This window comes from Chelmon rostratus, chromosome 5 (genome assembly GCF_017976325.1).
Source record: "Chelmon rostratus isolate fCheRos1 chromosome 5, fCheRos1.pri, whole genome shotgun sequence".
Lineage (NCBI taxonomy): Eukaryota > Metazoa > Chordata > Actinopteri > Chaetodontiformes > Chaetodontidae > Chelmon > Chelmon rostratus.
In genome coordinates, this window is record NC_055662.1 from 26,712,515 (window position 1) to 27,205,594 (window position 493,080).

General features: G+C 44.8%; 38 protein-coding genes, 2 long non-coding RNA genes and 2 pseudogenes across 56 annotated transcripts; 19 read left to right on the forward strand and 23 right to left on the reverse strand.

Moving 5' to 3' along the window:
- The first annotated feature begins 262 nt into the window (after positions 1-262).
- adgrv1 (adhesion G protein-coupled receptor V1) lies at positions 263-106,018 on the forward strand. 2 transcript variants are annotated; one of them, XM_041937413.1, is made up of 95 exons: positions 263-448; positions 1,215-1,364; positions 3,553-3,648; positions 5,672-5,776; positions 6,090-6,203; positions 6,567-6,797; positions 6,942-7,279; positions 7,463-7,733; positions 9,037-9,363; positions 9,926-10,102; positions 10,527-10,750; positions 11,816-11,942; positions 12,129-12,314; positions 12,539-12,719; positions 13,235-13,398; positions 13,488-13,611; positions 13,756-14,016; positions 15,107-15,233; positions 15,430-15,653; positions 15,871-16,605; positions 18,401-18,774; positions 19,442-19,621; positions 20,025-20,205; positions 20,454-20,647; positions 20,760-20,889; positions 21,219-21,299; positions 21,995-22,134; positions 22,232-22,597; positions 22,730-22,973; positions 23,093-23,308; positions 23,406-23,621; positions 23,699-23,943; positions 24,072-24,253; positions 24,340-24,838; positions 24,954-25,263; positions 25,484-25,693; positions 26,191-26,321; positions 26,500-26,599; positions 26,719-26,898; positions 27,065-27,228; positions 27,559-27,646; positions 27,887-27,910; positions 28,647-28,725; positions 28,817-28,955; positions 29,234-29,375; positions 29,963-30,228; positions 30,398-30,573; positions 30,743-30,870; positions 31,019-31,200; positions 31,337-31,483; positions 31,602-31,682; positions 31,820-32,084; positions 32,774-32,896; positions 32,992-33,214; positions 33,333-33,537; positions 33,728-33,874; positions 34,014-34,269; positions 35,217-35,419; positions 36,035-36,211; positions 36,372-36,554; positions 36,681-36,860; positions 37,047-37,211; positions 37,340-37,460; positions 37,604-37,727; positions 37,842-37,980; positions 38,095-38,280; positions 38,427-38,662; positions 38,897-39,045; positions 39,138-39,336; positions 39,425-39,644; positions 39,740-39,979; positions 40,151-40,300; positions 40,427-40,647; positions 40,746-41,025; positions 41,194-41,337; positions 42,093-42,264; positions 42,531-42,672; positions 42,924-43,492; positions 43,600-43,863; positions 44,294-44,411; positions 44,530-44,701; positions 44,888-45,130; positions 46,436-46,843; positions 47,853-48,025; positions 48,189-48,435; positions 48,584-48,723; positions 49,476-49,636; positions 49,864-49,964; positions 75,989-76,105; positions 80,831-81,009; positions 84,624-84,781; positions 91,911-92,032; positions 98,016-98,201; positions 100,091-100,268; positions 105,596-106,018. In XM_041937413.1, exons 1-95 carry the CDS (start codon positions 263-265, stop codon positions 105,712-105,714), a joined length of 18,648 nt encoding a protein of 6,215 aa, XP_041793347.1. In that variant the 3' UTR covers positions 105,715-106,018. The 2 variants fall into 2 exon arrangements, with proteins under 2 accessions (XP_041793347.1, XP_041793349.1); XM_041937415.1 differs by lacking the exon at positions 27,887-27,910 and having other exon boundaries at positions 20,769-20,889; positions 21,219-21,303; positions 21,999-22,134; positions 42,924-43,496; positions 43,607-43,863.
- Positions 106,019-123,353: 17,335 nt separating this feature from the next.
- On the reverse strand, positions 123,354-132,666 carry arrdc3a (arrestin domain containing 3a). Of its 2 annotated transcripts, none has more exons than XM_041937214.1 (8): positions 132,163-132,666; positions 130,281-130,362; positions 130,014-130,161; positions 129,765-129,867; positions 127,486-127,742; positions 126,739-126,895; positions 126,501-126,643; positions 123,354-126,379 (listed from the first exon to the last, which is right to left on the reverse strand). In XM_041937214.1, exons 1-8 carry the CDS (start codon positions 132,440-132,442, stop codon positions 126,311-126,313), a joined length of 1,239 nt encoding a protein of 412 aa, XP_041793148.1. In that variant the 5' UTR covers positions 132,443-132,666; the 3' UTR covers positions 123,354-126,310. The 2 variants fall into 2 exon arrangements, with proteins under 2 accessions (XP_041793148.1, XP_041793150.1); XM_041937216.1 differs by having other exon boundaries at positions 130,281-130,433; positions 132,163-132,301.
- Positions 132,667-134,124: 1,458 nt separating this feature from the next.
- Positions 134,125-137,691, forward strand: LOC121606988 (arylsulfatase K-like). The gene is made up of 8 exons (XM_041937633.1): positions 134,125-134,342; positions 134,984-135,113; positions 135,191-135,350; positions 135,654-135,936; positions 136,028-136,199; positions 136,470-136,694; positions 136,787-137,002; positions 137,122-137,691. The coding sequence occupies exons 1-8, from the start codon at positions 134,235-134,237 to the stop codon at positions 137,394-137,396; spliced, it is 1,569 nt and encodes a 522-aa protein (XP_041793567.1). The 5' UTR covers positions 134,125-134,234; the 3' UTR covers positions 137,397-137,691.
- Positions 137,692-137,804: 113 nt separating this feature from the next.
- On the forward strand, positions 137,805-143,414 carry LOC121607051. Its single transcript, XR_006006855.1, has 15 exons — positions 137,805-137,940; positions 138,253-138,353; positions 138,708-138,783; positions 138,877-139,023; positions 139,218-139,316; positions 139,474-139,582; positions 139,704-139,844; positions 139,943-140,041; positions 140,279-140,403; positions 140,575-140,661; positions 141,012-141,115; positions 141,261-141,406; positions 141,545-141,680; positions 141,855-141,964; positions 142,590-143,414. It is a non-coding gene; the product is annotated as an uncharacterized LOC121607051 (long non-coding RNA).
- Positions 143,415-143,834: 420 nt separating this feature from the next.
- Positions 143,835-159,841, forward strand: LOC121606352. The gene is made up of 11 exons (XM_041936607.1): positions 143,835-144,871; positions 145,994-146,318; positions 147,026-147,094; positions 147,334-147,384; positions 147,560-148,204; positions 148,309-148,374; positions 153,433-153,483; positions 153,659-154,297; positions 154,396-154,461; positions 156,004-157,167; positions 157,245-159,841. Exons 3-11 carry the CDS (start codon positions 147,082-147,084, stop codon positions 158,906-158,908), a joined length of 4,359 nt encoding a protein of 1,452 aa, XP_041792541.1. The 5' UTR covers positions 143,835-144,871; positions 145,994-146,318; positions 147,026-147,081; the 3' UTR covers positions 158,909-159,841.
- Positions 159,842-168,322: 8,481 nt separating this feature from the next.
- On the forward strand, positions 168,323-173,527 carry LOC121607151 (annotated as a pseudogene).
- Positions 173,528-179,735: 6,208 nt separating this feature from the next.
- On the reverse strand, positions 179,736-189,451 carry LOC121606500 (annotated as a pseudogene).
- Positions 189,452-189,500: 49 nt separating this feature from the next.
- Positions 189,501-202,889, reverse strand: LOC121606501. Of its 2 annotated transcripts, XM_041936844.1 has the most exons (14): positions 202,725-202,889; positions 201,817-201,864; positions 201,447-201,557; positions 200,950-200,997; positions 200,392-200,451; positions 197,022-197,069; positions 196,628-196,765; positions 195,766-195,813; positions 195,395-195,505; positions 194,899-194,946; positions 194,095-194,646; positions 193,681-193,836; positions 193,130-193,177; positions 189,501-191,522 (listed from the first exon to the last, which is right to left on the reverse strand). In XM_041936844.1, the coding sequence occupies exons 1-14, from the start codon at positions 202,876-202,878 to the stop codon at positions 190,972-190,974; spliced, it is 2,121 nt and encodes a 706-aa protein (XP_041792778.1). In that variant the 5' UTR covers positions 202,879-202,889; the 3' UTR covers positions 189,501-190,971. The 2 variants fall into 2 exon arrangements, with proteins under 2 accessions (XP_041792778.1, XP_041792780.1); XM_041936846.1 differs by lacking the exons at positions 195,766-195,813; positions 196,628-196,765.
- Positions 202,890-203,003: 114 nt separating this feature from the next.
- LOC121607238 lies at positions 203,004-205,857 on the reverse strand. Its single transcript, XR_006006868.1, has 4 exons — positions 205,783-205,857; positions 203,833-203,920; positions 203,227-203,268; positions 203,004-203,063 (listed from the first exon to the last, which is right to left on the reverse strand). It is a non-coding gene; the product is annotated as an uncharacterized LOC121607238 (long non-coding RNA).
- A 10,980-nt stretch (positions 205,858-216,837) lies between these two features.
- On the forward strand, positions 216,838-231,101 carry LOC121606455 (poly [ADP-ribose] polymerase tankyrase-1). 2 transcript variants are annotated; one of them, XM_041936778.1, is made up of 28 exons: positions 216,838-217,285; positions 217,957-218,181; positions 218,545-218,640; positions 219,073-219,109; positions 219,537-219,612; positions 221,002-221,022; positions 222,609-222,703; positions 222,779-222,845; positions 223,185-223,371; positions 223,612-223,733; positions 224,253-224,344; positions 224,583-224,661; positions 224,746-224,917; positions 225,204-225,283; positions 225,518-225,663; positions 225,772-225,937; positions 226,106-226,325; positions 226,910-227,019; positions 227,226-227,414; positions 227,619-227,865; positions 227,985-228,067; positions 228,223-228,343; positions 228,524-228,621; positions 228,904-228,978; positions 229,105-229,210; positions 229,376-229,562; positions 229,702-229,858; positions 229,942-231,101. In XM_041936778.1, the coding sequence occupies exons 1-28, from the start codon at positions 216,838-216,840 to the stop codon at positions 230,026-230,028; spliced, it is 3,789 nt and encodes a 1,262-aa protein (XP_041792712.1). In that variant the 3' UTR covers positions 230,029-231,101. The 2 variants fall into 2 exon arrangements, with proteins under 2 accessions (XP_041792712.1, XP_041792713.1); XM_041936779.1 differs by lacking the exon at positions 221,002-221,022.
- Positions 231,102-231,971: 870 nt separating this feature from the next.
- On the forward strand, positions 231,972-242,965 carry idua (alpha-L-iduronidase). 2 transcript variants are annotated; one of them, XM_041936533.1, is made up of 14 exons: positions 231,972-232,291; positions 232,657-232,797; positions 232,949-233,031; positions 234,115-234,222; positions 234,344-234,439; positions 234,673-234,875; positions 234,959-235,138; positions 236,550-236,766; positions 236,870-237,079; positions 237,168-237,289; positions 237,552-237,677; positions 237,821-237,897; positions 238,097-238,197; positions 238,296-242,965. In XM_041936533.1, the coding sequence occupies exons 1-14, from the start codon at positions 232,155-232,157 to the stop codon at positions 238,394-238,396; spliced, it is 1,902 nt and encodes a 633-aa protein (XP_041792467.1). In that variant the 5' UTR covers positions 231,972-232,154; the 3' UTR covers positions 238,397-242,965. The 2 variants fall into 2 exon arrangements, with proteins under 2 accessions (XP_041792467.1, XP_041792468.1); XM_041936534.1 differs by lacking the exons at positions 231,972-232,291; positions 232,657-232,797; positions 232,949-233,031 and adding an exon at positions 233,076-233,555.
- On the reverse strand, positions 238,761-240,835 carry LOC121606303 (purpurin-like). Its single transcript, XM_041936535.1, has 6 exons — positions 240,736-240,835; positions 240,454-240,568; positions 239,829-239,965; positions 239,617-239,729; positions 239,322-239,534; positions 238,761-239,073 (listed from the first exon to the last, which is right to left on the reverse strand). Exons 2-6 carry the CDS (start codon positions 240,565-240,567, stop codon positions 239,063-239,065), a joined length of 588 nt encoding a protein of 195 aa, XP_041792469.1. The 5' UTR covers position 240,568; positions 240,736-240,835; the 3' UTR covers positions 238,761-239,062.
- On the reverse strand, positions 242,904-245,855 carry atp5meb (ATP synthase membrane subunit eb). The gene is made up of 4 exons (XM_041936536.1): positions 245,743-245,855; positions 244,776-244,830; positions 243,716-243,814; positions 242,904-243,537 (listed from the first exon to the last, which is right to left on the reverse strand). Exons 1-4 carry the CDS (start codon positions 245,776-245,778, stop codon positions 243,512-243,514), a joined length of 216 nt encoding a protein of 71 aa, XP_041792470.1. The 5' UTR covers positions 245,779-245,855; the 3' UTR covers positions 242,904-243,511.
- Positions 245,856-246,429: 574 nt separating this feature from the next.
- On the reverse strand, positions 246,430-250,161 carry LOC121606948 (potassium voltage-gated channel subfamily V member 2-like). The gene is made up of 2 exons (XM_041937576.1): positions 248,763-250,161; positions 246,430-247,746 (listed from the first exon to the last, which is right to left on the reverse strand). Exons 1-2 carry the CDS (start codon positions 250,095-250,097, stop codon positions 247,480-247,482), a joined length of 1,602 nt encoding a protein of 533 aa, XP_041793510.1. The 5' UTR covers positions 250,098-250,161; the 3' UTR covers positions 246,430-247,479.
- A 5,094-nt stretch (positions 250,162-255,255) lies between these two features.
- LOC121606933 (transmembrane protein 150A-like) lies at positions 255,256-264,756 on the forward strand. Its single transcript, XM_041937552.1, has 8 exons — positions 255,256-255,315; positions 258,838-259,111; positions 259,272-259,319; positions 259,425-259,511; positions 259,914-259,981; positions 261,639-261,766; positions 261,850-262,027; positions 262,133-264,756. The coding sequence occupies exons 2-8, from the start codon at positions 259,047-259,049 to the stop codon at positions 262,432-262,434; spliced, it is 876 nt and encodes a 291-aa protein (XP_041793486.1). The 5' UTR covers positions 255,256-255,315; positions 258,838-259,046; the 3' UTR covers positions 262,435-264,756.
- Positions 264,757-265,000: 244 nt separating this feature from the next.
- rnf181 (ring finger protein 181) lies at positions 265,001-267,263 on the reverse strand. Its single transcript, XM_041937553.1, has 6 exons — positions 267,165-267,263; positions 266,495-266,622; positions 266,283-266,419; positions 266,027-266,142; positions 265,848-265,922; positions 265,001-265,743 (listed from the first exon to the last, which is right to left on the reverse strand). Exons 2-6 carry the CDS (start codon positions 266,578-266,580, stop codon positions 265,684-265,686), a joined length of 474 nt encoding a protein of 157 aa, XP_041793487.1. The 5' UTR covers positions 266,581-266,622; positions 267,165-267,263; the 3' UTR covers positions 265,001-265,683.
- A 463-nt stretch (positions 267,264-267,726) lies between these two features.
- On the reverse strand, positions 267,727-284,812 carry LOC121606273 (histone-lysine N-methyltransferase 2D-like). The gene is made up of 14 exons (XM_041936486.1): positions 284,675-284,812; positions 274,992-275,200; positions 274,704-274,789; positions 274,476-274,615; positions 274,207-274,390; positions 273,822-273,936; positions 272,416-273,702; positions 271,392-271,658; positions 270,861-271,268; positions 270,551-270,712; positions 270,285-270,458; positions 270,122-270,203; positions 269,875-270,023; positions 267,727-269,777 (listed from the first exon to the last, which is right to left on the reverse strand). The coding sequence occupies exons 1-14, from the start codon at positions 284,685-284,687 to the stop codon at positions 269,511-269,513; spliced, it is 3,543 nt and encodes a 1,180-aa protein (XP_041792420.1). The 5' UTR covers positions 284,688-284,812; the 3' UTR covers positions 267,727-269,510.
- A 356-nt stretch (positions 284,813-285,168) lies between these two features.
- ctu1 (cytosolic thiouridylase subunit 1 homolog (S. pombe)) lies at positions 285,169-287,943 on the reverse strand. Of its 2 annotated transcripts, none has more exons than XM_041937731.1 (3): positions 287,869-287,943; positions 286,340-286,840; positions 285,169-286,241 (listed from the first exon to the last, which is right to left on the reverse strand). In XM_041937731.1, the coding sequence occupies exons 2-3, from the start codon at positions 286,833-286,835 to the stop codon at positions 285,706-285,708; spliced, it is 1,032 nt and encodes a 343-aa protein (XP_041793665.1). In that variant the 5' UTR covers positions 286,836-286,840; positions 287,869-287,943; the 3' UTR covers positions 285,169-285,705. The 2 variants fall into 2 exon arrangements, with proteins under 2 accessions (XP_041793665.1, XP_041793664.1); XM_041937730.1 differs by having other exon boundaries at positions 287,781-287,924.
- Positions 287,944-288,294: 351 nt separating this feature from the next.
- crybb2 (crystallin, beta B2) lies at positions 288,295-289,501 on the reverse strand. The gene is made up of 5 exons (XM_041936749.1): positions 289,439-289,501; positions 289,136-289,254; positions 288,816-288,948; positions 288,591-288,733; positions 288,295-288,463 (listed from the first exon to the last, which is right to left on the reverse strand). Exons 1-5 carry the CDS (start codon positions 289,499-289,501, stop codon positions 288,295-288,297), a joined length of 627 nt encoding a protein of 208 aa, XP_041792683.1.
- Positions 289,502-292,665: 3,164 nt separating this feature from the next.
- LOC121606434 (beta-crystallin B3-like) lies at positions 292,666-294,002 on the reverse strand. Its single transcript, XM_041936748.1, has 5 exons — positions 293,913-294,002; positions 293,564-293,682; positions 293,316-293,448; positions 293,041-293,183; positions 292,666-292,909 (listed from the first exon to the last, which is right to left on the reverse strand). The coding sequence occupies exons 1-5, from the start codon at positions 293,985-293,987 to the stop codon at positions 292,666-292,668; spliced, it is 714 nt and encodes a 237-aa protein (XP_041792682.1). The 5' UTR covers positions 293,988-294,002.
- Positions 294,003-294,897: 895 nt separating this feature from the next.
- Positions 294,898-318,782, reverse strand: si:ch73-138n13.1 (protein piccolo). 4 transcript variants are annotated; one of them, XM_041937064.1, is made up of 13 exons: positions 318,598-318,782; positions 316,697-316,792; positions 313,813-315,170; positions 313,614-313,704; positions 309,541-312,288; positions 309,183-309,308; positions 299,450-299,568; positions 298,136-298,301; positions 297,880-298,036; positions 297,628-297,761; positions 296,556-296,698; positions 296,379-296,466; positions 294,898-296,289 (listed from the first exon to the last, which is right to left on the reverse strand). In XM_041937064.1, exons 3-12 carry the CDS (start codon positions 315,153-315,155, stop codon positions 296,391-296,393), a joined length of 5,103 nt encoding a protein of 1,700 aa, XP_041792998.1. In that variant the 5' UTR covers positions 315,156-315,170; positions 316,697-316,792; positions 318,598-318,782; the 3' UTR covers positions 294,898-296,289; positions 296,379-296,390. The 4 variants fall into 4 exon arrangements, with proteins under 4 accessions (XP_041792998.1, XP_041792997.1, XP_041793001.1 ...); XM_041937063.1 differs by having other exon boundaries at positions 318,554-318,782; XM_041937067.1 differs by lacking the exon at positions 318,598-318,782 and adding an exon at positions 318,280-318,423.
- Positions 318,783-319,733: 951 nt separating this feature from the next.
- Positions 319,734-327,106, reverse strand: rnf10 (ring finger protein 10). Its single transcript, XM_041936820.1, has 17 exons — positions 326,573-327,106; positions 325,845-326,026; positions 325,550-325,755; positions 325,378-325,468; positions 325,105-325,289; positions 324,849-324,985; positions 324,600-324,754; positions 324,197-324,325; positions 323,834-324,062; positions 323,292-323,425; positions 322,748-322,865; positions 322,549-322,650; positions 322,322-322,459; positions 322,118-322,209; positions 321,963-322,020; positions 320,944-321,108; positions 319,734-320,856 (listed from the first exon to the last, which is right to left on the reverse strand). Exons 1-17 carry the CDS (start codon positions 326,733-326,735, stop codon positions 320,783-320,785), a joined length of 2,358 nt encoding a protein of 785 aa, XP_041792754.1. The 5' UTR covers positions 326,736-327,106; the 3' UTR covers positions 319,734-320,782.
- A 401-nt stretch (positions 327,107-327,507) lies between these two features.
- On the reverse strand, positions 327,508-329,804 carry pop5 (POP5 homolog, ribonuclease P/MRP subunit). Its single transcript, XM_041937763.1, has 5 exons — positions 329,760-329,804; positions 329,535-329,677; positions 328,388-328,537; positions 328,230-328,313; positions 327,508-327,968 (listed from the first exon to the last, which is right to left on the reverse strand). Exons 1-5 carry the CDS (start codon positions 329,777-329,779, stop codon positions 327,862-327,864), a joined length of 504 nt encoding a protein of 167 aa, XP_041793697.1. The 5' UTR covers positions 329,780-329,804; the 3' UTR covers positions 327,508-327,861.
- A 426-nt stretch (positions 329,805-330,230) lies between these two features.
- unc119.1 (unc-119 homolog 1) lies at positions 330,231-335,464 on the forward strand. 2 transcript variants are annotated; one of them, XM_041937179.1, is made up of 5 exons: positions 330,231-330,529; positions 331,716-331,829; positions 332,340-332,448; positions 332,590-332,762; positions 332,849-335,464. In XM_041937179.1, exons 1-5 carry the CDS (start codon positions 330,295-330,297, stop codon positions 332,959-332,961), a joined length of 744 nt encoding a protein of 247 aa, XP_041793113.1. In that variant the 5' UTR covers positions 330,231-330,294; the 3' UTR covers positions 332,962-335,464. The 2 variants fall into 2 exon arrangements, with proteins under 2 accessions (XP_041793113.1, XP_041793114.1); XM_041937180.1 differs by having other exon boundaries at positions 332,710-332,762.
- A 78-nt stretch (positions 335,465-335,542) lies between these two features.
- On the forward strand, positions 335,543-337,501 carry c5h12orf43 (chromosome 5 C12orf43 homolog). Its single transcript, XM_041937830.1, has 7 exons — positions 335,543-335,667; positions 335,958-335,988; positions 336,159-336,257; positions 336,345-336,409; positions 336,499-336,586; positions 336,674-337,264; positions 337,396-337,501. Exons 1-6 carry the CDS (start codon positions 335,550-335,552, stop codon positions 337,017-337,019), a joined length of 747 nt encoding a protein of 248 aa, XP_041793764.1. The 5' UTR covers positions 335,543-335,549; the 3' UTR covers positions 337,020-337,264; positions 337,396-337,501.
- Positions 337,502-337,521: 20 nt separating this feature from the next.
- hnf1a (HNF1 homeobox a) lies at positions 337,522-343,450 on the reverse strand. The gene is made up of 10 exons (XM_041937657.1): positions 343,146-343,450; positions 342,046-342,245; positions 341,731-341,911; positions 340,793-340,995; positions 340,474-340,616; positions 340,243-340,384; positions 339,972-340,160; positions 339,781-339,896; positions 339,610-339,694; positions 337,522-337,652 (listed from the first exon to the last, which is right to left on the reverse strand). Exons 1-10 carry the CDS (start codon positions 343,448-343,450, stop codon positions 337,522-337,524), a joined length of 1,695 nt encoding a protein of 564 aa, XP_041793591.1.
- A 6,309-nt stretch (positions 343,451-349,759) lies between these two features.
- Positions 349,760-366,898, forward strand: msi1b (musashi RNA binding protein 1b). 3 transcript variants are annotated; one of them, XM_041936699.1, is made up of 15 exons: positions 349,760-349,905; positions 350,122-350,162; positions 350,550-350,631; positions 350,762-350,846; positions 356,398-356,439; positions 357,499-357,591; positions 360,449-360,497; positions 360,967-361,049; positions 361,127-361,244; positions 362,231-362,311; positions 363,711-363,767; positions 364,118-364,174; positions 364,756-364,910; positions 365,343-365,388; positions 365,471-366,898. In XM_041936699.1, the coding sequence occupies exons 1-14, from the start codon at positions 349,847-349,849 to the stop codon at positions 365,382-365,384; spliced, it is 1,044 nt and encodes a 347-aa protein (XP_041792633.1). In that variant the 5' UTR covers positions 349,760-349,846; the 3' UTR covers positions 365,385-365,388; positions 365,471-366,898. The 3 variants fall into 3 exon arrangements, with proteins under 3 accessions (XP_041792633.1, XP_041792630.1, XP_041792631.1); XM_041936696.1 differs by having other exon boundaries at positions 349,776-349,905; positions 365,476-366,898; XM_041936697.1 differs by lacking the exon at positions 363,711-363,767 and having other exon boundaries at positions 349,776-349,905.
- Positions 366,899-368,105: 1,207 nt separating this feature from the next.
- On the forward strand, positions 368,106-369,199 carry LOC121606274 (transmembrane protein 233). Its single transcript, XM_041936487.1, has 2 exons — positions 368,106-368,246; positions 368,969-369,199. The coding sequence occupies exons 1-2, from the start codon at positions 368,106-368,108 to the stop codon at positions 369,197-369,199; spliced, it is 372 nt and encodes a 123-aa protein (XP_041792421.1).
- Positions 369,200-371,247: 2,048 nt separating this feature from the next.
- On the forward strand, positions 371,248-375,941 carry prkab1b (protein kinase, AMP-activated, beta 1 non-catalytic subunit, b). Its single transcript, XM_041936645.1, has 9 exons — positions 371,248-371,374; positions 371,465-371,673; positions 371,860-372,023; positions 373,175-373,344; positions 373,417-373,510; positions 373,618-373,732; positions 373,910-374,043; positions 374,136-374,204; positions 375,077-375,941. Exons 3-9 carry the CDS (start codon positions 371,877-371,879, stop codon positions 375,152-375,154), a joined length of 807 nt encoding a protein of 268 aa, XP_041792579.1. The 5' UTR covers positions 371,248-371,374; positions 371,465-371,673; positions 371,860-371,876; the 3' UTR covers positions 375,155-375,941.
- A 30-nt stretch (positions 375,942-375,971) lies between these two features.
- Positions 375,972-376,923, reverse strand: pla2g1b (phospholipase A2, group IB (pancreas)). Its single transcript, XM_041936488.1, has 4 exons — positions 376,884-376,923; positions 376,623-376,782; positions 376,405-376,532; positions 375,972-376,096 (listed from the first exon to the last, which is right to left on the reverse strand). The coding sequence occupies exons 1-4, from the start codon at positions 376,921-376,923 to the stop codon at positions 375,972-375,974; spliced, it is 453 nt and encodes a 150-aa protein (XP_041792422.1).
- Positions 376,924-378,846: 1,923 nt separating this feature from the next.
- Positions 378,847-380,094, reverse strand: asgrl1 (asialoglycoprotein receptor-like 1). The gene is made up of 7 exons (XM_041936646.1): positions 380,016-380,094; positions 379,856-379,939; positions 379,687-379,767; positions 379,548-379,592; positions 379,320-379,459; positions 379,088-379,203; positions 378,847-379,000 (listed from the first exon to the last, which is right to left on the reverse strand). The coding sequence occupies exons 1-7, from the start codon at positions 380,092-380,094 to the stop codon at positions 378,847-378,849; spliced, it is 699 nt and encodes a 232-aa protein (XP_041792580.1).
- Positions 380,095-381,892: 1,798 nt separating this feature from the next.
- On the forward strand, positions 381,893-384,309 carry LOC121606741 (cytochrome c oxidase subunit 6A, mitochondrial). The gene is made up of 3 exons (XM_041937248.1): positions 381,893-382,009; positions 383,763-383,899; positions 383,998-384,309. Exons 1-3 carry the CDS (start codon positions 381,907-381,909, stop codon positions 384,085-384,087), a joined length of 330 nt encoding a protein of 109 aa, XP_041793182.1. The 5' UTR covers positions 381,893-381,906; the 3' UTR covers positions 384,088-384,309.
- A 742-nt stretch (positions 384,310-385,051) lies between these two features.
- On the forward strand, positions 385,052-388,166 carry LOC121607169. Its single transcript, XM_041937863.1, has 7 exons — positions 385,052-385,324; positions 385,447-385,621; positions 385,731-385,801; positions 385,883-386,041; positions 386,122-386,219; positions 386,748-386,819; positions 386,905-388,166. The coding sequence occupies exons 1-7, from the start codon at positions 385,309-385,311 to the stop codon at positions 387,046-387,048; spliced, it is 735 nt and encodes a 244-aa protein (XP_041793797.1). The 5' UTR covers positions 385,052-385,308; the 3' UTR covers positions 387,049-388,166.
- Positions 388,167-388,298: 132 nt separating this feature from the next.
- hps4 (HPS4 biogenesis of lysosomal organelles complex 3 subunit 2) lies at positions 388,299-395,119 on the forward strand. Its single transcript, XM_041937862.1, has 13 exons — positions 388,299-388,595; positions 389,424-389,536; positions 389,836-389,926; positions 390,007-390,150; positions 390,236-390,343; positions 390,530-390,646; positions 391,089-391,183; positions 391,278-391,350; positions 392,365-392,489; positions 392,574-393,165; positions 393,306-393,432; positions 393,762-393,873; positions 394,144-395,119. Exons 2-13 carry the CDS (start codon positions 389,505-389,507, stop codon positions 394,313-394,315), a joined length of 1,788 nt encoding a protein of 595 aa, XP_041793796.1. The 5' UTR covers positions 388,299-388,595; positions 389,424-389,504; the 3' UTR covers positions 394,316-395,119.
- A 368-nt stretch (positions 395,120-395,487) lies between these two features.
- Positions 395,488-397,599, forward strand: si:ch211-170d8.2 (uncharacterized protein LOC571755 homolog). Its single transcript, XM_041936489.1, has 3 exons — positions 395,488-396,036; positions 396,868-397,132; positions 397,254-397,599. The coding sequence occupies exons 1-3, from the start codon at positions 395,610-395,612 to the stop codon at positions 397,597-397,599; spliced, it is 1,038 nt and encodes a 345-aa protein (XP_041792423.1). The 5' UTR covers positions 395,488-395,609.
- Positions 397,600-401,429: 3,830 nt separating this feature from the next.
- Positions 401,430-405,407, reverse strand: mlec (malectin). The gene is made up of 6 exons (XM_041936999.1): positions 405,211-405,407; positions 404,533-404,753; positions 403,862-404,040; positions 403,590-403,766; positions 401,939-401,996; positions 401,430-401,738 (listed from the first exon to the last, which is right to left on the reverse strand). Exons 2-6 carry the CDS (start codon positions 404,732-404,734, stop codon positions 401,494-401,496), a joined length of 861 nt encoding a protein of 286 aa, XP_041792933.1. The 5' UTR covers positions 404,735-404,753; positions 405,211-405,407; the 3' UTR covers positions 401,430-401,493.
- Positions 405,408-408,099: 2,692 nt separating this feature from the next.
- cabp1a (calcium binding protein 1a) lies at positions 408,100-415,723 on the reverse strand. Of its 2 annotated transcripts, XM_041937498.1 has the most exons (8): positions 412,603-412,743; positions 411,516-411,701; positions 409,289-409,319; positions 409,038-409,181; positions 408,822-408,931; positions 408,644-408,718; positions 408,499-408,571; positions 408,100-408,419 (listed from the first exon to the last, which is right to left on the reverse strand). In XM_041937498.1, the coding sequence occupies exons 1-8, from the start codon at positions 412,741-412,743 to the stop codon at positions 408,394-408,396; spliced, it is 786 nt and encodes a 261-aa protein (XP_041793432.1). In that variant the 3' UTR covers positions 408,100-408,393. The 2 variants fall into 2 exon arrangements, with proteins under 2 accessions (XP_041793432.1, XP_041793431.1); XM_041937497.1 differs by lacking the exons at positions 411,516-411,701; positions 412,603-412,743 and adding an exon at positions 414,989-415,723.
- Positions 415,724-419,795: 4,072 nt separating this feature from the next.
- Positions 419,796-423,723, reverse strand: asphd2 (aspartate beta-hydroxylase domain containing 2). Of its 3 annotated transcripts, none has more exons than XM_041937526.1 (4): positions 423,439-423,723; positions 421,181-422,375; positions 420,616-420,729; positions 419,796-420,412 (listed from the first exon to the last, which is right to left on the reverse strand). In XM_041937526.1, the coding sequence occupies exons 2-4, from the start codon at positions 422,043-422,045 to the stop codon at positions 420,282-420,284; spliced, it is 1,110 nt and encodes a 369-aa protein (XP_041793460.1). In that variant the 5' UTR covers positions 422,046-422,375; positions 423,439-423,723; the 3' UTR covers positions 419,796-420,281. The 3 variants fall into 3 exon arrangements, with proteins under 3 accessions (XP_041793460.1, XP_041793458.1, XP_041793459.1); XM_041937524.1 differs by having other exon boundaries at positions 423,435-423,723; XM_041937525.1 differs by lacking the exon at positions 423,439-423,723 and having other exon boundaries at positions 421,181-423,075.
- Positions 423,724-425,191: 1,468 nt separating this feature from the next.
- On the forward strand, positions 425,192-431,655 carry ggt5a (gamma-glutamyltransferase 5a). The gene is made up of 12 exons (XM_041936762.1): positions 425,192-425,448; positions 425,780-425,907; positions 425,990-426,085; positions 427,156-427,342; positions 427,429-427,589; positions 427,802-427,948; positions 428,120-428,250; positions 428,753-428,937; positions 429,032-429,123; positions 429,938-430,044; positions 430,226-430,336; positions 430,421-431,655. The coding sequence occupies exons 1-12, from the start codon at positions 425,282-425,284 to the stop codon at positions 430,565-430,567; spliced, it is 1,659 nt and encodes a 552-aa protein (XP_041792696.1). The 5' UTR covers positions 425,192-425,281; the 3' UTR covers positions 430,568-431,655.
- A 2,079-nt stretch (positions 431,656-433,734) lies between these two features.
- Positions 433,735-445,462, reverse strand: lrrc75ba (leucine rich repeat containing 75Ba). Its single transcript, XM_041936998.1, has 4 exons — positions 445,153-445,462; positions 442,352-442,480; positions 441,445-441,557; positions 433,735-435,492 (listed from the first exon to the last, which is right to left on the reverse strand). The coding sequence occupies exons 1-4, from the start codon at positions 445,432-445,434 to the stop codon at positions 434,886-434,888; spliced, it is 1,131 nt and encodes a 376-aa protein (XP_041792932.1). The 5' UTR covers positions 445,435-445,462; the 3' UTR covers positions 433,735-434,885.
- A 4,357-nt stretch (positions 445,463-449,819) lies between these two features.
- ggt1a (gamma-glutamyltransferase 1a) lies at positions 449,820-454,630 on the forward strand. Of its 2 annotated transcripts, none has more exons than XM_041936997.1 (12): positions 449,820-449,992; positions 450,073-450,207; positions 450,284-450,369; positions 450,453-450,645; positions 451,728-451,888; positions 452,075-452,224; positions 452,646-452,782; positions 452,997-453,184; positions 453,280-453,407; positions 453,754-453,866; positions 453,953-454,066; positions 454,484-454,630. In XM_041936997.1, the coding sequence occupies exons 1-12, from the start codon at positions 449,820-449,822 to the stop codon at positions 454,628-454,630; spliced, it is 1,725 nt and encodes a 574-aa protein (XP_041792931.1). The 2 variants fall into 2 exon arrangements, with proteins under 2 accessions (XP_041792931.1, XP_041792930.1); XM_041936996.1 differs by having other exon boundaries at positions 450,073-450,203; positions 450,280-450,369.
- A 104-nt stretch (positions 454,631-454,734) lies between these two features.
- On the reverse strand, positions 454,735-464,202 carry anapc5 (anaphase promoting complex subunit 5). The gene is made up of 17 exons (XM_041936994.1): positions 463,749-464,202; positions 463,585-463,664; positions 463,254-463,363; positions 462,889-463,132; positions 462,649-462,715; positions 462,439-462,540; positions 462,157-462,347; positions 461,968-462,049; positions 461,764-461,856; positions 460,559-460,740; positions 460,198-460,333; positions 459,962-460,036; positions 458,955-459,076; positions 458,760-458,867; positions 458,352-458,499; positions 458,060-458,222; positions 454,735-457,957 (listed from the first exon to the last, which is right to left on the reverse strand). Exons 1-17 carry the CDS (start codon positions 463,944-463,946, stop codon positions 457,737-457,739), a joined length of 2,322 nt encoding a protein of 773 aa, XP_041792928.1. The 5' UTR covers positions 463,947-464,202; the 3' UTR covers positions 454,735-457,736.
- Between the last annotated feature and the right edge of the window lie 28,878 nt (positions 464,203-493,080).

Here is a 493,080-nt window from a genome sequence, read left to right on the forward strand (position 1 = left end):
TGTGAGTTTTTTTCTGCAAAGTGAATTGCCTTTCTGAGTAATTATGAGTAGCTGATCATAATCATTTTTGACTTGAATCAGTGTGTGTTTATATATGAGTGAATGAACTAAAAATGAACTTTCTGTTGCTGTCTTAATTTATAAAACTCCTCAAAACGAACCCACACTGGCCTCTGATTTATTTCAATACATGTATTATGTCTATGTATCTTTCCTGCATCTTTTTTTAATATTCTCATTTCCTTTTCCCCTTTTCGTAGGAATGCTCCCTGTCCTCCTGCTAGCTGGGTTGATTCTGGCTCTGTCCATCCCTGGCACTTCGTCTGAGTCAGCCACACTGCGGTTCTTGGGCCAGACTGACTTTGTTGTCAACGAGAGCAGCACAGCTGTGGTCCGGCTGGTTGTGGAGAGAGTGGGAGACCCGGTCAATGTGACGGCTTTGGTTCTGGTAAGACATGTGACGAATCTCACTGTGTGTCTTTACTCATCAACCTGTCAAATCATCTATTCTATCTGTATCTCATCGCCTTGCCATGCTGCTGAGCTGCCACGTTTATGTCCAGTGAAAAAATCAGTGACTTTTTTTTATTTATGGCAGACAGTGGCCAGTGTGCAGACACAGTGTGTCTGCAGAAACTGTCTTGGAAGTCACTGAATGTGTTTTGGCTTTACGTCCTCCACATGGGGGCTAGTGTCAGCTGCTCACAGTTGGTGTCTGGTAAGGCGAGCTGGCCACTCAGTTGAGTGTGGTTGGGGGGTTTCCTATGGTTCTTGATAACTTTACCATATTTCTTCTTACATGAATTATTCTACCTGGGCTTCCTTATTAGTTAATGAAATACTGTGTAATACCAGGCTCTCCTTCCAGGAAACTAATGGGCATAGACAGAAGCACAGTGAAACTTAACATCAAGCAGATAAAGGCATCAGTAGAAAGGAAGGAAAGAGGTAGGAGCAAAATATCTGCATGTTGGAAAGTGCTGAAACAGGCAAAATCATCGAGCTTGGAGCATCCTATTGGCTCAGTTCTCAAAGGCACAAATCAGCAGCATCCTGAGTTTACAACTTTTGTGCCGTTCCTGTTTCTCTTCATTTCACACTTTCAAATAAATGGAAAGCATATCTCAAACAAACAGAAAACACACATAGAAGCAGAAAGCTAACTGCAGTTAAATGGTGAGTGTCACAATTTTACATTTGCCTGTTTCACCCAGCTGGAGGGGGTCGACACAGGGGACTTTGAAGCCATTAATGCTGCAGCCTTTCTGCTGTCCACCGAGTCCAGAAAGACCATCTTCATTGCTGTGAAAGATGATGACTTGCCTGAAGCCGACGAGACATTTACCTTCAACCTTACACTACAGGTAAATGCCCGTTGTTTGTCTGAAAGTTTATGTGTGTATATGTGCCAACCTTCCCCCTGCAGTTTTTTAATATGTTGCATTTTTGTGCCCAATGTCTGTTTCTGGATTGTTGATGACTCCCTCTCGTCTTCCTCTCTCACTCCCAAGCCTCCTTTCCACAAAGTCCCACTGTTCTAATTCTTCCCCTGAGTACATTCAAATCTTTTCATGCATTTTTAGAGTTTTTTGCAGACACTGCCAAATGCATCATATCACCAGAAGGTGCAACTTTATCATAGTCCAGATATTGTAAGATAAAAAAACAGATAGACTGGGTTTGCATTTATTCCTTCTGTAGCATGTTATTGTGCTTTTGCTAGCGTGCATAGTCTTGTATAGGACTGCTATAGACATTTAGACATATAGACATTTTTAATGTGTAAACATTGTAAATCCTTGTCAGAGGAATTACCATCACAGCCCTGGATGCCTTACACCTTGAGACTATCTCCATGGTTTCATGTTGCCTTTAGCTGTCAGGTTTGATTGATGAGCTAGGGGGGCCTGTTCTTGCTGTCTGCCTGTCTTATCCCTCACTAAAAGACCTAAGGCAAAGGTCATTGTGAATCACTGGTTGTCAGCTACGTACATTTGCTAAACAGCAACAACTCTGAACAGCTGTCAGCAGGAGTAACTTTCTTCACAACATTTTCAATTTGACACTCCATTTTTTGTGACATCTGGTTAAAATCCAGTAGCGCAAGCCCATATTTAGCCTGCTAGGAGAGTGAAAGACCAGATGAGGCCCACTTAGCCCTTCTGTTTACACTACAGCAGAGACAAAGCTTTGGCCAAATGCTACCCTATCGGTTTACTGAAGGACTGTCTGGAGGATAAATGTGTACTACAAAAGGGGTCATGGATCAAGCACAAGAGGAAATAAAGGGTTGATCAGGGTACATTTATCATTTCTGTCAGTTAAATCTGTAAAATCAGTTTCAATTGAAAATATTCAATTGAAAAAGTCAGACTTTCTTTTAAGTATGACCGACAAGACTTGTTATATAGAAAAAGTGTACAATTGTTGTGGACCAGAGCAGGTGCAGCCTCCCAGCACTGCGTGGGTACAGAAGGTAGCAGCACACAGTGGAGGGGGGGCAGGGTTTATGTGGTGCTACATCCGTGTAACAAAGCTGGCTTTGACGTAGCCAATTTGTGTGCACGAATATGTTTCAGTATGTTTATGTAGTTGGGCACACGAGAGTGTGTGCGTATGTGTGTGAGCAGCTTCCTGGCTCGGCCGGCGGCTTGGCTTTGTGAAAGCGTGTGGATTCTGTGTCTGAGTTGACCGCTACAAGAGCTCAGCAGCGGAAAGAAAGCTCTGCTACAGCTGGGAAAAGCCTTGTTTGAATAGAGGGATGAATGCAAGAGGCCTCACCACCTTCTTGTTTTTCATTTTCTCCTTCGCTTGGTCTCACCTTAACACACACACACACACACACACACAGTGGTTTTTCTCATGACTTTCAATTGGACTGTGTTTGGCTGAGAAAAATGGAAAACATTTCCAAATTGTTTTTGGGGAGAAAATTGTATTTCTGTTTATCATCACGTCAAGGCTCATGGTCTCACAGTCATTTTCCAGAATGCCTGCACATATGCTAATTAGCCTATGTCCAGATGTTTGTATGTTGTAAGGGATTTTGGAAGTTTGGTGAAAGCCTGTGCACTTGAGTTCAAACAAGGTGGTTGTCAGCAGAGTTGGTCCATGAGATGCTTGTGAAAACATTGGTAAGCTTACTAATGGAAACCTTGGAAAGGCTGTGGTCTTCTCTTTAATAGGTTTCAGAAAAAGGAAAACCCTTCTCGCACAGATCGTAGGTTATGGTTCTTTTTGTCAAGTTAAAAACACACTCGTGAAGTCACCATGTGATTTTAAGTACACAGAGACTTTATGTTTGTCAGGTCTTAGTGCCAGATCACAGAGCACAGCACAAGTCCTGAAGAGGTATCCCGCTGTGAGATAACCTGTCAGATCAACTGGGCTGAGACCAGTACTTCCTGTCTTTGTACCTTCTCACCAGGGTCTCTCAGTGGGAGCACAGGCAGGCATTCTGGTGTCGGGGGCAGGTTAAGATGTGTTAAGGTATATACATGCTGTATATTTGGCTGGGCTTTATCTGATCATTTCAATTCTCCTGCTTTCCAGAGCTCCTCTAACGGCGTCACACTGGGAACACCAAACAAGGCAACCATCACCATCCTGTCCAATGACAATGCCTTCGGAATAATTGCCTTCAACTCAGTAAGAAATCCCAACAATCCACATGCATCTTCATCAATTTACCATTCTTAGTAACATTAAATTATAATGCAAATGTGTTAACTGTCTCTTCACCATTGCTTCCAATCTGTAACTAGTAGAGGTAAACCAATAGTGGATTTTAAAGGCTGATACAATAACAATAGTTTGGAGCAGCCGATAGCCGATTAATCAGCCAATATCACACACACACATGGAAATGAACAATCTTTGACTTGAAAATTTGATAATTTTACACTGGATAACTGTTGGACTTAACATCTCAGTCAAAGTGATAAATACCTAAATAAATAAAATCTGGATTACGTCACATCAGACTCAAAGTAATTGATAAATAACTAATAAATCTGGAACTGAACATTGATCTAACTGTTAAAAATCAAGGTGGGAATTATTTAGATTTTTTTAGCTATTTTATTATACAAACAGAGCTTGTCTTCGATCTCTCCTGAAAGGCCACTCCTCTGCTTGTCGTATAGTTTCCCAACCTGACTCCACACGGTGGAGGGCGATCGGCCACTATCAGAGCCAAGTTCTGAAAGTTTGTAAAATGTCCTATTGACAACCTCTAGCATCTAGGCAAGCATTTCTTTATGCTAACTATTTAGAGCATAGGAGGAATCCAAGCCTTTTCTCAGGACAAGCAAAGCTGTCTGGACTGGACTGAATTGATTGTCCGTGACTGAACCTGCAGCAGCTGCACCTGTTGATGATATATTCATTCTGCTGTCAATGTATTATTCCTCCTCCAGTCACTTTCCCAGTTTGCGCCGTGCTGCATCAGATTTGTGCCTGTGGTAAAAAACTTAAGTAAAACTTGGCTGCCCACACCAACTGTCATTTCCACCTTAAGCATGCACTTACATATGTCACCAGTTTTCTAAGAACTGAGCCCACTGATGTTAGTGAGCAGTAGAAAGTAAAGGCTCGGGGAGGAGTAATTTGGACCCGCTATGGCAGAGAGGGTTTCAATCATGCCGGTATTGTGGTTGTGTGAAAAGTGACCATCAAGTGGATGTGGGTTTCCAGGGGCAATTAAAACCACAACACCCCCCGGATTCACTTATCAGTGGGAGTTTAAAGCGTTTCCATGGTAGCTGTGGTATATTGGGAACTGTTTGCCCTACCACCCCCAGATGGTCTCAAATGCTGGATAATGATTTGGCTTGCTTAGAATCAATAAAGGCCTCCTGGCCTTGGGAGAGACGTGCTTATGTTAGAGTACTGAATTAATTCCTGTCTAGCATTTCTTTGTTGTATTTTCCTCTTTGTTTACATTCTCCTGAATGTCTTTGGTTATGGCAACTTGGAACTTGAGTTATGTCGGCAAACAGAGGAGGATTTAATTTCCAAATCTCAAAACCATAGTAAGGACTTCAAAATGCAGTGAGATCGAATGTGATTATTACTCGTTGTTAGCGTAGAACAGTTTTTAACACTGCATCTGATTGCACCACTTTATACTTGCTCTGACCACTTTCCTTTGTGTCTGTGTCCCTTTCAATAGAATTAATTTTTCTTTAACTTAATGGCATGACCTTTTATCAATAGTACTTTTTCCATAACAGTATACAGGATACGAAATAAAAAACAAATTCAGCTATCAAGTTAAACACATGAAGGTTAGAAATTGTTCATCCATTGTTATATGTAATGATCAGTATCTATAAAAATGTGGAGCAGTTGACCACAAAACCTAAAAAAGCACAACCCAAAATCGAATGAGTCAAATTAAATCAGACGTGCTCTCCGTTACACTGTTATATTGGCAGTCAGTTGGCTGTATTTGATAAGGATCTGCCTGGATTTGTTTGTAAAGAGATACTCAGTTCTCTTTTACTCCTTCTTCACTGCCCATTTAAACTCACATGTTGGTTTGTTATGATAATTGTTCAAATATGACACTTTCCTTGGTTCCGTAATTTCATTTATTATAGCTGGAAATGAGAAAATGTTGAAAATGATTGAATTAAGCTAACTGGGGTTCTATTTCTTTTCATGCCAGACTGAAGAGATTGTAGTCGATGAGCCAAGAGGAAGGAACCATTTTGTGCCTTTCACCCTAATTAGAGAAAAGGGAACTTACGGGACTGTGACTGTGAACTTTGAGGTGAGTGTGTACTGTACATAAAACCAACAAACCTAAGACACTCTGCTTTATAGTATTTAATTAGAACTGACAATGTTATTGTTATGATCTGACAAATGGTGTTAAAGATGTTTCTCCAAGTTTATCCTACTGGCTAAACAGACTCAAGAGTTTGGAGAACTTTGTCTCACATTACATCACAAACCTTACAAACAAAGAACATGCAGTAATTTGACTACACGTACTTAATTCCATGGTAGGAAATGGTCCATTATTTATATGCAGCATATTAATGATAAATTGGCATGTCATCACTGTGACTTCTCCTGTTCAGATCTCTGAAGGTCCTAACCCTGCCATCGAGGACCTCAGTCCAGACAGAGGGAACATCACCATTCCTGTCGGACAGGCTGTTGTGTACTTCAATGTCCTCATCCAGGATGACCAGGTACTGAACAAACTCCTCTTTTAAAGCTAATTGACACAAACTAATCCACATATGCTTGTGTCAGTCTGCCCCTGCTTCTGTCTCTCCATCATCTTTTATTGAAGTTGTTAGTTTGATTCTTGGTTTAGAAAAGTTGGAGGGATGATATATTTGGAAAATCCATTGTGGCACAAGACTATCCAGATCGCCTCCATGTGTCTGCCACTTTTAAAGGTCAATTTTTCAAAGTTTGAAAGAAGCAAAAAATTGGTTTGCAAGTTACATATTTTTTTACATACTACAGTTAGATACTACACTGTTTTGAAATAGCTGCATTAAATGTACAACCCTAAGTTAACGTGTTTCCCTCTCTTTGTTTGTCAGATCCCAGAGGATGATGAGGTGTTTTCAGTCAGGCTAACGGGTGTGGCAGGTGGAGCCCTCCTCAGGCCCAACGCCAGCAGTGTCCAGCTGAGAATCCGGCGTAATGACAGCCCGCTGCGGTTCTCCCACTCGATCATGGCAGTACCAGAGTCCGCTGGAGTCATTGCCCTTAATGTGACCCGTGGTCGGTTGACTGAGGATGGGCCGCTCGTTGGCTCTGTTGACACCGAGGTTCCTTTCTATCAGTCCAGTTCTTTGTTTACCTAGACTTTTGACCATTAAAGAATAGGCCAAAACCACTTTAATTATATATGTACAGTATATACAGTATATAGTGCAATTTTGTATAAACCATCTGGACTATACTGTCTTTAGGTCTCTGTAGATTACATGGTGGTGAGTGGCGAAGGACTGGGCAGCGCCACACCAGCTGTGGATTTCCTCGACCTGCAGCCAGTGAGAACAGTTACATTCCCTCCATTTGTCTACAAGACCAGCCTGCTGTTCAAGATCAGCGATGACGACGTGCCAGAAATCGCAGAATCCTTCCATCTGGTCTTGCTGGAGGAGACCATCAGAGGAGATGCTGTGCTAGCATCACCCAATGCTGTGCTGGTGACCATCGAGCCCAATGATAAGCCTCATGGTGTGCTGTCAATCAGCAGCAGCGCGGTCATTCAGCCAATCACCATCAATGAAGACCTGACACAGAGGTGAAGAACTTACGAATACTCATAAAACTGGGATGACATATATATTTTTTTCTATTGAAAGCGTTCTATAACATCTTTACAAGCTTTCATGTGCTGTTTATATGGACTAAATTTAAGTGCAAGGGAAAAGATCCAGGAATAGTGTTCCTTTAACCATCCTTTGCTATTCCTCTTTTCCCATAGATTTGAAGGCATCATTATTGTAAGAAATGGCGGCAGCTATGGTGCCGTGTCTGCCAACTGGTCCATCAGTAGGAACTCCAGTGACCGCTCCCCAGTGTCGGATGATTTGATGCCTGCGGCGGGAACAGTGAGATTCGCAGCCGGTCAGGTGACAGCTGTGATTCCGATAAACATTGTGGCAGATGATGTACCTGAAGAAGCAGAGGCTTTTCTTCTCAAGCTGCTGCCCAATACTGTAACTGGAAACGCGGAGCTCGACGAACCCATGGAGGTCAGTTCAGAGGAGATCTTTTATAGGCCACTTTTTAGTTACTTATTTACAGCTACTCCGTGTTGCTTCAATGTGTTCATCATAGAGAGAAGAGAGACAGAAGGCTGCACTTGTTAGGGAACATACTCTCCAGATGTTGTGCATGTGTTATGCACGTGTGAGTGTTTGTGTGTGACCTACTGTAGGGTACAGTGGCAAACTTGGCAGGTTCTGCAAAAGTCGACCCCTTAGTGTGTCACTTTGCTCCGTGGGTGTTCCCTTAATGTGGCTGAATCAAAACAAAGCGGAAACAGCAGGCACCCTCTGTATGTGGTGTCTGTGTGTTGGTTTTTTTTTTTTTTTTTTTAGAAAGCGTGGGTGAAATGGTGACAGGTTTTTTATAGCTTCCATCTTTGTCCAAGCCTCTTGGCAATGTGTGAAAGCAGTGGGCAGATCTAACTCTTGTTTATATTGAAGGCGTAAGATAAAATTCAGACGAACTCTGCTTTGGTCACATACAAACACACACCAGAGCACCGCCTGAGGTTGTGAGGTTATAGGGTCTGTTTGCCATCTGTGCAGAAAGAGTTGGTTCAAAAGAAATTGCATGAAGAATTAGGTTGTTGGACAAGTTAGTCAGTGTTTATTGTCGTTAATGTTGCAAATGACATATCACACACATTACACTGAGCTGTTACTCCGCTATTGTGAGCATGCCAGGCAATGCATCAGACAAGTGTAGGTTTCAGGGAAATGAATGAGCCTCAGTTGAAACACTCATGAAAACTACTCTAGCAGTCATAGCGTTAAAGTTAATTAAAGAGGATGCCTCTCTAAAGTTAGCTCAGGGCTCTGTTTTACTACTTTCAGTCTCACTTGTTTTCTTCCCTCTCTCTATTCTTCACCTCTCTTTTCTTCTTCTTCTTCGTCTTATTACCCAAGATACAGTCTTAGTGACACAAAACAGGATGCAAAGCACAATCCTCCAAAGTAATTGATAGTAAATCTGGGTGTCTCTGCAATTATCAACACAATCCAATGATCAATCACCTTCCTCCTCACTGCATGGTTTGATTTGTTTGAGCTTTTGGGGGCAATTTGCAGACTAACAGGAACCTGTGAGACACTGTTTGAGGAAATAAGTTGGTTACAAGGTTATAGTGAATCAACTTATAACAACTATAACCTTTCCCAGTCTCCAACTAAGTTTTGTGTTTTCTATAAGATTCAATGAATGTGTTTTTTATCATTCCCTCATCAGTCAGAATGTGTCCACTTCAGCTTTCTTTTGCTGATTTGTTTATTTTGTTCTTACTCTTCCCAGATTGTGTTCTACATCCAGGACAGCGACGATGTCTATGGGCTTTTTCGGTTTGATCCGGCCAAAGAGCAAAGCATCCAGAGTCAACCTGAGGGCCGTTTCCTGTCGCTAAATTTCCTGCGAGACGGTGGTACGCTGGGTAATGTGTCTATGGCCCTCACTGCCCTCTACATTCCTGCAGGCCCAGTAGACCCAGCGCTGGCCCGAGACCAGGTTCTGAATGTTAGCAGGACCGTTCATGTGGTGTTTTCCCGTGAGCGGATGGTACACGTCACACTGCCAATCAGGAATGACGCTTTCCTGCAGAATGGAGCTCATTTCTTGATACAGGTAACACGGCTGGAAACAAGATACACATAAGTGACACGCGTGAATAAAATGTGATTTTTTTTCACTTTCAGCATTTTAAGTCGTAAGTCAAGCAACATTTTACTTGTAGGTCCAGAAATGTGCTCTTTCTGTTTGTGTTTGCACTTCTGGCCAAATCAGTGCCATCCAAAGTTTAAGTGCCTCATTTGCATGTGTGAATGGTTTGACACTGGCACTCAAATCTGGCATGTTGCTGTGGGATTTGCCCAACTGTCCAAAGTGACAACAAGACCCAGCTCTTAAAAGTAAGCAAAAAAGTACAAGAAAAGCCCTCTTCACATTCTGTAGAACCATAATTGCGTCAAACCCTTTTACACATACATGCGGAAACATAAAAGGAGTGAATGGAGCACTGACGGGTCATTCAGTGCATCTTTAAAAGTGACAGAACAGAAATGAGAAAGAGCTGTAACTGTGATGAATAGATTAATGTAGTGACATGCTTTTTTCCCCTCTCTAAGCATCTATCTCCTTGTTACCCTGTGTGAGCCCTCTATTAACTGAGTTCTTCTGTTTCCCCCAGTTGAATACACTGGAGCTGGTTGACATGAACCTTCCCATTCCTTCGAACAGCCCAAGGTTCGGGGGACCTCTAAACCTGACCTTGACTGTTACCCCTGACATTGCTAACGGGGAAATCGGCTTCACGAGTAACACCACAGTAGTGGTTTATGAACCAGAGGACAGCAATACCAGCACAGTAAGATATGACCTCTGTTTTCAGCAATACTACATGCAAATACTCTCAGTTCTGTGATACTTTTCAGTATCATGTAAAACATGATATGTCTATAATGTGACGTAATTTGTTTTAACATTATGCTATTGTCTTTTTGTGAAAATAAGTATCAGAATTAATTAATTGCTAGAGATCTCAATTTGCATCAAAACTTCATGTACTCTGTAAAATGCTAAATTTACCGCCACTGTAAAAGATGAATAGAGGTTTCCTATTTTGCCTCTGTAACTAACAAGAGTCTCTAATCACTGGCTTTATAGCCACCATGCTGCCAGTCACAAAAACTCCCCCTTGTCCTTGACTCCAATCTGCGTTCAGAAAGTGAGTTTTCTGTCTGAGCACAATATGTATGGAAGGTTAATTCTAATGATGTTTGGTACTGCAGGTAAGCCTCCATCTACGGCGAGATGGGACAGACGGTCAGGCTGTAGTCTTCTGGAGTCTTCAGCCAGTTGGAGCCAATCGTGTGGATATAACTGCTAAAGACCTGGAGCCTCTAAATGGCTCTGTGGTCTTCCTCTCCGGGCAGAGTGACGCTTCCATCAACTTCACGGTCATAGCCGACAATATCCCAGAAGTCAACGAGACCTTACTGCTCACTCTGGATAGGTAGGGACTTTATCATCAAGGCATGTTAGACCCTTCTATACTGCCCATAAACATAACAGTAATACAACGACCTTTCAGGGTTTATAATGTCAAGTTGATATTGTGTAATTTTTTAGAGCTAACTTAGGCTGAGTTGCTGCTATCTCATCCCATATGGTGGTCTGAAGATATGCATGCATATGTATGTGTGTGTGTGTGTGTGTGTGTGTGAGATTGTTTGTGGTAGTGGTTTGGGGGTTGCTTCATCTGGTAGTCTATGTTCTGATGAGAATAGCAGCTCTCTCCCTCCCACTCCTCCCCTGCAGGGTGGAGACTGCACGCTTTATAGTGTACTTCGGGTAAGTGGAGAGTGGAATGAACCTGGGCCTTTTGTGTGGTGTGAATCAGGACTTTGTTTTTCAGAGAAGGGCCTACTTCAGAATTTCTGGGGTCTTTGGTTGACGTGGGGATGAGGGGAACTGGGGTGGTGTGGGGGGGATTCAGCGATGGTGTGAAAAAAGGGAACCCAAAGGAGAGTGGTTGTTTGGAGTAAATAGAGAATCTTCTCTATGTGTTTGGTTTGATTGTGCACCCTTTCAAAGATTGCTCAGTGTTTGTATGCATGCAGCGCCTTGGCCGTGACTGTTTGTTTGGAGTGCTTCATTCTGTCGTGTCTTTGTCTCTAATTTACCCGTCATGTGATGCTTAGTTGGCTCCAATTTTCTCAACATACACACACATACATACACCCCCGTGGAGCAATAAAGACGCAGGCATGGCGTTGACTGACATTGTTATTAAAAGTGGTCTAAACAGCAGGACCTCAGCATATGGAGCCAATAATGAATTAGCATCACACAATACAAGGAGTGCATTCCAAAGTTTAGATTAAAGTTGAGCTGTTTTCTCATGTGATCAAAACATGCAGCAAAAGAAAAAGTTCAAGAAACCTTTATTTCGGAGTTTTATGCAGAATGCAGCTGATGTTCATCTGGTGGCATGTATACTTTCTAGCAGTTCCACAATGTCTCATTAGGGAGGGCGAAATGACAGTAGGGGTCACTTTATTGTATTTGTGTTTCCCAGGAGTAATGTTGAGAATCAGATCCTGAAAGCTGGCTTCACCAGCAGAGAGATTGTCATCATGGAGAATGATGATCCTGGGGGGGTCTTTGAGTTCTCACCATCCTCCAGAGGTCCATGGCTCATCAGTGTAAGTCTTTCTGGAAACTGCAACTAAAAACTAGAAGATTTTACCCACATTTCTTTGTTTAATTAAAACATCTAACCAGCTGCAAACAATGTGAAGTGATTGTTACCTTTAACTCCACGTATTGTTTTTTGGTCAGTTGTTTCTCGATCTGGTCACATGACACCTGTAAACTTTTAACAAAACTAGGAGGGGGAAGCTGTGGAGCTGCACGTGGTCCGAGCCCAGGGACAGCTGCTGAAACAGCTGGTGCGATATGCTGTCATGCCTTCAGGCAATGCTGAATTCTATGGTGCCACGGGCATCCTGGAGTTTAAACCAGGGGAGAGAGAGGTGGTGGTGGCACTGGTGGCCAGGCCTGATGGGGTGCCTGAGGTAAGAACATGGTCAATTCAATGTTGGCCATTCAAAGTGCTATAATAACTGTTTAATTCTCACAAAAAAAAGACCTAACAGTCTGATAGTGGTAAATTATTGTTTAAGCTAGTGAAACAACTCTTCCAATAGGCTTAGATAATAAAACAGTGTGCTTTAAACCTGTTTTTGCTACATGAAAACTGTGTGTGTGTGTGTCTGTGTCTGTGTTTGTGTCCATAAAGGTGGACGAGACTTTCTCTGTAGTACTAAGTAGCCACAGCACTCCACCCAGTCGCCTAGGCAACCACAGGGAGGTCAACATCACGGTGCGGAAGAACGACGACCCCTTTGGTGTTATTGAGTTCATCCAGTCAGGACTGACGGTGGCCGTCAATGAAAGCAAAGGGGACGAGATGCACCAGGGTACTGTGAAGTAGTAGTCCTTTAGATAATAGTGCTACTTTTCCATGTCAAGTGGTTTCTCATTGACACTTAAAATGGACCTAATTGGAGTGAATCACAGAATGTTTTTCTGCATTTGGGATGAGCTGAACTATGACAAAAATTTGTATTTTAAAAGGACTTTTATAAACTAGCTGAACAGAGTTGCTCATGTCATGTTTTTGCAATGCGTAAGAATGTGTTAATGCAGATGAACCAGTAATTTGGTCCATTTGTACAGCAGGAAGCTTGGACCCCACACAGCGATGATGTGGCCGTTCGCTCAATCTGGCCCTGAGAACAGCCTATAGTTAATATATCACTAGTGTTTGCTCTTAGCACACGGGTGCTATCCTATAAAAAGTAAAGCTGTGAGCCGCATTCTATACCAAACTGATGGCTGATGTCAAGAGAAGAGTGCACACAAGAGTCAATGACTTGAAGGAAGGTTTCAGTATCCAAATAGATCATCTCCGTCAATTCTGATTCTCCTTCAGCGGTGTACCCTGTAGTGAGGAACAGGGGTCGCTTCGGAGAGGTGTCAGTTTCCTGGGTTTTGGAGCCCGCCCTGTCCGGAGACGTCAGCCCCCTCCAGGGAAATATCACCTTCAAGGAAGGGGAGTACCTCAAAAACCTCACACTCTTCTCTGTAGCTGATGAGGTAAAATTATAAAGATAAACTCAAAAATGCACACAATCCAAGTTTGAGTTACATTTCCTTGTTTGAATTTTAATTCTTTTTTATTTAAGATCCCAGAGGACATGGAGGATTTCACCATCAGGCTGTTAAATGCTACAGGTGGTGCAAGACTGGGAAACATACTCAATGCCAATTTACAGATCAATAAGAATGATGACCCCATTTACTTTTCTGGTAAGGATACTGCTCTGGATACTGTTTATGAAGGATCCCCTGAAAGACTGTAATAATATATTGATTATAGCTGCAGTCATTCACTCCTCTCTCCTCTCTCTGGCCACCTCTTTGTCTCTCCTCCCCATCTCGCCTTCTCCTCAGAACCTGTGGTGGTGCGGCTTCAGGAAGGGGCCGTGGCCAACTTCACTGTTCTGAGGGCAGGGCCGGCAGACTTTGTTGCCACGGTGATGTACCGTGTGGAGTACGGCGACGCATCTCCAGGTGACTTCACCATGCTGAGTAATGACACGTTACTGGTGTATGAAGTGGGTGAATGGATGAAGAACATCTCTGTGGTTGTGGAAGACGACAACATACCGGAGACTGATGAGCCCTTTTACATTGTTCTCTACAATGCCACTGGTGAGTATGGGCTTCATTTTAAATATGTGGTTTGCACAGGGGTGTATTTTATGTTATCTTCTGTGAGTCAGTGGTTATGTCAGGAATGTAATATAATGTAGTGATATAATGTAATAAAGTGGATGCCCCCTGTATCTCTTATCCTTGAGACAATGAAAGCAATATAATCTGTACTCTCTCTGAGGATTAAAACACCTGAAAGTCAGTTGCTTTTCTTATTTTTTTCAATATGGTTTATTGCGGAAGAACCAAGCAATCACACCTCCTCTCAGAATAACACCACCCCCTTCTCCCCTGGTTACCCCCTCTTGTCTTAATGCCAGTTGTATATGTACAGCGAGGAGTAGGTGGGTTATTTAGCATTGTCTTTGGTAACACTGAAAGCTCTCCTAATCCCAGCATTGTGTGTCAGGGATGGGAATGAAAGACCAGTGGGCCCCAACGGGACCTTAATTACCAGTCTCCAGACTTTCTAAGACACAAAGACGGGCCACTCCACTGGCCTCTCTCTTTTTACTGATTGACATGAAGTAGAGTCGAGTAAGTGTTAGCCTCTGGTTTATGCCAGGGGATTGTCCTTTATAGTGGTTGTGTTTAAAGTCAATAACCCTCATGTTAGAAGTCAATCAAACTCATACTTGGGCATAGATATTTTTAACTTTGCCTGTTTGATAATTAGCAGATTTGCATGCTTGTTACTCATAGTCTGGAAACTTGAAGTATTGCTTATGAGAAGTTACTGCACTTTTGGGAATGCTATTTCAGCATAATATTCCCCTGTAGTTTAATTCCTTATTTTTATGAAACTTTTAGATATAATGCTTATGGTTTATTGAGGCTTCGTCCTTGGCTTTGTTCATCTATAACTCTGTTGCTGAGTGATGCCTTTAATTTGAGACTCAAGTATTTTATGAATGAGAAGCCCTTTCCTCCTGGGCCTCGTTGCCATAGTTACGGTGTGCTATGTTAATGAGACAGCCTCCCCCTGCACCTCTATCTATGTATCTAACTGTTTATCTCTGCAGAAACTCTGACATAACTTGAACATGTAGGTCCTGATATAAACCTGATAATATGCATGTGTACGCAGGTGATGCTGTTGTGTATGGAGCAGACACAGCTACTGTGGTGATTGAGGCCAATGATGATGCCAATGGGATCTTCTCCCTGGAAGCCCTAGAGAAACCTGTCGGAGAGGGCAAGACCAATCATTTTTAGTAAGGAACAAGCCTTAAATTCATGTTTCTTTTTTGCAAAACATATTAGTGCTTTTCAAGCTCATTTACATTTGAAGAATTATTTCAAGTTAAATTCAACTGCTATGCACTGACAAAACTCTGTAGATGTTTGGAGATGTGATGTTTTTACCTGTAACATATTAATGAAATTAATCTCTTTTCTTGTCTGTCCCAGTGTCCAGCGTGCAAGGGGCCATTTTGGCAACGTTACAGTCTTCTGGCAGCTGTTTGCAAACGACTCAGTGACTCCTCTGGAGGAAAACCAGGAGTTTACCAACACATCTGGATCCATCACCTTTACTACAGGCGAAGAGACCAAGCCTGTTGTCCTGGAGGCCATCTCAGATAAGCTTCCAGAGTTCAATGAGTTCTTCGTCCTCAGGCTGGTTAATATCTCAGGTGAGTTCAAGATCACAGTGGCATATTTGTCAGATGTGAGAGATAATTTGAGTGGCAGCTGCCATAATAATCACTGTCACTGAGTTTAAACTTGACAAGTCATCAGCCATAAAATCTAAATACTGACTATTCCAAAAATGACAAAGAAGGACTTCATTTCATTCATGATATTTTCTTGAAAACCCTGAAACTCCTGTCTTCTCATCATTCCTTCAAGGTGGTTACCCAGGGGAAGGCGGACGACTAGCCGAGACCTTTCTCAATGCCTCAGTCCTCATCCCGTTCAATGACGACCCATTTGGTGTCTTTGCCATCGCTGACAGCAACCTGGACCAAGAAGTAGCTGAAGATGTACTCTCGGAGGATGATATGGCTGATGTCACTTCCTTTACCATCCTCCGACAGCAGGGTACTTTTGGTGATGTGCGGGTTGCCTGGGAGATTGTTTCTGGCCGCTTCCCAGAGGGCCTTCCTCTGATGGATGACCTGCTCCTTCTAGCCTCCTTCCCAGACGAGGTTGAGCTCAGGCCTCATGCCAGGCGACACCACTCAGCCACAGACACGTGGTTTTTCTCTGGCCTTCCAGGAGCTTATGGGACCATCTCCCCAGAAGATGGCCCTGCTGCTGTTGGCAACTTCACCTTCTCTGCTTGGCTAGTGCCCCGACCAGACACTGATGGCTTCATAGTCTGCAAAGGAACCAGGAATGGGACCTTGTATTATGGAGTGAAGGTCCACACCAATGAGTCTCATATCTCGGTGATGCTGTACTATACAGTGATTGGATCAAATAATCCCCAGGTGGCCCGGGCCACTGCTGAGAAATTTGTAGAAAATAATAGCTGGCTACATCTCATCATTATTGTTGATGATGGGATTATTGAGTTCTTCCTGGATGGGAACCCTATTCCTGGAGGACTGAGGAGCATCAAAGGAGAGGGCATCACTGATGGTGAGCTTTTTTTATCACGTTAAACATAGCATAGTGACAAACGCCTGGTTGTTTAGCATATAATGTCCTTCATATCTCTGTTTGTTGCATTCATCTTCTGTCTGCTGCTTCTGCTTGTTGTCAGTACTGTGTTTAGCATATGTTGCCATGGCTTTCAAGCATGTTCCCCATGATTTTTGTTTGCTAATGCACTTTTATTTTGGGCATCAAAATCTGGCCTCTTTGTACCACTTTTAGTTGTCACATGTTGCTTTGGAAACATATCAAATTATGAGAGATGATAGAAAATTATGATACTTGCATTCAGTATTACCAGTTAACTGGAATGGGAGGCTGTGATGAAGTTACTCTTCTTTACTTTATAATTCTTGCTGTTTTAAATGTATGTTGTCTCATAGCTTTTTAACATTTGCAGTTCATTGATTTTACAAAATGCCACCCAGTGTCTCAGCACCATGGTCAGCTGCAGAGAGGCACAAGTACCATGCTAATGTCCTTGTAATGACGATGTCATTGACAGTCTGTGTGTGAGTTTGTGTGTGAGAGGCTTTCAAGCTTCCCTCTCACTGTTCATGTATAGAATGAAGTCTTAACTTCTTACATACATACTCGGTGCATGCTCACCATCACACACACTAACGCACGTCTACACACACACACATACACATGCACCCACCTCTCAGTCACTTGCTCATTGTTCAGCTCCACTGGGACTCTGCAATGCTTGAGTGACCACTTAGCTCCAGCACTGCTGGATATTGTTACCCCTAAAGGGAATCAGCCGGAATCTTCTTTTTGTCCTATTCTCTTTAATTAATGGAGACAATGGTCTCAGTCTGTACTGGACCCAAAGCTCCCAGAGGGGGAATATTCTGATGGCTCTTTGGCTAGCTTCAATCACAGTAGATGTATACATAATCATCAATCATGTCATGGGTTATTGTCTGCTACTGGTAACTCAACCCACAAAGGATTTGCTTTTGTGTCAGGGCTTTGTACTTGCTCAGTGTGGCAGATTTCCTGCATTTGTCCCATTTTGTACATGTGGAGGAAGCGAGAGGTGTAAATATATAGAGGTGGTCATAGGCATTTGATGATCTTAATCAAGATTCTGTTTGTGGTCGCAATAGACTCCGGCATAGCAACCAAATTAGTTCCACCTTTCACAATAATATGATTAATATGATTATGTGACATGTTACAGATTACATACCAGCAAGGCTCAATTTATTTTCATTTGCTATTATCTCACTAGACCCATGGAAAAATGTTAATGCCAGATGTGAATTCAATTAAATCAAATAAATATGCATCTACTAGTGTTATTTTGTAAAAAAAAAAAAAAAAAAAAAAAGTGTATGTCTTCCAAGTTCTCTCTATCTATATTTTTTCAAACAGTATAATGGGTACAACAGCTTTGAAGCCTCGAAAGTTACACTGCTCAACACGCAATGACCGTGTTTGACATGTTGGAAACAGAATACCACAAATACAAGTTGCAGCATGAACATCCACAGTTAATGAACTGGAACTTATGATATCTGTGAGTGTGTGTGAATGTGTTTGATGGCAGCTCGTGTTCCAGCACCACATGAATCTAATAGACGTCAGTGTTTCCTTTTCTGTCATATCATAAATCTGTACATTGTGCTGGAGGTATTTTCAGTGATTTCGTTTTACTTTTGTATCCAGCCATTCCCAACATTACAGCTTAAACATTGCTTATTTTGTGCCATTTGCTGTATATGTTTCTAAAATGTTATGCACTGTTTTTTTCTGTGTATTTCTACTCCAGGACCTGCTTCAGTTTTTATTGGGTCGGATCCTGAGGGTGAGCAGCGGTACACAGGCCTCCTCCAGGATGTTCGCTTGTACAGGACTAAGCTGAACCGCAGCCACATCCACGAGCTTCACACCCAGCCTGCTAAAACAGACCTGCGTAACATCTCAGGTTACCTGCGGTACCGGCAGGACGAGAGGCAGAAGTCGTTCGTGGTAGAGGCCAGGGATGACAGTGAGGAGGAGGGAGAGGAGGTGTTCTATCTACAGTTGGTAGCAGTTCATGGTGGAGCGCGCCTTCCTTTCCCCAGACCCACTGCTATTTTGCGAGTAATGAAGAGTGACAATGCCAACGGGCTCTTTGGATTCACCGGTGCCTGCATTCCTGATGTGAGTGCAGAAACATCTTTAAAGTAAACCAGACTTGGAATGAAAGAAATGAACAGCCTTCTGAATAAGTCTACACGACTATTACAGTAACGCTGTCAATGCCATCACTCACTTGTCTCCACACAGAAATTAAAACACGTACATAGAAACACATGTAATGTAAACCTGCTGGTTTGTCGGTCCCTGTCCTGCTGCATATTTCATCAGTCTTCATGCCTGGCTGCAGAGAGAGCATGCTCTCTGTTTTTAGTTGGATTGGATGCGTGGGCTCTCATGTTGGCCCCTCTCAGGTAGAGCGACAGCTGGCGAAGCTGCAGCAGGTCTGTCAGTCTGAGCATTCCTGTAGAAGTGGATCAGGAGTTCCTGCACTGGAAACGGGAGATCTAGTTCCTCGTTTCCATCAGCACAACAGGTGGCAGGGCTGGGGATGGCATTCCGTCAGAACTGGAGCATCTTCTTTATGTCCTTGATCCCTTGGGGATAAATAGACGTAGAGGCATGTGGGCTATCAGGTGCTCCTTCTCGAAATCACATTATAACTGAGCTGGAATTAGTAAGACTGGCTCATTTAATCATTACAAACTAAATGACTACAATTCAATATTTATAATTTCCTCCAGTGGTTCAGAATGAATCGACATTTTCATTTCCTTGTTTGTCCTCGTAGACCACTGAGGAGGGCTCCACCATTTCTTGTGTGATTGAGCGCATGCGGGGATCTCTGGACCACGTTTATGTCAACTACAGTGTGACCCAACTGGACAGCTTGGACAGTGAGACACCGGCCCATCAGGACTTCGTTAATGCCACCGGAGCTGTGCTTTTCCTGCCTGGACAGCGCTCTGAGGTGTGTGTACTGTGTTTGGGAGAGTGACTCAGTGGTTGGACCTGTATTAATGTAATCTCACATGAGCTCGGGAAAACCCCTGTCAGTTAATCCCGGGTGGCATTGAGTGCAGTCAGGCAGTCGATAAAAACAAGTGTGATCAGTGTTCACTATATCCGGCTGATTGATTTCAATTAAATACTGTATGTCCAGTTTAACAGCAGTATTTTATAGTCGCCCAAATGCAATGTTTTCAGGCAACCAGCCCCACCTAGTGGTTTGTTGGTTGTGACTTCACTGATGAGGCAACAGGTGTCAGCTGATTACTAAGCTTATACTTTATGCTTGTGGCGCACATGCATAGACAACTATGACCACATTTTATTGTAGTATTATTAACTTGATATTAACATTTTTGTGTTAGGTTCTGAACCTGTTGGCGTTGGATGATGACCTCCCAGAGCTGGCAGAGTCCTTTCAGATCACACTGGTTTCAGCAGAGTCCGGTGACGGGAAGCCAGGCTCAACCCCAACCAGCGGTGCAAGCATCGACCCAAATAACTCTGTCAACACTGTCACTATCACTGCTAGCGACCACCCCTATGGTAGGTACTCACATCCTCCCACAGAAGCACTGTTTCAATGTTGCTATTTTTAGAAATAAGCTATCTGAATTTGTAAGATTATGTTGTGACAAGTGGTTTATTGGGTCAGCCAAATATAAGTACAATTTTCTGTCTTCTTCTCCCTCTTACTGGCATTATTCCTCCCCCACTTCCTGCCTTCTATCTTCCATCCCACCTTCTCATTACTTTCTCACCTATGTCTTGTCACACACTCTTACCTGATGCAGGTCTGCTGCAGTTTCAGTCCAGCCCTCCAGGGGAGGGACTGATCTCTCCAGCGTCAGAACCCGCCCACATAACTGTTAACGAGGAAGATGGACAAGTCCGCCTGCTGGTGGCCAGAGCCCAAGGCCTTTTGGGAAGGGTCATGGTAGGGTACAGGACGACCCCCTTCACAGCGTCCAGCCCTGAGGACTACGAGGTTAGTTTCCAGTCAAATCTTTAATCTCGCTGATGCATACACACCAATGATGTATTCATGAGCAGATGAAGAGAGAGTAAGTTTTTCCTCTTTCTCTGTATTCCATGTGCAGGACTCAGAGGGCATGCTTGACTTTCTACCAGGGGAGAGGTTAAAGTTCGTCACTGTGACCATCGTAGACAATCCCGTCCCTGAGCTGGACAAGATTTTTAGAGTGGAGCTCTACAATGCTGATGGAGGAGGTGAGAAATTTGAGCCTGAAATCACGATGGCAAAACAGACGATACTGTTTTCATTAGTTTTTGAGTCATAGAACTACTTTCCACTGTTTTTTTTAAATTCAGTAGGCTTTTATTAGAAACCTGTCATTACCTAATTTAGAGCTGAACTGATCCTGTATTCTGCCCGACTGTTTTTGTGTGTTTTGTGTGCTGTGCTCCCGTGTGCTTCCTCATACCCACCTACCTACGTGACTCCCTGCCTACCCTGCATCCAATATGCCCTTCAATCTCTATTCCTCTGGTGTGAACCTGGTGTGACACTTGTTTGATCCCTGTGTGTGATCCATCAGTGGATCATTTTCTGCGTAGTGAAGGAAGTGGTAGTGGGGAGAGTGACTCTGACTTCCTCCTTCCATCCTATCACCACCATGGTAAGTGTCCCCTTCCATTACTTCCCAAACTGCCTCTTGTCTCCATTCCCTTACCCCCAAACCCACAGAATTTGTCACTCTCTAAGGTTGCATATGTCAAAGTCAAGTTGTATTATGGATCAAGTGACATGTTGCTGCTGCAGGCGAGCAATGTTTTGATTTGAATTTAAATGTGATCATTTTATGTCATCAAAATTGCAAGTATCTTGTCTTTCATTCAGAAGAATGTTTTTGGCTGTTTGGATAGAATTGTGTAAATAAGATTTGGTCCATAAAAACTATTACTGAAATTATTAGGTGAATTGCACTGTTGATCTAATTCACGATGAATTTGTTCAGGCAAAGGTCAGATTTCTACATCTGTGGGTGCACATGAATGTGTGTTTAACTTTGTGTGGTATTTACATTGCACTGTGACCCCTGTGGGAATTGCCCAAGGAGAGTGATGTGGGAAAAGCAAATACTGTAGCCTTTCACAGGCAGTAGGGGTAAGTGGGTGACTTGAGGTATCAGAGACCCCAGTGTGTTACACTAAGTTTGGGCTGCTGTCACCTATTCTGAACTAACCTCCACTCACTGCATAAGACTGCCATTTGAATCTGATGCTCTTGACCATAATGTCACTTTATTCGGTGGTAAGAAGGTGTGTATTATTGATTGATAACAGAGGATCATATCTGGTATTTTGCTTGTAGCCAGCTTGGGAATGGCATCCCGCATCACAGTGACCATCGCTGCTTCTGATGATGCCCATGGAGTGTTTGAGTTCAGCCCTGAATCCCTGTCTGTTAATGGAACGGAACCTGAGGAGGGACACAGCTCTGTAGCCCTGCAGGTCAGTGTAATGCACAGTTTAAAAATGAGGTAATGGCCCGGTGAGGCTCAAGGATTTATTTTCCATCATTCCATGTTTTCTTTTTGTTCTCTCCCAGGTGGATCGGTCCTTTGGTGACCTCTCCAATGTAACTGTGTACTGGGAGGCTGATCCCCGCTCTGACGGGGAGCTTCTCAGCAGATCTGGGAGCATCACCTTTGGTGTAGGTCAGACATTAGAGAACATCATCATCACTGTGGCCCAGGATGAGATCCCTGAGTTGGACAAGAGCTTCACTGTGTCCTTAGTCAACGTCTCCCATGGTCGTCTGGGTGTCCAGACATCTGCTACTCTGACTGTGCTCGCCAGCGACGATCCTTATGGTGTTTTTGTATTCGCTAATGCAACAAGGTCTGTCCGACTTCCTGAAGCCGACTCAACTGTCTCCCTCACCATCCTGCGGCAGAGAGGCCTGATGGGGCAGGTGTGTCCTTATTAAAGCCACTTATGATTATTTTTCTTTCACTTTTAAAAAACAACTAAACCAGAATGACGGATGCCCACATGTGGGTGATGTACCAAATTATATGACTTTGTCCAATTTTAATTTATCTAGGTGCGAGTCACATATGGGACACTAAATGAGGCACAACCAGAACCTTACAGGACCCCTGGGGTGGGCCGAGCCACTGAGGGGCGGGATTTTGTTCCCCTCCTGGATTCTGTTGTGTTTTTGGCCAATCAGAGTGAAGCAAACATCACCCTCCAAGTGCTGGATGATGAGGATCCAGAAAGGGATGAGTCAGTGTTCGTGAAGTTGATCAGTGTTCAACTCATCGAAGGAGAGCAGGAGAGGCTCAGTAAGACACTGGCACTGCGTCATACTGAGAGATTTTACCTGAAACAATAATTGAAGATATAATGACACTTCAAACATGTAACACTATACTAATTATATATCCTTTTCTATTCCTTCCAGTATCCAATTCCCCTTCTCTGGGCCCCAGGACTGACATCGTAGCTCAGGTGATAGTGGAAGCCAGCGACGATGCTTTTGGAATCCTCCAGCTGTCGGCGTCTGCTGTCAGTGTAGCTGAGCACTACGTCGGACCCATAATAAACGTTACACGTGTTGGTGGGATTTTTGCAGACGTATCTGTCAAGTTCAGAGCAGTGCCTTTGACCGCCAGAGTCAGTAAGTCAGTTGGCATTGAGTATAAAGCTGTGTCTGTGATTTGTGTGTGAGCAGGCAGGTCATGTTGACACGTATGTGCATGTGTGTTATCCTATAGGTGAGGACTACAGTGTAGCCTCCACTGATGTGGTCCTCCTTGAAGGGGAGTCCAGTAAATCTGTACCTATCTATGTGATCAATGACGTGGTCCCTGAGCTCGAGGAGACCTTTCTCATCGAGCTGATCAACCAGACCACTGGAGGAGCTCTGCTGGGGGAGCTCACACGTGCCATCATCACCATTCTACCTTCTGATGACCCTTTTGGTGCCTTCGGTTAGTAGGCATGATCCAGGATGTGTTCAGTTTTTTCATTTTTATCAAGTTCTGAACATGATTTTATTTCTACCCAGTCTTCCAAGCTGTTCCAGTTACTGTAGAGGAACCAGGATCTAACTCCATCGAGGTCACACTGCCTATAGTGCGTAATGCTGGTACTATTGGCACAGTGGTAGTCCAATGGCAGGCCACTGTCAATGGTAAACTAGCAGTGGGGGACATTAGACCCACATCGGGAGAGGTGAGTTTTGCTCCCGGGGAAACCATGAAGACGCTCCGAGTGGAGATTTTAGCTGACGATGCACCTGAAATCACCGAGGTAAGAAGCTGAAACTGAAAGAGCTTTTGTGAATTATGTGAAATGATACACCCTTTGAAATATTTTACATGATACGTGTATTTTAGTCGCAATGTTTGTGTCTACTCCACTCTTCCTGTCTTTTCTAGATAATTAAGGTGGAGCTTACTGGTGCCAGTAATGGAGGAAACCTTGGAGCCGACACGTCTGTTAACATAATAGTGCCTGCCAATGATAACCCGTATGGGACAGTCTATTTTCACCAATCTATTTACCGCATTCAAGAGCCACTGGAGGGAGTTTATAGCGCCAATATTACTGTGCACAGGAGGTACTTTTAATTATTGTTTTGTTTTTATTATAAGTTTTTTTTTCTGTGCCCCTGCTCAGATTCCTTTCCATCTCTGTTTATTCCAGAGGTGGACACTTTGGGCGCTTGGAGATCGTTTACAGCACCTCTGAGATTGACATTGTTGGCTTGGCTCAGGCTGATGGCCAGAACCTGCTGATGTACTATGACCTCCCAAAACCAGGCGTTCCAACCACTGCCCCCCTTAGGACAGTTAACATCACTGGTCAGAGGGACCCCCTGGCTGCATGTGCTGCCGCTTGTCTGAGAGAGCGTGCATGCCAGGCCTTCTCTCTGTCATCAGGGGTGACCCCACCATCTTGCACTTGGGTGACTTCAGGGGCTGACCAGCTGACTTCTAAATCTCAGGTTATGACTTATGTGAAAAACGTCACTGCAGCCGCTGTCCTCTTCAGTGCTCAGGCTGTGGCAGGGAGTGATTATACCCCTGTGACAGCTCAAAGTGCCTTCATGGATGATGGGTCAGGGGTCGCAAACCTCTCGGTCCCAATCTTGACTGATAAATTCCCTGAAATGGATGAGAGCTTCTCCATCCAGATCTTAAAGGTAAAGCCCAATCACATATATATTACCCTGTGTTATTTGTGGTTTTGTTTTTCATACATTCTTTTTTAGTTAGTTAGTTAATTGTATAACAAATTATTGTTTGTATTGTTTGAAGGTAGAGCTGGTAAATCTGACTGTGGCTCAGAAGAACCTGCCCTCGATTGGCCAGCCAGACAAAGCTGTGGTCACTATAGGGATGAACGGAGATGCGTTTGGCGTGTTTTTGATATACAGCCTCAGTCCCAACACCACTAACGAGGGACTCTATCTAGAGGTTCGAGAAGAGCCTTCGGTTGTGGTGCCCCTGGTTATAGAGAGGAGAGGAGGGAATCTGGGCACTGTCACTGTAGAGTGGAGGTTTGTCGGAGGAAAAGCCACGCCAGAGGCTGACTTCACTGGGACTGGAGGGACTCTGGTCTTCGATGGTATGTGGATCACACAAGCATTATGTAAAAGCCAACGTCTTCTCAGAATTCATTTGGGAAAACGTCCTATTAAACCACCATTGCTCCAGTCTATCATGGGGTTCTTGACATGACGTTTGCAGGTGTTTGCTTTCATTTATCTAACACTGGAGGGAATTAAAAGAACATTAGCATGTGCACTTAACTACTGCCTCATGTGCTTTATCCTCTCTGCCTACAGGGGAGCTGAAGAAGACAATAGAAATAGTAATCAGAGATGATATTGAGCCAGAGGACAACGAGAGCCTCATGATTGGTCTTGTTAATACGGAGGGAGGAAGTCGAATCCTGCCCAGCTCTGACACTGTAACCATAGTGATACTGGCTAACGATAACGTGGCTGGGATAGTAGGATTCCATCCAGCCTCACGTTCTGTCATCGCCAGAGAAGGTGGGTAGCGATTTCTGATTATTTGTTTTGGATATTCAGCATGTATGTCTAAGCTCATTATGGCTACCATACTTTACATTCCAAACCTTTTCCACTGTTCCTGTCACTAGATATGTGCCCTAATTATGTATGAATGAAAATGTAAGGGAATGCACTCATAGTAATGGCAGCACGCAACAACAGGTGGGCCCTGTGGTTGTCCGTCGTTGTCTTGAAATTATGTATGCATGAGTGGCTGAAGTCTCCATGAGCAGAATCCATGTAATAAGAGAGCCGGAGTTTCCTCTGTTGGCATCTACAGTATAAGAAAAGCAATTCACATGAGGAGTCCATACATGTATTCATCTTTACAAACCTATATTTGAACTAAGGTCATCTGCAAATTCACATAGGTCAAATGGAGATTTCAAACTGATTAGGAAGGGTTATTCATAAGGGTTCATAAGGGTCTTGCTTGTGTAGTATAAGGGCTGACTGTATTATGTTTCATATTACAGGGGAGAGGCTGTCGTTATCAGTGTTGAGAACTGCTCCTGGTCTGGGTAATGTCACTGTGGACTGGACTGTGCAAGGGCCTCTTGTACACCGGACCTTCAACCAAATCTCAGGGACACTTTTCTTTACTGAGGTAAATATGTTGTATATATGTATTTTGGGCGATGCAGACTTTGGCACAGACCAGCAGTGTTGTTCTTCTGTGAGGGTGATTGAAAGTATCACAGAGCTTTTACAATCAAATAAACAGCTGTGTGTTTGTGTTTGGTATCTCCAGCAGTAACTGTGTATTTTGGATGTGTCTTCTACAGGGAGAGCTAAATGACACCATAGTTCTGCAGCTTCTTGATGATGCCACACCAGAAGACAAAGATGAATACAAAGTTTATTTGTCCAACATACAAACCTTCGGTAATGCATCTGCTCTGGGTGGTTGATGATTGTACATTAAATCCTGAATTCACACATACCTCAAAATAACTGTAGTCAGAATTGATACACAGATTAACTTTCCTCTGACCTCCACATAGGTGTTGTGGTGACAGGCCATGCTGCTCTGGATGTTCAGGGCAGTGAGGCGGTGCTCACTGTGGACACTAGCGATGAGCCCTACGGGCTGCTGACCATTGCCCCATCATCCCTCAGGGTGACCACAGAGGAACGGGACCGAACCATAAACATTTACGTCAATAGAGAGTTTGGAGCCTCAGGTCAGGGGGTCAAGTATGACCACACAAATATGTACTGAGTTAGTGGGTTCACTTTTAGTTGATTTATTTCATTTGTTGAGTGCTAAGCACTATTTTGATTAAGTTGTTAAACATATATTTACATTATAATCCTGTAACTGATTTTATACCTAAATGTTGTGTACAGGAGTTGTGAATATCACCTATGAGGTTATAAAAGGTTCTCTGCAAGACCTGTCCCAGGTGGAGGGTGCCCTTGCTGACCCGGGACAAGACTTCATCTCTGGTACTGGTTCTGTAATCCTTCAGGATGGACAGACTTCTGTTGCCATCCCTGTCACCATACTGGAGGTAAAGACTGTGGCTGTCTTCCGTTCTTTTATTTTTCTGTCCATCAAACTTGATACTTAAGATGATCAGCCAGACAAGACTGGTTTTTCCCACAGTTCACTGTGGCATGGTTTACCCTTTCACTATACTACATAAATTAAAAGTTTTTGTTCCTTTTTGATTCCTATAACGGGAATCTGCATTGTCTGTGGTGTTGCAATGTTATGTTACGTTAAACTAATATTTAAGTGGTCACACTTTTTCTCTTTCAGATGCAAGCGCTCCTTCCTTGTAGCAGATTTGTTAAAAATGTGGAATTTTAATGTTTTTCATTTCCATTTATTTAATTAGGACGACATCCCAGAGCTCCAGGAGTTCTTCCTGGTCAACATAACATCAGCAGTCCTCATCACAACCCTTGCCACAGTTCCCCAACTAGGTACGGAGAGCTGATCTATAGTCAGTTACAGTTACTAAATGTATCACCTCACCTCTATCATAGACAGCTGTGCATCACAGTGTCAAATGACATGTAATATTATTTATTTATTTCCATTATTGTTTTATCTCTTTCTTCCACTTTTTTCTAATGTATTCTTTGTGTTTTGTTTAATTTTATAAACTCTCTTTCCTTCTTTTCTTTCTATAATGTCTCACCATTTGCACTGTTGATGAGTAGAGGTTGTGTATTGCACATTACCAGGTAAAATACACATTCATATGTCCACAAGCTTTGCGTAAAATGTCAGTTGTAGTTTGAAGTACTATTCCTGTATGATACAGTCAACTACAACATTGTAGTTGACTGTCAAAATGCACCATGAAAGAGCTTGGTAGTTACTGCTACTGCTTTTGCATAATCCAAACCACAGTCCACTTTATGAATGAGTAACTTTAGAAAGTGATGAGTAGACAGAACGCTCCAGGCAGAGCAGCACTTGGAGGCTCCCAGAATACTATCGGCCTTCTGCATGGAGACATGAAGTAAACACCACTCTTTTGCCACTCTTTTGGCAGCAGTCATTATGTGGCTTGGATGGTGAGATTGATGCTTTCCATGATTGAGGAAGCCTGGGGATTTGGTGGGAGCCGAGTAGCACTGTGTGGCGAGGAGAGAGAAAGCCAAACTAAACCCGTAGCTGGCCTCCCAGTGTCTTGGCCATAGAGTGAATGGGAGAGGACTATTCAAGGGGTCATAAATCAGTCCACCCAAAAAACTTGGCTGCTCAGCCTACCAAGCCACTTACAGGAGACGCTTCTTAGTCGTAATCCTTCGCTCAAATGTGCCATGACGGAAGTTAGATCCGCTACAGTTTCCTCTTGCTGTTGCTGCATGCGCTGTAGTTACAGCCTTGACGTCAGCGCTAGTACTTATAATAATGCACTAATAATGTACTATAGTCATTATATTTCCTCTTTGTATGTTGTATTTGCCCCAGACACCCGGGGTTTGGTGGCAGAGGTTAGCATCGCTGCTAATGATGGAATCAGAGGAGTCATTGAATGGACAAACACCATGTAAGAAATGCACACACAAATAACACATTTTATCTTGATTTGCACATGCCTAATTAAGATGTTTTCTAATCAAATGTGTTGTGTTTTCCAGGTTTGAAGTGAATGAAACTATCGGGGGAATGACTCTAGTGGCCTACAGGAACAAGGGGACGTATGGAAATGTCTCCCTTTTATTCTATGCTCAGAATCTGGAAGCTCAACAGGGACTGGACTACAATACCAGTCAAACGGTCAGCCATACATAGTATTCAAACACAGACCCACACATTTGTACTTACACAGCACATCATCTGATACTTGTAGTAGCATTAATATCCAGAATGATTAAGTCAAGGGCAGCTCTTCATCCAAAAGGACTCCTCAGTTCTGAAGAAGATGAACTGAAGAAGCCTTTGGGATGAGAGCTGAAAGGTCCTCAAGAATCTAAAGCAGGTCCAGTGGCCCTTGACTTAGCCCTTCTAGATATGCCATGACTGTAGATAAACTGAAAACCCCTCTGTCCCCCCAGATGCTCCATTTTGTTGATGGCGAAAGGTATAAGTTTGTAGAAGTGCAGATCATCGATGACGCCATTCCAGAGGGAGCTGAGAGATTCCAGCTCATCCTGTCCGAGCCCTCACCTGGGCTGGAACTGGGCACCAATACCACAGGTAGACAGAAGGGCGAAACAGAATACAGTGTCCAAAATCTGTTTGTCTGCGTCAAACAGCATAAGACAGTGGAAATCAGCTTCCAGTGCTTTTTCTGTGAAAATTTACAAGACATGACTCAGATTTGGGTTAAGTGGTTAGATTAACAACATGTGAGATATAAGAGGTCTTACACCATGGCCATAGAAAAGACTTTTTTCTGATAGGCTGACAGGTTTTTGGGATTTGTGCAACACCACATCTTCCTCATGCCGTTCATAACCATGAGTTAAGCTGACCACAAACAAACTTAATCTTACTTTCTATACTAAGAAGTAGCGTATAAAGGAAATAGTACACAATTATGTGGCCTCGTATAAAACAACAGTGAGGTCTTGTTGTTCACTATTGTTTACTTGACTGCATCACACACAATGATACCGACTATATAATACACTTATTTGATTATTTCTGGTCAGACATAACAAGATTTTTAGTTTTGTGCCCATATACTTAACAACACTATTAGTACTATGAAATTACTGCTGATTTATTCTTATCTACCTGAACTGCAACTCAGATGTTATTTTCCTTCTGTTTTGTTGTAGCGACGGTGAATATCCTGGCCAGTGACGATGGACATGGCGTTATTTTCTTTAACACCAGCGAGCATTTCTTATTGAGGGAGCCCACGTCTGTGTCGGGGCTGAGTGAGAGTGTGGCCACCCTGTACGTGGTTCGAAACCCTGAGGAAGGCACATTTGGCACCGTAACTGTTCAGTTCACCATCACTGATGCCAACGGCAGTCTGGCAGAGGGCGATTTGATGCCAGCACAGGGGTTTGTCGTCCTGGAGGATGGAGTCAGATTTAAGGTGAGGAAAAGTAGATTTTTATCATCTGAGAGCAGCTAAAAAATGGTAGTCATTAGTACATTTTAGTAGTCAGTATTTACTTGTTTCGAATATTAATTTCAAACGTGTTTTATGTTTTAAACAGCACATATTTTTGATTCATTAGATGTTCTTCTCCTTGTTGTTTCAGATGCTGGAGATCTGGGCTGTTCTGGATGCTGAGCCAGAAGGGAATGAAACCTTCACAGTGACACTGTCCAACCCAACAGGAGGTGCACGACTGGGTTACCAACTCCAGACTCTCGTCACTGTCCTGGAGAACCTGGCTCCTTCCGGCTTGTTCCGCATCGGACCTACTATCAACAGGTGTCAATACGCTTTCACCAAAACGATCAGAGACTTTGAATATATTTAACATGTGCAGTATATAGTATTGTAGCTGTGAAAGTGCATACAAATACACAAGGGCACACACAACTATCCTCATTTAAGAGCATGTTTGTGTAGTCTTATTCAGTGTGTGTTTTCTGAACAGAACTAGCACAGCAGTGGTTGCTGATGAAGGTGGCAGAGCAGTCTTCCTCACCGTGTCTCGCAGTAATGGTCTGGAGTCAGCTGTCAGCGTGGAATGGGAGACGCAGGCTGACACAGCTACTGCTTCTGGTGAGACCACGAAATGTTTTCATTTGAAGTCACCCCAGCGCTCATGAATTCCCCTCTTTTCTTCTGCCATCCCTTTAATCCCTCTTTCCTTCCAATAAGAAATATATAATTATGATTCTTGATGATGTTTTTCCCGTTTCTCTTCTAGAGGGTCACCTCTCAGTGATGGGTGTGTACCAGAGCTTCGAGGACAACCCCACCTCTGCTTGGTGCTCTCTTCCCGCAGGACCTTCCTTCCTGGCTATGAGGCTGGATAGGAGACCCGTCGTTGGATCCTCCCACACTTTGGCCACTCTGTATCGGTGGCAGGGTGTTTTTGTGCCAGTAGAGGTAGGCCGACAGGAGGATTATCCCTCAGCCAGCACATGATATCCCACTACAAACACATACCAGAGGGTAAATAACAATTAGCTGTTCTACATCATATTGTTAGCCTAAAAATCTCTCTGTCTTTTGGTCATTACAGTCTCTTAGGATTCAGGAGCCCAGCTCTTGTGTTGGGTTTGTGGTGAACGGCTCCACCTACATAGGCATCACACATAGCGGCCCTCCCTTCTCCCCTGCTGCCAACCTCAGCATCTTCAAATTGCAGAAGGACCTCAATGTCACATTGGTGAGTATCAACTCCAATCATGGTACAACATTGCTGTCACATTTGTGTACATTACTGTAACACTGAGGCATTGTTTAGTGTTATTTTTATATGATTTGAGGCAATCTGATGTCTTTAGGAACAAACCTTAGGTGTTGAAGCGCTGGATGTGAAGTACTTCTCCACTGAAGGCAGAGATTACCTCATAGCATCAAGCCAGGTGAGGCTGACCGTTCCACTGTTTAGACAGATCTTTAATTGTTTTCAGTTATGTCGGATCATTAAACATTTGAGGAACTGGAAGAGTCTTATACACCTGAACTCAAGTTTTGGTATTTTATTTGTTTCATGCCACAGATTTTCGTTTGGACCGGAGGCTCCTTCACCCTCCTCCAGACTCTTGACTTCGAACGGGACATACTCAGTGTAACTCCATTCACTCGTGCAGCTGTCCTCTACCTGGTGGTGTGCATAGACACACACACTGTTAGCTGCCTCCTGCTTCAATGGACCGGTGGAAGATTTCAGAACCCGCAGCCTCTCCAGCTCACCGGCAGAGCCATTCAGGTGGAGACAGTCCACACAAGAGCAGAGGACACTCTCCTGCTGGTTGTTATTGAAGGTGACCTGTCTTGCTTTGATGTCTCGCTGTTATGTTTATTTTGCACATTTAAATAGTTCCTTGTATTTGAGCGTAAGGGAACTGATGTGTCAAATTAAATTATTAAATGTCAAATTTATGTGCCTGTTTTTTCTGCGGTGTAGAGATTACATATTTAAAAATGGCCCAGAATGGGAGGCAAGTGCACTTAGTCTACGGTATGTTAAGAGGCTGGTTGTGTTTTTGCAATAATGAGATGCTGTTTTCTGTGGTTGTACTTTCTAGTGGACTTTTCAGTGGTTAGATGTTGGTTAGGATAGTACAAACAAATCGGTGATACTTTAGAAGGCGCACAGAAACTATGTGTCTGTTACAGAAAAAACAGCCTTGTTATGTGGTCTCAGCTAAAATGACAAATTTCACAGTGTAGGCCAGATCGTGTATTTATACTATGCTCTGTATATTTTGATGAGACACAATCCCTCTGAGTCTGCAAAAGCGGTGAGTTTTCTTGGTTCAGACCTGTTGTGGCTTTACGGGAAAGGCCTCAGTGTGGCGCAGAGCAGAGCCACTGAGGGACTCAGAGGTTGTAATTTGTCAGTCTTGGGTGTGTCAGTCAGACCGATCCTTACTTTACATAAACATGCCGTTCTAGCGTGAAATAAGTTTAATGCGTGTGTGTTTCTGTGCATTTCTGTATCTTTCTCCAGGTCTCTCTCCATCCTGTGAGGTGTTACAGTGGAGCTCCGGGCAGCCTTCACCACAGCTGTATCAGTCCATCCCTCACCCAGGCCTCACCTCGATTCACCCCTTCACTGCCCCTTCTGGGATCAGTAAGCACCAGCGTCATACCTTCTGCTTTGTTTGTCAGCTGTGCTTTTAAAATCTATTGATCAGACATCCTGATTGAATCTTTTTCTTGTCATAGCTTATGTCGTGCTGGCTGGAAGAAATGGCTCGTCACTGTACTCCTGGAGGTCTGATGTCAACCTGCTCGCCCTCATCCTGAGGGCCCCTCCAGCTGTTAGCTTCCTCGCTCTCATGGTCCCTTCCCTGAACACCACCAAGACCCTCTTGGCTTCTACCGAGGAGAATCGCTCCACTATTTATGAAATCACTTCTGTCTCTAATCAGTCTGATTTCATACCCAGGTATCCACATCTTTTATAAGTCAGAGAGAGAAAAACTCAAAAAGCAAATCTTGCTCAAGGAGAAATTAGACACAAATAAATCAAGCGTGGTGTGTTGTCTGTATTTCCTCACATTCAGTTTTGGGGAGTTGCACTTTGCCCCAGGTGACAGCGAGCTACAGATAGCCGTGAACATCATCGATGATGACATCCCTGAAGAGCTGGAGTACTTCCAGGTCAGTCTGAAGAATCCAAAGGGCGGGGCTGAGATTGGATTTGGTGGTCAGGTGACCGTCATTGTCCCAACCAACGACGATGCCCATGGAGTCATCGGCTTTGCTCAGGTAAGCACATAAACCTTTTGATATTAGACCGCTTATGCATGTGTCATTCATGTTAAGTAGCCATCAAGTTCCAGCCGTTGTGTCAAACCTGAAGTTATTTCGACCATATTAGAATAATTTCAATGTTCTTTTTTAAGCAATATGTAAACCTGTTATACATTAGAAATATATTGTCATTACCTCTCTGCAGAATTCTCTGTCTGTGGAGGTCGAGGAGTTGGAGCAACACCATCAAATTTCTCTCAGTGTGGAGAGGAAAAGAGGGACTTTTGGCAGACTGACTGTTCACTGGGCTGCCAATGGCAGTCTGCCAGACATTTACCCCACCTCAGGAGTGGTGAGGAAACCTTGCCCCCATATCATAATTAAGACACATTCCTGTATGTAGTGACAAGCTGTTTGAAAATGAAATGCTTACCTAAATAATCAACAGCAACATTATGTGGAATGAAGTTAAAATTTGTTTTATGTCATAGGTAACGTTTTCAGAGGGCCAGTCGATGGCCATCATCTCACTGACAGTGATAGCAGATGGTGTCCCAGAGCTGAGGGAGAGTGTCACTATCACCCTCATGGATGTCACCACTGTGGGGCTGCAGGACCTTCGACAGGCTGCAGTCATTGACAAGCAGCGGGCACAAGCTCTACTCACCATCCTACCAAATGGCTCTCCCTACGGGGTGATTGGATGGCATCTGGACTCCCAGTTTACACTAACACAAGAACCAGAGAGTAAGAATGAATAAATGAGTGATGATTTGTCAGTGAATGTGTGTTTTCACTGGATCACAGTGCAGACGAGTCTTATTTACTGTAATTAGTTTAGATTATTGCCAACCTGCTAACTGGACACCATCATGGATGATGGAGGAAGTTAGCATAATTATCGAATTACTTTGTATCTGAATGCTGTTGGTTTGTGTTTATAATGGTCGTCATGGCATTCCCAGGCAGCAGGGGGATGGGGTTGGGAGGAATGGGCAGGTTGTACTGGGAGTTTTACTAATGTTTGCTGTTTTTGTATCTGTTTTTGTGTTTTTATGTATGTACACTGCCTTGGTTCATCATGCCAGGGGTCGGAGGGTGGGAGTGCAGTGGGTTGATAGGGGGAGACAAAGGAAATGTCGGTGGCAAAGAAACTGTTGTGTTGCCTTGTTTACCTTGTGTCCCTTTGATGATGGTCATGATGGTGGTTCCCCTTCCATATACAAACAATAGATAATCACACAGAAAATCGTAGCTAACCTATTCAAAGATATTCAGATATCCCACAATTTTGCTTTCTCTTTGCTCCAGAAAGAGTTGTTGTAAGTGTGGCTGGTTGATTAATACCAATCATTCTTTTTGTATTTTTTTCCATGAGTTTTTTTAAGGAGCTATTACAGTAATCTCACTTTACTCAGATTTACTGTAAAGGAGATCTGCAGTGATTTCCAGGATGTGAAGTAATTTGGGATTTGTCTTAATCTCTGTGTTGGAGGCCGGCCCAAGATGTAAGAGAAGTCTGAGTAGTCGAGCAACTTACCTTAATACTGGCTATCAAATGTTATTTAACGGAACTGTAAAGGATTTTGACTGTTTCAGGTTGTTGTTGCCATCTTCCATGACAGGGAAGCTCTTGGAAATATCATTTTTATGCTTATTGTCTTATGTAACCTTCTTCTTCTCCCAACCCGCAGGGATTCCAGTCAATGTGACCCTCTCTATAGTGAGGGAGCAGGGCTCTTCAGGAGAAGTGGAAATCCATTACCAGACCCGGCCGGCCCTGTACCAACCCCCATCCAACCAAGCTGCTGCAGGACAGGACTACACCCCCAAAGATAACACCATCATCATGATGAATGGTGCCACCGTGGCCCTTGTCACCGTCACAATCCTACCAGTAAGGAGAGTGTTGTGTAATAGAGAAGTTTAATAATCTATTTTCAGTAAAAAAGAACATATTAGGAAGAGGGCTAACGTTTCGCATATACTAACACAAGAGTTCATTTTTTGTATTCTAAGTATAGCAAAAGACTGAGAGCATCCAAACTTAAACTGCATTAAAGTATCATTCAGTATCTGTAATAATAACAGATTTTCTCAGCCTCGTCCATCTTACACTTCCCACACTTACGCCATTCAGACTGCTTATGCCTTCAGGATAAGACATACATACATTAATCATCACGACTGGTGACTGTCCAAAGACTAGCCTTTAACTGCCAGGTGTAGGCCATCACTTGTGGGATAAAACCAGCACTTGTCATTCTTTTTTACCCTTGCAGACACATTTGTGAGCCTTTTCAAGCATTTCAACCTGTAATTGAACTTGTGAATTTGTGTTATTGTTGTATACAAGTTGTATGAGTCTTAAAAATACTGCTGCTTGCACATTTAACAGCAGTTGTTACCATAGAAATAAATTTAGTGACAAAGGCTAAAAGAGAGGGACCATCTGTTCAAACACATGTATGTTTTTCTATTACTTATTGTATATATATGTGTGTTTTCTTAGGATGATATCCCAGAGCTGGCAGAGAGTTTTCTGGTAAATATTACCAGTGTGGAGCTAGTTAGTGGGTCTGTGGGAGCAGGGCAGCCCAGTGTGAAGAGGCCTGGTATGGAAGTGGCAGAGGTCACCATCCAGGAGAACGATGACCCTCGAGGGATTCTGCAGTTCAATGTTTCTGAGGTGAGCATCTCTGGGACTACGACTTGGACATGAACATCGTAGAGATGTTTATGGTGACTTCTCATCTGATGAAGATCAGGGACTAAAAGTAACAAATAGATAATTATTTACCAATAATTTTCAACCCTAATCAAACATAATTTCTAAATATGTTGTCCAGGATTTCACTGGAATCATGCTGGCGTACGAGATACCACCACCAGACAATGTCCTCTATCTGTCAGTGGTGCGACTCGCTGGTGCAACTGGAAGACTGGTCATCTACTGGGAGGCCGAGCCAGTCACTGCTGATCTTAATGATTTCAGCCCCACATCTGGGAACATCACCTTTCAAGATGGGCAGGTAAATAGATAGTCCTTATTTAAATTGAACCCTGAAATATCACATTAAGCCATGATGTAAAACTTTCCACATAATTGCATCCTCGGTACCGGGTGTTAGCTTGTGTTTCGTCTCCTTTGTTTTTAGAGAGAAGCCACAATTGCTGTCACCATCTTGGATGACGAACGGGTGGAGACTTCAGAGACCTTCAGAGTGAATTTACTGCGTGTGATTGGTGGAGCTCGACTGGGAGAAGTGACCTCTGTAACTGTCAGCATTCCACCCAACGACTCACCTCTCGGACGATTTGGCTTTCAGGAACTGGAGGTGAGTCCAAACTACTTATACTTGAGGCCACTTTGTCCATGAACACATTTGTGGTCCAAGGACTTATCCAAACTTACTGTACTTTGATACCTCCTCATTCATCAACGCATAAACACCATCTTAAATCCTTCTATTATCACAGTGATCCTCAGCTTACCTAAACCTACCTGTTCTATCCTGTCTAAGGTTACTGTCAGCGAGCCAGAGTTTGTGGACGATCCTGCTGCAGTGGCGTCACTAGCAGTTCTGCGTAGTGCAGGAGGTGAGGGGGCAGTGACGCTGGGGTGGCAGCTGGAAGACCAGGCTCTAGATGACCTCTCACCTTTAAATGGAACTCTTGTCTTCACTGAGGTACAGTATGAAAGGGGTGGTGCCACTGTCCCACTGCATATATCGAGCAGGACTCGCTCCTTTATCTTTATGTACTGTACGGTATATTGCTTCTTCATGTAGTCTTCTACACTTTTCGTACTTCCCAGACTGAGTCTATGAAGACATTTGTGATTAGAGCCCTCGCTGACACTGTACTTGAAGGAGATGAGCATTTCACCATCCGACTGTTTCCTGCTGAGAGTGGTGCTGTCATCGACCCCTTAAATGGTCGGTATTTATTAGAGAAATGTCACACCACCAGTGAACCATTGATTAAATTGTGATTTGTGAAAATATGCAGTATTTTCAGGATTGTAATATAATCATATCATGCTTCTTTTACTTCCCTCATCCGTCATGTACTCCTCCAGGCATGGCCACCATCACTATAAGGGCAGACAAGGCTGCCCTGGGGATTATTGGAATAGTAGAGTCCTCCAGGAACATCCTCATTGGAGAACCTCAGGGAGACTACAATGGTAGTACCACGGTCAGGTGAGATAAATATCAAACTGCATCACTGGGAAGAGTTTTAAAATTCACCACCTCTGTTTATTAATCAAGAATGTAACATGAAAATCATTGTGTATATTTGTGTGTGTCCCCCAGCCTTGTGCGAGGGCCAGGTGTGTTTGGAGAGGTCCAGGTGTACTGGAATATCACTCCACCTGTGGTTTCTGAGTTTGAAGCGATCTCTGGCACTGTGACCATGAGGGACAAACAGTCAGTTGCCACCATTATTCTGAAGGTACTTAGTAATATAGATTACATAATAAACATGTGCAGACCAAAATGCATCAGAATAGTGCGTCTCTGTGTGCTTTCCATAAAAATATCCTTGTCATGTCCATCATGACGCCAGGCCCTTGATGATGAATTCCCAGAAGAGCGCCGTGAGTACCAACTTACACTGACCTCTGCCACCTCTGGACTGGAAATTAGTCCCACTGCCAAACATGCCAAGATCATTATGGCAGCCAGCGACAACCCTTATGGCCTGTTCTCCTTCACCCAACACCAGATCATGGCAAACGAAGAGCAGGGAATGGTGAGGTCAACAAAATGTGACAAATATAGATCTGCTATGATATATGGTGTCCTCATTAACAAACGAGGCTGTGTATACAGAGTCATCTGATGTAGTGTAGTTACAAACCTAATCCACAGCTATTTGATTTTCTCCCTTTACCGCAGGTGAATGTGACAGTTAATCGCTCCTTAGGCAGTGTGGGCAGTGTGTGGGTGACCTACCAGACCTCAGGCAACACAGCAGTCAGTGGAGTGGACTTCGCTCCAGCTTCAGGACGGCTTCTCTTTACCCCAGGCCAGACCTCACAACAAGTTTCGCTGTATATCCAGGATGACAGTCTTCCAGAGGGGCCTGAGATGTTCTTCCTCAACATCACTGAAGTGGAGCTCGTCAATGTCAGGTAAAGTAATTGATAAGGTGGAGCAGATTAATAACTTTTTAGATAGAATGTTAAATAAAATAATAATAGCTGAATAATAGCTTGTAATAGGGTGCTGCAAATGAGGCTGGAGGGTTGTAGTCATTCATAATGTAAGCAGTGCAGAGCCTTAATTTAGTCAAAATACTTGTTGATGTGACTGTCAGAGATTTCTTGTCAGTGACTATTCATTCTGTGTCGCCCTCTGGTGGTCAGTGCTGTGGACTACACAGTGAGGGAGTCAGGTCTCCAGCAGGACCAGCCTCCAGCTGTAGGCAACAACTCTTCTCTTGTTGTGGTCATACTAAAGAATGACAACGCCGAGGGTATCCTGGAGTTCAGGCAGGACTTTGTCGACATCACAGGTGAGAGTCAAAACAAAGGCAATTTAGAGCTGCTTAAAAGATTATTTGTTATATATAAAATTGATGTTTTCTCCTGGGTGTCTTTCTTTCAGTTGAGGAGGATGTGGGCTCTGTGTCGATCCCAGTGGTGAGGAGGGTGGGCTCACATGGACCCATCTCAGCTCAGTTCATTTCTAGGGGCCTGAGCGCGACCCCTGACCTCGACTACATCCTGAGCAATGCCTCAGTGGTGTTTGTCCATGGCCAGAATACCAGCTACATCAATGTCACAATAATAGATGACCTGGACAGGTGGGAGCAGAAATTAAAAATAATTCAAGATTATAATGAGTGAAGATATTGTTTAATTCCAGTTTGACACTGAAATTATCTCCCCCAGCGAATACGCAGAGATATTTGAGGTCCTGCTGGTTGGAGCTACAGGAGGAGCGGTTCTAGGCTCTCAACGTGTTGCCAGGGTAACCATCGCCAAAAGTGACTCTCCAAGTGGGATGGTCCGTTTCCTCAACGAGAGCCTAATCACTGTGGTCAACCCAAACTCCACTCTGAAACTCAGTCTTGTTTTGGAGAGAGCAGGGGGCCTAGTGGGAAATGCAACGGTACGAGGAACAACACCTTCTGCCAGAAAAGCAAAGATCTCTCAGCTTCTCTTCGGTGACATTAACTGATTCGAACTGGTTTTATCTTTTGACAGGTTGTTTGGATCATTCGTGGCCCCAACAGCAGAGAAGTCCTTCCTCCATTCAATACAGACATTAGAGAGCCTGTGAACGGGTCCTTCTTCTTCGGGGATGGAGAGGAAGGTACACGCTCCATAGAGCTGCGGATTCTCCCCCATGGGGAGGTGGAGGTGGAGGAGACATTTGTTGTAGAGCTCAGCATTCTGTCTGGAGATTTGGATGTTGATCCTCAGGCTGGCTCCATAACGCTAAAGGTACTTCATTGTATCATGCGTGCATTGTTGATTTCACCATCATGAATTGGTAAAGATTGCTGAACAAGGGTTTGTTCTCCAAAGCTCTTTTTGCTGAAGAAAATCTATTAGGATGCAGGCCTCAGCACCTTACTCAAACTTACTCTCTCCTTATGTTATTTTGTCTCACAGATAGAGAAATTTGGTGACCCAAATGGTATAGTCCAGTTTACTGAGGATGCTCTTCAAGAACGTGTCTACAATGAATCCACAGAAGCAGAGGGGCCGTTCAACATTTCCCTGTCGATCACACGCAGAGAGGGTGTCATGGGTAACATCACGGTAAGATTGCACCAATATGCATTACTTATCAATCATATCCTGTATCAGTGCTTAAAGTAGCTGAGTTTAGTTCTTTGTGGCCACTTTGAACACGCAAATACAACCAGACTTTCTCTCACATCTAAGGTGCACTGGCAGATACAGAGTGACTCAGATACAGCAGGTGACTTCCTAGCTCTGGCTGGCTCAGTGACGATCCTGGAAGGCCAAAGGGAGGCTGAAATTGTCCTTAGCCTGATGCCCGATACAGTGCCAGAGCTGGAGGAGCTCTACACTGTCCAGCTCACAGCAGTGGAGGGTGGTGCTACACTGGATGCCAACCCCAGCTTCATCAGAACACGCATCAGGTTTCTTTTGATGGCTCAGTTAAGCTCAATAACATATACTGACTGAAAAAGTTTAAGATTGAATTCATTTGACATGAATCTTCCTCTCTTAACCTCAGGGTGCGTGCTAATGATGAACCCCACGGTATCTTTTCCCTGAGCCCCGAGCAGCAGTCTATAGTGGTAGTGGGGTCAGGATCTGAGGTCACCAGAGCTCTGATTATGAATGTGACCCGGCTGGCTGGGCTGTTTGGCAACGCTAGTGTGGGCTATAGGATCAGTGGAGGGATAGATGAAGTGATGGACATCGAGGAGATACTGGGAGGACAAGCTGCAGGAAGGCTGTTCGTGAGAGAAGGACAGACGTTCAGTACTATTACTGTACCCATCAGCAGCCAGGTAAGGATGAGCATGCTTCTTCAGAGGTGGGAGGCTGATTATTCAGGAAAGTAAGACTTAAAAATCTGTGAATGATTAAAGAAAAACCTTTTTAAAAAGACATGCTTTCTATATTAGAAAACTTTTACCATATAAAACTTGTTTATTATCCTTCTTTTCTCTCTGTAGGTGTTTTTGGCAGTGGGTGAGAGCTTTACAGCAGAGCTGACTGATGTTAGACTAGTCAGTCCTATTCTCGGCTCTCCGCCTCGCCTCCTTCATGAGGCCACTGTTGCTACAGTGACTGTGCCAGAAGAAGCCGCCAGCTCAGATGTGAGTTGTGGTTGTGGGTTTTTTGTTTGTTGATGTGTGATTTATCTGTGGAAATTATTTTTGTAACTGCCCCCTCTGCAGGCCACTAAGGATACCGATCAGTGCTTTTATCTTTGGTTGGGCCTCAGTGCCTTGATTAAGGACATTTCACGGGGTGTATGTGTCTTTGTGATAAACTCAGTGAAACTTTGCATTTTTTTGTTTTGGAAGAATTCCTTTCGTTGAATATCAGCTTCCCTCATGAACAACGTGGATATAAATTTATGAACATGATGCATCTGTTTACACTGGCACTGACAGAAACTGGACCATTACACTTTATTCAATTATGTCTCAGCCACCAGAAAACAAACTTGGTCTTACTGCACCGTATTGCTGTGATATCTCTCTCCACAGACGTTAATATAATTTAAAACTTACATAAAACCTTCATAAGTGAGTTAGTGCTGAGTCCTTGACTGCTCTGTGAACACTCAAACCAATCGAAAGGTCCATACAACACACGAGGGCTAACACATTTAGCTGCTAACAATGAAATTTACACAACAGACATTGTGTACACACTACAAAAAGACACTTCGTAACAAATTACTGTCTTCGTGCAGAGTATTTTAATATATTTGTTTAATACAAGCTCAGTCCTAAAAAGTACAACAGAGTCATTAGAACAATGCATTTATTTTGTTTTTTGTTTTAATGATAAAGGAGGGATCAAGACAGCAACATTATCAACTGCCTTCTCTCCTGTTGCGCAGGTTGGCTTTGCCTCCCTCGCTCTGCAGGTTTCAAGTATAGAAACGGGGACATGTGAAGCTAAAGTGACGCGAACAGGGCTGTTTGGGGACATCACGGTGCAGTGGAAGGCTGGGTATCCTTCAGGACAGGCTCCACCTGGGCTCAGACTGGGAGCTGTCACCCCAAGCTCAGGTAGAACACCCAGAGAGGGAATGATCTCTGTAGCAGTGCAGACTCATACATTATCGTAACTACTTGCATTATTTATCTCAAATTATTTTAGGTAAAGGTAAAGTCATGAGGATTAATGATACATTATTATAAATCCTCAAAATATCCTCAAAGAATATACTTGTAGACCAAACGCATCTAATCTGGCGTTCAATCTCATACCAAACACCGACATAGACTAATGACAGCTTTGACTTATGCTAACGTGCTCCTTTCTTCACATTCAGGCTCTCTGACCCTGGCCCATGCAGAGAGGACTAAAGCCATATCACTCACAGCCGTTGCTGATGCATCTGAGCCGGCTTCCTATGCTATACACCTCAGTGCTGCCACCTCCAGCACCTCTGCAGCCAGTACTGTCAAGCTCAGGTAATGGTTTCACAGTGGTCTGGAGTTGTGTTTGAGTACATACATGTTAACTCGGCCAATTGCTGCATATTACAGTAAGTATGTTGAGAGGAAGAGCATAAAGATGCTTCTTCCACTTGAATAACAACTTCCTCCCATTTTTAGTATGTGCTGCTTCTTCAGTGATTTCCTTTGCCAGCATCCTAGGAGACAATTCCCTAATGTTGTTCATTTAAATCATCAATGCAGTTTACATTTTTGTCCCTGCACAGGTCAGGATTTACTGTTGCAGAAGTGGAGCCGTTGGGAATCTACCAGTTTTCCCCTGATTCCCGCCAGCTGGTCATTGCAGAGGAAATCCAGACTATCACACTTTATGTTCAGAGACTCTACGGTTCACGTAGCAACAGGACCCGCCTGTCCTATACAACAGTAGCAGGCAGCGCAGCAGCAGGAGAGGACTTTATTGCAGTGCCAGATGGCCGTTTGGTCTTTGACTCACCTCGCCAAACCAACACTTCCTTCCGCCTTTCAATACTTGACGACTCCATTTCAGAGGCTGATGAGCACTTTCACGTCAACCTTACAGATGTTCAAGTCCTCAGTCCAGATTTAGCTTGGGCAGATGCCTCTCCTCGCCTCAACCCTCAGCACAGTGTGGCCACGGTCACCATCCTGGCTAGTGATGTGACCGGAGGAGTGCTGAGCATTGGACCTGAACTAGTGCAGATACCTGAGGACAGGGATGAGGACACCCAGCAGGAGCGGAGGGTGGTTCTTCGGGTGCGCAGGTCCGACAGCGTGTCTGGAGCTGTGAGGGTTCGGGTCCGAGCATATGGAGGTGTGTGTTTGTTCTGCTTTATTGCACAGTTGCAATATATTATATTGTAACTTGCTGTTGTGTTTACAGTTTTGCTTTAAATTGTGTTGCTGTGCATTTGTATCCAGATGGAAGTACAACACCTCTTCCCTTCACTCTGGAACCTGTTGAGACCCTCGCAAAGGAAGAACAGGATTTCCGCTTGGAGTCCGCTATAGTGTCGTTTCAGGCTGGTCAGAATGAGACAGAGGTTGTCCTCCTCATCCTGGATGACTCAGAGCCAGAGGGACAGGAAGTATTCTTCATTTACCTCAGTGATCCAGAGGGAGGAGCGCAGATCACAGACAGCCCATACCACGGCTTTGGAGCTTTTGCCAAGATCACTATCCTTGGTAAAATAATAAAAAAATAGATGTTTGTTTGAGGCAGCTGTTTAGCTCGCAGTTTCTACCAGCAATTAAAAATCATGCAACACATTTATGTGTTGGTATGTATTCTGGACTCTGTCTTCTTCTTCTGTTTATAGTTTAACCCCAAGTGCATCGTTTAGGTCTAATCAAATGGACCCGCAAACATGTGTATGTTATCTCAATGAGTAATTCAGCGTTCTTCTCCGGTTTCACCAGTGCTATCTGACTTGCATTATGTCACTGCTACATTAGTCTCCAGCTGCTCTTCTGGGCCTCAGTTCTCACATAATCACTGCAGTGGGCAGATTATTTGATTATTCTGCATCTGTGATGGATTACAAAAATAAACCAGTGAGGTTGTGAGGAACTAATTTGCATTTGTTCTCTTTATCTTTGTCTCTGTCCATACCAGGGAGTGACTTCCATAACGGTATTGTGGGGTTTAGTCTTAATTCTCTGGTTGGCCAAGTTCTTGACGAGGATTCAGAGAACAGAACTGCCCTCCTCTATCTGCAGAGACAGGAAAACAGGTAACAAAACAAGTTTTTGGTTAGAAATTAAGGTTATTAACAAATCCTCGCCTGGAATTTGTTTCATATTTGAATGCATTTAAGAAGTTGTATTGTTTATCACTCTTTCTTTGTTTAGAGCCTTTGAGGATTTGCAGGTCTTCTGGAGAGTTACCTTCAGCAAGGACACTCTAACTCTTATCAGTGATGGAGTCAACCTGACCAGACAGCTGGTGCAGACCTCAGGAACTGCGCTGTGTAGGAGAGGAGAGATAATCTGTGCTCTCACTGTGGAGGTCCAGGATGATGAGGTGAGAGAGAGGCAGAGGCCCCTGGTGAAAGCGCTGCTACAGCATGTGGATATCTTGCTGACCTTGAATCCTGCAGCATAAGGATAGCTTACAAATGTGGTGGAATAATAATTTTCTTTATCTGTGTATTCATAAGAAATTTTCTGGTGCATGAAATAGAACAATCACTCACATGTGTTGCCATAGGAACCAGAGCACCAGGGGTGGTTCTTGGTGGAGATTTATCAGGTGGGTGCTGGAGCGACCATTAATGAGACCACCCGGTTTGCCAACATCACCTTGGCGGAGAGCGACGATCCACAAGGCCTCGTGTACTTTGCTGTTGGCCACAGACTGCCCATCGCCACCCTGACGACCACAAGGCTCAGTCTCCAAGTGTACAGACGAGCAAGCACAGCTTCAGTCATGTCTGTACAGTATCGCACACTGGTAGGTTTTAACAGATGTATAGCAATTAAGCACATGTGTGCTTAATTACAATGTACAAGTGTACATTATACATGGCACGCATGCATACATGTAAATATAATTAAAATCTGCACAAATGCACACAAACGTGCACAGTGTAAATGTTTGACATAGTATTTATTTTTTTGGAAGCACTTTTTGTTCTTTCAGCTTTGCCTTGAGGTGTCATTCTGTGTTGAGGCTTGAGGCTAATATTATTCATACATTAATATTATTTTTATCTGTTTGTGTCTGACCAGGTATCATTTACTTGATTTACAGCAGACACAAATCTATGGTATCCTGACCTAATTTGTCTCTTGCATACTGTTGTTATTCAGTTAGAAAGACTTCACTACTAACTGTGCACCAATACTACGATGCACTGCACAATGTTTTCCTTATGAAACAGTGTTGTAAAATTACTCTAAAATCATGATGAGTGACTTTTTAGCATACTTATTGAGAGCACTTTATAGTAAAATTGAGTCACAGTTAAATTTTCTATGAGATATATAGTATCGTAATGCAAAAATGTAGGATAAGATACACACTAAAACTATCAACTTTGCTCCTGATATAGGTATGAAATAGAGGGCATGGACTAAATTGAATTTAGTAGTTATTTTTCTTTCCCTTGAAGATTTCAGTCTGCCTTTCACCTGTTACTGATACTGTTTATTATTAATAATTGTCATGGTTTATTGATTCTGATGATGAGCAGTGTTTCCTCCTCTCCTCGCCTCTTTAATCTCATTGCCATCCTCCTTTTCTCTGAGGCATCATTATTAGAGGTATCTTGGCTACTTGTTGTTCAGGGGAATAAAGTATTCACTGGCGCTCTCACTTTTTGATATTGGAGATCAAAGTAAAAGAGTGTCTAGTGCACTCAACAAATACCTCACTGAGACACATGACCAGGTCATCTGCTTTCATCTCTCAGAAGCAAAGCATGTTGTGAGACAAAAGGATTGCTGCATAATGAAAGCCCAGTCCTCATTTGGTTTACATTATGCTTCCACAGCAGTGTCAACTTCCCTCATCAACATGTGCTGCTATTGGAATGCAGACCATGTGAGCGCTGTTTAGCAAATGAGAAGTCTGCTTTCAGTGGTCAAGAGCAGTCGGCTTGAATCTTGAATGATTTAATGATTTAATTTGATTGGTTGAGTGTCCTTGTCACTTCGTCTTTGTTTTTACATTTCTGTTACATGTAGGTTTATTTTGAAAGGCAATGCTGGTTAGCGTGACTTAATCCAACACAAAACATTTCTGTTTTTCCTGTAGGAGCTTTCCAGAGATGAGGTCGTGGGTCCCGCTATAATCCGGCCTGCTAAAGCAGGGATGGACTTTCCTAAACAGGAGGGTAGGCTAACCTTTCATGTGGGCCACCATAACACATCTTTGGACATTTACCTCACCCCCGACCTCGCCTCGTCATTGCCCACACCGAAGCGCTTCCAGGTGGAGCTCTACAACCCTACAGGGGGAGCCAGAGTGCACCCTCAGTTTGGGGTAGCTAATGTGACTGTCGTCTCGAATGCTGCAAGTGAAGCTGTGTGGGTCTTACTGGACCAACTGCATCAGCCTCTTGACTCAGCTAAGCTGAACCAGGTGCTGCAAGGACTGATCAATAAAGTCACTACAGCTCTTACTCGTGAGCAGATGGCCGCCGTGCTCGAAGCTCTGGGAAAGGTAAGAATGTGTGAGACTGAATACAAAAAGCATTTCCTGTAAACTCATATCAGAACCATGTTTTAAGGCCATTTTTTCATTTTCATTGAGAATGAACGAGCAGAGAGAACACTATGATATGATACGAAATCTAGCTGTTCTATCTGCCCCCTCACAATATCAGTGTTATCATATGAACCCAGATACCATCTATCATTATTAAAAAATGTTAAAACTTTAGTAATCTAACTAATTTTCTCCAAAATGTCATCACATTGTCCATATCAGCATATTTGCTTATGAATATATTTGATTTTATCAGTCTTTCCCAGCTCTTGGTGCAAATAGCAGGTTACTGATTTGGAGAAATTATTGCATAATGAGTCACTAATGAGGGAAACACTTGCTTCTGCATGATTTGCTTTTTTCAAACCCTAAAGCTTGTGAGTCAGTGTAGTATGTGTCAGACAGCTCTACGCTAAAGGGCATACATCAGCTTCACTTCCCTACTCTGACAGATCTGAGGACCAGTTTGTCATCTGAAAAGGTCTCAGTTGTCACTGTTCGAGCGCTGCTATCACTGCACTGCTCTGATGTTAGAGTCTACATGCAGTATTGCACTTGCTCAGCCTCCAGACAAGCGGAGACACCTCTGTAATTTAATATGACGGAGTGTGCGGGGGACGGAACAGAGAGCAGAGACGGCAGAAATGAGTTACACAGCATGAGGATACGTGGGAGCACAAAGAGAGAAGGGAAGGAGACAGTTTAGAAAAAGAGGCATTAATTCAGTATAAAAGCTGCATAACACTGAGGCCTAAACCAAAGAAAGTGACAGAGCCAGAAGAGGTGGAGAAGATAAATACTGCACTGAAATTCAGATCACACACACACACACAGTATATCAGGGGCATAAACTTGCAAACAGTACAACTCTGAACTGTTTCTCAGTGCATTTTCGCTTGACTGCAAATACTGAAAAAAATGTCTGTATCTACTTCTCTGTTTGTCCCTGTTTCCCCTGAGCCAGGTGCTTGCAGAGGCAGAGAGGACGCCTTTACAGGAAAGTAGCCGCAATTTGACCTATGACCTGCTGTGTGCCTTGGCCAATCCCAGCAGAGTGGACACCAGAGGCCTCAGCCACCTTGCTGGGGTGGTCGAGCGATTTGCGTTCTCCCTGCTGGCGCACAGTCAGTGTGAGATGTGAGTGTCCATCAGCAAAAAGAGTGAAAAGAGGGATGTGGATGTCCCTCTTTAGAATTCCAAGCTGTTCAAGATGTTGGACTTTACAGAGAAACACTACATGTTCCATCAAAACCACAAGGATTTGCTATTACAAATGTTTTTCTTTGTGTGATTTTTCTAGAAGGGGCACCATCCTGGAAACATGTCCGTATATGACCATCTCTGCCTTCCAGTGGTACCCCACACAGATCAATGGACACAAATTCAGGGGCCGTAATGCAGACTTCTTCCAGCTCCCAGATACTCTGCTGGCAGTACCAGCAGTCTCGACCGCAGACTGTGGCAACCTCAGCCGGATTCAGCTGACTGAGTTTAGAACCGAACACTGGTTTCTCATCAATGATACAACCACTGCTCTCAATGGGAAGGTAGGGAGACACTGAGATGATTACGCTTCACATTTGTCTCGGAAAATGTGTTTTAATCAAAAACAGCAGGTGGCAGTATTACTCCAGTATAATCAGCCATTAATTTTTTAGTTCAACAGTTGAACCCTCTTCTTTTGTTTATATCTAGGTATTCTCAGCCAGCCTCCAGGACAGAGGGTCACGACCCCTAGAGGATGGCAACGAGGTGGTGTATCGTATTCACACCCCTGGTCAGCAAGTTAAACCAGGCCGGTCTCTGTGCCTTCTCTGGAACCAGACCACTGCAAGGTAATCCACCACAGATGCAGATTCAGGTGCACGCTCAGCCATACTAAATAAACTGTAAACAAGACACACAAAATGCTTCTGTTCTCGGTAATATGACCATGAATTACTTCAGTGTTGCATGGTTATATCAGTGGCTTAAGTTCTTTATTCTAGTTTATGCCTATTGAAATTTTTTTCCTTTAACAAATTGTTATTTATCTCAAATAAGTAGCCTCTCCCTGATACTGCACAAATAACTTCATATTGTTTGCTAAGTGACAGGCTAAAGCCTCCCAGTAAGGCCTCCCTGTGGCTATGGGGGAAGTCGCATGTTTCTGTTCCATATCTGCACATTCAGTCCACTCCACTCTGAATCTTCCCACTCAGAGTTGGTTTGTTGAGGACATTCCTGGGGCGTGGAATGAGACTTGGCTGGAACACACTGTTACAAGTCAAGAATTGGCAGGTTTGGTTTGGCCAGAGCTGCAGGACGATGACGGCAAAGTCACTGACAGGGAAAAGGTCAATGTTGCAGTATGACTTGGGTGCTGAGAATGGAATGCCCAACTACATGTTACAATGCAGAAGTTTTGCGTTTCGAAAGCGGCTCACTCAATTCCAGGCTGTTAATTGTTCAACCGAATACAGCACAAACATGATTGTAATGTTCTGGTTCGCTGCACATCAACTTTGACATGGTAAAGGTGACACAGTGAAAGAAGAATTGGACAAACTCATAAACATGATGCCTCTTCCTCTCCTCTCTCCTCTAGTTGGTCCTCGGATGGTCAATACTGCAGGGTTGTGAAAGAGAGTGGGAACTATGTGGAATGTGCCTGCTCCCACCTGTCTATCTACACGGCCTACGCGGAGTTTGCCACTCTTGCATCCTACAACGACGCCTTCTATGCCTCGGGATTTATCTGCATCTCAGGTACAAAACACACCCCGTCTGCGTGTTCTCCTTTTCATACATCTTCACTTGTTGTCCTGAGACTTTTGTGTTTGCCGACTGCCTACTTGCCTTTCTCTTCAGCTTTCTTTTTCTTTTGAGTTTTATCTTCCACATTCCTCCCACATTGCTATAAATAGCCACTCCTGGTTTATATAAATAATTTGTAAATTTATCATTAACATTGGTTCTCACTTCTCCTTCCTCAGGCTTTGCATTGGCCATTATATCCCACGTGCTGTGCTCCCGTTTCCCCATGTTTGCTGCCAAACTGCTCACTCACATGATGCTGAGCTGCCTTGGAACCCAGGTAATACAGTTCTGCTCAGATCTCGTGTAGTGCTACAGTGCTTTACAGTAAAGGTCACAATGAGCGCTAACACCCTCAATTCACAGCTTATGAAGGCTGAGACCTTCATACTCTACCATCGGCATCAGTTTCTGTGGCATTTTCATCCATTAATATACAGATTCTCTATATGGCCTTAAGTGCAGATGGATAGGGAACCTTTGCAAATTGTTATAGAGGCATTAATCTCTCTGTGCTGAATGGATCGGTAGCTCACACGCATGAACACAGCTGTAATGCGGGTAGTGCAACACACACCTTCACTTTCATCAAATAATGACAGAAACATTAAAAACACACACACGCACAAACTCCTCTATATTAAAATATTATTAACGAGTGCACACACACGCACACACACATATACATAGACGTGAACACACATCATCGAATGTGGTTGCGTAGCTTGCGGGCCGGCGCGTCCTGACAACGCAACCATGCCCCCCGCACCCTCGCCCATTAAACACGCAAGCTGTCACATAAGCAATGAGCGAGATAGATACGTGGCTGCAGGTCAGTCTCTCAGCTGGTCCCGGCAATGTCTGTGTGTGTATGTGTGCATGTGTGTGTGCGTGAGCGAGTGCGGGACTGGTAATTTTCCACTGGTCCCCCCTCTCTTTGGTTGACAAACACGAGCCCCTACTAAAGCAGACTGTCGTTGGGGGCTAACCACCTTAGGCTCAACCTGTTTATGGCCCAGGCAGAGCCCCTGAACCTAAAAGGGTTTTGAATGGAAAATTCCGTCCTGTTCTGATTCCTCGTTGGTACTGTACTGCAGGTTAAGGCCCTCTTCCCTGGATGCGCACATGTGCTATAGTTTATAAAATACAGGGGTGTGTTTCTGTGGCATCCTGCTCAAGGCCAGTCGACGAAGGCCTGCTTGAATCCCTGACTGAAGGCCTAACAGAATGGGCTCTCTGGTAGTAAGATGTACCCTGTAAATGGAAATCTGGCACAGCTGGGAATATTATGGAGGTAATAGTTGGCTCACAGAACAGGATGTGCAGAATTAAAATAGACCAATTGACGTCAGTCTTCACCTAAGTATGCACTTAATCTTAGATGTGAGGTGGTACGCTAGAAACAGAAAAAACAAAACTTCCTTTTTATATAAATGCACGGGAGCTGATGTCTTTTCTTCTCTATCCAGTATTCTTGCAGCCAAAAAAATTAGTAGATCATCATGACTGACTCACCCTTCTTTGTTAAAACGTGCATGCACAAGGCGACGTGTGCAATTGAATGAATTCTACAACATGATGAATTGTCCTTACTATTCAGTGCTGTGTTTGATCCTTGCAGAAATCACCTGAATCATTGGAAAATTTTATCCTACATTCAATGTTTTAATAGGAAGGACGCTTTCCTAGTTCCATTTTGTTTTCTCAAAGGGTTAAGCACAGGAGTAAAGTCAAGTAGTAAGTCAATCTGTACTGACTTACTTATTGCCTTACAATGGATTTAGAGGCTAAAGGATAAGTAAAATGTGTAAAATATCCTGCCTCTTTTCAGGAAAATATCATATAATGTGCATAGATAATGAAAGCAAACAAAATGAATTTTCATATTGACTTCATTTGACATGTAAACAGCACTTGTTGAAGTATCTCTGTAGAGATCAATTCATATTTTTGATGCAACATGAGATGTGAGTCTGTGTTTGTAAGGATTTATCTGAGCTCTCAGCTCTGTTGCTCAGCACTACAGTGACATTTCATTGCTAGTTTAAAGCCAGTCCTCTGCTGTTAAACTTTTGTCTTTTTGAGTGTGGAATGCATCCCAAAAGTGGCCATTAGGAAGCGATTAGTGTTAAATGTGTCGATAAAGAAGGACAAAGATCTTGCACCTTTGATAGGAGATATGTAATTAGTGACAGAAATGTCTCCTGAACTTGTTGGTCTCAGCCTTGCTTGCACTCCACCATTGATTTGAACTGTCAGGTCCAGCTCCAACCACCTCTGACAGAGAGGGCTCTCCATCTGTGGTGGCTGGGCTGTAATTAGTCACTGACGCTGCCCTCTGTGGGGAGAAAATTAAAGCTGCCCGTTTGATTTATTTCTCTCTGCAACAGCTACAGTCAGCTAGAAGAACTAGAATAACATCCCACCCCTCGGGTGGGTCTGAGAGTTGAGAGCAAATGGAGGAGACAGAGAAAGTGGAAGCTTGTGCTTCAATTTATGTAGTTTTTAATTGTTTTACTGTCTCAGTATGTAGTTTCTAGTTAGAAAATGTCACACCAAGGGTATTACATTTCAGCCACTAACGAAAACATGAGTATGACAAGGAAGAGAGGAGGAGGCAAGCTCCAAATAAAGAGCATTTAGTTTCTCCTTTTATCTTGTTCTCGATGAAGTTCCGTCTCCTCCTCGTTTCCAGACATCACATGTTTTCATATCCTCAGATTTTGCTTCTCTTTCCAAAGAACAAATTACAAGCTACCTTCATAAAAGCAACAATAGCTCTATTGTCAGGGAACCAGAGAATAAAGGCCACAGTAGTGAGAGGGATATGTTTCATCTCACATTCGGTGTTCCCACGTACCTGTGGGCAGCATAATCAAAAACTGAAAATCAATTAATTATATACTGATTGTTTATGTCAGTTGGGCCACATAACACACAGCAAGTTAGTTGCTTTAGTTCGGTCACTACCGTTTCCCTAAGTGAAAGCAGGAAATGTGTCTTGTAGCTGTCAGAGAGGCAAACTGATAGCGGCCACTGACATGGATATAGACATCAGGCCTCCTACTGAGAGATGATAATGATTTGTCCATCCACTACCTCAAGGGAGAGTCCTCTCACTGTGAACAATTGTGGTTTTGTGTGTGTGTGTGTGTGTGGTTGTGTGTGCACGCACGTCTTTGTCACATCAGAGGTTGTGTGGTGACCGGCCAGCAGCTTGTCCTCCCCTCAGCAAGACAACTGAAGATTGCCTGTGTAGAGTGGAAATTTACCCAGTGCATATGTACTGTGTAAGTGAGCCTCACCTGGTCGTATGAGTGTATGTATGTTTATGTGCGTGGGGATTTTGTGTGTGTCGTCATGTCAGGGCTCATCACACATGCAGCAATAAAGCCAAATTATCTTTGGTAAAGAGAGATCAAATTCAATAATTAACTAACATTGAAACAGGATGTAAGTACAGTCTATATTTGTGCACATGTTCATGCAAGTTTTGGTGGGTTACTGAAGACATATTTTATAAACTGAGAATTTTGTGATCTTTCTGAGAAGCAGCTCTTTGTTCATTGATTGTTTTTGTGTCCCCCCAATACAATTTTTACCTCTGTGAAATTATGTTTCTTGAACATTACAAGTCCATTAAAATGAAACACATTGCGTAGCTTTTCTCTACGACATCATTGCTTCACTCCCCAAATATTTTCAGTTGAAGAAACCTCACCCTGAACTGAATGTTTATTTGGACTACAGTTTTACGTAGGCCTAAATGCAATAAAACCTTTATACGTAGGCCTAAATGCAATTTTTCTACGAGGGACAGATCATACATCTGCATTTATTTTACCAAAACGTAAATCAATGAAAATAGCAGGCTGCAGGGTCACAACACTGATGGGTATTAGAGGCCTTCTTTAAAGCACAACTCGACAGTTGATGCTTTCACCCCTTCTCTCTCCTTTTCTCATCCTCTTCACCTCCAAGGGCACTTTATCATCCCATTTAGATTCATTCCTTTCCCCCCAGTTTCATAAAAAAGTAGAGACCTTGGATAAAGAGATCCTCAGAAGAGAATGAAATGATATTTCCTAACAGGACCGGACATGGGTTACTGGCCACCTTTCCAGGGAAAGGTGACGAAGATGTTATGGTTCTGCTGTAGCACTGTACGTCAGTACCTGTAGTGTCATTAAACCAACTGTAAGAATTTACAGCTTTAAGATAATCACAGGCACCACAGTCAATTTAGACCTGTTACTTCAACACGATGTGATTCTGTTGAACGTCACTGAACATGCATATTTAAATATTCCACAGTCCAGTGGTGTTCCTTGTTTAAAATCCTTCCACCTTCTCAAATACAGAACGGGATTTTAGAGATGTGTGTGCATGTGCTCGAACACACGTATCCAGGTGCCGGTGTGGGAAAGGAAAATCTAATCTCCATCTCTATTGCAAACAAAACACAATTCGATTTCTCATCCATTGTAATTAAACAGCCCTCCACATCCCAGACAGCCTTTCCCACACACTCAGTCAAGTGTTTACCCCAGTGGTCCCAGTGCTTTATTCCAGTATCTGGGAGGTGTTTAGGTGACTCTTAGTTCTGGTTATAAAGGATTTCCTGTTAGCTCTGGGACTGGATCCAGCATTCAGACGTCTGCGCCTCAATCCGCAAACACACACACGTATAAACACTAACTTCTATCCCTCCCTCACAACACCCACAACTCTGACGTCCCGTCTCCGAGCAGAATAAAGAAGCTGCCTGATTGCTGTTGGGAGGGGCGGGGGGATTTATGTTTTGGACGAGCGTGCATGCAGTTTCTCAGCTCTCCGAGAAGGGGTTGTATGAGTTGCGTAATCCGAGACCTTACCGCGTCCTTTTCTGCAGAACAGTCTTTGTAAATGAAGTGAGTGACTCTGCTTTTCCTGAAGAAACTTCATCTGTTCCCATCATGACCAATCAGTCATTAAATCAATAAACAGAGTTTTTGTGATCCTGCGTGTGTCGACTTCTCTGGTTGACGTCAGAGAATATGCCTATCTTATCGTATTTCATGCTTATCCCCACAAGTGCTTGGGTACAAAATGAGAAAGCAGAGGAGGGGAAAGAATGAGATGAAAACCGCTGTTTACTTATTCCTTCCCCCGTCCACTTTCAGATTGCCACTTATTTTTCTCAGATATGTTGAGTAAAAGGTCCCTTAAGGCTTTAATAAAGATGTTGTTTTCTGTACTCTTCAGATATCGTTTTTGCTTGAAGTTATAATAAAAAAAAAAAAGTAAAGTATGCAGCATGCCCTTGATAAGATTTTAATGCAGTTCTAAGCTCTTTACTGTCTGTCAGCCTGAGCTAATGGCAGGCAAGTGATGGAGGGGTATAAAGTATCAGCAGTCAGGGCCTGTGTTACTGTGTGTGTGTTTGTGTGTGTGTGTGTGTGTGTGTGTGTGGACAGGACAGCAGAGAGGTGAAGACGGCCTCTTGGGAGACTCACATTACTGGCTGTTCCAGCACCTTGTGCCTGGTGTTGCCCTCACTCCTCTCCTCTTCATCTGATCCGTCTCTGCAGCATCTTTCTTCTCACTGTTCACTGTGACCTTCTCTCTTCCGCCCGATACTGAAAAATGAGGCGAGACCGCACAAACTAATGCCTAATTTTTCCCTCTAAAATTTTCTTTCATGTCTGCATTTTCCTGTTCCACTTTCATCTGTCTTTCTGCCCCCCTGGCTTTTTCCTCTTCCTCTCACCTCACCTTTATTTCATAAAATGATGAGTAATGTCGCTGTTTCTATTCTCTGCCCCCTTTATCATTCTGGCTGCTGCTGGGCTTAGCTGGGAGCTGTGACATTACAAGCTGCAAAAAGTCTGTCTCGCTCTGTCTCTCCCTCTCCCTCTTCACAAAAGTGGCTGCTCACATCCTGTGTGACTCATCAGTTTGAGCAATGACGATATTTTCACATGTTGCTTTTCCTTAAAGTGGTGACAGACCCTGATCTTGCTCTCACAGACTCCCCAAACATCAGGATGTCTGCCAGCACCGTTTTCATCAAAGTATAATAACATCATCAATAGTTGAATCACTGCCAGTCCTTAAAGGTACCCTGTGGAGTTTTCTTGTCTCTCACGTCTTTCCTTGAGGCCTGTCAAATGTGTTGAACACATTTATTTCCCAAAAAACATGTGCAAATCAGGCTTTTTGGAAAGTTTTGAAACCTGTGTTGTTTATATCAATGACACCTCACAGTCACCCCAACTAACTGTTTATCAGTTCCAAATGTGTAGTGCTTGCAGTGTTTGGTTTGTGGACCATTTACTGCAAATAGAAAATCTGATTAAACAGCAAGCAATCCGTCCTCTTTTGCAGACACAGCGTCTGAAGATGTTTGACATTTTGTACTGATCTAAAAAAATAGTGAGATTTCATGTGTCATGTGTTCTGTAGTCTATTTTAGCCTGATAGTCTTCATCTTTTGTGTAGGCTGGATAAAGAAAAGAGCACTGAAAGGGATACGAGACTGAGACTCAAACTCACACCTGTATGTGGTAGAAGGTCGACCTCACACAGTGGTTTTACATTATAAACCCTAAAATCTGCACCACGGAATTAAACGATCAGCTCAAGTTCTAGATTTTTTTTTACCTTCTCTTTGTCACGTACAGCATGACCGCAGATCACAAATACTTTGAATGTTCAACTCCTTTGCGTAGTCATGTCTCATCAGGTCACACCGTGTCCAATTGATGCATGGGTGAACGTCAACAATTTGATTTGTCGTAATAGAAATTTAACCGTTCCAAGTATCCCTCACCCATGTACTGTTGCTCAAATACCTTAAAGGCAGCAGTTATTCATGACTCTGTCTCGTCTAACCAGGCTGGTGAGACATTAGTCCTATGTGGCTGACATTGTGACGTTGGCATCACGATGAAACTCACACATGCAATTTTTCGCTAATCCAAGCCACTGGCCATTACAGGCCAGTAATATGAAACTGATTATCTTCAGCCATGAACTCACTTTGTTCACTACTTTGATGAATAATAAGGGAATAATGCATTTAATTGTTTAGTATTTTCAGTATAATCATGTGCATTTACTGTGCTTTTGCATAGGTTACAAGCAGTTATGGTTATGTATCCATGAAAAGTTGAATTAACTGCTGTTACTCCAACTACCCTTTGTGTTGCGCCAGACTCTGCCCTTCCTGGACTCTGGAAGTTCATTCACTCATTTTTGCCAAATGTGTGTTGTCCTAACAGCTGGTGACCCTAGAAACACTTCCATGAACTTTCCTCTATTTCCAGAAAAAGCACAGTAAACATTGAGGCCACCGCTGCCATTCACCTTCATGTTGGCCCTACAGCTAGCTCCTGCCTTGCCAGGTAGCTGTGAGACAGGAGACCGCACACATTCAGCAGCAGATCCTCCAAGCTGTCCATACCGAGTGCAGTTATTTCTGATTTCTCAGTTATATACACCTTGAGACAACGTAACAAGTCATTCACAAAAGCACAGACACTCAGCTTCAATAAGTAGTAACATATTTCTATATGAAATGTGTGTTTAAACAGCTCACTGTGCTCTGTGCACCTACAGAATCTCTGAATTAACTAAATACATTGTTTATCTTTAGCTATAACGTGTTGACTTCCCATTCATTACCTGCTTCAGTCGATAAATACAATGAACACATCAATATCTGGATGCACAATCACTTGTAGCAAGTCAAACCAAGGGCTTGTATCATTTATCAGGTGCTGGCACCCCTGGAATCTTATTTTATTATGACAGACTCATATCTTAACAATTTAAAGTGTTGCAAATGTACCGGCTTAAAGAAATCACTTTAAAACAAAACCATCTTCAGCGTCGGTCTGCTTAGTGGTGCACTTCCCAGACTCTCCTTTCACCTTTTACCTAAATCCGTGGAGTCGTTCAGTTTGTCATCAAGGACTTGATCAAAAGGCTACTGACACTGTGAATGATAAACAAAGTGGGAGTCTACATTCGTCAAAGTCCCCGGTATCCTGCTCTATTTTTGGAGTTCGACAGCTTGTCTTGGCAGACCTTTGTGTGCAGAGTGGAGGTTTAGAGAAGTGAAAACATGCTTTACCCTGAAACTGTTGAGGTCAGGAGTGTTGCCACTCTAGCTTGATGTTTGCACTGCTTTTCTAGGTTAGGCTAAACAGCATGTTCCCCAGTTGTTGTAATATATGACACAGCATGCCATTAATAATATCTGTTTTTACCCATGTTGCACTGTTAATATTTATATTGACATGAATTCATTATTCGTGAAGATTCTGCTGAAGCCTTGAAATTTGTTCGAGGTCTTCTCATGCAGAGAGAGAGAGAGAGAGACAGATGGAGAGAGAGAGAGAGAGCTCTGTGATGCCAGCTTAATGGCCTGAAATAGAAAATGAGAGTCGCCTAACTTCCTCAAAGAATTAGGAAATGCTGAATGGAGGAAGGAAATGGCTAGTGGTAATCAAGTAAAACTGTATCTATAATAAGGTCTTTTGTTCTTGGCTTATCAACAAATCAGCCTACTTTGTCAGTTTGTTTTTTGCTTTGCTTGGATCTCAGTCTTATTCTGAGTATAATTTAATAATTTATGAGTTTATGATGATGACAACAGCAGGCGCGCTGCCGACTGTGAGGGCAGTAGCTCACAAACGAGACATATCTTAGCAACAGGAACAAAGACGAGGCAAACATACGCAGATAAACACAGAGATACACATATTCCAGCACATTCACGTGAATACGCTCTCACGTACGCACACTTAGATGCACACACAAATGTTCGCAATATTGTGAAGAAGCAGAGCCAGCTCTTTGATGTCATCGTTACGTAACACACGCATATGCTCTCGTTAATGAAGCCTCAAACATACATAAGCATACACAGATGGCCGTATGCGCGCATGGCCATTCATTTAACTCACTCCACCATATACACACATACAGAATACATAGCATCACAAACGCAACCCCAGCCTCCAGCTCAGGGTGTTTCTGACCTGTGGGGGTCACTGTAGCTCCACAGCCAGAGCCAAGTTCAACAGGAGCTCTGAATGAAGTGCCTGCTCAATGAATCCCCTGAGCTCTGCTTTTTTATGACCAGACCTTTTTGGAGCACACTAAGAAGTTGCTGCACTTCAGTCCAGACTGAAGCGGTTTAGGTGAAATCCTCCGTCTCTTATTCTTTGTGTGAATCCAACCGTAGAGATGTTAAAGCTGTTAACATCTTTCCCCCTGGTGTACAGAATCTGATTGGCCAATCAAGAAGTCCTCTAGTGCAGATTAATCTAAGTAGCTGAATACAAAATTGTAAAATAGATTGCAGTTAAATTACTACTGTTGGACTGAGTCTATCAAGAACTGTGTAAGTTAGTCGAGGCTGGGTAGTTGAAGGGGGCCAATGGAGACATTATGCAGTGTATTATAGTACAGCTGTGGCTCAGATTAAGTCTGAATTGCACAGTGAGGTACCAAAGCACAGTGTACAGTGGATTTGTGTGCAGAAGCAGCATGAATGGGCATACAGTGTTTAACTTGATCAGACTCTTTGCATATTGATTGGCCCTACAGTCAGCCATTGACCGACACAGAGAGCTGCTGCAGATGAGCCCATGTGTATGAAAGGGATCTCTCCTGGATCGATGACCTGTTGGACGGCAGTGGATGAAGTTGCTTTAGTGGGTCTGTGTAGGTTTCTGTAGGTTCTCTGATCGAAATTATCAGACCTGCCCTCACCTGCCCTGCTCCCGATCAGGAAGTGATGCAACAGGTCACCATAAAAAGGTCTGTGTGCTTTCTCGCAAACACGAGTAGCTTAAGTCTTACCTGTGATGTAACTCACATGGGGCTCTCATAATCATGTCAGCATACTTGTGCATATGTTAGAAAACCATGTTACATGAATCCGTTGCACATGGAAATTTAAAGATGGTCTGTGCTGTTGAGGGAATAAAAATCCTTTAAGATGTGCATCTCATTGAGACTGAAGGGCTTTGAAAGGCACAAAACAGAGAAATTCCTTTCACAGAACCATTTGTGAATCTAACTGAACACTGGTCATGTTTTCATGACGTTTTGCTGTGTGGCATCTCATCTGTTGACCCAGAATAGCATGGCAGTAGACCGGAGAAGTCTATTTGTGGGTTGGTATACACCCTCGTCATGTATGCACTAAAGCACACATAGAGGTTTGTGGCAGAGCAAAGTAGACCCATTGAGTGTGTGTGTTCAGGGAGCTGACCCTGAGCAGCTGTGTTTTTATAGGTGTGTGTACGCACATGAATCCTTGTGCGTGCGTCTCGTTCCTTGCAGCCCAAAGAGATCCCTGTCTGCTCTCCAGACTGGTTCACACCAGATGTTGAGGAAGGAAATTCAAGAGGCTTCTTGAAAGTAGCCCTGGTGTGATGGAAAGCAGGTTCCCAGCAGCAGACACTCTTTGACTGAAGTGTGAATGGGAGAAGAGAGGAGGAGGCCTGCTGGAATGCAGCTAAATGTGGGTGGTACTGCTGAGATCTTCTGTATGGGGGAGTTGGCATGAGCGCTGGTCTCTGTATGAGTTTAGCATGAGTGTTGGTAGGAGATACAGCAACAGCAAAAATGTCATTGGGAGCTGTTTTTATCTGCATGTCTGTCTGCATCTACCATTAGCTTTAGTCTTCACACTACAAAGGAAACATCACATTTAAGGAAAGACTATTTAAAACAATCACAATTTAAGATGCTCTTGAAAATATGCACTGATCTAGCTTCTTTTGTAATGTAGTAAAACAGAAAGATACCTCGTACAGGGCATTAGGTGTTGCCTTCAAAGCTACAGACTAAACTGAACAAATCTGGGCTGTGCTTTGGTTTCCGCATTCCCTCGACTTGAAACAATGACACTAATGACACTGTAAACTTGTTTGAGCTTGTTTTAGCTGCCTCATACTCAAAGTGCTGACAGTCCCCTATTGCTGTGTCACACCGCATCACGATGAAACTCCGACGCTTGCAGGCTCCTTCCCAAAATGCACGGTGAAAGCTCTTGATATCGTCCCTCCCTGCTTCGCAGAAGCACAAAAGCATCTATTACCGTAACGCGGCGTGTGCTCACGTAAGCAAATGTAGATGCAGTGTTGTGGTTGTTTGAATGTGAAACAGACTAAAGGGGAGTGGGTGTTTATTTGCCAACAGCTGGCTCAGCAAGTAAGCCTCAGCCTGAGGTTCAACCCAAAACACCCGTGAACTTTACTTCTACACCCTGACCTTAAAGAGATGGGCATGCTATTCCAACAACACTTGAGAGAGCTACTCATTAGCACGAATGCACAGTAAGTTGGTGTCCAGTGAGGCTCGAAACATCGAAAATATACTAACAGTGGCTCTGTTAAAGTGAGAGACTCAAGTGTGTGCCTCAAAACGGCGTTCGACCAGTGACATTTGTTCATTTTCCATCCCAAGTGTGACGCGGCAGCTCGTCTGTTTTTGTTCCTCACTTATTTTTATTTTAACAAGCTCACATGTCCTGTCAGCAAATGTTAAATCTCTCCTCTTTCTCCACACACTGGCCCACTAACCCAGCTATCAGCCATCCCAGTGTGACCCGCTTCTTGCGACTGGCTGTCCCGTGTGCTTCAGCACATAAACAACACGCACGCATGTCCCGTGAGGCTGCAGCACGAGAGCAGATGATGATTCTCGCTCCTGCTTGACAGTATCAGGCAAGAAAAAATGAATGAGAGTGGCACTGAAATGAAGACGGTTTCCAGCCACCTTTCTCTGTTTAAAGCAGGCATACTTGTACTTTATGGGTCGATATGCAATTTGACATATTTATGCTGCCTTTGCGAAGGTTGCTAGAATTGTGTGAAATGGTCACCTACGAATGGGAAGAGGCGGTGTGATGGTGTCGAGGACTGAAGTTGCTTGAAGTGATTGCTTCCGTGAGAAATTGATGAAGGGAGTAAGGGTGAAATGACAATATCATATTCCTCTTTTCTTTTGCTTTATCTCTCTCTGAACAAAGACATAAGAGGAAACACCCAGGGTGCAGGCTGAGGCTGGAACCAGCTAGATCAGACCGGTAGCTGTTAGAGAGAAGGGGGAGGTGAAGGAGAAGGGAGGAGGAGGAGGAGGAGGGGGAGATGAGATGAAGGGTGGAACAGAGGATGGAGAGGGAGTCGCTGGTAGAGGAAAAGGATGGGAGATGGGGTGCTGGAGGAGGGGAGAGGTGGAGGTTAAGTGTGTTGGACACGAGGCTAGATGGATAGTCTGGCAGGCAGACAGCTAAGGCCCCATTCCCTCAGTGATGTAATGCATCAGGCTCATGCTATTTTTAGCCACACTGGTACACTTAGCTACGTTAGCGTCAGCACGCAGGGTATCGATCAGCTGCAGAACTCAGTGGGAGGATGAGAGCTGCAACCAGCGGCGGCACAAAGTGGCTGCACCAAAATATTGTGTTTCCTGTGTGCAGTTTGTTTTTTGCAGCGTTTTTCTGATCTCCTTCGTTAGGCCTCATAACAGAGATGCAAGAATAAATCTGAGGAGAAGCTGGGGGGGTCGCTCGGGTTGGGTCAGGGGCTTGTGTTCAATCCACAGAAATGGATTGCAATGGATTTTTAATTCTGTGGTTCCATCAATGCAACATTGATTCATAAGAACTCTTTAAGAAGATTAAATATGTTTATAACGTGGTGACTGTAGCTAGATTGTGGCGTATCTATTTACCCAGATAGCTAAATATCTAGCTAGCAGTGATCTTGAAGATGATAAGGTGAAAATGAAAACTCACGATGTGTTGTGTTCTGTGGCTAATGGCGGGCTAGCTAGCTGTAGCGCGTACTCCATGTTTGTTCTACATTTCATGGTTGTTTTTAAACGTCTCCAGCATCAGTTTAATGTCAAAAACAGCCATATCTGTAAATACTCCGACACTTTCTCTTACAATATGTAATCAGCATCAGTAACCTACCATGTTACATTTCTGAAGTATACCCAGTGCAGTCAGTGATGGGTGGGCGGGACCCCTCGTGTATTTTAATGCTTTAAATTCAGTCCCTCTGATGTTATGGATTCCTTTTTGGAAAGACTCGTACTCGTCGTGTTTGGCGAGGCACACAGTAGCCTCAGTCTTCTATTTTTGATGAATCTTTGAACTCTCAGTCTCAGTGCAGGCGAAGTGGAGATACTACAGATAATGCCAGATGTTACCGTGTCATGTTTTGTGTTGCTTCTTGTGTTATTTTCAGAATGAAAGAATTCTGATTACCATCTCCCAAAATGCAACGGAAGACTGAAATAATAATAGATAACTAATAAACTACCTGTTTGCATCTATGTAATGGGTAAACAGTGGCGTGTGGCTTTTATTTTGTCTTTACTGTATGCTGTTTTGATTTATTTTGAGCTGATGCATCTTCTCTGTTTCAGCCCTCTTGAGGTTTCATCTGGGTGACGCCTCTTGATGTTATGCAAGTTTGCTGTCAGCTTCTTTATCGTTTACCCCTGCAAGCTTAAGGACGAGCATTTTGTCTCTCTCAGACCTGCGTGTCATATCAAAGTGAGGTTAAATCTTGTCTAAAGATAAGCAGAATTTTTCCCAAGGCAGCAGTAGATCTGGAATAAAAACAACAACAACAGTGAGCTGACAGTCTCCGGGTCCTTCAGGGCCGCAAAACAAAGGGGAGCTCTCTGATTGGACATTTGGTTCAGACTTAAGTTCTTAGGCCTGATGACGAGGCCACAAAAAATTCTGTAGAAGAAGAGATGCTTTGTTTCCTGCTTTGTATATGTTTCCCAAAGGCGTTTCATGGCCTCCATCTCCTGCAGTCATGTCTCCCTTTCTATACGTCTTACTCTCTCGCTGTCTCGTTTGCTCTCTGACAGTATTGTAGGTGTTGCCGACAACATCGCGTGTGCGTGAGAGAAGGATCTTGATATGTAATCTTTGCAGAATGAGGTAATGAATTAGTAGCATTCTCTCAGCAGTATGTGTGAGAGCCTTGGTGGTTCCTGTTTTACCAGACACGAGAGCACGCACATAAGACGCTGCACTGACATGACTTGTATTCAGTCCCACAGCACCTCCCAGTCTCTGCTTTTAATAAGTCTGTAGCCCAAGGGTCTAGACAGGTCGACTCCGGGTGTCTTACACAAAAGAGAACGTGGCCCGGGGACAAAGGACAGAGCAGTACATGGGGCTTTGATAAACTCCACATCCACACCTGTCACCTCCCCACCCTACTGACCTATCCCTGTGACAGGTCATCATCTCTACAGTCCTGACATGTACCTGTGTTATTTTCACAATGGACACATTTGTAACTATGGCCTCCATATGTACTTAGATAATCTCAGTTAATAGGCCTCCACAAAAGCCATGTCTTTATCAATCCTAGCTCTGTAACGTTGCTCTTTACTGTGTTGTTTCTTCGATAAGCTCAAGCAACAGGTTTGAATTACAGAGATCCAACAGATGCCCCTCCAGTTTCATGCGTGATTATATAATCAGAGGCTGTTAAATAATTGCTCTGTCACAGTTCATTAGTTAGTGCAGTTTGCACGCCAGTTCTGATGATGTGTTGACAACCGCCTGAAGGATCATGAAACCTGACTGACTCCCCGTTACACACTTCCCCCTCGTCTGTTTCACTCTGAAGTTCGTGCTGTGTGTTTCGGGACATGTAACAATCCTTGTACATTCAGTCTGTTTGTCCTGAGTGTAATTAGCTCCAGGGAGGTAACTCCCTTATCTCAGTCACACCATATTTCTCACAGTAGTTTCAGAGAAGAGATTCGAGTTCAGGCTCAGGCTCAGGCTCAGATTACAAAAAGTTTGGGCTGCAGAATCTTTTTTAGGGCCTTATTGGTATTGATTCCTCACAAGCAATCACTGCACTGCTTCTACAGCAACTCTGTGGAGTTTCTAAACTAAAACTTTTAGAATCTCCTAGCCTCATAGCCCAGTGTGGCTAGATTGACACAAGCATGTAAATGACAAAGCTTTGCTGCCTTGGTACACACCATGTAAAGTAAAAAATGTCCCAGAGGAAGATCAGTCTCTATAAGCCATATAGAAAGCAAGTAAGTCCTTTAGGTCCTTAGTGGTTTAAATAACTTACTATACTACTATATAAATAACTGTAAATCTGATCTTTTTTAGTAGATTTTCGTGCCCTGCTCTGCTTTTTTAGCCATATGACAGGAAGCGTGATATGTTAGCCAGACCCTGGTGGGCAGTGACAATAGAGTACTATGTAATAGGCACAAAAGCACTAAAGAGTCAGGTCAAGTTTCTGTCAGAGTGTGCTTGTGTGTGACATCTTATTTGAGGTCCTTTTGAAAAGGCAGATGGCGATCAGACCCTGATCAAATAAAATCTTTGTGGATCTCTTTCCTGTCGACACACCCAGACTGGTTTATCATACATGTTTAGCAGGTTTTTGTCCTTGACCCGAGCCAGGTAGTTCCTAGCCCAGCTCCATGCAGGACACAGACATACAAACACATCTGGGGAGCAGCCATCTATTAGAAACTCCTTTCACACCACTGTGCACACACGCACATACACACCCACGCTTTTAAGCCCTTTGCCCTCCTTTCCCTACAAGGCTGTTTTCTCTCAACCTGTTATGTCATCGTTTCAGCACAGGTCAGTAGTTTCAGTGGTTCAATAGTTCCTGAGACTATTAGGGTTTGTCATGAAAAGCTATAGTACATCCGTGTGGGTGCACTGATCAAAGCTGTGCCATATATATATATATATATATATATATATATATATATATATATATATATATAAGTATATCATCAATGCAATATAAGTATTGATGATATTGTTGTAAGGGGATGAGTTTAGCCAACGTGATTGGCTCAGCCACTCCAGTTCCATGTGTGCCCATATTGGTGCACACAGCCACAAAAATACCTTAAGTGTGCTGACATCCCCTTTGTGTATGCTACACTTGACTGTGCCTTTATGCTTGATTTCACAAAATTAGAGCCTTTTGTGTTAAACAAACATGCGTGTATGTACAGCTTGTTTGCTTATGATTATGTGTCTGGCGTCCTGCAGTTTATTTAGCATTTCTCGCTTGGTAGTGTCCCCATTGTTTTGCTTTTGAGAGGATAGATGGTCTGTCGTACTGTGCCTTTGGCCAAATGAGGCTAACTCCTGTCAGGGAGTGGGGACTTAGGGAAACTATGAGGGGAACTATGAAGGAAACTATGGGTGGAACCCAGATGCAGACACAACAGGGAACATAGACTAACACGCAACACCGGGAACGAACACACATGTACACAAGACACAATGGAGCTGGGGACAAGACTAAGGCAACACAACACTCACTAACACACAAGGCAAGACTATGGACAATACAATAAAAGGGAAACTCAATCAGGACAAGAACACAGACAAACCAAGGAATACGCTAGATTCAAATTAAATGAATTTATTAACACAAAGCTAACTCAACAAAACCCAAATCTCTGGGAAAACACAAGAACTAACTTGGAACAAGACAACTTAGGACACTGACGAGACTAGCAACTGATGTTAACATAAAACATGGCACAACTAAGACAATGCAAGAGACACACATACATGAAACATGGCACAATGACAACACTACGGTTACAAAACTAGCAAACCAAAAACGCTCCTGAAGGAGGAAAACTCAAAGGGCTATGAAACGGAGGAATAGGAATCTAAATAACAAAAGAGAACAGAAAATCGCTCTTACGAGGAGAATAAATCGGCTATGCTATAACTATGACGAGAAAATCGAAACCAAATATAACGTTACAAACAAATATCACTATGGAAGGAACAGGGCATGGAAAACGAATGAGTAATGACTAATGACTAAACTAATGAGAGAAACACAGACAACACTAAAGACAGGGACCCTACATAAATCAAGACAAGATCGAAGACAAGAAAAAGGCAAAAAACTTATTAGAACTGTGGACAATAAAAGACAAAGATGATACAAGGAACAACTCAGACCTGAACAGAAACACGGGCATCAACAAAGGAAACGCAACAAGAAACACTTACACGAAACATGACAAACACTTACTAAGGGACTATGGCTTGAACTATGACTGTGAGAACGTAGACAGCAAGGTTACACAGACAACACTAAAGAAACATGCATACTCAGACTATAAGAACAACAAGAGACAATGACAAAACTAGAACCAAACTTACATGGAACACGATGCGGACATGACAAGGAATCACACGACAAACACTTAATATGGGTGCTAAAGCAAGGGCAATAACTGTGGCAAGGGGACAAGGTAAGGTAACGCTGACGACGACCCGACAAGGACAAAGGGGAAGACACGGACTTAAATACACTAGGGAGGAACACTAATGAGACACAGGTGAAACACATCAGACAATCACACAGGAGGGAAAACACAGGAAGTAAAGTAACACAAAGACACATGACATGAACCTTCAAAATAAAACAGGAAGTAACCAAAACCAGGCAAAGACAGGACACAATGGGAAACTTAACCAATGTTCAAACACAATGTGGCAAGACCATACAAAAACTCTTACATAAAATGTGGCATGACTAAAGACTAAGACATTAAGAATACACAGAGTAGAACACAGAAATGAACATGAACAAAGAAGACCCTAAACAAAACCCGGCGTGCATGGCACGGGTCATGACAGAACCCCCCCCCTTAAGGGACAGCTCCCAGATGTCCCTACATGAAACCAAAAGAGTCCAAAAAGTTCAAGTCAAGCAGGGTGGGTGGAGGGGGATCCGGGGGAGGGACTTAAAGTCCAGGCTAAGGCATAGTTCAAAGAGTTCAAAAGTCCAACTTGGGCAAGGTGGGTGGAGGGGAAACTCAGAGTCCAGGTTAACATAAAGTCCAAAAGTCCACTTTGGGCAGGGTATTGAGTCCATGCTGCGGCAAAGTTTTTCTGGTGGTCTGGCCAGTGACCAAAGACCAAGGCAGAATCTCTCTGGAGGCTGGTGGCAAAGGCTGAACCTCCGTTGAGACCAGCGGTGAGGGCGGAACCCCTCTGGAGGCCGGCGGCGAGGGCGGAACCCCTCTGGAGGCCGGCGGCGAGGGCGAAACCCCTCTGGAGGCCGGCGGCGAGGGCGAAACTTCCGTTGAGGCCAGCAGTAAGGGCGGAACCCCTCTGGAGGCCGGCGGCGAGGTCGAAACCTCCGTTGAGGCCGGCGGCGAGGGCGGAACCCCTCTGGAGGCCGGCGGCGAGGGCGGAACCTCCATTGAGTCCAGCTGCGAGGGCGGAACCCCTCTGGAGGCCGGCGACGACCAACAAGGTTGGAAGCTGGCGATGAGGCCGCAGGACAGGAGACCGGCAGCGGGGCAGCAGGACAGGAGGCCGGCAACATAGCAGCCGGACAGGGGACCGGCGACATGGCAACAGGACAGGGAGCCGGCGACATGGCAACAGGACAGGGAGCCGGCAGCAAGGAGGACTGTAATCCTGCTCGAGGTGGTCGCTGCAGCTCCGGTTCAGAAGGCTGCGGCGGCGGCAGCAACTCGAGGTCAGAAGGTGGCGGCGGCAGCAGCAGCGGCGGCCGCGCCAGCTCGGGCGGCCGCGGCAACAGCAGCAGCAGCAGCTTGAGGACAGGAAGCAGCGGCAGCACCAGCAGCTCGAGGTCAGGGGGCGGCAGCTCAGGTTCAGGAGACGGCAGCATCAGCTGCTCGAGGTCAGGAGGCGGCGGCAGCGGCGGCAGCAGCAGCTCGAGGTCAGGAGGCGGTGGCAGCGGCAGCTCGAGGTCAGGAGGCGGTGGCAGCGGCAGCTCGAGGTCAGGAGGCGGCGGCGGCAACCCAGGAGGCGACAGCAGCTGCTCTGGCGGCAGCACCAGCTCAGACGGCGGCGGCAGCAATGGCTCCGGCGGCAGCACCAGCTCAGACGGCGGCGACAGCAGCAACGGCTCCGGCGGTTCTGGAACTGGCGGCGGCGGCAACAGCAGCAGCTCTGGCAGCAGCGGCGACGGCGGCTCTGTCGGCAGCAGCGGCTCCGGCGGCAGCACCAGCTCAGACGGCGGCGACAGCAGCAACGGCTCTGGCGGCTCTGGAACTGGCGGCGGCGGCAACAGCAGCAGCTCTGGCAGCAGCGGCGACGGCGGCTCTGTCGGCAGCAGCGGCGACGGCGGCAGCACCAGCTCAGACGGCGGCGACAGCAGCAACGGCTCTGGCGGCTCTGGAACTGGCGGCGGCGGCAGCTCTGGCGGCGGCAGCTCTGGCGGCAGCAGCGGCTCCGGCGGCAGCACCAGCTCAGACGGCGGCGACAGCAGCAACGGCTCTGGCGGCTCTGGAACTGGTGGCGGTGGCAGCTCTGGCGGCAGCAGCGGCTCCGGCAGCAGCACCAGCTCAGACGGCGGCGACAGCAGCAACGGCTCTGGCAGCACTGGAACTGGTGACGGCGGCGGCAGCAGCGGCGGCAGTGGCACCGAAGACGAGGACAGCTTGGAGACTGGAGGCAGCTTGGGCACAGGAGGCGATGAGAGGCTAGCAGGCTGGCTAGCCGACACCTTCAGTCGTCGGGATCTCCGCTTCCTCCGTGCAGGTGCTGGCTTGGTCGCTGGGGGTGGCGCTGGTGACGACGGGAGGCTAGCAGGCTGGCTAGCCAACACCTTCGGTCGTCTGGATCTCCGCTTCCTCCGTGCAGGAGGATCGGGGTCCAGCTGAAATCCCCAGAAACGGGCACCTGGGATATAATCCTCGTCAGAGCTGTAGAGGGGGTCTGCCCGGTACAGGACCTGGGGCGGGCAGTTCTTCCCCGCAGAAGATCTAGTCAGGACCAGCGGAGGCCCCCAGTAGGGGACACCCAGGAGGTCGTCTAAATCGGAGTCAAACTCCGAGTCTGTTGTGAAATTAATGTCCGCTGGGTTCATACTGGTCGGGTCGTTCTGTCAGGGAGTGGGGACTTAGGGAAACTATGAGGGGAACTATGAAGGAAACTATGGGTGGAACCCAGATGCAGACACAACAGGGAACATAGACTAACACGCAACACCGGGAACGAACACACATGTACACAAGACACAATGGAGCTGGGGACAAGACTAAGGCAACACAACACTCACTAACACACAAGGCAAGACTATGGACAATACAATAAAAGGGAAACTCAATCAGGACAAGAACACAGACAAACCAAGGAATACGCTAGATTCAAATTAAATGAATTTATTAACACAAAGCTAACTCAACAAAACCCAAATCTCTGGGAAAACACAAGAACTAACTTGGAACAAGACAACTTAGGACACTGACGAGACTAGCAACTGATGTTAACATAAAACATGGCACAACTAAGACAATGCAAGAGACACACATACATGAAACATGGCACAATGACAACACTACGGTTACAAAACTAGCAAACCAAAAACGCTCCTGAAGGAGGAAAACTCAAAGGGCTATGAAACGGAGGAATAGGAATCTAAATAACAAAAGAGAACAGAAAATCGCTCTTACGAGGAGAATAAATCGGCTATGCTATAACTATGACGAGAAAATCGAAACCAAATATAACGTTACAAACAAATATCACTATGGAAGGAACAGGGCATGGAAAACGAATGAGTAATGACTAATGACTAAACTAATGAGAGAAACACAGACAACACTAAAGACAGGGACCCTACATAAATCAAGACAAGATCGAAGACAAGAAAAAGGCAAAAAACTTATTAGAACTGTGGACAATAAAAGACAAAGATGATACAAGGAACAACTCAGACCTGAACAGAAACACGGGCATCAACAAAGGAAACGCAACAAGAAACACTTACACGAAACATGACAAACACTTACTAAGGGACTATGGCTTGAACTATGACTGTGAGAACGTAGACAGCAAGGTTACACAGACAACACTAAAGAAACATGCATACTCAGACTATAAGAACAACAAGAGACAATGACAAAACTAGAACCAAACTTACATGGAACACGATGCGGACATGACAAGGAATCACACGACAAACACTTAATATGGGTGCTAAAGCAAGGGCAATAACTGTGGCAAGGGGACAAGGTAAGGTAACGCTGACGACGACCCGACAAGGACAAAGGGGAAGACACGGACTTAAATACACTAGGGAGGAACACTAATGAGACACAGGTGAAACACATCAGACAATCACACAGGAGGGAAAACACAGGAAGTAAAGTAACACAAAGACACATGACATGAACCTTCAAAATAAAACAGGAAGTAACCAAAACCAGGCAAAGACAGGACACAATGGGAAACTTAACCAATGTTCAAACACAATGTGGCAAGACCATACAAAAACTCTTACATAAAATGTGGCATGACTAAAGACTAAGACATTAAGAATACACAGAGTAGAACACAGAAATGAACATGAACAAAGAAGACCCTAAACAAAACCCGGCGTGCATGGCACGGGTCATGACAGAACCCCCCCCCTTAAGGGACAGCTCCCAGATGTCCCTACATGAAACCAAAAGAGTCCAAAAAGTTCAAGTCAAGCAGGGTGGGTGGAGGGGGATCCGGGGGAGGGACTTAAAGTCCAGGCTAAGGCATAGTTCAAAGAGTTCAAAAGTCCAACTTGGGCAAGGTGGGTGGAGGGGAAACTCAGAGTCCAGGTTAACATAAAGTCCAAAAGTCCACTTTGGGCAGGGTATTGAGTCCATGCTGCGGCAAAGTTTTTCTGGTGGTCTGGCCAGTGACCAAAGACCAAGGCAGAATCTCTCTGGAGGCTGGTGGCAAAGGCTGAACCTCCGTTGAGACCAGCGGTGAGGGCGGAACCCCTCTGGAGGCCGGCGGCGAGGGCGGAACCCCTCTGGAGGCCGGCGGCGAGGGCGAAACCCCTCTGGAGGCCGGCGGCGAGGGCGAAACTTCCGTTGAGGCCAGCAGTAAGGGCGGAACCCCTCTGGAGGCCGGCGGCGAGGTCGAAACCTCCGTTGAGGCCGGCGGCGAGGGCGGAACCCCTCTGGAGGCCGGCGGCGAGGGCGGAACCTCCATTGAGTCCAGCTGCGAGGGCGGAACCCCTCTGGAGGCCGGCGACGACCAACAAGGTTGGAAGCTGGCGATGAGGCCGCAGGACAGGAGACCGGCAGCGGGGCAGCAGGACAGGAGGCCGGCAACATAGCAGCCGGACAGGGGACCGGCGACATGGCAACAGGACAGGGAGCCGGCGACATGGCAACAGGACAGGGAGCCGGCAGCAAGGAGGACTGTAATCCTGCTCGAGGTGGTCGCTGCAGCTCCGGTTCAGAAGGCTGCGGCGGCACCAACTCGAGGTCAGAAGGTGGCGGCGGCAGCAGCAGCGGCGGCCGCGCCAGCTCGGGCGGCCGCGGCAACAGCAGCAGCAGCAGCTTGAGGACAGGAAGCAGCGGCAGCACCAGCAGCTCGAGGTCAGGGGGCGGCAGCTCAGGTTCAGGAGACGGCAGCATCAGCTGCTCGAGGTCAGGAGGCGGCGGCAGCGGCGGCAGCAGCAGCTCGAGGTCAGGAGGCGGTGGCAGCGGCAGCTCGAGGTCAGGAGGCGGTGGCAGCGGCAGCTCGAGGTCAGGAGGCGGCGGCGGCAACCCAGGAGGCGACAGCAGCTGCTCTGGCGGCAGCACCAGCTCAGACGGCGGCGGCAGCAATGGCTCCGGCGGCAGCACCAGCTCAGACGGCGGCGACAGCAGCAACGGCTCCGGCGGTTCTGGAACTGGCGGCGGCGGCAACAGCAGCAGCTCTGGCAGCAGCGGCGACGGCGGCTCTGTCGGCAGCAGCGGCTCCGGCGGCAGCACCAGCTCAGACGGCGGCGACAGCAGCAACGGCTCTGGCGGCTCTGGAACTGGCGGCGGCGGCAACAGCAGCAGCTCTGGCAGCAGCGGCGACGGCGGCTCTGTCGGCAGCAGCGGCGACGGCGGCAGCACCAGCTCAGACGGCGGCGACAGCAGCAACGGCTCTGGCGGCTCTGGAACTGGCGGCGGCGGCAGCTCTGGCGGCGGCAGCTCTGGCGGCAGCAGCGGCTCCGGCGGCAGCACCAGCTCAGACGGCGGCGACAGCAGCAACGGCTCTGGCGGCTCTGGAACTGGTGGCGGTGGCAGCTCTGGCGGCAGCAGCGGCTCCGGCAGCAGCACCAGCTCAGACGGCGGCGACAGCAGCAACGGCTCTGGCAGCACTGGAACTGGTGACGGCGGCGGCAGCAGCGGCGGCAGTGGCACCGAAGACGAGGACAGCTTGGAGACTGGAGGCAGCTTGGGCACAGGAGGCGATGAGAGGCTAGCAGGCTGGCTAGCCGACACCTTCAGTCGTCGGGATCTCCGCTTCCTCCGTGCAGGTGCTGGCTTGGTCGCTGGGGGTGGCGCTGGTGACGACGGGAGGCTAGCAGGCTGGCTAGCCAACACCTTCGGTCGTCTGGATCTCCGCTTCCTCCGTGCAGGAGGATCGGGGTCCAGCTGAAATCCCCAGAAACGGGCACCTGGGATATAATCCTCGTCAGAGCTGTAGAGGGGGTCTGCCCGGTACAGGACCTGGGGCGGGCAGTTCTTCCCCGCAGAAGATCTAGTCAGGACCAGCGGAGGCCCCCAGTAGGGGACACCCAGGAGGTCGTCTAAATCGGAGTCAAACTCCGAGTCTGTTGTGAAATTAATGTCCGCTGGGTTCATACTGGTCGGGTCGTTCTGTCAGGGAGTGGGGACTTAGGGAAACTATGAGGGGAACTATGAAGGAAACTATGGGTGGAACCCAGATGCAGACACAACAGGGAACATAGACTAACACGCAACACCGGGAACGAACACACATGTACACAAGACACAATGGAGCTGGGGACAAGACTAAGGCAACACAACACTCACTAACACACAAGGCAAGACTATGGACAATACAATAAAAGGGAAACTCAATCAGGACAAGAACACAGACAACCAAGGAATACGCTAGATTCAAATTAAATGAATTTATTAACACAAAGCTAACTCAACAAAACCCAAATCTCTGGGAAAACACAAGAACTAACTTGGAACAAGACAACTTAGGACACTGACGAGACTAGCAACTGATGTTAACATAAAACATGGCACAACTAAGACAATGCAAGAGACACACATACATGAAACATGGCACAATGACAACACTACGGTTACAAAACTAGCAAACCAAAAACGCTCCTGAAGGAGGAAAACTCAAAGGGCTATGAAACGGAGGAATAGGAATCTAAATAACAAAAGAGAACAGAAAATCGCTCTTACGAGGAGAATAAATCGGCTATGCTATAACTATGACGAGAAAATCGAAACCAAATATAACGTTACAAACAAATATCACTATGGAAGGAACAGGGCATGGAAAACGAATGAGTAATGACTAATGACTAAACTAATGAGAGAAACACAGACAACACTAAAGACAGGGACCCTACATAAATCAAGACAAGATCGAAGACAAGAAAAAGGCAAAAAACTTATTAGAACTGTGGACAATAAAAGACAAAGATGATACAAGGAACAACTCAGACCTGAACAGAAACACGGGCATCAACAAAGGAAACGCAACAAGAAACACTTACACGAAACATGACAAACACTTACTAAGGGACTATGGCTTGAACTATGACTGTGAGAACGTAGACAGCAAGGTTACACAGACAACACTAAAGAAACATGCATACTCAGACTATAAGAACAACAAGAGACAATGACAAAACTAGAACCAAACTTACATGGAACACGATGCGGACATGACAAGGAATCACACGACAAACACTTAATATGGGTGCTAAAGCAAGGGCAATAACTGTGGCAAGGGGACAAGGTAAGGTAACGCTGACGACGACCCGACAAGGACAAAGGGGAAGACACGGACTTAAATACACTAGGGAGGAACACTAATGAGACACAGGTGAAACACATCAGACAATCACACAGGAGGGAAAACACAGGAAGTAAAGTAACACAAAGACACATGACATGAACCTTCAAAATAAAACAGGAAGTAACCAAAACCAGGCAAAGACAGGACACAATGGGAAACTTAACCAATGTTCAAACACAATGTGGCAAGACCATACAAAAACTCTTACATAAAATGTGGCATGACTAAAGACTAAGACATTAAGAATACACAGAGTAGAACACAGAAATGAACATATGAGTGTGGAAAACAGGTCATGTCACAGCTCACCATGCCTATTTACCTGGTTACTATAGAGACGGTCTTGCTAAACAAATTAGCCGAAACCATAGGGTGGCACCAACAGTATACCCTCGCTTGTTTTGGATATATAAAGAGCTCATCTGGTTTCAGAACAATTTTCTGGGCTTTGTTTAGTCAAATCAAATGCATGTTGAGGTAACAGAGATAATTACTGTATGTGTGGGGTAAAGAGACTCAGTGCGAAGCAGAAATCTTCCTCTTTCACCCAAAGCCGTCTGCTGCTGTATGACTGCCGAGTGTAATGAATACAAGGTTAGTGACATCTGACACCGTGCTATCGTTCGCCCCACATCCTTCAGCTCCTTCTCTCTTTCATTCAGCCTCTTTCTGGTCCGTAGCGCTGGCTGCGGGCCGACAGGCTGCAGATTATGTAACAATCGCCCGGCTGCATGGGCTCCACACTCTGTCGCTGCCAGAGGTTAATGAAGCTCTCTGATGGACAGCAGTATTTTCTGCTGCTCTCATGGGTTTTCCACACGGCCCTGCCTCCAATGTTACAAATTGAATTTTGGCCCTGATGGGTTCCCGCCTACAAAACTCTCTCTCCCTTTCTCTCTTGCTAGCTCTCTCTCTCTCTCTCACACACACACACACAGTCACGTACACACTTACCACAAGCTGTTTTCTGCAGTGATTCTGCAATGCACCCACAGACTTGTACAAATCTTTGTGCGTGTGGGATGATACAAAAAGAGCATATTTGTCAGTGTTGTTTATGTTGTTGATGTTTTTATTTTTGCTCCCGCCTGCATAGCTTGCTGCATGGTGATGTAACAGGTCTGCAGGATAGGATCTCTCTCTTCAGGCGGTGTGGGGGGGGGGGGCTATTTCAATCCTGCTGTCCCCTTTAAAAATGTATAGACTTACAAACAAGCAATACATCGCCTCATGCGCAATATGACCCGCTGACACTGCAAGAAGTGCTGCACCTGTGTGTGGGAGAGTGTGCCAGGTAGTCATACAAAATGTCACCATGTTCTCTTATAAGGGCAAATTTGTGTTTGTGTACCTGCAGTAGTTGCTGTAAAGACTCCCCCCTGCTGCTGCTTCCTCATTTACACACAATGGCACCTGATTCTAAATTAGTCTTTTTCTCTTTTTCTCTACAGATCTGTTTCCTGGTGTCAGCTTTCCGCGGCCGAATGTTTTCAGAGGACAGCTGTGCCGCTCTGGCCCTCTTCTCTCACTATTTCCACCTCAGTCAGTTCTTTTGGATGCTCATACAGGTAACAGCAGCTTAACAAGCGACACTAGCCACAGGCAACTTAACAACTTAAGCTCCTTGTAGCATTAAAAAATTGTTGTATTTCTGTGTTCCTGGATAAAGAGATGAGGTGGAGGCTGTTTCTCCCTGCCTCATCAGCATGTGAAACTGTCCGTCCAGTCTGCAAAGCCTCAACAACGAGGTCTGTTCACTGGGCCTCCAATCAGACAATGGGTCCAAGTGTTGAGCTATAACTGAAGAGGGTCAATAAAGTCAGCCTGCTGGTCAAAGATATACAGGGCAGCAGATGAAATGTCCTTATATATTTTTATACGTTTTCACTTTTAGTCCTTCACTGCAGTATCTTGCAGTTAATCTCACACCTTATGATATCAAATATGATTATTTCTTATTTAAGGGCACCTGTGAGTAAAACCTCCTTTCCTTCTCTTGCTCCTTTTCCTCATGACTTGGCATGAACAGGGTTCCCATTCTTTCTCGTGTTGCTTACGTGAAGCATGTGTTTTTTACGTAATAACTGAAACCTCCACCACGTGGGCTTAGGCAGGTTTTTGATTAGAGGGTGAGATGAAGGCACCAGAATGCTGCTTGACATGATCCTTGACCCTAGACTGGTACCGCTTAGCAACACCTCACCCCAGCAGCTACTAACCCCCCTCCTTCATGACCATCCGCCCTCTTTTTCTTTTCCCCCTTTCTTTTGACAGAACTGCCAAGAACAAAGCCTGGCAGGCAAAGTCTCAACTTGCAGCTTCTCATGCGCACATGAAGAAGATATTAATGCTTGATTTACATTACTGCTTAAAATACTATACTTATTTTATTAGTCCATTTTTATACAGTTATATAGTCTTGTCTAAGCCCATTCTAATCTAATTTTCAGAGAGACTGTAGATGACTTGTGACTCGATAGAGCTCAGGAATGTGGTGAACATGGGCTGCAGTGCTCCGTCAGCCCCTCCAGAGAGGAACCCAGACTTTTTAAAACTTAAAAAACTTCCAGATGCACTGATCAGCAACTTTTTAGATTTTATTGTTTTATTTATTTTTACTGTCGGTGCCATACATATTCATGTTGGAAAGACTGCAAACCGACTTACATTCACTGGGTGCCCAGGCAAAAAATTATTATACTTAAATTATACTTTTTGAGAAATGTACTAGGTACGCCTTCAAGTAAACTTATGTGTACTCAAGTAGTCCTTGAGTACCACTTTAGTAATACTTGAGTATACTTGAAGTGTTAATAGTTGCCAAATTGGCCCAACTTTTTATAAACTGAAAGTGTATTGAAGTTCACCATTGAAAAAGATTCATGAGCATTCAAAACACACTTGCACCACCACTGTATTATACTACCAGTGTTGGAAATATACTTAAAATGATGTGAAATTAAAGTACACTTTAATAATGCTAAAAATGTATGACAAAGGACTTGAAAATTCTTCAAAAGTACATGTTATTACTATTAAAATGATTTGTGATTTAGTACACTTTTTAAAAGTACACCTAAGCACAATTTGTAATACACTAACAATAAAGTGCACAAAACTTTGACATACTGCTTTAAGTACTGCAGAACTGGTATATTAATTTTTAAGACATTTAAGTAGAACTAGTTAGAAGCAAGCTTTTTAAAAGTATATGTCAAGCATCCTTTAAATTAAGCACCAAAGGTAAAAGTGTACTTCGAATGACTTTTCTCTCCTTGAATTATATTTCTCAGACACTAAAGCATGCTGCATTTTGACCTGGGTGGTGTTATGAAAACTGTAATGAAAACTCAGGCCCAAATAATATTTCACATTGTGTTGTGGGAAATATGATCCATTGTCGTCATAACTCAAAATCTCTTACAACTGTTGTTCTGTTGTGAACCCTGAATCGGATAACAAGAATGCCTACAAGTCATTTAGTCTGGATTAAAATGAGGGCCACCACATAAACTTGGGTGCCCTGAAGTGACTCTGTCCCCAAATGAACTTCATCATCTCCCCCTCTCGTCGTCCCCCTCTTGCGTAACTGACCGTTGCTTTATTTCCATCACTCTTCAATCTTTCACAAAGTGTGACGTTTGTTAGTGAACATAATCACTGTTTGTGTAGTGGACATAATCTCTCCTGGCACATACTTTATTGTTTGTACAGTATTATAAGATTAGCCCTTTGAATAAGATAATGGAGAGTGACCACAGTGGGGTTATATTGGGACCAAGCAGTGCTGCATGTGCATGTAGGCTGTTTCTTGTATTTCTTTTCTGTCATATCGGAATATTTACCAGATGGCCTCTGGGACATCTGAAGGGATAAAGGCTCAGCCCAGCAGCTTTCATGTGGCTTAAGAAGTGTTACCATTTGGAAGAGGAGAATTGGCAGTGAGGTGACATGTGCTTTGACGTAAAAAGGTTTAGGTTTAAAGGTTTAGACACACATGGTTGTAGTTAGAGCTGATACGATCTAGTGGAAGAAACATAAACAATGATTCACCCCAGCAGGAGTTCAAATAGGTGGAAAAATGTTGTTGGAGAGAGAGAGATTTTCTGTTTTTTATTCATACATTCATTCCCTCGCTCACCCACTCGCAGAGATTTACTTTTTCTGAAATTGCCCTTGTTCTTTAACATCCCTGCCAACAAAAAAAGTCTCCTCTTCTTTATTGTCAGCAACAATAGTAGCTGACAATGAAAATATTGCTGCCACTCTGGCTTCCATTGACGTGTGGCACTAATACCCTTCTGTCTTCACCGACGTCTCGGTATCGACCCCGGAGACGTCTCACCGCCCATTTTTACCCCCCTATCAGGTAGCTGCTTTCAGCTAAGTGGCTGATGTGTGTAGGCGCCAGCAGCCCATCTCAGACCATGAAGAAGAAATCAATAACTGCAGTGAGGGTGTGTATGGGAGGATGTGCACGTCCGATACTTGATCAAGGGAATATGCTCTGACATAATGCCAGAAAACAGCCAATAATTTAATCGCTATTCAAACCATCTTATTTTTTACTGCAGAGGCTCGCAGAGGCGACCTCAGTTTACTGAGGAACTGCATAATATTACATAACAATACTGTGCAGCTCTTTGAGCCAGGAAAGACCTGCTAAAGCCTGGCCGGCGGAGTATTTCTACCCTGTTTCACTGTGGTGGTTAGCCAGAAAAACAGCCAGCCAGGCTGCCAATTTCACAGCTTTGTAGTTAGATGATACCTGCCAGTGTTTTGCTGGTAGACAAATGTATTTGATTGTGATAGTGGATGGATAAGTGGCCACCAGTGGTCAACGGGCTAGCCAAGAAGTCATGTGTTCCCAAAAGTGCTTCAATCACTCTTAAAGGAGCAGTTAAACGTACATTTGAGAGAGAGAGCACTGGCCTTCAGTGGTATCCAGCAGTGCAGACAGTTTCACTTGTATTTGTCCAAGCTTTTGAGATTTTGTCTTAAAGATTTCTGCTGCCTCTTGAATGTGGATTATCCAGACTAACCAGTACTTGGAAAGACACAAAGCTACAAATTTTTTTGTAATTTTTCCATTAACATATTCGTTAAAACCTGCACAAATAAAGCCAAAACTATTTGCATGGCTGGATGCTACTAAATGTAAGAAAATAGATATGTTTTTTGTAATTTGATTGACAGTTAGCATGACGTTAGCACAAAAGCATAACCCATCATCAAGCCAACGCATGAGCTACTAGCTCATTGCATTGTTGTTAGGGTGCACTATCAACAGTCAGTGAGTGATGCAGCCACTGCAGAGGCAACAGCTCAGCACAAAGTTAACTATCATCCCTATACTGCACCTGAACAGCTCCAGCCCGCTCACAGCCAATGAGAGGCAGTTCTCCAATCTGGCCCACATCGTGTTGTCGCGAGCTGTTACCCAACTGAAGTGCAGCTTTGTGTGCTGCATTTCGTCTGTGCAGAATGCTTGTTGTGTCAGTGGTTATACAATATGAATGTGGTTCTGGGTGAGACAGAGGTTATCTGGGGGAGAAACTCCTGTCATTTGTTGCATCACAGTGCCCTCTGTGCGATTGTCCTGCCGAAGTGCTCGCAGACAGATGGACGGTCACAAACGCCATCAGCTGGTATTCGTAATAGCTGTTGCGTAATGTTTATTACTCTGAACAGAAGACGGAGCATGATTGCTTTGCAGATAATACCTAAATCTTTTTGTTCTAAGTTAAATCTTTACAGGCCATAAAATGGTCTTAATGAGGCTAGATGGAGTAAAGGTCGAAACCATGACAATCAAGAGGTCCTTTTTTGCCTTCGAACTTGCCTTTAAAACTTAAAAATAACCTTTGCCCATTGCAGTTTTCCGATACAGCGGTTCGAAACTGTCTGGAAGATAAGTGATTGGCTGCAGAGGTCTTCACGCAGGGATAAGACTTTGTGTCTGTGTTGCAACCAACAGGTGTCCACAAAGACTGCTTATGTAACAATGGAGGGCTTAGTGTATCAGATGCATGAGACTATCGAAGCCTGCTAGATTACAAAGCAAACATAGCTATTGTGGGTGTGATAAAAGTGTGGTTGTTATGTGTGTGCTGTGCTACTCGACTCACTCTGAAGACCAGATGTCCTCACAAGCAAAGAAAGATGAAAAAAACACTCCGAAGTCCGAACATTTTGACTTTCCTCACAACAGAAATGATTCAGTCCGTGAAGGTGTTGGCACATCTGTTTTTCTGTTCACTGTCACAAGTTGTTCCCTCAAACTGTGTCCCCAGGCCGTGAACTTCTGGCAGGTGCTGGTGATGAATGACGAGCACACAGAGCGTCGATATCTGCTCTACTTCCTGTTGGGCTGGGGACTTCCTGCTCTGGTCATCGTCGTCCTGGTGGTCGTCTTGCTCGGCGGCTTCGGGTGGACCATACACAGTGTGTACGGACTGGTGCAAGGAGATGTGTGAGTGTGAAAAACCACACGTACAAACACAAACACACACACAAGTGGTCTTTAGAGCTGATGAAAGGCAGGTGGAATGGACACGGCACTAACGTAACCTGTTTTCATAAGAGGACTCATGAGTGTGTTTTCGAAACTGGTCTGAGTCAGTCACGGTGACTTCAGTTTCTTTTTTAGGCTCAGGTGAAGTTCAGGCTAGAGTAGAGCAAACAGAAAACACCTGAGCCAGTGATGTCATATGAGGAGGCAGCTTGACCAATCAGCTGAATGACTGAATGCGTCACCCCACATAGAAACTCAAGTCTTTACCTTAGGGGTGGAGGCTTTCACACAACAGGGTGCAGAGGAAGGGGGAAACCTGAAATAACCCCTGTGCTGTGTGGCTTTGTGTGTTTGTGTGTGTGTGTGTATGCGTGTGTGTGTGTGTGAGAGAGCTAATAATACCCGGTACAAGGTACATGAATCCCAGAACACAACAGAAGAGGTCACTTTGCAAAAACCTGCAGAGTGGTCTCCAGTCAGGTGCACCTATGCCGAAGTGTGTGCGTGTGTGTGTAGTAAACTCTTTACATTGCAGCGTATGTGCCTGAGGGGCCGTCCCCCGTGTGGGATCAAGTGTGCATGATGGGCGAAGTCAACAACTGATGAAGTTTGAACCCTTAAATCACATCTAAATTTAGCCAGTGGTCTCAGGCGTGGCTGTTATCCTTGGGATCGAGCGTGTGTGCGTGTTTCCTGTGGGTGAGTGTGTGTGACACAGTGAGCGTATACATGAGAGATTCAAGGATACAGAGGAGCAGTCAGTTTTCCTGGAAGTGAACCTTCCTCTTTGAGGGAACGAGGCAGCCTCTGAATTTCCTCTCTCTCTCGCCTCGTGAGCGTAAACAGGTCCCGTTTTTTTCCTCACAGCTCAAACGGTCTCAGTTTTTCATGTCATATAAGACCGTTTTTTATAAATTATACTACAATTGTACAAATTTGTGTCATATATGGTCTAAAAGCTAAAAACGTTTGTTGAGACGAGCTTATGATAGGGAGTGGCACTATTAAATCACATAACAGATCTTTTTTCTCCCTGTTTTTGTCATAATTTCATATTTTTCTTACTGTCACCCCTTCTATCATCGCTGTGCTGGTACGCTGACTTGCACATAGTTAGTACTTACACAGGGTACATCAAAATTTTCCTTGATCCGGCTGCGTCTCACATCGTGTGTTTGAGAGCTCCTGTTGCCGCTCTGTGGGTCGGTCCTCATTCAACTTTAATTGTGCCGCATTACGGAGGCCGAGACGCCGCGCTTGAAATTACTTTTTTAATGCTGTTATCGTGAGATCACGGTTAATTATCTACAGATAACAAAAGCTTGTTCACTCGTGATGGCGGGTTAATTTATGTCGTTATCCCGAGAAAACAAAAGGCAGATTTTCTCGAGAACACAAGATTGTTTATCTCGAGAAAATGAGATCACGGGATAATTAAGGAGGACTCGTTTAATCACAGCTGATTTTAGTCTTCGAGGTCAGTGTCACGTCTGTCAGTAATGGGTATTCCTTGATCTGACATTTTTAGCTTGAATCAGTGACTGCAGGCCATGATTAGTAAGAGGAGACAGCCTTTCGTTCTCTTGTAGTACGTCTTTAAACCAAACAGAGACGTCTCTTAAACTTGACAGACCCGTCTTCTGTGGATAAAACTGTGAGCATGAAAGCAGGAGATAAATTCTGAGATGAAAGTCACGTTAATCATTTAAATTGGAAAAAGCAAAATTCAACAGACTCTTGAAATAGATCATTATTTGGCACATTTATTGATACTTTGCAATGTTTTTGAATTGTATGATATAGATAGAAAATAATCTTATAATGATTACCTACTGTAAAAGTCATACTCACTCTTAAGCCTTGAATTTACTGAATTCCACGTTAACGACCTTAGGTGATACACCTGTGCACAGCTGATGAGCAGAAGTGATCATAAACATTTCCCTGCAGATGCATCGCCAGGTTTGTTTTTGCTAGTGCAGCAAATCTCCACAATTTGGATTTGATTTAGATTTAAACAGCTGTGCCTCTCTAAGTCTTAAACGAGTCGAACGTGAGAAACTGTGTTACCTGGACAGACTGATGCGCGGTTAGTTTGGCTGCTTTATAGCCAGGCTGTAAAGCTGCTCAAGTAATTTCCTTTACAGGCGGATATTTAAACCTCACATCTGTCTATTCCATGCAGGCTGCTTTATATTCTTACCTGTAGAAACGAAACTTTACAACTTCCACATCCTGCGATCACATTATCATAAATCAAAGGCTACCATAGAAGCATGTATGTCTCCTGAAGACACATTTATACCATGATCCTCATCACCCCTTATCTCACATTGAACACACTATACACCATATATACTGTATATCAAAGAGAAGCAGCAGCATTTCTATGAAAATGCCCCATAAAAGGCATTGCTCACTTTATTTCTTCTCTCCCAAACCATGACATCAGTGAAATGGGCCCCTTGGTAGTGTTTTGTATATTTCCTACTCTTCACTTTCTTGTGAGACATTCAGCGCAGTAGGATCCCATCCTCTCACAAGGCCACAGCAGTACAAATATCCATATTCCAGTGTGTTTACACTCTCATAGTCTGGCTGTCTTGCTGGGACAGCGTGATGCAATGCTTTATTTGGCATACCTCATGTCATGTTATGGCTAGCATAGCTCCAATTATTTCTCTGCAGTTACTCAGGCCTGCGGCGAGGTCCTATCTGTATTTTTTGTGCTCCCACCCAACCACAGGCCGAGCTTGTTTTGTGAAAAGGATAAAGTCACATGAGTGTTTGGAGTTGTTTGGCAGTTACAGTTTATATGAGGATGTTGATTTTCCCAGGGAAAAATTAGTCACTCAGTTTTCTTTAATAGTGAAAAAACATGATTGGGCAGAAGCTGGGGCTGGGACTGCAGAGATTTCCCAGGAAAACAACAGATAGAGAGATAGACAGTGAAAAATACCCAGCTCATATTGACTCACACCAATAGACAAATAATACAGATAGCTTTTAATGAAGAATTCCACTTTTTCAAGACATAAGCTCCCTTTTGACTTTTTATTATTTGTCTTAAGCCTGAAATTCAGTTTTGTCCCAAAATAAAGTTTAAAGTTTCTCCTTTGCCTGTCAGGCAGGATCAGCAGATGAACCCACATAACCACTCCACATTCATCTCCCTTTCAAATCAGGAGGCAACTGAATCGTGTTGTCTGTTCATTGAAATGTTCTTCCATCCCTCAACTAGAAAAGCACTTTTTAGCGACTCTGACCTCAGATGTTATCTCGCTGTAGCTGCAGGGTTCAAAAGATTTAAGAACATACCCATTGTGCTGCTGAAGGCAAAGCTGCTGTTGAATAAGAACGCTGTTAGTCTTAGGCAGGCTCAGAGGTTGCACCAGATCCTGTTTGTAAAACTTGAATGTAGAGCAATTAAGGCATGTAATATGTTTCAGTTTTTTAGAGCTGACCTTCGAGCTGGACGTTCTCTTTATCCTTTTTAGCATTATATGCACACTCTGCTTCTTTCTGCATAATCTGAAGCAAAAAAACTCACATTTCTGTCTGTCTTTTTCTAGGTGCTTCATCCCGAACGTCTATGCAGCTCTGTGCACGGCGGTGCTGGTGCCTCTCATCTGTCTGGTTGCGGTGCTGGTTGTATTCATCCACGCTTACCAGGTTACCCATCAGTGGAAGGCCTATGACGACATTTACCGTGGACGAACCAACAGCACAGGTGCCCAACTTACACGCAAATCCATGAATGTGTCCACAAACAGACAAATAAATGCAGTTATAAGGAAGTAAAGATTTTAGAAAGGGACCTCTTGAGCTTCTGCTTTATGAGGCAAAAATATGTGTGCACATAAAAAGATAAGAACTCAAGATAAAACTGCTTACATGTGTGATCACACAATCTCTCACTCTGCACACATGCAAACCACAAAAACAAGGAACCTGCTGCCAGAATGCCCTCTGGAACTAGACTGCATCCACCCCTATTTTCGGCTAAAAGTTTCAGCCCCTATTTTGCTCAGCTTGCAGGCTCCATGTCTGTCTGCTGTGTGTGTACCCAAAGGATTCATGATACAAGAACAAAACATTAGCAATACCTGCTTTTCTTTTCTGGAATGATTTACAGAGCCGAACACAGTTTAACAAAGCAGCTGAAATGTGTTTAGTGCACTCTGGGTTTGGGTTTATGTGGCAACTCTAAAACCTTTCCATCTGATGTGTTTCAGTTTCCTAAGTAAGATCATTTGAAGCACTAAATACACTCAGTCGGTGTAGTGAGATGTGTGGAAACAACCTTAAACTTTGTGCTTTATGCAAGATTCTTGGATGCAGAGAAATAACCATCGCAGAGTTATGGTCAGTATGAATCAGTCACATTTATTTAGTGCAGTCACTTTGCCCACACATGAAGATCCTCAGTGGCTTTAATCAGCGGCCATCAGTGAGAATCAGCAGGCTTTCGCTTGTTTTGCTCAGTAAAGGCCCTCCAATGACAAAGCAAAGCCTGAATTAGTGCCAGTCCTTTGGCTGGCAAGCAGTTTGCCTTACACGCTGTGTGTGGCCTCTGAAGTAGTGTAGGAAACCAGACAGTGCTGTACTGAGCTGCTGGTAGGTGTGCATTATTAACAAGAGATCAATACTTTCTCAGTCACGAATCAGGCTGAGGCTAAAGTTCAGCCTGCTTTTACCTGACACGAGCATTTTACTATGTAGGACAGTGTGGAGAGCAGAGATCAAGCTGACACTGTACTGTATGTTGAATGAGAGAAGTAGTGAGGAAGCAGTCAGAGTGGCAAACAAGGTGTCAACCCTAAAATGTAATGACTCACATTATGGGCACTTGCATTTTGTCCCCACAAGGAAGGTGAGTCCCCACAATGTCACTGTGTGAACAAATGTGTGTCCCCACAACATTAGTAATACATGGCCACACACACACACACACACGCACAGTGAGCAGCAGTTTATTCCATCCTGAAACTAACTAACTGTTGGATATTTCTAAGAGAGGCAGGCAAACTATATAGCCAAAAGTATGTGGACACTTGTCCAGCTACTGTTGATCTCAGTCTGTTTTTCATCCTTTCTGGCCCTTAGCACAGTTCAAATGACAATCAGGTACATAATTTGCAGTTAAGTTTAACCCATCAAAAACATAATAACTGCAGCAACGTCCTCTGGGAGGTGAGCCAGAGCCACACAACCTCTTCTCCACCGTGGAAACCTGCAGAAAGACTACACAAACTCAAGCACTCTGTTCAAACAGAGAACGGAAACAAACACAGAGAAGGAAAACATGCATACAAGGGACAGAGAGAGAGACAAGAAGAGAGACTGAAGCTCCTGCAGGATCTAGATCCAGATCCAGAACATTTGGAATCAGGCACTGACAGCCAGGGGAGAAAGACAGAGAGTGTGTTTGTGGGACGAGGAACTAATGGAGGGTTAGCGAGAGCTGTTGAAGGACAGAGTGCCAGAACAGCTGGAAAATGTGTTTCTGCAAACCCCCGATGTGCTGAAACTTCCCTTGACATTCAAGCTTTACATTTATTCACATTTCAGTTTTCAATTTCACATAGTGACAACGCTGTGGTTGAGGTCTGGTTCAGTTGAGGCACAAACCCCTTGGTGAACAGATGAACAGCGGCCTCCTGCTTGGCAGCGGTGTCGCCGTGCTGTCGCACCACCACCATCCCCTCCGACATGCATGTACCAGTAACCTGAACTGCGCCACTGCGATACCTGCTGTAGATACATTGATATGATACATATCACACACAGACATATCTCTGTGGGATGCAGACAGACCCCTAGTTCTGTGTGTTTGTGTGTGTGCGGCACAATTCCCTTGAGGTGTGAATATGTGCGTCCAGTTTTGTGTAGAGCAGCTGCACTGTGAAAAGGCTGCTCATGAATGAGAATACAATTGAATTCAGAAGCACAAAACTGGACAGCAGCGTTCTTTATCAAAGTATCTGCAGTGATGGATCAGTGTTGGTTGCACCTTTAGTTTTCATCTGGATGCATAATGACACAATATCACCACATATACACATGCATGCGTAAGAATGAACACAACATGCGCACAAACCACAAACAGTATGGACTGTATTTAATCACAGTTTTCGTTTCCTTTTCTTTATTGTAGCTTATCAGAGTAATATATCAGTATTGGCTTTGTTTCAACATGTCCAGAGTCCAAAGAGGAGTGAAACAAATGTTAGAGGCCTATAATAATTTATTGTTCTCAACACAGGCTGTGCCTCCGCTCATTCCCTGGACTTTCCGACAATTTGTCAGAGTTGGTTTAAAAAGCCACAGGCACTGTAACAACAGCCCTGATCTGCTTCAGTCCTGCAGTTTGCAGTGGTGAGACAGAAGTCAAGCATTCAAAATGTGCTGGTTCACCTTGATATGTCAGTCAGACATGTTTTACAGGCTCTCTCTATAGTATCATACATGTTACCGTTAAACAGGATGAATGGTACCTATTCATCATGTGTTTTCTTCAGATTGTCCCTTTTTAACTGCGTTTCTGTGTCTGTGTGTGGTTGTGTGTGTGTTTGTGTGTGTGTGTGTGTGTGTGTGTGTGTGTGTGTGTGTGAGAAGCCCACATGTTAAACTCACAGGGCCCTGCGAGATATAGCAGGACTTCTGACGTCAGTGAAATCAAGCGAATGCGCCGGTGTGTGTGGTGTTCCTGTACCTCAGCAAAGACTGGAGCTATGGCATTGTGCCCGATGCAAAAAAAGCAAAAACAAAACATAAACAGACTAAATTTACAATTGTACCAGTATCAGTAAGACATTATCGCAGCCCCCGCTGAACACGCAAGGTGTGTTTGCAAGACATGATGTTCTTTCAGTGCAGAAGTGAACGCACTTTCAACAGAGCAGAGTTGAATGAATAACTGTTATTGTTTGATTGTGATGGCTCCAGGTGTTCCCTGACTGCACTTTGATCATTTATTGGTCAGGAATGTGGAAATAAACTAACACCTGTGATGGATGAGGCTTGACTGCAGGGCGCTGTATTATGTGCTTTGTGTGCTTGAAGCTGTGCAGTTGCTTTATTTGGATGCCAGACACATGTTCTTTGTTTGCTCTCGTATTATAGCCTTGTTATCAGTATCCTTGAAATTATTGTTCACAGTGGATCAGGACTGGATTCATTTTCTCATACCTGATTTCACCACATTCACATCAAAGAATCCAAGTCGATATATTTAGTTGGGAGTATTTTATTGTCTTGTTTTGCTCTTAGGAATAACAGCAGAATTTGTTCCCGTGGTTTATCATTTCTATCTGAAACTAGGCGTAATCTGGCCAATCATCAAACATTACTCCAGATTAACGTGAACAGTCAAATTAAACTGAAGGCTTTCCTGTGCCTCCTGGATGAGAAAGATCTGATAGTAACAACATAATTCCACCCAATCTTTTCCTCATTTAGAAGGAAACATACAGATTGGTGTAAATGTTGTACTTTTTACTGTACTACATTAATTTGACAGCTGCAGCTACTAGTTGCTTTACAGAATAGGAAACATCGGATATGGTTTTCAAATATGAAACAACATTTGTGCAATACCAGTGGCCTCTTGTCACATTTCAGATAAAAGTAAATCATCATCATCATCATCATCATCATCATCATCTCAGAGTCGTTTTGTGACCCTTTGAGGGAGCTGGACCTCTAGGTTGGGAACCACTGGACTGAACTGTATATAAAGTATTCACAATTTGATAATGTAATGCATAATATATCAGGTACAGGAGCTGTGCAGAATGAATACTTTTGCTTTAGATACTTAAAGTACCTATTCTGTTAATACTCCAGTTCTTGTACTTCTTCCATCACTTTTGGGCTCTTTTTCCTTTGTAAGTTGCTGAATTTACTTATAAATTCCTTATAAATTCCAGTGTTTTTCTACTATCAATAGAATATTCTCTGCAATTAAATCAAATAAAAAAACAAAGCTGTGACTATACCTATATGTTCACCCCTAGTTCACACCCCACACACACACATTACTTGCGTGTGGGGTGTTCGTGAGTGCTCAACACACGCTTCTTGCAGCTTGTTGTTATTACAGCTGCTGACCTCCCCGTGACAGTAAAGTCAGCGCCGTCTTGAGTTTCTGCCCAGCTGTTTTTGTTGAGCCCACGCTCTCCTCTCAGTTTGTCTTCTCACACCAGGAACCAGCTCGGATCGAGTAAGAACCAGAGCCTGTGGAGAAAAGTAGCTAAGTAGTGTGCAGAGAAAATCACAAGAAGACGTCTCGAGAAGAAATCGCTCTATAAGGGGTTAAAGTGTTTACTTCTGAGCAGACAGAGAGATTACATCATTTAGCGAGCCTCGCTTGTGTTTGTGCGAAAGCTTTCATGTGCATGTTCACACACACACACACACACACACATACACACGCGCACACAGCAGCACAGCTATTGATAACTCGTGCCTGCTCTGCTTCATTCTGCATCTCCTTCGTGATATCGAGCCAAACAGTCAGTCAGCATTTTGCAGCTAGTCTCCTTTTGGCTCGAGGAACCTGTTCTTACTGTGGGAGCTCTGCCCTGTCCACAAACCGGAATGTGCTTACATGGTTGGAAAACTCAAACCAGCGAGAAGAAAGAGAGAGCGAGAGAGATAGAGAAATGTTGTCCTGACTGGAAGCAGTGGAAAGTGTGAGAAGACTGAGTAAAATGATGAAAAGCAACGGATGAGCGGGCTCATTATGCAGATTTATCGACTCTGAGCAAACACACACCAGAATACAACAGAATGCCCAGAGTGGGTGTAAAGCACAAAGAGACGAGGTGTGAAATAATAATAATACTGAAGCAATAAAAACAGCAACCAGAGAAGTGGGAGAATAAATAATGACGTACAGGAAATAGGTCTCAAAGGCTTGAGAGGTAAGAAAAAGGAAACAGTGCTCAGACTGTATAATAGCAGAGGAAAGGTGCAGTGAGATAAGGAGCAGATCCTGGAGCAGAGTGGGACTGACAGGGTGCTGGAAGTGGCACCTTAGTGCGGGCTTTTTGTGCAAACTTGGGCCCCGTGCCCTGTGTTTCCATCCTACTTGTGAAGTGAACTGTACAGTCTGTCCTACATAACACCGAGCAGCAGACTACAGCTGGAGTGACATTTTAAAACGGTGCTTTTTTTAATTTTCCGTCGGAAGGTCAGCGTTTAAGTGAGTCTGAGCCGACTCTGAAGGTGCTGCCTTGAAACCCATTCACTCTCTAATGCATCACATTCATCTTAGCGTGCGATCAGTTTGAGCGCATGTGCCCTCTCTATGGTCACGGTAAATATGAACATGTGGAGCATGAATGAATATTATCAATAGAACATCATGTTCTCAGCAGCACTAATGGAAACACAGTGCTGCAAGTTCCACCTTCCCAGCCCAGGACTACACACACACACACACACGCACACATACACATAGAGCATCACAGACATCGCATGTCTAATGATAACTTACTGACTTTATGAAATTTTGAAAATGCACTCTTCTTCATTTTCTGTAAAATGATCTTCATAAGGAATACACCCTTCACTAAATTGTACAGTATTTTGACTTGTTTCAACAGCTGCTTCCATCATGTTGTGCTTCATTATTTCCTCCTGAAGGAAAACAAGCTGGGTAGTAATGAGCTGTTTTACTTATCAGGCCTCTCCCTGTGTTGTGATGACTCACCCTTGACAGTTGACTCAGTCTGCTCCGGACTGGCAGTGCTCATTTTGTTTGTCCTCTAATTAGCTGTTCTAATAAAGGGACTGGGAATGATTTTATCAAGCTGCGAGGAACACCATGAACTGATGAAGATGAGCTACAACATCAGCGGCCCTCGTTTAGTCTCCACTTCGGTGTGAGACTGAGGATGTTCACTTGAACTCTCACATCATGAATCGGAAACAGCACATAGGGCAGTCATTGAAGGAACACGAATGTATCCGTCCTCACTTTTATAAATAAAGTTGGCGGCATTGCTCACCTCTGCTTATGTCGCGTGTAATGTATGTGGTGTATCAGCCCTGGCAGAAAGTAGGTTAGCAGGGACACCAGTTGCTACAGCAGAGCTCAGTTTAGAAACACGTGCAGAAAGACCTCTTGGTGGTCCTGTCTTATCTTAGAAACACTTAACGCTGTCCAAATACAGAACATCTGTGTGAACGTCTTTCTGCTGCATGCAGTGTAGTGTGAGTCCACTGTATGCAGCATGCAGGAGGAAGTGCATGAGGCCACATGTTTGTGTGCTTTTGTGCCAAGTGGTTGATTGCATGTGTTTGAGAGTGTGTTTAGGGATAATTAGTGAGAACTGAGGATGAGGATGTCCCACCTCTGGGGTGATGAATATTTGCCACATTTACTCTGATTTAGTTTGGTGAATTAATCAACGTGGTCATTTGTATGTCCCTGCCCATAATCTCCACTCTTTTGACCCTGCCACTCCTTAAAATATACCATATACTGTATATCAATCTGGCTAGACATGCTATATATGTCAGGTTTCTATGTCAGAAACATGTGGTACTGTATGTGGGCGAGAACCTAGATGATGCATCGACATCTGGATTCAAACATGAAATGTGAACACCATTAAGTTTCATGTGCGTGCATGACTTTGTGTGTGTGTGTGTGTGTGTGTCAGACACTTAATACAGCAGGTATCACAAGCTTTAACTCAGGGTACCACAGAATAAAAAATCTTAAAAGCATATCACCTGTATTTTGCAGTAATCACAAACTGAATACAGTTCAGGTATCTATTTTAGTTGTCGATATACTTGTGCAGACATATTTTTTAATCCTCCTCTGTTGTAATTTTTTGCTCCAGAGGTGCCGCTGGTCCTCTACCTGTTCCTGCTCATCTCCCTGGTCTGGTTGTGGGCGGGACTCCATATGGGCTACAGGTACCTGTGGATGCTCATCCTCTACGTCATCTTCAACTGCTTGCTGGTGAGCTCATTGACTGGTTTATCTATTTGTTTGTTTACATGCTTGCTTGAATGTCTGTTGATTCATGTCAACATGGTCCCTCCTGTGTTACACACTCAGAAAGATGAATGTGCCGGCTCACTGTTCATTATAGTCCTTCTTAATCTAATCATTAGTTTTGTCATTAATTTCACTGGTTCCATCTACATAAATTTCTGTTGTCATCTCTGTTAATGTCCCCAGTGCAGAGTTATGAAGTGAAACTAATTGAAGGAATGTTTTGATCTGCACCCTCAAGCTGGAATAGTGGATTTGGAGTTTGCTAAGATTTCTTTTTTCAGGTTTGACTTTAGCTGATATCATTCAAGGTTCACTCTCTGTTTCTCATACTGCTCCCAACATCACCTTCCACATCTCCAAACTACCTGCCGGACAAATGTTGCTGTTTTGAAACTGTGCAATCTTAGCCAGGGGACTTGAGGGTGCGACCAGGCTCAGTAATGATATCAGTGAGCTTTTGATTTAACATGGATTTTTTTGCTCATTGTGTTTGCACATTGTGTGTGGATTGTGATATCAGGGGGAAGTTACCACAAATAACATACTGATGATTTGTGCTACAAGACTGGCGTGTGCGTGTAAATGAATGTGTGTGTGTTTGGTTGAGAGCAGGAGAGTGATGAAGGCCACTTCACCCCACTTTGAAGCCCTGCTTTGATGTGTTGGCGAGGCAGAACAACAAGAGCCTCAGGAGTGGCGAGAGAGGCAGGGTTATCGCTGTGTCACATCTCACTGAAGCCTCTCTTTCTTTCTAGCTCCACTTTTTATTTTTGCCTGCTTACTTTCTCTCTATTCGCCTCTGTCTTGATTTGCTGCTCCTCGTCTTTTTTCTGACTCTGTGCTCTCGGTATCAGAGGAGATAAAGCCGGGGCGTTAACAAGGCGCAAGATAGCGCAGCTGGAAAACCCCCAGACGTTTAAACTGCTATCTACCGTAACTTCAAAGAGTAACCAGACAGTCATCAATGATCAGGGGTTGAACTCAGCCAATACTTCTGGTTCCAGTATTTCCAGTACAACTCATACGACTCACTGTTTTGATATGCAAACAAAAATGTGTATCATCATAACTAACTGCATTATTTTTACTTTATTCTTGTCTTATCTTGAAAATATTAGTTCCATACTATGACCGGCCATGCAGTATTATTACTATAATTGGTGGCTGTGTGGGAGACAAAGCCTTTTCATAACCTGAAAGAGCTGCCAAACCATCTGAGCAAGTATATTTTTATAGTCAAACAGTGTCACACGATGTTCTAAAGCTAATTTGGAAGCTTTAGGAAAGGCTAGCACGGCCTCAACATAGTGACAGCAGCTTAAATCAAAACTAGTGTTGGACTTGGACCAGTTAGAATTGCTTTAACACTTGTTTAAAGAGAGTTATCAGCAGCAGAGGAGTGTAGCTGTGTGGAAATGTTTTCCAGCTTGGCTCAGTAAAGTCCAGGAAGCGTTCTCTTTGGCACAGTGGCTTCTTTCCTTTCTTGCTTAATCTATAAATGTTCGTGGTCTCCTCTGTCGTCTGGGAGACACCACCTGCCTGTAAAGCGTGCCATAAGAGGTCTGTGGTAACCTGCGGTGATATGTGGCGTCCACATGCGAAAGACAACAGTGTCGCACAAAGCAAACTTCTCCTGTTGGTGCAGTGACTAATGAAGAGCGGTGACGTCAGCGCCAACGCTCGATGTCGCACTTAGCACCTGTTTATGAGCTCCAGCGGAGTTTGTCCCACTCTGTGACATCATGTGGTCAGTTTCTTCAGCTGACCAATAGTGTGGCGGTGCGCTTTAAAATCACTGGTTATATGACCATGTTTGTCAATTATGGGACATTTTGCATTTTATTTACGTTCACAGCTCAGCACACTTCTGTCTCTTTTTTCCTGAGACATTCAGCAACCATTTCTTCATCACATCCCTGAACGTATTTGATGTCACAGTTTCCAGACACAAGCTTCGTCTCTCTTTCGACAGAGGTGAAAGTCCTGCCTTAATCCTGCAGGAGCACTTCAAATTAAAGTCCTTTGTTCTTTCTGGAGTGACCCTAATGTGTTCTTGTCTTTGATTTAGGCCCCCGGGGCCTCCCAATCCTCTGCCTCCCATCCTCCGATGTCTGCCTTCAAACAAATAACACAAACATACAGGCATGCATTTGCGCGCACACACACACACACACACACAAAATCACACATGAAACACCGTCTCCTGCTGCTGGTAATCACCTACATTTCTACTGAGAGCACAGAAATGCAACATAAAAGGAGTTCATGCCTGCCTAATAGATTGCCTCCTATTGCATCCAATTTGCCCTTGGCATCAGGCGGGACAAATTCTGGCGAGTTGACCCTCGCAGCCAACTTTTCAAATTCAGCGTTCTCTGGAAGAAAAAGAAGTCTTTTAGGATAGAACTGTGGCAATTGATTTTCAGTCCTGGCTCCTACATTGCAACCTCAAAGCTCAGATTAAAACGAGAGCCTCTGGGGTTTGGTCTGGGTCTGCAGTAGGAATAAAGAAGGATTCATCTGAGTGGAACAGACAGGTAAAAGACGAGGACATTGATTAGCAGTAAACAAACTCATTTGACCCAGTTTTCACAAAGCGCTGCGAAGGAAAGATTCTCCGTGTCGATGGAGACGCTGTTGCCATCAACCGAGCATGGTTGCAATTAAATTTGTTGGTGCGTGTGTGTGTGTTTGTGTGTGTGTGGCACTTTATTTAGCTGTGAAGGGGAAAAGAGCTGCAGTAAGAGAGCTGACATGTTGTGTTGTTGTGGGACTTCCATTAGGGACTGAATGGAAGTTTAATGAAAGCAAATGGGATCCTGAAAACGCACCTCTCATCGAACACTCTGCGAACCTTGACTGTCATTCCGAACAGATGCAGACCTTCAAAGATGTATGAAAGAAGGCCACGTCTGTGTTTAATTTGTCCTGGTGCCTTTGGAGCAACAAGTTCTGATTAAAGCTCTATTTACAGACTGCTTTTAGAAAGACTTCAACCAGAGCTTACGCTGATTGGCACATCCATTAACAAATTTACCCTCGTCGGATGTGTTCAGATTAGATTTCATGTCACCCGTTCTGCCCTCGTTGATAACCAGACTAAACTGTAATGTTATTGTCACTTCATTATTTGAATTGCTTAAATTAACAGAAGAGGTTAACAAACTTTGCACTTCCATATTATACATGCTGTCACCACCTGCTTGTTGTCTGCTTGTTTAAACCCACTATTCAGGTCTTTAATGCCATTGTTTTCCATTTTGATCCATTGCCTTGAGGTAGGAAGTCATTACATTGTAGGTCTCTGCTGCAAAGTGTAGTAGAGCGGTTGTTTTTGTTGTTTCTTTCATGCCGTGAATTTTCCATTAGGAGAATTTTCCATGTTTACCTTGGTGTTGTTGATGTGGTTGCGTGGCGCACCTCCCAACAGCTGATTACTGAACGCCATTAAACAGCCACAGATGTTACAGCTGCGCACAGCTGTGTGTGCGTGTGTGTGTTGCAGAGCATAGATTAGAAATTTCTTATTGAGCACTGTGTTTGTGGAAAGCAACCTTTAGTCTCCAGCAGGGTCGTCGATAGAGCTAAACTGTGAAACTGATCATACGTGCAGTGATAATGAGCAAAATGAGACTTTTTCTACCCACAGAACTCTTTTCTCTCATTTTCCTTCCATCCCACTTTTTTTCCATTATACCACACTAGCTCTGTAACTCTGGATCCACATCTGTGCCACATCAGGCTGAATTAGAAGACAATAATCAAATCACCACAGCACCACCCCTCATTATCTCCTCCTGCGGCGGCCCCTCTGCCGGTAAACTCGCCTCGTTGTGAAACATCGACAGCAGTGAAGCAGCACCGTGCTCCATTACAATTCAATTCCACCTCCGCTTCCTCATTCAACCTTTGTACTCGCCTAAAAATAGGACACAGGATATCTGGGTGTTATTACGGAAAAGAAGACCCGGGCCCACACGTGTCCACGCTCACGGAATCAGCTGTGCGAAGCCTGCAAAGAATTAGGATGTAGGGGAAATAGATCTGTTGCTTTCATGTGCACAGAGAATGATTCCACACAACGCAACGCACTTTTCCGTGTTGGGATTGAAGGGAATATTGCATCAATTATCCAGTTTAAAACAGGAATTACACTGTCTCCAATAACAACACCATCACTCTCAGATAAGTCAGCTCAGAAGACTTTTATTTCTTTTGAATTACGTCTAGCTTTTCTGTATTAAACTCTATTTTCTGTCTCTTTGCCTGTTTCACTCCTCTCTGCTTATTCATTTCCTCCTTCTCCTCACCATGTCTCCACCTTATCCAATTTTATTCTCATTCTTGCCCCCAAATATTTCTGCTTATGGTCTTTCTTCCAACCCTCTTCACTTTCTCTTGACCGAAGCTTTGCCCCCCTCTACCCACCACCTTCCCTGTCCCTCCTGCTCTCCTTAGGTCTGTGCTTTCCATATCCGAAGACGTGGCCTCTCCAGTGATCAGGGAACACTTACATAACAGGCCTATGGTGGTAAAGCCTGTTCCTCAGGTTGCACAGCCCACTAATGATCTGTGCTAATCACCCATGCCACAGTGGATAGCGTGAAGACGCACCTGGCTGCTCTCATTCGCTGTTTTATGTTAACACATGAGGAAAGGTTCCTTCTTTAATTTCATACACACACACATAATGCAAAGAAGAGGTCATGACAGCTCTACACCTGAGCTCCTAAACCTGAAATGTTTCTTATTGCAGGATGTACAGCACTCACAGAGGGCTTGTGTAACTCACTCTTTAAGAAACAGCAGGCTATAAAGCACAGCCAATGACCTGTTATGTGTTCCATGTGTTTTATCTATTTGCAGCCCCTTTTTTTCCTACCTGCAAGCTGCATATTCCATGTTTTTACAGTGCGCCCATAAACACACAATTTCCAGTTACGGTTCCTGATGTCTTCCTTGTAATGGTGATTGTAACCATCAGTGCTTTTTATAATCCCATTTCTATGTCAATATCCCTCGCTTATATGGGTATTGATGATGGCTTTACTTCACATAAGCAGGGGCTTATAAGCTGGGCAAGTTTACTGTTCTGTGTTTATCGGCTGTCTGATCTGCTGTTCATTGTGCTCTGTTAGACATAAAACAGAAGCATGTGGTTTGGTAGTGCGCAGCTTTATAGTTTGAACATGCAACAAAATGCCATGAAGTGAAATGTTTAAAAAAATCTGTTGGGGACCACAAACTACTTTGCTCACCAGACATATTTAAAATCTCTCTGTTTTGAGGTGTATTTCTGCATGCGTGTCTCCTATGATGATAGTTGCTCTCAAACCACATTTAGAAATGTCTGTTTTTACTCTCCGTCAGCGTCCAGGAACTTCCTTCATGCCCATTTCTCCACCGAACCACAGTGTGTGTGTGTTCCTGTGTGTGAGGGCTCTGTGTTTGCATGCACACACATTCACACATTCGTGCCTCGCACTCTTCTGCGTTCCATCTCTGTCTGCCGTCATCGCCCGATGATGGGTGTTGTGAAATACGGGATGGCCCTGTGGTATTTGACACCATGGTGTTTTGGGGTAATTCTCGGCCCGGTGCTGTTGACCAAGAGGATTTGGTAATGACGGGGAAGTGGAGGAAGCAGAAATACCAGGGTGCCAATGATGTCAGGGCCCAGTGATGAAGTAATTCTTCATTAATCATGCTGGGTTTAATTTTAAATGCAATCGCAATGCATTGTTTAATAGTAATGCATCCTGACTACAGTATCTCACAATTTATGCTTGTTTTATGGTTTGGAAACGTGCATCTGTATTTTAAGCATTTCTTTGATTCCTAGTGTTACAAGCAACCACGCAACCCGTCAGCATCAGAGAGATAAAGCCAGCAACGCTACAGATGTCTTATTTCTGAATGCTGATTTTTCCCTCTTCCTCTGCAGGGCCTGTATGTGTTTGCAGTGTACTTCGTCATGCACAACCAGCTGTGTTGGCCGACTAAAGCCAGTTACACGGTAGAGATGAGCGGCCACGATGGTCCCGATTCCAGCTACCAGGGAGGGGGACCCACCACTGTAGGGGGCGACATCAGCAAATCAACTCAGAATCTCATCAGCGCCATGGAGGAGGTAAACACACACTGTTCACTGTATACTCTCTCATAACTGAGTGGGAAATGGTGTTTTTTACAACCTTCTGGTTGTAGATTTGTCCGTCGTTTCTATCAATTAAAAAATATTTATTACGCTCACAAACATCCTTGCTGAGATCTGGGGATGCAGCAACCAGTACAAATTCCTCTTCCTGGTTCAGTTTAAACCTGACATACCATTTTTCTACATTTTGGGTGCACTCACTTTTGGTTTCATCTGTAAAACGTCTAGATTCTCCTCCAGTCATTTAGGGTTTGTATACAAACAAGTAACCATCTGACTACTTGATGCTCTTTGCCCCACCGGAAAGATGGAGTAAAATATTATCATAACTTACAAGAATGATAGAAAGCCATGAAAATTAGCTTGTAAAAAGATATAACTGGGATTTTCCATTAAATAATGCCTACGTCCCTCACTGCGTCCCCACCTTCTCTCTCTTAGTGGACTCTCCTCCCTCCCTTCTTTTTCCCATGCCCTCTTTCCCATGGCTCTGTTTGCCCATTCCCGCTGCTCCTTCACACATTTCTCACATCAGCTGAGCTTGACTCCACAGAGAACATTCATAGTCACTCAGCGCACAGCAGCGACACTGCTCCGGCCTGTCTGCTTCAAACCGATTCTCATTATGTAACACCTGTGTAAAGCTGTGTGTACAAACGGTCAGTCTTCATAACTCCCATGAGCACCCACATCAACTCCTCTTGTGGCCTTTTCTGTCATGCAGCACACTGAAAACGTACTGTTCAGACACACACATGCAGTAGTTCGCCTGCAGCTCCCCTCAGCAACTTGGTCCCTGGAGAATACCCTATAAGGACTGAGCTGGTTAGGGGGAGAGAAGGAAGGAGAAGAAAGGGGGCAGGTTTAACTTCATTACTCCTGGGAACTCCTCCTCTCTGTTTCCCAATCTCTTTCCACATGGAGGAATCCAGTAATCTTGTTTTATTCATGAGAGCACACTCCACGGTTTGGCTACAGCCCAGTCAGAAAGATAAGAGCGCAGAGAGAGAGAGCGACCGCGAAGAGTGGCAATGTCATTGTCGGATGAGTGTCGATTTGTGGAGTGGGTTCTCTGAAAGGAGATTGAAGTGGGTTTAGAATAAGGATAGAAGAACATCGTTTTGGGGTTGAGTAGCTTATTGAAAGGCTTGAGTCATTCCCTCAAAGTGGATGCGACAGATCTGAGGTGCCTGGTGGTGCTTAATTCACCTCACTGGGATGCTCTGTACTGGTGCGAGCCCAGCAAGCCTTGTGCAGCACACACACACACACACACACGTTTCTGCATGTACATGGACATGAGGCATTTATGATAAATGAACACAGTGGAAAACAAGAGGAAAAAAAAAAATCCTTTTCGTCACTTTTTATTTCACTGTCTGTCGTCTTCTGTCCCATCACTCCTGTCTGCTGCTGCATGGATGCATGAACTCTAAATAAAATGCTGTCGTCTGTCCATCTCCCATGTTGTTAGGCTGATATAAAATGAAAACCTGAACTACTAAACTACCTAAACTATGAAACCCAAGACCCACTGGCCTTCCTCTCACCCCGTGAACCCAGCGTGACCCTGTGGGTTGGCCTTAACCCTTCAGGGTGCTCGGACAACGTGCACTCTGCCTGACCCTAATTCGTCACACACATGATTACACGGCTGGCAGACGCAGCCATTCTCTGAATTAATCGGGCATATGTGCGTGTATTTGTGTGTGCCTGAGAGTATTGATGATGAGGATGGTCGACCTGATTTCGCCCCGCGTTCACGTGAAGTTAATGTTTTTGCCTGTTGAACAGTCGCTGTCCATGCGTGTAGCATGTGTGTGTGTTTCTTGAGGCTGAATGTGTGCGTCTGTGTGTTTCAGGTGTCAGCAGACTGGGAGCGGGCGTCGCTGCGGCCCAGCAGTCAGCCCAGCAGCGTGTTTAAACCCAGTCCTGTGATGGGGACGTACGCCACCGAGGGAGGCTTCATCAACACCAACCTGGTCGCCGCAGACGAGGAGTCGCAGGAGTTTGACGACCTCATATTTGCCTTAAAAACTGGTGAGGATCCCACCAACGCACAGATGCACTGCACGCACTTCTGTTTATGTGGTGCAGCACAAAGTTTCTCTTCTCTATCTCATTTTCTGTTTATGATGAGTTCCAAATGAGTCCCAAGTCCCATTATTCGACCTCAAAGACCCCAGCTATTATTTCTCCCAAAAATTGCTGAAATGCATACGCAGTCTTATTATATCTCACTCACAGCGCATATTGGTTTTAGTTTATTAATTTGTCGAGCCTGCGTTGAAGCGGAAAGGTCGCATTGAGGTTTAATGGATACCTGGTCGAGATAGCAGCAGCACAAACAAAGAGGTTTCTGGGAAATTACACAGCAGTAAAAACACATGGCACGAACACAATATAATGTTGAATTTCCTCTTCCGTGTCAAGAGTGCCATCACAAAAATGTGAAAGAGTTTCCAGTTCTCTTTTGTTCGTCGTCCTAACGTCACCTCCAATGTTTTCATTTCTTAATATAAAAGCATTTTACAGGATTAATTTGTTACATGTCGAGTCAATCAGAAACTTTGCTTTAGTCAAACTGAGAGTATGAAAACATCCTGTGAACCCTCCTGTCCAAACTTTTTCCATGAAATATAAAAATAAAGGCAGCGCGTGCCGTGCAAAAGATCCCCACAGTCCAATGCAATGCATCGACCACAATACTGTTTTAAGCATTAAAGAAAAACATGCTTCCAAAATAAAGACTTCATAACCAGGCGTGGCTCATGTGGCTTAAAGCAGGAAAATAGAGAAGTTATGAGTTTAGAAATGTTAGAGACAGCCAAAGAGAGAAATAATAATGCCTCAGTATATATATATATATATGTGTGTGTGTGAGTTTGTGTGTGTGTGTGTGTGTGTATGAGAGAGAGAGAGAAAGTATCTATAGCATCTATTAGCATCAGCCCTGCTTAGTCATTCCTCTGCTTACCTTAAATCTCTCTGCTGCCATGGAAACCATTCTTCCTCTCTTGCCATCAATGTTTCATGAGCTGAGCGTCCAAACTGCTCACTGATATATCACCAACACACACACACACACACACACACACACACACACACACAGGCCTCTCATCACTCTTTCAAATCACTGAGTAATTGCTCCACGGTGTCTGAATGAGGATCAGGCCCGGCTGGACTGCAGCCAGCACCGGGACGCTCCTCTGCTGTTAATGTGGGACACTGTCAGAGAGCGAAGGACTCAGCCGGAGTCATTTTCACACATTTGAAAAATAACCAGTGAGATGAAGTGAAGGTGCACACAGAGCCGGCTGTCTCACCTCAGGGGGTGATATGAATGAACTGTTTTCTGTGATTACTTAAGTTCATACAGAATAAATGCAGTGTTGTTCTCATAAATCTAATTTGAGCCTCAGATTAGATTTATCAGTTAGAGCCTTTGTAGCCTCAAATTTAGAAAGTACGTCTTATTCATTCAGCTGTTTGGCGCCGCCCCTGCGGGATTCCAACATGTGCGTCTCATTTGCCAGCAGATTAAGTAAATGTTCTCCCTTCAACAGGTAAAAAATGTTGACTTTTTGACATTTGGGAATGATGAGCTCAAGTGATGCTGGGGAAAATGTAATTTGCTGACATGAAATCACATTTTATTGTGGTGCACATTTTATTAAGTGCTTTATAATGATTAATCAAGAGCCAATGTGCTACTAAAATGCATGCTAATAAGCAGCTAGTTAATGGTGATGGTAATATAAAGTGTTAACAGCGTCAGAAATTATCAGTTTTAGTGTCACATTGCAAGTTATAAGTTACTGTGAGAATATGAGGCATGAAAAAGCATCATTTTAATGTGATGAATAATCTGAAAACATGGCATTTCTGTGTTGTGTATGTTCGTGTTGTAGCTTCAGCTCAGGAAAGAAATCAGTGATGCTGAAAAGCTGCAGGATTCTTAAAGTTGAACTTTGGAAATTGTCTGGTTTAGAAATCTTCTGGAAAACAAAAGTGAAATCAATCGCCCGACTTCAGCAGACAGCATTAAATAAAACACAAGACAATTAATTGAGACCCGCATCAGCGAACAACATCACAACAACACAACCCCCAATTATAGAAAAGTTTGGATGTTGAAACAGAAGCAATTCAGTTGCAAACAAACTGTGTTTGTCTGGAGTGTTCCTGAGTCCATGTAGTAAAATTTTTTATCCAGTCATGTGATCACTAAGCGATGAACCTCGCTCCATCCCTGCTTGTGAGCGACTGAGCCTTTCCAGGATGCTCCTTTCATACCCAATCAACTATCACCTGTTACCAATCAACCTGTTTACCTGTGGAATGATCCAAACAGGTGTTTTTGGAGCGTTCCACATCTTTTCCAGTCTTTTGTTGCTCCTGTCCCAACTTGTTTGAAATGTAATGCCAACATCAAATTCAGAATAAGCAGATATTTGCAAAAATCAATGAAGCTGATTAAAAACATTAAATTGGCTTCGTGCTGTTTTCAGTTGAATTTATGTCAAAAAGGATTAGAAGCGGCCCGACTCTTTCGGAGTTTTGTCTGCCTGGTGCTCATCTCTGGATTTGATTGTTGTTCTTCGATTATTTATTGCTTCACAGACAGTCTCTGTTACTCCCCACCAACAGCTCCTGCTCCTGCTGATGGACAGCTAACCATTTAAAACAGTCAAGTCAGCTTTAAGTAGATCCCAGCCAGCTTTCGTCTCACATCATGGAAAGAGTCTGCTCCTCCGTGAGGTGGAGATAAGAGGCAGACGCACCACCGGAGCCTCTTTTCCAGATCACTGTGACACAGAAAATAGAATAAGATGATAAATAGAGCTAAGTAAAATGATAACTAATGATTCTACTTCCACAGCAGCAGCAGCACTTAAGACCTGCTAGCGTGCACCCCAGAAAAACAAAGTTTGTAACCATGGGGACAGCCAAATTAAAAGTCCTTCCGAGCAGGTGTGAGTTCAAGAGACTGACGGGTGTTAATAAATGTGGATTAGGCTGAGAGGATAGTGTTACGCAAAGTAAAAATCTTGGACGGACACAACCTCTTATTGATTGTATGGCGACGGTCAGACCCAGGGGCGTGTGTTTGTCCGGTTACGTGTGCCCCTCACCATCCCAACTAAACAAGTAAACAGTTGCGGCAGCGGGACATTTGTCTCTGGCTCCTGACCTCTCCCTGCTGTCCCGAGCTGGCGTGGCGTTCAACCTTAAATAGCCTTGAGGCCGCAGCAGACATGCCAGGGAATTTATTGGCCCCCTCGCCTGCAAACTCAGCAGTACGGAGTGATAATTCATATTATTCAGTGTAGCAAAGAGGCAAGTTTGCTGGATTTAATTAAGTCAGATCAGTTGGCTCCTCGTAGGTCTCTGGCACGGCCTCAGGATCATGTAACTGTCAAGCAGACACTTGATGTTTGCTTTGTGGACAACAGAATGCAAACTTAAACATGCTTAAAAGCCCCCTTATGATAAACTTGGGTTATAATCCTCAAAATCGAATGTTTCAGCTCGTCGTGAGAGCACTTACGAGTCATAAGAATTGAATCTCAGGCTTTCCCTGGTGACCTCTGACCTTCTCTGTTCATACTTGTCACACTGAACTTGTAACCTGGTTTAATCTGAGTCAGTCAGCGGTAAAGATAATTCCCTAATCAGAATTACATAACGGGGCACCGCCTGACGGGGGTCAGTGAGTAGTGCTGTAATGAGGGTCTTCACACTTCATTTGGTAGTGAACTATTAACACGCAGGGAAGCGCACACCTCCTTTCAGCACACGTACTCTGCACGGTACGACTGAGAGCTGATCATTAACATGTTGGCTTTATGGTTTCTTATCAGTCAGCGTCAGAAAGAGCCTCGACACTCCTGAGTGCATGAAGCATCGCAGGTCTGGACGCTCCTCTGGTTATGACATAGAAGTCGTACGTCGCCTCGTTCTGTAGGTTACTGTTTAATGCATAATGCAAAGGATGGAACCAAGGACGAGGACGCAAAGTTTGGTTTTGGTTTCGTACATTCTAGTATGTTTGTAAAACCCAATATATCACTTAGCAGAACATTAAAATCCCTATTATTTCCATCTTTTTTCCATCATTGTTCGTAGTGTTTACACAGCCAACAGCCGTTATTAACACAGAGACGAATATTCAGTGTCTGGAATTAAGAAATATTGTAAAATAGGAATTAAAACACTAGAAAAGTGAAGCATATTAACAAACATCAGTGCAACGTGGTGGAATTGTTCAGTCGCTGGATTCACACACAGACTCAGCTGTTGCTTCTCGGTCTGTTGCCTCATTTTTCACTTGAACACAATGAACTTTCTCAAGATGTCCTGCAAACAAACAGACTGAAAACATGTTGTAACCCTCTTGGTGCAGTTAACTGTAATTTATTCTTGTTGAGCGCTCACAGTAGATAGTACACAGGCCTTGGTGCCTGTAGTGTTTATACATATGGAAACATGTCCTGACTACAGAGCATTAGTGAGACTGTGTTTACTACACAGTACAAATCGCACAGTATGTCAGCAGGTCTGCTGCATGATTTATCCTTTGACTCATAATGACTTACTTTATTTCACTGCCTACTTCCAGTCTGTCAGTCTGCTCCATTTATTAGCATGACTGATCCGGTATGGCACGGCATGCTGTGTGATAGCACAGAGATTATGACTTATGGTATTGGCTACATAATACCCATAATAATATCTTAGCACTAATAAGACAAATGTGACAGATGATCAGCAAATGATTAGTTGTGTTTATTTCTTGAGCTGAACTGATGGATAGTACGTGGTCCAGCACTGTTGAGTATTATGATACGTATATGTAACATATGAAGAAAAAATACATGTGACTGTACTGCAGATTCTTGCACACAAACTGCATGAAGGACTAACAGTTATTATTTTTGGCTTGAGTTTGGTTATTTCCTTTTTATGTTGACGGTTCACTCTTCTCTTATGTCGCGTTTACTTCCTGTCTTTGTGTTTTTCCCGCCTTTGTGATTGTTGATGAGTTTCACCTGCCCCTTATTAGCCTTACCTCCCTGTCTGTGTCTTCCCTCCCTCGTTGCCACTTCATCTTTGTGCTGTGTGACAAGCCCGTCGGGCCTTTTCCTAGTACTTTTTAATTTTTGCTCTGTGCCTCTGTGGACTCCCTCATCCCTGCAAGCCTTTGCATTTTTGGTGCTTTATGCAGTAAAATCATTGAACTGCTCCAGCTTTGCCTCGAGCATCAGCATTTGGGTCCTCCCTCTTGCCAGTCTGTTACAACCATCGCAAACACAAAGAACATCGTGTTTTTGGATGGAAGCGTAATGCAGCTTTTTCTGTTTCAGGGACCGGCCTTAATGTCAGCGACAACGAGTCCATCCCCGGAAGCCACGACGGCGGGAGCGTAACCAACTCACAGATAGTCGAGCTGAGGCGAATCCCCATCGCCGACACACACCTCTAACCTGTTCACCTCACACACATCCCAAACCCCCCGTTCTATATATCAGAAACAAATTACAACACAGTATTTTTATATTATAAAATGCTTTTGCACTAAAACAGTTTTTTGAATAGAACGTTTTCATATAGATGTTTGATACTGTATGTGATTTTTACTGTACATCTGTTTTTATATATATATGAACCTATACATAAATGTTTTACTAAATTAATTTTTTTAAAGTCCTTGATGGTTTTCTGAATGTATATTTGGATTTTTTTTCTGTATAGACCTAGAAAATGAGATGTTCCTACAGCAGAACTGATGAGGATGGAAATTGTGTAACATTGTTAATAAATGATTCACCATATATTTTACATTTGGCTGTGCTGATTCCATTTTTCCTGCTCGGAATCCGTCAAACAGGCACTTCATTCCTGGAGGGCGCCTCTGATGCTTATGTAAGTGAGTCACTGTGGGGTCAGGGGTCACACCCTCATGGGGGACGGTTTGTGTGAATGATCACTGCTGTTCTACATGCTGACTGGTCTCTGCAGAGGTGTGCAGGAGCGTGGCGAATATTCAAAATACTGTAAAATCTGAATTATATCACTCATGTTTGAATCAGTCTCACCTAGCAGCATGCAGCTTTTAAAGCGAAGGCTTGTCTTTGATCTGCTCCGTGAACAACCGGGGGGGGGGGGGGGGGTTGAAAGTACAAGCAAATATTCCCCTTTTAACTTTGGACAGCAGCTTTGAATCTCTTGGAATCCAGCGGCTACTTGACCCCTGCACCCACCTTTAACCTCTGTCCGACATCAACTCGACTTCTGAACTTCGGAAGAATAAGAGGAAAGGAGAAAGTTTTCTTCTTTCACACATGAAGTAGTTTATTTTTGTTTAGGACATGAATCAGAGCCAGTGTTTCCTTTCTCTGAAATCTATAAAACCTATTGATCTCTCCTGTCAGCAGTGGGACAGGCAGCATGGCGGGAGGTGCAGAGCTCTTCTTTTCCCCTGTTTTTGCTTTTCTGTCCACCTCTGTGGCAAATTTTCACCTGTGAGGGCAAAACAGCAAGCACAATGTGGGATGTATCCACAATGGAGGCTGGAGAAGTCTCTGAAACACCTCTATCCTTTAACATTTATATCTTCAAACACAACAATGTTCACTGTGCATGTCTTCCCTGTTTTCTGCAATATAATTAAATCACTTTTGAGACCCATCCTCGAAGTGTCTTTCCTCAGGGATTTGAAGGAAAACAAAGAAAAAGCAAAGTCTTTACTCCATTTAACAAGATTCTTGCGTTTCTAAGGGGCCTTTTTCATTGTTTACCTCCCTCTAAGAAAAGCAGTTAAGACACAAGCAATTAATTTTCCTGCACTATTGCAGCCCACCATCATGGCGACGTTACAGCTCCGACATATTTCCATTATGCATCCATTAGAGTAGACTGCATTGCCTCTAGACTGTTATGTCATCATTGTTAATGAGACACGGGGCAACCATCACTAGTTTGTGAATAGTGTACAGAAAACTGATCTGCTGCAGAAGAAGCAAGGCTTCCAGACCTTTGGTCTGCTGATACACATCTCAATTAACTGCTGCATAAAAACTGCTGACGACTGGGGAACCCAGAGCACATGGCATATTTTAGTTATGTAATTAACCACAGTGTACAGAAACAATCTTATCTAACGCTGATGTGTTTCAAGTGTTTGATTAGGAACCAAGCTTAGATTAGTTTATAAACACTGAGAAAGGGACGTCTTCAGAAAAGCTCATCAGAAGGTGGGAAGAAAAGAATGACAGCTGCTAATGAACAGGGTTAATTAATTAACACAATCTAATATCACAGGTGATTGTGTATGGGGGAGATGCTAATTTCTGTCTCTGATTAAAGATGTTGTTACACCTGGTGGATGACCTTTGACCCCCAGCGATCACATGTGATGTCATGATGATGTCGTCCTCTCTTCCTGTCTTTAGCCCAGCCACATCAATGAGTTCCACCGGGAACCTTTGGTGGTCCCCGTTGAGTTGTCAGTGTCCATCTATTGGTTATGAAGGACCCTTATTGGCTTTCTTGCAAGAGTTAGATAAGAAGATTGATACTAAGCGCTAAATATAATGCTCTAGCCCAGCGATGGTTAGCTTAGCTCAGCACAATGACTGGAAAAAGGAGGAAAATTTTTGTGTCTGGTTCTGTCCAAAGGTCACAAGATCCACCTGCCAGCCCCTCTAACACTCACTAATTACTAACACTTTATTACTTGTTTGTTTAATCCTGATAGAAAGTCATGTAAGAACACCTGTTCAGTGCCTGACTATCTTTTACATCTTATGATAAGAACTGCTTTTGTAACTACTTCCCAAGGTCAAGACTGAACCTTTGCTCAAGGATTAGATATGATTAAATGTATGATGTGCTGTTGTGGAATTGGTTCTTCCTGAGTGCGGGATGTCTCAGAGAGACATTTTCAGAAATGTGAGGCACTGATGTGGTGGCTGATATAAAAGTAAAAAAACTTTCTGCTAGCACAGAGTCCCAGATGAGATGCTGAGAGGTTCATCTAAATCTTCTCTCTTAGCCGTACTGTGTAAGCAATTCAGCAGCCTCAGCTTAATGTCCGCACCCATTGGCCTTCGTCCCAGAGACACAAGACAGGAGACAAACATGTGGAAGTCCTTGGTCTCGTCTCGCCCGTGTGTCCTCTCTATCTGTCTGCGCCCACAGGGAACGCTGGAGATAAAACAGCAGACAAGCAGCTGATTCACGCTCTTTGCAGCCTGTCTGTGTGGATACTCAGATGATGACTCTGCACCTCCAGCTCTCACTGAATCACCGCATCCTCAACGCAAGGTTGTCGAACAAAGTGAAGAAGGGAAGACAGAAAACACTGGGTGATGATAAGAGCGCAGGTTCTCATCACTCGTGTCCTATTTTTGGAACGGTCTCTCTTTTCACAGCTTGCTTGGCCTCCTTGGTGAAGTTATGAATGGGCGTTTTTTTAGGAAAGATGAATGCACTTGTCTTCCACAGAGATGAAGTTACACCAGCAAACAATAAGAAATGGCATTGTGTTTATTCATACACTTTCAGAACGTTCAACTAAAGCTTATTATGGAAACAACAGTCCCAATGGATTACCTCATTGTTTAAATTCAATGGAAAGGGTGTGAATTTCCGAAACGTGATAATGCCACCTTTTGACTGTTTTCACATGGTCTTTTCTCTACAGCATAATGAACGTAAGAAAACCTTCCTTGAATTCTTTGGGCTATGAATAAGTATACGGTCTGGGTTAAAATAAGCTAGTCTGACCTTTTAATGGAACATGCATCACCTTGTGTCAGACTAATATACAGTGACCCAGTTACACAAAAAGCCTGGCAGCTTTGAGACAGTCTTCATCAGTTGAATCAATACAGCCAGACAGCGAGTCGGGAGTCGCTCTTGCGCTGAGGGACGAGTAAAAGAAGAAGGCAGAGGAGCAACAAACAAGCAGAATTAATGTGTGCTACCTGTTGCTCTGGTTAACATCCCTGCTTTTCTGTTTTCGCATCCTTTAAATGATCTGTGCTGCATATAATTCAGGCTTCCTGTAGAGGAAACGCACATGCAATCATTACACTCAGACTTTCACAGCGTGGCAGACTGTATGTAATCACTGTAAACATATGTACCTCGTTAGTGTGTCTTGGCAGTGTAGGTGTAATTTGATCAATCAATCAGCTCCCTCTGATGTCTCTCTGATAATCAATAACTTGTTTACAGGTAATTTGAAGGGTATGGGAGCTGGTCTTTAGAGATTTAACTCACAGATAAGTGCAAAACATCCCAGAGAAGATCTGATTGAGAAGGATTTCAATGCATCAGATACAGACAGATATACTGCACATAGTGAAACACACACCTTACTTGATGCGCATGCATGACAGGCATGGCAAGATCTTTCCTAACAGAAAACATGAGTTATCCCTTTCAATTCTTCATCTCTCACAGAGACATCTGAGCAACCACTGCTGTCTTCATCCACAACCTCAGAACTGGTCAAGGTCAGGTTTGGATGATTTGCACCACTAGTAAGCATTTGTGAATCAGCGTATTACGCACATGGCGCTTACACTCCTACTACATTCCCCATGCTCCTGTCAACCTTCCCTGAAACACCACAGAGCAAAAAAAAATGGTAGGGCGCCAAGTCAGCAGAAACTTTTATAACTATTTATGCGCGTTATGCAAAGGTGCATAACGCATAAAGAGGCTAAAAGTAAACATGTTTAAATGAGAGCATGCTTTTGTGCATGTGTTTGCATATGTTTGCACTATCTTCCCATCTATTCACATGTCGGAGGAAAAAGACAATAAGCGCAGTGAGGACATGATGCAAATATGTACCTACATCAGTGCAAATGCATGCATGTGTGTGTGTGTGTGCGTGCATGCAAACAGCATGTGCTCATTATATGGCCCCTCGTTAAGACGGTAAATGACGACCTTTCTATAATGAGATCCGAGCGTGCTTATCTTTCCACGCCTCGACGAGCCAAAGTGACCCAAACCATCCTGTCATCCGCCGTCAATTACATCGCACTCATCACCGGTTCACCGTGTCTGACATCACTGACAGCTCCTGGGGGGTATCCGGTGGCTTCAGCAGTGCCAGTAGAGTCACACTGCCCCAAAACTGTGTTTATTCCTGGGTGATTAGATGACGACTTTGGCCTTCTGCAGCCAAATATGGAAGTATATCATTCATTAGCCAACCACGCTGAGATATATCATAATAGTGCTAATAGATATGCCAACACAGCATCCACCTAACAAGTTTTGGTCAAAATTGAGTTTACTGTATATTGGAGGCTGAATTTTTCACACCTGTTTTACTGCATAATAAATGATTTTATCATGGAAATATGTATTTTTGGTCAAAACAGGATGTAAAATTTGCACAAAGCTAAAAACAAGCACCACTGCCCAAAAGAGGGCAAGGCTTAGCCCAAATGAACGCTAGCTGGAAAGCTTGCTAGCTAAAACTAAACCTAAATTTATTACATTTGTTTTTATCTGATATCTATAACTGAAACATCTAAATTGTATAAATATTTTGTTTAATATGGATTGATAATTTAGGCTGTAGTGTAAAATCCAGTCATGGTGGAGAAAAAAACCCTGGCTAAACTCTAGCTAACGTCAGCTAGCTTACTTAGAGTAGCAGTAGTAGCTTTTACTCTAGTGGTATACATGTGACTGAATGTGGCTTGACACCCTTTAAAAAAACATATTTAAACGTAATAAATTATAAATTATTTATTCATTATACTGATTTTGAGAAATGTAGTTGTGTTATTTCGTATTATAGTCGACTAACAGGCATCTAGTAAAAACTATGGACTGCTACAATTAAAAAAAAGCAAGTTTATTTTGCAAAACAAACTACTTAAAATGGTCAAGAACACATCCAGTTTGTCAATACACAAATTTCCTCTTACATTTATTGAAGTTCATTCAAAGTCAGTATCTTTGTTTAGGTATGTTAGTTGTTGGGCAGTTAAAGCCTAAAAAGCATAAATAACTTACAGAGCTTACTTTAAATAAATCGTTCTCTGCCTCTGTATGGTGACATTAGACTAATAAATGATTTATTCAAGACTTATTTAAGATTTATATAAGATTTAGAAACTTGGACCTCACTGGATGCTAGAAAGAGCACATATCTGACAGGACGCAAGTGTATGGACATGAACATCTATGTCTACATACATGTAACTTTGGTCTGTTCACGGCTTAAAATCACAGTAATAGTTATACTTTGCAATGAAAGTTATAAACCAACAACATCATCTGATTCTCCACTTCACGTCAGAACACATTCTGGTCATTTGAAATCACCTTAAGTGCTCCTGTATTAATGTAATGAGGTGCACTTGAGCCGCTGAATGCTGGCCATATTTTCTGGGAGTCCAGCCTTCGTTTGAAGCTGCTGACGCTCAGGTCAGATAACGTAGCCTTTTGACTCTTTCCGTCCACTAACTCCAAAGGTCAGGCAGATTAAAAGAGAGCCTGTCCAGTTGTAGCCAAGAACACCGGAGCAAACGGGATGTCTTGAGCCATAGACGTAGACATCATAGATCAATACGGCACCTTCATTGAAATGAGCGGGTTTATTGACTGGAATTGGCAGCAGGGTGTAGCAGAGCAGCCCCGAATGTCAAGCTCAACCGTAGTGGAGAAAAAAGAAAGACAACGACAGACTTTGTCCTTGCTTGTTTCTCTGCCACATTACAGTAGACGCACTGTGTTGTATTTGCAGGCTGTAGCTGCTCTATGAAATGTGATTCTGCAAAGTGAAAGGCTACACTGTCCGTGGTGGCTTTGCCAACAACGAGGGCTGTAAATGCTGGGTTGTATGTAGCCAAAGGGAGTAGACATATCATGTCTGCAAATGGCACTCTGTCTTGTTCTCACTATGCCGTCTGTTTGGCGAGTAAACAAGATTGTCTCCTTTGTGGCATCCTGCCGGTTGTTCTTATCTGTATTTTATGTATGTCCGTGTTTTTGTTTGTGCGTGTGTACTCTAAATGTATGAGGGCATGCATGTGTTTACGCGTGTTTACACATAAAAGTGCGCGCAAATCGCTGTATCGCCCTCAGTGCATGCCCGTGCGTGAGTGTGTTACTGTATATATGCTTTCATGTGCTTGAAAGTCGACCCTGCAGCTGTAGCCCGCTGGTTGCCATATAGTACACCGCCCCCCCTCCCCAGCAGCCCAAAATAGTCATCACGTTTGGACAGATGAGTTGTTTTGCTGGAAACACAGGCCTCACTGAGCGCCTGAAACTCATCTAGCAACCCTTTTATCCCCCAAGTGTGCATTTGAATGAAAAAGCCTCATAGGATCAAAGCTGTGTGTGTTGTAGTTGCCTTTTGTTTGCTTCCTGTAAGCAACGCTATGTTCCGGTGCAGGTCACGTCCATCGGACTGATGTCTGCTGGCTGAGCCATCACCACACCCGATTCTGCTTGAGCGTGCACGCTTGTGCTCAAAGCCACTTGGTGTGTGTGCATGCACATAAAAGGGACTGTGTACATGCTTTGGTATCTGTGCCGTGAAGGAGATTACAAGCTTTACGTATTTCAGACTTGCAAGCTATCTGTTGTGAGGAGTAAAGTAAAACAAACTCTGTTACTGGTCTCCCTCTCTGGCTCTCCCTCTCTGGCTCTCCCTGTTTGGCTCCCCCCTCTCTCGCTCTCTCTCCCTGGCGTGCATTGCTCGGTCGAGCAGGCTGAGACCAGCTTTTGCTTGTCACCCGGCAGTTGCTGTTTCTGTGACAGCGTGATACACGTGAGCGACAGATAGCTGCTTTCCTGTCATCCTCTCATGGCCATTTACAGCACTGTGACCCCACCACCATGACGCCATTATTATCATTAATATCCTCTTCATAATCATAAAAACGATCAGCAGCAGCGGCGCCACCGTCTGCGTTGTGTGAATACTATTATTATTGAAAAGCAGAGTTTAAGAATTTTGTTCATTAGACTGTTTCCAGCCACTTTAGTCACTATGTTTAATTTTCTAATCTCACTTTAGGTGAGGTCTGAGGTCTCAGGACGAATCGCCTTGCCACTCAACTGAGTAAATGTTGTTCGCCTGGAGAGAAAGAGCACTTTCTGACCTCAGGATGCATGAGGATGCACTCTATAGATACCACAATCTAAGCACAATAAGTGGAAATGCGGGCTATCTTGCCAATAAATATCACTCACAGCAGTTCTGTTAGCATCTACAGGCACGCCTAACAGGATAACAGACGGTTGGAAGAGGACAACAACCAAGCAAAAGAGGAAGTGGGGAGAAAGTGAAAACCAGTGGTGACCTCAGCGGAGAGACATGTGACCTTTCCAATCGAAAGGAAGTGACACATCAGAGAGAGACAGTCATCATGTCACACTGGTTCCTCTGTGTGTGTTCAGCCAGTCACAGCTGGTTTGATCCAGCAGTTCGTCTGCACCAACAGCAGCAGCATGAGGCAAAGTAACCGGCTCAGTCAGGCTCTGACACAAGTACAAGAACAATATCAGTTATTGTGTGTAGTGTGTCCGTAATGAAATGTCAAATGTAAGGCAGTCAGGGCAGGATCTGAGGGTCGGAGGCAGGGAGGCACTCACAGACCTGAAACAATGGAGCTTCTGTGATGAGGGAGAAAATAACTCAGATATGAAGCACAAGTGTAATTTTCATTAAGATAATGAAAGTAATAAATAAGAAGTTTTGTACCTTTTCCACCATTCCACCAGGAGTTATTTTTCATAATTATCATATTAACATATAATAGGCATCAAAGTGATGTAGTTCAAACACATAAAAGACGTTAAGTGCAAAGATCACATGTAATGTTCACCTCATAAACCATCCATACCACATATTGTGGTGCTGCTGTGAGTAGAAGCCAGAGGCAGCGAGCAGCCGAGCACATGGCGAGCGCAGGGCGAGCCGGTCAGAAGACGATTGCACCGATGTGTGTCACACATTCCTCTCCGTCTGCTCAGCTCGCAGTGACGATGAGCAAAGCACTCACTGCTGCGGCTCCGCTTATTTGGAGGGAAGAGAGACCGCCTGCCAAAAACTGACTCATTTAGATGAAATGAGAGAAGCCTTTTAGTCTCTTTCTTTCTGGCAGCCCCTCCAAATGATTAAAATGAGTCACAGAACTGGAGCAGACCGGACCGGGCTGCCCTTGTCCCGAAGTGACTCTTGTGTGCAAGCAAAGTAAAACCAGCCTGTTTAGAGAAATTCAGACATCTGTGCATTATAAATTAACACACCTGAGACAATAAACATCATTCACTAAAGAGGCAAAGTGAATGAAAAGATGCAATTTTAAATGTAACAGGAAGACGGGTGGTGCAGAGTTAACGAGGCTACTTTGTTGAAGGAAAAGGTAGAAAGTCACTTTTGCTGATTTGTGGCACTGGAGGGTAAAATTGTGTGTGTGTGTGTGTGTGTGTGTGTGTGCAGAATGGGTGGAACTTGTAGGGGTGTGGTCCAGACCCCTTTTTCCTATTGGCTGATGCCAGTTAGCTGAAACAGCCACAGCCCAGAATCCTCATGACTCAATGATCATCACTGGGAGAGGAGAGAAGAGGAGCAGGGAGGAAGAGTTTTGATAAGTGTCAGAAAGTTCCAGAAAGCAGCGAAGCCTCTCCCCAACCGAACGTCGCCTCGTCTCACGTCCCTCTGTCTCCGCTGTTCAACCTGTGCCAAAACTCGCAGGCCCGACAGAAGACTCGATCTTCTCGCGTCATCCCAAATGACACTTAGCAAGAGAGCGAAGCACAAATTTTGACTTCTTGCTATCCAAGTTTTTTTTGTGCAGCAGCCACAAATGGGAAAAGTTCAGGGATTACAACTTGTCGCAGGTCATTTATCTGTTATGTAACCCTGCTCTCTGTTGTCACAGAGCCAACTCAAGTCCCATCAGCCCTTTCAGCAGCTCCCACTTTGTTATGATTAACATCTTTTGTGGCTTTCATCAAATTGTCATTTGGACACAACCGTGAGTGTTGCTAGGGGACAATTTGAACACACGAATCAGCTGTATAATGATGCGTGTGTGTGTGTGTGTGTGTGTGTGTGTGTGTGTGTGTGCTCGGACTTGATTGTGTGGGTCTGTGTGGCCTTGCCTCTTGTTTAGCCACCTGGTCATACCTATCCATTCTGCTGGATTCAGCTGTACAGTCAGCAGTTGGGGGGCCACGCTGTTTACAGTCTAACCCAAGGAGCAAATACTGGGTCGGGGAAATGTCCCCCCCGGTTCAGACCAGACGGACGGATGGAAACTTCTGGAACATGAGCTGAAGTCTCGGGATATCTGGCAACGCATATAGGACATGGAATTGAAGTGGTGTCAGCAGCGAACCATGCTACACCTGAGATGTTGGTCAAATGTTGGGTTGATTGAGTGTTTCTTGATAATGTGCTCCATTAATAGCTGAAGTCTTTAAAACAGCATTAATTCGCTAAACATAGCGTCTTGATTCTTGCAAAAGACCTAAAACCTCCCAACAAACTCTAGTTTGACCTGATATATAACAAAGAGTTCTCAGTGAAAAAATGACTGGATGTTTTACCAACTGACAAACAATCACGCCGCTGGAGCTGCCACCAGGTCATTTTTAATGTCAGCTCATATCAACGGCAAGAGTCCCAGGCCTATTTTGAGCGGGACTAAAGAGAAGTTTTTATGAGTTCTCTTAGCCATAAAGAGGGTTTATGTCTTCACGGAGCAACAGCAGATCTCAAGGCTACACATGAGTATAAACCCAAAATAGAAGAGGGAGCAGAGTGCCTCAAACCCATCAACGTACCAAAAAATGGACAAGTACGGACACAGACAGCCGCGTGTTTTATGGCAAATTGACGTAAAGATAAGGAAAAATACTGCAGTTTCATTTGACTTCAGCTCCATAATCGATATAGTTGCCGCTCTTCTCCAAACACTGCAACTAACTGGCTAACAAAACCCCTTTTAGACTTGTAAATATGTACTTTCCCCTCTGACGCCGTATTGTACAACTCGCCCCATTTTCCTCTGTGGATAAGGCAGCCATGCTATTTTGAGAGTCAGCGGGCTATCACCGAGTGGGTGTTCGACACAGGGTTAGAGAAGAAACACCATGTGACATTTGGAACCTGCACAACAGCCGTGATGGCCTAGAAACAACACGGGCACACGAAGAGCACGATTTGACCTACAATGCAGGCGAAGTTTGGCAGCGTGATGCTACACGAGTGGTCACGATGGTCACTGTAAAAGCGTGAGTATCACACGCCGATGAGGAGAACTAAGAGTACACAGAGTGGGTAAAGAAATGCAATATTCCTTACAGTAAAGAGAGAGGTGTGAGGGGCAGAGAGTTGAGGGAAAACTTCAATTTAAACTGAAAGTAAAAATCTATTTTGGAGGCAGAAGGTCGTCCTCGTGATAAGCTCAGTGCTGTGGAGAGGTTGTAGAGGACAATGGCTAATTTGCCTTGGGAGCATGTGCATCCAGCTGGGAGGTGAGTGGCAGGAGTTCAAGATTAGAGGAGCGGAGTGTGGCAGAGGTGGAGCGAGTGCAGAGATAAAGGTGGAGGGACGGGCAGGCAGCGAGGTGAAAGGGTTTAGAGAGATTTGGGTGAGGAAGGTGCCGCAGATTGGATGTTTGGAAGCAGAGGGGTGAAATGGCAGTGAGCAGTGATGGGAGGGTTTGGACACGATGCCCACCAGACAGCCCGCCCTCTGCAGGCCCCGCTGCACCTGTTGTTTTTCAGGCGGGAGAGGCTGGGGGGGGGGGGGGTGTCGCTGTGGGAAGGAGACAGTGGGGGGGGGGGGGGGGTGTTTTGCGCCCTGTGACTCAGGAGAATCTGAGCAGGCACAGAGAGGGAGAGTTAAAGCTGAGCAGGGAGTATGAAGGGAGCTGCAGGGGAGGGTGGGGGGGCGGGGTTGCTGCTATGAGTCAGCCGTGGCTAAAAAAGGAAAGTGAGCGACTTCCACAGGGGACCAGCGGGGTAAAATAAGACAAGTGGTGAAACAGCACTCCTCAGCTAAGGTGACCAAGGACTTTGAGGAGGGAGTTGCATAAAAAGCACACCAAGTTTCACCTTGCATAATCATGCTTGATTTGGTGGCTTGCCATTAGATATCACATTTTAAATGCCTCAAATAGACTTAATAGCGCTTATTAACAAACAAAGAAAAGGACTTTAGAGTTCCTGAATCACCTTGGATCTCATTTTTCAACAGTGCTGACATTATTCTGTCCACGGCTTGCATCCTTGCTCTCAGATACCTCTAAATGAATTAACTGGTGAAGGAGATTACAGAAAGTATGTTAAGACACAGCAATGAATGTAGACACATAATCAGTTCACGACTTAACAAGATATTAACTGCGATATCTTTGCGGTTTCTTTCCTTTATGGTATCTTTTTTGAGGCTCCAACAGAATTTCACCCACGGTGTTCTGGAGTCAAATCCTCAGTGACATAACAGGGGAGAATGTCAGTGGTGAGGATGTCTCTCATTCCTCCCCTCGAGCTCCCCAAAGAGAGCAGAGCACCAGCATCGCTCACCACGGTGAGGAAATGCAGTAATCTGAGCTGCATGGTATACTCCTTAACTTTATGTATTTTGAACACAGAGGCAGTAATGTCAGGCTGACTTTGTTTTTCTCCTTGGGTCCATGCACAGAGCCCGAAGCCACCAGCCTTTCCACCACGGTTATGATAAGAAATGTCATTATGAGTAGTGTCGCCCTGGCCGTCGAAGAAAGAAAGAGAGGGAAAGAGCAGAGCAGACCTGTCCAAATGCAATCTGTCAAAAATGAACTGTGACTTTTCCCTTGTGGCCTGTCTCTGACAGGATTTTAAAGTATTATAATCAGGCCTGACAAAGCATTCTGTTTACCTCTGCTGGTTGGGATGAAGGTGGTGGAGCACAGCTGACACCCTATCTGTGCAACAGTATAGCTGCAGGCTTTCTAATCCCTCTGCAGCCTGAATAACAGAAATCAAGCTGACGTCATTCCCCGCTGCTCAGTTACAGCAGTCACTTCAGGGCTGGATTTACACACTGTCTCCTCTTGTGTCTCAGACGTGCATTTAAAGATCAAGATTTCCCATTTAGTACATACATCCATACATACACACATGTCCAGTACCTTGAACCTGACCCCTTCCTTTAACTACATCTTTTTTTTGCCATTGCCGGAGGAGATGCAAACTCTTCAGGACTTTTCCCAATAGTAGTAACAGCGAGGTCCAGAACGTGTGCTGCGTAAGAGTTGCAAGCATGCCAGTAGAGTGCTGTGTGTGTGCATGTGTGTGTGTATGTGTGTGTGCGTAGAGGATTGATGGTCGGAGGTGGAATGCTGACCATGCTGGGACTTTGGTATGGCAGGGATGGGAGTCCTGGCATGGGAACATAGCACAGTGTCACTCTGGCTATCAGGTTCCTGTCCATACTAAACACGGAGGGCCACAGCAGGCCATGCAGCTCCACTGAGGATATTTAAAAGGATTTTCAATTAGCACCATCATCATAAATTATACTGAGTCCGTATATTACCAGCATGTTGCACCACTGCTACTTCTAGCCATAGCGATTTTTCCTCTATCTTTAAAAGGACGGCAATTACAGCTTGTTTGCTACGTAGAAAGCGTGACACATTAGTGATGTGAAGACAGACTTTGGAGACTTGAGGCTGAGCTTAGAAGAGGAATCTGACATCTGTCTTTCATGGAGGGACTAACTTAGAGTCAAGCAGTCTAAAAACTGACAAGTGACACATACTGTTAAGTGCAGCAGCTGCTGCTTACATGCATGCACTGCATCAATATGCATTTAAAATGCTTCTGCAGTGAAAAGCCATGTTGACAGAGACAAGGTGCAGGCATGAAAGGTGTTCGCGAGCTTCATCTTTATGTCTTCTCTCTGTTAACATGAAATTACAGCAGGGCTAATAAAGCAAAGGGAGAGGTCCCTGCTTGTGTCATGGTAAATTATTCTCTCTTTCAGCTGTCCAATGTGGGGCATTCAGTGAAGGTAAACAATTTGTTCCTGGCAAGGTCAAAAAACAGCCTGGCTTTCAGTGACGAAAAAGCATCAGCCTCTGCTGTCAGCCTCCTCACGCAGAAGCGCTTCAAACTGGAATGAACCAGCTGCCGAGAAAGATCATGAAGAAAAAGCCCTTGAAAAAAAAAAGCCTTGCTCCCCCTCCTCCGCCTCCGTTCAGTCTATCTGTAGCTGTATCTCTGTTCCTTTCTTTGTGCCCGATGAGAAAAACAGAGCGAGTCTGTACTCACAACAGATGGAGAGCAATGCTGCATGCTGTGCATGAGAGTGTATGTTAGGAAGGGCTGAAGACAAAGTTAATGGCTAGTGACTGTGTCCTTGATGCATTTTCTGCAGGATATATATCCTGCAAACACAGATATTCTAAAAGTCAGTAGGTGTCATTCCTGATTCTGTTTCTAATGCATCACAACTCATTTGGCAGCCAATCCAGATATGCAACTTATACAAGTGTGATGTAAACTTGAAGACTCCAGTGCTTAAACTTTTGAAATGAAAAATATTTGCAGTTTCACGCTAAATAATTTGGCATTAATCCTTTAATACGCGACTAATGTTGCAGATGAGTTTGTGTGGGTGAGATGATGAACTCGAAGGTGAGCTATGGCCTACGATGCTCAGCCAGCTGAGGTCCTGGACCCTGGTGGGGGTGCTGGGATGGAGGAGGATTGAAAGGCTATGATTACAGTAAAGAGGATGGCCTATAGAGTGCTATAGAGTTAAGTTAGCAGGGAGGTTTTGATTTGGCGTCAGGACGAGAAGGAAAAGAACACACCAGTCAGAGGTTTTTGTCCATGGAAAGAAAATAATTGCACTCTGGTGGTTCTGGGCTTAACCATAAAAATGGTTGCAAAACAACTGGTTCAGGAATAACCACAGACAGAAAACTGAATAAAAATGATTAGATTAGGTTCTTAGAGACACATGATGTGTGTGTCAGAGATCTTCCTTGTACCTTCTTGAACTTTCCCAGTAGCTTCATTTTGTAAACAAGTTGAAGAATAATTAATGTTTGATGCAAAGCAGTGAGACTTTGTGTGTTAATGATAACTTAACAGGAGCTCCATTCTGTCAATTATTCAAGTTATCAGCTGCAGAGGTCAGGCTGCCTGCTCAGAGGTCAGACTGCATGAGCAGGAAGTCTTCAAAGCAGCTAAATCACTAATGTCTGACATGTTTTATGGGACTCATGTATTATTTTGGATGCCAGAGAAATTCCTGTGAGCTGATTCACACATGTGGATGTCAGACTTCTCTGGTTTTAATTAAACAGCAGCAGCAACACATTTATTAAGTCACGTCCCTCTCTGTGGGTCTGCTCCTGCATAGCATTTTCAGACCTGTAGGAATATTGGTCGTTCCATTGTTTAGAGGAATGTGTGGGCTCATGCCTCAGTGCAGAGATGTGTGTGTGTGTGTGTATTTCTATTATGTCACAGTGATGATGTGGCACTGGCAAGCAGGCGTACGGGGGCCTCAGTCCAACCCTCCCCGTCCGTGCTGAACGTGCCTGGTCACAGCTAGCTGCCGAGAACCTCTGGATCACAGGGGCTTCTGGGTAGTGGGATTAGCCGGTGAGAGGAAACAGCTGAGGCCTGCGTAGCGTCAGCACTTGCTAATCAACACTCCCACCGCACACACATGCATGCACGCCGCCCCAATCTATGCCGTCCCTCAATAATCCCCTCCTCCTTTTTTTCAATCCGCAGGGGTCAGACACCCACAAAGGCCTGGGTCCACAAAAGTCAAAGGGGGAGGGGAGGGGACAAAGGGACGCTGAAGTGCTTGGTCAAAGCTGACAAGGCTGCTGAGTCATCACTGATGCTGCTTTAAACTGATAATGTACAAAAAAACGTGCAGTAATGTTGATCAGCTGTCACTTTGTATTAACACATCAGTTGTGGGTAAAGGTTTAGAAGCAGTTTTTCCATCCTGACTGCAGGCTCCTGCGTCACAGAGGACATTTAGATATCAAAAACTGCCAGCTTCAGTTATGCAACTGCAGTGACACGCATGCCTTCTCAGAGATCACTCTGCGCGTTTGGTTCTAGCTTGACTACCCACAGCGCACAGTTGTAATTTCCAACAAAATCAATTAGTACAAAACCGGGTTTGACGTAATACGAAAGTCGATAGGCTACAAGTAAAATTGATTTACTGCTCACGAAACTGACTGTTGGACATTAGAAATAGGTCATCCGTAGACAAACTGGTACCAGAATGAGAGCGGCGCTATTTAAAGATTAAAAGTTGCAATCTGTGCAAGTTAGTTTGTACTTCAACCTGAAACAAATCAAGGTAATATCTATCAAAATAAAAGTAAATGTTAACACATTTGGTCAAATAAGACTTGAGAAATACGTCAACAAATCATGCTGATACCTCCTCCATCGGTGCTCTGCAGCAGGCCAGCAAGTCCGCTCTTGCTCATGCATCATTCAGCAGGGATCAATAAATCATGTATTTTGCTGTATGTTGACCTGTGACTGTGGTTCACTTGGCCTGTAGCCCTCATCCCGTATTAGGTTTCACTGCCTGTCATAGAGAGGGGTGCTGTGACTCATCCAGACGTCTTTTCAGCAAAACAGCAAATTATCATTCTTTTTTATGTTTTGACACACTAGATCATAATTAGCATCTGGTTTGTCATAAAATGTCTACATTTAATAAGATTTCAACAGCTAACCCTGCCTGGTCAGCGTTAAGAGACATGCTCTGCAATTTCAGCATCATCTGAATTGAGGGACATGAGCTTTATTAACTTTCTCCATCAATAAAAGCAAAAGAGCCTCTAATATGAGGTAAGAAGACTGTGAGTAAATTATTTGGCAGCCTGACTCACTCAGACCTGAAGCAGCCACATAATTCACATAAGTGGCACTTAAGCAAAGAGGAAAGTGCAGTTTTTCCCTCTTTGCCTCCCCTCGTCTGCCCTGAGGAATCCCCGGTTACCTCTGGAAACTTTGGTCAGTACCCGTGTGGACACGTGCAAACAGAATGAAAAGAGGACTAAACCCTGAGCCCTCTGTGCCACATTTGTCTCGGCTTTGGGGATTTATGTCAACTATCTGATACACACTTTAAATTTAAGTGTATTTTACAACAAGATGGTAATGTCTTGCTGCTTTTGATGAAAGTTAGTCTTGTTTAATGTCTTTGGGCTTTCCTGTCGTGCAACTTTCTGGCAGCAAGGCCAGGTGCAGTTTTTAAACCACCTGCAGGGGCAGTGTTGTACTAATTTTTAGAAGATAATCTGGGTCCAGCAGAGTGGCAACCTGTGTGCTTCTAATCTGAAGCTGTCATGACCCAAATAAAATAGTTTTCTCTGAGGGTAAAGCAGTGGGTAATGATTAATCATTTGGAGCTCATTTTAACTCTGTTTGCTTTTCAGTTGAAAGGATGTTGTGTTGGCGCTCTGTCAAAGATTGATGCTCAGACCAAACAAAGGTCGAAGTTAAAGTATATACAACCCAGATTCCAAAAAGTTGGTGTGTGTAAAACAGATATACAAACAGAACGCAATGAAGTGTTCCTGAGCCCACGTAGTAACATCCTTTATCCAATCATGTGATCACAAAGTGGTGAATCTCTCTCCATCCTCGCTGTGAATCACTGAGCCTTTCCAGGATGCTCCTTTCATACCCAATCATGATACTATCACCTGTTACCAATCAACCTGTTTACCTGTGGAATGATCCAAACAGGTGTTTTTGGAGCGCTCCACAACTTTCCCAGTCTTTTCTTGCTCCTGTCACAACTTGGTTGAAATGTGTTCCAACAACAAATTCAGAATAAGCAGATATTTACAAAAAATCAAGTTGATGAGGTCAAACATCAAATATATTGTCTTTGTGCTGTTTTCAATTGTGTATATGTCCAAAAAGATTAGGTCCATTCTGTTTTATTATATATATATTTTAGTTTAGTTTTATTATATGCATTATATGAATATATATGTAAGTTTATTAACACAAAGCGTGTAGTGTGCACTGATAAAACTCTTCAGTCTGAGACAAAACAGTCACAGCTCATTGTAATTTAGAACAAAAAGTTTATTCAAATCAAAAGGAAGAACTAGACAAAAGGTTAAATCATTCAGAAAATAGTATATTCATAGAATATCTATACATCGTCATGATTAACGGACAAAAAAAAGATAAAAACAAACATACAAATGGAGAATGAAGAAAATTCAGTGAGTGATATTGCACTTTGTTTCTAAAATGTTTCAGATCCCGTCTCCCAGGTTCTTCATCTCTGAACATTTCAGTCCCTGCCTTTATTAGGTCAGGAGTTTAGCTTAGTTTTGACACTGGACTACTCTGAGGTCCAACCAAATGGACTATGGAATTGACCAACCTGAAACAAGTATGTAAGCTTATTCATTACCGTGTAGCTTGATTCAATTTCCCTAAGATAAAATCCAAACAAGGAACTGCAAACAAATAGAACAGGATAGCACAGGGTTAACTGTGGAAGAAGCAGTTTGCCTGCTATCCCATGTTACCTAAATGTTTCTCAGAGCAGGGGAGGGGGCTGATCAACAGCTGCCACCCCCAGGCCTGAGGGGGATCAGAGAGACTAACTCAGGAAGGTTGCTTGATAAACTAGGAAGCAAACTAAACCAATGCCCAGAAATGCATGAAAAAAAAGAAGGTTTGAATCAACCCTCATCAGCTTCAGAAATTTTTAAACACTCGCTTCTAAAGGACTTTTTTTTCCCCCTCTTCCCTTTTTGTCCTTTTGAATAAACATGGAAAGGTCTAAAAACACGCAGATGTGTACAGACATAATAAAAAGGAGAACAAGAGTTAACGTTGACACTGAAGAATGAAGAATCATGATCAGGTCTTTTCTGTGTCAAGGCCACTAAGATAAGATCACTTTAATAATCTGCAGTTTGTCGATTACGGTCAGAAGCTGTGTTTTTAGTTGCAGCTGGATCTCGATAAGAGCGTGCACGCACATACACACACACACACACGCACAACACATACAAACTGGTGTCAGCTACGTTTAAAATGTAAACTTAGAAAAAGTCACTAATCTTTGAAAAAAAAATGAAATAATGCATTAACGTCCTACACAACACTGCTTTACTGAAAAATCCTTTAGCATAACGCGGTTAGTACCAAATTGTTTTTCTCCAGACCTTCACCACTGAATGCTGGTTTTCTCTTATTTTCTTATCAAAAAAGTGCTGCTTTTTATTTTTCTTGACTATGTCAAACCTCTGTTGCAGCTGGTCTGTTGTGTTGAATGAGTTCGAAAACCAATGTATTACTCATGTCAACCTACTACTACTTGTTCTGACCAGTCTCAACAGAAGTTCAGCAACGTCCCCAGCTTTGCCTTTGCGCTGGGTTTGCTCCTTCAAACGCAGGAGCAGTGTCGTTCCTCTTTTTCCTTCTTTTTTTTTTATAGCGAGCATTCTGGCTTCACTGGTCTGGTAAAATCGAACTGTTGGTTGGATGAACTGGGCAAGTGCAGCAGGACAAAAAGGGAATGTGATTAATCTCAGAAAGCTGCCTTACTTCTCTGCAGGACTATTCTCTCGTTGTGGTAGTTAAAAAGGAAAAACTCATTATTTTTAACAACTTCATTATTTTTAACAGTGCAATTTAAAAGAAAACCTATTAACTGTTTCTCTTTTTTCCAACCGTTTGGCAAGTGAGAAGACCACCTGAGACAGTGCTTTTTGGGCAGTAATGCAAGCCTGGCTTGCCCTGAGATTAGGAGTAGAGGGGCTGCAGGCAATTCGGGTGAGGCGAGTCCCTCCACGATGTACCACCCTCTTTGTCTCACGCACACACACAGACTCACACTTTTCTATTCAGCTACAATTTGAGTGGCAAATGCAAGTCTGCAACCCCCTAGTCCAAATCCAGAGCAACCTCAACACAAAAAAGGCTAAAAGCTAGTCTATGATTGGAGCTAAATATGAGCAGAGAATAACAGAAGTAACCTAAAAAAGAAGGAGGGAAGCCACACCTGGATCCAAGCTGAGGAGGCAACATCTTAAAGAGCTTCCAGGTGGAGATAGTGTGCTGCAGTTGTAGTAAAAGTCCAGTCTAGTTGTTATAAGTCACTGAGGAAATGTCATAAGGAGAAAAAGAAAAGTCTTAAACAGCTTTAACAAATTCAGTGCATTGTTCTTGCCCTTTTCAGTCTTTTTTTTCCAAAATCAAATCCTGTTCTCAGCGCTGCTCAAAGTTATGCAGATGAAAGTCTTGAAAGTTAAGCCTGCAGTCTCATATTCTCAGTCTGGCGCATAACAAGGCTGAAACACACTGGCTGAAACTATTAGTGATTTTTTTTCTCTATTCTCATTAAATGGAGCCACACAACTCAAGTAAAGAATAAAATGTGCAAAACAAAATCCCAAATGAGGCAGGAGGACACAGTCTTTGCTCTGCAGTTGACCGCTGCCGCTGAATGCTTTCATTCATACAGACTACGGTGGTTAGAGCGCCGTTTGTTTTTCTCTCTTCATCCTGTTTTCTTTAGGTGATTCTGCTGAAGTCTGGACATGATTAGTCCTGCCCTTTGTGTGAGGAGCCACGTCCTTATGTGCCATGAGTACAGAAGAATCAAGGGTGAAAGAGGAGCTTGGCAGGCCGAGCCTTGCTGATTCGTCCTCGTCGCTGTCAATACTATCAGCGGGGCTCTCGCTACTGGTGGGGTTTTTCATACAGACTCATCATGTGTTCATCTGTACAGAGTCAGCCCTTGGCAGGCTGACACAGGAAGGAAGTGACACCCCAAACTCGTTGACTCCTGGTCCTCTCGCTGAGGGAAGGCAGGAAGAGATTTGTCCAACCCAACTCAACTGTGGGTATTTGTCCAAGTCTTTGTTGGTTGGTTGGATACTTTTCTCTGGATGTCAACAGCGCTGTGTGAGCGCTGCTGTTGGAGAAGAATATACAAAGCTGAGCCTTGCAAGCAGGTTCCTTTGAGCTCCCCAAGTCGCTCGGGGGAATTTCTGGAATACCCTTCAGCGTGACGGACAGGTGTCGAGCCTGCGCTCCTCTGTACGGCTGGCGTGATCCGGGTTAGGATCGATCTGGTGTGGAGAGGAGGAGCAGAAAAAGAGGCTTTATTTAATGAAACCGAGCTGATTTAATTTAGCCTGGAATAGAAAATTAAATGGACAAATGCTTTCCTCTATTTCATCTGGTGCTTACCTCAGAGTACAGAGGTGGGGGCTGGAAGCGGAACTCGTGAATGTAGGCGAAGAGAGGTCCGTCCAGCTCCTCGCGGGCTGCTGGAACATCCAGGCCGCTCTGCCTCTGCTCTTCTGTCACAATTTCTGCATAGCTTGGAGGAGCTGCAGAGGCCGAGCAAGCCACATGTTAGCATTCGAGGTAACTGCACTCGGAACAGAGTCGTGAATCTGAATCGTGTCCATGAGATCCAACCTACCTTCAGGCCTCTCAGGCAGACCCATGCCCAGCCAGCTCATGCTGCACTGGCTGCTGACGCTGGAGGTGCGAGAGCCGAAGGGGTGGAGAGGGATGGTTCCGATGACCAGGGGCAGGTTCAAGGACAGGTTTATCGCCCCAGGTATGTCCACATATACCTGAGCGCGGACATGAAAACGTCACAGTGGGTCAGAATATGTAAGTCATTCTGGAGGTGTGATAAATGTGCTGCATTGTAGTAAGTAAAGGACTTTGGAGCTGAGCATTCAGCACGAACTGAAACAGCCTTTTATACCTCTATAAGATAAACGTCAGGACTAAATGGGTTGTGCAGTTATTCAGCAATATGTGGGTCAATGTCTTGACGTCGGTTGCTAATGCAAGGTAGAGCTCTTGTCTGGTTCCTGTCTGGTTGCAAGGTAAAGAGGTTATAAGCACCCTCAGGGCAGGTGTTACCAAAGATATTCTGGGCTAATGCTCTTAGCAGCATGTGAAGAGAACACCTGGTGCAATCCAAGGCCCAGATTTGGCAATGTGGGCTGAGTCAGCCAGGTTCTTTACCAGGAGAGTTATTGGCTTACTGGGAAATACGGATTCTGTACTGGTGATGGTGCCGAGTAACGGTGATAATAAGGAGGAATATGAGCAGACTGTAATAAAGGCTGAAACACTTGTGTGTCTAGGTCAGTTGTGCTGTATGTTCAAGTGGGATGTGGGAGTAGCTAAAATACAGTAAGACTGCACTCACCATGAGGGAGTACTCCACCCTGATAATGCTGCAGTCCAGGATGGAGGGTGAGACAGGTGGGATCTTCAGCATCTTGCCGCTCCAGGTCTCCGTTTTGCCCGAGGACAGAGACTCTCCCCGCAGGTTGGCCACCAGCTGCTTGACCTCCTTCATCTTCCCTTTGGCATAGAAGGTCTGGGTCTGGTAGATGGCTGCCTTTGGCACCACCATGCGGGATGAGCAGTTCTCAATCTCTGCAAAGATCTGGATCGACTCTCCTGGAGAATTTGAGAGTGTAGGGGAGATCTTAACTGAAGTTTCTCTACATTTTTATCAAAAATCCTCTTTTTATCTAGGGTGTGATTACTAGTCAGTGCAGTGATCTGGTTAATAGATGACAAACAAGGTTATCATGAACTTGCCTGTGAATATTCTCATTCATCCAGGTCAAGCTTTTTGGGCATTCAATCGTTCGCAACTGGACCTCGTCAGTTTGTCTTAGATGTTTCCCCTCTCATCCGAGCAGGCTTCATCAGTTCATGCGCACCAGACTAGATAGGACAGCTCTAGTCCAATGCAATGGTGTTAGGTTCAAGTATTTATCCCCTGAGTGAGGCCAACCCCCAAAACCAAGAATGGTATCACTCTATTGTGAGGCAAACGATCGCCCCATTAAGGCGGGGTAGGGTGCAACCCTTGGATGTCAACGACAGTCGTTTGCCTCGTTAGTGTCCCATTGTTGTCATTGGGAGGCTCCCTGTGCCATGTGTGAATGGCTTTGTTGTTTATTTTCAGAGACTAAATCTTTGAATCTCTTTGGGAGAGATGAAAGGACAGCATTGTATGTGGGAGATAGGTGGTGTCTCAGACCTCCCCCTCTGTTCAGAGATGGTTTTTCAACCTTGACATAGATGGCTTCTCTTACTCCTCTTTCAAACCATCTGTCTTCTCTGTACAAGATATGCACATTTTTATCCTCAAAGGAGTGGATAAAAATGTGCAGATATGTGGATGACACATGGGTAAAAATCCAAAGCCAAGAAGTGCAAGCCTTCACCGAGCACATTAACTCAGTGGGCAAGAACATCAAATTCACTCGAGAGGATGTCAAGGACATGAGTTTGCCTTTTTTGGACTGTGATGTCCACATTGGAGAGAACAGGCGCCTCCATATTGGGGTTTACAGAAAACCCACTCACACACACCAGTACCTCCTTTTTGACCCTCATCACCCACTGGAACACAAACTAGGTGTTATCAGAACTCTCCAACACAGAGCTGATAATGTTCCAACCAGCCAACAGGCAAGGGACAAGGAACACAAACACCTGAGGGGTGCCCTCAAAACCTGTGGTTATCCCAGCTGGTCCTTTGTGAAAAGTTCAGCTGCTTCCAGAAAGAACAGGGTGACAGAGGAAGAAAAGAGGGACAGACGGCATAACATCGTCATTCCATATGTGTCGGGTGCATCAGAGAAACTCAGGCGAATCTTTAACAAACACAACATCCCGGTACATTTCAAACCTGGGAACACTCTCAGACAAAGGCTGGTGCACCCCAAAGACCGGACACCTCACACTCAGAAGAACAATGTGGTGTATGTGGTCCAGTGCAGTGAGGAATGCACAGACTTGTATATTGGGGAAACCAAACAGCCACTGAGCAGACGCATGGCACAACACAGAAGGGCTAACTCTTCAGGTCTAGACTCAGCTGTTTACCTGCATCTCAAGGAGAAAGCACACTCCTTTGAGGATAAAAATGTGCATATCTTGTACAGAGAAGACAGATGGTTTGAAAGAGGAGTAAGAGAAGCCATCTATGTCAAGGTTGAAAAACCATCTCTGAACAGAGGGGGAGGTCTGAGACACCACCTATCTCCCACATACAATGCTGTCCTTTCATCTCTCCCAAAGAGATTCAAAGATTTAGTCTCTGAAAATAAACAACAAAGCCATTCACACATGGCACAAGGAGCCTCCCAATGACAACAATGGGACACTAACGAGGCAAACGACTGTCGTTGACATCCAAGGGTTGCACCCTACCCCGCCTTAATGGGGCGATCGTTTGCCTCACAATAGAGTGATACCATTCTTGGTTTTGGGGGTTGGCCTCACTCAGGGGATAAATACTTGAACCTAACACCATTGCATTGGACTAGAGCTGTCCTATCTAGTCTGGTGCGCATGAACTGATGAAGCCTGCTCGGATGAGAGGGGAAACATCTAAGACAAACTGACGAGGTCCAGTTGCGAACGATTGAATGCTCAAAAAGCTTATCATGAACTTATTCTCACCTGGGGTGTATCCCTTCCTTTCAATTTTGGCACTTAGGGAAATGGGACCTGAGGTGCAGAACCAACAGCAAAGCGTCTTGTCTTTCGTGCCGGCCTGTGGTGACTGAAGAAAGAGGAAAAGGGTTAATAATAATAATGTCCGTTCCTGCTATCCATCAGGTTGTCAGCCACAACAGGATCACACTTTAACTCATTCGATGTTGATCTTTCCATTTGCTCAATGCCCCAGGCTGCTTCAGAAGAACTCACCAGCAATAATGGAGTGTTGATGTCAATGTGCTCAAAGACTGTAAATTCCTTCTTGGTCTTCATGGGCAGGAGCCATGGCCTGTGGAGTTCTGCCTTCACCCAGTAGCGCACACTGCCGTGCTTCCCTTCGAAAGAGGTAGCCAGAGGTCTGCAGTAAAGACGAGCAAGAAGACGAGAGAGGTTACATGAGCGTTCCAAAGCTGACGTACGCTGCAGCTGCATAACGATGGTATCTGTGTTTAATCTCTAACTAAAACAGCCACTTACGTCTGTGGAAGCTCGAGGCTGAATGCATACTCATGTCTTCCTGAATGGATAGTGGTGAGTCCTTCCTCGGAGTTGTCATCATCTGAAACACAAGGAGGACAATATTCCAAACACATGTATACCGTACCTGGGTAAAATGCTCTACGAAGGCATCTGAAAGTCATACCAAAAAACACAGGGTGGGGGAGACAAAAGAGAATAAAGGGATTTTACTATCATATCTGTCTGGATGTGAATGAATAATTGAATAATATTTAGGGCACACCAAAGAAGTTGATCGTCTGAGGTGCCAGAAACTGAGCGTGTAACATTGTGCTTTTGTACGAACGAAGAAGTGGATCTTAAATATATAAAATAAGATATGATGGGGGGGGCTGTCCTTTATGGAGCCACAACAAAATCCCATTCAGCACATAAAGCTCTCACTAACAAGGATCAATTCTATTTATCTCTGAAATAAAAAATGTTTTTTCAGAAGGGGGACAATTTGGCGTCGTCATCCTGCTACAGAAAATGCTGCAAATGATAAAAATATTTGTTCATTCTTTTTTTATATAAAGCATCAAGAGTGCGCTTCGAAGAGCCGCGTCGACAGGCCGGGCGAGCTTCTGCCAGCTCAGCACTCCCTCCCCCGAGCAGCAGCCTGTGGTAAACAAGTGCGGAGCTGTCAGTCAAACGGCAGACTCCAGCAGGAGGAGACCGGCCTAAACCGGTGCGAGCAGCTTCCCACAGCCGCTCTGCTCTCATTACGCATTCACTGTGCGACACCGCAGCCACGACGAGCAGCCCGACCCGACCAGAGCAGACCGCCGCTCGCATCCGCTCCGGCTGCGCAAACAGCCTGCGAGCATCGCCGCAACGGCGCATCTCCTCAGTTTAAACCGTTTGACGCCGCTGGTGGTGAACAATTTGCTGCGCAGTTTAACATAAGTGTGGAGCAAAATGACAGCTGGCTCACCTGCTGCACAGGCTGCTGCAGATCGGACCGCAAACTACATGTACATTCAGCGTTAGAGATGGACGGAAAGCTGCACCCAAAATACCTCATGAAAAACATCCACCAGCCTGCGGATGAAGGGGACACCATTTGTGTTGGGACATGCGTCTCAAGCGCGCAGAGGCTGACAATAAAGCCCAATTCAGCGTTATAATATCACAGAAAAACACGTTATGTGCAGGTTGAGGGTGTTTAAACGGACATAAAGCTTCAGTATGTCGCTGCGCAGCTTTTATTTCCACTCACGCCACAGGTTAATTAACTCCCGTTTTGCAGGTGTTTTCTTAATTAAAAAGTTGCAGAATTTTCTGTCACTCTCTGTCGGAGAGTGATGTCATTGGCCACACATGAGCACCTAAGCCAATGACAGACGGGCGAGGGAGGGGCACGAGCGCTGCCCCCGCCCCTTCCAGCTCCAGTTTTCTGAACAGGATTGAACCGCTTTGAACAATGGGTGGAAACTTCAGAAAAGCTACAAAGAAACGGCAGATATGATGCGTTTCTGCGCTGAAAATCCTCCCCGGAGCCGCAGGCCATCACCGCAGCCTATTTCTCTGTCGCCCCGAGTCTCAAAAATGGAGCAAAAGCCTTGTTTTGCACTTGGATTACTGTGAAAAACACCGCTGTCATTCATTCTGACACCTTGACACAAACAAGCTGCATCTGGCATCATGTCGCAAAAACACACACCAACAGCACCACAAAAGGAGGCTGAAACACGACAGTTATCCATCTTTATATTATGCCTAATATTCTATATTGTCAGTTTGTGACATCCAGGGCAACAGCATCCTCCAGTGAACCTGATCCCCGACCAGCACAAAGAGCATCCCACACTCAGTTTCTCTAAAACTTCTAGAAAATGACATAAACCACCTCTCTTACCTCTCTCGTGTCCAATCAAAATATCTCTGTGATTCAGATATTCCACTTCTTCCGTGTAGTTTTGCGTGTAGGCAGTGTTGGATCCAGCGTTTCTCGATTCAGTCCAACGAACTTTTGCAAATCCTTTGGCGTGGATTTTGAGAGACTTGACGCGGATTTCTCCGGTGACTTCGATGACCACCCTCCCTGAGACGCAGTCCCCGCTGGAGAAAACGGGGACGTTGCTGTCATTGAGACAGTCGTAGCTCACTGTGAAGCTCTTTATCTTTCCTAGCACCATGGTGGAAAGAGAGAGGCTACGGAGACCTGGAGATAGAAAAGGAGTCTATGAAAAAATAATCTCATATGAAAAAGAGATGCAGTTCTCAGACACTGATCAGTATCTCTGCCCTGCACGAAGCAGGAGGCACGATCAGTGGCTTCTCTGCGAGCAGTTCATTGAGATGTGTGATGGCTGAATAACAGCAAGGGCTGCTGTTATCATCCGCCTCTCTGCTTGTTGGTCTCCAGTCAAAGACAAGGAAACCCCCGTGGCTCAGCTCACTTTAAGCGACGGGCTGTGTGAAAAACAACCTTGGGCGCATGCGCAGGGCTCCACTGCCCCCTCCTTCCGCCTTCTGGAACAAGGCAGAGAAGTGTGGCGCTGGGCCAGATGACAAGTTTGGTCAAACAGCTGAAAGACTGCACAAAGAAATGTTCACCACAGTCATTTTATAAGCGAGACTTGACAGCCAATTTATTATTATATTATTACGTACATAACATATTTAAAATACATGAATACACCCACCCAAAAAGTCTCATCCCAATTTATTATTACTACCTGTAATAATATGTTTCATATTGAATTAGAGATAAATGAAAATGCACAGCCCCACTCTTCATAATGTGTGAAAATATAGCAACTATTCATAGATGTACATCGCCTCAGGATCTTTTTCAGCAATATGGCTTGAAAATCTGCACATTCATCTGTGATATAATCCATACACAGGCTCACTATAACCTGCACATCCGTGTGCAAGCAACAGAAAATAACAGAGTTGATGCCTTGATTGCAGGCCGTGCAGAATTGCTGGATGCTTTATAAACCTGGAATTCAAGAGTAAAGGAAGACGTCCATGAACGCTTGCTATATATCAATCTAACACACATGTTTTTGTAGTAAGATGGGGGACGTCTCATTGTGTTGAACTCACGTTTACAGAAAAACAACTCTGAGGCTCAACACGCCACCTGGCGGCCATCAAAGGTTCTACAATGAGCCGCAGTATCACCTGTTGAACTCACGTGCATTGCTCTCAGCCAGCAGTTGGTAACTGCGAGACAGCAGTTCAGGTCTAATCCACTGCAGTTATGTACATCAGTGCCACATCAGCTCAGCAGTAAAGTCAGGCCACAATGAGTAAGTTATAGGAGGTAGGAGTATAATATCTGTGGAGGTCCATGGCAGCAAACGTCAACCCTATTTGATGGCATCTAATTAAAACTGGACGGCGCTGTGATTAAAACCCATCATTAAAGCAAAATAATTCGGAATCATATTTCATGCGACCTCCTATGATTTGAAAAGTGCATCAAATGCAGCCATATAAGGTGATATTTGATTTCAGCAATCATGAGATAGTAAGTTATTTGGTTTGTCACATGCACAGCTGTGATCAGGACAACGCCAGCTCATCAAAATAGTGCAGCATAGATGTCTTGTTATAAGACGAATGCTGTCCCCTAGAGGTTCTACTCTGTCATTACATGTTTACAAATCTATGTCACCCACATTAAGCTTTTTTTTCTCCCTCTGTTTAATTTTTGGAATGATTGTTGGCAATGGTGATGAGTATTTTGATAAAAACATGCAAATAGTTTAATTTAAAATGACGTAAGAAAACTCTTATTTTGAAAGCGTAAACAGGATGTTTATATTAAGTTTACATGAAGTTCCTCAGACGCGGAAGTGACCATCGCTCGCAGTTCCAGAGGAGCCCTGAATGTCTCCTTTGATGGGTCTCATCCAGTCCAGACACATTTCCCCTTTTCACAAATCGCCACATTGAAGGAGGTGAAACGCTGCCATGAACAGAGAAGTGCTGGCTTTGATTTTCCTCTTTCAAACTTATGGTGAAAGTTTGTGCCAAAATGGGACCAGACCCAACATTGTGATGGTGATGAGTGATGCATTTGTAAGTATGAATTAATTATCAGCGCTGTGCTTTACTGCTCTTAAGTTTTGGTTTATTTCTGAAAGTGTTTGGCTGTGTGCACTGCAAAAACTCAGCTCTCAAAAACAAGAAAGAAGTAGTAAAATAGTGGAAATTTTACTTTAAATAAGACAAGGAACGGGAACAGGAAACTTTCATTTATTGGGATTTTTAAAACACGTAAAAAGTCTTACAGAACTCAGTTATCTTAAAAGTAGTACAGCCAGAGTTTGCACACAAGGCCAAACACATTTTGAGTGCTCAACTATTAAGTCTCAAATTGCTGACTGCCATTATATTAAAGAATAAAATAACTTTTACACCTTTGATGCTTCTATTTTCATCTTTAGTTTGTTCACCATCATATTTTGCAAAAAAAATCTGTCCTTGTTTTATGCTAATTCTGTCTTTTTTATGTGAAGCACTTGGTGCATGTGATTTCCTTGTGCTGGAGCACTTTGAGCTGCAATTCTAGTATGAGAGGTGCAAATACAAATAAAGTTGAATATTATTACAAACAACATGCATATATTGCCTTAATTTAAGACATTTCATCTTAGATTTCACTTTTTGCAGTGTATTAGTGGATTTGCATCTACATGTCAGTTGTCCTCTTTGTGCAGGATGGACGACTGACCTTTGATCCTGGCAGCAAAGTTGTGCACCTGCCGTATGTGAACTACCTCAGGGAGCTTGGTGCTACATTCCTCAATGCTTACACCAACTCACCCATCTGCTGCCCCTCACGAGCAGGTCAGTTACCTACTGAAAGGTAATGGCAGCAAAAGTGAATAATAAATGTGTTTTAGCTGTTTATTCTCTGTCCTCAGCAATGTGGAGTGGTCAGTTCGTTCACCTCACTCAGTCGTGGAACAACTACAAGTGCCTCAATGCTAACGCAACAACATGGATGGATTTGCTGGAGGCGAGCGGATATCTAACTAAGATGATGGGCAAGCTGGACTACACCTCAGGGAGTCACTCTGTCAGGTGGGGGTGTGGACAAGAGTGTCTGTAAAGCTGAGGCTGCATCTCAGATAAGAAAAAAACATCGCTGACATTTTCTTATTCCTATTCACCACACTAAGATCAATTTAAAACATGCACACTCATATATAGTAAAAACAACAGAATTGTCAGTGACCGACAGTATGAATAATAAGCAACAACATGCTGCTCATGTGGGCAGCTATTTTCCAGAACAGTGTGAATCATCTTTTTTCCCACTTCCTGTTTTTTGCATCTCTGCCTGCGTCTTGTTGGTATTTGTGCATGTTCCTGCTGCTCCTGCAGTAATCGAGTAGAGGCCTGGACGCGAGATGTTCACTTCCTCCTGCGCCAAGAGGGCCGACCTGTTACGCAACTCGTCGGGAACATGTCAACGGTAAAGATCATGAGAAAAGACTGGGAAAACACGGACAGGGCTGCACAGTGGATCCACCAGAGAGCTGTATCCTCACACCAGCCCTTCGCTCTTTACCTTGGCCTCAACTTACCTCACCCCTACAGAACTGAATCCCTGGGGCCCACCGCTGGAGGATCCACCTTCCTTACCTCTCCATACTGGCTGGAAAAGGCATGCTTTTTCTTGGCCTTTTCTTGAATGATTTTGCTGCAGAATTACATTGTATATGTTTATATAAATCACTCTTATTTTACACACACAGGTGTCTTCTGAGCTCGTCACCATTCCTAAATGGCTGCCTATGGCTGCCATGCACCCTGTTGACTACTACTCCACCTTCACCAAAAACTGCAGCGGAGCTTTCACTGAGGAGGAAGTCAGAAGCATAAGGGCCTTCTATTATGCCATGTGCGCTGAAGCTGATGCCATGCTGGGTTAGTTGACAGCAGTGATTCACCAAGAGTTGGTCTCTCTGTGCAGGAGGGAGTGGGTTTGACTGCGAACGTCACTGCTCACCAAATTCAAGCCAAATTCTGTAGCCTGGTAACTAATGAAGCAGACCAAACCTGCAAGGAGCAGCCTCTTCAGACCCTGTTTACCACCACTTTAAATTGCAGCTGCTGTTTGAACGTCTTTTTGACTGAATTCAATCCAGCAGCAGCTCAGTGCTTTCTCTGTGTCTCCCACACACTCTGTCTCAACAGGCCAGGTGATTTCAGCTCTGAGAGAGACCGGCCTGCTTAACAACACTGTTGTGATATTCACTGCTGACCACGGAGAGCTCGCCATGGAGCACCGGCAGTTCTACAAGATGTCAATGTTTGAAGGCAGCTCCCACGTTCCCCTGCTCATCATGGGACCTGGACTGATGTCTGGCCTGCAGGTCGACCAGCTCGTGTCTTTGGTTGATCTCTATCCCACTGTGCTGGGTAAGCAAGAGGACAGAAAACGGATGATTAGCAATCGTCAAACTCATATAATTTAATTTTAACTTGATGTTACACACTTGTGCGTTTTGCAGACATTGCTGGTATTTCACCAGTAGGTATTCTCAGTGGCCACTCGCTCCTCCCTCTGCTGTCCAAGGCCAGCACTTTTTCCAAGAAGCAGCATCCAGACTGGGTCCTGAGTGAATATCATGGCTGTAATGTCAATGCCTCTACATACATGCTTAGAAGTGGTCGGTGGAAATATATTGCCTATGCAGATGGCATGAGTGTGCCCCCGCAGCTTTTTGGTGAGTTCCTCGCCTCATAAACTTCAATCATTCAACCGTTCATATGCTTTCAAGAGGGAAAAAAAACAACCATAAAGCTCTGGCTCTCTTTGATTTTCTGTACTCTCTGTGTTTTGCAGATGTAACACTGGACAGGGAAGAACTTCATAATGTAGTCCTCAAATTCCCAGATGTGCGGGCGCATCTGGACAAGCTATTGCGTAGCATTGTAGACTATCCAAAAGTCTCTACAACTGTCCATCTCTACAATAAAAACGCATTTCGTGCCTGGCGCCACAGTTTGGGGAGGAACTACAGCCAGGTCATTGCTAACCTCAGATGGCATGTGGACTGGCAAAAAGATGCGTTAGCCAATGAGAGAGCTGTTGACAAGTGGCTCAATGGCTCTTTGTAATATTAAGTTGTAGTGATAGCCTTAAGGTTTTTTTAATGAGCTGGACTCAAACTTGAACTTTTACTCTCTTCATTGACAATGAGAGCCATTGATGGGTGGCTCTGTGGCTTTTAACAATATTTATGCTGTAAAAGTTATAATGAATAATTTCAGAGTATCTTTTTTTAATGTCCTCGTTCACACTGACTAAATCAGGACTTTTTATGTCACATCTCCTCCTCCATGACATGAAGTATTTTCAGTCCATTCTATTATTAATTTCCTAATTCTTTTTATTTTTCAAATAAAGAAATGTTTGGTTCACTTTTGTACTTTTGTCGTTATTATTTCTTGCACACACCGAAGTAGACCACACTGCAAGTCGCTTTATTTTGAAGTTCAGAGTAGGTGTGGCTACAGCGCTTTCACTTCCGTGTTATGCAGCAGTGGCAGGGAAGCTGACAACGTAAACAGTAGTTTTACCCAACATTAGGTCTCTTTTGCAAAACCTACATGGATAACACCTCAAATAACTGAATCAGTATCATTTTATGCATCAGTTGAGGTGCGAAATCACTTTCTATTCTAAAGTACAAAGTTTAGGGGCTCTTACAAGATAGTTAACGTTAGCTAGCTAACACTGCTAACAGTTAATACAAACTTAGCTAACAAGAGTTTACTGTCAAGTCAACTGGTAATGTTTAAGTCAGGTACATCAATGCTACTCGGTAGGCACAGCAGACGTTTGTTGTTAAATAAATAGTGTTTGTGTTAGTGTTATTCATGCAGACGTTGGTGTTGTACGTTTATTTAGCTAGTTAGCTGTTTTAGACTCGTAATGCGACAGTGCTGCTTTTCATATTTGTTTTTGTTTCAGATAATTGCAAGATGTCTAGTAAAGAAGTGAAAACAGCACTGAAAAGTGCCAGAGAGGCCATAAAGAACAAGGAGTTCAAAGAAGCTCTAAAACACTGCAAGGTACAGTATCTCAGCTTCAGGTGCTGTGAAAAGGGAGGTATTTAAATAAGGTCTTGGCTGTTAGTGTGCACCTGTTTTAGGGTTTGGCAAATCTTTATGAGAAGACTGATCAGTGGGATTTCAAAGTCGAGCTACCTAACATCTATCAGAAGCTTGTTGATCTGTATGCAAGGTAACATGGAAAAAAAAACCTCTTCAGGATGTTTCCTACAACTGCAAAGGAAGTTGTGATGACTTTGCGAGTATTTGCTTGTGCCAACCTTCTGATTTCTTAGTAAAACTGTTGCAGTTTTGACTAGTTTCCCATATTTGTCTTGTCATGTCATTGATTCTCATTATGTTCTCCATTGACAGCTCTGACAAAAATAAATGTTATGAGATGATCAAAAAGCTGTCAGATATCCATCAGTCTGACAAAGAATATTTAAAGGTATGTAATTTAAAGGCACGTGTTCAATGACGAAAGGTATAAAGCTTTGTGTTCTTTTCATGTATTGTGATGCCTTTGTTTGTTTGCACATAGCTGGCAAAGGTTTGGCTGCAGCTCCTTCACCTGAAGGAGGAAGAAGCCGTGGACAAGAAAGAGTTACTGCAGCTGTGGCAGCAGATGTCCCAACTCCTCTCATACTGCCCTGATGAGGAAGAGCAGGACAATGAAACTCAGCAGCATGTAAGACTATTAAGACTGCATGTAAAAGGTTATGGTTAGAAGTTACAGCAGGTTTGCCTTACCTTGTGGAAGTCAGAAGCTCCAATTTTTCCCATCCACTGACAAGCGTAAAGCTGTCTCTAAATGCTGTTTTCAGTGAACATATGCTTGTCATCCATCCTTTGGTAAGTGTTTTGTTTGCTTGTCGTTATCAGCTAATCATTGCATTTGAAAAGGCTATGGTGCTCATGGATCCCGTACCAGGAGAGGAACACAAGAAGGTCTCAGCTGACTATATCAAATGTCTTTCTAAAGTAAGTGCGACTTATCTGATGTCTGTGTCACTACCACAGAAAGTCAAGGACTGCTAGAGTGAGGTCATGTTTATGAAAAATAGTAGGCCACCTCATACTTGTCCTTGTACAGATATTCTCTTAATTGTTGCCCATCATGAATCTCTCCTTACTGCAGCTGCCACAAGAAGAAGCTAAAATGAAAGAGGCATGTGAGTCCATGCTGTCCCTCTACCCCAGACAAAGTTATCCTCTTGAAGTCCTTTGTTCTCACTACCTCAGAACAGGTAAGATAGTGTTGTCTTGCTCATTCAATCAAAAATCACAGAATGAGTTTTGTTCAATAAAATGTTTTTTGTCTTTTGCTCTTGTTCTCACTATCAATACATGTTTTGTTTTTATCTGAAGGTGTTCAGAATGAGGATGCTGTCAGCTGTTTCTCCCGGCTGCTCAGTCTGGCTCCTAACAGTAGATTAGGTCACTAGGGTCTGGGCACCAAAGCACTACAAGAAGGGAGGTATCAAGATGCCATCAAGGACCTTGCACAAGGTTAGCTTTGGCATCAACAAAGAATGGGTCCTGTTCTTACTGAGACACACACAATTTTTGTGCTAATTTCCCATAATCTGTCTCTCCTGTTTTATTAGGGTTGAAGAAAATGAGCTCCAGTACAGGATGGTGCAGTCTGGCTGAAGCTCAGTTTAAAATGCACAGATACTCAGACAGTGCTATATCATGCTCTCAAGGTATGTTTAGTCTGCTGTATATCACTGTAGTGACCTAGATGACCCCACAACAGCATGTAACCGCTGATCCAGCAAGTCCAAGAGAATATGTCCAATCAGACTTCATCAAGGGCTTGTTGAAAGAACAAAAGAGGGATTTGTGAATTATACAAGAGTGTTTACCACCATCTTCAATGTGCAGCTGTCTTTAGGCCCCGAAGCAGATAATGGACTTCACTGTGTGTTTGCTTCTAATAGGTCTGACAGTCTGTGTTTCCGGAGACTCAGAGCTGAGGATCAAACTGCTTTAGATGAAGCTAGAGGCTTTAGTCAAGAGTGGAGGAGAAGCACCTGGAGACCAGGCTTTGGAGACATTTTCACAGGTAATGTGATTGAATAATACTCTTTCATAATTCAGCAGCTAAAACTAATTTCTCTATTCGGGGTTTAGTATGAAGATATTTTGTTGTTGCAAACTTGAACATACATGTGTAGTTCTAATATTAAAGTAAATATCATATGTTTGTTGTTTTTCTTTAATTTTTTTTTTACAGTCCAGATGCTAAGAAAAAGACCCAGTTCTAGTAACCCTGAAAGGTCGTGCATACCTTAACAAGGGACAAGTTGATCAAGCACTAAAGGTTGAACCGTTTACCTACTGAATCCTGTCTGTTAATATGTCAGATTTATTTTAAGGATACTGAAGGAAACACAGTATAACAGTAAATCATTTATTTAATATGTAACTTTGGCCGGTTTTCAGAATTGAACATGTTAATAATAACAGCTTGAGATAAATTTCTGTTCTCTTTTTTTAATATCTAAAAAATAAGGAAATTATCTCTTGTATTAAACACAAGATGTTGTTGTGAGAGCTTGTTCTTAGGTTTCTCTTGGAAGACAGATCACTGAGATTTCCTGATTAAATATAGATTAAATAAATAAAGATTACATTCAAAAGCAAGACAAATTAAACAAGTGTCTTCTGTAGGTGTCATCAGAGCTGATGGCCTTGAACCCTAACCTGGCTCAGGGGCTGGTACTGAGAGGACTGGCACATTTGGCGCAGGGCAAGCAGCAGCTGGCAGAGGAGAGGTGAAAACTGAGTGTTTCTTTTTGTGTGTCTTTATTCTGCACGTTGTATTATCTTAAACCTTTCTGAAATAAGACAATCCATTTGTGTGGTACAAAGTTTAGTTCTCCTTAGTTAACTTTCTTCTTCTGCCTTTCTGCTGCTCAGTTTCCTAGCTAGTTTGCGGCTAGCCAGAGCCCAGGCTGTGGAGAGTACTATTTCTTGCTGGGACGACTCTACTGGGACGACTCTACTGGGACATGGGAGAATAGACCCGTAAAGACCGTACCAAAGCCCATACACATTTGCTCAAGGTCAGTCCAGTTATTATTGAAATTTTTGATTTTTTTGGTATGTAAGGGTAATTATTTCACTATATATTAATTTTAAAAATGTCCCAATATTTTTTGCTGCCAAAAGTGAAGTGTTCAATCTTCATTTGTCCGTTTCAGGCTGCAAAGTTAGACCCAAACCTTGGTTGTGTATTCTGCTACCTTGGACATTATTACCGGGAGGTGGCAAATGATCACGTCCGTGCACGGGTCTGGAGCTGCCTCAGTGGATCTCAGTATGGAGCAGGACGATATGGTAAGTGGATTTGCACCAAACAGACACAAACTCCAAAAAGCCACAACATTCATGAATGATTTTGTCATTTTGTTATAGTGTTTTCTTCCTCACTTTTGTCTTGACTCTCCCCATGCCCCTCTTTTCCATATCTTCACTTTTTGTCCTCCCCTTCATCTTTCCTAATTGCCAAAGGACACTGCCTTAGCAAGCAAGAATGCCACTCCAGGCTCAGCTAAGTGGGCTTGGATGAGACGAGGGCTTTACCACCTGAAGGTCGGAGAGCACAAGCAAGCTACAGCTGAGTAAGACTTTGCCATTTTCTACGTTATCATTGATATTTTTAGTATTTTATGTATGTATGTATGTATTACAAATTTCATGGTATTGTAAAATAAAGGTTAAAGGTAGCACTATGTATGAATAGTAGGACTGTTTTCCTTTTGTCCCAGGAGTAATATTTTAGCAATAAGGACTCACAGTGTTTTAGAATAATGACAAGAAGACACACAAGGCTGGAGACAGCTCCTGTCTACATCCCTGTCACGTGGACAGAAACAAGGCAGCGGAGATGAAAGATGGATGAATATCCAGTAGAATTATGGGATCAGAAGCCAAGGCCAAGTGGAAATACAAACAAGACCTTTGTGATTTAACTGGAGGGGGTGTAGTTTTCAGTCCACCGCTCACGGGACAGAAAATCCCATAGCTGCTTAGCATAGTTAAATACAGTTAATTTCATCATCTAATTTTGACTGCAGCCCCTGCTCCTCTGAAAGCAGTTACTGACGCAGGGGTGGGTATTACGAACATTGTTAGAAAAGAATATGGTTGAAATAATTAGGAGTGTAGTAGGTGAATGAAACTTAATTTTGTGTAGGTGTCTTGTAGCTAGTTTAATTCTGAACCCCATGTGATCTGACCTCTCAGGTGGGCGTCCCAGGAAGCGACTGGTCGGACCTGATCCTAGAAGCCACCACTGAGGTCTTGAAGCTGGGTTCATCCCCTATGGCCCTCCTTTTCCAGGCCCTGCTCCAGTATGTGAACTAGATGGCTGCTAGGTCAGTGCTTCTCACTGCGTTCTGTGTCCGCTGCAGGTGCACATGCATGTTGCAGGCGTGCGCGTTGTTCTGCACAGATATGCAAATGATCTTATCCCATTGGTGTGTAAGTGTAATGTATCATCTTAAGTGATTAAATGAAGAATTTATGCCTCAAATTTATGTCTCCATCTGTCCTTTCACAATATTGGTAGTTTTGGAACTGCAAAGCAATTTGCAAAGTTTGCTTTCCTGACATAATAGCCTTCTGTCACTACCTCACAGGTCTGCCAGGATGCTTAATTAGAATGCTACATTCATCAGAGAGCTGACGAGAACAAATATGCCAATCATGAACTGGCTAAATTCCTTGAGATATGCTGCAGGAACTCCTCCGTGCCAAGCTTAATCACAATATCGGAGGCCATTCCATGCCAGAGACAAGTTTCGTATTATTGTATACTGTATATTGGAAAATGTAGAGTGTGCCAGCTAATTTCAGCTAGACGACAAACCAGATCAGAAGCTGTCCAATTCCATATGTTTTCAAGAGCGACTGAGCATGCGTCTTTACATCAACACAGGCAGCACAATTAGGAGTATACACAACTGTCATTTCATTCACAAATGCCACTCCGAAATGTTAGATAAAACATCCAGACGAAGAAATGCAAATTATTTTGGTTTACAAGCAACAAGGCTTATATTACATGCTTTTACCCATTTCTGTGTGTGTCCTCTGCAGGGAAACAAGGTGTTTGTTGGAGAGGCTAGTTTATGTCTCTTCTCAAGACTTCCCAATGACAGTGGTGCAGGTGGCCAGCTGGTACCTCCTCAGATAGATAGATAGATAGATAGATATACTTTATTTATCCCAAGCTGGGAAATTGCAGTGCAGCAGCAGCATTACACACAGTGAAATAAGTGAAAATAAGACTAGAAAGAACAAACTATACATAATAAAAATATAAAAATAGCGAGCAGTAAAAAGATTATATACATAACAATAATAATAAAATAGCCAAATAGTAAACAGTAGTAAAAGTATTGCACAAAAAAGAATATCAAATGCAAATGAATATCAAAATAAGAATATCAAAAGCAAATGGCAGTGAAAATAAAGTGTACCGTGACTGTAAGAACAAACTATATATAATAAAATATCGAAAAAACAAGCAGTAAGAAATTAGATGCATAATAATAAAATATCAAAAGCAAACAGTAGTGGTAAGAAGTATTGTGTTATTATTATTATTATTATTATTATTATTTTCAGCTGTTATTGTACAGTGTAATGGCATGTGGCAGGAAAGATTTCCTGTATCTGTATCTGTCCCTTCGACACTTGCATGCCAAAAACGACCAGGAGCTAATGGATGTGAGCACACAGCTGCCTCATGGCTGCACTGACACCTGATCTTAGGCTTCTGTGGAAACCATGCATACATAGTGAAACTGAAACTAGTCATACTTAAGTTCTTAGAGCTGTATTGGTTGTTTGCTTTCACCTCAACTATGATAGTGAGCATATTCTCTCACCTGTTTTGCAGGTCCTTTTGCAACATGCCGACATGAATGGAGATGAAAGACTGCTGAAGTTCCATTCACTGTTTGCCTCTTCTTCATCCTGAATTTTGTCTAAAACTGTATCATTATATAATCCTGCATCTTAGTGGGTTTATCCACCAGCCAAAGTCATCATCAGTTCATCTTTTATGGGTTTCTTCACTAAATATGAAATCACAGGGCACTCGCTGATTACATATGAGCATGGTCATGGCATGATTTCACCAGAGTAGAGTTTTAGGGTTTAATATTACGGACGGAGCAGTGAGCCTTCTTAAACTTTCATTAAACTGTAACATTACCTTGATAAATTTCACAAGGTGGTCAATTGCTTGTCTGGCGGAGAGCTTTCCTGGTCTCTTGTTGCGGCCATCAGGTGATGGTGGCATTAGGTGGATAAGGAGCAAGACGGAGGTCATCTCACGGTCCCATCCTGAAAATACAAGAAAATTCACAAAGACGTTTTTACTAAAATGTTGATATTTTTGTTCCAAAACCATTTCCTCCGTCCATTACTATTATTTCTTTAATTCCAGTGTACCATGTTCCAGTTCTTCTGTTGTGGAATCAGCGTTATGAAGGAGATCTTCAAGGTGGCTTGTCTGGGTGAGGCCACGGCTTTGTTCAAGGACTTTCTACCTGTAGTGAGTAGGCCACTTCTCCAGGAACTCTGCAGAGATGGTGTAACCAATAAACAGAGTGTACTCAGAGTCTGATAGCAGTTTACTATCGATCCAGTTTATTTACAATATTACTGGACTGAAGTTCATCTAACCTCATCACACTTCAAAGAAAATGCATTAAATCTGAACCTGAAAGGAAACTTAATTCTTAATACACTTGTTTATAAGTGCAGTTTTCTCAGTCCAAAAAAAATACCAGATGGTCTTCAATCAGGAGTCTCTTCAATTCCAAAGGTATACTTTAAGAGTCTTTAACAAAAAAAAAAGAGCGCTGGCCAGCAAAGAAGCTGTAAAAGTGGAGCCAGTGATAAAGTTACTATGATACTTACTCGAAAAAATAGAATAATAGAATGTGTGGTTACATCAATCTTTTACTGTAAAAAGCATTTTAGCTAGTTGCTAAGTAACCGGAAGTACTAATCCAGAACTTTGCTTTGTCGTTGAATGGAAAGTTGACCAACTCCCTGTGTTGTAAACTATGTAGTTCGCTAGTTAAATATGACAGATAATGTTGATTGTGTTGCCAGTGCTGTATCTAGTTCTCGCCACAGGGTGGCAGTAAAACCTATGTTAAGATAAGAGAGAGAAGAGAGAAGATAAAACTAATTTAGGCATTACAGCACCATGTGGTAGCAGATGGAAGAAAAATAGCAACAGAGATTAAAAAACGATATACAAAATAAAAAGTAGACTATATATATATATATGTACATATTATACAAGCAAAATGAAATTTTGACTATATAAAAGAACTAGTACCACTAGAAGAAAAGTTACTGTGTCGTACTAATAAAATTGAGCTTTAGAGTTGTGAAAAAGGTTAATGGAAATGTAATATGAGGGACTGAAATTTATGTTTTTTTCTGGCAATTTATTATTACATACAACATTTTATTTATATATATTTTTGTTCCACCTTTTTCTGTAAAAACAATCTCACTATACAATCACTATTTATCAGAATGACAATCCCACAAAGCGGTTGAATGGAAAGCTGAACAACTCCCTGCTGAGCTGTGGCTGTAATTATTTTCTGTTGTCTCAGAATAAATCCTGACTGCTCCAAGGAGTCGACTCCTGTGCAGTGTTTGGGGGAATAGCAGCCGAGACGAAGAGCCAAGACACTACACAGTCACTGACTCGTAGTGATCAATACATATTACGTGTAGCAGCAAACACAGTGGCTGCTGCTGTCTGTCCTGCTGGAAACCCCCCTTCAGACCATAAAGCGACTCACAGTTTGAACTGAGGGGAAATGAGGAGGTGATGAGGAGGTGAAGACCTCAGAGAGTTTCCTGAAACTGCTTTACTTTCACTTCTGTCGTCGTTCACAGCGCGGGAGATCCAGACCGACTTCAGCTAAACTGAAGGTAAATAACACCAAATAAATAAAGTGCAATAATCTATCAGTACTGTAGATCAATAGAAGTGATTATTTCTCAGCTGAAGGTGGACATCAGAGTAATCAGTCAGTTATGTTCCCGCTTCATAGCTTTCTATTATTAAAGTAACTTGACAGACACAGTGTGATGCACTGTCAGCTGCACATCACTGACTTCAGGTAAATGCACGCCTTAACATGTTGGAGACGGAAAGTTGTGTCTGTGTTTGCGGCTCAGAAAGGTTCAGTTTATCACTTTAACATCGACTTCACACGATGCCATTTTAGAGTCAGAGCTTAAGAGAAACCAGGAAGAGAAGCTACAAAACCACAAACATCAGCGTCAGACTGGTGGTCAGTTTATTCTCTTTAGAGGTAACACATGTCAGTGATCAGTTAGATCATCTTTATTTATTCAGGAATCTGACATCTGTAGATCTCCTCTGTGAGATACAGGAACATATGAGGCAAATTACAAATGATAGAATTCTACAGATTTCCAAGTTACAAAATAAATCCTAAGTTCAAGGAAATGTTCTCGCAGGCCTTCGTGCTCTCGACCATAAGCAGAGGGTCGGTTGCCAGTTTGAATCCCCGCTGAGGTCGTTGAAGTGATGTCGACTCTCCAGTTTTCTCTGAAAGAAGCATTTTGGTGTGTGAGTGAAGATCATTTACATTCTGCTCTTCCTCCTCCAGGTTCTTAATGCAGCAGATGCTCTTCAGTTGTCTGACGGTTCAGGCACTGTGACGTTATGGCAGCATCAGGTGAGTCCACTCATAAAGGACTGTCCTCTTTCTGTGTCCACATGTGATGCATGTAAGAAAAGCACTTTGTCCTCAGACCTTCAGGACATGGATGTTGGGTTCTGGCAGGTTTTCCATGTGTTTGTTTCAGATCTGGTCCAGAGTTCTAGACGACAGTGTTCCTGTCATAAGAAGAACTTCTGTAGATTACATGTGATCATATAAATAACTAAATGAATGCTGTGTTCTTACATTCACAGATCTGCCTCCACTGAAGCGCAGCAGCAGCTATGAGTTCATTCCACCTGACTGTGAGTCAAACTGAACTGTTTTATCCTGCTTTTTCAGAATATCTGAGTTTCCATTATTTTGTAGGTTCAGTCTGTCAGTAAGCAACTAAACCTGAAGTCAAACAGCAATGAAACTATAAATGAATCAATGCAAGTCAGTGTTTAGTTGCCTTTTCTAAATCTTTGTCTTTCACAGTGTCTGAGCTGAGGGTTGTTCTGCTGGGGAACAGCTGGTCTCAGAGGAGTTCAGTGGGGAACTTCCTACTGGGAGAGACTGTGTTCAATGCTGGGGAAGAACCAGACCGCGGTCTGAGAGTCAGAGGGCAGTTAAAAGACAAAGAAATAGTTCTCATCAACACGCCTGACCTGCTGCATCCAAACATCTCTGAACACAAACTGACAGAGTTGATAGAAAACTGTGTGAGACTCTCTGATCCTGGACCTCATGTGTTCCTGCTGGTTCTGCAGCCTGAAGACTTCACTGAGCAACACAAACTGAGGCTCTGCAGCTTCCTTCAACTCTTCAGTGATCAATCATTTGATCAATCACTGGTGCTGATATCAACACCCAGAGAGGAGGGTCCAGGTTTGATGGAAAATTATCAGCAACATCCTCCATTAAAGGACATGATCAGACAGTGTTGCTACAGGTTTCTGTGGCAGAAGAATGTTGACCTTCCAGAGCTGTTAACACGTTTGGGTCAAATCATAAAGGAGAACAATGGCAAACATGTCAGCTGTGAAGCATTCGCAAGAACAACATCTACTTTAGCAGCTGATCATCAAAGCCCACAACAAGCAGAAAGACAGACTTCTATCATGGCTGCTGTTAAAGCTGTTGGTAAGTGCAGAAACAGTCCTGACAAGGAAAACTCTGTTCAAACAAATCCTCTTTGATGAGATTAGAGCATGAAGCTGCAAATTAATGATGTCATCTTTTTACAGGGCGGCATGGAGTTAAAACACTCACTGCGATATTCTCACTCTCAGGGAGAAACCCTCAAACTCACAGTAAGTAAACTCATCACAGTGTTCATCAAGTATGTGCTGATAGATTTCCTCCAGAATGAACCCAAACTCATCCCACAATTACAGAAATACAAAAAAATAAATAAATAAAACATATTCAATTCAATTCAACTTTATTTATATCGTGCCAAATCACAACCGAAGCTGTCTCAGGACACTTTCCATATAGAGCAGGTACAGACTAAACTCTTTATCTACAGAGACCCAACAATTCCCTCATGAGCAAGCACATGGTGACAGCGGAGAGGAAAAACTTCCTTTTAACAGACAGAAACCTCGAGCAGAACCAGAGAGAGATTTTTTTATTTTTGAATCGACATTTCCCCGGTTCGGTCCCGCCCGGGATCTTTCTGTGTGGAGTTTGCATGTTCTCCCTGTGCAGCGTGGGTTTTCACCGGGTTCTCTGGCTTCCTCCCACAGTCCAAAAACATGCTGAGGTTAATTGATAATTCTTAATTGTCCGTAGGTGTGAATGAGTGGTGTGCATGGTTGTTTGTCTATATGTGTAGCCCTGTGGTAGGTTGGCGACCTGCCCAGGGTGTCCCCTGCCTTCGCCCGAGAGACGGCTGGGATAGGCTCCAGCCCCCCCGTGACCCTGCAAAGGATTCAGCGGTGTATAGATAATGGATGGATGGATGAATCGACATTTGTTTGTCTTTATTCACAGTATAAATTCGTTAATCAGGACTTTCACACAAACAGACTGTCAGGTGTTGCAGTTACATCAGCACATGTCCAAAGTGTAACAGTCCCTCTGCTACAGAGCAGAGCACCCCCTCATAACCCCACATCACCTGGAAACTGTCAAGGTCCTGAGCAGCCCTGTAAAAACTGAAATCAATCATCAGTCTGGACTTCACTATTTTCACGAAAACAGGAACCACATTGACATTCAAAGCATCCTCCATGTTGCGGAGTGACCCTTTAAACTGGTGCGTTGGGGCGTTTGACCACTACAGGGCTCCGGTCAGAGAACACACAGTCATCAGATCAGTTTAAGCTCTTTATTGGCAGAATGAGCAGCTTTACATGGTACAGTATAGAAGATAGGTAGATAGATAGATACTTTATTAATCTCCAAAGAGAAATTTACATTTCCAGCAGCTCAAAGGGTGAAAACACAAGGGCATGCAAAATAATAATTCTAATAATAATTCAATTAAGAACAACTTTCAAGTAACGAGGCAAAAATACAATACAGAGTGCATACTAACAATATAAGAAAAAACTAGTGAGATGAAAATAAAAATACAGAACTAAGCTATACAAGATAGACATCTGGCGGTTAAATATGAGCACAGTAGTGCAGTTGTGCAAAATGACATTGTGCAACAGTCGGTTTGTCCACACTTAAGTCCAGCATAGGGTGGCAACACAAGGGCATGCAAAATAAGAACAACTTTCAAGTAATGAGGCAAAAAAACAATACAAAATACAAACTAAGAATATAGGAAGAAATAGTGAGATAAAAATACAGAACTAAGCTATACAAGATAAACATCTGGCGGTTAAATATGTGCACAGTAGTACAGTTGTGCAAAAATGACAGTGTGCAATAGTCGGTTTGTCCACACTTAAGTCCAGCATATAGATGTGTGTGTGATAAAGTGCGTGTGTCCATGGTGTGTGGTGTGAGTGTGTAGTGAGTCCGGAGTTGAGTTGATTATTGTTTTTGTCGCCCTCCCCGAGAGGCATTGAAGAGCCGTACAGCGTGGGGGAGGAACGATCTTTTCAGTCAGTCAGTAGAGCAGGACAATGACAGCAGTCTGTCACTGAAGCTGCTCCTCTGCCTGGAGATGGTGCTGTACTTCTGTACATGACAGAGCTCCGAGTTGTACTGAAAGTGGGACGTGTACAGGGTGAACAGGACCGGAGAGAGCACAGTTCCCTGCGGTGCTCCTGTGCTGCTGGCCACAGTGTTGTACCTACAGTCCCCCAGCTTCACATACTGAGGTCTGCCAGTCAGGTAGTCTGTAATCCATGCCACCAGGTGTGTTTCAACTCCCATCTCTGTCAGTTTGTCCCTGAGGAGCAGTGGCTGGATGGTGTTAAAGGCGCTATGGTCCAAGAATGTAATCCTCACAGCGCCACTGCCTCTGTCCAGGTGAGAGAGAGATCGGTGGAGCAGGAAGATGATGGCATCCTCCACTGCCGTCTTCTGAGGACTTTACAACTACTAAGGACTTGGTGTAAGATTTAAATTGTAACTTATATCTGTGTTGGACCTGTTTCAGCTGCTGCAACACTTAAAATGTAAGTAGCATGTAAACTCCATCCCAAGTTAGAAATTATGTTCAACCTAGGCTACGTTTGACTTATGCATAGCTGGTGCAACACACTGCTGGCGACTTTAATAAAGCAATTTAATAATTCCTCCTCGGGCGGGAGTGCACTGGGAAAATGAAAACTGTTTCAGTTTAGACAAAAGCCTCAGGAAACTGATAAATATACAGGCTTACCTGAAGTGCATGAGAAAGGTGACAACAACACTGATGTAGTTGAAAACAACCAGGAACTTGTTGGTGATAACGCCACAAAGTCTGCTTTGTGACATTATTTCCCGTTTCTTTAACCTTTCTGGAAAAAAGAAAAAAAATAAGGTTGGCTATAACGTTGATGGGAGGCATAACTGCCTATTTGATGTTTGGCACATTCCTCTCAGTACAGCAGGTGGCAGTATTACATCAGCATCAATTGACAAGGAGTCAGTCAAACAGCACCTGCCAGTAAAGGAAGAAAAAGAAGAAGGAAATATATAAATATAAATATATGCTTATGGAAATACAGAAAGGAGAGGGAGACCTGTTCAGATCACCTGATTATATGTCAATCAATCAATCAATCAAACTTTATTTATATAGCACTTTACATCCATTTAAAATGCAACACAAAGTGTTTCACAAGATAAAAGAGTACAACAACAGAGAGAATAAAAGCATAGTATGACAGACAATATCCCGCTTCCAGATATACACACATGCGCTCACACACACACTCACAAAACACACACACACATAGTGCTGAGACATGGCAGGGCACTGAGGAACCATGTGGGGAAACACCTATGGGAGCCATCCACGCCGAGAAGCGCCGCCACAGAGACCAACCAGACACCGATGGACAGGGGCAGACTCCGCACTTAATGCAGAGCCGCCCCAGTCCCCCGGGCCCAGGAGGCCTCCAGGGCAACGGCCCGCGTGGGCAGACCGGGCATGCATCCCACTGTGGAGGCCCCCTATGAAGAAACACTGAAGATAAAAACTAAAAGACTAAAAAAAAACAAAAACAAAAAACAAATTTTAAAAAAGGATAAAAGAGGTATAATGCATAAAAATTAAAAGCTTTAAGAAAATTAAAAATGTAGAGATAAAATAGACAAATAAATAACTAATAAATAGTAAATAATAAATAAAAGTAATAAGATTTTAAGATGTTATACTGACAAAGTGCAAAACTAAGAACAAGAAAGAAATATAAGAAGTAAAAATAACATAATAGAAGAATTAAAAGAGAAGAGATCAGTTAAAAGCCAAACCAAAAAGGTGAGTCTTGAGCCTTGAGGATATTCCACAGTCGAGGGCCATAATGGCTGAATGCAGCCTCCCCGTGGGTTTTTGTATTAACTCTAGGAATAATTAAAAGTCCAGTGCCGGAGGACCTCAGGACCTGCGAGGGTTGATATGATAAAAGCAATTTTCGATCCCCGAAAATTCAGATGAAGTCCATCTGATTTAAAAGAGTCCCTGCGTTCCCATAAAAGATTAACTTTTATGGGCCCGACTGGGCCGCTAGTCCCCGGTAGCGGCAGCCGCAAAACCAAACCGGATGGAGGGCTCGCCGGATGGGTGTCTTCCGCTGGTGGTGGATGCTGAGGGACCCGACTGAGCAGATGGCCCGCTGGATGGAGGAGCTGGATGAGCTGGCTGTTGGAGGATTTGTCCATGGTGTGAATGAGAGAGCCACAGCCTTACGGAGAGCAGAGGGGGCAGCAGCCGGTGTGGGGCCCACTGGTGGTTGAGGGCACAGGCCGCCTGTGTCCGGGGATCCACTGTGTGGATCCAATAAGTGGAGGGAACTCCTGCTCGTTCAGTACGGTGAACTTGTTGGAGAGACAGAGATCCTGGGCTGGAGGTGGGGATGGTGTTTTCCGCAGTTTACCGGCATATTTTCCGCCGTGCTGAACCCCCGTCCATGATGCCAGCTGTCCCGAGGTGGAACACAGGAGAGTCTTGGATCTGGCTCCCGTTCTGGCCCATTGGTCTTCAGTCAGGGACTGAGCAGGATTGATCCACGGCACTGTAGCATCCAGGTCTCTGCTAGCGGCGTCGCCAGTTGTTACTACAGTGCTCAGACACTGCGCTAGCATAGTGTCGATTAGCCGCTTGTCCTCTCCGATTTGGTGTAGGAGAGAGACTCTTCCCTCCAGTTCAGCGACCTTCTGGTTGAGCCGAAGGCAGCCCTCACAAGAAGCAGATGGGGAGGTGAGTGGTGCCATCCCTCTGTTTTGGAAGTACACGAGTACTGCCGTCCAACCAAGTGACTCGAGTCGCGCTGGATCACAGTTGCATTCAGTCTTGTTGTATTTCAGCAGGTCTCAGGTCTGTGTGTTAATATGTCAGATACCTTAGTGGATCCAAGTGGACTCAGCTCTCATCACATGTCGTCATCATCATCATCATCATGGCTGCAGGATGTGTTTTTGAATCAGACGTGTTGCTGCTCGTTTCCATCGTGGCTGCTTGTTGGTGGATCGTCACGCTGCTGCCAGTGTTGGTGTCGTCTCTCTGTTTGTCTGTTCAGGTCCACCACTTCCTGGACTGGGTCTAATCATCCTCAGGTCTGCTCAGGACCGGGTCTGACTGTCACTTTCAGACTGGGTCTCTTCCTGGTGGATGTTGGGTTCTGGCAGGTTTTCCATGTGTTTGTTTCAGATCTGGTCCAGAGTTCTAGCCGACAGTGTTCCTGTCATAAGAAGATCTTCTGTAGATTACATGTGATCATATAAATAACTAAATGAATGCTGTGTTCTTACATTCACAGATCTGCCTCCACTGAAGCGCAGCAGCAGCTATGAGTACATTCCACCTGACAGTGAGTCAAACTGAACTGTTTTATCCTGCTTTTTCAGAATATCTGAGTTTACAGTATTTTGTAGGTTCAGTCTGTCAGTAAGCAACTAAACCTGAAGTCAAACAGCAATGAAACTATAAATGAATCAATGCAAGTCAGTGTTTAGTTGCCTTTTCTAAATCTTTGTCTTTCACAGTGTCTGAGCTGAGGGTTGTTCTGCTGGGGAACAGCTGGTCTCAGAGGAGTTCAGTGGGGAACTTCCTACTGGGAGAGACTGTGTTCAATGCTGGGGAAGAACCAGACCGCGGTCTGAGAGTCAGAGGGCAGTTAAAAGACAAAGAAATAGTTCTCATCAACACACCTGACCTGCTGCATCCAAACATCTCTCAACACAAACTGACAGAGTTGATAGAAAACTGTGTGAGACTCTCTGATCCTGGACCTCATGTGTTCCTGCTGGTTCTGCAGCCTGAAGACTTCACTGAGCAACACAAACTGAGGCTCTGCAGCTTCCTTCAACTCTTCAGTGATCAATCATTTGATCAATCACTGGTGCTGATATCAACACCCAGAGAGGAGAGTCCAGGTTTGATGAAAAAGTATCAGTATCCTCCATTAAAGGACATGATCAGACAGTGTCGCTACAGGTTTCTGTGGCAGAAGAATGTTGACCTTCCAGAGCTGTTAACACGTTTGGGTCAAATCGTAAAGGAGAACAATGGCGAACATGTCAGCTATGAAGCATTTGCAGACACAACATCTACTTTAGCAGCTGATCATCAAAGCCCACAACAAGCAGAAAGACGGACTTCTATCATGGGTGTTAAAGCTGTTGGTAAGTACAGAAACAGTCCTAAAAACTCTGTTCAAACAAATCCTCTTTGATGAAATTAGACAATGAAGCTGCAAATTAATGATGTCATCTTTTTACAGGGCGGCATGGAGTTAAAACAACCACTGAGAAAGTCTCACTCTCAGAGAAAAACCCTCAAACTCACAGTAAGTAAATTCATCAGAGTGTTCATCATGTATCTCCAGAATGAACCCAAACTCATCCCACAATTACAGAAATAAAAAAACAAACAAAATACAAACAGATCAATTGGCAGAGTGCAGGAGCAACAGACAGATGCAATGAAATGTAATAATTGCCAGCAGCATAATATGCCATTAGAGAATGTGTGTAGCCTGCAGTGATCAAAGTGTGTATGTTGTTGATGAGATCTGAGTAAAATGAATGATCAGGATACCAGATTGTAATGCAGAGGTCACCTTGAGCAGAAAAAACACATCAATCAATCAAAGAGGACAGCGAGAAAGAAAATGGTCTTTGGTTGCAAAGAAGGAGGTTGATCTTAACGACTCTGACCTGAAGTCCAAACTAACCAAAATGACATTTTCACTTCCTGTGGCCAATCAGTGAAAAGCACTATTCACTATTCTTAATGCAGTGTTTATTATTGTAGGAGCCATTCCAAGAAAAGCAAATGTAACAAACTAATTGTGCCAGTAGGGGTCACTATGCTGTGGGGTTAATGTGCTATATTGGTAGGGACCTTCATCCAGGTGACAGGTGTTGCTGGACGGAGGAGCAAAATAGTTTTTGACCAATGCACCAGGAGGGGTAACACTCTGTGTTGTGTTGTATTGAAGTTCATTGTTTGGAGTTATGTCCACCAGTTATGGAACAAGCATGTGAAGATTGAAATGAAACATAAGGGTGAGCAACAGAATCCCACAAAGCAAAGAAACAGAAGTCCAACTTTTATTTTCAACACAGCAGCATTACAGCAAGCGCGTCAACTATCGTCATTAGCCGTTCATGCAGCCCCTCAGTGGCTTTATGTTTAGACTTAGCTGCTACAATTGTCATGTTTTCTCTCAGCCCCAATCATCTTTGAATGCTTTGCTACAAAACAGGCTTCCAGCTAAAAACTTCTAATGTTAATCACCAAACAACAGCAAAAAGGTACATAAATATAGTAGTGTAGTGAAACCATCTACAACTCAGGGTTGTCCTAAATGAATCTCCCCTTGGAAGATTCTTTGACCTGATGAGTGGATATTGTTGCTTTCCACCTGTGAGACTCTGTAGCCTGGAGGCCAGAGAGTGATGAGCAGCATCGATGTAAAACACTGTTGAACATGAAGGCAGGCTGCCACGAGGCTCGGCAGCGATGAGGGAAGCTGATGATGCTGCAGGACTGAAGGCCTGCGAGGACAGCTTGATGGAGTTAGCCAGAGACTGTATGGTGGTGATCAGGGTGTTGACTGTAGTGGACTGTCCTGGAGGATGAACTACGGCAGAGAGAATCAGATTAAAAAAGACAGCAGCATGATGATTGGCTCTCAACATACATACACAATTTGGTTAATTGTGAATGACATGATGATACATGACATTTTAAATCTGTTGACACGAAGAATTGAACCAGATCATTGGCCAAGTGTGGAGATGAGTGAAGATCTCTTCATGTCAGCAGTGCAGAGATTTCAGACTCACAGTTTATGTCCTTTTATATTCTCTCTGTTGTGTTTCAGCATCTGGAATCAGGATTGTTCTGCTGGGAAAAAGTGAGGACAAACAGACAAAACTTGGGAACTTCATCATTGGGAACGAAGCTTTTCATCACCAGAAAACTTTCCCAACCAGACAATGTTTGTCTGCCAGTGGAGAGTGGAGAGGAAATCCTGTAACAGTGGTGAAAACTGCAGATATCTTCAGTCTGTCTGAGGAGGCAGTCAGAGAAGAGATGAAGAGCTGTGTGACTCTTTGTCCTCCTGGACCAAATGTTCTTCTGCTGTTAGTGAAACCTTCTGATCTCACAGAGAAGAACAGACAAACACTCAAGTTCATCCTGAGTCTGTTTGATCGAGATGCTTTTAAACACTCGATGGTCGTCGAGACACATGAGGGGAATGAAGCAGCTGTTAGTCGACTCCTTAAAGACTGTGGAGGAAGACGCTACAACATGGCTGAAGACAACAACCACACACTGTTAATGGAGAAGATTGAGAACATTGTGCATGAAAACAAAGGAAGCTTCCTCACCTTCACTGAAGAGACCGTCAGACCAGCTTTAAACCTGGTTCTGTGTGGGAGGACAGGAGCAGGGAAGACTTCAGCAGCCGAGGCCGTTTTAGGTCGGACAGCGTTTCATTCAGTCTGCGACTCATCAGAGTGTGTTAAACATCAGGGAGAGGTGTGTGGACGTCAGCTTTCCCTGCTGGAGCTGCCTGCCTTGTCTGGAAAACCTCAGGAGGCAGTGATGGAGGAAGCATTCAGGTGTGTCTCCCTCTGTGAACCTGAGGGCGTCCATGCCTTCATCCTGGTCCTACCTGTGGGTCCCCTCACTGATGAAGACAAGGGAGAGTTGAAGATCATCCAGAACACTTTCAGCTCTCGAGTCAATGACTTCACCATGATTCTGTTCACTGTGGAGTCAGATCCTACAGCTCCAGCTGTTGTTAACTTTGTCAGAGGAAACAAAGACATTCAGGATCTCTGTCGGAGCTGTGGAGGAAGACATGTTGTTCTCAACATCGAGGACAAGCAGCAGATCCCAGAGCTGCTGGAAGCTGTGGAAAAGATGAGACCCTGCAAAGACAAATGCAGCTACACAACAGAAACATTTGCCTCTGCTCAAATAGAAAAGATCACCACACTACAAGCTGAACTGAGGGAAACAAAAGGCTTTGTCAGCTGTAAGTATTGTAAATGATAAATAGAAATCAACTTTTTTCTCTGTCCTGAAGTAACTCCTGGTCTTTGTATTTCACAGGTGATGATGGTGAACTGAGCCCACAGTGTCTGAAGGTGGTGCTGATAGGAAAGACTGGCTGTGGAAAGAGCTCTTCAGGAAACACCATTCTAGGAAGAAAACAGTTTAAAGCCAAATCGAGCCAAACATCAGTCACCAAACATTGTCAGAAAGTGCAGACTGAAGTGGACGGTCGTCAGGTCGTTGTCGTCGACACTCCTGGTCTGTTTGATACAACTTTGTCCCATGAAGAGGTTCATGAGGAGATGGTGAAATGCATCAGTCTTCTGGCTCCAGGACCTCATGTCTTCCTGTTGGTGTTACACATCGGCAGGTTAACACCAGAGGAGAAGGAAACACTGAAACTCATCAAGGAAGGTTTTGGAAAGAACGCTGAAAAGTTCACCATCATTCTTTTAACTGGAGGAGATTCACTGAAGCGTGATGGGATGTCTGTTGAAGATTACATTGAAAACGAATGTGACGAGTCATTCAAGAAGCTGATCGCTGACTGTGGAGGAAGATACCATGTGTTTAACAACTGTGAGGAACACGACCGCACACAAGTGAGTGAGCTGATGACCAAGATTAACACCATGGTGAAGAAAAATGGAGGAAGCTGCTTCACTAATGAGATGCTGCAAGAGGCCGAAGCTGCAATAAAGAAAGAAGTGGAGAAGATCCTGAAGGAGAATGAAGAAGAGATGAGGAGAGAGAGAGAGGAGCTTCAAAGAAAACATGAGGAAGAAATGGAAGAAATGAAGAGAAGAATAAAAGAACAGAGAGCAGAAATGGAAGAGGAGAGAAAACAGAGAGAGAAACAACTTCAGGAAAAGGAGGAAAACATCAGGAAAGAACGTGAGGAGAGAAAGAAAGAACAGGAAATGAGAGAAGAAGAGAACAGGAAGAGAAAACAACAGGAAGAAAGTGAAAGAGAGGAGTGGAAACAAAAAGTCGAAGCTTTGGAGAAAAAAATAAGATCAGAATCAGAATCAAAGGAAACAACTGACAGAAAGCTGAAGGAGATGAGAGAAGAGATGAGAAAAGAACGAGAGGAGTTGGAGAATAAACAAAAAGAAGAGTGGAAGAGACGATGCCAAGAAGATGAAAAGAGACGAGTGGAGGAACAAAAAAGACTTGAAAAGCTGCAAGAAGAGTACGAGCGAGAAAGAGAAAATGATGAAAAGAAAAGAAAAGAAGAGGACAGAATCAGAAGAGAAGAAGAGGAAAAAGAGAAAAAAGACATCGAGGAGAAATATAAGAAGAAAATAGAAAATCTGCAGAAGACACACGAAGAAGAAGCCAGAAAGAAAGCTGAAGAGTTTAATGAATTCAGAGAGAAACACAAGAAGGAATTTTCAGCTCAGAAAGAAAAACATGAGACAGAAATGAAAGACAAAGAGAAACAATATGACATCTTAAAGGCACTTTCAGCCCACACAGAAGAAGAAATGAAGAAAAAACATCAAAGAGAAATATGTGACTTAGTGAAATGTGTGACCAAAAAGAAAGAAAATCTGACAAAACTCAACAACTTACTGACGAAACACGAGAAAGAAATGAAGCAGGTGAAAACTGAAGAGGAAGAGAAGAATCTGCAGCAAAAACATGAAAAACAAATGAGTGAGTTGATTCAGGAGCTTTCGACAGAAGTTGAAATCAAATCAATGTGCTGCATTTCATGAGGAGATTTGTTTTATGTAAACGTCAGCAGGAGTTTTCAGGTGTTTCACTGAGTGAATACAAGAGTTTTCAGATCTGTGAATTGTTTTCCTGCTCAGACAGTTTCGATCCCAGACTGTGATCATGTTGACGTGGAGGTGCACAAACCTCTCAGCTGATCCCAGACAAGATGTTACAAACATACATTTATTCACAGGCAAAACATCTGGCAAAGACTAATATTTCCAGATAGTTGATCAGTAATTAGAGCTTCTGTTTTCTTAATCTGTGCTTTTAATCAGGAGAACTTTTTTTTTTTTTGTTTTGCAATAAAATGTGTTGACCTGATGGGGGCGCTATGGGAGCAACAAAGACCACCAGTATCGTTCAAATCCTCTTCTGGAGACAAAGTCTGCTGACCAGAACAAACAAACTACCTGATAAGTCACCTATAAGTCACCTATAAAGTGGCCACTTTATTCGGTACCTGTGCAGTCTCTTGCAGTCCAGTCCTGTTCTGAAATAAAGTCTTTGTTCAAGACGCTGATAATGTTCAGTTTTTGGTCACATTGTTGAAAATGTGTAAATTCAGTTATATGTTTATTACTGTGCTGTTCCCATTATATTGAGAGGTGTTTCTAATATTTTGTCCTCCCTATTCCCAAACATGAGGGGGCAGAATATTAGACACACATCTGCATGAGATGTGACCTCTGAGCTAAAAACTCATATTTAAATGAAAACCTGTGACAGTGTCAACAAAGACATGATGAGCATCATGAGACTTAATGACACGACAGCTGTAGTGGATTGCATCAGACTGTTCATGTGTTCCTAATAAAGTGGCCACTGAGTGTATTTTTGTTGTTTTTATATGGACTTTTATGTAATTTTTTTAATTTGTAAAAGTTTAAGTCATTTTTTCCAAATTAAACATTCCGTTATTTTTGGATATATATTTTCCTTTGGTTTTTCTTTATTTTTTGTCTTGGTCATAATGAAAAAAATCTTTAGATTTTGGACTGTTGGTCTGAAGAAAGTCGTGATTTTAATGATTTTGTAACTATTTTCTAACATTTAATAGAGCAAACAACTTAATGAGAAAATAATCTGCAGATCAATTGATGATGAAAAAGTTCAGTAGTTGCTTGATTTACTTTGTAACACAGGTTTTGAAAAGTGCTTAATGAATAAAGTTTGGTTTTGAAAAGTGCTTAATGAATAAAGTTTGATTTATTCTTCTTCATCTGTTGTAACTGAACCTGTATTAAAACTGTCATCATAGAGCACTGAGACTTCCTGCCAACCATTAAACAAACCCATTTCTCAATTAACTGTTCCTTCCTTCTGTGCAGCCAATAGTTCAAAGTTCATTAACATGTAAAAAAGCATGAAGACACCTGAAACCTGCATTTAATCTGCCAGTAAACATGCCCGCGTTGTCTCTCGGACTGACTGTCCTCTGATTTCCCACAAAACTAAACTGTAACTGTGACAGATGTGATGGATTATCTGTCTGCTGCAACTCTCAGGTCTCTGCAGCCAGGAAGTGTCTCCTGTGTTTTAGGGCTGGCTCAGGCTTGCCTTGGACCAGCCCCTAGTTATGCTGCCATAGGATTCGGCTGCCGAGGGACTTCCAATGACACCCAAACCTCTGTTCTTCCCTCCCTCTCCATCTGTATGCGTTCCTGTCCTATCAAGGCATGTTACTGACTTGGCTTCTTCCCCGGAGCCTTTGTGCTTTCTCATCTCGCATGTCTGAATGGAGAGTGGCTGAACCTGGACTACCGAGTTCACCTGCCAGACATCCACTGCAACTTTTATTGTTATTAGCTATGCTACCATTGTTATTAGATCATCAGTGCTGTACTATGTTCTTATACTATCTGCTAGTAATATATTAATACATCACATACATAAATATATCACACAGGCACATACCATGTCATATGTACTTTGTATACCTATAAATCTATTACAGCTGTCAAAACTGTGATTTCTGTCCAACCCCGAACCTCTCTCCCCCCCCCCCCCCCCCTCTCTCTCTCTCTCTCTCTGTCTCTCTCTATCTCTCCCTCTCTCTGTCTCTCTCTCTCTCCCTCACCCACCTAACCGGTCGAAGCAGATGGCCGCCCACCCAGATCCTGGTTCTGCTCGAGGTTTCTGCCTCCAAAAAAGGAAGTTTTTCCTCTCCGCTGTCGCCAGGTGTTTGCTCATAAGGGAATTGTTTGGTCTCTGTAGATAAAGAGTTTGGTCTGTACCTGCTCTCTATATAAAGTGTCCTGAGACAACATCAGTTGTGATTTGGCGCTGTATAAATAAAATTGAATTGAATTGTCCACAGCTTTTTCTGTCTTAGTGTTGTTGCAGGTCACCGTCTCAGAGGGAGCGTTTGGTGGACTGCACTCCTCCGGCTCTGTGAACAGGCCCGAACCAGCCGGAGAATGTGGACAATGTCGACGATGCCTGACTGCAGGGCGATGATCACAGGTCAGGGCTGTAAACCAGCATGCCGAGGCAAACCGGTGCTGCGACTTCGCTGCAGTCAAATCCTGCAGCAGGACAATGACATCAAAATACTGTGGTACAACTACTGCGTTCAGGTTTTCCCTGTGGTTCGAAAGACAGGCAGTAAAATGAATCATTTAGAATGTAGATAATGATTTTTCCTCAAAGCTGTTGAGCTGTGTTCTGATAGGTGGTTTAAATACTGTTCACTCAGTGGAAGCCTGAAACCTCCTCCCACCTCTTGACAGTTTAGGATTTGGGCCTTGTGTATCTCCAGCAGTGGGAAAAGTATACTGTAATAAATTTTCCTGTAAAAAAACAGTACAGAACTCGCAGCTGAGTTGCCATTATGTTACTGTAAAACTTACATAAATTTACTGTTACTCAATTTACAGTTTTGTCCTGTAAATAAAAAACACAGTGTAAACTGATATTTATTACTCTTTACTTTACCATAAAGGTATTCATGTCTGCAGAAACCATGAACGAATGTTGGTCAGTCTTTTAACTAAACTGCCACCCGAATGCTTCATGCAACATGTTAAAATCACAACATTCTTCTGGAGCAGGATGCTCCCAGACCTTCTACAGGGGACTGGTTTACCAACATGTCACATTTTTCTCCTCTTTTGAGTTTTCAGGTATGTCTTTAGTAATCAGAAAATACCGATAAGAGAACCACAAAAGAACAACAAAACCAATAAAAATATCAACAGTGTTAGTTTTGGACCCTGCACACTGTGTTTCAACTGGGTGTTGAATTAGCCTAACGTTAGACGGTAAAATGTTTACACAAACTATCATAAAGTTTCATTAATTCACTGACAAAATGCAGGCGTCAACAAATGTTTACTTTGTAGAAATTAAAATGTGTTCCTTATGTTGTCTGACTATCATTTCTTAAAAATTTAGTTACAGTATGCTAACCAAAATCATTCTAGCATGTGCATATGCTGTAAGTTAGGCTACTCATCATCAGTGCTAACAAAACTAATCTAATCAAATCCAACAATAATACAATATGTAATATAAAACAATCAAATGCAGTCTCCACTTACCAAATAAGTAGTAAGATGGAGATGGATTGAAGAAGCTGTAGCAAGGTAGCAAGCTGTGCACATGTGCAGCTCAGGCAATTTTTTCCCAGAATGCCAAAAATATTGCATGATACTGTTATCTAAGACACTAACGGTAAAGTGCTGTATAATAGGAATACATTAGAGTTCAGTTAAAAAACAGTAAATGAGCTGTAATTTCACAGATTTTCTGTAATATTTACAGTAAAGCACTGTTTGTTGAAAAAACACCTTAATACTGTTGAAATTCTGCCGTAAATTTACAGAATTTTTTTACAGTATACTCAGATGCTTCATTCAAGTACAAGAAGCAATACAACACTTTAAAATACTCCAGTACAAGTAAAATGTACTCAAACTATGAAACATATTCGTAAATCATTAAATGGTTGTTTTAATATTACTGATGCATTAACAGGTCAAGGTTTTATTAACTGCTTTACATGTTGCTGCGCAGTTTAATGTGTAAGAATGAATAATTTCTGAATAAGTTCAACAAAACCTGAATATGTGAAGTAACCACAGCTGTCAGATAAATGCACAACATCTGTCTCTGAAATGTCGTGGGGTTGAAGCACATTGAAATACTCAAGTACAAGTATCTAAAAATTGTAGTTAAATCCAGTATTAAATGTACATTCTGCTGCTGTGTGTCTGTGATGCATCATTTTATCAGCTTATTGTTTGTGTTGTTACCTGCATTCTTCAGGTGAGTGTTGTGTACAGCTGAAGAGCAGCAGGAGCCTCTGCTGCAGGTGTGTCAGCTGCACTGATGTCCATATAAGGAAAACAGCAGCACAGGGTCTTCCTCACAACACTCATTGACAGGTAAAACCCACACTTTCAGTTCTACACGAGGGGAAATGAGCTAGAATTCCAAAGCTGAACTATTCCTGGTGAAGAGTGTTGAATTATTCTTTAGCCCACTTATCAGCAGTGTTTTAACCGTTTATAGAGCTTAAAGCTGCTGCACACACCCTCACCTTATTTCATCATCTCCTCCCAGTTCATGACATTTAAGGATTTTGCTGTTCAGAATCTTAACTGCTTCACACTTTATCAGCTTGTCTTGTTTCTGTTCAGTCTCTGGAACGTTCCTCCTTCAGGTAAATGTTGTATGAATGTTCAAACTGTCAAAGAGCTTCAGTCAATCACTTCCCTCTGCAGCAGCATTTGTGTCATTTGGTAGAATTTCAGCTGCAGTCAGGTCCACACAAGGACAGGTGGGAGGGAGTTATAGGCAGGGGGCGTGGTCACATCTGGAAAAGACCGCCCCCTGGAATCTGAAAAGCTGACTGAGGTAACGCCCCAAAATGCTGCATCCTGTTTGGCCGCTGTCGGGGTCTAAGAGGTAAAAAAGCATGTTTTCAGTAACAGAGGAGAACTGGAGTGTAATGAAACGTTCAGACGTGTCTGAGCAGGTTCAGGGTATGGACACAATAACAGGAACACCTCTGCAACAGAAAGACATGCAAAACTAGTTTCTGTTGATGCTGTGTTTCACTGCAGCATGAAGAGCATAGATATAGATAATAATCCTACCTTACTCCAGAATACTCTGACCAAACTGAACAGTCGAGTATTATTAATTTATTACCGGAGCAGTTAAAGGACGAGTTCAAAGAAAAGAAAAATGAGCATTAAAAAAAAAACGAGAAACAAGAGGCCAGCAAACAGAGGAGAGTACGAGGAGACAGTGAGGACGTGAAGGAGACGGAGGGAGGAGCAGTGAACAGATCTGGGCCAGAGGAACCTGTTCGGTGGGCCGTGGCCCTAGCTGGCCCCCCACCCCAAAGACTCCTCAGTCAAAGCCTCATTGTCACAGGAGGGGAGTCAACGAGGGGCCAGAATTTAATAAAGTAGAAGTCCTGATTCTAAACGAAGAGATGTTTGACTGGTCACACTGAGCAGATGAAGTTATTCAGTCTCTAATCATGCTCATTAGATTCAAATCACTGAATTGATCACGCCACGTGAACGTAGCGCTCCATAGTCCAGACAAAGTCAAAGTGCTCTTTAAACTCAGCACGAATCACCAATAAACCATCAAACTCTCCTCTGTGATTCCTGACATTGGGATAAGGAATTCACCCTTTGATTAAAAAAAGATGAAACACATGATACTTTAAAGGTGGAATATGAGGAAACATACGCCGTCGGCCCTCTGCAGGCTCCGTCTGTGGCGGCCTGAGTGACACAGTGCAGCTGTGATGATGTGACGGCCGTTTCCAGAAGTGAAACAGATATCATGCAGCAGAGGCAGGTTGAAGTTGGAACAGCTGATAACAGATGTAAGCTAAAACAGGTTTTTAGGTGACAGCCTACAGTTTATTGGCATTTCATTACTAGATTTTCAACATGTAACAGGATCCACAGGATCTACAGGATCTGCTGCTCCTGTTTTGGAAAGTGTGCAGAGCTGCTGCTTCCACATGTGTTTGCTCTGCGTGTTTACTTTAAATTCTAACCTCCGCGTCACTGAGCAGAGAAACATGCTGCACAATATTACAACCATAAAGATTTATGTTGAGCAGCAGTTTTAATTATTTCAAGCTGCTCTAAATACTACATTACCCACGAGCCTCAGCCACAGTTGCCATGGAGAAGAACATGAATTAAAGCGGCAGTGAATTCAAAACAGTTGGAGCTGAATTTATGAACAAAACACATCGCCATAGTTACCGAATACTTGACCCAGAATTCATAGTGATTATTGTTATTTGCTTTTAGTTTCCAGCTGCTGTGATTGGATGTCTGTTCACAAAATGCACCCTGGGAGTTGTAGTTGCAACTCTCCTTGATTTTTTATGTCCACAGACTTCATGTAACTTTGACGTTTTATCAAACAAACACTGATGATTCAGCCAGTAGAGTTTCATGTCCAGCGGAGCCCAAAGCATCTTTCACTTTGTACACACCAGCACTAGTGGTGCCTAACTTTAGTACAAATTTGAGGTACTTGTACTTCCTATTCCAGTCCCAGAAGTGTTACTTGCTACTCAGTGAAAAGCTCACATCTCCAGATGTGTTGCTGTTGAATGTTTGTGATAAACTGAAGGATGAAGTTTTCCTTCATGTCTTCTTCAGCTAAATAAACTGTTTAAAAAGCCTCTTGGATCAGCTGAAAATGCATCGTCACAAAGCTGAAAACAGGCTGTTTTTCTGAGATACGAGGTTCTCACAGGACAAACATATGATGATCTTATAGAATATGATGCATCGCTGTAGATTAAACCAGCCAACAGGATATAAAGTAGTTCAAATGAGCAGGAATATTAATCCACAAACATCAGAGATGATGAGAAACACTGACAGGAACATTTTACTGATACAACAACACTTACTGTGAGTACTTTAATAATGCTTTAATACTTTTACTTCACTCAAGTTATGAATGCAGAACTTTTACTTGTAGTGGAGTATTTGCAAAGTGTGTATTAGTACTTTTACCTCAGTAAAGGATCTGAATACTTCCTCCGCTGATGGTATATACATGGTAGATTTAAAGAGTTTCACCTCTCCCGGCTTTTCAAATATCAAACCAAAACAAATGAGAGGGCTGGTGATTGACTCAGAGGATGAAGGAGGAGGAGGGGGAGGAGGATGAAGGCCTGTGGGTTGAAGAGAGGCCTCAGTAATAGTCAACCAGCTGCTCTGGATTCCTACAGTCACGTAATAACAGCTTAAAATGGGTGTTTACATGTGAGACTGACAGCTGAGACAGTGTTCAGACTGAGGACCAGGACTCTGAGAAACAGGTCTCAGATCAGAGCTCACTTTTTCCAAACTTTACTGAGAAATATAACACAAGAGCCTTTAATTCAGAGAGCAAGAGAAGCCACAGCTGTCAAAAATTAAATACTAAATGAAAAACTGAGAAAATCATCAGTTTATTAGCAGTCAAACAGCAGAGAGACGAGCTCATCATCAGCGACGGCTCCCAAATATTAGTTCAACATGTTGAAGGAAGAGCCCTGATCTCATTACTGAGTGATTCATTAAAACACTCTGTGTGGGTCCACAATCACAAACCTGTGCAGACAAACTTTCTTCAAACCACAAAACTTTATTTCAAATGTTCTGGTGGATGTTTTTTGTCATAAAGTGATTCACAAAAGAGCTTTTCATTGAGCAGAGGAGACAACAGGCGAGAGTAAATATTGTAATGAGTCGCACTTTGCTCCTGTAAACTCGTGTTGTCGGTCCTGATTTGCTGGATTTAGTTGCAGCTTGAAGCCAAAACTAGGTGGGAAACAGGAACGTTTGTGGTTACAAACCTGTGATCTAACAAAATCAGAGAAGCTGACTGTGTAATTACAGCCTGCTTTCAGTCCGGCTGCACCTCATTCTTCTTCGCTTCACGTCACCTCTGACTGCTGTACATGAGTAAAAAGCCTCATTAGGATTCGGGAGCTGCTGTTTCTTTAAATCTTGAGATAAGTATCATGGAGAAATATTTCTGATAATAAATATCCCATAAACACAAAGCGGAATTCCTCCTGACTGACTGACAGCATTAAAACAAACTACACTGAGTTTATTTCTTTTATTTTAATCCTGGTAGGTGACTCTCGCATGCTCTCGGCTGAGGATGTTTTTCCTGACGAGCAGATTTTGCGGGGCCCTGACGGGTCCAGGTTTACCGTGAGCCGACTGGTTTGTCATCGAAAGAATGCAGCACTGAAGCAGGAAATGAGCTGCATGAAGAAGCTGACCCTCCTTCCAGCACTTTAATCCTCTTCGTTTGTGCTCCAATATTCGTAAATTAATAGTGGAACAATGTAACAAAGTAATGTAACACTTCTGAGTTATTTGTATTTCCTGCTATCCTGGAAATCCTTGACAGCTTCTTTTAATTACATGAAGATTGTACATGTGAAGCAGATGTAGCTGACCACTCCGAGGGCAGACTTCTGCCATGTGCTGTGTATTGCAACTACAAAGTATCTCACCTGTTTTCACAGGTGAGAAAAGTAACTTAGAAAATCGATCCTGGCAAAACTTTTTTTCACCTGGAAAAAAGCTTTTTTGACTTGTTTCAAGCAAAATCCAATTCGTGTGTTCTTCAATCATACCCAGACACAAGCAATTATGATGGCCAGAGATTTTCCTCTCAGGGCTTCTGAAAGAAAGAAAGAAAGAAAGAAAGAAAGAAAGAAAGAAAGAAAGAAAGAAAGAGAGAAAGAAAGAAAGAAAACGAAGTGAAAACTGCAGGGCTGCAAAAAGCTTCAGTCACAGTGCTAAAACAGAAGTAGCCTATGCTAACAAGCTGGAAAAATATTATTATTATTATTATTATTATTATTATTATTATTGATGTTGTTGCTATAAAAAAAATATAAAATCTGAATGTGACTCTGTGTGTGTGTGTGTGCGCGCGTGTGTGTGTGTGTGTGATGGCAACATTTAAATTCCACCTTATCTGTAAATGAGACGTTTCAGGTTTAAAATGAAGGATTAAATTCCAATAACGACCTGAAACTCCATAAAGTGACATTCTGTCTTTCTCCTTCCAGCCATCTCTAATCTTCATCTATAAAAGCCAGCTTGACCTTCATCATCCTCTTCAAGATCAGAGGCTCTTTTAGACTTCTTGTCTTGTATTGCTGGTTTCTGTCTCGGGCAGAAATGTTTGCGTGCCCTGTTCGGCCAATCACAGCTCTCCTGCTGCAGGAATTCGGGATTTCGGTAAAAACCCTGAAGGGCTTTTGCGAGGAAACAGGTTTTTATCCGCGGTCCCCCTTCGTCTTGACGGATGTTTGCTGTAGCCAATCAGGACGTGAACTGAGGGACCCTGAGGAATCCTGCTCACCTGAGCCAATAAGAGCTGGAGGTGAGAGAACGTTACCTTTTATGGACAAAGCCAGCAGTCCCGCCGGCGTGAATAAAACCGGTGTGGTTTCGCTCCTGATGCTGCATTCACGGCGATCAGCTGGGGCAGAGGAACACCTGAAGGACTTCACCCACAGACACACCTGAGACTCACCTGCACAGGTAAGAGCCAGCACTGAGTGTCTGGCACCCTCTGAGGTGTGTTATCTGAAGAATCTCTCATATGTCCACCGCTGCTCTGGAGCTGAACTACTGATTTAATGCGCAGACTCATCAACACTGAATCACCTGAGGTGTGTGACGGACAGGTGAGGGCAGCATGTTCGAGCCCTCAGACATGCATTTATGTCAGATTCACACCTGGAAACGTCTGAAACAGCCGACCCGTTTTCAGACTGTCAAAATAAGAGCATGGGTCCAATTCGATGCACTGAACTTAAATATTATTCTGTAAAGTTGTTTTTCGGTGTTTAACGCAAAGATCGAACTTTCTGACAGAAGCTGAAGTTCTTTAATGTCAAAATACTGCTAGTTAAGATCTGCACACAAACGAACTGTTGATCAGCGGATCTGAACAGACTTTGCAGCAATGAGGATGGTAAAGTCATCAGTGAGCTGCAGTTTAGAATCCAGATAGTGATGAAATGATGAAGTGGCGGCAGCGGAGGCGGCGGCGGCGGCAGCAGCGGCAGGGAGACAGAACAGAATTCCTTTTGATGAAGCGTCAATACGAGAAACATTTTTTCTGATTAATGATAAAATTAGACAAACACGCCTCAGAGCATCAAACACTTCACATCAAAATGAAACCTCCCGGATGTTCTGAACACCGGACAGTTAGTGCCGCGCTGACAGACCGGATGCCCCAGGTCACTTGGCTCTCATGAGGTGTCTGTCCTGTCTGAACCCGTTGCAAATGTCCTGCAGCCACAAAAGCTCCAACGTGACGCTCAGCAGGTTGGACGACTTAAAGCTGTCACACCTGACCAGCTGCTGTCACACCTGCGCTGCTGCAGGGCGAACTCGTGACAGCTGAACACAGACCAACTCGACTTTTGTCGAGGAGAAACAGGAAGCTGCAGAGTTCATCCACACTTCAAACTGTTTTTAAGATGCTTTTAGTTCAAAATCATCCAACTCATCCTGCAGTGATGAGCTGGACGGCAAAGGTCACACCTCCTCACCTCCTTCCTCACCTCCTTCCTCATCTCCTTCCTCATCTCCTTCCTCACCTCATCCTGAACCAACACTCGAGTATCATTAACATTGAAATGTCAAGTTTTGTGTGATTTGCCAGCTTTAACACGTGGTCAACCGTAACGTTAGAGACAGGTAACCATAGCAACAGAGAATACTACAGGAGGACGTGGTTAAATGAGTGATTTAATGACAGTAACGGTAAATATTCAGGGTTAACTCGCTGCTCATGAATCCACGTGTTTCCTTTCAGAAATGGACGATGACGTCGCTGCCCTCGTTGTGGATAACGGCTCCGGCATGTGCAAGGCCGGGTTCGCCGGAGACGACGCCCCCCGCGCCGTCTTCCCCTCCATCGTGGGTCGCCCCAGACATCAGGTACAGAGGCCAGCGTGGACATCACCTGCCTGCCATCCCCATGAAATCTAACGGTGTTTGAGTGCAGTGGAACAGGTGTGATTGTGTGTGCAGGGTGTGATGGTGGGAATGGGACAGAAGGACAGCTACGTGGGAGACGAGGCCCAGAGCAAGAGAGGCATCCTGACCCTGAAGTACCCCATCGAGCACGGCATCGTCACCAACTGGGACGACATGGAGAAGGTGAGGAGGTGTACGCTATGTTCACCTGAGCTGACGCACCTGGAGCTGTAGTTTCCTCTGTGTCCTGTTGGCGGGTCAGACTGTCATGTTGTGGCGGTTTGGACTTGGTACCTGATGATAAATGTGAACCTGGGAAATACGCAGCGGCCATTGTTCTCTGAATGGAAAATGGCCTTTTCTGTTGAATTGTTACTGGTGCTTTAATTTCAGCATCACTTTAATGCTGCAGCTGGATAAACGTGGAGCTTTTAATATACTGCTGATAGCTTAACAGCTTAATCTATAATGATGCATCAGAAGTGATTCAGTATTTGTATCAATAAAGTAACTATCAACTACAGCTGTCAGACACATGTAGCAGAGTAAAAAGTATACTGTAGTATTTAATGGAAATACTCAAGTACACAAGAGTAAGTGTACTTATTTACTTTCCACTACTGAGAAGGATGAGCTGGGGAAAAAAAGGAAATTCAAGGAAAGACAGGAAGTGAGCTGGCGTCCATGCTTGAATTGTCCTGGTGTATTTTTATTTTCGCCTCTACATGTGACAGTGATGTGTCAGTGTCTGCAGTGAAACTCAGCGTCTCTCCCGTCCTGCAGATCTGGCATCACACCTTCTACAACGAGCTCCGTGTCGCTCCTGAGGAGCATCCAGTGCTGCTGACCGAGGCTCCACTCAACCCCAAAGCCAACAGGGAGAAGATGACCCAGGTGAGTGTTCAGAGCGGCTTTAACTCCAACATCACATTAAATTAACATCTTAACATGTTTTTTTTATGCTAATTTCTTGTTCAGAATTCTAAGTTGTAATACAGCGGCTGTATAAAGAGGTGGTGAGACAGGCTGCTTGGTTCCTGTTTGGTCACCTGTTGTCTTTCTCTTTGGTCTAGATCATGTTCGAGACCTTTAATGTCCCTGCCATGTATGTGGCCATCCAGGCCGTCCTGTCGCTGTACGCCTCCGGTCGTACCACAGGTGAGAGCTTTAACATCCGCAGACATCTGGAAACACTTGATGTTGTGATGGAAAATAAGTTGTATCTGAAGAAGCTGGGTTTTCTTATTCATTCTTGTATCCATGAGTTGTCTTGGCGCAGCATCTAGTGGCCACACGAGGAAGTGCAGCTGAAGGCAGTTCAGTGACAGTGTTCATGTTGAACCGTGCAGACTGCAGATCAGTGTCACATCTTTGTTGTAATTTGGTGGTTTTTGTCTGGCAGGTATTGTGATGGACTCTGGCGACGGTGTCAGCCACACTGTGCCCATCTACGAGGGCTACGCTCTGCCTCACGCCATCCTCCGTCTGGACCTGGCTGGCAGAGATCTGACCGACTATCTGATGAAGATCCTCACAGAGAGAGGCTACAGCTTCACCACCACAGGTACGACACACTGTCTTTAACAGATGACATGGGTCCACTTTAGAGTCTGGAGCTCCTAACTTTCTTTAAAACCAGCAGAACTTGTGTCCATTTTGTGACACAAATATTTGATCTGTTGACCTCTAGCCGAGCGTGAGATTGTGCGTGACATTAAGGAGAAGCTCTGCTACGTGGCTCTGGACTTCGAACAGGAGATGCAGACGGCCACTACCTCCTCCTCCCTGGAGAAGAGCTACGAGCTTCCTGACGGACAGGTCATCACCATCGGCAACGAGAGGTTCCGCTGCCCCGAGGCGCTCTTCCAGCCCTCGTTCCTCGGTGGGTAACGAGCGCTAACGCACTGGGTCACTAATGAAATGCTTCAAAACAAACTTGAGCCTTCAATACAAAATGTCATCAGGATGCAGGTTGAGTCACCAAGATTCAAAAGCTAAATCTCTTTCATTTTGATTTGGATGTAGAACCACAGTCACTGTAGGTCTAACTTCTATTTTTTTTAGTTTCTGGTCTTCAATGTGCAAGAAATCAACCTGAAAGTTAAACTGGACTCTAAACATGTGTTCAGGAATGGAGTCCGCTGGCGTCCACGAGACGACCTACAACAGCATCATGAAGTGCGACGTGGACATCCGCAAAGACCTGTACGCCAACACCGTGCTGTCCGGAGGCACCACCATGTACCCCGGCATCTCTGACCGTATGCAGAAGGAGATCTCCGCCCTGGCACCACCCACCATGAAAATCAAGGTACACTTTTATTATTTTCTGCACATCTGTTAAGGAAAGGCTAGAGAAAGCTGAGCCTTGATTAAAACCTGTTGGTTTCAGTCTGCCTGCAGGTCGAACTCGGGGCTGTTTTTCACCTGACTTGGTCTTTATAGACTGTCATTAGTTTATAGGGAATCTGGTCTGTAAACCTTCAGAAAACAACTGTTTCTATTATCAGTTTAATTTTTTAGAAATCTCTCGGTTTTGGAACATTTGTTTTAAACTTAACTAAACTAACTAACCTAAAAAAAAATGTTCCAAGTCACAACCACATACTGCGTCAAAAGAACCTGAACAGGATGTGGATGTTTGTAAAATCAGCTCCTCAGAACTAAAAATGGCTGTTAAAGCCTGAAACTATTTGACGTTTCACTGGCAGTCATGTGCACGCATCACTTCCTGTTAGTGTTATAAGTAGTATTATTAGTAAAAGTGTTACGTTACCTGTGAAACTGTACACTAGCACCCAGCTCTCCAGGCTGCATTCACAACCTGAAAACATGCTGTCAAAAAGATTTTTAAAACTGCAGTTTGCACCCCCTGATGTGTTTGTTACTAAAAGAAATGAAAGAGTTTCAGGCTTTTCCGCCCTCACGCTAACATAAAACCGGTCAGTATTTTTGAATGAAACTGGTCAGATCCTAATCTTTCAGTGTTTCAATCCACAAATATTGAGTGTATATCAAGTTTTGTTGATATTAATCTCACGTTTTCTCTCCTCGCCTCCAGATCATCGCTCCCCCAGAGAGGAAGTACTCCGTCTGGATCGGCGGCTCCATCCTGGCCTCCCTGTCCACCTTCCAGCAGATGTGGATCAGCAAGCAGGAGTACGATGAGTCCGGCCCTGGCATCGTCCACCGCAAGTGCTTCTAGAGAAGTCCTTCGGCCCTCTGCCCCGACCGGAGGTCGATGCACTGTTCCATCCAACGGGAAATGTCTCTGCTATGTCTTGTGTGAAAAGACGAAAGATGCGAGATGCCACATGCGAGGCGAACCGAGCGACTCTTCAGGTTTTAATGTCTCCACTCAGCAGATCATCAGCAGCTTACTGAGCCTGCACCACCTCTGAACATTTACCTCTACCTCTGCTCACAGGTTTCAAAGAAAACATTATTTTTGCCAAACGTTTTTGTCGTGTCTTCTACCTCTTTGATGGTCTCATGCAGCAGGTTGCACATCCATGTTGGGTTTTTCTCCTCGTCCTTCGTCTCGTTCAGAGTCGAGCTGTATCTGTACTCTCCACGAGTGTTTACTCATCAATAAAATGCCAACATCTAACAGCTGTCTGCAGCTTCTGTCGTCATTTGCTGCTCGAGTTTCACTGAGATGTTTTTGGTGAGAATTATTTCCTCAGCACGGTCAACAGAACATAACAGAACATGTTTCTCGCTGCTGCAGTTCAGTTTGATTTTCACAACATAATCTCTCCAGTCTCAAAGTCCGGCTGAGGAGAGAGAGATAAAGTGATCTGTTCATCTTTCAGCTGTTTGTGTTTTTAAGCTTCATAAGCAGCAGTGACTGTTTCATCTGTCAGGCTACGAGGCTACAATCCTGCCCTCTGATTGGTGGACATGTGTGCCTGCAGCCAGAGAGGAACGACTGAAGGGAAAAGTACCTCAAAGCTTGTTTATTCTCTGATACTGATGATCTGCTTTTGGATGAAGCTTCCTGGAGGTTTGAGACTCTGACCTCTTCGACTGTAACTTCCTGAATTGAATCCAACTGACGCTCTTTGTTGTGTCTTCTCCATCCTGTCAAAACAAGGCAAAATTACCTAAATATTTAAATATTAATTAATTAAATGACTGTTAGTCTGATCACTGTATGTCCATTGACCATTAAACACGAATTCATCTTTAAGGACTAAATTAGTTTGCACATCATTTAATGCAATTCTCTTAATGTGACAGTCAAGCATAACACAAACAGGAAGTGAAGCTCCAGAAATAAACTCTGACCTCTCAGCAGAAGAGAACAAATTTACACGACACATTTCCAAACATAAGATACCACGAGAAAATGTATTAAACTCAAAATAAATAGTTTTTTCTCAGAGAAAGCGTCATATCAAGAAGAGGTTAATTTGTGTTTGATTTTGGGAAATATAAATAAACGTTGGTCAAACACACTGAAGTAGAAGCAAATAGATGACAATGGGACTACAGCATGAAGCCTTTCACTCGTCCAAAAACTGATAGCAATACAACACAAATTAAATATTTAATGTTTTCTCTAATGATATAGTTAGGCATTATCTAAGGTACATATACCTACAAAAGCCGAGAACGGCCAGGTCCATATACATTTTTTTTTTACCGTTTTCTCGTGCTAATGAATTAATTATTTCGTTTTCTCGAGATAACAAAGACCGTTTTCCCGTGATAACAAATTAAATTGTTTGGTTCTCAGCATAGACTGGTTCTCGATTTCGGGGTTTCTACACAGACAAATCCCTAACGAAGGCTAGTGCTAATTTAGCACGATGTAGCTTGATACAGTGTACACTAGCACTCATGTGATGAGTGTGTTTACATTATGGTAAGTGCGGCACAATGCATTACAGTGATCAACTTAAAATGTGTCTATAATCAGAGGAAGTATGCCCTTTTGTATTTAAAGTTCAGGGTTTCTCCCAGTGCTTTATAGGCCTGGCGGGCCGCCGGGCTTTTCTTGCCCCCCGCCAGGCTAAGCATCGATTGTTTATGATGAACGATACATTGTGAACAACAACTTGTGTTTAAAATCCCAGTAACTAGCAAAGCAAACCCTGCTGTCAGCAGACCTAACGAGCACTGTTCCACTCACGCTCCCACTGCTCTGTGCTGTGTTCACTCATGTCGACCAAGTTTTGTTTTGTGACAGCTGTTTTTTAGACAATTGTAATAGTATTTTGAGTATGGTTGTGCAAACATCTTGCCAAATTAGCAGCTAACAGGAAGACATCCTAACAAACAGCACGTTTACAATGAATAACTCCGGACCGGAGCAACACACAGCCTTCAGCAACGATGACAGAGACCATTACAATGCCGAGGCGATTCCTGGTGGACTGACTGCAGCAGCTTTCTTACTAAACTGAGAGCTAACTGCAGCTGCCATTGCTTACATAAAGTTAGCAGCGTCGGCGCTAATGTTAGCTCTGTGAGCACTCCTCTCTCCTGACTCAACTCTGAGTTGTCTGGAGCAAAACTCGGCAAGAAATCCACCTCGGACCTGGCCATTTTGGCTTACGTATATACCTATAATTTGGTTAGAAATCTTTATATCAAGGCCATTTACCATATTTATCACTTCAAATTGTGTGTAATATCCCTGTTTTCCTTGATTTGAGGTGACTGAGCTGTAAATTACTGAAGTGTCATAGTTGCATATTCAGAATTGCATTGGCTATTCGAAGTGTCAGTCATCTGAAAACTTGGTTGTGATTGGCTCCATCTTCACATGGAAGAAGAGAAGGAGGCCCTTCTGTTCAACTCAGAGTGTTGGCTTCTTTGGTTGCTAGGCTTCTTATGGCAGATCGTGATTGGTCAAGTGAGGTGTCATTTGAAACAAGAATAACTGGAGGAAAGATGGCGGCCATCTGTATATGTTGCCAGGGGTTGTAGTGGTGAAAATACAGAAGATGAGCTGGTCGCCTGCTAATTTAAAAGGCAAAAACATCTTTCTGTGGATTGTCATCATGTTTTGGACTAAATAATTTTTCTGCAGTGGATCTTCTGGACCGTTTATTTCGGGGCGTTGTTGATCCGTGGATCACTGAGAGACATCATCAGTGAGTTGCCTCAGAGTTGCTCAATTTTAAAAATGGTCATTTGTCTGATGTTGGCTTTTATTGTGCCTCCTGTTGTGATTGTATCTTAAAATGGTTTGAATCAATCGATCCACGTGAATGTTAGCTTTCTAACAGTGTGTAATATGAGTAGAAACGTGAATGTAGCATTTGTGTCAATAGACGATTAGAACAATAAATAAGAAGAAAATGTTCCGGCAGCCAGCCGGCGGGCTGCTGGAACTGTAAAGGGTTCCCATGCAAGTACAATGAGTGGAATGTTGAAACCAGAGTCAAATTCTTTTTATGTGCACAAATACTTGGCCAATAAAGCTGATTCTGATTCTGATAAATATTAAGCAACTGACAGAAAAACAACTGATCCCAACAGAACCAAATGAAAATAAATGTCTTCAGCTACCTGGTCTGTTCAGGCTTTCATCCTCCTCTTCATCGGCATCATCTTGCTTGCATGTCTGAAAGTGAAACTCACCTGTTGTGAACCACATGGGTCGCTTCCAGCCTGCAGAGCCAGCAGAGACACATGAACTCTGTACAGCCTCGTTTCCCATCAGAGAGAAGACACAAGCAGCAGTGACTGTGCTCAGATCAGTATGACAACATGTAAGGAGATGTTATAAGCGAGCCTGACAGCTCATGTGGTTCATAAAGACTAGAGCTGTTGAGTTGACGCTGCAGTCTCAGTTTCTGTTCTGCGTTCTGAGGCCTCCCTCACGTGAAATGGAGGTGAATGGATGACACTTTCAAAACATTCGTTATGAGCTCGAACGAGGAAGACCTTCTTTGATATGACGATATGTTTTATTTACTGGTTCTGGTAATACGGTCCCAAGAAAATCTATAAGCATAAATGTCCTTCAGTGCACATTTATTTGTGTCAGTGTTCAGTCACACAGTAAATGTCTTCTGTATTGTTTTCTGTGACATTATGTTGATTTATTGTGCGCAGGTCTATTAGCTGTGACTAAAAACACGTGTTTGATTGACTACTTTTAACTCCTTTGTTTGACAATCTGACGTCTTAGCTTCTGCACCTTGACAGTGTATCTTGAGTCTTTTGGGCTACTGAAATAGGAAAGTTTTTATTGGGAATATTAGACTAGATTCAGAGAAGAGAGTTAAGATGTAGACAGAAAACCTTCCATTCTTCTCCCTGAAAAAAGGAGCAAGACACATTAGCTGTGTCTGTTTGACTATATAATTTAAAGCTTATGGAAAGCTAATGTGAGCACGCTAGTCATGCTAACTCCTGCAGTTTACACTTATACAACACAAACCTGCCCGCATTATTTCCTGTCCAACCTGCTTTTTACTGCAGCACATCACCAAATCCTTTTCAAACGTAATTATACCTCCATTTCCTGATATCTGCATGACTAACACCAAAACATAAGATGCTAAGCTAGTTTATAGAAGATATAGATCTAGTATCATGTGTATGTTTGAACACACAACCTCTCATTGCAATAACAAATTCAAAAGCACGGTTCACGATACTTTATTAATCTGCGATCAGTTTTTGTTCAGTTAAATCATTTGCATGAGTAAACAAGAGAAAATGTTTTAGATCTTTTATAATGTTGAACAAAACTGAACCAACAAACAATAATTAACCAAGATGAAGTCATTCAGGATGTAAAGTTGGAGCTGAATATTACCATAGAGGCACAATCAACACTGAACATCTGCTCGCTGTGATCTGCTGTTGAGGAATAGAGTTTTGATTAAGGAAAGAGGTTTTCAACATTTCTATCGTGTATACGGCGTCCCTCAACATAAAAATACATAAAATACCAGTAGAATCTATATAAGTCTATTTATTAATTCAAAAGATGTTTTCTATGCAGCAACAAAAAACTGTAATTACATTATGATCACGATAAGATTATAACTAGACAATTCCGGCGCCACCGAAATTTTGACAGCGGCACAAGGGGGCTGCTGGTGTTATCTATACCACTGTTTCTCAAGCCTGGTCCTGGAGTACCACTGCCCTGCATGTTTTAGATGTATCCCTGCTCCAGCACACCTGATTCAAATGAATGGCTCGTTAGCAGGCCTCAGCAGAGCCCAGTAACGAGCTGAGCATTTGAATCAGGCGTGTGTGTATCTTCTGACACTGTGTGTGTGTAACCGACAGTTACACCTGTTGACAGTTAATTCTCCCCTTGAGGAACAGCTACTTTTTGGCTGTCAGTTTCTCGCAAACAACGAGTGATTGTGACAAAACCGTAGCTGCTACCAAAAAAACGATTAGACTGTGAGAAGCGTAGAAGTCTGGGCCAAATGTACGTGTGTTTGGTGTTTAGATATGTTTTAGAAAAATAAGTAAATGGTCGATTTAAAAAGACAGACTGCGGCATGCTGCGAGACACAAAACTGGAGATTGTATTGGCTTACATGGAGCAGCAGAGCAGGGCAGCTGGTGCAAAATCCCTCTTTATTTAAATTTGGTGGGGGCTAACCCTTTAAATTTAAATTGAAATCAGAGGCCAGAAGAGACGTTTGTCTACAAAAGAATCCAAAAATTATGTGTCTCCTATTCACCGTTTGGAGTTTATGGCAATTTAAAAAAAAAAATTTCAGGCGATTTCTCACTGCCTCTCGCACTCTAGCTGATGACATCACCCACTCTAGGGGCAGAAATTCTGAGCATTTTTTGAGAAGCTTTATGGTCTTCAGATGGTCATAGCTCGAAAACCGTAAGAGATATCAAAAAGTGAGCCGAGGTTCAGTTTGAGCCCACAAAATTATCTACATTTTATAGTTTGAATGAAGTCTCTAGGAGAAAGTATGGCGAGGCCACAGAAACTTGAAAAAGGCTGAAATTTGAGGAGATTTCCCATTCATTTCTTATGGGAAATTTTTGCAGTTTTTTGCGAATAACTAGCGAATTATTACCGAATCCTGTCATAAGTACATAGCACACCATTCCCGATCGAGCTGCACGTTTTGAAATATAATTTGCGAGGGTTTTCTCAAAGCTGCGGGACTAGTTACGCACCAAAATTCTGGCGGAAGATGAAAAATAATAAGAAAAAAACGCGAGAGAGCCACTCGCCTCTAAAGCTCTTTGAGCTATAGAACCGAGTGGCTCGTGTATTGCCTCGTGCCACTAATTATATCTAAATGAACTCTACTAAAACTAAAATATGTTCATGTAAAGTGATCACCTGACTCCATTTGGTATATTTGCTCATTTGCCCAGTATTTCAGTGACACTTTAGCTAGCTTAGCACAAAGACTGGAAGCAAAGGGGAACTGTTAGCTTAGCTCCATGGAAGATGCAGTAAACAACAACTTAAAACGGTCTTATTTATGCATGTGGTATTACAGAACTAGAAAACGAAACACTCAGCAGTGAGCTCACGTTAAGCTCTAACCTGACCAACAAAAGCTGGTGTTAACAGTCTGCTTTCATACTGGACCATTTGGCTTCACTCAGTTTCACAAGTCAAAACAAGTCCACCTTAAACTTGGATGGACTGCGATTAGCCTGCTAGCTAGCTAATTAAAAACTAAAAAAAAAAAAAAAACAGTTTTGCAGTAGCTTGAGGGAGTATTTTTTCACTTTCAGTGGAAGCTAGCTAGCCCGCAGTGCTTTCAGTCTTTCTACTCAGCTAGGTTAGAGATAAAAAATATACATACATAGAAACACCAGAAAAAGCAAAAGCCAAAACAAAGAGCATGTCCATCTTCTTCTCTTTCGATGGTACTCTTCCTGGAGCTTTCTGAAGCTTGTTTTCTCCTCCTTCAGACTCTGTTTATCCTCCTGATGGATTCGCTCCCACATGTCCTTTCTTTCTTTATCCCAGGCGTCTCGATCTCTCTTCATCTCTTTTCTATACAGCTCCAGCTTCCTCTCAGCATTTTCCCTTTGCTCTCTTTCTGATTGAACCATTTTGTCTGACGCTTCCAGCCTTCTTCTCCATTCCTGTCGCTGACTTTCTTCTTGTTTTTTCCGCTTCCTTTCCTCTTCCTCCCGTTCTTTCTTCCTCTCCTGAAGCTCCTTGTTGATGCATTCGTCTTTGTCCTTCAGCTGTTTTGCTCTCAGTTTCCTCTCCTGCTCAATTTCTCCACGCTGCTCATTGATTTCCCTTTTCAGTGTTTTTAGATCTTCCTCATGTTTCCTCTTCATCTCTTCCTTCTCTTTCAAAATCCTCTCCACTTGTGTTTGTCTGAATTCCTCTGTGTTGTCCAGCATCTCAGTGTTGTAGCAGCCGCCATTTTCCTTCACCACTGTCGTGATCTTGGTCAGCAGCTCTCTGACTTGTGTGCGGTTTGTGTGATCTTTGTTATTGAAGACCTGGTACCTCCCTCCACAGCCATTTATGAGTTGTTTAACAAAGTCATCACAGTCTTCAATATAACTCTCAAATGGCCGATTGTCCAGTTCGTCTCCTCTGGTGAAGATAACGATGATGAAATCTTCAGACTTCTTGCCGAACAGCCTCTTGATCAGTTCCACAGAGGCTTTTTCCTCTTGTGTAAAGTTCCCGATCTGCAGGACCAGTAAGAACACATGAGGTCCAGGAGACAACATGCCGATACATTTTGTAATCTCTTGTTGAAATTCATCATCAGGTAGAGTCGTGTCGAACAATGCGGGGGTGCTGACCACAGCAACAGGCCGTCCATCAACCTCTCCCGTTGCTCTCTCACAGAACTTGGTCGCTGGCTTCGGAGGGATTCTGGGTTTGAAATGCTTTTTGCCTAAAATGGTGTTTGCTGTTGCCCTCTTCCCACTGCCAGTCTTCCCAATCAGCACCATCCTGAGACGCTCTCTGCTCTGACCTTCATCATCACCTCTCATCACACTCCTCTGTTTCACATCCTGCAGTTCAGCTTTAAGTCTTGTATTAGTGTTCTCCTGATCTACAACCTTCTCCATCTGAGCCTTGGTGAACGTGTCCTTTGTGAAGCATTTGGATCCTTCAGCTGTCATCTTTTCCACAGCTTCCAGCAGCTCTGGGATCTGCTGCTTGTCCTTGATGTTGAGAACAACATGTCTTCCTTCACAGCTCTGATAGAGATCTTGAATGCTCTTGATTTCTTTTACAAAGCTGACAACATCTGGAGCTGTAGGATCTGACTCCACGGTGAACAGAATCATGGTGAAGTCATTGACTCTAGAGCTGAAAGTGTTCTGGATGATCTCTAACTCTCCCTTGTCTTCATCAGTGAGGAGACCCACAGGTAGGACCAGGATGAAGGCATGGACGCCCTCAGGTTCACAGAGGGAGACACACCTGAATGCTTCCTCCATCACAGCCTCCTGAGGTTTTCCATACAACACTGGCAGCTCCACCAGGGAAAGCCGACGTCCACACACCTCTCCCTGATGTTTAACACACTCTGATGAGTTGGAGATTGAATGAAACGCTCTCTGAGTTAAAATGGCTTTGGTTGCTGAAGTCTTTCCTGCTCCTCTCCTCCCACACAGAACCAGGTTTAAAGCTGGTTTGATGTGTTCAGACTCAGACTTTAGTGTCATGATTAGACCTTCATCATCATCTTCAAATCCATCACAGCTGACATGCTCGCCATTATTCTCTTTTGCAGTTTGACCCAAACGTGTTAGCAGCTCTGAAACTTCAAGGTTCTTCTGATGCAAGTATCTGTATCTACACATTCTCATCACGTCTTTTAAGGGCTGCTCTGGTACATTCCTGTCCATGAACACTGGACTCTCCTCTCTGGGTGTTGATATCAGTACCAATGAATGATTAAATGATTGATCACTGAAGAGTCGAAGGAAGCTGCAGAGCCTCACTTTGTGTTGCTCGGTGAAGTCTTCAGGCTGCAGAACCAGCAGGAACACATGAGGTCCAGGATCAGAGAGTCTCACACAGTTTTCTACATGTTTTTTCAGTTTGTCTTCAGAGATGTTTGGATGGAGCAGATCTGGAGTGTTGATGAGAACTATTTCTTTGTCCTTTAACTGTCCTCTGACTCTCAGACAGCAGTCTGCTTCTTCCTCAGTGTGGAACACAGTCACTCCCAGTATGAAGTTCCCCACTGAACTCCTCTGAGACCAGCTGTTCCCCAGCAGAACAACCCTCAGCTCAGACACTGAAAAGAAAAACACTGATTTAGAAAAATGAACTAGCACCAAACTTGACATGATACAAGACCAGTCTGATGGGATTATGATGAAACACAACTCATATTAAAGGTTCATTCGCTTCAGGACAGCCACCAAGCAATCCACGATGACAGGGAAGTCCAGGTCTGGTTGTTTATTTGTGACATGGGCAGTGAAGCCGAAAGGACATTCAGGTCCTTTAGGTTTGAAAAGGAGCCCAACATAAGGATGACTACAATTCGACAACAACTTAATTCCAAGATGGAACCTAATACATGAAAGGGCGTGCTTTATCAAAGCAGCCAGCAACCCGGTGAGAAAGTATACATAATGTACAAAGTAAAGGAGAACTATGGGTTTGGTGACAAAAGGGATAAACACATCTGCGATGGACTGGTCGTGGGCATCAGAGATGAAGAGGTATCTCAGAAGTTCCAGCTTACCGCAGACTTTACACTAGCACAAATTATCCAGCAAGTTGTGCCACTCCCAGGAGGCTGCTACTTATGGAAGGGAACGCGGTTCAAGACACTAATTGTTACCATCACTACCCTACTTATAACTGTGTTAGATGAACATAATACATAATACTTGCACAAGTATTTTCTCTTGATTGCATTGAACAGAAACAGGCTCTCGTGAGAGTCTTAAGTGATGCACGGTGATCACTATTGTTTCATCTCAGTGCAGCTTTTCAGACTGTGGACCAGAGTATCTTAACTAACAGACTTATTCCTTGTCCACACATACACGGTGAAGATGTTCAGAAACTCTGGTTGAGGTGCTGACGTGTAGTCAGGGAAAACTTTTTGTCCTGTGACGACAGAGTGAGCCTCGTTATCTCCTCAGTTTAGATGAGGTGATTTTGTGCAATGGCGGATGTGGCTAACATAGAGCTGGTGCTAACCTTGCTAGCAGTATTTTACACAAAAATGCAGTTACATTTCCACTTTTCTTGAGGAACAGAGGCATCAGAATGAGCTACAGAAGAATGAAGAATGCAGAAATGCTTGTTAAGTGGTTTTGGTTTTTGGTTCAAATTTTTCATGTATATGTCTGTGCCTCTGCTGGTCTCTTTCAGTTGATTAAATCTATGTGGCCAAAAAGTCGGAGCAGTGTTCGAACTCTCTCTTAGGCAATATGGTGACCAAAATGTTGGCTTTGCCCGATGAGTTTGTGCCCTGAGCCCCGTTCTTCAAACATGGCTTAACTAGTCCAAGATAAAATTCTGAATTTGGTGAAGATTTGGAATCGAAATTCTCCTATAAGTGGGTAACATGAGTAGATAATTAGAACCGTGATGATCTGGAAATTATTAGCTGAGTGGTAATTGTGCTCATGATAAGGTGGAATGGCCCTTCAACTGCAGACAAACCCACTTTTAACTTATTCTAACTATGAAAAATGCCAGTATCTTAACAACGAAATTTAGTCTCAAATAGTTGATAATGAATGACACTCACTGACCTGCAATTGACTGAGTTTCAATCCAAGTATTTGCATTTTGTACGTGACACACGCTGCATTTTTGTGTTTAAAGCTATAATTTGCAACATTTACACATTAAAATGTCTCAAATCGACCAGATCTATGTCATATATTTTGTTGAGTTGTTAATTTAAAAACAAGATACTTGTGCTCAAAAAGAGGATTCATTCTCAGTGAAGAACCTTGGACCCCTAATCTGCCTCTATACATGTCAAAGAGCAGTGATTCCTAACATGTCTCTGGGGGTCATCAGGTGGATACCTCCCTTCAACTGTGTTTCGCCTACTTAGTCCCACTACACCTCCAGGAGGCTAGGCGGTGAACTCCGGCGTCCCAGAGTCACCCCCCCTAGTGCCAGTTCACACTGCTCCGACACGATCCAAACAGCACTGCCACGTTCAACTGACCCAGGCCTGTTTAGGAGATGCTCCAGGTAGTGGCCAGTACCGATGCTACCATTTAGCTAATGCTTACCGCGAACAAGAGCAGAAGAAGACAATACAGTTCCAGTGTAACCATTTAGCTAATGCTAATCTAATGCTAAATGCTAACCGCTAAGAGGAACAGAAGAAGACAATAAAGCTAGATTCACTTATACTGTTAATGTTAACTGCTAGATGCCAATACTAACTGCTAAGATACTATCATACTACCACCGCTTTAGCTATTGTTAGCTGCTACAATGCTAGCACAGGCCTAGATGCCACATGTAACTGCCAATTGCCGCACTACCATCTACCATCATCTACCCCTGCCTCTAACCAACTGCACCAATAAAAGCGGGATTGTGTACTTATTTTATGTAAATGTTTCCAACAATATTCAAACCCTTTGAAAACTGTGAATTTGGTCAATGTAACGATGCGTTTCATCTGGTCATCTGTCAGTGGTGACAAAGGAAACACATGATAATATGTTAGAGAGCGAGGAAGGAAGTCTGCAGCTAAACATAACGAGAATAAAACTTCATCACGTGACCTCGTCTGTGAACATTTCTGCCCAGGTCACATCATTCTGCAACGGTGGTTGTTTAACAATGACGACAACAACTCCCATGATCCCACAGTGCTTCATGACATCATCAATCGGCTTCATTGCTTTGATTGACAGGCCCCCAGTGGCAGAAAGTATATAATGTGTTTAAGTGACAAATTCCCATCAAAGAGCCGTTAAATAAATATTGAAATAATAAACGAATATTTTATCGTCCCATTGACCCAATGACAGAAATGATTAGCCAATTAAATCAAATTTGGGTGTTTTCTTTATTAAGAGAATCAATGTGATTTCAGAGTGTAGCCTAATTACACAAAGTATTTATTGTAAAAAACTTAATTCTGTTTTTAAAAATAATAATAGGACTTGAGTTTAAAAAGCCTTGGACATCATCCAGCAATGTTGATCTTTTGCAGGATTAGTAGCACAGTTACTTAACAGCTCCAGATACACTTCAAGGCAGCTTGGAAGAATAACTCACAAAGCATCAAAACAGAGTGCGAGACAGAGCTGAACTTACTGGTTGGGGGAATTAACTGATAGCTGCTGCTGTGGCTCAGGGGCCTCCCTGCATTTCCTTCTGTAAGAAAACAAAAGGAAAATAAACTGTCACAAAATCAAACCTCAGTTGACTTGATATTTCTGATTCCTTTATAGTGCTGAGACAGTCGAAACATGACACACACTAGCAAATGTTGTGTTGGTGGTGTAGAAAGCATCCAGTAACACTAGGAATAGGATGAGATGTGTTTCCCCTCAGTCTGTGCCTTGTGTCCAGCCCTCTCCTGTGTTTTCCAGTGTTTTTCAACTGTTGCTATACTTTTCCCTGGACCTCGCTTGGTTTTTGGACATTTGGATTCTGCTCTGCTTCCGACTTAGTTTGCACTGATTTCTTTGGATTGACCTTTGCCTGCCTCACCCTCCCATGCTTGTTTTATTAATAAGTCACTTGGATTACACCTGTTCTGACTTTGTAGTCTGCATTCGGCTCTAAACACTTGCTTCCTTATTTCCCCCGTCTGCACAAGTGTGACACCAACAGGATATAAAGTAGTTCAAATGAGCTCAAGCCGAAACATCTACAGCAGTAAAATGCAGCATCCACATTAATGAGGCAGGAATATTAATCCACAAACATCAGAGATGATAGAGAAACACTGACAGGAACAGTTTACTGATACACCAACACTTTTAGTACTTCAAGTACATTTTGTTGATAATACTTTTTTAGTTTGTCAGGTTTCGAATGCAGTACTGTTACTTGTAGTGGAGTATTTTCACAGTGTGTAGCACTTTTACTTTAAATGAAAAGTGATAAATGCAGTAAATGGCCTACATATAAAGATATATAGTCAGTATATAGTATAGTATATAGTATACTTTAAATATGCATATAGATGGCAAAACTTTGGATTAAAAATATATAAATATAGATATTTATGTATAAAAATAAAGAGTAGATACTGGTAACATTAATTATCCACCTCTGATAACAGCAAATCAACTGTTTTAATGTCCATATGAGAACCTGACAGATGCTTAAAGAAACACATGAAAATTATGAACCTGCCCTCAACATGTGGTGAAACAATGGAGTCCACCATCTTAATCACCATGTTTTAATCCATACATTTGAGGAAATTATGAGTTTGTATTGATTACTGTCATGGTGGATTATGTAAACGCAGTTTCAGACCAGATTAGAAGAGCCCAATCTGAAGCTGGCGAGCTGTGGTGACGGACAGTGAGCTGGCTTCAACTGATGTAACACGATATGTTCATTCAACATGAAGCGGGGCATTTCTGCCGCACACCTGGCTGCACTCACCTGCTGCTGCAGCAGCCGCCATGCTGCCACTGTGCTGAAACACCACCAGAAGCTGAGCGCCACAGCTGGAGTGAAACCCCTTCGACCACAAGACAACAAAATTCTGACTGAACCGCGAGGACTGTGAGGCCTTGATGGTCAGGAGTGATCACAGGAGTCCCAAAAGCAGTTCCACAACAGCAGCCGGAGAGGAAGAAGAGCCAGGAGTGAAGGAGCAGGACGATGAATACTTTCACCTGTCCAATCAGTCTTGGCAGTTTTACTCAGGCTAGTAGTAGCAGCAGGAATACTGCAGTACCTGTAGTACTTCCGATCGACCGGCCGCCCATCGATCGATCCGGAGTCACTTCAGATGACATTCATGATTTAATCAGACTCCGGACTGTGATGACAAGTCTGTCCAGCCGTCAACCTTCCTCTCACCTGCACAGTCTGTTCGTCTTCTTCACTTTGACTCGCCTGATGATTCCAGCTGCGCCATCAACACAAACATGAAAGTGAAAGTTAACAGATTGCAACGTCACAAAGTGTTGCGTAGGACAAAAAAACCCCCAAAACATTATTATTACCACTATTAGGTTAAAAAAAACGTTAAAGTTTCACGAAAATACCTTTGCTGTCACATTCATTTCCGAATGATAGCAGATAGCACGTGATGATGTTTGATCCAGGTAAGGGAGGGTCATACAGCTTTAAGAGGCCGCGCGCGCTCTCGCGGACCGCACCCCCGTTAGTTTGATGCTCGACGGACAGTGAGCTGCGGAAAGCTGGGCAATGAAACCATTACTGACAAATCAGCATTTGTTCTAAAGATATAACTGAAAAACGGTTCATTCAGATTCACTGGAAGTGGTCTGAACTTCAGCTAATGAAGCCTGCCAAGCTTTTAACCTGACGGTCACACACTTTCAGTTTGAGCCAATAAGTAATCAATGAAAGGAGTTCGTATGAAGACGTGACAATGACTTCCAGTCTGCTTTTAGAAAAAGTGACGTGTGCTATTCCCAGACTGATCTAAGGTGTCAGACACAGTTCAGTTCACAACCAGCTCTGTTAGAGAGGCTGATCGACAAACGATTGTCTTCAATATATATTGGTATATTGGTATTTTGTATTGCCTCTCACTTGAAAGTTGTGCCTTACTTTAAGGTTGATGTGTACTTGAAAGTTGTTCATCACTTGTAAGTTACACATTACTTGAAAGTAGTTCCTGTTCTTATTTTGCATGCCCTTGTGTGTCCACCTTTTTGAGCTGCTGGAACTGCAAATTTCTCCTTGGAGATAAATAAAGTATCTATCTATCTATCTCTCTATCTCTCTATCTCTCTCTCTATCTCTCTATCTATCTATCTATCTATCTATCTATCTATCTATCTATCTATCTATCTATCTATCAACACCATCCAGCAGTTAGAAAGTTGATTCTCAATTTTTGGTGTCCATTCTGGGTCCTACTTTATTTACAATTTCCATCAGTAATTTCTGTTGTAATATTAGTGATACAAAACGTCTGCTGACGCCGTCCTGGACAGTTCTGGCTCTTCTTCTTCTCGCTGTCGGTGTTGTTCAGAGGAAACTTTGAATGTTTTTTTATGATTCACAATTTATTGGTTTTTCACACCGAACATGTATACATGTTGTAAATGCTGACTATGCAGCAATGTTGAGAACTGGATATAAAAAGTAAGCAAATACCGTACAGTGTTTGTGCTCTATATAACAAAGAAAAGCAACAATAAGACAAAGGCAACCCAACAAGAAACAGCACAAAACAGCACAAGGACAATAACAAAGAGAAAGAAAAAAAAAAACCAGCTCACATGATTACGTGCTCAGCGACAGTAGGTATCGTTCTCATTTCAGATTGAAGTATTCCACTCTATTAGTCTATATGATAGGCCCTCCAGTGCAGCTAATTGGGCTAAGTGAGCATGCAAGAGGCTGACAAGTGGGGGTGAAGATGCGTTCCATTCTGGAATAATAAGCTTGCGCCCCAGCATCAGGGCTACCTGAACCCACTCTGCGACATGGGGTGGGAGGTCATCGAGTAGGGACGGGTCCCCCAGAATGTACAGACTCTGGGAGAAGGGGATGTCATGTCCTATAATCTTTGTTACATTACTGTGAATTTCAAGCCAAAGTCTTGTATTTTTTGACAGCTCCACAGTGAGTGTGTGTGAGTTAAGGTACCTTCCCTGTTCTGGCATCGGAAACTTTGAATGTTGACAAAAGCAGAATGATGTGCACCTCCAGGTTGTCAGCTGATGATGTTGGTTCCTCTTCTTTGAGCGTGTTGACTCTCTGCTGCATGCAGATTCATCTCTGGTTCAGGTTTCCACACACATCATTGCTCCAGATCCACCTTCAACACGGCACGTCCTAAAAACTGGATTAAGGACTCTTTGTCCACTCTTGAGTATGATCATACTGAATAAACACAAAGACATGAACCAGAAAGCACATTTAATGCAACAGAAGTTTCATTACGCCATTCATTCCTGTATACACCTGCTATTGATATCTGCTGTGATGGTTATTAGGATGTACTGTTTCAAATGTGCAAAGAAGAAACTCTCATTGTCACTGAGTTAAGTCAGACTAATAAAACAAACATGTTTCTCAACCCGATCGGCTTTGTTGCTTTCAGAACTTAAAAAACAGGAAGTGTTCATTTAAACAGAACCACAAACTACATCCTTCAGAATAATCCTACATCTGAATCAACACCTCTCTGCCTCCCTCTTCATGAAGGGAGGATGTACTGCAGGGCTGTTGCAGTTTCAGCTGCATTTACCTAATAAACTGGCAACTGAGTATAAATTATGTATAAACAAGTTTAACCAATTTTTGTACAAGCTGGAAAAATATTCTGACATGTTTTTACCTGTCAGAAGCGTTTCATTGGGAACCTTCAGTCACAGAGGAAGATGAGGAGATATTACGGCCTCCTGTCGGGTGTTTCAGTGTTCACGCCGTGTGCTGAGCTGTGACACCATCCAGCCGTCCACCTTCGCGGCGCGCTCACACACTGACCCTCACTTCAAAAAAGTCACATGAGCAACCTGACAGAATCGCAAAAAATCATCTTTAATCATGTTTGGCACAAAACACAAAACCAGGACAGTTGTTGTCTGTAACCTCATGAAAACAGTCCAGACTTTCATTCATTAGTGACAATAATAAATCCTGATTGTTTCACCTCCTCAATCACTTCTGAATTGATTAAAATAACATAGTGCTGGAGTTCTTTGTGAGCCGGAAAGTCCTCAGCTCTTGACCTTCTGTCGGGTTTATCGTTGCAGTTTTGCAGACTTTGGATCGAGCTCAGCTCAAAGTGTTGACCATCCTGTTCGTGTGACACATTTTTCTTTGAAATTAAATTCCATCATCTTCTTGTTTTGTGTCGCATTGTTTCTGAGATATTTGCTTTTCCATTTATGAGCCAGTATTTCAGTGGTTTCTTGTAGCGCTTCATTTCTTTTCTCCTGTCTGCTCTCGTCTGATTTGACCTTCTTTTCTCTGGTTTTCATCTTCCAGGATCTTTCATGTCCACCAGGTCTGTCCCTCCTCATTTTCTAATTTCCCCTCAACTTATTTCAGTGTTTCCTCTTCTTTTCTGTGTGTTACAGAAGTCTGCCGTGCTGTCAATCCTGTTTATCACCTTTGAAAATGTGGATGAGTTTGTTGTGGACTGCAGAGCTGGATGGGAAAGTCCAGTTTTTACCCATGTGCAGTGTGAGGATCCTTAACTGGACTTCAGTTATGTACATGCCTGTGAGCTAGTCTAAAGATAAAGGGAAAATACAATAACACAGCATCAAATATGTGACAGCATATGAATATCTGTATATGACGAACATCTCAACAGCCCAGTAAGCAGTGTATATATAGTGTATGTTAACTAGCCAGACAGTACAGGTGTGGTCATCATGTGACCACCACTGCACGACAGACAAATGGAAGAGTTTTACTTCTTCAGCAAGATTACGCAAAGTGTAACTAACAATAAAATCCATGAAGGCAAATCATGTTCAACAGACAATCTGCTTCTTAAACCAGGAGCAACAGCTGTAACAGATGTGTTAAAGCATCAGTAATGATAATAACAGAACTCTCTGAGAGGAACCATTCTGCCCAACAAGTGCTTTAAGTACGTTTTGGGTGATAAGTGCACTTTACAAATGTCAAATCTTGAATACAGGACTTTTACTTACAACAGTATTTTTACAGAGCGGTGCTGCTACTTTTTCCTTTGGTAAAGGAAAGGATCAGTTGCAATAAGACAACTGAGCTAAAGCGGAAAAGAAAAAGTCACAGCAGAGCCGAGGTTTTAGCTTCTTAATCTAGAAGATCTCAGACTGACAACATCAAGATTAATCCTTGTTGTCAGCAGCCCTGATAAAAATTAAAATGTGATATAAGAAAATAGCAAAGCAGGAGAAAAATAATAACACATATGACTGATCATATGACTGATCATGACCAGGTTTGTGCAGTCACACCAGAGGGTGGACTGCTGTCATCTGGGATCTACTCTTCACCAGATTTGAAGTGATGTATCCAACCTCAGATGCTCTCCTTTGCTTTCTTTCACGACTTGACCCAAACGTGTTAACAGCTCTGGAAGGTCAACATTCTTCTGCCACAGAAACCTGTAGCGACACTGTCTGATCATGTCCTTCAATGGAGGATGTTGCTGATACTTTTCCATCAAACCTGGACTCTCCTCTCTGGGTGTTGATATCAGCACCAGGCAATGATCAAACGGTCGATCACTGAAGAGTCGAAGGAAGCTGCAGAGCCTCAGTTTGTGTTGCTCAGTGAAGTCTTCAGGCTGCAGAACCAGCAGGAACACATGAGGTCCAGGATCACAGACTGATTCCAGAACTCTTCTCACTCTGTGTGGGAGGAGGAGGAGATCTGGAGTGTTGATGAGAACGATTTCTTTCTCCTTCACGTGTCCTCTTTCTGTCAGAAACCAGCCTGCATCTTCCTCAGTGTTGAACTTAGTCTCTCCCAGTATGAAGTTCCCCACTGAACTCCTCTGAGACCAGCTGCTCCCCAGCAGAACAACCCTCAGCTCAGACACTGAAAGGAAAACACTGAATTAGGACACACAGTAAGTGCAGACTTCATCCATGTAGAAAACTGGATTAACAACCAGTAAGGACGCTTCTTTAAAGGATAACTTTCGTTTTTTACAACCTGGACCTTATTTGTAGCATTAAATACGACCATTTACTTACCCAGACAACTTTGGTGGCATTTGGAGTCGTTTTCAAGAAATTAGCCCCAGAGGAGCGGCGCGCATATCCATATAATGCGAGTACTTGGGGCATCCATGCGCAGCCTCTATATAACGCATAATCTGCAGTGAAACTCGTTCATATTCCAATATTTTGTTATGATATGCTGGTGCTATTCCCCTCTGAGCCCGTGGTGGCATGATATCAACAGCCGGCGTCTCTAGACAACTACCTCTGACACGGATGATGTCATTTCCGAAGCAGCCAGCCACAACACGGCTAACTCTGCGGCTAGTGTAGCTGTAATTTGCGACTGTTATTTTTCACAAAATGGGTGAATATTTTTCCGACTCTGAGGTGGTGGACGATGACTTTGTTTACGATGGACGTCCTTACCGTTTTGAGCCAGAGTACACGGAGGCAGAGAGAGGAACAGCTGGCCAAACAACAACAAACGGCTTCGCGTCCACGAGTAGACGGTAACTGGTGGTGTTCTTGTGGACAATGTTCATCGATGACAACAGAGGAGGAATGCCTCTGTTGCTCAGAGTGGGACTTGCGGCCAGGAGATACGTATCACAACACTGGAGGATTTCCACGCAATGATAAACCGGGCTGTGGTGGAGACCAAAAGTGAACTGGAAGACCCAGCCAAAGCCTGCAGGACCAAATGGGCAACTTTCGATTGAGTAAGTAGCTTACACACATGTATAGATTGTTTATTTGCTTTGGTTTTGTTTGCTTTACGCATAAGCCTGACTTCATGAGTGCAAACTTTTCTCCCTCCTCTGAATTTACTTTATTCTAATCAACTCTCTCTCAAAATAAAATGTCATTTTGTTCTGACAATTTGGAAATACGCAATAATGAACCATAGCTGTGCCAAACTACAGCTAAACTAGCCGACCGCCACAGAGTTAGCCGTGTTGTGGCTGGTTGCTCGCAGCGCATGCCGTTCGGTAATGACATCATCCGCGTCAGAGGTAGTTGTCTAGAGACCCTGGATGTTGATAACATGCCACCACGGGCTCAGAGGGGAATAGTGCCAGCATATCATAACAAAATATTGGAATATGAACGAGTTTCGCTGCAGATTATGCGTTATATAGAGGCTGCGCATGGATGATCCGATCACTCGCATTATACGGATATACGCCGCTCCTCTGGGGCTAATTTCTTGAAAACGACTCCAAATGCCAACAAAGTTGTCGGGGTGAGTAAATGGTCGTATTTAATGTTATAAATAAAGTCCAGGTTGTAAAAAACAAAAGTTATCCTTTAAGGTGGAACTAAGAGATTCAGTTGTCCATTATTAACTTGAAACTCACAAATTCACCAGCGAGCTTTCAAACTGAAATTAAATGAGATGTTTGCAACCATCACTGACAACACTGTAATTCCAGATGTTAATATAGACGAATAAATCTGAGTGAGTTGGGTTGAACTTACTGTCAGGTGGCAGGAATTCAAAGCTGCTGCTGCGTGTCACATGTGGCTCTGTAGAGACAGGAAATGGACATATTCATTCATTCATTCTTTCATCCTGGTAGTGGACTGCTGGTGTCCACAACCAGCGTTAACATTTTCACAGCCTTAACAGCCTGATAGTTATTATCTACTCTGCCTGAACCAATTCCATTACACTTGCATCTGGATCAACATCTGGAGGCCACACCTGTGATGATGCCATGATATGGGTTGAAACTGGCAGGTTCAGGCCTATGTAAGCATACGTCATGTTTTGTTTTGATATAATAAGAAAAAGAAATTGATTTGTATTTATTTGTTCATGTATTTTTGTGGATCTTGTTTAAAAGCTGCACAATGTGATCTAAAAGGGTTAAAAAGGCATCATTTTTCATGTCCCTCCACTTTGAGACAGGAGGTCTCTCAATACAGCATGCAGTCAGTTTGTGGGTTCACTCTCTGTGCACAGAGGACACATGTTTTAGTTTTAGTGCTCTTCTCTCGTCTCTTCTTCCTTCAGAATTTTTTCTTACCTTCATGATGGAGGACGAGGTGACTTCCCTGATGACGTCTCAAGACTCCGATGAATGGTAGAGAACGCACTGTCTCCGTCTCATATTCCGACATGTCGCAATCAAACATGTGGTCATGCATCAGCATCTCATGTATCATCTGATCCTCTGGAGACACTGAATTAGAAAATACAGTTAGTGTAGACTTAATTCATGTTGAAGACAAGAAAACAGGAAGAACAGACAGAGAGGAAATCATCGTTTCTTTAAGATGAGAGTCTGTCCTCCATTATTAACTTGAAACTCACAAATTCACCAGCGAGCTCTCAAACACTGAAATTAAATGAGATGTTTGTACCCACAACCTACAAAACACTGTAATTCCAGATGTTAATATAGACGAGAATAAATCTGCATCAGTCGGGTTGAACTTACAGTCAGGTGGCAGGAATCCATAGCTGCTGCTCAGATGCTCTCCTTTGCTTTCTTTCACGACTTGACCCAAACGTGTTAACAGCTCTGGAAGGTCAACATTCTTCTGCCACAGAAACCTGTAGCGACACTGTCTGATCATGTCCTTCAATGGAGGATGTTGCTGATACTTTTCCATCAAACCTGGACTCTCCTCTCTGGGTGTTGATATCAGCACCAGGCAATGATCAAACGGTCGATCACTGAAGAGTCGAAGGAAGCTGCAGAGCCTCAGTTTGTGTTGCTCAGTGAAGTCTTCAGGCTGCAGAACCAGCAGGAACACATGAGGTCCAGGATCACAGACTGATTCCAGAACTCTTCTCACTCTGTGTGGGAGGAGGAGGAGATCTGGAGTGTTGATGAGAACGATTTCTTTCTCCTTCACGTGTCCTCTTTCTGTCAGAAACCAGCCTGCATCTTCCTCAGTGTTGAACTTAGTCTCTCCCAGTATGAAGTTCCCCACTGAACTCCTCTGAGACCAGCTGCTCCCCAGCAGAACAACCCTCAGCTCAGACACTGAAAGGAAAACACTGAATTAGGACACACAGTAAGTGCAGACTTCATCCATGTAGAAAACTGGATTAACAACCAGTAAGGACGCTTCTTTAAGGTGGAACTAAGACATTCAGTCGTCCATTATTAACTTGAAACTCACAAATTCACCAGCGAGCTTTCAAACTGAAATCAAATTAGATGTTTGCACCCACAACCTACAAAACACTGTTAATATCAATGAGAATAAATCTGAGTGAGTCGGGTTGAACTTACTGTCAGGTGGCAGGAATTCAAAGCTGCTGCTGCGTGTCGCATGTGGCGCTGTGGAGACAGAAAATGGACATATTCATTCATTCATTCATCCTGGTGGTGGACTGCTGGTGTCCACAACCAGCGTTAACATTTTCACAGCCTTAGCAGCCTGATAGCTGCACAGTGTGAGTGAGGATGTGATCTAAAAGGGTTAAAAAGGCATCATTTTTCATGTCCCTCCACTTTGAGACAGGAGGTCTCTCAATACAGCATGCAGTCAGTTTGTGGGTTCACTCTCTGTGCACAAAGGACACATGTTTTTGTTCAGACACCACCTCTCTCCGTTTACCCTCCCAAAATGTGATTGACAGCCTCACTCCCTCATTAGAAAACACTCAGAGAGAATTTGCTTGTTCTGTCTGCTGTCTCTCACTTTCTGGATGTTTCCTCTGTTTCTTCTTCTTCTCTGATTGTCTGCTCTTCTCTCGTCTCTTCTTCCTTCAGAATTTTTTCTTACCTTCATGATGGAGGACGAAGTGACTTTCCTGATGACGTCTCAAGGCTCTGAATAATGGACGAGGACGCACTGTCTCCGTCTCACATTCCGACATGTCATCCTCTGAAGACACTGAATTAGAAAACACAGTTAGTGTAGACTTAATTCATGTTGAAGACAAGAAAACAGGAAGAACAGACAGAGAGGAAATCATCGTTTCTTTAAGGTGGATTTGAGATTCTGTCCTCCATTATTAACATGAAACAAATTCACCAGCGAGCTTTCAAACACTGAAACTAAATGAGATGTTTGTACCCACCACCTACAAAACACTGTAATTCCAGATGTTAATATAGACGAGAATAAATCTGCATCAGTCGGGTTGAACTTACAGTCAGGTGGCAGGAATTCATAGCTGCTGCTGTGTGTCACATGTGGCTCTGTAGAGACAGGAAATGTAGAAATTCATCAGAATCAGAATTAAGTTTATTGGCCAAGTATGTGTGCAAACACAAAGAATTTGACTCCGGTTTAAACATGGCACTTAATGTACTTGCACAGGTAAAAAGATGTGCAAAAGAATTGTAAGTGCTTTCCAAATGCACCCTGACCTGGATGAATCTTGTCAGACACAAAACAGCCTAAACAAGTTAATTAGTGCAAAATATAAAATAAACACATATCTAAACAATATATACAAAGAAGCAATAAACAGTATATAGAATGGCATTTACACTGTGTGTTCACAGTGACAGTGAATGATGAATGTACATGCTAAAAACTGTGTATTAATGGATTATAAATGGCCAGTCAGTAGACGTGTTGGTGACTGAACTGTTCAGGGGTGACGGCTCGTGGAAAGAAACCGTTTCTGTATCTGGCTGTTTTGCCGTTGGTAGAAGATGGACCAAACAGTGATCGTGTGGCTGGGTCACCTGTCACTGACATTCACACAAAGCCACCAAAGCACTGACCGGGATCAGCAGTATGCTGAGAAAATGCAGCGGAGAGAGGCGAGGCTCTGAGGCTTTCAAGACCCAGTGAATTATCTTTTTATTATAGGAACAGTCAAGGTAAACTGTGCAAATGTTAAGCCTCATTGAAGCCAACTAAATGAGAGGAGCAGGCTGGATGCCAGTATATCTATATATACTGTCAGGAGAATTCTGTTGTCCATTATTAACTTGAAACTTGCAAATTCACCAGTCCGCCTGCAAATATTTAAATGACTTAAAATGTTTTTGTTTTTCTTACCTTCATGATGGAGGACGAAGTGACTTCCCTGATGACGTCTCAAGACTCTGATGAATGGTAGAGAACGCACTGTCTCCGTCTCATATTCCGCCATGTCGCAATCAAACATGTTGTCATGTATCATCTGATCCTCTGACACTGAATTAGAAAATACAGTTAGTGTAGACTTAATTCATGTTGAAGACAAGAAAACAGGAAGAACAGACAGAGAGGAAATCATCGTTTCTTTAAGATGAGAGTCTGTCCTCCATTATTAACATGAAACTCACAAATTCACCAGCGAGCTTTCAAACACTGAAATTAAATGAGATGTTTGTACCCACCACCTACAACACTGTAATTCCAGATGTTAATATAGACGAGAATAAATCTGAATCAGTCGGGTTGAACTTACAGTCAGGTGGCAGGAATTCATAGCTGCTGCTGTGTGTCACATGTGGCTCTGTAGAGACAGGAAATGTAGACATTCATCAGAATCAGAATTAAGTTTATTGGCCAAGTATGTGTGCAAACACAAGGAATTTGAAAAAACATGTGCAAAAGACTTGTAAGTGCTTTCCAAATGCACCATGACCTGGATGATTCTTGCCAGACACAAAAAAGCCTGAATAACCCTCTCCCTAATAAGATGGAAGTGCTAACGGCGCTAACCAGGCTGCAGCGGGAGTACCGGGAGTGTAACATCATGTGCTTCACAGGCACGTGGCTGAACAAACTCACGCCGGACATGCATGTCGCTTTGGACAGACATTATCTGCTGAGAGCGAACTGGTGAGAAACAGAGAGCGGTAAGAGGAAGGGTGGAGGCATAGCGATGTTTGTGAACAACAAATGGTTAAACCCAGGGCACATCAGTGTAAAGGAGCAGCCATAGAGCTGCTAGCTGTTAGCATTCGCCCATTTTACGTCTCAAGGGAGTTCTCGCACATCATCATGATAGCTGTGTAGTTTGCAGCACCGGGGCTCCGCAGGGTACTGTGCTCTCTCCCTGCCTCTTCACCCTCTACCCATCGGACTTCAGGCACAACACAACCAGCTGCCACCTCCAGAAGGTCTCTGATGATACAGCCATCGTTGGACGTGTATCACAGGGGAACTTTTTGGAATACAGGGAAGTCATTGCTAACTTTGTTGACTGGTGTGGACTAAACCACCTGCTCATCAATGCCGGCAAGACTAAGGAGATAGTGATTGACTTCTGCAGGAAGGCACCACTGACTACACCTGTGTGCATCCAGGTTTTGGACATCGAGATCGTGGGGGAGTACAAACACATGGGTGTCGACCTCAACAATAAACTGGACTGGTCCACGAACACTGATGCCCTGTACAGGAAGGGCCAAAGTCGTCTCCATCTACTGAGAAGACTGAGGTCCTTTGGAGCATGTAGGACATTACTAAAAACTTTTTATGACTCTGTGGTTGCATCTGCAATCTTTTACGCAGTGGTCTGCTGGGGCTGTGGAAGCTCTGAGGGACAGAAAGAGACTCAACAAACAGGTCAGGAGGGCTGGTTCTGTCCTGGACTGCCCTCTGGACACCACTGAGGTCGTAGGTATGGGGAATATGTTAGCCAAGCTGACATCCATCATTGACAACCCCTCCCACCCCCTGCATGACACAGTGGGGGTCCTCAGCAGCTCCTTCAGACTGCTGCATCCACCCTGTAAGAAGGAACGCTACCGCGAGTCCTTCACACCAACATCTGTCAGAGTTCAACTCCAGCATCAGTTAATGTAGCACTGGGTCCACATTCACACTGTTTTTGCACAAACGTGTGATTTATGTTTACTTCAGCCTGCAATCACATACAAAAAATATCTTGTGCAACATTACATTTTTCATTCTCTTTAAGTACTCAAACTATGCATATATAGGTTTTTCTCCTGTGACACATATATATTCATTACTGTGCAATAGAATAAACAATGTACTTAACTGATCCGTACCCACCATGAGCAATTTCTGTTAAAACTGCGATGGCAGTATATTTTTTATAGTTCTTTTGTGGCAATACATACACTTCCAGTCAAACGTTTGGACACAACTTCTCACACTATGGTTTTTCCTTATTTTTATTACTTTCTGCATTGTAGATTCACACTGAAGACATCAGAACTATGAAGGAACACATGTGGAATTATGTAGTAAACAAAAAAGGGTTAAACAAACCAGAATATGTTTTATATTTCAGAGTCTTTGAAGTAGCCACCTTTTGCTCTGATGACAGATTTGCACACTCCTGGCATTCTTATGACCAGCTTCACGAGGCAGTCACCTGAAATAGTTTTCAGTTAACAGGTGTACCGTGTCAAGAGTTAACTTGTGAAATGTCTTGCCTTCTTAATGTGTTTGAGAACATCAGTTGTGTTGTGCAGTAGTAGGGTTGGTACCCAGTTAACCGGCCCATTTGACTACTGTTATAATCATTATTATGGCAAGAACAACTCAGCTGAGTGAAGAGAAACGACGGTCAATCATCATTCTAAGTCATGAAGGTCAGTCGATCCGGAAGATTTCAAGAACTTTGAATGTATCCTGAAGTGCAGTTGCAAAAACCATCAGACGCTCTGATGAAACTGGCTCTCATAAGGACTGCCCCAGGAAAGGAAGACCAAGAGTTAGAGTCCATCAGAGTTACCAGCCTTGGAAACTGTAAATTAACAGCACCTCAGATCAGAGCCCACAGAAATGCTTCACTTAGTTCAAGTAGCAGGCACATCTCAACATCAACTGTTCAGAGAAGACTGCATGAATCAGGCCTTCACGGTCAATAGCTGCATAGAAAATACTACTGAGGAAGAACAACAAGACTTATTTTGGCCAAGAAACACAAGGAATGGACATTAGACCAGTGGAAATCTGTACTTTGGTCTGATGAGTCCAAATTTAAGATCTTCGGTTCCATCCACCATGTCTTTGTGCGATGCAGAAAAGGTGAGTGGATTGTTTCAACATGTCTGGTTCCCACCATGAAGCATGGAGGAGGAGGTGTGATGGTGTGAGGGGGGGCTTTGCTGGTGACACTGTTGGTGATTTATTCAAAATTCAAGGCACACTTAACCAACATGGCTACCACAGCATTCTGCAGCAACATGCCATCCCATCTGATAATGACCCCAAACACACCTCCAGGCTACGTAAGGGCTATTTGACCGAGAAAGAGAGTGATGGAGGGTTGGGTCAGGTGACCTGGCCTCCACAATCACCTCACCTAAACCAAACTAAGAGTGGGATGAGTTGGACCGCAGAGTGCTCAGCACCTCTGGGAGCTCCTTCAAGACTGTTGGAAAACCATTTCAGGTGACTGCCTCATGAAGCTGGTTGAAAGAATGCCAAGAGTGTGCAAAGCTGTCATCAAAGCAAACTTCAAAGAATCTAAAATATAAAACAGTAAGTTTGTTTAACCCGTTTTTGTTTACTACATAATTCCACATGTGCTCCTTCATAGTTTTGATGTCTTCAGTGTGAATCCGCAATGCAGAAAGTAAAAAAAAAATAAAGAAAAAACACTGAGTGAGTCTTGTATTTTTCTATTTTGTTGTTATTCCTACTACTTTTGCTGCTGCCTGTAACACTCGAATTTCCCCTGCTGGGGATTAATAAAGTCTTAACTTACCTTAACAAGTTAAATTCAGTTCAGCTGTGAGCTTCAAATATTCAAATCCAATAACATGTGAGTTTGCACCTACCACCTGCAAACACTCTCAGTCTAGATGTTCACACACAGGAGAATAATTCTGATTCAGGTCACTTGAACTCACTGTTGGCTGGCAGAAATTCATAGCTGCGGGTTCGTTCCCCTGCTCTCAGGTCAGCGGTCACTGTAAGGACACAGAACACGTTCACATGTAATCCTGACTGAAGGGACTGTTTCTGGATGAAATATTGATTTTTGATGTTTTTACTTTTTGTGAAAACTAGTAAAAACAAGAACAAAACCAGATGTGTGGAAGAAGCTTCTGTCTTTGATCCAGACAGAGAGTCGGCAGACAAAACCATGAAAGATTAAAGCAACATCTGAAGAAGACTGAAGACAACATGAAACATCTCTGAGAGACATCTGATGAATGCAAGCTGTCCTTAAATTCCACTAAAACTAAATGTAGAATTTTTTGGAAACCATTAGCAGAGACATTAAAATAAGAATAAATGATGTAGAAATTGAAAGTGTGTGGAACAACATTTTTGAGTGTGATCATTAATTATACTACATTATACCCGTAAGGAAGCTTCTTTAAGGTGGAGTAATTAATGGACTAAAATAATTCCAGATGTTAATATAGACGAGAATTAATCTGAGTGAGTCGGGTTGAACTTACTGTCAGGTGGCAGGAATTCAAAGCTGCTGCTGCGTGTCGCATGTGGCGCTGTGGAGACAGAAAATGGACATATTCATTCATTCATTCATCCTGGTGGTGGACTGCTGGTGTCCACAACCAGCGTTAACATTTTCACAGCCTTAGCAGCCTGATAGCTGCACAGTGTGAGTGAGGATGTGATCTAAAAGGGTTAAAAAAAGCATCATTTTTCATGTCCCTCCACTTTGAGACAGGAGGTCTCTCAATACAGCATGCAGTCAGTTTGTGGGTTCACTCTCTGTGCACAAAGGACACATGTTTTAGTTCAGACACCACCTCTCTCTGTTTACCCTCCCAACATGTGATTGACAGCCTCACTCCCTCATTAGAAAACACTCAGAGAGAATTTGCTTGTTCTGTCTGCTGTCTCTCACTTTCTGGATGTTTCCTCTGTTTCTTCTTCTTCTCTGATTGTCTGCTCTTCTCTCGTCACTTCTTCCTTCAGAATTTTTTCTTACCTTCATGATGGAGGACGAAGGGACTTTCCTGATGACGTCTCAAGGCTCTGAATAATGGACGAGGACGCACTGTCTCCGTCTCACATTCCGACATGTCATCCTCTGAAGACACTGAATTAGAAAACACAGTTAGTGTAGACTTAATTCATGTTGAAGACAAGAAAACAGGAAGAACAGACAGAGAGGAAATCATTGTTTCTTTAAGGTGGATTTGAGATTCTGTCCTCCATTATTAACTTGAAACAAATTCACCCTCAGCTTTCAAACACTGAAACTAAATGAGATGTTTGTACCCACCACCTACAAAACACTGTAATTCCAGATGTTAATATAGACGAGAATAAATCTGCATCAGTCGGGTTGAACTTACAGTCAGGTGGCAGGAATTCATAGCTGCTGCTGTGTGTCACATGTGGCTCTGTAGAGACAGGAAATGTAGACATTCATCAGAATCAGAATTAAGTTTATTGGCCAAGTATGTGTGCAAACACAAAGAATTTGACTCCGGTTTAAACATGGCACTTAATGTACTTGCACAGGTAAAAAGATGTGCAAAAGAATTGTAAGTGCTTTCCAAATGCACCCTGACCTGGATGAATCTTGTCAGACACAAAACAGCCTAAACAAGTTAATTAGTGCAAAATATAAAATAAACACATATCTAAACAATATATACAAAGAAGCAATAAACAGTATATAGAATGGCATTTACACTGTGTGTTCACAGTGACAGTGAATGATGAATGTACATGCTAAAAACTGTGTATTAATGGATTATAAATGGCCAGTCAGTAGACGTGTTGGTGACTGAACTGTTCAGGGGTGACGGCTCGTGGAAAGAAACCGTTTCTGTATCTGGCTGTTTTGCCGTTGGTAGAAGATGGACCAAACAGTGATCGTGTGGCTGGGTCACCTGTCACTGACATTCACACAAAGCCACCAAAGCACTGACCGGGATCAGCAGTATGCTGAGAAAATGCAGCGGAGAGAGGCGAGGCTCTGAGGCTTTCAAGACCCAGTGAATTATCTTTTTATTATAGGAACAGTCAAGGTAAACTGTGCAAATGTTAAGCCTCATTGAAGCCAACTAAATGAGAGGAGCAGGCTGGATGCCAGTATATCTATATATACTGTCAGGAGAATTCTGTTGTCCATTATTAACTTGAAACTTGCAAATTCACCAGTCCCCTTGCAAATATTTAAATGACTTAAAATGTGGACTTCTTCTCTCATTGTTCTTTATCTCTCATCTCTTGGTCCTTCGTAATTCTGTTTTACCTTCATTGTGATGGATGACGCGATGATCCAGAATACAAATCTCCTCCGGACGTCTCCTCATCGCCTCCTCATGTCTCCTCATCACCTCGCATCTCCTCATCTCCTCACATCTCATCTCCTCCTCATGTCTCCTCATCTCCTCACGTCTCCTCATCTCCTCCTCACTTCTCCTCATCTCCTCACATCTCATCTCCTCCTCACGTCTCCTCATCTCCTCCTCACGTCTCCTCATCTCCTCACATCTCATCTCCTCCTCACGTCTCCTCATCTCCTCACATCTCATCTCCTCCTCACGTCTCTTCATCTCCTCTTGTCTCCTCAGCTCCTCTGCGAGCAACCCTGAATTAGAAAACACAATGCAGACTTAATCCATGTTAAATACAAGAAAACATTGAAATTAAATTAAGTGTGAGTTTGTATCCACCACCTTCAAAACAGAGTAATTCTGGATGTTGATACAGACGAGACAAGAATAAATCTGACTCAGTTCAGCTTAACTTACTCAAAGATGAGACGAAGAGTTCAGCGACGTTGCTGTGTGGCTCTGTAGAGACAGAACATTTACATCTTCATTCATTCTTTCATCCAGATGTAATCTGGAACAAACCTGCTCATTACAGTGACTGTCGGTGTCCACAACCCGCATTAACATTTTCACAGCCTTAATAGACTTGATTGAATAAAATACAATCCAGCTCAGCTGTGTCAGCTGGTGGGAGGCCACCTTAAAGCTGGGGTGCACAGTGTGTTTTTAGCGCTTTTGCACAAATTCCATACTAATATTTCAGCATTGTGTGATTCAAGTGGATAGAGACAAAACTGTTGTTCTCCAGCAGATGGCCGTGCACGTCCCTTCAGATAATGGCAGAAAATTCTGCATCTTCTGTTACATTTACGAGAGCTCTTTGCCCTCAACAGCATTCAAACAGCATGTGTCCCCATGAACACAGAAGGGATGAACATTCATGAGTAACCTGATCTTTTTGAGATGAGTTCTGTTGTTCTCAAAACAGCTTTTCTCGTGAAACTGCTGCGTTGTAAATACAACTGTAGCTCACAGTGAGACACTGAGAGCAGGCAGTGTGTTCTGCAGACTGATTAATCTTACCAGACTGAGTGGATGGTGAGGCCCCCATGATGTCACTCTTCTGCAAAGGTCACAGACTGACTGGAGGCCAGCTGCTGGGTTTACAAACCTACAGAGAGAAAATCAGAAAATGCTCATTTATCTTGTTTGTTAACTTGTTTTGCCTCATGTTACATCAGCAAACCTCCCAACACGCAATCACAGCAAATTATATGTATTACAAGTTATAGTCAACTTTTGCAATAACCACGTACAGATTGTTGCAAATGTAAATTAATACAGACTGTACTGCACGCAGCCATGGATATATCTACTTTTCTACTTGCACTTACTGTACTTAATTCACTGTATGCACAAAAAGCAACTTAATACATAAACTGCACCAGAACTCTTAGTTAATATTCATTCAGCTCCAACTGGGGGCACCACAGGTCAGTGGCCCCCTTTTCATTCACTGTGTGCCCTCAGAAGAAAAAAGCATGTCATCAGTGTCAGCCTGGTAATGACTGTGATTCATGAAAATCCACCATATAGCTTTTAAAACACACAGCACACAGTGAGATTATCAGGATATTTTGTCTGTTGTCAGTTTGGATGATCACTTTCATAAATTATCTTTCAGTCAAAAGGTAGATGCTCCAAGCACTTTTTGACAAGTGGAAAACTGTCTCTGCCTGGCTGTATTGTATATTTAAAGATATTTAAAACGGTAAAAAGCACCGTAGGCCTATTGGTTATAGGGCACAGCGCAGGTAATCAAAGTTTATTTTCTACAAGCTATAACCCATCTGTAAATAATGTTAATTACACTCTAGTTTCCAAATATAAAGAAGACATACCAAGCACATTTGAACAATTCTATCATTACCATTATTTTGCTACAAATGTAGGAAATATCTAAAAGAATATGTAAAAACATGCAAAAAAAATAAGTACACTATACAACCTCCATAAATTATAAACGATATGAAATTTGTAAATAAAATCTGTGTATTATACTGCAACAAATAGCAAATATCCATATAGCAATATATCTGTTGTGCAACGTGTAAGAAGTTGTATGGAGAAGTTTGATGAAGACACACCTCTGCTATCACCGCAGACATTCATTTCTGTGTATCTGCACGCGATGACTTTTCGGTCCAGATAAGAGAAGCTCGAGACCCTCAGAGAGGGTGTACCGCTTTAAGAGGCTGCGCGCGCACCCGCGGACCGTCACTCTCCGACAGCTTCTGAACAACTGCACTTATACATGAACTGATAATGATATATAGCACATGATACTGTAAATAATATATTACAGGGTGTCTGTTTATCTCAAGCTTCGCCATTTATATGCCAGTTCCGCAGAAAACCCGATCCATGTTCCTTCATCCCTTCCTTCCTATCATTATTAAGGCCTACTCATTATAGTTACTGTCGTTGTTGTTATATGTAAAACGATTTCACAAAAAATAATGACTTATTCCAAAACCCATGAAATAGTGCAAGTATGGCTTGTTTGTGTGTGTCTTGATGAAAACGTTTGCTAACAGACATAAAACACGACAGACTGCTGGTGCTTCTCCAACAGTTCACATTTAGCCTGTAGCATGTCAGCTGTCACTTCCTCCGCTCTACCTATGCTAAATGGCGTCTACACACATATGGACATAAACTTTAGCAACGGACTGAAATCTCCTCTTTTCATGGAGACTTTAGGGTTTAAACGCTGGTTGAAAACACATCCGGATCTCTCGGTTGAGGCCAAAAACACGGACAGTCCTGTGCTGTCCCACCTGTTTACAGTCTCTCTTTGCGCTCTTTGGGTGGGACAGACGAAGGCCTGTGACACACATTACACAAAAAGCAGCGAAGTGTTCGGACAGTAAACTCTGCTCCCACACGACTCGCTGTTTCCAGCTCTACTTTAACACCGATACGCTACTTCCACTCAATTCTCTTTATCGAATTTCAGTTGAGTTCACTCACCCGCAGATTTTTTTCTTGATACGACACAAACAAACCGAAAGTTCTTCTTCTTCTTCTTCTACTGTTTGGTTTTTACGGCGGTTGGCAACCAACTTACTGGAACATTACCGCCACCCTCTGGACTGGAGTGTGAACAGGAGCGAGACAGGAAACAAAATCGAAAAAACAAAACAAACAAAAAAACAAACAAAAAAACACCCATGTAAATCCTTTGTTCCAGCCCTGTCTCTCTTAAAAATACCAATTTCCTTCCATACATCTTGGATGATTCATTGAGGATGCTCTCTAAGGAAAAACATACCCTTGCTTGCTTTGCAGCCTCCTTTATTTTCTTCCTCTCCTCCTCATATGCTGGACACAACAATAACACATGTTCTACAGATTCCAACTCCCCACAACACTCACACTTTCCTGTTTGATGTTTGCCTATCATATTCAATGTCTTGTTTAGTCCCGTAGGCCCTCTTCTCTCCTCCTCCTACTGACTCTCCCCCCACCGCACACCTGTTTTTGGATGTTATACAGGTGCCTACCTGTGTCTAAAAAATCCCACACCTCCTGACATGTTATATGCATATGGTTCTTAATTATACTTTTTGCCTCCGATTTGCTTGTATACACTGCGACTTGAGAGCCTGCCAATGCATCTGCACCCTCATTACCATCCGCACCCATATGGGTGGTCCAGTTCATAAATAATACTGTATATTCTGCAAAAGTATATCTTGTCTACAGGACTTCCCAGATTTGATGCTGGCCAGTGCTGCCACACTATCTGATGCCACCACAGAGCTTCGGCGCCCATTCGTCTTAACCCATTCCAAACTAACCATGATGGCTATCAGCTCTGTGGTGTACACTGCCAGTTCGTCTGTAGTTCTCTTTTTAATAGTGACCCTCTCCTCTGGGATATAAACCGCAGCGCCCGTTCGCCCAGTGTTGGGATCCTTGGATCCATCAGTAAACACCATTACTTTATTCACACATTTCTTCTCAAGATACCTCTGCACTACAAATGGGACAGACACCTGCCTCGGTCTCTTTTTAATTTCCCCCTGCAATCTCATATCCACTCCATCTTTATCCATTGAAGGGGAGTTGCGTATAGCGTCCCCACAGAGCCGTCTGTCCTCTAAGAGAAAGCTCGTCTGACCGGAACACATTCTGTAATTTAACATGTTTAACAGGTTTTACGTTGTATTTATAATGTGCTGTGATATTTGCAAACTGGTACAATATGTTGTTAGAACAAAAATAATTCCTCTTACTCTTGATCAGTCTTCTGTTTACAAAAATGATTTTAAAGAACCAAACAGAGCTGCTACTTTTTTCGTTAACATGGCATGTTAACGTCTTTTGATCATGATCGCGTGGATGAAGGTGCAGCGATACTGCGCAGAGAATTAAATATTCGTCGGGAGATAGTTATCAGACCACGATGTTCTTGCTTTTCCAGACAGTTAGGTGTTAGGCCACCACCCGTTCTTCGTGCATCTGCCTTCTTTCTGTTGGCTGAGTAAAAGTCTGTGTTAGTTTAAATATAAGCTTAATTATTTAACATAACATGATATAGATGAGAACACTGTTTTTTCATTTTTAAATTTTATTTCATTCGTTAACAAAAAACAAAACATTATATGAACACAATAAAACCAATTTTACAATGAAAGGGAGCCACTTAATATTTACTTTACAATGTAAAACATGATCAAAATGAGGTAGCTACCTCCATGAGATCATGCCGAGGTCTTACCTGTTTGAACAATGTTTTTATATTTCATTTTAAGCTGCTGCCAAGTGCGCTTCTCCCCCGCTTCTCCACCTAAATGAAATAAATTAATAGGCAACCATTCAAGCAGTTTTGCCCTGTAATATTATTGTGCTTTCAAAGGACTACATTTATACTCACGCATTGACCCGAGCAGCAATGTTCTCCCACGCCGTCTCCCTCTCCTTCGCAGCTGCAGCGGTGTTGGACTTCCGTCTGTGGCATGAACGAGGGGACGGCAGGAGAATTTGTATTACTGTTGTCGACAACGCCACCTAGGGTAGGCCTAGGACACTGCACAAGGCAGACACAGGTTCGTTTACCACCTTCAAGTACGGGGCAGAGACAGTACTTTTAAACATTTAAAATACAGATTTTATTTAATACAATTCTTTTAAAATTAGGCTTCAATAAATGACCAATATAACATGAATCTGACAAATGATGCAAACAACAAAAAAAGAAATCCCAAACCAAAAATACACACAACATGCAAAGAATATAAACACAAAATTCACATTAACAAACCACCAGTTATTTACAGTTAAAATTTACAATATATACATCAATCCTGACTGCTTCTAACACCACGGGACCTAAAGTTCTTTTTGTGCAGTACCAGTCAAATAAAGAGAAACAGTTTTTACCAGAAGTCCGGAACCCACGACTGAACTGGGAGGAGGGACATCCAGAATGGACCAACCCCACACTTGCCAGTGCAATCCAGAACACCGCAATCCAGAACACCGCAATCCAGAACACCGCAATCCAGAACACCGCAATCCAGAACAGCGGAGGTGGGAGGAGTTGTGCCAGCCGTAGCCGGCGCTTTCAGGAGATGCAGCTTAACCCTGCAAGCAGAAGAAGCACCGGTCTCCAGACCCCCACGGAGGCGTACTCTCAGCCTCCGAATAAACGTGTGTGTTACCACGCACAAGAAACCACCACACTACACAAAGAAGAGAGAGCATTAGACTGGCTGGGTACAGCCCAATGGGTCAAAGAGAGAGACATGCCACTTACCCGAACATCAAATGCCACAAGACCACGCAAACGGCGGCCTTTACGCACAGCGGAGACACCACAGAGCAGCGCGAGGTTCCCAACGGCAGCTGTAATTTGTTACAGCTGACCAGGTGTCCACACACGCCACCAGTGCACCACGGAGAGCGGAGTGCTATTTATGCGGAGTAAATCCAACGCAGCTGGACACACCAAGCGCCGCCACAGGCACAACTCCCACGAGAAAGCAGCAAGGATCCACGCACAGGAGAGGCAAAAGAGAATCTGAGCCACTTCAGACCTGGGTTTAAATCCCCTCGGTCCTGCCCCGCAATCAGCGTGAGAGCCAGGTGCGCACACAGGTGCACTCCAAGAAACGGGTGGGGGAGGGCGCACGCTCTCCACACTGCCACACGTCTAAAAACGTGTTCATACTCGCTGTATGAGCGCACTAAAATGTCTAATTTCCAGTGGCGTGAAGTAGGCAGCCTCCCGCTTCCCCGTTGCCATGGTGACTCCTCAAATCGGGGTTCCATTGATGCTGTCTTTTTAAAGTTGCGGTGCACGCGCTTAACTCGAGGTGAACCTACTCTGAGTTAATCAAACTACCTCAAATCTGCTGTTGTGGAATCGAAAACTCAGAGTTTCCTATCTCAGAGTAGATCAACTCAGAGTTCAGGGTTACACTCAGAGTTTGTTGAACCCGCTTTGTGAAACGGACCCCAGGTGTTAATGTTAGAGCTCCGCCTGCTGGACGAAACACTCAACACACCAGAGCTTTTTTCTTTTTTCCTTTTATTTAACACAAGGTGGTTATACAGAGTGTCAACTGAGACCGAACATAAGAAAAATAATAATAATAGAAATAAAAATACACAAAATGCAAAAATCAACTTATTCAAATATCAGCATAAACACAAGGTTTGCACACACTTTGCAGCACCTTGGAGCTTTATGACGCTGCTGGAGGTGTTGATTCAGCTCAGTGGTCTCTGTGGAGGCTGTAGTTTGTTGTCTTTCAGTCAGTGTTGGTGAGGAGCTGCTGTGATCTCTGCCCATCGGTTTCCTGTGTTTGGACCTGCGTGTTTTACCACATCATGTTCTCTCACAGTGTCTCAGGCTGAAGCAGCAGCAGTTCAGACAGGAGCTCGATCAGCTTTGTGGCTTTCATGCAAAAACAGTAATTCCTCTCAAGGCCGACACAAACAGCTCAAACTAAATGTAGCTCATGTAGCAGCCTTCATAATTGTATTTTACAGAAGGGGACAAAGTAACATAATAGAAAAAATGTTAACTAGTGACTAAGATTAAGATGCCAGCCACTTGACTTGCGACTCTGTTCCATTTCAGATATTTGTGCGTCTAGTTTAACTTCCACCTGTTGTATTTCTTCATGTTGTCTTTTGTTCATGGGAACATCTCTGCGGTGTAGCAGCCGCCATTTTCCTTCACCACTCTCTTGTCACATGACAGCTCGTCCTCTCACAGAACTTGGTCGCTGGCTTCGGAGGGATTCTGGGTTTGAAATGCTTTTTGCCTAAAATGGTGTTTGCTGTCGCCCTCTTCCCACTGCCAATCTTCCCGATCAGCACCATCCTGAGACGCTCTCTGCTCTGACCTTCATCATCACCTCCCATCACACTCCTCTGTTTCACATCCTGCAGTTCAGCTTTAAGTCTTGCTTTAGTGTTCTCCTGTTCTACAACGTTCTCCACCTGAGCCTTGGTGAACGTGTCCTTTGTGAAGCATTTGGATCCTTCAGCTGTCATCTTTTCCACAGCTTCCAGCAGCTCTGCGATCTGCTGCTTGTGCTTGACGCTGAGAACAGCATATCTTCCTCCACAGCTCCGACAGACATCCTAAATGTTAACTTTGTTACCTCTAACAAAGTTAACAACATCTGGAGCTATTTTATAAAGTTGAAACCGTTTGCTCCCAGTGTTGCTCAGTATTTTCTTTTTGTCTTCGCTTTTTCCAATCACCACAATTCAGCGTTCACGAGCTGTGAAATAACAAAGATAAAAGATGTAGTTATAAGATTTTATTATAGTAACTGTAATCTGTCATTAATTTAACAGAGACTCAGACAGCAATGGGCATTTAAATAATAAAATAGATTCATGTTTAAATATGCGTATGTGAAGCGTAGTTCCCCATGGTACAAATATTTATTAGCATGCCTTTTCAGTCAGTGATATTACTGATTCACCAAAATGACCATCAGATTTTCTTGTAGAGCAAAATTTTTACTTTCTACTAAAACCTCTGACTGGTACTTCACATATCAACATGTATCTAATGTATCTCAGTATTGTATCTTATATTGTCACTGAATGTGTCTGGATAATAACACCATGTGATTTACTTACACTGGGGGGACGGCGTGTATTCACGGGAAACGCTCACCTCTGTAAAAGACACAGTGATGTCAGGTACAACAGAATAATCCTACAGTCATTTGTGGTCAAGTTCACTTGAACTGAATTACTGTCCTGCACTTACCAGCAAATTTTATTGGTTCCTGATCCAAAGTTAAACTTGGTGCTGCCTCCTTTACAATTTGATCCAGGTGTGTTAACAGCTCTGCAGCTTCAAGGTTCTCCTGCTTCAGGTGTCTGTATCCACACATTCTCATCACGTCTTTTAAAGGTTGCTCTGGTGCATCGAGTTTCAGGGACTGTGAGGCCTCCTCTCTGGGTGCTGAGGTCAGTAACAGTGAATGATCAAATGATCGGTCACTGAAGTTTTCAAGGATCGATTGTAGCTTTAGTTTGTGTTGCTCGGTGAAGTCTTCAGGCTGCAGAACCAGCAGGAACACATGAGGCCCAGGATCAGAGAGTTCCACACAGTTTTCTATGTGTTTTCTCAGTTTGTGTACAGAGGTGTTTGGACGCAGCAGATCAGGTGTGTTGATGAGAACCATTTCTTTGTCCTTTAACTGTCCTCTGACTCTCAGACAGCGGTCTGGTTCTTCCTCAGTGTTGAACTTAGTCTCTCCCAGTATGAAGTTCCCCACTGAACTCCTCTGAGACCAGCTGTTCCCCAGCAGAACAACCTTCAGCTCAGAAACTGAGAGGAAAACACTGAATTAGAAACACCTCCTCGGGGTAGAGTTCATCCAAAATAATACAAAAAGTGGTTTTATAAGCAGTGAGGAAATCCAACCTTAAAACTGAATGTGTCAGCTGTTCTCTTCAAACTAATTCAGCTGTGAGCTTCAAATATTCAAATACAATAACATGTGAGTTTGCACCTACCACCTGCAAACACTCTCAGTCTAGATGTTCACACACAGGAGAATAATTCTGATTCAGTTCACTTGGACTCACGTATGGGTGGCAGAAATTCATAGCTGCTGCTTCGTTTCAGGTCAGCGGTCACTGTAAGGACACAGAACACGTTCACATGTAATCCTGACTGAAGGGACTGTTTCTGGATGACATATTGATTTTTGATGTTTTTACTTGTTTCAGTGAAAACTAGTAAAAACAAGAACAAAACAAGATGTGTGGAAGAAGCTTCTGTGTGTGTGTGTGTGTGTGTGTGTGTGTGTGTGTGTGTGCGTGTGTGTTTGAATGTTCAGTTGTTGATCTGTGACCTATGTTAATGTGGTCCAATTGTTCATTTAATTAGTTTTTTAATGTAATAACAAATAAATGCCAATAAAAATATTGGAGAAAGAAAAAAAAACTTGTTAAATTAAACTGATTTTCACATTGTTGGATTGATCAGTCTGTCCTCTCAGGTGTCTGAGAACTGAGCTGTATTAAAGGTGTTTTTGTTTTACAAATCCATTTGTTAAATGTTCTTCAGTTTATAATGTGAATAGAATTAACTTACAGAATTTTAGTGCACTCACAAACATATAGATCTCAGACAAAAACAAATGGTTTAATTCTGCAGAATTAAACCATTTGTGTTTTTTTTCATTGCAGCAGTAATAAAGATTGTGGTGGTCAAAGTCAGTGCGTTATCAGTGCCGTTTCCAGTTGTAATCTTGTTTTTGTGGCTGTTCTTATCACCAGAACATCTTGTTCACCGTTGGACCCTAACACAGTACACTCTTATCTGTGCATGTAGTGATAAATGAACCAATATGTTTCTCAGTATCAGTAAAGTTCAGCATCTGCTCTGATTTTTGTAGAATTCATGTAAGTGTCAGAACAGTTTATTCAAACAGTTCCACGGGACTCACCTGAGGTGGCTGGTGCTGTTATCTTGTGTTGTTGGCCTTCCATCCTTGATTTTTGTTACTTTGTTTGTTCCTGTAAAAACACACACAGTGATTCTGTTGCAGCTGAACTCAAACACCTGAGGACGAACAGCAATCAGTTTTTACTCATCAGTCTGAGTCTTTCTTCCAGTTTGACACATGCGTTTGTCACAGTTTGTTCGTTTGAATTCATATTTCAGGTGTGTCTGCTCACCAGGTGAGATCCTCTTTGCTGCCAAGCACATCAGTGAAATTACAAACCCCGCACTGAAGCCACACTCACCTGGGACGAGCTCTCCTTTATAAGGTCCCTCCCTTTATGCTCACACAGTGTCATTATCTGACTTCACATTGAAGTAACAAAGTCCACTTTAACACTGGTGGTGGATTTACAGGGCAAGCAGGGACTTTGACTCAATGTGTCTCCTGTACTGTGGAATTGACTATTATATTGCTGACTTATCTTTTTTACACTTATTAATGATTACAGATGTTGTCCCTGCTCACCAGAAGGAAGGGTGATAATTCAGCATAATAAAAGCAGTAGTAAAGGGGTTGTGATGACCAAACCAAAGTTCATTTCGTCGTATAGAAGACTCAAATAGAAACAGAAATCTGCTGACTGTAACAAGACCAGAAAAATACAATTTAAGCTCCATCATGAAATGAAATCAACTAAAATGTCAGAGCCGTCACTCTTGCAGAGTTTGGTGTAACATCACTATTTTCACTAGTTTTGTTTAAGTTGTGGTACAGATTTGCACACAAGAAAAGGAAAAAAGTTTGGTCTTGTTGTTTCTTTAGATCTTTAGAACACAACTGTTTACGACTCAAAGGAACTGACTGTGACAAAGCGCACTTTTTTTTTATTGACACATGACACACAACACACAGCAAGTCCTATTTACATATATTATGTAAATAGGACTGAAAATAGGTAAATAGGTATGAAAATTATTCATACCCTTGCTAATTCTTGTGAGTTTTTAATTTAGTGATGAAATGAATGCAATTTTTCAAGTTTGTGTACCACTTATAAGTGACCAACAATTGAAAGAATGACAACAATACAAAATGTAAAAAAATCTTTATTTCAGAGGTATTTTATTGATGGATTCCCAAAAAATGCCATGTTCAAATTTATTCATACCCTCGTCCTTTGTCTTTCTTTAATAGTCAATCGCATGGCCTTTGTTCTTTATGACTGCTTCTAGACGATTCTTGTATGTGTCTACAAGCTTCCTGCATGTCTCCTGTGGGATGTTGGCCCGCTCTTCCTTGGCGAAAGCCTCAAGCTGGGTCAGATTGGTCGGTTTCCTAGCCATCACTCTGGTCTTCAAGTGATGCCACAAGTTTTCAATGGGGGTTCAGGTCAGGACTTTGACTTGGCCATTCTAGGACGTTGACATCATTGTCTTTGATCCATTTCTTCACTACCTTGGCAGTGTGTTTAGGATCATTGTCTTGCTGGAACGTCCAGTTGTGGCCAAGCTGGAGTTTCTCTGCAGATTCCTTCACATTTTCATCAAGGATCCTGATTTAATCCTCCTTTTTCATGGTTCCTTGGACCTTGACGAGATTCCCTGTGCCACTGGAGGAGAAACATCCCCATAGCATTATGTTCCCACCACCATACTTCACTTCACAGTGTTCTTCGGTCTGTAGGCTTCTTCTTTCTTTCTCCAGACATACTGAGTCTCCATATGGCCAAATAACTACAACTTTGTCTCGTCAGACCACAGGATGGTTGACCAAAAGCTGGGATCTTGCTTCAGATGACGTCTAGAAAAGGCCAGGCGAGCTTCCAGATGTTTCTTCCTGAGCAATGGCGTCTTCCGAGGTGTATGTCCATGGAGACCTCCTCTGTACAAAACACGCTCGATGTTGGATCACATGCACATACACAAGACGGTGACGTAGATCCTCGCTGAGCTCCTTCTTCTTGACCATGATGACCAGAAATTGAGAATGACCTGAGCACTTTTTTTCACTTTTTTTTATACTCTTGTGGAAGGATGGGGTTTTTTTGTTTTTAAATCAGTGTTTAACATTTGGTCAACAATGTTAAAGGGTTTTATTCCATTGTGACACCTTAAAGTGACTACTGGACAAAGATTACCACATTAGGTACATTTTTGTTGAAATATTGTCAGGGGTATGAATAATTTTGAACATGGCATTTTTTGGGAATCCATTAATAAAATACCCCTGAAATGAATATTTTCTTAAATTTTATATTGTTGTCATTCGTTCAATTGTTGTTCACATATAACTGATACACAAACTTTAAAAAAATGTAATATTTCGTCACTAAATCAAAAAATCACAAGAATTAGCAAGGGTCTTCATAATTTTGAGAACGGCTGTACATACATATACAGAAAAAAATGCCCAGGAGTATCTCACTCTTGTTCAGTTCATAAATAAATCATGTAATTCCCAAGGCTTCACATGTTTGCACAGTTTTGATCGCCTTTTGGTTCTGAAGTCTTGTCAATGTCCCATTGACTTCCACTGACTTCCATTTTAAATTGCTGGATTCGTGTTTTTTCCCCGTCCATTTGGATTTGTGTATGTGGAATTTTCCAAATAATATCAAAAGGTTTAACACAAAAAAATCTTTCCTTTCGAAGTTTCTTTCAACATACAAAATAATGTCTTTCATATTTAAGCCAATGAGTCTCATTCGGTCTTGAACAAGCCTTTCCACATCGATCCTAAACAGTTTAACAACAGGACAATTATTAAAACAAATGAAGCACAGTTTCTGTGCTGTATCAGTGAAATTACAAACCCCGCACTGAAGCCACACTCACCTGGGACGAGCTCTCCTTTATAAGGTCCCTCCCTTTATGCTCACACAGTGTCATTATCTGACTTCACATTGAAGTAACAAAGTCCACTTTAACACTGGTGGTGGATTTACAGGGCAAGCAGGGACTTTGACTCAATGTGTCTCCTGTACTGTGGAATTGACTATTATATTGCTGACTTATCTTTTTTAAACTTATTAATGATTACAGATGTTGTCCCTGCTCACCAGAAGGAAGGGTGATAATTCAGCATAATAAAAGCAGTAGTAAAGGGGTTGTGATGACCAAACCAAAGTTCATTTCGTCGTATAGAAGACTCAAATAGAAACAGAAATCTGCTGACTGTAACAAGACCAGAAAAATACAATTTAAGCTCCATCATGAAATGAAATCAACTAAAATGTCAGAGCCGTCACTCTTGCAGAGTTTGGTGTAACATCACTATTTTCACTTGTTTTGTTTAAGTTGTGGTACAGATTTGCACACAAGAAAAGGAAAAAAGTTTGGTCGTGTTGTTTCTTTGGATCTTTAGAACACAACTGTTTACTACTCAAAGGAACTGACTGTGACAAAGCGCACTTTTTTTTATTGACACATGACACACAACACACAGCAAGTCCTATTTACATATATTATGTAAATAGGAGTGAAAATAGATAAATAGGTATGAAAATTATTCATACCCTTGCTAATTCTTGTGAGTTTTTAATTTAGTGATGAAATGAATGCAATTTTTCAAGTTTGTGTACCACTTATAAGTGACCAACAATTGAAAGAATGACAACAATACAAAATGTAAAAAAATCTTTATTTCAGAGGTATTTTATTGATGGATTCCCAAAAAATGCCATGTTCAAATTTATTCATACCCTCGTCCTTTGTCTTTCTTTAATAGTCAATCGCATGGCCTTTGTTCTTTATGACTGCTTCTAGACGATTCTTGTATGTGTCTACAAGCTTCCTGCATGTCTCCTGTGGGATGTTGGCCCGCTCTTCCTTGGCGAAAGCCTCAAGCTGGGTCAGATTGGTCGGTTTCCTAGCCATCACTCTGGTCTTCAAGTGATGCCACAAGTTTTCAATGGGGGTTCAGGTCAGGTCAAGCACAGTTTCTGCTTCAGTTTTACAGAAAACACACAAAGCGCACTTCGCACAGCGCGTCTGCAGATCAGGTTTGTCCACTGGGAGGAAACAGCTGACCGGAAACGCGACCACTTTCACCGGAAAGGAGGAGCAGCTTTTATTGTCGCCGAGCTGCTGTAATGGCGGTGCCTCGTCGCTCCTCGCAGCAGCAACAACAGCAACATACATTACAGTCTCCGCCAAGAAACAGCTCTCTTTCGGGAGCTCCTCCGGCCTCTCCGCCGATGGCTCTGCTGACCTCGGCTGCTGGACCCCCGGAGAGTGAGAGGGAATGCAGCGGGGGGATCGACATGGCTCTGGCCTCCCCGGACCTACCCGCCCCGGTCCTCGCAAGCAGCGCGAGCTTCACCACGACAACCTCTGGCGGCGGCAGCAGCGTCTCGAGCCCCGGCTCCGGAGCTACCAGTCCCACTGACGGCAGCAGCGGCATCGGCGGTGCGTTCAGGGAGTTGTTCGAGGCCTGCCGTAACGGAGATGTATCCCGAGTGAAGAGACTTGTCGATTCGGTGAATGTAAACGCGAAGGACATGGCTGGTCGGAAATCAACTCCCCTTCATTTCGCTGCGGGTAACGATGAGCTAAGCTAACGACACAGCAGCTTAAAGCCTCGTAACGTTAGTTAGCATACTGAGACAACTAGCTAGCTAATGTTGTGTTTTGGTCGACTTGTTTACTGCTAATCAGGGTTTCTGTCATATGCCTGCCTGACGGCGTTAATGTAACTACAGTTTGAGTAGCCTAGCAGTGCTAACAAGCTAATGTGACGCTCTCCAATTTAGTTTGACTGTCAAACACACATACCGTCAACATTTGTCGGACTTACATAGTACAAACACGGCCTCTAGTTTAGCTAGGCTAGGCTAGCAGTCTTCTGAAAGTCCTTATTTACTGTACAATATTAGCCAGAACTACAACACAACGCAGGTTTTACTTTTATTTGCTTATTTAGTGACAACGTAAGTTGTCCTGTCTTTAATAAACGCTGAAAATCTGTCAGGTACATCACAGTTAACAGGTAGGTCTCCTGCTGTTGCTGTAAGGAGTATATCCCATAACGCATTAGTCTTATAATTGATAGATGTTTGTTTTTGTAGGGATGTTCATCTGAATCCTACAGTTTTAATTTATTCTGAAGCAGTTTTAGATGGTATAGCCAGGCTAGTCATTGTGTATGAGCACCACTCACGACGTGCTATTGAGAAAAAGCTCAGTATAAATGCACTTTAATCTCCTTTCAGGTTTTGGCAGAAAAGATGTGGTGGAGCACCTCTTGCAGACAGGAGCCAATGTTCACGCCAGGGATGATGGAGGACTTATCCCCCTGCATAACGCGTGCTCCTTCGGCCACGCAGAAGTTGTCAGCCTCCTCTTGTGTCAGGGCGCGGACCCCAACGCCAGAGATAACTGGAACTACACCCCCTTACACGAGGCTGCCATTAAGGGGAAGATAGACGTTTGCATCGGTAAGGATCCCTGTTAGTTATGTTTGTGCACAGGCACTTCTGCAAATCTGTGCTGAATGTTTTTGAGACTGTTTTAGTCTTAATTGTCATTAGTTGCAATTGACCATAGTTCTTGAAAAACTTGACAACTGATTCAGAAGTCTGACGTGGAGACAAAGGTTTTTAAAGGATATGAGAGGTGGTGACAAATAGCAGGTTAATTTAGCAAACAATCGAAAGGTTTGTTTTATCACCATGGTCAGGTTTGGTGTTGTTTACCAACCTCTTTGATGTGTAACCTACTGAGTTTTGGGGTGACACATTAGGAGAGTGTGAATGATATAAAGGTAAAATTAAAGTCTTTTCTTTATCTCTCTCACTCAGTGTTACTCCAACACGGAGCTGATCCAAACATCCGCAACACTGATGGCAAATCTGCTTTGGATCTAGCTGACCCTTCAGCCAAGGCTGTTCTCACCGGTCAGTCCCTCTCAGCTGCTTATCTCTTACATTTTATACAGTTAACATGTATTTTCACAGCAAGAAACATATTAACACAGGGTTAAATGAAGCTTCAGTTTGCAGATAATCATCATTAAATGTAACTAGTAGTCAAAATGTAATGGTCAAATAGACTGTCTTCACACAAGAATTACATGGAAGCAGGTGTTTTCTGATAGCACTGTAAGCTTAGCATGACTACCTGTTAACTGATGCCTTGTCAACACCTTTGTATTGATTCCCCAACGTTTCCACCTGAACTAAGTGTGAAATCTAGCAAAGTTCTGACAAAGTGCATCCATTTACCAAACAAACATGAGCAGCAATAGCTCACATGCCCCAAAAACGTATACTCCCACATCCACAGAAAGTGCATGCCTAACTCTAACCTGAACGTCTGTTTTCCTCCAGGTGAATACAAGAAGGATGAACTTCTGGAAGCAGCACGGTGAGTGTCAGTGTGATCGGTCACTACACATGTTTCCTGTTGCTGCATAGTTTTCTGCTCATCAGGTTTAAGTTTGACGTCATTGTGAGAGAGGACATTGTTTTGTGGCTATAACATGAAGTGGTTTGATCCAGTGAGAAGTAAATTGCTCTACAGTATCACCCAAGTTTATATCCACAGTTATAAACTATACTGGTGTGTTGTATGCTTTTATACATGTACAGGTAAAAACACATTAAACGTAGGAGAAATAAATGCACCTGCAATGTACACGTGCTCATTGTTGCCATATTCAAAGCCCACAAAGTGCTTAGTTTCATCCAGTGTTGCATCATTTTCATCCCTGCAAACATTTAGATGTCGACATAATGTGAATTTGGTGGCGAATAGTTAATGACACCAGTCTTGTCAAACGGTGTGATTGCAGGAGTGGAAATGAAGAAAAGCTGATGGCGCTGCTGACGCCGTTAAATGTCAACTGCCATGCCAGTGATGGCCGCAAGGTAAATGAGCCACTACTACCACATCATATCACACCAGACGGTATCAGTCACAACTGCTTTGATACAACATGTTGTGCATTGCTGCAAAATCATTGTACTGTATTTTATTTGTTTGTTTTTCTTGACATAAACTAGCAAGAAGGTTCCTGAGTCAGACAGTTTGTGAGTGAAGGAATCAACGCTTCAGTCTGATGATGGCTGGGTGGATAAAGAGGGTTTAGTCATCGGGTTTGGTGGGAGGGTGTTAATGAGGAACACCTTACCTGGGTGACAAACCACTGTCCAGCATACATACATACATCCTGCCGAAGTTTTCCTTTTCTAACTATGCACGTATGATTCTCATCAGACCATCCTTCTCATCCATTTGGTTCTGTGGTAACATCTCGTCCGTCACATCTTTAATCAGGTTCAGCCTTTAATCTGGAAACTTTTGTTTTTTGTGTCGTCGGGTGTTTTTTCCGCCATGAAAACACAACATTTGTATTCAGTTAATTAGGCTAACTGATCCTGTTTTCATTTTCTGGGACTAAAGTAGACGAACTGTCCCTTTATTTACAGTTTAGTTTATTCGTGAAGCATTTTTCTTTTTCTTCCCTGGAATCACGTTTCCATGCCAGATGTTTGAGCGAAGCCAATTGTGATCTCAACATCTATGTAGGTTTATTTCTGTGTAATTTAGTGTCTCGACTGAACTCAGTCCACATATTGGAACTTGCTTACAGTGTAAGCAGTGTGTAGATCATGATTCCTCCTTTGTGGGACTGGAGGGATAATGGTACAAAGACACAATAACTGTGCTTAATGTCAGCAGTTAGCGTTTCAGACACTTATTTACTCGCTGTGTGTGTGTGTGTGTGTCTGTGTCTGTCTGTCTGTCTGTCTGTCTGTCTGTGTGAGAATAACTCACAAAAAGCATATCCTGGTCATTTCCCCTCTGTGTCATACAAACATTGTCGCTAACAGTACGTAAGCACTGACTTATTTATTCATTCTGAACCACATTTTTTCCCACAGCTGTTAAAGTGTGACTCCTTCTCTGCCTCCTTCGCAGTTTGTTTTAGAGTTTGCATGATCTAAGCCATTATGGCAGTGCAGAGTTGGTCTGGGATTTAACCAGCGGGAGCTCATTAACCAGTCCTTCCCTTTTCACAAAGCCACAGAGAAAACCGAGGCAATGTCACACACTCACCAAGCAGCTCTTTACCCTCTCCGGCCCGGTGTCACATTTAATCTCAGACCATGTTTGACGGATCAAACACTGATTTATAACTTTGTGTTTTCGTTAATTTAAGAAGGGAGAAAAGAATTGCTGTGAAAGATACTGTCATTTTGTAATTTTTGTTTCGTTTTGTTTTCCGTGTGACTCTGGCAACATTTGTCGATCAGTCAACATCCCAAAAAATGCTGGTAAGTTGACCTTGATAACGGCCACTTGATTGATGCACTGTTGTGATTTTTTTTTGTTTTATCTTTTTTAATCCATTGTTTTTATTTGACCAATAAGCTGGCTGTCACTTGTTAATTGCACATCATGGACCTGGGTGTTCGGGTCACTCATGTATCCCACCCTGACGCTCGTGAGTGTGTGTTGCAAGTGTGTGTGTATGTGAGATTCGATTGTGTGATGCGTGTGTGTCTGCGTGATGCGAGTGTGCGTGATGCGAGTGTGTTGGGTTGGTGTCATGGTGACGACTCATCTTTTTTGGAGAGGAGCTCAAAATGTCCACTGCCTGCTTTCTTCAGCGTCTGTCCTGTCCTTGCACACTCACCCACACTCCTCCAACTTTCAATCGCTCGCTCTTCTGTCAGTGTCTGATTTGGCTTTGATTTCATTCATTGATTGATTTCCGATGATCACTCATGCATGCCTGAAGGCCTGCCCCTCTGCATTTTGTCAAGCGAATCCTGAATCCGTGTCTGTGAGAGTTGTGTTTACTTCACGTTCCCTGTTGGATCAGTTGGTATGCAGTAACATTGTTCACCTGTCGGTCTTGTGCTGTGCTACCCTCCATGGTAATGACTGATGATTGCTCGTGCCATCCCACACTGAATGATGCCTCCGTCTGATTTGTCACTGTGGCTTAGGTCTAACAGTTGGCTTTCTAGGTGTTACACTGAAATCACTGCATGGAGAGTGAAATGAATGAAGTCGCTCCTTCTGATTCTAAGCTTGACCTGAGCTGCACTTTTGAATAAAGAAGAAATGCCGCTGAGGTTGGATTTGCAGCTTCGCTCAGACTAACATTTCTTTTTCTCGGCTGACATGAAGCCTTTTGATTTGATCCTCTGATAGTTTGCAGAGACGCCGTCTCAAACACTCGGCCTGCTTATTTTAGCTCCTTTGCATCCTGTTACGGTTGGGGTTTGATAGCATTTCATCAAATCTGAGTCCAGTATTGAGTCCACTCAGTTTATTTAATGCAGGTTGGTTTGTTTTAATTAAGAGTAGTTATAAATAATTTAACATTTATGAACCGAACTGAAAGATTAACATTTACATAAGAAAAATTTTGCCATATTATCTTTTCTGTTTGACCACCTAAACGCTCTTAATAATTTAACAAGCAGCTATCATCACCCAACCGTAATTCCCTCCCAGCTGTTTTAACTTTAATTATCTGACAGTTGCACTAGCAATTCTTTCTTATCATTTAACCACCTAAAGCCTCATTTTAAACTGCTAAGACGTAGGAAGAATTTTGTTTTGCAAAATAGAAGTCGAGGTAGATGAGTAATGAGGTTGAAGTTGCTTGTCGTCACTCGCTCAGGTCAGACACATTGACAGCAAAGGAAATTTGTCGCTGGTTTTGCCCACAAACTCTATTGACCTTGCATCATCATATCCGCCATTCATCTGCAACTCACAGAGCATAGCCTGCCGTAGCACATTGCTTCTGGCCCTAATCAGCCGCTTGCTCCCGTGGCCATCGGAGGCAGTACACAGTAAAGCAGCCGGCGATGTGTGTGCGCTAACAAGCTCTGTTCTCTTACAGTCGACGCCCCTCCACCTGGCCGCCGGCTACAACCGGGTCCGCATCGTTCAGCTCCTCCTCCAGCACGGAGCTGACGTTCACGCCAAGGACAAAGGGTGAGACCCCTCTCAGAAAAACGTTCTCATCCAGTTGTAATTAGCATCTCTAACCGGTTTATCTTGTCCCTGCAGGGGCCTGGTCCCCCTTCACAACGCCTGCTCCTACGGGCACTTTGAGGTCACTGAGCTCCTGCTGAAAGTAAGTTTCACTTATCCACAAGATGAGCTTGCACTCTCATGGTTGATGAACACATCAAAGTCAGACTTACTTTAACAACAGTAGCAAACGGTTGAGAGTTAACCCTCAGATGATGAGATCGTGGCAGTGAGAAGCACAGTGGGATTAAAGTACCTCATCCATGAGAACATAGTGTGTGAACGTTACTTTTAAAAGAAAATTGTTCCTGTTGTGTTTGTGTGCTCGTAAAGTTATTATCGTCCACCTTCATCATCTGAAGCAGCGATTGAAATGAGTAGCTGGGACGGCTCCCTCCCTGATTGGTTGTTAGGTGATATCTGCTGTGCGTTCTCTCTGCAGCATGGAGCCTGTGTGAATGCCATGGACTTGTGGCAGTTCACTCCTCTCCACGAGGCAGCGTCCAAGAACCGGGTGGAGGTGTGCTCCTTGCTGCTGAGCCACGGGGCCGACCCCACCCTGCTGAACTGTCACAGCAAGAGCGCCGTGGACATGGCCCCCACCCCGGAGCTTAAAGAAAGACTCACCTGTAAGTTCTCGCTGTCGCACCAGACAAAGACGTGTATATACACAATGGTGATTGGGAAAATACTCACACAGACACAGCGTACATCATAGCTGCAGCTGTGGATGTCGGTGGTTCAGGAAAGTCAGGGTAAACCTTAAAAACCCATTTTGAAGCTTGTCTTCAAAATGCAGCAGTCAGACAGGAAGCCTGACAAGACTGTTGAACACGTTTTCCCATCGCTTCTCCTTCTTCTCCGTGTAGATGAGTTCAAAGGTCACTCACTGCTGCAGGCAGCTCGGGAGGCAGACATGGCCAAAGTGAAGAAGACGCTGGCTCTGGAGATCATCAGCTTCAAACATCCTCAGACCAACGAGACGGCCCTGGTCAGAACCAAGCCTTACTGCTAATGCTGCCAGCAAATACTACTGCTGCTACTGCTAATAATGTTACTGCTGCTACAGCTACTAATATTACTACCGCTACTGCTAATATTACTGCTGTTACTGCTGCTCCTGCTAACAATACTGCTACTACCGCTGCAGCTACTGCTAATTGTTATTACTACTGATGCTACCAGTAAATATGACTACTGCTAATTATATTTGCTACTGCTAATTATGCTGCTATTGCTAATATTACTGCTGCTACTGCTGCTACTACTATGGATAATATTACTCCTGCTACTGCTAATTATAACAACTTCTACTACTAGAGGTCCTTTTCTTTGCATCCTCTTTAGTTACAAATTCTGTTAATAGCAAAAAGTTCAGTTGGTCAGTCGTCAGTTAGTTGTATAACTAACTATGTGCAACTATAAGTTTAGCAAATTGGCATTTGTCCTGGGCTGCCAGGTCTTTGACTGAGATTCCAGCACACTAATCTAATGCTGATGTGTACTTTAGCACTGTGCTGTGGCTTCCCCCCACCCCAAGAGGAAGCAGGTGACCGAGTTGTTGCTGCGTAAAGGTGCCAACATCAATGAGAAGAACAAAGAGTAAGTCTGTTTAGTTTTTACAGAAGACCACCAATATCCAATGTGTCATCAGAGATCTAAGAAAGTAGTCAGTGTGTAGTTTAGATGACAAGGTGACGGATTAAACCATTAAGAAAATCTTCAAAATACAACGAGAGATGTTAACTGTATGTTATTCTGAATGAAAGAATAACATAAAAGGTATCCGTTGGTCCAGCTCTGCCGTGCATCGTAACCTCCTGTCTGTCGTGTCTCCCAGCTTCATGACTCCCCTGCATGTTGCTGCTGAGAGAGCTCACAACGACATCCTGGAGGTGCTGCAGAAACATGGAGCAAAGGTGTGTTGTGTTTTTCCATTTCCTGTCTGCTGCGTCAGGTGTAACACAGGAGACGTATGTTAATGTCGCCTCCTCTGACTCCAGGTGAACGCCGTGGACACGCTCGGGCAGACGGCTCTTCATAGAGCTGCGCTGGCCGGTCACATCCAGACCTGCAAGCTGCTGCTGAGCTACGGGGCCGACCCGTCCATCGTGTCTCTGCAGGGCTTCACCGCGGCTCAGATGGGCAACGAGGCTGTGCAACAGATTCTTAATGGTAATCACACTTGACGCACTTCTGATGTTGCTTTCAGGTTTATTCTGAAGTTTGAGAAGGAAAGTGCACCATGACAGTATTTTATTTCCTCGTCCAAGATAAAGTAGATTTTGTAGCTGGTTTGCTGACTGTATCTCTCAGTTCTCAAATGAATTAAGGAGATGTCACGCTCCTTGTTGGGTCTCCCAGGTCTAAACTCTGATTGTGAGATTTCATTTGATGTATGGGAAGCCTCTTTGACAGTGATCAAGTTGTTTTGTAATTATTTTATTTAATTTTTTTCCAGAAAATGTTCCCACACGTAATTCTGATGTGGACTACAGATTTCTGGAGGCAGCCAAAGCAGGTGATCTGGACACCGTGCAGGTAAGCTCACGGTTTCTCTGTTGTTTTTGAACCTGCTGTTACCTGTGTTTTGTCAGAAAAACTCCTTTCACAGGGATGCATTATTGTAATAAAATCCTAATTGTACACTGAACCTGTTTTTGGTTTCTTGAAGAACTTCTAGCACTGAAAGTTGGCCTGTTTTGGGTGTCTTGTAAGCCTGTTATCATCCTGCTGCATTGAATTGCTAATTATCATTTTGTCTCTGTGTGGCAGCAACTGTGCACCCCCCAGAACGTAAACTGCCGGGACCTGGAGGGCCGTCATTCCACTCCTCTCCACTTTGCAGCTGGTTACAACCGGGTGGCTGTGGTTGAATACCTGCTGCACCACGGAGCTGATGTCCATGCCAAAGACAAGGGGTCAGTTTTTAAATATAGAATATTTCTCATGTTTGAGTTTATTTAGCAACTCATCATCACATAATCATTCCAGTGTGAAGATTGTCACTTGTGTTTTTTGCTCTCCAGCGGTTTGGTTCCCCTCCACAACGCATGCTCCTACGGTCACTATGAGGTGGCCGAGCTGCTGGTCAGACACGGAGCTTCGGTCAATGTGGCCGACCTGTGGAAGTTCACGCCACTTCACGAGGCTGCAGCCAAAGGCAAATATGAGATCTGCAAGCTGCTGCTCAAGGTGAGGATCCACTGTTGTCACAAGTTTTCTCTTAGCATTAATTTGTGTCCTTATTTTTCAGTTATTTTTATAATGATGATGCAATAATGATGAGGGCAACGGATCACTTTGACCTGTGAGTCTCACCAAACATTTATATAAATGAATACGTCAAACTCTTTTGTTCAGCACGGCGCCGACCCATCCAAGAAGAACCGCGACGGCAACATGCCGCTGGACATGGTCAAAGATGGAGACACAGACATTCAGGACCTGCTGAGGGGTGACGCCGCCCTGCTGGACGCTGCCAAGAAGGGCTGCCTGGCCCGAGTGCAGAAGCTCTGCTCCCCAGAGAACATCAACTGCAGAGACACACAGGGACGCAACTCCACGCCGCTCCACCTCGCAGGTAATCAGCTGCTTCCTTTCTTTTTGGGTGTTGTCTGGTTTGTCCTGAGCACACACTCCTGATGTGAGTTTACAGAGAAGCGAAAAGATTTTTCAACTTTTCCTTAAAAATTGGAAAGTGAAGGGCTCACGACATCGTCTCTGATGTTCTTGGCGCTGTTCTTCTGTCTGTCAGTGCTCTTTGTACGTCATGAGAGTGTCTGGTTGTTTGTTGTATTTGTTATATTGTTTGTCTGCCTACTTCTTTTTCTTTTATCTGCTCTTCTCCGGTCTCTGGTTTTGTTTCTTCTTCTTTTAGCTTAACTGGCAGTTAAATGACAAAAAAAGTGGTTTGTTTCTGGTTCACGACCTTTACATCTTCTACTCTGGGAATTTCAGCCATGCGTAGTGTAGCCTATGCTGCCACCCTTTGACCAAACTGCACATCGCATAGCTTAGTTTATTCACTTCTAATTTACGCTTTTATTGTCCTATTTGCAACACATCGAAAGTTCACTTTACATCTGGGTGAAAATGATGGAAACAGTGATTGAGACAACCTGGTTAAATAAAGGTTTGTGCTCTGGTTCCTTTCCTTCTCCACAGCTGGCTACAACAACCTGGAGGTGGCGGAGTATCTGCTGGAGCACGGAGCTGATGTCAACGCCCAGGACAAAGGAGGCCTCATCCCCCTTCATAACGCTGCTTCTTATGGGGTCCGTCTCAACGACATGTCAACAGTCATGTTACTTATCAAATACACATTCAGATTGAATTTATTTTTCAAATTTTAAACTTAAACATGTTTATTGTGTTGGTGGTCTTTCCTCCTGCTCCTGTGGATAATGTCAATAACTGTTGCCTGTTTCTGTGTTGTTCACCTGTGATTTAACTTCCCGTCTGTTGCCTCTCTTCCTCGCAGCATGTGGACATTGCAGCCCTACTGATCAAGTACAACACGTGTGTGAATGCGACAGACAAATGGGCTTTCACACCCCTCCATGAGGCAGCCCAGAAGGGTCGTACGCAGCTCTGTGCGCTGCTGCTGGCTCATGGAGCCGACCCCACCATGAAGAACCAAGAAGGCCAGACTGCCCTGGACCTGGCCACGGTAACACTGACCACTTAGGCAGGACTGAATTTAGTTTTTCAGGCCGAGAAAAGTGGTGGGAAATTATTTATATTACACATCATAACGTGGAAAAGCGCCACGCTGCTTATTGTTCAGCGACGACCGTAAACTGATCCCTGCTGTAAATTCATCTGCAGGAATTTAATTATCCCTTCAACTAGTTTTTCTTTGCCGTCCCTGCAGGCTGACGATATCCGGGCGCTGCTTATGGACGCCATGCCACCAGACGCCCTGCCCAGCTGCTTTAAGCCTCAGGCCACAGTGGTCAGCGCCTCGGTCATTTCCCCCGCCTCCACACCTTCCTGTCTGTCGGCCGCCAGCAGCATAGACAACCTGGCCGGACCGCTGACTGAGCTGGCTGCTGCCGCCGCCGCCGGCTCCTCCGGAGTGGCGGACGGAGCCACGGGCACCGACCGCAAGGAGGGGGAGAGTGAGTTTGTTGCTTTTATCGAATTGAGTAATGACGAACATAGAAAAACACCTTTTTTAATGAGGAAAATGTTCATGAAGCCTGTTTGACGTGATGAATCGTTGGCCTGTCTCTGACAGTGGCAATGCTGGACATGAATATAAGTCAGTTCCTGAAGAGCCTGGGCCTGGAACACCTGAGGGACATCTTTGAGAGGGAGCAGGTCAGCTCCTCAAACACTTTACATACCTGACACAGTCCAGCGTGCAGAAGTTGTTCTGTTGCCATGTTTTAATACCGCAGATGGAGTACATGGGCCCATCTCTGCTGTGTGGTGGTGTAAACTCCTCAAGCTGCTTTATTGTTCCCTTTTTCCAGATCACACTGGACGTGCTGGCTGACATGGGTCACGAGGAGCTGAAGGAGATTGGAATCAATGCCTACGGCCACCGACACAAGCTTATCAAGGGTGTAGAGAGGCTGCTGGGTGGCCAGCAAGGTAATGAAGTGGAAGTTTTTAGATAGCACAGATCAAACATTTTCAAATCCAACACACACAGCGAGGGCTTTAAGATCTAAGTATTGTTTTTATTTCCCAAAAACGAAGCCAGGAAACAAGGTGGCACTCAGCACTGTGTGCCTGTGCAGGCCAGAGAGTGAGCATGTCGTTGTTTTTCAGGTGCCAACCCCTACCTGACATTCCACTGTGCCAACCAGGGCACCATCCTGATAGACCTCGCACCAGACGACAAGGAGTACCAGTCTGTGGAGGAGGAGGTGGGTCCAGTTCACTCTCTGTTTGTGCTGTGGTTCTGTTTCCTGACCGCCAGAGGCCGTATGTAATGCCTGGATATGCATGTCCCGTCTCTGGCGGTCATCCAGAATCCACTGAATCACGGGTACGTTTTTAGCTCTTGTTTTAACTGCTGTGATCAGTATTTATTCAGCAGAAGCTTCGTGCAGCCTGCTGGTAGACATGTTTGATAAACTGAGAAGCAGCAGCTGATAATTAGTTTGCCTCTTTATGGAATCATGGTGTTCATGTTGTGCGTCCTTCAGATGCAGAGCACCATCAGAGAGCACCGAGACGGAGGCAACGCTGGTGGAGTGTTCAGCAGATACAACATCATCAAGGTCTGAACCAGGAGAGTCTCTGCACTCCTTCTGTCTCATAGGAACTGTTTCTTTGTGACCTGATCTGATGAATGTGAGTCAGTGTCGACCTGTTGGTGTAAAGCAGCCGTGATGTGTGTCCCACAGATTCAGAAGGTGGTAAACAAGAAGCTGAGGGAACGTTACACTCACCGGCAGAAGGAGATCGCTGATGAGAACCACAACCATCACAACGAGCGGATGTTGTTCCATGGTAACCACACCCTCTGTTTTCTGTGTCAGCATCAGCCATCGTTAGTGAGTGGAGTTCTTCAGACAGCACTGCTAGCGTTAGATTTATGTCTGTCAGCAGCTGTCTGTCATTGTGAACAGCCCTGCACATCAGTCCCTGTATTTCATATCCTGCCGCTTCCTCCAGGGTCCCCGTTCATCAACGCCATCATCCACAAAGGCTTCGACGAGCGTCACGCCTACATAGGAGGGATGTTCGGAGCAGGGATCTACTTTGCAGAGAACTCCTCAAAGAGCAATCAGTACGTCTACGGCATCGGTGGAGGCACAGGCTGCCCGACGCACAAAGACCGATCCTGCTACCTGTGCCACAGGTAACTGAACTAGACCATGACACTAAAAGATGATTTGGTCGTGAAACTCCTCTGCGTCCATTAAAATAAAGGTTTTCTATTGTGGGTCGTTGTGGGAGTAGACTCTGTGTGATGCTTCTCTTGTCCTCTGGACTCTCAGGCAGATGCTGTTCTGTCGAGTCACCCTGGGAAAGTCCTTCCTGCAGTTCAGTGCCATGAAGATGGCCCACGCCCCCCCAGGACACCACTCTGTGATCGGGCGGCCCAGCGTTAACGGCCTGGCCTACGCTGAGTACGTCATCTACAGAGGAGAGCAGGTAAACAAACACACCAGTGTGTGAAAACCTTCTCTTCTGCATCCTGTTGAGCATCGGTGGCTAACGCTCTGTTCCTCCTTCAGGCCTACCCGGAGTACCTCATCACCTACCAGATCCTTAAACCGGAGAGTGCAGCCCAGTCTGCTGCAGGAGCTGAGCAGAAGTCGTAGTTACTTCACATCACACACAAAGACTCAATGCTCGTTATTTTCTTCTTTGTATTGCAAATGCCTGAACACCTTTTATTTACCGAACACATTTCCAGTCTCCTGCCCAGTAGAACTCATGGTGACCAGTGCTTCATCAGCAGATATGCTGTATAATACTCTCCTACTCGTGGTGATGACACACTTTTTTTTGCATGGGCTGCATGTTAATACGGAAGCATGAAAGGCCCGATAGTGTGCCTGGGTTAGTCCTCTCCCCCGCCCCTCCTCACCAATCAGGAGGATGCTTGTAGAGACTTTGAAGTATCAGCGTTAACCGTTTGCCACTCTTTGTCACCTCATGCCTTGTGACTGTGCAGAATCACCGACCTCTCACCTCTACACACACACACACACACACACACACTGTCTCACTGTCGAAGCCTGAAACCTGTGGACTACTACTTCCCCGCCGTATCTGGGTTCATCCTGTACAGACAGGCCTCTGGTAAATGTGATTTTAATGCTAACCTATAACACTACCAACAGGTGTCAGTGCATCGTTGCTGTGCTGTAATGTTGACTTTCTGGACTTTCACCCCAAGAACACTACAAACACTGAACTGAGATGTTTTTGAGTGGTTTTATTGAGGACTGGACGTGTTCAATTGAGGAAGGCCTATCTAGCATCTGAAATACACCAGAGTATACAAAAGGTGTGGATGTTGTACATTAAAAGCATTATGTATAAGACAGTAGAGTCAGTAAATATTCAGTGTTGAAATGTGCTTGTGATGCCTTACAAGTCAACACCTGATTGCCAGTGAACTCATCAAAGCAGCATTTGTCGCCATGGTCTTACTCACAGACATCCCACGCATAAGGATTTGCACTTTTACATAGAAACCTATTTAAGTTATTTTGAATTTAAATTGCAAACTTGCGGGAAAAAAATATTTGTACAGGTTGTGTAAATGGTTGTGTAAATGGTTGTGTATAACTGTTGCTGTTTAACAGTATCTTTGAGTTCGACTGTAAATGACATGAATTTTCCTTTCATGACTTCTCGATTCTCCCAACTTTTTTTTTTTTTTAAATAAATGTCCCATTAACAGCTGCTTGTTGTTTAGTGTTTATTTTAAAAGAGCACTGAGACTTTTTAGGTGCAATGGAAAGAAAATCAAAAAAATCAAACCACACATTTTTATGTGTAAATAAACTTTCTGGCTGAATCCTGTATGAAGACACAACCAGGTGAGACTGATCCGAGGATGAGGTGCTGATTGGCTCATGATCTCTTTGATGTTGATCTAGACATAAAATCCTCAAAGAAGACCAACTCTGACGGTTTCACCAGTCCTGTCCACAGAGAGTACGAAGGGTTTTACTACTTTAAAGAAACAAATACTGTTAAACGATGTGTTTTTACTCATTATACGCTATCTGTAGCTGAAGTCCACTGAATTATTGATCAAACTGCTTGATGGTATTTTCACTTATTCTAATTTGATGCTTTTGTTTGTTTACAAGATTAAGAAGTTTTGTACAGTCTAGAACGAACGTCTCACTTATTTAGAAATATCCCAAAAAAATCTGGACAGATTGAGAGTCTCATTTTCTCAACACCGTCTATTCTTCATGCAAAATTGTACCTGATATCTCTGATTGTGTATGTGTGTGTGTGTGTGTGTGTGTGTGTATATATATATATATATATATATATATATATATATATATATATATATTATTGATCGCGTATTTATTTATGTATATTTGTTTTCTTAAGTTTTTATCTTTTAATAGACTTACTTTATAATATTTAGATGTATTCGTTTAATCTAGATTTGTTTATTAAGTGCTGATATTTTTCTAGTTTTTTATCCGCATTAATATTCTAAACTTACCTGAAAGGCTAAAACAACACGGTCGCACGCATTAGACGTCATCACGTTCAGCTGACTGGGCTGCCGGAGCGGAAGTGTGTTGCATCGTGTTTTAGTCTTGTTTATGTGATTTCTGTTGCGGGTCTGTGTTTCATGTGTTCACATCCCGTGTGTCAGACGTGTGAGGGTTAATTTGCTTCTTCTCTCATCGCTTTTTGAGCCTGTAAAAGGAATCGAGGTGTGAAGTTGCGATGCTGAGCCGCCGACATGAGGCGGACAAGTTTTTCTGTCTTTGCGTTTCTGCTCAACATGATGGAAACTTCAGCAGCTTCCTATATCATCACAGCTGATGCGGGCAGACCAGTAGGAGATCTGAAACACTTCTGGAGGAGCACTGGTTTCTGGTAGGTCCAGTATGAAAAGTGTTTTTTCGTCTTTGCTCCAGCTGAACGCACGCAGTGACAAAGTTGAGACTTTAATGGAAATGAGAAATTAATGTGAGTTTATTTTCAAACCGAATCTACCAGAAAACCTCTGTGACTAATACAGGCTGTTTAAAATGTTGCCTCAGCTAAACTTCTGTAATAAAGCCAAGACATTTTAAAAATGCCCGTTTTTTAAGTTGAGATTGGCGTAGTCTCCTCAAACTGTCCAATCAGTCTGAGGTCTTACTGGGTCACACTTTGTTCAAAGTCTACAAACCGGCTGCTGCATTCATCTGTGAACCGCTGCTACATTACACAGTGAAATGTTTCCTCTTTGCATTCAGCCCCCCGCTCCCTCACACCCAGGCCCACCAGTTTGACCTGAGCATCGACCAGCAGCTGAACCTGGCCTATGTGGGCTCAGTCCCCCATGGAGGGATCCAACAGGTCCGGATTCACTGGATGTTGGAGCTGGTCACTGCACAGTAAGTCAGCGAGCATATGGAGACGTCTGCGGGCATTTTTTACTGAAATACACTGATGTGAAAGGATGAAATTAAAGGTTCATCCAGTTTGAAGATCTCATACATTAGACTGTCGGCTGCTGGTTTTGTGAGACCTCTGATCTTCTTGTAGAGATATTGGAGGACGACCTCAGTACAACTTCACCAAACTGGACCAGCTGATAGAACTCTTGTGGATCAATGGACTCAGACCAGGTACTGGACCACATAGATCACACCTGTCTTCATGTTTTCACCTGGATGGAGGCTGATCAGTGGATGAAATGTTCTGTGGTTAAACAGCAGATTGTTCCCTTGTTCTGTGCTCAGCTGTGACTCGCTGATAATAATAATAATAATACATTTTATTTGTTAAAAGCGCCTTTCAGGACACTCGAGGGCACTTTACATCACAAGAAATATCAAACAACAATATGATTAAACACAATAAAATAAAATAAACAAGTGATAAAACAAATTAGTGTAAAATCAGACTGACCAGTTGACCTCATGTAGGGTAAGCGAGTCTGAACAGGTGTGTTTTGAGTGTGGATTTAAAACGGGAAAATGAATCAATGTTTTTTAATTTCGGGTGGTAATGAGTTCCAGAGCCGGGGAGCAGAGCGGCTGAATGCTCTGCTCCCCATTGTGGTGAGACGGGCGGAGGGGACAGACAAGATGATAGTAGAGGAAGATCTGAGGGAGCGAGAGGGGGTGTGGACGTGGAGGAGAGCTTACAGGTAAGGAGGGGCGAGGTTATGAATGGCCTTGAATGTTACCAGGAGGATTTTGAAATCAATGCAAAATTTGATGGGGAGCCAGTGGAGCTGCTGAAGGACAGGAGTGATGTGGTGGATGGAAGGGGTTCTGGTGATGATGCGGGCAGCTGAATTCTTAACCAGTTGAAGTTTATGAAGTGACTTGACAGGAAGACCAAATAGAAGGGAATTACAGTAATCCAGACGAGAAGTGACAAGGCTATGGACAAGGATGGCAGTGGTATAGGGGGTGAGGGAGGGGCGAAGGCGATTAATGTTGCGTAGGTGGAAGTAAGTAGACCGGGTAACATTATTGATGTGCGATTTGAAAGACTCTGTCGAGGATGACACCCAGACTCTTAACCTGTGGGGAGGGGGAGATAGAGGAGTTGTCAATTTGAATAGAAAAGCTGAAAGTCTGTTTTGGATAGTGTTGATTTAGTGCCGATGAGGAGAACCTCAGTTTTGTCACTGCTGATGTTTGATGACACGCTGTTATAACTATGTGAAGTGTAATTAGTTTGATTTGATTAATTTTCAGGTTTTGAACTGATGGGCAGTGTCTCAAACTACTTCACTGACTTTGAGGACAAGTCACAAGTGATGGAGTGGAGGAACCTGGTTTATCTCATAGCCAGGAGGTACATCGGTGAGTGAGTGTTGTTGTCACTGTACATGTTGTCTGCAGTGTGTACCAGGTGATCGTGCTCAGCGCTGATCGCTCTGCATCCGCCGGTTCTCTTCAGCTTTGATTGATTATGAACTGACAGACAGGTTCGGCCTGGGAAGCATCTCTCAGTGGAACTTTGAAACGTGGAACGAGCCCAACAACCGAGACTTTGACAACGTCACCATGTCGATTCAAGGTAAAGCCACAAAGACTTCAGATAACCGCGAGATGTTTTTATGTCTTGTCAGTTGTTCTTGAAGTGGAACTTGTCGCCGGGTGTTTGTTCCCGTCAGTTGTTGCTGTACAGGTGTACTCTCACCTGCTGGCTGTATTGAAACCTGCATTAGGCTGGAACTGGTTTATAAGCCAGGTGCTGGGATGACTGTGAACTCTGCTGTGATGATTCCAGCGTGAGAAACTTTCCTTCAGGGTTTCTGAACTACTACGATGCCTGTTCGGAGGGTCTGCGCGCTGCCAACGGCCTCCTGAGGTTCGGGGGTCCAGGTGACTCCTGTCACTCTCCCCCACACTCACCCTACTGCTGGGCCATGCTGCAGCACTGCTACAACGGCACCAACTACTTCACCGGAGAGACGGGGGTCAGGATCGACTACATCGCCCTGCATAAGAAGGCGAGCTTCTCTCCACTCAAAGCTCCTGAACTGCAGCCACATTTGTTTGTGTGTATTTGTAACGCTGACGTGGCGTCCCTCAGGGAGGAGGCTACTCCTGGCCGATCCTCCAGCAGGAGATCCAGACGGTGGAGGAGATCCAGCAGCGTTTCCCGCAGTTCCGCAGCCTCCCGGTTGTTAACGATGAGGCGGATCCGCTGGTGGGCTGGTCCAGGCCGCAGGAGTGGAGGGCTGACGCGACCTACGCTGCCATGGTGGTGAAGGTGAGCTGAAGTCACGGTCGACTTCTGTCCGTTCATTATTGATGAGTTGATTGATTATTGAATAGGTGGCCGTCTGGAGCCGTTTTTTTATTGGCTGAAGCTACTCGCTCAGTTTAGAGCTGCATTTTGCAACAGCTGCTAACAACCATCAGGTGTTTGTCAGTTTAAATGAGACAAAAAACGATCTGACCTCTTCGACAGGTTTAATGTCGTCCTGTTCATCTTATCCCAGTTACTTCCCCCAGTTATCCCAGTGGCTCCCAGTCTTTTCTGTCATTGATTGACCAGCGTAGTGAATTTTGATCACATTATTTCCTGTGAATGTTGCATCAGAGATGAGTTTTGCTGATATTTCAGGGACTTTTTTTTTCACTTTAGTTTTTATTGAGAATTTTTCCTTTACAAAGGTGAATCAAAATAATACTAAAACAAGTAAAAAAAACACAGAAAAACACATGGGAGACACTTTCAAAGCAATATGTCCATATTCCATTTACTTTTCCTCAATCAATTTTTTTGTTTTGTCGTTGTTTAGTCATAAATTTCCATTTCTCTTTGAACTGAGCTTCCTGTAGCCTTAAACAGTGTGTCATTTTCTCCATTGTGTAGATTTCCTCTACCAGGTGAGTCCATTGTTCTTGTGTAGGGGTGTCTTCCCTTCCCCATTTCTTTGTGATAGCTTTCTTAGCTGCTATTAGTAGTATTTTTTACACAAATACAATACCGTAGAAGACATTGGAATCCTATATCCAAGTATTTTCAGCAATGCATTGTGTAACATTTTCCAGAACCATCTGATTTTATCACATTTCTAGAAAATGTGCGAGTGATCCACATTCATTATTCCACAGTCTCTCCAACAAGGCACATTTTTTTTCAACTGTTTACTCTTGACCTTGGGTGAAATAAATTTTAGGGACTTTTTACATGATTTTTATTCTGTATTGTGTATTTTTCAGTCAAACATACTCAACAGACTTTGTTTTCAACAAATTCCGTGTTTTATTCTCCTTTTTTTCAGTATATATCTTGTAAATAATCTAGACTTAAAAAAATAACAATTTAATTTACTTCTCTTCACAGAAATGAATGAGATGATGAGTTACAGGCAAACTGTATATTTCACCTCTTGACCCCCCTGTGAAGCTTTGTTGACCCCTAGTGGAGGTCAGGAACCCCAGGTTGGGAACCAGTGACCCAACCTGTGTACATACAGTTTATCAGTTTTACAGTTTTTTTGGCCATGAAGTGAATTGATTTCGAGTGCTGTGATGTAACATGTTAGCATGTTAGCATAGCACCAGTTTTATATATAACTTGTGTTTTCAAATAGAAGCAGACAGCTGTCGTTCAGAGAGTTCAGTTTGTTACTGGACTGAAATGCCCCTCAGTGTCCTCTGTCCTCCTACAGGTGATAAACCAGCACCAGGATCTGCTGCTGGCAGACCCGAACAGCACCATCAACTACACCCTGCTGAGCAACGACAACGCTTTCCTGAGCTACCACCCGCACCCCTTCACCCAGCGCACGCTGACCGCCCGCTTCCAGGTCAACAACACCCGGCCGCCTCACGTGCAGCTGATCAGGAAGCCCGTCCTCGCCGTCATGGGCCTGCTGGCTTTGCTAGGTAGGGCAGGGACCCTCCAGGTTTCATGTGGACCTCAGTGGTGTATGTGTGTCCCAGTCCGGTTTTTAAGGTTCCTCTTCTCCTGCGTGTGATTCCACTTCAGGAGAGACCCAGGTCCTGGCTCAGGTTTCGAACTCTCCAGGAACCGACAACAGCACGGTGGGAGTTCTCGCCAGCACCCACAAGCCCGACGTACCAGGCGGCGCCGACGGCTGGCAGGCGGCAGTGCTGGTCTACAACAGTGACGACAACAGCACCTCCACCGGCGTCGATGACGCCTCCATCTCACTGACGGGACTAGCTGCACAAGCGGGTACGCTGAACTCAATGCAGGTCCAGCAGGTCTTCGTCTCTGAGTGACTGGCTCACATCAGTCTGTGATCTACCTGTTTGCTGTCCAGGTCTCGTTTACGTCTCATACTACATTGACAACAATGTGACGAACCCGTACGAGTTGTGGCAGAGCATGGGCAGCCCGGACTACCCCACGGCCCAGCAGTTCAGACGCCTCCGGAGTGTGCAGGTAGACCACAGACCTGAACCGTGCTGTGCCCATTCACACGGCAATGTTTTTACTGTAAACATTCAGTATGAGACTGTTAATCAAGCTTTGAATACTTAGAAATGGATGGATGATGGATGGATGGATGGATGGATGGATGGATGGATGGATGGATGGATGGATGGATGGAGATCTTGTTGAGATCTGCTGATTGGTTTGCTCTGTTCGGGTTCTTCCTTGTCTGTAAGTGCTCTGAGCTTCTGATGGCGTCTCCTTGTATCAGGACCCTCGTGTCGACGGACCCTGGGAGGTTCCTGCAGGGGACACTCTGACTCTGAAGGTCAAGCTGTCGCTGCCCTCAGTCCTCCTGGTCCACGTCTGTGCTCAGCCCAAAGCCGTGCCGGACCAGGTCAGTCCCAGCACTGTTCTTCTTGTTTGCGTGGGCCTCACAGTCCACACTGAAGCCCCTCAGAAGAATTATTGATCTTCCACAGTCAGTCATCAGTCATGAGTCCTGTCTTGTCCCATCTGTGTACTGTATTTGTTGATCAGGTCAATGGATTACGCTTCATTAGGATCACCAAAGGCCAAGTCCTGATTGTCTGGTCGGACCACTGTGTTGGTTCCAAGTAGGTGCACGTGATGATACCTTATTTTTGCATCTGTTACTTAAAGTGAGAGCACAGATCTTATGTGGAGCTGCATGAACTGAGTGCAGCAGCACAGTAGATTTAACAGTGAAATGCAGTGATCACGTGACGCGACCACAGCAGCAGTGTCCCCGAGATCAGAGACTCGTCTCATTCACACATTTCTTTGTTCCTGCAGATGCATCAAGACATTTGAGGTGGAATTTTCCTCCGACCAGCAGCAGTTCAGCAGGATCAACGATCAGGACACCATCTTTACTTCTTATGTTTACTCACCTGGTAAGAATTCCTTTAAGGATCGTTCAGTGATGGCAGTGAGCAGCAGATCTGAATTATATCTTAGTAGTAATCCCATAAAACCGTGTTGTGTTCTGCAGTGGACCAGCAGGTCAGCGGGCTGTACAGAGTCCGAGCTGTGGACTACTGGGGACGGCCCGGGTCCTACTCGCTGGCGGAGAGATTTTCAGAGGATCACTAGACCAAAGTCACACCTGGTCGTGTTTCACACAGTGTAAATACATTTCATGGCTGAAAATCTGAAAACAGTGAACTCCTTCACACTTTTAGTTGTCAGTTTGAACTCTGAGCCTCGTCAGCCTGTAAACTCATGTTAACATGAGATTTACTGTTGTTAGTTGTTGCTACTGTGTGAAAGGAGAAGTCAGATCCATCATATCAGTCAGTCATCAGCTGATCTCACTGTTACACAAACTGTAATCTCATGGATCCATTAATCGTCTCCTGTAATGTTTTTAAATGTTCATTTTTTTACACTCAACGTGTCTCAGATCTTTCTCTCTTTCGCTCATTTTTTCAAAGAGAAGCACAGCAGCACATTTCTTTATAAAATTTATTGTCACCAACACAGAGTGATAACACAGTGCAGATGTTTCCCATCAGCGTGACAACAGTGCACAGATGTTCTCCCCACTTCTCACTGGATTTGGTTTGGAATTATATTTTCATTGTGGTGTTAATTACACTTGTTACATTAGGGCATTGAATTGGATTTATCCGATAACTCTCTCCGTTGACATCGGGACAGATCAATAACAGGATTATTGACGGGACTCTGTCTTGTCTTGTTTTTGGATGAGATGATCCGTCTGGTTTGATGAAGAGCAACTCAACAGACTCCAGCAGTTTAACAAGCTCCTGTTCAAGAAGAGAGGAGGAAGAGGACCGAGCGTCAGATAAGTTTAAACGTAGCATTAGTTCTGAATATAGAGAATAAAATGTGTTTTAAGTTAAGATCCAGAGATAAACGTGAGTCCTCAGAGTGAGTTTTTGTGATTCAGAGCAACAAATGGCTTCTTTAAAGACACTTTCTGTCTCCCTAAATTTAAATATCATGTTCTTTTAAAAAGTGCTGTAACAGGCTCTACAACACACTGAGTTCATACCAGACTGCAGCACGGGCTGGAACTCTCCGGCCATGCAGATCTCCTCCTGCTTTTGGCGGACGGCTCTCTGGATGGCGGGGGGGAGGCCACGGGGGTTGCGTGAGAAGACCAGGGCGTAGCCGTCCTCGCAGCTTCCGTCCTCCTTCAGGCTGCGGCAGGCGTAGGTGATGGCGTAGTTGTCGTAGTCGGTGTCAATGACCCAGTAGTTGTCACCTGGAGGAGCAGAGAGGAAGTTAACCTCAACTGTGTGAGCGAGACGCAGAGAGCATACGTGTGGACAGGTGAGGAGGCTCACCGCCGCTGGACAGGTAGCTGGCCAGTCCCTGGTAGTTCATGAACATCTTGCCGGGGGTGCCGGGGTCGGGCACGGAGTACTGAGCCGCCATGTCGGCGCACACGACCCAGAACCTGGAGGTCAGGTAGAGAAAAAAAAACATCTGTAAACCGGACCTGAAACCTTCAGTTATTCAAACAGTTCACATTCACACGGCTGCTACGAACACCCACCCAAAGAGAGTGACTCTGCCCCTGGAGGAGGCAACCATGGCACCGTCGTCTCCAACAGTGTATTCAGCAGAGATGTTGTCCTGCAGGAACAAACCCTCAGGATCCTTCTTCTGCAGAGCGTACCACTTCCCTGCATACTGCATACAAAGAGGAGAGTCAGGTGTGCAGTAACTCAACAACAACACGGTATCACATTGTACGCTGATGATGTTCTAGTTTACTCAGAGGATGCTGATCACTTTAACCCTGTTCAATCCATTCTCCTACTTAATAATAATAATAACAATGATGCATTTTGTTTGTAGACGTCTTGAGGACACCTTACAGGATATGGTCAAAACATTAAGACAGCAGTAATAAGTTCATATAATAACGATATAACGGTATAAAATCATCGTCAGTGCAAAAGCCAATGTGTTTGTAAGCACTGGAGTCAGAATCAGACTGAATATTCCAACCTGCTCACCAGGTGTCCTGAACGTGCGTCATAGTGTTTCTGTCAAAGCTATCAGGCTGATTCACATCACAGTAACTTCTGCTGTAACTGAACCGAATACTTGAAACTGATACTAGCTGTTGAGTTGTGTATTCGACTCTGCTGGTATCTATGAGTGTCTGTACTCACTCTTTTGGGGTCGAAGTCCTCTTTGACGGTGAAGCTGTCCACCACGCAGGAGGCCAGGCTCTGCTCCACACAGGCCAGGACCAGCAGCACCAGGGCAAAGACTTGGAAGTCCATTCTAGACAAAACACAAGTGGAGCTCCTTTAGAGCTGCGTTCCTGTTGACTTTAATTCCACTATTATAAAATCTCCTGTAATGATTAGATGCTGCAGCTGTCAGCACAGACTGACTCAAGCAGAGTGCTCTGCATTCAGCTGGACCCCCAAAACACAGCGTCTTCTTACCTGGAGTGTAGAATGAGTCTGCAGGAAGGTTTCAGTGTTGCTGCAGTGTCTGAGCTGAGGTGGAGGCGCCGGGTGAGCCTTTTATACCCGACGCACAGACGGGCTCACTGATTATTTTCACTTCTTGAGCCTAAATGCAGAGTTTAAATCTACCGCTAATCCAGTTAACAAAATCCCCGCTGTAAGCTGATGAACCCTCGCATTCAGCAGTGTGTGGGCTTTATGTAATTGTTTGCAGGGCTCTATAATGAGGTACATAATGGCAGATGCTCAAAAAGAGGTGGCCTGAGCCTCGGGTCACATGTCACACGAGTATTTCTGACACTAAGGTTTCATGAAGAGCTCCAATAGACCTGAGTGCAAATCTAAAGTTCTGTTGACACCTGCTGCAGCAGTCATCTGAGACAAAAGATGGTTTCAGTATATTTTGGGGTTTGTTTTCTCTACTTAAAGAATCCATGAATCAGACATCTTCCAGATAAAATGTCTCCTGTTCCCATAAACACACTGTAACGTTCTGTTTTTATTCTTCACCTCATTCACAAACAGCCTCAATGAGTAAGAGCAAATCAAATGATCCCTCTTTGATTAGTGTTTGGATTTCTTGTTAACGCCAGGTTCTGATTAGTGTGAGGGTGACTCGTTTTCTTCTTCATCACCGCAGACAGAACAAAGATCCACAAAGTTTAAGGATCAAAGACGAGCAAAGGAAGGAAAAAGAATTTTCACTTTTCCGAGCAGCACGAAAGAAGAAGTGGTCACAGTTGACATTATGAAATCGTCTGGCGAGCATATTGAAGTCATGTTATGTCAGCAGAGGCTCAGCTGTTCCCGGCTGCTTGGTTAAGTAATGTTCTGTCATCCAAATGCTGCCAGAGCTTCAACCTGTAATCCAGGACCGAACGTGTCATATGGGAAACAGCTGAGGTGTTACAGGAAGTTCTGCACACAGGGTGAAAAGGCCCGTTTAGAAGAGCAGAACCAGCCTGTGAAATGAAAAGCTGCGTCAGATGCATTCATATCCTCCGCTGTTATTCTCTATATATCATCAGTGTCATGTTTCCCATCACTTCTTGGAGCCACTTCTGTAGACTTTGTTTTTTTGCCTTTGTTTCTTTCAATGTTTTGAACTCCACCATGTGTTTTGTGTTGTAAGCAGATGACTAATCTCAGTCTCACCAGTCTGAGGAGGTATTTCTGTTAACTACAGTAGGTGAGAGCTAAGTAAAGACCAGTAGCATGCCACTTAAGTCCGGCCGTATTTTTAGTCGGCCTCAGCATTGTTGTTGTAATAATAACCTGTCCTGAGGATATTAGGTAAGTTCCCTGCAGCACTGTCATCTACCCAACATGTGACAAGTCAACAGAATTAACTCTGCATCTCTAATCTGAAAACAAAAGCTTTGTTTAAGTGATCCTGTTGCCCACACACAGTTAACTAACAGCAGGTGAGCTCAGGTTAAGCTGGTCTGCTCTGGACCCGTCAGGTCGCCCCCTGCTGGATGTGAGCAGGTGATACACATCCTTCCACATTTTAAAGAAGCCTGTTTCTTCTGCGTTGGGTCTCTGTAGGATCTGCAGGGGGGTGGATGTTGACAACACCTGTAAGCTGTGAGCAAGATGATCCCGAGGGTTTGTTGGCAGGTTGGATTTCGAAATTATGTTGGATGTTTCAGTCTGAACAGTCAGAAAGTAGCCGATCGCTTTGCAAACAGAACTGTATCAAACTAATCAGCTGTGGAAATCGTTCATATCCATGAGTTTGGACCTTAGAGCTGAAACGTTCAATCGATTAACTGACTGACAGTAAGAGACTGGGCAGCTATTGGATAAACAGTTTCTTCAGCATTTTGTTGTTTGTCAGACAAAATAACGTGATGACATTACCTTTAAGAAAGTCTAACGAGCATTTTTCACTATTTTCTGACATTTTACTGACCAAACAATGAATCCAGACAAGAAGCAGATTAATGGCTAATACTGTTTCAGAATCATGAAGCTGAAAAATAATTTCCACAGTAAGTCTAACAATGTCAAATGATCCGTCTGCGATTCGCATTTTTATCCTGAATAAATCTAGAAATTCAAAGTATTCTTTAACTCACTTTCCACAAAGTTACAGAAGAAACTGTTTGAGGTCTTTTCCATTAAATTAAACTTTCACTGAATTAATCAGCTTTCATTAGAATTTATTCTTGTGACGCTTCCACGCCTTCGTCTTTTAATAAGATCAGCACATTACATGTTTCTAATTCAGAGTTTTCACATGATCAAAGACAAAATAAAGTAGATCTGATTGTACATGTGATCAGGAAAGGCGTCGAATCTGAAGCCAGCCAACATGATTCTACAGCAACAGCTGAAAAACTTCATCATTTCATATGATGACTAACATGAACAAAACTCTGGATTGCAAAATAATTCATCATCATTTTAATAGAACGTCTGTCACACCTGTTCCAGGCTGAGGGAGAACACAGGAGATGTCACATGCAGGTAATCAAAGACAAAGACAGTGATCATGTATGTTTGGATTTATGGAACTGCTTCATTACAAATTTAATAACTTATGATGCAACAACAGTGCTGAGTTAAGAGTCTTATTTCATATTGCGTAACTAACTTAAAATCGCTGTGTGGTCCAGAGAGGAAACAGTGAACACGTCCACGACATGGGAGTGTCTGACTGGTTGTGACCCGACTTTGCCGTCGTTACTCCGGAAGAGGAGGAGAGGTTGGAAATTGCACATGGAAATCCTCACAGAGCATGCCAGCTCTACTTCAGAATGGTATCGTCATTTGCTGTAAGGAAATAATTACATAGAATTATAAATAGAGGAATAACACACTTTGCATTAGCTATGCTTCCACTTCTTGTGCAGTTTAAAGAGCAATGTAACACTGACTGTATTATATTGCTGTTGCATGTAGATGTAATGTATGATGTGCAGACTGGAGGCTTAATATATGACGCATATACCTTCGGCTAGCTGCTTGGCAATGCGCTCCTGCTCCTCGCGAACCTTTTTCTCCTCCTCCTCAATCCTTCGCTCCTCGGCCGCGATAGGCTTCAGGTGATCTGAGCAAATGAAGGTGTTCATCACCAAAAAAGAAACAATTAATAATGGAAAAAATGCCTCCAAATACTGAGGTGCAGCAAGCATACATACACCTTTTTTTTTAGCATACATACACCTGACCTCACGAATGAGCCTAATTTGCTAACAAGTGTCACATCCTCCTTAAATAAGACGCAGGGACTGAATGGAGATCTGTCACCCCCTTGCACGTTTATGACCTTTAATACACTCACTGGCCTCTGTAATATCATTTGTCAAGTCAAAGCAACTACATGGAACTTTCCTTTATTTTGGCGACCCCTGTGGAGAAAAGTGGTAGTGTTTCCCATGAGCACCACCACCTCATGTACAGATCTTGTTCTGGCTAGCAAGTGCATTTATTTTGGAAGCGAGTGAAAGGAAGAAACAGCTTATTTTTAAAACTATTTTCCATTTTTAACAGCTGTTTGCAGGACGCACAGCAATGAGGTAACCACGGTTACATGTAAGCCTACAACTAACAGATTCAGTTACTCAGTAATAGTAATTGTGTTCAGAGAGCTAAAGTTACCCAGATTACAAATCTGTCTAGAAGGAAGAGGACAATTCAGGACCTTTTAAATGTTTTTTCTTCTTTGGTCAATTCTTTTCTTTTTCTCTTTGCTGATCCTGCCCCAGTATCATCCACAACCACTAAATTTAAGTCAAAAACAAAACTGCCTCCTCCTGCTTCCTTACAGTGCATCTCTTCACAGTGCTTCACTTTTTTTCACACATTTGGTTATGTTACAGCCTTATTCTGAAGTGGAATAAATTCATTTTTCTCTCAAAATTCTACACACAACACCCCATTATGGATCAGGATTTAAGCATACTGTTTAGAGTGTAAAGCTCAAGCAGTGTAAATTACTGTTAGCTTCAGTTTAACAGTGGGTTTATCTCAGTGCTCTGGTCCAGTAAACTGCATGATGACCAACTCACCATATCTCCTTTTGCCATAGATGATTCCAGCAATCAAAGCTGAATATCTTGCTGTCTGTAAAGGAGACAATGATGCAGGTTAACGGCAGTTCTGTCCCATCAAAGTCTACACAGATTCTCTGTCATACAGGTGACAGCCAGGATGTGTGAAGGGTGGAGGCAAAGATGACTGGACTCACTCAGAGGCGTCATCAGCTCTACATCAACAGTGATGACTAGCAGGCTTTTAGATTAAGAAGTTGCGGACATCCATTCTCAGTGTTGCTACACCCACTCTACTCTGTGTAGTGCTGCAAGGATTTAATGAGCTCTTCATCATGTGCACAAGCTACAAATATACCAGAGCTGATAAGACATGTTTCCGGAGCGGGTAAGAAAAACTCTCAAAACCAGAATCCATCAGTTTCATTAAAATCTCTAATTTTACAGCGTGGCCATCTGCTGTTTGCAGCCTGACGACACCAAGTCAAATGGATTAATTCTAACACGAGTCACTGCTGAGTTTAATACTTAAACGTCGGTAAAATTTTACTGAGATAAAAGGACGCGATATTTATAAAATGTCTTCTACTGGATTAATGTCCATTGTATCCACGGACACTTCTCTATTTATAACAACCCGTTACCGCTACGACGTTTGAATGGCGACAGCTTCTAAGAGCGACTGTTAGCTGTTAGCAAAGTCAAAGGTAATATTCCATCAATGCACATTTAACTACACAATCACGTTCAACTGATGCATTGTTGCGACGCAACGCAACACAATTACAGTTATCGTCCCTAATTTAACCTCGGGTTGACTACAAGCTAACGTTACAACTAGCTGTTAGCGACTTAGCTTGCGTCATAGCTAACCGTTAGCAGGATACCGTGCTCTGTGTAGCTAACAAACTGAAATAGATTACAAGGGTAATTTTCGCGTAAAACACGAGTAACCTCTTTCAACAATCTGAATTGCAACACAAACCTTAATCAAAGGCGACACTGCAACTGGAGGAGCCATAGTTATCCAGCAGGCTAACAGCTAACGTTAGCAGCAGAGGTCACTTTTCAACCGCCGAGGACTGTGGGAGAAGATTCTTCTTCGCTGACGCTTTTCTGCAGCCGATGCTCTCATTGATGATTTACCGCCACCTTCTGGACTGATTGTCTCTTTCAGTGGTCATTTGTAGGTTGTCTATTAATCGTAGACAGATATTAGTTAATAATGTAAAATAATGAGCTTCCCATATCTAATTATATATTCCAAATAATATATAACAAATAATATTGATAATATATACTGTATATATATAGACACTGTAGTGTTGTTGTGTTGTTGATCCGTATTGAATTAGATTGACAGTGGTTTTAGTTGTATGACTGCTGCTGTGTTGCTGTTTTTATGCATCTGTGTCTTAGTGCTCATCTTGACATTCATTTGAATTATTGAAGGCAGCATCATATCTGTTTAAATCACCAGCAGGTAGAACATGCAGAATACATTAGTGATATGTTGGGATTGTTTTTCTATTATATTATAAAGATCACTAATTAGTGGAATAAAATGTTTTTACACACAAAGAAGTTTATTTTGCAATAGCAAAGTTCATCCAGAAGAGGTCTGTAGAGATGCAAGCAGGTGAACAGGCATGTGACACTTGTGACAGGTGTGGTATTCAGTCAATGACATCAGTTTAATGAGCAGCACAGTGTTTATTCAAAGCAGAGTATCAGACTGCATCATGTGACTTTGTTGTAACTACTGAACTTTACAAACACACAAAAAGCAGGTTGAGTGCACTTTGCGAGGCCTTGCAGAAAACACTGCAAAAGTTACAAAGAAACTAGCATTAGTTGCTCAGATGTGCTGATTCCTGGTGAGGCTGTCTAAGATGAAGATAAACAAAAAGACTGATTCCCTGAGAGCTGCTGTGATCATAATGAAAGCTTTTTCATTCCACCCAAACACATGAATGTTGACAAAATCAATATCAGTGTTTTCACTGTGGGAATCTGATTCAGGAGAAATGCCTTCAAAACTCATTCAGCTAAAATACATTTTATTACATTTGTTACATTTTCATACATTTAAATGTGATGTTAAGGTACAAAAAACATCTTCCTGCTTTTGATGACAGCATCAGACATTAGGAATATTTTTTATGTACTTGTTCCAACTTCACTGAAGCCACGTGATGCCTTTTTTGAGAGAAATATTCAAACTGACGATGCCATATTTGTGCAGCTGCACCATTACATCAAACTGAAATATTATCCATATTTCCCTCAGATTCTTATTTGATACAGCATATTTGTAAATCTGAATGCTTGTCATTTGAATGTGAGTTTTTCTCTATGATAAAATAGAGATATGATATGTTTTAAATATATGTGGAGATTTCTTTCACTCTTTGCAAAGATTTGGTTACCTGTAAACAAAACCAAATATTTAAATTTATCCCCCCCATTGTAAGGAATTGTACATTGTACTACAAACTGGTTTGCTGGTTTGGAGAGGGTGTAGATCGCCATGTGATCCCTCACCGGCTTCCCAACAACAAAAGCTGCCAATTTACTGGAACTGCACAGTCGGATGTTTCACTACTGCAGATCAAACCCTCGTCTTTTGTCCCCTTTCCATCCATTCGTCCCATCACAGAGCATTTTTTGGACAGTTTTACAATCAAGCAGATTATTTCATGATAAAAAGTCGCAGCAGAAATCAATGTGCTTCACAGTGTTGGTTTCCAAAGCAGTGGTTGAGCCTTTTTATGGTCCTGTTGGCAAATCTCACCTTTCCTCGCTTCTTCAGGGAGGCTGTGTACTGATTGGACTTGAGCTTAGAGTAATAGTCCGAGAACTTGTTGAAGAGGATGGATATCGGCAGACCGTTGAGGATGATTCCAAAGGCGATGCAGATGAACGCGAACAGACGACCCAGGACGGTCTCTGGGTAGACGTCTCCGTAGCCCACAGTGGAGATGCTGACCTGCAGGAGAGTGAGGAGACGTTCAGCAGACTGGCTCAGTCCTGTTAACAGACCCTGCATTCACCCATGTGCTCATTTATACTGTATGTGCATATGAGCAGCAACAGAGGGGGGCTGGATTAAAGCTGGAAACACATGGCGGTAGTTCAGATCTACAGGAGTAACCCCAAAAATTCTATTCTTCGGCCAGTGACATAGTAAGAATACAAACAGTCTGACCCGGAGGTTGCTCCTCCAGTGAATCTATGAACACAGCAGGAGTCTGCAGCAGTAAACACTCACAGTTTCCTTCAATATAACCAGCACTATGATTACAAGGATTATCGTTTTCTTCCCCTGGATTATAAGTAAGATTCTACCATTCGGCCAAAGAGGGAGGGGAACGATCTGCTAACGGGTTTACTGATGACATCAGATTCAGTAAATCAAAGCTTCTGTGCACAGTTGAACTCAAATAAAGATGTCCGGACATTAACCAGGTTTCTCCACCCTGTAAAGCTGACCAGGTGCCGTGAAGACATCAGTAATAAACTGCATAAATATGCATCTTCCCATTGATCACACTGGTCACACTTGGCAAAGCATGAGCCGACACTTCCTGCAGGAGAGCCGACCTGGTTGTGCTTTGTAAGCCAGGCAGTGCTGGAGAGTAATCTAATAACATTACACAGCTAACAGGCCGAGCTTTGACTGTGTCAGTGTTAAAGTCCCTCAGTGACTGGGCTCTTCATTTTACTCATAGAACGAGGTTACTAAAGTTTGTTACTCAGGGAAGTGATTTATTTAGATTCCTCATTTTAAGATTTGTGTGCAGGGCAGTAGCACAAAATTCTGGACCCTGTACTTGATCTCTGGGGCCTTCCCAGCATCCACAGCTATTCTAGTGGACCCTCTTCACGTGAGGACCCTCTATACTCTGCCCCCTTTTCCCCTGCTCGCGTGTACTCTCCACATTCCCTGTACTTCTCTAAGGTCGCTGTGAATCTTCCACCCGTGTTGCACGAAGATGTACTTACAGCAGCCCACCACCATGCGTGAGGAATGCTGGTGAAGTTCGTTTGCGGCATGTCGTGCTCCACTGTGTAAACCATGGCAGAGAAGCTGAAGATGCCCATGGCGATAAAGAGGAAGAGGCAGCCCACTTGCTGGTAGCACTGACGCAGGGTGAAGCCGAATGCCCGCAGACCTGTGGAGTGTCGCGCCAGCTTCAAGATACGAAAGATTCGCATCAGTCTCATGATGCGCAGCACCTGGCCCAGCTTTCCCACCTGACCCACCGCCTGCATGTCAGCCTCGTGCTTCATGTAGTTTTCCTCATTGTCAAAGAACTCTAGGATGGCCTGCAGGTACTGAGGCAGGATGGCGATCAGGTCCACGGTGTTGAGCACACTCCTGCTGAAGGATCTGAGGTCCGGAGTGGACACCAGACGGAGCAGGTACTCCATGGTGAAGAAGGCGATGCACATGGACTCCACATATTCCCAGTACGTCTTACCACTGAGCTGACCTGTGGCAGTTCTGTATTGCATCTCCTCCACTGTGTTGAGAGTCATGGCCACCAGGGAGATCAGTACGAACAGACTGGAGGCCACCGCCATCATCTTGGCCTTGACAGATGAGAACGGCTTCTCCATCAAGTTCCAGATAGCTCGGCGCCTCTGGCCCATGAACATGTCGTGAAAGAGCTCCTCGTTCTCCTCGATCTCCACCTCTGCCTCCAGCTCCCTCTGGATCTTCAGCTGCTCGTTCAGCTCATCCTGCCGCTCCTCGAAGGAGATGCGGCAGCAGCGGTGGGTGTTCTTTATCCTCACACCCCAGTAGTTGATCTCCTCCAGGAAGTTGCGGGGACACAGCTCGTCCTTGATCCACAGCACGCCGGTCCTGTAGAAGTTGAAGATGCTGTGGAAGACATCTGGGTCCCTGTCAAAGAAGTACTCATTGTTGGTCACAGTGTAGTCATCGCACAGGTCCAGCTTCATGTTGTGGTCCGTGTAGGTGGCCAGTCGTCCTATTCTGGTTTTGGGATACTTGGCAGCCATCTTATAGGCTATCTGGTAGGGCTTCCCCCCTACGTTGATGTTGATCATGTAGTTCTTCTTGGAGGGTGAAATCTGCTTGGAGAAGCTGTGTGGAACACTGTCATCCTCTTCATCCTCGTACTCGGCGTATATGTCGTAGATGTCCCTGCTCAGCTCCTGCATGGAGTTCCATGTCTTCACGCAGCTCTCTTTGGCCAGCGGATAAGCAATCTCTGAGGGTCTTCGATTGATGTCTGAATCGGCCACTTTGTAGTTGGGGAAGAGACTCTGTCTCCTGTTCCACAAGTTGACCACCTTCCTGGAGCTCCCCATGTCGATCCCCCCAGACTACACAGCAGACAGAGCGCTCAGACCAGCCGGCATTACCGCTGTCTAATACCCCCTTTACCTAAGCATGGAGGACATGAGCAGGATGCCTCATGGCCCCATTAATGTTGCTGACTGAGAGGATCCGTGTGCTTACAGGACATCTAAATACTATTATCCCCTGCTGAGCTGCCTGGCTGACATGACGTTGGCTGTGTGGTACATCTCAACAGATGCCCATCATGAATTCACCCTGTTTTAATTCATAAATATTTTATTTATATTATATTATTCATATGAGCCTCTGGTGCTTGCAGCTGATTTGGGTGATTTAAAGCCAAAATAGACAGAAATCACCGTTGTTTTCCTCACATTTATTCATAATGCATCAGCACTGTGCTGTGCATTAATCTTTATGCAATCCCTACAGATTACTCAAGGAAGTCATACTGGAGAGCAATGATTGGAAAATACCATTGTTTGGCTTGTCTGAGGAAGACTAAAACACTTTATCATCATTACCATTTCTTAACAAAATACGTTGCAAATGTTTATTTCTGGTTAGGTTTTGGTTTTTTAAATGTACAATAAATTGTTTGTGTTGGTTATTATTGTGCAATGCTTCAAGATTCCTGTACTGAAGGGGAACAAAGGAAGCCTGGTGGATACATAGAAGAGGATAAAGGCTTTAAGCCTTAGCCTACTTCCTGATTGGGAGGGGGTGCACGAGGCTTCAGAACCTGAAGTGCATCAAGGCCCCAGAGTCCAGGAAATAACTGATGGCTTTTTACTTGATATGTCAAAAAGGTTGTGACATTATCTTAACTAACAGACAGTAGAGATTTAACCAGGTCGGATTTCTACCCAAAAGAAGCATTGAACATAACTTTGATTGTCAACCGAATCCTCTTATTGGATATCAGGTTATTGTCCAGCTGACCAGAGATGGCGTTCTGCAATGCCACTGAGCAATGACATCATGAATACAAAAAAACAAAACAGTTCACTGACCCTTATTTACCCTGCTGGTGCCAACCACTGCTGACCAGTTAAAACAATTAAGGATTTAATCTGTTAGAGCAGTGACATTTAAAGAGAGCTACCAGACTTAAGCTAGTCTTGTTAGTGTAGTGTGTCAAAAGAACAAGAGATAAACGGATTTGTCATGAAAGCCACACAGTCACACTGGAAAGATTTTATATGATACAGAGTTTGTTTAACGTCATGGAAAATAATCACAAGAAAAGAAAAGTTTACAATCCAGATTCAGTGTAAAATATAAATAAAACAGGATGTGATCACCTGGTGATCCTTTCTGACTCACCTGAAAACAGCACAAAGTCAATATATTTAATGTTTGAGCTCATCAGCTTCATTGATTTTTGTAAATATCTGCTTATTCTGAATCTGAGGCAGCAACATGTTTCAAGCACATGGGGACAGGAGCAACTAAAGACTGGGAAAGATGTGGAACGCTCCAAAAACACCTGTTTGGATCATTCCACAGGTAAACAGGTTGACTGGTGACAGGTGATAGTATCATGATTGAAAGGCTCAGTGGTTCACAGCGAGGATGGAGTGAGGTTCAACACTTTGCCAACATGTGATTGGATAAAGAGATTAATACCTGGACTCAGGAACACTTCAGGAAACTGTTGTCAGGAAACACAGTTTAATTTGAAATGACTGATTCTGGTTTATTAATGTTTCATTGATAAAGTCCAGACTTTATCACAATTGAATTTAAATTTAAATTCATTAACAATAAAGCTCATCTTTACTCAGTTCAGTGATCTCAAACATTTTCTGTTAGTCTCACCTGGTCTGGTATGACCAGCAGCTCATGGTGGCTAATGTTAGCTGACGTAGCTGATCGTATGAAATAAAATGGAGGGATAGCAGACTGATGGGCAGCAGATTACAGTACATGACGGCAGCAGTTCATATAAGTCTGACTCCAGTTGTTATTATGCTTTAGAAATATGTACATTTATATATCACCATTCTTTCCTGATTAATCGAGAAACAGTGCAGGAAGCTGGACTGTCAAACAAAGCATTGATGGAAATCTACATTTCCATCTTCACTGGGATTAATACGAGCTGCTCCCAGCGTCTACGGTTTCCTGTCAGTCACTATCGTCCGCAAGATTTACGGATCAAATTTGCCAAAGTCCCTTCAAAGCTGCTTAGTAAACAATGTAGGTTATAATCCCTCGTGTAGGTTTATAAACCCTCCTGTCACATACATTCTTTACACCTACATGCTGATACTTACAGCTGGGGAATCCAAACACATGCTGTTCGCTTCCTGACCTTTGCTGATGTGACAACACACAAACTGCTCAAAATGAGGAGATGCTGACGTTCTCCTGAGTCCACAACAGTTCACACTATGTGGCTCTAAACCACAAAGGCTCACAGCTGTTCAATGTTACCACAGACAGGTACAACCAGGTGTTACATGGAAAATCTGAACATTGCTCCACCACTTCAGCTGGTCATAATTGAAAACAGAGGCTTCTTTTAGAGCTTTCAGTCAGTTTAAACCACCATTTTGCACAATTTACCTTCAGGTGAAAATGCTCCTGTGTCAGTCAATCATTCCTATAGAATACAGCACAAAATTAGAAGTGATGGACACACTCATATTAGATAAGATAAAGCAAGGACAGAGTTTATTTATTTTTTATTAACACGTTAATATTATTACGTGTTGATAATAGACCCCGGCTCTGTTGTCTGAATGCCACTGATGACACATGAATAATATTAATAATAAACGTTATTTGTATAGCACCTTTCATACAAGGATTGCAGCTCAAAGTGCATTGCAGCAAAGAAATCACCTGCACCATCAGGCTTCTGGTCGCATTCATTTGCACCCCTGCAGTATTAATTCACCTGTAGTTCAGGAGCTGTTAGCTCAGTTTGTGTCATTATGAAAAAGATTCACCTGACAAATATGACAATTATTCAGATGAAATACATTTAAATATCTGAATACTGGCTGAACTGTTCACAGATACTTTTTCATGTCTAAAAGCCTCAAATTGTCACATTTGCGTTTCATATAAAAAAATCCAGTTAACTGGTGTAGAGTGTAGTGCCTGCTCTCTCCAGCAGGTGGTGGTATCACAGTCACACATACTGTTGAGCTTGGACAAACTCACTTTCCTCCACCCTGAAGCTCAGCAGTTGATTAGTGTTAAGAACATGACTCAGGTGAGCTGCTTCCAGGTGTTAAACTACAGTTAGCAGCCTCAATGCGTATCACTATACGTCATGTTTATATGCTGCAACAACCTGCTCACAGAGTGTAAAATACAGCATCATGTCTAGTCCACATCACTGCTGAAGGTTTTTAGTGTCACTCTCAGTTTGTCTCACCATGTTCACTTTGCTTTGGATTAAACTGAAAAACTACACAGCGAACAGCAGGTGGAAGAGCCGTGAGGTGTAAATAAAGAAATGAATCATGGCTGAATTTTTCTATTTTGATTTTTGACAGCCAGAGGCTCCACTGGCACAGGAGTACAAACCACTTTCACATGTTTGTGTCAGGTTTACAATAGAGTAGACTGTCAATGAAACTCAGTCTGACCAAGGAAAGAATATATTACACTTGCTTGACCTCACATTTGTTTCACAGTGATGGTTGTCATGGTTAAGTATAGACTTTAACAGTGACAGTATAATTATATTAAATTAATAAATACATAAATTTTTAAAAAGCCTTAAGAAATATATTAATTTTAATCACGTTTAAATTATACTTTAATAAACTCAAAGCAAAAGCAATAAACAGACTAAATAATACATTTTAATGTGTTCTGATTTTAAATGATGACGTATCCTAATAATAATAATAATTGATCTCAGTATTAATTTGTTTTCTATTAAATTAGATGAAGCCCCACCCACAGAGCAGCAGCTGAGCCTCTGATTGGACGACTGTAATGTGGTTATTATAGTTAACTAAAATTAAACTAAAACTAGGTCTCAGAAAACATTTTAGTTATACTAAAAATAAAAACTACACAACTTACAAAACTGACTAAAATAAAATCAGAATATACAGGAAATGTCAAATGATTTGTCAACACAACAAGCTTGAGGAGGCTTTAGTGTGTTTCCATGACTGTGAGTCCACGGCCTTCACAAAGTGTTGTGTTTGTACTGTAATCTTTCCCCTGACGAGCACTTCTCATATTCAAATTCTAAATAAAACTAATACTGACACTGATACAAACTAAAGTAAAAACTAAACATTTTAAACCCTAAAAAATAAACGTATTCCTGCATCACTTGTGGTAAGGCAACGTGATTTCTTCTGTTCTAGAGACAAAACATCGCAGATCATAAAGACACAGTTTCTCCAGCATCTGCAACTCTTTTCGTTACAGATGTGGCACAGATGTTTCCTGCACAGTGTCACAGTTATTTCAGTTATCTGTGTATTTATTTTGGCTCCTACTGTAAAACTTTCCTATCAGAAAAACAGCGCATGAATTCTAAACACACACTTCCTGTGTGTTTCGCATAATTATGCAGAAATACATGATGTATGACAAAGTGTATGACATAAAGGTTTGAACTTCCGGGTGTGTCGTCCAACAAACGTCATGTTGTGAAACATATATTTTTAACACGAACAAAATGTAGAGTGCATTACCTCTTAAAAGGTTTAATCAAACTTCTCATTGGACGTTCTCACCTGCAGAGGTGTCGCACATCAGGCCCGACAGCACAGAGAGCTGAGTCAAGTTGGTGACACCAGGAAATAAAAGCATCGCTATCTCAAAAATAACATCAACATAAACTGGACTGAACACGTAGTAAAACTGCTGGAGTAAATTATTCTGACACGCGAAGTCATTCATTCCGCAGGTGTGTCAAACTCAGGTGATCCTTTCTTCTTTCTACTTTTTTGTTTGCGTAAATATACTTTTCGGTATATTTTGCTCGCACTCCAGAGCATCTCCTATATTGATGCACTCATAATAAAACAGTTTTTTTTAATGAATTAGTTTGTAAAAAGGGAAAATATTGTTTGTGATTTATGAATTCTTAAATTCCATTTATACAGTGAAACTATCATGACGTCTTATTTTGAAAAGCTCGAACGGACGTTGTGTGTGCGGCTAGCCTCATCCGCTGAGAAAACGCTGTTTTTAAAGGGAAACCAAGGTTGTTGAGGTCCGTGGAGGCACAGCAGGTTGAAGGTAGGTGTAGACTCATTAACCTGTTCTCACAGTCCCCGTGCTGTCGGGGTTCTTGTCCTCTAAGTGTCTCTGGTTCAGCCGCTTATCGCTCAGGTTAGCGGAAATCAAGATGCGGCCAAATGTCAAGTCAAGACAACTGGTAAAGTGCAAGCTAACTAGCAGCTAGGTGGAAGCTAACGCGGCTAACGGCACCGTTACCCGGTTCACGCGAGCAGGCTGCCGGACTCAGTGATGCTGCTCCGGCTGTTTGGTCGCTGTAGTCGACTGTAAATTAATAGATGAGTATAATTCGGTGTCTATTGGAATATATTGTCACAGTTGTGTCGTGTCTTATCAGTACAGAGGCGAATATTTCCTCTGAGCGGCTGCGGGGGGTGGGGGTGTTCTGGCCCCCCGAACATGAACACAAACACACGGACAGTAAGAAGACAGAGTCCTGCGCTTTAGCTGCTTCTGTGGCTGTCAGTGTTCAGTTCATCTGCTGTCTGTCTGTCTATGAACTTTATAAAATGTTGACATTTAGTCAGTCGGTTCCTGGTTGTTACCTGAGAGGCAGAAATGTAGTTTTTATTAATAATAATGAGAATAAACGGAGGAATGGTTTGTGTGTCCTGTTACCCGGGTCTCTGCAGCTGTGTGAACAGGAACAGAACTGATCAATAGAATAACTGATAATAAGAGAAAGAACTGACGTTAAAGCACAGTAAGTGAATTGAAGTGTAAGCTCTTGTAGGCTATTTATCAGCTGTGAATGTTTTCTTCATGGCCAGCTGTTTTATTTGAGAACACTGTGCAGTATAAAAGATATGACTGATACATTGATTAGGATGCTGATTTTATTTTTTTTTCTCAAAGTGAGCAGTTATAATGCACCCAGGTCCAGATTGATTACTGTCACAGCCAGTAAAAGGATCTGTAGGTCACCATCATGCTGGGTGTTGTCACAGGTAGTACAGAAATGCTTCAGATCAGATCTCACATTTTCTGTTATAGTAAAGTCTTGAAGTGACTGTGTGCAGAGTTTGAAGATGTCTGGCAACCCTGAGTGTTGGTATCAGCAGCGACTCTGGCTCTGCTGCCTGCTGGGGCTCAATGATGTCAGGTGATTGTTTTATGTGTGTTCTGCTGCAGGCTGCATGTTTTTATAGCTTCCTTTATATCTTGTCCGAGCTGGGGTTTGCAAGCTTCACGATGCACGTGAGCACTAAAACAGCCTCGACGTGCAGTGAGTATTCTGGCCTTTGCTCAGAGCGCCATATTTGACAGCACTTCAGAAGCCTTTGCAAACACTCTACTGCTTCTGCATGCATTCAGAAGAGGGAACAAATACCACGTACACCAAACCACATGAGGAAGCAGCCACACTTTAACCTGCGCTGCAGGAGGACTACACAGCGGCTTCACTGTACTTACACTTGCATGGCTTAGTGTTTGAGTCAAGCAACAAAGCTGTGTGTGAATTTACCTTTAGGTTAATCTAGTCTCAGTGTTTGTTGATGGAAAAGTCTAAGAAAAGAAGAACACAGTTGAAACAAAAGCTGTCAATCGTCCTCTCTGTGTCTCAGGGTCTGTGTCTTTAATGTCCATGTCCATGCAGATGGACGAGCTTGTGTGGCAGATGGGGGTGTCGTTGGGGCGGGGAGTCATTGTCTTCTAGAGTATTGGAGGGGGGGGTTCTGCAAATACTCCACCCTAACCTTTGACCACAGCAGACCCTTAAAAAGCATCTGTCCTCCTGGTGACTGCAGACAAAACGAGCACCTGACGCTGCGGCTGATGGAGGTGGAAATAAAGCAGTCATGTGGTTTTTATCAGCTTCATTTGAATGTTTAATGGAGGGAAGAAGCGTAAAAATGACAAACTGGAGATTAGAAGTACACTTCCAGCCTGGGGGAGGCCTCGCCATAAACTACAGGAGGGGACAGTAAGCTGCAGGCATCTCTCTTTTACATGATTATACAGAAACTGCTGTGTAAACACCCTGTTTGTTTAAGACAGCGTCAATATATTCTGCAACTAACAGTCACCAGTTCATCTGTTGATTAATTTATCAGTTAGCTGATTCATTGGGCTATAAAATGTCAGGAAATGCTGAAAAATGCCCATCAAACATTCTCAGGACTGACGTCCTCAGGTGTCTGTCTGTCCCGCAAACAGTCCTGAAGCCAAACATGTTCAGTTTGCTGTCGTAGAGGACTGAGGAAACCAGAGAGTGCACACCTGAGGAGCTGGACCGGAACATTTCTCAACTCTGTCATATAAAATGACTCAAAACAATCAGTGATTTTCTGTCAATGGATGATCGCTTAACTGACTCACTGTTTGATCTGTAATCTAAATTCACTCCTGTGTCCAGCTAATGAGGATGATGATGATGATGTTTTGATGATCAAAACACAAATCATTAATTAAACAGGGGTCAAAGCTACATCGTGTTTAAAATGTCTGTCTCAAGCCTCAAATGATCCCACGAGACGGCTTTAATTAAATTAGAATAGAAACAGTTTCTCGGTTTAGCGCTGCCTTGTTTGTGAGTTTGACCTTTCAGAGAACAGAGCTCCTGTTCATGTGGATCAGTTCAAGGCGAGTTCATGTTGTTCACTGTATATTCCCTCTGAGCCGAGGACACGCGTGTGACGGTACGCCGTGTAAAAGGACCCCGCCGCTGTGGCTGCGTGACTCCTCCACCACAGAGCCGACCTTGGTGGAGGTGCTCTGACAGAAGCTTCTCCAGCTTCATGTTGCTCCTCCTCAGGAGCTGCTCGTCTTTCTGTCTCACAGTCCTCGATTATTCAGAGCCGGCGTCCTTTCAGAAAAGTCACTGGAAATCATGACATCATCAAATGTTCCAAAACATCAATAAAGCAGAATCAATCATTCACAATCAAACTGTGTTTCCTGAGTCCAGGTGTTAATCTCCTTTATCCAATCACGTGTACCCAATCATGATACCTGTTACCAATCAGCCTGTTTACCTGTGGAATGTTCCAAACAGGTGTTTTTGGAGCGTTCCACATTTTCCCAGTCTTTAGTTGCTCCTGTCACAACGTGTTTAAATTGTGTTGCTGCATCATATTCAGAATCAGCAGATATTTACAAAAATCAATTAAGCTGATGAGCTCAAACATTGAATATATTGACTTTGTGCTGTTTTCAGGTGAGTTTCTGTCAGAGAGGATCCGCAGGTGATCACATCCTGTTTTCTTCATGTTTTACGCGGCTTCTCAGCGTCTTTGTTACCGTGGTCGTCTTCCTGTCAGGCTCAGATGGTTTGGATCAGTTTTTCTGCGTCTTGAAGTGAAAGTTTTGACAGAAGATTTGAGGCAGTTTGTCTTTGTTGCTTCTCGTTCTTTGAAGTCGGACGTTGAAGTGACATGAAGCGTAATGTTGGCAGAGCAGGAAACGACAGCTCCTCGTTACAAACCGGCTCCTGGAGTCGAACCAGCGTGGCAGATTTATGGCTCCAGCAGTTTGTCTGAATGTGTATTTTCATTTATTGATCATGTTTTCTCCTCCGCTCAGGTTGCTGCTGGTTGCAGGGCCCCGTGGAGCAGAAGAGCTGTGCCATTCCCCCTTTTTTCCTCTCATGTCCCCCCCTGTGTGTTTCCCTGTGTGTTAGTGACCCCGCATCCCCACCCACCCCCCACCCGATCCTCCGTCGTGTCGCCACTCCCGCCCGAAGCCCCCCTCTCACCCCATGCTTGGGACACAGCCAGCTCACTGCCAGCCCAATGACTGCCTGGATCGTCCTGCCTGTCAGCCTGTCTGCCTTCTCCATCACAGGAATATGGATCGTGTGAGTTACAGCATCACAGCGTAACGTGTTCACTGATTGGTAGAGCTGTGAATGTTCATCATGTTTGAGGACGCTCACCTGTTCCATCCTTTGCTGCTGCATGAGCAGTGTGTTTGATGTTTACCACTTCCTGCTTTAAATGAAGGTGTGTACCCCACAGATACGCCATGGCTGTGATGAATCACCATGTTTGTCCTGTGGAGAACTGGTGAGTGATTTTCCTCTTTAGATCTGAGGAAGTGAAACTCACATTCTTATTTTTTTAAATGCTGGCAGTCAGAAATGAAGTGAACTCACTGTGTCTCCACCACAGGTCTTATAATGTAACATGCACAGAGGAGCTGCCCCGTCCAGGCTTCCCAAAGACATGCTGCACCATCCAGGACATTCCCCTCATCAGGTCTCCTCCCCTCCGCTCTTCATCGCTTTGTTTCAATACAATACCAGTGTTGTGTCAGCAAGCCCTCGAGGCATGAATTAGCACCTTGTTAACTTACGCTTTGCATGAATTGCATTTGTTTAATCTGCAAATAAGCCTCCAACCACGAGCGAGTACAAAAGCGCTCCTGTAGAAAGGCATCACGGGACACAACAGGCTTTTCTGCAGAGAGTTTACATCCAGATTTGATATCTGAGCGTTTTTTACATTGTTTTACGTCCACACGCGTGTAAGCAGGGCTACCTGTGCAGGTAGACACCCTGACAGATGGTGAAGGCGCTGTGGCCTCGCATGCACTGATATACATGAAGGTTACTGTCCTGCCTCTCAGACTGACAGCTGTTCTGTCTCCATGTGCTGCAGCAAATGTGGCTCCTACCCTCCTGAAAGCTGTCTGTTCAGCCTGATCGGCAACGTTGGAGCCTTCATGGGTGAGGCCTCGTCCGAACTAGTTTCTAACGCGCGCACACACACACACACACACACACGGAGTCATGTCATTAAAAGACATGAATCGTGCAGGACTTCTGTCTTGAGTCCTTGCTCATGTTTTTAAAATGAATATTAAGACACTACTGATGCTGTAAGATATGGTTAGCTTAGCATAAACAGTGGCTCCAGCTAGCCTGGCTCTGTCCAGATGTAACAAACTGAGCTTGCTAGCATCTTCAAAGCTCGCTGATAGATAAACGTGTGGATTTATGTGCTGGACTGTTTCTTTGCTGGGGACAGTGACTGCCCATACTCATGATGTCTCTGTTAGGTTACCAGGCAACCAGTAGAGACTCCAGGAAGTCACTGCGTCTGGAGAGAAATAGCTTTAGCATGTAGCTTTCAGTAACATAACAACGTGTCGTTTAGAAAGACGATTTCTGGACTGTAGACAGAACCAGGCTAGCTGTTTTCAGTCTTTATGTATAAAATCTTCTGTGGTGTAAAACAGTTTGAATGAAATACGCAGTAGTTATTGTAGAATAATGGAGTAAAAATACATATTAAATACATATTATGCAGATAACATACGACTGCTGCTCTCTGCTCTTTAACGCAGCAGAAGCAGTGAAGTATGATTAACCAGCTGTTACAGGTGACAGGCGATGATGTCATCAGGTGACAGGTGTGTCCAGGTTGTTGGTTACATTAATGCTTCATGGTGCTCACAGACGTCAGCCACTCGCCTCCGTGAGGCTGGAAATAGCCTGCGCTCTCTAATCAATAATGAATGCAGCTTTCCTTCCACTCCCCCCTCTGTCCTCTCCCCTGCATGTTTCCTCCGTGGCCTTCCTCCTTTGCTCCTCCTCCTCCCCCCACCTTGTTTTATCCCCACTCAGCTCTGCCCTGATTTCTCCCCTCTGCCTTTAATTTTCACTATCGATCCATTACTCACATCAGATTTTCTCCTCGTATGGATTTCCATATTTTTTAGTTAGAGTTTTGATTCCTCTCGTTGCATCTCCCAGCTCGACTCCCGACACGCTGTCCGGACGCTTTGCTGTCGACCTTTGACTTCCTTCCTGTCGGTGGCTCTGCCTTTCGCTGCCTTCATGGTTGCTCTGTAACAGACGACCTGCAGGTTTACAGTTTTCAAACAGTGAAGCTAGGCCTGCCAGGAAAAGTGCTGACGAACAGCAGAACGAGTGCAGTCACATGACCGAAACTACAAACGAGCGAGAGAGAGCGCCATGTTTAAAGAAGCGCTGTGCAAAACAAAAAACGATCGCCTCATTCATGAGAACACCTGCAGCACCTGAATGAAGCAAACGTTCAGGTGCTGCAGTGCAGTGTGTGTGTGTGTGTGTGTGTTGTGCAGTCTGGTGTGTGTGTTAGGGTTAGGGTGTGTGTGTTGTACTGTGGATGCAGTGTAAACGTGTGTTTGTTGTGCAGTCTTATGAGTGTATGTGTGTGTGTTGTGTTGTGCTGTGCAGTCTGGTGTGTGTGTTTGTGTGGATGGTGTGCGTGTGTGTGTGTGTGTGTGTGTGTTGCGTTGTGGATGCAGTGTAAACATGTGTGTTGTGCAGTCTGGTGTGTGTGTTAGGGTGTGTGTGTTGCGTTGTGGATGCAGCGTAAACGTGTGTGTCCTCCCTGCAGTGGTGATGGTGTGCCTTCTGCGCTACGCCCAGGTGATCGAGCACAGCCACAGGTGTTGGGTGAACACCAGCGCTCTGGTGTCCGGCTGCACCAACGCCGTGGGTCTGGTCATGGTGGGAAACTTCCAGGTAAACGTCCTGCAGAGAGTTTGATGACACGAAACGCTTCCTCGCTTCTCCGACTCCTCGAACTGAACCGCTGTGTTTGTCAGGTCGATCACGCCAAATCTCTGCACTACGTGGGCGCCGGCGTGGCGTTTCCGGCGGGGCTGCTGTTTGTGTGCCTGCAGTGCGTCCTCACCTACCGGGTGGCCGTCACCGCCCTCGACTACTGGATGGCCCATTTCAGAGTGGCTCTGGCACTGGGAGCCATGGTGTCCCTCGTCCTCAGTATCCTTCCTGACGAGGGCGACTCTTCCGTGTTGTGCAGAGACAGTTTGTGATGTTTGAACTTTTCTCAGCTGTTTGTCCTCCTTAACCTCCTCTTCCTCCCAGGTGGCATCTTCTTCATCCACGAGAGCTTCATCCTGCAGCACGCCGCGGCCATCTGCGAGTGGGTCTTCACGGTGGACATCCTGGTCTTCTACGGCACCTTCACTTACGAGTTCGGCACCGTCACCAGCGAGACCATGATGGCGGGCCTGCAGCAGAGTCACCACCACGGCTCGGGGGTCATCATGGGCCCCAGGGCCCGGGGCTCCGCGCTGGGGGGGGCGACCAAGGGCCTCAAGTCGCCCGGAGGCAGCAGCACGTCCACACATCTCAACTGTACCCCGGAGAGCATAGCCATGTTGTAGCTCTGCATCGCGGCCGGAGGTGTGAAATGTCACCGCAGAGGTGCATCATGGGTGCCGCAGGAAGGCAGGAAGTTCTGATACCTGTAACCACTGATCGACACCAGGTGACCATCTGTAGCGCTCTTCTGTCTTTTCTTTCCTCTCCCACGTCGCTGCGAGCCGCTCCAGTCCGAGGTCACGTTTCCTGTTGCGATGTTGGAGGCTGAATGTGTGGAACCATGAATGTTTCCGGGATGGCTGTCGGTTTGGCCGATTCTTCACTTGACTGATGTTTCCTTTCCTTCCTTCCTTCCTTCCTTTCTTTCTGTGCATTACTGGTTTTCCCTCCTCAGACCCTCCTTCATCGAGTACCCAGTGCTTCGCTGGCCCACCTGTTTCAGCCTTTTGCTTCTCTCTGCACGGCACACTTTCTGAATGAGAGCGTAACAGTCAAAGTTTGAGTTTGCGTAGTGAGTAGAAAACACTGAATGTCTGAGAAGTGAGTAGTGAAGTTATGTTTGTTTTCAGGCTGAGAGCTTATGGCCTTTTTATTCAATGAGCAGAAACGACCTGTCGGAAAATGTTCTCCACACTTTGATCCTCAAACACGATTTTAGAGCGAATTTTGATGGTATTTCTTTTTTGTTATTTTACAAAGTACGTACACGTGCATCTCGAGCCACCGTCACTGTTGAGCTCACGATCTGTTTCACTGACGTGCGAGTGCAGGATGGCTGCACAGGAAGCTGCCGGCCTGTCGTGATGACAAGCGCACGTCCTTCATGTTTGGCTGGTTGTCGTTCTGTTTCGTCCCGCGAGCTACATGATCGGATCATTTCTCTCTCACGTTTCTGTTCCAGGCTGTCGTTTATTTTGCCGTTCTGTCGCTGCAATAGTCGCCATCGGTCATCTGATGATTTGTGCTCCGCTGGAGTGAATGATGCCTTCTTCAGTGTGTTGAACACAGGGCTTGTTTTGTTCTGAGATGTTTGAGGTGTTTGAAGGTAAAACTGGAGCCTGACTCACATTTACAGAGCAGCAGGTCACTGATCTGATTCCAGGCCGGACCCTCGGAAGCCTTATTTGACTTTGTGTTCAGTCTGAAGTGAGTGAAGCCCCTCAGTCGTCACACAGGACGTTTGGTTCACGGGCGTTTGCTTGTAGACTTTGTGCCATAAACCTTGTGGCGCCTCAATGGTGTCCAGACGGCAGCACGCGGGCTGCACACGGAAGTCAGAGTCCGTCACATGTTGAGGTTGTTGTATGATTTCCTGTTGCCAATTTCTGTCAAAGTGTTAATAAGCTCGACAGCAGACTGAAGCTGATGCACCAGATTTAGGTTTGACTCAGATCTCACACACACACACACACACTCAGTGTTCTGCCCTCTGCACAGTGTTGATAGATTTTTACCTGTAACCACTGGATGCCAGCAATACGTGTTTTTAAAAAGGTCACATCACCTACCTCTTTTATCTTCTGTGGGTTTGATGTTCTGAGGCGAAGCGAGAGCGCCGGCTGTTTGAGATTGAAGAGTATCTCATGCGACGGCGTCTCTGCAGTCCACGCAGAGATCTGTCCTGACAGATGACGATGTGCATGTGACAGGAAGTGGATCTGCTGTACGTGACGTGTGCGATCGTACGTCAGGTCAGATTTTCTTTTTGTGCAAATTATTGAAGTTGAGCCCTTTCTTTGTGGGACCGCAGCGATCCTGATCCCGATGTTGCCAAAAAAGGAGCGAGTCCACTGAGGTGTGGTTGTTTCCTGTGTGTTGGCAGCAGGCGTACGAGCACTGTTTTAGCCTTATCCCTCGTACCGTGCCAGGGGAACATGTTCAGATTCTTTTTGACCTTGTGTTCAGCTGTAGCTTACTTCACCATACTGTAACTCGGTCACACGGCGTGACTACAAACGGCAGCTTGTACGAGCCCTCACACATCGGGGTTGGATTTACTCTGTAACAGCATCTGCACCATAATGCCATCGTCCACAGGCCAAACGTTAAAGGCGGATTTTCCAACCCATTTTCTGTTCATTCTGTCAAATGTTCTCTTCAGTAAGCTGTCATATGGTGTCTTTGTGGGTGGGGGAACAGCTGCCTGACCGGGACGAGTCCTGAACTCGAGCAACAACAACACAAACATCTATGAAAATGTTTCTGTCTTATTTCCTGGATTCGAAGAGAATGGAGTCTGAAAAATCCCCGAAAACGAGCAACACAGCTGATTTTGTTTCCTTTTATAAATTCTGTAAATATGTATGATTTGTCTATCATTTAGGTATTTTCATTTGACAGAGATTTATATTCAAATATGAAATAAAAATGATAAATTATTAGCAGCTGTCTTGCACGTGTTGTTCTTTGGACAGGAAAATGATCAACAGCAGCATATCGTTAGCGTGTTAGCACCAGCCCATTGATTCTTCATATACAAACAGGGTCTACACTGACTGCTGTATGGAGGCGTCAGTTATAATAAAGGACCACGATGTGCTGTAGAAGCACCAAAACAATTCAGACCACTTGGATTACATTACTGATTGTTCCTCTGACAAACACAGGAGAAGTGCAGCTTCCAGCATGTCGATTTGAATCTGTCTTTAATGACACTGTGGAAGTGTTGCTGCTGGAGAGCACCTTAGAATTACTTAACATGAAAACATTTTCGTGGAAAAACATAACAAAAAAGGAGGCGCTGATTAAAATATATTCATGTCTTTAAATAATTCTTGTTAATTACACAAACATAGCTGCAAAGATTTTGTTGCGCATTCAAAGCTCATAAATGTATAAAAGAGGAATAAAGAGGCTGAAGTGCAATGCTTCAGTGCTGCTGGCAACAGCACACACATCTTCACATCTATTCATCCTAACGAGTGAGAAAAGAGCATTTATCCAACGTAGAAACAAGCATTTTCTGTTTGTCATGCTGCATTCACGCCACACCCAGTGAACAGGAAACAGCTGTCACATGTTTTTCCAACATGTTATCCCGGACTCGAGCCTTGTCTTCAAACCGGACTGAACGTTTTTTTACTGTTACATATTTGTAATATTATGACGGAGGCTTTGTTTTGTGAACAATTTCTTGAGATGATTCTGATATTTTCGACTCTACAAACATGAGGCTGACATAAACGTTGTTTCCCATCCGCATGTTTAAACTGAATGAAAAGGCATGAATGCAGCATTTCACCGTTACTGAGGCTGTCAGCTTTTTTTTTTTTCTTTTCATAGTTCACCGTGCCACAAACAGCACCGTCGTGTCATGTGTACATGGCTCCATGTAGGTCTTCCAGCCGGTGCTCCCTCTGTTTTCTTCTCTCCTGCAGGACAGAAACACAACTGAGCCGCAGACTGACGCCAAGTCGAAAACACGGGCAGAAGATGAGGATCGGTCGAACCGTCCAAAGCACATGTCCACACTCACCTTGTCCTTCTTAAACTCCTCATACTCCGGATTGTCAGTTGGTAATTCAAGTCTGCAGAGCGGACAGGAGTTCGTCTACGGTTGCAAACATGCAGACGGTTGAAACACAGTTCAGAGCAGCCATTCAAGCTTCATCACACGTCTGCTGTAAAATGAAATTGTGAATGTGGGAGCTTTACCTTTCCCAACCAGGGCAGAATACATCCTGAGTGGAAAAGGTGTTTGCAGGGCATCTCTCGAACCGTCTCTTGTTCCTCGAACTCCAGCAAACAGACGGGACACTTGAGGCCTTTGTCTGTGAGAACAAAACACCAGATTAGATCTCTCATGTCCTCTGTCAGATGTGCTGCATCGGCAGGAAAAGTCACTCCTCAGGAACAACTTGCTTCCACAGGTGAAGTCTGTAAAACACATTTAACTAGTGAAGTCTGTCACCTGCTTGCTCTGGAGAAATGACGACCACAGTGAGGGTCTGGACAGCAGTTTTCGCAGCCGGAGGAGGGAGACGCTGGTCCCAGTCTGACAGGTCGAACCCCCCTGAGTCAAGCAAGTCCAAACCCTGCATCAAAGACCTGAACACAGAGCCGGAGGTCAACCACAGCACCAACGCAGAGCATCACCATGAGGGACAGGTGTGTTCAGCTTACCTGGCCAGTTCAAGCAGCGCGTTCTGCCGGTACTGCTCCTCAGGGTTGGTGGGCTCACAGTCGTGCTCTTCAAAGTAGGAAGCCATGTTTGTCCAGCCGCCGTTTGTGGCCTCTTGGCATTAAGATACCTGACAGACAAACGAATGAAGAAGAATTACTAATATTCAATATTTAACATTGAGGGATTTGATCACTTCAGTGTCACTGAGACCAGACAGACCACAGCACCGACCATCACAGTGAAAGCAGCAGATAACAGATGTGACCTTCAGAGTCAGCTGGAGACTCTTTCACCCTACAGATACTAAACACGAACAACAACGTCCATTCATACAAAACGTCATTGTTCGCGTTTTTCCACCAAACCGTTAAGTCTGGTGATGGACAGCAACACAAGCAGCCCGTGTTAAAAAGTTCCTCTAATAAGTTCATGTTGAATAAACCGAAGTGAAACATTCAAACTCCTGAAAAGATTCACTTTGACTCAGTCTGATAAACGCGGACACACAACAAATGTTTGTCAGATAGTGACGACAGACACGACAACGGCTAAAGCTTGAAGCCACCGACACCTGGACGGGTTTAAACGTGTACGGAAACACTCACCATGACGGACAAAACTACACATTAACGGGTTCCTGGCTAAGATGAAGAAATTAGCGCCACTTACCTAAAATGTTAGCTACAATAAACATGTCATTCTTCCGGGTATGTCGATTTTGACCACGTGGTAATTTGTCCAATCACAGTACCAATCGCTCCCGGTTTCTTCATCGAAATGTTTTCTGGCTGTTGTAAAATAACAATGTCACATTGCTGCCACCTGGTGGTGAAGATGCGTACTGGCATATAGATCTACATCTTCTGGAAAGTGTTTGTCAATCAAAACAGCTGATTTATTACCTGATTGACAGAAGTGATCAAAGTGAATCTGAGCGAACATTATCCTCAAAGGTCTCATCTCTTCAATCCACCACCAGTCTAACCCAGAACTGTCAGTTTCACAGTACAAACTGATCATTGATCATTTTCTCAATCTTGTATACTCTCGTCTGGATGTGGCGGTAGTCCTGACTTTCTCCATAAACATAAACACATCTCCACTGTTTGTGTTCAGAATAAACTTGTATAATCTTCAGGTGGGAGGAGGGTGACGGAGGTGTTGCATAGTCGGACTAAAGTTGGAGTGTTTTAAGTGTTAAAACTGAATGAAATCAGATGACAAATGAACATCAGTTTGATACCAAAACAGAATTTATTGGCGTAATCAGACTAGAAGTGAGAAATCTCACTGTTCAGAACTATTGACATTCAAAGTGAAAAGAAAAAAAGTGGACAGACATGATAACGAGTGGAAGACGTATGGCTTTGGTTAAATAACACTCTACTAAACTGATCGGAGGAGACATCAGTTACATGATAAACAGAAGGAGAAAAGATTTAAGGCTCTAGAATTCCCTGAACAAGACAAAAGGCCTGATGCATATCTGCTGCTCGTCATGATGAAGATGAACAGACCCGGCCAGGTGGTGATACAGTAGATGCCACTCAGACGCCGAGGGGAACGAGTCATCTTCGTGCTACCTGACAGACCACCAGGCGCCGTTCAGTGGACTCACGCACTGATAACATGAACACAGGACTGTGGACCTGGTATCAGTGCTGTGCTGAATTTGCCAGTGTTATTAGACGAGGTGCTGATACAAAGGCACAGACAGCCAGTTAGTGAAGAAATACAAAGGTGTTAATCCACAGTTGCATAGAGTTATTGGAATATCACAGCAAATCTTACATATTTTCTTGCATTATGTACTTCTTCTTTCAAAATAGTGAACATTCATTAGCTTCTCAATACAGTAACGACACCAAAAATATCAAAGTATTGGTGCTATGCCTCCCACAGCGCCCCCTTCTGTGAATGAGTGGTTATTAAACACATGGACGTGCTGAGCAGGCCAGTGCTTTGCTTTCAATGTAGCTGCATTGGATATTTACAGAAAACCTCCCAGGATGCAGTCAGAAACAGTAATGGTAGAGCAAGAGATGCACAATTTACTTCGGTTCCACTTCACTGTGTGAGACAACCAAAACCAGCCGTTTCAGACTCTTTTCTTCTGTGAAAAGACGAGGAATGATCGGACAGCACAAAAAAGTGAGCTCAGTTCAAACACGTTCAGCTGAGAGTAAATCCTGAACGAAACCTTCGCAGACGATCGCTGAAATATTCAGCCTGTGGCTAAAAACAACAGGCGACCTCCACATTCTGTAAAATCCACTCATCCAATTCTGGATTCAGTTCCAGCTTTGTGACATTTTGGCATCGACACTTAAAATCTTCCATGCGGGTATTTTTCTTTTTTCTTTTTTTTAGGCTGAATGACTGAATGAATCTGCCGAAGTCTGAAAACAAACTTCACACACAAATGAACCGTGAGAGCTGAAGCAGCCGTTTCCAGTAAATACTACAGTGACTTCATGTGTTCATCATCTGCTGCATAAGTTTATAGTGTCATGTTAAAAACAACAGGTCACCTGCGTCCACCTGCAGCACCTTCTGGTTTCACGCTCAGCCAGCGAGCATCAGCGTCAAACACGCAGATACTTCATGCGTTCAGTTACACTTCACCTTCTACTGAGAGAAAAACTACAGATTTGAATTATGTGAGACTTATAGAAGAGGGCTGTAGAACATTTTCAACACATTTCAGGTGATTAATTAGTCTTCTGCTCATCAGTGTTGATTTTAAAAAGCTTGTACTGTCATTGAACTTGATGTTCTGCTTCGCAGGGACGTTTTCCATATTACTGAAGTTTAAAGTACTTCAGTCTGGCAGAGACTGAATCAACCACATGCACATACTCAACCCATACACACTTCCACCGTCGTCATCAGAACACAGACAACCCTCTGTGATACAAACACAATGAATCCCACCCCCACCCTTCCCGTGCTACAGACGCTTTAGACCTGATCGAAGCCCTGACCGAGTCGCGCTGCCGAAGCTCTGGCGACCCTCTAACTGAACAGCTTGACGAAGCAGCCGTGGCAGTAAGGTTTGTCGTTCTGTTCTTTAAAGGTGCCTTTGTTGAGCTGCTTCAGGCAGAAGGCGCAGACAAAGTGCTCCGGGTGGAACTTCTTGGACATGGCGGTGATGCAGCGGCCCGTGATGGGCTTCTGGCAGCCGGAGCAGAGGGAGCCGCGCCGCTCGTGGTAGTGCACTTCACAGTAAGGCTGGCCGTCGTGCTCAAAGAAGCTTCCGTTCACAAACGGGGTGAAGCACTCCTGCGAACGAAGACGAGAGAGAGAGACGCCGTTATTCTACCATTATTATTCTCATGACGGTGTCTTATAGAGGCGTGATGGAAACTGAGCTACAGACCCTGCAGACAAAACACTCCGGATGCCAAAGGCTGCTCAGCGCTGAGATGTAGTTCTCCAGAATGGCTCTGGCACAGCCGCCACATTTTGGTGCAAACATGTCAAAGTAATCCTTCCTGCAGTAGGCCTTTCCATCCTTTTCATGAAACCCTTGATCGGAAACAGACAAGAGATGTTAATGAATGCAAACAGAGACTGCAGTTTGTCCTTCTTTGAATGTGCGGTACTTATTGAGTAACGCTTCAAACCCTCTGGGCCGAAGAAGGATCCACACTGAGCGCAGAAGAAGTGTTCGGGATGCCACGTCCTGTCCAGCGCCGTCACCACTTTCTAAACACACATGACAGCTTTTATTGTGGGTTACCATAGAGACAACAGACACGGGCGCAGACGCGGAGAGCGGCGACTCACATCCAGTATGGGCCCGTTGCAGTAGTAGCAGCGAGGGGAGAACAGGTTGTGGTAATCCTTCTCACAGTACGGCTGCCCTTCGCGCTCGAAGAAGTTCCTGGAGCCGATCTCCTCTTGACAGTGCGTGCACACAAAGTGTTCAGGGTGCCATGTTCGACCCATGGCCGTCACCACCTGCGCAAACACAGATGTGCGTTCAGTGTGCAGACTCTGCTCTGTTCACACTGATCACTTATGTTACAGACATCTTCACAACGGCGTCTCACCTGTCCCACGATCGGCTTACAGCAGGCGCCACAGACGCCTTTAGCCACCGTCTGCACACCCAGTTTGTTGAGGTCTGACTGCAGACTACCGAGCATGTTGTCCAGCTTGTTGACCTGCGTCGGAGGCCCGCCGGGGACACCCCCCTTCCCTTGAGCCATAATCTGAAATGGTTTCATTATAAAAACAGTTAGAAATGTGCCCGACAGACACAGAGATGTAACAAAATGACAAAAATAATCAACTTCTAAACGTGAATCCTGATATGCTTCTTAGAGGTGTGAACAGAAAGGGGAGGAGACCGGTTCATGCCTGCATCGGAGGGAAGATTGGATCGTACTCTGTTTGGCAGCCTACTGACACCAGGACTTTGGGAGTAACTGGTGTCACTGGCTCCACTGGTGGAGGCCGGGTGGGGGTTTTAAGAACAGGAGGAGGGGGCTCTGGTTTGGGGGCAGGAAGTTCTTGAATAGGGGCTGGTGCAGGTGAGGCTTTTATAATGTGCCGAGGTGCAGCAGGAGCTGGTTCCTTGATGTGAGGAGGCTGTGGGGGAGGAGAGGGAGGTGGAGGAGGAGGAGGTGGTGGGATAGGGATGGGGGGCTGCTGGACTGGGAGCAGGCGCTTTGGTTCTTCTACAATAGGAGGGTGGCGGGGGGCAGGGGGAGAGAGAGGGGGGAGCACCTTCCTCACGGGGACGGGCGACTCTGGAGGAATTATGATCTAAAGAAGAGGAGAGAAGAACAGAGAAGGAGGGAAAACAGAGGGAAGTGAGGAGGAAACTAAAGATGGAGTCAGAGGGAAGAAGAACATTTGGGAAAAGTGTTAAGCACACCGAAGCCAAACCTTGTCGACCTCGCTGCCGGCTCCATCGAGACGGAAACGCTGTGGTTTGGACGTGACGATGACGCCCTCTGTGAGCCAATCATCGCTCTGTTTACGGCGCCGCTCTGAGCGACCGATCCCGAACTTCCCCTGAAGCTCCTCTATGAGGCGGTCCTGAGAGCTGTTCTTGTTTACAATGATGGGTCCCATCTTCCTGCGCAGGTGCCCGTCTCGGAACATGGGGTGCACGTTGGGGGTCTCCTTAGTGCGCCGGATCACTGACTTTATCTACGGGGGAACCGTGAGCACCTCATCACACGTCCACAGCAGACACAACAGAGTCCAGGATGCAGGGGTCAGTGGGCTCAGACGCACACTTACATGCTCACGTCACACGCCTTAAAACGGACCCAGCAACCACACCAACTTCACAGCACAGGGTGCGTTAACGTCCTTCACACAAACTGGTGCAACAGGTAAGGAGGACTGTGTTCTGCATGCAGAGTGCTGGAACCAGCGAGTAACTTAAAGAGCAGCGGCGGTGTCAAAGCCAGAACTCGTGATTAGAAACAGCTTCTATAAAACGTTTTGTCAAAGAGGGTTTGTTCATCTTTATTTCTGCAAAACTCAAACATGATTAAAAAAAGACTTTTTCTGATCGGACAGTAAAACTACAGCGGTCGCCTCTCACAGGCTTCACTGTGCAGTCTTTGGATGATTTTAAATTCTATGTGTTTAATCAATTAACCATTAAGGAGGAGCTGAAAAAAGTGAATATTTCCACTTTTCAAAATAAAAACTGAAATAACTTAATCAACTGATCAATTAACTGGTGAACAGTTTCAGTGTTAATCGTGCAGGATGACACGGAGCACGAGGTGAGTAAACTCGTAGATGAATGTTTGGAATCATGCTTCAGTTTTTCAAACAGACACAAGAGAAAAACCCTCGAAGCAGAAGCGAGCTGGTGTAGAAGCATCAGTCTCATGAGTGACAGCAACAAACTGAGCAGAACGAGCTCGTCGAGCAGGACCGGAGGCCATACGTGTCCCGATGCGGAGACTCTGTCTATACTGGGGGTCTGCAGCAGGGGCAGGTCCAGGGAGACATCAGGGGTCCCGGGGCACGAGGACGGGGTCATGGACTCGTCCATCCAGCTGGCCTCTGTCAGCGGGGTCATGCTGCCGTCTGTGTACGGCCTCTCGGTGTACGGCGTCATGGTGCCGTCCAGTCCGTCGTGGAAGGACATGGACAGCTCCTCGTCGGCCCAGTCCAGATCTCCGTTCCCATCAGTGCCTCCGTCCACCGAGTCGTCCGTGATGGTGTTGGTGGCGCTGGCGTAGGTGTCAGGCTGCATGCTGTTTCTGTCCAGGGGTAGGATGAGCTCCTCGTGCACCTCCTGCATCCCTCTGCCGAGACACTGAGCCTCCACCTTCAGCTGTGGGTCCTCCACGTGTGCTGCCGTGTGATTCTGTGCAAAACTCATAGCTAACAGCTTGTCCAGCGCCTCGTCCAGGGAAGGCTCTTCCACGGGGGGCTGCCGCACAGCGAGGGGACTGGCTCTCTGGGCCAGGGGGGGCGACTCCACCGGCTGTCTGCTGGAGTTACTGAAGGCCGGTGGAGAGGGCACCATCAGTGGAGAGGGTGTAGATGCTTTTGAAGAAGCATGTGCAGAAGGAGGAGATACAGAGAGACAAACGGGGAGGGGGGAGGGAGTCTTTGGAGCTGAGACAGGAGGGGTGAGGTTCTTTGAAGGAGGTGGAGTAGAGAAACTGAAATCGAGGTCATGAAAAGAAGCAGACCCCTTACTCTCTGGAGCACAAGAGAATTTACTGAGTGCATGTGAGGGTGAGACCCGTTCAACAGATGGACTAGGGGACTTGGAGGACTTGTGGTCCAGGACGGTGTTAACAGAGGTAAGTGAGGGGGTGGTGGTGCTATTGGAAGGACTTGGACTATGTGCCATCAGGTTGGAGTTAGAGGAAGCGGACTGAGAGAGGACTAGCAGGGTCTTGGTTTGGGATGACAGCATGGTGGCAGAGACATCTATGACAGAGTCCAGGTCTGGGTCACTGGCTGCAGAGAGTGAGGATATAGGACTGTGGGGAGGGAGACGGTTTGGGCGGGGCGTCGACACGCCGCCGTCTCCCCCATCCTCATCTATGTGCAGCTCTAGAGCAGCAGGCAAAGAGAAGAGAGGAGAGGCGCAGGCGGACGGGTGGGACAGACTAAGGAAAGGAGAAGCCACTGGGGTGATGGAGGAAGAGACTGGAGGATCAGGACAGCTGGAAGACGGTCCTGCTGGGTCCAGCAGAGAGCCCAAAGAGCTGGGCTAGAGGACAGAGAAGCATAAGCATGATGAGAGGAAGAGGACAGAGAAACCATCAGAAATATGAGAGGAGAAGCTGTGTTTGTTGATCAAAGTGAAGCCTCCAGTGTCCTGACTCGTACCTTGAAGTCAGACAAAGAGGCCATCAGCTCGTCGAGCTCCCTCGTGGCACAGGAAGCCGAAATCCTGGCCTGCTGCTGGGAGGGTGTGTCCAAATCGCTGTGGCGAGCCGGGGGGCTGGAAAACACAAATTATAGGGTGATTTTTAATTACGTGCAAACATTAAAACTTTAGAAAAACACAACTCTGAATATCTGTTGTCCAAGTTCTGCTCTGGCTCGGAGCTCTTTCATAGCATGACAGAAGCAGCTCTGACAAGCTAACAGCTAACAGGCTAATTTAGAAACAACAGAGGTAATCAAAACAAACCAGCTCTCATTCTGATGCCGCTGTGACCTTTGAATGGTCTCTACTGTGTCTGAGGAGAGCTGCCACTGTGATGCTTACCTGGGTGAAGGCACCGAGCCCTCCAGCTCGTCCAGCAGACTCTCCACAGTGGGTCGGGCCTCGTCCGGCCTCGTCCCGTTCCTTTTGGGTTTCTCCTGAGGGGGAGGGCTCACCATGATGTCGGGGCCGCCGCCGTTCTCGTAGTGGGTGATGCTGCAGGACGGTAAGGGTGGGGCCGCCTCCTCTGTGGACACATGACAGTACAGCTAAGTCTGCTCGCCACACACACACACACACACAGGCGATAAAGCTGCGGGCGTTGTGTCTACCTGTCGTGGGGAATGAAGGGGAGCTCTGCTGCACTGCGTTGAGCTCCAGCAGCAGCCTGTCGAGCTCCGACAGGTTACTGCCCAGAGCAGAGGTCATGGCTGCTGCTGACGAGTCCGATGACTTCTGTTTGTTCGGAAAACTGAGGAGGAGACAGAAAAGGACGACCGTCAACAGCAGCTATCAGTGAAAAAAGGTGGCAGGTGATACGGACACGTGCGGCGGGATACCTGTAGACGTGGTCTTCTTCAATGTGAGACAGCGGAGAGCTGCTGCTGTCCCTGGACCATGAGCTCTTCTGGGCCGAACCCAACGACTGCAGAGGACCAATCAGATTGTGATCAGATCACACAGGAAGTATCACTCACACAGACATACATGAGACTTTCGCACATCTAACACATCTAAGTCATGCTGTGTCACTTCCTTGTACTTTGTCATGGTCGTTAAGCATTTTATGACCCGTTTCTTGAAGGTTAGCTCACGAGAGCCCTCCTGGTCCCACCACAGAGACATACCTGCTGAGAGGAGTGGTGGGAGTCCGGCTGATCTATCAGGGTCCCGTTCAGAGCCTCGGCCGAGGGTGGAGGAGGGACTGGAGGCGGAACTGACACATCCTGGTAGGAGTGTCCTCCAGTGGGGATGGAGTAGGGGGTCTCGTCAGACAAGAACACAGGTCGCTTTGAGATGTGGGACGTAGTAGATTCCAGGTCCGCCAGCAACGCGTCTGAAAGATGTGATGATCAGTGATGGTCAGCGTCTATCCGTCCACGTCTGACTTAGACATAACAAACTGGACACAGTAATCCCTCGTGTCTTTGGATCAGAGACACATTCCTGAGATGTTTCTGACCACAGGACTGAGCTGGAGAGTCCTTCCCACTGAACGTGGTGTCAGGCTGTTAACAGACAATGGCAGCGAGTCGGCCTCTCGTTCCAGCCCGTCACCAAAAAAAGCTTTCAACAGTGAGGCCATGTGACATCACAGCACGCCACAGGGCATGACTGAGCCCAACCTTGTACCTAAACCCAGGTTCATGAAATATCCCCCTGAAATCCCCAACATACTTTTCCCATCAGGCCACACTATAAATACAACCCTGCAGACAACGAGAGCGACCCGTCCACGAGCTTCGTCTGTCCTTTCAGTGTCTTACACCTCTGACTGGTCTCTGATTCGTCTCCATTTTCTGAGTGTGAATCAACGAGATGACTGATAGGAACAAAGCAGCAGAAAGAGTTTCTGAATCCAGTCCAGGGTTGAGAGGGTACAGCGATATCCCGCTGAGTGTTCGGTGGAACGCGGCAACAAAATAGACTCTTACATCACACAATCCATCCGTCCTCAGCCCGTCCAGAATAGACCGCAATCAGCGGCTGCCTACTGTTACACTACAGGGGCTTGGAATGGTTACAGGCTGTTTCAAGGAATCGTCGCACTTTTAAACTCATAACACCACAGAAGAAGAAGGACCGAAAACTGTCCCGCTAAACCAGAAGGTCAGAGAGCTAACGAGGCTAACGCTACCGCTAAAATACCACCTACACAAGGAAGGAGTGTCTTTTACAGTCTGTCCTGACTAGAAGTTACACCAAGACACAAAATAAGTGTATAAATACAATTATACAACAAATATTATATTATTAATTATAACAAATATATTTCTTTCTTGCTTTGAAAAATAACAACACAAATAATAAGTGTTAGGCGATGGTGGACAGACGGACCATTTTTCTGTTATCTGCTTCAAATGCACCACCACTCTCTCTCAGTGTGACAGTGATCCTACTGTCAGTCAGCAGCAAAGCCAACACTTCACTTAAAAATATGAAAGTTTTTACATTGAATACTCAGAAAGTCACCGTATTGCCTGCTGTAAATGACAAACAGTGAGTGGTGAGTTTCTCCCGGTGGAGATTCCCAGTAACAAACTTTTAAAAGTTTTAAACAGTCGGTATCTGTACTCACATTGTTTCCACCTGTTGTATCTGCGATATCCTCCAGGCAGGATGACCTGTGTGTGTGTGTGTGTGTGTGTGGGTGGGTGTGGGTGTGTGTGTGAGAAGCAGCCAGCAGCTCAGACAAAGGCAGTGTGAGCAACAAGCAGTGACAACACGCTGCCAGTCGACTGGGGGGAGTGGTCTTACAGCCAAAACTGGGTGATGGTATCCCTGAAACAACAGTATCCCTCCGGTGCCCCTTTCCCTTCATCACAAATCTACACACATAATCTACACAGTTGGTACATTTTTTACTATTAAATCAGCATCTACACACACGCGAGGGTTCTACCTTCATACGTCTGTTATATTTAAAATGACAAACATTTAAATTTGTTAAACTTAAGTGTGAACTCAGATGAACTGGAGATGTATATATTCTACTCTTCATCGCAGTCTTCAGTCCAAAGGGAGGTCCTTCCCAGAAGCCAAACGTTGAAGTCCTGAAGTTTGACATAAACCACATGGGAGCAGAAGCCTATTTAAAGCGTTAAGCTCAGCGAGTAGCCCGTGTCTGCGCAAATGTGCTGAAATATCAGGACCAGCTCAAAATAATCTGCACCTGGTGCCGACACGCTGAACGAGGCCTTACTGAAGTCGACTTTGTCTCTCATAAAACAAAACCTCCGCACAGAAAAAACACCACCTCTGGATTTGGGGCAAAGGTGAGTCATAGAAAATACAGAGTGGGCTTTAAATTTAGATTCACAATTCTCTGGTAGCTCATCTTCAAATGTGTTAAACAGCAAGAACAAATCCTCAACAGTTACTAGTTATGGTAAAGTATTCGTAGAAAGTTCTTTGTGGTCTGAGAGGACAGCTGTACTGCCCGTGGTCCTCCAGGACTAGTTTTTGAGACTTCTTCTATAACGATGTCTCTGCGCTCATTATAAATCCTGCAGACACTGCACACCTGTGACTCAGACAGAGGCCCGTCAACACACAGTAAAGCCTCCACAGAGGACACTCACACACAGATTCACTGTTCAAATCAAACTATAATGTCTAATGCATCCTGGAGGGAAATAAACTGTTTAATAACCTCTAGAGACAGACAGCGACAACATTAATGTGCTGCTTCCAGCCTTTTATTCCCTGAATAAATGTGCAGCAGGAGTCCTTCTACTTTAAAGACGATATGGATCAGAGCTAAAACGATTAGTCGATCAATGGAAAATTAATCAACTGCAACTGTTCTAACCACCAACTAATTGTTTTCTAGCTTCGGCTGGAGGACTTTTTTTCTTATCTGGTGTGAGAGCGAACTGAGTTTTAGACTGTTAGGTGGACAAGTGACACTTAAAACTTTGTTCAACATTTAAATAGAAGAGAAACTCAGATCAATCGATTATATATAAATGTGACTCGTTGACCTGATACGGATGAACTGTAATGTCAGTGGGAGATGCACCAGGCTGGTTTCTGCTCCTCCATATGAGGGTAAAGACAGAGTGAAACAGGGCTTCAGGACACACACACACACACACACACACACACACACACACAGTGTATGTCTTTGATATCATTTGCTGCAGGTCATAAAAGGAGGAAGAGTGAAGATGCTGCTGAAATGTTTCTGCTTCCCTCATTGCCCTGAGGGGGGCAGCACTGAGTCCGGCACGAGGACGGACAACAAGCCTCTCAGACAAGTTTGGTCCACCAGAGTTAGAAGCATTAAGAATGCAAACATGCTCTGTGAGCCAAGTAACAGGCTAATCTTTTCCAGTCCAGACAGGGGGCAGGAGCCACAATGGACAAAGTCCAATTCTGCTCTGACAGCATCCTGAGTCAATGGTTCATTGTGGGTCTGGAGGAATAAAGCCGTCATCAAAGAGAATAAGACTGGGGCTAATAATTCATGATGGATCCATCGCCCCCCCTTCAGACAGTACACAGACTGAGTTTAGACTCGGTCAGGGAAGCATCTGTGGTCACACTGTGGTAACTAATCTTCATCACGCTCCACAAACAACTCTCATGTAATGTGGATACTGTACACATTCTTGTGGCAGTGGGTACATGTACTGTCTTGCCTGTGCAACCCCCCTCCCCCGAGGCTCCACCACAGTCCTGCAGTGTTTATCAGACCGATGAGCGAAGGTACATGGGGAATTCCACACATTCCTGTCGAGCCTCAGAGAAAGACAGCGATCGGGCGGGGACGCGGGGACGGTGGGAAGGGGACGTACAGTAGCTCTAATCCAGCGAAACATCTTCTCACGTCCAACCTGTCTCGATCGGACTCGAGATGATGCTTTGCAATAAAACCTACTCGAGCAGAGCGCACATTCCTCCAGTGCCACAGGACTTTAGGTAGAGAGCCGGTGAGGAATGCGCTCGAATACAAAACGCCATCTGTCAGTCCAGAAGATGAAAATAATGTGTTGACAATTACAGGAGCCGTTCCGCTAAGTACAGCATGCTTTGAATTCCAGGATAAGGGAGATGTCAATGTTTTTACTGCCCATTTCCCACAGAGCGGGAGTTCAGCGCAGGCAGGGAGGGAGGAAACCAGCGCTGGATAATCTGCTCTATTAACATGTGGGCGATGGGGGCAGGCCACCGGGGTCCACGGCTCACCTGTTTATAGCCAGGGAGCAAAGAGCAGAAGTGGCCGCGGGCCCGCACCGAAACCCTACCCCATCAGGCCGAGCCGACGCGATATTTATATCAAACAAGACAGGCAGAGGCCAGGGAGAGGGGGAGGAAGGGGAGATACCAGCCAGACAGGCAGGGAGGGCTGGGTGGAAACCAGGGACACAGAGACAGGATGTGAGCGAATGACAGAAAACAGCAAACAGACCAAATGAAGCACCGACACATTCAAATAAATGTCACGTCTTCCAGCTTCCAGATGTGAGGCCACCTGTCCACACAGACGGAGGATGAATGAGTGTAACAGCACACCATCAGAAAGACAGAAGCATCCTCTGTGATTATTCAGAATAAACATTCCTAAAAATACCCCGAAGAGCAGCCCCATATTCGAAAGATGACACGGCCCCTCGAGAGAGCGCTGGACCAAAATAAAAGCACTTCCCCACAGAGCAGTGGGGCAGATGACAGCAGAGGCTACAGGCTGATGTAACGCCCAGCGGCCGAGGACACATTCACAGCCACGCCTGTGTGAGGACCGTATGTCAGTGAGCGCCTTTTGTGCATTAAGAGTGTGACGTGGTAGGATGAGGAAGACCCTCGGAGAAAGGCCGTCTTGTCTCTGCTGAGACGCTGACTACAAACACCAGAAACGTGCTCGGACGTTCCTGTAGAGGAGCAGAACAGCAAAATGTCCATCACAGCTCCCTGAAGCTGAGCTTGGCATATTCACATCGCTCGTTTGTCCAATCAACAGTCCAAAACTCAAAGATTTTAAGTTAAATGTGATCGTTACTAATATAAGAAGCCGACACATGAGTTGTAGATTATCCTTCTGACGATCAACTAAATGATGATTTTTTATTTAATAAATATTTAATGCTGTTTAAACACAAGCAGCCGTACAAGAGCTTTGGTTAAATTAAGATTACTGTTTAAATCAGGGCTGCAAATACTGATTAATGCGTTAATTGTCATCTTGATTAATCGTTTGGACCAACCAGGAGTCCAAATCCCAGCAGCACCGGGTCCCCACCAGGTTTTCAACACTCAGTTATGACCACTAAAGCATCGAGGTTCACAGCCCTGATAACAAACAGGAAGAGAACCAAAGTGTAGGGTTAGGGTACAATACTGAAACTGAGTGACTGGAGAGTATTTAGAAAACAGAAGTGGCACGTCCTCCTCTGCTTACAGACGTGAAGCTGTCCTCTCTTTGAACATGTCCTCAGGTGTCCCCAGCCTGAGTCATGTTAGAAGAATCCAGCAGAGCCTCAGATTCCTGCTACGCTACCCCGATCTGTCAAGACAATAACGAGCCCTGCTCCATGAGCCACGTTACAGGGCCAGCAAACGGGGGGGGGGGGGGCATGGAACCAGCACGGAAAGAGGAACAGCTCAAACAACGACGTGGTGCAACAGCGTTTAATAGTGAAAACGCTGTTCTGGCAGCAGGATCACAGGCTGAAGGCCCACAGCTGCCCCCTCTACCCGTGTAGCACTGACTCTGCTCATTGTTTTTCTCCTCTGCTTCCTCAGGATGTGGGGCAGGGTCTGTTGCCTAAGCGATGAGGTCAGCCATGCAGCTCTCTCTTCCCCAGACCCAGAACAGGATGGGTGTGGAGCTCGGGAACGAGGCTGATTTACAGTCCGGAGCGTCCCTGTAGCTGAGCGGCAAGCCCACTGGTCAGGGGTGGTATGCGCTAACCTCGCAGCTCTCGTGGGGCGATGATAGCTAGTCCGGTAACACTAACTCACACACTGGGACACAGAAACCACCGAAGACCTTCTAAGATCTTTCGGTATGCTGCGTGAACGCTGTAAACATTTAAGACCACGCTGCTTCGACAACAGCCAACTCTTCCTGCTGCTGGAGAATAAAGTCTTCCTGCGAGGTGATCGACCGATACTGTTACAGCGAGTCTGACCGGACGGCTGTATGTTTACAAAAGGCATGTCAGCAGGTGCAGCTGTCGGCTCGGCCCGTACCGCCACCTCCTGCAGATACACATGGGTCGGCGTGTCTGCGACACAGAGCCGAGCGGCTCACGCTGTTATTAGGCCCGTCTGCATGTGAGCAATAAACTGTCCTCGTTTCCTTTCAGACGATTTTTTACACAAGTCCGTCCTTCATCTCAGTCCTCTTCAAGGTTTTACATGCTCAGCTAAAAGTCAACAAAGATTAAGGCATGTTTGTCTACAGTCGTGCACATAACCCTACCTACAACCATCTCTGCATGCCAGCACTACAAAGTTAACAACTGTGACTAGTAGTAGTATTATAGTCTGTAATGGAAACTGTGATTTATGATCCAATACAAGACTCAAAAAATGGAGCCCTAATAAGTAATAAGTACGTACTGATGCTAAACAGCGTCGACGTCATCTGATCTGGACCTGCTAATGAGCGCTGACTCGTCCTGGGTTACCTGAGTTAGTAATTACAATTAATTGAGCACACCATTACTCAAGAAAATACATGTAATTACAGTATCAGATGAAATATTTAAGGGCCTCAGGACTGGATTAAAACCAGGAGCTTCGGGTCCTTAAATGTTAAGTTTATATTGTGCTTTAATTGTAACAACAGCAAAAACTTTAGTGGGAATTTACAACCAAAGGGAGATTCTTTTATCTCAAGCGTTCTTCTCACTTTAGGCATGAGCCTCCAGCTCAATGCGTGTCTGGACTAATCCAGTTTGTTCAGTGTTAACCTGCAGACAAGGCGCAGGGCCTCTGCAGCCCAGCGAGGTCAGCCTGCCTGAATCTCACACAATCCTGAGGAATTCACAGAGAGCTGAGCTCGGCCTCGACCCCACAGACGTGACACACAGAAGCAGGACGAGCCAAAGGACGGCGTGCCACGGGAGGTTCAAGAGCCACATCTGGGTAAGGACTCGTCCCCCTGGCCACATCAGTGAGGACAGTGGAGCTGGGCCCGGCTGCCACCTGGTCTGGACTGTAAGGAACTGATCAGAGAAACTCTCTGGAAAACTCTGATTCAGAGGAACAGACTGAGCGCTCCGAGGGAATTCCCTTCCTCGAGTGTTCAGCTACGTGGATGGATCAATATAGACAGGTCGGAAAGAGCGGAGTCTGATCGGGTTTCCAAACAGCTCCGTGTAGACCTGTCAGTCATCAATGAGCCTCAAGACAAGGACCCACAGGGGCTTGTTAGCTGGGGGTTTACTGGAAGCACAGTAAACCACAAACATTTAACATGGTTTGCTGCTGTATATTTAGGAAGGACGTGGGAGGGGGTTGCTGCGTGATGTGTACAGAGAAGTTGAAAACGTCACAGTGGAGCAGTTGAAAGTCACTTCACGGTTCTGTGACTGTCAGGCGACCAGACCTCAAAGCTCAAAAGACGTTTTTAACGATCTCCAATTACCAGAGGACCCATGTTTGAGGAGGACCGAGCGAAGCCGCCAGGCCTCCCTCTGTCGGCAGCAGGCACGGGGCTGGGTGTAGGGGTAGGAGGTGAGTCATGACCCAGAGAGTATTTGGCCTTGGACCCTGACACAGAGTGATGTTCGACATTCCTCAGCAGCCTCGCCCCCTCCTTCGGCCTGCCGTTCACGCCGCCTCAGCAAGCCTGCGGCCTCCCTCTCAACCAACAATCGACCCATTCAGCGGTCCAGAGCAGCGAGAGCACCGACGGGAATCTCACAACCAGCCAAACCCAAAATGTGGCCCGTCGTCGCTCCGCTTAAACGTCTCACAAATCCATTTCACTGCCCTTCTGCTCCACAGCACCACCGTAACGGCAGCACTGCTGCAGATACCTGACAGGGGCTTACCAAGTGGTTCATTCTGAATTAGCAAGGTAAATATAGCAAACTGACCAGCTGGAGACAACTATAACAACAAAATTAGACATTGAGAGGTTCAGTGTCAAAGGTCAAGAGCCAGTGAACTGAAGAGGTGACCGCTTAGTGAGGCACAAAAAATAGAAGGCGCTGATAGACTGCATGGAGCTACACACAGGGGGTGATAGTGATTGTCATCAATGCTGGTACTGGATACGATAAAAGGCCCGTAGAAGTGACTGACAGACAACAAACCTGATTAAGGATCCAATGATAAAGAAAAATGACAAAATATAACTGGTTTCTATCACTCAGACGTGAGGATTTACTCAGATTACAATCACTGATGAGTTAAAGGTGTTCAAGCATCGGTCGTGCAAACAAGCTACTAGAAAACTATTACTGGTGAGTTGTAAAAAATCTATAACCAGGAAATGGCTGAGTATAGAGCCCCCAATTACCCTCTCTCTAAGATGTGCTGTTCGAAAATAAGAGAAATGTTGGAAGAAATGGAAGCAGTATACGGACGTTTTATAGACTCTCTTCTACTTATAATGAACCTTGTTTAATATCACTTTTATTATATTGTGGTTGTAACTTGAGTTAGTAACCTGTAACCCATTTATCTTATTTTTGTTTATTTATTTATTTTTACCTTTTACAATTTACCACATGTGGAGCCTGAATGTCAAATTTATTCATCTGACTCCTGATGACCCTGTCTGTTGTGCTATACTTGTTTTGTTTGTACTGTTTACTTAAACGAAATAATAATAAAAATTTAAAAAAAGCTACTAGAAAACATCACAACTGTTTCACCATTTGATGATATTCTGCATGATCTCTCCTAGTCCTAACTTACTATCAATGCCTCCAAAACACATAAGAAATCACGGCAATAAAAAGCAGCCACACTGAATCAGACAGTGATTTTTCTACTTGGACCAAGCTAATAAGGCAACTCTAAATGTTCTGAACAAAAACTCCTCAGTAAACCAAGCAGGTGTTCACAGACAGGTACCGGCACATCTGCAGTAACCTCACCTACTAAACCTGCCCTGAAGCACAAGCCACTGTTTCACCTCCTGACTACAACCAAGGGGAAGGTGTTGACACCACCTTGGACAGGTGAGATGGTTCTGTAATTGAGATTATGCGTCTAATCACAAACAGTACAGGTGTGTTTCCTGTCTGAAGGCGTGATAAAGGGACGACAGGGTGGATGATTGGGTCAGAAATGATCCGTGAGGTCTCCGTCAGGCTGCAGACTCAGTCAGAGCCAGCCCAGCCTGGACCCCGCGGTCTGAACGCGGAGGCCTGTTGACTCCACTTCAAAGCTGGAATGAACCGCCTGGGGGGCAAAAGTTCAGGAGGTAATGTTAAAACCTCGGTGTCGAAATGTCAGCCAAATATCTCCTCCCTCCGGCGCACACGTTCATCAAAAAGTCGTTGATTCACACGAGCAGAGAGGCGAATTATGATCCGCCACATTGACCGCACAGAGGGAGCGTTTACCGGGGGCTGAGGGGGGAGGCTAGCGGGGTCCCGCCGCTAAGTTATTGCGATGCTTCTGACCAACAAAGTGTTTACCGTGCGGACTGAGGCGGACTTAGACTCAGACACACTGTGCTGGACCTTTCCCGACACAAACCAGCAGCTTTCCCAGATTTAAGGTGACAACACGGCCCTGAAACGCTGCTTTCAACACGTCGCAACGTTACTCCTCCACCCTGCTACCCGCACCCTGACGGCTGTACACACACACACAGCCTTTCAAAAACTACTCCATAACTCACCTAAGTCGTCCATGGTGGCTGTCCGGCTTTAGCCTGCTTCACGTCGGCGTTAAGAAGCTTCTCAACTGCTCACGAAGTCTCGCTTTTCCTCCACGAACTTCGCCGCTGCTTCAAGCTGCTCCGCACAGCTCGCGTGAGCGCGCGTCACTATGTGCATGTGTACTTTAGCGGAGCGCGCGCTCTGGCGGAGGCCCGGCGGTGAGCGACACCTAGCGGCAGAAGACGGAGCTGCACGTTCAACACCCATAACACACCGTGCGAGTGATGTGAGTGCTGGCTTTATCTGATGAAGTTAGAAACAGGCAAACTGGAAGGAAGCTTTTATGACAGGCGACATGAATGGTTTTATTTTAGTGAGACAGAATCATAATCCCTTAGTTTGGTCTCACAAAGACACTAAACCCCCCAATTCACACATTTCATGAGATTAATAATGACTGCATCCTCCTCGTCCAAATAAAGAAAAACAGCAGAAACAAGAAGATATAGGACAATGCATTTATTTAAAGGTAGGTCATAAACACCATAGATGTGACCATGAGTGTCATCTTCCCCAGAGATTGGTGCATTTTATGGGACATTAGAGGTAGCCATCGAGAGCCCACTGCAGTGGGAAACATGTACAAATCTCACATTTGTTGGTCGTCCTTGTCTCCTCACCTTACACAGACACCACAGGTGTACACTACTTAAATTTCTTTAAAGCACGTCTGTTTAAATATCCAGTATCTATTATAACCTCAAGATTAACATAAAATTCTTTAACATTGCAAAGTATGTCTATATAGTGTGTCAGTGATCCAAGTAATCAGAGCAGACTTTCTATGCTGTGAAGATGCATCTGTGGTCTCAGAGGTTTTCTCAGTTTTACTAATTAAAATATTCCACAGAAACTTTCAATAAATATCCAATTAATGATAAAACAAATAAGATCATTAGTCTTTCCTGTGTAAAGACAACAAATGTGGTTTATTCTAAAAGTTCATGTGTATCATCAGTCTTCTGGTAAATAAAACAGGGGATAATATTTGTCAAAAGTCTACTGATTTCAGCTTTCTCTCCTCCTTCTCAGTGAGCGGCTGCTGGGACAGGATTTTGTCGTGCAGGCGGTGGTGTTTGCCTATGCCCAGCTTCGGCAGACCTCGGTTCAGCCCCTCCAGCAGCACACATGACTTGCACAGCGCCTGGCTGGAGATGTAGCCACAGCGGGTGCAGGTCCCCTGCACAGGCATCTTCACACCCTCTCGCACAGACAGGTTCTCCCCTGAGTGGATGATATCAATTATGGAGCTAGGCCTTACACTCTCCAGGTCCTTCAGGAAGGTCCTCGCATAGCCACGATAAGCATTAGGCGAGTAGATACATTCAGTGGAAAAGTAGTCCAGCTTCTTAAAGTAAGCGTACAGAACAATCTCTTTCTCATATGCATATTTAAGGGGCTTGCAGCGCGGCACGACCCCATCGCCTTCACTGGCTGTGGAGATGGCAGTGCAGCGGCGCAGTCGAGCTATGTCCCCTCGCAAAACGTTCATCAAAACTGTCTCCGCCACGTCATCGGCATTGTGACCTGTGAAAAACACACACACATCCAGCCACTGTCACACATTTTAACAAAGACATGTATTCTCTGACATTGAGGCGAAAAAGTCACATTTCAGGTGTTACCTGTACAGATCTTGTCCACTTTCAGCATGATGGCTCCTCTGTCTAGCGCCTGCCGTCTGAACACTCCACAGAATGTGCAGTTATTTTTCAGTCCCACCTGCTTCACTATAGCATCCATAGTCCAGCCATACAGCTCCTCATACGACACAATCTTCAGCGGCAGCTCATACTGTTGCTGATTCCTCTTCACGGTCTCCAGGGAGTCATCTCGGTAACCCGTGATTCCTTCATCCACTGAGAGGAGCATGAGTTCAAGGCCATAGTTGTATCGCTCATTTAGGAGCTTCATTACATGTGCGAGCACCGTGGAGTCCTTTCCACCTGAGGCGGCGATTCCTACTGTCTCCCCATGTTTGAACAGCTTAGCTGCCACGATGGTCTGATGCACCTCCTCCTCAAAGGCCCAGAAGAAGCACTCCTTACACAGCGAGTGGCCTGTTTTCGGACGCTTCAGCATAGCTCGCTTGTCAGCACAGCTACTGCACAGGACAGGCATCTTGACTAGTGGAGGGAGATTTTGAAAAGGTTGACAATGTTAAAAATTACTTGAGCAAATGTTCCCAAATGTTTTAAAGTCACAGTCTTTAAACTAACTGACTGCACACCTATAAAGCTCCATCTTTGTTGGTGCAGGTGCTTTAGTGCAGCGGACCCACAGGTTTTAGTGTCACTGGCTTCTTCTCTTTCATGATCATTCACTTCATGTATCTCAGCTACTTTAGATGGAATACAAATATATCTCTAGTTTAATACTTTTGTCTCCTATCAAACAAATACATTTCTATCAGGAAGAGAACATCACAAATAACAGAAAATCTGGCATTTAGACCTCTTCATGAGGAAAAATACTGTTTCCCCGCACATAGTGATTAAAGCCAGGTTTTGATTATGCAGTGCGTTGATCAGAAAAAATGACAAAATTCAGTGTACTCAGATGTCAATGTGCACACTAAATTAACTTGATTGTTAACGGATAACATTATCAAACACTGCAGTGCACAGAAATGGGGTAGACAGGCCACGGTAATATTGGTGGGCTAGTATATTTTTAAGGTATGCCGAATTAAAGAGTAGAACAAAATGACTGAAAAAACATATTTCATCATCGTCTAGCAGCGACGTTTAAAGTTTCTCATCTCATTAATTGCCTGTTTTGAAGGTGAATTTCAGTCAGAAACGTTAGATGTGAGGCTATCTCTCGTTCAAAAATCCAACCACACAAGTTCATACAGACAAAAACTTCACAGAACTGCTTGATATGATTTAATACAATCACAGCACACGAGGAATGGTAGTTAATTATCTATCAGGTTTGACAGTGATTAATGATTAAAGTCCAATCCAAATCAAAATCTCCATACGGTCAACATTAATTGTTTCCAGGTGTAGCTAGCCGAGTTAAGCTAGATAGTCACATTTATTGGAGGAAACATTTTCATACCAAAGTTTCCGATGAACCGAGGTCTGAATTCAGAATGTAAGGAGGAAGTTCACTAACAAAAATTCTTTGAAAGTACAACTTTACTTACTTAAACAACGAAAGTATTACACAGCTAAATCAGGTAGCATGTTGTTTCATCATGTGTCGCTAGCTCTTCTTCTCCGAGTAACAGGAAGTGACGGCAGCTGTGAGCCGCCGCAGCGCAGCCTACTGGTCGGAGGTGGTCGGTGCACATGAAACTGCACTGCTGACGTGATGCCTACATGTACCATTTAACTAATTCAGTGCACTTGTGAGGTACTTTTAAGACGTCGGTGAGAGGAGAGGGTGAAGCAGAGGTAAATCACACGACCAAGTCAAATGTAAGCAATAAGGATTTATTAGTTTGCTTCAAAGAATTTCTCTACTGCAGCAGCTGCAGCAGATATCAAAATGCTGTGTGGTGTAAATGAAGGACAAAGGGAGGGAGCAAGGCTGCTGAGGTCGGGGTTCATGACAGGAAAGAGTCACAAGCTTAGTTGACGGGGTGAAAAGCACCCCTCTGATGCCACTGCATGTCTCTGATGCGCCGAACCGACTGGATCTGAGGAATCTGGGCCCCGAACTCAGCGCTGTCCTTATACTCCCCCTTTTCAAACAGGTACTGATAGCCTCTGTATCCTGGATACTGATAGCCCACCCAGCTGGTGCGCCAGGAGCACAGGGAGGGGAAACACATGAGAGACAGTTAGAGGTGACAGGACAGGGAGAAGACACCTGCAGAAGTTTTTCTGCAGTTTCATAGAACATGTGTGGGGGGGCTGGACTCACGTGCCACTCTGGACCCGGACAGAGGAGACCTTCTCCTGGTAGCCGTGTGCGTGAAAGCTGGGGACATCATCATCTATGATTTCTATCTTCTTCCCTGCAAAGCTGGGGTTTTCGTAAAGGACAATCTTGTGCTCCTGGCTGTCCTGAGAGAGGATGTGGATGGTGTGTTAAGCATCTGATGGGACGACTGGTGGCGCTTTGTAACAGTGAAATCTGCTTTCTTACCACTTTAATCGGGCGGAATGCAACAATGGTGTCACTACGCCTGCTGTTGGTCCAGGAATCCCAGCGAGGATACTCCCCCTTCTCAAACACATACTGCTCCCCCTTACAGTTGGGCTGCTCGTATCCCACCCATCTGAGGGGGCAGAGGAGGGACGGCTGTGATTGGTGCAGGACACAAAGCTACTGTAATCTGTGTAGCACACGCTCATTTGTTTCCCCTCCCTTTCATCTCTTTCATGGACACAGTCCCTCTTTCTCTGACTGTCCCACTGTTTGCTTTTAAATCAGCTTCTAGTTTTCTGTCTCTGACCCACACTCACGGTCCACACAGCACCAGTATGGAGCCCACTTTCTCCACGCCTGCTTCCTGGAGGTTGTTACAGGGACCAGTCAGCTCATGGCAGCGCCCCTGGAAGTTCTCCTGCTCATAGATGACCAGCTGTGTTCCAACAGGAGAAAAGAGGTCAAAATGTGATGTTAGCACAGTGAAAGAGCTCTGTCAGTGTTGCTGAGTTCACTTTCCAGGGTGCTAGTCTCATGTTTGGATGTCAAACATTCAGTGCAGAGGAGGGAGCTTTAAATGATAACTGAGCTGCTCTCTGCATGTCTGCATTTCCTCTCACCTTAAACGCACTGGCACCTGGCTGCTGCTGCTTGGATGCAGGGTTCTGGTGGTCTGTGGCCATAATGAATGGATCGGCAAGGATGAAACTGAAGAGAACAACAGACAAAATCATACTTTCATCGTCTCTGAGGAATATCCGTGGACGCCTGCATGTTTTTAAAAGTTTTATATCTTTATATCTTAAATATGAGCAGGTCAAACTGCTGATAATAGATAATTTATTATTATTTCATCAAACACATGTATGCAAAAGTGAGGATCAGGTTTCTGAAGCTCACGGCCTTCTGAACACAGAATAACAGCAGTGCAACATGGGAACAGTTTGTAGAGATTAAAGCTAAAACACAGTGACAAAGGAAAACAAATATTGATCAAAACGATAAACTTTATAAAATACAGCGTGACGGACATGAACCTCTTACCAGTACCTGTCTGTGCCAGTGTGTTTGTGATGGCACGATGAGCTCAATATATACGGGACGCCCAGGGGTGGAAACTCTGCCAACAGTACCCTCAGTGTCCAAGCCGGCCTGTAGATCGGCCTGCCATAGGCCCAGCACGCTGAAATGAGGGGTCACCGTGCAGCCTCCCCCCACCCCGGGGTGTCACACTCCCACAAAGTTATTTCATTAGTTGTCAGTTTTGTCCAGCCAGTCATTGTTCGATATCCACATGATTCAGCACAAACAGTGCCAAGAGTCCCACACCTACAATGAGAGGCAGAGAGAGAGGGAAGGACTGTAAAAGACGGGTTTTACCGCGCTGGAGAGATTCAGAACGATTTGAATAACAGTCCAAACACTGCTGAATATTTCCACAAGTCTGGTTTTATTTATCATTGCAGTTCTAGAAAACACTGTAAAGGTTTCCTGTCAAATTCAGCCCCCGCTGTTTGGAAGGAAGCATTTTACATCCAACCTGTTGAACACACGTCATCTTTCTCCTGTTGACTGTAAAAAGGTCAGTAAAGATCAATTTAAACCCAGAAAGCAAACAATATGGAACATTTCCTCACTGAGTTAGTTTGAATGTGCATGTTAAGAGAAGAGCAGTTAATATATATGTTTACAGAAGCAAAGAAAAATAACAAAATCATTTTATGAACTAAATGTCCATTTAGGCAGCAAATAATATGTTTAATTTAAACATGACTGCAGCAAACAGAGCATGTGTCACTGCTGAGGACAAACTCTGATTTGTGTGGTTTTAAATGAGATGAAATGACTTTGTGGTGCTGCAGATTTCTAATGTAATCAAGCTCTTTGCTCGAGTCATATGTTTATGTGCCTTTTTGTGTTGCTGGTACTTCATTTAAATATTTAAAGTTCGTGAGATTTTTATATGTTCTTACCTTTCACAGTGTGCTCTTTGCTTCGCTACAGCAGCATGAAATAAAACGTGGTCTAAACGACAGTAAGAAGCCGAGTAATGAACTGTGGATGTTGTTCAGGCTCAGTGGGGAACCAGGAACACTGAGCCTGTGAAAACTACTGTTTAGCTATAAATCTGAATGTCGAGCTTTTCTAAAAACAGACTGTTGTTATGAAGTGAAGAGTCCGAGTTCCCTCCACATGTGCCGGTGGGAGCGTTCAGGCTGAAGTCACATCTGTACCTGAGCACCATCACGGCTGAGAAAGAAGAGCAGCACCTGCTCCAGAGCCTCCAAACTGAGCTCAGCGAAGAAGAGGTGAGGCCTCGCCGGGGGTGCATGAGGACAACATCCTGCTGTGTGTGTTCTTCAAGTGACACGACGGAAAATGATTCAAGCATCTTCAGCTGCATTAAATGAGCCGAAGGCTGTGGAAGTCTGGATGGAGACTGTGAGGATCTTGAGCATCAGGTTTCTCAGCTCAGTGCAGAGCATCAGCCTGAAATGTGCAGAACTGTTTGAGATGCACTGAAGTGCTGTTTCATCATTGAAATGAGCCTCAGAAGACGCACAGTGGGATGTGTTTGAGAAACAGGATTTCTGTCATCAAAGACACGCTGCTGGAAATTTGTGGAGATCATTTGTGTTGGGATATTTTACCTTTTTTCTCTTCATTACGCTAAATTTCAGTTCAATAGACACAAGGAAAGACTGTATGACACCAATTACTTATTGTATATAATAGGTATGTGGTTATAAGTACCTGCCGTTTATGAGGAACATATAAGGTTGTGCTTGTGAAGAGGTTTTTCATGTCGTGGGGGCTTTACGCTACACAGAAAACTACAGATTTAAGTGCAGGAAAGTGACACTATAGCTCATCTAAAATACACAATTATAAGAAGAAGGACTGACTGGACCCCCCCACCTGAAGGCCTCTCTGAGAGCTTCCTGCTCAGGATCCACTGTGGTCGGTGTTAGTACGATACAGATGTGCAGTAGTTAAGGACCACAGCTGGCTGACACCTGCAGGAGGGACTTCTACTCCTTTATATGTTCAAATGCAGGTCTGAGTCGGTTTCTGATTGATTTGATTGATTGATCAGCAGCTTCTTAATGGTGCTAGGATGGAAATGATTTCTACTTTTAAATATTACATCAATATCTAGTAAATAATAGCCTGCACGCTCAATTTCATGTCATAAATCATGTCAGCAGATGGAAGCGGTTTGGACTGTGTAACAGAGATAACAGACTAATATTTAACGTGGCAGAACTTCATTCATAAATGAGATGATTTTTAATGTGTACATGAGCTTAACAGAGCTAATATTAGCTGCTAGTGTTTACTTGGTGTCCGTCATGAGGATCATTAACCATTAAAAGCACAATGATGACTATGGGAGGGAATGCAGTGCACTCTGTTTTAATAGCAAGCATACAGACAGTATGACATCACTTCCACTGCTGTGCAGCAGATGCATCCACACATTCACTGAATGAGTCATGTGCTCCTGCTGCTGGATGAGGTTCTGAGCTCTCAGACTAAAGTGGGGAAACGCAGGCAATAAAAGAGGCTCACAGTTCACAACACATGTGCAGTTCAGCTCCAGGAAGAATATCTGATCAAATCTTTAGTATCTCAGTTAGTTCCACCTCGACTCACAAGTATAACATCACCAACAAACAGGGCCAACTCCGGGTCAAACAACTTTTATTCGCCACTGAAACATACATGGCACTCCTCACGGGGCGCACGCAGCGTTTGCCGGGGTTAGGTTAAGGCAGAGGGCGGGCACCGTCGGCAGCGTGGGGGAGGCTGCGGGAGGGGAGGGGTGGGCGTGTGAGGACCCTGCTCAGCTGGCTCCAGCTGTGGCAGGCGGGGCAGGAGGTGCGGGGGCGGGGTCGGGCTCGGGGCCGGGAGCCGGAGCCGGGTCGGGAACGATGAAACAGCCCCTCTTGTGCCATTGCATGTCTCGCACACGTCGGACAGACTGGATCTGAGGAGCGGGGGCCTCCCAGTCGTTCCAGTGCTTGAAATCTCCTCGCTCAAAGATAAACTGGCGCCCCCTGTAGCCGGGGTACATGTAGCCCACCCACCTGGAGGGAGGAAAACACACCGTGATGCTTCTCTCTTGAGAACACAGACAGGTATTTGGTGAGCAGGTAAAGCAGGAAAATGAGATTAGCTGCAGAAAGGAGGGAAGGTGTGGATGGGAGGGGGATCTTACGTTCCGTTTAGAGCCTTGACACTTGCTACACGATCCTGAAAACCGTGGCCCCACAAACTGGGCACGTCATCATCCACAATCTCCATCTTTCTACCAGTAAATCCAGGGTTCTCGTACAGGTGTAGCTTGTGATCGGCACTGTCCTAAAGAGGAAAAAGAGACAGACAAGTCCAAGTCCTTCACACGTCTCCAGCAGGTGATAGTGAGGAAGACAATGACATTCTGTGGGTGGAGAAATGAGTGAGAGCCTTATGGCTGCAGTGTCAGTCACCCACCACTTTGAGGGGCCTTAGAGACAAGAGGGAGTAGCTGTTCTGACTGTTGGTCCAGGTGTCCCAGCGGGGATACTCGCCCTTCTCCAGGATGAACTGCTCCCCTGTGAACCCGTGCCGATCATAACCCGCCCAGCTGAGAGGGGACACGACACAGACAGAACAAAGTATCTGGCAACCTGCTTTTCACCACATCTGTTTTGTGAATGAGCTTAAAGCGTCTCTGAGAGGGTGGGGTGAGCAGTACTTACGGTCCTGACTCGACTATCACAGATCCAACCTTCTCCAGCCCCTTCTCCGTCACATCTTTACACTCTGCAGAAAACTCCGCCTTGCAGCCCTGGAAGTTCTCGAACTCAAACAGCACCACCTGGACCAGAAAGGTGGATATTTACCAGCATGGCAACAGCGCCGTGAGGAGGCAGGCTGACTGTCTGTCTGCTCACCAGGACACATTAACACAGGTTTCTGACCAGTACGTGGACCGTGTGGTTGTGTGGCTCAGTCCAGGTGTGTGATTGTGTGACCGTGTACCTGTGAGCCAGTGATCAATCCTTCTTTGATCACACCAGGTTCTCACCTGTGCGGCTGATCCAGTACCTTATATGTGGCTCCAGCTCCACCCTGGCTCTTCCCAGCAGCCAGCTGCTCCGGGGCACTCTGCTGCTCCGACATCCTCCTGATCCACTGCTCCTCCACTGTTCGGCAGCAGCACACACACAGACAGAGCACCATCCGTCATGCATGTTCACACACACACACAGATGTGACACACAGGAGGAAAGTTCAGTGTCACAGATGCAGGTTAAAACTCACTGTGTTATAAAATCTACGGTCATCACAGCTGAAGAGGATACAAATGATTACATCCGTATCCTTCAAAGCATACACTCATCAGTCCTTCATCTGGTTCCATTACAATCCATGATACCAAAATCCTCCAAACCTGGGTCCTCGCTGGGCGCAGCACCTTCTAACTCCATCGCATTGGAATTATTACAGCGGCTGTTACTGATCCCTGTGTGTCCAGAGTGAGCTTTTTACCTGGGTATGCCTGCTAGAAGTGGTAGTGTCCCTCTTTTTCAGTGCCACTTGGTGTTTGGTGGGGTTGAGCCATTAGAGGGCAGGGACAGGGGGGGTATTTATGGTTTATTTCTGGCCACAACAGCAGAAAAGGGGGAGCTGTTGATACAGCAAGTCTGTCGCTCACATTGTGTCCGTAACGCTGCCTCTCAATAGGCAGCTGTGTTGGCACACGCTGCCCTGCCCGTCCGCCTGGCTGCCACTGAGCGCAGTGTGAGGGCACAGGGGGAGAGAGCCAAGAGGATTCAGCAAACAGGCCGGCTCAGCACAAACACACACAAACACACACACTCCGAGCGCAGCCAGTCGTCCTCACACCTTTCTCCTAAAGCCGGATTCACACGATCGGCGCGCTCAAACACTTCCCGCTGTGACATCTACAACAGCTGCAGCTCAGAATCTTATTACACTCAGCAATCAGCACATTCACACATCTGAATCCAATAAATACGACTTTCAGGAAGGCAACAGTCAGAGACCAGACACTAGACAGACACACAGCTCAAGTCAAGTCAATTTTATTAAGAATGTATTCACTTTAGGACACTGGCCAGTACAACACAGTGCAATATACATCTTTACTTTCAAAAAAAAGGACAAAGAAGGACATAAAAAGTCGAATGACACAGAAACCAGGGACAATCACTCCGAAGACTCGGTCAACACATTCACTTGCGTTGGACGAGCGCTCCAACGACACAGGAGACGAGACGTGAGGGGACAGAGGTCAGTGCTGGAGTGCATCAAAGTGCTTTACACAAGCGCAGAAGCAGAAGGTGGAGTCATTTCAAATAACAGCATCACTCTGAACCCGTCAGGTCGAGCAACGCCGGCCGTGGCAGCAAAGATTGTGCATGCACATCAACGGGGACAACATGGAGGGAAATTGCACATTCGTTGGGAAGAAGAAAACCATGACAGGGGAGTGTGAGGGCTGCAGGGGGAACGTATGGCTTTTAATGGATGGTTACAGCTACAATCTTTCAGTCTATTCAAGAAGGGAAGACAGACTGATTAGTTTCATAGAAGACTGAATGTGTTTGTGCTGACGAGGAGTTCATGATTGAAAGATGCAAAGTCACTTGGCCAAAAGTCCCACACAGACAAAAAGACACTTAAGACAAACAGGTGGAGCAGAGGTGACGCTGTCAGAGCTGTGGAGTGAATCAAAGGAAAGAGCCTGTTCTGCAGTGACACCACCTCAATCCTTCCAAAACTCGCTCAGTCTCTGTTAAATCATCATAATACAAATATAACATCTCCTGATTACAGCGACTAACACGATTCACACTCTCACAGACCATCATTTGTTCTCTATGTTCAAGAAGGAAGATCATTAGTGTCTGAAATGTTATCTATGGCAAAGCTTGTGTGACTCCCATCAACGGCCTCCACTGGCTGATAACACATATATTCTGTATGTCTGCCGCCGCCGCCGGCCCACACGTGTCACAGGAGCGAGGAAGCTAAATACAAACATCTCGTAGAGGATCGCCTGGATCGTCCTCCAGTGTGTGATGAAGCACATCTGGGATGAGGAGGCGTCGTGGTCCCACAAGTTAACCGTTTCCTGAAATGCAGCCTGACAGGAAATCACTGCCTTTTGTCCCTTTGTCCCACCCCTACTGGTCCCTAATAAAGTGTTCCTGTGAAGAGCCTCCTGGTGCAGGACAGCGTCCTCAGCTTCAAGCATGAAATGAAGAGAGCAGAGCATCCCAGCTTGTTCTTCTTTTTCCATAAGATAGAGACTCTCCATAAAAAAAAAGGCACCATGCACGTTTATCAACCCAGACGAAAGAAACAGAAAGGAATCCATCAGCAGCTGTAGACCGGCCTCTCCTGCTCTCTGGGTCCGTTAAGGCTTCTGTGTCATAGATTCATCTGTTAAGGCAACCTTGATGGAGAGAGAGGAGACAGCAGGTGTCAAAACTGGAAATGATTTCAACTTTGTTTGAATAAACGCAGGGAAACAACGCAGCTCACCTCGTTATGGACTTAGCTCTCGTTTTCATACTGACTCAAGCGCTTCTTGGACTTCAGCTCTTTGAGCCACTGTGGCGAGTCTTCCTCACTGAAGAAGAGACAGACAGCGTGACTCAGCTGAGCGCTAAAACAGAGACAGACAGCTCAACAATCAGCTGTGGACTTCGCGCTGCTTACCGATTCTCTTTCCCACCAGGAGGGGGCAGCACGCGCGCCGCTCTGGGAAGGAAGGGCGACTTCGGGGAGCGAGAAAGCTGCGAAGGAGACGCGGCGGGTCCGTCGCTTTGATTGTCAGAGTCGCCCCTCTTCTTCAGCTGGGCCTGATAACAGAGACCAGATGGTGTGATGAATAAAAGCACATCAATGCACGGAAATAATCCCTGGCTGCAGCGGTGAGTCGAAAACCGTAATCGATTAACCCTTTCAGTCATTTTTCAAGCAAACATTTGCTGCTTTTCTTCTTCATGAATGACAGCAGATGAAGACCCTTTGGCTTTTGGACTGTTGTGATGAGCTTCCTGATACAGACCTGAAACCTCTGTGCTTTGCCTCAGGCAGCACTGTATTTTACTTGATTTTATGCATTCTGTCTAATCTATTTTTACCTATATTTTATTATTGATGCTTTATCAAAAATCAGATTAGCTTTAAGCCTTGGGATTTTTAAATCAGCTCTGAAAACTTACTTTTTCTCACTAGCAATCAACAGAGCTTGAGATTGAGCATACAATTTTTTATTGTCTTCTGTGTTTTATTTGTTTTATGTCATGCCCTTTTATCATGAACAGCACTTTGGTCAGCTGTGGTTGTTTTTAAATGTGCTTTAGAAATAAATTTTGATTTTTTATTTGATTTTGATTTATCCTTATTTTTATTTTCATCCTTGTTCTAATTTATTTTTCCTTGATTCTAGTATTTTATTCGCTGGTTTTATGCGTCGTCTTTTTTTTTGTTTTCATCCTCACTGTCATTATCGAGCGGGTTTTCTTCTCGTCTGATTTTAAACATTCATTTTTTATCTGTGTTTATACACACTCACTTGGTGCATGTGATTTCTTGTAAAGCACTTTGAGCTGCAGTTCCTGTGTGACAGGTTTTATATACATAAAGTTTTTTTTTTTTTTACATCTTATAGACTAAACAATTAATATATGAAATAATGGACACATTAAATAAGATTAATAGTGAGCTGCAGTCCTAGTAAGCAGTAAATGATCCACAGCGTCAGACACATTTGGTGATCAGTGACCTTCAGAGCTGACGGGTCCACCCCCGGGAACAGGGCGATCCTCTGAGGCTGAGAGGCCACAGCAGGGCTGGACTCGGCTCCTCTGGTCTGCTGCTCAGAGTCCGAGTCGTCGTCTTTGCTCTCAACCTTCGCCTCTGTCGCAGGAAGAACACCAGTTACTGTCAGACTCGGTCCTCCATCCTGACACATTACACTTATTTTTCACGTTCTCGTGAAGGTTTTAAGCGGGCTTGCTCAGCGTCGGGTGCTCACCTGTGGAGTCTCGGTAAAGCCAGTCGTCGGCGGTTCCTCCCTCCTCCGGCGCAGCGATCTGACGGGCGGCCCTGGATGGCCTTGTCCGAGGGGCTCGCTTCTTCCCCAGCTGGACTCTGGAGCGAAGAGCGCTGGTGTCTAACAGAGCAACGGGGGCCTGGACATCCGGACAGGAGGACAACACGTCAGCCGACAGGTGAACACAGCAGGATCACTCAGAGAATCTGAAATGATCTTTAACTCAGGTCAGACTTACATCGGGGAAAGACGGCGCCTGGCTCTCCGAGGAGGACGAGGGCAGGACGCTGTCCACGGTGTCGCTGTCAAACTGCGAGGTGTGGTCACCCGGTGTGTGCGGGGGGGTGGGCTTCCTCGGCGACGGGCTGAGATTGCTCTCTGAACTGGGAGTGGCAGGAGTGAGGCTGTGGGTTAAAGGAAGGAGGTGAAGTGAGGAGCATCGTGCGGTCGCGGTAACAGGAACCACAGCTTTAACCACAGCCTGAGCCATGATTTATTGTCTTTTTGGGAAGCGATGACAGAGATGACGCAGCTAAACACAGACCGCGGTGACGGGAATAAACAGAAGTCATTCATATAGAAATATGTCACAGATTTAAATATTATACATACGTACATATATATCAATACTTTGAATTGAACTATCATCCATTCTCATCAGTGCTGGTTACTGTGGTGTTATTTCCTGACCACAGGAGGTCAGTGACAGATTATAATGTAACTACTGACATCTGTCTGTGGTGCAGGGTAGTGCCGGAATCATTTTAAGACATCAAAACCAGCAAAGGTATCAGTTCATCCTGCTGCAACATCATCAGGGCACGCAGACAAACGATTTCAGGCATTAAAAGATCACATTGGTGTTATTATTTCAATAATCCATCTGACCCATCTGATGCTCGATGATTTATGCTGCTCTACGACTGGTTTGACAGAAGCTCGTCCATGTGCAGCGTTTCTGCGGTTAAAATCATTTTATTAGGAAATCTTATTTATTATTTATTTATTTATTATTTATTTATTTTATTAGGAAAATGATTTTAATAGTTGGTCTTATTGTAAATAACACATTTTAAATCAAAATGACGTAAGATGTAAAAATGAAGTTTGGACGACTTCAGTCAACACAAACATTTTAATGATAATGAATCTGTGCTTCATCATTAAACCTCATGCAGCTCCTCTGAGGCTTCAGACACTGGATGTAGAGACAATAATCTGCACTGTGATCAGTGAAAAACATCCTTCATGTGCTGCGTTAACACTGGTGCGACTGGTGCTACTCCATCAAACACCAGCTACAACTTCTTAATCAGTTCATGTTTTACATCGACACACAGATGAGAACAGTTTAAGTCTAAACCACTTATTAGGAAGCAGAAATTAAGATGATATTGATTAAATGATTTGTTGTTAACATGGATGATGCTGCATATGTATTTGTGGTTTCTGTAGTTGTGTCTGTGTGAACTTTTCATGATGAAACAGATGATTCTGGTAGTTTGGGATGCTGCATGTAAACACACTGAACACATCACATCTGTGGACTCACCTGTCATCAGTGCGCAGTCCTGTCTCCCAGGTCCCATACTGACTGTCGGTGTCACGGACAGGTGTCCCCGAGTCCCTCCCCTCCTCTTCACCACTGTTACTCTGCTGCTGCTGCTGCACCTGTGGAGAAAACAACGACTGAATGAGGAAGAATCGATCAGACGAGATGGGTTTGGATGTCTTCACTGGGCAAAATTCTGTTCAACTGCTAAGAACAGTTATTATGAGTCCTGAAACACAGCAGCTAGTAAATCAGTATCAACGCTGCCACTGAAGAGCCAAAGTGTTGCTTTCAAGCTTGAGCAGCCAGCAGCAGCACAGTGAGACGGATAATGAAAGGTGAAGGGACGAGTTAATGGAGACGGGACCAGAGCGGGGACAAAGACGGAGACGGGTGGGACGGTGATTGAGTGTGTGTTTGCTGTTTACTGAACCGTGGCTCTTTTAATGAGGCCGGTACAGAGGACGTACTGTCTCAGAGCTCGCAGAGGCACGCATGAACTGATAACCCCGGCCTATATACGACAAAACAACAGGAGAGCCCTCTGGTGCCTCAGGGGGCGGGCAGAGACATGCGATACACCTGGATCTGTCGTCCCTCAGGTTCTAAACCACCAGAACGGTTCTCTATACGAGAGTTCTGCAAGAAGGAGGAGAAGAAGAAGAAGAAGAAGAGAGGACAGTGGAAAAAGAGAGAGAGAGCTGAACCACATTCTGCTTCCTGCATCGCAGAAAACACTCAAGTCCTCAAGTTCATCGACTTCTCAAGGATTTACTGAGCTCACCCTCTGCAGGCTGACAGCTCAGGGTCCCAGACTGAAGAGTCCTGCCTCCACCGACAACGCTGAACAAAACCTTCAGTCTGAATCAGATTGAAGGCTGAACGTGTACAAACACACAGTCGACTCCTCCAGCGGTCTGAATTAGCCGCTGTATGTCCTCCTCAAAGGAGACAGTGACTGACCTGTACAAACATTACTGAGTGATTCATTCAGTCACTACAGTATCAGCAGAAGCTGCAGATCAATAACACTTTTACTGCACAGCAGCCCTGATAAACCTTCTGTTAACGAACTGTGGCCCAGCAGTAAATGTATGATTTAAAGGCTAATTCGCAGGGTCGAAGTGTTGGATCGTCTCCAGGCGCCAGGACCAGCTCATGGTTATAGCTCTTTCAGTCTGCAGGTGGAGAAGCATGCTGTCACAGAGAGTCACCTGCACACACCTGGACAACTGCTGCATTAAGTGGATTAGAATATTGGACTGATGTTATGAGGGTATCAGCCCTGAAACAGTGTGTGAAAACACCTTCCTGACAGTGGAACTGAGGCTGAAAATGACTGAAGCAGCTTTGAACTTTTCTCTTTTTATTGTTCACGTCCATCTCCAGACTGCTCCAAAAGTGCTCACTCTTATCTGTGATTCATAACGTGTCTTTATTGCAGCAGCCTTTTTGTTTTGCCTTCAAGTGCAGCCAACAGCTATAAACACTCCTTCCTTCAGACGCGGTCAGAGGACACATCCAACAGCCCAGCCATCACCTGCTGACATACACTCACCCGAAAATATCTCTCTGGACAGGTTGATTAACAGGTGACAGTATCATGATCAGTTCCAGCTCAGACTTCAGTATTAAGAACGTCTCTCTTCCACCTGTCGCTGCTCACTGTTGTCAAAATGCCAAACGATCTTAAAACCAGGCCTACTAAAACTCTGCATTTAAAAACTGCGATCCTATGTGTGTATGTTGCCCAACCGAAACACACCCCGAACACACCCTCACCTGGCCTGCACGGAGGAGGAACGCTGCCTTTGCTGGAACATGTTGTTTTATTCTTCAGCTGAGAGAAAAGGCAGCTCAAAGCAGAGGCTGTAAAAGCCTTTTATAAGCTCATTCACAATCTCCCACCGTCTATCATTCAGTGAAATAATGGCTTCAACAGCCTCAGAACTCGACTTCAGTCGGACTCTTTCTTTCTTTTTTGCTGCCGTCTGAATGAACCTACGATGTCAGGTCAAACAGGTTTTATTGGCCAAACAATAGAAGAAAAAACCTTGAAGCACCACGGCTGATCACGTGTTCTGCCGACTGGACGTTCAGGTGCAGGTTCTGCTACCGACCACAAACATGAGAGCGTGTTAATCCTGAACCAACAGGCCCAGGACCAGTGATTTACAGCTGTCAGGAGGAAGGTTTTCCCTTAATAACATTAGCAACAGCCAGCTTCCCCCAGACAGGAAGGGTGTGTCGGGGAAACAGCATAACAAAGAGCGGATGAATGGAAGGGTGAAGGAGAGAAAGGGCTGATCACTAAACAGGCCTGACTGACAATCTGAGGAGGAAGGAGCTGGAGCGAGGCCTTGGATAACACACCGATCGCCGAGCGGCACACACAACAATATCACCCCGACACCGGACGGAGAAACAGCCGCCTGCGGTGGCTGATACCTCAACGGCGAAATGGAAAGTGAATCGCTTCGTTGCTGTTGCCGGAGAAGAGGAGGACTCTGCTGTAAAGCACCCGACGGATGGTCTTCATCAGGGCGGAGAGCACAGACTGAGCAGCCACTGTACACACAAGAAGTGTGTTTACATGAACACAGCATCCAAGACACCAGCTAACAACCCAGTTACCAAGAACCAGGATCCCAGTCAAACTAAATAAGTGTGTGTGTGTGCTATCTTCCAATCAAACCCTAAAAACCTCTGCGGCTCCCCATCGAGCTCGTTATCTGATGGGACCATCTCAAACACTGTTGGGTTATTAACAGCCATAGAAACACATTCAATCACCACATTATACTTGCAGCACGTCACCACTCCCCATTCCCATCTGCTCTGATCAATCTGGCCGGGGTGGAGTGGGAAAATACGCTCTGTGTGCACTCGCACATGCAGCAGTAATAAATATCAATATCCTCCAGATATTCAAAACAACTGCTCCCACGAGCGCTAATCTCATGTCAACAAACGGGCAAACTAAGACAAACTGTTCTTCCATTGTTTAAGTGGTTCATACAGACTCAGTGCTGTAAGAACAGAGGAAAGAATGTAAAAACCTGACTCGGCTTAAGAATTGAACATGGAGAGCACCTGACTTAAAGGATTATTCTCATTTCCTTCAGTCTGGTGGTTGTTTTCCTCCTTTTTATGTCGACTGAGGTACACATTTGTCTCTTCATTGTACAGATTGATGAATGTGTTGAAAGTGCTGTTGTCCAGGACACACACACAGGTTCCAGCAGCTACACGTCCACACATACTTAAAGTGGTGGAACTGATGGTTTCCATACATTTACTGCTTGTATTGACATGTTTCCACCCCTCCTGAAGCCTGGCAGTTTATGTCTCAACATGGTCCACACATCTGTCTTCTTGCACAATCCCTTGAGATTATGAGTGTTTTATTCTTTTCATACTATAAAAGAAAAAGTGTTCAAAACATGACGAAAGTTCTCGTTCGTTAACTGGATAATGATCGTTAGTAACAACTCTGTCACAGAAAGCACACAAATAACACAGAGAGAAGCATTCATCACCTCCAACTGTCACACATTCCTCAAGATTTTCATCATCAGTTACAACGACAGCCAAAGCTGCTCGAAGCAACTGAACACCGGTCTGTGGTCACAGAGGCGGACAGACTGTTCTACTGCAGCAGGGGGACATGCGGCAGGTGATGCCTTCACTGTTTACTCAGCGTCTTAATGCACAGACACACAGAACAGCTCTGACACTGAAACGCTTTCCACTTCCAGGGTTCATACAGCTTTTCAAGAGTAAAATTCAAGCACTAAAACCTACCTACCTAAACCACAGATCTACAGACTCCTGAAGCCTTTGTCATCATATACAAACTCAACTGTGAAAACTTTAACTTTTAACTTTCTTTCTTGCTAATTTTGACCCAAAGGGATGACAGACAAATACGACAACACGAACACGAAGAGTTTTGGTTTATATGAGTGGCTGCAGATGAAACACCAGCTTATGTTGAAATCATACATTTTTCAAGGAGTATATGGAGTACATAGCAGTTTTCAAAACTTTCAAGACTTTGTATGAACCCTGCACTTGTTCTCCATCTCTGGAAAATGTCTCTGCCTCCTCATACTCCTCATCCACTGAACACCAGCCCAGTGTGGAGGCACGCTGCTCCCACCGAGCACCATCACCGCCGGTGGCGTCTCAGACCAACTACGACGTGTCAACACGCCACACTGACATCATGAAAACACCTCTTATCATCAGCAGGTGTGACTCATGAGATTTTGCACAGAAGTTTGGCAAACAGGTGTAGCCTAAAGATAGGAATGACTTCATTCACTGTACCAACATCCCTGCATGGATTTCTAAATCTGTCCTTTACTTAAAACACTGAGCAGGTTCGATGTCAGGGTGGACCCAGTGAGAGGAAGCCAAGGAGGCACATTTCTGTCCTCAAATACAACAATTTCTAACTGGAGTCCCACCTTTTGTCGTCCTTGTGCTTAATTTTATTACCAAAAACATAAATGTTAGGCCACATGATGACCCGAAGAACCAGTATGACGACAGTTTTGCTAAAAGGCAGACAGACAAAGACAAGTTTACACTGAGCCAAAGACAATCCACGATGAGAAGCAGCCGAGAGGCAGATGGAGAAGTTCTTGACATGTTTGGCTTCAGACCAAATAGTTGGTGAAGGAGCAGCTGTTCACTCAGTGACATTATAGAGCTGCATGGACATGCTGCAAAATCACTTGAATTCCACTTGTGCTTTATTTAACTTGAACAGATGCTGAAGTTAATCTGCTGAGCATTTAGTTATAGCAGACACAGACTCTGCTGAATCATACTGGTGCCTGGTCAGTACGGTGGTACCGGTGCTTCTCTGGTGTGTGTTTGCACTGTGAAGGTGTGTGTTGTCTTACAGCGGTCGGGGTGTTGGGTGCGGTGCGCCGGCGTAAGGACAGGCGCTGCTGGCTGCGCAGTGAGAACCTGCGGATGGACTCCCTGCTGCGGGAGGCCAGGGAGCGCAGGGAGTTGGTTCTCTTGAAGTCCCCGGTGCCGTCCTCTCCCCTGCCTCCCCTCTCCACCGAGCTGGATAAAAGGCCGAACGCGCCGTGAAGGGAGCGACGGACGTTTCCCACCCATCCTGACACGTGAGAGTGGGCAACTGACAGCTTGTCCCCCAAATACTCCATCACCAGCCAGTGCTAACGAGCCCTGCTGCGTCAGAACGGAGTCAGAACTGAGCTGTGACTCTTCCTATCACAGCAGCAGAGTCTGATTGAGTCTCATTAGAGTCTGCTGAGAGGAGGCGGTCCAGGGACAGCGTCCTAGGTGTTCGCTGATGTGAGCCGCTGGGTCAATACTGCAGCAGCGAGGAAGATGACAGCACGGCTCGGCCGGTCCACCGTGGTGATGATGGCGTTTGCTGTTTACAGCACTGCAGCACGGATAACGCCAGCCAGTCTCTGACCGCTACAGGACGCAGATCCGCTCAGAAAGGCCTTTCTACACCGCAGTCCCACCGGAGCCGTCAGGACTCTGCTTCAACTCATCACTCTCCCGGCTCCGGGCTGTCGGGCTGAAGTGAATCCTGAAGCTTCCTAATGTCTATTTCGATGCACACAAGATACGCTTGCTATGATATGCTTGGCACAGCCACGCAGTGGTAAAGGTGAAGTAAGGCCAGCACTTAATACTAGTTAAACAGGACTCTATGAGACAGCCTGTAAAACCGCTGCGCTATGTACCAACAGGTTTCCCAGCCATGATCCTCCAGCTTCAAGCACACAAAGTACAAACAACTACTGGAGAACAGAATCACATCCTCAACAGTTATCCATTTCCATCACACAGACTGTGCTATAATACTGAAAACTGTTATTTTCTTGACATCAGTGACACCTCTGCCCAGGTGTGAGCTCCTCTGTCCTGATCCCGGCCTCAATCACAGCCGACCTGACGGCTCTCCCACAGCTGATGATGATCCTCCAAAACAAGGCTCAGGGTGAAAGTTGAAAAATCCATCCGTCCAACGAGGCTACGTTCCCACGGTGCCCGAGGCTGCGCTGCCTCCTGGCAAAACGCAGCGAGCAGAAATGGTGCAGGACGGCTGGCGGCGAAAGGGAAACTGCTGTAGTCATTTGTATTCCAGAAGGAAAACCAGAGTGTGACCAACACACAACAGGAAAAGAAAAACAGGACAGAGTACTGCAGAGAAGTCAAATCCAGAGAACGCTCCGAGATGAAACGCTTGCCCCTCGCCTTTTTCTGCAGGTACGGGCAGGTAGGAGAAAATGTGTCAGCTGCTCTCTGGACTCAGCGCTGTAGGACTCAGCGTCAAGGAGAAACTGGGTGGAGAGGGAGGGAGTGTGGGTCGGAGTCAGCGGGAGAGAGAGAGAGAGAGAATGGGAGGTCCCTGATTCAGAGCGGGAGGAGAGAGGGGAGGGTGATATACGTTCTGCAGTGTTCAGTCGCTCCAGCCTGATGCAGCCAGAGCACTGAGTGGCAACAAATGGAAGTATTTCTATAACACAATATCAGTTCAAACCAGAGAGAGAAAGCAGGGCCGACACGGGCTGGTATCTCATACCAATGAGCACAAGTGCACGATCATTGTCTGACAGGAAACCATAAATAGATCAATTAGACATGCATGAGAGAGAGGAGTGAAGGGACAGGTGTGGCTCTGCCCATGAAGGGAGAGTCAACACAAAGAAGCCAAAAGCAAGAATCTCAACAGTCGAGTGAGTGTTTGTTTAAATCTCACTCAGAGTCGGAGAACTGACGTCTATTTCCTGCTACGTGCTACTTAAACAGGTCTTGCATGGTGCCGGTGAACCGATACTCTGAATAAAGCGACACTGGGTGACTCCAGAGAGTTAACCTCAGAACAAACTGGGACAGAGGGGGCTCAGAGAGGCCGAATCCCTGCGCACACACGCCCCCTACAGGTAATCTGATTAACTTCGCTTTGAAGTGCTGCGCTGCAGGCAGGTCTGCTGCGAGCGTCTCAGTTTCCAACAGCACACAAACTGACCTCTCTCACCTTAGCCTCACCTGAGAGCGTCTGCTTCCACTCTCACACAGCCTGCGAGCTAAAGGACTCGTTTTAAACACCTGGAGGTTACAGGTGCGACCGTTGCTTTAATGTAGCAAGAGGTGCCAGAAACATCTTTCCTCATAATCCTCAAAATTCATGTGTCAATTACTCAATTAGCAGATTGACAGACAATTAATTTATTATTTTGATAAGTGATGAATCATCTGGTTCATCTGGTTTGCTGGTTGCTGCTGGTCAAATATGAGGATTTCATTGTAAATAGAACAAACTTGGGTTTTGAATTGTTGGCTGGACAAAGAAAACAATAGCGACACAGCGAGAAGATAATCTTTTCCATCATTTTAAAGACAATAATTAATGAACTAATGCAAAAAAAACCCAGATAATAGTCGATGAGGAAAAAGATAAATAGTTGCAGCCTTCCTCAAAATAAAATGCCAAACGCTACATCACACCAACATGTACTCCTCTAATCATCAAACACACTGCTAGCTAAGATGAGAGAGATGTTTCCATGGCAGGAAGAACTTTCTGTGCTGGTTTTAATAAAAAGATGAAAGTTAACACTAACAGACAGAATCCCAGACAAAGACAGAGTTATATCTCATTAGTGATGCCAGTTCTGCTAATATTCCTCCTCTTAATACCAAACATCACCTTCTGGGAAGTGACTCATGGCCGCTCATCACTTCCCTCCTCAGCTGACATCATCAATCTGTGCGCAGACTCAGCCAGAATCCAAACCAGCGACCACGCCAAGGAGACGGCCGACGATGTAGCTCCAGTTCACGCGGAGCAGCTACCGACGTTTGGCATGTTGTAAGAGGGCGAGTACAGAGAAACATCAGTAATACGAGAGCCACTCACCCACAGACAGTGTGGAGTCAGACAGCAGGACCACATGTAGTAAAACACAGCTCTCAGGCCGGTGCCCATCTCTGCTGCTCTGCACCGCCAGCCTCAGAGCCTCCAACTTAATCAATGATGTCACCACTCCACTACTATCATCTGTGAGTCTGAGGTCGACGCCTCTGCCAGCAAATACGAGGCAGGGAAACCAGTCATGTGACTTCTGCCAACTCTGATGGATTTTGGTATTAAAGACTCTCTTGAATTTCAGTTAAATTTTTTGAAGCAGACTATAATCATTGTGCTCACCTGTTATTATCTGTGGTGATGTTGCTATAAATCCAGAAGACATCTGAGTACCTTACAGAAGTTACACTTCTGTAAATGTCTGGAATAAAAATAATCGCTATCACATTTTTCCTGCAGTCCGACAGGTTATCAGATTCATGAAACACGTCTGAAACATGCTGCTGAAGGAACAAACACTCCCTGATTTTAAACCACTGAGAGGACACGGTTATACTATTTTTAAATTCTATTTTATAATCTAACTCAGTACCATATTATTTTATGTATCTTCAGTACCATTTTCCATTATGGCAGGAAATCTCTAACAGTGGATCTTTTTCCATGTGCAGTATTTCCTGAGCTGTAAAAACATCTGTAACATCCAGCTGCTGGAACGAGGGCTGGACGATATGGTTAGAAACATGATCACAATCATTTTTTCCTGATATATAATTTGATAATGCTGCTAGTTTGAAGAGTAATGACTGAAGTTTGAAGAAACCAGAATGTTCATGAGTTAAACTTTGGATTATAGCTTATTAAGAGAAAAATGATAATAAAATAATGATTTAAAAATGGCTTTATTTAGAATATAATACATAACATCCAACTGTTAACTGAGCTACTTTCAAACCCAAAAACACGAGCACTGACCGCAGCATCAGGAACAGTGACACTGACACACTGAAAACCAGCCACTAGATGGCGCTACTGAACTTCAACTCAAAGTGACTTCATCTGAGCTCTGTCTCACAGCAGCATGCAGTTATGACACGCAACCTGCTGTACTTCTGGGTTCATGGTGTAAACCTTCAACCTGGGCCTACGATTACAGCCTCAGTGACAAAGAGCCATGTGAGCCCCAGACTGCATATCTGAGAAACATGCATGTGCTCAAATGCAGATGATTTGTGTGTATATGTCATGTGTTCAGTCGCAAATATGCAGACAAATGTTACTGTGTACTACAAGGTTAAAAGCTAGGACTAACAGGTACAACCAACGAGCACTGAGGCAGTCATAAATACTACGTGTCTGTTTGGCTGCGGGACACATGATCATTAGAGGCCATTTCACTTCACAGCTTTCCCTGAGCCCTGCTGACAGGCGTCTGACAAACGAGCGGCGGGGACATGTACTCATTAACCATTTGACTAATCCAATCCTGAATAACAGGCCTGAGAAGGCGTTCGGTCGTCGCTTTCCTGCAGCGTGACGTAGGATGGGTGGAGGTGAAGGCGTGCCATCAACATTAGTCACAACTCTTTATTACCTGAGGACAGCAGCAGTGAGCTGTCAGCCATCAGGCAACTGACTGCAGCTCACCTCTACCTACTGCCTGCCTTCACTGCACGACACACACACACACACACACACACACACACACACACACACACACACACACACACACACACACACACACACACACACACACACACACACACACACACACAGAAACAGCTGAACACAGGAACTGTGGAGTTCCACCTTTCCCAGAACCCAGTTTTACTGTTGCAGAGGCTGAGCGGCAGCCAGACTCACCCAGCTGTGGCGGTCCTGCTCTCTGTGGGCGCTGCGACTCCTCATCCTGGACAGGCTTCCGTCCACAGCACTGCCGGAAGGGGCTGATCGCCGTGACACACTGCGGGACCGCATCCTGTTCAGCTCCTACCAACAAACAGGGAGCGAAGTGAACTCATCACCTAAACGTCCACCACCGTGCTGCACAACGTAGTGCATTGAGAATCTGTGAGAGATACTAACGTGCTGCATGATCATTTTGACTCACTCCATTCAGAACTACATTAAGTTTTTTCATCAGACTTAATCTTAAATTGTCAGTTTTATAGATGATCTTTACATAAAACACAGCATTTGACTATTATCATCTCTGACTCACCTGAGACCCATGTGACCTCCTTTGGTTCTGGACCTCCCCCCTACTGTCTTGAGACTGTGGCTCTCTGGGGAACCAGACCTGCTCTGTAGCACCTTCACCTGTAGAGCCTCTGGTTTTGGCCTCTGTACCAGGAAAAGGGGCCAAGTGAAGCGGCTCATCCAGGACAGAGGACCAGGGCCTCTGTGGCGTCAGGAGCCGCTCCTCCTGCCTGAGGAGGAGCTGCTCTGGGCTGAGTTTGTTGCCTTGTTTTCTGGGCTCAGTCACGGGTTTGTCCACAGGTATCTCAACGGGCCGCAGCTCCCACGGGTCCTGAGGACACATCGTCCACACTGGGCTTGTGAAACCTCCTGCAGTCTGTGCCGGCACCTTCCAGCTAACATCTCTGTCAGGTGTGGGCTGTAATCTAGCTCCAAACCCGGCGTCTCCGCCCTGAAGAGCAGGAGCAGGAAACAAGTCTTTGCTGTGGGAGAGCTGAGCCTGAGATGTGAAAGCATCTATGTCGAGGATGGCGGGTTTGTAGGACTCCTCCGCTCTCAGAGATGGCTCCTTCCATCGAGTCGCAGGGTCACTGCGCTGAGACGGAGGCTTGGAAACGGGTTCATTTCGGAGCACAGAGTCCAGATCCACCACTTTAGGCCGGAGAGGTGATGGCTCCAGCCTCGCCCTCTCCTGCTCCTCCTTCTTCTGCTTCTCCTTCAGCCGCTGCCTCTCTGCTTCTTGCTGTTTGGCTATCTGTCTCATCTTCTCGGCCTCCTCTCTCTGCATCTTCTCCCTCAGTCTGCGTTTCTCCAGCTCTAAAATCTGCTGTCTGTCCCTCTCTGCCTGCTTTTGCTTTTCGAACTCCAAGAACTGTCTTCTCTCCATCTCTTTAATTCTCTCCATCTCCTCCTTCCTCTGCTTTTCCCTCTCCAGCTCTCGTTGCCTCAGCCTCTGGTTTTCTAACTCCTGCCTCTCGATGTCCAGCTGTCTCTGTCTCTCCCTCTCTAGATCTCTTTGTCTCTGTCTCTCCAGCTCTTTCTGCTTTTCCCTCTCCATCTCCTTCTGACGCTCCCTCTCCATCTCCCTTTGTCTTTCCCTTTCTTTATCTATCTCTCTCATTCTCAGCACCTCCTGCTCTAACGCCATCTGTTTCATTTTCTCGGCCTCCTCTCTCTCCTTCTTCTCTCTGAGTCGGTGCTTCTCCTGCTCTATCAGCTGCTGCCTCTCCGTCTCTTTCTGCTTCTGCTTTTGAAACTCTAAGAGCTGCTGTCTCTCCAGCTCTTGGATTCTCTGCAGCGCCTCCATCTTCTGTTTCTCCTTCTGGCTTTCCAGCAGCTGTCTCTCCTTGTCCAGCTCTCTCTGCCTCTCCTCCTCTCTTTGTCTCTGCTTCTCCTGTTGGCGCTGCCTCTCTCTTTCCTGCTCTTGAAGTTTCTCTCTTTCAATCTTTCTCAGTCTCTCCATTTCTCGCCGTTTCTCTTTCTCGAGCTGCCGTTGTCGTTCCCTTTCCAGTTCTTGCAGCTCCACCTGTTTCTGCCGTTCCAGTGCACGTTGCTTCTCCTCGAACTCCTGCTTCTCCTTCTCGAAGGCTTTCTGTCGCTGCCTTTCAAATTCTCTTTGCATCTCTCTCTCCTTCATTCGTTCAAATTCTAAGTGCGCTGCTTTCTCCATTTCCAGCTGTCTCTGTTTCTCCCTCTCAAGCTCTTTCATTTTTGCCTTTTGTCTGTCTGACTCCTTTTTTTGTTCCCTTTTCTTCTCCACCTCCATCATCTCCTCTGTCGTCTGTCCGTCCAGCGCCGGTCTGATCTCCCTCATCATCGACTCCTCGACTTGATCTTGAGAGGTTTTGCCTAACACTTCATTTAAAGACGGATTCCTTCTTACTGGAAGAATCTTCCCTTGGGAGGAGCCCAGTGCAGACCTCACAGAGAACTCATCGCAGCCCGCTACGCCTCCTCCGGTCTCCTCAGGAGAAAACGGCTCCTGTATTTGTCCAGTCAAAGCAAAGTATGTCGCTCTGGGCTTTGGCTGCTCGTCTGCCTGCAGCATTTTCAACCGTTTAGGGGCTGCGGCCACTTCCTCCTGTTCAGCTTCTCTCTGTCTGTCTCGGTTTTTATCCAAAGCCGCTGCTTCTTCCCTCCGTGAGTCCTTCAGCATCCCTGGCCTTGATGCGCTGGCCTCTTGTTCGAAACCTGTGTTGTTCCACTTGTGCAAAGCTCCGACTCGCAGGTATCGCGGCTGCTGTTCCGGCGTCAGAGCCAGAGCCGGTTCAGCCTGTGCTGGACCGGTCCTCTCTGCCGGCGGCCTGCTCCCCTCTGAGCGCCGGGAGCGCAGCGTCATGGCCTTATCCTCCCACTGAGCCGACGGGATGTTCTCGCTCACCGCCCGGCTCTCTTCCACTGAATGCACCGTGTCAAAGGCGTGCAGCACTCGCAGAGGACTCGACGGAGACACTGGCTCTCTGTAGGTGGCAGTGACCAGCGTTCCCTCATCCTCACTGCTTCCTCTCTGAAAGGACGGGCTGCTGAGCGAATCCTTGTTCACAGGTTTGCCCTCGTCCACCATCAGCACACTGTGCCTCTCCACAACATTTTCAAACAAGGACGCTCTCACTGTCTGTACGTCACCGCCGGGACCAATATCCTTGGAAGTGACGCCAAATGTCTGTCCCGCATCAGGCCCTTCAGGCGTGGAAGCCTTTTTTAGCTGCTCTGAGTCTTTTAAATCCACAAATGTCCTCTGCTCGCTGGGGGTGAAAGGCGACTCTTCAATCTACGAAAAGGCAGAGAACGGATACGTGAGAAGAGAAAACTTTTTCATCATTTGAACACATCTGAAATCATCTGAAAGAAATAAAAGCTTTAACAACCAGAGCACATGTGACTTGACAACAGGAGAAAATACACAAAGGAGTAAAAGTGACTGAATGAACAACTGTCGGCGTAGAAACGATATCCCCTCGTCGGCCTCATAACAGTGGGTGTGGTGCAGAGGTGGTAATCAAAGCCTCTCTGTGTTGACCTTTTCGCTGACATCTCTCTGCATGTTTCATAACCAGCAGCCAGGGGGGACGATCAATGTGTCGGCTGTCTTAGGTTTCACAGCTTTGTACATCTACGGCACTGACAGTTGTTTTTGTTGTAATGCCCCATTTCCAGCGGGGAGAAGATCTTCAGGTCAACAGCAACTGTGAGCCCTCCGAATATTCTTAAAGGATAACTTTTGTTTTTTTACAACCTGGACCTTATTTGTAGCATTAAACACGACCATTTACTCACCCAGACAACTTTGGTGGCATTTGGAGTCGTTTTGAAGAAATTAGCAGCGCGTATATCCGTATAATGCGAGTACTCGGGGCATCCAAGCGCAGCCTCTATATAACGCATAATCTGCGGTGAAACTCGTTCATATTCCAATATTTTGTGATGATATGCTGGTGCTATTCCCCTCTGAGCCGGCGGTCGGCTAGTTTAGCTGTAGTTTGGCACAGCTATGGCGTTCGGTAATGACATCATCCACGTCAGAGGTGGTTGTCTAGAGACGCCGGATGTTGATAACATGCCACCACGGGCTCAGAGGGGAATAGCACCAGCACATCATAACAAAATATTGGAATATTAAGTTTCGCCGCAGATTATGCGTTATATAGAGGCTGCGCATGGATGCCCCGAGTACTCGCATTATACAGATATACGCGCCGCTCCTCTGGGGCTAATTTCTTCAAAACGACTCCAAATGCCACCAAAGTTGTCTGGGTGAGTAAATGGGCGTATTTAATGCTACAAATAAGGTCCAGGTTGTAAAAAACGAAAGTTATCCTTTAAAGGTACATTTCACCATCATTTACATGTTCATGCCCATTTTTATAGAAGTCCGCAGACAAATAATCAGGTTCATTCTGTCAACTTGGTCACAGTCTGCTTCTCAGATTTGACCTGTTTTGTGATCTTGTGCCGACAGAAGACAAAAACACACACACCTCCATTTACAGGATAGCATACGGAAGCTAAAGCTGTAACACTGCTTCTCTTCTGTCTGTCAAACATAAGCTGAGTCCAGCAGAAACCAGTTCCTAAGAGGCGTGCTCCCTCTCTTACCCTCCTCTGAGGATCTCTGCTGATGTAATGGCGATCTGCTGCCTCACTGAAGGAAACGCTGCCAAGGTCTGGCGACCTCTCGGATGAAAACCTGATGAACACACATGACACAAGACAAAAAGCCATGCGTGACAATGGAACTCCAGGACAAAGACGTGGGACAAAAGCCGGCCGAGGAGACATTAAGAGCAGCTCTCACCTTTTAGTCAGGTCGAGGGGCAAGGGGCGGGGCTTCAGTGGTGGTTTCGGTACAGGGCTCTGAGCTGGTGGTGTGTCCTCTGTCAGCTGCTTGATGAGCTTTTTAACGCCCACTGGTGGTTCGGTTTCAGGGGCTGGCGGGACTGGAGAGTGGAGATCTTGGCCTGCGGCACCTGCCCCAGGAGAGGAAGACGAATCGCAGAGGAGGACCCCTCGCGACTTGATGCTAACTGCTCGTTTATCCTCATCAGTCTCTTTCTCAGTCACCGTCAGTTCTTCTGTCTTGTTGCTCTGGTCTGAGACAGCTGGTTTAGCTACACCCTCAGTACTTTGCGGTGTGGAACTTTTCAGGGTTTTTTCTAGTTCTTTTGTCTGTGGCAGGACGTTCTCCTCTTGAGTGTTCTCCTCTTGAGTGTTCTCCTCTTGAGTGTTCTCCTTAGCATTCACCTTTGGAGTTTTACGGTGCAGGGAAAGACCAATAGACTCAAATTTGGACGTGAGATCGGCTGAAAGTGGTCGTCTCCCGGCCCAGCGAGGGGCAGGAAGTGGTGCCTCTCTCTTGGTTGGACTGTCAGGGAAAATGGCTGATACAGGTCTGGGCCTGGAGCCTCTGGGCTGGGGTCGCAGCGGCACTGCTGCCTCAGGTTTAGCTTTTTCTTCCTCCTCCTGCCCCACCTGAAGGAGAAATCCCATGGACTTGGCTCTGGTAATGGAGGATCCACCTTTGCTGGATGTCACTTGGTCTGTCTCGCCTTCGGTCTTTGTGGTTCCAGACCACTCTGCTGCTGGAAGCTTTTTAAAGCTCTTCGAATGGCCCAAGCTTGATGCACCAGGTTTCTGCCGCTCTACTGGAACAGGAGGGCTGGGTTTGCTGGGGTCTCCAGGGTCGAGGGAAGGGGCTGGTTTGAATGGCTGGACTACTGGCTTGGTTGTTTGTCCAGAGATCAACTTGTTGGATGTTTTATAGGAGGTAGAGGCAGGGCGGTTGGGGTTGGTTGACACCGGTCCAGGTTTGCCTGACAGTTGCTGTGGCTTTGGACTGCATGGAGGTTCTGGTTTGTATCCAGCAGGGCGAGTGGACTCTGGTCTGGGTTTGGTTTGAGGCTTAGGGGCAACTATGGGCCTAATAGTGGGGTTTCTCTCCACAGCAAAGGGTTTGGGAGTGAGCCGTGGTTTGGGGCCTGGAACAGGTTTGTTGGGCTCCGGAGTGATGTTGTGGGACTGGCTGATGGGAGGGATCTCGATGAGGCTATTGCTGGAGTCAGTCAGGGGACTCAGGTGAAGTCGTCCTCCCACCACTGTCCTCCCCACCTCTCCGGTCTGAACCTCCACCTGAGCAGCCATCCTCGTCAACCGCACCTTGAAGTAAAAAGAAAACTAATGAATGCTCATTTTTCATGAATGAGATTCTTCACCGCAGCACTAACACAACAAACCCTGAAGCCTGTAACAGCGCCCGCTCCATTAACACTACTGTGGACTTTGACTTGGGAGTGTCTCACACTGCAGGACAATTATACACCTGGGAGAGAAAGATATCTAGGTCATTGATCATCTCGCAGGCTAAAGCGTATGTGGTGATAGCTAATAAGGGATAATCAATTACTGTCTTCTATCATTCACATTGACAGGCCTGTTTCACCAAAGACATGTTGACAGGACATAAGAGGAAAAAGGTGTGAAAGGAACACATTAAAGTCAAGAATCAAACTGCACATTTTAGGTAATTTAGGATGAAGAATCCTTTTGACTCTAACTCTCAGTCTTCACTGTTTTTATTGAATATTCTATAATTTCCTATGAAAACCCTCATCACAGCAGACAAATGGACTCATCTGAAAAAAAAAAAACACAGATGGAATAAACATTAATGACAGCTCAGGTCCATTAAAGCGTCCCAATGAGCCAACATGCACAATACCAGGAGCCTGAAACTGGAGAAACTAAATGGGATGCAGCCATTTATATTATCAATCACACCAGCGTTTTCTCTGCGATGACACGAAAATGATGCGAATATAACTATTGTTTCAGCACACGTTGCATGTTGTTCAGTTTGAGCTGTTACACCTCCAGTATTTCCACACACTACGTATTCGTTTGGCTGCAGGCTTCGTTCACTCAGCAGACGTTTTGATGCTGGTTGCACATAAAAAAAGCGAGGAGGAAGAGGTCCCTCGGCATGTTAGCCAAGCTGACTCTTGGTTCATCTTAAAAGTCATGACACATGAAATCTTTAAAACCTGCCTTAGCACACTTTGTTACAGTCTAACCCCAGAACCTCACCACCTTTTCAAACATGTGGTTGTTTTATTTATTATTGTATTGCCTGCTGTATGTTTTATCCTATTGTAAAGTGCACTGGGACCACTCTGCATGGTGATCCTGCACTTTAAATAAAATATTTTGAATTAATTACTGCATTACTGAAGCCTTTAAGCAAAATGTGAATTACTAGTCTGAATTACCAACGCATTCGTGATTTGGACTGTGCACCTTTAAGGTGCGTCCTGAGACAGGGAAGGGGCTGGACGACGGCACAATGTGATTGTTTTCTTTTTCATGTTGTAACGCAGGCAAATCAGGCTTCAGCCGTGAATGTGGGATTCCACAGCGAGTCACAGCAGACCGCCTCCTCCCATCGTGAAATTTCATATGTTTATCTTAAACTGACTCGACAAACTAAAGGAGGCTTAGTGATAACTGAGATAACCAGAGCTCATCATCAGTTTTATCATTTGTTTCTATAGTGAGAGAGATAAACACAAGAACAGGAGATAGACAGATAGAAAACAGCCCTTTAAGAGGCTCCTTCTTCACATGTGATAATACTTCCCACATGTTCAGACCAGCAGCTGTCAGAGAAATACTGGATCACATCTTACCTGACCAGACGCCGACCGTCTGCCGTGGAGCTCTGGCTTTTGTTGTAACCAAGCAGCGATGTCATATCACACAGGAGGAAGGAGGCGAAGGAGTCACTGTGTCAACAGAGCACACGAGCTTTAATTCACTCATCAAGACGGCCGCTGTGGAGGCTGTCGTTCTCAAATCACAGCAGAGCAACTACGCGGCTTCTTACTCACGCCTCCGTACAGAAGAAAATGGATGATGATGTTTACACTGACGAAGACTTGAGTAAACACGGTCACACCCACACATTGGAGCTGACGCATACGTCCAGACATAAAGAACAACACAATGCACGATGAGCGTCATTCACTGAGTGCTGCTACGAACTGACCTCTTCCTGTTCTTATATTTGCATCGTGCCCCTGATCCCAGGTCACCCGTCATCGTTCACACACTACTTTTTTATCTATGGAAATCCAAGCAATAAATGCTGTAAACTGAACTGCTTGTCGACCTTTTCTGTGTGAGCCACGTCTGTCTGTCCGCTCCAGAATTTGAGTTATACTGATTGGTTTGCTCCACTCAGGTGCTGATTAAAATCATTTTTATCCATAAATGTACTGCGTGAAAATGTGGGAAAAGCAGGAAACGGGATGATCCTGAGCTTGTGCTCGGCTAGCAGAGACTGAAAAGTTGAGAACTTGAAGTTCAGATGTTGACAGGAAACGCCTTCGCTAAGATGGAATGCTAAACATTCACTGTGATGGTGGGTCGAGCAGCACAGCAGGGATTAGGAAAGCGTCTGCCTTATAAAGCCTTACACATCAGACTGTTCCTCACAAACACGACAAAAGTCCAGATATGCATTACCTCGAGAATAGTAAGCACACGTGTTGAATACTTCAAATACTTGGCGACATCTTTAAGAAGCGTGTGCAGCAAAAGTCAGACACATTTCTTTGATTTCTAGCAGGAAGTACACTGAGAAGGACAGCAGGGCACAGGGCAGGCCAGCACTGTTTGTTGTGCTTTACTGCAGTGTGTTACCAGTCACAGATAAAGACCTGACCTGGTTCAGCCAGTTATACTGAGGGAATTTCCTTTGAAAGACAATAAACAACTTCATATCAGCAGATCTATTAACAGCTAAAAAGAAGAAGTTTAATCTCTGTTGAGGGTGTTCTCACACAGTGTACAATAAAGCTTTGAATTACAATCCACAACCGTGCGATGCAACAGTGCCATCCAGTAATACTCTGCACTTATCAGCATTAATGAGGACTTGATGTGGTAGATTATTGTTGGGCTTTTCAGTCTTCTTACTACTAAAAAAGAGGAAAGCACAGTTTAACAAATTAGAGTGTAAATGTGCTCGATTCAATGTGTACCTGTCAAATACTACAGAGGAACCCTGAGGAAAGAACATGCAGATCACCAATTAACAGTAACTCGATTCAATTAAGTCTAAATAACGTTACCACGGTTGTTTCACTTACTAATTAACTGAGCTACATTAATTTAATGACTTTCCATGACAGTGATTTCCATTAAAACCAGTCTGCCCAGTGCAGAATTTGCAACAAGTGTGAGCTCTTCCTGTGTCCTGCCTGCTCACCTACACTGGCTCGTATCGTGGACTTGACCCGGTCCAGTTTTAGCCGACAGAAGAGGTGGCCTGCTCGGATCGGGGGGGGGGGCACTTAAAGAACGAAAACTCCGCACAAGTCTCGAACGAGCATCACGCACTCAGCGCAAACGTGGAGTTCAAGCTGTCCGATAAGTCCGCAGGCTTCAACTGAGCGGAAAACACAAACGCATCAGCGGCTCGCTGGCTAGCAGCGGGAAGCTAACGACTCAAGAGGCTGGACTCGCAAAATGGAAACACTCACGGAGCCCGTCTTTCGCCGTTTGATCCGAACTGGAGACAACTTACCGACCGGGAAAGTCGGTTTGGCTTCTTCTCCTGTCGAAACAACTTCAAGCACAATAAACCCAAACTAGTTAACGGTATAATTCCGAGTCGTGACAGTTGGTTAATACAGGGGGTAGTAGCACAGCCGCTAACCTAGCTGGTTTACTTAGCTAGCCAACTGGCTGGCTATCCCGTCTCAGGTTGCAGTGTTGTTGACAGGCTCGACTAGACAGCGCTGAACAAGCCGCCTGACTGGTTAGCCTCTCTACCAGCGTCAGGCGAGCCGTTATCGACATGCGTCTTCCGGTTAGTACTTTCAAAATAAAGCGTGACGACTGTATATATAATATTAAAGTAGTATTTTGGAGTTAGATTCAGGGCCGTTAATCTATATATAAATCCACTTACATCGGAGGAGTCTGTTTTAATCTACAGGACACTCAAAATAAACTGTCCATTTTCCATCGGCAATATATTTTTCAAAGTCTTTTGTATAAAATGTTAACATAGTCAACTTCTTATTTTGTATTTTTTATTTCTCTTGCCTTTGCTAGTTGTATTGCTTACTGCCTGTGACACCCTAATTTCGCCATCTGTGGATTAATAAAGTTGACCTTATTTTACACTCTTGATGCAGCTCGTAAATCTTTAAGGCAAATCACCATGACTTCCGGTTTGATGTTGCGCTTGATATGGATAACTTGACGGATCCTTAGCTTTATTAGAATGAAAATGGGACCATCCCTCCCAGCTATGCAGAATTTACTGATTATCTCCTCAGCTCAACATAAACAGACACTACCAGTTTCAAAAAGTTAAATAGAAGAAAACTTTGGCTGATGTCTGATGAAGAAACGTATTGCTTTATGAATAAGGAAACTAATACATGTATTTCAACAGCCTTGCACATTTAATTGTCTGACCCTGCTCATACATCAGTCAACGTATGGACCAATAGTTCTGTGGCTGAGGTAACTTTCTAACAAATTGATCACACTACACACATCAGACTGCTCACATCTGCCCTCATGTGGAGAAAAGTGAATACTGCATCGCAAAGATGGCAGCTCCTGTCCTAATCTGATGGTGACATTTCATTTTTGTCCTTACCAAACATCATTTATTAGTTAGTAGCAGCATCAAACACTCGGCTCCTCGATTGTGCATAATTGTTTATTCATTTCAACAGACTAGTTATGTTTACTAGTCTATATACTTGCTCAAAATTAAAGGTGAATTAAAGAACCCTCCAACAAAACACATTTTCAATCCCCTTTTCTTCACAAGCACTCCTTAAAGGTCAGCGATTCTTCACACATCTTCAAACACTGAAATTAAACTGGGGGAGTAATGTTACAGGTTAGTAAACACTCTACAACTGAAGATGATACAGAGGAGAAACTGAATGAGAGGTGTGCATTTATGGTTTGACCAATACACTGAAGTTCTGCTGCACCAATGGATTTAACCTCTTTAATACAATACTGTGTTTTCACTTCCTCACAATGGTACTACAACATTATGTATTCATATTGTTGTTACAAAATACTGGAGCATAGATCTCAAAGAAGCCATCTCCAAAATCTATTCTCTAGAAGGGCGACGAGGCACTACTCCAAATGTTACCTGTGATAAGTACTGGGAAAAATCTGTTCATTGTTTCCATCTGTTTTAATGTGAAGGTCCAGATTGTTAATGTCTGAGTATCCTGGAAAGATCAGAAGGTGCAACATCTCTGCAGCTGGCTGACTGCTACTCTAATGCAAAGCACCCCAGAATCATCTTATCCATGTTACTCATGGATCCCAGAGAAAACACTCAGGGTCCACTTCAGGAACGTTCTTAATACAGCAACCACCTGTGACAAACGTAAAGAATCTGAAGCCATGAAAACAGATAATGAGAGCCAGAAGCTTGTTATACTCTTTTCTTTACTTAGTGCCGATAGAAAATCCTACTCAAAAGGCTTTTCAGTGTGACAGGAGGTTGCTGCAAAGCTTTGATCTAATAGTACAACAAAACGCAAATCAAACTGATGGATGCCAACCAAACGGTGGATTAAACCCATGGAACAATGACTAAAAGCAGCATGAACTACACCTACAGCTGTAGCTAATAGTTCCAAGAAAGGTCTGCATGGAAGTAAAAACAAGCAGTGGGAAGATTAACTCAAGAAAAACTATGATGACATGAACTTCAGTGTCGTCTACTTTGTGTGAACCATGGATGTGCTGAACAGAAGTTTCTGCTTCTTCTTCTTCTTCTTTCCTCCTTTCTCATCTGAAAGAGAAGACAACACTAACGGTGGATGCAGGTCTTACAACAAACACGTAAATTCTATTTCCTGTTAATTCCCAGACGCCTCACCTGGCTCCACAACAGCTCGTGGAGGAGAAGCTGAACCGCTGTCCAGCTGCAGGAGCGCCTTCTCGATGGCCTGGCTGAAGGAGTTCTGGAAGCTGGGCACAGGGACCCGGTCCGAGCCGTCGCTCTCTCCGTCGCTGTCTGCTGCCGGGGGAGCGAGCAGCGTATCTGCACGGCACAAGACGCGAGACTGAGTTCAGGAAGCCTCCGGGGAGCTACGCTGCTCCACAGCCGTTAATGTCAAAAAACAGGTTTTACAGGAAATATGCAACGACACACGCGTGTGAGCGAAATCAGTACGAGCTTCGTGTCCCGGCTGATCCGAGCTCATTAACCAGCAGAGAGGAATCATACGTGTGGAGATGTGTTTAAAGACAAGTGAAGTTTCAGTTATTGGTTTACTGGTGCCAGGTATCGTTCATGATACATTTAGAAAAGACTTTTGCTTTTATACCAAATTTAATGTATTAAAATAATAGAACAAGTGTTCATATACTGACTTTTTTCAAATAACACACTTTACAAGCGTTTAAACTGAAATTATCAATCCTTGTTTCGGTAGAAAATTTGGAAACATCAGTTAAACCCAGAGTTTTATTTCTAAGTTCAGTTACTTTTGCAGAAAGGACAGATGTGAATGATTCTCATTATACGCCTCCCTGTTTAAAATCTGTTTGGGTTATTCAGTCAACAACAAGGTGGACTGACAGCGGCTTTATTTTAGTGTTTTCAGTGAACTTTTGGCTGCTCCGGCTCATCAAGAAGGAATTCAGTTTTGTGTTTTTCAGCCTTCTCTTTAGTTTGTGTAGATTCATGCAGGTGTTATGATGTGAACACAGAGTTAATTTCTACAGAGAGACTTCAGAGTCCAGAGGACACTGATGATGTCTCGGCTTTTCAATCTCAACAGGAGGCAACACTCAATGTTAAACTTATATTTGTTCCAGGTATCACATGTTTGTGAATCAGTGGGAAATTTTATATTTAAAACTGTAACATGAACATCCAACAGTCTTCACTACCTTTCTTTGGGGTGATCCTGGGCCCAGCATCGACTCTGGCTTTCCCGTCTCTTAGCATCTATACGGGGCACAGTCACACGTTATACACTGCACCATTAGCTCTTCATCGTTGGATCATGTTGCCATGTTGAAATGCGTGTGCTTGCCATACACACCTGTGCAAAGGACAGACAGTGGGAGTCGTCCTCCACACTACCCACAATGGGTGAAGTGCTTTGCCCGTTCAGACTTGGGAATCTCATCCCATCTAAAGCAACAAAAGATCAACTCAGAGTTCAAAAGACAGACTACAAACCAGGACCGGACAGAGATGAAACCTGCAGCACTGAACATTAAACTGAAGCAGCAGCTGCTCTTACCGGAGGAAGGACTGCTGCTGAGGGGTGAAGGGGGGGCAAATGTGAAGTCAGGCTGAACTGGGGGGCTGCTGTTGTAAGGCGGAGAGCCGAACGCTGGGAAATGCTGAAGGTTCTCTAATCCAATATGCACCTCAGGATCTGGAGGGACATACGAGCACAGACGGTCACAGACGGTTACAGCCCCCACTCTGACGTCTCAGCTCTGTGTCCATGTTTCAGGTACTTACATTTACCCTGCTTCTTGTTCTCTTCAATTTCAATTCGCTTCTCTCTGCGTTTCTCATCCCTCATTTTCTTCTGCCTCAGCCGCTTCCTCTTCTCCAGGTCATCTAGCCGTTTGGAGGAAAACATGCACGATCAGCATTTGTAATCTATGAAATCTCCAGCTGTAAACTCACATCCTCAAAGCGGGCGATGCGCTCTTACCTGCGAATGTGTCCAGCGTTTCCTTGGACAGGATTGGCGGCTGCAGGGCCAACTCGCAGATGCTGAACTCGCATGTGAGCGGCAGATGAGCCAGATAACGATGCCGACGACGGATCTCCTGCGACAGACACGCAGGAAACACGTGTTAAAGCAGTGACAGGGTTTTCGAAGACGCAGCTTGATGACATCGTCAGGCAGTGTGGGATCATGGGAGTCGTTGTCTTCATTGTTAAACAACTGCCACCGCAGTTATAGTGACAGGAGACTGAACGCACCGTTGCTTTGAATAAATTCACAGATTATTCTGGATTTGAACGTTGTTGGAAACATTTGGGATGATGGAAGAATGCAGCGCAACAAAATATAAACAGCTCTAGTCGCTTTTAGACATAGTTCTATATTATACGTTTACGCAGACCAACAGATCACTGGTTACAGAACATTGTTAAAGCAGTTTTATGGTGAACAATACGACCTAAAAGCTAAATCACCTCCACCAGAACGATCTGAACAGTATAGGACTTGTGTTTCTTTGCTTGCTGACCTCAGTGACTGTGTGTCCCACCGTCTCCACCACGGTGGCGGTGATGGAGTCAGGACTGGCCTCCAAGCTGCCGTACTCACGCAGCAGACAGCGTACATTCACAGGATGCAGGAACATCTGCTGGCAGTCGTCAGCTGGACGGAGAAACGTGAGGAAAAGGTGACGAGAAAAAGTTTAAACGTGAGTGAAGAAAAGCCAGAAGCCCACACAGTCAATGCAAACAGGCTCCCTGCACTTTTTAATGGTCAGACTCCAACACACCCTTAATTAATTCTGTGACTAACGAGTACACGACTTTCCAGCTATGATTTAAGTATGATAGCGTTACTCTTTTCAGATTTTTAATAACCAAACAGGATTTGTCCCATGTCGTACTTTAGCCTGACATGGCTGATCAGTTGGTGTTTGCAGCTTAGTTTCCTCAAAGCAACATTTCCCTTCCAGCAGTCAAGCATGACACAAGTTCAAAATCAGCTTCAGCTGGTTTTGGTGGGCACAGGAAACCCTGCAGGGCTGCAGCAGGAGTGCAGGGAGTCGCCCACCTTGGTAGAAATAGTAGTAGGGTCCGTGCACCACACTGGTTGAGGGGCGGCCTGCCTCGGCCTGGCTGGCAGGGCTCTCCTCATCGGGCTGGAGCTCTGGGGCTGCCTCTGGAGGCTCCTCCAGCACACACTCCAAAATGCCATCAGGGAAGCCGGGCAGCTCTGCAGCAGCGTCCTCTGGGACCTCCGCCACCTCGTCATCAAATGCAGAGGAGTACTGCAGCACAGGCTTCAAATGAAAGACACAGACTCCTCTTACTGATCACATGCACAGTATAACCGTAACAGAAGTAGAAGCTACGACATGGCGGAAGAACATACGGACACAATAAGGACGCTGAACAGAGGCGTTCTCTGACTGACCTTGGTGCTGCTGATGTTAGTAACCACTTCCTCCACAGGAGAAGAAGCTTCTTCCAGAGTCAGAGAGGAGAAGTCGAGGCTGTCGCCTGCGTTTGTCTTCTGCTGCTTCAGCAGCGTTTCCTCTCCCTCCTAAAACCATAAAGACATACAGTTCAATGATCAGTCTGTGTGGTTTTATTCTGAGTCATTAAGAAGGTTTCATATATAATAAACGCATGATTTTCTATTTGGTGGAATAACAAAAACCTACTTCTTGGTTTTTATCCAGTGTGTTTTTCAGTATTTCTCGTTATACCAGCTGATTTATACATTCTGAACACGCTCACTTTACAGTTACTGTTCACTTTGTGCTGTTTATTGCTTCACTCGAGTACAGAGAAAATAACTAGTTAGCTCCAGTTACCTGCAAAAGACAAAGGGCGCTCTGGATGAAGCAGCCGTGGGCGTCCTCTTCCTGGCTGAGCTGAGCCTGCAGGACGGCCTTCTCCTCCGCCACCAGGCTCAAGGCCTGGGCCGGGGAGATCAGCAGCAGCTTGGAGTACGGGCTAAGACTCGCATCTGGAATCACACGTCATCACATGTTGAGTGAGTAGAAATGGAAATCAAACTAATCCTTCACAGTTTCGCTCCTCGCCCCCCATTCGTCTCTCACCTCCAAAGCGAACAGGTTCCTCCACCTTCACCCACTGAGAGCTCGGCATGGCCACCAGAGCCCCCTTTTCCCTCCGCATCAGGCGCATGGTGATGACGTCACCAGCCACGTACTGCCTGGTCTCCATAGCAACCACACTGCAACAAGAAACCAAGCGTTAGACGTAGCTGTAAGAGAAACGTCCCTTTAAGAAATAATTACTCCCCTCTGACTGTCTTTTACTTCAGGCTACAAAGTTTATTCATTTCTCATTTACCTCTTCAGGTCAGCTGTATGAACGGCCTCATAGCAGATGGGGCACTTGGACCAGCTCTTGTCACTAAGAGACAGGTAGTGCAGCATGCACGGCCAGCAGAAGATGTGGCCGCACTGGGTGATGCGGGCTGCCAAAGGAGGGTACAGGCAGATGGGGCAAGACGGCACCTCGTGACTGTAGATGCGCTGGAGACGTACATGAACGGACGGTCAGAACAGCGAGCGCGTCGGTATGAACGCTAGTAACACGGCTCAGCAGACGACAAACACTCACCACTTGCTGCACACAGTCCCAGTTGACCAGAGTGTCAGGATCAGTGAAGTGAGCCTTGTAGTCCTGGTCGTCAGTCACCACGAACTGGCAGCTGAAACACACAAAGTCAGGTGACTCCCACAGTTTCAGGCTCTCTGCATCGTATCATGTTCGGTGTGTTGAGGCTGCTTACTTGGCCTGCAGAAAAAGCTCCTTGTTGAAGGGCTTGTGCTTGTGGCCCCATTTGTTTCGGCGGCCCCAGCAGGAGTGGCCTCCATCTCCGACACCACCACTACCTCCACGTGGTTCAAAGGTGAAGTTCAGCAGGTGGTTCAGGCTTATTTTCTTCGGTCCAGCAAACTGAGCCGGGCTAAACTCGGCCCGGCGCGTCTCTGCTACCTGGAGAAGATAAGTATGACTTAAAACTGATGCTCAAAGTTTTAATGTTTTTCACACTGAAGAAAGGGGGATCTCTTAAGAATACCAACCTCCTCACGTCGTCCTCCACCTGTAACTCCATACTGTCGTCCACCTCTCTGAGAGGGTCTCTTGTCAAAATTCTTGCTTTTCTGTGAATTGGTGCGGCGAGGGCCTGGGAAACTGTCGGCTTTAGGAAAGGAGGGCTCGCGCTTGCGGCTGTAGCGTTTGGAGCCTCCATTATTTTTACTTTCTGAAATAAAAAAAAAGCGTTAACATGAATACAGAAACACGATCAGTCACTAAAACACCTTCATTTTGCAGGTGTCTGATTTCTAAGTTGTGCACCAGTGCTAGATCGTGCATTTACTAACTTCAATGTGAGGTATTAAGTGATTTACAGAGGCATGCTTAGACACTACAAAAGTAATGGAAGTGGAGTTTGTTTATATGTTATGCTTGAGATAAGTTTATTAAGACAATACAATCTTGTAAACATTACTGAATGGTGACATTCATCCATTTTTTATGCAGAGTTGAATAATTAAAACAGGCCAGCGTGTCTCTGCATACATGCATATGAAATATGTGGTGCATAAACCAGGAGAAATGGTGTGCATGTGTTAGCTTTAGCTACAGCCTGCCGGTGGAGCTCAGAGGGTCAAATGTTGTGACAGTGATGTCAGCCATAGAGATAAACAACCTCTGCGCTACTGCTAGGCCCCAGCAGGCCACAGGCAGCCACACAGCGTTTGACAAGCCCGGGTGACATGTATGTTGTTTAGCGGGGGATTTTCACCTGTTTTGGGTTTAGATTCGCCCGGTGCCGGGCCTGTGGAGCTGGAACGGGGCGGAACCTTGCTGCTGGTGCTGCTGTTGGTGTTTTTCTCCATGCTGGTCTTCGCGCAGTGAGTGGTGTTGAGGCCGAGCTCCGGGCAGAGAGCCGCCGAGCTCTCTAGCATCAAACAGGAAAACAGAGGAAAGCGGGCTGCAGTGAGTGCGGGTCAGGCGACGAAGGCCCTGATTCATTTCTGTCAAACGCGGAGACCCCATCACGGCGACATCTTGACAATAAAACAAACCCGAGAAAAAATAAGAGACACGATTTCGGCGTCTCAAGTTATGGAGGCAGTTGGAAGAGAGGACGAAAGCTCGCCACGCGGGGCCAAGACCCCCGAACTGAAGGTTTTTACTCGTTCAGGAAAACAATATGCCCGCTAAAAGGCGGTAAATGTTTCCCGAAAGCTGGAAAACCTGTGAATTTAAAGATTTTGACCAAAAAAAATACCCGTTCCAACGAACTTGCAGTAATGGCGACGGGTCGCCAAGCAAGAACCTCAGAGACCCGGATGTTTCTTGTACTGCTTGCAAATATGTTTAGAAGGTAGGCCCAGCTAGGCATTGTGGGAAATGTAGTTTTAAAAGCGTCGTGAGCCATGACTGTACAAAACAAGTAAAGTTTTAAGGTAATAACATTGGTTTAGTACGAATATTATCCTGTTAATTATATTAACCTAATTCATTACTTATTTATTAAGATATTATTAAGATATGGCCCACCACAGAACTGAACCAATGGCAATATTGTCAAAGGTTCATCATGTAGATATCTGTCCATCTTTCTTTATACCAACAATGTACACCATCCAAACATGTCCAAACAATTGTGAGTTTTGATACCACAACAAATACATTATCTTCAAAAATAGTGCTTTAATTTGAACAAACCTCAAATTCGCACAAAAACACATTATAAATACAAAATAAATTCATTAAAACATAAGAATCAGCCCATAGTCTTATTTTGTAGTACAGTGATTCATCCACTCCTCTGAGGATCAAACATGTGACCTTGCTGTTGAAAGATATTTATACTGTTGTAATGCTGAAGACGTTGATACAGTCAGTCAGTTTTCTTTAGTAGAAAATCCACAGAGCAGCTGCAGTAAACCACATCTCCACAGACTTCATGTATTTTTTCAAATGCTTCACATCTTTCTTTCTCTCAGTCCCATTACAAAACAATCAGAACCACCCAAACATCTAAGAAAACCACATCATTTCCACCTTTCACTGCATGCTGTGAAGTCAATCTTCTTCATCTTCCTCACTCTCAAATTCATCTTCAAATGCTTCCTTGTTTCCTCCTGTTAGGGAACAGTCCAGAATTGCTCTGCGAACATGTTCTTCTTCTTCTGCAAATGCAAAAAGAAGGAGCCAGTCAAGTGTCATTTTTCTTTGGAAATCTGACTGTAATACAACATGCAAAATGATCTTAGGGTGAAAAGCTTCAAAGTATCATGTAAGACTCATGTTCAATTTCAGCATGAATGTGGAGCCAAGGGGCGTCCCGACACCACAGCTGCTCCACCACCACCCCCACACCACACTGCAATTTCCCAGCTTGGGATAAATAAATATATCTATCTATATTAGAGAGCATTTAAAGCCTTTACCTTTATTTTTACATTTAGGGAGCATTCGATGCAGCTGCTGCTTGTTGTATTTGATCAGAAACTTCTGACATGTTCTAATTGTTCCTGGAAAAAAACAAACTTTTAATTAGTCTTCAGTTGATATTTAAGGTTGTTAAAATGTGCAATGATTTTCTTACCTCCCACATGTAAACAGTTCAGAAAACATGGGATCTTCTGCCCACGAGTTTCAACACTGGTAATGAAAGGCAGTGCAGACCAGAGCAGCCTGTAACACCTTTTGGGGAAACGCAGGAATACTATTCCAGTGTGAGCATTCAGATATTTCACTAAAAAGAGAGAGAGGAAAAAAAATCACAGAGAACACAAGCAGAACTACAATATCCTGAAAAATACTGCGTGATTAATGACTCCATCTTGGAGTCAAGATCATCATATAATTTGTCTTCCATGTTAAGAGGACCACGATGGACGTAAGCCATCTTTTTAACTTTACTGTGTGATCCTTGACATTTTCAATTAATAAGCATTTGTCGCAGACCTGTTATACATATTGAAATCAAATACATAAAAATAGTTGAAGGGCTGCAGGAATCCATAATAGTCTCATGTTAAGGCCAATAAACAGACATACAGAGTAACATTACTTCAGCGTGAAAGCTCTCCTGATGACAGTGCACATACTGTACACTGGTATATATGTATACAAGTAACTATCATTTTATTCTAATTTAAATCTGTGTATATATGTTCTATGTATGTGTAGCATGACGAGGCTACAACTGACATTTCATGACATTACAACATGATGATTTAATACTTTACTTCAATTTATGCCACTTCAATAAATCCCACCTTACTTTATAAAGTAAGATTTTACATGCAAAACAACTGATCAGCAACAGTTTAGAAAATATGATGCATAGCTACAGATTAAACTACGCATCAAGAATCAAATAATATGATATCACAGACTGGAGCCATTTAGCTACATTAGTACTTTTAGGTTAGGGGGTATTTTCTCATTATATGTTTGTAAATTGGACTTTTTCTACTTAACCTAAGTGAAGGATCTACAGCAGGCATCTCAAACTGATTCCATAAAGGGCCGCAGGCAGCAGGTTTTCCTTCCAACCAAGAAGGAGCACACCAGGCTGGAATCAATTAAACAACTGATTTCAGTCTTCAGCTGATAACTAAGTGATCCCTTGATGTTGACTGGTTGGCCTGGTGTGTTCCTCCGCGGTTGGAACAAAAACCTGCAGCCACACACAGCCCTTTAAGGAATCAGTTTCAGAGCCTGATCTACAGTCAATAGTTGCTCACCAGAGAATCTGATGCTGCAGAGAGCCGCCCCATACACCCCGTGTGTGCGGGCCACCGCCGCCTTCACTGTCGCAGCGATGGCCCGGTCATCCAGCAGCAGCAGGCGGCTCCTGTCCGACACGTTGACTTCACACAGTAAATACCTACCGACACAACAGAGACCGTCAGAAACCAACTGTGAACACACAAAATGAGGGTAAATGGTCCACGAGGAGCACATTCTACCTCGACTTCACGCGCACCATCGCGGCTCCTCTCTTCTTCCGCGGAAACTTCCGTCAACAAAACGATCCGCTACTCGGAGAGAAGCACCAGCGCCACACTCTGGACATTAACAGCGTTGCTGGGTGCACTTGACACGATACACTTGGCGGCACGGATGTGTGGTTGTTTGTTCATCAACACATCTAGGCTGAAAACAAAACCGCCGAATTTTAACATCGCTCCACGAAACTCAATGTAGGGAGGATGAGAGCTTTTAGACTGGACAAAATGGTCTGATTTCACTCATAGCTTTCTGGTATCACATTAGATGTAACAGTCTACTCAGCTGAAGAAGAAACGGGACGGCCTGCGCATTAAACCATTCATACCCCTTCGGTAACTATGACAATCTCCATCGTTCTCAGCCAATCACAAGCGGACTTTCCTGTCTTCCATACACGTTTTACGCCATCTTGAAATTACATCCACAGTTTGCTAAATCGCTCCCAAATTAAGACGCACAACAACTGTTTTCATTATTGCCACGGTGTCCGGTATGAACGGTTCACGGAACAAACCGGCGCCGACAGTCAGCAAAGGTCAGACGGACTCGGACACCGGCTCGGAGGCGAACCACAGGGACCGAAAGACTGGAGGAGGAATGCTGAAGAAGCTGAAGTCGAGGCGCAGTCAGACGGATAAGTGGCCTGTGGTCACAGAGGATGAACTCCGGGCTCTGGGAAAGGATATTTCCCCGGACCATGTCCTGGGTCTCCGGGCTGTCACGGAGGGTAAGTTATGTGAGAATTAACTCGGTTTTATCTGGAGTGGGTAAATCACACCGCTCAGCGGGCACCGTTAACCCAGAGCTAAATGTGGCTAAGTGGCGAGTTTTCGGAGCGGTGGACCAAAAAGTTCAGTAATTGTTATGAAAATGCTGAATAACGGTGTTGAATCTCTCCAAGATGGAGCTAACGATATCTGTGTACCTCGGGTTTGAGCTGGGATTTCTAAGTCTTTATTACTCGAAGAAGGAGGATGTTCCAGGCGCGTATCGAGGAATATGAGCCACCCGGAGGGATCCGGCTCAGGGCCCCCTGTCCTCAAAGCTGCATTAATGGATATTTGTGTTCACTTTGGGGAAATCAAACAGCTGCAAAAACAGTGTATAATATGTCAAATATGTTCGCAAACACAATATGAAAAGTTATGTCCAGTTACGTTTATTTGGGACTCATTATTGCAGCTCTGTTCACTCAACCTTTCTGCCATTTGGTGCTGGCAGGTCGTGTGCAGTGGGTTTAACAAGCTGATTCACCTGAACATTTACCTGCTGCTGCTGCTGGAAAGGAAATGTGATGATTTTCTGTGGAATTATCTCCGTTAGTGACTCCGGTCACATTAAGTGTCGTCATTTTATCTGTTTTTACTATAAAAGTGTGGATTATTGCAGCTGTAAGTAATTTTATATATTTTTTGCCCCTCTCCCTTTGGTCCCCTGTCTGTCATCACCTTCCACCTGACCAGTAACTGCCCTGCTTGAACCTCCTGAGTCAAACCTCTGTTATCGGACACCCCGTCTACCACAGTTGCTGCTAATGCTTAATGCCTCCCATTGTTTCTGCGCCTTTTCCCGGATCAGACAACAATGGCATTACTTCCCTTCTCAAAACACTTCAAGCTGGGAGGCTGTGCTGCAAAATTACTCACCACTTCTGCAGGTGCAGGAGCCAGAAAACAGACACTGAAAGCCCAGATACTCATGGAGTGCTAGTGCCAAGTGAGGCTGAGACAGCGTATTGTGACTTAAAATTCACCACATCAGTAGTGAGAAATCTAATAAATATCAGAGACTAATTTCCTGTGAATTTGGACAGAAGGAGCTCTGTTTGCTAACGGTCGCTCGCCATATAATGGACTCACCTACATGTTTGTGTTTGTCTGAACATGAACTCTCACTATTATTTCACATTCCAGACTATCTTTGCAAACCCGAGGACAATATCTACAACATCGACTTTACACGGTTCAAAATCAGAGATCTGGAGACGGGAACAGTGCTGTTTGAGATCGCCAAACCTCCAAACAGCGGTGAGTGACAGATTCACTTTTGTCACCCCGCCAGATGCAGTAACCATGAGTCCTTCTGTAGATGCAGCTGTCATTTGACGTGATGTGTTTTCTTGTTCAGCCAGAGTTTTGTTAAGTTAGTGGTTGTCAGCCTGACTGCTCAGTAAATGTCGCTCTGTCTGTGATATCACTGTAAAAAATAACCGTTGTGAAATTGATTAGATTGGAGAGGCATGTATCCAGACACAGTGGTGATCATCTCCAGAAATATTTGTATAAATAACACATCTGTAAGCAAGACTGTGTCTTTTTTTATGAGTAACACATGTAAACCATGCTCATCACAGCTGGTTTTAGAACATCTGATTAACCATAATGTGAAAGAATAATGTAGCATCATTCTGAGCAATAACATGTATCAGATAACATCATCTTTAAGCATTATTCACACTCTTTCAGCCAATGAAAATGCTGCAGATTCTTGTGATTTGTGCCTTTGCTGTGAAAAGCCTAACATGTTTTCTGTGTTAGGTCCTGTGGAGGGTGAGGACGACAGTGGAGATGTAGACACCAGTGCAGGTCGCTTTGTGCGATATCAGTTTACACCAGCCTTCCTAAAACTGTGTACTGTCGGTGCAACGTAAGTGAACGGACCCAGACTTTCTGACAAAAAACATATGAGAACTAAGACTTTTCTTTTCCATCTGCTGAGAGTCAACTTGTCTGAAACTTTCTGTTTTAACTGAATGGTAAATTTTGTGTTTGTGTTTCTGAACCTCAGTGTGGAGTTCACAGTGGGCGACCGGCCCATTAACAGCTTTCGTATGATTGAGAGGCATTACTTCCAGGGACGCCTCCTCAAGAACTTTGACTTTGACTTTGGTTTCTGCATTCCCAACAGCCGCAACACATGTGAACACATTTATGAGTTTCCACAGCTTCCAGACGACCTCAGTGAGTTCCAGCCCGTTAATGTTGTTTCATCCACGTCGTGATCTTTCTTTCCTCCCTCACTTCTTTCCTTTCTTGTCCCCTTCTAGTTCGCCAAATGGTGGCACACCCTTACGAGACCAGATCGGACAGTTTCTACTTTGTGGACAACAAGCTCATCATGCACAACAAGGCAGACTATGCCTACAATGGTGGTCTGTGATACCTGAAGGGAAGAATGTGCAATACTTCCTAGAGGATTGATTTCCTGGGTTACAACCATCCAAAAGCTTCTCTCTGGGGGGCAGAAGTATTCCTGCGACTGTTACGACGTTCTTCAGAATCAGCGAACCACATCTGCCTTCACATCAGGACCTCATGGAGCTCAGTTTCTGGGACTCTGAATGATGTTTTGTTACATAATTCTGTTAAATCTGACTGAAACCTTTTTGTTCTGATGTTCAGTTAGTAGAACAACCATCATGTTACTTCTCAAACACTTGAGGGTTACCATGGCAACAACAGAAGCTTCGAAGCATCCAGGTCAGCCTTCCTCTTATGCCTTAAGTTTCTTGCCGTCTCTGCTGGAAAGGGACACTTGGAGTCACAGGCCTCTCATGGCAGAGCCTGTAGACTGTTAGTTAGGACTTCATTTAGTTCAGTATATAGATGTTATCAGATGTTTGTTTGAAATACCTTCTGCAGTTGACAATTGTGTTTCCCATATGGAGAAGCGAGCATTAACTAGATGTTTTACAGTATTGTTATTCATAGAGGACCGTGTAGCACTAGTTGACATTGTTTGCTATCAGCCGTGAGTCTCTGGGGCTTTTTGTGTCACATATTTAAGCTTCATGTCGACATTAGGTTGACTCCTCTAGTCTTTAATTGAAGAACAGCATAAGCTCTAATATTTGCTACGATTTTATGACAAGAAGTTTTACAACATCAGTGGCTGTCGACTGGGAATCGACTGTTCTATCAAACTGTGTGACCTCTGCACTCTGGGACACGTGAAAAAGACAAGACAGCAGCAGAATCGGAGTTATCTGAGTCCATCTCTAAAACGGCTTGTCCTCCAGTGTCCAATCACATTTAGCCCTTTGAGATCTTTCTGGTTTATTTGGCATGACAGCACTGTGAATCAGGCTCTTTGGCCAGCGGTGTGGCACACTTATTAAACTGGTGTATCTTCTGCTGCTCAGGTTCTAAATCTGCCAATGAAACAAGTAGCACGCATGACAGTACTGAGTGATGTAGCTTATGTAGCTGATGTAGTTTAGTGAGGCAGTGGGGTAGACAGAAGTGGACCCTTTTCTTCCTCTGTTCATGGAAACCAGATTTAACGACTATGCCGGTGGTTTTAGCCCATTTACTACAAACTGAGTAATGGTTTCATTAGCCACAAGCTCCCAGTCTGTTAGATACACATGCACCGCCTCATGTAATTCTGCACAACAGCCCTGCAGTAAATCCGACTCGAGTACAGTTTGTAATGCTCATCTTTGTTGACACGTTATCACGGAGGTGTTGATTTGATCACATGGTCACTTAAAGAAAAGGTGGGATGTCCTTAATTCATCCAACACTTTGATTTTCACCTTGTACAGAAATGAATTAAAATCAGCATCAAGTTGGGTTGAAAGTTAAATCAAGTAAAACCACCGGAATCGTCTGGAAGCTGTTCTCAGTGCAGAAATGATCTGGGCCTCCTTTTTCTGGACCTTGTAACGTGGATCCCGTGTGCCTTATATCAACTTTTCATTGTTAGAGAACCTCGTGCTTCGTCACCTGTAAGAGAAACACTGCTGTTCACCTGCACACATGAAGCTCGCTGTTACATACGACTTCATCCTGCAGCGCTGCATGTGTGAAACAGTGTTTCATAGCAAGTGTTGAGTCATCTCATAGACTTCTTATTTACCCTTATACAATATGTCATTTTACAGTTTGAGGCATCAGTGACAGTTCCTCATGTAGCCTGTTAATAACCTCAACAGGTGTGATGTCAGGGGCACACCTGGACAGCTGTAGCCTTTGCTCCACGACTCCATACAACCCCATTTTTTTGTCAGATGGACTTAAATACTGGTGATCTAAATGCCTTGAAAAGTGGTTTCACTTGTACGTCTGCACAAACTGATCCAGAGAATGAGAGTGGATCCATTCTGTGTTCTGCCCTATCGACTCCTCTTTTCACATTGGCTGATTTTACAAACGACACCTTCACGTCCCATCAGATTTATTGTAAATAAAAGTGTTTGACTGCCAAACGTTCACACTGAACATCCGGTGCTCGTTACATTAGATCATCAGGGATGCGTGGGGGCTCTTCTACCTGCAGCTGGCATCACATGTTAACTGAACGGTAAACACAGCAGGTGATCTAGTGATGAAGGTCTGACATTTTAAACCCACACAATGTTCGACAGGTGTTGCAAACTGAATACTTTGATATGACATGAAGATGGTTTGCTTTTTAAATTGAATCTGCTCCCCACTGCTCTGTTGTGTTGGAAATATAAATAGGTAAATCTAAATTGATGACATTGTTTTGACTTTTTATGGAACGGCATCGTTTTTGCACAGTTTTTCAGGATCTCTTGACTTCCTCTGTTAGTACAGTGAAGATTTTACCAGAACTACCTACACTTCTGTTGTCTTGACCGGTTTGCTTTGTTTCTCAAAGCTGTATGAAGAAAATGACGAATAAAAGCACATATCTAAGTAAAAGGGCTCGTTTCTGTCTGTCCTCACTGACTCCATTACCCAGAATCCTCCGCTGAAAACAGCAGCAGCACGTGTTTAATCATGGCGGCGCGCGCTGAAGCGACGGTGAGGGTTGATGAAGACTCCAGCAGCAGCGACGATGAAGCTCTCAAGAGGTGTCAGGAGGCAGTTTGGGAGACACGAGGCGACGAGAGGAAACGTTAGTGACCAGAGACGAACATGTCAGCACAGACACAGAAAGTCCAGCAGAACTGCGACAGGAGCGCGTTCAGAAGTCCGCCCGGAAAATGTCTCATTTAAACACAGCTGGTCAACAGCTGATTAAAGTTGACTGTCAGGGGAAAAAACATTGGTATTGGACTTCAGAGCTCATTAACCAGCTTTCTCCTGTTGCAGCTGCTGGTTTTAACTCTGCTTCAGACTCATTCAGGCTGTTTTATTCGATGCTTTTTACCTGCTAGTGACTGCTGCTGTCTTCGTGTGTTGCAGGTGGAGACACCGGTGTGCAGCAGACAAAGCGGTAAGATGCATCACAGAGATTCAGACCACTAACTGTGAACCACCATCAGGGAGGATACAGTGAAATAGTTTATGTATCTACACACTAATTCACTAATTCTGCAGTGGCTGAAGTTCACAGATATATAAGAATATCAGAAATAACTTTGAATATTGTTTGCTGTGGAACAGGGTCGTCGTCGCTGACCATGAACACGATGGCAACGAGCTGCAGGTGACTGAGGGGTTTCGAACACACGTCGCTAAAAAGCTGGGAAGTCTTCTGGACAGGTAGGAAGCGTGACCCTGCGGAGAGGTTTAACGTTTGAATGCAGTGATCTGACAAAGATGCACATGTTTCCTGTCTGTTACCGTCAGATGCATCACAGAGATTCAGACCGAGACCTCGTCCTGTGCGTCAGAAAAATGTGATGATGATGAAGGTGAGGTTTCTCTTTGTTTTCGCATGTTGTGGAGATTCTGTTGTCTTCTCTTTAAATGTTCTCACAACCACATTTCTTTCTTTTTTTAGGATTTCTTCTGTTTTCTACGTCAGTGCCAGGACAGACAGCTGATGATCCTCCAGCTCCTGCGAGGCGGCGGCCTGTTCCCAGCTCAAGGTTCTTCTTCTGCTTTTTAAATTAAAGCAACTTGGTTCATTTGTGCACTCCTTAATTTAACACGATGCCTCTCTCTGATGGTCCCAGCGACAGCGACAGCGAGATGGAAACGAGGCTGAAGGAGGCAGCGGTGTCCGTCAAAGATCTCTTACCCTCGTTGTCGCTCTCGGCTCCCTCAGCTGAGCCTCCCTGCTCGGACAAAGTCAAGGAGGAGAAGAAAGCGGCAGAGGAAGAGGAGAGTGTTGTGAAGAAGAGGAAGAAGAAAAGGAGGAAACAGAGTGAAGGAGAGAGAGACTCTGCAGGTTCTCTTAATGCTCAAAGCAACGGTGAGCACAGGAGCTCAGAGCAGGAACACATGCTCACAAAGAAGAAGAAGAAGAAGAAGAAGAAGCAACAGCAAGACGGAAACACAGAGGAAGAAGCTTTGAACTGAAGCCTTTGCTCTTTCATTATGGGATGTTTGTCTGTTTCCCAGCCTGTCACAAGCTTGAAATGACTGAATGGTGATGAATCTTCCAAAACATTTGAGTGTATTTGAGGAAACATGCAGCAGACACAGCACAGTTAATGACTGTTCCTGGATATTCCTGAAAGAGTCTTTAGGTCGTCGTGAAAGTTGCTCATTAAGACCGTGAAAAAGCGTTTTCCAGGCCGTGACATAAAAAAAGCCATTTAAAGGTTTCAACTTAATGTACAATTTCTGAACATGACTAAACATTTGAATAAAAACACATTTCAGTGTTGATTTTCCATTGATTGTCGTATCAAAAGTGAATCTTCTCTAATGTCGATTCTTGTTCGTATTACAGTGGTTTCAGAGAGTCTTTGAAACGTCGCAGCAGTCGTCCCTGTGGCCCCCGAACTTTATACCAGAGGTAGCCGTCAGTCCAGAACACATCACGCTCCTGAGTCCAGCACATGGAGAGGAGACGCTTTTACTGTGCTGTGGACACCATTTGTGTAGGAATGTAGGAGCTGATGTCTGTTGTTGCAGGTGAGAGGAGGTGAGACTGATGGCTGTCTGTCGTCTGAGGGGCAGGATACAGCTCTAAGCTCTCTGAGGAAGCTGTTGACAGAAAAGGAAAGTTGTCCATCAGGGCTGGATCAGGTTTAGTGTGTAGAACCACTTCCTTTGGCCCGTCACTAAAATCAGACAGTTTCAATGAAATAAACCAGAGGATTTAACTTTTATTGATCATCACCTGCAAAAAGTGTTGCAAGAATAATGGGACATAGACACTTTGTAACATCAATCAGACAATTATTGGAATAGATAAACAACCAACTAAATTCTGCACACATTCATCTGTTGAACTACTGAAATGTAGCTCTAATGAGGAACAAGGCACCAAAAATATTCCACAATGAATCTTCTTAAGGAGGAATCACTGAGAGTCTTTTATTTAACTGTGTAAAAAAAGATAATTGTGTTGTTTTTTTTAGTTTTAAGAATTTTTTTGTCGCCAGTTTTACTCGACGCTCCAGGGAACTGAAAGCATACCAGCGACCATACATACATGGTTCTGGTCTCTTTTGAAAGGCAGCACTCTGATCTTTTATCCCCAGCAGTCAGAATCACTGAATGCTGCTGACATTGAGTAACACATGTTTGAGCACACTGAAGTACAAGTTGTTGTTTTCTTCCGCCTAAATTTTTCTTCGGAAATAGATGCTTGCAGATGACCATATCTGGGCCTCATAAGCTGGAAAACAATGGGGGCACAGCATGAAGCCTTACTGTTGTTCAGGTTCAATAAAAACGATAATGTTTTTTCTCGTGGTGTAGCTAGGTGTTCTCAAAAACAAACAATTTACTATATATTAAATATCTATTATATTCATGAAATCTAAATTTTGGACGTATACAATATATCCATATTAAGTATCTATATTTTGGCTATGTATCTTCATATTAAGGCCATTTACTTTAAATTTTATGTAACGTCTCTGTTAGCACTGAAATCTTGCTTTGAGGTGATTGAGCTGTAAATAACCCACTGAAGCAGCATATCGCGTGTTCAGAATTTAATTGGCTATTTGAAATGTTAGTCATTTGCAAACTCGGTTACAGTTTGCTCGATCCTCACATGGAAGAAGAGAAGAGGTCTTCACTTAAACTTAAACTGTTATTGGTTGCTGTGATTCCTGAGGGCTTAATATGGCAAATTTGGATTGGTCATCTGAAACCTGAGACTCGTCAGAGTAAATGGAGACAAGATGGCGCTGATCACTGTATGTTTCCGGAAGTTGTAACTGGTGAAAACACAGAAGACGAACTCAGCGCCTGATAGTTTGAAAGGAGAAAATATCTTCCTGTCCATTATTATCATGTTTTGGACTAAATATTTTTACTGCAGTGAATCTTCTGGACCTTTGTGGATGTTTCCAGGCAGTTTTTTGACGGACATATCAATCTGTGTGAGTTGCCTCAATGTTGCGTCAATTTTAAAAACAGCTATTTGTTTGCTGTTGCCGTTTATTGTGCCTCATGTTGTGATTGGATCTTGAAATAGTTTGCTTCAATCGATTCCAGAGAATCCAAACTTTCTAATGGTGGTATAATATCAGTATAAACAAAAACATAGCATTTGTGTCAATAGATGGGAAAACAATAAACAACAGTAAATGCTCAGGAGGACCGTGGGCGGGTCGGTGGAATGGTAAGTTAGGTTAGTTAGTTAGGTTAGTTAGCTAAAGTTAGTTACACAGACTTTCCAAATGAGAACACAATCATGATTTTGTGTGCGTGTGGCACATGACTGTTAGCCTAGTGAGTGGTTGCTTGTGTTGTTGCTATTCTCATTATTACTGTCACCAGTGACGTTGCGACAGAGCTCCTATTCTGCAAGATAAACACATGTCGCCACTCTTTATATACATTTAGTTGGCAGCCACTCTTACTGAAAACATCTGCATGTTCTGAAATGGTTAAAATTCAGTTATAGGTCGGAGGTCTTTTCGAAATTTGTAACTTCATCCCAAAATAGCTGTCGAGGAGTCGACGTGTATTTGCAGCTGTGTACCTGGTACAGGTGTGTGTGGCTGCAGGTGTAGAGAGTCTTCTTGTAAAGGTGAGTCCGTCTGTTCCTCTGGATCTGCTGTCAGAATCTAACCAAAACAGAAACAAGGAGGCTTTTTACCACAGTAGTGTTGTTCACGCGTTAACAGGCCGACTGACCATCACACCCAATTACCTGTCTGACAGCAGCAAGGCTGGTCAGCGTCCCCAGGCTGCTGCTGTCTGCGATGACCATGGCCTGAGACAGCAGGCTGGACGAATGGTACTGTGGTGAATCCGACTTGTTGTACACTGTAACGAGGAGCAGATGAATGAATCCCTGCTCAACAGGACGTGTTAACTGTCATGGTGTTGCGGTAGTCTTACTGTGACATGGCAGCTGTGCCATGGTTGCCATGAAGGGACTAGCACTCATGTGACCCTGGAGCTGCTGTGATATTGGCTGCTGAGGAGAGGCGTGAAGCTGCTGCTGGAAGGAGATTGGCTGGAGGGTGGTGAATCCGGCCCCCACATTGTTGATAACGGGCACAGTCTGAGGCTGCGTGGAGGCTAAACCTGTGAATCAAACACATTGTTTTCTGAGTTTTTCATTTTATTCCCTCATGAGAAAGAAAGGAAAGCAGAGAGTCGGCGTTACCAATGAGAAGCGAGGACTCCCCCAGACTCATGACGCTGGGCAGCGAGGCCATGATGAGGCTCTGTGAGGAAGCAGGGGAAGCCGACAGGCTGTGCAGCGAGGTCAGAGTGCTTACTGGGGGCAGTGGGCCACCGCTGGATACCTGAGACCAGAGGACAACAGGGTCATGATGGCAGCAGTGCATGCAGGTAATTAGCATAGACCAGGGGGGACTGTGACACAGCCTCTCACCTGCTTGGGGTTTTGTGTCTCGAGGAGTGTGTGGCTGGGCTCCAGTTGGACAGGACTGACCACAAGACGTCCCACTCTGTCCCCTCCGCTTCCTCTGACTGAGCTCACAGTGTCACACAGGATCTGCTGGCTGTATTTCACAGCTGGAAAACAACAAGAAGTCAGGTCCCACAACACTGACAGGCTTCATGTGTGACACGCACATCAGACGGGTTTACTGAATGGTTACTGGTGGCAGCATGACGCTTAAAAAGACGAGAACATCTAAGGTGAGTCTACAGGCTCACAGCACTCAGGCCCTCCGTTAGTGTTTGGTTACCGTGCTCAGGACTTGGTGGGAGGTTGGGCTGAGAAGAGGAGGCAGATTGGTTGGTAAAAGGTGTGTCCAGAGCCAGTTTGTGACGAAAGGCCTCCTCTTTGCGGCGGTTGGCGAACCAGTTGTACACCCGGACCTCAGTAACCAGGTTGGAGCCCAGGCCAGCCAGCTGGGAGGGAGACACCCCCCTCTGGAGACACTCCGCCCTGATGGAGGAGGAGCGTACTGAGACATGGCTTTACTTTATGAAGGTGGTGCCACCTTAGTCATTATTTAACCAAACCATATAGAGGTGCTCTCCATACCTCTACCAGTCTGACCAATCACCTGCAGGCAGACTCAGGTGCTTTTTGTAGTATCTTGTTATCAGATGGAGAAGTTGGCCAGAAGTACACTGCATCACTCCAGTTAGCATTTAAGCTAAATGCTAATATGCTTTAGCAGATGACATTTTCCAGGTTAACCATCTTACTTTAGCTTGTTAGCATGCTAACATTTACTGATTAGCATCTTTTAAAACTCTTCTTTAAACTGCTTTTCATAGGAAAGTCTTTTCATCTGGACTTTATCTTCTCTCTTTTTGCCATGTTACAGTTTTTAAATTGATTTTATTCCCTCATGTTTTCAGTTGTTTGTTGTTTGAGCCCTTTGTAGCCCTGTTAAGAAAAGTGCTGTACAAATAAAGTTTCTTATTGTTAAGCCCAAAGTCCAGCTGGGGCTGATGGGAGTGTCTGGAGTTCTGCGGGTATTTGGTCACAAACCAAAGAACTGGACACAACGTGGACCAGATCATGATGAAAAGACAGAGGATGCTGTGTGTGTATAGTAACAATGTTTATGTATAGAAACATTTCAGTCCTGGCACAGTAGACCTGGTCCTGGCACAGTAAACCTGGTCCTGGCACAGTAGACCTGGTCCTGGTAGCACCCCTACATCTCACCTGTTACACTCCTCCACTAACCCCTCTCTCTCCTCCTTGCTGGGGTTCTTCTGTCGTTCGTAGGCGTGGAAAAGGATCTGCAGGGACGCTGGACCCCATTTGAACCTGTTCCTGCGTCCCTTCCTGGTGTCCTCTCCTGGCTCCTCGCCAGATGACAGGCCGTGTTTGGCGTTGGTGAATTCTGGAAGGGAGCGGTAATGATTTTATTTTTCACCCCCCTCTTTCAGTGTCACGTTGTTCGGCACGTGGTATCTGATGCATGTTTGAAAGTAGAAATGAGGGTCTTGGCAGCTCCGCGGCTGCTTGTGTACTCACGCTGGCTGATCTCGCATTGCTTCTTGACGTACCAGGTGTACAGAGCGGCTCTCTTCTGGTTCTTCATGGGCGTGCCCTTGTTGAGGTGCTGGGACAGGTGGGACTGGTTGAGGCCTGTGGACTCCACCACCTCTCTCTGAGGGAGGTTGTGCTGCTGCATGTAACTTTTTACCATTTTTGCAACATGCCATGGGTCCCCCCTGTTAGACAAAAACAGCTTCTACATGTGTACTTGCCCACTTTATATTCCTGTGTGTTTTATTTGAAGTTTCCTTCATACTTCCATCAGTTAAACTCTTTGTAGAAAAGTGCCTGAGAGGCTCAGTTTGTCACAACATGAGACATAACCTCAGAGGGAAGTAGACAGAGGCTTATTGACAGAGAGAGATAAGAGAAAGCACACAGGGCCAAAGTCCAGCCTTTTCAGACCACTGGAGGGGAAAACGTGTAAAAGGTTTATGAAGCCTAATTTAACACTTTCTAACTGTCGCTTCAGGAGCAGAGAAATTACACACAATTTCAAACATCCCTGAATTTACCACACTCAAAGTTTTTACACTTTGTTTTAGACAGTAAAATGTCATAAAATCTACTTTTAAACAGTTTCTTAACAAGCATTTTAATACTTGTTAAAAAGGTTAATCTCAGGTAAGAGTCTGATCAGCTCAGTGTTTCCCAAATATCAGCAAACGGGCCGAAAAACTGCAGCTGGAAATATCACTCATGCTTTATGTAAACACAGCCTCACATGACTCCATTAATCTTCACCTATGCCTGCAGCTTATTTATTAAGAAATGTCCAGGGAATAATGATGGGGGTGGGTAATTAGTAACTAGCAAAGGAGGAACCCTCTTTAAATTCGCCTCAGAAGCCAGATTGCAGAGAGAGAGACTGAGAAGCAGGAGAAGGAGGGTTTTTTTTAAAGAGAAGGACCAGGCGTTAGGAGAATAGTGTTATGAGGTGGTTAAAACAGAGGAGGGGGATCAGAAACAGCACGAAGAGCTCGAGCAGCGTCTCGTTTCAGCTGATCAGGGCCTGTTTTTTGTGAGAGGTGGAGGTTTTGCTGTTGCTGCGGAGCTTCCAGAGAGGAGCTACTTACTGCAGGAGCTGGTCCACTTCAGCCCTCAGTTTGGCCACCTCCTCTGGGGAAAGCTTCTCCAGCTCTCGGAATATAGGCGGCGGGAAGTCCATCTCTCCCTCCTCTGAGCTCTCTCCGTCCCCCCTCTCTCCCTTCTCGACGCCGGCACTCGCCCTGTCTCGCTCCAGCTCCCCAAAGGCTTGAACCAGGACGTCCCGGGACAGTCCAGATCCCAGCAGGGCCCAGATCAGCTGCTCCTGAAGTGCGGTCAGACGGCCGGGCCTCGCCCTGGCCGCCCCGGCCCTCTCCTCTACCCTCTCCTCCATTGCTCTGATGGCTTACCTCGCTGCTCTCATGTGCTCTGCCTCTATCAGACGACGGCCGGGCAGGCAGCACTGGGCCTCATGATATCTGCCGTCCCTCTGCAGCTTCACAGAACGGGTACTTTCATTTTTCCTGTGTAGAATTTCCTCCCGATGCGTCCTGAGCTGCCTGGTTTTAGCTCTCCACCTGCTGTTTTGCTTTCAAAGGTCAATTTTCTTTTTTTTTAACCTTCCTCCTCTTCACCCCCTCCTCCTTACATGCTCCCTGTGAACTTTGTCCCCACTCCCTCAGTCCCCAACAGTGACCAAAGTGCAATTTAAAAACAATAAATAAAAGTGGGGGGATGTCACGGTTGCACGCAGGGGTGCAAAGGCAACAGAAAGCAGATAAAGACGACAAGTAAAGTAAATGTAACAGAAACGCTGTGTGGTGCATTTACAGGTTGAAATACTTCTGATCTGACAGTGAAAAAAGGCTTCTGGGCCACACAAAGACGCTCTTCTCTCCCTTTTGTTTGAATGATGAATATTCCAGATTTTGGTGTTGAAGCATGTCAGTAAAAATGTCAAAAATAAAGACACAGACCAACATTAGTGGGACTGATCAGAAACGTGCTTGATGTGTCCTGCGCGCCACTAGAGGGCGCTGTTGTGCCACACTTGACCTAATGCTACAGCACACACTGTTTGTGTTGTGTTCAGGCTCTCAGTTAGAGAACAACAGACGAGAATTGCACAATATTGAGACTGTTGTTCTCTTGTTTAATTTAGATTATTGTGACTCAGTCGTTCATGTCAAAGCAGGATTTTACTGTTGGAGCTGGTTGAGCTTCATTTGACTCTATTTTGTATCAGACTGCAACTAATAATTATTTTCATTCTGGATCAATCTGCTGATTATTTCCTCCATTAATCGACCGATCGTTCGGTTTGGAAACATTGTGAAAATAGTGAGAAATGTGGTGACGATGAGGCCAAAGTGACCCTTCACAGTGTTTGTTTAGTCCGACCAACAGTCCAAAGCTCCACATTATTACAAACACATTCAGATCATGCAGAGGAAAAGCAGCAAATCAAACATCTGAGAAGCTGAATCACAACACATGATCATTCATTTTCTGTCTATCAGCTATCTGATTAATGGACTAATCTGTATCAGTTTCTGTATAAAATGTTGTGTAGTTTAAATTCTAACAAAACATGTTTTATAAACTCGTCATATGTTTGTGTGTCAAAATCTTAATCTGTAAATTGATGAGTAATTAAATCTGTCAGATAAATGTAGTGGAGTAATATTCCCTCTGAGATGTGGTATGGCGTGGCAGTGCAAGTACATCAAATTTGTACTTAAAAGTGCTCAGATCCTTTACACAGGCTGCTACAGCTCCGCTGTCGAAGGGACTGATACAGGAAATCTTTCCTGCCACATGCCATTACACTGTACAATAACAGCTAAAGAAAATACTTCTTATCACTACTGTTTGCTATTTTTGCTATTTTATTATAATCTATATAATTTTTACTGCTTGCTACTTTGATTTTTTTATTATGTATAATTTGTTCTTTATAGTCTTATTTCACAAATTTTCACTTATTTCACTGTGTGTAATGCTGCTGCTGCACTGCAATTTCCCAGCATGGGATAAATAAAGTCTATCTATCTATCTATCTATCTATCTATCTATCTATCTATCTATCTATCTATCTATCTATCTATCTATCTATCTATCTATCTATCTATCTATCTATCTATCTATCTATCCATCCATCCATCCATCCATCCATCCATCCATCCATCCATCTATAAGTACTAATACCACAATGTGACAGTGACTACTGGATGTCCTGCATTTGTCCGACATCTAGTGGTGAGGTTGCAGATTGCAAACACACTCAGTATCCCTCGTCTCACCTCCTGCGGCTGTGAACAAGTCTCTGGAGTCGGTGTCTGGTTTGTCCTTCTGGGCCACTGTACAAACATGGAGGTGCAACATGGTGGTGAAGAGGAGCTTCTCCATCTGTAGATACAAAAATTCATTCTAAGCTTACAGAAACACTTCTTTTGAGGTGATTTTACACCAATAAAACATAACATGAATATTATATTACATTTCTGCCAATAGATCCCATAAATACTACAGTATTATCAGCAAAACCAACGAAAGTATCAAAGTACTCGTTTCACAGAAACTCTCCTGTGACTGACACATTAACATATCAGCTTAACACTTATAATGTGAAAATCACATTTCATGCTTGTATACGGCCAAAGTGGAACAACTTCTACAAACTACAAACATCTGAGGAATATTTCCAGGATCACACACACACCTGTAGCACCTTGTTTACCTGCCTCAGTGATCCGGATGCAGCTCAGCTCCAGACTGTGCAGAACTCTGCAGACTGACAGGAACCAAACGCTCTTCTGTTCTCACATCCTCTCAGGTTTAGCCTCTTTGCACCACTTCATTTGAAAATCTCTCTCATGAGTTTCAAAGCTTGATGTTGCACCAGTGAACTCTGAACCCGACTGTCCAGACAGGCCTCTGAGATCTGCTGTCCTGCTGGCTGTGCCAGAGTCCTCTGACGCTGTCTCTGCTTTACATCCGGTCTTAAGACTCGTGTTTCCGCCACAGATCCAGCTTTTTGTAGAATACAGGTTCAACCACCTGATGTGAAATTTACAGTTTCACCTGTTCACCTTTTGAATGATTCATCTTTACATTTCTGTTCACTGTCTTTGTCTTTTATATTTGTGATTGTTGTTTAGTGCAGTTTATGAAAAGCACTTTGTGCTCCCAGCTCGATTTATTATTATTGTTATTATTATTATTATTATTATTAGCAGTAGTAGTAGTAGTAATAGTAATAGTAATAGCAGTATTAGCAGTATATTACTTGTTGAGCTGCTGACACTCACAAACACTTAAAATGTGACGAGGAGACACAACTAGACACACTTCTTCATTATGAAGGGACACAAGTCCAAGTAGCATAAAGTACAAATACTCGAATTACTCTAAGTGCCTTAAATTTTTTCTGAAGTACAAAATTAATTTGAGTAAATGTACTTAGTTACTCTACAGTCCATGTTTGTATATTTGACTTGATTTTAAATGTATTTCCAGGTGAAACACCGTAATCTGAGGTTTGGATCGGTGCTGCATGAATCTGCTCACCTGTTGATATCTGAACTTTATTTATCCGACTCTTCTTCATCGGCTCCACTGAAACGTTTTACCTTCCTGACATCAGCCGGTTTAATGTCTCACAGTTAAAATATAATGCACAGTTTGTGCCGTTGATGTCACTGCTTTTAAAGACTCACTGACTTTATTCTTTCAGTGAAATCAGCTGAGAGCATGTTTGAACCTCCACAGGTGGAGTTAACCTCAGATTTCTTTTTACATTTCTAAATCAGGACTTCTTTGTCTTTGATCCGGCCTCTCGGTGTTGTCTGGAATGATCAGTTGGAAGCGGACTGGAAAGGAAAGAGGACAAACTGAATGGGAGAAAACCTCTGAGAGTTAATGTGGTCCTTTATCTTTTCTCTCTCTTTCAGTGTAAAACGCTCACTTTCTCTGCCTGGATCACCTTATACCACTCTCAGGTTCAGCCTATCAGCACCTTTTTGTGTGGAGCTCTTGTTACCCCACCCCACCCTTGGGAAGATGGCATTATACTGTATTTGGAAGGGTAACAGAGCTCCCTCTATCTCCCTGAGACATGCCGCTGACCTGTAATTAAGTCCCATTGTACTATTCAGAGAAAACTCCGCACCGAAGTGGACAGAGGGCGATGTGTGTGGATTTCCAGCAGCTCAGATACCGCTGTGACTAATGCTCCACCACACAAGCTGGGTTTATCAAAATGGACCACATGCAGCACACAGTGGAGCTGCATTCTCCCTCTCCAGAGAGCTCAAAGCTATGTTGATTGGTAATGAGATACAACTGTCCGTCCCTCATTAGTGAGCCATTGCTGGCTGCCTCTGTCTGTGTTCTCACCGCTCTCTCTCTGTCTCTGCCTCGGCCCAGAGCCCCCCAGCCCGCCAGGCCCCTCCACCCCGTCCCCGTCCCTGCCATTCAACCCCATTGATCATGCATGCAGAAATTTAACACACCCCTTAATTCCTGTCCAAATAGCCCCTGTCCCACTTCCAGAGCTTCATCTGCTCATCTACAGAGGACAGAGCGGGCCTGTCTGTCTGCAGGCCGGACTCACACTGCAGCGCTCGGCGAGGACGAAGTGTGTTAGAGGGGACAATCGCAAATCTCATCCTGTCCACAAACATCGCACGCCGTGCACAGCTGCGCTGATTGATTCAGATATCTGTGCTTACGAGACACAATCAGCACGTTCACTGGGAAAAACGGCCCAAAAACTTTGCACCAAACTGAGCTTCATCCATTTTCCACCCGCCGTTAGTCAGAGCTGTCGCTGTCTCTGAGGCGCTCAGGCCATTGATTGGCCTTAACGCTGGTTACCAGGTCACATGTTGAGTCAGTGTTGAGAAGATTAGCTGGAGCTGGCTTTGGTACTAATTAAATACTTAAACCCCAGCAATGAATGAGCACACAGCACACAAACCTCCTGTTATACCACATTGTGTAAGCTGGCTCGCAGCATGGAAGGTTTGTGTGTGTTAAAACAGACAAACACACACTGTGGCTGATGTTCACAGCTGATAACACACCAGTGAAGTTATAGTTAATGAATGAGTTAAACCAGTGGCCCACAGGACAGAAAACTCTCTGAAACAACCCCTCAGTTATCATTCGAACGCCTTCAAGCTGCAGCAGGAAGAGGAACATTAGCTTCATGTTGACTTGATGTTCTTTAAACAGGCCCCTGAACGCAGCATCGATGACTCACTTGACTGTTGGTCAATAGTTGAGAAACCGATTGATTTGACTGATTTTCACGTGAACACATGCAGGGAACACCTGGCTGCAGTTAAGTTGTGTCATTTTTTAACTGTTGGCTCGACATGAACTTCCTGAAAATAAAAGCACTTTGCGCGTGAACGTGAATGTGTCTCAGATTTCATCGTAATCTTTCATCACATCTGATGAACGTTTTAAAGAGATTCTTAGTCTGCAGTGATTCGTCTATATGTAAATTATGCCCCTTAACACTTCGGACGAAAATTACGTCGTTAGTCAAAATTAGGCGGAATTCGACCGGAAGTTTAGCGATTCTGCCTTCATAATAAAGGCTTAATGTTTGTAAATAAAAGTAAGAACAGGTGCAGCTGAAGGCCTCAGACTGTCAGAATCAGTTTTAAATTACTTCAGGTTTAGATATTCTGATTTTTTTTTGTCTGTTTCATATAGGCTTTAGGAATAATCCTTTATTATGAAAAGCTACTTAAAAACACATATTACAGGATTCAAAATCTGTATGAATTATGTTTTAAAAAATATATACTTAGAAAAAGGGCTTGTGTTTTAGTCTTTGAATCAGATTTATTGGGTTGTTTAATACACAAAATATTACAGGCCGACACTTTGCTTGTTTATTTTTTATCATGTGTGGAAAGTACTCAGACTAACTCAACGTGTGCTTCATTTAAAGAGGATCTCAAACTTTGACATAAAATAACATGGAGTTTAGTGTGCTCGTAATTCTGTAAATTCCCCACAAAGAGCAACAGTATGAGACAACTTTATTTTTAAGGCATGCAGCCAGACTAAAAGTTCATCCCAGGAAAGAAGCCACAGATCACTCAGAACAGGCGATATGATAACTAGCAGTGCAGTCATTAATTTATATCATCCTTTATTTACTGAACTGCAAGATGGGAATGTGAATTGTTTAGATATCTTTTATCAGTTCCTAACAGCCGGTTAACTCATTCAAGATATATGTATATTATATGGAAGAGTATAAGAATACTGTTGCCTTCAGATAAGTGTATAATAACACTTCCTTATGCTAGTTATTTCCAGATTACTTTGAAATGTTTTGGCAATAAAGAGCAAAAAAGCAAAATCCAGGGCCTTTTAAAATTTTGAAATGTTTCATGAATTATATTGCTTATTATCACATTTCTTTATAAAGACTTTAACTCTATGAAAGCCCGCGTGCTCTTTGTCGACGTTGGGTTTTTATTTTGAAAGGCAGCAGCGGAAACGGTGCGGCTGATGGCCGCCGGCTTGACTCTGGAGCCGCGCGCCGCGGCGGTGGGATGAGGGAGCGAGCAGCCGGGAGGAGGTGGAGTCTGTCCCAGCCTGCATCTGGCCCGCTCCCCTCTCTGTCACCCCGGGCCAAACCCGCCCAGCTCCTCTCACTCACTCGCCGCCTGTTCTCCCGCACGGCACGGCTCGGCTCGGCTCGGCACGGACATACACACACACACGCACACACACACACACACACACACAGCGAGGACTCGGAATGGAGACGGAAGGGAGCCAGAGCAGCCTGTCCACCGCGGACTCCCCTCACGACCCCTGGTAAAAAACTTTCTGTCGTAGCTCCGCACACACACACACACACACACACACTCAGCCTGAGAGTAAAATCTGAGATGATTCACTCTTAAAGTGCGTCTTTTCCTCCAGGATTACTCTTCCTAAGTTTATCTCACTGTGAATAAATCAGTTTCGACCTGTCTGAATCCCACTTCAGTGAAAATGGATATTCATCATATTTTCTCTTTTTCTCCACAGCAAAATGTTCATCGGTGGACTCAGCTGGCAAACAACACAAGGTAAATGTTCTCCCAGCAGCAGCTGCAGAAACTTGTATAAAAAACTGCATTTCTCAATATTTCAGTTTGCTTGCGTTGAATTTTGAGCTTTGCATGCTGCTGCAGAATGAATGCACCCATTCAGAAGTGCCATAGAATGAATGAGCGATTCTTCAAAGCTCATTAAAAAAGGCTGAAATGAGAAGATTCACTTTGTAGTAAGACGAGGGCTTTTAGTTGAAATGCTCATCTTATCTGAGTCCTGATCACACAGTGTGTGAACTCTGGTGAAATCTCAGGGAGAAAGTTGGACTCTTTGCTGATTTCCCATCAAAAAGTTGTCATTCGTGGTTAAGCTCTTGATTGCTGAAGTCACGCGTCCTCTCTCCTCCTCGCTTTGTTTCCCAGAGGGTTTGAAGGAGTACTTCTGCAAGTACGGCGAGGTGAAGGAGTGTATGGTGATGCGAGATCCGGTTACTAAGCGCTCGAGGTGAGGGAGCCGAGAGCCCGGCTGAAAGTTTATCTGACCTCCGTGATTCCTGCCTGCTTGTAACGTATCATTACATGTCAACATCAGTTTCTGTGTCATTAATACCCCCCCCCCTCCCTGATGTCTGCAGAGGCTTTGGATTCGTCACCTTTGTTGATCAGGCCGGCGTGGATAAAGTTTTGGCCCAAACCAGGCACGAGCTGGACTCCAAAACAGTGAGTTCTCTGTATTTACTTCCCACCACCGGCTAATCCCGTCGCTCACTGTTTGATGAGTGGATTTTCCCATAATCCCCTGCAGAGGTGTAACATTGCTACATGTTGGTGTGTTTACTGAGGTCCCACCATGCTGCTGTTTTCCTCAAACTGTGCCCGCTGCCACACCTCGGCCATGTTTCAGCCGGCGGTGGAGGCGCATGGACAATGTGCTCGGCCCAACAGGCGAGAAAATGTCACCCGGCGTCCATTTCCATAGAAACGGGGAGGGGGGGAGGCCTGCTCGCGCTGCCCGTCTGTGATTTGGTCTCTAAGACGAGTGAAGCAAAACTTTCTGTCTGCCTTTTTTTTTCATTCCTGAGGGTAGAAGCGACTCCAGGAAAGTTTCTGAATGGAAGCAGCAACCTGAAACCACAAGCAACAAACAAACAGCTTCCTGTTGCTCTCAGCGGACGCTGGCGGTGAAAACGGCGTGACACGTTCAGGCCTTTCACCTGTGTCACCTGTAGCTTCACATGTATGAATCTCAGAGTGTGTGTGTGTGTGTGTGTGTCTTTTTGTCAGTAATGAATGTGGGCCGGTCTGGGAACAATGTGGCCCGCTGGTCGCCATAGGGACCACTGCCCCCACCTCTCTCCTCTGTGGGAGTGGTGATGGCTGCGGGTTAGTCACTGTATTGAAATGAGGGGAGGCTGTTTCTTCCCCTTTTGTGCTCTGAGCGATGCACCTTCTCCAGCGTTGGGAGGACCAGCGGAGGAGCTGGGGAAGGAAAAGAAAGCCGAGCGTTTGCTGACAAACGGGTGGCGGCGTGAAGGCCGAGTTCTGTTCGACGGCGAAGTCAAACTGAATTCAGTTTTTTGTGTTTTTTTTTGGCGTCCCCGCTGCTGTAGTGTCACTTGCAGGCACGACAGCTATGACAAGTAGCGCCATCATGGTTGGACGCCACAAAGTCGCCATGGGGTTTGTTTCCATAGTGACACAGCCCCCCCCCCCCCCCCCCCCCCCACACACACACACACACACACACACACAGTTGAAGAATGACTCTGTCAGACAAAAACAGGAAGATAACAATGCACATCGTTTACAGTCATTTCTTGGAGAGCAGAAATGAAGACAGCATGAACTGTCACAGATAGCCGAGGTCAGATTCTGACGTTTATTCCCCCGGAGGTGACGAGTCCCTCCTGCAGGGGTTGAGCGGGCACAGCCTCGTGGGCCGCGGCGAGGCCCTTTGCGGCCGGCCGCTGGCGTTCAGAGAGTGTGCGCTTGGCGTGGAGAAGGCTCAGCGAGCGGCCACGGGGGCCGGATGGTGAGTAGAGTAGGCCTTTTAGACCGCTCACCCTGCCCCCTCTCCCTCGCTCTCATGCAGACAGGTTATCCTGTTAGAGGGGAGAGAAAAGTTCTCCAGTGGCAACAGAAAGAATGTGCCACGCTGTGACCGACTGAACCGCTCGCCGCTGGAATTAACAGAGCTTTGCACAGCCGAGAGGCTGAAGAGCAAATACAGTGCTGCGGAGGAATTTATTGGTCCTTATTGTGCTGAAGGACAGATGCGGCCTGGTTCTGACCAGCACAGGGAGGCAGCTTTTACTGATTTATAGAAGTGCTGCTCTGCTAGTCGCCCCTCTGGGTGCCCTCCCCAGCTTCCTGCTATCTGTGAAGGCGGCAGTGGCGGCGGCCGAAGCGAGCTGCACCTTTGTGGGACAAAGTTTCCATTCAAGTGCAGCTCAAAGGTGCACAGCAGAGAGCTTTACAACAGTCACACAGCTCTGCTGCACCGGGCATATTTGTGGCCCCGTTAACCATTTCCATGCTGACCTGAGCGAAAGACGGGGGAGGGGGGCATAAGACCCCCATCTGTGACTAGTATGGCCCTCTTAACTAATAGGATTGGAGTCAACGAGCTTGAGTTGCTCCTCAGAGATGTTGAGCGCCGGCCAATCGGCACGTTGCGTGGACTGTGTCGCCGGCTCAGGCCGTGACGGGCGGCGCGCTCGGCCAACCGCAGCGTAGCCGGGATGGAGCTGGTCAAAGGGGATTGGCCTGATTTCATAAACCTCTCCTGGAATTACGTTCAGCTTCTTCTCTGCTGCCGTGTGGAGAAGTTCGGCCTCTGGCGCCGTAAGGCTTCTTCTTCACGTGAGGTTTTCTGACATGTAGAAACACTCTGCTGTGGTTCTCCCTCATTAAAAACACTCAAATTTCTGAAAACACAAGAAGGAAGTGCTTTCTCAGAGTGAGCTCAGCTGCATGCTGGGCTGTGATTGGCTGCCAGAATAGATGTGATATCACAGTCGCACTCGTGCGTAAACACGTTAAACTCAGAGTTTCGGTAAGTATGAAGAGGCCGAGAGCGATCAGACCCTGCTCAAACATCCAGCTGAAGCGAGGATCACTTCCTGTGTCTAACGTCCACAGTTTCCCCCCCCTCCGATGTGCTGCCATGTGTTTGATTCTGTGTCTGTTTGTTTTTGAATGTGACAGGAGTGTTGGACATCGGGAGGGTTGGTGACCGGAGGTGACTATCAGAGTAGTCTAGCCACCATAGAAACTAAACAGTAGACTCTGCATCTGATCCTCCAGTCTTAGCCTTTAGTCTTCTCACTCTGCTCTCTAGAACAGACGAAGAAAGAGAAAAAAGTTGCGGTGAAGTCGACTCTGGTAAACGCATGCGGTTTACCACAGAGGCTGTAGCTCTCTACCGTAGTTCAACTCTACCCTCTCATGGTTGCGGACTAATCTTAGCGCTGTACTGTCTCACCGTCTGTTAGAGTAACAGTACAGTGTGGAGTAGTCTAGTTGTTCTCTAGCTCTGTTAGACCAGCGTAGACTAATATAGAGGTCTCAGTGTTCCAGCCGGCCTATGATTGCATCCTCATGGCTCCAGTCTGAACCTTGGTGACATTCAGTGGGCTCGGCCACATTTTCTCTAGATCCGTTTTGTTTGTAGTGTTCAGATTGGAAGGAGTGGCGGGGTGACGCCGGGGCGCGAACATAAGGAGCCGCAGGTTAGAGGACGATCCGGCGCTTTGACTGACAGCTCCCCGTCCTCTTCGCCCCCCCCCCCCCGCGTGTCCTCCCGCTCGGGCTCTCCTCGCCCGGCCGAGGCGTGTTTGTGATTGTAGCGCCTGTGTGAGATTCCAGGAGATCACATGTCACATGACGGTGGCGAGAGAGGCAGGGGTTCGCTGGACGTTCCCAGACATACTGAGCACACACGCACACACACACACACACACACACACACACACACACACACACCTCGTTTTAAACGAGGTTTCATCCTCATGTAAATATGTGTCATAATATCACATCACAGACTGATGCACAGTGAGTTCTGTGAAGGACCTTTAAAGGGCTGTTTCACCAGATTATGACAGCAGCAGCTACCTGAGCAGGTAGTTCTGGTTTTCAGTCGCAGTCTTTGAGACTTTTGTCAGGAAGTCAGCGGAAGTTAATTTCTGGTGCTCAACGAGCATCAGTCAATACTGCAGCCACTTATTTCACAACTCTTCACACAGTCTCATCACCAACCTGCACCACCACCAACAGCTAAACTCACCTGGACCAACAGCTAAACTCACCTGCACCAACAGCTAAACTCACCTGCACCTCCACCAACAGTTAAACTCACCTCCACCTGCACCTCCACCAACAGCTAAACTCACCTCCACCTGCACCTCCACCAACAGCTAAACTCACCTGCACCAACAGCTAAACTCACCTCCACCAACAGCTAAACTCACCTGCACCTCCACCAACAGTTAAACTCACCTCCACCAACAGCTAAACTCACCTCCACCTGCACCTCCACCAGCAGCTAAACTCACCTCCACCTGCACCTCCACCAACAGCTAAACTCACCTGCACCAACAGCTAAACTCACCTGCACCTCCACCAACAGTTAAACTCACCTCCACCAACAGCTAAACTCACCTCCACCTGCACCTCCACCAACAGCTAAACTCACCTGCACCAACAGCTAAACTCACCTGCACCTCCACCAACAGTTAAACTCACCTCCACCAACAGCTAAACTCACCTCCACCAGCAGCTAAACTCACCTCCACCTGCACCTCCACCAGCAGCTAAACTCACCTCCACCTGCACCTCCACCAACAGCTAAACTCACCTCCACCAACAGCTAAACTCACCTCCACCTGCACCTCCACCAGCAGCTAAACTCACCTCCACCTGCACCTCCACCAACAGTTAAACTCACCTGCACCAACAGCTAAACTCACCTCCACCAACAGCTAAACTCACCTGCACCAACAGCTAAACTCACTTGCACCTCCACCAACAGCTAAACTCACCTCCATCAGCAGCTAAACTCACCTCCACCTGCACCTCCACCAACAGCTAAACTCACCTCCACCAACAGCTAAACTCACCTGCACCAACAGCTAAACTCACCTGCACCTCCACCAGCAGCTAAACTCACCTCCAACATGTGAAACACCTCACACTCGTCTGGAAATAACATCTGGCAGCAACACACACTGACAGCAGGTTTCACATCACATCAGTCACTCGAGTACAGAATAAAACCTCTGGACTCGAGCATGTAAACAGAATAATCCTTTATTCTCTGTATGTCTTTGCATTTAGTAATTTACATGTGAAAAATAAAAAGTTAAACTCCAGGCCAGCTTTAATAATTTACCAAAAACCCATGAACAACACACAGAGTATCCTCACTGACTCTTCTTCTAACAATCAGCTGTTTGGAATGATCATTATTTCCTTCTGCTGTAAATATTCTGCTCAGATTTTCTTTATATTTCAATGTGGTTTCTGCAGAAATGTGCGATCGCTGCGTGTTTGCAGCAGGTTTGAAGGCAGTGTTGTGCAGGTGGTGGACGGTGAAGGAGAAAGGAGTTCATGGACTTTGGAAAATGTGCTCACTGAGAGCAGAGAAATGATTCACAGTTTTGGTCCACAGAGACTTGAGTTTCGCTGACGGTGAAGAGTTTTAACAGTGTGGCTTCAGTGCTGGAAACTGGAAGAAACGTCTTTATGTTGCAGTTACTTTGGATAAATCACAGACTTCACTGTGAGCGCTGTCACTTCAGCCACTTCCTACCAGATAAACAGCTCCCATTGAAACATGGATGATTCAGACTAACAGCGACATTCTGGATAAATAAAACCAAAACTGTCTGCAACCAGATACGACCAGAGGGAGAAAACACACACACATCAACAAACGGCAGCAGTGTGTTGGGTCCAGGACGTAGTCAGAGCCCGGTCGACTGTCTGAAGCAGCTTAGAATGAGAAACATCTGTTGACTTGCAGGTTTCCCTTCAGGTGAACGGCGTCGCTCTGGTTTCCAGCACGGCGATGCTCGAGCACGATGCTCCTCTTTTCATCACTGCTTTGCTTTAGGATGGTGAATACGCCGAGCCGGGCCGGGAGGTGACGGGTCGGTACAGATGAGAGATGAGGCTGTGATGTCACCAGGGGAAGGCGACAGGTTGCTGGCTCACCTGTCTCACCACACAACACTAACCTGTCCTTCTTCTTCTTCTGTCCTCTCTCCCGCAGATCGACCCAAAGGTTGCGTTCCCACGCAGAGCTCAGCCCAAGGTGAGTCAAACCGCCTCCTGCTGTCAGGTGTGTGTGTGTGTGTGTGTGTCTGCCGCAGGTCAGCGCGCGTGGAGCGTTTCTTATCGTACACCGAAGAACACGAGTCACGTGATCAGGTGTTCACAAAAAGGTTGACGACTCTCGAGACGCTCGCTATTGTTAAAGCCGCTGAAACGTCTGTATTGTGTTTCAGGGACGTTCTGTCCTCAGCCGGTTTGTCTCACGGTGCAGAGAGGAGGACAGTTCAGGGGAGGAGACACGTGTGTCCTCACAGCAGCTTCTCTAACAGATAGAAGAAAAATAGAGTGTGTTGATCCAGAGTTCATCAGGATGAAACTAGAAAATAAACCGTAAAAAAAGACCAACAAGAATCACTGAAATTACTTCATTAACTCACCTGGTCGAGCACGAGCCAGGTGTCAAGGCTTTACCGCGTTTTTTTTTTAATTTGCAGTGCTGCTCTAATGTTTGACTTTAAACCTCCTGTTATATCCTGTTAGCGCGAAACATACGAGACATGCATGTCGTCTCTTCAGAGGACAGGAAGTGGAGGCGATGCAGAATAACGTCCAACAGAGGAAACTTTATTCACAGGCCGTGTTTGGTGTGAGTCAGCGAACGTCACACAAACCAGACGAGACTTTAAGACACAAATCATGTTTGAAAATATTGTTTATTGACGGCAGTAATTAATCTCACTCAGGTGCCTTTTATTGGACCTCGCTGTTGATCTTAACTAACACAAAATGTGAGAAAATTATCGTAAAAATACAGGAAATATTTAGCGTCTGTTTGTGTCACGTTTCCACCTGAACAAAGCTTCAAATTGCAGTTGTGAGAAAAGAAATTAAAATCTATTATACTATTTCTTAAAATAAAGTAGTCATAGTGTTTAAGTAGTAGAATGAACTATAATTGTGTGTAATTATTGGAACCATTACTGTCGCATTTGGGCCAAAGATCCTTATTTGAAGCCCCTTTCAGGAGAAATATCCTTGAATTAAAATGTGCAGGACGATGACAGACAGGATGTGTTGATCGTCTTTTCTCCTCTTCCAGTTAGTGACTCGAACCAAGAAGATCTTCGTGGGAGGCCTGTCAGTGAACACGACCATCGAGGACGTCAAACAGTACTTTGACCAGTTTGGGAAGGTGAGCGTCAGAGCCGCCGGGCTCTCACTCCGCGGTGCAAACCTTAGCATCAGCAGGGCCGAGCAGAATCGACATGAGGATTAGTTTGTCAGTTATGATGGATTTGCATAAGCCGGCCCGAGCGCGGAAACAAATCAACAGCTTAGAAACACGTAGCGGCGCGTCCCGGCAGCTCGGCCGAGCCGCGTCCGGCACGAACGAGCCGAGAAAAACTTCACATGGAGCGGAGCGAGCGCCCGGAGGCGAAGGGGTTACTGCGAGGAGGTGGAGGAGGGCGAGAAGAGGAGGGAAGGAAGGGAAAAATAACGAGGCCGAGAGGCTCCGGGAGCAGCAGGCGAAGTTCGGGGGGACTTGAAGAGGGAGGGAGGGGGGAGAAAAGTTTTGTAGTGAGTGTGTGGTGATGGTGAAGAAGGAGGAGGGATTATCAGAATCTGAATTAATCTGATGTAACAGCTGCTCCTACCCACAACCCCCTCCTGGCCCGTTACCGTGGTGACCTGGCTTGCCCATTGTCCCCCAGTAATTCTGTGGGTAAGGGGGTTTTGTTCTGAAGGAGGAGGGATGAGGTGGTGTTAGCATGCGAGTGTGTCGGGTGGGGGTCAGCTCAGGAGTTTAGTGTGGATAAAAAACGAGCCGAGCGACGCAGAAAACGCCGAAAACTCATCGCTCGGCCTTCGTCTTCGTCTTCGTCTTCGTTTGTCCGTTAATGTTTCTGCATAAAGTTTAGTGAAAGTTCTTGAATTGTGAGGAGTCTGAAAGAGGCGAGGCGGAGAATAGATGATGGGCTGACAAAGGCAGCAAGCGGGGAGGGAGGGCCTGATGGAGGGAGGTTTGTGGAGGCGTAAGAGAGGGAACTGGGGCAAAGATTTTTTTTTTGGGGGGGGGGTTACGAGGGCCATTATGCTTCAGTACAAAGCTACACAAATATTTTGTTAGTTTGTTCAGAAGTGATCTGCATGCTGGAAGTTTCTGGATGCTTCAGACTGTGGTGTGTGTGTGTGTGTGGGGGGGGGGGGGGGGGGGGCTCAGTAACATGCTGGTCTGAAGTGTGTGAATCAGACAAAACAGTAAAAAATCAAGTTTTCAGCTCGCAGGCGAAACTTTTGAAAGTCGAACACGTTTCCGCCACCGTGTTGTTTCCGACCGGTGGCGTTTTCTGCTCGGCGCCGAAGCTCGGGCCCCCAGCTTCCCCGCGCTCCCTCCTCAATCATAACGTCCAGATGAATTTTGCCGAGAGAGATATCGAGGGATGGACGGTGAAATGTAGGCTCCAGCCATCCATGGAAGTTCCTGATTAGACTGCCTCGCTGGACCTTTTGTGTCCCGTCCTGGGGAGGACAAAGGAGCGCGGAGAGGGATGGGCAGGGGACAACGGGGAAGATGAGAGGTGGAAAAAAAGAAGGATAAGAGGGAATATTGTCCGGCGGTACGCCGTTAAAACGCTCGCTGTTTGAAATACGGAGCGGCGAGGTGCAGCCGGGGTGTTTTGATCGGGCGCAGTTTCACTTCTCTTCGGGTTCGTATCGGTTCCCGTGCGCTCGCTTTGCTAAGTCTGGCTTTTATCGTGAGCTCAGAGGGGGGTCTCGGGCATCTTCCTCTTACAGACTGTCAGACGTTTTGGACTAAAGCGTCTCTAAACTGCAGAAATAACGAGACGCAGATGAACGTGTTGCAGACGTCCAGCAAATGTCAAGCAGCGACTGAAGAGGCATCAGAGTAACAGGTCTCCTTTCACACTGACACTCCTCACTCACCTTTGACCTTTCTGAAGGCAACCTGCCCCCAGGGGTCCACACACACACACACACACACAGTGCTCTTCACTGAGTATGTGTGAGTGTGTGACTATGACAGATTGTTCAGTGGATCACGTCCAGTAAACTTATTATAGACCAAGAGCACAGATTCATTTACCAAATGTTTATCTGGACGTCTGGAGAATAAACATGTCAGCTCGTGTCAAGAGAGGAGAGAAAAACCAGCAGAGACCGAGAGAGAGCATGTCAGTGTGTGTGTGTGTGTGTGTGTGTGTGTGTGTGTGTGTGTGTGTGTGTGTGTGTGTGTGGAACAGACACCTGTGTCTTTGCTCCATAAAGGGAGGCCGGGCTGGAGGGAGAGGTCAAAGGGAGAAGAGGAGGAGGAATTATGGCTGACTGTGCCAACAAACAAAGCCTCCAGGCCTCTTTGTTCTCCCTCTGCCTTTGTCTCCTCTTTTCTCCTCCCTTTCCACTTTGACCCAATCTTTTTTTTTTCCTTCCCCTCTCTTGCAGGACTCTCTGTGCTCTCTTTCACCATATCTCCACCTGTCGCTATTCCTCTCGCTATCGGCTCTCCCCTCTCATCGCGCCTCCACCTGCCCACAGGATTCACCTTTCTGCTCGTGGCCGGCTGCAGAGTTTCTCTCTTTGCAGCCTCTTTGTCTCACTGGCGCTCTCCCACTATTCATAAGGCATATTTGATGTTGGCCCGAGCTCTTTTATATGGACTTTTTGTACAGTTGCCATGGGAATGTCAAACTTTGGAGGGGAGGATTATGGGCTCTCTGTGAGAGGGGTTGTGACTCGGGCAGTTTAGCAGCAAACATAACTTCCAGCTTTCGCTGCCGCCCGTTCCGTCTGTTAGTCACGTCCAGCAGCAGCTTGTCGTACAGTATTTCTTCATATTTTCCCGTCTTCGCCCCCTCGGCCTCCTCTTTGTAACCTGTCGCTCGTCTCCGGCCCCCTCCTCCCTCGCCCCCTCCTCTCTGTCCATCTGTTGCTGAGCCTCCCTGCAGAACTTGAGAAGGGCTGAGGTCAGGCAATATGCCGCGTGGCGAGAGCGAGCGCAGCTAAAAAACTGTCTGTTTGTCTCCCCTCAGGTCGACGACGCCATGCTCATGTTCGACAAGACCACCAACAGACACAGAGGTGAGACTGCCTGACCCCTCTCCCCGTCCCCTAGTTCGCCACAGCTCTCTACTCTTCGTCGATTTGCTCCTCTTCCTCCAGGCCTTCCCCGGTGTCTATTGATCCCCTCCACCTCCCCCCGCGGGCCTCCTTCCTGTGGGCTGAGCTGGAGGAGACGAACGGGGCTAGTCTAATTAGCCAGTCCGTTAATCTGGATCAGGATAAAGCCTCCTTAAGCACCTCCTCCCCACCCTGGGACTGATCGATTATGACAGCCTACCAGCTTTGCCCGGCCTTCTGGCCAGGAAGGGAGGGAAGAAGGGATGAGTGCAGAATAGCGTTGGAAGGGGGGAAGGGGGGCAAATGTGCTAAGCAGCTATTACAGCACTGATTACTGGAGGCTATTAGCTGCACTGCTGCCCTGAAAGGCCCACTGTCTGAACCCGCCATGCTGCGTGCAACAGTTCTAACCTCGCCTTGTCCTCGTCAGGGTTCGGCTTTGTGACGTTCGAGAACGAGGACGTGGTGGAGAAAGTCTGCGAGATCCACTTCCATGAGATCAACAACAAGATGGTGAGCGGCGGCTCGTCTCTGACGCCTCGCGTTATGCAGAAACCAGAGGTGCTGATGTGTGTTTTGTCTGGAAACAGGTGGAGTGCAAGAAGGCTCAGCCCAAGGAGGTGATGTCCCCCACGGGCTCGGCCAGGGGGCGCTCTCGTGTGATGCCCTATGGAATGGACGCGTTCATGCTGGGCATTGGTATGCTGGGTAAGGTGGTATTGATCAGGAGCGGAAGGATGTGGCAGCACATGTGACCCTGACAGTAACTGTTCCTGCACCACGGCCGCAGCAGCCTTAAAGGTCACATGATGCGTCATGTGGAGAGAGCTGACCACTTAGCAGGAGCTCTCCGCCGTGCAGCTGCGATTATTTAGACCTCTGAGAAGTGATGGAGGCTGGGCACGCTGCCTCTAAGCCTCCGCTATCAGTCATAAACACTTCCTACATTTCCCAGAATGCACCCCCTCAAACCTCCACTTTGTAGCACTTGTTATAAAAAATGCAACACTGATGACATCACCATGACAACATCAGGGCTAGTTTTTTAAACTCCTAAGTTTGTTTTCACCTGAGGCTGAGTAGCACTCCTCACGACAGGTAAACTGAAGCTCGGGTGTAAAAATAGTTGAACGGCCCTTTACCTGCTCTGATCCTCTCATTCCCCTGAACATTATCCTCTGCAGTGGAGCCAACTCGTTAACAGGTTTTATTTGTGCTCACAGCAGTCAGGACCTGTTTGTGCAGCCCAAGCCAGCCTTGCTGCACCGATGCTGCCACCTACTGTTCAGTCTGAGAACAGCAGCTCCGAGTAGCCTGAAGATGAAGGGACGTGCCAACACACTTTTAAAAATTAAAAATATTAAATTAGGTGTGGTGCCTGTACCAGAAAACATGATTACTGTGTGTGTGAACGTTCTGAGGTCAGTTCTCCAGGTGTCAGGTTGTATGTGCAGGAAATCTGTGTGTGTAATGTGCACTGCTGGGAGTCAAACAGAAGACAAAGCCCACAGGTGTAGAGTAACACTCACCTGCACAGACAGTACCAGGCGTCACTGTTAGAGGGCAGCCACACTCACCTGTCACTCTGTTTGTTTAGCACTGATTCTGGTTTACCTGCTAAGTTTGCGTGTCGTTGTTGGCGCTCCTTGGTGTTTGCAGTGAACCAGGTGTTGACGGTGGTTCTGTTTCCTCAGGTTATCCAGGCTTCCAGACCGCCACCTACACCAGTCGGAGCTACGCTGGCATCACTCCTGGATATACCTACCAGTTCCCTGGTAATCACAGCACACTCTGCCCCTGACACACCGCCACATGTACCGAGAGAGAGATACACAGCCATATTCAGCTAGCAGTTAGCAGGTGTTCAGGTGTAGCATGGTGACTGCTCACCTGGAATTCAATGAAAGTGCTGACACTGAAATCATCCTGTGTCCCCTGAAGCCTGACTGGAAGGAATCAACTTATCAGAAGGAAGTAACACGCTCGCTCCAAAGTTCAATCATCTTTAATGATGAAGTCTGGAGAAGCAGGAGCTGCTTCCTGTAATCAGCTAAATGCTAACATGCTGTAGTAGATCAGCATGGTACAGAAGCATCCCAGCTAACACCAACGGTCAGCGGATCATTTTCAAAATGTTCTAATAACCACAAGAAGAAACGTTGTGTGTAAGAACGCTTAATAAATGTTCCCACAACCAAAGAATAATGTTCCCAGAACTTTGCTAGCTGGGATGCTAACATTTGCTAATTAGCATCAAAAAGTACCAAGATGCCATGTCACTAATTAATTATGAACCAAAGTTTTGTAACAAACTGAAATCATGACCTGCTACATGACAAGTCAGAGAGTCGCTGCAGGAAGTATTATTTATCCTGTGAACACCTTGAATATCTGCAACAAAAACCTCATGGTGGCGCTAGAGCAAAGGTCAGGAGCTCGCTGGAGTCAGGAGGAATCATCCTCTGTACGAGAATTCATGGCGATCCATCCGAACCCTCCGGGTGGAGCAACGTGGTGGATGGACTGACGGAGGCCAGCTGCAGCTGAAGGTGTTTTACTCTCCAAGCAGCAGTGAACAGCAGCAGTGAGACAGGATGAGTCCGGTGTCAGCGCTCTCATGACCTGGTCAATAAAGTTCGACCTGTGTTGAACCGACAGAAGACTCGCTGTCACAAATACAAACATGTTTCCATAGAAACGCGTGACATGATGTGAGAGTAAATGGCTGCTTGTAAATATCAGGGAGTGGAATTGCATCTGCTTAGCTGTGTGTGCGTGTGTGTGTGTGTGTGTGTGTGTGTGTGTGTGTGTGTGTATTAGCCTGAGTATGAAGTGTATGAAGTTCAGAACGAATCAGAATTAGCTGTTAAAGTTGGATTTTTTACGTATTGATGAATTGAAGTTATTGGTTTGTATGATAGAATTGATCAAACTGTAACATTTGCTGTATTTCTTGCTCTTCTATAATGATTTTAACACTTTGTGAACTGTAAAGCGTTCTTCCATCCTTTAATTCCATGTGCTCCGTGTCCATACGTCCTGTCCATACGTCCTGTCCGTACGTCCTGTCCTCACCTCTGAGGTGTGTCCCTGCCTCTGTGTGTGTGTGTGTGTGTTGTCCTTGCTGCCGGTGGTGGTGTGTGTCTCAACAGCACTCTGATGTTTCTGTTTTAGAGTTCCACTTAGAGAGGACCCCCCTTCTGACTTCACCCCACCCCCCTGAGCTCACAGGTCAGTCAGTCCCTCCTCTGGACTTTACAAGCAGCGTGCTGTCGGTCTGCTAAACGCCACGCTAACGGCTGACCGCTCTTTGGTTTGCATGTTTGTGTTTGTCGGTCCTCCTCGGCCTCGGCTGAAGGCAGGACCGCTGACAGTAATGAGGAAGGTTTTATTGTTCGCCTGAAAGTCTTCCTCCAGTGACCGCTTTGTTCTCTGTGATCAACTTCTATCTGCACTTTCTTTTTTCTCACATTTTGACAACCTCACCGGGTCACTGGAGCGAGACTTTGACTTCTGTTATTAGTTAGTAGTTACGTGTTTGCACACCAGCACATTTAACCTTTTCTTTTCTGTCTCTTTAGCCATTCCTCTCACTGCATATGGACCAATGGCGGCGGCGGCGGCGGCAGTAGTTAGAGGTATCAGAACAGCTTCTTTTGTCTGATCGTGGCCTTAAATCAAATTCAGTTTTATTGTTTCAGACACTGAACATGAGAACTTAAGGACAGCCTCTTCATGATATTCAGAATTCAACAGAATATTGAACTTTTCAGCCCTCTCGCTAACGGCTAATATTGCTACATGGTATCATATAAATGTGTAGCATCTTGTAGTATATGATTGTTAGTCTCCGTGGTAACAGGAGCCACATGTGATGCTGCTAAATATTCAACTGAAACAGAATCACAAAGAGGCTGAAATAAAAGAAATTTAGAAAAGTTATTTTAACCTGCAGTTATTGACTTTTGGCCACTGGGGGGCAGCAGAATCAACGTTTGCTTATTTACACACTGAGCACAAACTGAGCGACATTAGTATTCAATTGGGGTTTAACTCTCCTTTTAGCTCCATTGTTGGTCTCCACCTACAAATATCTGGCTCTGTAGCTGTGAACTGTGCTCACCAGCTAGCTGCTAACTGCTAAACCAAAGCGTCCTGAAATGTATTGAACTGAAGTCTTTGAGTCTTTGAATTGTGGTTGTTCGTGGTTTTCTTTTAGGCTCCACTCCGTCTCGCTCTGCTGGGTTTTTGGGGACGAGCAGCCCGGGCCCGATGGCGGACCTTTATGGAACAGCCAGTCAGGAGTCGGCCGTCAGCAGTTACCTGAGCGCTGCGAGCCCCGCCCCGAGCACCGGATTCAGCCACAGTCTGGGGGTGAGATGAACAGTTTCTGTCCCTTTGAAAGCTTCGCCCGTATGTGTGAAATTACAGGCGTGTTTCCGTCAAACGCTGCAGGAACAACGTTACGACCTTTTACTCTCAGCTGCTTCCTCTTTAATATCACTTTAATGTTTTCTCCATCTGCACCTGCTGTGTGGTGCACATTCACTCCAAAACAGATTTTTTATGGTGGGCTGGGGGGCTTTCTGGGGCAGCAGAGGCTAGCTGTTTTCTGTTTTTGTGCTAAGCTAAGCTAATCAGCTGCTGGCCATAGCCTTATATTTAACACGTAGTCATGTAACGTGTCATTTAACTCTCTGTAAGAAAGCGAATATTCCCACATTTGAAGAATCTGTTTCCTTTCTGAAGTTTTTGTGATATTGTGTCCAAACAGCGAACTTGAACCTTGAATGTTTGCTCTCACAGGGTCCTCTGATCGCCACAGCCTTCACTAACGGCTACCACTGAGAGCGTAAGTCGGCCTCTTGCTCGTCACATCTTGTTTTGAAGCTTTCAGACCGACCCGTGAGTAATCCGGGTGGCTTTTGTGTCAGTGCAGAGCTGCAGACTGAGAGCTGGAAGGAGTTGAAGCTGCTTTGGAGCTGATCTGGCCCGTCTCTGTCCAGCCCACCTCTCCGGCCGGGCGGCCGAACCTTCACCCCCTCCGCCCCGGCCGACCCTACTGACGCCTCACTAAACTCCACCTCCTGAGAAAAAGAAGAAAAAGTTCATAAAAGGAGCGGAAATGTCACTACATGTAATAGCAACACCTGCAGATGCTGTATTTTTAGTGTTTTCTTTCTGTTTTGTTTGACCTTGCTGTTTTTTGTGATGGCTGCGTTGTTTCTTTATCTGTTTCGGACGTGTTTTATTGGCTTGAGAGGAGAAACATCTCCAGCTGAAGCTTGTTTGAAGGTCAGAAGCTGTAATTTGTGCTGGAAAACTGTATATTTGTCACTAGTTGATACTGAATTTTAACAAAACATTTGTGATTAATACTATTTCTTGAACATGTGTCACAGACTGTATATCTTGGTAGGTTTTTAACTTGTTACACTAATAATGGTCACTCGACAAAGGTCATTAGTCACAGTTACATAATAGGCCGACATGAGCTGTACAATTCTGTAAAATATTGTAAATACGACTGGTTTCTGGGGGGGCTCTGCTGATTTTTGTGTGTGGGAGGTGGGAGGCTTTTGGAGAAATGGTACGATTCTTATGCGTTGGAAAGCTCGACTGTTACGCGTCGTAGTTTCACATGGAGGTCGAGAACATCTCGCTGCGTTCGACGTCGGTGTCGGAGCAGCCGGTGAAGACGAGCCGAGACATTCGGGCTGCGCCGGGTGTGAAGACGCTCCTCCGTCAGAGGAAAAACATGCTGTTTTCTTACTTTGTCATTTCGTTGTTTGAACTGTGATCTGTGATGATGATTGTCTGTGAAGGAACACGAAGGCCTCGTTTGCAGGAGCGCTCATGCGCGGCTAACGCTGCAGGTTGCGCTGATGTTCGCGTGAGCGCCTCGTGTGGTTTTCTACACATTGGTTTCCAATGTGCCATGTGCTGTTTTTGGGGGAAGGTACCTCAGTTGCAAATGTGAAATTTTAATCTGATTTTTTTTGTTGTTGTTACATTAACATCTTTGTCAAAGTGTGGATGGTGGAGCCTTTTAGAAAGGTGGCTTTTCCAACAGGAAGTGGGGTCTTATGAACTTGTCTACCTGTCACCTGCCCAGTCCATCACTGCGTTTCCACTGGAGGTCACAGCCTGTAGCAACGCGTCAGCTAATCTTAGACCAAAACGATGATGTGCAGATCTGCTGCGTCGATGTTTCTCCTCGGATTGTTAGCTGCAGAACGAAGCGCCGGGTTTCACGTTTTGATACTGTCACTGCTGCGAGCCGCCCCGGTGGTTCATACTTTGATGCTGTTTTCACTGAAAAATAACAATCCTGTCGACACTGTAACATTTTCTGATTTTCTTTTTCCTGTCATGTTTATTCCTTTGAAAAAAAAACAACTTTTTAAAATTCCTAATAAATTATTTTAAAACATTCCATTAATGAGTCCTGCTTCACTTCTTCTGTTCGTTGTTTCTGAGTGAGAAATTCTGATTATTTAACATTTGTGAAGCCATTTTTTGCTGCGTGTTCACACGTCTGTCAGGACTGCACACACCTGGTGTCACCTGTAACCGACACGCCAACGTGGAGAAATCTCATTTAACGAGCACTGAGGAAGAACTTAATATAACCCTGTTTACACTGTAAAGAGAGCAACAGTGCTGTTGTTCTAATATCTTCTCTCACTGTGCCAAATGTGGAATAAATTACTATGTGTAGTGTAATTAAAAAAAAAAAATCTAAATATTCTCTTGTTCTCACTGTTTCATGACAGGAAACTGAATATTTTGGGTTGTAGACAGAACCAACAGTTTCTGAGCGTTCAACTCTTCATAAAGAATTAATGAGGTTTCTTATTCCAAACTTAAACTTTGATGGTCACATATTTAACCGTGAATATTTAAAGATCCTCTCGACACACAGAAAATACTCTGCTTGGAATAATAATCTGTGTCTGTGCATTGTTGGGGAACTGGTCGACACTTTTCACCATTTTCTGACATTTTATACACCAAACAACTATCTAATCAATTAATTTATACACCAAACAACTAACTAATCAATTAATTTATACACCAAACAACTATCTAATCAATTAATTTATACACCAAACAACTATCTAATCAATTAATTCAGAAAGTAATTGACAATGAAAGCAAGCATTAATTGCAGCCCTAAAATGAATACAGGTTTTTACTAATTTACTATTCTGTGCTAGTTTGCAATAAATTTGTCCATATGATGATACATTTACATACTATAATAAACATTTTGTTGTAAATAATATAATTCTGTACTTGATTACAAAGAATTTGTTCTGATTGACTGTAAATTAGCTACAACTGTTTTCGAACTGAATCCTGATAATGAAGCAGTGAAATGTGACGCCGTCTCGCGGAGACTCGTCAGTCTTCCTCAGCCTCCCTCTCACATCTCTCTGCAGGCTGATTCCTCTCCTCCATCATCACCGCTCCGCTGCCCCCCCCCCACCGTCCTCTGCCTCCACCTCCACCCTCTCAGCTCCGCTGCCTCTCCTGTCTGCCTCTCCTGCCTCGAGGGAGTCGGTCATGAACACCAAGCCCTCGCTGGACGGGAACAGGGAGGCCCGGGAGATCCCCCCTCTGAGGAACTACCTCTGCCTCACCATGTTCACCTGTTTCTGCCCTGCGTGGCCCGTTAATATCGTGGCGCTGGTTTTCTCTGTGCTGGTGAGTTGAATGTCCGCCTGGTTCATATTTATAGCAAAAGACGGATGTTTTTAAGTGATGTTTGCAGGCAGTGTGTCGTATCACATGCGTGGATTACAGAGTGCTGAGAAACACCATGTCAGAGGTACATGTCAGAGGTCTGGATTTAGAGCCAGTTACCAAGTAATTGATCGAACAGCAAACATGTTTTTTGTTGCTACGAATAACTTCTAGTTTTCTGAGCTGCCCGTTCATGTAATTAAGAAATACTTCCTCCTATCGGACATACCTGCAGTTCATGCTAAAGCGCCTTCCTGACTGCTTTCTGTGACTTTCTGCTCATTGAATCTGTCCCGTCTTTATGCACGAGCCGGTTTGTCTCAAGCCTTTGAGCTCTCTGAGGGGACGCAGACTCGTGTTGAGTCCATGTTCCAGCAGCAGCTGTTGCGTTTTTGTAGCTGTGAGTAACAAGATGAGGCTTGCAGACGCAGTGATCGACTGTATCTCACTGCTCAGCGAACGAGAGATGGAGGTGGTGCAGAGGAGACGAGTGGAGCAATGCAGGGAATCATCTCTCCCCAAATGTTCAGCACAGATTCAACTATCGCCTTCTTCTATTTTCTTGTCCACGTGTGTCTGAAGCACCTTATATGCACAGTGTGAACATGTGCATCATCGGCGCTGCTGCCTCAGCAGGATTCAGATGTCTTCAAATTAAATGTGACCTTTCTCTCACCCTCCAGGCCCAGAAGAGCTACGATGAAGAGGACTACGATGGCTCCGAGCGGCTGGGCCGGAAAGCTCTCCACCTGGGCATCGTTTCTTCTGTCATCGGCCTTCTCATCATCACCGCGTACGCCGTCGTGCACTTCACTACGGTACGAATGCACCAGATATATGAAGCAAAAATGAACAGAAGGATGGAAAGATGTCAAGTGTCCTTTTCCTCCACAGCATGTGGTGTGAGCTCCTGAGGAGGAGGAGGAGGAGGAGAGGCGAAGCCGTCGTGGAGAGCTGATGCAATGAGGCTCCGCTTGGCTTCTGTCATTAGCAGCTGTGGAGGGTTTCAAAGAGCTGGGGGAGTCTCACTTTCCTGCTGAACACAGTTCAGAACATACAGAACCCCCCCCCCCCAGAGCTTCCACTGAAGGACAGACGGGACTTAATCACAACTAAAGGACTGTTTGATGATGACTGCAGCAGCAGAAACATATCCTTGACATATTGTTCTGCTTTATTGTTGTGGTGTAAACATGTAAAATAAAAGTTTTACTTTCACAAACACGTTCTGATAATCTGAAAAAGCTTCGACTGAAAATTAGATGTTGGTGTTTTGAAAAAGTGACAAAAATAAAATGAAAATGTTTGTTTCAACAATGACACAGTTCATATCTCTGAGGGTAACAGAGCAGTATAATAACCTTCAGCAATAAGGTGAAATGCTGCCCGGTGGTGGTGGGTGGGCTTCATGAGACCCTCTCTGCTTCATCACCTGGCCTCAGCTCGCAGCCGTCTTTGACGCCTGCTGCGGTTTGCTGAGCCTGAGGATCGTGTGCTCTGATATTTAAATCTTATGCTAAAGATAGAGCTTATAATCTGAAAATATTCATTTAATCACCTCCCTGTGACCCCGGAAGCATGTGACCCCCTCTTCCTGTTTCTGACGTGTCTGATTCCAGCAGAAGATGGCGAACGTGTGATGCCTGAAGACTTTCAGCTGATGATCACCTTCACGGCTGTTCACACCTGTCAGCTGATCACCACCTGCTGGGAGCTGGAGGAGACCACAGGGGGAGCTGCCGGACGGCGAGGACGAACAGAAAGCGTTGACTGTCCAATCATCAGCTGTCGCTGAGCCTCTCGGCATGTCCTCAGTGGAGGAGACAGAGCTGGAGGACATAAAGGAAGCCTTGTCCATCATGGTGGACCATCTGGGTCTGGAGCCTTCGTGAACTTGGAGAAGCCCTACGATCATTTTCTGTGATCTGTCCTGTTGGATGTGCTGCAGAAATGTGAGTGGAGACGTTGCTTCATGCAAACCAGCTGCAGGGATTACACGCTGATCCCTCAGGGAGAGCCAGAGGACGGGGACGGGACTGTGATCTGGACCCAGAAGAGACAGAAAACAGATGGAAAGACGGAATATTTTAAAATATTTATGCAGCATCGTGAATGAATGAGCAGGAAGCTTCACTGTCAGACAGTGGAATAGGATTGGTTTATAAACCTGAAATCTGAGAATAAAAGGAGAAGATAGATGTTAAAGGGTCAAAGGTCATCCAGAGTCAGTCTCCAGTGAGACAGTAAAATAAAGCAGTGCACCATTAACGGACATGAACAGATATCTGGACCTTTACACTGCTGGTTTTCTGTCTGAAGAGTGTTAGATTACAGGTGGAGAGGCTCTGCTGTCAGGACACAGGTGATCTCTGCCCACACTGAGATACTGATGTTTTTACTGTGTGTGTGTGTGTGTGTGTGTGTGTGTGTGTGTGAGATACAGGAAACAGGATCACCGTGGGAACGCCTCGCAGAAGTCAGACTCAAGGACACAGATTTGCTGAGCTGCAGAAATCTTAACAGGCTGTTTGGACTCTTCACTGTACTCCAGCACTACTTTAAGGTACTTGTACTTCACTTGAGTTTTTTCATTTTCTGCTACTTCTACTCCATTACATTAATTGAATACCTTTAGTTACTTTACTGATTATAAACACAAAATCTTGTAACACAAGATCTTGTACTGGAGTAAATGATCTGTTTGTCACATGTCAGCAGGTGTTATCAAAAGTTAAAAAGTATCTGAGTAATCTGAGTAACTGATGATTTTTACCCAAACAAATCAAAGAGTGCAGGAAATACATAAAGACTTCTGTGCTGCTGATTTCCTGTGTGGCCCTCTGGGGGCCGCGCTCCCCGCGTTGGGAACCGCAGATCCGGGCTGCTGCTGCCTCTGTTTTCAGTCGTTTCTCTGAACATGTTCATCAGTCTGTGATCAAACTTGTTTTTTGTCCTTACAGCTTTTATTTCATGACGTTTCTGAAAACGTCATTGATTTACCTGCAACTGATCCGCTCACGTGACCACAGAGCCAGCTGGAAGCAGTCGGGTTCAACTCTTCCTGAGCTCGAGGACAGGAGGCGGAAGAGGTGTGTTTTCTTCACCGCACGCACTCACACACACACACACACACGCATTTACACTCTGGAGTTGCCTGTAAATGGCGCAGCTGTCCACAGGAGCCTGAAAGAGGAGGTGGAGGAGGTGAACACCACCTGAAGTGACGCTGCTGCGCCTCCGGATCGTTCCTCAGTCCGACAGGAAAACTTCTGCAGCTCAAAGGCGGAACAAACGACGACAGAGGCAGCAGGCGGTTTTACTCCAGAAACCACGACCAGATGCGGATCAGGCCGGTCTGACTTCGTCCAGCCAGCCCGCAGCCCTGAAGGTGAGTTCAGCATCTGGACTCACGTCCTCTCACAGCGTGAGCTCGAACCAGTTTGTGTTCCGTTTAACTCACTCTGCACAGGGCCGTCGGACAGCAGGGCCCCTGGTGGTCAGTCCAGGGACCACGCTCGACTCCTGCTGGTCTCGCATGTGCCAGGACTTGAGGATCTTGATGTGTGTGTTGCAGAGTTTGGGGCCTCAGCGATGGGGAACAGCAGCAGCGACAGGTCCAGTGGGGGTCAGGGGGACAGGTCATACAGAGATGGACAGCAGGGGGGGAAAGAGGCGCGTCCCAACATCCTGATGGACAGCACAGAGGACGGAGACCTCTTCCAGAGAGAGGACCAAAAGGTATGAGACCTAGTCTAGACCAGAACCCAGAGAGCCTTTAAATCACTTCTGTGTTTGACAGGAACCGGTGTTCTGCATGTTTGTGGCCTTGAATTATGAATTGTTTATGATTAACAGCTTTATTTTAAGCATGTTTTTAGATGAGCATGAGACAGGACATCCCTCATGTTGAGTATTTAACAGCTTTTTATTCGTCCCATAAACCTGCACAGGTGCTTCTCAGAGAAGTGACACATGTGAGAAAAGAAAGATGAAACAGTCTCAAAGCCAAACCTGCAGAACATATTAAACAAAGACATGATGTTCTGGTGTTGATTTATCACAGACCTGCTGAATGTGACGAATCTGAATCTAAAAAAGACCAAAATGTTTATTTTTTCTAAATTCCTGCAGAGTTTTTCGTCCTGAAAGAGCATCATGCCTTTCTGTCGTTCCATCATTGAGCTTTAGAGCAAAGCAGATTCATTTGAACATGTTTGCTGATGCGTTCAGGGGCTGGAATAAAGCTCCGTAACCTGAAGATTAAGGTTCTGTATGAAGATTAGATCTGGAGGACAAACAAACAGCAAACATCAGTCTTATTAATAAGAGAATTAATCGCTATCATTTTTGCTGCTCAACAACCAGTTTAACGCCGAGCAATTTTATCACGAAGTGTTTATGAAGCAACCGTCTTTGTGCTGCACACAGCCACGACGTCACAAGCAACACATGTTCACAGTGATGAATAACCCACCTGACGAGCCTGAAGTCTGACTCTCGTGTTGAGAAGAGGAGCCGAGGCTGCGTGAAGGAAGGAGATCAGTTAAAAAACGTTCTGAATGCTTTTTAGAATCGGTAACAGTGTGTAATAATGTGAATTTGAGATGCAGTTATGTGCAGCAGGAAATGGAAAAGATGTCTTAATTCCACACAGACGCATGTGATAACCTGCAGACTCACAGAACATTTTCATACTTGTTGTACATAAATCATGTGCACAGTTGTAAAAGCTGCGTCTCATCTATTGATTAACATATTTAGCTTTAGATTCACCTGATTTATCTAAAACTGCAGACAGAGGAATCAGATATAAAACAGTCCGAGAAGCTTCATGCTGCAAACACACAGATCGTTAACACGGCAGCGCTACGTTAATTCATGCTCTGCAGGCTCCGCAGGAAATACAGGAATTTCTGGCCTGGCAGCAGGACCTGGAGAGCGAAGGCAAAAGTCCGACGCAGGACAGACCGACCGTGTTCAGGTGGTCTGGGGTGGCCAAAGAAGTCTTCGTGTCCGGCTCCTTTAACAACTGGGTCACCAAGATCCCCCTGAACAGAAGGTAGTCCGGCTCCGTCAGAACGCTTCACGGGTTTGTCGACCTGCACGTATTGATGTTGTCTCTCAAACCCAGTGAGAAGAACTTTGTGGCCATCGTGGACCTGCCAGAGGGGGAGCACCAGTACAAGTTCTGTGTGGACGGTCAGTGGACGCTGGATCCTGCAGGGGTGAGTGACATCCGCAGAGATGACCCTCCTCTTCATCATCGGCGTAGCTTCGTGTCGTCATGCTCGAACAGACGCCTGCTGGAAAACATCTGTCTCTTCTCTCTCAGGCCGTGACCACGTCGAAGACCGGAACAGTTAATAACGTCATCCAGGTGAAGAGAACGGACTTTGAAGTCTTTGATGCCCTCAGGATCGACTCACAGGATTCTGCAGACCTCTCAGGTACAGCCCCCTGTGTTAATTCATGTGTGACTGCTGTCAGACTGACACGTGTTATTAAAGGGTTTTAATCTGCTTTGAATATAATAATAGGTTGAATTCATTGGTGACAATCATCTCCTCCTTATTCTTTAGATGTAAGGTTGTATTAACGTAGTGTCACCTTATCATTCTGTCCAGACCTGTCCAGTTCCCCTCCCGGCCCCTATCAACAGGATGCATATGTCATCAGATCAGAAGACAAGATCAAGCAGCCTCCTTTCTTGCCGCCTCACCTGCTGCAGGTGCTGCTCAACAAGGACACGGGTATCTCTGTAAGTAGCGGCGGCATGCTCGCGTTAGCAGTTCACCTGTTCCGACAGCGTGCGATGGAGTCACGTTCATCCTCTCTCTGAATCCTCCTCAGTGTGACCCGACGCTGCTTCCGGAGCCAAACCATGTGATGCTCAATCACCTGTACGCCCTCTCCATCAAGGTAACAGCTCCACCTGTGCTTCACCTGCTGAGATGAGCTGAAGCCTCTCTGCCTGTCAGGCTGAACACAGGGAACAGCAGCACTCACCGGTTCCATTAAAGGGACGGAAACATGTGACGAGTCGAACAACATGAATGAAAAACAATAAATAAATAAATATTACACTTAAACTACAGTTAAAGTATACTTACATGTACTCAACTAGTACATTACTCGAGTAATACTTGAGTGTACTTAAAGTGTAAACAGTTGCTAAATAGCTTTTTATAAACTTTAAGTGTTCTGAAGTCCACCAGTGAAAATCAGGATTGATGAGCTTTCAAAACACACCTTCAGTATTATTATCTCACCGAAGTGTGAAAATATACTTAAATATACTTCAAATGAAGTGAAATCGAAGTAGACTTTAATAAAGCTGCTAATACAAACAACTTGAAAATAAGTTCACTTTTCATAATTACACTTTATTACTATTATTGTCATTTAGAACACCTTTTAAAAGTACACTTAAGTACGATTTATCATACACTTACAATAAAGTACACTTTTTAAGTACTTTAAAATGCCACTGTAAGTACTGCAGAATGAGTTTATTCACTTTTAATAGATTTTAGTAGAACTTACTGACGTCTGTATAGAAGCAGACTTTTTAAAAGTATCTGTCAAACACACTTTAAATAAAGCACAAACAGTAAAACTGACTTTTCACTACCTCAGTTATATTGCTAACACACTAACATATGCTAGTGTTTGACATCTGTGATGCTGTACCTCAAATACTCATTGGCTGCTTCAGATGAAATCGTCATAGAAACAGAGTATTCTTCATCTATGAACCTCGTGTGTATCGAAACACTCTTCCTCTCTTGCAGGACGGAGTGATGGTTCTCAGCGCTTCACACCGATACAAGAAGAAGTACGTGACGACTCTTCTCTACAAGCCGATTTAACCCGCAGAGCCGTGATCCAGGCTCTGGTGATCCAGGCTCTGGTGATCCAGGCTCTGGTGATCCGGGCTCTGGTGATCCAGCCTCTGGTGATCCAGCCTCTGGTGATCCTGTCTCTGGGGATCCAGGCTCTGGGGATCCAGGCTCTGGTGATCCAGCCTCTGGTTCTGACATCAGAACCAGTCTGTCGTCGTTCTTCGCTGCTGCTTCGAATGTTTTTGCTAAAACTGGACTAAAATGTGTTTCTGATATCAGTTTAAAGCATTTTTACCATCCTGTCATCGCAAATTTAGAAAAAGCTGCAACTCTTTTAGTTAAAGTTTCTGCACAATGTTTGTAAATATGTGATCCTCAGCTACAGCCTGAAGCTTCGTGTTTGATAAGTTTGAATCAGTGTGAAGCTCTCAGATGTGAGAGCAGGTGGAAGTTTTCATTCTGACCTCACTTGATCCAGATTAGTTTTTTTATTATTACCCATGATGCAGAGGAGGAACCTGCCTGAACACTCATGGTTTTCAGCTCTCTGTGGCTTTGCACAGAGCCAAAGGCTGCAGCCTGGCTGTCCACAGTGACCTGTAGGACTGTGTGAGATAAGGCCAGCTGTAACTGTGCTGCAGGAGCTCTGCATACGTGAGCAAACAGACGCGAGGACACGAACGGCTTGAAATTCAGCTGGGAGGCCTCGTGAAGAGCCAGTGTTTTATTTCAATGATGCCTTTCTGACAAATCAGACTTCTTTCAAATCAGCTTTTGTTCAAGAATTATAAAGGAATTAAAGTTTGAAAGCATTCGGTCGTGTTTTCTTTGTGGCTCGTCGAACTCAGTTGACACAGTGGACTTTGGGATCCAGGTTCTTGTTGTCGGGGTTGTACGTGGCCTGAGCGAAGCAGTGGGCCGCCACCCGGTCGCACTCGCACACAGCAGCCTGGCACTTGTTGTTGGAGGCTGCAGAGACACGGTGGAGTCAGGAAGTGAGGCTCAGAACACAGACAGAGAGGTTAAACTCAGTGAATTAGCTCCAGGAGACCATGGGAGCATGTTGGCTGTGTATTACCTGTATCTAGCTGTTTAAATACACACAGGGCCACACATGCAGCTGTGCTGTACGTTCACTGAACACTGACTGTGCTGTACTTTAATTCTGAAATGATTCTTCAACGTCTGCAGCTGAGCCTTTAAAAATCAATTCAATCAATCAGTTTCACCTCATGAATATTTATTCATTCATTCATACATGTGAGCGTCAGTCTTACCTGAGCAGGTCACCTGCTGAGCCGAACAGGTGTAATCATAAGTGATAATATAGGGAAGGTCAACGAGAGCCGTGCATCCAGGAGTCTTTCTGCTCGTTTCGTAGCAGTTATCGTGGACTTTGCAGCACCTAGAGGAGGAGGAGGAGATGCATGTTAGAGAAAACAACTCCTCTCTATGCTTTTTTTAAATTGATGGTGGAGGAGTGACTCCTTCCTACATGTCCACTTCATCCCGAGGGGTTCCCCTCCCCCCGACGCCACACCAGCAGCCGTATTCGTTGTAGTTGAAAGGGCTAATGCCGGGCTGAGCGCACTGGATCATGCTCCCGAACTGCAGCAAGTTTTTGGGCAGCAGCGCACCGCTGAGCAGGCCAGCTGCTGAGGCAGACACATGCAGACAAATAAGAGCTGGAGCGTCCTGCGACGGTGATAAACATCAGTCCAGAGACACGATACAACACACCGCTCTGTCCTCTTACCAGAGAGAAGCAGCAGCGTCAGAGGAGCCGTCACGTTCATGGCTGCAGTCAGAAGAACCAGGACTTCAGTGCAGCCCCTTCTTATAGGACAGGAGATAAGACGCAGGCAGGAGGGTGGGAGCTGAAAACGAGGCGTTTCATGACAACACTCATATGTTTGGGGGAGTTTCTGCTTGACGATTTAGGTTTACCTGAACACCTTCAGTTATGAGTGTGAGAATTTGCACTAAAATGCTTTAAACATCAGCCTGTAGGTCAAGTTTATGTTTTCTTTCAAACAAACTGTTAGACTGTTAGAAGACTGACGACCTTCTGCATTAGCTCCCTGCAGGACGCTGCATGTTACTGCACAGTCATGAGCGAGGCCTGATGCTCTGATGTCTGATCAGCAGTTTGATCATTAAGTGATAAAAGCTGCAGCTCTTCATCACTCGTTCATCCCGTCAGAAGCACGGCAGGACGGGATGAACACGTGAACCCTGCAGAACGCCACCCTTTCACCTCATGTGCTCTCCCTCGTGCCACAGCAGCGGAGATACGTGTTCTCCTTTGATCAGACGTCCTCTGATCTGTTTGTTCTCCTCTTTCTGCTCGCTGGGGTTTGCATTTTCCTTCTTTAAATAGACGCTGAATTTAAAACAACCGAGCAACACACAGCTGTGTAAACAGGTCGCACCTCCCAGAGTTCCCAGCACTTTCCACTGGACGCAACTGAGCCGTTCCAGGAACAGCGAAGATGTGTGTGTGTGTGTGTGTCTACCTAATGTATAGAGTGACTGTCAGCTGACTGGTATCTGGTGAGGAAGGACCACCTCTCACTGTGTTCACTTTAAATCACATCACAGCTCTGAGAGTCCACAGGGGCGTCGGACTGCGGGGGGACAGGGGGACTGAGGATCTGGTTTGTGGAGGGGCCTGTAGAGACTGACTGTGTACAGGGTCCAGAATGTTGTGCTGCAGCCCTGCATGCAGATACTGATCTCATGTGATGGAAGGCGGTGTTGTGTGAGATGTGAGCTTTTGTGATGATCCTCTGCACCGAACCTGCCAGCTGGTCTCTGCTGGACTCCACTGGCTGTGGGCAGGGGGGCTCTGACACACCTGCTGACGAGCTGGACAGGTAACACTGCTGAAGGTGGATTAGTGGTGTCTGTTTGTGTTGTATGAGCTGTTCTGTTTCCTGTTCTGGAAGCCTCGATCTTTCTCTGAGACTTTGTTCTCGTACCACATCGTTGTCATTGACTATTAGAGCTGAAATTAGTTAATTAATCAACAAAAAACTGCAGCAACTAAAGAAAAAGACTTCACTAATCTTCACTGGCTCCAGCTTCTTTAATGTGAATATTTGTTCAGTCTTCTATGATATTAAATTGAATATCTCTGGGTTTTGCCTGGTCTGAAGAGCCACACTGGACTCCAGTATTCAGCATTCTTGGACATTTCTGGACTCATCATTAGCTGCAGCCGTACTTCTCCTACAACTGAAGAGACGGTGAAACTGAACCTCAGCACCAGCTGGTTTTCTTCATCGTGATGTGTGACCTCTGCTTGCTGTGTGAGCTGCAGATGCTGCAGGTCCAGGACCAGCATGACGACCGCCGGCCGGGCTGCAGGTGTGACGACACCAGCCTGTCTGAGTCATGAAAGACCTGTTATCACTCAGGACTTCTCCATCAGTGTGCTGCTGCTGTCTGCTGAACAGTCTGAGAGTGACAGGAAGCCGCCATGTTTAACTAAAGTTAAAGTTATAATGAAGGGAAGGTTCAGTGACTGCTGCAATCAGCCGAGGGATGCAGGAAGAAAAGAAATCAACAAGAAGCGTCATTGTGATATTGTTTTATTGTCCAACTAAAGCCTCACACCTGTGATGCACAGTCAGAATTATGAATTGGTATCAGAAACATAACTTCCATCATTTTTCCCAACATATCCGGGGTGTCACGTCGGTGAGGCTCCCCGGCTCTCACGCTCTGCCTTCACAGATGTACTGATACATCAGGTTACAGTCGGCATCATTCCACAGCTTACGTTTGCGCTTTTCAGAGGAATGAAGCTGCCCGCAGTCCTCCCCGTTCTCCCGGTAGTCCCAGTTGTCAGGCTGACCGACATCCCAGAAACTGGACACAAACAGCAGGGGGAACAGTTTGTACGTTACACACAGCGAAACACGGCGAAACAAGCTTTCAGCCTGATGTTGGTCTTACGTTGGGGTTGAATTGAAGTCAGTTCCGTCCACCCAGCTCCAGTGTCCCTCGTGCCGTCGCTCCACAAGTCCAATCCAGTAGTTGTACTGGATCTCAACTATTTTGGAAATGTAGTCCTAGAAATGAAAGAGCGGCAGCAGGTTCATTTTAAATCTGTGTGTGTGTGTGTGTGTGTGTGTGTGTGTGTGTGTGTGTGTGAGCAGCGTATTGAGATGTTAAACCTGGACCTCACCAGTTCCTCCACGTTGTTCAGAACCACCAGGTGAGCTCCGTGTGCTCGGCACTGCTCCTCAGCTTTGGTCCAGGTGGTGGTGGCGGTGGACATCAGGTAGCAGCTCCTCTGGAACGAAACCCACCCTTCTCGACACGATCCTGCGGTGACGAAGATGAGGAACAGTCAGGAGAGGCCGGTCGGGGGGAAACACAGAATTTCGGCCTTTATTGACTTTGCAGTGTTTACCTCTGACTGGGACCAGTTTCTCCACGTAGACGTCCTGCACGGCTGCTGCACCTTCAGTTTGGAAAACCACAACATAAAAGAAAAAGCATCAGCTGTGCAGCTGCTTCATTAACTCCAGACCTGAAGACCTTTTCCTGACCTGAAGACGAAGCTGCTCCTCCATGGCTGATTCTCCCCAGGTGAACTTTGACATCACTGATCTCCTGGCTTAACTGCGAGACTTTTTGAAGAGAATTAAGACATTGATAAGACAAAGGATGTGACTCAGCTGTGTTAATGCTTCAGCTTCAGAGCGTTTCAGTGCCTACATTTGATCCCAGTGACCATCAGCAGGATCAGCAGCAGCAGCAGCAGGACTCCATAGAGGACATAAACCACGATCCTCTTCAGACCTGTCAACACCCACAGACAGTCTGTGACTGTTAAAGATGACACCCGAAATGACTGAATCAAAATCAAATGTTTTACCTGTTTGTGGAGTCATTCTGTGCTCTGGATGGACAGAGCTGCTATCAGATGAGCCAAACTGGTGATACTGAGATTCCATGACAGAAAGGCATCAGATTCTCCTGGAAAACAGTTTTTACACCTTGATTGCGATCAGTAAAACCTCATATTTCTTGTACTAGTTCTGATAATTCAGTCTACAGTCTTTCTGAGATTGTCAGAGTGCAACGGCAAATAAGAGGTCACCTAAATCTCCCTTGTTTGTTCTCAAAGGAAATCTGTTAACTATTAACGTCTCAATAAATAAAAGAGAATTCTGTCATTATAAAGTGTATAAAACACAAACATGATCAAAGGCATGCAGCTAATTTCACTGAAAGCTCCACTAAATTTAAATTATGTCATAAAAGCATCATTAATAAAGATGATTCAGACAATTCACGGTGTCATTTTTCACAGGTTTGACACAGTGACGAACATTTCTACACATTTCTGACAAGAGTGATTTCAAATAACTAACAGAATCTGCCAACAACATTAATCACTTACCTTCATCAGGCAGGATATCTCTGAATTTCTCTGGTTGGACTCTGACCATGAGATCACAGAACGTCCTCCCCTTTAAAGAGAAACGCTTCTGGATGTCAATTACACAAAATGTTTTTAATGTGCCCACAATGATGATCAGTTATTATTTCTCATCATCTGCCGTCAGACACAGGACGTTTGCCACACTGTGAGACGTTGCCTGGAGGCAGTTATGGGCTAATTAAGAGATGATTGCACACATTATACAACCTAACGTGCTGTTCATTACTGTTTGTCTCTGAGTGGAAACACGTCCTCCTGCAGGTGCTCGTCCATCAGGTGTGTGCAGCTCACTTTCCCTTCACACACTGTTTCATTTGCATCAGATTTAAAGGCCCGCAGAAGTAAACCAGGTAAAAGAAAAACAGCAAAAATTAGAGAAAAGACTTTCAGCATTTTGTTTTTCTTTTTTCACACTCTTGGAATAATTTTATGACCCCTGAGATTCACTTTGCGGCCCCTTGTGTGGGACCTGAGCCCTAGGTTGGGAACCTTAGAATATTCACTTCACACTGTTAGATAATTTGAAGGGATGACCCGCCCTACTCTGCTTCTGATTGGCTGACCCTGATACTCTCACCATAACCAATCATCACTATTCATGCCTAAACCTAACCAACCTGACCATGAAGGCAACAAGTACTAGCCAATCAGAGGCAGAGAAGGGCAGGTCATCCCTTCGCCATAATAGGATGCAATTCAGCCCTCAGGACAGATCCAATACTAACAGACTATCACACTAACTGCTGGACTATCAGTGGACTACATGTAATTTGTTCAGCTGTGTGTTATTAATCATACACTTTACACACTGTCTGCTATCTGACGATACAAGATACTTTGATTAGCACCAAATGTCTTTCTCACATGTGCAGTTTTTTCAGTTACTGTAATTGTATTGTAACTTCCTCATCTCCTAGTTTTATTTGTGAGTATTTTTTAAATATATAGAAAGATTTTTCTTGTATTTTTGTAACTGTATCTCATATTTCGTACCTGTTATTATCTTTCATGCTTCAGTAGGTGTTCATAATGGGTTCATATGAGTTTTAGTTGTTATCTGTGCATCTGTTCTTGTCCTTACTGCTTACATTTACATCCTCCCGCTGCATTGCTTTGTGGTATTGTTATGATTCTTCACATTTCAGTATAAGATGCACATGAACCTCCAAAGACAGAATTAAAAAACACTAAAAGTTAGTTTTCCACTGAGTCTCTCTGTAGTACGCAGTCTCGCCGCTCGGTGGCAGTAGCAGCTGTTTGGCCTCTACGTCACACGTCTCTTCAAATTCCTTCCGGTCTCTGCGTCTCCTCAGAAAAGAAAATGGCGGCTCTCGGACGGCTCTCTCAAGCGTTGCTCAAGTCCTCTGTGACCCAGAGTCGGCGTCAGCTTTCTGCTGCTGCTGCCGGACACGGCGAGCAGTCAGGTAACTGTAGCGCCTTATTTTAAGCCACTGGTTGTGTTTAATATTATTTATTTTTACGGCACTTGTTACATTTTGACAGTGACCTTGCTGAGCTAGCGCTAGCTGTGTTAGCATTAGCGGTAACGGTTAGCTTTAACATCCTTGAGCGGACAGCACTGAGGAGAAGCTGCCGAAAACAACAGATTTATGAGTTTCGCCCCATTTAAACAGCCACTCTTAAAGTCTGTGTAGATTGAATTTACTTTATTTACACATCTGAAAAGTGGAGAAATGTCGCGAACAGTACGTCCTGTATGCTAACTTAAAGAGCAACAACAAAGTGTCACATCAGGTAATCGATTGGAGACTCGTAACGATAACTCATAATTTTCCCCCCAAATAATTTCACATGTTACAATACAAACCTATTAGAAGAAAGAACAGTTAAAGAGAATAAGTTAAAGAAATCAGACGTAAGATATGAGCATGTACTTCAGAGAGGGCAAAGGCTAACCTTAACGTGAGCAAGACACAGTTAAATATCATTATCACGAACAAAATAAATGTGTTTGTACAAGTAAACTAAAATATTGCCATTCAGTTATGACTCTTTGTTTTGCTTTATATTAATTAGACCGAGGTAAAACTCAGCAGTGATTGAATAAAAAATGTAAATGTGATTATTAATCAGTTAAAGGGTCAAATTAATGATGTCAGATATCATCAGAAAGCTTGAATATCAGCTTTGGTAGCCGTGTGCTAAAGTAGCACAATATGACTTAAAAGTGACCTTTTAGAGTAGTAAACTGAGGACACCGTCTGTTCAGCTGGGTCTACGCAGCTGACTTAAAAGATCATCACATTTATTCAATCAAAACAAAAAAACTTTCAATATAAATTCTGGATATATATAAATTCTATATCTAATAAATTTTGATGGAGATGTAACGAACGTGTTTTAAAGTTCTACAGTGAAAACATTGGAACAAATGTAATCTGTCTTTTTCAGATAAGCTGCTTTTCCTAACCACAACACTATTTACATCAACTTTGACAGTCGGTCCTTCAAAAGCCAACTCAGGTTCATAAATCTGCTTTAAATTGTCAGGTTATTCATTCTTTTGTCTGTGTATCTTTATGAACTGTGGTTTCCAGTGATGTAAGCAGGGTTTCGTTATGGATAAACTCTGGGTGGTACCACAAACTAGCAAACATTTTGACAGTTCCTAATGTGAAACTTGGTGAGCGCAGATGTGAAAGAATGAGCATAAATAAAGATGGGAGACGTGTCCACTTCCTCTTGCTGTACAAAGATGAAACCAGATGTCCCTGACATGGGTCCTGCCATCGTTCGCTGGTGGCCTCATTATGAACCAGAGTATGTCAGTCATGATGTCACAGCCGTGTTTTATTGCATCACGTAATTAATTAAAACCAAGCTAAGCAGAAAAATTAACACTTGAACAAACATCACCATGATAAGAACTACTGAAAATGTCCAATCACGCACAGGAGGCTGAGTTTGTGACCTGGACTGCAGCCAGACACCCGGCGTGATCGAGATGTTGTTGCTTCACTTTTGTGGATCTGTCATGTCGTCCATCTTTACACGCAGTCACTGATGTGAAACAACATTAAGAAACTTCAATTTAAGTCCCAAAGGAGCGTCGTAGGTCCAAAGGGTCGTTCAGTGCTCAGCAGTGTGTGGTTGGATTTATAGCTGCTTTCTTCATTAAACTAATCATTATTCTCTCTTTATATCTTCCTCTTCCAGCCAAGACATGGAAGATCCTCACCTTCTTGGTCGCCCTTCCTGGCGTTGGGGTTTGCATGTTGAACACGTTCCTGAAGGAGCACAGCCACGACCGTCCGGAGTTCGTTCCTTATAGTCACCTTCGCATTCGCAGCAAGGTCTGTCTTTACAGCACTTCCTTAATTCACGTTCCAGACTGACCCTCTGACGTGCCACATTCTGACTTATGTGTTGTTTCATGATTTCATTCTCACAGCGTTTCCCGTGGGGAGATGGCAACAAGAGCCTTTTCCACAACGCACATGTGAACGCCCTTCCTGATGGCTACGAGGGTCACGATGAGTAAACCCTCCTTCCAGACCTCACCACTGGCACCGGGACCAGTTCCCCCTCAGCGCCTGTTACTGGACCACACTTCCATTCTCAGTTTACTCTCTGTTTTTTGTTGCGTTTACCTCTGTGCTCTCAGCATTGGGCACCCAAACCAACTGTTCATTTACTCTGGACCACAAAACAAAGCGTCCGCCTAAACTGAATTCATCTAAATAAAGTAACTATTATTACCTCAGTTCATCTCCTGTCTTCTGTGTGTCGACGTGATGAAGAGCTCAGGTGGAAATAAGAAATAATGATGGCTGGATTCCATTTAGCTGCTGCAGTTTCAGGGTCCTGCATGCTGTCACGGCTTACGGGGATAACTGAGTTGAGTAGAGCAGAGCTGTCTTTAATGTTCATAGTCACACCTGTCTGCTGAGGGGAACGCCTTCCCACAACTTAACAGGTTCCCTCAGTGTGCGCAGTCAGGCTTTGATTTGTTAGCTGTTTAAAGACCTTTGGTCCTCCCACACCTGTGATTTCATTTCTGCCTGATTTGGCTCCTTCAGGACTGTCTCACGTCTCCCTCACTTGTGTGTCTTTCCCCTGTTAAGGTGAGACAGAATACACCTGATGCCATGTAATGTCCAGCCTTTAAATGTGTGAGTATTAAATGTTTTTCCATCATTTCGTACACTGAATGTTGAGGTCTGAGTCTGAAAGAAGGAAAGAGGTTGTTAAAGTAAAAAAGTGAATTCACCTGAGACAGGTTACCAGCAAACAAAGTGCCGCTGTGTTTGTGGAATGAGCACCTCAAAGCACAGGTGTTACTAATGACATCATCATGGCCCTGCACAGGTGTGTACTCACCTGCTACTACTCAATAATTCAGTCATTATCTGCCTGAGGAGCAGGGGTTCATGTGATCCGGTCTGTCCCACGTGACTCGTCGTCGCGGACTCCGCCTCTTTCACGTGAACGCGCCTTAAGCCGAATTAGAAAATCCAGGGTTAACAAAGCTCGCTGATATCCAGCTTCATGACACCGGTTATCCTCTCCCGCTCCCCGTCGCGCGCACAGGTATCGATAATAAAGCGCGAGCCGTAACTGACTGTGGCATCGATTAAGCTCGGCTTGGTTCCGTCTCAGATTTGATTAGCAAATCTGGTATTGAAACATCTCGGATAACTGCGCGCACCCGCTCCGACAGGAAGGGGAGATCAATCGCACTCCGAAACCTCGATCACAGCCCATGAACGCGGACAGAGGTGAGGAGACTTTGTTCAAGATCTCTAAACAAATAATTGATTAATAATTAATTGAATAATTAATTATTCTGAATCTCTCTATATATAGACGGATATTTATAATTACTTTTGTGTTTTCATAGATTTCCAGATGATGAAGAAACATGAGAGGGCCCACTTCTTCAGCTCCAAAGAGCAGGAACTCATTCTGAAGTTGTATGAAGAAGAGAGAGAGATACTGACAGCCAAATCCAACACTACCAGCGCCTCGAAGCTGAGAGAGGAGGCCTGGCAGAGAATCGCTGATAAAATAAACGCGTAAGAAGGATGATTCGCTATCCGTCACTCTGATATTTGAAGCTGAGCTTCACAATGATCTCACCTTTACTGCCACAGAGAAATGCTCTTATTTTTCATGACTTTCCAGGGTGTCGGACAGCGGCTACAAAAGGACGTGGCAGCAAGTGAAAGTCAAACATAAAAATATAGTGCAAACAGGTAAACATGTCATTGCACGTCAGTTTTTGATGATGTAACGTCCAGGTGAGAGGTTCACCTCTCAAATCTCTCTGTATGCAGCGAAAAGAAGAAGAGTGGAGGTGATGAGGAACGAGGGGTCGCTGACCTCAGCAGAGGATGATGTGCTGCAGCACAAAGGTGACAGTCTGAGGGTGGAGGTCCTCCCTGGAGGTGCCTGCATTGAACCACTGACTGGATCTGACAGCTCTTTCATCAGCGGTAGGTGAACCTCATCTCTGACTCAAACCCCTTCAGGAATTTCCCATAATCTGATTCAATGTTGGGCCCCACCACCACAGTCTCAGGCCACCCTGTCCTCCTGCTGCCTGCAACAAAGACTGAACCGGAGAGCCTGAGCAGCGATGAGACGGACGTCAGTGACACTCAATTTGAAGGGGTGAGTGTGTCAAACATCGTCTGAAGCTTTTTCATTCAAATATGCACAACCCCAATCCCAAAGAGCTGGCATGAAACAAGTACAGCATAAACCAACAGATTGTGATCATGTGTTAATCCCTTTTGACAGAAACTCACCTGAAAACAGCACAAAGTCAATATATTTAATGTTTGACCTCATCAGCTTCACTGATTTTTATAAATATCTGCTTATTCTGAATCTGATGCAGCAACATGTTTTAAATGAGTTGTGACAGGAGCAACTAAAGACTGGGAAAACACCTGTTTGGATCATTCCACAGGTAAACAGGTTGATTGGTAACAGGTGAGAGTATCATGATTGATAGGCTCAGTGGTTCACAGCGAGGATGGAGCAAGGTTCAACACTTTGTGAACGCCTGATTGGATAAAGAGATTAATACCTGGACTCAGGAACACAGTTTGTTTGGAAATTACTAATTCTGTTATTATTTCTCACAGAGTTCAGACTTTTTTAGAATCGGGGCTGGAACATGTTGTCTTTTTGCAGGATGTGCACAGCAGCAGCTTCCAGGAGAGGCCCAAGTCCACGTGTGCTGCATCCGCTGGCCGAGGTGCAGAGGTGAGGCTTGTGTGTCCCTAACAAGCTGTGGTAACGACAGAGATTAAGACCAATGTGAGCACATGCTGTTGAATTTCTCTTGCAGAGGCAGACGGAGGACGTTAGAGCCCTTTACTGCTGCTACCTCAGGAAGGAGATGGAGAACCGGGACCAACAGATGGCATTCAGAGCTCTTAAAATGAAGAAGCTGGAGAAAGAAATCTTGTTACTGGATAAACAGCTGATGTGACTGTGGCAAATATTTGATATATTGAAGGTCAGACAGTTGTAATAACTCGCTTCAGTCACATCATTCAGTCACATAAACTCATATGTTGCCTTTACTGCAGCACACCTGCAGGGGAGTGTGTGGGTCGGGGAGTTTGCTGTAATGGTTGACAGCTTCCAGTTCTGCCATCAGGTGGGTCAGAGCTTTTCTTATTGCTGCAGCGTTGCACTGTGCAGCTCAGTGTGTTCACTATGCAGTGCAATCAGAGGCCCGGTGAGGGTTCAGACTGGGGGGGCTTGTATGAGGGGCAGCTGCGTGGCCTCTTTGCTCCAGGAGGATTCCATCATCACATGAGTTACAGTTTGCTTTGGCACACGTTTGGTTGTGTTGTTGACCAGAATGACTGAAACAACTGATGTCTTTGGTTTGAGGGAACTTATCAGATGAGCAGTGAAGGAACTAAAGTGAACAAACAGTCATTATATTTCAGATCTGTAAATCCTTTGCAGTCCGTGACTGCTGAGGTCTGACAGGCCTGCACTGCTGCCATGTTCACCTCACGCTTATTTTAGAGGTTTTGTTCATGGAGTCTGGTCTTCAGACACATGCTCTGGTGGGCTATGGTCAGGTAACTCACTGGCTGCTTTGTGTGCATGTTGTGGACGCGTTGTGGCCGACCTCTCATCACTGTGCTGAAACATTTTGATACGATGTGGACTCACAGGAAGGTGCTGATGTGTGTCAGCAGCAGCAGAGGTTTCTTCATTCTTTCTGTTAGAACTGTAATGTTCTGACACCAAGCTGCCGGTGCATTTACACTGTGAAGGTCTTCATAGAACTGTCTCTCTTCAAAATGTCAGTGGTTCATTTTCCTTTTTAAATGTGTTCATTTTAAATTGTCTTTTTTTAAGTTTTCAACTGATAATCTGATCAGTGTTTCATTTTATCAGGACACCTGATGAGAAAACTGTCAGAATATATTTATCAATGAGTGCTATTGTTGTTTTTGTTTATCATATTTTTTTATTCTTGAAATGAAATGCTTCAGATACATTATAATCATCTGTGACATGTAAACATGAACGTGTATCTCAAAGCTCTTGGAAACATTAATTATAAAAAACGCTCAGTTATTACGATGAAATGTGAGTTTTTTGTAGGAAAGAAGCAGAACTGTGGACTTTATGAAGCGGAGTCTGAGGTGGAAGAGGAACCATCAGACAGCTGCCTCTGTTTCCTGCGGCTGCTCGCTGCTTCCGGTCTCACTCTGGTCCGCGCGGAGGTTTGGTCGCAGTGAAAATGGCGGACTGATCGTTGAGAACACACTTTGCCTCCAGCGATGAAAAGTCCGTCCGAGACATAAACCTGAATCCTGACTTCAGACCAGGAGCGACGGATCCGCATATCTCTCCCGAGCAGCCGATTCCAGTGCGATCGAGACTCGAGGAGTCATTGGCTGGCGCAGCGGCGCGCGCTCACCTCTGGAGCCCAAACCAATCGAACGTCGATAGAATCACCGCATCACTGGGAACCGCGGGCGATGTGATGTCCCTGGAGATGAAGTGACTGTTAGTGCATCATTTGATCAGTCTGCACAGTCTCACCGTTCAGCTCAGCAGAGGAACAATCAATCAACAGATCAGCTGATTACAGAGCTGATCAGAGCCAGTTACGGGTTTATCACATTGTGATTATTTTCACAAATCTGCTCTGAATCAGAAAGTGACTCAGAGCTTTCAGAAGAGTCATTTTAACAGAGAACAACCTGAAACCAGAGACACAGCAGTCAGGTTGTCCAGGGTCTGTGAAGAAAATAATTAAAGTCCATCTGAATCAGTTAGAGGGACAAATTAAAATAAAGAAAGTCACATTTGATAAGACATTAGAATAGGTGAAATATGTCTAGATGTTATGATGATTTCATATGAAGGAAGAACTTGTGGTCTTTGTGGTGCTTTTAAAAGTCACCATGTCATCATCAACAGTTGAACTCTGATTACACTGTAGGTTTTTTGCGTACAATTTTAAGGTAGCTGTACTACATTAGAGTACTTCCATTATGTACTACTTTATACTTCTAGCACTTTCCAGAGACATGCTGTGTTTTAAACATATGATCCATAGTAGCTTTACATTAACATAATAAAACGGTGTAACACTTAATCAAACTGCTCAGTGGTCAGGCTGAGCTGAGCTGCTGGACGCGCTTTAAACGCGGCTGGCTGAGCGGTTCCGCATCCGTTTGTCCCTGCACGCTCGCCGTACTTTCACATGACTTCCACTGCGTGTGACTGACCCGCATTCCTCGCCCTGTCAGGCTGACTCGGTTTAGTGGCTGAAAACATCGTCCAGACCTTTCTGAACCCGTCTAACACCTGAAACACTCACCTCCGCAGCCTGCTGGTTGGACATTTCCATGGCCACGAGATAACTGATGACCGAGGAACCTTTTGCTCTTTCTGGGCTTCTCGTCTGTGATGGCTGAGCTTCTGCTGCCGGAGTCAAGAAGGTGAGAGTCGCTCAGACCCGGTCCTCGTCAGGCCGGTCCCTGCTGTCCTGCAGCAGCCTGCAGGGTGGAGGACAGCAGCACTGCTTCAAACCTCCAGCCTGTGAATGATGCTCACTGTGATTAGAAACCAAACATCAGTGTTTGTGCTGCCTTCAGGGTCCACTCGGCAGCTCCATGCAGCACAGGCGCAGGATCACAGTGATGGAACAAAGCAGCAGCCTGTGGTGTTACCACTCTGCACACCTGTGTTTGCTTTTTGGTCATGACATGCAGAATTCAGTGGTGTGTTTGTCTTGCAGGTGCACGTATTTCTTCCTCTATGATGGATCCAAAGTCAAAGGAGAAGGTGATCTGACGAGAGAGGGGATCTGCTACTTCTACCCTGAAGAGGTGTCAGAAAGTGTTGCGTGTTGTCCTCGTGGTTGCATGTCGGTGCTCGGTGTGTTCACGTGCTGTTGTCCCTCTGTCAGACCCCGGTGGACCGCCAGGAGCTGCTCTGCGGGCAGCTGGCAGGTGTGGGCCGCTGCGTCTCTGAGCTCTCCTTCTCTCCTGTTCGCGTCCTGAGGCTGCGCCGCAACAAGTTCGCCATCCGCATGAAGGACGACTTCTTCTGGGTGAGTGCAGCTCTTGGACCGCCGACTGTCTCCTCAGTGTGAGTCTTTTTTTTTGCCGATGTTGTCTTTTGGTTGTTCCTCTCAGGCTCTGGGCTGCTCGGTGGAGGTACCCACCGTCAGCGTCTGCCAGCTCCTCGATCAGCTCATAAACCTCTTCTGCTTCTACAACGGCCCCGTCAGACAGAGCTACCAGGTGACGCCTCATGACTTAAGTCTGGTTTTCTCACATTCATTAAGATTGTTTGCGCCTGCGTCAACTTGTAAAGAGTAAAAGTCATATAAAAAGAGAACTAAATCATCATCAAACCACCAGGTTTTGTCACTTTGGGGGAAACTATTCTGTGACGGTTGCATGTTGTGTTTGACCTTTGCCCTGTAGCTGGACAGTCAGGAAGCTCTTGCAGCTCGGTGGGCGCAGTACCTCTCACACCTGCAGGCAGGATCGTCAGAGCTCCCTCAAATCTTCAGCTGCTTGAGGACCATTGACTCCACTAACGTAGGCACAGCACGTTGTAACAGTTCCACATTTAGACAGACAGGATGTGACTGTGTCACAATGTCCTGTGGTGTTGTGTCAATGCTCACTTTGACCTGACAGACACACACCAGGCAGATCTCTGCTTCACCACTGCAGCCACACAGTGACTGTAGATGTGCACAAGCTGCCAGCGTTTGGATGTTTCACCACTTGAAAGGTGAAACTACTCATTGCAGAATGAGCTGTAACCTTTACCAACACATACTGAGACACGCCAGGTGTGTCACATGATGCAATACATAACACATTAAAAGCATTATACTCCAGCACTCAGAGAGCCTTTGTGTGATGACCTGATGAAGTTATTGAAGTTATTGAAGCGTGGTTGTGTCTCCGGTCAGTTTATGTGCTTTTGAACATTGAACATGAACTGAAAGGTAACTGTTGTTCTCATTTTCAGGTTGACCCACTTCTGCTGCTCAAAGCCGCCCTCATTCTCCAGGCCTGTCAGCGCTGCCCTCTAGTGTTAGCAGGCTGCATTCTGTTCAGGGGGAGGTGAGCTGACATGTTGACAACATCCGCCCGTCAGTGTGGGAGATTTTGTGAATAACAGGTTTGGAAATCTGACATTTCTGCCTTTTCTCTGCAGAGTTGTAAGCACGCAGATGTTTCCAGAGCTCACAATGAAGGTGATGGTTCATGAGAGTGAAACATACACAAAGGTAGGACCTGATGAGTGCTGTCCTAAAACAAGTTGTCATCTCACTTTAATTGAAGTAAATAATGAGAATAATAGCAGTTTTGTTTTGCTGAGAAGTTGCTGAGGACCATTTAAAAGGCTTTGAAACACACTTCATGTGGCCGTCTGGGAGATTTCAGTCCTGGTTGATGGTGGTAATAACAAATGTGGTTTAATACTACAGGTCCCAGAACTCTGGAGGCAGCAAAACCGACTGCTGTCATATTAATAAAGAAGTCAGGCAGTAATCGACCTGTTTCCCTCATTCTGTGAGCAGATGTGGTCTGATGTTACGCTGCAGACTCCTGCAGCACAAGCGGTCAAAAAATGCTGAAAATGATCACATGACGGCAGTAAGATCTCACTGACAGACACATCACAGTTCCTGTGACTACTTCATAATAAATGTGTAATTAATGTGCAGCTGCAGCAGCAGGGAACATTCAGTTTGCATCAGCTGTAACATAAAACTGCAAATATAGAAATATTGCAGTACTTTCATCAGTGGGCCATCAGTAAGTCACCGCTGTGTTACCTCATTCGTCGATGAACAGTGACTTAACAGAGTTTTAAATGAAACTCTTTGATATTTAAGTAAGCTGTCATTGGAACTATGTAAGTGTTTCTCCAGATATTTTAATAAACACACATCACAGGAGAAGTTTCACTGAAACACATCAACATTTGGAAAATTCAGGCACACATTCGCTGCCTTGCCTGGAGGCAGCTCGTCAGCCTCGTTCAGCATTAAGGTTTGAAACATCTCTAGATGTTGTTCAATCTGTGCACAAACCAAAGTATAAGAGCAAACATCTTATGTCGGCTTATTCTTTAGCACTGATGCAGATCTTGTGAGCTTTGGACTGAGCCAGGCTAGCTGTTCCCTGTGTCTGCTCTATCTGTGCTAGGCTAAGCTAACCAGCTACACGCTCACAGTGCAGACATGAAGGTGGTGTCTGCTCCTTTAACAGAAGCCGGTGTTTATATGTTGATGTAGGTCCAGAGGCCCAGTGGACGGAGCAGCTCCAGCTCGTTCGGCGGCGCCGTCAGCTCCACCACTGTGTTCCTGACCACGTCTGAACTTCAGCACCTGCAGTCCGTCCCCGTCGACACAGACTTCAGGTAGCGTCTTCCCTCCCTGAGCCTCAGTTACTTTACTGAAGGTAAACATTTCCAGAGAGCCTCAAACTGTTTTCTACCCTCCAGTTTCCACTCGACCCCACTCAAAGACACTCCCCCAGCAAAGACCCGCCTGTCCAGGACGTTGTCTGACATGCTCTCCACTGAGTCCGATCCGTCTGATCCTGGTTCCTCCCAGTCTCCCCAGAAGGTGTCAGACAACTCTGTGTTTAGTCCGGTTCCACGGCAGAGCGGCGCCGATCCACTCGAGCCGCCCCTGTCAAACGGAAAACATGAAGCGGAGGAGGAAGCGCTGCTTGAGTCGTGTTATCACAGTTTTCACAGCAACGGAGGCGCAGACAGTCAGATACTTAAGGATGGAGACGCCTCAGGGTTCGAAGAAAACTCCCATCTGAATGGAGGTGGAGGAGAGACAGTGTTTGACTTCACAGGGCCTGAGCCTGGGGAGGACAGATCACATCAGGTTTTGGGAGAGGCCAGTAGAGCTGGCTGCGGCAGAACTCAAGGCCATGAAGCAGAAAGTCCAGACCCTCCTCTGAACCCAGAGGAGGGTCCGCTGGTCCCCATGACGCTGTACATGCACCGGGTGAAAGGCCTGGTGCTGGCTCTGCTGGTGGAGCCTCACTTCTTGACTGACACAGCTTCTATGGAGGAAGTGGTGAGAAACAGCAGCAGCCCTGCAGGCCTGCTCCTGCAGCGCCCTCCTCAGTAATCCACCAGTACTGCACCCAGTGCCTCTGTAATGCTAACGTATGCTTTTGTCAGCCAGTCAGCTCTTCCTCTGTGGTTTGTGTGCAGTATCACAGCAGCCTGGCGTCACTCAATGGACTGGAGGCCCATTTGAGGACCGTCTCACCGGTGGCCCCCGGTGCTCCAGGACCCTACATCTTTGCCCATTTTGACTGCATTCAGAGCACGCTGACAAGTGAGGCTCCCGTAACCCTCCTCCATTGTTCACTCTGACCCTCTCTGTGTTCATCTTTGCTCCTCTCCTTCCTTTTTTCTTATATTTCTGCTAATTCTGTCTTTTCCAGTTTCCCAGCTTTCACTTTTCTTCTAGAGTGAGTATAAGCTCTTCTGCCCTCCATCTCTACCTGGGCACAGCGGGGGGTTTGGTAGTCTATATTTGTCTTTGCATGAGCTAACGGCTAATTAGTAAGACTGTGATCAGCATTCCTTTGTGCAGCAGGCATGCCTGGCCAGGTTAATGTGCCGCTGTGGTCCAGAGTCTCTTCTTATTGTGTGTCTCTGCAGCCAACCTGTCTGCTCGACCGGGGGGAGCCCCAGAGCGTCCTTTTGTGAGAGCCACATCACTTCTCCACTCGCATTTCTGTGACACTGAAACTCTGCAGGAGGCTATTATCAGGTCAGCATGGCAGTGACGTGGTGCTGGTGGTGGTTGGGGGGTTTCTCGTGCCTTTCATAGCAGTAGTAGTTGGGGGTGGGGGGTTGGATCTGTCAGTTGGTCATGTTTATCATCACGTCCCACCATGTTCCTCCTCCACTTGCACAGATCTCACTCACATTTACAGCAGGAAAGGGGCTCTGCTGTGATATTTCTTTAATTTCTGCTGCATGTCATTATTCTACAATATGCTTGAAATGTAAATGCGTGGGACATGCCCCCCCCCCCCAGGAGTGCCGGTGCTGCTGTGTATGGAACCCGCAGTGTGGCTCAGGAGACTTACTTCCAGCAGCACGGGGGATCGCTGAGGAACTCGGGCATCCCTAACCACCAGGACAGCGCTTTCTCTCTGCCCAGCAAGGCCCGACACAGACTGCTGAAGCACGGCGTGAACCTGCTCTGACCGGACCGGACCGCCATCCGCCTCAGGGTTCAAGAGGAATACTTAAAACATGAACTGTTCTGTGAGTAAGCTTAAAATCAGCAGAGAAAATGTGAGAACATGATCTCAAGCTTCCTGTTTGGTAGCTGCTGTGGTTCACTTGCTGTGCTGTCTCATGCTGTATGATAAAACCTTCACAGCAGAACCTTTTTAAAGTTGTGTCAAGCTTTGAATTTGACAGGCTGGTGACAGTGGGGCAGCATAAGTTCTGTTCCCAGTGAAGTTTTAGTCGTAGTTTACATGTTTCCATGCTTGTTTGGATACAGATTGTTCATATTTTATTCCTGTTTTCCTAAAACACGTTTTGTATCTACACACATTTTGCAGCTGCTTCACTTGAGTTGTTTCCCCTCATCACATCCCCAGTGCAGTGAATGTAATCATTCTGCTTCATTTAGACTAAAGCAACATGAAATCTTTATACCCCTTAACTTAATGTATTTGTACAGATTCACGCTTTTCTTTGCTGCACATACTGCAAAACTGTGTTGGTTTATAACAAAAATTTCTAAGGTAATCTAAAATAGTTTTTATGAAAATGTCTATTTATTTCAAATCAGCTCTTTCGTAACTACTCGGCTGTCAGATCTGCTGTGTTTCTCTTCAAAGTGTCATTTGTTAAACAGATCCACTCAGAGTTTGCTGAGCAGAGATGCGCTGTGATATTCTGTCCTGCATCATTAGTGGAAATTAAATGAATACATGATCCTCTCAGAGTTGAGTCTTTTGTAAATGCTTGTTTAAAACCACGGGGGCTACACAGCCTTGTTAGAGCCACCAGCGGCCTGCATGTGACCCCGCAGCCCGGCCTCATTGGGGCCTGCAGGGCGCGCGCGGGGCTGCTCCAAAAGCCAAACTTGCTCATAAAATGTTATTATTCACGTTCTGTCCCGATGTTTCTGTGTCGTAAATAAGCCCGTTCGTGATGATCCAGATCTGGAGTCATTAGAGTCATTAGCTAAGAGGAGCTGAATGTGAATGGATGGGGTCGGCGCTCTTCGGGGCGCCTCATTATGCACGCGCATTAAAAGAAAGCAGCGGGGGGTAAATGGGTGGTTAAAGGCACGAACAAAAAGAGGGGCAGGGTCTGCGAGGAGGGTCAGGATTCAAATTCTAAGTGCTGAGATGTCCCCATTGTCAGCGGGGTATATAGCAGGCAGATCAAACCCGCCGGATGGACAGTTTGAAGAGGTGGCACCGCGGAGGAGCTGAACGTTTTCTTCGGTGAAGATCCAAAGGATTTAGAAACGCCAGCATGGCCTCCGCGCACCGGACTTGGATTGCTCTGTTCCTTCTCTCGGTGATGACACGTGACATTGGAGTACTTGGTCGCGCAGCAGACACGCTGGGATTTCTGACGCAGTCGTCGAAAACTGCTGCGGAATCGTCCGCCTCCACTTTACGCACGGACGCGCTGAGGCGGTGGAGGCGCGGGGTGACGGAGACGCACCGGGATCGCTGCGCGGAGCTGGCGGCGCCTTGGCAGGAAAACACGGCAGAAGCTCCCGAGGAGGATGTAACGCTGCTGCAGCTCCGGGTTCGGCCCTTTTCCCCGAGAGCCTCCCAGGGCCTGGTGTTCCCTGGAAAATCCCTTTTCAGCTTCGTCCGACGGGTTTACCACTGCTGTCAACAGGGACTGAGCTGCAGAGGCCTCAAAGGAATACAGGGTCGCCTGAGAGGAGGTAAGACAAAGTAAATCCAGGTGAAACACGTGCATGTTTCTCTAACTGTTGAACTGAAGGGGACTGTTGTGATGTTTGGTCCTGGGAGGTCAGAGAGGTCACAGGGGCCCCTGGGCTGCAGAGCTCCACCAGAGAACTGGAGATCAGGTTTACTTTCCATTGAATGTAGCTCATTGCATCATAATGTGACCAGGAGCCGTTCAGGCCCAGACCTGAACCATCCAGACTGCTGTTTCTCCAACTGCATCAGAACACATCTGTGCCATGAACAGGATTTAGAATGAAGGGTTTACAGCACAAACAGCTGCAGTTTGTCCTATTAACTGTAATAAGTCAGAAAAAAGAGGAGCCAAGCCCTTTAAAACGTGCATCACTAAATTCACTTCAATCCCCCTTTTAGACGCCAGATGAAGAACTTCTATTAAATTACTTTAAATCAGTGAGGATGAAGCATGAGGACACACGACTGTGGGGTTCAGGTTTTCTGACAACACAGAGGACATCAGCAAACAGACATCAGCTCTGCAAAGATAATATCTGTTAACCAAAAATGACCGTTGATTATATAAATGTGCACAAACCCAGTGAAGCTCCTTGAGATGGCTTTCAGAGAGAACAGCGATGAATGAGTGCGTCGGATGAGCAGCATTGAGCAGCTGTACTCGGTGCAGATAGTGACACTGTGCAGGAATGTCAGCTGTGGGAGGTTGGTGTGCTTGAGAGGCAGTTTCAAGGACATTAATGGCTTGATTAATGCAGCTGTATAGAGGACCACATCATCTGCATACAAATGAGCCTTAAAGAACTGTTGTGATATCCTGCTGCCAGATTAACAAACCGTTAGGACAGAAAACATCACCTCCGTGGTGGAGATCCCATCTGGCTCCTGGGATTTAGTGCATGTTCTGCTCCGTGACTCTGACAGACTCTCCTCCTCCACCTCCTCTTCAGGTACAGATGTGGAGTTTCTCCTCACCAGGGAGATTTCATCACTGACAGTAAAGAGAGCAGAGCTTCACCTCCAGCTTTCCAACCCCCTGCATCTGGATATCCATCCTGTGATTTCGTCTCTGGCAAAACGTGACCTTCCCACCAGGTAAAAACTCTAATTCTTCATGTCTTTCATTAGCCTGAAAGCCTCCTGCAGGCCGGTGGACTGGTGGTGGTCTCTGGGAGTCTCTGGCCTCGTTGTAAGCCTCGTGTCTCTCTTCCTTTAGGTACAGTTTGTGGTCACGGGGCAGCACGGTGGAGCTGAGAGTGGATCTGCTGTTCCTTTTCCAGAGTCTGCAGGAGGTGGCGGGTGGTGCCGGAGGGGGTCCCAGCTTGGTGAACATGCGGCAGGCAGCGATTTCTTCCAGGGGGGATCCACCAGGAGAAAAGCCCACTTCAGGGGCTCTGCAGGACACTGATGGGGATGTGTGGGGGGATGGGGTAGCCCACACGCTGCCTGCCCTGGAGCTGGGCTTGGTCTTGGGCTGCAGTCGGGCTGGATCCGGGGTGCCCTGTGGAACTGGTGGTGTTCACCTCTCAAACACACCTTTCATGGCTCTGTACCACAGATGAAGTCACACTGAGACCGGACTGGACTCAGCATGGACTCATTTCAGCTGCTGAGTCACACAGTTGTCTCAAAGCTTAAAGGACACGATGCACTTCAACGTCAGATCTATTAATTTATAAATGTTTTCTTTTCTTTGCTAAATATATATACATGTGTAAATAGTGAATATGATATACTGTAATTTTATTCAGTCATTCTTTGGTTATTAAAGCTAACTGTGTGGCCGTTTCCGTTAATGGACGTGGTTCAGTCGACTTTGTTCAGCTGTGTCCCTCTTTTGGATATTCTGAGGACAAACCTTTGAGACATGTGTTTCTATTTAAAGAAGTTTTCACAGTTGGTGGAAAAGGTGGGAAAAACAACACCTGGACAAGCAAAGGGCCGGCACATGTGCCGCGACCCTGCTGAACTTCGCTAATCTGCTTGTTAGACTTTTAAGGTATTTAGGCCTTCACAAAGTCGCAGAATTCTTCGATGCTTCACACTTTGCATGCGGCTCGACCGGCTCGGCGGACTGTTAAAAAACCTGCAACTCGTTGGAGTTGAAAAACAGCAGCAACACATTCTGATAAAATAGCACATTTATTAAAAAGAGACAGCATTTATCAGCATTTCTCATTTTGCAGATATATGCCACATCTGAGAAAGATCAGGGCTCTCCAATACATTTCTCAGCCCGCCTGCTGCTGCCTACAGCCCTCAGGGGAGCGTTTCTTTATCCGACACATGGGACTCATACTGAAGCACACACTCTGACCGCTGGCAGGCCTTGGCGTTCGTGTATGTGGCCTCCTATCTGGACGACGTTTCGCTGTTCAAATTTGTCTCAGTTTAAATTCATCTCAAACGTTCAGTTGCTTTGAAAATGAGAAACAAGGAAAAACAGCAACATGCTGAAAATGGTCGTCTCAAACTAATTTACATCGATTACAAATTAAAATGACTCTTTTCGGATGGGACTGGGTGTCATGGCGTGGGAGTAATGTGATGACGGGAGATGTTTGATTCCTCTGGTTCATTCGCTGCATCACCAGGTGAGACGAAAAGTGTCCCGTTAGGACACCGTGTTTAACTTGGATGGAATGGCGGCAAATCTTTGGTTCTCATGTGGAGAAAACAAAAACGACGCAGGGCAGATCTTCATTCCACTCAGTTCATTCAATCGTTTTTTTTTTTTTTTTGAACAGGTCTGAAAAGGCTGGTGAGGAGCTAACTGTAAGAAACGACACATTTGAGCTCGTCTCTGACTGGCTTGGCTCCTGGAGGAGTTGAGGTTAACGGCAGACGCTCGTTCAGTCCTGACCGGAGCCGCCTGTGTGGAATGAAGATCTAACCCTGACGAGGTGTTTGACAGAGAAGGGGGGCACAAAAACAGGCTAATTTGATAGAAGCCAACAAAAGAGCAACCTCAAGGCGAGCGATGGTAAAGCACAATGTATTCAATAATTCAAGGCAACAAAGACAAACACGCGCACACACACACACACACACAAAAAGACGATTTTAAAATACATGAGGCAGTGCAAAATGTCACACCAATAAAATATCACGTTTTAAAAACTCAAAACAGATCCTGAGGAAAAAATTCAAACACACAAATCCAAGCGTATTATAAAATATCTCCAGATCAGCCCCACTCCGATTTAAATTATATAGAATAGAATGGAAGATCCCACATTTTCAGACAATCTCATTTATTTGACTTTCTGGCAGTCAGCTCACCTGGCTGCCTCTTAAAAACCTTTATACTCTGTACCAGCAACCGTTTCTCCCCAGAAGAAAGGCCACAAAGTCTTCCTCAGGAGAAAATGAAAACACCCGAACACCTCAGCTACAACACAAAGTGATGAGAACAAAACTGTGGTCACACCAGACGAGTGTGATCTTGTACCTTATATACACACGCAGCTGTGTAGACTTGCGGAGAACAGAAGACGGTGACTTTGGTGCTCAATTAAATCAACTTTTTGCATCTTTTCAGAGGAGGAAAACAAAAGGTGCCTATATGGTCTTAAACATGAGTTAACAACTTAAAAAATAAAAAGAGAAAAACAAGAAAACCCACAAACCGACCAACTGTAAAGATTTTTCTGGCACTAGTTTCTCGCCCAGCATCGATCAAAATGGGAAGGAGAATCGAGGAGCGAGGAAGGATCCACAGCACCTGAATTATTAAACGTTTTTCAAGTACTGCATATGGCAACAGCAATACTGGCGGGGAGGGGTCAGGGGACATTTAAGACGCATTAGTGAAACAGGCCAAGTTACAAAATCGTCCTTGGAGCAGAGCTTAGCACTTCAGGGAGGTAACTAGATACATAAATAGGAAGGTTCACAACACAACTCCACTAAAAATGAGGAACAAAGCTGCTTTTCAGTCCGTATGGAAAGCAAAAAGGAAATCATTGTCCAAGAAAGGCGACTAAAACACAAAGTGGACTCAAACTACGACTACTGGATAATGTGGCCACGTAGGGAAAAAAAGGCTCAAAGATAAAAATTTGTCCCGGTTTGCTCAATCAAGTCAACGAACAAGTAGCTTAATCGCACAGAAGGTTCTCACTGAAAGAACAAAACGGTTCAGTCCACATGAAAAGGTTGAAGAAGACTGTGGAAAATGAAATAAATGCTGATTTATAAAATCTAGTAAACATTTTCAACTGATGTGCTGTCGTCTGTCGCTGCAGGTGGATGAACGGCGGTACGTACGACCAAACGCTGAGCCACAGCGGCTTCGTCTCTCAGCTTCAAATAACACGTCACAGTCAGCACGTCAGAATCAAACAGCTGCTGTACGTCCAAACACGCCCGATTTCAACCATGAGCCGCAAACGCAGCACAGAAGTGTCTCTGAAACGTGTTTTCCTTCTCTAACAAACTAAAAAAAAAGACATTCTTTGGTGAAACAAAAAGGCAGACATGCATGAAAGAGTGAACAGAAAAGGCAAAAGGTGACAGAAAATACAGCAATGAAAGATCCTGACTCACTGCAGCTGAAGCTTCCACAGCACAAACTTTGCCTCTCACTAACGCAACTGTGGTGTCTCTTACTGAGAGAAACTGTTCCAGGATCAACATTCTCACTCTGTGATGTGTGAACTCTAAAATGGATCCTTGAAACAAAAAGAAAGGATTCGTGATCACCGTCGAGGACACTTCTCATGGCCCTGAATCAACACGTCTATCATGCATGACCACACGTGAACAGATTTCTGAAAACCATGTAAAGGCAGACTGACTGAAACAATAATCCCACCAGCTGGTTCAACACAGTTAACTTTCTTCTTCTAACGTTTTATGGCAACTGGACGATGGCACGTCAACAGAGGATGAACTACAGCCGAGTGGAAAGACACGAAAATGTGAGGAAAAAAATGGCAACTGTGTTTCCACCAACCGTCTGACTCTCTATTCTATGTAACCAATTTCTAAGGAGCACCGTTTCCAATCAAAAGGGAACATGTCTGACCAGACGCTGAGCGCGAGCGTCGAACAGAGTGTGCTTCCGTGCTACAGCCAGTAGAAAACAAGGCGTTTAGTTTAGACCAATCACTCCTGAGCAGCTGCTTCAAACTGGAACGACCAGCGTGTGGAAATGACTAACATTGTTCAAACGGGTCAGCAGAGGTGGATGCGAAACACATTCACAGAGAAGCGCAGCGCCGCGTCCTACATCTCCTCTTCCTTCCTCCGCTGCAGAGTCTGACAGCAGCGTTTGCTTCAGCGCTCGGCAGCTTCCTGAAAAGTTATTGTCTCTTTTTGTCCTCCGTCGTAATGATGTTCTCTCCTGTGTGTATGCTTTTACCTGTGCTGCTGTTGTCACCTGGACCCCCCCTCTCCCCCTCCCTCCCCCTCTCTTCATAGTCCTGTCTGTTTGACGTCTCGGCGGTGGCGGCTCACAGCCGACAGAGGCAGAACAGCGTCGGGATGAACACCCCAAACGCCACCAGGATGGGAAACATCAGGCTGCTGTTGTCGGCTGCGTACGGGTTCGGTGTTCTGGGGCCTGACTGGACCCTGTACTTGGAACCTGCTGGGACCTTTTTCTTCCCACCTTCCTCGCCTCCCTCACTATCCTCCTCTTCCTCCTCCTCGTCCTCGTGCTTCTCCAAACCGGGGTGAGGCTGAAGTTTTGGCACATCTGCTCAAAAAATGTGCAACGAAGGTGAAATTAGTCTAAATCACAGAGAAAGAAACTGGCACACAAATCTGGAGACATCAAAACGACCAAGTCTACGACTACTGTGCTAAAATGCTAATGTCACTGCAATCCACTCAATATACAGCTCAATATACAGCTTTTAGCAAAAAGCTAAAGGCTATGCTTGTCTCTGGACTCACCTTCTGATGTCCCCTTCATGACATAGAGGGCGCAGACTTTGGGGTTGTCATAATAACCCTGAAACACAGAGTAGATCAGTAAAACAGCAGAGAACTGAGCCAAATGGAAGCAACAGTAACTGAACACTGATGAGAAACCTTAGCTTAGCATGATGCTCAATGTGACACACACACAATCATTAAAAATACCTCCCTCCTCTCTATTCTATTCTAAATTTATTCCACCGAGTTGTAGGAAAAGAAAGAATCAACATTTGGTGCAGGTGGATTTTACGCTGGTCAGGCAGGAAGTGCAAAACAAAAAACGCCTGCATGTCCCACTTTCATCTTTTTACGGAGTAAAAAATGCAGACTGGGCCAGTAATGTACAAAAAGTAAAAAGAAGAAAGAGGTCACTGCAGACAAACTTCTTAGGAGTATGACCTCCTACAAATTCAGCCTCCAGCCACATGTTCTACAAGCCCACTGGCAAAATCTTTCAACCACAGGGCTAACGGGGAATACTAATCATGCTAAAAGAGAAAATATATTATCCCTGTGGCCTGCAGCAACCTCATCAGCATGTGAGCAGTTCCCAAACTACAGAATCAAAAGTAATCTGACGGATGTCCGACTGTACTGTAAGGAACGCAGCGGGGGGTGGGGTGGGGGGGTGGAAGACGTATAACCAGAGAGGAAAATGTGACAAGCTGTGACAGAATCACCGACCTCATCACAAAGAAAACAGCAGATCAGAGGACATGTTTATTAGTTAACAGTGATGCATTCAAGGTCCTCCAATTCATTCAACCTGAACAGCACAACTGTGAGCGTCTCCACAGCAGCTTTTTGGACGTTTTAATGGCCTTTTCCTAAATCACAGTAACCAGGAACCAGATCTACAAGAAAGAGAAATGAAGGCGACCAACTTGAAAAACAGGTAAAGAGAAGACAAAGTGAACACTGATTCACAGACAGGGGCTGTTTGGCGAGAACTACAGCGCAAAGCTAATTGCTGCTCTGCATGACAAGAGAACAAATATGATGAAGCCCATCCAGAGTGCTGTCAGTCATTTGCATGGCCCATACACTCCAACCGATTGTCAACAGCCCCTTTCAGACATGGATTTCATTATGTAAATGTGCTGTCCATTTTACATGTTGGTCTCGTGTTTGAATAAGTCCCAAGCGACACTTTCCTGTACAAATAATGATAGCAGTATCTCACACGGCTCAACGGATGAAAGATGTCATGTTAAAGGTTCAACATTTAGGAAAATACTCTTATTAACTCTTATTATATCTCATTTGTTTGATGCACAAAAGTCAAATTGTAAAAACAACCAATTGTCTTAACACAGACTGAACAAACCATATCTAATTCATTAAATTGTTATTTTAGAGGTGTTGGCAGGTGGATCTGTTACCTTTGGACAGGGCCTGGTTAGAGCGATAACCCCGATAAAGACATCGCAGTTGAATATATTTATGAAGAATCTGCTCCTGCTTTATGTAACGTTCAACCAAACTGTTTAAACAAGATGAACAAATGCAGGGAGTACCTGAATGCTATCGTTAAGTCTTGTAATGAGTGTTAAAACAAGCAAACGACACTCCCTTTTGACGACGACGTGCAGAAACTTCTCAGAAAATTCAAATAAAAGCAGCTCACCTTTACAAACTCCACAGTGAGCTTGCCGTTGAAAGTGGACACCTCTCCCTGCACACTCAGCTTGCCACGTCGAATAGAGAACGGGACGATCTCATCGTGAGCCGTACTGTGGCCCACCCGATCAAAGATATCCAGGTCCTTCACCACCACGTGACCGTTTAGACGGACGTCAAACACCTGGAAAAAAACAAAAAAGCAAAAAACATATTCCCTAATCAGTAAAGATTAACAGCTAAGCCACACACACAAGAATAGCTCTTTCATTATCATACCTTTTGCTGTGACTGGGCGAAATAAACCTCTGCATACTTCATAACTAGTATGTAGTCTCCTTCCTCACGAATGGGAATATCGTATCCAAAAGAGTCCTCGTTGTAGCGCTCTGTCTGATACAGGATCTGGTCTTCTGGACTGGAGCGCAGTATTGGCAGACGCACTCCATAATCAGATGCTACAGAGAAGAATAGCATCAGGTTCAGGGGCCACTTTGCTCACAAGACCACATTATTACTGGAAATCTGATCATGTTTTAGATGAAGCAAAGCACACGCACATCACACGAGCCCTGACTTTTTCCTGCATTAAATGAAATACAGAGCCTTTCTGTCTCAGGTGGCATGTTGCCACTCTGTGCTCGCTCCAACATGTAATTACAGTATCTGTGTGTGAAAACCGGAGCCCAGAACGAGTCTCCAGTCAATCAGATCATATCATCACCTGCTTCCTCCACACGCTGCGAGGGGCGGAGCTGTGCTCCTCTATGCTGACTCCTCATTAGTTTGTGGTTACATGCGGAAGCCAAAGCTTGCAGAGGTTTCTGCTGGAAATGTCTGCTCATCCGAGGAGCAGCGTTTACCTTCACAATGTCACTCTCTGCAGCACCTTACAGGTGATGCCCAGACACGCTCGTGTTCGCATTTAACCACTGATAACGTCGACTCACCTTTGCCAACCTTTCCTTCCAGTGGGTCCTTTTTGAAGTGAATACCGTGCACGTCTACATGTGCTTCACCCCCGGCGTTCACAGCCCAGATTACCCGTTCAGCGAGACTGGGGCCCCCGCCGTCCGCCCAACACTGCTCTGCCAGCAGCGACAGCACCGCTGCGACCAGCCCGACGAGGAGCTGCGCCGTGACCCGCTGCATCGCCACACACAGCCCGGTCCTACACACACACACAGACAGACAGACAGCGTCGGTATCTGCTGGCCTGCAGCACAAACTCCGCTACTGTACGGAGGAAACCCTTCCACATCTAACATTAACCACGTACGGTTAGCTAGCGAAAGGAGCTAGCCAGCTTGTCTTGATGACATGCAACATGATATCTGTGACTTAGCCAGCATGCTAACGTTAACAGTACCAATACCGGCAGTAGCATTAGCACAAAAGCACACAGAAACCCACAATATGACAGTGGAATCATAAAGAAGTACGCTAGCTCAGTATTAACAAAATTCATGACACACAGCCTGATTATTAGACAAACAATAAAAGATATGGATAAATTAGCAGTGAGTAACGCTGCTCGATCAGGCTAGCTAAGTTAGCTAATCTACCTGTCTAACCAGAAATACTTGGTCTGTGAGAGCCCGGCTAACGTTAATGGAAATGTCTCTTACCTTCCCCTTCAACAAATGTCTTCAACCCGTCTTCTGCCAATGTGTGAGCTTGCCTGTGCTGATACAGTCTCACCAGGTGACCGTCCGCTGTAAGGTAACTTTACTGAGTGCAGATATTCTCAGTCACTGCTGGCCACAGCCTGCTACACCGACTTTCATTCAATGTGTGCATCCGACCCAACGTTTGCTCCGCTAGCGACAGCGGCTGGCAGTTTGCAGGGGGGCGGAACGGTGCTACCTAACCTGAGGCCTCCGTCAGCCAATGACTGACAGATGCTCTGTCGAATCACAGCCTCTTATTGAGGTTCCCTGAGCCAGTGAGCACCGTCTCACAGCATTGACCAATCGCATCGTGCTCTGCCATAACAGTGTACAAATGACTGGAACATCATAAGTCATATCTGATGAGGGTTGTAAACAGTTTCTGCTCACATTCAGCGCTGATTGACAGAAACGAGCAGGCGGAAGCTCTGTGCCTTTTTCCACGTCAAGTGAGGGTTTGGAGATTTTCACTCCCTGGGTTTAGCCTCGCAGGCGGCAGCCCCAGCTCGTGTACACACCCCCTCCTTTAAACCTGACGTGAATCAACTACAACCACAAAGACTGCCGTTTACTTTATAGAGCTAGTTCAGTTTTAGTTTAGAGCAAAGTTAAAGATGTGAGTCCAGGCCTAAACCAGGCCGATAAACCCGCTGAACACTGATTAAAGCCCCAACATGCTGCAGCGTTGCAGCTGCCACTTTCACCTACATTATTTATCGCTTCGTTTTGTGTTATAAAGTAATTTCCTCTGCCCTCCGATTTGATCATCAATCCCTCCAAACACACAGGAGGATATTTGTAATAACGGGGGTCGAGTCCGTCACCAGTTCTACTCGCACTGGCAACCAAAGGTGAAACACCTCCATCAGTACAGGTCTGACATTATTATTCCAGGGACTGGAATGTAAGTCACAGAGCACAGTCATACACTTGTTCTTTAAGGAAGCTTCACGCCCCCCTCCTTCCGGTTTGGTATGGTCTGAATCGTGTCCAATCAGAAGAGTCCAACGCAGCGCGCACACGGTGCACTCCAGAGTTAACCAGAAAGGAATGAATGAAAATAGTTGCTATGGCAACAGCAATACCTCTATGGACGACAGGTGTTTTAGGAGTGTTATTTTTTTTTTTTTTTTGCATAACAGCGTTGGTGAGCATAGGATACCGAAGATCATTAAAACAAAGCGAACATGCAGCCTGTGTACCTCAAATGTTCGCTGGTAGAGAGATACAGTACATGTGTAGATAGATGGTGCTGCAGAGTTGTAAGCATTTGCAGTAAATTTGCAGCAAACTTTTACAGAGTTAGAATGTTTCCACTGCCTACTTTGCATGAACATTCATGGAATCATTTGTTGTGGCCCAGACGCAGCATGGCCTCGAATAGCTCTACATTAAATCTAATTCTTGCACTGAACATTTTAGTGCTAATGAGGTTATTTTAAATGATTTGCATTCTTTTACAGTGGTGTACACATGTTACTGAATACTTTTAGCTGTAGCAACAGCGAAATAAAAGACTGCACTGGCTTGATACTTAAGAAAAGCTTGTTCATGCTGTCTGCCACTGCTCCCCTAATAATAAAAAAACATCTATTTCAGACACATCATGCATACTGTGTAACTATCTGATATCTCTTTAGTAACGTGTCACTGGTGAGTCTGTTCATAAATAAAAAATGCCACCAAAGCAACGTTAGTCAAAGGTCATGCAGCTTTTTACAGTTCATTTTCATTTTATGACTCGTACAGTGATGATGCTGCAGTATTGCTGCAGGTAGAGCAGCCTGCAGTCTTACCAGAGACATGTATGAATAATAGATATTATAAGGAAGCTTGTCCTCAAGACATGCTGTGACAGCACACACTGCTATACTAATATACTGATAAAACCATTTTGATATGGCAGTAAAGATGAAGGAGTAGAGCATGAAATCCAAGGTAAAATGAGTCAGTTCAGGCTAAATTACTACATTTTGCCTGTATTTTCTTTGGTAAACCACAGAGAAAGCGGCTCAAATGTAAACACCTTTTATTTTTCTACATTAACTTGGCAAAATGTTTTGTTTACTTTGTTAGACAAAAATGCAAATGTGCATACTGAATTTAATAAATTTCTCTCTTTGGCATGCATAAAAATTGCTTCAACAACACAGATGTGTGGAATGTTACCACAACTACAATCATAGTGACACTGACATACAGTACACGTACAACATAATCACAACCACTGTACACTTCACATATGTCATCCCTACTGTGTGATCCCAGACGGGCCGAAATGGGTTCCTAAAAACAGACGTGTTCCCAAAGCCAAGTGAAAGGCTCTGGAGATGCTTTGTTAAACTGCTCACATACACTGCATAGGATTCTGCAAACCACAGCGGGCTAGTGTTAGTGAGCACTTTGGTTCTCTGGATTTAAGCTTCGAACGAGAGCCGTGCATCTTTGTGAACAGCGTCTCGACCGCCTTTTGTCTCAGACTGCAGCGAATAACATCTATGAAATGGATCTCAGAGTTCTGTTTGCTTCTTTGCTGCATGACGTTGTCGGACAGCGATGCTTTTATAGGACTGGACTGGCACAGTGAAGTATCACAGATGGTCACACAGTTACAATACAGGTGTAATATTGCCACATGGGTTCCTGGGTGGAGCACCAATGTCACACAAAGGACATTCCACTAACAATTTCTAATATAACACAAACTGTGTGAAAACGCTGCACTGACCTGTCGCGTACATGTGCTCTACAGGCGATCACTCTCTCATCCTGACTCTGCTGTGTAACAAAGGCGACATTTTGCAAGACACTTATTTTTACCATGTAGAGGAGGAGACAAGACACCAGCAATCTATCCACACAGGAAGTTATTTAGTGAGAATTAAAGTGCAAAAACATAAGTTGGACAATCATCAGCTAGGCTACAGCAAATTCTGCCTCAGTTGAACTGGAGACTTTTCAGGAAGAACACTTATTGTTTGAAAGTGTGAGGTGACTCCTCGCTCCATAACATTCAAGGAGTTTCAGTTCCAGTGTCATTCAGATGTGGGTGGCTCAGAGGTCTTAGCGTGTCCTCCGTTGTACTTGGTGAAGTATGGAGGAGGACGCAGCTTCACATTCAGGAGCGACCGTTTTATGATCTTAGCGAGACATCATTCGAACAAACTCTGTGAAAGAGAGAAGCATCACGAACTGCAGCAGCTGCACAGCAGACCTTCAGTAAGTGGTTTATATAAAGTGGTTTACCTTCAAAATCAACGAGTCCATCGCCATTTAAATCAACATCTCTCAGGATATCTTCTACTTCCTTCAGACCCACCTGGGAACAAAAGTTTGGTTGGTATTCACACAGATTTAAACTCACTGTTCACTCCCTGATCCAGATTCTTACCTGTTGGCCCAACAGCTTCCTCATTGCATCCCGTAGCTCAGATGTGCTTATGGCACCATCTCCATTAATGTCAAACTGAGAACAAAAAGCAGATTAACAACATTAAAAACGTGACAGTAAACAGTAAATCTCAAGCTACAGAAACCGATTATGTACGTCTGAACACAGAGACTCTTACCTCCCTGAACGCCTCTTTTAGCTCTTTTATTCCAATCATGTCTGCGGTTTCGGCGAGGAGTTTTGGGCCCATCAACTCTACAAAATCCTCAAAATCAACATGACCTCCCACTTAGAGAAAAAGAGATTTTGGCACAAAATTTCAGACCACAATTCACACACAGACTGCAGCGATATGCATGACGTATATAGACACACGAGACAGTCCAGTCCTTACAGTTCATGTTGATCTGTTGGCTCAGTTCAATCAGCTCCATTTCAGTGGGCATGTATCCCATGGTTCTCATACAGTTGCCAAGGTCTTTACAGCTGATGAACCCATCCTTGTCCTTGTCAAACTCTTTGAAAGCATCCCGCAGCTCTGTTCAGCAATAACAGAAATACTGTTTCAGCACCACATGTCAGAACTTTGCCTTGTTTTCATTGCACTTTGACAGACCTGTGTTGTTTGAAGAAAGAGAAACTTACCGTCCATTTCTTCTGGCCGCAGCTCCCTGTCCTATTAAGAAAGGACATTTAATCATTGGTCAGTAGGAAACATGATCACAGTTCATAACAAACACACTCTGTATGAGCTACATGCAGACGTACCGCTGACAACGCTGTGACTCGAATGATCCCCGAACCTAAATCAGCAACCTTCTCCATAACAATCCTTCTTGTGAACTAAAGGACGCCTGACGGTAAAAGATGTGCACAGCAGACCGGAGCTATCTCACATATTGATGACAAAACCTCCAAGTATAAATAGGCTGATTCCTATCAAGCCTGACTGGGAACCATAACCCTTGAGTTCACAGAAGAATGCGACTGGTTCTATTTTTTCAGCGCTGGCTTACAATGAACGCAACCTTTAAAGGGCAGAGAGGGAGGCAGACATGTCCCAGAACCCTCAGGGGTTAACCACAGGAGCAGTGAGAAGTCTAAACACAACACTGAAGCTTGACGTCACGCAGGCCTGAAAAACTGCCTGACCGGAACCGCAGACGTTAAAAACACAGGAGGCACATGAGCCCAGCGAAGCGCCACCAGCCAATGCAGCATGCGTGCACCATCAGCACTTCGGTCTGTCAATGCATCGCTGTCAGTTCATCGGCCATCATCGCTGACACTGAGGGGTCTCAGGCCTGATCAGTTTACTCATGTCCCTGTGCAATAACCGCCACAACACTGCCATCCCTGCACACCAAGCAGGAACCACATAACAGTGAGGATACCTGAGCTGTGGGTTGTGCAGGTGGGGTTAAGTAACAGGAAGCTGTGCTGAAAGGGAGAGTTTGCCATTTATTCGCTTTCTTGCTTGGTTAAAACCTCTAAACCACTTTCATGTCTGCACAGTAAATATGAAGCTACGGCCAGCAAACTGTTAGCTTAGCTTAGCACAAAGTGTGGAAACGCGGTAAAAGCTGGCCTAACTTTTAGATAACAAAATCTGCCCACCAGCATCTCTAAAACTATCTGTGTCTCATTTCTTTAAACGTCAACTGACGGCGTCCACGAATTGGCCAAGAAGGAGCCCAGCATTTAACGTCCCCTGAAAACCACAGCGTGACCTTTAAACACTTTGTTTTTTGTACTGATGAAACAAAATAGATGTAATGTGTGAACTGGCAAGCTTTAGAGGTGCTGGCACATGGAGTTTGTTAGCTTTGGACAGAGACAAGCTAGTTGTTTTACCCCATTTCCAGTCTTGGCGCTAAGCTAAGCTATGCGAATCGGCTGTTGGTTCCTGCTACATATGTAACCCCTTAACACCGATTGTCGTGAATTCACATCATACCGCTTTAATCCACATTGCAGCTGAATCGCACTGCATTTCTCTAATGCCGGTTTGTGCATATTCAACACACACCCAGGAACCTTTGCAAGCACTGGTTTCTCGTCGGACCAGTCAAAGTGAAAGAACCCCCGTTCTAATTGTTTTTACAATGTAATGGTGGTAAGTCAATTTTGTGGCTTTTATGATGCACATTTATGAATTTTGAAGAAAATATTTTTATGCAAATTGTTGTCGCTAATTTGCATCACACCTAAATTTATATCTATTGTATGTGCTACAGAAAAATGAACAAACTCCTCTTAATTTAGGATCAATTAGAAAGCAACAACACAAAGAATTAATTTAAATAAATAAATAATAAATAAATTCAGGCGTCAAGGGGTTAACTGACAGACATGAGAGTGGTATCAATCTTCTCATCTAACTGTTGGCAAGAAAGCAAATAAGTGTATTTCTCAAAGCATCAAAATATTCACTCTGTAAAATACAGATACAGCAGCCCCCCCTGAGAGAGGCAACAAGAGGGACAAAGCAGAGGTGCATCTGTTTAACCCTCGACCTCTTTAAGCCTGAAAGGTTGCAAACCTCTGATCTTAATGCGACACATGTAATGAATGTTGTTGCAGTCATAAGAACTGCGTTCATACATAACCTCCAAAACACTCTCGTGGTTGTTTGCAAGCTTGTCATTTTCCAGCCGTGTTCCCGACTGACAGCTGGCAACATGCCAGTGAAAAGCAGCAGGAGTGGAAATAGTAAAAGATTATGATAAATAATAATAGAAAGGGTCTCATCAGCTGAGTTGTTGCGGCAGCTTGTTTGGTAATGACAGAAATCCCGTCCAGGTTAGCTTTAGTGCTGATATGAATACAGACAGATGGAAGTAAAAATGGATGTTTGTCCAGACTTACGTACAGCCTGCCTGCACGTGGCCATGCCTTTACTCAGGAAGACACAGGTCTGCCCCAGCATGTTGCTCACGAGAACGCAGTTTTGTGTCATGGAAACAACGGACTCCTGATAAGGCTCAAGATACCCTGCCTGGCCCACCTCCTCACAGGACAGCACCCCTCTGAATCTCCTCTCAGCATCCTGGAGCATCTTTCCAGAGGGGTGCAGAGACAGTGTTAGAGATCTGAAGCAGATTCGGAGCAGAATGGAATAAAGATGAAAGTTGAGAGAGGATGTGTGGTTGTCAGTGTGGACTATAATAAATGCTCAGACAGAAGTGTGCTCCTCTGGGAAAACATTACGCATGTGTGCTTGTGTGAGAGAAACAATGTTGAAAATGTGGCAGAAATGTAAATGCATCAATAAAACAGCATGTTGCCAACTTTCCACTCATCCTTCATAACAGTTTACTTGCCACATTGTAGGGACTGGCACCTCACACCTATACACTGTCACAGGAGCGGTAAACACACTCAGAAGCAGAGAGAAGACGAGCTGAAGCACCTGAGAACAGGCGACACATGCAGCGACTGGAAAAGACATTATGCTCGAAAGTCAGCGGGAGCTCTTCTTCTTCTGTGGGACACGCGGCACTTTTCAGGAAATAGTTCCTGTTGCACAGCAAAGGTCTGCCAAAGTCTGAAGCCATTAATCTGACATGTTTAACAAAGTGCACTCGAGAGCAAACTACAAGCAGCGCAGCATCATTCATGAAGGAATTTCCACTGCAAACCACCAGCACTGAGCCGTGTGGGTGCTGAGACTCCAAACTGAGCAGAATCAGGACGCATGTTCATTTTGACTGTTGTCTGTTGTTTGTTTGTCCCACAATGTGCGCACATATCATGAAAAACACATTCAGATAAAGAAAATTCTAAACCTTTAAGGGCTTTTGTAATTTGTGGACTGATTTCATCAACATCCATATGTGAGTTTGAGCAGAAAGAAGAAATGTGATTGCACACGACTATGCAGAATTATCAACAATAATTAGAGAATAACACACGACGGACAAAGATGTGATGGTTCGTCACACTGAAAGCAAACCTACCGTTCTCTGAGGCCGGTCTAAGCAGTTCCCCATAACAAAGGACAAAAGCGGCACTAAGAAGGACCATGAGGACTTTTTCTCTGTTGAGTTTGCAGTTTGGATTTTGAGGAGAGTGCAAACTCTGATTTCAGCAAGACCCATGAAGACCGGGGTGCTAACCTACAGTCAGAGGAAAACCAGCAACCTGCACGGGGCTGCACGATCTGGACAAAATGAAAGAAGAAACAGTAAGAGCAGTGACGACAGAGAGAGGGAGAGAAGAAGAAGGAAAGAGAGAGATATGAAGACGAGAGAGAGAGAGAGGGAGAGAAGAAGAAGAGACAGAGAGAGAGAGAGAGAGAGAGAGAGAGAGATGAAGACGAGAGAGAGAGAGAGAGAGAGAGAGAGGGTGAGAAAGCAAATGAGAGAGGGAAGTGGACCAAGGAGGGAAACAGAATTATGCCTATTAAAGGAAAAGAGGTTGAACCGATGTGTGTGTGACATATTTCAGCCAACTGTCACACTGACCAAACTGTTGTAGTCGTTCTGTGAACAACGCCGACGATTCAACACAGATTCACAGCCAGTAAACATGAGAGGAAGCGGGAGACATGGGACGTGGTGTGCCGGCATTCCTGCAGGAAAACACACTGTGAACAAACGAGCACCTGGCAGGTAACCTCTGCCTCAGGGTCACACACACATCTCGAGCCGTTTGCTCTTTCTGAGGGGTGGAAGTCTCGACCAGGCAAGTTCACAGGAACACTCTGTGATGACCTAAGTCCACCTCAGCTGCACTCTCGCTCTCAAATGTGAGACTAATTTGTCATCTGCAACCTCGAGAGCACACTTGAATTAATATATTACTCTTGATATTTCTGCATGGGCCTTTGTTTTTCCTGCCTCACAGCCCCACACTCTTCCTCTGCCCTCCACAGGCAAAAACAAGGTCACTCTGACCTCCAGCTGCCACATGGCACCAAAGAGAAACACGGGACGAGTGCAGCACGACCCATCTGTTCCAGTGAAATTCATACCGACATGTAGAATAAAAAGCAGAGCACAGATAGTGAGGTTTTCTTTTCCTCTGCACAGTTCTTATCCCCAGGTGCCTGATCACCATCTGCTCACGTGTATTTCTATTCTGGCGTGTCAAAAAACACGGCTTCCAGCCAGAGCAGCCAAAAACACTTTGAACGCATCGTTTAGACAGGAAGCTAAAGGCAGCGTGTGTATTCCTCAAACCATTTGTTACATACCTGCATGTAATTGAACTCCTCTCCATCGAGCTGTCCCATCACAGACCGTTTTCAGGTCACGCTAATGTTTTCACACAGCTGCTCGCAGACTGACTCATGGGTTATTTGCAGAATAGGCTTTCACACTATAAGTACTAGAAGATGTTTCTCTTGACGCCACAATAGATGATCTCCGTGTTCCTGTAAGCCTGTTTACGACCGAGAGCTTCCTAATTCAGCAACTTACGTAAATCACCTCCTGATCCGCCATCAGAGGAAAAAACAAACCCAACATGGAAAGAAACCCAACTCTGACCTCTGAGGAAGAGAACAGTTCAAGCTGCTTTGTGTGGCTTTGTCATGGAAAACTAAAAGTGGTTGTTCTGACAGACTCAGTGATGAGACGCATGTTAGGCTGAGCTCTTTTCTTTTATGTAAATAGGTATAAGGCTTAAAATAGAAGCTCCATCAGCAGCAGGACCATCAAAGTGATTTCCTTCAAACCCGGCGGTGTCCTGACCGAATGAAGCAGGAACATGAATGCATGTCTTTACCCACATTAGCACATCAGAGATCTGCACCTGTCTGTGGAGCATTTCATCTGCCCAGCACATCCACTTCAGTACGAAACCAGCGCCTGGTGGAGAAGCTCTGTAGGAGGTAGTACTGTACTTACAACTTACATAAGAAATGAATGTGTAGAGGAAGCGCCTCCCTCCACGGTCTGTCCAAAAAGGCCAGTGTTTGCAGACTGCATCACAGAGCACATTAGCGTATATTGATTGTAAACAGGATGTCAGTGGAGCCAGAAGCCACAGCTAACACTTCATATCTGTGTGCCTTCAGCAGAAACACTCAGAACAAAGCATCTGCATGGCGAGAGAGAATAAGTTCGATTTCTGAGTATTTTTAATGTGGTGTCATCCGTTCAGACTGCTTTATATAACTGAACTATCCTTTGGCAACGAGTCCAGCCCACAGAGCAGGCGCTACTAACAAAGTTTAACATGAAACCTGAAATCAGATTTAGGTTTTGGGATGTAAACTGTCACAGCTTGTCAGGGGCAACATCTCTAAACTCCTCACATTCATTCAAGCAGATGATGTGATTTAATTCTCATTAAAATATGTTTAGGGATCCGTTCATTTCCTGCATGTCGGGGCCTTACCTGTCCAAACAGTGAATTGAGGATAGTGCGTAAGTTGATGTCGGATGCAGAAGAAGCAGCGCTGGACCTGCGGGAGCGGCGAGAGGACCTGCTGGACAGCGGGACCAGGGAGCAGGAGGACGGGGATGGACTGCTGACCTGACCGCCGCTATTAGGCAAACTGCCCCCCTTGTGGTCCCTGGGCTCACAGAGAGGAGCCCTGTCGTCGTTGCTGTCCGACAGAGAGGGCACCCTGGGGACCGGTCGGGAGTGCGTATGGCAGCGGCGGGGATGCTCGGGTTCAGGTGGACCTGCTGCCGGTGGACGGTCCTCCCGGTTGTGTTTCCGGCGGTGGTGGTGCCGGTGTGTGGGTTTGGATGACCTGCAGCGCTCCCTCACACCTCGGCCCGCCTCGCCGTTTGGCTCCGGGTCTGGAACTTGGCTGTGAGGCGCATGTGACTTACACTTGCCCCGAGTGGCTGCATTATTACTACTGTCCTGGCTGCCGAGGAGGGACGGGTGGCACAGGGGTCTCCGGGCACTGATGTCGCACTCGGCCGACCAGAAGGACTCCTCGGCTTTGCTGCTGCTCTGGAGGGCGGCGGGACGGTGGTGATGCTGGTGCTGATGCTGATGGTGATGCTGACTTCTCCGGCTGTCTGCTGTGCGTTCAGGGAGGTGTGTTGGTCTCCTCGCCGCGGAGGATGATTTCAGCAAGGAGGTCGTGGAATCGGATTTTGGAAAGGAGGAGCTCATCGCTGCGGATGTGGTCTCGTCTGTCTCGGTGGACTGATCGTCGACATCACACACCGTTTTCTCTCCATGATCGACCCATATTAGCTTAGCAGAGGCTGGCCGCGTTAAGTTCTGCTACATTTCAGCACCTGAACGCTGTGCGGCAGCGCGGCCGGTGCGCGCGCAGACAGGGCACACACGTCGCTGCAGAGCGCGTCACCTTTTCATTGATGTGGATGCTGCTCTCTGGCAGCGTGGCACTAAGGCGGGGGTGGACGGTAGTAAGACAGAGTCCACCACACTTCTCCCTGACAAAGACGGGCCAAACAGATGAAGACTGCTCGGCCGGACCCCCCATGGATGAAAATTGGCTCAAATTCTGCTGAAGTGGCTGATCCGTAAAATGCAACATGAAACACACAAAACATAACAAACAGTTATGGTATATTCTGTTGGATGAGACCAGTATGTGAACAGTATTTCTGTCACACCAGTCAACAAAATATCAGAGCACCACCATCCAGGGCCAGATTAACCTGGCGGGGCACGGAGGTCCAAACACCACCCAGTCACTCTCCACTGAAATGCTGCACTGCTGCACCAGGATGAGCACCCTGCAAACATCATCAGAAGAAGTGTGACTGTTGTTAAATCGTAAACAGAAAGGCTGCAGAAGCCTTCTCCATTTCACATTTAATGCTTTAGTGAAGCACATTACCAAACCATCACATTACCACACAGACAAACTGGGGCTTTATGAGACCTGCAGGTGTGAGGCTGCAGACCAGCTGCCGGCTGGTTGCTCCGTCCTCATTAATTACAGTAGAACACAAACAACAATCAGGCAATAAAACAGCATTCTGCTCAAACTGAAGATGGAGAGCTTCATCAACTGCTGCAGGGCTGCTGTTCTTCATCAAATTCCATCTCGTTGTTGTGTCTGCTCTGTTCTTTTCTGGTTGTACCGCTCATCTGCTTTTCAGTGAAAATTTAAATTAAAGTCAAATGAAACTATTCTTCACTTTGTTGGAGGCACAGAAAACTCCATCATCCCACAGCCACATTTTATTTCTTATTATTTAAGACTCTGTGAGTTACGTCATGTATGTTGCTTAATGCATAACTCTCTTTCATGCATGTCTGTATGGGTGTTAAATAGCTCTTCTCCCAGCATGCTGCAGTATTCTCCTCTTCCTCACACAGCTTCCCTCGCACCTCTGCTGTAATTAATATAACAAACAGTATTTGTAACAACTGCTTCAGCCGACTGTAATAACTCCAGACTCGAGGAACGCGGCTGTGCCAGCAGAGCAGGCAGCGCGTGAATACAAACACAAAGGTCTCTCTAAATGAATTCTGGTATTATTGGTGATTACTGGCTTCAACCGCACATCTGTTCCATCCATCAAAGCTACAGGCCTGCACATGGAGAAACACTGTGTGTGATCAGAGGAGGCAAAGAATCCCTTTCCTCCACCAAATATAGAAATATCCTTTATGAACTCATGAACCCAGCACTTATGAGTAATGAAGACACGGCTGTTTGTATTTAACATGATGGTATTATTCAGCATCTCAGTGCTTTTGACTTCATGTCCTCCAGAGGCAGTGCAAGTCTGATAAGAAATACCTGCTGAGAGAAAATCCCTGCGTGGCGACGCCTCCTCGTGCTGCTGCTACAAAACTGCATCTGCTGAAAAGAGGCGACACAGCTCGCTTTGTCTGCTTGCTTTAGATCGTATTTCTGCAGGAGCATTTATTCTTCTTCTGCACTTTGTTTAATCAGCATGTGAGACACAGCAGTTTAATCGGTGAAATGCTGGTCTGATGAACATGCACAGCGTGGCGTCCACCTCTGGCCTCAGATCTGTGATCTCTGTGTAAAAGTGACACTTCTGACAACAGCTGGTTAAATAAGATACTTGACCATTTATTAAATGTACAGAAATACTGTTCAAAATCCACACAAGAATGTGTTAAAGGACAAATCCTGAATCAAATGTAAACAGAATGGTCGCCCCATCGTGTCCTGTGTATGTAAAGCAGACGCTTTGGGAATGACAGTTTTCATACTCTAGGTGGATTAACAGCACTCTTCACTGTAACGAATCGTGGACAGCTCAATGTGAGTGTCGGCGTGTCCGATGTTGTAAACAGCTCGTAAATAATCGTACTTCTGTAAACATTAAATTGAGTAGATGTGTTTCTTGAATTGCGATGGACCTGTGAAGCTGCTGCAGAGTAATTTTCACGACCTTTTAGACTGTGCACGTATACTGCACCCATGACGTGGCTGTGGCTTTAATAATGGATACCATATGGAGCTGCAAAAGTACAGTGATTGAAAATAAATACAGCACAGAACAGAGATAGTACTTCATAAACATTTTACAGAATCTACAAATTGAATCTATCAAAATGACTTCATGGTCGGCTTCCAGAGAACGGAGGATGAAACGCTTTCGCTTTAGCTGCAAATCAAGACAATACAATAGTTAAAGCGCTGAAGACAATCAGTTCAAAACACCTCAGACGTTCCGTTTTTTACCTCCACCCTATTTACAGAAATACAAACCTGATATCAAATACAACCAAATTACAAGAGTTTAGTAAATTTACCAAAAACGCTCCATCTGCAGTGTTACAGCACAGGCCGACTCACACAATCTGACCTAAAAATGTGCTTATCTAACCATGTCTCGTGAAAGCAGGGCTGATTCTCAAAGGGGAGCACAATAAACTACCACACCGGCAGGAGTCATGACAGAGACATTAGCTGCGTCTGTAAACATTCATGTCATGATCGACATTGGACCTCAGTTATCAAAAGACGAGGAAGAATCCGGACGACATTAACTGAGCGTTCATCACACCGCTAAAAGACGTTCGGCAGCGCGTTCAGTTTCGATATCAATCAGCGTCTGACAGATTAGTCATAAAGGCCCGATTGTGCATCCTGTAAGTAACTCAGCTAAAATTAGATGGACAGAGAGACGCCGCAGCCAGTGCTAATAAAGCTGTACAGAACAAGACAGGCTGAATGTGGCTGAAAATGTTTCTGACAAGCTTCAGAGCAGCACTGCAGCGACGATCCCTCAGCTGTGGCTTCACCGCTGATGTATGATGCAGATTTTACTGACGAATCTGTGATTTGATGCGAACAAATACAATCAGTGACAACATTCTGCAAGTAAGAGAAGCTGTACTCGCAATGAAAATCCAAACAGTCCAGAGTTTCCAGTGTTTCTGAACTGAAACAAACGTGACAGAAGTCAGACCGGATGCGCTGATCAATAGAAAAAAGTTAACCAATCAAATTTCTTAGCCCTTGTGGAAATGCATGTAGGTGCTGCAGAAAGTGTAAAAGAATTAGTGTTAGATGTTCAGTGGGAAGTAAAACCACAGACTCTTTCCACCAAATGTTGTGCAAGTGTCTCCTACAGCCTGGAAAGAGTTCAGGGCCAAAACTGATTAACTCAATGAGTCCAGCTCACGTGTAGCGACCGAACGGCTGGACTCATACGAGCTGTGAAGCATAACGGGTTATTGTCGGCTCAGTAAGACTCAGTTATCACATCTGTGAAGCTCTCCATCAGCAAATTGCTGAACTGTGTCAAGCTACAAGCAACGTAAAACTGAAACGAGCCACAAATAGAATCTTAGACATCATTTTGCCCCAGAATTGACGGAAAGTTAAAGGTGAAATGTGGAAAAATAGATTTGTGGGGAGCTTCATCTTCCACTGTTCAGCCACATCATTCATCTAGAAGTCTGATCCCAGAACAGTCTGAAATCTGTGTGACGCATAAATAATCAGAATCAATCAATAACAAACAAACCGTGAGTCCAGGTATTAATCTCTTTATCCAATCACGTGTTCACAAAGTGTTGAACCTCGCTCCATCCTCGCTGTGAACCCCTGAGCCTTTCAATCATGATACTATCACCTGTCACCAATCAACCTGTTTACCTGTGGAATGATCCAAACAGGTGTTTTTGGAGCGTTCCAAATCTTTCCCAGTCTTTTGTTGCTCCTGTACCAATGTGTTTGAAACTTGTTGCTGCATCAGATTCAGAATCAGCAGATATTTACAAAAATCACTGAAGCTGATGAGCTCAAACATTAAATATATTGACTTTGTGCTGTTTTAGGGTCAGTTTCTGTCAGAGAGGATTAACTTAAGTTTTCACATTCAGTTTTATTGATGTGTTACACAGAGTCCCAGCTGTTCTGGAATCATTGAACACTCAGTGATCTGAAATAAAACAGCCACCAAAAATATGCTGACATGTCGCAGTTGTGGGATTAACATAAATTAATAAAATGTGAACTATCGTGCACCGACTGAGCACTTTGACGCGTAAGACTGCACAAACTAAAAGAGGAACACAGTTGATAAAAGAGGCCCAATGTTCGGTCATCTGCTAAGAGGAGTTATGAGAGATACTGTATGAGACGGAGAATATGTACACAGTGAGTGTGAGAGCTGGTCTGGAGGCAGAAAAAAGAGTTGCTCCCCCCTCTACAGACACTCCCCTAAAGCCTCCCCTCTCCTGGTCTGACATGGTTCACTCACACCTATTTCCCTTCCTTGTCCTCTAAGCGGCCTGGAGTAAAAATGTAGTCCAAGGCTTGTCTCTCAGCAGCGGCCACGTTGGGGTGCCAGAGGTCCACCATGAACACCACCCTGGGGCCATCCTCTGCGCCGCCTGCAGACACACAGAAACACAGAAACCTCTAGAACCCCGTCTGTCACGATCTTGACCTGAAAACACGGCCTTGCTCATCCTGAAAAGGCTCTCGGCCTTCTTTAGCAGCATTGGATTATACCATGTTTAGGTCAGTCCTCCTTAAAGGAGTAAATAAAAAGGGACAGAAAGCAATAGAAGATTAAATGTGAATCCCCTCTTACCCTCGTGGAAGGCCCTGTGGAGGAAGGAGTCATCAAAAAGCAGACAGCTGCCCTCAGACCAGCACTGTGGCTCTCCACCAACCACAAGCTCACAGGAAGGGGGCACTCTGAGACCTGCCAGAGAGAAAGGACAAGCTGATCCGTGTGTCATTATGAGGCTTACAAAATAAAAGCATTCATTGCGCCACTAAGCCGTCTCCCAGGTGACATATCGCTGACAAACTGCTCTGAGAGGGTCCTGTATTGTTATTGTCTGCTATTTTAAAGCATATACAAAAGATCCTGCCGACACATAAACATCACTTTTTATAGTCACGTCAGAGCGTTCGGATGGAAATAGAATCAAAGCTCAGGTGCAGTGAAACAAGAAAGAGACAGCGTTAGCCCCTAAACGTCAGCCGTGTGCCTTCAGGCGCTGAGAGGATGCAGATTTCAGTCTGCACGCTGATTCAGACCTCCTCTCCGCTTAAACTGGCTCATGACTGAAATGTGTGAAGCTGAACACACACTGAGCCTCAGACGTCACACGCTTCAGTCGCTCTCAGCTCACTGCACAGACTCTTACCCAGGTGGCAGCGCAGCCGGACATTCGTTGGACCGTAATGCTCAGTGATCAGAGCTCCGGGCGTCAGGACGGAGAAGCAGGCGTTTCCGAACACGTTGTTGGCGATGAAGGTGCGCAGCTGGCCCAGCACCCTCCAGGCCCGAGGACACCTCCTGACATTGAGAACCAGCGGGGTGCCCTGGTTGACCAGGTAGTAGGTCCACCACTGCCCACGAGGGGTGCTGTTGGCTTTCCACCCCGGCGGGAGGGAGGAGCCGCTGCGGGCCGGCGGCTGGTGGTAGATGCTCTCGAACTCGGCCAGCAGGGCGGGGAAGCTCTGCTCCAGCAGCTCCACGTCGTGTCTCTGCACCTCTCTGGAGAAGAAAGGGGCTGACGGGAGGTCTGGGAGGAAGAAGACCTCCGGCCGCTGGATGGTCGGTCTGCTGTTCAGGTATCGGCCTTGATCGCGGACCCCTTTGTGCACCCTGCCCATACCTGACCAGGTGTAACGCTTGGCGTAATCCTGCAGGCTGTGGTATAGCCTCTGGTTCAGACTCTCTCCGGCGCTGGTGCAACGGAAGCACTCAGACGACTGGCAGAAAGCGAAGCCGTTCTGCTCTTCCAGCATCGATCCGTGCTTCCCCTTCCCCCTGCCGCGGCAGTCTGAACTCATGAAGCCCCCCACCACCCCGCCGATCCGGCCGGGCCCAGCCAGGTACCTCCCACGCAGGGGGCTGGAGCCGTGCTCCCGGCCCACCCTGTAGCAGTACCACATAAACAGCAGCAGCACACACATGGCTATGGCGAAAGCGCAGATCTCACACTCCCTTATAGACTGCATCCCTCCAGCCACCATCTCCCTCACATTCTCCAGCGACCACTCCATCTCGGCTTGCCTCCGGCCCGCTGAATCTGACGGAAAGAAAGTGCTGATGAAAGATCAGTTAACACGTCTTTGCTTGATGGGGATCGAAAGGGGCCGTGAAGCGCACAGTTAGGGAGTCTAGTGTCAGGCAGCTCTTATCGGCCCCCCTAATGTAAACAGTGTGCTGATTGGATCTGACACACTCGCTCTTCAGTCCTAACATTTCAGCGCTCTGCAGCGAGGGAAGGTCTCTGCTTGCATGATGTCTGGCTGTGCGGTATTTGTGCTGCTCCCTCTCTCGTTCTTTCAGACGAATGCAGACAGACGCCGCACCTTCGGGTAATCTGTTCTCTGAAAAACAAAGACAGGAGAGAAAGAGGGGTGAGGAGAGGGGGGGACACTGGACCTGACATCAGATCAGGGGGACGCTGCGACGGCGACCACGGCTCTGAACTCTCTCTGCTGTTAATGTGCCGCCGTGCAGAATGAGCTCGTCTGATGCAGGTTTCTGTCTTCCTCCTCAGAGTTTGAGTCCATCCTGAATGCACCTCATGTAGAACACACCTGCTGAAACTCACCCACACACTGTGGACTTCAAAATGACTGCACCCCATGCGCACGCACGCATGCACACACACACTTTGAGCACAATTTGGATTTCAGCTCCACACACACACAGACACACACACACATCCCTGTACTGCACTGTATAAAGCCATGAGTCATGGGCACATTGCTGCATTTAACACAAATCTCTCTATATTTTTGCGCACCACGCACACGCGCGCGCGCGCACTAACCAGTGGATTATGTAAACTTAAACAGTGTGCATGCCCACCCACATTTATAATTGGCATTCATGGGTTGCTCAGCAGGAGCTGCATAAACGGATCCTCGGAGGGAGGGCGGGAGGGGGCGAGCTGGAGTCTGTGTAGTCGTATGATGCTTAAGTGAAAAAGAGCCTGTGTTACATGAGGATTATATAATGAGAATGGACCAGCAGCCAAAACGCGAGGAGTGCAATGCGTCAACTGTGATCACAACTCCACGATGCTGCCTCACCAAAAATGGTCGGGTGATCCTGCTCCAATAGATCCTCCCCTACATCCTGTCTGACAGCATCGAGACGCCCCCACATCCCCCACACACTCCCGCTGACCATCAAACCCAACCGTGAAGCACACACCCTGCCGCGCTCCTCCAACCCTCCACCGTCTCCATCTATTCTCTCCACCAGAGCTGCGGCCACCAGGGCCAAGCCCCCCCCCCCTACACACACACACACACACACTGACGGCCAACCTATTGATGAGCGTGGCGTTCAATAAGCCACCGCAAACACAGCGGCTCGTGTTTCGCGTCTACGTGGATGTTTGGCGTGTTGGCTCGCGCGCAGGTTTGCGTCCATACCTACTCAACATTCATGACTGTGGCCAGTGGAGAGGAGAGGCGCACAGGTGTTTCTCCAGGCGAAGCTGCGCACCACTGCAGTGCACAAGGGAGACGGAAATCACTCGCCAACATTATAGGAAAAATCTCCAAAATGCTCAAAAGAAGTCGCAACTGGAACCGACAGCCATGGTTTACCGGAAGAGCCCTCCGGGACGCTGCTCCACCGCCGCTCTGACGGTGTCTGTCTGTGGCGAACAGCCCCCTCACAATATTGTTGTAAATACTGAAGCTCCACCAGGGAAGCCACCCAGCGTCAAGCCAACGGAGGAATGCGCAGCGGCACTTCGGCTCTGGCCTTCCAAAATAAACGTCTCAGCGTGTTGAAACCTGTCAGCAAAAAGCACCGGAAGTCCAAACTCCTCCCTTCTCCATGCAAAAACAGTGGTGCAACAGCTTCCAGCTAAGAGTTCACGTTAACACAACAACAGCCTTTGGTTTGTTCAAGAGACACATTAATAAAGAATGATCAAAGTCTATGCTGTCTAGTGTGGAACGCTGGATCCTACAATTCCCACAATGCAACTCTGTAGCATTTTAATTAGACATTCCCTGTCATGTTAAATGCTCTCCGTCTTTATAGTCAGTACTCACAGTTTATAACACAGCTTTTCTGGCAAATAGTTTTATCAGAATCCCAGCCATTCACACTAAACTCTTGTTTATGCACAACATTGGTGGGTTCCCCTTTAAGTATACTACTGGCACATATTGTAATTGTGTCAGCAGGACGGTTTTTCTGACCTAAATGTGATGCAGGAAACGTTTGCATCACCACAGATTTGTTTCCAGCCTTACCTGGACGGGCTTAGTCGATTAGTCAGCCAGTCGTTTTTCAAGCAAAATGCTAAAAGCTCACTGCTGCGAGCCTCCAACATGTAAATGTTTGATGCTTTTCGCTGTCATTTGGTCAAATCTTTTACTTTGAAGGCAGCATTGGCTTGTATCCGGTATTGCTCTGGTGATCTCTGGCTGACTTGACTCAGCTCAGAGCCTCCCTCTTCCGTATGTCTCATGGTTCCCCCATCGACTTCTGTTTGATGTAACTGCGGACAGCATTTCCCAAGATGCATTGCGGGGATTGCGCTCACAGCGGTGACAGAGCAGCAGTTTGATGGTGATCATTTATGACAGAACACGGCAACAGATATTCCTCTAAGAGCCCAACTCCAGACCTCAGTCATGGGGGCCCCACACTCCTCCCACAGGCCCTCAGACCTGGGCCCCCATGTTAAAGTCTGCAGGGGGACCCTGTAAGCGTTAACGCTCATAGAACAAGTAGTTACAGCAACGACACGTCTGGTTTCATGCTGGTTATTAGTCAGACAAGTCCTGACTGGTCTGAGCTGTAACTGTCGCATCTGTTCAACATGAATCCTGCAGAAAACGGACTCAAACTGACGGACTGACACGCAGCATTAGCAGCAAATGACGGGAAATCACTCAATCCCACATGAGTTTTCTCCACCACAGGTGGAATTTTAAAAGTATTTCTAATTATATTTTGTGTATATTTCCGCTGGTGATAAGATGTCTGCATGCGGCTCCTGTTCACTGAGCTATCTGGATCTTTGCTGGAGGAAATACAGACAGAAATCTTCAACATGGATTACAAAGACTGGGAGCAGTTTTTCGTCACCCCCGCCCCCCATCACCGCGGAGGGCGGAGCCAGGCTGTGCGGTGCACGCCCCTCTGATGGAACAACTGGTCTGCCAGTCATCAAGTCAGTCAGAGAAGTTTGGATATTTCAGAAGACGTAACCTGCCAAGGTGAGATGAAACTTTGATGGTGCTGGAAAACATCCGCCATGGCGAGGTCAAAGGCGCGCGTGTACGCCTGCTGCGCACTGATGCTGCTCAGCGTGCTCGCTGTTATTGTGTGTGTTGCTGTTCTTGTGAGGAAGAAGTGTCCAGATGACACCTTCTCTAGAGCTGCAGTGGCCGCGGACTCTGGCAGATGCTCACAGATTGGACGGTGAGTGGCGGTTCATGCTTCTGATTATGGAGAGCAGCGCATTTCAAATTACGCACCAGAGACGGTGTAAACTCACCGAAACCATCTCTGAGGTCTATAATTACCTGTTTATATTAATTGCAGGTACTAAAATAACCATTAACGTTACAGTAATAAACCCTAAGTAACAGGTGACAACTTCAGTTGTAAAAAATATTCCTCATTGAACCAAATTGAAGTGTTTCTCAGAGAAGGGACCTGAACGCGCTCGTAAAAACATTCACACAGCGCGTGCGTACCTGCGACATGTCTGATGGAGCTCCACGCTGACTGACAAGTGCGACTCTTTCAGGGACATCCTCCAGAGAGGGGGCTCAGCGGTAGATGGCGCCATCGCTGCGCTGCTTTGCACCTCCGTCATGAACCCACAGAGTATGGGCATCGGAGGGGGGTCCATATTCACAGTGATGGACAGCTCTGGTAACAGCCACATTCATTCAGTGCTGTAACACAGCAGAACTAACCAGAGACTGTGCGCTGATGTTTTCTCCTCTTTCCAAAGGTAAAGTGAAAATCATCAACTCCAGGGAGACTGTTCCCGGGAACTTTAAGCCTGACCTGCTGGACTCGTGTCCCAAGACCTTCCAGATGGTGTCAGGTACTGTTTATCAGACCATCAGAGACCTGCGTGGGTTTTCTTTTCCTGAGTTGTTCGTTAGCCTTTCTTGTTTTTCCTGTTTAGGTGTTTGGTTGCTTCATTATCATGACGCAGAGATAAACATAAATGTTTCTGGCAGACTCGTCCCTGGAGAACTTTATTCACCACAGAGCTAAAGATTTATCAGGTCCAGAGCTGAAGACACCGTCAGTCCTTTCATGGACCAGCAAACGTCCTCCTGCTGTCGCCCCTCGCGGTCCAGTGTGATTGTATGCACACTGAGGCCCAACAGTCCTGACTGAGAAACTGGCCACGAGCTGAGCTCTCAACCGAGACCACACACACACACGCACGCACACGCACACACACACAAACACACACACACACGCACACGCACACACACACAAACACACACACACACAAGCACACACACACAGTGGAACAGCAGCTCTTAATCTTGTTGCAACATGCACTTGTAAGCGTATTTAGACAGGAAAGTAGCAGTGAGAACGTTATTAGAGGGGAAAGACCTTCGTTTAGCCTGAAATATCAGTCAAATAAAACAAACACGAAGAGCAAATCTGCAAATACGTTTCCAGCCCTTTACTCAGTGACTTTCTATCTATTATACCTCATATCCACCTCTGAGGGGGGAGAAGTCAAAGTGCTGAAATAAAAGTACAGAAGTATCATGTGACTGATACTGGATTAGATTATCACATCATCAACAGAGATGAATTCAGGTGCAGAGCGTCTGTTACTGTTGCTGCTGGTTGAGGTTTACTCAGTCCACTGGTTCCCAGTCTGCAGAGGCCGGGCCCTCGCTGAAGGGTCACAAGACAAATCTGAGATGATTAAAGAGAAAAATACCTTTAAAGTTCTGAAGCAAAATGTATTTTCACTGTTTTGTGACACTGTTTGGATTTTGGACTTTGATAATTTGACCACTTCGGGCCTTTAACACTTATGTAAATGAGAAGTTTAGAGTGTGACTGTTACTGTGCTCTGCAGTACAAGTACCTCATGATTATACTTACGTAGTTGCTTTGAGGTACCTATCATCCATCCAGGTAGCTCCTGGATCGGGGTCCCAGGTGAGATTCGGGGCTACGAACAGGCACACAGGCTGTATGGGAAGTTGCCGTGGGCGACGCTCTTCCAGCCGACCATCCAGCTGGCCAGAGAAGGATTTCCTATCCCTCAGGTCCAAGGTCGATACGTCACATACATCGATACGAACGAGACCCGGTCTCTACGGTAACACTCACACCGACAGTATGACTCCAAACTGATCAGCTGCAGCTCTCCTGCACTAACTGATCCTCTGCCTTTGTGTCCTGCAGACAGTTGTACTCGGATGAAAACGGGAACTTGCTGAAGACTGGTGATATCGTGAAGTTTGAGAAACTGGCCGACACCCTGGAGATGATCGCTAATCACGGGGCAGACGCTTTCTACACTGGGAGAATAGCCGAGGATTTAATCCGTGACATTCAGGAGGCAGGTATTGTCATCAGCTCGTTTTCTATCTCTGCCTGCCACTGTGATCCAATTACAAACGAACAGATCAATCAGCTCCGCGAGGCTCTGCAGCGATCACTCACAGGCTCCAGAGTGAGCTGTCTGGATCCATTAAAAGTCTCGATTATGTGGAGCCGAGATGCGTTTTGTTCAGCTTTGCTTAGCAGAACCATTTGTTTCAATGTGTTCGCTCAGGAGGGACCCTGACGATGCAGGACCTGGCGGCGTACAGAGTCACAGTGACTGATGCGTGGGCTGTTCCTTTGGGAGAGTACCAGATGTACATCCCCCCGCCCCCCGCAGGAGGCATCATCCTCAGCCTCATCCTGAACATCATGAAAGGTTCCTGCTGAACACAGACCGTCGAGCTGCACCCACACGTTCAAACCACAGAACGAAGCTCGTCAGCTGTATGACGAGCTGTTCGGTTCAGATGATGGTTCCTGCTGGATGCTGCTCATGTTTGCACGTGCACCGTGGAAATGTTGGTTAAAGGTGTGTTTATGTTTGTAGGATATCACCTGGATGCAGCAGCTCTGGAGGGCGAACAGAAGACTGTCACCTACCATCGCTATATTGAAGCTTTTAAGTTTGCCAACGGATTGAAGAAACACATCCGAGATCCACAGTTCAGCTCAGAGGAAGTACGTCTCAGCTGATCTGGAGACAATGTGTCCATGTTTGTCACTGCTGCCTGTCTTTAAGTAACCTGAGTAAAAGTACTGAAGTATCATCAGCTAAAGAATCCCTGCAGCTGGCTGAGGTGGAGCTGATTTCAACTAGCAGGTTTAATCTATAACAAATGCATATTTTGTTTGTTGATCACATGTTTGGTCGTAGAAATCTGAATCTGACTAGCAGCTACAGTAACAGTAACTACACCTGTCAAATAAATGTAATCGAGGGCAAAGTTGAATATTTCCCTCTGAAATGTAGAGTGTCAAAGTATAAAATAAATTCAGTAATTCTGTAAATTCAGATACACCAAAATCATACTTAAGTAGAGTACTTAAGTAAATGTACTTAGTTACTTTTTACTATTGTGGTCTTAGAACTACTAAAACTTCCACATTTCATTTTTTTTCTTCTCCCTGAATTAAAACGTCACCTTTTAAATTGATGTGTGTGTTTTTGTATCTCTCACAGACGGCCAAGAAGTTCACGGAGGAAAGTTTCGCAGACCTCATCCGGAGCTCCATCAGCGACCACGAGACTCACGATCCACAATATTACAACATCAGCCTGGACCTGGACCAGGTGGGCACGACTCACGTGTCCGTGCTGGCTGAGGACGGCTCCGCTGTGTCCGTCACCAGCACCATCAACCACATGTCAGTGTCTGCACAGCACAGTTTGTGTCGTATCTATGTCATATATGTGCTACCTGCTGTATTTGAACAGATCTGACTCTTCTTCTCCTCACAGATTCGGATCGAAGATCTTCTCTCCGAGCACCGGAGTCATCCTCAACAACGAGCTGTCCGACTTCTGCGGGAGAGTCGATAACATCTTTTCTGGTGATCAGCTCCCGGGACACGTTTTCCATTTTCATTTAACAGACGTGAAATACGAGACATATACTTCTGTTCACAGAGTGTTACTGTTCCTTATTGATCAGTCACATCGGTTCATATATGTATTGATGGATTGAAGGCGCGGCTGCAGGAAGGCAGCACTGCACACAGTGTAAATGTACAGAGCTTTCTTCTGGGTCTGAAAACTGTTCCCAGAACTACTTTAACATGTTTGACGTGTTTATATGAGTGGACAGCGTCTATCTGTCCTCAGAATGGACCGTTTATATTTTTGGTGATCTTTGTTTAACATTAAGTAAACCAAGCTGGAACCACAGCTAAAACTGGTCTGTCCGTCCTTCGCTGTGGTCCAAGCTGAAGTATCTCAACAGCTGAGCTTTGCTACAGATATGTGACATCTGGCAAAGATAAATCCTGATGACTGAGGTTACTGTTCGATGATGATGATGATGAAGCACTCCTAAACTGTGGAGGCACAAGTGACAGAAAATAGTCAGATTTTCATTTGTTGAAGTGGAGCTTTATTCAGAACTTGTACTGAAGTACCATATTCAGAAAGAGAGGATGTGTGCATGTAGCTCATGTTGATTTTCTTTAAGAGGGGGCGATGCACATTCATGAACACAGGATCATTTAACATCCTCAGCTGTCTGATTCCAGCTGCTGAACTGATGCACGGCGGTCACGTCACTCAAAGACTTGCGTTTCTAATGATTTTCCTCTCATTCTTCTCAGACTGATGCGTCTGAATTGCAGCCGTCTGTGCTGTCAGTCAAGGCTTTTGTTGTGCTTGCAGGGGAGCAGCCTCCCTCCTCCATGGCCCCCGCTGTGCTGAAGTCTCAGACGAAGACGCTGGTGATTGGATCGAGCGGCGGGAGCATGATCACCACTGGGATCGCCTCGGTTCGTATCCAGGGCAATCACACTAAGTGCTATTAAGATAAATGGCTGCAGACTAATGCCCCTCGCCGTTGTCATAGCAAGCGGCGTCTTCCCGAGTGTCTTCGCCGTGTCTGCAATCCGTTCAGCGATCATCACTTTCCCATCAGGCAGATTGCATTGTGCTGCTGTGTTTCTCCTCCAGGCGCTCCTTAACCACCTTTGGTTCGGAAAGAGCTTGAAGGAGGCCATCGCTGCTCCTGTTGTTTTTGTCGACTCTCAAAATGCGGCAAAGTTTGAACCCAGATTTGATAAGGTAACACACGAAATGCATTTCTGGGCCCGAACAGCACACGTGACATTTGCTCCACCTGAGCCTCCTCTCCTCTCTGCTCCTCAGGATGTGATCGAGGCTCTGAAAGCTCTGGGACACAAACAGGAAACCGCCAAACATTTCTACAACGTGGTCAACGCAGTGGAGAAGGAGGACGGCTGCATCTGTGCCGTGTCTGATGCCAGGAAGCTGGGAGACGCAGCCGGGTACTGATGCTCGCAGACACCGGCTGCTGATGCAGGAGGTTACAGAGACGTTCCTGCAGCCACGAGCCCACAAAAGCTGCAGCAGATGGTGTTTGTCCTGCTTGAAAATGATTGAACGAGGCTCTGAATAACAGGCCTCTTCAGCTGAACACGCTCAGTAACGTGTGGCGGGTGAACACGTGACCTCTGAACACAACCGACTGTAACAGTGACACGATGGATTTCACTGTGCAGGCAGAAACAGCTGCGACTGTATCCGACCTGCCGTCGCTCCTCTGCTCAGCTTGGTTTTACTTATTTTAGTACTTTTCACTCTTTTTGATGCATCGATCTAATAATGTCGCATTTTCACATCATACAAGTGTCTTAATAGAACATCCGTGTTATTATCTGAGAAACAGGAGGCACAGCTGGCTATTTTTCATCTGCTGAAGTTAATATGTTGGTGTTTTCTGGTGTCACCATCCCTATATGAGCTGTTTAACACTGTTTATTTATGAGTGTGGATGAAATATTGACATTATTTGAAATATTCCAACAGAATATGTTCCATTCTTACATATTTTATGATTGAAACTCGTGGATTCAAACTGATTTTAAGGCCCTCCTCGTATACGAAGGCCATAATGCAGCAGGACCAGGCTACACTGCGAACTGTCTCATTTATTGTTTGTCTTCAGCCACACTGTGAACAAACGACCTGCAGATATCAGGAAGCATCTTGCTGAATATTTTAACAGAAAGCTGAAACTGATCTCTTTAACTAGCCGTGACTTCCTGACACAGACCTGAAGCTTTGTGCTTCGCCTCACTCTGATTTTCTGCTGTTGTTGTTGATTTTTTACATTCTGTGTTCAGTTTTAATCTTTTATTAATGTTATTCAGTGGTTTCATTTTCCATATTATGTTATGAATTGTCTTTATTTTCATCCTTATTCTATCTTATTTTACTATTATTATTATCAAGCGGGTTTTATTCTCCATCTGATTTTACATGTATTTGTTACGTCCATTCTTTTCTAAGTTGGTGCAGGTGGTTTCTTTGTTCTTTGTGCTGTATGAAAGGATCTATACAAATAAAGATTATTATTATTAGATTACAGTACTCTAGTTACTGAGTTAGTTCCTGTTTCATCACAAAGAGTAGATGCAACATTTAGAAACCAGAACTAATGAATGAAGAGTGGAGTAGTTAAAAAATCCCAGGTGAAAAAAATATTTTACTTAAATTTACATTTTCAAGAATGTGCCGAGTTTACTTTGTGCTAATTTTGGCCGCCTTCAAGGATGCTTCAAGCAAGTGTGCTCAAGAAGAACATTACTCGAGTAATACTAGAGAATACTTGAAGTGTAAATAGTTGCTAAGTTGATTTTTAGTCCATCAGTGAAAATCAGGATTCATGAACATTCAAAACAAACCCGCAGTACAGCTGTATTATATCAGCAGTGTGTTGGAAATATACTCAAGTATACTTCAAATGAAGTGAAATTAAAGTTCACTTTAATTAAGCTGCTGATAGTGTTTAACAAAGGACCTAAAAATAAGTTCACTTTATTACTATGAAACATATTTGTTATTTGGTCCACTTTTTAAAAGTGCACTTTGGTACAATTTATAATACGTTTACAATAAAGTACACTTTTTATAAGTACTCTGAAATACCATTTTAAGTATTGCAGAATTTTTATTTTTGTTTTAATACATTTAAGTAGAAATTACTGACGTCTACCTCAAAGTAGTATCTGTCAAACATACTTTAAATGAACCACAAACAGTAAAGGTGTACTTGTAATGATTCTTCTATACTTCAGTTATATTCTTAATACACCAGAGTAAAGTAGAGTTGGACAAAAATAATGAATCCTGGTTCTAATCTGTGACAAACGTCCAGTGACGGTGAGTCCAGAGCAGTTTTCGGATGCGGGTCAGTGCTCACTGCTGTTGAATCCGCTCAGTGAATCCATTCATCTGAGCCACACTCTGAACAGTCTGTGCGACTTCTCTGCCCTGTTTTTCATAAATTATTTTTCATTTTTGTGCTGGAGCATGCAGCAGCTGGAGTGAGATAATCAGATCAAACAGTGACTCATACAAACAGGAGAGAGAAAGTTTGTGGAGAGATGTGATGCACTTCAGGTCTCTGCTTGAAGGCCTGCACGGCGAGCGTTTTCAGCTCACGCAGGGAAGCACAAGAAAAATGGATTTGTTTGGTTATTTGACTCTAAATGCAGGAAATGAATCAACCACAGGGAAAAGGTCAGATAACAAGATCCTGGTGGTTTCTGGGGTGGGCTGCGTTGCCCTGTCACATGGTATTTGGACCTCAGGGGGTGTGACAGTCACACTGTGCCCTGACCTTATAGGAGCCACCTGTTGCAAATGCCACATTTCCATGTCTGGCAGCGGGAACAAAAAGTTGCCAGGAGAGGATCATGGGTAGGGCCTCGCGGGACGACCACCCTGCCTCCCCCCTGGCAAACGGGGGCAGCGTTTCCCTGATAGCGCACGGCGGCACAGATGATCAGAAACCAGTGCAGCGCTCCAGCACCTGATCCCAAACCGCCCGGTCTGAGAGGACTGCTTTTACTGGCCCGTGTGCAGACTAATCTGCATAAATCAATCTGTGTTTCTGCTCGTGACCCAGATTCTGCATCCCTTCAGCGCACTCGCTCAGTTCTTCCAAATAAAACACGACTGCTCGGCTTGGTTCGGGTCTTTTATTGGCGGTCAGTGTTTGGCATGAGACAAGAACACACAGGCTACAGGGAAGAGTCTGACGTCGACACACAAAACAAACTACGAAGCCAGTGGACAGTGCTCTCCTTCGCCCACATTTAACATCTGACATAAAGGTGTTCGCTAAAGTCTAGTTTACATCGACTGAACTATTTTCTGCTTCACCCCACGGGCCGCGTCCCTTTTTGTTAACTGCTCAGACGAACAGCAGGAGGTCACTGCAATTAGTTTCATAGTCATCACAGTCATTATTATAATTATTGACAAAAGACGAAACACCGAAACAATAACAAATACAGCAATAATCAGACATTTTACTGTCACAAACACATTTAACACACACTTAAACATTTATTGTATATCAGGTAATGCAGGTACGTTGTGTTCAGCGATCCTTCTGACAGTCGTTTCACCTTAAAGAGGTAAAAGAGGTTCGCGTTCAGCTTCAGATCTGTAAATAAACACACAGAGCTGCAGAGAAACTGAAACATTACAACAAATAATCCCTTTAAAGTGCACTGCAGTGTCAGTCTAACGTCTTCATCATCATCATCATCATCATATGCTACAGCAGACAGAGATAACAGTCATGGCTGTGTCTCATAGCAAACACAGTGAGTGGAAAGACAACACATGTGTGGAGACACACGGCAGGAGGACGCTGCTCAGACTGCAGTGAAATGCTGTGGTGATGACTACAACAGCTCAGTCATTACAAAGAGGTGAATACCAGCATTTAGACAAGTACAAAACAATCAGTGACAGCTCTCCATTGTTGAGTCCTACCTGTTGTCTTCTAAGATTGCTTTGTTCACCAAAAGTGCACAAAAATAGCCCGTGGAAACACAACAGAGCCATGTTTTGTGTCCTCATTTACATCTACACAAGGGCTGCGTGGGTATTCACAAGTGGACATTTGGAAAGGGGGGGAAAACGCAAAAAGTCTTGACCTAGCAGTTTTGCCGGCGTCACGTGACGGGTCGTCGGCTGTATAGTCTGTTGAACTTGTGTCATAGCTTTTGTTGAGAGATTAACAGAGAACACACAATGTGGAGCTAGGCCCTGCCTGCCAGAGATAGTCTCAGTCCTGGTAGAGAACCCACAGGGACCCCCTGTTTCCAAACGAACTCCAGTTCCTCTTCAGCTACCGCCGGGATGCTGCTCCTCCATCCAACCAACTGATCTGAATCTCCTTGGGATTGGCTCTTCAGCTGCCACTATCAGAGAGAGAGAGAGAGAGCGAGAGAGAGAGAGCGAGAGAGAGAGCGAGCGAGCACCAGTTCATTAACTCTTCCAGCCCCCCTCCAATGAAACCGCACCTTGTTCCCAAGAGCACCATCCACCAACACAGTAAGTCCACCGCCGCGTCGCCTCGCTGTCATCTTGTGTGGGTTAACTCAGAGATGGTTAGGAATAGCTTGGTAGCCGTGTCGGGACGAGAAGTTCACAATGTGGGCATCGGTCTCCCCCGAGCCTCGAAGGGTGACCAGGCTCGTGGCATGAGGGCGAAAGGGCGAAGGAAGTAACGGAGTGCTGTGGGACGACGTTTCAACCACAGCTGAAAGAGCCTCGGCGAGAAAAGGCCCCATCACCTCTCGCAGTAGTGCAGGGTGAAGTCTTTGGACAGCTGCTTCTCCCCCAGAGCCCACGGCTCCAGCTCGAATTTGTTCCCCACCTCTTCCTCGTCGTCCTCCGCCTCGTCCTCGTCCTCCTCTTCCTCCTCGTAGTGGCTGGGCTCCTCGATGGAGGTCTCCAGGTGGTAGCAGTAGGGCTGGCCCTCCGTGTACTCGTAGATGGTGGGTAAACTGCTCTTCAGGCTGCAGCGCCGACGCAAAGCGACGAGCAGCGGCTGAGGCATGGTGAAAATATCCACGTTGTTGCCCAGGTCGATCCAGGCCAGGCTGGAGAACATCTTGGGGTCTTTGAGCATCTCGGTGAGGTCTTTGAGAATAGCCAGGGTGAGGCGGTTACCGTTGAGAGCCAGGGTGCTGAGCTTGGGCAGCGAGGCCAGGAGAGGCAGGAGGATCCTCAGGTTCTCGTCCTGGAGTTCGGTGAAGCTGATGTCTACGGCCACCACGCTGTCTCTGTTGTTTTGGAGGTAGAAAGCGACCTCTCGGACGTCGCGCGTGGACAGAGGGATGCCGGACAGGTCGACCGAGTCGCTGGACAGCTTCTTCTGCAGGGTCGTCTTCAGACTGCGAACAGAACAGAGGCGGATCATTTAGTTTTTAAATGGAGGGTGAAAGGATGAATGAACGGTTCCCTATCTGCGACTTGGGAACAAGGCCCTGGTTTTATGTTGTGTTTCCTGTGCTGTATAAAGGAGGGGGCGGCCAGGCCGGCGTGGAGCGGAAGGCTGACACAGAGACTCCAGCATGGGGATTTACTCGTGTAAACAGAGGAGCCAAAACATCCGAGCGAGCCAGCAGCTCGAGCTTAAAGCTGTGACAGCCGGGAGGGCAGCACTCCTTACAGCGCCGAGCCCCCACACTTTACCACTTAACAGATCAGCCGTGATGTGGCGCAGAAAAAGATAAGACCTGAGCAGGCGACTCGGCCGCTATATTTAGAGGACGGGAAAGAAAAGAGACAAATCTTTAAGTCGAGTTCGCAAAGTGCTTCAAAGCCTCAGATGACAGATTTGGGTGAAATTTGGTAAAAACAAAGATTCGTTTTTTGTGTGGATCAGATCCAGCAGATCAGCACGCTAAACGTTTTCAGCACTGAAGTGTGTGATTGTCTGCAGTGGTGGAAGAAGTCGTCAGATCTGTTGTTTAAGTGCAAAAGTTTTAGCATCAAAATAAACTTAAAGGACCAAAAGTATACGTGCAGAATGCCACATTTCAGTGTGTATTTATATATATATTACTGGATTATCATGATTGATGCATTAACGTGTTCAATAATAAATAAAAATAAATAATCTGTAATAATACATCATAATTAAGTTTATTTATATTTAGCATCTAGGAAGTTATCAAAAGGTCAATAATTGCCTCCAGAGTGTTGAGGAGCAGAAGTACAAAGTAGCAGAAAATGGAAAAACTCAGGTAAACTGCAGTACTTGAGTAACTGTAAATAAGAGTACATGCTTCATAAATGGATGAGTGGTGATGATGATGAATGAATGAAGTCCTGCTGCTCACATTAACAAATGATGGTGTCACTGGGGCTTCATGTCATTGGTAAACCTCCCGTATCACCAATTAAGGCTCGTTAAGCCACATTAACTTTAGCTGGAATCCAGTTAAACCGAAGCTTTTAATCAGTGGAACGTTTCTGGAAACGTATGTGATTGATTAATTAATTCATGAGATATTAAATATACGAATCTGATGATCTGATGAACGGCTCATCAGTGGGTGATCCACCAACGGATCAGATAAACTTCCTGTAACTTCAGAAGTAGGACTTCACCACCCTGACTCGTGCATCAGTGTTGTTTATCGGTGTAAACATTTAGAGGCCGGTGAAAGCGTGGCTGAGGAGCACGCTGCCGCTTCCATCTACTGCGTTTGACACGTTCATGACGCCTTTCTGAGGGAAGCTTAATGTGGGAGTATTCTGTGCAGGATATCAGACTCACAGCACAAACCTCTGACAGGCTTAAAGCCCTTTCAGGAGATTGTGTAACACGAGCGATTTGAGGCCGAGTGAAACTCTGATACTTTCGATATAACTCTACATCGTAGCTGAAAACATTTGTGCATTATTCAAACACTCCTGTGGCCTTTTGTTTGCAGTCAGTCCCATTTAGCGGCGCCCACAAGGATGTGGTGCGTTTAACCTGAGCTGCTGTTGAAGTGGCCTGTAACGCTGATTCAGTGTCAGGGTGAATTACGGCGTCCTCCGGCGCCCGCTGACTTACTGTGACACCCACTGCAGCACCTGTCACCTGTGATGCCTGCGAGTGTTTTTTGGTCGCATTGAAGACGGATGTGCCCTGAGCAGCACGTACAGCTCAGCTCAGAAGCAGGTGACGGGCCGATGAGCGGGAACGTCTCGCTTTAGAGCATTTGTGTTAATTGAAAGAGACAAAAAGGGAGCATAAAGCCAACTCCTAAAGCCAAGCTAGCTGAAAAGAGAATTTAATCAGCTGTTGAGCAGAAAATCTGTGATAAAGACATCTGTCAATGAGGCTGCTGTATCTTTATCAAAGTGAGCCACCCTCCTCCTCCTCCTCCTCTATTGTCTGGCTTTTTATATGACAGAAACCTCATCCTCTCCAGAGGTACAAAAGTCCTAATGGCAGCAGCCTGGCGGAGGCGCCCCTGCAGGTGTGAATAGGTTTCCATCACACAACTCCTTCTTTGTCTGTCTTTTTCAGAGAGACTCGTCCTCTAGAGCTCAGGGCGAACAAAAAGTGGATGTCTGAGGCGTCCTCTCCGGGAGCCCCTTTCATCCGTCCTCCAGATTAATCTGATCAGTGTCACTGATAAGTAAGAACGCTGGCAAAAGGTTCAGCTTTAATGAGAAAACGAGTTTACAGGCAGGCGATTAAGGCGTGGTGTGCCTGAATATCACATGTGCACACACTCACTGCTGAGCTGAAGCCTGGAACAACACAAACAGCATTAATGCTGGACGCTCGTCCATCTGCACGATCAAGTAATCGAAGAAATATCTGCTACACGATTAAGCCATCAATTAAACTTACATTGTAAAGCGAAGCCGACTATTAAGAATCCCCCCGTAAAGGCTTAAGGTGCAGAGTGCGTCTCCATGTGTGGCTCATCGGTCTCCAGGAGTCAAACCACACGTTTTATTTATGATCATCGACATTCGCCGGTGACAGCGGAAAAGAGGCACAATGTTGTTTAACAGAAATAAGAAAAGAATCTTTTGAAACATTTTAACAAGTGGGTGGATAATAAGAGCTGTCATTTTATTTAACTTTAATATTTTCCAGCCTTCATCTGCTCCTCGCTGCTCCTGTCGCAGCGTTCGGTTTTTCTGCACACTCATTTATGGCGAAGCTTTGCTCTATTATTCATTTCATTTCAACCCCCTGATGGCTGCACACACACACACACACACACACACGCCTCTGCATTGGCCTTCATTGGCCTTCATGGTGCAGGGGATCAACCTCACAGCTCGGGTCCAAAACCTGGACCCGAGCAGCTGATCTGAGCTCCTCTGAGCATCTTATTCTGCTGGCTGAAGCTGATGCAATCGGTAAAAATGAGCGATGGGCCTCTGAGGGAGCGTTCATGTGCACGATGTGCCACAGCGCACGACATAACGCTCAGTAGTGGAGACGAGAATAGATGAAAAACAGCAGATAAGTGGAAGCTAAAAGGGTCGTCTTGGTCATTCTGTTGGCGAGCACTCAGGTGACAAAGAAGAAGGTAATCAGGACATCAGATGAGGCTAATGGCACAGGAAGACGGCGGCGTGAAAACCGGAGAGAAAAAAGGTCAAAAGCGTTGATGAGTTCACGCTCGCATGCGATCACCCTGAAGGTGGGGGCGCCTCGGCAGCGTTTCTGGGTCACTGCTTACCGACGAGCTCTTTCATTTAATGTGAAAAAAGAAGGAAAAAAAACATCTCTAGCACAACCCAAATAAAGTAGTTAGATTAACAGGATTAGTGAGATTCAGACTTTAATTCAGTGTGGCATTTCAGTCAGAAATGTGTGCACGGTATTTAGAGCGAGCGGTGTGCAGTGCTAATGCTGGATAATGAAGGGATGAACAATCCGGTGGCATTAGAACGGACTGAGCTCTTTCTGTTTCCTCCGAGGACAGAGAAACCTCACAGAACGAGATTGTTGCATTTTTGCACAGATGAGGGCAGTTTGCCTGCAGCTCAGCAAAGATGGAAGTCAAAGGGAAGTAAAGTCCACCTTAAAAACACATCCAATACACGCCGTTCAGTGTCAGCGTTAATGATGAAGGAGTAGTTCAACATTTAGGAAGTAATCAGGGTTAAATGAGAAGGTTGATATCGCTCTCATGTCTGTGCGCCGAGTATGAAGCTACAGCTAGGAGATGGTTAGCTTAGCTTAGCATAAAGAGTGCATACAGGAGGAACAGCTAGCCTGGCTTTGTCTAGGGTTATAGGTGAGAGGAGGATGTTAGCCAAGCTGACATCCATCATGGACAACCCCTCCCACCCCCTGCATGACACTGTGGGGGCCCTCAGCAGCTCTTTTATTAACAGACTGCTGCATCCACCCTGTAAGAAGGAACGCTACCGCAGGTCCTTCATCCCAACAGCTGTCAGAGTTCAACTCCATCTTAACGTAGCACTGTTTTCCACACTCAGACGTTTTTTTACAGTGATGTGTGATCTATCATACAGCCAGTACCTTGCAATACTGCTCTTTCCACTCTCATCGAGTACTGTACATGATACTGTGACATAAACATATTTATGTCAGTGCAATAGCATTAATGCTGCAGTCACTTTATCCATTCCATGTGCAATCTGTGTATAGTCTGTCGTGGCAGTATATTTTTATGGTATTTTTTCTCACAGTTCTTTGCAGTAACATATATATTATTTATAAATAGATTTTTTTACATACTTTTTTCTGACATAAACACTTTGTATAATTGTACATATATGTAGTCAGCTTTTATTTTGTATTTCTCTATCTCTGTTGCTATTTTTTCCAACCACCATTACCTGCTGCTGTAACACCCGAATTTCCCCAGCTGTGGATTAATAAAGTGTATCTTATCTTATCTTATCTTATATAGAAACAGGAAATCTGCCTACCAGCACCTCTAAAGCTGTTCATGCGTTCATCTTGTTTGTTTCACAACATCAAGGCCAGCACACGACTGAACTCTTTACACTTTGCTTATGGTGGCAGGCACATTTTATTCCCTTTGCACAAAGCCAGGCCAGCTGATTCTCCCTGTCTTCAATATTAATGCTAAGCTACGCTAACTGTCTGCTGCTAGCTGTAGTCTCATATTTCCTGTGCAGACACTGGAGTCATGTTGATCTTCTTTTGACAAGAAAGCGAATAAATCTGTTTCCTAAAATGTTGAACTGTTCCTTTAAACACAAATAACTCTGCAGGAACAGACGACAATAGGATCCACCACCAGCAGGGCTGAGCTGCCCTCTGTACAACAATAAATGTGCACTCAGAGAATGTGACTGTGTCAGAACTGAAAATATCACATTGCTGCTTTTATAAAAGCAGAAACAGTCTGTGCAGACATGGAGTTTGTGAGATGAATCAGACTGGCCTCGGTCGTCTCTTTCTACCTTTGACAGGTATTTGTTCTCGAACACGACGGCAGGCGAAGCCGTCGGAGCTCACAGCATCTTCTCTGTGTTAATATTCTGTTTTAGGGTGGATTTTTGTTTTAATGATTCATGTTGCTCCTGCTGTCTCAGCCAGTGTCAGACCGTCTCTCTCTCTGCAGGTTTATGAAGCCAACAACATGACTAAGTAAAAAAAAAAAAGAAAAAAAAGAACAGCCCCTTCAGCTAGGAGTTTAGCTTTCGTTTGTATCTGCACATTTGCAGAGATGCTGTCAGTGTCAGTTAAATCCTGTCTTTCCTCTTCTGGGCTGAACTAAACGTCCACAGTGAGGCGTCTGATCCAGCCCAATCCCTGAGAATATGTCCTCACTTTCCTCTGATTCTGCGAGCTGACACCTAATGAACCTGCCTCGTCTCGTTGTGTTCGCTTTGTCCCTCACATCATTTTCACCCTCAGAAAACCAATGCATTATTTGCAGCAACTCGCCAGCTGCAGAAGCAATTAGACGAGAAAGAATCCCGATCGCGTGGTCCAGCTGGTGAACGGGATCACCGAGCAGCACCTAGCCACACGAAAGACCGAGCTAGTCCTCTACTCATCGCCTGCACATCAAAATCAATTCACTCTTCCATCGAGACGAGTGTAATTGCATTTGAACAAAACCGTCTTCAGCAAACAGATGGACAAATTTGTTGCCGCGCCACTTTCAAAGACAGAAAAGCCAGGAGCAACGCCGCACTTAAAACGAGTGATGATTGACAGCTGTGGTAACCATGGCGTTCCCGTCAGGTCAGCCTGTGGCCAGCTCTGTCCTACTTCAATGTCAGCTACAAAGATGGAAATCTCTCCAGCTCGACATGGAGCCCGGCCTGCTCGCTCAGATTTATTACAGACTGGATGTCTGGACAGGGGGGCTTACCAGGCCTGGGATTTCCGTCTGGACATGCTCTGCCTCAGCCACTTGGAGTGCGGGGTCAGGTGGTAGATCAGCTGTCTGCAAATCTTATCTGAAGACTTTATGGTGTCTGCATCCTGTAGACGAGAGCAGAACGAGTGTTGGTGACGGCAGAACAAAGAGACTCACAGCTTTTTAATATGAGGTTTTCTGCTTGTGTGAGCAAGAGGAAACATCTTTATTTCACACCATCGAGGCTTTAAATCCTGCAAAGCTTCCTGCTCGACCTGCAACCGTGAGATGCTTCACACGATCAGAATGAAAATGGTTTGTTATTATTCTGGACGCCTTAAGCTACTCCTGAACAAAACACAATTTCGCTGCCTTGCTGGAGCAGGAAAATCTAATCACATGCAGCGTGCATCAGTGGGAAAACACAGGAAGTACACAAGAGAGGTGAGATTCAGCACAGCCGCTGGTAAACACTGGCAGTTCATTAACCATGCTGTGGCTGCTGGTGGTCACTGCCTACATCAAAATAATTCAATATTCACTGTTGGAGGCTGAGACGGTTTCTTTCTGTCCACAAAATACTGCCTTTTTAATTTGATTTGCCAGTTATTAGATCTGAAGACAGTCTGGAGTTCTATAAATTCAACAAACAGCAGGGAGAAAATTAAAGAACAACAAATACCAAATACAGCTATTCCTATTTCTAGCTGCTCGTGAGCATCGTGCAGAATTTCTTTCAACCATCCGTCTGTGAATCGATAACACCCTCAGACTGGGTTTTCATTGATCTGGAGGACTCATCGCTTAACAAAGGGAAACCATCAGGGGAGCATTTTCAGGCGAGCGCCGTCTTTTGCGGAACACCAACATGCAGCTCGATCTTTGAGGGAAACGGAGAGGAGAAACAAAGCGAGCTGACCTTCTTGGGACACTGCATCTCTCGAGCCAGGCTGAGCAGCAGCTCGTGTGAGATCGGGTCCACCAGGTTCAGGAAGGCTGCGTTTTTGTACAAGATGTCGTTGAGCGAGGTGCCTTCCAAACCGAGATCCTGGCAAAGCAGACGAGAGGCGTCACAATCACAGCAACGTGAAACTGTAAAAACATCCTGCAGTCGTTACGATCAAGCATCAAACAGTGTGACTGTGGACCTGAGAAGAAAAGCATTAGTGGTGGAAGCTGGGCTCCTCGGTGTCAGGGGCAATGTGGCTGGAGATGGAAAGATAAAAGAAGTGTTTTGTTTGAAATATTCATTAAAGGAGACGGCAGCCGTTTCATCTACAGTAGGAGAGCGAGGTCTAGAGGGAGTCACTGGGAACACTGTGCTTTGGCATATATAATCACACCTCCATGGCACCGAGCCACAGTGCACATCCCATCATGCCACAGCACATACTGTTCCCACGGACAACTCCCGGCCCAAATGTGATCTGATGGGAAAACCTTGTAGATGCACTTGTGGTTATTTGTTACGGTCATTTTTCTGTACTTTAAGGACTGTGGATGCTCCACTGTTTGATGAGAATATTCTAACATCCTATTTTTCAAAACCCTCCAGAAAAAACGCCATTTTATCCCCTGGCTGTGTTCGCATCTGTCCCTTCACCTCACGAAAACACAACAGCGGCACTTTTAAATGTGAGATTTCCGGCAAATGCGATTTAAAAGTTTGTTTGCGTCTGCAAAGAGGTGAGAACTGACAGCTGTCATGGCAGGTTTCCTCGCAAACATGACGAATCCAAAGAGGTCTGCAGCAAAAATAAACCAAACCCGCTAAAAACAGCACGTTTCAGATGACCTTTTGAATGTGACGAGGCGAGCAGTCAGCAGTGCAGCTGTGTGAAGCCAACTGTACAATCTGCCTTCATCAACATGTCCATCCTGAAGGTCCTAATGAGGCAAAGTGCCATGACAAGCACTCGCACAGCCCATAAAACCTTAATGAGAGAGCAAACCTTTGAGACACGTACATACAGGACGCACACACCTGCACACATTTTTCTCTGCAACACAATGGGCATTGATTGTAATAGACAGTTTGAGTGGGAGGCAGGCAGCTCCACATTACCGGCTCCTCTTTTAACAAGGGCAACGGTAAACACAGGCTGAACCCGAGGCGGCAGAGAGGCTGCTTCTGCCCTTCTGAGAAACCAGGTGTAAAAATATCTCCCGTCTGAGTTTAGACGCCGTCAACTGTCACATGCATCCTCCCCATATCTGCAGCACGGCTCAGATCTTTTTCATACGTGGAGCAGAGCTCACTGTTACACATCATTTAAGTCTGCCACGAGCTCCTTTTAAATTCACAGAACTGAATCTCTCAGACATCTGCCTGCTCGCAACGCAGCGAGTGGAGATAAAGTAAAGCTTATTTAATAAAAGTGGAGCTCATTTAGAGGAAGCGAGCCCGGGTCCCCTGCGATGAGGCTGTCATGGAGCCCGGGCCGCCCAGTTTATCTCCTCGGCTTGATTAAGGAGGTTCCACTCTCTCCTGTGTGGAGGCTTCAGAGTAATTAACGCCGGATTGGCCGACAGCTAAAAGACAGAGGAGGGCCTGAGGGCGAGCAAACAAATGAGATCACCCAGGCTGTTGTCACATCTTCGACGCACCTTTCACCCTTTTACACATGTTTTAATGCTGCTCATCCTTTGGCTTTGACAACAAACCCGTCATCTGACTTTGTGCAACACATTCTGGGTCACGACTACATCACCTGCTGGTAGCTGCTGTCACAGCTGAGTGAGGACTGCATCAAACATACTGCAACAAAAGCCTTTTAAAACAATAAAAACTCTATTTCTGGCTCGATGCCTTCACAATATGATCCAGAGGATTTTAGAGATTTTCATCAGCCAAAAAGGACAAAAAAAAAAATCCCTACTCATAGAAAAATGAATAATCCTTCCCTGAAAATCACCAGAAACAACAAGGTTTTCAAATGACTCGAGCAACGTGCACAACACTGCATGAAGAAGACAAACAGCAGTCCAGATTTTCATTTCTGTGACCTCCGCTCTCGGGTGAAGCTCCATAAAACCTTTTGGAGAAGAATAATATTTTGTATTGTGGAACACAGGACTCCAGGGCTTACTGCTGCTGGAGCACAGGCCATTAGAGAGACAGACATTAGGAGTGGAGAGGGATGGGGGGGGGGCAGGTCACTGTGATGGGAGCGTTAGAGCAGCCTGAGGAGAGGTGAGACTCAGGCCACAGATGCTGGATCTGTTAGTGGAAATGTCCACATCTCTTCCAAACACTGTGAAATGTGGGATAAAGCAGTGACCCATGGCGCGCAGTCTGAGCATGCCCTCTTCAGAGCACGTTCACCCTCAGCGCGCGCGAGCTGCGGTGAGTCACGCGCTGACTCCGCCACTGACACTATGTGTCACAGGTAGGACGCTCCGCCAGTGGCCTACTTTCTACAACAACAAGCGCTCCTGGAGGAAGAGAGGCCGTGCGTGCAGAACGGGGAGCGGGGTCAGAGGTCAGGGTCAGGGCTGCAGAGCAGAGCCTGCAGGAGGAGGTTCAGGCACCTGTGGCGCTGCTGGACACATCCACCTGCAGTCACACACTCGCACAGCTCCTGCTTGCTCTCCATCTGTTGCTCTGGGGTGTTTAGAGGGCGCGTGGCTGTAGGAGCATCAAAGCAGCAGAGCTCATGCTGTTCGTGCACCGGTCGGACTCCCCCCGAGCTCAGGCCGAGCTGTGTGCAGCTTACTCACCTTCCTCAGTAATTTGAGCACGTCGGTCGCCTGCTCGATCCTGCGGTCGCGGAGCAGCTTCTGGATCTCTTTGATCCACGCCACCCGCCTCATGTACGGGCTGTGGTTGGTCCTGCGCAGCATCCCTGGCAGTTTGTCTGATTTCAGCATCAGCGCGAACAGAAAGTCTCCGCCGCCCCGACTGCCCCTGTCGCTCTCCCCGCTGCTGTCTACCAGCTTGCGTCGCTTTTTGGAGAAATTCTCATTGTCCAGGCTGCTCTGCCTGCTCAGTCTGGAGCCCATGGTATTATTTGTCTACAGATGCGTCCGTGTTGCAGTTCAGACGATGAACCAAGAGGACAAACACATGATCAGCCGAGCTCGTCTGCCAGCGGCTGGTGGAAAACAGCGCCGTGCTGTCTGGCGCTGCGCTGCTGCCTGGCTGTGAGCAGACTGAGGATCCGCTGCAGACCCAAACAATCTCCGTCCACAGTCTAATCTATCACCGTCCTCTCGTGCGCCCGTCACACGTTGCCTTTGTGATTTTCCCCTCAACGCGGGCTACGTGCGCCTGGCTCGGATGATGAGGATGCTCCGGCTGCTTCATCCTCCGGCCGTCCCCGCTTTACGCTGCTGTTTAGGTTTGTGCAACGTGGAGCGTCCGACCAATCCCAGCATCTGGTGCCTGCTGCGCGTCTCGCCTCCCAGGCTTGAAACCCCCTCCGTGCAGCTACGAGGGACAATGAGAGAGAGGATGTCAGTGTTTTTTAATCTCAGGCGACCGACGCACATCTGATAAATCTGATAAATCCTCTGAATAAATAAATATACGAAGGTTCAGTTTGGCTTTGAGCTTTGAGGCTGTGATTCTGCAGGAGGCTCCACATTTATCCTCCAGAACAAAGTTTTTTGATGCCACTGGCCCAACACAAATCTGAGATCCTCTGTTGACAGGCAGTCAGTCATTGCATGACCTGTCAAATCCTGTCTGCATACATCACAACTCCACTACATCACTTACATCCTTTGAAGAACATCCATGTCCCAGTCCGCCTTTCTGTCAAATCCATCAGTCTCTAGGTCCAGGGGCCCTAAAGCATCCAGAACACAGGAGATGCTCTCAGTTCAGATATTTCACAGCAGCTTCTGCAAACAGACATGACGCTTTTCTCAGATTACATTGGATCAATCAGAGTTTCTATTCGCAGTCCCATCATCGCGGCTTTAAGGCCTGTGATCCCGATTTGACCTTATTTTCTGGTTTGATTCTGGCTCACCCTCAATGAGCGGAGCACGATGATTGATGCTCTCTAATAAATATTCCCCCCGGCTGCACTCTTTCCCCTCTGGACCAGCCTGCTGCATATTTTCCTACAAGTTGTAATTGGCATCCTTAATTGAACCCATCATCCCCATGATGCTGATTTGATTTGCCAGAGCTTTGACTCTCTGAGCAACGCCGATGAAATAACTCATCTTTACAGTATGGGCTAAAGAAAAGTGACTTTCCCGCCCCTGAAGGTGCCGTCAGTGCTGTTACAGCACTGTGAGAGTCAAATGTTGAAGCTCCATGATGCTGACAGACAACACTGACTGGACACTGTTTCCAGATCATAATTAGACCTCCTCAGTGTGAATAATGTCCTCTGTGGCTTCAGAGAGAGATTTCTAAATATTGATTAAAAAAAAGAACCCTGATGATGTCATCAGGGTCGTCTCTGCTTCAGCCTCACATTTAAACTTTTTAACAGAAAACCCGCGTTACGAACAAACAAAAGTGACGCAGGTCAGAATATCCGCTCAGTTTTCATCATGTCTTAAAAATATGCCTCTACACAAATTACACTTCTGTTTTTTCCAGATGTTTTTTCTAAAGTTTGCTTTGGTTTCTAAATTATTGTCCCTCTTTAATGACACAAATAAAGAATTCTTCTTTGGTTGATTTCTCATTTTGTTGATTTATAAGGACAGCACAGGATCATCTGTAAATGTGCTAATGTTAGCCAGCTGGCTAACTGTCAGCTGCAGTCCTTCGGCAACATGTTCCAAAACCAATGAAGTGTCAGGTTAAGACGTGTGTAAGATACCGAAATAACGGTGGGAATAAAATCAGCTTCTCCACATGGCGCACAGATCACACAGCGCAGCAGGAAGCAGCAATGATGCAGCTCAGCTGAGGTCAGGAAGCTTTGCTGCATCTCTCTCCATCATTTCCTGTCACATCTCGACCAGCAAATATCAAATAAAGGCAAAAAGCCCCCCCAAACACAGCTGCAAATAAATGATCTGCTCACAACTCATGTGCAAACACCTTCATTTCAAGGACCACAAGCAGAAAGTCGGAAATCGTCTGAGACAGAAGTACAAGTAGCAACATGACAGTGTACAAATACTCAGCTACAAGTAAAAGTCCTTCATTCAAAGTTCACTCACATAAAAGTACAGAAGTATTAGCAACAAAATATAATTAAAGTTCCAAAAGTACAGAATGACCCATTTCAGAATAATTAATATCCTGATGCGTTAATGTGTTCATTAATGCTGCAGCAGGTAAAGGTGGGGCTCCTTTAATTAGGCTACTTATATATAGTTTATACTGATGAGTATCAATCTCCATAGCAACAATCTGAATCTGCAAAATAACTGGTAGTAACTTTAATTATCAAATAAATGTAGTGGATTAAAAATTACAATATCTGCCTCCAGAATGTAGAGTCGAAGTAGAAAGTAACAAAAAGTGGGAATACTCAAGTAAATAACCAGTACTTGAGTAAATGTACTTAGTTACATTCCACCAATGAAGACATGAATCTGTTTTTCTTTCACCATCAACACCAAACATGTAAAAACACGTCACTGCAGAGAAGAGGCTGAATGGACAGCTGAGAACAGCAGCACAGACAAAAGAGTGTCTGTCTGTCTGCCTGCCTGCCTGCCTGCCTGTCTGTCTGTGGAGCGTCTGTCTGTCTGTCTGTGGAGCGTCTGTCTGTCTGTGGAGCATCTGCCTGTCTGTCTGTCTGTCTCTCTGTGGAGCACCTGTCTGTCTGCCTGTCTGTGGAGCATCTGCCTGTCTGTGGAGCACCTGTCTGTCTGTCTGTGGAGCGCCTGTCTGTCTGTCTGTCTGTGGAGCACCTGTCTGTCTGTCTGTGGAGCGTCTGCCTGTCTGTCTGTCTGTGGAGCACCTGTCTGTCTGTGGAGCATCTGCCTGTCTGTGGAGCACCTGTCTGTCTGTCTGTGGAGCGCCTGTCTGTCTGTGGAGCACCTGTCTGTCTCTCTGTCTGTCTGTCTGCCTGTCTCTCTGTCTGTGGAGCGTCTGTCATTAAAGGACAGCAGCCACCCACACAAACACCTGACATTGCGTCCTGTTGTACTGTGTCCACCTGTCTGCTGTCCACCTGTCTGTTGTCCACAGGCTGCGTCTCACCTGAGGAACAACAGCGAGCGACTTGATTTGATTTGCTGCTGAGTGTAAAGGCACAGAGCGCTTCTCATTTATTGTGTGAAAACAATCGGAGGGAAACCTGGTGGGTGGGAGTGTTTCCCTCCCAGCGAAGTCAAAATGAAGCCTACACGCCTCCAGCTGTGGGATAAAAATACCAGCAAGCATCAGAAAAACATCTCGCGTCCAGTGACAGAGACGTGTGCACAAAGGCTGAAGGAAGGCGTCTGTGATGTGCACAAAGCAGATCTGTAACTGTCCTCATCCGCTATAAATCAGCTCTGTCCACCGAATGAAGTCTGAACCTGAGAGATCCAGAGCGGGGTAGTAGTAATTACATTTAGACACGATCACAGCAGCAGCAGCAGCAGCGGCAGCCCACAGGCTTCAGTGTCGGTGCTTTATCAGCGTGGCTCAGCAACAGGACAGCACGCTGGATTAGCCGCTACCTCAGAAGGTTATTTGCTGTTGAGAAGCTGCTGTCACCGACGCCGCCAGCCCGGATCTGCGCTGCCGGGCGAAGACTCAGGCAGCACAATCGGCCAGAGGAAGCCCGCAGAATAACCCGAATATACTGTGACACGGCTCCTGAGCCAATCACACGCAGCCCAGAGTCAGGCCTGAATCCTGCCTGCATCCAGAAACAGATCACTCACCCTCGCTTTGGCGCGCCTGCCAGATTGGTATCAGAGTGAAATGCAAGGTTATCGAGGACTGAAGAGACAAACTCAAGAGTTTCCTCCGCAGCGGGGAAAGAGAGGCATCCATCATCTGGAAAAGTGACGGAGAGTTTTAAAAAATGATCAGCTGAACCACAACAAACCCAGGCCGTCGTAAAGAATAGAACGTTACTGCTTCACTGCTAAAAGAACTTAAACACACATACAGCTTTCATGACCTTTGACCTCCAGTCTCCGTCCTCCTCTATGTAACTTTATCTCTCCAAGTGTATTTTTCAAAAACACGTCCAAATGAGGCACCTGCTTATTATCCAGAAAGCACCGCTCATCAGCGTCACGGTGACACACCTGAAAACCACAGGTGACACGTCATGTTCCCTCACTGGTCACAGTAAACACCTTTACCGTGACACAGTGGACAGTCTGCTCGCCATTCCTGAAAGAAAAACATGTGACGAGCTGTTTTCATATTGGTGTGAAGGTTGGACTCCACCCTGACGGGTGGCGTTCGGCGGAGAAGTCGCTGAAGGATCTTGTCTGACTGTGAGATGTTTTGATTTCTCAGGAAAATGGTTGGGAAGTCCCTGATTGCTGGTCTGGTGGTCCTGCTGGTGGCTGCAGTGAGCCTGTTCCTGGGGGTGTTCATGGGCCTGGGGAAGAAAAACACGCCTCCCCCCTCGGACCACTTCTACTCAAAGGCTGCTGTGGCTGCCGACGCTGGGAAGTGTTCAGAAGTGGGGAGGTAAGAGGACTCTGCTGCTCCATGCTGTTGTTTCTGCAGGTGTGCTCCGGCTTCAACTGAGTGCTTTCTTGTGTTTTCAGGGACATCCTGAAGAAAAACGGTTCGGCCGTGGACGCCTCCATCGCTGCCCTGCTATGTGTCGGCCTGTTGAACGCTCATAGCATGGGCATCGGAGGAGGGCTCTTCTTCGTCATTTACAACGCTTCCACGGGTGAGTGCGCATCATAACTCACAACTTCTCACTAAAGTGAACTGAACCTCATCTGTCCTCACCTTCTGCTCAACAGGGAGGGTGGAAACCATCGACGCGAGGGAGACGGCGCCCATGAACGCCACTGAAGACATGTTTGGCAACAACACCAAGCTTTCTCGTACAGGTAGGAGACGTTTCTCAGTCAGTGGACAGAAAGAAAGATCCTGTGAAATTTAAAGCAGTGGCACTGCTGTTTCTACCTGACAGGTGGACTGTCCATAGCCATTCCCGGGGAGATCCGCGGTTATGAGATGGCACACAAGAGGCATGGCAGGCTGCCATGGAAGGACCTGTTTGAGCCCAGCATTGCCTTGGCTCGCGATGGCTTCCCAATAGGAAAAGCTTTGGCTCACGCCATCTTCAAGAGCAAAGACTCCATTCAAAGAGACGCCAACATGTGGTGAGGATGACGAGTTAAAGGCAGAAAATACAGGCAGCAACGGCGGCTTCAGCAGCTGCTGCTTTTTCTGATTTCTTGACTGGGATACACACTTTTTGTTTTTCCTGCAAAGAATTAGATGAGACGATTAATACCACTGTGATGTCAACACATTTGATATGAAGCTACAGGAAGAAGATAGTTAGCCTAGCTTAGCATAAACACTGGAAACAAAGAGAAACAGCTAGCCTGGTTCTGTCCAAAGGTAAACAAATCCACCGATTAGCACCTCTGATGCTAAACACATCATTACTGTCAAACTCTGAGCTCAGATTCAGCTGAATGGACAGATTCCTCCTTCTATCCTCTGTCTGATATCTTCTGTCTCTCGCTGCAATAACAACATGCAAAATTACTATTTCCAGAAAATAGTTTAGCACATAAATACCTGTAAAAAAGGTTTTTATGCTTTGCTTGGATTAAATAAACAAGATTAAGCCTCTTAATGCTTCAGAAGTGCTGATATTTTCACTTTACTTTGGACAGAGCCATGCTAGCAGTTTTCCCTGGTTCCAGTCTTTTTGCTAAGCTAAGCTAAATCTCTATTGGCTAGCTTGCATGTTGTGTGACAGACTGCACGTGTAAATCTGCATTTCAGCTGAAGGTGTCATGTCTGCAGCTTAGTAACAGTGGTCTATGGGGAAAGTTTTTATACAGCAGGTGTTCTTTTAGTTGCAGTACCGCGAGTGTCCACTGGAGCACATTGGCAGCGAGGTTGACTAGTGATGCCGTATCTATGGCAGCTTTATGTATCAATCTTCTCATCTAACTTTGTTTAAAAAAAACCTGAGAAAATTGCAAAAACATATAATATTAAAGCCACTTTGTGTAGAATTATTCTGTTTTTGTTTGTAGAAAAATGTGAAAAGGTGACAGTTGTGTGGACTGCTGGCTGCTGCAGTGACCTTTTTAAACCACTGGGGGTGCCAAAGCATAACATTTTCCAGTTCTACTCACACAGCAGTGGCTTTAATTTTCTGCAGACTAAACAACAATTTAACTTCCTGTCTTTTTTTTAATTTTCTGTTCATCTCATCCTCCAGTGAGATTTTTTGTGACTCTCAAAGAAACATCCTGAAGGAAAACGACATAGTTAAATTTCCAAAGCTGGCCGACACGTACCAAAGAATAGCAGAAGAGGGGCCTGATGTGTTTTATAACGGGTCAATGGCGCAGAGCATCGTGGAGGACATCCAGGCGGCAGGTCTGGTCGTTGTCTTGTTCCCTCAGAGATATTAAAATGAATCAATCATGAATGCACTTAGAATCCAAGCGGCACATTACAGACCTGTGATTAACACTTCATGGAAGTGCCACAATAAATGCAATCACTCATGTGAGCATTTTTCCTCGTTTTACGTTCACTCTGACACTTGTGTGCTCGTTGCAGGTGGCATCATCACCCTGGATGATTTGTTGGAGTACCAGCCTGTGCTGAATGAGAACCCTCTCAGGCTGAACGTCGGGGAATACACCATGCACGTCCCAGACGCCCCCTCCAGCGGCCCTGTGCTGGCTCTCATACTCAACATAGTGGATGGTGAGCGGGCCGGCCAAGTGCCTGTGCAGCCATGCAGAAGGATGTCAGGTTTCCCCAGGTCGTCCCTGGAATGTTCCTCCGCCTGATTTGGAAGCAGAAAACTGGGCTGCGACTCAGTCCCGCTTGCCAAATTTAATTCACCATCAACACCCCATCTGCTCAGGCAGAGGACGTTTAGTCATGCTTAAAACAAAAAGTGGCATCGCTCATTTCAAAGGACGGATTGCATTTAATGTGTTCATATATTAGTCTGGAGGAACACGCTGCCATATTCATGCTTCTGCAGGCGTTCATTGTGTTCGAACGGAGAGTTCACAGTTTAATGACCTGCCACAGGCTGAAATGATGGACACTCATTACCTGATTAAGCCAAGAAAAGGTGATTTAGTGCAGACGTGTTTTTCCTGTGGTTATTTTGCAGGGTACAACTTCACAGACACGAGCGTCTCGACAGCAGAGAAAAAGACTCTGACGTACCATCGCATCGTGGAGGCTTTTCGTTTCGCTTATGCCAAGAGGAGCAGGCTCGGGGACCCCCGTTATCTCAACATTACTGATGTAATTCTTCATGTTACTATCATTATTGTTCCTCACACCTTTATTTTGGAGCATTTCCTGCTGGCCACCGTGAAGTTCTGTCGAGGCACTTTGGCCGTGAAAGGCCTTGCTTCCGTTCAGCTCCGGTTTAAAAGCTTCAGGTTTTGTTTTCTGTGTTGGTGCGAAGGCCAGCAGGTGCTCAGCTCTTGATCATCACTTGTTTTCTCCTCCTCAGCTCATCCAAAACATGACCTCAGACTACTTTGCCGATGGCATAAGGAGCAAAATTACGGATGACACCACCCATCCAGACAGCTACTATGAGCCAGACTATTTTGTCCCAGACAACCATGGGACGGCTCACCTGTCGGTCATCGCCGAGGATGGGAGCGCCGTGGCAGCCACCAGCACCATCAATCTATAGTGAGCAGCTTCCAGAAATCAGAGAAGACAGTTTGGATGATTATTATTTGTCCCTTTGAATGCATCACTCATTAAAACATGGTTTTATTTCCCAGCTTTGGTTCCAAAGTCATGTCTCGATCCACTGGGATCATTTTCAACGATGAGATGGACGACTTCAGCTCTCCGTACATGACCAACGGGTTTGGAATCCCTCCTTCACCAAACAATTTCATTCAACCAGGTGTGGCTGCACTGAATTATCACAAGCTCCAGTTCAGGTTTTCACTTTTGGACTCGTGTCTGTGTTGATGGATGGTAGTGCTTCTCTTAATGAAGCCCCTCGTTTCCAGAGGATGTTACTTTGCCGTTTCTCTAGCGAGGATGATGCGGAGGTGATGATTTCACCAGCCTTTCACTTGTTCCTGCATTTGTCATTGTCAGGACCTCTGATAGCTTCAGCTCTCGAACAGCATCACCCTCCTCAGGCTTAAAGGAGGCTCTTCCCAGCCAATCGCTGCTCTTCTGTGGTTTGCTGTAGGTGTTTATCTGTTAGGCAGTTGTAGCTACATTCTGTTTATCTGTTGCAGGCAAGAGGCCGCTGTCTTCCATGTGTCCCACCATCATCTTTGACAGAGACAACAGAGTGAAAATGGTTGTCGGAGCGTCCGGAGGCACAAAAATCACCACAGCCACGGCCTTAGTAAGTCTGACTCAGCCACATCGTCTCCATCCTGCAGACACGCAGTTTGAAGCTGAGAGTCTTTGCTGTTTTTCGGGCTGAAACAGGTCATCCTGAACTCCTTGTTCTTCAACTACGACCTGAAGAAAGCCGTGACGGAGCCGCGAGTTCACAACCAGCTCAACCCGAACATGACAGTGGTGGAGCAGGGCTTTGAGAAGGTGGGTCACACATTGAGCCTGTGATGCAAAGCAACATGTGGAATATATAACATGACCGAACAGCTTCTGATGCTGCGGATGAAACAGGCCTCATTCATCTGACCACAAACTTACTGTATCTTACACAGCTGACTATGTGTTTTCAATTCATGTCTGAAACAGCAAGACCTGAAACAGATCATAATAAATTCATTGATAAGTTATTTGCTTTTGTGCTCTGAAGCTGCTGATGCACCAAAAAAGTACTTGCAAAACAATCTGAGCTCTGACGACAGGAAGATGACGCGATGTTGAATAATAAATAAAGGTTGTATAGCTAGCATGCTAGCAGCTCTGGGGATGCCAAACAGAAATATGTTCCTTTAAGTGCACAGGACTCTGTTTCTGTGTGTTTGTGTAATGATGATACCCCGGCAGAGCGTCCTGGAGGGGCTGGTGCAGAAGAACCACGTGACACAGCTGCTGCGGACTCCGGACTCGGTGGTCCAGGCGGTGGTGCGGCAGGGCGAGCGTCTCTGTGCGGAGTCCGACCCCAGGAAAGGAGGCTATCCGGCGGGATACTGACGTGACCTCTGGTCCCTCTCTGCTGCTCCCGGTCTGGACCGTCTCCTCAAAGACTCGGGACAGAGCCTCAACAAAAAGGTCTGCACTGAAGACTCAAGCAGTGTTTAAGCTAAGGAGACACAGCCCCCCCCAACTCCTTCTCTGACATGACTCTCTCTCACTCAGACATGAAAATGACTCCATTCAACAGCCTCTTTTACTCAAACTCAACGACTCAGCATTACATATTGTTTTATTTGCGTTATTTTTGAGTTTTGAAGTAAAACAAGAGGTTGCACCTAGTTTGACTCCTGTATCATCACTACTGGATACTGGTCAGAAAAGACGAAACACATCTGCTTTCTATAATAAACCTACTTCCTGTATGACACAGCAGCCCACACCTGAAAAACAACCCATAACAATAATTAGGCAAATGATAATGTGAGAATAAGAACTGTTTTTAGGTTTCATCACCATGTTTTAGGTAAGAATCTGAGTGGTTGTAGGTTGTCCATGTAGTATTTTCATTTCTTTTATTGTGTAAGGGAAAAAAATATTGTCAATAACTGGACAATTTGTCTGAAAAGGAGTTTGTTTTTATGTCAAACCATCAATTTAAAAAAAAAAAAAAAAACAACTAGACATGCAAGCAGGTATAACCAGTGAAAAATAAGGACAGCTCAGGTTGTTTGCCTGTTTGACCCTAAATGTCCACTGACGTCCTTCTCCTGACGGACGCTGATCCTCAAACGAACATTTAGCAGAAACTGACTGTGCTGTTTTATACTGAAACTATTACTTCTGAACTGTAAATGTTTAATATCGAGTAGAGGTTCAGTGAATGTATGGTGTATTCTGAAAAATACATTTGCAGATATATTTTTCTAAACATGCATTGTTCTCATGCCATGTTTGTTGCCATGCTTGTTATTAAACATTTTGAACAAAGATGCTATATTTTACCAGATGGACCCTCGGGGTATTTCTCTGCTGTTTCTGGAGCATCAGTTTGTTCTTCGGTGTTAATTTAATCCAGGACAGTATCAGAATGAGTCAGAGCTTCACTGCAGTTTATCAGATGTTTACTGGCACTACAACCAGCGATTATTATCATTATTAATAGTTATACTCTATTAAATCAATCCCAACCAAAAGAGGCCAAAGTAATGACTTCAGATAACTTGTTTTGATCCAAACTGCACTGAGTTTACAGCTAACATGATGCTTTGAGCTAAATGCTAATACCAGCATGCTAACCTGCCGACACAGACCTTGTAAACATGCTGAGTTTGGCAGGTTTAATGTTCTCCATCTCAGTTCAGTGAGTTAGCATGTTAACATTTGCTGATTAGCACCAAAAGCAAAGCACAGCTGAGGCTGAGGTAGTCCTGCAGGTTATTCATTTACAGTATGATCTGAAGGTGGCGCTGCAGGCCACGTCACAGGGTCTCTGAGGGTATTGTGAATATTTGTGCCACTACAAACCAAACGAACTGACCTCATGAGGAAAAGTAAGAGCATCAGGAAAGTGTTTAGGGTTCATCCTCTGGAGAGCGTGAACGTCCACGACCATCCGTCCATCAGTTGTTGAGATGCGTCAGTCTGGACCAAACCGCCCGACTCCAAAGCTGGGGGCTTGGCTAAAGGAAGCCGGAGCGGTGAATGTTTGACATCGTAGCCTCATTAATGACTCAGAAGATGAATCTACTCACTGTTTCAGCAATAAAACACGGTGAACAAAGTTTTTCATTACGGTCACAGGAGGTAAACAAAACCTGCGCAGGACTCAGGACCCCCGAAGAGACCGAGCCCCTTTACTTTCACTGTCCAGTGATTTTCAATCAGCCTTCAGTAAATATCTCCACTCATGTGTGCCGTTTGAGCAAATGACAAACCAGCAGCAGGAGAACGTTTCGCTGCCTCTGGGTTAAAACCTCAGTGTCACAAACAGAAAACAGGAAGTGGTTTAGATCCACTGCAACAGATCGCGCCTGCAACATGACGACTCTCCAGGTAAGAGCTAACACACAGGACAGCATGTAAATTCAGGTTGCACATTTCCTCATGCCTGAAGCCACATCACAACAAGCAGCAGTGAAGACGGCTCCTTTGTGAGAGCAGGGTGTCACGTGACTCTGCCAGATATTTACATGAAAACCAGGCCTGCACCTCTGCAGCTCATCTGTTTATGTGCTAACTGACATGAAGTCAAACACGGCACTTTAACTCAGTCAACAAGAACTTCCAGGGGATCGACAGTCCAGGAGGCCTCAGACACAATCCTACTGAAACTACAGCTGAGCTGTACCACACAGACATCCCCACTGTGGATACATCCTCCTCACAATTACTCCTTTACTTGTGTCAGATTAGCTGAAAACTGCGTCAGATGAAAGCAATCTTTTATTTTCTTGAAAGAGGTGCAGTCAGTAATGGATTAGAGGCCCGTCAGGACACCTTAGCGTGATATTATCAGCTGAAAACGTTCTCACAAACGGTGTCAGACGGAAGTGGAATACAGATACAGTATCTGCCGCGATGTCGCGGTGGCTCTATCACATTATAAATGTGATCACGAGTTCCTCCTCCTGATTCCAGCTTCATCAGTATTCTTCTGACGAAATATGAATCATCCAGGCCACTGGAACACATTTGTCTTGTAGCTAACTGTGATATTACCCTCATTCATCAAGAGGCGGAGGATAAATCAGCACGGCCGTCACGGCTGCTGATAAAGCTTCTGTGTTTCTGCCACACCGTCGGCTGACATGTTGCATCCGTGCGTTAAACCACGTTATACTTACTATCAGACCATCATTCAAATCTGTTTCTGACCACAACTGAAGGGACAACTGACCTATTGTTGCTCTCCTGGAGGCTCAGCCTTATTTATGACTGCTGCCATTGTCCTCTCTAATTATTATCATGCCACTGCGTGCAAACAGCTCCACAGTTGCCTCTGGTTCAAAATATTTAGGAGTGAAACGCTTCAGTGGTAACAGAGCAGGACAGATCTTCACCACCACCTAGTGGACAGCAGCAGTGACTCCACTCAGTGGTCAGAGGAGGTGTCGTGTCCTCTCCAGCAGACAGAGTAGCTGCAGCTTGTTGCTGGGGGGGGGGGTTAGAGCCGCATGGAGACGGGTGGTGCCGGCGACTGCAGCTCCTGGTCCAGCAGCCGGAAGAGCATGGCGCTTTTGTTGCACTGCGAGGTCTGTCCCAGCGAGCGGTGCAGCTGAGCCTGCAGGTAGTGGACGTCCCGCAGCCGCTCCTTACAGCTCAGCCTGGTGAAATAAGCTGCAGCCTCCTTTAGCGTGTCGACAGCCAAAACCGCCAAACGCAAATCTGCAGGGAGACGATAAGCAGCAGCGTGTAAATAAAGGCTGCGCAGCCACACCAAGCTACGAGATAGAGATCAGTGTTCAACAGGGGGGCCGATGCCGTTACCTGCTTGCCCTTGTCCGTTTGGCCTGAACCCAGCCACCGCCATCTGACAGCGGGCTGTCAGCAGCAGGGCTCGGCCTTTGTCCATGACTGCTCCGTGAGCCAGAACGGGCTCGATGGCTTCATGCAGAACGCTCAGAGCCTGCTCAGGAACCCCCAGCATCAGCTGCAGGGGGGAGACGAAACAAACACGCTAAATAAACCCTGCGTGCTGCGCGGCTTTGTTTTGCATACACATCAGCCGTACTGCAATAAAAAGGCTTTGGTGATTTGCATGTATGGGAGCTGTTCTGACCTGAGTGAAGGCCAGATGAAGGAGGGCCTCCGAGGCCAGGGACTGTAGGTGGTGCTGTCTAGCCAGAGCCAAGGCCTGCAGGAGGAGAGGAAGAGCTGTGGAGAAGCCAGAAGACTCCCAGTGGAGCTCGGCGGTGGAAAGCATAACTCTGTATGACACACAAACACAGTTATATAGACGAGGAGAACATATTTTTGGAAAAGCTTTCATGTTTGTTCCCTCGTCATTTTAGAACACAACTGCCTCCAAAGATGATGCATAATGTGAACGTTGCATTAAATATTTATGGTAGCCTTTAAAAGGTGAGTCAGTTCAACTCTACAAAGAAAAAAAGCTTCCGCACTCCAGGAAACACAATCGTGCCATCAGAAATGACGTGATGGAGACAGACCGTCGGCGTCTGCGTACCTGATGACCACCTCCGTGCATTTAGTCTTCTCACAGTGCACCTGCAGCCGCTGCAGGATGCCGTACGCCTCGGTGCTCCGGTTCAGGGCCTTCAGAACTTGAGCTTTCCTGTCAGGAAACACAATCTTACAGCTCCAGCACATATCACACAGCCATCGTTTAGAGTAGAACTGAAGCTCTGCGCCTCGGCGTTACCTGTACAGGCCTTCTGTCTTGTTTAAGGCAGAGATCGCTGTGACCAGCGGCTCTGCCAGATGGTACTTCCCTTCGTTCATGTGCCTCTCAAACTGGATCTTCAGATCACACAGCATCCAGAGCTGAACGACAAACAATGTGCATGTCCTCTCATGAATTATGCTCCATCACATCAAACATCACAGAGTAAAGAAAGTAAGAAAGTGCAGCAGCTACATATTTAGTCCAAATTGATTAAAGGCCTAAATGTGACTGTTGTATGATACAAGAACAATAACGACACAGAAATGTGAAAACAGGATGCAAAATTAACAAAGTGCTGCGCTACATCTCGGGCCAGGCCGCACTAACTGCCGTCACATCTGCCACAGAGCCACAGCCGGCTAACTGGCCACAGCTAACGCTAAAGCTGCACGTACTCCCTCGCTGCTGTCTGTAATCAAACAATCTCTTTCTTGGTCATTGAGTTGGTTATCAAACATGACTGAGCAGACCATGACAAGAAAACCCCCTCAAGCTAAACTCCTGCTAACTATGTTAGCTTAGCAGCAGCCGCCATCTCAGCTTTTGACTGGAGTGTCAAGTGGTTTAATGGTGTTTAGCTTCCTTTTAATCAAGTGTGCTTCATTTGTAAAGGAATTCATTGTATTGATTTTAATATAATATGAACAGTAAACAGACAGCTTGACACCTAGAAATAAAGAAATACGTGAAATCCTTATGAACCAGGACAAGAAAGTTGAAAAAACATATTCTATGGTCATTACTCTAAAGGTAACATTCTCTAATGGCAGAAAACTACAGTTTCTACTTACTACCAGTATGTAGAATACAGAAATTCAGGCAAAAAAGCCTAAAATAGAGACATTACAACCTGTGTATGTTCATCAGATTTCTTCCAGCCTGAAAATATGAAAGTCTTGTTTCGGCGTCGCTCTGTGTGCAGTTAGTGCTTTCTGTCTTTGTAGGACAGCACTGAATAATAGAGCGTGGCTGAGTGGACGCACCTTGGCATGCTGGGAGTGAGGAGGGAACTGTTCTTTCAGATGCTGGAGAGTCTCTGTCACGGCACTGTACAGGCCCTGAGAGAGAGAGAGGCAAACGCACACGGGACAAGAGTGAAGCGCTGGAAAGAAGACCTGATCGATGTTTATTACCTCCCCGCGATGCCGGGCCAACTGACTAATGGATGTGCAACAGCGGGGCAGAGAGCAGATGGATGAGATCAAATCAAATACGTTACCTGCTCGGCGTGCAGCTCGGCCAGGTGGCAGAGCGCCACGGCGAACGCTTCCGTGTTGTTCTGCTGGACCCCGAAGTTGACCGGCTCCAGACTGCTCATGTTGAGAAGCAGCTGGGCCTGCTGCAGAGCCATGGTGCTGCACGACACACAGGGGGCCACAGAAAGGACGTGAGGACAGAGCGCCGGCCATGCAGCCACCGCTGACTCATGCACTTTTAGAGTTTAGACGAGTTTGTTTTGTACATCAGATGTGTGGAGTGACATCAGCCGTGTTTCACAGAGCTGATCTAATGTGAGTGGAGAGAAGCTTGTGTGCGAGCACGCCGTCAGTAGCAGAACCGACGATCCTGAAGAGTCTGACCTCTTGCCGTACATCCTCCATATGGACGTGGTCTGAGCCAGGCTGATCTCGATCAGCTCCGACAGGCTGTGCTTCCAGTGCAGGATGTCTGTGTCCTTCAGGGCATCCATCAGTTTGTGGGCTGTTTTGCCCTGTGTCGCCCCCTGCTGGACCAAAGACTGAATGCCCAGAGACGCCAAGTACTGCAGCAGAGAGGACGATCGATCAGTGACAAAATATGCAAACATCGGGTCTAGTAAAATGGAGAAAGACGCATTCTGTGTATTCTCTTTGTTATTTCATGAAGGAAAACTGACACAACTATGAAATAAAAGGCAACATTTCTAATGAGAGCTGCTAAAGTGCTGCAGACAGCTAACATGTTGATCTAATGCTGGTCGTGAAACAGCTGTTCATTCAGTACAAAGACACTAAAACGCCTGTTACAGTATTTCATGATTGATTTGGCTCAGTTTTCATAAGAGTCCTCAGAATGCAGCCAAATCATTTTACAGCAGTTTAATGCTCATTACTGAACACACAGACCACTGAATCAAAGCAACTGTTTGTTCAAGCACATTTTATCTCTGCTCAGGTGACAGGTGAGTCTGTTACAGTAAATATTCAATATTCACATTATCTGTGTTTTAGTATTATTGAAGCTCGCTGTATTTTAGCTGCTGAGCCTCATCGACTGAATTATTTAAAGTCTGGTGTCCTGAATAAAACCAAACTTTGTGGTTGATACAGAACAGAACCAGTAAATTAATGTAGTGAAGGACAGTCCCTGTTTGTCACACAGACTCTTTATCTGTTTCTGCAAAGTAATATAGTTTATTCTTTCTTCACATTACATCTAATTATGACCTTCACCTCTAATGGCCCATTTTGTCTCATCATCATTTAAATCATGTGAAGGAAACGGTCACTGCGGTCTCTGTTTTGGTGAGAATGTGTTACTGTTCATCATTTAGTTTTGATCATTTTATTTTACAAACAGTTTAAAATTCAGTGATGATCACATGTTGTGACGCTCTGGTGACTTCAGACATAACGTGCGACTTGCTGTGATGCAGATGTTTTCATTTTGTTTGCTTTGTGACATTCTGAGGTCAAAACGAGGAGTTTTAGGAACTGAGAAGTGAGCCAAGGCAATTAAAATATAATGAGCAGCCGGAGCCGCTTTAATGCAGGCGCTCCTGTTTGAGAGCTCAGGCTGCACTCACCGGCAGGCAGAAATGGGCGGCCATTTTCACCGAGTCCTCAGTTAACACAGTGCTGTCGGATCCCCTCATCTGTTCCAGCGTGTAGAGCCAACTCTGAAGTGGGACACAGAGAGAAATAAATGAAGGCACACTCATATCGAATTCACACATAATGAGCCGTCGGTTTCGGTACAACAGTGACATGAAGTCCAAAGAGGATTTTACCAGGCAGTGCTGCAGACACACGTGGTCGTTGGACTCCTGGGCGATGCGGATCGCCTCCTGCAGAGCCAGATCAGCCTGCTGACTGAGGGAAAGAACAGAGACATCTGCCATGTGAGCCACGTTTCAGACGGAGATTCTTTACGTAGGAACACTTCCACCTTCTCTCGCTCCACCGGCTCTCGTACTCACTAGTGGCCGAAGCGGCAGTGCAGGCTGGCCAGGTTGAGAGCGGCGTAGCGGAGACTTCGGCCGTAGCCTTCGTCCCCGTTGCTCTTTCCCTCGTTTCCAGACAGGATGAGGCGGTCAAAATAATGTAAGAGGCTGTGGGCGGAGAGGAAGATGTCCTGCACTCTCATGCTGTTCAGGTAGTTTAGGTAATGCTGAGGAGAAAACCACAGAGCTGATGAAGAAGATGCCCACCGTCTGGCAGACCTGTTAATGTGGAGGGAAAGTTAAGTGGATGAAGCTCACCGCCTCAGCAAAATCTGGATTAAACTTCAACATGCTGTTGAGCTCCTCCTGCAGCGCGGCAGGCTTCAGAGCTTTGTTCTCGTCGTTCTTCAGAAGATAAGCCTGCACAAAGACATGTGGGTGTCACACAGGATGTGGAGGGTTCCTGCTGGTTACCTGCTGGTTGGAACAAGACCGCACGAATACAGTTCAGTTCATTCAAACACTCACCTGTCTGGCAAGAAAGTACTCTGCTTGTTTTTGGGACAGGGGACCTCTGCTGGGAGCACTGTCATTTCTAGAACAGAGACAAAATAACGTGAGTTATCAGAGTCTTTCTGACTGCAGAGCTGCAGCAGCTCATGGTTTAGACCTCTAACACGCACAAAGCAGCAGGTGCATCAGTCAAAAAATGGTTTGAAAGTAAAATAAACTCAGTTGAATGATTTATCCAAGAGGAGCATCACTAACCGGAGCTCTGACTCGTGCAGTGGCGTGTCCAGCTCCTCTTTGTCTATTCTGTCCCCCACAGTGTCCTCGGTGCTGGTGAGGTCCATGTCGGAGTCGTCGGCCACCAGCGCCGGCAGACCCACCTGCCCATCTGCAGGCTTGCCGTAGTGACTGTGGTAGTAGTGCCGCAGGGACTTGTACAGCTTGTAGACCTGACTGAAAGACAGCTTGTTGTAGGCCAGAAGCATGTGTCTCATAAAAAGACCTAAAAAAACAAACAAACAAGTGAGACGCAGCTTAATGCAAGTCTTCTTAATGAGAAGAAGACAGACATTTCAGGACATCCATCAGACTTTCAGAGCTGGCAAATCATGTGCAGAACTCACCCACAACACTGGTTTTATGGGCCTCCGAATCGAAAGCAGTGAACGGAGTGGGAAGAGTGGAAAAGAAGTACTCCATGTCTTTCAGCTCTCCATCGGCCATTTCATGCAGCCTTTGAGGGAAGAACAGCAGAAAGAGGACATGTGAACATTTAGCATTGTTGTACTGTATTAAACACGTGTTGTTTGGGATCGTGGTTATTACGTCAGTAACTGTTAGATGTCACCGTTAAAAGGCTTTATTACAATTTTATGTTACAATTTCCTGAAGTTAGGAGGCCGTGAACGCACCAGCACCATTCAATAAAGTCTGTTTCAACGCGAAGCAGCTCACCTGAGTTTGACAGCATATGCAGACTGAGGGCAACACTCCTCCACAGTCCTCAGGAGCTGGCCCAGAGTCAGATCCGGACCCTGGTGCACGAAACAGGACATAAAACTGTGAAACACCTGCTTCAACGCGGCGAACAGCCACACGACGACAAGAAGAAAACCGACCTGCTGCAGAGGGAGGATCAGTTTGTTGAGTCGTCTTCTCTCCGGCAGCGTGATTTTGGACGCAGTCATGTCGTAGAGAAGCGCCAGGACGGAGATTTTGTACGGGGTCACCCAGTCTTTGATGCCGAACACGTTAGCATGGACCACTCCGTTCGTCATCATGGGGTTGAAATACAAGCTTTCGTGCACACTCGCCATTTTAACGACTTTTGTTAGGCTACACCTTCGCGGTAACGTTACACCGGCTCAACATTTAGCCGACAGAAAAGTTAAATACAGCCAGCGGCAGCTAGCTTAATTTAGCTAATGTACCAACTTTATTTACCGTTAGCGAATAAAAACAACATAATAACTTACATCAGCGATTAGTCTCCGCTTACTGGATGTTAAGGTATATCATTGCTATCTTATCGACGGTAAACATTCACTCCGGTCACATCAGCTAATTTGGTTTATTTCAAACATATCGCTTTTCGCTTTCAAACGGCCCTCCCTCCGTCCCCTTAAAAACGCGTCATAAAGGGGGGCAGTGCTTTTTTTTCCGCCTAAACTTTATTGACGCGTTCAAGCACGGCCTGAACAACAACAACAAATACATAAAAATCAGGGTAATACGCGCGTTGAAGCCGTGATTTTCTGCTTTTAGACGTCGATACTGTCAGTTTGTGCGGAGATGCAGCATCACGACTTGCCACAGCTTTATTTTGAAGGTCCTCAAGTCTTCAGTTGTTTGTATGGTACCGTGTCAGCATTATTTTGAAATTTTTATTTTTCACCGGAATCTGCTGTCAATATCTTGAATTATGTCTGTCTTGATGCTTGACAGTTGTCTTTTTTTTTTTTTTTTTTGCCGGAAAAGCATTGACTTATGGATGACTGCCCTCCGCTGGTCATAATTCGTAACTGCAACGCTCTATTTTCAAGTATTTAAGTATTTAGACTGTTATATCATTGTGTCGGCCTTTATGCTAGGTAAGTCACATTCTCGTTTGTTCGTCCCTCCTATTCATTTCATTGTCGTTGTCTTGGCCGCTGGGGGGCAGGAAGTCTAAGTCTAACGACACCCATGCCAACCGTTAACTTGTTAACTTAGCCCGCGTCAAGTAGACACACTAGCATGTTAGTACTTCCGGTGAAGAAATAGCCAGAGATGTAGTTACATTTTGTGACCACCAGAGGGCAGCGTACACAACGGCAAACAAACCTTCCGGTGGACACTTTCAAAACAAAACTTTTTATAGTCGAACAATAGAATAATTTTAAGATTGAAGTCATGAAAGTGGACTGTGACAGTGAATAAAATGGATGCTAAATAGTTTGTGATTCTAAATGAAGCCTCTTTACGATCAGCTGGAATAGTTGTTTGTGATTGCATTTCTTGAAATATTTTGAATACTTCTCAGATATATTCAATATTATCAGTCACCGCCAGCATGATTATATCTTTCTTTGGATTAATAACTATGTACAAACTTGTCAAAATTACATATAAATGAATGTGAGTAATCTGATAAATAAATTAATCTGTTAAAGCAGCAAATCAATAGTCCGGTGCACTGAACAGTACTCAGTATTTGCATGTTTGGTGAGCAGATGTACCAGTTTGTCCTGTTTTCTGATCAGCGGGAGGTTTTTCTCCCTGCTGCTCAGTATCAGTTGATTCCTGATAATGTTCAACCAACATATTTAATGCAGCAAACATTAAACAACACATATGAATAATGAGTTATGTCCAGTTTTTGCCAGGCTTCATTATGGGATGAGCTGCAAATGTGAACAGGTTGAGTGGGAACAGTAGATCTGACTGTTAGATGAAACATGTCATGTGACCACAAACACTTCCTGTATAGAAACACTGATGGAGTGCCTCTTATGACAGTGCAGCTTTATCCAGTAGATGGCAGTGTTAAACCAGCAGCTCCTGCACTGTGGTCCAAAATTTGATCTCATCAGGATCCATCTGAGAGGGACAGTCCAAACAACGTGGCCCCCTCCACCTCCACCTCCACCCCCACCATCACCCTCCCTCCCAGCCTCTGTCTCTCTGTCTCTGGGTGAGGTGAAGTCAGCAGACGGTGCACAATGACACCTGTCAGAGTGGATATTTTTGAGAAGCTTAAATCAATTGATTGGAAATGCTTCTGTCAATACATGAGTCAGTAAGCTCACATCACCAACTGTACAGAGCTCAGTCTGTAGGAGCTGAAGCTCCGAGGATCAGCGGGCTAACGAGTCTCATCCGCCTCAAAACTGCCGTTAGCTTCCAGCTTTCCTGAGCCAGGACCGACCAGAGTCTGAATTTCATATCCATCATCCATCCACTCATCCACTCATCCATCATCTGTCCATCCATCCATCCATCCATCCATCTATCATCTATCATCCATCCACTCATCCATCCATCCATCCATCCATCCATCCATCAATCACCCATCCATTTATCCATCCATCCATCCATCCATCCATCCATCCATCCATCCACTCATCCATCCATCCATCAATCATTTATCATCCATCCATCCAGCCATCCGTCCATCCATCCAACATCATCCATCCATCCATCTATCATCTATCATCCATTATCCATCCAACCATTAATTCCATCCATCCATCTGTCAAACATCCACCCATCCATCATTCATCCATCCATCTATCATCCATCCATCATCCACCCATTATCTATCTATCTATCTATCTATCTATCTATCTATCTATCTATCTCCATGGTAACTGATTATTGAAACACACTCTTTGCAATAAAATATCCTGAAAATGTCATTTCAAATTATTTGAACCATCCTAGAAAAAAAATCCTGTTTATTCAGACACAGGTTGTTAGTCACAACACAACAGTTTGAAAACTTCACTTTAATTTCATCACCTGCTGTCACTTCAGCAGGCCGCACAGAATGTTCGAGCTGGTTAGCTTAGCTTAGCATAAAAACTGGAAAGAGCTAATAAAATCTTTAGATCTGTAGATCACTAATTAACACATTATGTCTCATCAGATTAATACATACGTTACAAGTCAAAGCCAAAGTGTAACTATTAGGTTTTTGTTTACCCTTGGTTCCAGTCTTTATGCTAAGCTAAGCTAGCCAGCAGCTAGGTTCTAGTTACATGTTTAAGCTAACATACAGACATGAGAGCGGCATCAGTCTTCTCTTCTTGTGCTCTGCGACGGTGGATTTCCCAAACTGTAAAACTGCATGCTAAGCTAGTCAGCTCAAACATCTCTGTGTAGCTATTAGCTAATTATCATCAGGTGAGATATTCCTTGACTACATGAACCTCAGCTTTTAAAGTCAACTGAATGTAGTTTTAGTTTGATATTTATGATATTTACAGTTATTCATCGTCTCATAATCACGCTTCTCGCCAGCTGCAGTGTCGCTCAGTTAACATCGATTCGAAGAAGACGACGTTGGACTCACAGCTTCTTCGGGTTGTAAAATACGACCACCGCACTGCTCTCTGCTGCACCTCATTTCTTCTTCTGTGTTCCTGGGGATGCTAACAGGAAGGTACCTGGGAACATGTCCTTCTTAATTAACATACTGAACTGCTCTGTTTTCAAAAGGTCATTTTCTCTCCCTTCACTGGAGGATTTAACTTAACATGTTCCCACATCAGACTCTCTTCCTGTAAATGGCAGAAGACACGCCGCACCTGGACGCCGTCGCCTCGTCAACGCTTTCCCGTTGTGACGCCTTTTAATCGTGGTGAAATCCAGACGGGGCCGACCCTCAGCGCCTGTAGCAGATTACCAGAGATAAACTTATTGTGCCTCGTGTGAGAAATGACAGACCTCTGTGAGCGCTGACCCTGACTCAGCTTCCTGCTGCTTACTCAGTGTCTCTAAATGGATTAAGTTGTCAGTCGGACGGCCCATCCGAGATTTTTAATATCCAGCCTGAGGTGTATCAAGCAACCGTCTGCCAAATGGTATCAGAGGGATTTACTTTGCTTTTATTGCAACTTTCTCTCTCTCCTCTTTCTCGTCTAAGATATGGTCATGCCCTCTATGATTCCTGGAGGGTGTTTCACTCGTGCATTAATAACACACCGAGCAGAGTGAATGAAAATATATTCTCTGATCCCCGCAGCGAATATTACGTTCTAGAACTGCAATTCATAGCAGGCGTGAGGCAGAGAAATTAAGGCCGCGCTCAAATATCTGAACTTCATTCATTGGTTGTGGAAACATTTTGAGCTGCTTTGCATCTCGGCAGGATTCCATCATGTTGTGTTTCCACCAAAGCGAAACCAGGTGAGAACGAGAAGAAACAGCCAACCTCTTTGTGAGGAGACTCAGAACTGACCGAAGCTCGTTGACGGCTCATCGGACGGCGAGTGACACCCACCTCCACGTGGATTTCAGCCTCTTTGAACGGACCCTGAACGCCTCGCCTGTCCAGGGTCCACAGAGCTGCACTTTAACTCAGCGCAGCACAGGCGTGACGGGCGGAGTGAAGTCTGGAATCACATCGAATGTCCACAGAGAGAAACATGTCAGTTGCTTTTGTGTGTTTGTGGATTTCCTTCCCTGGGAAATGTTTTTAGTTTGTTGAAACTGTTGCTGCTGTTCGTGACAGAGCCGTAAACCGAAAAGCCTTCAGACACTTCAGCTGATCGTCGCTTGGCTTCGAGCAGAGGACGTTTGCTCGGTCAGGTGGTTTTGCCGTGTTTCACCCCGTCATCCTTCAAACTAAAAAAAGTTTCATCTCCACAGACGAGGCCTGAGTCCCGGCTTCCTGTAAGAGGTCAGAAGCTTTTTCCTCGGACGCTTCCTGGGAGGAACTTTGGTGGTAATTATACAGAGAAAGTCGAGACAATGATCTGAGACAGACATTAAAAGCACCCACATGTTTCTATGATTTTCTGAGAAGGAACCAGGAATCAGAGGCGATTTTGGTGCATAGTTGCAGAGTTTAGAAGCGAACACATCCTCATCCTGAGCGATAAAATATGACTCAAAAACGATGATGATTGGGTTAAAATAAGTAATATAGCTACATAACATATGTAAATTAAAATAAATCAGCAGTCTCCTGGCTGACAGTCTGTTTGACTCATCCATCCACCCAACGCTCTCTTTGTTCTACATCACCTGACTTCCTCCTTTGCTTACGTCACAATTACTGCAGCCACTAGAGGTCGCCACGTAGCTGCTGATTCTCAGAGGAGAGAATTAATTATTTCTCTACAGCATAAAATATTCAGGAATAAATAAGCAACTAATAAAGTTTAAAAATAAGTGTCATATTTGTTTGAGTAAAAAGCATCAGGATGGTGTGGGTGTGGTTTGATCAAGCTGATGATGATGTCACGTACTCCAGATTCTGTCTCCACCCTCGCTCCATCCTCGCTGTGAACCACTGAGCCTTTCAATCATGATGCTATCACCTGTTACCAATCAACCTGTTTACCTGTGGAATGATCCAAACAGGTGTTTTTGGAGCGTTCCACATCTTTCCGTCTTTAGTTGCTCCTGTCACAACTTGTTTGAAATGTGTTGCTGCATCAGATTCAGAATCAGCAGATATTTAAAAAAATCAATGAAGCTGATGAGCTCAAACATTAAATATATTGACTGTTTTCAGGTGAGTTTTTGTCTGAGAGGATTAGAAACTCATCACAGCTGTTTGGGAATCTGGGTTATTTAAATTAGTGCAAAAATCACATCCTGTCCAGAGAAACTTCTAGAAAAATACAATTTTCAGTTTATTCACAGGAAACCTGAGAAAGCCTCATTGCTTTTGAGATGAGTCTTGCTCCAGGTAGACAGGTGTGTGCACTGCAGGACTGAGTGTGTTAGAGATCAGGGACCATCAGATTCACCGTATGAAACAACAGCATCTTCATACCAGAGCCAAACCTCGAACGCGTCACCACATCGATAACTGACAAAAACATCCTCAAAATTTGACCAATGTGTCAAAATCCAGTTTTCTAAGTTTGAGCCTGACGGCGTTTCGTGACAGAAACATTGTGCATCTGCTGGACAGAGTGCTGACTGTGCAGGAATCAAACTTTTCTGTCACACACCTGCAGATTGTGTTCATTACTTTTGCATCAGAACATGTTTATGAGGAACACGGTGAGTTACAGACGGAGCCATCAGAGACGCTGCAGGCGAATCACAAGAAGCTTTTCGACGTAGTCTAGTTTGTTTTAATCCGCTGCGAATTTTTCTTGCATGAAATACCTCAAGGACACCTTTTATCAGCTCCCACCCACAGATCCGCACTCTCCTTGTCTTCCGACGCTCAAGGTAATTTATTTAATACATTGCAAAATCATTTATCATTTTAAAGGACTGACAGGAACAAGGCAGCAGCTGCAACGCCGACACGATTCTTCATGGTAAGAGAAGAACTTTGAGTCTGATTAGTATCTCCTGTCTCACGGTTTTAAAAGCAGTGGGGGAAATAAACATCAGGGATTCTCGCCATGCAGCCATGGCAACTCAGGCTTTGACGCAATCTCTTTTAGGAATGTCTCTGACTGTTGTCAAAGTGACTGAGGCTTTGTCGAGCTCCTCTCAGTTAGAGGTTAGCTCAGATAGCGTCACATTCGTAACATATATATCCCGCCTGTATTGTTCTATATTTAAACACGAACCTCTCTGGAACATTGATAAAAAAAAACAGACAAAATCATCTTTTAGAGCCGGCTGCACAGAAATCTATCACTCCTGAAACATCCCTTTAGTGGAAATATGTGAGGATGATCTTCACGCCTGTTAAATATGTTGGAAAAATGCCCCTAAATCAATTTTTCTGGCTATCAGGGCTCACGCTGCTCTCATTGTCCTTATGTCAGGATGACATACCGTCTCACCTGTCCAATTTCAAGTTGACCCATCGGATATCATTATGGGTGGCCCGACAACCGTGAAACTGTCAAAGAATAATTGATGTCATGGAGCGGGCGTAGCTGCAGCTATACATCATCTGGTCTCCACCAACTTACCTTTTTTTATGACAGTACATCACAGGACATAATAAAGCAGCAGCATCTGCATTAAGCCTGTGCAGAAAGGACGATGCTGTTAAATATAAATTAAATTCCACAGGGATTCTGTGTGCACATTAACATATTTTCTATGAATCAAGAAGCCAGTCAGCCTCTTTCATTTAAGCATTTTCTCAACCTGATTTGCGCTGAGTACACCGGCTCTTCAGGTAAATTGCCGACACAATCACAACTTATAAGCAGTTGTTTATGGTTCTAAATGTCATCCACAGTCTGCTGCACGGCCTCGTTCTGCTGCGCCAGCATCCCCGGGACCGCTATTAAATGGAGCCGAGCCCCTGGAAATGATCTCCTCTTTGGGCCGATGAACTAATTGTACTCGTATGCTGTAATAACACCATTAAAATGTAATCCACTCGGGATCATTACTTCACATTTCATATAGTTGCGTGTTGCAGGACAAAGAGAGAAAACGAGTGCTTCGGTTGCAGCAGCGTTTGTGCTCGTGATGAAATCCACTTTTCGAATCAGGAAAACTATCGCTCTCGGTGGAGCGCGCCGCTGAAAGGGGAGGGGTGTTTTTCTTCTTCGTTGTTGGAAATCGTTCTCCACGGGTGCACTAAATAATCAGATTAAATGGAAGGAGAAAACTCAAGTGTTTGGCTGTAGAACTACAGACAGGCGTGAATGTGAATTTGGTGCAGATGAAAGGCCCATCCAGCTGCTGGATGAGAATGATACAGAGCTGTCAGCTCAGGCTTTCATGAGACATCTTTCATTTTCTCGCCACTAATGGGACTCCTCGGTGTCGGTGAAGGCCTCATTTCAAGTCCTGCCTTTAATTCCTCATATGATTTCTTCAGGGCCAAGATAATGGATGTTTAGCACAACTTTGTTCCCCCTTTAGGGTTTGAAATTAAAACCGCCTTCATCCATCTGAGCTAAATGTGGAAATTAAACAGACTATTTTAGGAAACGAAGGTTGTCATTCACACCTGCTTCCATCACCTGTGCACAGCGACACACATGCTGCCACAGATGTTAAATGTACCGTGGCTTCAGTTCAACTGTCTTTTCTTTCTGAAGCTGCTCGGATAACTGTCCATTAAGGGACAGTCGCTGACTTACAAGGCCTTCGAACAAAGCCCAGGCAGGGAGCAGGGATCATGGCTGTAATAAAGTCCCTGGATTTTCATGGTGCAGCTTTAGTGACTGCAGCAGCGGGGAAGGGTCCTTGACGAGCCTAATGAATTCAGATGTAAAAACACTTTGCTATTGACTTTATATAATTGGGCAAGATGCAATAACAGAGCAACCTTGGAGCGGCGCACCTGGATAACAAGCGACCATCCAGCTGCTCTTCAGGAGTCTCAGTTCCTGCAGCTCCCTGTTGAGACGTGCCGCCACCTTGAAGCTCGAGCTCATTAACTCTTTCAGACGCCGTTGCTACCTGTTTACTGTGCGTGCGTGAGCGCATGCACGCACTGATCCCGACCTACAACATCTTTTTGGTCTTGTGTACCACGCCCGAATTCAAGGACCCCATCAGTGACACCACCCATCCAGCTCACTGGATCTGGTTTTGAACGTATTTACCACCGTTGATTTATTGAAAGTAGATGTCGTTGCAGTCATTTTCAGTCCAGCTGATCTGTCAGTTAAGTTTACATTTGTGCTTTCTACCATTTGGAGTGAATCAACATTTATCCATTAACATTAGCGATCTATATTAGCCTTTAATGCGTGTTTAACAAAGGCAACCATCCGCCCACTTTCACTATTTTAACCACTTATAAGAAAAGATAAGACACAACTTTATTGATCCCACGCTGGGGAAATTACATTGTTACAGATGCCAATAATAGCAAGAATAAAGAAGGAGATGTAGAACAAGAACAAATAGAGACACACACACATATATGCACATTATATACAAAAAGTGTATAAGAATAAAGTTTCCTGTAGAAAGATGTGATTTTGCATTGCACATGGTCGGGTATGGATGATACAATACAGTGTTTTCTATCCGTTAGACCTGCTTACTGGTGCTAACTATCACTTTTTATCAGTGAATTTAGGCTTACAGTCGTTTGGATAAACAACCTTTAGCTTAACTTTAGCTCGCGCCACCTGTGTGGACTTTCTGAATCACAGCATGCAGCATCCAGGTGTTACAGCTGATATCTCTACCGCTCCGCAGTCTTTCCCTGCACAGGTAACAACGAAGGCACAGGTAACGCTGGCTGGGAATCAGTCACTTAAACAGTGTGAAGGGCCAGCTTCTCGTCTGTCAGCATCTACTGTTTATGTGAAAGTAATGTTACATCTCACAGATTCCACTGTTGGAATAATTTGCTCTCACAGTTCACAGATTCACACTCGATTAGTTTTTTCTCACTTGCATTTGCTTTGAAGGAAAATAATAAAATACAGTGACTAATGCATTCTAAACTCTGCAGGATCAAAACATGAAGACCCATCTGAATCCAACACAATTTGAGGGCAATTTATTTAGAGGCCCTTATCAGTTAAATTCTGCTGTTTTTCTGTTCGGGGAATCCAGGTGCGAACACTGAAGGGGGTGGAAGTGAATCTGTTTCTTAATTTATTTATGCAAACTTGGCTTCCCTCCAGTTGCAGCAGATGATTTCATTTGTCTGAGCAGAGTGCCTGTTATAATAGGATTACAATCTGGCTGTTGGAAAATTGTCTGTGGACCTTCGTGTTCCTGCAGGTTTGAGCAGGTCTATTAGCCCATGAAGGCATCGTCATGTGTTTTACCGGACGAATTCATCTGGCGTTAAAGCAGGCGTTGCATCACATGAGTGAACCTTTTAGCATCGGTGTTATATTTGCGTCTAAGGTCAGGGATCATTCTGATCAGTGAAGTAGCTAAACATTGATTATTGATTGGGATGATCGACTCAAAAAAAGGTTTGAAGCTGAGGAGTTTAGCTGCTAAAGCTCACCAGCTAGCTGCTGACTGCTGTGTGTGCAGATGAGACAAATGAGGCTGGTGAGGCTAAAACAAACAGCGAAGCTGAGGAACTGCTGCAGGGTCAGCTGGTGAGTCTCTGTGGTCTCATGGTGACATGAAACCAGTCACATTACACAGTTTGATCCAGTGTTGATTAGTGCAGTTTTAATCAGGTGACGCTGCTTCACTATAGTGTAAAAACTGCTAATAAAAAGATGGAGAATACTGAACTTTAAACAAGTTTAAATGGAGACATCATGACTTCACCCACGTCAGCTCTCGGGAGACGCTGCTCTGGACTCATGGCGTCATGGTGGAGCAGCGGATGAGAGGATTGGACCTGATTTTTCACCCACTAATAATTTATGATAATTAATTCCCTCTAATCCTAACCTGTGTCCATGTGCACTCTGGCCTCCACCCACAAAAACAACAAAAAAACCTCCAGCACTGCCCACACTGCACCGTCAGTCACCAGATTAGCTCTCCACCCGCTAATAAAAACCCTGTTCACCGCTACCAGTGAATCCGAAATGAGGCTCTGTAGAGAGCGTCTCATCAGAGACCTGAACTCGTGTCTCCAGATGAAGGACTCCCCGGAGACATTAGGCAGCTTGAAGGATGTCCTCGAGGCGGGATTAAAGAAAACTTCGTCACACCGGGGACACTTGGCACAGGGCACCACATGCTGTGCTGTGAATCTATCATTCAGTATATTATGTTCAGATGTGTTTGGCTGTTTCAGATGCTGTATCATTCTATAGGCCCCAACAGAAAAACATATGCACAGTATATATATAACCACTATATATAACCACTGAAAGGTGTGGTGATGTGCACACTTGCAGACATAAAGATAAAGGTATGAACTGTCACTCTGCTGTAAGAGTTTGTTACTTGGAAACAATGATCACATGCTGTATGTAGCATGACTGAAAGGTAAGAACTCGACTCTTGTCGTCTTGTCGATGTCAGTAAAATCTTGTTCCGGTGCAAGCAATTTTAAAAGCAGTGTTTCAGCTATTTTCTGCCTGCCGTACACTCTTCATAGCACAATGCCACGTAATCCTCGGGCAAACAAGTCAAAGAATATCTAGAGGGATCTGCCATATACCTTTATGTTAAAATTAAGTACTGCTGTCATCTTACAGGCATCACGGCGCACAGGGCCGCGCATGGCTGAGTGCAGCAGCAAAGGAGACAGGGATCTGCATTTTATTCCCTCGGCTACCTGCTGCGAAACACAAGCTCAGATACTCCAGCGGGGTGAGACCCAGGAGCAACGAGGGTGGAAATATCTTGCAGGCAGAAGATATGACATGATAGATGCGCCACGAACAGAAATTAGGTGCAAATAGAGGAAAACAGCTCGTAAGCGCTCGTCTCTAAATAGACTGCGGGGCTCGTCTTCTATTTCCTGTTTCCTCTGTTTCCCCGCCTGAACCGACAACACGCCGTGAAAGTTTGTGCTGTTTCATCCCAGCAGACGCAAATCCTGGATGACACGGCAAATCCATCCATCGGTGATTAGCAGTGACGCAAACAGACCCCAATTTGTTCTTTGACTTTAGGCCTGACCACCTACACGCAGGCTGAGCGTGGCTCCGCGCCCCCCCTTCTGGAGCCCACCGAGAGCCCCCCCCCCCCGAGCACTGCCTCATCTCAGAGGATGTCAAACATGATGCTGACAGTTAATGTGGTCATTTGGTGCATGGCTGCTAGTGTCGGCTTTTCAATTAATGCAGCCCAAATGGCCAAAATGCTCAATTATCTCTAATGTATTCTGCTCTCTGATGAATGCTGCGTAAAGGATGAAAGAGGAGTCATTCATCTGCTGCATTTCACCTGTAATGACTGCACGTAAAGTTGCAACGCTCAGCAGCGCTGGAGGACCGTCCTTTTTCTTTTTTCCATCTCGTGTCAAGCTAAGCCTCGGACATGATGTAGACCGTTGTCGGACAGACTTTCGTTCCCCTCTGGGTGGCTGCTCGGACAGCAGAGGGCGAGACAGAAAGACGTGTTGGCGAAGACGAGCGAACGAAAGAGGGAAACTGGAGCTGCTGCACAGAAACTTCTAATACCCGCACAGACAAGAGGAACAGACGTAGATATACGGGTAAATATCAAACGCTGACAACCTTCAGAAGCCGTGTGAGACTGCAGGCCCCCAGGGTGTCGACTGCGATTGGATGGCACATGCTGCTTGTGCTGCATCGAGCTCCCGGTCGCTGTTATTCCCCCTCATTCTTCCACCGTGTCAGCCCTGAATGTGTGCGGTGAGAACAGAAAGATTTTCGTTTGAAAATGTCACTGACTGTTTTTTTTTTCCCACAGATTGACGTGTTTTTCGTCAATACGCGATCCCGGGCCGAGGCCGAAACATAGCGACAGGCGGCGAGAAGACTCGAGCTGGTAATCCTCGAACTGCTTCTGAGACCAAGTCTTCAAGTCTGCCAATCAGAGCGGGATTAGACCGCGCTAACAGGATTGCCTTGGAAACATTATATTAATTTCAGCGGTCAGGAAGCGGACAGCTACACTTCACGTTCTGCCGCTTTGGGGCGACGCACCGCAGATGTCGAGCCGGCTTCCTCCTCTGCAAAGTGTTGACCAAATAGAGTTCTTCTGGAAAAGGAGAATAATTCAATAAAACGAGAGAGCCTCTCCTTGAGCATTAGTTCCAGATGTTTGGCCTCAGACGTTTGGATTCACACTGACAGTGTGTGTGAGTGTGTGTGTGTGAGTGTGAGCGTGTGTGTGCGAATGTGTGTCCACGAGATTTATCTGCCGGTGCAGCTGAGCGAAAGCCAACAGCAGGTGTGAGATTATGGTTCGCTCTTACTTTGAGGTGAGCAGATGTGGCGCCGTTAAAGCCTCACGCATACAAACGCTGCTCTTTTGTCTCGGCCTTATCATCCGGCTCGTCTCGTCCAGGACGCCGACGTTAAACGGGAAGCTGGGGTGACGGCGTTGTGACACAGATCTTTAACAGTTACTCCTCATGTGTAAGACGGCATTAAGGGAAATCCTAACGAGGGGTCTTAAACAGGAGAAACACTCCTCAGCAGTTTGTCTATTAGCAGCCTGGACAAGAAGCAGTCGTCCATGTTTCTGTGAAAAGCTGCAGACGTGTAGCTTCAGGTTATGGCGTGTTCACAAAAATCAGAGAGTAGAGAGGAAAGTTTGGATGAAAATGCTTTACAGTAAGTTTTGGTGGAGAAGGTTTTAACATGGACTGCGTTCATCAGATTTCTTTGATGGCAGACTTTTAAATGGGACTGAATATTAAAAACATTAACAACTTGGTTGTGAACTTACTAAATACTGTTTAGCCACAAGAGCTACACATGTTCACAAATTAAGAAGCATATAGTCCAAAAATAAAACTGAAGATGAAAAGCAGCAAAGTAAACATATATGATGACACAGTAACGTGCATATCTCGTGCAATTTAAAATTTTTTCTACTGTGTTATAGATTTTCTACCGTGCAATAGTACAAAAACACTGTATTTTATTATCCTGATCTTACTCATGTGCAACTGAGTATCCTGATTCATTGTCTTTTTCTTCGTCTCCTTTTTATTCTTGCTGTCTATAACAACCTCATTTCCCCGGCGTGGGATCGATAAAGTTTTATCTTACAACAATCACACGATGCAGCTGATGTGTTAGCAGACAGCTTTTTATTTACACATCGTGCAGACGCAGAGCAACATTAGTCCAGAGCTGAAGTCCAATATTTGATCAATAATTTTCTCTGTTTTGCTCTTGAGAGAAATATCTGGCTCTTTAGCTGCTAAATGCTGCTAACAGCTAACTGTAGCTGCTGAGAGTGAACAGACGCTAACATCGGAAATCCTTTTAAATTTATTTCACATATACGTAGATATTATAATAATATTGATTAGAGCTGCTTTGAGGAAACATTTGATTTCTAAATGATCCTTTCTGCTGGAACTCACTTCCTGCCATTATAAACGACGCTCGTTTCCTGCAGAAGCTGCAGAAAAGGCTGATGGCTGCTTCCTCTCAGGCTGATCTCCTGTCTGCCACACAGGGCGCTGAGCAGCTCGCGGAGGTCTGGGCTCAATGTTCTGGTCATTAGTTCAAGACCATTGACTTGATAATCTCACCTGGGAAGGACAGGTAATGGCTCCTATCGGCGCAATTACGGCCGCTCACACAAACAGCTATTCGTACTTGTCACGTCCGTACCTGCTCGACCTCGGCAGGTAAGTGGCGGGGTCTGACATCTGCCGCCGACCTGTGGTCACAAAGAGAACCGTTTTCTAACGTTTCAGCAAACCTGAAATCATTTAAAGGAATTCACTCAGCAGTTCTTCAAGGTGCACTTTCACTTCCTGTTTTTACTGTTTAGTTTAATGGGCTTTGTTAGCTGCCTGGCCCGCCTCCAGACAGCAGAGATATATGAACTGTACCGTGTAGTTTAACCAGGTATAAAACTATATACAACTCTTATTTGTTTTAATAGACATTTCAGACAAATCCAGACCACGATGTGGCCAGAACACTCTGCGGTCTATAAACTGGGTTTAATCCTAATCTGACATTAAGACACTAAACACACGTTTGTAGTTAACGCGCCTTCATTCAGTGGGTGTTTATGAAGCCCTCAGACCTGGAATCAAAGATCCAGCCGACGCTCTGCGCTGGAGGAAGACGCGGCATCATTTCATACTTTCACATTGTGATTGATTGGACAGCCGCTGCAGCACCTGTGCCAATCAAATCCATCCGCTGACATGAGCTCTGGTCTGGTCTGGTCTGGTCTGGTCTGGTCTGCTCTTGTCTGGTCTGATCTGGTCTGGTGTGCTCTGGTCTGGTGTGCTCTGGTCTGGTCTGATCTGGTCTGTATTGGTCTGATCTGGTCTGATCTGGTCTGGTCTGGTCTGCTCTGGTCTGGTCTGGTCTGGTCTGGTCTGATCTGGTCTGATCTGGTCTGGTCTGCTCTGGTCTGTTCTGGTCTGCTCTGGTCTGTTCTGGTCTGGTCTGGTCTGCTCTGGTCTGTTCTGGTCTGCTCTGGTCTGTTCTGGTCTGATCTGGTCTGATCTGGTCTGGTCTGCTCTGGTCTGGTCTGTTCTGGTCTGATCTGGTCTGGTCTGGTCCGCTCACTGTAATGAGGGGACATTAATGTCACACTTGGTTTTGGTTTGAGGGATCATTTCTCTCAGGTGTCTCATCAGAAATGAACTGCAGTGATTTCGGTCATGAGGCTGAAGGTCCTTTAAAACAAAGAGCTGCAGAAGCTGCAGGAGTGTTTTTCCTCTCAGGACGAAGACGAAGCCGTCAGCTCTGACGAGAAGAACATGAAGTCCTCGGAATCAGAAAATGTGCCGCACATGAACACCCACCAGACGACTTCCTGTCGCCCCGCGAGTTACCACACTGTGCTTTTTTTATGTGTTCCCCAAAAATACAATTACAGGTACATCCAGGAGAGGAGTGTGACATTTCACAGGTAAGAGTTGGTCTTTTTCTCAACTCGCCAAAAGGTCACGTCCAGCCATGAAGGAAATCAGCACAACGTCGGCGGTTCTTATTGGCTGGAAAGGATCAAAACAAAGGAAAGAAAAAACAGAGAAAGAAAGACGCGTCCACTGAGGCTGAAATAAAAAGAAAACACTCTGAGACAGTTTGAGTGCTGAAGATGTTACAGAACACAGCCTGTAACGCCTTCCACACCAGTTAAGTAGATCAGAGACAATTATTGCCTTAAAAATGCTCTAATCTCATGTTTCCTACAGGCGAGTAATTAGAAAACATCATTTTGTTGAGTTAAAGAACAGCTGAGTGACACGATTACAGGTTTGTGTGACACCTTCAAACTAACCTCTCTGTCCTCGCAGACGATGAGCTGCAAGCTTTTCCAACACGACTGAACCCTCTGAGCTCTGCCCGCTTCAGCGCCCTACATTTCTCGCCTTTCAGGTGGAATGTTTCGGATTTGATTGATTTCCAACTTGATCTATCTTTGCACCTGTACTCAACCACCTCCATCAACTTGGCAGAAATGCAACTAGAGAGCTATTGATTTTTGCACCCCTGAAATCACTTAGAAGAGGATATACACTTTGCTCTCACTGTACCAAAATAATTTTATCTCTCCAAAATGGTTTCCTATATTCTCATTTCACAAACCCATTTAATTCAGGGGAACATTACTGCGGGGGGAAATTGAACACGGACTGGCTGCGCCCAAGTCAATGAAACTTTAAGATATAGAGCCAACATTACAGTGTGTGCAAGCACCGAGCAACCCACTGTGATCAGAGACGGTTTTAATGCATAGCCGGTATTATAGTTTTCAATGGACGTTTAGAAAAGAACCAAAAATAACGGATGACTCCGCTCACACGGTGTGATTGCTGCTTTAATAAATACAATTTCAAGCCTAAAAAACTCCTGTGGTGTTAATAATAGGAGCCTGAAATACGTGCAAATGATGCACCGGCTGCACAATATCCTTTAAAATCAGAAAGATCGCATCCCAGGCTGCAGACGCGGCAGTTTTCATAAACCAAATAATATTTCAACGAGGATTTTAGGCTCCATGTTTAAGAGCAGCCCGATGACCGCAGCTGTTGACCTGAAATGGGAAAAGAAAAAGAGCTGCTGCTACATGACAGAGCGTCATCCACAGCTCTGCTCTTTGTGTCAAAGTCACCTTTCGTGTCGCGGCTTCATGGAAAGCTGCCCAATGATGAGCTGCCAGGTATTAAGCATTTTTAATCTCACTTAATCTCCCCCGAGTTTCATCCAACCTTCCACTTCCAAGGAGTTAAAACTTTATGATTTGTGATTCGCGTTTACGATTCTCATCTTTCCTTCTTTCCCTTTCTTCCTCGTCCCTAAGGTGACGTGAAGTGCACATTTCCTTTGTTATATATAGACTTACTGCAGCGTTCGAGCGAGTGACCTGGCCTGAACGGAAACAATCACATTCTTGATTATTGAATCTTGCATCTTGTGCGACACTGAAAAGAACGGATTAGCAGTAAATTAGATAGAGAATAATCCCATATTCAAGAAAAATAATCCCATATTTTTTCATCACTGGGTGTTTTGCGTGATGCCCAGGCCTGAATACGTCACCCTGAGACTTGAAGGCAGCACTGTGGTCGCAGCAGCCGAACTCTGCTCATAAACAGCACGATTCAAGCTGATTTAATTTTACAGAGCTGCATTTAGTCGACATGAGACGGATCCTGTTATCCCCTGCGTTAAACAGTGCTGTATATTCAAGGCCATGTAGCGCACACATAAAGAGGACGCTCGCACAGCCACACAAACCTGAGGGGTCCTTAAACGACTGGAGAGGGTGGTCTGCGAAGCCCGTAAATCAAATCATTTCTTCATTTTCATTCCAAATGGTATTACTTCAAGGGATATAATTAAGTAAATGGATTCTGAAAGAAATGAAATTGTTCAACAAAAACAGACTTGCTGGCTTCGGCACAGTGATGCAGATTCCTCCTCTGGTCTCCATCGCTCGTTTCTCTTCATCTTTCCCTCCTTTGTCTGTGCCTTTTACCCCCGTAACATTCGCCCTGCGAGAGGCCGCCCGAGCCTGCGTGGCACCGGTGCAGATTTATGTGCTGTCCACAGGTCAGCACGGTCTCAGATGCAGCCGAGGGAGTGGATACAACACCGGCAGGGAAGCACAGCTTGAAGTCGTTCTTTAGATGAGTGAAAAATGCCACAGAAAAGGTGACACATCCCACACAGGTTATGATGGAAACACGGCGCTGATGGCTTCGCATAGTAACTCAATATCGCCTCCAGGTATCCCAAATTTTCTGTGCAGAAACCTTTTCATGTGACGCTCGTAAGGCAGATAAAGGAACCACAAGAAGCACAAATAGTTTCTCAGATTTCTGCCGAATCAACTGAAGCATTTCCAATGTCATAGTCAGTAAACAAAAATAACTCACATAGATTTTTGTGTTCTGTTTGTGCTGTATAATGTGGAGGGAAATTGGTGCAATGTTCCTCTGCTCTGAAGTACGAGGAGCTAAGCTATTTGAATTCCTGCTGTGCATAATTATGATGGATGTGCACAGGTCTGGGTGGCAGTGGAGGCGGTGTGTGTGTGTGTGTGTGTGTGTGGTTGTCCACAGAGCCTGGTAGCTGATGAGCTGTTACTCAGGGCAGACAGACAAACGCAGAGATTGTGTGGGTGATCTCTGGAGCTGACAGGTGTGTGAGGTTCTCTGCAGCTTGTGTAGGAACGTTTTTTAAATAGATACAGGATAATAAAATGTAGCAGCACTCAGAAAGACTGACAATTTAGATTATTCTCCTCTGACAGGAGGATGCCGTTTTCTTGCCGGTGTGGACATGCACTTAGCAGCTATGAAATGATGTTGTACTCGTTCGTGCACGGTGCAGTCCTTGCACAGCTCATGCACTGCTGTGTGTGTGAACACGGGAACTAGCTGTGTTTTTAAAGTGAACATCATGCATTATTAAAATTTGCTTGAAAACGCATCAATTTTCACTTAATATCTTCATGCATGAAGCACTTTGAATAAAATATGCGATTTTGCGTTCATATCAGAGTGCTTCTGAGGTTTTAGTGCAAAAGTTCAATTAAGCAGCCAACTTTTTCAGCTTTCAGCGCTGGCAGGGAAAGCCAGGCAGTATGAGAGGAGCCCATTGTTTTAACAGCCACCTGAGCAAACATCAAAGCCTTTCACAGTTATGGGGTTCGGTGTGGACACACGGTGGTAATCCTCGAGATTTAACAACATCTTTGATGCTGGTTCCTGTGATGTTTATGCACGGCACATCCGCAGATCAAGTTAGGGCTTCTGTCGATGCTGCTCTTTAATTCGCCCGTTCGGCCGAGGTGACGCCTGCAGCTCATGCTAACTACCCGGGCCTTCACTCGCCACAGTGTTTTACTAATCAACACATGATTAATCTTTGCTTGTTGCATTAGGCCTTTATCAATTCATTATTGACTATGCAAACATATATTAAGGGTTCAAAGGTGTCACTGATTATTACGTTTTAATCTTTCAATAGCATGAGAAAGCAAGTGGAAGGCCAAATCCCAGTTTAAAGATTAATGCTTCATCTCACTTAATCCCTCGTTGCTGCATAGTGGTCCCAGCTGTGGTGACGCCAAAACCAGAACCCAGTCACAAGTTGTCCCAGATCTATATCACACACTAAATCTAATCAGGGTTTGGGATTGTAGTGTGTTCACGCTGGAAAAGTCACAAAATTTACTTTACTCAAATCAGCCAGGATTCATTTAAAAACTCTTGATTTTTGAGTGTGCTGTTGATGGATGATTCTCCCACAATGCAGTGCAGGAAGGCAACAAAGGAGCTTCTCTAAGATGGAACAAATTAAAAACAAACTGGATGATGCCTGAAGCAAATGTGAACACCACAGAAACAAAAGACTATTGAATACTGGAATGTGCACTGTGTAGCTGGTCTGTAGTGTATACTGTATACTGTTAGTGTGTGCTGTATACTGTATACAGTTAGTATGTGCTGTATACAGTTAGTATGTGCTGTATACTGTATACAGTTAGTGTGTACTGTATACTGTTAGTGTGTGCTGTATACAGTTAGTATGTGCTGTATACTGTATACAGTTAGTATGTGCTGAATGTAGTTAGTATGTGCTGTATACTGTATACAGTTAGTATGTGCTGTATACTGTTAGTATGTGCTGTATACTGTATACAGTTAGTATGTACTGTATATAGTTAGTATGTGCTGTATACAGTTAGTATGTGTTAGTATGTACTGTACACAGTTAGTATGTGCTGTATACAGTTAGTGTGTGCTGTATACTGTATACTGTTAGTATATGCTGTATACTGTATACTGTTAGTGTGTGCTGTATACTGTTAGTATGTGCTGTATACTGTATACAGTTAGTATGTGCTGTATACTGTATACTGTTAGTATGTACTGTATACAGTTAGTATGTGCTGGATACTGTATACTGTTAGTATGTGCTGTATACAGTTAGTCTGCGCTGTATACAGTTCGTATGTGTTAGTATGTACTGTATACAGTTAGTATGTGCTGTATACTGTATACAGTTAGTATGTACTGCATACAGTTAGTATGTGCTGTATACTGTTAGTATGTGTTAGTATGTGCTGTATACTGTATACAGTTAATATGTGCTGTATACTGTTAGTATGTGTTAGTATGTGCTTTATATAGTTAGTATGTACTGTATACAGTTAGTATGTGCTGTATACTGTATACAGTTAGTATGTACTGTATATAGTTAGTATGCGCTGTATACAGTTAGTATGTGTTAGTATGTGCTGTATACTGTATGCAGTGAGTTTGCAGTATGCAGTTATAGTGTTTCTGTGTTCTCCAAACAGCAGCACAGAGCCTTCTGATGGAGGGATGAAGATAAACAGATGTGTTGTCTGTCTTTTTCACTAAAGAACAGAACATCTGGCCCCACGACATTTTTTCCTGCTTATCATTTATCTGACGGCCTTTTGGGGAACGACTGCTTGTTTTTCATTCTTTTTCTTAATTCTGTCAGAGAGACAGTTTAGTTAAAGAGAGATAATCGATTAATTTGCCAAATGCTAATTAAATCAGTATCTCATCACAATTAAAAAGCCATATAGAAAAAAAAACACAGTGATGGAGGAAGTATTCACATCCTTCACTCATGTCACAGTAAAAAACAAGTCCTGCACAGAAAACGTCACTTAAAAGTTTAAAGAGTGTATGAGTCATGAAAAAGTACTCATTAATTACAACAAATGTCCCCTGTGTTTGCTGTAATATTATATTATAAACTCTTAGAGTCCTGTGTGTGTGTGTGTGTGTGTGTGAAGGATCTCACTTGGCTGCTCTTGATGTAATTTATCATTTTGCGGCACCGATGCACCAGTCAACAGTCTCCAGCTCGCCTGTAATATGGGGGATATTTGTGGCTGCTGTGAGGCAAACAGTTTAATAAATCAGTTCATTGCAGTGCACACGATGGCCGTCGGCTTTACACACAAACAACATGTTCCAGCATCTGCAGCCTCCAAAAGACAGAGGAGAAAACAAGCATTAAACAGAAGGCTAATTCCTGCTCCTCAGCACATCACAGCATTTGTATTCCTGGGACGGTGCTCGAGAAATATGAACCAATGGCTCTAATAGCCAGACTTAATAGCAATTAAAAGCGTAATTTCCAGCCGCATTCGCTCGTTTGCAATCCTTTTCATATATTTAACTGATTTTAAATTAATTGTGCGACTCTTGTCAACATAATAGAGAAACAGGAGATTATCTGTAAATTCATTTAGTGACTAAATGCAATAAGAGCAGGAGAACGAGGCAAACGGCCTCATAACCTCAAATGAAAAAAACAAAAAAGTAGATTGGATATCAGGTGCACGTTCAGTGTTGAACCATTGCAGGCGACTGATACATTCATAAAAACATGAAACAGCTTCATTAAACGTTTGTAACGTGACAGCAGTGACGTAAACACAATACATTTTGGTTGCTGAATACTTTTGTAATTGCTTTAATTCCAAAGTTATTCTGAACTTTGTCGAGCAGCCAGTTAAATAATGTTAGAATGAACAAAAAAAAACAGCTGGAAATCCATTCTTCATGTCTGAATGACCTCTGAAACGTGTCATCAACCTGTTTCGAATACACAAAGAACATCAAAACGGAACAGATTTCAAAGCATTACATCCACCAGCTTAGAATGATGTGATCACAAGTGAACCCAGCCCAGATCCCGCTAATGGATTTCCCACCAGGTGTTTGTGTACATCCTCGGATGATAACAGGTGAGTGAAGCCCTGCCAGTCGCAGCGAGCTCCTCTGACCCCCATCAACACGAGCTCTGAAAGCAGCAGACCTTCCTGTTGCTCCGCACTTTAACTCATCTCAGATTAAATATGCGAGCTCGCTGATCAAACGTGATCAGACCGGATCCTTCCGGTAGCCTCTCTTGACGTTCTTGATTAGATCTGCCGTGATAGATTCTCAGCTGTGTGGAAAAATGCTGGATTTCTGCAAGTCATGAATCGCCTTCTGCCACGGAGATGTAAATCAGTGTAGCGAGCTAAAATTGATGGAGCATCCTCTGGTTTTATTCCCGGCTCCTGAGATCACCCCTAATGCCCCCGCCGCTGCACACAGACACTAAAAGATGGATTACAGGCTAAAATGAGAGGTGTGAAACAAAGAAATTCAACATCAAAGCAATCAATCACATTGGTCCAACACTGCTTTTTGTGGCTCTTCGTTTGTTACATAAACTGTAATTATGGACAGAGCTGAATACGAGGCCTGTATCCGCTCTGATCCCCGTCGACAGTGCTTATGTTGAGTTAATTGAGCTCATATCCCTGGATACATGATGAGAGGCTGTAACATTAGCTGCTTCCTGCATGCAGCTCATTGGGATGCAAGGGCAGTGCTGGCAGAGTAAACTGCGCCTTGGCAGAGATGCTGAGCAGTGGTGGTGCTGCTGCAGGGACATGACAGCTACAGTCTTCCCGGCCATAAATCCCCCCACACTCCGCGGGGCACGCAGCCACACCTGTGTGTTAAGCTGAAAGACGGTTAAATTCAATCTGCCCCATCGTGCCATGTCAGGGGCTGAACCCGGTCGGGTGCAAGACATTTGTGCTGTTTCATCAACAGTCCATTATTTATTCTGGGTGGGTGTACTTTTTTTTCAGAGGCTTGTGAGAGGGGGCTGGGAGTCTCTCAGTCTTCACAGAATGTGAACCCAATTATGCCACCTCCTTCACTCGTCCCACTCCAAATCAAAGCAGTTTGCTCAGAGCCACATCCGAAGCGCTCCCAGCTACGTCAGTCAGGGAGATGAGCATGTCATACCTTGAATGGGGTGTGATGAACGTTCAGCCTTTCTGTTTTTTTTTTAAGAATCAATCACTGACTCGTTTGGAGTGCACCTAATTGTTTGCGGCGCCTGTTGATATCAACCACTTGCTGCTGCGTGCACGAGGACGGGAGGTAAACAGCCTCATTCAGCAGCTTGCTCCTCTCGTTCTGCTTCCCAACTCAGTGTGATATGACTTTGATTGTCTCGATGCAATTTACCCAGCAACTGCCAGCTCTCTGTCTTCACCACATCTCATACAGACCTTTTCTTAGATCTCAATGGATTGCCTAGCAACCTTTTTCCTCAGTACAAATACCAATCTGTGCAGTGAGCAGCGCCTGGTGACCAGTGCAATTATTATGCAAGGGAGACTAACCAGAAATGTAACACCTTAAAAAACTACATAGTTACAGAGATCCATGAAGACATGTGCAGCACCTCAGTTCAGTTCACAGAAACAGCATTTTTATTGCAGGTTTATTTACACTCACGGCAGCTGAATGTCTCTGCATGCTATCTGCGAGGGTTAGCGGCGTGCTACAGGCGTCTCCCCCTTTATTTTAGCAAGACCTGGGCTCAGATAGCAGTAACGAACTAGCTTAGAGTTCGCTAAAAGCTTCAGGGATTTGCGGCCCAAACCATCAAGCTGAAGTAAAACTTTGAGACAGAACAGGTGGTCTTCCACCTGTTTCTGCTGGAAGTCCTGTCGAGCTTTTCAGATCCTTCATGGCTTCATCATCGGCAGCCACACCATCAGTAAAGCAGCTCGTACGTAACCCTGCATGTTATCTGAGGCTGCTAGCCCTAGCACACCGCTAACTCTTACTCCTTAGATGAAAGCAATAGCTGGAGGTCAAACCCACAGTTCACATCAGGTGTCGACACAGATATAGTTTACCATTTCACGCCTGCTCTCAACGTGCATCTCTAAGCCAGCGCAGAGGCTGCTGTACAGAGCGTGTTAAGCAGAAATCCTTGAAGCAAACTGACCCAACTGCCTTCACTGTACATGTGAAACTAGATTAACTGCATTTGTTGGGCTTGATGGAGAATTTCCACATTATAGAGCACATACTGCCAGTGTAATCCCATGTGTCGGGTAAAGTGAGTGGCATTCAGCCTTTCATACAAACCACACAGCACAATGCCGGCTTAACTACGTCTCTATTTACCATAATTGATTTGTATTTTCAACACTGAATGTGGCATTGAGGGAGATGGATTCTGAAACTATTTAAATAGCAGCAATTGACAGTGCATTATCCTGGCTTTCAGGCTCAGCAGAGGCAGAGGCTGAAGCAGCTGTGGCTGCAGCCTGATATTTTTAAACTACATTTCATTGTTTACTGACATTTTTTTGAAAGGAAGCCACGCATTTCCTTTCACCGCCGCTACCAAATGTGCTTTCACTCAAGCATCATCCTGCATTAACCCTGTTCTTACTGTCTCAACATGTCTTGTCCCAATTGTGCTTTGCTGAAGCCCCGTTCTGTACAGGAAATCTGTGGAATCAAGGAAAAGCCTATGTTGCATATTGGATTTAGATATTAAACCTTCATCCAATAATGCTGACATCCCCATGTGAATTTCTTCTTATTATTTCAAGTGATGAAAATGTGTTTTTTATTAGGATTTTGTTACTATAACCAGATGACAATGGGTAAGGGACTTTACAAAAATTATGAGGGGTGGAGACAAGGCAGAGGGTGTAATTTTTATTTTGGTTGAAGCTCATGCAGGCAGGAGGATTTCAGCCTTCCTTTGCTAATAGTCACATGAATTATTACATCAAAAAGGCAGCTTTCAGCTGTGCCATGGTTAATAAAGGATGCTGATTCTGTCTGTGCATCAGGTTTTTATTCATGTGCTGCACATTAAAAGCAGGAAGCTAGGAAGCTGCAGTGGAGTCGGTGTTTTTTAGGGTTAGTTCAGATCTGAGCTAACCCTTTAAAACACCAAAGTCACACAATAACACAAACTAACCGATGGCGGCGGCGGCGGCAGCCCTGGAGCTCCTCCGTCCTCCGGGGTAAAATGACTGTTTTTGTCAGTGGAGTCTGGTGGCTGCTTCTGGATGAACAAAAAGGATCTCACTCCTTAACAAGAAGGTCTGTCTCTGTAGGGTCCCTTTTCATGATGCTGTCAGACGCTTAGAAAAACAATCTGAGGCTGTCAGTGGCAGAAACACTTTTAGTGGACGCACTGCGATGGACCACAAGGATTAGACTGCAGCCTGTTTCGTGGCTGCCTGCTGAGACCATCTCCTGAACCAATCAGTCATTTAGGCTCCAAAATATGTAAAATGAGGCCCAGGTATAAAAACACTGGAATTGTCCTTTAAAGTTAAATTGGGGTACACAGGTTTTACTCATTTAACACTGAACGAATGCAGAAAATCTTTTTCACAGCTAAACAATGAGACGGCTGAGCAGATCACTGGGTCATACAGCAAAGTGATGGCCAACGCGACGATGGCTGTAATTCAGAAAATGGAGGATTATGCAGCTGAATAGGAATGTGGGAGTGATAGAAATTTCCCTTGAAAAGGATCCCTGATTAAAGCAACTTTAAGTGAGACGAACAGCGTTATGAGTCATTGGGAGCATTAAAAAGCAGCTGCACCTTTGACCCTGAAAGGCATCAGGAAAGCAGTCGATTGCCTTGTGATTCAGAGACAGTTTAAAAATAAACTAGCAGCACCAGTGTCATCGTGAGCTTGTGAGACGGTAAAGGTAATCTCAAAGTGTGGGCATAGCAGCAGCGGAGCTCCCGGGGGAAATCAGGCGCCTTCTCAGCTGCCCTGCCCGCCAGCGGTGGCAACACAGCTCTGAAACGACAGGGCAGCGTGGAGTGGATGGAGACGGGCAGAAACTCGGCCTCCAACTTGCATCGAAACACTTCAAAAGCGCCATGAACCGTTGGGCGGGACAAAGCCGCGTGTTTCCAGATAAATACGCCACAGCCTGAAGTGCAGCCGAACATGAAAGCGCGCCACCCTTCACCCCGCTAGTCTGAGATGAGCTGTACATCTGTCAGACTTTTAAAAGGTAAATATTCCCACTTGTTCTGTGTTCTGCCAACCGCTCTGCATCCATGAAAGGAATATAGGTTAGACTCTGCCAAGAGCGAAAACCTCTGGCCTGATTTTATTGGATTTTGGGAAATGTAGGTAAACAAGCGTACAGAGTTACTGTATTTGGATCATAGGTGTTTGGAAAAGATGTGGAGAAGGTGCACAAAATGAAGACGCTGTCAGGACTTTTTCCACTTCTTCTGCCTTTGCTTTATTGTGCTTTTATGAGTCTGGTAAATGCAGCGGGCTCTCTGTATGGCGCCCTGAATCCCCCAGAAATAAGATCACTGTATGAAATCAATGGAACAGAATGAGGGATGAGAGGATTTTAAGCTCACATAAAATGAAGTGTTGCATTGTCTGACAGCTCTGAGGAGGGAGAAAATAGCTTGTGTCTGCTCCCCAAGAAAGTGCCAACAGATTGTCAGAAAGACCAATATGTTGTCCAAACAGATAAAATGTCAAGTGAATAACAAACCAGAAAGTATCTCTCGCTATTACCTTGACACTTTCTGAAAATTAAACCTGCGATAGGATTGGATATAAATAACAGCCAGTCAGCCTCCACGAGCAGCACTGAGCCTGCCGTTCCCTCGCTGTGCAGGGTCGGACACGGGCCTTTAAAAAGTGATCCCCAGTGACGCGTCTGACATGAGCATGCATGCACGACAGTCGTGTTTTTTTGTTTTCCAGGCTATTCCAGTAGATTCTTTATTATACTTATATCATTTCTGCTTCCCCAAATCATCCCGCGACCCGTAAAACCGTCGAGCGGCCCTGCTCGTGCAGGCCGACTCCACAATGAGAATATCTGCAACTCGCCTTGTGTTCCTATGAGTCACGCAGTTGATTGAATACGTGCTGTGGGTGATAATTATTTTCCTGGTTTGTGTGGTAATGCGGTCGAGACAGAAGTGGTTATCAGTAGACGTATGATGAGTCATCAGCCTGTTGGTGTAAATGCATGTGAACTCGTGAGTTTGAAAGCTTCCCCCTGCAGACGCTCTCCTGAACACTTTAAGTTTAGTGCCGGCCGTGCAATCTCTCAGCGTCGTTAAAGCGTTCGGTGCGTGCGGCCGGCGAGCTGTAAATCCTGCAGCGGCGTGAATCTGTCATGTGTCGGAACGTGTCGTCATAAGAAGCTGCATCCTCTGCACTGAAGAAGCACTTTTTGAAGGAGGAACACAGGTGGAGCATTTACAAAACGTCTGTTATTGAGGAATCATTGAAAATCTGACATACAAGTACGCAGCTGTACACAATCAGTGTGATGTCAGATGACTGATTTATATCAGCTTTAAAATATCCAGATTACAGTTCGACTGGAGATGACAGAATATCATACATCCTTATTGTGTTCACTCTGACCCCCAAAGACAAGCAAATACAAGGAAAATAACAGAGGAAGCAAACATAATAAATATATCATTCATTAGAGTCACAAAACATCTTGTTTGATTATCGAAGCTCTCTGTTCTCGCAGAACGATGCAGTTTAAAGTGACCCGGGGACCATTTAGGACTCGAGGAGGAATCCAAAACCAAAGTTTCCTCCACAACAATTCACAAAAGAAGCTTCTTATCATCGAAATGACAAGCTCTTAGCAGCTGCGGCGAGCTAGCTAATTAAGCTAATTGAGCTAATTAAATTAAACATTTGTTCCATGTATTGGTTGAAAACCTGTGTCCGACTTTTTAATGTTTCCAGCTGACTCTTTTAAAAATGGGTAATATCTTTACCCATTACGATATCAAGCTAACAGCTGGACAGCTCTAGCATAGCGCTGCTGAGCTCACACACCTGGACGAGCAAGACAGAGGTCAGATTTCTGCTTTACTGTTATTGTGTTTGTAAAAGAAAAATATGTTTCCCTTTTAACATTACAAGAAAGAAGGGTTTCAAACCACCGAGTGTGTTCCCTGAACATGACGCCGTCCCTGCCAACAGTCTGACAGCAAACATCCTCAAACCTAACAGCGTAACAGGGGCAGGACGGAGCCGCTAACGTGGATCCACACTCTGATTTATCAGCATCCAGCAGACATGAAGACATGTGGACGTTCTAATCGATGGAGGAGCTTTTGTATCCTGTAACCTCAGAAAATGTGGTTCACTAATGAAATGCCCTTGGCCTCGGAAGTGCCAGGATCCTACTGCAGGTAGTAGCTAGTTAGCTGGAAATGCTAACGCCTGCGTCTTTAATTAGGTCAAATAGTTTAATCCACATTTTTGCTCTTGTGTTTATGCTTTTGGAAGAGAAAAAGACATGATCCTCCTAACTGTTTGAATGCAGAGTATTGCTCTTATAGTTTCCATACGTCAACGTGCTGGACAGGCTTCAGGTGCTGAAACATAATTGCACAACTGCAGTTCACCTGTTGAACTAACGACAAATTCCCAGCTGACAAATGTTCAGCTATCTCACATTTAGCTTTGGCCGTCGTCACGGCTCACTGTGCACGTGTGCAGAACGTGGCGCTGCTGTCTGTTAATGTCCTAACCCGAGTTTTTATTTGTTTTGGAAGATGCTTTCCGAGTCCAGCGAGTTGAGAATACTGTAGTACTTCATGATAACGGTCACACACAGTCACAGAGCAGAAACAACGAGTGAAAGTTACCATCAGGCTGTTCACTGAGACAAACACCAGACACATATCATTATTAATCAGCGCTGCCTTCAGGACTCGTCTCGACCACCTACGCAGCTGTCTATATACAGCACACTGTCTGGGTTGATACCACTGATCTGGATGAATGACACTGTTACTGGTCATTTACCACAGTTTATTTACTATATATTATAATGTAACATCCTGTAAAAAGCACGCACATGTAGATATATGAGTGCACAGTCGGATAATTGGTCGAAGAACACATTTAAAAAGAAAAACCATTAACTACAAGAGTGATTCGAGTGGATGATGAAACGTAAATATCTGAACTCCCAGGGAACCGAGATCTGCTGTTTATTTTTCATCTGTTTATCCCCCAGCCCGATTAAATTAAGCATAATGTGATAAACATCACAAATCATTCAGGAAATCAGAAGTCACCATGTAAATTATAATTACTGCCAGCGAGATGTGTAGGCTGTACATTTTATATGACAATTATTGTCCGTTATTTTCTGACTTGTTTCTCTTGTCGAGGGTAATTTCATTTCTCGAGATGAGAAACGCTACGGGGACTCGAGCAAGAGAGCGACCTCTGACTGACAGCGCCGTCAAAAAAAAAGCAGCAGAAAACCTTTGAGCTTTGCTGATCTCTCATTTGTTCTGCTACTCAGGTGCTTATCATGCTGTTTCCCTGCTCCGTTTGTAGCATTTTGCATGTGATTACTTTACCTGGCGCATCGGAGAGGCGCCCAGACGAGGAGAAGTCGAGGGAGAATGTTTATTAACAAATTATTAAATTATTATC

Coding starts and splice junctions, on each gene's coding strand:
- adgrv1 (XM_041937413.1), top strand. CDS start 263: ATGCTCCCTGTCCTCCTGCTAGCTGGGTTGATTCTGGCTCTGTCCATC. Junction 16,606..18,400: donor AGGAGAGGGCATCACTGATG/GTGAGCTTTTTT, acceptor TTTCTACTCCAG/GACCTGCTTCAGTTTTTATT. Junction 33,538..33,727: donor GAGTCATCGGCTTTGCTCAG/GTAAGCACATAA, acceptor ACCTCTCTGCAG/AATTCTCTGTCTGTGGAGGT.
- arrdc3a (XM_041937214.1), bottom strand. CDS start 132,442: ATGGTGCTAGGAAAGATAAAGAGCTTCACAGTGAGCTACGACTGTCTC. Junction 127,743..129,764: donor AAGGAAGGGATACACCCCAG/GTGAGAATAAGT, acceptor CAAATTCTCCAG/GAGAGTCGATCCAGATCTTT. Junction 126,380..126,500: donor CCCCACCTCTGTACTCTGAG/GTAAGCACCAGA, acceptor TCTCCACACCAG/ATCGATCCTAACCCGGATCA.
- LOC121606988 (XM_041937633.1), top strand. CDS start 134,235: ATGAACAGAGAAGTGCTGGCTTTGATTTTCCTCTTTCAAACTTATGGT. Junction 135,937..136,027: donor CTCCATACTGGCTGGAAAAG/GCATGCTTTTTC, acceptor TTACACACACAG/GTGTCTTCTGAGCTCGTCAC. Junction 137,003..137,121: donor TGTGCCCCCGCAGCTTTTTG/GTGAGTTCCTCG, acceptor TGTGTTTTGCAG/ATGTAACACTGGACAGGGAA.
- LOC121606352 (XM_041936607.1), top strand. Junction 148,205..148,308: donor GGCTGCTGTTAAAGCTGTTG/GTAAGTGCAGAA, acceptor ATCTTTTTACAG/GGCGGCATGGAGTTAAAACA. Junction 154,298..154,395: donor CATGGGTGTTAAAGCTGTTG/GTAAGTACAGAA, acceptor ATCTTTTTACAG/GGCGGCATGGAGTTAAAACA.
- LOC121606501 (XM_041936844.1), bottom strand. CDS start 202,878: ATGAGGAGACGTGAGGAGATGAGGAGACATGAGGAGGAGATGAGATGT. Junction 193,837..194,094: donor TGGATTCCTGCCACCTGACT/GTAAGTTCAACC, acceptor TTTCTAATTCAG/TGTCTCCAGAGGATCAGATG. Junction 191,523..193,129: donor TGAATTCCTGCCACCTGACA/GTAAGTTCAACC, acceptor TTTTCCTTTCAG/TGTCTGAGCTGAGGGTTGTT.
- LOC121606455 (XM_041936778.1), top strand. CDS start 216,838: ATGGCGGTGCCTCGTCGCTCCTCGCAGCAGCAACAACAGCAACATACA. Junction 225,664..225,771: donor GTCCATGCCAAAGACAAGGG/GTCAGTTTTTAA, acceptor TTTGCTCTCCAG/CGGTTTGGTTCCCCTCCACA. Junction 229,859..229,941: donor TCATCTACAGAGGAGAGCAG/GTAAACAAACAC, acceptor TTCCTCCTTCAG/GCCTACCCGGAGTACCTCAT.
- idua (XM_041936533.1), top strand. CDS start 232,155: ATGAGGCGGACAAGTTTTTCTGTCTTTGCGTTTCTGCTCAACATGATG. Junction 234,223..234,343: donor CATAGCCAGGAGGTACATCG/GTGAGTGAGTGT, acceptor ATGAACTGACAG/ACAGGTTCGGCCTGGGAAGC. Junction 237,898..238,096: donor GACCACTGTGTTGGTTCCAA/GTAGGTGCACGT, acceptor TTGTTCCTGCAG/ATGCATCAAGACATTTGAGG.
- LOC121606303 (XM_041936535.1), bottom strand. CDS start 240,567: ATGGACTTCCAAGTCTTTGCCCTGGTGCTGCTGGTCCTGGCCTGTGTG. Junction 239,966..240,453: donor AGGACTTCGACCCCAAAAGA/GTGAGTACAGAC, acceptor CTTTGTATGCAG/TATGCAGGGAAGTGGTACGC. Junction 239,730..239,828: donor GGCAGAGTCACTCTCTTTGG/GTGGGTGTTCGT, acceptor CCTGACCTCCAG/GTTCTGGGTCGTGTGCGCCG.
- atp5meb (XM_041936536.1), bottom strand. CDS start 245,778: ATGGCTCCTCCAGTTGCAGTGTCGCCTTTGATTAAG. Junction 243,815..244,775: donor CTATGGCAAAAGGAGATATG/GTGAGTTGGTCA, acceptor TCATTTGCTCAG/ATCACCTGAAGCCTATCGCG. Junction 243,538..243,715: donor TGCCAAGCAGCTAGCCGAAG/GTATATGCGTCA, acceptor ATTTCCTTACAG/CAAATGACGATACCATTCTG.
- LOC121606948 (XM_041937576.1), bottom strand. CDS start 250,097: ATGGGGAGCTCCAGGAAGGTGGTCAACTTGTGGAACAGGAGACAGAGT. Junction 247,747..248,762: donor ACGCATGGTGGTGGGCTGCT/GTAAGTACATCT, acceptor ACTCTCCTGCAG/GTCAGCATCTCCACTGTGGG.
- LOC121606933 (XM_041937552.1), top strand. CDS start 259,047: ATGACTGCCTGGATCGTCCTGCCTGTCAGCCTGTCTGCCTTCTCCATC. Junction 259,512..259,913: donor CAGGACATTCCCCTCATCAG/GTCTCCTCCCCT, acceptor CATGTGCTGCAG/CAAATGTGGCTCCTACCCTC. Junction 262,028..262,132: donor CATGGTGTCCCTCGTCCTCA/GTATCCTTCCTG, acceptor TCTTCCTCCCAG/GTGGCATCTTCTTCATCCAC.
- rnf181 (XM_041937553.1), bottom strand. CDS start 266,580: ATGGCTTCCTACTTTGAAGAGCACGACTGTGAGCCCACCAACCCTGAG. Junction 266,420..266,494: donor GCGCTGCTTGAACTGGCCAG/GTAAGCTGAACA, acceptor CTCTGTGTTCAG/GTCTTTGATGCAGGGTTTGG. Junction 265,744..265,847: donor AGGAGTTTAAGAAGGACAAG/GTGAGTGTGGAC, acceptor TCTGTCCTGCAG/GAGAGAAGAAAACAGAGGGA.
- LOC121606273 (XM_041936486.1), bottom strand. Junction 274,616..274,703: donor GAAGAAGACCACGTCTACAG/GTATCCCGCCGC, acceptor TCTCCTCCTCAG/TTTTCCGAACAAACAGAAGT. Junction 270,204..270,284: donor GCAACGGGCCCATACTGGAT/GTGAGTCGCCGC, acceptor ATGTGTGTTTAG/AAAGTGGTGACGGCGCTGGA.
- ctu1 (XM_041937731.1), bottom strand. CDS start 286,835: ATGCCTGTCCTGTGCAGTAGCTGTGCTGACAAGCGAGCTATGCTGAAG. Junction 286,242..286,339: donor AGTGGACAAGATCTGTACAG/GTAACACCTGAA, acceptor TGTTTTTCACAG/GTCACAATGCCGATGACGTG.
- crybb2 (XM_041936749.1), bottom strand. CDS start 289,501: ATGGCCACAGACCACCAGAACCCTGCATCCAAGCAGCAGCAGCCAGGT. Junction 288,949..289,135: donor ATACTGGTGCTGTGTGGACC/GTGAGTGTGGGT, acceptor CTGCCCCCTCAG/ATGGGTGGGATACGAGCAGC. Junction 288,464..288,590: donor GTCCGGGTCCAGAGTGGCAC/GTGAGTCCAGCC, acceptor CTGGCGCACCAG/CTGGGTGGGCTATCAGTATC.
- LOC121606434 (XM_041936748.1), bottom strand. CDS start 293,987: ATGTCGGAGCAGCAGAGTGCCCCGGAGCAGCTGGCTGCTGGGAAGAGC. Junction 293,683..293,912: donor GAGCTGGAGCCACATATAAG/GTACTGGATCAG, acceptor TTTCTGGTCCAG/GTGGTGCTGTTTGAGTTCGA. Junction 293,184..293,315: donor CTCTAAGGCCCCTCAAAGTG/GTGGGTGACTGA, acceptor TTTCCTCTTTAG/GACAGTGCCGATCACAAGCT.
- si:ch73-138n13.1 (XM_041937064.1), bottom strand. CDS start 315,155: ATGGCTGCTCAGGTGGAGGTTCAGACCGGAGAGGTGGGGAGGACAGTG. Junction 298,037..298,135: donor AGGCGCCGTCTTTCCCCGAT/GTAAGTCTGACC, acceptor CCGGATGTCCAG/GCCCCCGTTGCTCTGTTAGA. Junction 296,699..297,627: donor TGGACCCGTCAGCTCTGAAG/GTCACTGATCAC, acceptor CTCTGTTATCAG/GCCCAGCTGAAGAAGAGGGG.
- rnf10 (XM_041936820.1), bottom strand. CDS start 326,735: ATGCTAGAGAGCTCGGCGGCTCTCTGCCCGGAGCTCGGCCTCAACACC. Junction 322,651..322,747: donor AACGCTGGACACATTCGCAG/GTAAGAGCGCAT, acceptor CCAAACGGCTAG/ATGACCTGGAGAAGAGGAAG. Junction 321,109..321,962: donor CAGGATCACCCCAAAGAAAG/GTAGTGAAGACT, acceptor TGTGCCGTGCAG/ATACGCTGCTCGCTCCCCCG.
- pop5 (XM_041937763.1), bottom strand. CDS start 329,779: ATGGTGCGCGTGAAGTCGAG. Junction 328,538..329,534: donor CTGCAGCATCAGATTCTCTG/GTGAGCAACTAT, acceptor CTCTCTTTTTAG/TGAAATATCTGAATGCTCAC. Junction 327,969..328,229: donor CCCTAAATGTAAAAATAAAG/GTAAAGGCTTTA, acceptor TTGCATTTGCAG/AAGAAGAAGAACATGTTCGC.
- unc119.1 (XM_041937179.1), top strand. CDS start 330,295: ATGAACGGTTCACGGAACAAACCGGCGCCGACAGTCAGCAAAGGTCAG. Junction 330,530..331,715: donor TCTCCGGGCTGTCACGGAGG/GTAAGTTATGTG, acceptor TTCACATTCCAG/ACTATCTTTGCAAACCCGAG. Junction 331,830..332,339: donor CGCCAAACCTCCAAACAGCG/GTGAGTGACAGA, acceptor TTTCTGTGTTAG/GTCCTGTGGAGGGTGAGGAC.
- c5h12orf43 (XM_041937830.1), top strand. CDS start 335,550: ATGGCGGCGCGCGCTGAAGCGACGGTGAGGGTTGATGAAGACTCCAGC. Junction 335,989..336,158: donor GGTGTGCAGCAGACAAAGCG/GTAAGATGCATC, acceptor GCTGTGGAACAG/GGTCGTCGTCGCTGACCATG. Junction 336,258..336,344: donor CTGGGAAGTCTTCTGGACAG/GTAGGAAGCGTG, acceptor TGTTACCGTCAG/ATGCATCACAGAGATTCAGA.
- hnf1a (XM_041937657.1), bottom strand. CDS start 343,450: ATGGAGGAGAGGGTAGAGGAGAGGGCCGGGGCGGCCAGGGCGAGGCCC. Junction 342,246..343,145: donor GAAGTGGACCAGCTCCTGCA/GTAAGTAGCTCC, acceptor TTTGTCTAACAG/GGGGGACCCATGGCATGTTG. Junction 340,617..340,792: donor CCCACCAAGTCCTGAGCACG/GTAACCAAACAC, acceptor GTTGTTTTCCAG/CTGTGAAATACAGCCAGCAG.
- msi1b (XM_041936699.1), top strand. CDS start 349,847: ATGGAGACGGAAGGGAGCCAGAGCAGCCTGTCCACCGCGGACTCCCCT. Junction 360,498..360,966: donor GACCACCAACAGACACAGAG/GTGAGACTGCCT, acceptor TGTCCTCGTCAG/GGTTCGGCTTTGTGACGTTC. Junction 361,050..361,126: donor ATGAGATCAACAACAAGATG/GTGAGCGGCGGC, acceptor GTCTGGAAACAG/GTGGAGTGCAAGAAGGCTCA.
- LOC121606274 (XM_041936487.1), top strand. CDS start 368,106: ATGAACACCAAGCCCTCGCTGGACGGGAACAGGGAGGCCCGGGAGATC. Junction 368,247..368,968: donor CGCTGGTTTTCTCTGTGCTG/GTGAGTTGAATG, acceptor CTCACCCTCCAG/GCCCAGAAGAGCTACGATGA.
- prkab1b (XM_041936645.1), top strand. CDS start 371,877: ATGGGGAACAGCAGCAGCGACAGGTCCAGTGGGGGTCAGGGGGACAGG. Junction 372,024..373,174: donor TCCAGAGAGAGGACCAAAAG/GTATGAGACCTA, acceptor CATGCTCTGCAG/GCTCCGCAGGAAATACAGGA. Junction 373,511..373,617: donor GGACGCTGGATCCTGCAGGG/GTGAGTGACATC, acceptor CTTCTCTCTCAG/GCCGTGACCACGTCGAAGAC.
- pla2g1b (XM_041936488.1), bottom strand. CDS start 376,923: ATGAACGTGACGGCTCCTCTGACGCTGCTGCTTCTCTCTG. Junction 376,783..376,883: donor GACGCTGCTGCTTCTCTCTG/GTAAGAGGACAG, acceptor TGTCTGCCTCAG/CAGCTGGCCTGCTCAGCGGT. Junction 376,097..376,404: donor TCAGCAGGTGACCTGCTCAG/GTAAGACTGACG, acceptor GTGTCTCTGCAG/CCTCCAACAACAAGTGCCAG.
- asgrl1 (XM_041936646.1), bottom strand. CDS start 380,094: ATGGAATCTCAGTATCACCAGTTTGGCTCATCTGATAGCAGCTCTGTC. Junction 379,204..379,319: donor TGAACAACGTGGAGGAACTG/GTGAGGTCCAGG, acceptor TTTCATTTCTAG/GACTACATTTCCAAAATAGT. Junction 379,001..379,087: donor GACTTCAATTCAACCCCAAC/GTAAGACCAACA, acceptor GTTTGTGTCCAG/TTTCTGGGATGTCGGTCAGC.
- LOC121606741 (XM_041937248.1), top strand. CDS start 381,907: ATGGCGGCTCTCGGACGGCTCTCTCAAGCGTTGCTCAAGTCCTCTGTG. Junction 382,010..383,762: donor CGGACACGGCGAGCAGTCAG/GTAACTGTAGCG, acceptor TTCCTCTTCCAG/CCAAGACATGGAAGATCCTC. Junction 383,900..383,997: donor ACCTTCGCATTCGCAGCAAG/GTCTGTCTTTAC, acceptor TCATTCTCACAG/CGTTTCCCGTGGGGAGATGG.
- LOC121607169 (XM_041937863.1), top strand. Junction 385,622..385,730: donor ATCGCTGATAAAATAAACGC/GTAAGAAGGATG, acceptor ATGACTTTCCAG/GGTGTCGGACAGCGGCTACA. Junction 386,042..386,121: donor TGACAGCTCTTTCATCAGCG/GTAGGTGAACCT, acceptor CCACCACCACAG/TCTCAGGCCACCCTGTCCTC.
- hps4 (XM_041937862.1), top strand. CDS start 389,505: ATGGCTGAGCTTCTGCTGCCGGAGTCAAGAAG. Junction 391,184..391,277: donor TGCATTCTGTTCAGGGGGAG/GTGAGCTGACAT, acceptor TTTTCTCTGCAG/AGTTGTAAGCACGCAGATGT. Junction 391,351..392,364: donor AGAGTGAAACATACACAAAG/GTAGGACCTGAT, acceptor ATGTTGATGTAG/GTCCAGAGGCCCAGTGGACG.
- si:ch211-170d8.2 (XM_041936489.1), top strand. CDS start 395,610: ATGGCCTCCGCGCACCGGACTTGGATTGCTCTGTTCCTTCTCTCGGTG. Junction 396,037..396,867: donor ACAGGGTCGCCTGAGAGGAG/GTAAGACAAAGT, acceptor TGCTGCCAGATT/AACAAACCGTTAGGACAGAA. Junction 397,133..397,253: donor AAACGTGACCTTCCCACCAG/GTAAAAACTCTA, acceptor CTCTTCCTTTAG/GTACAGTTTGTGGTCACGGG.
- mlec (XM_041936999.1), bottom strand. CDS start 404,734: ATGCAGCGGGTCACGGCGCAGCTCCTCGTCGGGCTGGTCGCAGCGGTG. Junction 404,041..404,532: donor GGAAGGAAAGGTTGGCAAAG/GTGAGTCGACGT, acceptor TCTTCTCTGTAG/CATCTGATTATGGAGTGCGT. Junction 401,739..401,938: donor CATGAAGGGGACATCAGAAG/GTGAGTCCAGAG, acceptor TTTTTTGAGCAG/ATGTGCCAAAACTTCAGCCT.
- cabp1a (XM_041937497.1), bottom strand. CDS start 415,723: ATGAGCTCCTCCTTTCCAAAATCCGATTCCACGACCTCCTTGCTGAAA. Junction 408,719..408,821: donor TAAAAGAGGCGTTCAGGGAG/GTAAGAGTCTCT, acceptor TTTTGTTCTCAG/TTTGACATTAATGGAGATGG. Junction 408,420..408,498: donor TGGACTCGTTGATTTTGAAG/GTAAACCACTTT, acceptor TCTCTTTCACAG/AGTTTGTTCGAATGATGTCT.
- asphd2 (XM_041937526.1), bottom strand. CDS start 422,045: ATGGAGTGGTCGCTGGAGAATGTGAGGGAGATGGTGGCTGGAGGGATG. Junction 420,730..421,180: donor CCGGCTGCGCTGCCACCTGG/GTAAGAGTCTGT, acceptor TCTCTCTGGCAG/GTCTCAGAGTGCCCCCTTCC. Junction 420,413..420,615: donor CCACAGGGCCTTCCACGAGG/GTAAGAGGGGAT, acceptor GTGTGTCTGCAG/GCGGCGCAGAGGATGGCCCC.
- ggt5a (XM_041936762.1), top strand. CDS start 425,282: ATGGCGAGGTCAAAGGCGCGCGTGTACGCCTGCTGCGCACTGATGCTG. Junction 427,949..428,119: donor CATCCTGAACATCATGAAAG/GTTCCTGCTGAA, acceptor TTATGTTTGTAG/GATATCACCTGGATGCAGCA. Junction 430,337..430,420: donor TTGAACCCAGATTTGATAAG/GTAACACACGAA, acceptor TCTGCTCCTCAG/GATGTGATCGAGGCTCTGAA.
- lrrc75ba (XM_041936998.1), bottom strand. CDS start 445,434: ATGGGCTCCAGACTGAGCAGGCAGAGCAGCCTGGACAATGAGAATTTC. Junction 442,481..445,152: donor TGCTCAAATTACTGAGGAAG/GTGAGTAAGCTG, acceptor CTGCTTTGCCAG/GATCTCGGTTTGGAAGGCAC. Junction 441,558..442,351: donor AGATGCAGTGTCCCAAGAAG/GTCAGCTCGCTT, acceptor TCTCGTCTACAG/GATGCAGACACCATAAAGTC.
- ggt1a (XM_041936997.1), top strand. CDS start 449,820: ATGGTTGGGAAGTCCCTGATTGCTGGTCTGGTGGTCCTGCTGGTGGCT. Junction 452,225..452,645: donor CATACTCAACATAGTGGATG/GTGAGCGGGCCG, acceptor GTTATTTTGCAG/GGTACAACTTCACAGACACG. Junction 453,408..453,753: donor AAACAATTTCATTCAACCAG/GTGTGGCTGCAC, acceptor TATCTGTTGCAG/GCAAGAGGCCGCTGTCTTCC.
- anapc5 (XM_041936994.1), bottom strand. CDS start 463,946: ATGGCGAGTGTGCACGAAAGCTTGTATTTCAACCCCATGATGACGAAC. Junction 459,077..459,961: donor CTCACTCCCAGCATGCCAAG/GTGCGTCCACTC, acceptor TTTGTCGTTCAG/CTCTGGATGCTGTGTGATCT. Junction 457,958..458,059: donor AAACGGACAAGGGCAAGCAG/GTAACGGCATCG, acceptor GTCTCCCTGCAG/ATTTGCGTTTGGCGGTTTTG.